Below are 563,935 nucleotides of genomic sequence, written 5' to 3'. Positions count from 1 at the left end.
GGGCCTGAGCAAGGCTTCTGGGGAACCCAGAAGAGAAAAGGGAGAGAAATGTGGGTTTGTTGGAAGCTCAGTGTCTGCACTGAAGGGCTGGTGAAGCATCGTGATTTCAGGATCCACCACAACCACATGACCTTGGGTTAAATCATTTGCTTCTCTCCACTCCCCTTTCCCTGAAGATGGGGAAAACAGGGCTCTGGGGGCTCTTTGAGATCCATGATGGAAACCACAGCGATACTAATTTTGGTTATTCAGAGGAAGATGTAGAGAAGAGGAGCCACAGACCTGAGAGAGATGGCAAAATGTGTGCACCGTTCCGTGTCCTATAGCAGAAGGATATTTGTAGTATAAGGCAATGACAGAAATGGCTTTTAAGACAATATGGCCCTTTCTGCAAACTTACCGTGCATTTTACTCTCACTTTTATGTGTCAGTTTTATTCCTAATGACCTCTGATATGGCAGGCGGGCCTTCATTTTCTCCTTTTCATGCTGGGCTGTACACTTCTTGAGGCTTGGGTTTTGGGTTTGTTTTTTTTTCTTTCCGTGTTCCTCTGTTATAATGTCATGCTGAGCTGCTAAACCCAGCTGCAGTTTTGACAGATGATGTACTAGTTCCCTCTGCTTTGGATTTGACATTTTCATGAGCGCTAAACACACACGCTTACAAATTTTAAAAGGAAAAAGAACCCCCTACCACCACTCTCTCCTGTTTTTTCAGTTTGGCTTCATTTTGGAGTTGATGAAAGATGCCAGATTAATGGCCCTTGAAACTGAAACCCTCTGTTTAGCCGCTGAACAAGCGGGGCAAGGGAAGCCACTGTGCATGCTGCTCCTCTGCTGCTTCTGCAGCAAGCCTCACCCCAATGGCAGTGCCTGTCCCTGGCACCCTCACGCTGTGGCTTTCTGCCTCAGCTGCGGCAACGATGCCGCTTGGAAGGCGTCATCTGTGCCATTAGCCTCTCTCCTGTCACTCTGCGGCTCTGGATTTAACACACAAAGCTCTAAATATTTCGGGGCCGCGCTGCTAGACGCAGCAACTCCTTCCTTCTTTGCAGCCAAGGCAGTGTTGCGCAACCGGTTTGAGAGAGATGATCCTCTGCGGGATGGGAGGGAGGGTTAACCCCAGAAGGGAGCACGTACTTGAAACCCAGCCTCCTGGCAGAGAAAGGACAGGGAAAAAGGTGGGAAGAAATTTAAAACCATCAGCCCGTGCTGATATTCTGGGAGCTTTCATGCTGCAGCAGAAGAAGCAAAGGGGAATTTTTCCTTCCACATTGATAGAAGTGGGATCAGGCTTATTTATCTTTGATGAAATGCCATCTGCACGCATCCTTTTTTGTGCTGTGACTGATGTGATCCAGTATCCACAGTGGATCTTGGGCTAGGGAAGACATTGAGGCCTATCGACATTTCTGCCACCTGAAGAGCTGACTAATCTTGCATTGGGATATTACAAAATGGGGAGTACTCTGGCACGGCAGATCGTAGATACCCCGTTTCCATAGGGTAGCTCTGGATAACGCAGAGGGAGATGCCGTGGGTCAGTTATTGTACAGAAGAAAGGCAACCCTAATTCTGAGTCTGGTGGGGCTCACCTAACCTTGGAAAGCCAGCTGATGAAGATGATCTTTAAACTCCAGTCAAGCCAGAGAGGAGCTCCAGGCTGCTATTTCTTGTGTGAAAATGCCGTGAAGAGAAGGCAGCCAGGGTTTGCTGTGCCACCAACTGTTAAATCAAGGGCAGCTGAAGGAAGGAGGACCTCAACACATGTAAAGGAAATCCATCTGAGTCTGTACTCAGCACCCTCCCAATTTCTGTCTAATGAAGTGCTGATCCTGTTACTGGTGGAGCTGAAGCAGTGTGAGATTTAAGAGGTTGGGGTAGACAACCGTGAAGTTGCCCATGTGAAGGCTGCGTCAAATCCTCTGGTGAGCTGCACCCAGTTGCATGGTGTTGGGGCTGCAGGTGTCGTGGAGGAGGCAGCGTTTTTGTCCTCTGCTGGCATCTCACAGAGGTTTGGTCTTCAGAAACAGCAGGCACAGTGTGGAAGCTTTTATCTTCTTTTTTTAATTACAATCCAAACATCCAAACAGGTGAAAAAGAAATCTTTTTTGCTTTCAGGGAAAGTAAATGATTTCTTGCAACACCTTAATTTTACATGCTGGGGGAAGAGGATTTTCCTTGTTTTGGGCCCATTATCAACCCATCACAATTACACTTCATCAACTGTACTTTGTCTGAGTTTAGGCTGTGAGCTCCTTGGGCCAGGACTGCCTCTCGTACATAAACCCGGAGTGTAAATAAATGGAAAAATAAACAGCCTTGCAGAGAGAAGTGGTCACCAGTTTTGTGCTGGTGCTGCTTCGGGCATTTGTGGAATGGAAAAGGCTTTGCACTGTGGGTCAGCTCTCCACCAGCTGGCAGGCAGATGTTGACCTGCTTGCTGCCACCTCAAGGAAAAGGCAGGTGTGTCATTCACTCATAAATATTTTGCACTGAAAACTGGAAGTGCCATGTAAATCCTAAATGCCATTATTGGAGTTTTTTATTATTATAATAGAGCCGGAGGAGCAGCAGCAAGCGGGAGCAGCACACCCTGCCCACTCGCAGGCATTGTGGCATCTCATCGAGAAGATGGTTTTGCTATGCTGGCCACCCACTTTTGCTTGCCCGGGAAACACGGACCCATGGCATTGCAATGGGTGAGAAGGGGGAGGAGGGAGCCCAGGCATGAGAAAGGCAGGCACAGGCAATCAGGTAATAGTTCTCTTTACTAGTCACAGAAATTAATGCTGTCTGAGGCATAAAAGGGAAAAAAACCAGAGGATTTGATCTTGCTTGCAGCTTGTGCCTTGCCCCAAGCATGGCATTCACCTCCACCTCTTGGACCCTCAGCAGCTGGACATCACCTTGATGACCTTTCCCCACTTGGGCCCTGGGGCAGGAGCTGATGGTGCATTGTAGCACCGTGCTTGAACATCAGCCCTGGGGGAAACGATGGGCACGGAGCAGCGGGAGCAAAAGTCCTCAAATATGGCAAAGCTGGGCTGCTGCTGGAGACAGCAGTCCTGCCAGATTTGGTCCAGAAGAAGATGATGACACAAAAGGGGCAAATGTTTGCCGGCATCATGACCATGCTTTTCTCAGGGCCCTCTTCATCTCGATCCTGCATGCTCTGCTGAAAAGAGCTGGTGGTCGACTCTGACACACATCAACCCGCTCTGCGGGAGGAGCGCATCTTAATTAATTTCAGGGCTGAATGGACGGGCAAACTCCTTCGGCGGAGGAGCGCCCACCCTAACATCCCCTCTGAGATTTCCCAGTCAGCAGCTTGTGATGAAACTCTCCTTTTTATTTCAAATCCAGGGCAGACCGTGGCTGGGTGCCAGCAGGATAGGTGGCCGAGCAGGAGCCCATCCGGGTAGGAGGCAGTGGGCAGAGATGTGGCCATTCATTTCCCACCGAGGCGTCCTGCCAGTCGCACACAGCAACCCTTTGCATGGGGAAGTTATCAGGGAACAAACCCAGCTTGTCATCTGCACCCGTGGGACTGCTCCTCCGGGCACCCCCAGGCCCCAGCAGTGCAAGTGATGCCAGGGAGAGCATCAGAGGTATCGGCCCTGCATCAAGCAATGAGCAAAGAGCAAGGGTAGGTAACAGCTGCCCAGATGATGCCTCCTTTTTTTTATGGTGCTGGTGATCTAGGGGAAATACATTTGTTTGGGAGATTTGAACAGAAGTGGCAACAGATGCACTGTGTAATAAAAAAGCGAAAGCCACTATTATGCTTTCAGGAAGAGAACAGAGATGAGAAAAACTGCAGGCATCAGAGATAAACACACACAGAATTATGGAAAGGCAATATTTGATAGTTCACCAATCACGTTCTCATTTCCAAGGTATGTTACCCCTAGAGCTGAATTAAATATAGAATCTATTTATATATTTTTTAAAAAGCACAAAAAATAAAATGTTGGTTGCTGCCCCTCCATTAGGAGAGCTCTCCTATTTCTCTCACCTGCACCAATGCATGCCCCACTTTTAGGCAGCCTGGGTCAGTTCTTGTTCAGCACCACTGGGCAGCCCCTTCCCGATGGCTGGGCCCAGGGGGAAGTCACCTCGCCGCTTGCAGGGGCTATGCTGCATGCTCTGCAAGGGAAATTGGGCAGTGGTTTTTTTGGAGCCTCTCCATAAGGGCTGTGTTTTACCCTTCACACCTGAACATTTTCACTAGCACAACCCCAAATCTAGTGAAACTTATGCTACTTGATGGAGGGTGGGAAGAGGCAGTAGCTAAAGGGGAATGGGCAGTTATGGGAGCTTCTTATATCAGCTTCACCTCTAATGATTGTAACAGGGTGAAATCACGGTCCATCTAGACCGGTATCTTTTCTTCTACAGTTGCTATAGGTATATTTTCAGGGGAGAATAAAAACAGGCAAGCTGACAGACCAGTCCTAATCTCCTCGTCTTCACGTCCCCATGCCGTCGCTTGTTATCTCCTTCAGCAGTGGAGGTTATTCCCCCGTGCACGAGGCAGAGGTGCCAGGTCCATCAGCTACTGGCAAAGCTGGCGTTGATGTGCTAAGGCTGCTATGGATCGGATGGACCACGGGTCTCATTCTCCCCTGGCTATCAGTATCTATCTGGTGGCTCTTTTCTTACACCTCCATTGTGGGACCCTCTTGTTCTGCACTAATATCCCACCAAGTACAATAGGACCCGTGAATAGGCCTTTTAGGCACTGCATTAATACCACAAATAAAAAAAAGAATAACCATCCCTAAATGGAATAGCTCTTTCAAGGAGGTATTACCTTTAATCATTTTTAAATTTGTGTAAGGCAACTTGGAATTACCTACAAAGGACTCTCTATAAAGCCAGATTGTATTGATTTTAATATCTATGCTTTTAGCGCTCTCTTTCCTTATTTTTTTGTACTTAGATAGATTTTCCTTTAGAGGACTTTATTTTTTTCTTTCCAAGTGTCTGTGCTGGCTCAAAAGTGACTCAGTACTTGATCAATACCTCTGGTGGCTGTTGGTACAGCCACTGATGGGTAGCTGGCAGAGAATTATTCACATGAAAGCCTCTGAGAAAAATCAGTCAGGGGAAGGTTGGTTAGTTTGCTTGTTTTAAATCTTCATTGTTTTCAGAAACGGGGGGAAACCAGAGACAGACAGAAAACAGATTTTGGAGAATGCCAGAAGTATTTAAATACTTAGTAGAAAGAGGTGGGAGTTTATAGCAACAAAACACATTACCAGTTTAAATAAAAAAGCACATTTCCAACACCATTGCACTTTGCAATGGGTAAAAGCCTGCAAGGAGAAGGCCTTTCTGGTTCAGCTGAAGAGCGCATCTGTACTTTACTACAAAGGCTGTCCTGACCTCCAACTGTTTTCCTCTCTGGGGAATCCCAGAGTCTGGTGTGATTTCTCTGCCTAGTAACACCCAACAGATTTTTCTCCCTGCCTTCGCTCCATCCCCCTGTGAGCCTACACAAACATCTTCTTCCCAAAGATGTTAAAGGCGCAGAGCAAAGGTTTTGAAGTTTGCAGATGGGCACAGGGGGGTGTCCTGGTTTCAGCTGGGATAGAGTTAATTTTCTTCCTAGTAGCTGGCATAGTGCTGTGTTTTGGATTTAGGATGAGAATAATGTTGATAACACACCGATGGTTTAGTTGTTGCTAAGTCGTGCTTACACTAGTCAGGGACTTTTCAGCTTCCCATGCCCTGCCAGCGAGAAGCTGGGAGGGGGCACAGCCAGGACAGCTGACCCAAACTGGCCAAAGGGACATTCCATACCATGTGACGTCATGCTCAGCATATAAACTGGGGGGAGTTGGCTGGGGGGCGGTGACCGCTGCTCGGGAACTGGCTGGGCATTGGGCAGTGGGTGGTGAGCGATTGCATTGTGCATCACTTGTTTTGTATATTCTTTTATTATTATTTTCCCTTCCTTTTCTGTCCTATTAAACTGTCTTTATCTCAACGCACAAATTTTACTTTATTTTTTCCAATTCTCTCCTCCATCCCACTGTGGGGGGAGAGTGAGTGAAATGCTGTGTGGTGTTTAGCTGCCTGCCTGGTTAAATCACAACAGGGGACAAAAAAGTCAAAAATTCCTTAAAGGGTCAAATTTCTTGTAGCCTTTTACCTTGGTATGTGCTGCTGTCCTCCAGCACAAAGCCTCAGCTTGGAGTGAGCAGGAGGACCCTCCCTGCCTTTCCCCTCTTCTCCTTGGGGAATGAAGTTTATTCCTGATGCTTGCAGGGTGTTAAATCCTGCTAGAAACATCTTCTGATGCCAAGTGATGCAGGGAGTGGTCCCACTGCCTACGATGGGGACCAGTCCCATGGGACCCTGAAAAAAAGCTGCTTTCCACCTGGGACTGAACCAGGTCACACCACGCTGCAGACCCTTCAGTGCTCTGCTCGAGGCATGCTCCACTGTCAAAATCCTCCCCAGGGACTTTCCACTCCAGCAGAGCATCCTGACCTTGCAGCACTGAAGGTACTTGAGAAAAGACCCACATCACTTCTGCGTCTGGTTTTGTGGCAGTTAAAGGGAGGAGCAGCAGCTCCTTAGCAGCTGGCAGACATCTCTGCTTGGGAAACCCAGCCCCTACAGGCAATGCTTTCTCCATGAGTCTCGCTTTCCTCCCCTCTTGCTCCAGCCCTGTGCGATGGATGCTGTGCTACACACTGCATGTGCCATCCGTCTTTCCAACCATGTACTATCAAGTCTTGCAGGAAGGGGCAGATTAACAAATTAGTCTGGAAGCAGTTTGTTCATTAAAGGGAAACTGTTTTGGTGGGATAACAGCAACCTGTGTCCTTCACCGGTCTCTGAGCACTTACAGGTGATGTTTGCACTCAGGCAAAAAAGTGTGGGGCCAAACTTTAGGGAGCCCCTCGTTAAAGCATTTGCAGCACATCACTGCATCGGCCTGTGAAAACGCGACTGTCACCCCAAGGCTAAACCCAGCGCTGAGAAACCTGACAGCCTAGGTGAAACCAGCCACAAGTGACTTCTCCCATCCTCCTTGGGAGGGAAGATAAATGTCATAAGTCATCAGCCGTCATGGCTTATACAAGGCACATTTTTCTCTCCCCAGTGCTGAGCTGAAACCACTCTGGATGGAGGGAGGGTGAAGGGAAAGCATGGGGAGGGTGAGGGGCAAAGGGGAGCCATGAATCCTGCTAAACCTCTCATGTCCCTTGGGTGGGTCTGTCAGCACCGATAGAAAAATGCGTGTGTAAAACTGGGGGAAACAAGGCATGCAACCACCCAAGCACTAAGGTGGCAGCCAAAGCAGATAGATAGATGGGTGTCTGGATGAGTAGGCATCTGTGCAATGCCGAATCCTGTGGAGATTGAGCATAAACTCTCAGCACCCACCGTCTTTACTGAACAAACACTCTTTCAGCAAGCCACTGCTGAATGCAAGCGGCAGTGGACTGCAGGGATTGGGAGCAGCTAGAGGGGCTGAAAGCCCTCCATCCCTTCCCAGGAGCTGCCTGCTCACTTTTGGCATGGGTATCTGAGCTGAGCAAGCCCATCCTCCTCAAGTCCCCTTCCTTGGCTGAAGTTGCACCTTAACTGCCCATCGGGTGGGCACCCATCCTCCTACCACCCATCAGCCCCAGCCTCCAGCTCCTTCTGTGCAGCCCAAAGGCCATGGACCATGTTCTCCTCCAAGTTTTGTAGCTCCACGCATGGGAATGAGCTCAGGGTAAATGTTTTCAGTGGTCAAAGGCCCATTTTCTTCCCTTTTGCTGTCTTCAAGAAACTCATGTGTCCCAGCAAAGCCTCCTTATTCTGGGCATGGAGGCGCCAGCTCTGCTTTCTACAAAGCAAAAGTCATTCCAGCAGCTCGTGAGCAAGGTGGCCGTAAGGAAGCAGTGGACTGGGAAGGGTTAGAGTAAGGGGAGGAGATATGCCATGAAGCTCACCTTCCAGGTAGTTTAAGCTTAATGGTAAATAACAATTCCTGTAAAACCAGTTAATTTCCCATCGCTGCATTTCACACTGCAAAGGCCAAGAAAATACTTTCAGTGCAGCGGGCAGTGCTGGGCTGCATAGGTGGGCAGGAGCAGGCAGGATGGGGATATTCATTCCAAGAGGCAGGTGCGTTTTCTGTGAGCCAAATTCTGATTTGAGTGATTCCCCCCCGCCCCAAGTTTGGATGGGGGATGAAATTATGGGTCTCCTCTTTCCTGAAACCCTGGTCGCTACTGCTCCATCTCATTCGTCAGGGCTAGAGGAGGCGATTCTCATCGTCAGCCCATGGCAGGCGCTTTCCTCGAGGATACCTGGAGCCAAATACAACTCCTGTGTATTTAACAGGCTGTAGTGGAGCCTTACCCATGATCTTGTCCAGTCTCCCCTGGAGTCCACGCAACCTCTCGGCATCCGTGGCATCCCGTAGGAAGTGGTCTCATGCTCCAATACCCTCCGTTGCGTGAAGAATCACTTATCCTTTTCCGACAGCATCCCCAAGCCATGGGCTCTGCCAAAACATCTCCAGCCTGGTTGAGGACCACTGTGGTATTTCTAGTCTCAATTCACCCCAGGGAGAAAAGGGCAAATCTTGCTGAATCCAGGATGACTTTGGGTCATGCAGATAAAATTCTGCCGCCAAACTTTGCTGGGTGATGAGTAGAGCCCGGCAAATAACTCCATGCAAATAACTTGCTAAGTGAATCGAGCTTCTCTTGCCTCTCGCAAACCACCCATGAACACGCTGCGACCCATGATGTCCTCAGGTAAACCAGTTATTGGAAATCATTCACCACTTCAAAATTTGTTCTTGGGCTTATGGCGTTCAATAAGCCAGCTGCGCAGATTGGCAGCGCCTGCTCACATAAATCACGAGGCATTTTCTTCCCGTTCCTAAACATGCCAGAAGTCAGTGGGGTGGGATGTGTCCTGGAGAGAGATGGTGGACACACAGGATTACCAGATTTTGGAGTATTTCAAACCTATTTGCCTCCCCGACCAATTAAGCCTTGTGTAACACATCACTCCAAGGGAAAATGGACCCTGGCAGAGAACATAGTTCAGATTTAATCTTGCTGTATTGAGTTCACACATAAATAATTACCTGTGAACTTGCTGCTTCGATCTGCCCCACTGACGAGCCTCTGACGAGGCCTGGGAAATTCTCCTTAGTTAGATGTTTTGCATAAGATGAGCCAGAGGAGAGGTGCCAAGGAGAGGAATGATTTTTTAATGTGAACATGCCAGGCAGCATTTGCAACATTTGCCCAGAGGATATTCATTCCTGGTATCACTATTTTCATGGTGGCTCTTTGCAATGATTAATTTAAAGTGCCAGCATCAGGAATCATGGGAACATATGAGAAACCCCGTTTTTCTTTTAAAATAGAAGTAAGTTTCCTTCCCAACGTTACAGAAGAAACTTAGAAAAAGGTCATCCTTAAAGACATGTAAAACACCCCTCCGCTTCTTGTCTAATCTCATACTTTTTCATTCCGTTTCTTAATTTGGAGAAGAAACCCTCTCGTTTGGAGTGCACCATATGGTTGCAGATCACCAAAATGGAAAAGCCAATATTATCCAATCTTTTGCGGCAGATGCTCCAATTTCCCAGGGTGCTCAACAGCAGACATGCCAGCCACCACCTTACCTACATCTTTCAGGAGCTTTCATGACAAAGTTGGGCTTGTGGTTCCCAAAGCAGTAAGCGAGGTGTGCGGACTGGGGATAATGTCTCCATCCATCACTTCCCAGTGTATAAAGTGAATCTTCCCCCTTCTCGGTCACCGCTCTGTCCCTGTGCAAGGACAATTGCTGTCAGCCCTTGCCTGGGGTGCCTTGTCTGTGCATTATTTGCCTGCCTTGATGACACAGTCTACTCCCTGAGGCCATCTGACAATGTCACCTCGTAGAGACCTTCACCATGGCCATGAGCTTGTCTTTTCTTACACTTCCTAGCTTTTGGCCTCTTTACATTTCCTGTGTAGCGCTGAGAAATGCGTGGCCTTTGGTTGGGTATATGGAGGAGGTAATCTCCATGTCCCTCTGTGCTCCATCTCCACCTCAGAGGATGGGACCTCTTGACTAAGGGTCTTTATTTTTTTTGTTTGCTTTCCCCAATCATACATTTTGAAGCAACATCTTATTGCTTGACAAGGCCAGGAAAAGCCTTTCCGCAAATGTGCAGTGTGCTTCCCTGCAGCTGTACTTCGGACATGGTGGCAGATGACCTCAGTGCTTCCCTCCCCTCCCCATACATGTGCATCCCCGTCCCCATCCCAGGTAGCCCTGTGGGCATCGCTCATTTCACTGCTTCCTAACAGCATGTGCTGTGTCTGCCTGGGCTCCCAGGGCTACTGCTGCTCTCAATCAGGCAGAAGAAAGCTGAGCTTCCTTTGAACCAACCCTGGACATGGACTAATGCGGGGGTAAAGGTGCTCAGGCACTTGAGCAGCTGGGGTTTGATACAACAGGTCAAGTGTGCTGTGGCACAGAGCATCTAGCTGGATGCAGAGCTGCTGCTTTGCCTAACGCGCCAGGTGACCTTCATGCCAGGTCTTCCCCACTCAAGCATCTTCCCATGGAGGCAGTGGACCAGACCTCCGGGTGACGGACGGGCAGCAGGATGTGCACCCACCACATTTCACTTTGTCCACCCACTTGGGGTGAGGGATCTCACCCATCAGCTGGAGCTGGGATTTCTGAAGCATTTCTGCAACGTCCTTAACCCCAAACCCATCTGCTTTTGCGGATGTTGCACACACGTGCACTCTGCTTCATCCCCAGTGACCCTTCCCTGCCTCGACAGGTCAGCGAACAAGTCACCTCTTCACGTCCCCTCACCTATCCCAAGACTCATCACCCATCTTCTGGTTTTGTGGCACACTTACCTTTATTATAACCTGTGTGTGTCTCCCCTCTCTTCCCATCCCCTTGTGTTAGGCACCCTGGGGTGAATCCCATCCCTTATGGCAACCCCTTTGCCTTTAGCAAGCAGAGGGCTCTCAGTTATTTACCAGGGAAAGGATAAGCTACGGCGTTTATATAAAACATATTAATAATTTCACCCTTTCCCTCCACATTTACCAAATTGATTTTTGAACTGCTAGCAGTCATATTGCAATAAATATAGTTGAAATCCATTGCACGTAATGGTTTATAAATTGTGAGTCATAATTCAGTGGGAGCCTTGGGTTTGGTTTGCTGGCTTCTGTTGGTGCGTGCGTGCGCACGCCTGTGTTTTCCTTTCTCCAGCCCTTAAGCCTGCACTACTCTCCAGTGGAGTAATAAATTGGGAATAATAGAAGCTCTGCTAACTAAATTTCACTTGTCGTTTGGAAGATTTCATGCTGTGCATTAAGTTTTTGCAAATAGCGCAAGGTAAAAAATAAAATAGCTGGCCCCTCCTCAGCTCTCCGGTCTGTGTTATCAGCATGTCCGGATGGGAGGAGAGCTCCTGTTTCCCACTCGCAGCAGCGGCATCGGTTTATCCCCACCATGAAAACGGCCCCTCATGCCTCCGGGTAGTGTCGGTGCTATGGGATGATGTAAGCTGCAGCTATTTTGTGATGGGGTTCTCTTGCTGGGGAGCCACCAGTCCCCCTGCCAAGGTGGAGATGGAGAGGGGGGGATTAGCAGGGGACCGAGTGCTGCCCCAGGATGCTGTAGCAGCGGCATTAGGTTATATATTCTGTTCACAGCATGGTTTGGAGTCCTTCCGCCAAACCACGTTCGATTGTTGCCCAAGCCGACTGTTTTCAGTACATCCTTGGATCTGCGTGGGGCATCAAGAGCAGGAAGGTCCCTGGAGCAGAGGAGATCCAGGCGGGACTACCTTTGCCCTGGCTAATCCCCCAAAAGTTTGGCCCCAGCAAAGAGATGCTTGGGAAGAAGGAGCATCCAACAGTGGGGCAATGCCCCCCACCTGGGGACGGTGCTGGCTGCTGCCTCCACCAAAATCACCTTTGCACAACCACACACAAGACACCGTCCCTGCAGCCACCATCCCCAAAAGCACGGTGGCAAAGGCACCGGGCAGGGGAAGCAGGAAGGTATTGCACAGGCGATGAGATCCCCCCAGGGTGTGGGGACTGAGCTGGAGGTCAGTGCAGCAGCCAGGCAGGAAAATCCATATCTGCTGCAGATTTATTATCTGTCGGGTGAAATGTAGCACAGATATTTTCAAAATGTTGGGCCATTAAGCTCTCCAAATGGGCCGGCTCACCTGCTATTTTAACAACACATTGTGACACCATCTTATTTTATAAGTATCCTCCTGGACTTGCTAACTCTAAGCTGTTGCATCCCATTTTGAGGGAGGTAAATGCCATCGAGATGATTGCTCTGGTTGCACTGAAACTGTTTAATGAGTTTTTATGGGGCACAGGAAATTTAAGCGCCAGTCCAGGGTTTTGGAGAGGGAAAAAATGGATTGGTTAGGAATGGCAGTATTTACATTCCTTTTCATTTTCCTCCTCTTTTCTCTGCGTGACCGTGTGTTTATTGTGGGCGCACAAGAGCTCACGGACTTTGTCTGGGTCCCAGTGTTGAAGAGGATGGGAATATTTAAAGCACCATCCTGGCAACATGAAGTGTCTGCAATAGCAGCACATCCCTGGGTGCAGACCCATTTTTTGGCCCAAAAAACCCTTCTCCTGAAAAAATAGTCGTCCCCCCCCCGGGTGCTGCTGGTGGCCAGTGCGCGCCCTTGGGCGAGAACTCGGGGAGAGGCAGCGCCAAGAGAAACGGGGGTGAGGTCATGGAAAAGGGAAAACAAACTATGTCTCGCGTCTGGGAATCAGCTGCCAGCACGGAAGAAGGGCGGAAAAAGGGGCTTTGCGGCTTCCCAGCCCTTTGCTGGTGGCGGAGGGCTCGAGGCAGCTGCACGGGTGGAGAGGGGGTGGGATGCTCAGCTCTGTGGTCTGAGTCTTTTTGCCCAAATGAGTTTATTTTGGAAAAAAAAAAAAAATAAAATCTTTGGAGAAAAACACTCTGGGTTTGCTCATCTTGTAATGAGATGCCAGGAAGCTGGCAAGTTTGGGGGATGCTTGCAGCACCGCTGCTCCGTCACGCCAAGTGGCGCACTTGTTGACAGGGGACCGACACAGCAAGCTGCCACTCGGTGTGGGACCGTGGCCCTCTTGCCAAGCCCTGCTCTTCATGCACAAAGCAAGCCTGAGGGCTGTGAGCAGGGCCTTGGCTGTTCTATGTCCTTGATGCACGCACCATGCACCCCCCTGCTAAGGCAGGGCTGTCAGGGTGGGGTCCTCGGCGCCCACTTTCCAGCACCAGCCCATCACCCCTTCCCTGGAGCACAGCTTTCCAGCAGGAGCCGAGCACTGGCACCCGCGGTCAGAGGAGCAAGCCAAGTAGAAGCATGACACATCCCAGAAAAACAACAAAGAAATGACTGCAAGGAGCCGGATTTGGAGGCGAGGAATGACAGCGTTTAACCCTTGGCGGGACTTGCTGCTCTCAGAGATGGTGCACGGGATGGACTGGCTGCAGGTAGGCAGGCAAATTTGGGGAAAAGAGCCCGGTGCCCAAGAGAGGCACTGGCAACTCTCCATCCCTGCCTTTCTGTTGCCTGGCTTACAGCTCGAGGAGCACCCATGCACCTCCTCTGCCTGCTGAGGCTGCCGAGGCAAGCACGCTGGCCAAGCGGGCAGGCAGCGAGCTCAAGGCGGGGGCTTTGGCAGAGCCGAGCACCAGCCCTGGAGCGTATCGGAGCCCAAACACGCCGATTGTCTCCCAGTGCCATCTGCCCTCCCGCTGACCCAGCCAGCCCGCCGAGCCATGCTGTGCCGGGCAGCTGCAGGAGGCAAGAGTCATCCAGGAGAGCGGGAGCTATAGGGTTACTTCCACGAGGCTGAGAAATCAGCAAGGTGGTAATTTGGGCTTGCTTAACAAAAATTGGACACAGGTTCCTCTCCTGAGGTGCATTAGGGATAACCACATCCACCCGCAGAGGTTTTAGCCACACCAGGGCTGTAATCCTGTCACCTGTGCCCTAGCCCTGCTATCGGCTTTAAAGTGGGCTTGTAGATACTGCTGTTAGTTCTAGGATCTGGTGGATAGGAGGTGTCAGACCTGGGTGCTTGGGGGCCCTGGAGCTCCTGGGGCAAGCTGTGTTGCCTGGGAACTGTGGGATGTGCAGGTAGGAGATATGGCAGCTATAGCATGGCCATGAGGGTTGAATGCCTGTTGTAGAGGGGTTTGGTTGGTTGTTTTACAGATAGCTCTTAATAATCATTTGCTGAGGACTGTACTCTGCTACCAATGCTGCTACTAGCAGAGCTGTCTGAGCACCTTCTGCTTTTCACCTTTAGGAATGAAAAAGGAAACCTTGGTCCCAGTTCCTGGCAGATCATTCTTTGAACTGCCTGTGCTCTGCCTTGCTCCCTTTTTTCTTTTAATGTTACAATCACAGCAAAGCTTTGCTTGGAAAAACTGAAAAAGTATCCAAGAAGAACACACGCAACTGCTCAGGAGAGATAATCAGTTGTTAAAACATGCCTGCTGCTCTAATTAGAAAGGAAATTAAATTGGGTTTAAAGTGGAATTAACTGAAGGCTCCCTTATCCTGTCCATCTATTGTGCTCTCTCAGCCCTTCTGGATAAATGTGATGGAAAGAGGGGAAAAAAAAAAAAGCTGATTGTCCCTGAAGCCCCCATCCCCTGGAGATCCCTCCAGAGCCTGGACCTAGCAATGCCAGAGAGAGACCACCAGTCCCTTCTGCTCAGCCAAAATATACCTTCAGCTTCAGTATCATGGCTTGTATGGGTTCATGCAGAGCTCGTGTTTCATGGCTGTCTCGCACTAATTTTTGGCATCCAGGGAATAGGCAGAAGTAGATTGCCTGTGTCTAATAGGTGGTTTAAGCTGTTAGAAATGATTTTCTGTTTATTAAATCTTAGTCGGTACCATAGATACCTTCCACTTCTTTGGGTGAAGGGTTAAAAGCCTGTGTCATTGATGCTAATAGAATGGCAATAATGCTAATAGACTTCGCCTCTCCTTCAAAAGGAGAAGCACTCTGGCTCTTAAATCTGTCCCCTCAGGAGGAAAGTGTGCAAATAGGTAGACTGTGTTATGTGGTCAACAGGCTTTTGTTGTCTGCTTTGTGATCCTTCCCCTCTTGACAACAGGGTGATCCATCCTTTGGTCTTCTCTGGAAAGGTCCTCTCCCTCTACACATTTGTCACTGCTCTCTGCTGTTTGGGGAATGACTCTGGGTTTCCTTGGCTGAGGATTTCCAGGATGCTAACAGCTCTTAAAAGTGGGTGGAATTAAAGACTGGCAATGATAAAAAGAAATTGTAAGGTATTGACATGACCCTAGTAGCATCTGTAAGGACACTTCTTGCAGCGCCTCATCACCCTGCCTGACACCTTTTACAGTAAAACACTTTCTCTCTGCTTTCACTTGAAATGTGGCTTTGTAGATTTGGAGGAGGAAAAACAAGATGTTAGCACCGTGTCAGCAGTTTGCCTGCAAAAGCAGAAAAGAAGGCTCTAAAATTGGCTTGGGGTGGTGATGGAGACCTCCAGGACTAGGACCAGTGAGGTTCTCCAGCAGCATGCTGTTTTGCAGGTATCAGTGGGAGAAGCCCATTGATCAAAAGATGAAGAAAAACCTGGCCCGTGGGAAGACTTTGTCAACGCGAATGTCACGCTGAAGTTTGAACCGCAAGTCCCAGCAGGGAAGGCCTTATCTGAATACCAGCTTGCATAGCAGTAGCTGTGCCAGTTTTTCTTCCTGTTGGCTGATTTGGATGTATTTATTGGCCGAAGTCAATGTTTGGAGATATTTGCCAATTTCGATGTTTCTAGGCGAGATCCTATGCAGCCACATCACACCATGCAGCCTTCACCATTACCTCTGAGCCTGAATGCCAAGGGCAGGACCCTTCCAGCCAGACTTCCCAAAGAGCTCAGACCCTGGTTAAGCACTAGAGAGATGCTTCACCAGAGGGGTACGTGCATCTTAAAAATTTGGCTGCTCCTCCTCTCCCCATCATCCTCCCAAAATCTCCTTTCTTTGCATTTAATACCTGTACAACTCCAGGAGTTAGCAAGGTACGAACAGTCCTGCTAGGGCTGGCAAGAGGTCCACACATGAAGCCATCAAGGTTGGAGCAAGACAGTGTTATGGGGCACTGCACCCTGAGGCAGTGAGTTCCAGCAGTAAATCATCACCCCCTCCCCGCTCAAAAAAAGGCATCTTTTCCCTTTTAAATTTAAATCAAGCTCCCACCCCCACATGTTCTCATGCTGTGAGAAAGGGGAAATACCTTCCCGAGACTATTAGTTATGTCTGTGCTCTATTACGGACCTCTTATTCAGCTGCTTCCTGAAACTGCCAGTCCCTGACCCATCAATCTCTCCTTGTCTCTGCTAGTTTCTGTTACTTGTCTCATAGTCTCTTGTGTTTCTGCTATGTCTTTTCTTGGATTAAAAATGCAGCCGTACATTATGCATCCTCTGAGGAGTTAAGGGAATCTGATGAGTGGGCTCTTTGGAAATGCAAATGCTCAGGACTGAGGAGCTGCTGTACGCTCAAGTTCATCTTGATGCACTGCTAGACACGTACAAGAGTATTTTGAAATGACACATCCACACATATTAGAGATCCTCAGCTGGGCCATGCACAAAGGAAGGAAGCCACTTCTGGCTTTTCCCTTGGATTAAATTCCTATAGATCCCAGCCTTCTGCCTGACTGTCATGGCTCGCTCTAAGGAGACCCTTGCTGATAAACAAGCAAATTGCTGATGGCTGAAAAATGTGCACTCTGCGTCCTCTGTAATTTGTACTGCCACACAACTGTTTGTGGAAGTGAAATGCAATCGATGGATCAGACCAGAAGGCTCCAATTTAATCTCTGCAAACACTGAAGAGTCAAGATTTCTCTTGTTCTCTCTTTTTTTTTTTTTTCAGTGCCACCAGAGTGCCATCCCATCACACTCAGACAAAATGTTCAGGTAATTTCATACCTTTGCACTTTTTGTTTCCTTTCTTTAGATGACAGTCCCTCCTTGTCCAGAGGGTCAGCAGATGTACCATCTAAATCTAACTGAAATCCTGTTCTCCTGGTTGAGGGATTGGCAAAAATGACCAAGTGGCATTTATCTGTCATCTAATCCACCTGGCTGTCCTGGGCACTTTTGCTGAGAGGAGCATCTTTCTGATGGTTTCTATCTCTTCTTCCACTCATGACTGCATTGTGACACTGCTCTCCTTGATTCAAGACCCAGCTTGTCCCTGTTGTACTTGGTTGCCTGGTTACGGGATGGATTGGGACCATGATCTTTGCTCTGAAGGGTTTCTGAAGGCATCTACTTTGGCTCAAGCCTGAGACATGGCACAGCCCTTTGAGCCAGCGTTATGTGTCCCAAGGAAACCTCTTTCACCAGTAGGCTTGTCTGCCCCCTCCAACCTGTAGAGCTGCAGAAAAGTCTACCACACAGCAGCTGTGAGATGGCTGATCTGCATAACTTTGTGTTTTACTTATTTCTGCGTGTTTTAATCTGTTGCAATCAGCTAGCAAACCTTGTTTTCTTTATGACCATTTGTAGTGCTGATTGTTTGCCATATATCTTTGGGCCAGAGAGAGTGACAGTCTGGAAGCCAGCTGGTACCTGAAGGTTATCAGAGCACTGGACTGATGCACAGATTATTTTATGATGACTTTTGATTCAGAGCCATGAAAAGGTGAAGGTTTGATCTTTACCAGCCTGGAGTATCACTCCCCTAAAAACCAAAACCCAAGAAACGCCCCCCCCCCCCCCCCCCCCCCCGAAAAAAAAAAAACCCAACCAACTAAGCCTCTACTCATTGAATCAAATGTTTGGCTCCTTCAGGTCCAGTGTACACTGAAAAACTAGTGAATAACTGTTCAATATGAGTTGAGGAGACTTCATGCTTGATGGTGGTCCACAGGAAATGCAGATTTTGGGGTTGCTCCATGAGGCTGTCAGCTGCAGAAGGAGGAAGGCATCACTGCTAACTCCTGCTTAAGTTACCTGACTGTTGCCAGTTCAGAAAAGACTTGAAGGCCAAGGAGTGCAAGAACTTGCTTTCAAAATTTGGGAAGCAAAAAAAAAAAGAGTTGAAGGCTGCTTTGCAAATCTGTTCTGTACTACTTGCAGAGTAGGAGTGGATGAATATGTTAAAAGAGCAAATTTGTCTCTGGGAGGTAGAGCAGGTCCTCAGTGGAACTTGCAAAGTTGCCCATCTGCAGGAATTGGGGTGGCCCGATTAGTGGAGAAGTCTGGGTGGTATGGGCATTGTCTGAGAGCATTTGGAGGTGGTGATACAGACACCAGCCTTGCTCTGCATGCTCTCCTGGTCCTGTTTTTTCCAGGATGCACACAGTCTGATTCTCTCTTGCTAACTGCATGGCTGACACCAGTCAGGGTCTCCCAGTGAACTCTGTTATAGACCTTCCCAGGAGGCCTGACATGTAAGAGACAGGAGCATCAGCCACCTGGGCTCCTCAGAGCTTAAAAATAATCAGCTATATCTAATATAAACTCAAAAATCTGTATCACCTGAGCACTGCTACTGCTGCTCTAGCCGTGTCAGGAGATGTGGGCAGGCAGGGGCAAAAAAACCCTGACTCCATCAGGACCCAGCAGATACACATCCATGTCTTTCCACCCATGAGTTTGTCTTTCACCATGTCCCTATTCTTGGGCTGCAAGGCAGGAGAAGTCCCTGAGGCATAACTCTGATGCAGAAGGGAGGCTGGGGAGGGCCAGCAGCTTTTGGGTATCCCCATCACCCTTGGGATGCACCCATCTCCCAGGTGTGGCTATGGGGTGGGGGAACCTGCCCCCCTTCCCCCATACCTCCCAGATATTTGGGGTGTCTGCTTGGGAGCTGGGGCTGCTCAGGTTTCCTGCTGTGCAAGACATTGCACAGAGTCAGCCTGGGATCGCAGGTGCTGCTGGGTTAGAAAGAAATAATAATTCATGTCTCTGTTCCTGGGTCACACTTGAAATTAATGAATGGCTTTGAAAAAAATGGGCAAGTTTCCTTTTATTAATATAGTTTGGACTCTTTCTTTGCCCGCAGGTGTCCAGGCACAATTAGGTCATGCTTTCAAGCTCTCTTGCAACCTAGAAAATGTAAGATTTTCTTTTGTAATGAGAACCGAGGTGCTCTGCTAATCACACGACTCCTGAAGCAGGGTCTTTGGGTGGGTGGGGAGAAGCAAATGTAGTAAGCAGCCTGTGATAAAATAATGATCTGATGTGACTGGCATGTGTAGATTTCCTTCAGTAAGAGACATAAAAGCCCATGTCAGGATTCACAGGGCTGTAATGAAGTCATTGCAAAGCATTCATTGCCTGGTGGCTTCCTAAGTCTAGCTCTTAATGGGTCTTAATGGGCCAAAAAATGGGAGGCTGTAAGGGCGAGCCTGAAGCGAAGCCCTGATTGCGAGGCAGCGTGGTCTAAGTGTTTCAGCATCTGACCAAGCACCAAGCTTTTTGTTACAAATGGATGAGAGGAGCAAGAGGAGTGGTGTTTCTCTGAGACTGCATTGAAGACGAGTATTTGGCAGGTACCTTGTCAGGAAGGATTACTTTGTGGGCAGAGATGCCGGAGGAGAGGAATATTAAGGAGAGTCTGAAGATTTTTCTTTTGTGGGGGACTTTGAGGGATGCATGCATGCAGCTGTAAAAAGGAAAAGCCCCCCTAAAAGCTGCTGTGGCTTGAGCATCTCTCTTGCAGAGCACAGCCTTCTTGGCAGGGGTCCCTTCCTGCAGCCCACTGGGCACCACAAGCCACCGTTCCCTCTCCAGCATCACCCATCTCACCTTTTTCCTGCATTTAAGATGTTAAAATAGTAGTTTGGGGGGGGATTTGGATGCTAGGCTGACTCCCCATCCTGTTCCACCCATGGTGATAGACACTGGTCCAGGCACCCCAAGGCTGCGTGCACGGATGGTGATGACCTCAAAAGAAGAGGCGGGGGGGGGAAGAAACCACATGCACAGGAGGGGAAAATAATCAAGCCGAGGGGAAAATAATCAAGCCAAGGGGAAGGAAAAAAACAACTTGTCCTCTTATAACATAAAAGCCCTCCTCCCCTCAAAAGAAATAAAAGCCAGAGTGAAATGAAGGTAAATGCCAGAGGTTTAAGTACCACGCTGCCGAGTGTGTTTTAAAGGTTACCTTTCAGGGGGTTGAAGAGAGAGAGAGCGCGACAGAAAGGGAAGGAGTTGGAGCACTTCCCATTGCGAGGACCACTCCAGCTCTTAATGGATTTTTATATCCCTGTCTGCTTTTCGTGACATTATTAAAATTGTTTATTTTTAATTTTTTTCCCTTTCTTCATCTGGGGGTAGGGGTCAGGGGGCAGGAGGAAAACTCTGTTGCCATGGCAATATCCAGATACACGGTGTACATCTGCATTGCTGATTTGGAGCAAAAAATCAAGTTTTGGGGTAGTTTTTAAAGAGGAGAGAAAGAAGCCGTGTCTAGGAGCGTGTCACTCATGCACATGCCAGGACAGAAGTCACAGGGTTTAATTACAGGTGTGGGAAGGTGACATTTCCAGTGCTTACCTGACCAGGATAAAGAAATGAGGAGCCTGAAGCAAGGTAAACACCTGTGTATAATGTGAATGCTGTACGGCAGACCCCCCTTGCTTTACATCTAGCAAATATCGCCCCATTTGCTATTCAAAAAGTATGCCAAAATTTATCTCTGGCTTAGGGTATATGCGTTTACCTTTGGTAGGTTGTGTATGTGCCTGGTAGACCTGTGAGATGTGGGTAGATAGCTTCTAAAAGCAGGGATAAAATTGCTCTTGGATGGCAAGTAACCTCTTTCTGCACCCCGGAGAGCTCCCCATCATCTGCTCCTGTGCAAAGTCAGCCTGCTGGGTAAAACCTGGGTACCACGGGTGGCCTCAGCACCTGACAGCCCAGGGTACCAAAGCAAGAGGGGCTGATGACACAGGACCCGCCAACACACTCACTGGTCCATTTGCAGTCTGCAGAGGGATTCTTGGCATACCCCCTACCCTTTGCCTTCCCAGCTGGATGGGTGGCAGGAGGGCAACCGAAATACCTTGGCAGACAGTTTTGCAGCGGGAGAGCATCCCAGTGCCTCCCCAGGACAGCCGAGGATGCTCTCTACCTGCTGGGCAGGGCTTGGCGTGTTTTTGCCTCCAGAAGGAAGGAGGTCTGGGGAGCAGCATGGCTAGGTGACAGTTGCCAGCCCCCCCAGCACGGCTCTGAGCTGTCACGCAAGCTGCTGTAAAATGGTACAGCCCTACCTTCAGCCCTTGCTCTCCTTGGGAGGGTGATTTCAAAGATAGCAACAGAGAAAGCAAAGGTCTGCCCTCTCTGAGGGAGGGAAGAAGCCTTCCTCCCACCCCACATCCAGACAGGTGGGAAAAAGGCATATGCCGAAGGTGTCTGCTATACTTTTGAATCCTGCTTTCTCTTTCCAGTTCCCCAGCCTTTTGATTGGGTTTGCTCTCTTTAATTTTGTTTTCCTGTCAGAAGGCAAATCCAAGCTCTGCACCCAGTGATGTTCAGACTCCATCTCGGCCAAATGAGCTCAAAATTACTCAGAATGAGCTGCCTGACCCAAAAGCCCTATTTTCCCTGCCCACCCAGCCGTCAGGGAGAATCCTATTTCAACACAGCTCCTGAGTCTGGCTTTGTTATCTGCCTGGGTAAGCTGTTTGCTTCTTATATCTTAAATGCCTCATCCTCATGACACGCTGGCAAAAAAAAAAAGCGTGTGTTAGGTTTCTGCATGGGATAAACTAGTCATGCTGGGGCTAAACTTGGATGGGAACCAGTATTTCTGCTGGTCACCTCTCTTTTTCCCCTGTGCAACTGAGAGATGTCCAGGGCTGCTTGCTGGGAGCAGGGTAGCATCACCTGGTGCTTAAAACACCAGTCTATGGCAGGGCTCGCTGAGTGCACATTCTGTTTCCTACAGTGCTTGGTGGGCATGCGATCCTGGGGTGTTCAGCCTGCAGCACCCTTCTTTTCCCAGGGATGGAAAAGGATCTCAGGGTGCTCAGCCTGCTCTGACTCTTGGGCAAGGGAGATGCCTCCTCTCTGCTGCAAATATCCTCTGCTCACAGAACAAAAGCACAGATCGGAGGTGAGAGGCGATGTAGAGACTGGGATGCATCGGTGCTGGGTTGCTTTGGCATGGTTTGGGCATGACCTGATAGCGCCCATCAGGCCTCAGGCCCCCCCAGCAGGATGAAGGGGTGCAAACCCCCCCAGAAGGGCTCAGGAGGTGGCACAAAGGGAAGAGTCCCCAGCATGACTGCAATCTCCACCTCCGCAGGGCCCCAGCTCCCCCACTGGGTGCCTTGACCGGGCTCTTGCTGGGTGTCAGATGGCCTCACAGAAACAAATTATCGCCTTGGCTGGGGAGGTTGATGTGATTTCATTTACTGGTGCTTTTACCAGCCGCGCTTGTGCCCAGCAGGACCCAGGCAGCACAGCTGTGCCGGTGCCGGGTGAGGCGAGCAGAGATGATAGAGGGTCCCCCCGGTGCCGAGCTCAATTTTAGCCACTCTCACAAGTCCTGCAGAGAGGGATTTTCTGTAATCGCACGCGCAGCTGGAGGGAGAGAAGGAAATCCTGTGGCACAGGCTGCCCTCACGGGGTGGCCAGGCAGAGCAGGGTCCCCTCCCATGGGAGATGGGGACTTCAGGAGCCCCCTCCCACATGGCCACCAGCCTTGCCTCCATGGGACAGGCTTCGGCAGTGATCCCAGCTCCTGGCGGGGAACGAGAAACAGTGAGAGGGATGGTGGATGCTACCTCTGCTTCACCTGCAGCCCGCTCTGTGGATGCATCAGTGGGCTGCAACCATACCCCCACCACGTGCTGGGGTAGGGACACAGAGGGACACCCCCTGCACCCAGAGCTCTGTTCTGTGGGCAGCACAGCAGACCCCAGCTTTATGTCACCGAGTCCCCTTTTGCAGGACCTGCCATTCTACCACCACGCCAAGCCGCCTGGACACGTCGCCAGACACTGTTGCTCCAGCAGATGGGTGGGAAAAGACTTAACTTGTTAAAACTTTTCAGCTTCATATCTGAAATCTGTGTTTTGTTGGCAAACAGGTAGTACATCTAATAAAATGAACTTAATCTTTACTCCAAAGCTGTATATTTTTATTTTTTTTTTTTTTTTTAGCTCCAGGGGCTCTGGTAACTGCTGCTTTGCTCTTATTTCACCAGAACACCCACAATAAAAATACAGTGGAAATTCTTGCAGAAAAGGAATTGTCAAGACAAGCAGTTATCAGAAATACTTGAGGCTGAGGGGCAACACAGAAGTCACACAGCAACCAGACAGTGCAACCCCACCAGCTCTTCCTGCATCTAGCCAGGCACACCGGGAAGAGCTCTGCAGGGATGAGCCTTCACCAGGGACGGGCTGAGGCCGGATCCTGGTGCTGTGCCAGCCGCAGCTCTCGCTGCAAGGCAGGACCGGAAAAGTATTAGCCCTTTTTTTTTGCAAGAGCAGGGTTTAGCATCTGCTCTTAAGGAGAGCAGCAGCACCTACTTCTGCAGTGCTTGGGCTTGTTTATGGCATGGTGGCAAAGGAAAAAGGATGGGCTAAAGAAAAGACCTGTGCTATCAGAAAGAGGGGGGGGGGAACAAAAAACAAACAAAACCCAAAACCAGTCAGGCTCAGCCCCTCCTGAGACTATGCGGTGCGTGCCAGTGTATATATTTACGTTTTGGTTAGCTTTCCTTGCCTCCCAGCAACCCCAGAGTGGTACCCCAGAGACCCAGGCCAGTGCTGCAGGAACATGCAGGCATACCCGATGCCCACAGTGATTGCTTAATGTGGACAGCACTCGATTAGGACTTGTGTCTGTTGCTTTGGTTGATAATGCCGCTACAATGACTGGGGGGGGAGCATGAAAGCAAGGGAGAGATGGAGGTTTAATTGGATAATTCTCACTGAAGCATCTCCTGGTTAACCAGCCGGAACCCACCTGCATCTTTACATTATTTTGCATGTTAACAAGGTCTGCGTCCTGTGAAGCGGCTGGTGGGGTATGAGGGGTTATTAAACCTGGCAGCGCCACTTCCATTTATCCTCCAGGGTAACTAAAGGACGTAACTGGATGTCAGTGCTCCTCCCCAGAAGTCCTTAGGGAGCCAGGTGCCTGGTGGGGCGGCTGGGCTCTTCCTTAGGATGCTCACATACAGAGTTGGAGCAAAATGTCACTGTTTAGGAGCTTGGGCAGCTTTAGTGTCATTGTGAGCAGACATTATCCAGCAGAGAGAGAAATGATGAGGCTTTAACACAGAAAATCCATCAGGGTGAACAAACAGGAGTCCTGGCTTTATTTTGCCTTTTCCCCTGCATTCAACCAAAGAGTAATAGCATGAAGCAGGGTAGTGGGAGCAGAATCATAGAATCATTTAGGTTGGAAAGGACCTTTAAGATCATCGAGTCCAACCATTAACCTAACACTGCCAAGTCCACCACTAAGCCATGTCCCTAAGCGCCTCATCTACACATCTTTTAAATACCTCCAGGGATGGGGACTCAAACACTTCCCTGGGCAGCCTGTTCCAATGCTTGACAACCCTTTTGGTGAAGAAATTTTTCCTCATGTCCAATCTAAACCTCCCCTGGAGCAACTTGAGGCCATTTCCTCTTGTCCTATCGCTTGTTACTTGGGAGAAGAGACCGACACCCACCTTGCTACAGCCTCCTTTCAGGTAGTTGTAGAGAGCGATGAGGTCTCCCCTCAGCCTCCTTTTCTCCAGGCTAAACAACCCCAGTTCCCTCAGCCGCTCCTTATAAGACTTGTTCTCCAGACCCCTCACCAGCTTCATTGCCCTTCTCTGGACACGCTCCAGCACCTCAATGTCTTTCTTGTAGTGAGGAATGGAGCAACCAGGACAACTGAAAATGTCTGGACTTGTTTATTTTGCTCTCCCTAATTATCCAAAACAACCTGAATGGATGGATTTCTCTCTTCCAATGCCGGGCTGGGCACAGACATTAAGCCAAGTGGGAAAGACCTGCAAGAGATGGTCACGGACAAATGCTTAAAAATATAAATATATCACTGGAAATTTCTGGAGCTCTTCCCATCCCAGACAACCTGACCTTCAATTTGTTGAACTTCATCCCACGATTTTAATGGTTGTCAGTGCAAATGCAAGCTGGTTGTTCCTGGAAACACTGAGCTGTCCCCCAAGCCTTGAAAGAAATTCATGTTGCCCTTCTCTCCCCCAGGAGGTTTCGTTCCAAGCGCTTTATTTATCTCAGAAGCATCACACTGTTCTTCAGGAGGATGCCCTCTGCTCCGACCCTCAGAAAACAAGTCCAGAAAGATGTCACTTGGTGGGGAAGCAAGGCATAAATGTTTTTGTCTAAAAAGCTGCAGGATCAGGCTGGGGAAACAAACACCAGGAAGGTCTCAAGTTATCACCTTGTCAGCATCGGTAATAGTCCTAGCAAAGAGTGGAGAGCCAGGGAGAAAGCTGCCATAGGACCCACTCCTGCTGTAGGACCCCCCCCCCCCGTCTGGATATTTTTCACATTGGCTTCTAGAAGGGAAAAAATTTGAATAAGCAGCTGATAATCCCAAATTCTCAAAATTGCTGTTGGTAATAAATTAGCAGCAGCAAGTGGAGGCAGATGACTCAAACTGACTCATAACGAGTCACAGGGAGCATCCTTCTCCCAGAGCGTGGTCACAGCTTGTCTTGACGCAGCCCTCGACAGGTGACTTTAACCAGAGGGAACCTTTCTGAATGCCATGAAACGCCATCAGGTTTGCCCACATCGGCACCGAGTCCTGCTCCAAAAGAGTGCTTTTCTGGTAATTAAAATTAATGGGCTCTTACAGCTTGGCTCCATCCAGGTTTTCCCAGGTAAGAGATGCCACGGGAGGATCGGTCACTGCACAAGCCGCTCCCTGAGCTGCACGGCTCAGACCGAGAAGGGACATTTAAAATCTCCGAGGTCCACAATCCAGACATAACTTTTAGTCAGGGAGCACAGCTGGTAGTAGGCATTAGAGACTCCTCACCAACACCCATCTGCTCCAGGAACACAGACTCCATTCAAAACCAGGCACCTCCAGCCCTGTTACTCACAGAAAGAGATGTCAGGCTCTGGCAACCTCCAAAGCCTTGTACTCCAGGACTTTGGATTTAGGCCAGTGTAAGCATGGTGTTAATTTAGTGTCAGCAGGAAAGGCTCCAGTCCCTCAAGCCCATTCCTGGTAACCTCACACTGCCCTGGTTTTGGGGTGGAGAGGGAGGTCTCTATGCTGACCAGCAAGGCACGGCACCATCCTTAGTGACTCACCCAAAAGACCACTGTTGGCAATAGTCGACATTGAGGACGTGCCTGCAGGTGTGGGCAGTGGGCACCTCCACGCCATTGGGAAGCCACAGCTTCGGTCAGCTGCTACGGTCTTTTTCCAGATATTGTGACGGTCTCCTTTGCTGCCCAGTAGATTTTTACCCACCCTCTTGGCAAAGACAGCAGGAGGCTTTGTGCCAGCTGCCCCTTCTCCTGAGTGGCTCTTGTTTTCATCTGACGAGCCCAAAATCAAGCAGCCACCATCCTCCTACACTTCTCCCCTTTACCCAACATGGGACTGGGGTTGCAAACGGAGACCTCAAGCACCATTTCAGCACGTGTGGATGACAACAATGAGAACAGCTTTTACAGGGAACTGCTTTTTCCCTTGACTTCACTACCACTTACTTGATCATGTAGGATGTAACACAGAGCGCACTGGATTGAGCTGCAAGACTCTTGCTCGCTTGCCTCCATGGCAGTGGAAAACTGCACTGCATTTCCAACCCACCAGCAGAGACCGGGAGCACTCAGCACCTCCAGAGCCACCAAAGACCCATCACAGAGTATCATCCCCAAGAGCTGGATGGCTTCTGCCAGCTGGAAGACCAAGAGATGCAATTCAAGGCTTGTCACAAATAGAAATGCACCGGGATGTATGGCCGGAGACCCCGGCCCCCCCACCCCATGCCCTTCCCGGATCCGGCCCGTCTGGCAGATACCCCCTGCAGCACCCCTGGTGCCGATGCCGTTGGCAGGTATATTGCAGGAGGAAACTGGGCTTTGCCTTGGAGAGCACCAGGTGTCATTCAGCAAAGGATGTTCCCAGTGCTGGGCAGTGACACACATTGTTAGCAAGGCCAGGCTGAATCAAGGAAAACAAGTGAGATGACACTCAGCGATCAGTAATTCCTCCCCCTCACTCATAACTCTGTCAGCCCTTTCAGCTGGATTGTCAAAATACGTTTGTCACAGAACAATTCCTGCTCTCTTTTTTTTTTTATTATTATTTTTTCCCCTTTTTCAGACTCTGGCTGAACTCATCTGTTTGGAACAAAACCCAATATTCATTTCCTCTCTGGGCAGTTGATTTTATTATTGGCTCACCTGCTCCCACGGTCGAAAAGCTATAAGACTAGCTGGGTCTTAAAAATTAAATTCTGTTGAGTTTTGGGTGGTGTTTTTTTTTTTTTCCCCCCAGCCTCACGTATTCCATGACTGCAGGTTACTGGCAGGGATTTGAATATGTACTTGGCAAAGGCACTTTCTGTCTGGGATGGGGATGAGCAAAACAGGAAGCTTGTTTCTCTCTAAATCAGCATCTCCAAAGGCTCAGACTATTCCAGAGCAGGACAGACCTTGCTTGTGCCTTGCACATCTTTTGCTGGGGGTGAAGTGGGGCTGTGGGCAGTCACTAGATCTTCCACCAGGCAGATGAGCCTAAAAGGGGAAAATCTGGGTTACTTTGGGGTTTTTTCTGGGGGGGGGAAGCTTGGCAGCTGGGAGCCCTGCCAGGCTAGGATGGACTTTAATGGCCTCAAGTTGCGCCAGGGGAGGTTTAGATTGGATGTAAGGAAAAATTTCTTTCCTGAAAGAGTGGTTAAACATTGGAACAGGCTGCCCAGGGAAGTGGTTGAGTCCCCATCCCTGGAGGTATTTAAAAGACGAGTAGATGAGGCACTTAGGGACATGGTTTAGTGGGTGGTGGTGTTGGGTCGACGGTTGGACTCGATGATCTTAGAGGTCTTTTCCAACCTCAATGATTCTATGATTCTATGATTCTATGACTTGGGATGTTGCTTGGTCTTGGGATCCTTCCCAGGCTCCCCAATTCCTGCCATGGCAGGATGAATTTTGCTGCTTCAGGGACTGCGTTCAGGAGGTCAGGCTCAGTTCTGCATTGCACTGCCAGCTTTGCTTATTTTAGTTACTGATCTTTTCTGCTGGTCTTGTAGAAGAAAGATCTTGGGACAGGAGGGAGGGACCCATGTGCCCCATTGCATCGCTAAGAGCGGCTCTCCCAGAGCCAGACCCAAAATGCTCCAAGGGCTGCTTGGAGAGCTGTGTTAAGGGCTTAGAAACTCCCGATTAGCCACCGCTGGATTAAACTCCTCACCTTTCTGTGACTAGGTGATGTTATCTTCATTCTGCAGCCAGAGGAGCGAGGCCCAAGGGTAGGAACAAAACCCTAATCTCTGTTGACACCAGCTATCACCTCCCCAGCAATAGTCTCTGCCTCACTTGTTCACGCATGTGTTTTCCATGCCTGTCTTTTCCGTGGGAATCCTGGCTGAGACATTTGCTCCCTCAGAGTTCCCTGCAAATGCTAAATGAGGTGCTGAAGCCAAAAGCTGACCTCATCGTTTCTCAGCAGGAAATAAGTTTGCCAACAACTGGTATTTTCACTGACCTCGTATCGTGAAAGATCTGCGTCCATCTTACCTGGAAATCCCAGCCATGAGACAACATTGGTAGTATGAGCCAGCGTTTTTACTGGAAGGAATATTTTTAGCCTGGCAAGGCATTGCGCTGGGAAGCTTATACCTTCAGGCAGTAATACCTTGGTCCATCAGAGCAAGCACACGGGCTCTCCAGCTGCAGCACCCAGAGGAGCAGCTCGGCCAGCCGGGGGCTGCACCGGCACCATCCCTGTGCATCCCCATCACCGCAGATGGATCCAGACCTGCCCGCCTGCCAGCGTGGGTCAAGGCCGGACATGTGTTAGAACATGAAAAGCAATCGCAGCTGAAAATGAGAGGATGGGGAAGTGCGAAGAAAACCTCGCGGGTGTCAGACGAGCCCCCTCCAGCCTGCCCTGAGAGGTCTCCCCATCAGATAACGCCTGGGGAGGGGGTTACTCCAGCATGCACCCTTGCATTACTGCTCTGCCCCAGGAAATTGGTGCCAAAGTTTGGTGGCCTGGGGAAGGTCGATGCTGCTGCGGTGCATGGCATCGTGCTGAGGCACTGTTTCCCTGAGCTGCCAGGTGCTCACCCATGGAAATGCATAAATCCACGGGGCAAAAAGGGCCATGCACCCGCACTCCCTCCAGGCTGGAATTTCCCCTGTGATCCTCCTGATAAGCCAGGCACATGAGGATGGGGAGCAATATGAGCTGTCATCTGCTGTCATCTGTCAATCTGCAGATTGACTCAAGAGAGGGAAGGAGCCGGCAGACACTACATGTCCTATGCGCCAGGCTGCCCACACAGTTTTTCTCCCTCCCAGTTACCAGCTGCAATAAAGGAGCGGGCAGGACCAGCTTCGTTAGTGGGACTGGGACTGGGATGGTCTGGGCTGAGTTTCCAGCCTCCGTGCAGGCTGTGCTTCTGTGCCTGCACCATGCAGGACCTTGCAACGCAGATGGAGCGGTCAGGGGGAACCACGCCGTGAGCCTGTGAGCCCGGAGCTGGCTCCCAAATGGCTGGCTTGAAACCCAGAAGAGGAGGATAAATCCCACTGGAGTGTGTGCAACAGCTGGATTTTGGAATAAGGGGGACTGTAGGAGGGCCAAGGGGGATGCAGAGCAGGCTGGCTGGCTGGGGAAGCCTCTCTGCCTGCATCTCTGACCCATCCCATCATCCTGCCCCGCATCCACACCATCAGATAATACCAAACAGTTGCTGCCTTCAAGCTAGTCTTCCCCTAGCAAGCCCCCTTGCACTGTTCCCCTGCTAAATAAAGATCTCCAACCCCCCCAATATTGGCATGCCATTTTCCCAGGCAGTCCCAGTCTCTGACCCGCCCTGCTGAGACTTTGCCCATTCTGTTGCAGCGTCTGACAGCAGCAGGCAGGAGGGGGACGCGGAGATGGGGTTGTGGGTGAAGCCAGGGACTCAGAGTGCAACCAAGTAGGTGATTATTTTATTCTTTTGGGGGAACGAGGAAGCAATTTCCATGTGGCACTCCCTGGGTATACCTGGAGGGTGCAGCTGATGAATAGGACTGTTTTACTTGCCGCAGGCTGAGCCACGCAAAGCTCAAGAGAGTTTTTTTCCTGAGCTGCTCCATTAATACAAACAGACATCAATGCTAGCTGCTGACACCAGGGTTAATTAAATCCATCTCTCCATCAATTCTTATTCAACTATTATCGATGGTCATTAGATCAGCGACAAAGTGACAAGCAAACAGTAATAGACTCATCTTAACCCTTGCAGTGCTGGAGAAGGGTAAGCAGACTAGGTGAGTGGGGAGGTGGCTTCTCTGGTGCTCTGGTGCTCTGCTCAAACTCTACTTGCCCTTAGAGCATCCCACCTGTGTTTGAATTAGTCCTCTTGGTAGGGCAGGTCACCAGCCCTACTCCCTCAAGGAGCAGAGTCTGTGCCTGTGTCCCTCTCTGTCCCTTTCCAACAGCTTCATGGCCCGAGGTCCCCACAGGAGCTGCGCTGTTCCTCAGGGATGCTGGGGACAGCGGATACAGTCCATGGCACAGTGACATGTCGGCTGAAAGCAGAAAGGTCCCGCTGCTGCGTCCTTCTCACCATGACATAGAGATGGCAGGATGCTCTGGGGCAGCTGTGCCTTAGTGTTGGTCCATGGGGACAAAAAATCACTCTCGTCACAAGGTAGCCCCAAACTGCACGGCAGAGTCATGGGGGTGATACCATCCTCAGAGGAGAGACCCACAGAGGTGCTGTGCACACCTAAGCAACTAAACAAACCATGGGAAAACTAGTTACTGGAATAACTCCATCTGTGAAAGGACTAACAAGAATAAGGGAAATGTGTGCTTTCAGCTCCTAGAGTCCTTGCTACTTGCAGTAAGGCAGAGCTGATTTCCCCCTCCATGCCCGTGTCCTGAAGGCCCTTCCAGTGCCACTCACACTTTTAGAGTCAGGCTTGCGGGGGAAAGCTGCTGCTGCTGCTCTCCTCCCTCTCCCCCTTCTGATTAACAGCTTAAATGAGAACTGAAGGCTGCCCAAGGGCTGCAATACATTTTCACGCTTCTGCCGCCACAGCCAACAAGCCAACGTCCAGCCCTCTTCAAGGTCACTCACAATCTTCAAGTGACTTTCCAGCTTGCTTGGGAAGTGATGCTTGTGTCCTGTGGTTTTAACTCACGGAGCAAAGAGATGGGGTCTCACTGGGAGTGCTGCGGCTGGCTCTTGGTGGTGGCTCACATGGGACACACGATGATGGGTTATGAAATGCCTGCAATAAAATGAATATGTAATTCTGTGCATACATGCAGGTAAAAAGCCCACATGTATTTACCCTGATTTTTGCCTCATAGGTGGTCACAGGTGAAAACCTGTGCCAACATTGCCCTGGGTGGTCCATGCAGGTCTTTCCAAACACCTGGGGTAGTCCTTGGAGGTCTTACATGCAGGTTAGGTAGCCCCTTGTTAGGAAGGGTGGGAAGGACTGCTTGAGGTGACAAGGCAAAGCCACCGCTGTTTCATGACCCCAGTATTTGGGGTTGCATTGATGAGTGTGCTGTAGCCCAGAGCTCTCCAGCTTTATGCTTTCTACATTAGCAAAGTTACAAAGTGCCACCAAACACCCATCTCCAGACTGGTAGGACAGAGCTTTAGGTGCTTGTTGGCTTGCAGTGGAAGCTTGCTATGACTTCGTGACCCAGCATGGTGCAGGTACACAATTAAAAAAATACATTTATTACCACTTTTCTCCATCTTACAATCTTTCTTGTTCTTGTCTTGCTGGAGTCGGGCTGGCTGTGGTGGTAGGGCACAGCCAGGCAGGGGAACGGGGCACGACTTTCTGGAGACGCTGCTTGAACACCCTCCTTCCAGCCTCTACCCAGAAGGTTTCAACATGAAGACAAGATTTCTGAGTGCTGGTACAAGGATCTTGTGATGGCCCATCTGCTCTGCCATGGAAAGTGTTTCTTCTTGCAGGATTGCCTGGAGTTTTTGTTTCTGGAAATAGTTAATAGTTACAGAGCTGGTTCATCGCTTGTCGGTACACGCTGCTCATCGCTTCAGTGTTTTTGCGGGGTTCAGAGATCTCAGCGTGCACTGCAAATAGCTTTCTTTGTGTAGCTCTTTACATCGGCTTTTAACACCTGCAGAAGCTGCAACATGCTTGAGAGACAGTGAGGAAATGCTTTACAAGTTGGTAAAACCCTTCATTGCTAGAGTCACAAATGGGCATGCACGAAGCGAATGGGCAGGAAAAAAAAAGAGCCAGGATGTTGCAAGGCATACGTGTGGCAGACCTCTGTCACAAAACACAGCCCTGCTGCTAGAGAAGGACCTTCTGGGTGCTGAGGAAAGACCCTGCCCTTGCTCAGCGTTGACCTTTTGCAGGGTCCGTGCATGGATGGCCCCTCACCACCTTCTCGTGATGGTGAGAATGGCAGAGCAGCAATGGCAGGTAGTGTCTGCCTGTGATGGACTAATCCTGGTCTCCTACCCATCGCCCCAGTCCTTTCTTTGGAAAAGGGTGACCTCGATCCAGGCGGGGAATGGGGCACCGGTGAATGGAGAAGCAGAGGCATAGCTTTTCCATGGTCATCTCTCCAACTTGGATAGGTAACTCTCTGATATTCCCCCTGTGCACATACCCAAGGCAGTATTTTATCCTTGCTCTTCCTCAGTGAAGGGATGCAGGATGGGCATGTTAGGAAATGTCCTTTGTTCCTGAGCTGTGGGAAACAGCACAGAGGGGGAAAGTTGCTTTGGGCTTAAGTGGCTCACATTGGGCTAAGGGCAGAGCTGCGAGGGAGAGCAATTGCCCTCCTAACCGCAGCCCTCTCCAGCTCCCTTGATCCAGCAAAGTGCCCGCGCCCGGCAGGGACCCCCGGCTTTGCTGGAGGGTGGCGAGACTGAGCCCGAACGCAGCATCAGGAAATATAAGAGGTGGCTCCGTGGGGGGGGGCGAGGAGGGGGCAGAAGCACCACATATGGTGGTCTGGACGCCTGGCTGGCGAGCAAAGCCTGAGAGCAGCCCTGCTCCGGGTAGGGAGAGCGACTCGGCTCAGCAGTTTAAACCTCACATGCATCCCTCGCTTCTCAAAAAGGAAAATAATTGCCATATTCATTTGTGAAGGGAAATAATTACTTCATTCATGACATGAAGTCAATTTTTGTCCTGAACCGGCAGGAGCCCTGTACTGACAGAGGGAATTTCAGAGAGAGCAAAAACAAGCCTGGCATTTGTATGCCGCAATTAAAGGCGAGAAGGAGCCAGCGGTGGGGTTTTTTTTTTTTCCCCTCTCCTTCTGTTTTTTTGCACATCAAATCAGATAACACATAAAATGTTCTGGCTTCTTCGTCTCAGGCTGGGGGGAGAGGAAAGGTCTCCCTTAACTTCATTAGCCGTGCTGAAATGTTGCGGTTCGAAAGATAACTGCAGGAAGAGAGCGCTTTCCCCCCCCATTTGCCACGGCAGCTGGGCGAGGGCTGATGGGCAGATTGAAGGAGCCTGTCAGTCGTTTAGCGGGACGCAGCGGTGCAGGCAGGCACTTAACACAGGTTAAACAATTTATGGGAATTAAAAAGGAAAAGAATAAAAAAAAAAGGCTAGAAGGCCTTTCTGCCTGTGCCAGCGATGGGGTCAAATTTGAAATCTATTCCTTGAAAAGATCAAAGGCCCAGGCTGGGATTTCTGGGCGAGCAGCACAAATTGCTAATGGACCTGGGCTTGCATGCTGCTGCATGCAGGCATGCTTGCTCAGCTGCCAGTGTGGGCAGCAGCAGCGGGCTTTCCTCCACGGGCTTCAAATGGAGGTGAAGTGTTCCCGTTGCAGCCAGGGAGAGTGCAAGCCCATGCACCCCGCTGTGTGCCTTGCTGCCCCGAGCTGGGGTCCCTCAGGGAGCTGGGGCCAGGGTGCCTCTCTGCCATGGGACCCAGTGCCCAGCACATGCCTGGGAGCGTGGCCGCTGCGTGAAAAATGGGGCTCCTGGGAGCCCCAGGACAGGGGGAAAGGGCAGCCAGTATCCTGCAATGGGGGCACGGAGGCTCTTGTGGATAAATTATTAGCCAGAGTCTTTGGTACGGCTCCTCTGCTGTGGGGCAGCTCTGGCTAAGTGCCGAGCTCATCACTGCAAAGAGGCTTCCCATGCTTGGTGTGGCTTGCCCACCACATGCCTCCGGCTCCCCTCCCCAGCTCACCTGCTCCCGGAGGGTAGCTGGGGGCATGGCTGGCTCACCCAGAGCAGAGGGGAGGGTGATATCTGCACGGGCTAATTGATACTAAATTATGTGGGAAAGAGGAAACTGAAGGCGGGCAGTTCTGTAAACATATCTATTTTTCACAATCCGCACACCATGATTGAAGCTGGTGTCAAGGGTGATATATGATAGAAAATTGATGAAACATTGATGTCAGGGGATGAATATTTCAGGAGGAGCTGTATACATTGTACAGTGCTTTTCTTAAATCTTTAACCAGTGTTGGATAACCTTGAGAGGGGTGTTTATAAGTTTATTCTGTGGCAAAGGGAGCAGTGAGCCCGAGGGGATTTGGGGTGTGCTGCCCCAGGGAGGAGGGTGATACCCCGGTGCAAGGCTCAGCATGTCCCATTGCACGGGGCAGTCTGGCTAAGCCGGCACCGCAGGGAAAATCATTGAGGCTAACACATGCCAAAACTTTTCGGGCCCCAAAAGCAAGCATGGGATGTAAAGGTCAGCCCCGGCTCTGTCTTCCTTCCTGCAGCCTTTGGAGCATCCCAGCCCCGTGGGTCCCCCATGCACTGTCTATAGCTGCTTCCCAGCAGCTTGAGCTGATCCCGGCTTTGACGTGCTCAGGCACGGCACGCTCAGACCAATGGAAAACAAGTTGGCAAGCTGCTTTCTCCTCCAGGTTGACTTTTAAGCATCAGCACCCAGCTTCAGCAGGGAGGTTGTCCCCATTCGAAGGAGAGGGAGAGTAACTGGGGGCTTGGGGTCCAGCTGGGGACAGCAAGCCCAAGCCTTGAGCAATAACAACACACGGGAAGCTCAGAGCAACTCGCAGCCTGGTGAGTGGAAAAGTCCTGCTGGCTCATAGCTATTTTGAGGTAAGGCTTTAATTGAGGACCAGAGGGAAAACAATAAAGCCATCCCCGAAATAGAAGCTGTCAAAATGTCGTTGCTAGGAGTGAAGCTGAACCCGGTTCTTTTTTTTTTTTTTTTTTCTCCCCTGTTGCAGAGCCCGTCGGCTTCAAAGCAACTGCGAGGGGGCCCAAGTTTGAGGTTTTTCTTTGCTCCCACCACAACCAAACTTTCCAATCTCCCCTGTGCCCTGAGCAGGGGCCGGGGAGGTGGCGGCAGCCAGGCACACGTTTAGGAGTAATGCTTTTCGGTGACATTTAGAAGACGCCTTGGGGGCCCTTTGCATTTGCTGCTCTGAAGATTTGCTTGTTTATTTTGGAAATTAGCAGTGTTCAAACTTTATTAATAAAACCTCTAAGAAAAAGGTTTTTTTTCACATGGAGGGAGCATTGGACGGGGGGGTCAGTGGGGTTTTGTTTCCAGGATGGGGAGAGAGAGGAAAGATTTGCAAGCAGGAGGGTTTTTTTACGGAGCAGTTTTGATGTTTCATGTACAAAACCAGTGTTACTGTAACACTTGGGCGTGCGTTTCTGGGAGCAGGATCTCCTGCCACATGAACCCTGCAGCTCCTGCTTGGTGCTGGTACCTGGGTAAGGGTCATCATCCCAACAGGACCGGCTTCTCCCCAGCAGCCCCAAATGGAAGCAGAGCCAGATGATTTACACTTCTCCCACCCACCCTGGCTCTCTGTAAACAACATTCACCTGAAGAAAACAGGATGAGCACAGGGAGGGGGAAAAAAAGGAGGAAAAATCCTGCTGTTCTCCCCAGAGGCTCGCACCATCCCATCCCCAGCTGGGCACGTGTGGTGGCCTTTGAGGGCTGTCGGTGCCACCTGGCAGGGAGCCCCTCCTGCATGGTCCTTTCAGGTCATGCCAATGCCATGATTTCTGAGGCCCCATCAGGAAGAGTATTTTCCTGCCACCGATATTATCTCATAGCACTTTCCACCTTTTTTTCCCCCATGCAGAAAGCTGCAAATCAAGACCCTGAGGCATCCACGTAGCACCAGGAAGACTCTTGTATATCTTTTTTAAAGATAAATTTTTTGTTTTGCAGTGTTCAAACACCATCTGCTGTTTTGTATGGTGGCACTTTCACAGGAGGGGTCATTTTTAAGTGTGAATTGTTCCTTAAAGTACATATTGACAGTACCGGAGGCTGAAATGGCTAGAAAAACCCTACAGCAAGCACAGAAAGTACCACAACCCTGGTCTGTAATGGCCATCCCATCACGCGGGGGGCTTTGCTTCTTACCTTCCCACCTGGAAAGAGCATCTTCCACCCTCAGTCTCCTGCAAACCCAGGGACAGCTAGCAGCCAAGGTCCTGGTCCTGAAATACAGGTTGGAAAAAAGAATCCCCAATCGCTTGGCTGAATCAAGGCTAGCATCACCCCACCGAAGCCACTTGGGCTTATAATAATAAACTGGTAATGCTGCCTGCAACGTTTGACATGGAGGAGCATGGTTATCAGGAACGACAAGGCATTGTTTCAGAGGGATGCACTTGGCCAAAACCAGGGTAATGGTAAAAGCCCCCCAATTAATCCCCTGGGCACTCGGTCTCCAGTTCAAGATGAGCAAAGCAACAGCAAATACCTGGTGAAGAAAGTTAGTCCCTGATCTGTAGCGCTTAAACAAATATGATTAAAATAATTGCTGCAGCTGGGTGGCTGCTCTCCCATTTCTTGTTACGGAGTGTCACTGGGATGTAATGACTGCAGCAGCGCGGCCCCATGCTATTTCAACATTAATTTGGTATCTCATTTCCAGCTATCACCTTATTTATTTTAGAAGCTTTAATTTATGTTGGGCCAGGTATGCCAACTGTCCCAATTACGTGAAGGTTGGGGAGTGGCTCCTGCACACTGTGCATGAGTCAGAGCCGGGTGCTGCAACAGCCTCTTCCCTAGGATCTCCTCCTGCCACACTGGGATGATGCCACAGGAGCTCCTGCTGTGGTCCAAGCTCAGGCACGCTCCATAGACCAAGCATCTCCAGCCAAGCACAGAGAAGCAAATGATGTTTTTTTCATGTGTGGTTTTTATTTTTCCTCCCCCTTTTCTATTTTCTTTTTTTTGCTGTTCTAGTGTCTTGCTGGCAACAACAGACGTTATATTTTGACGAGTTAATAAACATCTCCCCCGGGAGTGAAGGAGCTCCAGCATGCTCTGCTTCACCATGTTTTATGTCTGACTAACACAGTTTGCAGAGCAAGAGGTGTTTTTCTAATCTGAGAACTCGGTGGCTCACCTTCAGACTTTTCCCCAAAGCTGCTTCACTTCCCCGCATCTCGGAGGGCTGTTATCTCTTGGGGTCTAACCCATCGCTGCAACCTCCCCCAGCCCTTTCTGCTGCCCCCCACCCACTCCCAACCCCAGATCATCTCTTGGATCTCATGTTATTGAGCTGTTTATCAGCCTCAGATATTAAGGTACGGCTGTACATCTCACCCTGTGGCATCTCTAGGACATGTACGCTCCCAGGGCACAGGGCTTCTGCGCTGACAGGAATCCCCTCGCTGCTGGGGGGGTCGCTGATGAACACCAGGAACAGCTGCAATGAGCTGCTGGCGGATGCCAGGTCTCTGCATCAGGGATGCACCTTGTCTTGCTCCTTCCAAGCACCTCCATCTATTGCTCCTGTAATACTAAGTGCCACAACCTGTGGTTTTCATCAGCCTTTCAGACCAAAAACCAAGAATTCTTCCTAATTTTGAGACCAGCAGGTGAGGAAGCCCTTGGAAACCTGAAGAGCAGGGACAGATGGACACGGCTCCAAAACCTGCTGCTTCTGGGATGCCCCTCACGGCCGTATCAACCCAGAGGTGGCTGCTGCCTTCGTGCCTTTTGGCAAGAAGAAATGAGACCTTGGACATGGTGCAAGGCAGGCCCAGGAAGACGGCGCATGGTCCGGGGAGCCAAATTGCCAGTTCAGACTTGTAGAACATTATTGCTTGTGAATTATGGATAGTTATTGCACCTCCTGGACGATAAATTATTGAGCTGACATGCTGGATTGAGAGCGAGGAGCTGGTGCTGTGTTTACGGCAGGCGGATCTGGCACATGGTGTCTTTGCGGGGACGGAGGGATGTTTTTCTCCCTTTCCTTCTGAGCAAGACCACCTCCGCCTGAAGCCAGGAGACAGCAGGGCTCTGCCCACCATAACTCAGCCACAGGCGAAAATCCCTGGCAAGGGATCCCGGAGGAGTTTGCGGGGATTCCCCCCAATCCCAGAGGTTTTTCTGCTTGCACTCTTGTTGGGTTTGCACTCTTGCTGGGGTTTGGGAATGGATAACACTAGTCTGCAAAAGGAAATGAGATGGGTTCCTTAAAAAACAGGTATAGGGATGCTCACCTAAAGCAGGAGGAAGGGCAGTGTGCTGGCCCCTGGCTGCAAACAGCAGCCTCTTCCACCTCCATAGCATCAGACATTGCCTTTGCCTGCAGAAGAGGGAAAACTCTGCTTAGTCTGTTCAGTATACAGTCAGCTGCATAATATTTGTGTTGGAGATGGAAGATAAAGCAAGCTAACCAATTCTGTAAATGTGAGACTGCCTTTCAAACACCACAGCGTACATAGGCGCAGGAAACCCTATGGCCAATATCTTAGCAAGAAGGATTTAATGGGGACCATGGCCATGCTTCGTCAGCCCAGGCACTCATCTTTCTTACACGAAGGGTAAAGACTCTTCCCGGGGAGCTGTGTGATTAGCTCCAGTGCTCGGCTTGAGCACAGCCTAGTACCGAAGTTTGCAGTGGCTCTGGCTAGCCAGCTCACCCCCCACCTCCTGCCCTGTGTCTGCAGAGCAGTCTGCCCAGCAGCTTGGTGGGGATGGGGATTTGGCACCTCACTGAGGTGGTCATTAATCACCCCCAGCATTTACTCTGGAGAAGGGGCAGGCAGCAGGAGGAGCCCCCCCGTGGTTTCTGAGCCTGGCTCAGTTCAGCTGTGAAGCAGAGCTGTGGGTTGGTCCCAAGACGGGACAGAGAGACACTTGTTTCTCTGCTGCTTTGCTCTCGGGGGCTGTTTGTGCCATCCCAATGCAGCTTTGCAACGCTCAGGGTCCAGTGCCACCCTGCACTGGGACATGGACATAAACCCTGGTGTCCCCCCACCCCCCCTCTCTGCCTATCCTGTAGCATCACCCTGGGCACTTCTGAGGTCCCATAACCTCACCCTTGCCCTCAAGAGGATTTGTGGAATGGTTTATTTAGGTGATGAGACACTATCTATTTATCTCCCAGGCTGTGCTGATCTAGCATCCCTAGCAGGGGATGGCAGGTCTGCCGAGCCCCTTGTCCGACGAATGCTCCCGGCAGCCCTGGGCTTCGGGACTCCCTGAGGTGGCTACTCCATCATGTTTAACAGACCTTGACAGACCTGTGTGCCCCTTGAGTTTGCCTAAATGCTTTCTGGGGCCCATTTAGGCTGTAGGTCTCCATAGCATCCTGTGGCAATGAGTTCCATGATTTAATCATAGGTGGTGTGGAAAAAGCACTGTCTTTTGTTTGTCCTTAAATCTGCTGCCTGATAACTCAATTTGGACACTCCTAGTTCCTCTGTTGGAAGAAATGGGGAATTATCACTGCCTCTGCACCTGCTCCGCAGCACTGGTGCTTTTATACTGGCCCGCTGCGGCTTTTCTTTTGCCTCTCCCTCATTCATACCTCCTGGCAATTTCCCACTCCCCTGCCAGCCCGGCCTGGCATTGTGTGGAGGATGGAGCCAGAAAGGTCTCTGCTTTGCTTCATGGCTGTGTTGATCTCCACTTCTCTCCCACTCTCTTCTTTTATAGGTGTGGGAGAGATGCTCGAGAGACACTGCTGACTCTGGTCCAGATGCCGACAGGCTCCCTCTGGAGCAAACCGTGGTCTTGATGAAAATTCCCAAAGCATCTTCTGGTGTTTTTGTGTGCTCGCTCCTGCCCGTTGGGTCCATGTGTGCACATGTGGACCTTTCCCCAGCCACCCAGCCCAGCCCCTCACAAGGGGAAGGGTTCATAACATGGATTATGGTCACCTTGGGAATTACTTATCTCCTAACCAGGCTTTCCTGGCCCCAGCGGAGTGGCTTCCACCGCCACAGCCCTGTGGGACAGAGATGCCATGAAGCATCACCCAGGGTGGTGAAGAGAGGTGGCACGAGCATTCGAGGGGCGGACGGGGAGAGGAGGGGTGTTTGTGTCGGCCTCTCCCCCCGCCTAGCGGGATTTCCATCGCATCTCAAGCTGAAGCTGAGGAGGCTCTGGAGTCGGTAGAAAGTGAAGCGCTTTCCCTAATCGAATCACACGCCAGTGTCACTTGTAAAGCTCTGCAAAGCAGAAAGGACTTGGGAGCCACTGAACCACAAACATCTCCTCCCTCCCCAGCGCCTCCGCGGAGATCCTGCCTCTCTTCTTCATCTCTCGCCCATGAACATGATTTGGGAGGGAGCCAGGGCAGGGGCTCAGAGATCCCACCTTGTGCCCCGTGTCTGGTGCAGGGATATCACACCAGGTATCCCATGGGCTCAAGGATTTTGGGAGATGTATATGGTGCTTCATAGTCTTGGTCTTGATCTTGGGGATGTTCTTCCCTCTCTGGTCATCCCCCTGACAGGGATGTCTCCTGCCAAGCAGGCACTGGGCATACATCATGTCTTGCTAGTCCAGTGGGTCTTCTCCATCCTCAGCTTCCGTGAAGATGCTACATCTTCTCCTGTGCCTTGCTCAGCTCCTTCACGAGCTCCTGCCAGCCCAAGCATGAGATGTGCAGTGTACAGCCACCCTGTTTGGAGGTGAGGGGCAGGACAGTCCCTTGCCTTTACCTCCCTGGCACAAGCTGAAAGGGGACCGCAGGACACCTTTCCCAGCATGGGGTGGGGGAGCCCACGGAGCGGGGAAGGAAGGGTTGGTGCTGGGTATTTCACCCTCAGAGAGCACGGGAGTTGCTGACGCAGGTGGACATTTCTGAGAAAGCCCTTCATTCGGGTTTTGATGGTGCATCAAGCACCGAGTACATTGCTGCCTCCGAGCATCCCCATGGAGCTGTGCACAGAGCAAAATTAACAGGGAGGCTGGCTAACATCGAACCGAGAGGACAGGCTGGTTCCGTCCAGGTGCCCACCAGCAACAACCTACCCAGGAAAATACACTGGTCCGTCTGTTTTGCAGGAAAACCTGCCCTCTCCTCCTCCAGCCCTTTTTCTGCCCTAGTTCTCCCCGCATTACGGGGAGAAGCAAATTCCCCATCCTTTACAGGCAGCGGCTGGGACTTCTCCGCAGCAGTAAACAGCGTCCTTGCAGCAAGTCCGTCAGCAGCAATTTCCGCAGCCTCCTTCAGTGCACCCAAAGCATGCAGGCAAGGAAATTGTCAGTAGCAGGGAAAGAAAAAAACCAAACCACTGCTAAACTCAGTGTTTACTTCGTGCTGGGGCTCTCTTGGTAACAACAAGCTCCCTAGAAAAATCCCCTCTTTAAAAAAAGCAGGGGGATTTCAGCCCGGCTGGATTCCCAGAGGAGGGAAGCGGCTATTTGCGGAGCAAGAGGAGATGTGGCAGGGGCCGGCCGAGCCTCCTGCGGCAGTGGGACCAACAAATTTCAGTGGCGGCTGCTTTCCCTGAGCTGGAAACGAGCAATTTTCTGTGTTTGGCCCCTGTTGCTGTGGGTGGGCTGGCGGGGAGTGGATGCCAGGGCATCCGAGCTTCAGCATCCCAGGGAAAGCAAAACTCTGTACAGCAGCGGCTGTTCCTTGCCTGGGAAGCCCTTCCCGGCATCTCGACCCCACGTTATCTGTAGCTTTGCCGTGTATCCCCTCTTCTTCCCCTGTGTGCATGTCTTCAGATGCTCTCTTCTTACTAATGCCTAATTAGGTTGGAAGGACTGTTTGGCCCGATAGCATAGTTATGGATAATGCTATGCAAATTGTCTTGAAGACCTACGAGCCCCCAGATAGATAAGCACCTCCGGCTACCCCTGCGCTTAGCTGCCTGCAGCCCTTCCAGCCAACCATGGCTGCAAATAGCATGTGGGGGCTTTAAAGAAAATGCTCTTTATAAAAAAAAATAAATCATCCTTTCCCCCCCAACAGAAAATTCTTTATACCATAAAGATGTCTTGACATCTCAGTGCAGTCTTATCCCAGACAGCTGAGATGTTTAGTGAGGAGCATGGTCACTGTCTGAAAGAAAAAGGTACTTTTAGAGGACATTTCAGCCCACCGAAGGTCCACTCTGCCTCTAAAGTTTGGGTGGGAAAAGATACCCACCCCTCCCGTGACAGTGCGATCACAGCTGAAGGACACCGTGACCTCGAAGTCTGAACAAGCGAGTCTTTGTCTCACCTCCTGATTATGCTTTGGGAGTTTCCTCTGTTTATTATTCATCTGGTTGCGATCTTCTTTAACGCTTTAATGCACCCCCCTCCCAGCTATGCTAGAGACCCAAATGCCCGACCCGAGACATGAACCAGAGAGGTTGGAAGGTCCCTGCTCAGATGCCGTGTGCATCACCGGTGGGGTATGGACTGCTGGTCCTCCTGCATCCCTGAGCGGGAGCAGTCCCTCCCTGTGCCCAGTGCAGAATGCCAAAAATCAGGTGTCCCCTCTGATGCTGTCCCCTCTCCTCAGCCATACCCAAACCAGGCGGTGCAGACCCTTGCCCACGTGCCATCTGCTTCCCCTCGGCTTCATCCGGCACCATCACCCGCCATCCCTCCGGGGCTGTCGACAAGGGCCGGACCCTGCCAGTCCTGCTGTGGCTGGGCAGCTGAGTCCTGTGCAACTCATCGCACCTCCTGATCGGCTGCTGGGAGCAGTCCCACTGCGCTGGAGATTGACCTGTGCACACCAGGCCATTAGAGGAAACGAGGGGTAATATGTAAACACCTGGGAGGAAAAACAACCCTTTGCCTTAATGATAGTTTGTCATGTCATATTTTTCTAAAATTGCGAAATAGTGGTAGGCTAACCATTAATTTGCATTGCTTTAATTCATATTTTGAATACCAGACAATGACTTAAGCGCCACCTGATTTAACCCACACGTTCTCACTCATTTCTACAAAAAAATCCGTACAAAAGGTGCACTCTGCTTCCAAAAGCAGGCGTTTTGAATGCCCACCGGCTCCTCCACTCATTAATACCAACACCTGTACTGGTACCAAGCCATTCTTCAGAGCCCCTCGAAGTGCTTTACACACATGCCCAAGTGTTATCGGTGTTATTTAATAAAAGAATAAACACCCGCCCAGGCACAGAGCCCTCTCTTGCATGAATGGTCACCGAGCTCCGGTGCCAGTGCCCGGGCTTTGGGGCTGCACGTGGGGCCAGAGCCAGGCGCCGGTGTGCCCTTGCGTTACGATGTCACGAACTGCACATGAGCCCAACATGTGGCCTGATCCGGCTGGAAAATAGCCTTTTTTGCTGGTTTATTTTCCCAGAGCTCTCACCCCCAGCCCCTCTCCAATGCCAGCACCGCCGGGGCTGCATTAGGTGCATCCTTCCTCCTCTCTGCCCAGCCAGGCTCTTCTTTTACGGCTTCACCCTGTTGACTGCAACTGGAAATAAGATTTTTTTTTTTTGCTCTTAAGCCTTTTCCGGCATGTCCCACTGCTCTGTAAATACAGGCTGAAGTGCAGCCGAGTGTGGGATGCTGGAGGTAGCACTCAAGGCAGCTGTGTTGCCGGCGATGCGCAGGTGGCCCAAGCAGTGCAGCACAAGTACCCCCTGTTTTGGCGTCTGGCTGGGGTACCTGCGGGACTGGCCGAGGGGCAGCCAGCCTGGGAGGCGAGGGTGCTCTGCAAAGGTGGGAGAAGGCAACTGGGCAGCAAGGAGAGCTCATGACAGCTCTGAAAGGTTTCCAAAGGTGGATTTCAATTTTGCCCAAAAGGCCCGTCCCAAGCGCAAAGGCCACCCCTGGCGCTCCTGCGTCCCCAGGCAGAACCCCATGGTCTGCATGCAACACCCCGCATCAACAGCAGAAGCCATCCCCCAGCTTCTTCATCCCATCCAGGTTTGCCCTGCCCCTCTGAAAGCGACAACTGAGCTTGGGCCAAGGAGCAAACCCATGGCTGGAGCAGCACGCTGGGCCTGGAGAGAGCCAGTGCCAAACCCACAGCCCCGGTTCCACCGGGCTGGCAGTGAGGCACAGGCTGTAATTACTGCCTGCCTGCCAGGGTTCCTTCGCCCCCACTGCCCTACCCCGGAGGAACTGAGCAGCTGCCAGCAATTAAAAGTAGTTAGCAGTTCCCATGCTATTTTAACCATTTATAGGCAGCAATGGCAGCCCCTCCTTCCCTGGTGGAAGAGAGTGGTTCTTGCTGTTACCCAGCACTTTGCAGCCCTCCTTGCGTGGATGCTGCTGCGTAAGAAGCAGCGCTGCTCTATCGTAATGCAACTTTGCCGAACTTGGGGTTGCCTCCTCTCCTGGGCACCGCTGAGCCCTTTTGCCCCCTCCAGTGAGCGAGGAGGCAGGCTGGGGTTTAAATGCAGCCTAAGGAGAGACTTACGTGGAAAACTGCAGCCCCACTGCTCAAAGCTTGCAAACCTGTAAGTTTGCTTTAAATTCTTTGAAAGAAGGGAGGTGTACAGGTATTGAGGAGTAGTTGCAGGATTGTGTGTGTGTGTCTGGGTTTTCTATGCTCCTGTGGGTACATTTTGCAGCCTGCGTTTCAATTCCGGTTCTTGGGCGGGATGTAATAGTCCATTATGTGATCCTATTGCACTCACATCGTTAGCAGCAAAAAGACACGTTGCTTCACGCGTTAAAGTATTTTTGCCGGCGTGCTTCTCCCCGAGGCAAGCCTCCTCGGCGGGCACAGCGGGGCACGCCACGCCGGGGGCCGAGAGGATGGGCACGCCGGCTCCCGGGGGCCGATGCCCCGCTGGGGCGCGGGGAGGGGGGCCGGGGGGGGAGACCCGGCGCCGAGCGCGTTGCGGGGCTCCCCCTTGTGCCCACACGCCCCCACTGCAGAGCAGGCTCCGCCGGTTGGTATTTAATGCGGTTTTTCCATCCCTGCCTCGCAGCCCCTCTCCTGGCTTGGCTTTGTACCCCCTCCCCGGCTGCACGGGGTGGTGGGCAGGAGGTGGTGATGGTGATGATGGGGGGGGGCTGAGGCCGGGAGCAGCTCATCGCAGTCGCGGGGCGGTGCCGCCCCCGCTCCGCCCCGCTGGGCTGCGCCCCGCTCCGCCCCGCTCGGCGCCGGGCAGCCCGGCAGTGTGGCGAGGCGGGCGGGCAGGCAGCGCCGCTCCGCTCCCGGCCCCGCCGCCATGCCGCCGCCCGGCCCCCGCCGCCCCGCCGCTCTCCTCATCCTCCTCCTCCTCTTGCTGCTGCTCCGCCGGGCGCTGGCCGCCGCAGGTAAGGGGGCGCCGGGCAGGGGGGCAGAAGTTTTTTGGGGCGAGGGGGGGCGGGGGGCAGCATCCCCGGCTGCCTCCCCCCCAAAAAAAAGTTCACTGCGGCTTACCCCCTTTTTTTAGGGGCGGCTCGAGGGGGTTTCCAATCTTGGGGCATTTATTTCCTTTTTTTTTTCTTTAATATAAAGGTTGAGGAGTGCGCAGGGGAGCGCAGGTTTGGGGGGGGGGAGCTGAGCCACCCTCGGGGCCGGGGGATGCTCCGGGGGATGCTCCGGGGGATGCGGGCGGGCAGCGCCGCTCCCCGCCCGCCCTGCTGTACCGCTGCCGCCTGCTTATTTTTTTTATGATTTTTTTTTTAATTAGGAAAAGCAAAACAAACCCAGCCCTGTTTGTAGTGTCACCGGCTGTGATTCCCCAGCGGGTTAAATAAGTAATTATTCAGCCTGGATATTTTTTTAATCTGCAATTTTATAAACTGAGCTATTGATGGCTGGGCAGCTAAGTGGTGTTTTCCTATAGCTCTTCAAAGTTTCCTGTGCGCAGCCCAATCTTGTGATTGAGATGCACTTAAATCCAGCCCTTCCGTTGGTAATCCCTGCCACAGACAATAAACAGAGGCGCGTCTCTCTTGCTGCCCTCTCTCGTTAGGACTCCTGTGATCAAATTCAGCCTTTCCGCTATATTCCCCCTCCCCGCCAACTCATGAACATCCTCTGCATCTCAGGACTTTGTCCTTTGTCATCCTCCGGTGGTGGCAAAGCAAAGGTGCCAGTGTTTATCCTCCAGGTATAAAAAGATGTCCTCGAGTGTAGAGCTCAGAAGTGGAGCCCTATAAAGTTCCATGGCTTTTAGAGGTTGGAAGAGACCTTGCCCGTAACCGTTGGGGCTTCAGTGGCAGGCAAGGTCGTCATCCCTGTGGGAACTCGGGAGGAGAGCCCATCGCTTGCTTCCCGCAGCTTCTGGCAAGGGTTTGAGGACATGTCGCGAAGCTGCACGCAGCACAGATCGGTCTTGTTAGTAGTTAAAAGCGTCTCCTGACAAGCTGATTTTCTAGGAAAATGAACCAAACCTTCTTTTCTGAAGCGTAATTAAGGTGACGAGGAATTTTGGGGAGGGAGTTTAATTAGATTAATATTTTTTTTCTGCCTCTGCCACACAAAGATCTAGTGTCTTTCAGCAAATGGAAAACAGAAATGGCACTATTGACTTATTCAGTGGCCTGGACGTTGCTGCAGCAGCATCCTCCAGCCAGAAGAAACTCTCCCTTTGCTGGAAAGGGAGAGCTTTGAGAGCTGGCAACCGGTGTCCTCCTTGTCTGGGAGCAGCACGGTGTGTGCTGGAGGGTCCCGTGCTGTGGGAGTGAGCAGCGAGGGGCCCGGAGGCTTGGCGTGGCGTGGGATGCTGTGGATGGCAGGGGGTTGGGAAGGCTGGATTAGCCAGGCTGCTGTGGGTCAGGGTTTAGCTGTGGCCAAGCAGCCTGGAGCTGCTGCGGGGGGCATGTCGGCTGGGTTGGTGGTGCAGGACTCCCGTGCCTGGCTCTGTCCTGTGCGGTGCTCTTTATTTTTGCATGCACCAAGTTCATGCAGGGGTTGAAATTAAACTGGGCAGGAGAGAGGGAATGAAGAATAAAAAACAAGTTGAACCTGACCAAGCTGGATCAGTTTGAGTCTGGGGAGTTTTCTAAAGGCACACTGTTAAACTGGCATATTTAAACGTGTATAAAGTTTTTAGCTGTAGAGCTATAATTAGTGTTTCTCCAGGAGTGTTGTGTAGAGATTGCATTTGATGATGAAGAGGAGGGAGCTGAGATGGGTGCTTAGCCCTGGTGATAATCCGCTCCCTTCCCCATCTTTGCCTGGTTTTAAAGAGGGAGGGAGAGACATCACCCAGAAAATAATTTTCTCTTTTAATAACAGAGAACGTACATATTGTTTGTGTTGGGTTTTGCAGCTGGGGGGCGGGGGGGAGAAGTGTTGTTTTGGATTGGGGTTTGAAACCCAGAAGCAGTTGGCCCACTCATCCCCAGGACTGCTGCTGTGCTCTCCTCTGCTGCTGGGGGAACCTGCGTGCCCTCCTCCTGGTCCTGGGGCTCTGCCTGCTGGGCTGCTCGCCATGCTTCGTTCTGCTTGTGTGTGCTACTCTCAATAGGAAAACAACTTGGTGCGAGGATTTTGAGCTTGTTTGAGGGCCTTTCCCCGCGAGGCCGGCTGCACACAGGTTGCAGAAGGGCTGCTGAAATCCAGAGGGTGATGCTGGAGGGGGGCTTAGCTGACAAGGATTTTTGCAGACAGTGTGATGCTGCCATCCTGGTGAAGGACTGGCCTTCCATCCCTCTGCTGTACCACCATCAGGAAAACACCTGGGGAGGAAGGGGGATATCAGCACTGCTGTCCCCCACCAGCGTGGGTCGTGGGCTCCTGCGCATTGGTGGCAGGAGGCTGCCTGCCTGCTGCTGTCATCGCGAGCAGATGGCCGGGGGGAGCGATGCTCCAAGACCTGTTGCTCATCGGCCAAGCCTGCCCTTGTAGAAGGTGGAGCCTTGCTCGCTTGAGGACAGCAGTGTGTGGAAGGATCTGCTCTGTTTTTTTGTCTCCTTCTCCTTTAGCTTCTTGGTTATGGAGCCCTCTCTCTTAGAAGCAGGTGCTCTCTGTGCTTGATATTGGCAGAATGAAATAATGAAACAACAAAAAAAAGGAGAGAAATGGAAAAATACTACTTTAAAGAAGGCAGAATCTCTTGGAAGTGGTAGTTGGGGGGTAGGGGAGAAATCCAGATTGCATTTTCTCTGTTTAGGAATCAAAAGTGCACCACTGCTGACCCAGTAAGCAGCTTGGAGAGTCCAGCTGTGTCCTTCATCTCCTCTCCTGTGTGAGGTCCCATGGGTCCTCTTGGTGCTGTGCACGCTGGCTCCCTTGCCATCCCTGTTCTTGCCATACAGGAATAAAAAAAAAAAAAATCTGTATTTTGGGTCAGTTAAGCAGGCCAAGATGATGCAAAGAACTTGGTTTTGCTTCCATTTCTAGCAGCAGCAGCGCTTTCAAGTCCTCAGCCCTGTGGCTTTCTCCCTCCCAGCGTGCTTGAGGCTGGTGGGATCAGCCTGCCAGCCCTGTAGGTTATCGGGAGAGTCTGTGAGCTGGGCTTTGCTTGGCAAAAGCCAGGCTCGCAGGCCGGTGCCAGGGAGGCGGCAGGAAGCACTGGGCTGCAGGGTGAGGACGGAAGGGGCTGTATGGAGTCTGTGAGGAGTTCATTACAGCAGATGTTGGTGCCATAAAGCCACAGGTTCCTGCTGTTTCCTATTCACTTATATCCTCCCGGCTTTAGCGATGCTAATGCGAGTGAAAACATTTGCCAGAGAGAGGCGGGGGGGGCATAAATCACCAGCCCATTCTCTCTGCCCCCTCCTGCCATCCCACCCGTGTGTCTCGCCTTGGGAAGCGAGGAGATTAATATGGGTGCAAGGGATGCCTGAGCCGCTCGCTGGCTGCCATTGGCCCCACCGTGGCATTTTAAGGCCCACTGCCTCTGATTTTGGTTTTCCTTAATACGCAAAGCTGTAATTTGCTGTAATCAGTTGTATTGTGCAAGCCACCCCTGCTCCTGAGTCAGAGCGTGGTGGCACCAAGCTGACACAGCCCTGGCCCTTTGGATGCTGGGGGTAGGGGTGGTCTGTGTCTGATGGCATGAAGACTCATTCCTCCTGCTGTTCATCCTGGGGTAAAGGGAGCTTGGGTGATCCTTCCCTGGCTCTACCAGAGGTCAGGACCTAAAGGAAATGTGTGAGATGCTTTCCCCACCAAACCAGAGCCTTCATGGTGCCCCAGGAGTGGTGAACTAGTAGCTTTTGAGTGATGTGGCTTCTCACATCAGGCCAGGGCACTGGAAAAAATCCTGTATGACCTGCAGTGGGGTTGCACTAGGGCTGAGAAATGCAGAGCTTTTACTTGGGAGAGGCAGAAAGCCCCATAAAGCTGCTCTGATGTCTGGTTTCACACCTGCCCTCCAAGGGACCTCTTGGTGGGAGCCTGGAGGCCCCTAGCTGAATGCAGCACCTTCCCTAACACTCCCTAAATCCTCTGTCTCGCTGTCCCCGCAGCCCTGCAGGCTTGGCTGACGCTTGAATATTTACTGTCGAGGCAGTTTTGAAGTGTGGGGTTCCTTTTAGCTTCACGCTGGGGTCCGAGCACAGAGGGTGATGTTATTCTTGAGGGTCCTAGCTGGGTTTTGGTTTAAATCGGTTTTGGTCCTGTTGGGGAACAAAGTGCTAAAAGCAGGGGCTGTGTGCATGGGGGAGGCTGGGGAACCAGAAGGCAAGCAAAGCATCCCGGCTGCGCGGAGTATTATTTTTGAAGCCTCCTGGTTTTTCGGAGGCCTGACTCACGGTGCAGGAATGCGCTGGGCTGGCAGCCCCGGACCTGCTCCTTGGTGGAGGGGAAGAGCTGCCGTCTCCTCCTCCCGAGCCCGTTCCCCATCCCCTCTCTTCCCAAACCACCGGGCTGGGCTGGTAGCAGCCACATGTTTGCTGAGCTTAGATTTTTAGGGGATTTTTTTTTTCCTTTCCCTTTGCTATTTGCTTTTTCATGTAGGGGCTGCTTTTTTGATGGGTCTAGGGCAGCTCGGCGGGTCGTAGCAAGGCACCTCTGGGTTGTGCCGGCTGGTTGGAGGCGAGGGAAAGGCAGAGTGAGCCCCGAGATCAAACGCGAGCCAGGCTGGTAAAGGCTGGGCAAAGCCACACTCGAAAACGAGTAAAGGGAAGGGAAGCAGGAATTATTTAGCACAGGGCTTGCTCCAGCGTGTCCTACACGCTGCCTTTAATCTCCTGCGAGTCCCTCCCCGCTGCAGCCTGGAATGGCCCCGTTCGGGTCTCCTCTGCTCCCTGCTGCCTTTGGTGGCTTCTCCCAGACTTGCTGACTCAACTCAACTTTTTTGGGGGGCTGTTCCCTGTTGCAGTGACCTCCCCTGGATCCACACAAGTGTGTTATATCTGGGTTAAGTTTGTAGTGAAATGCCCAGGGTGGCGGGTCCTGGTCTTCATCCCCAAACTGGGAGTCCAGGCACTGCTACCCGGTATAACTTGGGGGGTGTTGAAGCTGCAAGCCTTAACCCAGACTCTTGGTGATTGGGAGTGTACCTTGGGGTAAATCTGGTAAAGGGACCATGATGGCAAGTTTGGCTCCCTGTGTTTCTCAGTGTTGGGCTTCGTGGAGAAATTCAGGTGGGGAAGGGGAAAAAAGCAAGCAAGGAAAGCAAGCCATGTGCCACCACGATGCTCAGCAGCAAGCAGGGTGTCTTACAGCTCAAGAGGAAGAAAGTGGTTTTGTCTTTGGTGTGGACTCTGCCTCCATCTTTCCTCAGCCTGCAGGCCTGGGCTCTGCTGGGTCTCTTGCCTGCCTGCCTGGAGCATCCATGGAGGCCACTGTGTCTTCCTGCTCCTGCCTCAGCCCCTCTCCAGAGGGTATTGATGGACAAGCACTCACTTGTTTAGGTGCTGGGAAATATCCCCTTTCCAGCTAATACCTTGCTGACCTTGCTCTTTGCTGTGAGGAGGAGGAATTACCAGGTCCCAAGCCCTGGGGGTGGCTGTGGAGCCACCTGGGGTGTGTGCATGGGGATGGCAGGCTGTGGGGCAGGTGTGGCAGTGGCACAGGAGTCCCAAAACTGGGCTGTGACCATGAGACAAGGTTTCCTCCTGGAGCTGGATTTGTGCAGGCAAAATATTTATCAGGAGGTGCATCCCGTTGCCGGCCACGCAGGCCTCGGTCTGGGTGGATGGGGCTGGCATAATCCCTCAGGATCTGAAAAACAAATGTTTTGAGCCAGTTTTTTCCCCTTTAAGTTTAAAGGCAGTGATTTTACTTTATTTTTACCCCGGGAGATGGAGGATGCAATCTGAGACTTATTAAAGAGTAATATACCTGGTTATACAGGGAGCAAACTGAGAAGAGCTCTAGCCTCAAACTCTGAAGCTTTTCTCTGCTTGCATTTGGGGTCGGGGCTGTCCCTTCCCCTGGAGGAGTGAGTCCCTTCAGGTAGGGAAGAAGACCTATATAGATTTGCAGAGCATCTTTGGGGGTCTCCTTCTCCACCTCCATCCTTTTGCCCCACAAGTGTGATCAGCAGCAGTCCATAATACATGTATATACACACGTATAGCACAGCTGCCCTTGCTTCTCTCCCCTATTTATTCCCGTAAGAGCTAGGAGGGGTAAAAGGGCTTGTTTGCACCACGAGCAATCCCTTCCCTGCCCGAATACCTGGGGCTGCGAGCATGGGCTGTCCTTCTAATCGGTACAAAACCCTCATCGAGCCAGACACAAAAGTCAGATCCCAGCGCATCTCATGCTTCCAGGGGGTCCCGCTGGTGTGGTTTCCATAAAGGTCCCATGAGTAACCTTTGCTGCCGCCTGGCTCCCTGCCTTCCTGCGCCAAGTGCGAAAGCTGAGGGATTGTTTCCCTTTGAAAGAGCGTGGAAAATCTCATTTTGAGATGTTTAATGCGTATTAGATCCATCTGCCTTTTGAGCAGAGGCCACCTCAGGAGGAGAGGCAAGGACCTCTGAGTGCAGATGCCTGGCGCCCAGGCGGGCTTTGGGGCTCTGCGGGAGTGATGCTATGGGCAGCATCCTCGACCAGAGGATCCGTGCTGGTGGATAGCATGGGATGCTAGAAAGAGGAGGGGGCAGGAAAAATAAACACAAAACTTCCATAGAGATGGAGAAATGCTCTTGGTATTGATGTCACTGCATGCAGGTGCAGGATTGTTTTGGATGCTTTGGCTTGCCCTAGGGATGGATTCAGCACACCTTGATATATTGAACCAAATGGCACTCAGGCACAGGTAAAATGTGCACAAGAGGGTTTGAGCGCAGGATGGTGCGTGGGGAACACTCCTGTAAGGCATGATGATGCCTCTCCCCACCGGGCTTCCCTCCCTGTTGAAGTTGCATGGAGATGGATGTGGTGGCTGTTGAACCATACAAGCCTATCAAGGGGGAGGCTCGCACCAGGCAGGGAGGTGAGACAGCGGCTGAGATGACAGCAAGCTTTTCTCTACCCTGACTTTGTCCTGCCATTGCTTTGTGAGTCTTCCCTTTTGCGGAGCAACTCTCCTCCCTGGGAGCTGCCACCAGCCTGGAAATTGTCCCCAATTGCCCCCTTCTTGCCACGTTCCTTCCTTGGTTGGCAGCATTTAAATGCCTCTACATGTCCTCCTCCACGACTTAAACAAGGGGCAGTATGGGCTGTCCACCTCTGGGTGGGCTCCTTGGTGTACCTGCATCTCCTGGGGCGGTGGCAGGCTGGAGGGACAAGATGTAAAACAAACCCAGGCTTCCTGGCTGGGTGGCTCGCGGAGGTGGGAGGCTATTAAAAGTGTTGCGTTGCATTGTATAGCGTGGGAGTTTTCCTTAGGCAGGAGGTTAGAGAGCCCAGAAACTCCTCGGGACAGATTTAAATGGGAGAAGGGACACACCTGGGATGCAGTGTTGCTGTCTCCTCCTGTCTGAGGTTGCTGTCAGCGGGTGTCCTTAATGCTTTCTAGGCTGTGAGGTTTTTCTGTGGACTCACGTGATGTGCTGGGAAGTTGTAGTTCTTCCTTCAGATGATGGTGACCGCTAGTTGGAGGCCCGAGAGCAATCGGGATGGAGGAGCAGGGCTTCAGAAGGTTTTGTGGAGGTGGATGAATGGAGCTTCCTTCCACTGGTGTGATCAGCTCTGCCTCTCTGCCATCTTGAGTGGGTCTCGTCCCCCCCTTGCATGCTCTGGAGGCTGATCTCTGCATGCCTGTTATCCCCCATGGAGACCTCACCATCCTATGCCGTCACCCGGCTGCGTTATTGGCTCTGTCTGTTTGGGTTGGCTTGAAGAACAGAAGGAGGGTGTTTTCCAGCAGCCAGAAAGTGGTTGCTATTTAAAACAACCAAAAAAAATGCAGTCTGCTGCTTTCTTTTCATCCATGTAGCCAAAAGGAGCCAAGCAAGCATCCCCACCCTCACCTGGAGGGGCATCTCTGAAGGCTTTGCAGGGCCTGCAAGTGAAGCTAGTAATTAGTGCTGGTCATGAGGGTGGATCTTGCAATGTGGCCATGCTGTCTGCTGTGGTCTGGCCTGGGGCCATCGCCTCATTTCAGATGGCCGCTACTGAGGTGTGGGATCCCAGCAGCTTCCATCCACCCCTGTTTATCCCAAACAGGCTGGGGATGCTGCTCGGGGTGTGGGTACCCTCGCCTCCCTGCCTGGCACGGCTGTTTTTACAGTTGCTGGATGGTGCTATGGTGTTCCTGCACTGGAATATTATTTTGAAGGTTTTTCTTTCCCCCTAGACAGATATGGTGTACATAGAGGTGCTTAAAATGAAAGCAGGGTTCCCAAGTCCAATTATACAGCAATTAAAAGTAATCAGTGGTCTAGGTTGCTGCATCGGAGACTAGGCTCATTGAAGGGTTTTCTCCTTCAGCCTACCTTGGAGAAGCTTAAACGTCCTGTCCCTTCTGCTTTCTGGGACCTGACTGGAGGACATCTTCCTAGAACGGGTCAAGTAGTGCTGAAAAACTGCATTAGCCTGGAAGTAAGCTGTTCCCCATGCTCAGGAGCTCCCTGTCGGGGCTGTGGCATCCCTACATGGCTCTGTAGTGTCTCCTCTGAGTTGCACCAGTCTATCCGCTTTGGGGACAAGCGCTTGGTGACACGGTGTCACTGCTGGATGCATGCCTGGCTCTGTCGGCATCGGTGGGGCCACAGGCTAATGCTTTGGGCTTGGAAGGAAGAAGAGGTGGCAGTTCGGGCTCCCCTGCCATCTCCACCCATGCATTTCCACCTGGGTCTGCGGTTCCTCTCGTCCTTCCCTGGTCTTTAGGAGGAAATGCCTGACTTGGTTATGGAAGTACGTTTTCCTGGAGGACATGTGATGCCTACTGCGTGTCATTTTGGCTGCTTTTCTGCAGTCAGAGCCCTGCAAACGCCTCCTTCCGTGCTCCGGCATCGGCACTAAAGTGATTTGTTTCAGGAGAGGGGATTTGGCTGCAGAGGGCCGTGCAGCATGGAGCTGCTCGGGTGACCGGGGTCCAGAGTGTGATGAAGCCAGGGTGCGGGCTGCCAAGGGCTATAAAACTTTTATTTTCTCCCCCTTTGCAGTCCCTCTTTTTTTCATGTATGTCTATGCTAAATGAATTGCTACTGGTGAATGACTAGTCTGTGCTTGGGTGAAGCACGAGAGGCTGGGAGGTGTGGCTGTGGAGGCTTTGCACGTTAAAATCCCGTGGTGCCATAGCCCAGGGATCCCAGCTTTGCATTGAAGGAGTTGCAGCCACGCGGTTAATCCCTGTCCTGGGTCGTGGCTACTTCGGCTACCCTGTTTTTTTATATATATGTGTGTGTATATTAAAAAAAATAAGGTATCAAGGCACATATTTCAGACTCTAAAATTTATACACCAAGATAAAAATGTTGGCTCTGCCCAAAGCTGGAAAAGCGAGATCCAAAAGCTGGAAAGAGGGTTGGGTTTTGTTTGGGCTGAACAGTGACTAACAAGAGTTGAGTTTTTAAAACAAATGCTTGGGATAAACTGGTTATGCAAACCGGGGCAAATTGGGCAGGTTCCTTTGTAGTTTGCAACAAAACCCCCGGGAGTCTGGGGCATGTTGGGGCTGGTCCTGCTGGGGATGGAAAAACCCACGCGCCAGCTTTGCAAACGGGGTCCCGGCCGATCAGGAAGGATCCTGGGGGATAAGTGGTAGGGAAAGCCACAGGTTACTGCGGGGCCTCATCTGTCCAGCTAAAACCTTGAGTAATGCTGATTCTAAAAACACGCTGGGTCAAAAATAGGTGATTTTTTTTAAAGTGAGGTTTTATAATACCTCCTAAGAGGAATTCACACTGACCTTGGCTCCAATAAATTGTCAGGCTTGCTGGTCCTGTGCTGCCGAAAATACGTAAATTTGGAGGATCTTTAGGTTTTTTGCTGTGACATTCATTGGCGATGGCCGGGAGGATGGTGTGGGGTACGCAGGCGCGCCAGCAATGCTCGGTATGCTTTGCAAAGGCAGTTGGGCTCGCAGACCGCAAGGCTTCTGGTTTCTATCACAGCCTGTGCTGTTTTGGCCAGGGGCATCCATCCATCCATCCATCTCGCAGCCCTCCCAGGCTCCGCAAGGCTCCTCTCGAGTGCGGTGCTTTAATAAGGACACTAGAAAAAAGTGGGTACGAGGGCCACTGTAAATTTTTAACTTCATCCCGTTACGTGGGCTGGGGGAAGGCGATGCCTTGCTTGTTGGTAAGGCAAAGTAATGCTCCGTAAAAATCCCTCTCACCGTTTCCTGCTGGATCGGTCCTCTGGACTGAACAAAAACCGGCTTAGGCTGCTGTCATCTCTTTGCGGGGAAAAGCCCAGCTGCTGGATCAAGCAGAAAATTAGATGAAAACTGCCTAACAGGAAAAGAAAGATGATTTTTGCACATGGGAAGGGGAAAAAGAGGAGGCGAAGTTGCTGCTTAACCCCATCAGTGGCCTGTGCCTGCCCTTCGAGCATCCTCCAACCACCAGCACCCCACAGTACCTTGGCATCGCTGTACCTGTTTGCTGTCCCCACATCCTAAGGGCTTGCTGCTGTTTCTGTCTTCTGCTAGTGGAGAGGGATGAGGTTGGAGGCTTGAGCAGGGCAGCTTTTCGGTGGTCCCCGGCTGGCTGGGAAAGGCAAAGCTCTGCTTGCAGAGCGGGTTTTTGTGCACATGCTTGCTGCCTCCCCTTTTCTGTCTCCATATCCCAATGACATACTGGCTCTGTTTTCATTAGTATTTATGGACTGGCTATAAGGGGACGCAGCAGATCCAGCCGGGCTGTTAATGACCCCTGCATGAAACAGCAAAGCCCACTTAGCGGTCTCGGCCGAGGGGTTTTACTGCAGCCTCTCCCGGTCTGCCTGTGCTGATCTCCTTCCCCTAGAGAGTGACGTGGAGGGCTGCTGGCACGTCGATTTCTTGCTTAAAGAGAAAAGGGCTTGGATTTGTGTGCCTATGGGAGGCGGAGGAAGGAGAGTGTGTGCGAGTCTATGGAAAGTGTAGGGGGGAGAATGCAAACCATATGTTTCTGCGAGGGTCAAGTTGCAGAGCTAAAACCAGCGGGGAAGCAAAAGAAGCTGGAGTCCCGCAGTTTGGATGTGCTTTGCGTCCTGGTAGGTGTGGGGGGTATCCAGTGTGGCCTACCGAAGGATGATTTTAAAAAATAAACCCACCCTAAAAGATGATTTGGGTCCCTGCCTGGCACTCTGTGGTGTCACTGCTGTCCCGTGTATTTAGGGCTGGGGTCCAGGACTGTTTCTAAGGCCTTGGGGCTCCTATAAATAAATGGCAGGGATGCTGGGAAGAAGCTTCTCTGGGTTGCCCTGAGTTCATGGCGTTCGCAAGTTTGATAGGAAGTCAAGGGAAGAAACTTCTTGCAGGGAAGGGGGTGCCTGCAGCTCACTGGAAAAGCAAGGCTGATGTTGTGCCGTCCACCAAGACTGTCCTTGCGTTCTCCTTCCAGCTACAGAGAGGAGAGTCAGATGAAAAGATCCATTTTCCCTTCTCGGAGTGGAAAAAGTTATGTGCAGGCAGCCTGGAGAGTTGTGTAGACTTCAGACCTAAGCAATGTAAGCTGGATTGAAGTGCTTTTAAAAAGAAATCTGAAAATAGGGGGAGCGGTGAGGTCCCACAGCAAACTTTTTTAGCTGGGAGACATCTTTTGTTTCGAAAACTAAAGGCATGGAGACAATATCTGGTTCCCCGACTGGCTCTACGGAGCTGTTTGCAACCTGTCAGCTTAGTAACCATCTGCTCACAGCCCGCAGGGACCGTGCTATATATGGGACGCAGGAGGAGAGAGGCGTTGCTGTGCCCTCCCAGGAGGCTCCAGCCCCTCCGCAGAAGGGACTGTGGGACACAACATCTCCTTGGCCCACACACCAAGAGGAGCTCCTGTGCCTAAGACACTAAAAAATCCCAATGGATTTATCTTTTGGCTGTCTGGCTTATTTGGCGTTTTTTGTCTGTTTGGGGGAGATTTTTTTTTAGCTTGGTTTCCTAAAAAAATGGGATTTTTTTTTTTGCAGTCATGCTGTTTGTGTGTCTGCAGCTCTCCCCTCCTTTGATTCGGAAGTAGACATCTTGCAATTAAGCACCTGCCTAATTAGGAAATTAGCAATAAAGTTTTTATCTAGGCGAGCTGGTCGGCCAGCGAGAGGGATCTATTAATATCCCACTAAAAAAAACCCCAGCATAACATTTGCCACCCACTATTGGGGAACACAAATGCCACGTGGGTGTGAGTATTTTGAACAGCAGATCTATAGGAAAGCAGGTTTTGTTCTGCCGCTTATGGGAGTGCATAGTTTGAGCTGAGATGGGGTACCTCAAAATACATGAAGGACTGAGAAAAATGTTGGAAAAACTTCAGGCAAGGTGAGAGAAGTGCTGAAGGATGCCTTCAGGTCATGGCAAAAGACACTTGTTGGCTGATGACCTTTAATTGTTGCAGAAGGAAATGGTCCTTCACTAATGATGGCTGAGTGGCTGAAGAGGAAGCAGGAGGAGAGCATCCTACACCTGGGTCAGCCGGGGAGGGAAGGGCTTCCTTGTAGCCTACACACGCTTTGGAAAGAGGCTCTGCGGTGAGATTGCTAGGTGTGTTGGATGTGGTAGAGTTTCTCGGGGCTTGCTCTGTCAGCATGTGTAAAGAAAAAAAAAAAGTTAAAACGGCATTTATGTAAACTGCAGGGTCTAAAGGCTGGAGGAGTTTGGATTATCGCAGACCTTTGGGTCAAGGGTATTCTGCAGCTTTGGCTTTTCACATTTTTGGGTAGCAGCTCTCTGAAAATAGAGCATCAAGGGAAAAGATGGGGGAAAAGAGCATTTTCCTGTTGGCATGGTACCAGCTGCTTCTGCAGGTCCTGAGGGTCTCCGCGGGGTTTGATCTGGTTGGCATTTGTCCCTAGATAAGTGCCGTAATAAACCTGGCCCTTGCTTCACTGGCAGGGTGGCCTCCTGGCTCGTCCCAACCGAGCTGCCCAGGAGATGCTTTAAGCCAAGAGGCACTGGGTCTGGGGAAGGGCTGCTCCGGGGTCGGGTCGCTTGGGTGGTGAAATGAGTCCTTGTCCTATTGCAGAGTTCCCTGGGTTTAAAACCATGTTACTTGCAGAGATGGTCTCTTAATGCAGTGCAGAAGGCAGCTTGAGAAACCATGAAGAGGTTCTCAAGAAGGTGGTGGAAATGAGAAACTGGAATTAGGAAAGCAAAAGTGTGTTTTCTTCCAGGACCAGGATATTTATTCCGGGTAAAACGCAGATGCAGAGAGATAACATCCCTTTTAATTTAAAAAAAAAAAAAAACAACAAACCAAAACAACTTTCTTTTGAAGCTGCTGAGAATGGCTGCCCCTTGTGATGTTTCATAGCTGAGATCATTTCTGGCTGAGTTAATCCACTCTGGAGGCTTTAGTCTCAATCTGTCTGTATGTGTGAGCTCAGAATCTGAATTTTTACAGGGAGGGGGGAAAAAACCTCAATAATTCTGGACAAAAAAAAGTAAAATAAAGCTATGAAGAAGCATCAGTGAAGAGAAGACTTTCAGGTTTTTGGGTGAATCGTGATCTGGAGCTACTCTGCTGTAACTGAAACTTTGCATGTACAGAGAAGTGAAACAAGAAATGCAGAGCATTTGCTAAAAGAACATTAGCAAAAACTGGGAGGAATTACTCTTCTTTTCAGAAAGAGGTATTAGCCATTATTTCTAGAGTAATTAAATTTCATGAGTGCTTATTTAGAATGAAATTTAGTCTGTATTTAGTCTGTATTACAGACTTTTGGAGAAGATATTAATTCCAAGGCAAGCAGGCTGCCTCTGCAAGCAACTGAGACTCAGAGCAGGGCTTTAATTTCAGTGGTGTATCACTGTAATAGTATTGTTTATAAGCTTCTGTTGCCACATGAAAGCAATGTTGCATTATCCTGGTTGGTCCTAAAAGCAGCGAACCAGCCAGAAGAAGCCTGATTACAGAGCAGCAGCTCTTTCTTCCCATCACTACAAAAGAATAGACAATAGAAACCGGGATCCAGTTTTAGCTCCAGTAATGCAATGCCCTCCTTCTGGTGGTCATGTCACATGCTGCCTGAGTAATTCCCATCCTTGTTCTGCCTGGAAAACTGGCCTCTGAGGGAGGGAGTGATGGATTGGGCTGGGTGATGCCGGGATCTGGCGCCCTGCTGCGGGTGCAGGCTGGTGGAGATGGTGCTGTGGGTAGACCTCGGCCAAGGCACGGAGCTGCAGATTTGGGGAAGGTGGTGGCCCTCAACGTTTGTGGGGATGGCGGTGCTGTAGAGTTGGTGAGTTGTTGGTTGGGAGGTTGTCACCCCTAGAAATGGGGAGCAGTTTGGCTGGAGCCTGGGGTTTGCTTGGAAGACTGAGCCTGAGGCATTGGAAGAGGAGCTTGCAAAAGCAGCTCTCTGGTCACCTGGTCACCGCTTGCTCGTGCCATAAGCTTGTCATCCATGCACAGGGGGTACTAAGGCATGGCAAATGTTGATTTTCATTCTTTTCCTTCAAGAAGAATGACTCGACCTGTGGGTAGCTGCAGGACATGGGGAGGCAGCTGGGAGCTGCACAGCCTCCCTTCTGGATGTGGTTCCTGCTAGTCAGGTTACCATATAGCTGCATCATGTGCTGCTTCTCGCCTTTCTAAGGTGATTTGGAAATAGGACAGGGTTTTGTTTCCAGCTTGTTTTGTGTCCCTTGGCTTCCTCAGCTTGGGGTGATCCTCATAGGATTTAACAGGTGAATAGAGAGCAGGGGATTGCTAAGGAGAAGGTGGACCCCTCCAAGGTTGTGCTGCAAACTCCATCATTGCACAAGGCGCGGAGAAAACTCCAGTGGAGTTATTTCTTAAAATCAGCTACAAATCACAGCCAGCTTGCTTTGAGATGGGAAATCCAGCTCTTTGGGATGGGAAAACAGTGCAGAGAAACCTGCAGCAGAAACCTCACAGCTCTTTGTGCCTGGGACAAAGAGTTGGTTTGGAGTTACACGGAAGAAAAGGAGCGGGGTTGGGGGGGAAGGTGTTGTAAGATGGGTTTTGGGACCTGAACATAGCAGGGGGAGGCAAATGGGGCCGTAATGAGCAAATACATTGTTGGGGATGATTGCTTGCCTGAGGGGAGCAATCTTTCACCAGCCTGATAGTGGTATGGATGCTGATTTTTCCCACTTCTCTGCAGCTTTAAACACGCAGAAGACAAACTTTCTCTGGATGTCTTGGTGGCAGGAGATGAGTGCTCAGCATCAGCGTCTTCCTCCTTATCCCTTGGGAGTGTGTGTCGGGTGTTAGCAATGCTGCCAGTTCCACAGATGAGCCCCAGACCTGCTGCCACCCTCTTCTTTACCCCCCCAGCCTTTGGCCTCTGTGGTTTTTTAACCTTATTTTCCCCCTGCTCATTCGGTTTGCAGTTAGGAATACCTTTTATGCGCTGAAGACTTATGGTTCAGCCTGGATGTTATCAGTGTGGTGTCTGATAAGTTTTCTGCCTCGAAGCCCCAGGGAAGCGCCTGTTCGGGGTCGCTGCAATAGATTTTCCTCCTCTTTCCCAGCTGCCTAAGAATAGTGTGATTTTTACTTACTCCTTAACTGAACGGAATTACTTTCATCACTGGAAAGAAAAATGCATGTCCTAGCCAGCGTTGTCCATAAAGGCTTGTGATGCCTCTCCGTGCTTTCATAAATTCATAAATGGGTGGCGGGACGTGCTGTTAGGAAGGAATAAATCTCTGATTATTCAGATGAGCTTGGACCGTATGAAGAAGGTGGCAGGGGAAGGATGAAGGGTTTGTCTCAGAGGGCTGTGGAGCTGGTGGCCTGATCTTGGGTGTGGAGATGATTGAGGGGGGTGGTGGTGGAGAGGCATGATGGTCTTATGTGGATGGTGTAAAGGGAGAGCAGTGGAGGCACCAGGACATTGGATTTTGCAAAAGGAGAGATGCTGAAGCATCCCTTGAACAGGCTTGTGATGGGGTTTGGCACTGACCATCCTCTGACAGCCGTAAGAGAAGTGCAATGCCCAGAAGAGAAGGGTTTTTCCCCAAGCTGGCATCTTGCTGCTCCCCTTCCTACCCTGCTCCTGGGTCTTGCTGGCAGGATCCAGCTGCAGTGCTGGGATTGAGGAGAGCCTCCCCAGGACCCGCTGCATGTGGGGTGTGGGTCAATGATAAGTGAATGTCTCAACCACTCATTGGGATGTGCCTGGGTGGCTGGAGGGATTTGTGGTTTAAAATGGTGTCACAGTGGGCATTTGGGGCAGCTTTGCCTGGGCAAAGTGAGGATGTGGCACTTCTGGAGCAACCCCTGCCCAAAACCATGGCACTCAAGAGCTAACACATACATGGTAGGTCATTATGCCACCCTCCTGCCCCTACAGGGAGGGTGATACACGGGTTCCCCTTGCAGTTTGGTAGGCAGGAGGAGGTCCCGCATGGTGTTGGATGCTGAGCATCTATGGAAGCAGCCTTGTGTGCATTAAAGAGCCTGTAACTCCCCTTTCAAGCTGTAATAGCCAGAGCTGAGAGAGTCAATCCATATCTATTTAAAGCACTTCAATAAATAAAGATACTAAATAAAATCACAGCAGCCCTGCTCTCTCTCCCTGCTTCTAGGAATTTCTCTTTCCCCCATGTCTGGATGAATCTTAAAGCAAAGGTGAGGAAAGGATGGGGACTATCAGGAGTTTCTTAGTTTGGGTGAACGACCTACACCCCGCAACAGCAGTCTGGAGCCTGATGCCAACTTGTGCCTCTAGCAAGCAGCAGCCCTGTCTCATGGGCATCTGCAGGGTGACAGCAGTGAGTGGGCCAGGATGCGCCAAGCTCCTTTCATCACCCCAAACAATGACAGTGGAGGGGCGGACACATTTTCTTATGGACATTTTATTAAAGGCAGTTTCCCTGCCTTCCCCAGCACAGCGGAGAAGCTCCGATGGTGTGTGCACTTGCTTTTTTTCTGTGGCAGGGAGGTGACGAGTGGGAAGCTGTCTTTGCAAGCCCTCTGTAATGCTAATGGGAGCTGCAGGTTTGCACTCCTCTGAGTTGTTTGTTGGTTTTTTTTTTTTCCCCCCCCTTCCCAAAGACTAACCAGGGAACACTTGTTGAAGGATAAAATTAAAAAGCCTGTGGTGGTTTATTTTGAGGACAGTGTGTTTGCTTTCACATCATGCTGGAGGGAATTGCTCTGCTACTGTCAGCAAATAAATAAAGAGGAGCTTTGTTTTAAATTAGACTTTCTTCTGGTAGCTAATTAGGCGAGCTGATACCTGCAGTTGCATTACCTAGGCACCAACTGTACCGTGCATATTTGAGGCATATGGCTGGTGTCGGCAGCTTCTAAACTTCATTAGATCCTTATTATTTTTTTAAATATCCCTTTAATTGGATGCAAATTCCTTGGGGCTCTGATGGCATCAACAGAGCCCTTCTTGGGTGGATGCCCATGAAACCCCTGGCAGGGATGAAGCCGAGGGTTGCTGACACCAGCCGCGACTCAGCTGTCCATGGCAGCTATGTACCTATGTCACCACGTGGCGAGCACAAATTCACTGTGGGTGCTGGTGTGATGCTTTCCAGCCACTGAGGGGAAAGGTCTGGGTTCCTAATTGTGAAAATAACCACTTGAAGCTCTTTTTGGGTGTTAGAGCATCCAGCCCTTGTACCGGGAGGGAGCTGAGGGAGGGCTGGGCTGGAGCCACGGCTCCTGTCCTGCCTGGCAGCAGACGGGAAGAAAGCCAGCAGCTTGGCTTTCGTCTCCTTGCCTTCCCCCCTTCCCCTCACCCCCCCGCTGTTACTAGGCTGCTTGAAGTTCCTGTCGGTCCTGTTGGTAATGGAGATCAGCCCCCAGGCAGCTCTAGCGTCAGTGTCTGAGCAGAGCCCATTGCCCTCCTTACCTGGGAGGAAGGCTCTGGGGGGCCAGTCCTCTCCCTCACACCCTAAAGGCTGCTCCTGTCTCAGAGGGCCCACAAGTCGAGCCCTGAAGGTCTTGGACTTTTTTGGGGATGGCTCACAGACCTCACCCTGCATCTTTATGGGTGTCCTTTATGGGTTGGAGGGGAGGGAGAGCTGCCTGCAAGCCAGGGTGGGGAAATGTGGCTCTCCCAGGCTGTCGCCTCATGTCCCACAGGCCCATGCCCTGGGCTTTTCCCGGCGGGATCAGCCTGGCCCTGGCTCCTCGCTCGGCTTTTTTTGGAGTCAGCCTACCCAGGACTTGACTTTATGGGGAAATTAAGCAGAGCAATTATCCCTGGGATAATTACACAGCCCTTGTGCAAGGCAGTGGGTGCTTCCGACCCCTCTGGCCGCCCCAGGAGCGAGTGCTGGCGGCTCAGCTGGAAACGTGGCTCCATGCAAGCAGACCAAGCCGTGGTCACCTACCCGGGTGGGGTCCCTGCCTCCCTCCCCTTCCCTGCTTCTACTCATTGTGTGCAGGGGGCATGGCGAGGGGGGTTTCTTCCTTCTTCCCCCCCCTCCTCCTGGAGCTGTTGCAGGGGCTGCCCCCATCCCACATTCCTCTTCGGGAGGAGATAAGGATCCTGTCTGGCGCCGGGTTTCAAATGTGCTCCCTGATTATCAGCAGGCGCCGGGGCAGAGCCCCAGGCATCAGATAAAGAGGGAAGGGGAGCGGAGGAGAGGGGGCTGCTGTCAGCCCTGCCCCGCTGCTCCCTCCACTCCGTACCCTGCAGCCCCTCCGACCTTGCTTAACACCACCACTGTGCATAGGAAACTGCTTGAAAGAAGGGGGGTTTATTCTCTTTCTTTTCTTTTTGCGTGCTTCTGTGGCCTTGTGGCTGCTAGAGAGGAGTTGCAGACAGGGCTTGTGTGGGGATGGAGAGGGGTAAGGGGTGAAGATGGCCTGAGCTCGGCAGCTTGGTTCATTGCTTCCCATCTTTGCTCACCATCAAATTGCCTCCCAGCACAGCACTTTGCCTCCTGTCCGCGGCTGCGTGAGGTTTCAGCACGAGGGTGCCACCACCAAGAACGCAGTGGTGCTCTTCTACCCTGGAAGGGGGGATGTGCATGTCCAACATCATGTGCAATGGTGCAGCAAGCACTGTGTTGCATGGGACATTGCCATGTTGCATGCTTCCCCTACCAGATGTTGCATTGCATGTCTGGCATTGCACGCCCCCCGCCAGCCCCTTGTGTTGCATGTCTTGACCTTGCATGTCCCCCACCAACTCCTTAAGCTGGGCTTGGCCAAGGTGCCCTCTGAGTTTTTATCAGTTGGGTGAGCCCACAACCGGACAAAAGCTCTTATCATGCTTGCGTCCCGGTTGTGGCATCTCCGTATGCAATTAAACCCCATGTGTCTCCTCTCTGCCAAGGAATCTGAAGGCAAAGGAAGAGGCTTATCATCCTGCTGGTGGCTGGAATGCTCTTGCAGCCCAAAGGCATTTCTCTGCCTCGCTAATGCTGAGATCTGGGGAAAAAAAAAAACCAGGGAGTTTTGCCCTCTCTTTTCACTATTAAGCTTATAAATAACAGTGCAGCATCCCAGGGAGGGGTGGTGGGTTGTTTTTTTTTTTTTTTTTTCTTTAACTGTTTTTCTTCCTCCAAGTGCAACTCTAGGCTGATATCCCAGGAATGTGATCTCTCACGCTGGTAAAGCCCAGCTTCTGGCCTCCGTTCTCCTCCTTCCTTCCCAGGCGTTAAAGAGCCAGGCCTTGGAGATGAACTGGTGGGATCTCTCATCCACTGGGATGCTCCACAACATATGGGGCCTCTGGTTTCCGGTGTGATCTCTCTGAAGCTTCCTGCATTAATATTTGATGCTCTTCCTTGGGGTGAACATTAAAAAGAAATGACTGCCACCACCACCAAAAAAAAAAGGTGCTTTTTGTTTTTAGTGGGGAGAGAGAAAGAAGGAGGGGGGGAAAGCTGAAATGCAATCGTTTTTTATGGCTTACTGGAACAGCTTGGATGTGGGTTGGACGGCAGTGGGTCAGGAGCAGAAGGAGCAGATAGCCCCATGATCATCTGCCTACTTGCATCTTTCCCTTTCAGGTCGTAAATATAAAACCACTACTTGAAAAACAAAAAGCTCATTAAGCTGTCAGCGAGCTCCCTCTTGGAAGGTCGTAAATGTGTCTCTTAGCAGTGGCTTTCATTCCTGTCTCTGCTGGGGCGTAGGCACTGGGTCCTCCATGGGGGTGGAGCGTGGTCACTGCCCATAGGGGCACCAGGAGCTGGTGGGGGAATCCTGACCCCACTAACGAGGGGAGTAACATCCCACCACCACAAATTTGAGTCTCCCCATCCATTCTTGACCTGTGCCTTGGTCTTCCACATGGACCTTGGGGTATCACCTCTAGGTATGATGGTGCTCCAATGGTGCTGAAGTCAAGCATAAGCTCTGCACAGGCTCTGTCTGCTGGTGTGTTGGTGGAGGATCAGGATCATCTCTATCAGCCAGGACCTGCGGAGCGCTGGCTTCTCTTATAAAGCCAATGGTAGGGTGATAAAAATATTAAATTTGAAATTAGATTAACTCTTCTGATAATGGTGAGCTAGGGTCTTGGAAGTAGGGTGAAGGGGAGAGGACGATGGAGCATTGCAGCCAAGTGCTGTCCGCGCGCGGTTGGGTTTATGGTCGTGTTGGCAATGATGAGCAGTGGCCCTTGTTGACTGTCCTGTGGTGGGGGCAGGTGCCGCAGGCAAGGGTACAGACTCCTGCCTCTGCACCACCTCATTGATTTTATTGCAAACAGCTTGGCTCAGCTCCTTGCAACTTGCTGAGGTGGGTGTTAGAGATGATTCAAATAAACAGCCCAGCAAACAGCAGAGAGGAGGAGGAGGAGGTGGTGGTGAAGAGCGTCCTGTTGCCTTCTCCTGGGAGATGGTCTACAAAGGAGCAGCTAGGAGGGTTGGTTGGTCTTGTGGCTGGTGGTTGACGTAAACACAGGTTGTCTTGGGATGCCTGTTGTTCTGGTGGGGGTTTTCCACTGTGTCTGGCTGCATTACAACTGGACAAAACAACCTTGGAGATCCTTCCCGGGCCCTGGTGAAGAGGTTGGATGTGGGGATGGAGAGGGAGGAGATCTGAAGCAGGCACTATTGTGACCCATGGGTATGAGGCAGTCACCAGTGGGTACAGAAGCAATCCATCCTGGTGTGGAAAGGATATCAATATTTTATGGCCTATTTTTCTTCCAGAGAGATATTTTCCATACTGAGAATAAGGACATGCATCCCTGTGATCTGTTTGTCATTTAGGGCCCCGATATTTTTCTCTTGGTTACACCAACCGATGAAAATGCAACCGCTCTCACATCAACATCTAATTAGCAGCAGCTAAAAAAAGTGCCTGAAACAGGAGGAGAAAGAAAAGGGCGAGAAATTAGAGATGCAAAAGACCTGTTAGATCATCTAGCCCTTCCTTCGGGATTGTTTCGGAGGTGTTTTGTCCAGTCTTGCTCAAAAGTCTCCAGGGCCATTACCACTTCCCTCAGAGGGCATTTCATTGTGTATTGAGAGAAACCTTTATAAATGTAAAAGCTTTATACAATTGAGGTAAAAGAAACAGATTGAGTCATTGTATTGTTCTTTGTAATCAGCTTTGCTTTTCATTAATTTCCTCCCCAAAGCCTTATTTAGTCTGGGAATTTTAAAGAAAAAGCAGGGAAAAGGCACGTGCGAGGGATGGTGGGAACAGGCTGCCTGGCTCCCATGGGTTCCTGTGCATCACCCTCCTTGCCCTGATGGCCTGGATGTGTTCAGGCATCTTCAGGAGCCGCTCTGCCTGCTCCATGGGCCAAATCTAGCTGCGGTGTTGCACGCCGGGGACTGGTTCAGTGCTCTCACTGCCTCTTGCAATGATGTCCAACTCATCTGGGCAGCTGCTTGCTGCTATAGCCTTTTAATTTAGCTATTTTTAAAGGTTACCAGTAACAGCACAAAAAAAAGGCTACAGGCGGGCATCAGCTGGTGCAAAGATGACTGAAAATCAAGGAACAAAATAGGACCGGGCTTTTGCAGCACCCTTGCTGCTGCAGTGGCTCAGGCTGCCTGGTGCTTGGGTTTTGGGAGTTGTGCCCTTTGCTGCAGGGTGTGCAGCGACGTGGGGTTGGGCACGCAGCATCCTATGTCTCTGTCCCTCAGACATCGGATGCTTTTTGCTAGTGGCGTGTTCTGGGTGAGGCTTCTTTAACTAGGTCTCTATATCCTCCCATGACACAGTGTTTTTGCTTTTTTAACCTTGTCAGCCTGCTGGATAATTTTTTTCCTTTCAAGTGCCTTGGTTCTTTCCCTTCCCAAACCACTGTCCTTCCTCCTCCGATATTTTTTTTTTCTTTCCTCCCCCTGTTTTTCTCTCTGACATCCCCATCCTCATCCCTAATGTCTCCCTTTCACTCCCCAAGTCCCCTGCATCTTGTCTTGACTCTCCAAGGGGAGATGCTCCAAATTCAGGCAGGCTACCAGCATGAGTGCAAAACACCGCCAAAAAAAGTCCATATCCTTCCCGCTCTTGTGGGATGCCTAAGCCACGAGCACTATCGCCGTCCATCCTCACTGGACCTGCATGCCGTTGCCCACGTGTACATTATGAGAAATGAGCAACGGGTGCCAGATGCCGCACAGCCGGCTGCCGCTTCCTGGCCAGCATGGTCCAACACTGCACTGACTGGCTTTAATTCTCCCTGCCGGAAAATGTGAGGTGCTAATCCTGGGCTCTACCAGAGCAAGTGGAAAGTACGTCTCTGCCTGCGTAGGAAATGCAGAGACGATGTTTTGGGGGGAACTGGGATTTGCTTTGGTTTTATCTGGTGAGCTGGGGGGATCCCATCCTGTGCAAGGAGTGGCTGGTTTGCTCTGAGGAGCCAAGTGAAGCTGGTTCGCCACAAGTTTAGTGCTTTGCCCCATGCCCCGACGCAGCTGGTATAACAGCGAAGGAGGCAGCGGAGTTGCTCTGTGCGTTTGAGTGTGGTTGTTGCATTTGCCGGCTGTAAATGCAGCTGGGGGTGCACAGAGATCACAAAGTGGCTCCTGCTGTAATCCAGACCAGTCCTGAGCATGACTGCTCTTTCATTGCAACTCCCCACTGCTATCTAATAGCTCTGTGGGGTTGCTTGCATCCCTGTGCCCCCCTCTTTTCTCATCCCTGGAGCACCCTGTCTACTGTGGGCGGATGGAGAGGGAAGATGTGGGATGGCAGCTTGGGCTGGCGGCCATGGGGGAATTCCCCCGTGCGGAGGGCCTCGGCTGCGAGCCTGCTGAGCTGGCTTTCCTCCCGTGCAGCCAGGCTGGAGCTGGCCCAAGCATCAGGCCCTGCAACCTCCTCAGGCTTTCCAGGTCTGTGCATGGGGTGGTGTGCTGGGTGGCTCTTTCTTCAGGGCTTTTGGAGGAGTAAGAGCAAGAGATGAGAAACAGAAAGAAAAAAATACCTCCAGCCCCTGCATCTGCTGACAGGACCTCCTCTCTCCTGCGGAGGAGGATGTGGGGCATGTCTTGGGGCTGGGAAGGTGTGCCGTGGTGCCAGCCGACCAGCCTGCCTCCATCCTGGAATGCTCAAAGCCCTGTACCAGGGTGTCTTGCAAAGCTCAGGCATCCTTTAATGCTCAGAGCCCTGCTCAGGGGTGTCCTGCGATGCTCAGAGCTCTGCACTGGGGCATCCTGCAGTGCTCAGAGTGTCCTGCAATGCTCAAAGTCCTGCACTGGGATGTCCTGCTCAGTGGTGACATGCCCCTGGGGCTTTCCTCCCTCTGGCAGAGGGGCTGCTCATGCATGCCGTTGCAATGGGCTGAGATGCCCATGCATTGCTGGGCACCCATGTGGGAATAGCACAAGGGTTTACCCATTTCACCCAGCACAGAGAGGGACAGGAAGCTCAGGAATTTCATCGCTCAGCAAATTAGATGAGCTGAGTGATGGGCACAGCTTTCCCTAAGGAGTGCCCTTTTGGAGCAGGGGGACGGGGTTTTGGGTACCCTTGCTGATTTGGAACCGCAGGAGCAGGTACCCGGAGCTGTGCCGGGGGCTTGGCTTGCAGGATGGCCGGGGCCAGATGTTTCCCAGATGTTACTCACTTCCTGTCTGGCTCCTCCGCATTTAGCTTTTTATGTACTTGTTTGTTTTGGACTACAAACAAATAAAAAGGGTTTTTATGACCCTTTTCCCATGGGGCTGTGAGTTCAGGATATAATCTGAAGTCTATTCACTATTGTCTCGATCCCTCTCCCTGCCCTCGATGTCGTCCCTGGGCACGCACAAAGTCACACGCTGCTTTTGTTAAAGTGTTTTTTTTCCCACATGATGTCTTTTCTCAGTGGGCCACCAGGCATTTTTCCTTATGACCTCCTCCAGCGCTCAGGGGAGTGGTGAGAATATCCCTGGCCAGTTTGGGATGGAGGCAGGAGGAGGAAACACCGTGTTTCTCGGTCCTGACCTGCTCCTTGCCGTGGGCTGTACTCTTAGGAGGGTCCTCCTATACATCTGAGGATGGGAAACTCATTGCACTGGTGGGATCCAGCATACTGATGGATTGCTCTTGTGCCAGCACTTTGCCTTGCTGAGGATGTGTAGAGAGGGATGAGGGGGATGCGGAGAGAGCGAAATAGCCATGTAGACCACTTTTAAAAGAAGAAAGATTAAAACACTTGGATTAAAGGTGTTTGTACTTGATCAGGTGAATGCAGGGGTTAAAAAAGAAAAAAAAAACAAAAAGGGATCAGGAATTGTATTATATAAGGGAATGCTGTTGGCTTAGGGGTAAGGAGGAGGAAAAAAACTTATCTAAAAGTATTGTATGTTCTGGCATGTCAGGAAGTCCCAGCAATCGCCGTAACCAAGAGTTGTTACAAATGCAGCCATGGAGTTTTCCTCTCCTGGAAAGGACCCGGAGCAGAACCAGTCCTGCTGCTCAGTGGGCTTGTTCAGCGGATGCTCCCCTGCCCGTCCCCCTGGGTCTCGGAGCATCCACTGTAATACCCGCTGGGCTCAAACACGTGGGGAAACAAAATGAAGCTGGCAGCGTCCCTTTAAAATGTGTGTTTTCGGCTCTTTCTGGTTTCCTCTCACTTCATTTATTTTTTTTTTTTTCTGCCCATTGGGGTTAAGGCCCCTCTTCCTCTTTTCTTTCTCCTTCTCTCTTAATTGCCTGTTAAATAATTTAAACATTTAGAACTAAAGGGCTTCAATTATCCATTAATTTACATTAGTAATTTATATATCAGGCTGAGTGGACACACTGTTAGTGTAATGGGTCCCCGCTGATGGGCAGAAGCCATGCTGCAGTGCATTTTCCTGGAAGCACAGCCGTTTCTTTACACCTCCCAGCCTTTATTTCAAGCTCACGGGAGCTCGCTCGCTGCCTGCGTGCATGTGGGGCCAGGCTGCTGCGGAGCCCAGCACGCTCCTGCACGCTTGCAGGTGGCACATGCAACCCCGTCTCCTTGGGAGAGGGTTGCTTGGGTTTTGATGCAGCTTTTTTTTTCTTTTTAAATTTTTTTCTTTTTATTTCTGCCCCCCCCCCGAGTTTAAACTGTGCTTGCAAGAGCCTGGCACTGCCCGGTGCAATTCCTGCACTATATGGAGCACACCTAAATATCTGCCTCTGACCTCGGCTGCAAGCAGCACTGTCCTTAGCAGGTTCTAGCTTATACTTAGCACTAGATTTGAGACTAAACTCCGGCTTTAAATTCAACCAGAAGGGCTGTATCCCTGCGTGAGTCTGCATTTTATGGTTGCTGCTTACTGGTACTGAGGCATCCTGGTCAGGGGCTGTAGGCACCAAGTGGCTGAACTGGAGGAGCTCGGTGTGTTTCCAGGAAAACTCGTCTATCTAGGAGTGGGGAGAGACCTGTGAGCTGGAGGATCCTTAACCCTGTCTGCCGCCTCCTTGGCAAGCGTGGGCATTGCAAGCCCCAGCTTAAGCCTCGCCTATAGATGAGCCGCTTGGCCGGGGTTGAACACATCGCATGGTGGTGGGCACATCCCTTAGTGAGGACAGGGTTAATTTGGGAGGCACAGCACAGGGCGGTGGGGGCTTTCTGAGGCTAAGCCCCTTGGCTGCAGGCTAAAGCCAGCCGTGGGTGCCGCGGGGATGCCGGGAAGCAGATCCAGGCTGGTGGGTGGCTGGCGCTTAGCCTTAAAGGCTGGTGTCCCCTGGGCGGTGACGGCTGGCTCTTCCCTCCTGTCGCCCTGCCCCAGGACAGGGACAGGGCAATACCTATCTTCTGCATTCAGAAATACCATTCTGGGGGGGATTTGGGGGTTTTTGGGTGCTTATATGCAGTTGGTTTGAACCCAACCCGATCACCACCAGTCCTGGGTTCGCTGGCAGCTGCAGTGGCTGACTCACGGTGCCGTAGCATTGCTGGCAGCTTGCAGGCAGCTAGTCCAGCCAGGGCAGGGGCAGCCAGGCATCATCAGGATCCGTCCCTGCTGCAGCACAGGCAGCAGCTAGACTTCCTGCTCTGGGGCAGGAGGGAGGCCATTTACTGATTGGGCTCCAGGGAAGAGCAAATTGGAGCCAAGCTCCATCACTGTGGCACGCTGGGGATGCGGAAGCGTGCCCCGCATCGGGGGGAGGCTGGCCCATGGCCCTGGGTGCGGGGCTGTGCACCAGCCCTGCCTGCCCTCCTGGAGTAGAGGTCACTTAATAACTCTGATTACCCAAAGCATGGCTGTATTTAAAGCAATTAGCACAAATCACTTATGGAAATGCAGCCACTGGGGGCCTGAGAGGAGAAGAGGACGAGGCTGGGGGGCATGGTGCTTTTTTCCTCCTTTTTCCGTGTGCCATGCGCTTGATGCTCAGTATGCATGATCCTTTGCCCTGCTCCCTTGAGACCTTTCTGGATCACCTTTGGTCCCTCTCTCTTGCTGCACATCCCTTGGAGATGCCTCTGAGCCCTGCAAGAGCCGTTTCACTGCTAGCCCGGCTAAGGCTATGCCTTGAGTGTCCTGCATCCATCCTAGCTATGCTCCAGTTTTGAGGTTGGAGATGCTCAGCACGTTTGTCACTGTAAAGTCTCTGGATTCAGCATCCCAAACTTTATTTAGTTTGGTAGTGTTGTGCCTTGCTAGCAAGCATCCTAATTTTTTAGGGCAATTTTTATCAATACTTTGGTGTCCTGTAGCACCAAGCGAGAAGGGAGGGAGGGGAAGGCGTGAGAGGGAGCGTGAGTTGCGTGTCGGTGTATACTACATGTAGGTCCATACAGGTCACAGCATCAGTGGGGATGCTGCCATGTGGGGTGCCACCCATGTGGGGTGACATGGACCCCCAAAGCCGGGGCATTTCTGGCCCTGGCACCTCCGGCGTCAAGCGGTACCCACGCTGAAAAGGGGAGGTTGCTCGTGGGGAGGCTGCCCCACCTGGGAGTCGGGGTTTGGTCCGTGGGGCAGAGCAGGAGCGTGCATGCTGGAGGACAAAGGGAGGAAAGAGAAACTCAGCACTGCGGGAACACAGGCTGTGTCCAGAGAAGAAAAGGTGGAAATTCCCAGTGGTGAGAAAGGAAGAAACCGGCTGTGGTGGTTCGGGGTCCCATGGTATTTAAATGCCAGGGAGCGCGGGAGGGGAGGAGGGTGCCAAACAACGTTAGGAAGCTCCTGAAAGCTTCCCACCTTGCCATCGATGGGAAAGGGAGCGGGAGGGAAAAGGCTTTGTTTTTTGTAGGGGTTTCCTTCTGCTGAAGCATGGGGTGTTTCTACCGCCCCCCCCCACCCCACCCCGGTGTGGGTGGGGAGGCAGCGATGCCAGGCAAAGGCAGGTACCGAAAATAGTCACCCACCAGAAAACCCCCCAAACCCTCTGCTTTAATCAAAACTCAGTTTTTTGCTCTCTGTAAAAGCAGGTGCGAAGTGCTAGGAGCCCAGCTGGCTTCGGGGTTTAGAGGGGAAGGAATAAAACTAATCAAGGTAATTGCTAAAATCCTTTTGCAATTGGCTGAAGACCTCTCTCTGTGCTGCGATGGGAAAGCCAAGCTCTAGTCTCGGGTACCTGCTCTTGGCTGCAGGGATTAAAGTGTAACGGAGGCAAGGGGATGGGGAAGCCTTGTCCTCTAAGCTAGTCTCGCTGATTGTTTGGTTTTTTTATTCTTTAATAGGGATATTGTTGAAAGAGGGGGGAGAGAAAAGTCTTAATATATTTGATAATTCAACATCGGAAGGGATTATTTCTTTTTTTTTTTCCTTAAATCTTTTTCTATCCCTGTTCTCTCCCTCCCCCTTTTTTTTCCTTCTGTTTGTCCCTTACTATCACAGTAAAATGAGAAGGGAAGAAAAGGGCAGAGAAAGGACGATGAAAAGCAAAATATTTCCAGCCTCCGTTTGTGATGGTGGTTTGTTTTTTTTCTCCGATCGTAGCAACAAATCTGAAAGATTAAGGGCAACTTTAAAGACTGTTTAATAAAGGGGCCTTAATCAGCTGCTCTTGTGATGTTCCTCCCCCAGTTGAATTAATTTGGGGCATCGAATGGACCTTTTCTTTTGTTGTGTTTTTTATGATTAAAAAATAATGCAATGATTAAAATAATTTAAAAACAGTGCAGCGTTACACCGAGCACCTTCCTCTATTGAATTTGAACGGCCTGCAGGGTGGGAGATAACCCGTGGCGGTGGGAGCCCTGGCACGGGGAATGGGTGCTGCAGGTACCGGGGAGCGGGTGGTGCTCCCAGCCCATGCCTGCCGCTGAGCGAGCTGCGGGAGAAGAGTGGGAAAAGCGTCGGGGGGGAAAGTAGGGCAGCGTCTGGCGAGGGGCCTGCGGAGAGGCTGGCTGGAGGCGGCGGGGAGCATCCTTCCAGCCTGCTTTGGCTTCCCAGGGCTTGCGCGAGCTGCTAGGGAGGAGAGAGTGGGTGAGAAAAAGACAAAAACGATGAGGGCAGGGGGGGGAAAGCTTTCTCCTTTTGCACTGCTTTTCCCTTCTTTCCAACCAGCTGTCTTAAACTTTTTGCTTTACCTTGTTGGACTCATGCCATCCCTCGCTTCCCCACATCAGCTTCATTGGGGTGGGACGTGCATAGCCTTCCTTCCCTGGATTTTGGGAAAATCCAGAACCATCAAACCTTGTGAGCCACTTCTAGAGGGCATGACCAGCTTGTGCCCCCTCAATGTCTGGCATCTGGATGCTCAGAGGGCGAAACCTGCTCCCCTCTGGCTCACGGCCCCCGTGTGATGTGCGTATCCAGGGAGGGATGCTTGGAGCTGGGATGCCTGGTGGGCAGCAGGGCATCCTCCTCTTGCTGAGGAGCACCAGGCGGTTCACAGTCCCACTTGCTGCTGGTTTAAAGTTGCTTTTCGTGCCCGAAGCCGAGGCGGTCGCCTCCAGATTTGCACGTTGAGGGAAAAAAAAAACCCACCATTGCAAAACAGCCGCCTGGAAATTGTACTCTCAAGGGGAATGCTGGGGAATTTACATTTTTAAATATGTATGTAATTTGGGCGAAGGGGAAATCGCTTTCTGTCTGCGAAACCAGCAACTTTCTTTCTCACGGAGTTAGCATTTTAAAACTGCATTGCTCATTTGAACAGGAGACCCTTTTTTTTTTCCAGGGAGAGATTGCATCTTGCACTTGATTTACTGCAGTTTGAATGATAATTAATAATTCCTTGGACTTTCTAGCGTTAGCCGGGGCAACAAGTCCCAGTTTGTTCCCTGTTTTCTTTTCCCTTCTCTCTTTTCTTGTTGAAATTATTATTCTTTTCACAACAGAAACACAGTACACGCCGTACATGTGAATAAACAGCATATTACCGCATTATCCGCTGCTGGCTTTTTTCTTTTATGAGCCAAAGCAAATAAATAAAAGTTCATATAATTATTATATCCATTAAAAATAACGCTGTAGCTCAGTAAACAGAACAAACTATACAAGAGTACCGCGACAATGGAATTAAAATAGCACAAAGAAAAGTGTCCATGCCCATAACAAGAACCAGTGCTAGATGAAATTTGGAGATAGTTTTCAAACATAACCGCTTCCCTGAAGGAAATGTGTAAAATAGCACAAAAGAAGCAAGCACAATAGAGTGTAACGGGGATTTGCTACATAATTCCTCCTTTTTTCTTTCCTTTTTTTTTTTAATTCATTCTCCTTTCCGTGGGTATTTACGGGGATTCGTGAGGCTCACAGCTCCGCTTTGTTAAAACCAGAAATAAGGAACAATTTACTCCAATCTGCCTGTGCTGTGTTATAAATCCATATAATGAAAAATGAAGAGGTTCGTACCATAAGGGATCTCAGCTGTTTACACTTCTCAGGAGGCTTCGCCTTCGATTATCATAATCATAAAGATAAACAAAAGAGTAGTGGCTCCATAAATACTCCGGCGTAATGCATAATCAACAAGATAAATCTCTCTCCTCTGAACTCCCAGCAAGGGAAGTTGCTGGCAGAGCCTGGGTGTTTCTCCTCCGGGGATGGCGGTGATCAGGATTTGGGTCAGACCCTTATAGCCACCGTGGCTTGTGGTGATGCAGGGATGCTCTGGCAGGACGCCCTGTGCGAGGGCACCCTGCTTTTAGTTTTCCTCTCAGGTTGCTTGCAAAAGCCTGATCTGGGGATTTAGTTAAAGAGATGATTTTTTTTTTTTTTTGGTCAGGTGAAGTGGTTTTTGATTGATAAGGCCGTTGCATGCAAAAATACCCTTGGTGCTGCCCAGCTCTTTCTTCCCACCCTTTTCTCAGCACAGACTTTGCTTTCTGTTTTTTTTTTCCCCCTTCCCATCCAGTCCCGGTTTAATAAAGGTGCTCAGCGAGGGAGGCCGGCTATAGGCTTTTCATTTGGCTGGGAGAGGAATCTGCTTATTTTTTTCCAAGGGTGTAATTAGGGCTGGCTGGGCGCACCCCCTCATTACCTGCGCTGGGGAGGAATGCTCTCTAATTATAACATTTGCCTGCCGCCAGGCTGGGGATCTGCTAACCTGTTTGGGATGCCACTGTGAAATGCTGTCCTAGTGTCTGTCTGTCCCTGGTGTCCCCTGTCCTGGGCTGGGTGGGCTCCAGGAGGAGCTGGAGGTGATGGGATGGAGGGATGGGGCTCGCTCGTGGCTGGATTTACCCCGGGGGATGATGCCAAGTTTGGCAGGAAGGGATGCAAAGGGACCGTAAAACTCCTGGGAAAGGGCAATCAATGGAGGAAAATGAGCTGGTTTGTCAGGCAGAGATGCTTTGGGAAAAACGTTAAGTGGTTCTTTCCAAATGTAGTTATTAATAAAAGATTGGTGACAATAGAGAGGCTCTATTGTGTTGCATAGAGGGAGACAAGGGGGTTTGCAGCGTGTCAGTCTGTCCGTGCTGCCCCTGAGTCCTCTGCTCCATATGGGGGGGGAGGGGGTCCCCAAACTCAGCCCATACAACCAGGCTTGCAGGTGCTTTCCGGGCTGGTGGGAGCGGGAGGGGTGGGCTCCGCTTTTTGGGGGGGTGGAGAGGAAAACCCTATAAATGCACAACCCCAAGGTAGAGCAACACCTTCTGCAGACCCCAGCACACCACTGGTGGCGAGGGTTGAACACGGCAACATGTTGAGTGCTGTGTTTTTGTGGTCCTGCCTTTGCTGAGTTACCATTGCGTGTGCTTGGGGGAGGTGTCAGATGCCACAGAGATGGGCACCCCATGAGCACATCAATGGCTGGATATTCCCTGTGGCTTTTTGACCTCAAAACCCAGCCTTGCTCCAGGCTGGAGATGAGGTGCTGGGTACTGGTGTTTCTCCTTTCCCCGCCTCCCCCAGCTATCCCATGCTCAGTTTTTGGCCTCCTGAGGCTGGCTCTGTGGGCAGCTCAGGTCCATCTCATCCTGTCCTCTTGGTCCTCCCACAGAGAGAGATGTTAACGAGCGCTGTGCTGAGTTAATGAGGCTGGGGGGTTACATCAGCAAGCTGCAAGCAAGGACTCGGAGGTGATGGCAGCCCTCGGGACGGCAGTGCTGAGGGCCCGTTACATCCCCTGCATCTCATTTTCATCAGCGCTTCACAGCTCGCGTCTCAGCCCACTTTAAACAAATCAGAGGGTTTTGAAGGCACAAAATTTTGCAGGCTCTGTGCAAGGAGGCAGCAGGGACAGAGCTGGGGAGGAAGCTTCACTCAGTGCAAGTGGCTTCAAATCTTCCAAACCCATCCTCAGCGACACCCTTTGTTTTGGGGCATCAGATGCATCCCTGGAGAAGGGGTTTTGGGCCATGGCTTTGCACGGCACTGCTCTGCCTCATGGAGACTTTGCCTTTGAAGCTGCTATGATCTGCGGGCACCTCCTTGGTGATGGGGCTTCGTGTTGGGAGACCACACCGGTGTGCGAGAGGCTGAATTTGTGCAATGCGGAGCAGAGCAAAGAGGAGAAGGGGATGCTTGGGGAAGAGAGGATGATGCTTTGGGGAAAGAGGATTGTCAGGGTGCTTTTAGGAGGAAAAGCTTAGCTATGTTTTACTGCTGGACCCAAAATTATCCCAGGAGGGCAGTCTGCAATGGGAAGCTCTTGGGAACTGGGCAGCCCCAGACCGGTGATGCTGGCTCCCTCTGAGTTCCGGGATGGACTGAAATGTGGTGGGATGAGGACTGCATCCCATGTGATGACCCTCTCTTGGGTGGGGATGCCTCCGCATCCCTCTAGGGCTTGCAGCGGAGATGTCCTCGGTTTGGTGGGCATCCTGGCATGGGAGTGAGCCATGCCATGGTTCTGGCACCACAATTTGCTGGAGCTTAAATGGCAACAATTCCTAAATGAGTCTGTTCATACGTTTCCCCTGGAAACAATAGGAGGGGACTTGGGGTGGGGGGAGAGCCCCGCTCCAGCCTTTAAGACACCTCCTCGGGCCATGGCCAGAGCATCCCTGCCAGCTCAGCCTCTGGAGCTGGGGGGCGGGTTGGGAAGGCAGGCGGCTCTCCTCCTCCAGTGCTGGAGATAAGCTGTCATATTTTTTTTCATTTCTACAGGAGGATTTCTACCCACCCGGCAGGCGGGAATGGGTAGAAATGGGTTTAACTGTTGCCTCTCAGGCCTTCACATGAAATAGCGCTCGCCCTGAGACAGACATGAATGGGGGGAGATGGAGGCAGAAGGGGTTAAGCGCCCACCGCCACTGAGATTTGGTGGAGAAGCCCAGGCATCCCAGCTTCGATGCCACTAATGTTCCTGTAATCTTGCAAATATTTGGAGGGATAACAATTGCAGGAGAGAGGATTTTAACGCTTTCCTGTGGAGGTTTGTTCTGCCATTGCTGTGAGGGGAATTGCTTTCTGGACTCGTCATCCCTTGTGCCATGTGTTTTGGGTGATGGAGGGGGGGTTAATGCTTGACCCTGGCTCAGGTGCTGCTCCCGGTGCAGGCTGGTGGTGTTGGTTGGTTGGGGTCATCGATCTTCAACCGAATTGCAAATGCTAGCTGCAAACATCTGCAAGTCACCCCCCAGGGAACAGATGCTGCAGATAATCCAGCTCAACCCCATCAGATTAAAATGTGCGATGAGGGACGGGGGAGAGGAGGCTGGAGAGGAAAGAAGTCGTCGGTACCTATTCCCCTCCTCCCTTTTCCGTCTCACTGCTCCTTCCATGCTCATCCTTGGGGCTTCAGGGTTTGGTCCCGCAGGTGGAGCCCAGAGCTGCCTGCTCCTTGCCTCTCTTCCCCAAATACAGATACAGTACTGAAGTCAGTGCTCCAGCCTGGCCTGTAGCACGTCTTGCCGCAGCACCTGACCGCGTGCCCCGAATAGTGGAAGACTGTGGGATGCTGACAGCCTGGGACTTCCAAAAAAAACCCCAAAAGGGAGCTGAGAAGCAGGCACCCACCTCCAGTGGGAAGGAGGGAAGCTGGCAGATGGGAACCCCCTGTAGATGTCTGCCAGGGAGATGATTACAGTCACTCTCAAATATTTATTAGTTTGTCGCTGCTGGGAGTTTTATTGCTTGTCTGATTGCAGTACTGGAAATCCCAGCTGTGCAGGGCTCCTTCTCTGGCTTATCATGCAAAAGTGTTGCTCTTGCACATGCTGCTCCTGCAGTCAATGGGCCAAATTGTCACCTCAGGTGGGATCAGAGCAGTGTTGGGCAAAGCAGAAGTGGCCTCCGTGCACGTGGGGATTAAACCATCCTTTCCCAAGGGTGATGCTTATGGCCAGCTCCTTGCAAGCACCCATGTGAACCCTCCTGCTGACAAGGTCTTCACTGGTACTAAAACCGTCTAAATGTCCCAGTGCATACCCCCAACCTGAGGTTGGCTGTCCAGCCTGGAGAAGCCAGAGACCTGCTTCTTGCAACATTTCTTATATATTATATATATAATGCAGCCATAATATAATAATAATAGTATTATGCAAGACCATTGCAGGGGAAGGTTGTCCTAGCAGAGGATACCCTCTCCTGCCTTTATGGGGCCATTTATCAATGTCCTTATTACACTGGAGCGGACCAAAACCTTTCCCCAACCTCTCCATCCTCTGCTCTTTTAATCTTGGCACCGACAGCACCTTGTCCTTGCTGTGCTGGAGCTATTTGCCCCCCTGTCCTATGGGGGAAGGACAGCATGGAGGTGATGGTGCTGCACCACCGAGAAGGTGCTTTTCTTTTTTGTATTTTGCAGTTGCTGCTGGATAATCAGGGCAGCCAGGAGCAGCACTCGTTCATCCTCATGGCATGAGTGGGTGTGCTTTCCCCCCCACTGACTGTACATGGATTTTTTGGGGGGCCCCCCATGAGCCTTAGCAGAGCGAGAGGTTTCCCATGCGGCGGGTGGCCGGGCATCAGGAGGGGGGATGAAAGGCCGGGTTGATAGCTTATGATAAATGTGCCCAGCATGGTTCTCCTCCCTTTTCTCATCCAAAGTCCCCGTTGTTCCTCTGCCTTAATTCTTCCCCAGTGCATTTAAATACCAGCGGCTGTATTGTGCTGGAGCCAAATGCCCTGCCCAGCTGCAAATGCTTTTCTTCGGCTGTGTGGGGCTGGTTTCTGGATGGAGAAATCAACCTCCCCCTTGCTTTGCTCCTGTCCATGAGCAGGCAGGAGCCTGGGGGAACCGTGGGGTTGGGGCTCTACGGCTCCTAGCTTTAAAAGTTCGGGTTTTGGGGGTTCAAACCTTAAACTGAGCAGGTTTTTATTGCCACCGAAAGCAGATTCTGGATCTGGCCGAGGCTGGGGAGATCATCCTGTTCCACCACCCTCATCCCCAAACTCACTGTGCCCCCTTGGAGAAGAAACCTGAAGCGTTGAGCTTGAGACCCCCAGCACAGATTTGGGCAGACCCTCTCTAGGGGCAGAGGGCTGGATGGGACCCATCAATGGGGGGGTCAGCGGGTTTTCAGTACTGCTGGTAGAGTTTCAGCCCTGAACCCTGTGCTGGGGTACTGAGATGGCTCCCACTGCAGCCCAGAGCATCACCCATCCCACTGCAGATGATCATGGGCGAGTCACAAATCTGCAACTTTCATCCCCATCGGGCCATGACTTGTCCCCTCCTCGCTCCCAGTCCCTCTCGGATGACCTAAAGTCTCGTTTAGCATCACCAAAGTGGTGGTGGGGTGGGAGAAAACGTCTTTGGTGTTGGCTGCCAGAGGGGGACCTCTCCTTGTCCACAGTTTTGGATCAGGGGACGTGTGCACTTCGGGGTGTCACCTTGCCAAGAGGCAAGCTCCAAAGAGGAAGGTCCTTCCGAAAATCACCTTCTTTGGGGATGTCAGGTCCTCCCGGGTCACCCTTACAGTGCCGGGCGGGCTGCAGGACTCCTTGCCTGCATCCTGGGGTGTTACACCTGGCGTGGGGAGAAAACAAAAAAAACAGGAAGAAAGAAAAGAAAAAAAAAAGCTGAAGAAAAACTTAATGGGGAGCTTCATACCCGCGTTACAGGCAGGGATAATATATCTTGGAGTAGTTATTGTCTCTGCCACTGCCCTCTGCGGTACCTGGGAGACACTGGCACTGGCCTGGGGCAGGGCTGGCAGTGGAGGGGGGCTCCACTCTGCCAAGAGACTAATGGGCTTCGAGTGTTTACATTCCTTATAGCAAACCTGCCTTCTAAACCAGCCTGCTCTTAGAGCTGTAAAACAAAGCCCGGGAGCCATCCTTGCCCTGGGATGGGTGGCGAGTGAGCCCCCTGGGCATCGTGCCAGCGGTTTTTGGAGGATGCTCGGCAACTCACGCGCTACCTGCGCCCTTTCCTGGCTGCCGAGCTCAGGTCCCACTCTGCAGGCTGCACGCTGCAGGGATGCGGAGAGCGTCATTTCAGAGAGGTTTTTACATGAGCCTGTGAGTGAAGTTTTGTTGGCTGTCTCCGTTGCCAGTTGGATTATCTCCTGCCAGGCCCCTTTGCCAGGGAATTTAGGTTTGTGGCATCGAAGCAGTTTAAATTAAAAAAAAAAAACAACCACCACCCACCCCCAACAAAACAACAACTCAGTGGATGCAAAATTGAATAGTAAGTTAGAAAAGAAAAAAAGCTATATTTGCTGCTCTGATACAGGTAAGAGGCTGCTCAGCAGGAGAGGGGAGCAGGACCAGTGGCCTGATGCAGGCACAGGGAGAAGTGTGGGACAGTTGACGGTGGGGGGCTTGCACCTCCTCACGCCCCTGTCCCCCTGCCTGCGGCGGGGCGCTGGGAAAATTACAGGTCTGCAAATGAGATGGGGGAGGAAGTGGCCAGCGGTGGAGAGGTGGGGAAGAGCCAGCCAGAGAGAGAGAAATTAGCCCGGAGTTTAATTCATTGTTTCCAAAAGAGCAGTTAATGGATTATGACAAATGTCCTACCGCTCTCCCTTAGTGCTGTGTTAAATGGAAATGGAAAGTCAATTTTTGTAAATGGATTTTAAACGACTGACCTCGTGTATTTTTTTTTCCCTCACTGATTTTTGCTCAGGAGGCAGCTTGGTCATCTTGTTTTCTTGACGCATCTGATTATTTTTTTCTTCTTCTTCTCCTTACATCTCAGGATTCTCTGATCCTCTCTGTGCAGCGCTGCTCCTTGCCAAGGGTGATGAAGGGAGTGGGCTTCTTTCTTCCTTGCTAGCTCCGGAGATGTTATCACGGGGCTGGGGATATTTACTGTTTTCCTGCAGTGCCTGGAGTTGAGAATCACAGCTCTCGCTGGAGGAAGAGAGGAGGAGGAGGAAAAGCTCATAACTCTTTTAGGTGTAAAAAAAAAAAAAACAAAGCCTCGTGGTGTGACCTGACTCCTAGCGAGCTGCCCAGAAACAACAGGTTAAGCAGTAGCACCCCAGTGCGTGTATGTATTTTATCAGTCCTGCAATATTTGGGTTTGATCATTATGGGCAAAATGGTTGGAAACAGGTTTCCTGTGTTGGATGCTGCATATGCTCCTCGGTGTCAGTCACAGCATGTTCTCAAGACGGTGCTGGGCATGAGCCACCATGAGGCTACTGCTACTCATGGGTCTCAGGGGTTATGTCCCTGGGTGAGCCCTAAGGTGCTTACCCCTTTTCAAGACTTTTCTTGGCCTGGCCTGACCAGATGTGACCTCTTCTCCTGGTTATTTTTGCAATGAACTTGGTTTTGAGAGCAAACAAGCAGGAAGATGGAGATCACCAGGGCACTGACCCCCTCTGGTTTCTGGAGCGGGATAGTGTGAATTGTGATTGCATTTTTGGGTGATGTTCTCTGGAGGTGGCTGGGCTGGAAGCGATCGCTCACCTGCAGTGGGCAGATGGCTGGTCCCTGTGGGCTGTGCTGGCAGGGGCTGCTGGTGCCCCCCCCCCAGCCCTTGCTGAGATCTGAGCGCCGGTGGGGGGTGGGATCCCAAACACGGCTCCAGCAAAGAGCAGAATGTGTGTGATTTGTGCCGTGGTCATGGTCAGCGTTCCCAGCACAAGCCCTGCCGGTGTTTTGCTCAGAGCACGCTCACGCATTCCTCAGGGCTGTCAGAAGGGAAGCTTGGGAGGGGGACACACCAGCCCCTCTGCTTTCACACTCATGCAGGGAGCCCTGCAGAAAGAGGTGGTGTGGAGGTGAATGCCAGGGGGGAGGTAGGGTGGCATCCCATCTCATCCCATCCCCATCTGCATGCCTCAGTCCCCAATGTCAGAGGCATTTCTGCAAGTGTCTGCTTCTCCAGAGCCTCTCTGTGTCCCCGTCACCATCCCGGGACTTGGGTTTGTTTTTCTTTTTTTCCTGGTGGTCTCTTCTAGCGAGATCACCCAGGCTTTGGTGTCGGCCAGGACTCGGAGTATGGATGGGAGGGCTGGTACCCAGGTGAAAGCAGCCTGGGTGGGATGCGCCCCGCAGCAGCAGCTCTCTAGCTAGCAGAGATTTGCTTTTCTTTTTTTTGGGAGCCTCCAGCCCTCTTTTGCTTTTTTGAGCATCCTTAGCAGGGGCTGCTGGTGATGTCACCATGTGTTGGGCAGTCCTGGAAAGGAAAGGGAGGGATTAAGCGGTGTAGGCAGGAGTTGTGTCCCCGCTGGCACGGGACTAACGGCACCTCCCGACCCTCTTGCTCCCCTGGCAGGGCTGGAGTACAGTGATGTGCTGCCCGACTCCTTCCCCTCGGCCCCGGCGGAGACCCTCCCTCACTTTCTGCTGGAGCCGCAGGACGCCTACATCGTGAAGAACAAGCCTGTGGAGCTCGTCTGCCGCGCCAACCCTGCCACCCAGATCTACTTCAAGTGCAACGGGGAGTGGGTCAACCAGAACGACCACGTCACCAAGGAGAGCCTGGACGAGGTCACTGGTGAGCGAACTCACCCTGGCATCCCCCTGCCTGCCCTTCCCCTCTCTTCTTTCCAGGTGCTTCTGCCCTTTTCTCTTGCACAGCCGCGCTGGAGATGATTCTCCTCCAGGTAGACCAATGGGTCTCTTTGTTTCATTTTTATCATTCCCAGGTGACTGCAATTTCATGAGGTCACTTTTGTATGTTTCCCACCTCCTTGGTCCATGCACAGCTTCTCTCTCTTTCTGTATCATCGGTGAATTTTAGTAGAGGACCTGTCCCCTTCCAGACCATTGATGAAGGCATGATGATGGTATTGGTCACCACATCCCACAGAAGCTTGGGGAAGTGAGCCTGCATGCTTGCATGCTTACCCTTTTGCAGGATTTGGGGTTGTTAAATGGGATTTGAAAGGCAGCACATTTAAAACTGATTAAAAAAAAGAAACGCCTTCCTACAAAACGCCTAATCAACACATAGGAGTCATTGCCATGAGGGGTGGCAAAGGCCAGCAGCTTACCCAGGTTTGCAAAGGGATTAGATATTTAATGGGTAATGAGAACATTTGCAGGTAGGATTTGAAATGCCTTTTAATGGCAGATGAGCTCTCCCCTGCCTCAGAGGACAAGTCAGCCTCTGGCTGCCTGAAATGGGGGGCACAAAGGTGGTTTAGGCGTCTTAGGGGGTGTCTTATTCCCTGGGACTGGGCTCTGCAGAGCTGCTTGCCCTGTGCTTTGAAACGTCCTGGCATGAGAACAAGGTGTGGGGGTTTGATATATCATGTAATCAAGTAGATTTGCTAAAATGAGGATGCTTTAGCTCAGCTCCCATCTTTTCTGCACCAATTTTGGTACTCGTGGCCTGATCAGGAGGGGAGGCAAATGATCATGTTTCTTATGTAAGATCTGTTCTCTGCAAATCCCTGAGCCTGCGGCATCCCTATTTTTTTCCCCAGCCTTGTCCTTCCCCAGCATCTCCTCAGCATCATCCAGTGCTAGCCGTAAGCCCGTCCTTGCTTGGGTGCATCTCTGAACCTGTTCTGCAAAGAGGAGATCATTTCTTTTCCCTGTGGCTTTTTGAGCCTTTCCTCCTAAAGCTGCTTCATCTGTTCCTGGGGTGTTTTTCTTCCAGACGATCTCTTTGTGAAGGATGGTCAAAAATGCACGGGAAGGCTGTCCCCTTGCTTCTCTGGAGGCTGTCGGGAGCACTGGCAACGCCGTTTCTCTTTTTCAGGGTGCATCTCCACCTCCCAGCTCTTGCGGAGGCCAGATTTGAAACCCTCACCGCTCTAGGGCTAAGTCAGGGCTGATTAGTGACCGAGCAGCCTTCATCGAGGGGTTATTAATTTATTTATAACATGTGGCTGTGCTGGGTCAAGCCAAAGGTTCGTGCGCCCCACGTGCGGCAGTGGTGGGTACATAGAGGAAGAGCATTGAACCGGGACAAGGATGGAGTGATGGACCCCGCTCTGTTACCCTCCCAGCTTCCTGCAGTCTGTGATTAGGGACTCCCTGGTCCAGCGGCGATATCTTAGCAGTGTGGTCCAGCCCCGCATGGATTCTTCCCCTGTTAATGTGTCTAAATGCTGTTAGGACTTATTTCTCCTCCGGGTTGCCCCAGCATCCTGTAGCAGGGAGTTTCATGGCTTAGCGATGTGCAGCGTGGAAAAAGCACTATATTTCTGGCCGCACTGCTTGATCCACCTCCTGGGTGAATACCCCTTACCAAATAACCTGCCTTATGCAACTCTTGAGCAAAACAGGCTGGAGAAAACATAGCAGAAAGGGAGCAGAAAGGCTGTGCAGCAGGAGCTTACCCTGTTTTAGGGGGTACTCATCCCGTAGGGGGGACTCATTTGCTTTGGGCCAGCATCTCCCTCTCAGATCCCAGTCTGCAGATGCAGAACATGTACCAGCAATTTGGGGAAGAAACAGTGCACGCCTTCTTCACGCAGGCTTCAAGGATGCTCTTGCTGCTATCAGTGAACAAACCGATAATACCTTCGGTACGGAGGTGATACCGTGCATGTAAAACTCTGCCGGTGTGGGCATATCTGCCCAGCAGCTACCCTGAGAAAGGGAGCTGGAACCAAAGTGGTTTGCTGTGCTAAAAAGTCTGCATTTGCAGCGCCTGCTGTTCGTAGGGAAAGCTACTGCAAAGGACACAGGGGAGAGCTGGCCACGAAGCGATGGGTTAACACAGTTAGGTGTTTGTGGCTTTTTAAGTATCCTTAAGCTTGGGAGAATAGACCTTTAAAAAAGAAAAAGCAACTTTTAAGATGACGTGTCTTGAATGAGCTGGGCTCGGTAATGCTCTGACTGCGTCTGATCCGAAACATTTCATGCGGAAGAAAGCAAAAATAGGCCAAGTCAGAGAGGATAATTCAGCTAGACGAAAGGGGACGGTCGGTAAGAGCAGCTGTGTTTGGATGCCGGTAAGCCATTTAAGTAGTCACTCCTGTGAGCTGTAAGCTCAGCCTACAATTTTGGGTAGGCTTTGCTTTCAGGGGTTACAGAGATAGCAGGGCATTTGCAGGATGCTCCCCACCTTTCCAGGGCTGCTCAACCCACCCCACCAGGGCTTTCCAGAGAGACGAGATGGTTTTGAGTCATCTCAGTCCTGGGTCCTTCTGAGAGCCCTGATTTTTCCAAAAGTGCTTGGCCCAAATGCCTTTTCTTTTTTGTTTTTTTTCCCCCTTAATAGTGGCAAAATAAATTGTATTTCCTTGGTGCGCGTTTGTCAGCTATTCCACAGGAAGGTGGCAGAGAGACAGTAATTGCTCCTCGCAGCACTGGGAGCGAGCTAACAAAATTACAGCTGGGGAGTACGTGGCTCTCTATTGCCATGAACTTGAGGCCTTTTTATAAATAGAAGCTGCAAAAAAAGGGCAGGTATTGCTGAAAATAAGGAAAAGTAAGCCCCGAGTCCCTTCCGCCCTTGGCGATGGGAACGCCGTGTGGGGTTGATGCTTCAGGCGAGCCGAAGCAGCTTTCCAGCCACTCTTCCCCAAGCCTGTAGCGCTGCATGGGGTTGTTGTGGCCGAAGTGCAGGACCCGGCACTTGGCCTTGTTGAACCTCATACAGTTGGCCTCGGCCCATCGATCCAGCCTGTCCAGGTCCCTCTGCAGAGCCTGCCTACCCTCGAGCAGATCAACACTCCCGCCCAACTTGGTGTCATCTGCAAACTTACTGAGGGTGCACTCAATCCCCTCATCCAGATCATTGATAAAGATATTAAACAGAACTGGCCCCAATACTGAGCCCTGGGGAACACCACTTGTGACCGGCCACCAACTGGATTTCACTCCATTCACCACAACTCTTTGGGCCCGGCCATTCAGCCAGTCTTTCACCCAGCGAAGATTTCCTTAAGATCTTTTATTTGTCTTGTTATATTTGTATTTAAACGGCAGCTGACAGAGATGGTTTCTCCCCACAGCAAAGCCTTCGAGGCATCCTTCAAACCTGGCGGGTGGGAAGGGGTCTGGGCAGGGGGGCAGGGATGGGGACATCGGTGCTGGGGGAGAGGGCTGGCGGAGGAGAGTGATGCCTCTTGAAATGGTCAAGAGGTCCTGGTCCTGCCTAGCTGGACAGGGGAAAAATGAAAAAGACTCCTCCACATGAGCCATTGCCCTGGCTTCGGCTTCAAGTCACCCTCCGGAGGCAACAGTCTGTGATTTGCAGAGGTGCCAAACCTGGATGCCTCTGACATGCCTCCAACCCACTGCCTCTGCCCTCGAGCTTTGTGCATCCAGCAGCCCTCCTCCTGGGTGCTGCCTTAGTTTCCCTCCTCCTGGGTGCTACTGCCAAGCTGAATGCTGTCCCTCTGTCCCCTTCCAGGGATGCTGGTGCGGGAGGTGCAGATCGAGGTCTCCCGGCAGCAGGTGGAAGAGCTCTTCGGCTTAGAAGATTACTGGTGCCAGTGCGTGGCCTGGAGCTCCGCAGGCACCACGAAGAGCCGCAGGGCATATGTCCGCATAGCATGTAAGTGCCCGGTACATGTAGTGCTTGCTCAGGCACGACCACTCCGGCAGTGCTCCCTGTCCCTCTGCAAGAGCTGTGTTCACCTGCTTGCACTGCCTTGGTTCTTGTTTTGTTTAAATGAATGCTTCTCCCACTTTCTTTTCCACTTTGAGGGCCCTAAAAGGTTTCCAGAGGGTACAATCCACCGATTTAGAAATCGTTTGCAAAGCCTGAGGTGTGACCCTGGGTCCCAGGCTAAAAAAGCAGTGTTGTCAAGCCAGGTGTGTGCTGCTTCTGGCAGCAACACCAGCTGAAATAGCGGCCAGGCTGTTCATTCACGGCTTCCCACGACCCCCGAGACACGGTGGGTGCAGCTGAGTGGGGTTGGCTGTGTCTAAAAGTTGGCTTCCTGTTGAAAGCAGTGCTTTTTGATCAGTTGGAGGTGACCCATCCTTGCTGGATGGCCCTGGTCTTAGCTCCCCATCCCAGCTCTGGCTTTGCATCTGAGCAGGCGTTGTCCCGACCTGCCTGGGCGAGAGGCCGTGGCACTAGCTGGGTTAATACCGCATTGCCCATCAGTGTGCTCAGCTCTTCCTGGTGCTTCATTATCGTTAATAACCCAATGGTTAGCACCTTGCATGCTTTGCCTGAATCAGCGACTCCGTGTCCCTGGAGTCCCTGCTGTCATATGTCACTTCTCTAAGCTGCTGTTTGTGGGTGTCAGCCTGATTAAGGGCGAGTTAATCAGGCTGTTACCTGGCTGAATTTGCTCTTTTAGCAAATGAGATGGCAAAGCTATAGGAGAACAACCAGGCTTCCCTAGTCGTAAACAGATTTTGCTATTAGAGGGCTAATAATCCAGCATGTTATCCAAAACGCAGGGGGCTGGTGAATCAGCTATGCTGCTGAAGGATTTCATCTGAATGGGGAAAATGTTATGAGGCACAGGGCTGGCTGCTGAGGGAGCCCTTTTGTCCGGCCCCAGCCAGGGTTTGGTGTTTCTTGGAGCCGAGCAGATGGGATGAACCGAGGGTTCACTGCCCTGCACAAGCGGGAGCCGCAGCTGTAGAGGGCTGGGTGCTGTAGCAGAGGATTGCAGCACCACCTAGTGATGCTTCTGCTCCTTTGAAGGCTCTGGAGCGGGACCCTGCCGTGTCCCCCACATCTCTGGGGGCTGTGCTGGGCTTCTCCCTTCTCACCCTTCCCCAAAGCACTGGCCAGCCCCTTGGTGAGTGAGTCTGGCTTTTCAGCAGCAGCCGTTCCCCATTTCGGCACTGGAGTGCAATGTCTGGGTTTCCAGCGAGTCTGGGGATGTGGCTCAGCCAGGACCAACTGGGGCAGAGCTGAGCAACAACCCCCTGTAGCCCTGAAATTTGGGCATTCACTTTGGCGCCAATGTGGGAGCCAAGCTGTTCTGCAAATCTTGTTTTTTCCCCCTTCAATAGAGAAGGGTCCTGGTGTAGAGAGCCCAGAAGGGGAAAGAAACGGTGGTTAAGCTGAGGTTTAGCCCCAAAAGTAAAAGACAGGAGGGGGTATAAGCTTGCAAGTGCATGAAGGAGGAAAGGCATTGTCCTCGAGCACCACGTGCTGTCCCAAATCCATCCTGGAAAGATGCTTCTTTGCCTCCTTTCTCCCAGGACATGTTTTGTTCCAGCTGTGTTACACCAGAGTGATATCCCTATTCGTGGGCTCCTGGTGATGAGGCGATGCTCTCTCCCCCCCAGGGTTTTGTGGGTTGCCCTGTTTCCTCAGCAGGCTGGTAACCCCTGGGTTTTCCTTCCCCTGCCCCAGACCTGCGGAAGAACTTCGACCAGGAGCCACTGGGCAAGGAGGTCCCGCTGGAGCATGAGGTCCTGCTGCAGTGCCGTCCACCCGAGGGGGTGCCGCAGGCAGAGGTGAGCAGCTTGGCAGCGCAAGGAAATGCCCGGTGGCGTGTCCCCTTCCAGCAGTCTGCAGCCACGGCCGGGGAGAGACAGGGCACGTCCTTGCAGATGGCTTGCGGCTGCGATGGATGGCCTCACACCGAGACCGTCAGCTTTCATTATTCAGCAGAATTGTTTATTTTGGGCAGTGGATCTTTATTCTGACATCTAATAACACATGTAACCTCAGCACCTGCTCAACCCACCTCTCCCATGCTTCCTGATGTGCCGTTAACCCGTTAGAGGGAAGATCTAACAAGGAAGCACCCAATGACTTGTCTGAAGGGGAGCAGTCACAAGCAAGAGCCAAGGGCTGGGAAAGTCAATCCAGATGATTGATGCATTTCCCTAGCACAGTAGTGGTGCTTTCTCTGCCCACAGCTTCATCAGCCCCCAGGAGCTGAGCGTTGGTGGCAGCCACAGTGCCCCATCCTTGGCCAAAACAACAGTAACGTGCCCCGGTCAGGCCTGGTTTGGCCCAGCTTTTAAGGAGAAATCAATACAGTCAGAGGCAAGGTTGGCCAGCCAATGGTTGTGGTGCTGAGGACATCGGTGATCTCGGTGATGAAGATGGGAAGAGTTTCGGGGCAGGTCATAGGCTGGTCGGGGGGGGGTTGCTCTCCATCAGGGCTGGTGAATTCAGGCCCTCTTACCTGACGTTTGTCCTTGCTCGTGCCTGCACCCATGCTCGGTGCCAGTATCAATTCATGCCCTTCCCAAACAGCCTAGTTAAGCAGTTGAGTCCTGGCTTAGTTTTGGGGCCCTTGGAGACCCTCGTGGTGGGGAGCACATGGGATGGGCATTTCCACCAAAACCCATGACGTGCTTTTCCTGGGTGAGTGTTCAGTTCTTGTTCAGCTTAATCACCGTCCTTACTCATCCCTTCCTTTGCATTGCCAGGTGGAGTGGCTGAGGAATGAGGATGTCATCGATCCCACCCAGGACACTAACTTCCTGATCACCATTGATCACAACCTCATCATCAAGCAGGCCCGGCTCTTGGACACCGCTAATTACACCTGCATGGCCAAGAACATTGTGGCCAAGCGCCGGAGCACCACAGCCGCCGTCATCGTCTATGGTACTAGCCCTTACTCTTGGGGAGGGGGCCTTTGCTGCTGGCCACGTCTCCAAGCCAAGCGGAAATACGAGCACTTTCTGGGAGTGGTAGGAGTGAACCCCACCAGGGCATTGCATTAAATTAGGTGTAATACCCAATGTCTGCAAAACAGGAACCTCTACTGGCTTGCACAGGCTATTAGGAGAGGTTATTAGGTGTAGGTATTTGCAAGCCTTCTCGGCTGGGTACAAAGGTGGGTGAAGGTTGAACCCAGCCAGATTGCTTTGACTCTCAAAGCAGCTGAAAAGCTGCATTTGGCTGAACTTTGCTATGAAACCAAAGATCTGCTGAGGCCAGATGCAAAAATATTTGCAAAGTGGAAAAAGAACCAAAGCAGGCTTGAGCATCTTGTGCATGGGGTGTGCAACGCGAGAATGAGTCTCGTGATTTGCTTTTCATGAGGGTGAGCTGTTCCAGGGTGTCACAGAAGATGTAAGGACAGAGGACCTGGTGAACCATAGGCTTAGCTCCAGTCCCTGCTGAAATGGGCTCCGTTGACATGTTAACACTGTCCGTCTCCTCTTGCAGTGAACGGTGGCTGGTCCACCTGGTCTGAGTGGTCTCCTTGCAACAACCGCTGTGGCCGGGGCTGGCAGAAGCGCACCCGGACGTGCACCAACCCTGCGCCGCTGAATGGCGGCTCCTTCTGCGATGGGCAGCCTTTCCAGAAGATCACCTGCACCACCCTCTGTCCAGGTAAGGCAGGTTCAGAAACCTTGTCCACACTGCCTGTCTCCCAGGTTGCATGGTCCAACTGTGCTCCTGGTGCTCCCCAAGGAGACAGGGGCTCAGGAGACCAGTCTGAAGCATCTTTCAGTCTGCCAAGACCTGAAAGAGCTGAAGATGTCTGCAGAGAAACAACTTAGCCTCCCCAGATAGCATCAGGGCTGGGTTTGCTGGGATAACACACCCAAAGGTCTCTGGAAGCCCTGAGATGGGCATGGGCACCTTTCTGCTGCCAGAGACATCCTGGCACTGGGGAACGAGCCCCAGTGCTGTGCCAAGGGGTGTACCGACGTGCCTGTGTTTGGTGGCCCACAGTGGATGGCGCATGGACAGAGTGGAGCAAGTGGTCAGCGTGCAGCACTGAATGCACCCACTGGCGCAGCCGCGAGTGCGCCGCCCCAGCCCCCCGCAATGGTGGCAAGGACTGCAGTGGCGTGCTGCTCGACTCCAAAAACTGCACCGACGGGCTCTGCCTGCAGAGTGAGTATGCGGGCAGGCGGGCAGGGACCGGTGCCATAGACGATGCTGAGTGTGGTGGTCCAGCGCTTGGCCACGCTGTTGTTGGCCGTGCTTCCAAGTTGACAGGGCAGACAGCAGCGCCACTGGCACCTGATTTTTAAATTGTGTCTTTAACAAGGTTTTTTTAACCAGACTCACCCTTTCCAAAGCTAGTTCTCACCCGGTGGAAGGAAAGGTTTGGGGGATTTTTGGTGGGATCTAAATGTCCCACCAAGCCTTCTGAAACGGCACTAGGTTTGGGGTCCCTGCTGAAGTAAGGCTGGTTGTGGTTAGTGGGGGCAAGCCAGGGGGCTTCTCAGCCCCACCATGAAAACACCTGACCTGGGGTCATTGCTCAGTAGGAGCCCTGGAGCTACCAGCAGCTATTAAAAAAACCAATAATAATAATAATAATGGTGCTGCTACACTGTAAGTGGGCACACTGAAGGCTGAGCAGCCGATGCTGCCACCTGCTGCTGTGTGACACCACTGTCCCTTTTAATGCTGCCATGGCCAGAAATGCCCAAAGACCTGTTAGCTGGGGGTGGGCTGCCGGGGATGCACACCCCAGGGTGTCCTGGTTTTGGCTGGGATAGAGTTCATTTTCTTCCTAGCAGCTGGTACAGTGCTGTGTTTTGGATTTAGTATGAGAATAATGTTGATAACACACTGACGTTTTAGTTGCTGCTAAGTGGTGCTTACACTAGTTGGGGACTTTTCAGCTTCCCATGCTCTACTGACTGAGAAGGCTGCAGGTGCACAAGAATCTGGGAGGGGGCACAGCCAGGACAGCTGACCCAAACTGGCCAAAGGGACATTCCATACCATGTGATGTCATGCTCAGTACATAAACTGGGGGAAAGCTGGCCGGGGGGGCCGCTGCTCGGGGACTGGCTGGGCATCGGTCAGCGGGTGGTGAGCAATTGCATTGTGCATCACTTGCTTTGTAAATTCTTTTATCATCGTCATTATTATTATTATTATTATTATTATTATTATTATTTTCCCTTCCTTTTCTGTCCTATTAAACGTCTTTATCTCAACCACGAATCTTACTTCCCCTCCCCCAATTCTCTCCCCCATCCCACTGTAGGGGGGGGAAGTGAGTGAACTGCTGTGTGGTTTTTAGCTGCCTGCCGGGTTAAACCATGACACAGGGTCTGGCCGGGCATGGGGATGTCCTTGTCACTGCACTTCTGCCCAACTTTCTGCATGCCCCGGGAAACGATGCTACTCTCCCATCCCACACACACTGCAGCTCTTTGTGCCCCCCGGGCTGCCTTGCCCCATACCCTGCCTTTTGTTTCATCTCATTCCTGTCTCACCATCGCCACCTTCACCTTTTGTTTTCTAACTTTGTTTTTCCTAACAGATAAAAGAGTTCTAAGCGAACCCAAAAGCCACCGTAAGTGCTCATTTCATGGCCATTTTGTTTCTTTGCGAGGCATTGCTTTCGTTTTGTTCTGTTGCATCCATGGTAGGGCTTCTTGGCAGCTGGGGAAGGACAGGGTGGGAAGAGGGAGCAACTAAAGCCCACCCCAAAACCCCTGTGTACATTAAATCACGTGCTCTGCTTGAAGGTATAAATACAACCTGCTTTTGCACCCCTGCTCCTGTCCCCCTTATGCTGCCTGCAGTTCTTGGGTGCACGAATGATGCAGCCGGTGTCATGCCACCAAAGCTACTCCAGGCATCGTCACCCCCGCCACAAGGACTCCCTTCCTTGAGTTGGGGGTTCCGGGGCGCATCAGGGTTCCTGTTTCTGGCATCCAGAGGGACGAGATGACACCTCCCAGAAGTGGCATAGTCCTAGTATGGTTGAGATCACCGGGCTTCGGACAGGGCTTCACTCAAGCATGAAACCATAGAAACCAAGAGGTGTGAGCAAGCATGGAGGGAGGAAGGAGAGAAGGATGGGCTGAGCGTGCTCAGCTCCTGCTGCTGGAGGCTTTACCATGCTCTGCCTTCCCTCATCATCCATCTCCTTTCTGGCCAAATATATCCAAGCTATACCAGGCACTTAAAGATCGAGAGCCTTGTGGCAGGGGAAGGGAAGATGGGGAAGCTGAGGGGTGTCTATATAGATACAGTGACGCTCGATCTTTCCAGATGGATGCATAGCTCAGGTACATATATATGAGATGCATGGATAGGCGTTACATTTACTCCTCAGGGGTGTCTTTGTTAGGATGTGAGGGTTGATAGCTTCATGAATCTGAGCTATATAAACCTAACGTTTCTGGGATTCTAGGTGCTCAGGTAAAGTTTGCACGAGCCATGGCAAAGTGCCCTCCAAAGGTTTGAGGGGTTCGCCCCCATCTCATTCTCTGGTATCACTCTGACTTCTGGACTGCTCTTAGAAAACACCCTCCGTCCTCCTGCCACAGCCTTTCCAGCAGGCCCAGTACACATCTTCCCCTTTGTGCCTATGTCCCGAGTCAATGGTGGGATTGGGGAGCACCGGTGGGTCTTGATGTGCACTTCTGGTGCTCCTTTTTTCACCTCCATTTCTTTAATCCCTCCCAGTGCTGGAGGCCACAGGTGATGTGGCCCTGTACGCCGGGCTGGTGGTGGCCATTTTTGTCTTCATCGTGATCCTCATGGCTGTGGGGGTGGTGGTATACCGGAGGAGATGCCGGGATTTCGACACGGACATCACAGACTCATCAGCCGCTCTGACCGGAGGCTTCCACCCCGTCAACTTCAAGACCTCCCGGCACGGTAAGAGCTATAGCCCATGCAGGTCCTGCTCACTGGCTCAAGCCCAGGCAGAGAGTCTGGCTGCAAATCACAGAAACAAGTAGGGGGTGAGTCCCTGATGAACCCCCAGCCCCAATTTTCTAGGGGAATATGCTGATTTTTGAAGGCTGAGGGCTCCATGGAGGTGGTCAGGTGTTGATGGTGGGAGTCAGGGCAAAGCATCTGCAAAGCAGATGCGGTGGGAGTTTACCGTAGGACGCTGCTCTTCGCTTAGTCATGATGCTGAGCAGTTCCTTTGCAAGTGCCTGGTGGAAGGCAGATGGATGTAGCCCAGCACTGTACCTGTTGTACCTCCTGTGCACTCTCCATCCCTTGCTGGGCGAGGAGGGTTTTTCACAGGCATCTCTTCCAGTCAAGCAGTGCTTTTACGTCCCCTTGTTTCCACTGCTGTCTTCATGCGATCCGTGTTTCCTCCTCCCGCAGACAACCCTCAGCTGCTGCACCCCTCGATGCAGCCGGACCTGACGGCCAGTGCAGGGGTGTACCGTGGCCCCATGTACGCCCTGCAGGACTCCTCCGACAAGATCCCCATGACTAACTCCCCCTTGCTCGACCCCCTCCCCAACCTCAAGATCAAGGTGTACAACTCCTCCACCACCTCCTCCTCACCGGGGCTCCACGACGGGACGGACCTGCTCGGGGGGGTCCCCGCCACTGGCACCTACCCGGGGGACACCACCAGGGACGGCCACTTTGCGAACATGCGGAGCAAAGCCCTGGGCTCCCAGCATCTCCTCAGCTTGCCCCGGGAGCATGGCAACAGCGCCAGTGGCACGTTTGGCTACCTGGGGGGAAGGCTCACCATCCCGGGCACCGGTAAGCCCCGGACTGGGGACCAGGGTGCGATTGGCTGCTGAATGATCAAGGATCATTCTCTTGTCCCAGCAGACTTGCCTGCCACGAGCAGCCGTTTGCTATCCCAAAGCTGGCTCAGGGGAGAAAGGCAGCAAGCCATTCCCAAGCCAGGCTTCTCAGGCTGGAGGTCACAGCCTCCTAGGACTTTCCTGGCCCACCCTGCCATCGATCCAGGGCCAGTGCCTTGCAAAAAGATCCAACCTGTGGTTTTGCTTCCTAATGCAGTTGCCTGGCTTCTCCCTGCAAGCGGTGCAGCGGAGGAACATCGGGAGATGTTTCTCCTGGGGTGCTCCAAGCTGCCCTAGCTCACTGCTGTCCTTCTGCTCGCCGGCCAGGGTGGAGGGCTGGTTTCTCCTTGGTCATTTCTCCCTTGTTTCGTGACTAACGCCTGTGTGTGCTGTGCTAGGGGTGAGCCTGCTGGTGCCCCATGGGGCCATCCCCCAGGGGAAGTTCTACGAGATGTACCTGGTCCTCAACAAGGCAGAGAGTGCCCTGTAAGTCACACCGCGCCGCCCACGCTTCTGCTCTTTGTTGGCCGCCGTGAGGCTTTCTTTCCAACCAGTGTCCCCTCTCCCCTTCCCAGCCTGCCCTCCGAAGGCACGCAGACAGTGCTGAGCCCGGTGGTGACCTGCGGACCCACCGGCTTGCTCCTGTGCCGCCCTGTCGTCCTGACCATTCCCCACTGTGCTGATGTTGGCTCCTCGGATTGGATTTACCAGCTGAAAACACAGTCCCACCAGGGAAACTGGGAGGTAAGGTGGGAACCCAGCCCCTGCAGCCAGTGAAGACCATGAGCGTTGTGGGACATAGTCCCCTACCAAATCGCCCCCGGACGACAGGCCGACCCCCAGCCTTGATTTCCCATCTCTCCCTGTAGGAAGTTGTGACCCTGGATGAGGAGACCCTCAACACACCCTGCTACTGCCAGCTGGAGGCCAAGTCCTGCCATGTTTTGCTAGACCGGCTCGGCACCTACGTCTTTGTGGGAGAGTCCTACTCCAGGTCAGCGATCAAGAGGCTCCAGCTGGCAATCTTTGCCCCCACCGTTTGCACCTCCCTGGAGTACAGCCTCAAGGTCTACTGCTTGGAGGACACGCCAGATGCTCTGAAGGTAACATTGCCTTGCGATGCCAGCGTGGGGCTGCCCCTACTTCCCAAAGCTGTTTGCACTGGTGGCGAGATGCTGCTGGGTCCCTCTCAGGATGGCCTGGCCCCAGGGAGCAGACAGCCTGATGCAACTGCCTGCAAAGTGACCACAGTAAAATAATAAGCGTGTTTACTGCTTTCCCCGTCCTTCCTCACCTTCTCTGAAGGAAACAATGAGGGTGTTGCTTAGCTTGTACTCTGGGCCCCCTTTCTGCAGACATTACAAAAGAGGTTTTGCTGCTGACAGGTGGGTTTTCTCTCTCTTACGCAGAAAACACTTGCTGCTGTGATTTGCCTCGGTTTTCTATAGATCCTGTTATTCCTGCATGGAAACGCGTCTCTCCCTTCCTTGGGAGTGTTTATGGCATTGATAGTATCGAGTGCAGCATGAGGAGCTCAAGTTTTGATGCTTTGGCTGCCTGGACCACCGGTGCAGTGGCTATAATTCCCTGTGACTTGTCCTGTGGCGTCAGGATTGCTGTAGTGCCTCTAGGTGGAGATGTAGGCAGCGCTCTGGCTCCTGGATTGCATTTTTCTCCTAAGAGCTGCTAGTGTAATAGTGGGATGGTGTTAAAAACAGATAGGATGGCACTCTTGAAGAGAGTGCCTGACCTTTGTGTTGGACCTTTGCATTGTCTGAGGAGTACAGAGGCATGTACAGATGCTCACATGTTATAAAATTCAATTTGTAGGTGGGGCTGGTGTGTGAGATGAGTTGGCAAGTTCTTGGAGAGCAGCTGTCGGGGTGGCAAAGGCTGCTCTCCTGGGGAGGACTCCCCACGGGCTTGTTGCTGCTGCCAGCTCCTCTTGGCAGGAACATGCCTGGCTTTGGGTATGGAGAGGGGAGAGGAGCAACCCCTGCTCGTCTCTTGGGTCTCACGCTGCCTGTCCTGCTGCCTGCAGGAGGTGCTGGAGCTGGAGCGGACGCTGGGCGGGTACCTTCTGGAGGAGCCCAAGCCCCTGCCCTTCAAGGACAGCTACCACAACCTGCGTCTCTCCATCCACGACATCCCCCACGCGCTGTGGAGGAGCAAGCTGCTGGCCAAGTACCAGGTGAGGGGCCAAGGCAGGGGCAGCCAGGGTCCCAGACTGGGGACACCATCTTCAGCCAGGCACCACGGGGTTGAGTGTCCTCGTCTTGTCTTGTCTCTAGAGTTGTCGCCCAAAGGGATGGAGGAGGAAGGGGGACCGGTTTTCATGTGGTCTTTCCTGGTGGGATGCTCTCTGTGGGGTCCCTCTGTCCCATCTCATCCTCATGGGGTGGCCAGAGGAGGTGGGATCTCCCAGGGGAGCTGCTAGAGACTTCGCTAAGCCTGTGCTTTGGTGGTCCACAGGAAATCCCCTTCTATCACATCTGGAGCGGCAGCCAGCGAGCCCTGCACTGCACCTTCACGCTGGAGAGGTACAGCCAAGCCTCCACCGAGCTCACCTGCAAGATCTGCGTCCGGCAGGTGGAAGGGGAAGGGCAGATCTTCCAGCTCCACATCACACTGGGAGAGGTGAGCAGTGAGGAGGTGGGGGGACAGCAAGGGGACATGCTCAGGAGCCGCTCCGTGCTGCAACATCTCGCCCCATCCTTCCCCTTGCAGCACACCAGCTCCTTTGACACCCTCCGCTCCCACCACAGCGGTGCCACCACCACCACCACCCAGCTGGGACCCTACGCCTTCAAAATCCCCCTTTCCATCCGGCAGAAGATCTGCAACAGCCTAGATGCCCCCAACTCCAGGGGAAATGACTGGAGACTTCTCGCCCAGAAGCTTTCCATGGACCGGTGGGTCTCCCTATGCTTTGCTTTCCCCTCCTGTGCCCTGGGCAAGGGGCCTTTGCTCCTCTCCCTCCCTGCTGCAGTGCATCCAGCTAGGTTATGTCCAGCTATATAGGTACATCCATAAATAAGGATATAGCTACACATAGTTATACCCATCTATATTGATGCATCCATCTGTGCCACGGTCCTGGGTCTCTTGTCACTTTGAACTGGCCCTTACTTATCTGGGTCTGTGCTTGGGCTGTTCCTGTCTGGGTTCACCTCCAAGGACTGAAGGAGGGGAGGGTAATTTCAGCAAAACAAAGCTTGCATTGCTTTTGTGTGAATGCCTGTATCAAAAATTGAAGACGGTGTCTCAAGGGCTTTGGCATTTGCATTGTGACATTTCTCTCAGGGTTCACATTGCAAACAGGTTTGCTGCTCCGGTATCTTCCGTCCCTCCATCCCCAAAGGGCACCATGCCAACCTGGACCTCCTCTCTGCTTCTCCTTTGCAGGTATCTGAACTACTTTGCCACCAAAGCCAGCCCCACCGGGGTGCTCCTGGACTTATGGGAAGCCGAGCACCAAGATGACGGCGATCTCAACACCCTGGCCAGTGCCTTAGAAGAGATGGGCAAGAGCGAGATGCTGGTGGTCATGGCCACGGAGGGGGATTGCTGATGATGCTCCCTGTGGCTGGCGGGCCGGGAGGACGAAACGGAGGGCAACAGGGGGGACCCTTCCCTGACGGCGGGGGGAGGCACATCCATCTCCGGGCAGCGGCTGAGCAAGGAAGGGCTGAGGCTGTCGCTTCTCCCTCCCTCTCCGCATCACTGTCTGCCTTAGAGACCCATCCTCAGCGTCGACAAGCAACTCAAGTGTTACGCAGCATTCCTCTTCCTCCTCCTCCTCCCGGCCGTCCCTGGGTGGCGCTCGTGGCATGGGGAGGAATTAGGGCTTCTTGAGTCGGGATGGGGGCTTTCCTTCTCCTTCTTCGTTTGGGTTCCCCTCCTCCTCCTTTAATAGCATTTCTGCGTTGAAGAGACAAGTACAATCTAGGCAAAAGGCTTACTTCTGTCAAAAGCTTCAGACAGCTTAATAAGGCAAATAAGAAAGAAAAAAGGAAAAAAAAAGTTTCTTAGGAAACGCAAATAATTTATTATCCAGATCTTTGGATGAGTCCTTTTTAAAAAAAAAAAAAAGAAAAAAAAGACAGATTTATAAATCTTTTTGTGTGTGTGAGAGCAAGAGCGTTGCTGTGGTCGGGGTGGCAGAGAGACAGATGTCAATGAACACACTTTTGTAGGGAAAAGCGTGTGATCCAAGTTGAGCAAAACGTGTTTACATGTCCTGGGACCCCCAGGGAGTCCGTAGGGTGAAGTGCCTCTACGCCCCTCTGGTTCAGGGCCAGCTGAGACCCTCCCCAAGATTTTTTCCTTGCAAACTCCCCTTTCCCCGGCAGCAGTGCCCGGCAGAGCGAGGGGTCCCCCTCCACCTGCAAGGAGGGATGAGGGATGCTGCCCTATGTTTAGGGTTCGGGGGGGAGTATGTCCAGATATGGGTATTTTTAATGAATTCTTCCCTGGCATCATTTGGGGGAGCTTTTTAGGATGACTACGCCTTCATTTACATAACTTCAGTACAAACCAAAGAATTCAGTCCTGGGGTCAGAGGGAGGTGATGAGCAGCTTGGGGAGGGGTCCAGGGAGAGCAGAGGGCTGGCGGGCCAAGATGCGGCCCCTTGCAAACGGCGTCGGTCTCAGGTCCGTGCGCTCGCACCCAGTTTTTGATGCAGTATTTCAGCAGGGATCCAGGGAGGGAGACCTCAGTTTGTCGAAGTTGCAAGCCAGGCTGAGCATTTTCACGCGAGGGGGTTTCCATCCTCTCATTGCAGCTCCTTTTTTGACCTGTAATAGAGTTTTTATAATGATGGAGAAGTTGTGGGATGAACGGAAAGTCATCAAGGAGTAGGCAGGAACGAGGTTCCTCACAAAGATAATGGTGTCTCAATGAAGGGTAAAAATTTAGATTGCCTGCAGATAGAAATAGTTACTCAGCAAGTGCTATATCTTAGAAATTTGTCTGTTTTTTAAAAAAAAAAAGGAAGGGGATGGTAGGCTCAGGATTAAACTAGATCACATGGCAAGACTGTGGATTCTCCATCAGTGAAAGTATTAAGAGCAGAGTCGAGAGCAGGTCCTGCTTCGGGCTGCGATGCATGGTGTCCTGCTGGCTGCAAAGCCCTGGACCAGTGTCTTGGGGTGCCTGCAGCATCCTGCAGTATCCTGCAGCATGCTGGGGACCAGAGCAAACTCGGGGAGCCCTGCCGTGAGCAAGAGCATCGCCTTCACAGGACGGCTCAGGGGGAGTTTTCAGTATTGCTTGGACTCGGGTTTGATTCCTCTTGGCAGTTCCTGAAGCAGTGATTGAACGCATAGAGCCGCTCACTCCCTATTGTCTTTCGGGGGTTTCTGGGGTTCATTTCTTGCTGGGTTTTCAAGGCTGTGGGAGAAAGGGGCCTTTTTTTGTTTGTGTTGGGTGTGAAGACTTCTGCTGGGTGAACTCCTGTGTCGGGTAGGAAGGGTTTTATCTGTCCTTTAGGTTGCATTTGAGCATCCGATTTCTGAGACCCCATCTCTGAGCTGAGGGGGAATAAGCAAATTTGGAAAGAAGTGAAGAATTGGTGGATCAAACTGGCTGCTGGCATTTTATAGGGCTCCTTTCTCAGTGCTGCAGTGCTCTCTGTGAGATGAGATGCTCTTCTTTCGGGTCGTGTCTGAATCTCTCTCGCTGTCATTCTCGCTGTGTCTGGCTCACGGATCACTTTGCGCTGGTGTGCGCGCCTGTCCGTCCATCCGTCCGTCCCGCCCACGGGCACCTCTGCCTCCATCCCCATCTGTTTGTCTTCCCCTTCCTTTCGGCGGGCAGCGGCCACCTGGATTTGCCAACGTGCATGTTTGGGGGGGTTCTCCCCATTTTTCAGACCAGGGAACCTGCATCAAGAGCGGGGTGGGGAGGAGGCAGGGTTTGCCCCCCACCCCAGTCCTCTGAGCACCTGAGCCCATCTCCCATGGGTGCCAGCTCCTGGGAGCCCAACGTGCCTCCCTCCGTGACTGGGGGTTTCTCCAGCCGGGCATTTCGGCAAAGGCAAACCCACAGTCCGTGTCATGCTGGCAGTGTCCGTCTCTTGCTCCGCAATCTGTTTCCATATTTATACGTCCAGGGGATGGGCCTGGTGGCATCCTCTAAAACTGCATCTGTTTATTCTGTAAACTGAAGAACTGTAAATAAAGTTTAGCATTCCTATTGTAACAAATTAATTTTTATGCAATAAATTATATTTCCTAGTCTAATAAAAAAAAAAAAGAAACAATCTGCTCACTCCTCTCATGTTTATCACTCACCAGTTCCTGCTGGGTTTAGCATCTGCAGGGATTCAGGTCCAGCTCAAGCAGCGGCAGCAGCAGGGCATCCCCGTCAGCATCCCTCCGACCTGTTTTTGGGTCGGATGCTGCAGGAATGCCAGCGCCAGCAGCGGGAGGATGTTGCTGTCAGAGTCCCTAATGGAGGTAAGCTGCAAAGATTGATTTATGGTTTGTTTTGGACTCATGTGGATGATTACAGTGCAGGAGAGGAGCGCTACAACTGTGGCTCTGTGGGCTAAGCCACCGTCTAAAGCAGTTCATTTCCTTCCCCGAGGGATATCTGCCAGCCCTGCAGAAAGCAATGCCTCTTCCAGCAAGGACCAGGACATGGGTGCCTAATCTGGGGGCGGGAATGGAGCACAGAGCTGCAAACCGCGACTCGGGCATCCCTGTTCTCCAACCCCTGCCTTGCTTCCCTGCCTCCTCACCTTGCCCCATCCCTCACTTTGGGACCACCTCCGCCACGCTGCTCCCCTGCTTCGGTCCCATCGCTCTGGCTCTGCCAGAGCAAGCAAAGCCAGAAGGGTTTGCAGGGCAAGGTGAGGGTCCCACTGCCCCTGCCCACCCTGCCTGGGCCACTCACCTCGCCCAGCTCATGGGGACAAGGTGCGACCAGGAGATGGCAATGTTGTCCCTGCTCTGGGCAGGCGTGAGGATTCTGTGACCAGTGAAAGAAATGGGGAAAAAATTGCTGCCCTGTCACTGCAGCAATTATAACATAGCCATGCAAAGATGCAAAACCCTCCCAGCTGGACTTTCCAGCTCTAAGTACGATGCCGAGGCACATACCTTCTCAGAAGTTATAACCTTTTATTCTCTTTGCATATTAACTCCTTTAACCTCAGTCTCCCAAGTTGTTTTCACTGGGCACCTTTAGCACTAACCTGTCTTTCCAAGGGTCCAAATCTGTGGATAGCTTTGACCAACTGGTGGCTGATTTCATCTGATGTTCTCCTTTTGAAATACTCAGCTCGCTCATTCCCCTTAAAATTAAGCTGGCCCAAATCTTCTCTGTAGTTGATATATTGAATTCAGTCCCCATGACAGGTTCAAAAGTGACTGCCGTGCCATCGCTAAGCATTGCCAGAGTTATTCTGCCGGAGAGAGGACACCCGGAAGCACCGGAGCAGCCCACGTCAGGGTCTCTGACTTTTCTATTGCGTGTTTAGGAAATGTCTTTTGGGCCAGTCCTGCTGGATTTTACAATTCACTTACTGTGAGCAGCTCCGTACAGCAACAAGCTGTACCGAGGGGTGGGGGGAGCTGCTCTGTAAGTCTCAGTTAACAAATTTCAATCTCTTAACCATTACTTACACGCTCTTTGCTCCGTTACGCCTCCAGCACGGTGAGAGCAAGCAGTGCAATGGGATGCCCGGTATTCCTTTGGGATAACCATGAAACCCTCTCTGCTCCAGCACAGCTCGCCTTGCTTTCAAACTAGTGTTGGCCCTCTATGTGGGGTTGGGATAGAGGGGAAGCAGCCCGAATCCCGCTTTGAGCATAGACGTGTCCCTAAAATCTGCCCTGAGCTCATGTGGGGGTCTGCATTGTGTAGAGTCTCTTGAGTGTGGGTAATACTGACTCGAGGGGCTGTCACGGCTTTGGTTAAGCGTGGACTGGCTTTGTTTCCCCTGCTCAGCTGTCATGGTCCCTTGTGCTGATGTGATCTGAGGCTTTTCTCCAGCAGTGGGTTTTTTGACATGATAGGCGGCAGCAGGTCAGAAATGTCAGGCGAATCCCTCTGAGCTGATGCCCCAGCCTGGCATGTCAATGCGGATGAAAATCCCAAGGAGAAACCTCCAGAGAGAAACCCGTGTGCTCCTCTAAAGCCTTTCCATTTCAGCACGTCGCCGGTGGCTTGGTCGCATGCTTCTGCTTGTTGCTCACGAAAGAGGAAAAAAAATAGAGCGTGCATGTGTCTTGGGCTATTTTGACATCTGGGTGGCTAAGGCCATCTGCTCTGCTCTCCTTGAAGGCTCAGAGAGGCTGAAGATGTGTGGTGGCTGGCCCTGGCTCCCAGGCAGTAGCCAGCTGTGTGTGCACTGGTGCTGCTGGGAGATGAGCTCTCTGGGTCCGCCTGCATTTGTCCCACCGGCAGTTGTACATGGAAAAAAATCCAGACTAGACCATCACGGGTACTTCTGCAGAAAATTGAGACTATTTTGCTTTGATGAGGAAAGGCTGGATACACGTGCAATGGAGGAAAAAGCAAGGAAGTGATTCAGGTTGGTTATAATTATCTTAGCTATTGGAGATGGGTAAGGCTAAAGGCAAAGAGCTGGCAACAGGAAACATAAGATGTGAAACTCCACTGATTGCCAACACAGGTGCAAACAAATTGGCAAAGCATGTCTGATTGTGGCGGGGTTACAGAAAAGCTGGGGCCCCACCAGTTTATCATTTTCCCATGTGGCCACCCATGTGCCAAGGAGCCAAACCCATCTTTGGGGAAGGAAAAAGGGAAAGAAGAGTCGGGGAGAGGGAGAAGGCTAATGATGTTTACCTTCATAGTCCCATGGTGCCCTCAAGGTGAGTGTTAAAAGTATAGTTTGGAGGAAATTGAGAACTTTACAGTGAAATTCATCCTAATGGGGCATTGCAGGAAGCGAAGCGAGCAAAGGAGCTTGTGTCCCAGGTCCAGTAAGGGGTCCCTCATCCTCCAGAAGATGCTCCCCATTCCCAGCCCTCACATCCTCAGTAGTGGACGATGCACTCACGCTTTGATGACTTCCACTAAAAACCAAGCCTGGGGGAAAGCTTTTGTTATGCCCACGCCATAAGCCAGGCCGTGAATAACACTGATTTTAAGAGAGTGCTTCTGATTTAAAACCGTGGGGTGCCCAGTGCTGCTTGCGGTGCTTCTGCAAGAGGTCAGCTGGAGGCGGATGGAGTAAATAATTAAGAAGGAAAAGGGGGGAAAGGGGAAAAAAAGGAGGGTGTGCGGAGAAAAAAGGGGGAAAAAGAGGGGAGGAGGGAGGATTTGTTGGAGGCCGCGGGAGCGGGGGCCAGGGAAGCTGTGCCTGGGTGCCGCCGGGCTGCACCGCCCCGCGCAGCACCGCCCGCGGGGCCGGGCCGGGGCGGGGCTGGGGCGGGGCCGGGGCCGGGCCGGGGCCACCCCCGCCGGGGCGGGGCAGGGCGGAGCGGAGCGGCGCGGAGCGGCGGGGAAGGAGCCGGCGGGGCCGTGCGGCGGCCCAGTAAGTGCTGCGGCGGGGGGGCGCGGGCGGGAGGGCTGGAGGGAGGGATGCCTGGAGGATGCGGCGCTTCCCCCTCCTGAAATCGAACGCTTTTTGCAAAATCCCTGATTTCCGGCATTTCCCTCTCCCCCTGCACTTGGCTCGGCCCTTCCCCCGGCGCCACTGGGCGAGAGTTTACAAGCCGCTTTGCAAAGGCTGACGGTGCTGTAGTCGTTTACGAGTCGGTTTGCAAAGCCCAGTATTGCCGCGTTAGTTTACACTCGCTTCGCAAAGCCTGCTGGTGTTGCGTTCGTTTACAAGTCATTGCCCAAAACCCGATGATGTTATGCTGGTTTATGAGTCATTTTTGCAAAGACTTCATGATATATTAATTTACAAGCCGGTCTGCAGAGCCTGGTGGTGTTGCATTAGTTTACAAGTCATTTTAGAAAGCCTGCTGGTGTTATACTAGTTTACAGGTCGCTCTGCAAAGCCTGATGGCGTTGTTAGTTTACGAGCTGTTAATTTTTTTTTGGAGCCTCCTTCGTGCTGAGGTTTCCTGCTTTTGCGAGGCCAAGGGGACGGGTTAATTATTAATTATGGACGGAGACATGGGTGCTGCCATCCATGCATGCCCATCCCCGCTGTGTCTCGGTCCCCTCTCCCACGCTTTTCAGGGAGCCAGCCATCCCCGTGCCAAGCCGGTTCAGCTCACTCATCTGGCGTTTGCTGTGTGATCACAGGCCAAAGGAGGAGGGAGCCGCACACAGCGGCTTGCGAGCAACAGTTTGCACCCCTCACGTGATAATATCTTTTTTTGGTGGTTGTTTTTTGTAGCGTGCCAGCGCCATGCACCCAGCAGCCGGTATCTTTCCCCCGGACGAGGAGCCCCTGATCGAGGAGCCCTTGGTGAACAGATACAGCCGGCAAAAGCCAAGCGACCGCTTACACGGGGCCTACATTATTTTTTTCCTCCTGGGCATCGGGTCCCTGCTGCCCTGGAATTTTTTCATCACGGCAAAGCACTACTGGATGTACAAGCTGCAAAACTGCTCAGATCAGGCAGGCCCGGCAGGACAGGCAGCGTCTGATCTGCGGGTGAGTGTGCCGCTTTCAAGGCAGAAAAAAAAGCTGCTTTCCTTCCTTACTTGCTCTTTTTCTGCTCCACTTCCCCAGAAGGTGAATGAACGTCCTCTGGAGTTTTGCCTGCTGCAAACTTGGGGTAGGCGTTTATTTGGGGAGCACAAATAGTAGCAAGAAAGATGCTTAAAACTAAAAGGCGTAGCGCTTTGTGGTCTGTCTTTTACCTGTATTTGAAGTGCTAACGTTTAAGGTGCGTTTAAAAAAATTGGCTTAACCTGCCCCATAAGCAAGGCTGCCTTTCATAGGACAGTTTCTATGGTACAAGGTAAAAATCTGTTTGTGGTTTTTTTTGTACTTCATGCTTGGTGAGCCCCCAAGCCCCGCAGGGCTCTGTGCTTTTCCAGCAGGACTCAGCTGCAACTTCCTGCAGGCTGGGAGATAAATTGCCCTGAACTTCTGCTTCCATGGCAGGGCATCAAACATGTTTTAGGCATTTTCTCCCTTGCGCTGGCTGGTGCAGCATGTAATTTGGAGGTAGCAGCACGGCTTTGCAGGAGCACCAGCCCTGGAGCGCATGGCTTGTGATAGTCTTGAGCCCCCCAGATGCTTTACTGCTTTTCCTTCAAGATCTGGCAGGTGTGACCAGAGTATCTCCTTGCAGCGATAAACATCTGGCTTTTGGCATATGGGACGAGGAGCTTGTCATGGGGCGATTAATGAGCCAGCCTTGGGGTGGCAGGCTTGATGGCCTCTCTTTTTCTCCCCAAAAAAGCCACCTTCTCTTGCTCCTCCTGCCACAGCAAGATTATTACCCTGTGCCCCCCTGACAAAGCAATGCCATTTCTTTGTGGCTGGAAAAAGTGTTGGTGTGATGAGGCTGTATCCTGTCCTCCTCCCGTTGCCAAGCCTGTTCAAGTGGTTTGGGCACATTTTATTTTTATATAAACACAGAGCCAGGTGTGACGCCCCTGTTTTCTCTATGATTTCTCACACCAGTATGGCATCCACGGCTGTTTTAATCTTCATAGTTGTTAAGCTGGCTGCGTTTTTGATGGGGAGGAAGCAGAGTGTCACCGACGGTGCTTGTACCAGGATGCTGAAGTACCGGTGTGCTGGTGTAAATCGAGATAGTGGGTGGATTAAACTGATGGAGACCAACCCCCGTGGTGCCCAAAGACCACAAATAGGCTGCCCGTGTGCTAGCAAGGTGCTCAGAGATGGGGCGAAGGGTGCTCCACCACCATGTGGCACGATGTCCTCCCACATCCCCTGCATCCCACCCACTCCTCATTGCTTCTACGTCACGCTTATCCAAGGCAATTCTTGAAAAGCTGTTTTCAGGTAGAGTAAGTATCACTAGGTGTATTCTTCCTAAAAACTCTTGCATGTCTGTATTCCTGGTTGGATCACCCATTACTTCGTTGAAAAGGTGTTTTTCCTCTTTCTCTATGGCTGTGGCACAATGCTTTTTATTTCATCTGGTGAAAAGCAACCTGGCTTTTCCGTGGCTGCCGAGTCTGATCAAAAATAAACCAGTTGGCCCCATTTCTGCCCTGGGATGGCAAGCCACAGTGCTGTGGCAGGAGGGCTTACCTGCAGACAGAGCTCGACTGCGGAAAGATGCACCTGCAACCGGCAGCCTACTCTTGGCTCCAGCCTGCTCACTGCTGCTAATTTCATGCCCTGTGCTCCAGGTAATGCTCTGGTGCCTTCAGCCGCCACTGTGGGCCTGGATTGCTTTTCCAGCCCAGCAGGAGCCCAGCTGCCGAGTCTGGACTGGAGCAGAATAAAAACTCCGTTGCAACAGCATCTCGGCAACTCCAGGCAGTGCCGGCTGACACCAGTGACTAATTTGCCACCGTGACGCTTTGTTCTTGTTTGGGGTTTTTTTAAGGTACCGAGTGTGTGCTGTACATTATGGCAGCGTGTTTGAAGATGCTGTAGTTAATACAGGGTCAAACACCTCCATTACGCACCTCGGCTCCATGGCTGAGGGATGACACCTTCCCCCACCAGAGGCAGAGGTGGGAGGAAGGTGTCGGGTTTGCTTTGTGGATTATTATTACTATTGTTTATTATTAGCCAGGAAAGGGGTGGCAGTCTTTCAGTGCCTGCGTTTCTCCTCTAAAACCATGTCGGTGATGGGGAGCTCAGCCCTTGCGAGCAAGGGATGCCTGGAGGAGATGAGCCGGCCTGTCAGGGAGGGCTCAGCAGAAAGGGAGAAGAACTAGATATATGTTGCACAGCCAAAAATTTGCTGCAAAAACATGTCTGTGATGGGTGGGAATACCCATGCAGGGAGAAGAGTTACCATCTGAGCTGGATTAACACCTAACAAGCAGGAGCAAAGAGGTGAGATGAGTATGGAACCTGATATTTTTCCCTTGATCTGGGCATGGATTAAATTTGCTACTCGCCATTCTGCTGCTGCATTAAAAATGTGACATGAGGGCTTTCTTTTTTCACAGAAACAACAGCAGTTGAAACCCTTCTACTTGGCTTTTCTTTTCCAGCAGGGTTTGGCCATGGGTAAGGCAGGGTAAAATTTCCCAGTGCAGTGCAGGCTGCTCAGTTTCTTAAATACTTTCCCCAATTCTCTTCCCATCGCTGGTGTGAGCACGTTTGTTGGGAACAAGTGAATGTTTCCCTGGGGTGCTTGTAACGCAGCATCTCTGCTGAATTGCTGCAAGTGTGGATACACTTCTGCTTGGTGGAAAGCATTACAAAGTCTTTTTTCCCCCCCAAAAGAAAAAGGAAATTAACTTGGAAGTATATTAAATATCCCTGGGTTGGTTTGGGGGTTTGTTTTAAGTAGGTTGATAAATAAGTCTTAGTTTTAGCAGCCAACTTTGCATTTTGCTTTGTCTTTTCTCCTATAATTCATCATATGGCTGTAGAGCTTTGAGCCTCCTGCTTCGCCAAGCTGATGCTAAGTGCAGGCATTTATGTCTCCATCTATATGGACCCTCTAGGAGCGATTGTTAGATTTCCCATCGCTTATAGTAAAGCTCCTGATAAGAATAAATGAACATGCTTGTAAACTGATTAAAAGACTACGATGCAAAGCTGCAAAAAAACCCTGTAACGTGCAGAGAAAATGTGCCAAGTGCCTTCTCGTGCTCGGACGCGACGTGGCCCCGTCTCTGTAGCTAGGTAACTGCAGAAAATGAAAGCCCATCACGATGGGGGTTGATATGTAGGTCATCCTCTTTGCAAGCATCGTCCTACCTGCTGGCTGAGATTCCCGGAGAAAAAACAGGGGATTAAGCACCTCGAGGGGAGGAGATGGAGCAGACACGCTTTAACAGCATAATACATAAAATGGATTGAAAATGTAAGTGTTTGGCTGCAATCTTGGCAGAGAAATCTCTCTCACTCTGCTGTGGTTATTGCTTTCTGCGTGCCCAGCCTGACCTCTGTGTGAGGCGGGCTGCTGAATATTGACTGATGCTGCAGCCGACTTGCTCAGATGATATATGAGTCCCCAGAGTAAATGTGTGTTGAGTCTCAATATAGTTTCTCAATGAGTTTTGTGCGTGCAGAGAGGGAGGCCGGAAGGGAGAATAATGTCCGTGTCCTCACCCGTGCTGCTTTTGCTCGAGCACATTCTCAGGCGTGGTGTCGCAGTCACTCCGTGTGGAGAGGGATGCACAGGTTGGGCTTTTGAGCAGTTAGCTAATAATACTAATGCTTTGGTGTCCCAGTTTATAAAAAACAGCCCTCACAGAGCTCAAGTAGGGTAAAATGTTCAGGGGGTTTCTCCAGGTCACCGGAGCCAGTCGGAGAAATTCAGACCTCCTTATTTTGGTTGCTGCCCTGCGGGGCCAGTGCAGCAGTAAGGCAGGTATTTCCTTCACCGTTTTTGCTTCTGAATTTGTTATGTCCCTAATTTTCTGAAATATCCCAGGGCTGTTGCAGGGTGAGACAGCCCCGGGGCGGTTTCCGTCACCCGTTCCTTTTGCCTGTCATCCTGAGCAGCTTTGCAACATGTGCTACAATGCAAGGAGGTGGACACCTACATCATAACTCCCCATGTGTGCTGTATCGTGCCATATTTAGGACCTGAAATTCATATGTTGTTCCCCCCCTACCTTTTTTTCTTGGTTTTTTTTTTCCTGGCAGGACTTTTTTGAGAGTTACATTTCCATCGCTTCGACTGTGCCCTCGTTGCTGTGCCTGATTGGAAACTTCTTGCTCGTCAATAAGTAAGCGCTGCTCTGTTCCCAGGTCCATTAGCCATGGCTCTCCCCACCTTTGCCTGCATCGCTCCTGCCTTTCTCCAGCTTCAGCCATGGCTCCCAGCTCAGCCTGAAACACCCAGTGGGGAAAAGCTTTAAAAGGGGGAGATAAAGTACTGGAAAGCTGTGCTGTCCTCTGGCTCCCGCGAGCAGGGTGAAGCACCCTGCTCCCCACCGGCAGCACCCATGCCTGGAGTTGGCTTGAGTTGTGCCGCTGTAAATAAATTCCTGGTAAATTCCTTGGTTAATTGCTTGGGAAGGAAAGTCTGTGTATGCAGGCATGTGGTCTTCCCTTCTAAAAATGCCATCGTTGTCACCGGGGGAGCCGATGACAAGATGCAGGCTCGTCCAGGCAGGAGTAATGCCTTGCTCTAGTCCTACCAGCCATTGAACTGGGTTAAGAAAAGGACCATCCGTGCCTTGCTGCAAGCTTGACTTAAATCTAAAATAGCTGCCTCCCCTCATTTGTACCGTTCCTTATCCCAGATCAAACTCCTGCACATTTTCGGGTGAAGAAGAATGTGTTTGTGTGCTTAATCTCTAGATCCCAGCTGCCGGTCTGGCTCCCCGCCTCTCTCCCTCACCCCTCTGTCCTGTCCCCAGGCCAGCCCATCCAGTCTCCCAGCTGGGTAATAAGCAACCGCCACGCTCAAACAACTAATTATCTTGTAGCGACGCGCCTGGGGTTGCTTTCACCCGGCCTGCCGTGTTTCCCAGGCAGGCTTTATCGCTGCTGCTGTACATTGCTCCAGTGATGGGGATAGCTCCTGATTTCTGGGAGAAATGGGTATTTACAGCTCGGTTGGGTTATAGACTTAGTCCTACTGATGGCAAAAGTGGAAATCACAGCGTTAACATCTAACAGCTTCTGAGAAAAATCATTACTTTTTATTCCTCATCTCCCCCCACCTTTCTTTATTTTCTTTGATCCTTCTCGCAGCAGAGGAATTGGTGTCCTCTGCATCACGCCTTCACGTTATAGTTTTAAACGCAGGAGTCTCTCCTTCCCCTTGTCCCCAGGGTGCCCGCCAGCATCCGGATCTTGTCCTCCCTCTTCATCATGCTGGCCGTCTTCCTGGTGATCACGGTGCTGGTGAAGGTCGACACCTCTGCCTGGACCACCCCCTTCTTTGCCCTCACCATCGGCTGCATGGTCATTGTCAGCAGCGCCTCGACCGTCTTCACCAGCAGCATCTTCGGTCTGAGCAGCAACTTCCCCATGAAGAACTTGCAGGCGCTGATCTCGGGTTGGTGTCCTCCAGCCACGCCGTCCCGGTGGGATCATGCTCTTGGGTTTTCTGTGGTTGGGTGGTTGGTTCTCTTTCCCTCCTGCATCTGGCGTTTCATCACATGGGGTTTATTTTAGAAACTTAACTTTGCCTTAAAGATAAAGGGAAGTTGCTGAAGGAGAAACATGCTCGGTCACATGAGCCGGTGCTTTCATTTCTGTAAATACCCATAAATCAAAGTGCTGAGGGCTCAGCAGAGATGAGGAGAGCGGTGGTCCTGCACTGTCCCTGCCCAGGGGGCAAACACCCTGCAGAGCAGCTCCAGCCAGTGCGATGGCTTGACCTCATTATTTGTTCTGTGCCGGGAGAAGGGGGGAAGGGATGCATCCCTCAGCTCCTGGTTGCAGCTGGAGGAGTCTTCAACTTTGCATTGTCTCCTCCTTTCTGTTCAGCATTTCCATGCATTTCCATGAGTGATGAGGGGCACGTTGGGAGCCGTGAGTGATGAGCTCCCTGGAGGTTTGATAACGTTATAAATGTGCTGTGGAACGGCTGACAAACCAAGAGGGGAAGGGGAAAAAATCAAGACAGAGAAATTTTTCCTGGGGCCGAGACAGGAGTGTTTTAATGAGTTTAGCCCAGTGGGGGAAATCACTGCATCCCCGAGACGGCATACCTGTTGCTGGTGGCTTGAATTCCTGTCTGGCAGAGTGCAGAAGAGCGGCAGTTATATGTGGGCCAGTGGAAAGCCAGGTTTAGGCTTTGGGCAGGGTTTGGACCTTCTCTGCAGGACTCAGCACATGCAAGCCCAGTGGATCGGTCCCATCCTGACCCTTGTGCAGTGCTGCAGCTATGTTGGAATGGATACAGGATGGGACCTGGGCTGTGATGCAGCTCCACAAATAACTGTGTTGCAGCGAGGCGTAGAAATGGAGATGAGGTGGTGTGTGCAGCTGCACCCTGAGCTGGGTTTGGGGACTAGTGTGTGGGGCAGAGGGGTGAGCTGCTTCCCCTGGGGGGTTTGTGCACACCAGGAGGTGTTAATAAGGGGATGCTGCTGTTTTTGGGTCCCCCCTCTGCATCAAAGTCCTCCTTGCTGGAGGTGCTGTGGGTTGCTCTCTGCCACCTTGATGTCCCTCACCTGTGCCCTGGGTGCTGAGCTCCAGCTCTCTGGTCCACTATGCAGGTCAGGCCATGGGTGGCACGATCAGTGCCATCGCCTCCGTGATAGACCTGGCGGCAGCAGCTGACGTTACGGACAGTGCCCTGGCCTACTTCCTCACCGCTGACATCTTCATCATCATCTGCATCATGGTGTACCTCCTCCTACCCAGGCTGGAGTACTCCAGGTGTGTGCACCAGCCTGCCATGGGCATCCCACAAGCATGGGTTGGGAGGGTTTGCTACTGTTGATGCCGAGTGGGCTTGCTGGGGCGACCCATGAGATGCTTGCTGTGACAGTCCCTGCCCAGTCACGCCCCGGCATCCCACCCCACATGCTCCAGCTCTGGTGCTGTGCCACCGCTGGCCACACTTCCCCATTTGACCGAAACCCCAGACCGAAACTGGGCGCCCGCCCCAGCACATGCTGAGTTTCTGGCAAGCCTCCCCAGGGGGAGAGGGGTGCTGACACAGGGGCTTCCCAAATGCGTGAAGTCATCAGAGAGCCATAATCTGGAAGCAGCCAGCCAGGTGGGTCCCCGTAGGGCGTCAGTATCTGCAATGTCATGCACTGATGTGCATGACCCATTGGTCTTGTTGGTGCTTGCAACCCCCAAAACCACCTGGCCCCCCAAATGCCTGCATGGAGTAGGTCCCCCCTGTGAACCACCAAGGGTGTAAAGGGATCCCCACGGTGGGGAAGAGGGGGTGGTGGGTCCCTGAGGGTCACCTTTCCATACGAGGCGGGAGCTGGAGGTGCAATGGGGTCGCTGCAACCACCTTCCCTGGGTCCAGCAGGCATCCCTGCGTCGCCAACTTCTCTCCTGCTCTCTCTCCAAATCTCAGTTTGGGTTCCCCCCAACACACTTGGCTAACAATCTCCCTCCTTCTCTTTTTCCAGGCATTACATGAGCAGCCAGAAGGAGAGCCCACCTCTGTCCGCCGTGCCACCCAACAGCTCCGCAGAGGACGAGGCAGAGCCAGGAGGCACCACAAATACCTCCTTCCTCACAAAAAGTACTGGCATTCCCCCGCTCCGCCCCATCCTGCAGAAGACTGCCCTCCTCGGCTTCTGCCTCTTCTATGTCTTCTTCATCTCCATCATCATCTTCCCTTCTCTCTCTTCCAACATCGAGTCAGTCAGCAAGTCCTCAGGAAGCCTGTGGAGCACCAAGTACTTTGCGCCACTCACCAGTTTCCTCCTGTACAACTTCGCTGACTGGTGTGGGAGGCAGATCACTGCCTGGATCCAGGCACCCGGCCCCAAGAGCAAGCTGCTGCCCGCCCTCATCCTCCTCAGGACCATCTTCCTCCCTCTCTTCATCCTCAGCAACTACCAACCTCGGGCTCACATCTGGATGGTGGTCTTCAACCAAGATGTCTACCCGGTGGTCTTCACGGCACTGCTGGGGCTGAGCAACGGCTACCTGGGGACACTGGTCATCATCTACGGCCCCAAGATCGTGCCAAAAGAGCTGGCTGAGGCAGCGGGGGTGGTGATGACATTCTACCTCATGCTGGGGCTGGCTGTGGGGTCTGCCTGCTCTGTTCTCATTGTCCACCTTGTGTAGAGGAGTAGCTGGGGGGGGATGCCCTCGGTTTGCGGTGCTGCTGTCAGGTATTTAGGCTTTTTTCCCCAAAAAGCCAGGCACGCCGCAGTTTTGGGGCAGGCTGCCTGTCTTGGGGGGGGGGGTTACATCCAGGGGGAAAGTCCTCCTTCTGGGAAGGGGCATCCCCTGTGCTTGGGAGGTCCCGTCAGACCTTTGTCACTCCCCAGCTCAACCGGAGCAAGCAGACCAAAAAACCCTTGTCCTCCCCAGGGAGCTCAGGGAAGCACCAGGGGCACAGGGAAACCTGTCCCTCACCTCAGTGCCGGTGGGCAAGGGTGGCTTGCTGGTGCCATCACGCTGTTTTTAAACTGAAACCGGGGCTTTTGACAGCACCTTGGGTTTGGCTGCCTCTTTGTTACGAGTTTAGCCCTGCAGTGTTCCGGTCCCCTTCATCAAGCTGTGATGATGGTGTTGAGCTAAAGGGAGTCTGAGCCCTGGAGCAGCTTTCAGCAAGCTTTGGGAGTGGATAGCAGCTGTGCCAGGGAGCAGGGCACCGTTTCGGGGGGATTTCATACATTTGTCCCATGAAAAAACATATATAAGGGAAACCTCTCCACTTGGACTTCTGCTTGCTTTAATTTTTCCAGATAAGATTGAATTGAGGGACCACTGAGCCCCCAGCACGGTGCTGCTAGTGCTGGGGCTGTATGTTGTGGCCAACCTGAGACCATTTCTCTTGCTGTGACGGTTGTGGACTTTAACTTACCTGTCTGCAGCTGAACCCCAAGGAAAACGAAATGCTAAGTGAGGAAGCGAAATGCTAAGGGAAGTGATCGTGCCCCTGTACTCGGCACTGGTGAGGCCGCACCTCAAATACTGTGTTCAGTTTTGGGCCCCTCACTACAAGAAGGACGTCGAGGTGCTGGAGCGTGTCCAGAGAAGGGCAACGAGGCTGGTGAGGGGTCTGGAGAACAAGTCTTATGAGGAGCGGCTGAGGGAACTGGGACTGTTCAGCCTGGAGAAAAGGAGGCTGAGGGGAGACCTCATCGCTCTCTGCAACTACCTGAAAGGAGGTTGTAGCGAGGTGGGTGTCGGTCTCTTCTCCCAAGTAACAAGCGATAGGACGAGGGGAAATGGCCTCAAGTTGCGCCAGGGGAGGTTTAGATTGGACGTGAGGAAAAATTTCTTTCCTGAAAGAGTGGTTAAACATTGGAACAGGCTGCCCAGGGAAGTGGTTGAGTCACCATCCCTGGAGGTATTTAGAAGACGTGTAGATGAGGCGCTTAGGGATGTGGTTTAGTGGGCATGGTGGTGTTGGGTTGACGGTTGGACTCGATGATCTTAGAGGTCTTTTCCAACCTTAATGATTCTATGATTCTGTGGTCCTAACCTAAGGTTTTTAAGGTGCCTTTAGTCTGCATTAAGAAAGATCTATAAAAGCCAGGGAGAGGTATTAGAGAGGCTCTGATGTGATGTTCACAGCAGAAAGCTGATTAATTTAGGTAGACAGGTGGCATATGGTCTCCAGATGCTTTCAGAGGGGTGAGCTACTGTGATACCCAAAAAGATGGCCCACCCAAAGGGGACCGGCGTTTAAAGTCACTTAAACTTCCATATGCAAATGCAGCCTGGACTAAATAAAATTATTGTATTTATTTACTCAAATTGCATGGATTTATGGTCTAGGAGAGGTGAACTGGTAAGCAAGGATGTAATGGCATTACAGCTGATGCCTCAGGGATGCTGTCGATGGAAAATACTTCCTTTAAGACTGGGCCATTAGTGGATGCTCTCTCAGCATCTCCTCTTGACCGAGTAGTGGAGAAGCTGCTGGTCTGGGTTGCCAGGCCGTCTCCTTGCTGTGCTGGATGTGGTGGTTAGCAAGAGGGAGGATGCGGGGCTGGTGCCTTTCCACCCACGGCCGCCCTGGCTTTGCTGGGAGAACAGCAGGATTGACAGCAGTTATTGCCATGAGGTGAAATGTAGGCTTGGTGGGTGTTGTTTTTTTATATAAATCCTTTCCAGTGTTTAGTTTGGGCTTGTTGGCAATACACACACAGTTTTGCTTTACAGCTGATTTTTATTTAAACATAAAATCCAGACATGAGTGGAAAATTTACAGGGCGTGCGGTACCAAGGAGCACCTTTACGGCACCTGACTTTGCACGTGCGGGCTCTTAATCCTGTCGCTTTGGTAAGTTTGCAGCCCTTCAACCCCTGACGCTTTGGCCAGCGTTGACCCGGGTGAAGGTCCACCTCAGCTTGAAGGGCAGCCCAAGGGCTGAGGGTGGCGATGCTGGCCAGCCAGCTGTGTGCTGCTCACGAGGGTAAACGCTCCCATTGCCTCCAAGTTGCTTGGGGTAATGTGGTAGCTGGTCATGGCTGAAAAGCCTAAGCCAACCTCATTTTGGCAACTGAAACGTCCCTTTGTGGCCTTCAGTGCTTCCCACTTGAGAGCCTGCTGCGTGGTCTGCTCTCCTCAACTCACACATTTTGCCCTGGTCCCAGGTATAATGAGATTCTACTCATTTGCTGACTGCTTTGCACCTCTGCTGATCCTCATGTTACAGATCAAATACCTCTTGAGACAGAACTTAATTATCCGATACTGTTGCTAATAAAGTTAATACTTGATACTGTGCAACTGCTGGTGTCTGAAGTGATTTCTCTTGGAGATGCACCGATGCATGCACTTTTAGTTTGCATTTTTCCTTCTGGTCATCCTTCTCTCCCATTTTAGATTGTAAACTTGGAGAAATCACTGACAAGGGCCGGGTGAAGGAGCCGCGAGAGAATTGCTTTGAGAGCCCGGTTATTCTAATTTAATATCTCCAAATGACCTGCAGGTAGGTATGGAGAGTGTATTTATTGCATCTGCAGGGAAAGCAGGCAAAAAGGGAATTTATCCTTTGTCTTTGATGGTAGTCAGCTAAGGAAAGTTACGAGAAATGAGGGGAAAAATCAATACAGGTTCAAATTGGGCAAGAATGAGGTTTGAGTATAAAGCAGGGACTGCTGGTGAGAGCGCCACGGTACGGGGATGGATGCTGACGGGCAGCCTGAGCATGAGCGTGTGGGTCATCCCCCTGCAAAAGGGGATGGGTAATTTATAGGGTGTTGTGTATAACGGCAGGGAAGTAATTACTGCCATATACTGCCTGGGCAAAGTCGCATCTGATGCTCTGCGTAGGCCCTAATGAAGAGCTCAAGCTAAGAAAATGCAGAATGATGAGGGAAACGGTGGTTGCAAGGCAAAATGAAGGATGCTGTTTCTGCCACGTGGAGCCGTTTTTCAGACATGTTAGTGGACATGCAACCATGGTTTATTTCTTGATGGTTTTAAATAATGTATCTTTGATAAGGAATGCAGCCATTGATCCCAGTTTCCAGTTCAGGAATGACACATGCTCCCTGCCCTACACCAGCATCAAGGTGGGACAGCCAGCAGAAATGCTGCAGGGGTCAAAACCTACTTCATGGTATTTAGCCAGGAGATAACACTTCTAGGTCTCAAAGAGCTTCACAAGAGGGAGTTGCTCCCCAGGTCGTTGTTTGGACCTGTGACAGCTGAGGTTCAGAGGAAGATCTTGGGTATGGGCAGGGCTGGGAGCTGAGCTGGGTCCATGGGTCTTCCTCACCTGTCCAAAATGGCATTGCCGGGTTTGTATCTCTAATTAACACCGTCCCCTCAGCTGCCCAAGAGAGACTAGCAGGGTTGTAGATGTTTTCACCATCTTTCAGCTGAGGGAAGCGGGTTGTGAGCTGGCCAGTGGGGGAAGGACCATGCGCTCTCTGCAGGGCTTGGCCTCCTCTCACTGGTGGGCATAAAATGAGTGATGCAGGCGCTTGCAAAATTCATGAGGGTGGGCCCACGAAGTGAAACTAAATCAAAGATGTGCACAAATCCCTGCTCGGTGCTGAGTGGCAAAGCACTCGGGGCCAGCATCGCTGGCAAAGCAGCCAGGAAGATGGAAAGCCCCTGTGCTCCCCCAGCTCTGCGGAGGGCTGGCAGCCTGGCGTGGTCGGGTTGCTGTGCCTGCCCCACGCTTGGCTTCTCCAATGGCCTTTGGTGTTAAATCCAACTGGCCAAGGGCAGATGAAAGATGTGAACTGGCAAAGCAACACCAGCAAGATGGGAGGGCATGGGGAGCAGGAGGGGGTTGGATAAAAGGGCAGAAAGCGGAGGAGACGCATCTGTTGCAGTTTCTGCTCAAAGGAGAGTTAACTGAGCCTATGCCCAACCTTCTTTTGTCCTCTCTTTCAGCTTAGTGGTGCCAACTACTCCTCCCTGGTTCAGAGCTGGAGCCTTTAAGTGTAGCTATGGGGGGTTTTAAAGCAAACAAATGTACTGTAGGAGGAGGGGAGGGGAGGGAAAGGGAAAGGGAAGGAAACGAAATGAAACGAAACGAAATGAAATGAAAGTTTTGTTATGGAGTGATTCTCATCTCCCACAGTCAGAAGTGACTGTCCCTCTTTCTCTCTGATCTCCAAAGCTTCCTCTAGCCTGTCCCCACTTGGTGGAGTGCCCCATAGGGTAGAAATGCTGCCACCTCTCCATCTGTGATACCAGCCTTTGGGTTACAGAGGCTTTGGTGCAGCACTATTACCCTTTGGGAGGTGGAAACATCTTTGAAACAACCTTGCTATCCTTCAGCATCACCTTGGTGGTGACCAAAGAGAAGCTCTGCTGCCCCTCGGCTGCTCCATTGTACGTGTTTTGGGGTAGGACTCATCCTTTCAGTGTTTCGCTGGGATGCACTGTGGGTCAAAAGCCTACACAGCTGAAGTGGAATTGCCTTTGGTGGCTCAGCTGTGGGAGCAGGGGTGCAAGGGTGGTGGTACACGATACCCAGCAGGGCGTCTGCCCAGCAGCACAGAGCATCCCTGCGTGTCTGCATCCGTGCCTGTCTCCGGCATCCTGACAAAGCTCCTAATGAGCCCTGGCAGTCCCCATGGCCAGCCAGGGGCCAGTGTGCATGACCTCGCTCTTAATTACTGCCCTGTGGCAGCTTCATTTGTATGGGCAGCAGGGTCTCCAGGCAGCGCCCTGTTCTGTGTGGCCCCATGCGCTCGGGCAGCGTGCAGAGAACCGTCACCCCACCACGGATGGGGTGATGCTCTCTGACCCCTGCCCCTCCAAAATGCTGCCACCTCACCCTCTGCAGCCACAGAGAAGACCCATGTATCAAGGTATTTCAGCTCTTGGCCCTTTTTCCCCTTCGCCCATGCTTGCACATGTGGGGGTGAAGCTTGCCAACCTCCATAGCTTTGCGGTGTGCCTCCGGCAAGCATCGTCCTGAAAAGGGGCATGCGAGCCAAGGGCTCGAAACGCCGGCAGTTGTCTTCTTCAGCAGGGGCTCAGGGAGGGCTGCGGTCCCCAGCAGATGAGCCGAGCTGATCCTGCCCCTCCGCAGGCGCCCCAGAGAAAAAAAACTCGGCTTTGAAACCTCGCCAGCCAGCTGCAGGCTTGCGCGGCTGCTGTTCTGCTTTTACATGTTTTATGGAGTAATTTGTACTATATTTACACGACGGTGATAAACAGTTTTTAAAATGGAAGCGAAGAAAACACTGTTGAATGGATTGTTACAAAAAAGCCCTGTTTGCCATTCCATCAGGGGGAAAAAAAGGGATAAAAATCACGATCCTAGGGACACGCTGTTCGTCAGATCTGGGTATTTTTTCCCTTGATTTGTGTGCTTAATGTGAGGAGAAGTCGCAGATGCATGCTGAATTCTGCAGGGAACATATGCATGCATTTAAATCATTTACAGCATTTACTGGTGCAATTGTAAAGCACATTATTTTTCTGCATTTGTAATTAGGGTCTAAACAGATGGCGAAGGACTGTAGCTTCTGATTAGACAGGCTTGTGCTCTGTTGGACGGCACTGTGAGAACAAACTGAGCTGAGAAAGTTTTCCTCCTAATTTATCACGCCATGGCGGGGGGGGTAGAGTATCTGGGGCTGAGCACGAACTCCAGCGTGCCCGTAGCAGGCTGGGCAAAGCTGAGCAAGCTGGTGGGTCTGCTCCCCCTGCCATCCCCACTTGCTGATGGATGGGGTGCACACAGACACCCCCTCCAGCTCAGCTTCGATTCTAGATTTTGTAACCCTGCCTTGCTCTGTGCTGCACAGCTTCGGGTACCCAACAGCACAGGATGGAGCGTCTGCTTTGACAAATGCTTTTAATATGAAGCAGAAGGCTTGGGTTTGAGAAGGGGCTTTAAAGCAGGAGCAAGCTCCAGGCTTGTGGCTGCATACAAGGAGTGAGCGCACATGCCTGGCGTTAGCTCTGCTCTTCGGCGTCACTTTTTCTCTGCCACACTGGCAAGCTCTCAGCTTGGTGAGGTGGGTAGAGCTCTCCTGCACCTCTACTGGGGGCAACCTTGGGAGCTTCAACAGCAATGTGTGATTGGCCTATTGGATCTTCATCTTGAAGACCTGACTTCCATTTCAAACGCATCACCTCAGAGATCTGCTTAGCCTCATTTTTGACCTTAAACAGCAGCAACAGCTCTTCACAGCCAAAGTGCAAGTACCTCCACACCAAGCCTGTGTTCCCTTGCATGCACTGTCACTCCAGCTGGTCAGGAGTCGCCCCTCACTGTCCTGTAGTCACATAGAAGAGAATTTATTAGGTGTTATTTGTACTTCTTCCTACAGTTTCTTATTTTCCTGGCTTACCTCCTTAAATTACCAGCGTGTGAACCCAGCCAAAATGGATTAAATGAGAGGCAACTGGAAGAGCAGAGCAACACAGAAGAGGAGCACGACGTCGGCCTGAGCAGCTCAGGTAGACCCATGGGGCTGGAAGTTGGGTTGCTGGGCGAGCAGCATAGATGTCCTCCAGGTTTCTCCCGAGGCAACTGTGTGACCAAATTTACTTTGTATTTCCTTTGCTCCTTCCCTCCCAGCTGTGCAAATGGTGATCATCTTCCACTGTGTTTTTGTCCTGCTGCTCCCATGGGTTACCATCAAGGTTACAGACAGGGGTGGCCAAGAGGGAGGTCATCTTCTGCCTGGCACAGTGCTCTGGGTAGTCCCTGACCCCAAAAAGTCGACAACCTGCACACGCAGCTCAGAGACCACTCTGCAGGGAAGGTGACACAGCAAAGGTGGCATGCGACAGGAGGGCACGTCCAGCCCGGCCTGGGCAGGGGAGATCCAGAGAGCTGTCGTGCGGATGCTGTGCCTGTAGATGGCACCTTTTACTCTGCTGAGGAGGAAAGAAAAACTGAGGGAAAAAACGTGGCTGGTAAGGTAGGGTTCAAAGCTAAGAGAAAGATGCTTTTGGTGCATGGCATGAAGTGACTCAGGGTAGTCATCCCCCGGGCAGTAAAGGACCCGGCTCCCAAAGCTGCCCCCCTCTCACTGTAACTGCTCTTGCTCAAGATTGCCTGTCGCAATCATCACCAAATGGTCGCTACTTTGTGAATTTACTAACATTCCCCATCAGTAGGAAATTACACCGAGGGCTGTTTCAAAAGCCAGTGAAAAGCACCTCCAGCTGCTTGGAGAGTTGGTATGAAGGGGTTTTTTACCCTCATTAACCCCTCCTGGATATAAGAAGCCCAGCCGGGGGCCACTGGGCACTCTTAGCATCCTTAGCAGGGGACATGTCCCACCCACTTCCGACTTGGGCTACAAAGGAAGACGATGCGTTTTGCAAATGGGCTGCTTTGGGGTCTGCAAAGGGCAGAACTTCAGGGCTTCAGCCAGGTCTGTTTGGGGTGGTACCGCAAGGCTTTTTGGAGCTCACACATTGATCCTTCTGGCTGCATGTTATCACCGTGCTGCAGCTCTGGCCATCTAGTCCCCATTTCCCTGGCCCAGCTACCCAGTCCAAGGGTAGCTTAGCTGGACCCACCCGTAAACACGAGCTGGCACATCCCCATCGAAGGGTGCCACATGAACTGGGCATGTGCTACAAATGTGTGCCCAGCTCCTGTCCTTCCCACCATCTTTAAACACGTTTGCTTTACCCTCCATATGGACTATCACCTTATAAAGACACAACTTGAAATGCAGTACTTCTGTATTTCTAAAGGAAATAAGAAACCAGCTGTTCTTTCAGTGCTTTTCTTCTATGGAGGGAGAAAAAGCGAGCAATCCCTTAACTTTGCTCAGATTCCTCTCCAGCCTCCTTCAGTCATAAATTCCTAAACAAACAGTGTGATCCTAATATTGGCCTTAAAATTCTGTGTGAAATGGAGCTGGAAATTAATTTCACACTGGAAAAAATGGCTCACTGTCGGCTGCAGCACAGGTGGTCGAAAAGAAAACCCCACGACCGCTGTACAAATTAATTCTGCAACTCGGGTGAGAGGGTAGCACGGCGGGGGTAGCTGCCTCCCTTGTGCTGCCGTCCCGACCCACACTGTGATGTGGAGTGCTGGAAAGCCATGGGCGATGGAAGGTATCACCATCCCTGAGGGGCTTGTGGTCTGGGGGGGCAAAATCACCATGTCCCCCAAGAAGTGAAAGCAAGGGGCATGGGCTGCTTCTTCCTGAGCAAAAGCCCTCCTGCACTTTTGCACAGGTTTTGTTTACTGAAAAAGGATGGTAGTTTGGGGAAGCACAGCAAGGGATGCTTGTGGGAGACTCCTGAGGAAAAGGAAGCGTGAAGAAATGACTGCTGGTACAATATTGCACGTGCTGGTTGTCAGGCAGCTGATGTCCGTGCAGACCCTGGGGTCCATGGCAGTATGCGGTCCGTGGCAAGCAGACATAATTCAGTACCTTAGTTGGGCAGGATTTTGCACGTGCCTGCAATTTACCTGCTTTCCATGTGATATTTCATCTATTTAAAGATTTAGAGACGGACAGCGATCCCACCTCTTGCAGCAGAAGGGCCAGGGAAGGTAGAGAGAGGAGTGATACACCGTGGGGATAGCTGGATGGAGAAATGTTCTGTAGTTAGGTAGAAAATGAGAGGGGGAGAAGCCTTGCAGTACAATTTCAAGGTTGAGCGAGTGGTGCCAGGAGGCTGCGAAGGCTCTGCCTAGCCGCTCCGCTTTTGCAGGCAGGGCGGAGAGGGGAGGTCATGGGATCTGGCTCCAGAAAAATAAGGTTTCCTAGTAATGAGCCCGTGGAGAAAGGCTGGGATAGCAGGGAGGTTATCCTAGCCCTCCTGCTAACCACCGTGCTCCCTGCCTTGTAGGGTAGGCACTAATTGTGATGGCCTCCGATCCAAATGGCAAGCGGGAGCATCCCTGTGCTCGCAATGCATCACTTCATTTTAGTCCCTTTTTTTCCCAGCTATGAGCTTGTTAAATGGCAATTGCAACAGCGCATCCCCCACGGGCTGCGTCTCAGATCAACGTTGCTTCTTTCAAACAGGAGCTTGGGAACATCAACTCAGTAAGTTGGTTTGAGGTCCAGCCTGTACACAGCTATTGCTGTTGCTGTCTGATTTAAACCAAGTTTGACAGGGAGATACAGCTCACAAGATACTGAATTCCTGAGGGTTTTGTGAACCTAGGCAGTGAAATCCCAGTAGTCCTCCCCCCCGATGGGAAAGGCTGCAGCCTGAGCTCCTCTGGGAATTGGACCAGGAGTCTAAGCTGGACCCAAGGGCCAGGAGGAACTCAGCTTTGTTAGAGCTGACTTATGTAAAACAGGTGACATGTCTTGAAACTGGTCAGGATGTGAGCTGAAAGCCAGCCGCCCAGCTTGCACACTGAAAGCCACAGTGTGAAGCCAAGGCATAGGAACCGGGCAATGATGAAGCAGAGGAGAGGTGTGCTTCTATTTCAATAGAAACACTGACCTGAATTTATCATGAGAATCATTAAGTGAGACATCACTTGTGCAAAGTCAGAGCGGCTGCAGACAACAAGCGGGCCTGAAATGTGTCTTCAAGTCACTTAACATATGGTTGTGCTTTGGTTCCTCCCCCTTTTCTGTTGTTTCTTCCCCTGATTTTATGGATGCAGCTGGGATCGGCACGGCGCAGGTATCCTGGCTGTGTACACGCTGCCTTGTGCCGATGAAGAGGACGAGGGAGGGGTGAAGAGACCAGCTCAGCTCAGCAGGATGCTCAGAGCCCCGCACTGGTAACGCCTGCACCCTTTGCACTCCTTGTGACCTGCAACTGTAGGACAAACTCAGGTACCGAGGGCAAATCCTTAGCAAGCCCAGTACAATCCAGGTGTGATGGGAGGAAATTATTTGCCAGCATCTTCATTAACTGCAAGCAGCTCATCGCACTCAGCTGTTTGTCAGGGACTTTCGTTTTTAACCCCAAAGCAGCTGCAGGTGTGCCAGGGCTGGCTCTGGTGTGCAATATCAGGCTCAGCCCCCTCCTGCAGCTTAACTAGTTTTGGGGGAGGCCCCTGCCCAGCATGGAGGGGGGGCTCCATCACCCTGGGGGGCTCTCTGCAGCTGCTGCAGAGCCCCCCTCCCCAGGGTCGAGGTGAGGGCACCAGGAGCAGACCTCTGCCCAATTCAAATCAATCAGCCCAGGAGCTGTGGTAATGGCATAATTAGCAGAAGCTGCTCAAGAGAGGCAAGGGCCTAATTATCCCCTCCTGCTCCTGCAGAGGCACTTGCCCACTGCTGTTCCAGGAGGAGGGATGCAAAGGTGAGTGGATGGGAAGGCTCCTGACATTGCCAAGCAGGGCTCCAGGAGGGGCTTTAGCAGCACATGCTGCACTTGTTTAGTGTTTTAATTAAAGCTGCTCGGCATGGGCTCTGGTGGGAAGGCAAAGCTCCTCCAAGCTGCAAGTGGCTGGAGGCTCGTGTACGTGTGCGTGCAGTAGGGCAGGACCCAAAGCCCTGGCCCTTCTGGGGTTGGGGGACACAGAGTGCTGCTGGGGGCTGCGTCACCCCCTTGGTGTGGGGACTGGTGTCGTTGCATGCTGCTTTCTATGGCTTTATCACTTCTAAGAGTGCAAGAAATGGGGTGAAGTGGTGGGATTTGGCTGCCTTCCCTAAAGCTGCTTGTAGGGAGGGCTTAGACTGGAGGCAGGGGTTTGCCCTGCGATGTCCTGCTGGGTTTAGGAAAGCCAGGAGGGCTGGGAGGACCTGGGGTCAGAGGGGACTGGTGGCAAGAGCGTGAAGGGTTAGGTGGAAACGTGCAGCGGTGGTGTGGCAAAAATAACACCGTGTCTGTAGAAACCGAGGCTCCGAGTGCCCGAGGGAGAGGAGCTCGGGAGGAATAACTGCTGTGTACCTCTCTTGGCATGCCTGCGAGCGCAGTGCTGAGGCCAGTGTGCTGCCTGTATCGCTTTCCCACTCATGTATGATTTACGTGCTCCCTGGGCCTGCCAGCTGCTCTGGCACAAAGGTCAGAAAAATAATAATAATGGAAAAAAAAAAAAATTAAAACTAAAGAGGCTGAGTTAAACTTCATGTGGCCGGTGCCTGAGTCGGGCTGAAGTTGTATTTGAAGAGGCAACCACTGTCTCGGGGGTGAGCCCGGGATTTGGGGGAGCCGGTTGCCGCACCAGGAGTCCCCGGGGAGGGGGAAGCTCGGCGGAGCCGGCGCTGAAATACCCGTTACCTGGGCAAGGGGCGCTGCGCTGCCCGCGTCAGTCGCCGCTCGGGCTCCTTCCCCACCCCTCCTTCTTCTTCCTCCTCCTCCTCCTCCTCCTCCCGCGGCGGCTCACTCGGCTGGCAGGGCGGCGGGGGCTGGCAGCTGCGGGGGGGGCATGGGGGGTCGCCGCTGACACCGGGACCGGCCGCCACAGGTAATGCCTCGCGAGTTTTTTTTCATTCCGCGTTTAATTGGGGGGCGGGGGGGTGTGCGCGGAAGATGCGCGGGCGCGGAGCCGCCGGCATCCCCGCCCCGGGGGCGGCTTTGCGCGCCGTCCTCCTTCCCAAACCTCGCTTATCTGCTTCCACCGAGGGGACAGCTTGTTTGGGGTGAGCACGGCCATCTTTTTTTTTTTTTTTTTTTTTGGGGGGGGGGGGGGCTGTCGTTCAGCGCGGTGGTTTCAATGGCAGGAGAAGGGGAGCCCAACCTTTCTCCCTTTTAGCAAGAAATAATGTGTGTTGGTGTCTGCTGTCCTGCCCCTGAAACAGAAAGCACCATCCCCCCCCGCACCCCCAAAACCATCCTCGGTTATAATTTTGAGTTTGGCTTGGAAGGAGGAGGCGGTGAGAAGCTGCAAAGTTTCGCGGGCAATCCAGGGCTGAACTTCTTCAAAGGCGTGCGGGGATGCCGCGCTGCAGCCCGCGTGTGGAGGAGCTGTGCGGCTCTGACCCTAGCCCAGGGGGACGGAACTGCGATGAAAGAGGGGTTTTTTAATCCCTTCAAAAACATATTAAATGGAAAAACAGCTTTGCAAAATGACAAACTCGCCCCGAATGGTTTCTTTTTATTTCTTGAGAAAACACTTTATTTGAGATTTTTTTTCCCCACTTCTTTGCTTGCTCCTCTTTTCCTTAATCTCTGACAAAACCTGCAATCCTCTTTTATTGAAAAAATATTTTCCTGACCACCTCAAGTACCGACCCCCGCACACATTCAACTTGGCGTTGGCCAGACATCTTTAGCTTTGAACTGCCTGGAGTTACCGCCAGAGCCTTTATTTAAAGAAAATGCTCAAACTTCAAGAGTCTGGTCCCTATTAAAACTGGCCAGCTAAATTACATTACCCTTCCTTTTAACTCGCAGAGTTTGGGGTTCGTTAGGGGTGTTTTGGCTGTAAGCTTTTTGTGGCAGGGATAGCTTTTCCCCTGGTGCTGTTCTTCGGTTTGATGTACATGGCACCAGCCCCTTTGTTCTGATCCATGACTTTTGGATGCTACATGAAGGTAAAGAATAGCCCGTGCCCTCTTGCAATTAGAAATACAGGTGTGGGGCTTCATTACTGGCATTTAATTGGGAAAATACAAAAATCTGGGGTGTTGGTAGTAAAGACCTGTCAGGGTGGGTGGGAGAAACTAATAAGGCTGTTGATAGAAAAGGCAACAGTTCTTTTTTTTTTTTTTTTTTTTAAAAAAAAGAAAAAGAAGGAAAAGCAGAGCTGGGGTAGCTTATTTGGCCAAATTAAAGGATGCGGAGGATGGGGTGATGTGCTGCCTATGCGCAGGTGAATAGCGGAACTGGCTGGGGCAGGGGTGCAGCCTGGGACTCTCCCACAGGTACCCTGTGTGGGGAGGGCAAATCCAAAACCAGTACCATGCCAGCACTCTCTTGCCAACCACTATGGTTTCCCCAAGCTGCCTCTCCTCTCTTATCCACCTGTGTTTTCTGGGGGGTGTGATGCTGGAATGGGAAGTTGCCTCTGCTACTGCATGATTTTTTTTTTTTTTTGCTGTTGTTTGGGCTTTTTTTTTCCCTGTGCTGGGGGAAAAGCCCTGTCTGGTGGCAGATCCCCTGGGCACAACAGGTGTTGAGGGGGTCAGGAGGGCTGGCAGAGCTGCCGCTTCCCGGTGCCCACTGTGGCTAGGCTGCATGCAACAAGCCCAGCTCCTTCCTGGCATCTTCTCGGTGCAGCCTGGGACACCTTGTCTGTGTGGCCTCAGCGTGCGATAGCGCTATGAGATAGAGCTGGTGCATGAATTTTTTTAATTTTTTTGTGGGATAAGGTTATCTCCATGGGAAACTCGCATTTGTCAAAATCCAGGTGGGTGTTTTGAGGGAGGGAGTTTTACCATTGTCTCTCCTTCTCCCCTGTCCTGGGGAAGGAGGAGAGGAAATCCCTTTGCAATTCCATTTTCCTTCTCCACCTGCCTCCCTCCCTCCCCAGCACAAAGCTCTCTTGTTTCAGATGGCAAACTGTAGGTTTTGTAGCACCAAGTCAAGATCATGTCGTGAAAACACAATGTTTTGTTTTAAGACCAAGTTGTAAAACACTCCTTTTATGGGAAACTGTAAAAATTGATGTTCTCCTGGTTTTTTTTATTCTTTTTCTTTTTTTTTTGTGATACGTGGGAGAAACAGTGTTTGCAAGAGGTGGGAGCTGCGCAGCTTGGCTGTTTGCTGTAGCTGGGCCTGGGAAGGGTACCCAGCCCATGTACAAAGAGGCTGTGTGTCCCTCCCAGGGGCATCACCTGAATATAGCAGGGAGGTAGCACCAGAAGTGTTTTCTGTATTCTGCAGAATAACTGCTGCAATAATCTCCAGAATAATGTCCATGGTATGGTAGCTTCTCTGCTGACCTGATGGAGGTATGCAAAGAAAAAGGGCACTGCAATCCTCTTCGGAGCACACCCCAGGAGCGGCTGGGGTGGTGAGGACATCTTAAAAAGGGTTTAATTTATGAAGTTTCTTAGATGTTCTGTGCAGATGGTCTTGAGCACAAATTATTTATAAATTTAAGAGGCCTTAGGATATGGGGTTGGCTTGATGAGGGGCTGGCCTGTGGCCTCTTGTAAGAGTGTAAAATGTCCCAGCTGCTTGCAGTTGGGCTATTGCAGCCCAGCTAATTTAGCTGGAGGTTTGCTGTGTGAGCATAAATAGTTCAAAGTGCATCCCAAAACTTCTGCATTTTTTCCCACTGCAGTGTCCTGCTTCCTCCAATAAGACTTTTAATAATGTTACAGGAGGATGAGTGTTAGTTTGGGGCTTTTAATGGCCCAAGACCTACAAACATGAAAATTCATGCCTTCGTGCTTGCGTTGCTATCGGACCCTATTTCAGCGTGCAGGTTCTACAGCTGAAATGGGGAATCCCAGTGGTTAAGACTCGCCCAAATCTTGCAGATGTCCTGGATCTTGCCTGTGATTCGGTAATGACCGGGACACTAGAGCAGGGGCTGGAACAGAACTTATGCACGGGCTGTGCCATGCAGCGTGCCGAGCTCGGAGCTTCGGTCAATGTGGGCAGGAAACCTTTGGTCATGGTGGCTTTCAGTCCATGAAGATGTTAGCACATGGCTCTGGTGGGTGCTTGCTGACTATGGTGTGCTCCACAAATGATCAGAGGGGCCATCCTGGGCACACATTGTCTCTTTTTCTGCTAGACAGCTTCGCAGAAGTATCTGTTTGAACCCATGCCCCGGGGCCAAGGACCTTGCTGGATGTGTCTTGTAATGGAAACTCTGATCTGGCCGTGGGAGGGCTGTAATGTCCCCTCCCCAGCCTCTGCCAGAGCCAATGTTGCAGTGAGGCTTTTTTCCATCCTTAGCCTGAATTGCTTTGCCCTGATCTGTGCATTTGATGTAACAGTTGCTCTCCAGCAGAGAAAGAGACCCTGCTTGGAGTATGCTGGGGAGAAAGTCAGTGGGGGCAAAATCCTGATGGAAATAGGGGGATATGCTGGTGCCTGGGCTGCTGTAGCTTTGAAAAGGGCATGCAGGAGAGGGACTGGACAGCTGAGAGGGTCCTCAGCCATGGCTGGGGTCCTAGGAGGGCTTGCATGAACAAGCCTGTCACCAGTGATGAACTACTGTCATTAATCCAAATAACTTCATCTCTGCTGAATGCCATTGTCTTTCAGTTTGACCCCCTGCTCTCGGGGGCTGCTGTTTGGGATTGAGGGAGGGGAGGTGGTGTCGGTCCTCCTAAGTAGCCCCATCTTCCTTTCCCTGTGCTGTCTCTACCACTTTGGTTTTTTTGTTACTCCTCCTAAAACTTCAGCTAGTGAGTGATTAGCCACAGCGTGCCCACGGTGTTACTCCATCAGGCAAAGCCTCACTTTTATTAGCTTGAACAGCCAGTGGGCCTCGAAAAGGTCTGTTGCAGCAAAGTGCTTCTCGCTGAAAGTTAAGTGAGCTTTGTGTGGAAGCAGCAAGGACACTTCTCTCTTGATTTGGATGAGGCAAGAAATGGCCTAAGAGCTTTTGCAGCTCAGGTTGCTCAGTGTGAGGGTGTGTTTTTTGGTTTGGTTTGGGTTTTTTTTTCCTTCTCTGAAGCACCCCTATTTCTCTCTCTTTTTGAGATCTACCTTTCCAGCCTGCAGTTTGAGTTACCAGAGGACTGAACAAATAGCCTTGTTGCTTCTTTTTAGTGATGCAAACATCCAGCCTAGAGCTTAGGAGTAGCTGGAGGTAGGGAGATGGGGTGAGGTCCTGGGTGCGCACATACTCGGGGTCCTGTGCTGATGGGAGCTTGAAGTGGTGTCTGCTGCGATGAGTGTTTGCCAAGGAAGATGAAGTGAAATAACTGACCCATCTTCTTTGGCAGGGCTTTGAAATGTAGTTTGGCTGCTGATTGCCAAAAGCTTCTGGTCCTGTGGCTGATGGCTTGCTCTTGAAGTTGCTGTTGAATTTCATATTGCATTGCTAACACTGTTACAGGTGTGTTGGAGTGAAGCTTATAGCTTGCTTCTGTCCTGCTGCTGCAAAAAGGCGATGCTCACATTCAAAGCTGCACCTGAGTGTGGCAAGGAGGGAGGTGCTGTTCTGGTCCTTCCCTGTCGCTGCAAACACATAGCCCTGCCAAGCCCCGGGCTTTGCTCCTGTGCTGCAAGGGCCAGCCTGAGCCAGAGGGCTTGAGCAATAGTCATCTAACGTGTGTCTACTACGTATGCCTATTATTCTGTAAACGGAGTGGGCAATATTTAGATGAACACTTTTTTTATTTCTTTAATTCCACTTCACAAATGTCCTCTCTTCTCTTTTTCTTTAAAAACCCAAACCAAACAGAAGTTGTGTGCTTGCATCTGAAGCAGTGCAGGCAGGAGTGCCCTAGGATATGTGAGCATGGGCTGCGTGGCAGCATTACAAACTCGCTCAAAAATGTTGTGTCAGAGCCAGAGGATGTTGGACACTTCTCCTGCATCGTTTTGATAGCGGTGCTTGGAAGTCCAGCCAGGCTGCTGCCCAGCCCCAGTCAGCAGGCAAGCCTTCCTTCTTTCAGGCAGGGCGCAAGAAGAAAGCATCTGGCCTCCCATTCACCAGCAGGCTTTGGGTCAGGCCTTCAGCATTTTTACATTTGTCACTTTGTCCATTGCTGTATGTTTTTTAAGAGTCTGGAGAGAGGTTCCCGTCTTGTGAGACCAGACTGTGCATGCTGCTTCACTGAGTTCAGTTTTCTACCTCTTCCTAAAGCAATAATTCCCACCCTTCTTCCCCCTCCTCCTTCCCCCCCCTTCTTTTTTTCTTTAAGCTAAGCTCTGTTGCCGTTGGCTGCTTTTCCACCTTTTCATCCCACCTTAGCATCACCTGCTCTGCAGCCCTGCTGCTCCTTTGCTGCCTTGCCTCCGTGTGCTGCACTCTGTGTTGGTGCAGCCCAGGAACCAGGCGAGCCAGGAGCCTGTTGGCTTGCTCTCCATATCCCATCCCAGTCTGGCTCCTAGTTTAGGAGCTGCCATTTCAGCTTAAGTGAGGTTTTGTGATGGAAAATGGTTGCTAGTCACCATAGGCATCGTAGCAACCAATGCTGGAGGCTCAGTAGAGCCAGTGCTGCCCCACTAAAAAAAAAAAAAAAATAAAATCAGGCATCTCCTCTTCCGACTACCCAAGAAAGATACTGCCTTTGCCGTGGAAGGATGGGTGGCCATGCCTGCTGCAGCAGGGAATGAGGGTCCCCTTTCCCAGAGCCCCCAGGGTGTTATTTTAATATTGCATGAATGAAGAGGTGAATTGGATGCTTGTACTTGTAGCACTAAATGACTTTCCTTGGGGATACCGTAGCTGGGGTGTGCTGCAGCGGAGGGTTTGCATGTTGCTAATGCAGAGCTGGGCAGTTATTGGCAGTTATCTTACGGCAGTTGCAATGACTCAGAAAATCAATTTCACTTCCAACCTAGACAAAGTTTTCCTGCATGGACTGAGAAGCTCAAACACAGCATTTTCTTCTGGTCTTGGGCTGTTGGTTAAACAATATGTTAGTGTTGTCTTGGAGCTAAAGCTTGTTTCCTGCGGTAAAGAAAACCTCTTGCAGCCCCAAACAAAATGTTTCTACTCCTGTCCTTGTTTTGAAATGGGAGTAAACTGCTGGAAATGTGGGAGACTTCGTTGTTACTGGTTGTTAGTAAGTAATGGCTCTAGCTTTTTCCCTGCTAGAAGAAAGGTTTAAATACCACTAATTGGTGCTAGCTGGGATGCACAGAGCAGCTCGGACTCGCTGTCGGCTTTGTGGGCATCTCCTGGGCTAGGTGGGGAGAAAACACCTGTGTCTGCAACCTCAGCTTTGCTTTTGGGGTGAAGGAAGGGGAGGGAGCGTCTTTCACGCTCTTTTTCCTGCAAGCACCATCTCAGGGCTTGGGTGGGTTGTGGCAGCTGCTGGCAGCCGTGCCCCCTTGCTCCCTGTTCTGTGTGCATCCATCATCCCCCACCCTGCCACATGCATACAAATATGCCGGCCTGTATTTATTTAACAAGGAATTTTTTTCCTTCACTGCAGGGAATAGAAGAAAAAAAGGGCAAATTTTTTCACTGGGAACAAATCTCATTTTCAAGAGTCCTGACAAAATGAGCCATAAAATTACAATATTTCAAAGTGCTTCGTAATTCTAGCGCAGACGGCTCTTCATCATGGAATCTGAAAGCTCAGAAAATATAAAACTCATTAGATTAAAATAAACCACCTACCGCGTGGAAGAAAAGCTTATTTATCAATATCAATTTACTTCTGATTACCCTGTTCTGCAATTTGTTATTTTTAGGAATTATGATTTGTATATAGCTCATGCCAATATGGGGGGGGGAAATAAAATTAACTTTTACTCTTTTCCTTTTGAATCCTACTTATTGTAAAGACCTGGCCAAAAAGGAATAAGAAGAAAAGGTGAATTTCTAGCAGTGCTTCCATTTGAGGAGCAGAGGGATGGAAAAGCTGGGAAAGTGGGAGCTGCTGTGCCTCTGCAATGGGCTGTATTCTGGCATGAGGGTTGGTGCCAGGCAATGTGCTTTGCTGAAGAGGATTGCGGGGGTGGTTTCTCCAAGGCATGTTTGGTGGTGGCCCTCGTTGAAGTATCTCCTGGCTGTTCTTCCAAGGTGGCCAACATGATGGAGGAAGCTGGAGAGAGTGGGCATGGATGGCGTGCCAGGGGGAGAGGGGTCTTCCAGCGGCTGCCTGGATGCCACAGGCATGGTGGTATCCTGGGAGCATCTCAGGGACTTCCACTCTGCCTACAAAGGAGCAAATGCTGCAGGTGGGCAGCGCTGGCTGCTGGGATCCCCTCCCTGGAGGACATAATTTGTGCTGCGTTGTCAGAGGAGGGGCTTTTTGGGAAGGCGCGTACAGTTTCCTTGCATGGAAACCATTTGGGACATGCTTTGATTTACACTTTCATTTCTTCTTTATGCTCCTGGAACAGCGCAGAGCAAACAGAGAGGCTGACACTATAAATTTTGAGGTGCAACTGTTGCGGTGCCATTTGGGGAAGGGAAGACCAGGTGGGGGGGAGAGGGGCCAGGGGTTCAGGGGGTGATTAAAGATGCCAGCAGCAGCTCAAACGTAAGCATCTCTGCCAGCAAGGCACAGCCGCCGCAGAAGCCGCTGCTCTGATGGAGGCAATTAAGTGTGTTTTGTGTGCATGCGAGCCGTTCTCGTATGCAAGCACCCCAACAGTGCATTTAAAAATAACCAATACAGGTGCACAGCCTGGAAGCTGATGCTTAAGCACCCTGAGAACAATATATGGCCTGGGCTTGAGAAGCAGGAGCATCTCTACTCCAGTGTTTCACAGAGGTGAGATGCTAGAAGGCTCTTGGAGCCTCATTGCCAACTTCTCTCAGATTAATGTGTGCCGAGGACTGGAGCATGCGCCGGCCGGGCTCCATCTGCGTAGCCAAGCAGGTGGCATCTTTGCCACATTTAGGGATGCAGTGATGCTGTTTAAGCAGCAAAAAAGCCACTTCCCGGGCTTGGGAAGGAGGCATTTGGGGCAAGTAGGCTGAAAAACCTCTGCTTGACCTGAGCTGGTTCCTAAACTTTCAAGCCCCGGACTTCTTTGCAGAGCAGTGTTTCAGCGGTAGAGGCTCCTCTGGTTCCCATCCATCACCATTTAATGTGGTTCTGTCTGCTGCTTCCTGTGCCTTGGGGAGCAGTTGCCAGCGGACTGGGAAGTCTCTGGTTTAACATTAGTGCTTTTGCAGCCAGGAGACAACAGTTAAGTTCCCAGAGATGACTTGCCCAGAGACGTTATTATGCTGGAAACTGCACCGAATGCTTCCTACAAAGAGCCTCTTTCAGGGAGAAGGTGCGCTTTAATATGTTCTTAGTCACAATTTTTCAGTTGTCCCCGAAGACTTCTCAGTCCCATTCCTAAATTTGCAATATTTGAGTGAACCATCTCGGAGAACCAGTGAAGAGCTGCAATATTAATGAAGACAGACAAAATCAAAATGACATTTCAGGCAATTACTTACATAATGAAGTGACTGACTTGGAATATACAATATTTAGATTTATCATGACGCTCGAAAGGGGATGCTGTCAATTGCCTTTTTTTTTCTACATCACGTAAATTGTTTTTCCACTGCCCTGTTGCTTTTTAAACATGGTCTGTGAAGCTGGAAAATAATGTTTCCGCTCACTTGGGCTGATAGTGGTGCTGTTTTAGAAGAAAGTTAGTGTTTTCCTCAATGCTATTTTGGCACAGCAGAAGGCGGAAAAAGAGCTCGGGGTTGTGCTGCCTTGCTTGTGTCCATCACATCCTTTCTGGCGGCAGCACAATGAGCTTTGGCTCTGCACCCTGGGCTTGATGCTGGCCAGGTGGATGTGGGGGCCTGAAACAGCAGCATTGTTTATGTCCAAGATTTTCTCCTCCCTGAAACCTATTAAAGAAGGGGGAAAATGGAGAAGTTTGGGGTTTTTCTTTGTTAGAAGGGTCTATTCTGCTTTTGTTGGCCAAATCTAAAGATTTAAAGGGCCTGATAGGATGCCTGGCTCCTGGGGAAGAGTTAATTTTTGTTTAGAAACTGGGTTTTTGGATGCTCTGCTGGCACTGAACACTCAGAAGTCAGAAACTCGTTGGGGGGTGGAGGATTGAACTCTCCTGTCCTGACCATGTATCACAGACCTGTGGCAAGCTTCCCAGGGAGATCGGCACGATATACCTAAAAGTTAAGCAGTGCTGATCCCAAATGTCTTCTCAGGCTTGTGCTGAGTTTCCTAAAGATGCACAAAAAAGACCACAGCACTGTTTTTCTTGCCTAGGCACAGACCTCTTCCTCCTAGAGACTCTCTCGTGGCAAAATAGAGGAAGAAATTAGAGTTTAGGGCCCTTTCTACAGTGACAGAGTTGTTATGAACTGTCTTCTCTGACGCATCCACCAGTAAAAATAAAAAATGTGTAGCTATTGCTTTGAAGCTCCTTTAGGAGCATCTGCAGAGATGGAGCTGGGGTGCGGGCTCCCTCTCAGAGGTAAGGACCACCCTGTGGGGTGCCCGTGCATCTCTTAGGGTGGCGATAGGGTGCTGACCCCTCCACCCCTAGCTGGGCTTACGGATGCAGTCTGTGCCCATTACAGTGCTGTGCTTTTGGGTAACTCTGCACTTTGTTGTTCCGTTTGGAGTGTATAGAGCAGGGTGCTGTAAAGGGAAGGCTGAGCTGCTGCTTTTGGGGTATACCGAGTGCGATGGTGGGTGAGGTGGTACACTGGGTTTATGAATAAGCTGTCTGTTTGGCTGCTCCCCAAGTGGGAATCACGCATATCACTGCAGTTTATTCAGATCTGGTTTAATAATCAGTTCTCCAAGTGCTGCGATGCTGGGTGGACCAAAACTTTGTGTGTATACAACCAGTTGCAAGCGTAACAAGTCCCTGCTTAGGCTGGTAAATGGAAGATGTGATTTATTACTCATTTCAGCCCTCATGGCTCAGGTCAACGCTTGATCTCAAGTGTGAGCTGCTTATGGATTTAACCACGGGTTCATCTCTGTGTTTGCTGCCCAAAATGTTGACTGTCACGTATGGTCTCTGCCTTTCATGTCCCTGGGTCTGCTGCTGCGTGGATGTGCTGAGCTGGTAGGAAAATGTTCCCCCAGCCCACACCTTTCACAGCACCTGCAGAAATATGGAAAGCTTCGGAGACAGGTCACTGAGATGTCCTGTCTGCTTTGGAGTGGGGGATCTTTGGCTCTGTGTGAGCTGCCCCGGGGTTTCTGTTGTGCCTGTATGCTGTGTGTAACATACATGATTTATACTTGCCTCCAGGGTGGAATGTTTTAAAATATCACATGTATGAATTTCCTTGCAAAGCGGGACTTTGCCAAAGTTTTGTGGGGTTAGTTTGGAAAGAGCTTTGTATTTAATGGTCTGAAAACCGTGGGAGGATGTGGCTGTGCTAAGCAGCTCCTTGGCACTGTTTTATTCTGCTGCCTCGTCATGAGGAGTCATGCGCTGTATCGAATGCGAAGCCGGAGAAATTTGAGAGGCAGAGTGGGATGCGGGCATGTTTGCAAACCTGTTTGCTCCCAGTGCTCTTGCGGTGCCTGTTCTGCAGCCTGCTGGGTGGTTGGAGAGGTTTGAGGGGCTCTGTTTTGTCCTCTGAAATCCAGGTGCCTCTTCAGTGATTCTGGGTCAAGCTTCCCACACAGCTCTACTGAAACATCTTAAATCCCAGTGCTGATTGCTCGCTGCTGCGTGGCTCCCAGGTTGCAGCGGCTCTTCTTTACCCTCAACATCCCGCTCGGTGCTCGAACAGCTTGTCTCAGTTGGGGCTGCTTCTGCTCCAGTCCTGACTGCAGAGGTCACCGTGGCTTATCCCCTCGCATGAGATGAGCAAATATGCTTTGGAAAGTGGAAAATAAAAAATGTATCACCTATGCCAGGTTAATTCTGGTTTTGATTTGGCACTCATCAAGAGGATGGTTGGGGCTGCATGAACCGAGAAAGTAGTGGTGGCAGCACTCTTGGGTGAAGTGCCCTGTATAAAAGCCAAGCATTAACAAAATGTTGAGTGTCATCGGGGCACTAATGTGGAAGCTGGGACAGGGCTGCATCCACAAGCCTGCTTTGGGGGGAGACAAGGTAATATCCATAAAGTGCTGGTCTTGATGCTGCCTTTCTTCTTTGACAGGAACCATGAAGCATCACACTGCTGCTGGCAACTTTCTGCTTCCCCTCTTGCTCCTGGAGCTGTTCTCTCCAGGTAAGTTGTCTGTCTGTCAGTCCACTGCTGTGCTTTTCTCTGCCCCACCCCTCTCCCTGCTTGGGTCTCATGTTTCCGAGGTACAAGGGTAATATTTGCTGCCGTTTGTGGTCTCCTGGTGAGTATCTAAAGGCAGAGAAGCATTGCTGTGGTGATGGGGAGATGTGGATGGTATGGGCAAACAGACCGCCCATCTCCATCACATGTGGTCCTGGGGACCTGCACACTCTGCTCCTGTGCAGCTGCTTTTCCTGCAGCCAGTAAAAGGGCACATGTGGCATCAGATGGCCCTTCCTGGGAGTGACTGGAAAGAGGTGAGGAGGAGGAGGCAGCACTGGTGAACCCAACGGTAGTAGATGCTCCTGGTGTATCTCAGCGGGAAGACCTTGGCAACTTCCAGATGTGCGTTCATGAAGTCAAAGCTGGTGGTGGACATTGTGATAGACATGGCGTTAGGTCGTTTTAGGTAAATAAAACGTAAAGGAAATTAGAGGGAGCAGACACAAGGCAAGGATGCAAACCAGAAGCTTTTTTTAGCTGTTCAACAGCAGAGGTATTACTGGCAGGGCTCTTCCTGTACTTTCAGCAGCAAAGTTATTACCTGAACTGTGCTTAATATATGCTGTGTGGGAAATAACTCATCTCTGAGCTGCAAAACCTCTTTTCTAACTGCAGCTGGAGGGAAGGGCAGGGCTTTGGGCAGGCAGAGCCCCCGTGGCCAGCTTTCCTCCCACCGTCGGGCTCTGCCCCACGAGCATGATGTTCTTAGTCTTCCCTGGCACGTGGGCTTCTGGTGGGGAGATGTGGGGTCCAGCCTGACTGGTAAATGGCAGCTTGTGGGACAACTGCCTTCTGGTGCAGCAAATGTGCCTCTTGGGTCAGGCTTTGGCGTATTCCGGGATGCATAAGTACTGTAAACATACAGCAAAGCCCTGTGAAAACGGGGATTGTTGCATGAATGGGCTAAAGCCCCCAGGTGCTGAGGCCGGGGGGTGTGTGTCAGTGTGGCGCTTGCTGATAAACAATAGTGAGCGTGTGTCTATTTGATAGCACTGTGCCCTTTGGAATAAAGGCTTTTTTTTTTTCCACCTTTCCCCCCCTACTAAAGCCTCAAGATAGCTTGCCTAGATTGGCAGCCTGATTAAGCAGTCAGTGGACATTAGCTGTGACTGACAAGCTCAGTCAATCTCCCTCTGGTGTTGTATTGGATCAAGTATAGCCTCACCAGTTAACTGCTCTGTCACTCCTCTGGAAGGGGAAAAAAATAAGTAAAAAAGACAACTCGGCGAGTCTTTTGCCCCAGTCTGAGCCTCCTAAAACTTGTCCCCTGGAGAGATCACTCGCCACAAGTGGTTCAGTACATCCCACTGGAGGTGGGATGGTGGGTTTTTCTTGCCTGGCTGGGGGATTTGCTCCTTCATCCCTCCCTGTGCGGTCGGTTGCAGCACCCATAGCTAGTGTGTTTGCATGGCCCTGCTCCGGGTGCCTGGCTGGACACAGCAGATAGGCAATAGCAAGCTGCAAAGCCTTGGAGAGGCAGCGCAGGGAAATGGGGATTTGGAGGCTTGCAGATCAGCAGTGTGTCAGCCCCTGTCTCCTAAACCTGGCCCTGCCCAGGGCTTGGTTGTCATCTCCCCAAGGAGTGTCTGCCCTCAATAAGCAAGCTCTGGCACAATGCTTGTGCCTGGGATCGGGAGGAGAAGTGCGCAGATGCCCTGCCTGGGGACTGCAGGTGATGGAGCTCCTGTCCCGGAAGACTTGCAAAGCTGCTGGTGAAGCAATTTGGTAGGGTAAATGCAGAAGTGCAGCACGAGTGGGCTCGGTGTGTTTGGAAGAGGATGGTTTAGCTCTGGCATGGCAGTGGAGTCTGCCCACTCCTACCCAGCTACTGCTGCAGTCACCAGAGGTGGGCAGAGACCTTCATCATCTCCAGGTTAGGAGGGACCGAGGCATGCTACCTAGAAGAATGGCTCCATGATTACCATGCTCTTGCATCAGCAGTGGCCAAGGACATCACACTTTCCCAAAGGCATCGCTGTGAACCACCCATCATCTGCGGCTTCATCTAATGGATCATCAGCTGGATTTTTCCTTCTGCAAGACTGCTGCTATCACCCAGCTATACCCTAGGATATACCATCACTGTGTCCCTCAACATGGTTCTTGCCTGTGGTTCCCCAGGGCAAAGAAGCAGCAGGTTTTACAGGAATAACGTGGAGCAGGTGTGGAAGACACGCAGGGAAGGAAATCTCCCAGCACATCAAAACAACATTGATTGTGATCCCTTGGAGCCTGTTGGTAGCACCTGAAGGAGGAATAAAGGGTTACTACAAGCATGTGGTGGAAGTGATGGTTTTCTGTCATGCACCTTGCTGAGAACCACAGGCAAGAGCCGTGTTGAGGGACACAGTGATGGTATATCCTAGGGTATAGCTGGGTGATAGCAGCAGTCTTGCAGAAGGAAAAATCCAGCTGATGATCCATTAGATGAAGCCGCAGATGATGGGTGGTTCACAGCGATGCCTTTGGGAAAGTGTGAACTCGCTTTCAGGGTATGTGGTGTATGGCTGTGATTCCCAAATTAATTTCTGTGAAAGGGCTGGCATGCCCAAAGCCAACAAAACATTGGCAGTCCTGGATTAAATGTGAAAGGAAAACTTCTGGCCATCCTAGACTAGGTGGCCGGACATATGCGTGGGAGACTTGTGCCTAGCCAGTCTATGAAACACCTTTTGACAGCACCCAGGTTATGAGGGTAAGAGCTTATGGCCACATCTGAGAGGGGGAGAAGGTTCCTGAAGGTGCCCCAAGGATGCAATGCTCTGGGCTGTGGGGGAGCAGGAAATAGCTGTGGTTGGGACATGAGTGTTGAGGCTGGCCTGGGGGACAGGGCTGATGGGGCTGTGGCTTCAGCCACAGCATCCTGTTTTTATTTTTTGGGGGATGGTTTCCATTTGTCATAGCATGAATCTTTTGACCTACATTTTTGTATCATTCAGATGCTTTCTCTCCATCTCCTCCCATCACGCGCTGCCCTTCTGAACACTGGCAGTCTGGCAGCATGGTGACAGCCTTGCTCTTTATCCTGGGATTTGCAGCCCAAAGCAGAGTCCTGCCTCCCCACCCTCCTTCAGCTTTCCCCAGCTCTCAGGTGCTAGTCACCCTCCTCTCTTAACGCATAGATCCGGTGCCCTCGCAGACTGGTGGTTTGAATGCCTCCCAGCACCTGACGCAGCTGGATTTGGAAGATGCAACTTATTTTTAGTATGCTGGTGATATTAAGGAATATTTTTTTGAAATAGAGGGGTTTGCAGAAGCGACTCTCCTGTGGGAAGGGCTACTTGGTGTGTTTTAGCCTCATCTGCCCCCTTCAAAGCCTGCTGGCCCTGGCACAGCAGCCAGCTACAAGTGTGCTTCGAAGCCTCTGGAGATGCCATTAGCTCTAAATAACCCATTTTGTCGGGGTCCTTCTCATTTTCTTTCCAGGTACTTGACTCCAGAGGCTGAGATTTAAATGTGCCTTTGCAAGAGCGCTGCCTCTAGTGCTTTCCCACTTCTCGAGGTGTTTAACAAACCTGGTGCCTTGGGAAAGATGACAGTGCTGAAAATCCCTGTCTTGTTACAGAGGGAGCCTCGGAGGAGCCCAGGCTGCTCCCCCCATCCTGTGCCATGGGTGCTCCCCCCCTCACCCCAAGTGAGTTTCCTGTGTGTGCTAAGCAGGCTTGTTCATGAGCACAGCTGGGACCTGCACCCAAAAGGTCTCAGGAACATCTCCCTCCGTCGGGAGCTTGGGCAGGCGAAAAGGATGCTGAAACGTGGTCTGGTTCTTCCTTCTTAAGGTGGGATGCTGAAGCACAGGGCATGAGGGTGGTGGCAAAGTGTAGCATGGTCAGGAGGGAAACCTGGACACCTGATCTCATCTGGGGTTTGCTATGCCTTTGCCTGAAGCAATGTCTTTGCTGTTGCAGCACGGCTGGGGTAACGATGGAGGTGATGCTCTGTAATGGCTGTGTTGAAAGGAGCCTGGCTGGATTTGTATCTAGCGTGGTGGGGGTTTGCAAGGGGATGTCACACTGCCGCTTTGCTGGCAATTCTTTATACTTGCACAAAACCCAAAACTTGGGTTTTGGCTCAGCTCAAACCAAAGGCAGTTAGGAGGGGTCATAGCGGGGAGGTGATGCCCCACCGTTTCCAGTGAGTCTCCTTGCCAGGGGCTGTGCTTGGGACCCTGGTCCTGCCTCTTCCCCTTCCCAGGACTCCCCATCAATGGGCGTGAACTATTTTGGCCAGACCAGTTCAAACCTCTGCTTCTCCATGCGCAGCCCTGTTTTTGATGCCTGGCAGCTGAACTGTGTTTTTTAAAGCCTGCAGGCTTGGCCGGCTCCAGCTGCGTGTCGAGGAAAACCCATCCCTCAGACGCAGCCCGGTCAACACCAAACCTTCTTGGAAAATCGTGTTTCTCTCCCGGCACCTCTTTTCCTGCGTTCCTTGAATGGTAAATCTTTCCTGGTTGACTTTTCCCCTGGTTCAGGCTGCGGTCGTTGTTCTCCTACGTGCTCTGCACTTGACTCTGTCACCTAATGAGGCTGCGGCACGGGGTGCTGCAGTCTGGGGGCAGGCTTGCAAGCTTCCAGCTCCATAAAAAGGGAGTAGAAAGAAGTGAGCCTGGTTATTAAACATGAAAGGAGGCAATTAGAGGGAAAGGCGATCAGGTGATGGGAGAGGGGAGGTGCACCAGGTTTTGCTGGGATGGCTGACAAGGCAAAAGGCTCTCAACCGTGGGAGCAAAGTGAAGGTATTAATCATGTGCTAAAACAATAATTGATGTTCCTGGTCCCCGAGCTGTTGGCTTCCCCCTCTGCCTCCACCCTGCAAAAGAAAATACTAAAAAAAAAAAAAAAAAAAAAAAAAAAAAAAAGGCCAGCGGAGGGAAGCAGCTCCCCAGCCAGCTTCTATGGGGGACTGCGTGATGCTTTCTGTCCTCCTATTAGCCCTCATCTCAGGGGTACCCCTCTCCATCACGATGCCAAGCAGCAAGCGTGCATCTCTCTGTGCCCTGAGCTTCTCCTAGCTGTGCTGGCCCACGCATGACATGCCAGGGAAATAATACCTTGCTTTTGTCCTCTTCCCAGGTCGGGGCAATCGGCTGCCGTACTTCATAAACTACTTCTTTGACACCTACCTGCTGATCAACGAGGATACTCCTGTGGGTAAGTGGGGTGTGCCTGTGGGCAGGAGGTCCACTGCTGCCGACCCCCTGATGGAAAAGGGTTAAAGAAATGCTTTTCTTTTGATTGACAGATGTAGCTTATTTTTCTTTCTTTATTTAGCTAGGGATCGGTTTTTAGTAAATGCAGAAATCGACCCGGTCATTCTCGGCCTCTTTCCAGGCTCTCAGTCCATTAAACTTGTGCTCTTCAATCAGGCTTGTGACTGGCTTTTAATGCGGGAGGAATCGTATTGGGAGTGGAGGGTGGCTGGGATGGAGGCTATGGAGGCCCCTTCCCACATCTACTGTCATCTTCAACCATGCAACCCAAGCATCAGCCTCCTTAAAAAAGTGCTCTTGCCACACCTAAGTCATCACTAGAGCTGTCAAGGGTTGGAGGACTCTGGAGAGGTCTCCTCTAGTGACTGCTCAGCTCGACCAGGGCTTCCAGCTGAGGCTTCTGTCTCTTCTTGAGGGTCCCCTTGGTTGCATCTTTTGCAGCCCACAGTGTCTTGCTTGTGGGGTTTGAGGTGATGTCTGGACAAGGAGGCAGGATGTTGAGGTCTTGGAGGCAAGTTTTGGATAGACAATGTGGAAGCTCCTGGGTGGTAGCTGAGCTCTGCGCAGAGATGCCTTCTCAGGAGAAGGCTTGCTGGAGCCATAGCCATCTGCCTGGAGAGTTTTGTCTTGCAGTGATGCTCAGGTTTATTTGCAATGGGAAATGATACTGAAAACTGCTGCTTGGGTGCCTTTACTCACAGCACCACAGAAGGCAAGGTGTGAACGATGTAAAGGAAGGAAGGACCTGACTTCATCGTAACTTTTTTCCCCCGATGACTTGCGTTCATGTCATTTCTCATGGCCTCCTCCAGCAAGCCCACCCCTTACAGATCATTTCACACCTGGTTGCTTTGCTTTGCTGTCTGTATGCTCCCTGCTCCTCGATTGCCAGTGTCCCTGCAAACGCACTTAGTGCTGAAAGTGCCCCAGACAAGTCCCAGGGAAGGAAGCAGCTGTGCGAGAGCAGGAGTGAGAGCTGGTTGGGAACAGCTTAATGGGAACGCTTCCTCACCGAGTACATGGTTCTTGAAGTACTTGAGGTTGAAATACCTTATGGGAATTGGACTGAACTTCTATTTTGGCAGAAAATGGGGGAAGATTTCTGACAGTCTGCTTTTCAGTGAGATATTGTGTGAGTAAAATTGTGCTTGGAATTCCTTTTGGGGGTTGAATTTTTTTTTTTTTAAACTTTGTATTACACTGTATAGAAATGAAATTCACTCTTAAGAATATTGACACCCTGGGATTTTGTTTCCAGATGCACCAGAGGGAAATGTCAGCCTTGAACATGTTGACAAACAGTATTTCTATGTTTTCTGCTGTTGGTAGATGTTTTTGGAGTTAGGCTTATTAACTTTAAAAAAACAAGACATCATCTGGAAACAGCTTTCTTATATCCCAACTGGGGTGTAAGTAGTAGAACTGTATGTGGTGCCTCTTACCTAGAAAAAATGCGGCTCCTTTTTTTTGGGGTCTGTTAGAAGCGCCCATCACCATGGCATTGAGTGAATGCCCCCCTGCAGCCCCCTCCTCCCCTCCCAACGGTATCCCCGGGCGCCGCCTTACCTAGCCCCAAAGTGAGCAGTCCCTGCTTGCTGCCTGCCATGCTGAAAGGTATCTTAAGCAACAATTAAGAGATCATTCCCCCTCTAATCACTTACAAGAGTAAATTAGTCTTGTCAGGAGCTATTAAGACAGAGAGCTCGGAAATCATTAGGCGAGATTGGGCCAAGGGAGCTGCTGGTGCTGCTGCTGGTCCAGGCTGATTAATTTCTCCCAAAACATCATCAATGTCCATCTGTTTCATTTAGGTCCGGGGAGAGCAATTTTCAGGTGGACTGACCCTCTAGTCAGTTATTTCACCCAGAAGTAATGGAACACATACGTGGAGGGGGAGCATGGGGAAAAGGAGACATGAGCTTGAGGAAGGCGAAAGCAATTGAAGGGGCTGGGGAAGAAATTTGCAGAAGGAGGGAGATGCCTGGAGAGGAGGAGGAGGAGGGATAATGACTGGTTGGACACCGGGAGAGCCCATGTCAGCTGCCAGTACCTGGATCGTGGTGTGTTTTACTCCGAAAGCAGAAGTACTGGCTGGTTAACAGCCCTTAGAAGAAGAATTTGCAGAAGTGGGACCGTCCGTCTTTATTGTGCTGATCACTGCCTTAAGCAAAGTCATTCCAAGGGCCATTTTGTTTAATCCCAAACCTTTTAGAGGACTGTGGGTAAGGGACAGTGGTGTGGATATTGATGCTGGGTGAGTTGCTGGTGGTCTCTGGCATGGTGTGATGCTCACCGGCATGCCGGGGAGGTGGTGTTGCTGCAGGTGGGGGTACATGTACCCCTGGATCTGTCAGCAAGTGGGGATGGGCAGGCAGTGCTCTTGGTTGAGGTCCCCCCTGCTGCAAAAGGAATGTTGTCTTAGCATAATGTAATGACTGGAGTCTAATTGCCCAGCAAATGGATTTGCTGTGTGCAGGACAGGAATGGGAAAATGAAGATGATCCATCATGTCGGGTCTGTAACTAGCCTTATAACCACCTAGCTTGGATTCACCCGAGTTTCTCTGAAAGCTTTCATGCCTCAACGCCTTGTAAAATGCATGACAAAAGAGGCCATTCAGACGAGTGCAATTCCACTTTCCCTTCATCCTAGTGATAATATTTTAGCATCACTGGAATAATGTTGCCTTAAAAGAGTGGGAAACGCTTTAATTGTTGCACCCAAGCTGATAACACACACTTGGCTTTGCTCTTGGGCCATGCTGTGTCAGGGGCATGGTCACCCATATGGGCTGGGGACAACATGTCCCTCCTCCCCATCAGAGCTCGGTCCTGCATGCCCTGCTCAAAACTGGGAGAGGGTACTGAATTCGGAGGACTGATCTCCTCTGTAAAGCCTGCTGAGGTTGGGTGGTGCATGACAGAGGGGGAAACCCGCCAGGATTTAGTTGTAAGGCTTGACCACCCCCTGGGTAATGTGAGCGTGAGAAGATGCTGGTGAAGGCTGCAGAGCTGGGAAAGGTGCCCGGGATGGCTGGCAGGTGGGGAGGCCGGTCTCCCCTGGGGCTTCTGCCAAGGCTGCCTGCTATTTGATTCCCTTAGTTTTTTCTGGGCAGGAGAGTGTGCAGCTGAGGCTTTTGGCTCTCCGTGCTGCCAGGATGCTCTCTTGTGAGCATTACCAGGATGCCTCCAGCGCCTGGTGGGATGCTCAGCCCTGGGTCCCCCAAAGTTGGCTGCCTCAGCATCTCTTCCAACTTGTTAACCTGTGACAGCATGGGGCTAAGGAGAAGCTCTAACTCAGCAAGTCTGATGGTCAGGGCTGCTAGCGAGTGACAGCCCTGAGCGGTGCTGGCTCAGCACTCGGAGCCTGGCTGGGTGCAGGGTTTTTTGGCAAAGGCCTTGTGTGCTCCCTGACCCAGCTGCTCGGTGCCACCATGATGTGGAGGGATGGGTGGCTGGGGGTTGCTGAGTGCAGCACCTGCGAGGAGGCAGGGACATGCACATGAAAGGAGGCAGAGGGGGGCTTGAAAGCATGCGTGCGTGTGCAAGGTATGGGGCTGTGCTTTGTGCTCAAAGCCCCCTTGTTCCTTCCCTTCAGCTGTATGCTTCTCCCAGGAGGCACGGGCTGTGCTCTCCATCCCCTGGGTTCACTGTGCTCAGAAAGCAAGACAAATGATTGATGGGGAATTTTATGTGCTTCTGCCCCCCTTTGCTATGTGCAACTTTTGCTGAGCTGGTAAACGTACCATAAATAGCTCGTGTTTTGGGAACAGGGTGGGTATGCCTTTGTGAGCTCACAAAAAACCCTGCTGTTTGGGGACTTGCAGATGGTGACTTCCAAAAGCTGTTGCAGGAATTTCGGTTAAATACAGTAGAAGAGAGGGTGATTGCTGGAGACAACCAAATCTCTTGGTGGCATTGACAGAGTCACGAATTCTGCTGGGAAGCACGCATGTGGAAGCAGTCTTTCTCAGGCATCTGGCTGTCTGTTGGCTGTGCCATTGGATGTTTGAGGATCCCAGTCTGGCTCATGGCACTGAATAGGAGGGCTTTGTTGCCTGACATTTATAATGGTGTGGTTTGACTTTCTGCAGTGGGGAACTCTGATTATGCTTTCCCAGGGCAAGCTGGAGCCCTTCCAGGATGGGCTATGTTGAGCAGACCACCTCCTCTGCTCGCAGGAGAAGGCACGAGGAATTTGAGAGGAAAGCTGATTTCCTCCCCCCCCCACCCCGGGGAAACCCACACCAACTAAGAGACTCTGAAACATATGGATGTTTCCCCACCAAGTTCTGAGGGGCAGAGCTGAACCTTGCTCTTTGTGACACCTCCTTCACCAAGATGGGCCATAGTGGACATTTCCTATGGAGTTGGGGCTCTTACTGTGCACCCCAAGTTGTTGCAGCCTGAGAGGGGCCAGGGATAGTGGAGCACTGCTGCAGTGTAGGTGTACTTTGTTGGCTGGTGGTGATTAAAGTAATTAGGTTGATGTGTGTGATCTCTTGCCTTTCAGGGCCTCCTGGGATGGAGAGTTATTTCATACGAGGACTGGAAGAGGAACTTGATATTTAGCAGGCAGTTGCAGGGTGCTCGCTGGTAACTCTGCATGTGGATCGGAGGCAGCATGTCCCTCTGATATTTGTGGATGGCTTGACTTGGTTCTCCATCCTAGGCAAGGACCAGGCCAGAGGGCTTTTCTTCTCCAGGCAGGGAAGACTGCCATCCTCCCTGCACTGTATCTGTAGTTTCCAAGGCAATCATCTCTCCTGCCACAGCCTTTCACTGCAGTGCTCTGGTCCTGGGCAGCCAGATGCTTTGGCATGCGGGTGAGGTTCCCAGGGGTGCGGGGCCATTCAAGTTGCTGCTGAAGATATGGTTATCTGCGTGTGACTGAGCATGGGCTGTCTGGGCTAAACCCTGCCTGCTTGTTTGATCCCACAGCTGTAGACATCTGCGGTGGCTGGGCTCCTCTGTGATGGCACTTGCCTAATGCATCACTGGAAGGAAAAAAAAGTGCTGGCTCTCCTCTGTGTACTTCTGGACTGATTAAATTGTTTCAGAGCCATCTGGGCCAGATACCCATGCATGAGGCCTGTGGGCCATCTGTTGGTGACAGCTTTGGAGGGGGGACTGTGGGTGTCTGAGCACGGGACCCTTTTCCCTTTGGTGTCTCCTCCATGCCCCCTCCTCACTTGCAGGGGCATGCAGCTACTGCTGGAGTTGGGGGGCTGCCCTAGTATATCTGCTGTTGTGTCCCCCTTGCTCAAAATCAAATACTAAAGCTAAAAAGAGAAAATTAATTTAATCTCTGTGCACCACCGGGTTAAAAGTCACGGTGGCAAGACCAGAAAGCATTGTGGGCATACTGTTAATGAGGTGCTAATTGGGTACTAAGGAGGTGTGACTCAGAAGAGCACAGAGGATGGCTCTAAAGTTTGGGGTTAACTCCTTGAAAGGAGCAAGGCAGCACAGGGTGCATTGGGAGCCCTGAGCAGTGCAAGAGCCATTGTGAATGATGCAAGGTAGGCTGGCTTCTAGCAAAACTTGGCAAGTTGGAAGATGCTTTCGGAAAATGTGGTGGCACTGGTGGTAGAGTGGATGGAGAGCTTGGGAGAGGCTGCTTGTTTGTAAGAAATATGTGTTAAAGCAGCCGCTGCGAGCTCTTCACGCCGGTGCTGCCGCGCACTTCCTTCCTGTGACTGCATACTTGGCTGAATTTGTGGGGAAGGGCCTCTGTGCCTGTGTTTGGTCTAATTAAAGATACCACCTGCCTTTCCTTTAGAGGTGTTCCATCCAAGACTGTTGTGCAGTGGTTAAGCCTCTGTCCAGCTTCACCTGCTCCAGCCATGCATTTACTGCCCTCCCTGCAGCCAGGGCTGTGCCTAGCTGTTAGTGTTAGTGTAACCTGCCGAGTTAGTGGGAAAACTATCCCTGTATTTGTGTGTGTGTTAGCTTGCTGAAACAGCTCCAAAAATGCTCCAAAGAAAAGCTAATAACCTTTCAGGAAGGCAAGGTGGAAATGTGCAAGTGGGAGGAAGGTTAAGAGTGCAACAGCCACAGGACCTTTCCCCACGCCAGTTACACCAACACTACATGTTTGGGGTACAGCTAGCATATATTTGTTCAAGGATTTTTCTTTTCTTCTAGTCTGTAAAGCTAGTTTTCAGCTAGACCAGTGTTTAGGCCTAGCTGATGGTAGAGCTGCAAGATCAGGCGGACATATAAGTCATAGGAGTCAAGATGGTGCAGGAGGGCAGGGGCAGGCTACCCCTTTGCCGTGGTGTTGCCTCAGATCAGCTTCAACTGATGGTGAAACTACGCTGCCTATGCTGCTGTATGTAAATAATCCCCGGCTGGGGGGGCAAATGCATAGCAAAACAAGTGGGCCGGTGCATGATGGAAGTTGGTCTGTGGGTGGTTACGGAGTTTGGGGACCACATAGGAAGTGTGCCAGCCACCCTACTGTGTTATCACTGATGTGGGGGCAAGGGTTTCATACCGGTAAAAACCCAGTAAACCTTTTTTGTTGGTTATCTGGCGGGCAAAAGGTGAGTTGGCAAGCATAGGTAGACCCTAGTCTCTTTGGTTTGCTGCTGGATGGATGTTCTTAGCCATAGACCACAGGCGAGGACACCAGCAGGGGTTAAATCTGGGCTGGGGTCCAGCCTGGGATGTTTTCTGTAGGCTTTCCAGATAGCGCTGCTCTGAGCTGGTCCCCCTGAGGTGGGGGGGGAGGAAAGGACGAGAGGGGAACAACTCATCTTCCCAGGGCCAAAAGTAGTTTGCCTTGGGAAGGGTAGGGTAGGGTCTGGGGAAACATTGCTTTTAAAACCATTCTCTCAACTGGACTGAATTTGGTGCCATCAGCGATCAGCAAAAAGGCTGTGCGTCCCTGGCAGGCATGCGAAGCCCAGATATTTCAAATGGCCTTTGCTCCGAGCGGCTTTGGGGTTTGGGGCTGGTGTTACAGCAGGTACATGCAGCCTGTTTTCCGTATGAAGGCTGGAACCGGCATGCCCCTTTGGGCTGACAGTGCGAGCATATACGTGTCCATCACCCCAGCAGTGTGTGTGTGTGTGCAACTAGCAGAACTGATGTGGCCTTTTATGAAGGATAATTCCAGAGGAGCATGCTAGTCTCTGACTGTGAGAGAGATTGAGATGTTTTTTGAATAGGAAATCTGCGTTGCGAGCTTCATTATGGGCATCTCTGAGAGCGGGTGTGAATGTTCTCCTTTAGAAAGGGAGGCTGTAGGAACATCACCTTCATCTTCAGTATTAATTGAAAGCAATATTATCATCCGATGGCTATTTACTGTTTAAAACTGCATTTGCAGGCTGCTTGAATGTTCTGCAAAGGACCAGCCTTGTTTCTAAATGTGGTAACGACCCTCATGAACAACAATATTTGAGGAGTATTTTAAGAAGGGGATTTCAGTTCTTGTAGCGTGAGCCCTTCTGTCGTTTGTCATTAGAAGGCCCATTGATGAAATTACTCGTTGAGCTGTAGAAAGTACAGCATTGTTATGAAAACTTAAGGCTTAGAAAATTAGTTATTTCCAACATCAGGAAACTTAAGGGGAAAAAAGCTCCCTCCCCCTGCCAAAACCCTTAACCCTGCATCATTAAATTAATCACTTCATCAATCACTTAAATTTTCATATCTGCTTTGCTGATAGGCAATAACATTAATGCTTACGTTTAAGAAGGGAAAGAGAGAGAGAAGGAAGAAAGTATATTTGCAATATGGAATAATTAACGTGTCAGGGTAACCTTGCTTTTGGTAACTGCCTCATCAAACCACTTGAAGGTTTGATCATGCCACCTTTCATATTCAAGTGTGAGAGCCCTTGCACGCGGGCTAAGCCCTTTCAAAAGAAATGGAGAAAGATGTGTGTTTGTGGTAATGAGGTCTGGGGTGATTTTTATGTCTGAGTGACTTTAGTAGCATTAATTATCTGTACAGTGCTGTCTGTAAGAGCTTCATTTGTGGGCTGGCTTCTCGCTGGGTATTGGGCTGTGCTCAAGAGTGCTTGGAGGCATTAGCATGGGTGACAAACCTGATATAGAGCAGGGACAACAATGTGAGTCAAGCTTGGTAAAGCAAAAAACACAGGGCAGGGGGAAAAGTATATATGCACGTATATGTGTATATATTCAAATTAGGAGACTATATATATATCTCTGTGGAGAGGTATTAATAGTCTAAGCTACTGTATTACGGGCCAGGAGTATTTCCCTGTACTGTAGGGAAATACTTGCATGTGCATACACTGCTAACTTTATTTTTGGTGGGGAAGATGAGCTGTGTTTTCACTTTGAGTCTATCAATGGGACCTCTTAGAAAAAAGCTATGGTTGCAAACAGTGATAAACATGCTTGTGCATTTTGCCAGATCAGGAACTTTATATATTTGGGTTGTATGAGCTTAAAAAAGAAGAAAAAAAAAAAAAAAGTACATCCCATTACCCCCTACTTCGATGTTAGCACACAGCATTTTCATCTGAGATCTCTGCAATCTGGATCTGCTCCACCACTCTCTGGCTAATTTTCTTGACTGAGGAGCAAAGCAAGAACACGCGAGAGGAGGCAGGGCGATTCCCTTGCATTACACAACGCTCAGGCGAAGTTCGTGCCACGCTGGAGGAAAGCGATGGAGCATTACATGTTACGCTCTTGCATCTCGGCATGCTTTGCCATCCAGCCTGGGGCTGTGGTGAAGTGGCAGGTGCGTCGAGTGAAGGGTGCTGGGAATAGATGGTTCTGAGTTGGGCTGGCATCCAGCCGCTTGCACGGTTCGAAGTTTATCAATGAAATGCTGCAGAGGCACGCATCCAGCTCTGAAGGCAGCCGGGTGAGGTGGGGAACAGCTCGAGGCGCTTTCCTGTGCTGTTGCAAAAGGTATCCCACGACAGCCTCAAGGACTCTTTTTACACAATTTTCAGGCTTCTAGTCTTGTGAAAAATTAACCCTTTAATTAAACTTTCTATAATTTGTCACCATGGAAGTATTACTTTGTCTTTAAAAAAAATGAAAAATTCAAGCTATTCCCTCCCCACACCAGTTTGCGGTTGTTGCTTCCCGGTCTTCCGTTTTGTAAAAGAAATCATAAAAACCAAAAAGGTAAAAAAGGTCTCTTCACCTGCCTCAAAATCATCTGAGCAATTACAACATGAAAATTTACTTAGCTAGTCCTCATTACGGAAAACCACCATGTTCCTGTATGAAAATAAGCAGGTAGAAGAGAACCCTTCTGGAAGCATATATATGTGCCATGGTGCTGAGATTGTGGAATAAAATTCCGACTGTTGGGAAGTGTCTAGGCAGAAAACTGCCGTTATCCTCGTGAGCATCCCCTGTTTGGGGCTGGGGTGTTGGTAGGCATTGCACTGCTCTGGCTGGGCTGATTGCGTGGGTAGCAGGGTTGCCTCGTGGGAAGTTTGTTTTATCACGGTTTCTGCAATTTTGGGGACCACAGGACACGCAGGGTGGTCACCTTGATGTTGTCATACGAATCCATCCCCTCCCTATCTCCTGGCTTTTAAACCGATTTATCGCCGGCGTGTGCTAATGTGCATTTCTGCCTTTGAATGGCTTAATGTGCTTGATTGACAGGGGGAGTTAATAAATTGGTTCCTCCTGTCAAACTGCTCCCATACGTTGATGGCTTTTGAATTAACTGTAACCACTCGGGGTGGGGGAAAAAGCTGGAGACAGCATTGTTGGACAACTCAATGAAAACATCTGTTCAATTTGCAGCGGTGGTCAGAAGAGGGAATAAGCTCTGTGCGCTCCCTCTCTTAAAGATTTATTAATATTGCTCTTTACGCGAGGGGGAAAGATTTCAAACACTTGACATTTAATGGTTAGTAACTCAATTTTATTCCATTCATCTGCATGGGTTTGTCAAGTGCCTGCTCTGTTGAGGCTCCAGTATTGTATCGTGTAGGCTGTCTTTCTGCGTGTGCGCAATTAGGAAGGTGATTCGGTACCTGAATATGGAGGAACCTCTTTCTTTTTGCTTTCTAATGATTATTAGGTTTGAGGTGAGAGATTATATTATGGAACGTTATACCCTTTCACAAACAGTGATGGGGCTTCATTTCTTAGTCCACTGTTTGGTTTCAAGCAGTTAACTTGAACATAGGAGGGGAAAAATACTTTAAAATGTATAAAGTCCAAGGGAGACTAATAATTCAGGGTGTGGGGAGAATTGAGGAGCATTCTCACAAGCAGAGATTACTGGTTGTTACTAATGATTTTGGGAAGTAGAGGGGAAGAAATAGATATGGCAGAAGACTATAAAATAAGTAACGGTACTGTGGAAAACCTTGACTCTTGAAATGCACCTTTTCCCATATAACAGCCACATCAAATTAAACACATCCTACCGGATAAAACAATATTTCTGTACAAAAGAGTGCTGATGTAAAACTTGGTGCAGTGGGGAGGGTAAGACAGGTAAGTGAAAGGGACCACGTAGAAAGCACCATCCTTCCACCATCACCGAAGCAGCTTTCCTAGCAGCATAAAAGAAAGGGTGAAAAAAAATCTCCCTGACTTCTGCAGGTTGTTCTTTGTCTTCAAAAAATTGTTGCAGTCCCAGGGACGCTGTCTGAAGTCCCATCAGGTATGGAGCTGGGAGTGACAGGTTGCAGAAAGCACATCAGCCAGAAGCCATTACCCGCGTACTTCGGTGGGGTTGGGGAAATAGTCATAAATTAAGGCTAGGTACTGGAGAAGGCAAGGGGGGGGGGGGGAAAACCCAACTCCCAAGCTGGTATCATCATGCTGCAACAGGATGCTCTCACAGAAACCATAAAAATTGGCAGGATCCTCCAAGTTTATGCAACCCTGACAACAAGGGACAGAGGAGGGTGAGCCCCTCAGGCGCTGGGACGCGTCGCAGCCATTTTCTGGCAGATGGCAGGTAGAAAAAGTGTCTTCTGGGAGACGGGGGGAGGCTGTTGCCTCCCTGGATTTTAAACCAGGAGCTTGGTTGTGGAGGTGTATTTTTTTTTTTTCTTTTCCTTTACACGCTGCTTGTTTCACACCTTGAGGAGGAAGAGACAACATATTCTAGTCCTGTTGCAGAGCAAGCTTGCAAGGTGCAGAGGGGAAGTGTTTTAAATACAATTTGCTGATTTGTATTTTTTGTTGTTGGAAAAATCCAGTTTCTTTCAATTTCACTCAAAAACACGCCATCGGCTTGGGGAGTTGTTGGACTGAGCGAGTCATTAGCTGGCTGTGTGATTTCATGCCTCTATTTCCAGTCTTGCCCTTTGCTTTATTGTAGCCCTTGGTGCAGCATCTCTGGTTTTCAGGAACACCCCCCCTGTGCATTGTTTTGGGAACCTGCTGGGTGGGGGGAAGCAGGCTCTGTCTCCTGCCTTGCTTCTGCTGTTTCTCACCCCCACCCTGTAGTGGGAGGAAGGGAAATACCCCAGCCCATGGCACAAAGCACAGGGCCTCATACATTAGGCAGTGGAAAAGGAAACCCTGCAAGGGGCTTGTATGGGATACGTGTAGCAGAGTCTTAAATGCAATTAATATAGCTTGAGAATAATTTCCTGCTTTTGGGACAGCCCTTGACTGTTTTTTTAACCTTATCCTTTATGGCTAAATCTAAAATATTGGCTTCTTATCCAAGACTGAAAAAGCGTGGTGGTAGCACATGTGTGTGGTGCTAAATATTACAGAAACCTCATCTATCTTGCCAGGCTGCTGAGATGGAGAGGTGTACGGGAGCTGTACATTTTGCAGGCTACATCGAGGTGGGGAAGGCTGACTTGGCCTGCAGTATAAATAGCAATTAGTGTCTGGATGTTCTTGCTGGACTTTCTCCATAAAATGGTACAACTGTCCCTGGGCTTGAGGAGAACTGGGGTGTTTTGCATGAGAAGACGTTTCCTTACACATCATGTCGACCCCCTCTCTTGGACTTTGCAGCCTTCAGGCAGTACCAGGGCAGTGCTTGGGTTGACGTGGCCAGAGAGGTCTTCGGTAATTCTTTGCAAGTCTTGTCTGTGGGCAAAACCCCTCTGCAGCAGCTTTGTCCTCCTACCTTGCCAGCTTACCAATTGAATGTCCAGTGTGCAATGAGAGACTGAAGGCTGCCGTTCAGTCCGGAGCATAAATCACTGCCTCTCTGTTGTCCTCACCGATTTCGGACCCATGACTCTGTCCTAGGATGACCAGGAGAGGGGTTTTTTTCTCCAAAAAATTTCTTCTCTTCCAGTGCCTCTTCCATAAAGGCCAGAATTTGATAGTTGTGGCTTTGCGCTCAGCAGCGAGTGCCCAGCTTTTCTGGCCTTGGCTTCCTAAACAGCAGCAGCAGTCGGGGGGAAAAAAGGCTCAGGGTCCATTTGCTGTTCACAAAGAGCTCGTTAGTTCATATCAAAAACCAGAAGTGCTGTGCTTGGTGGGCATCCTGCTCTAAAATCAACTGGAATCTGTTGGAGATGCTACTTTCCAGTGTTCCCACCCCACCCACCCCCCTAAATATAAGCATGCCCCAGGCACTAGCGATACTGCAGATGGTTTGGTTCTGGTTTGCCAGGTTCTGCATCCTTCGTGCTGTGCCATGGTGTCATCCAGGTGGGCGGAAGGACAATTTGGGGTCCTGAGCTGCTTAGGCAGTCACCCATTTCCCTGGGACGTTGGTCCCTTGCCAGCGTGAAGGAATACCCTCCCCCCAAAAAAAAAACCTTTGCTAGCACAGATCTGCATGCAGCCTCTTTTGAGCAATTAGCAACACGAATATTTGGCTGTGCTGGCTGGAGGGTGCCAGTAGGATTGTATGGGGTGGTGGCAAGGGGGTTGGCTGGACGAGCTGCTTCACCACTTATGGTCTCATCCCTGTTATCTGTTAAACCCACTGCGTTGTAAAAGTGGAAGTGGCCCCAGGTGGTTGGATAATGGCATCTTTAATTGTGCTCTGAATGAGATTAACTTCTTATCTGACAGTTTGACATCTTTATTATTATTAATGTGTGAATAACACAGTGTGGGGTTTTTTTATACATAACTTTGGTAGCAAATGTTTTCCTTTTGTTTAGCAGTGTCTGTTACTTTGCTGGTTGGCCACCTTCAGGTTCCCAGACTCCAAGGGCAGGGATCCCTGAGGTCAAGGGATGCTGCTCCTATTTCTTTCCTTTTTAAATGATAATTGCTATTGCATTGCAGCTATTCTCATTTATTTAGTATTTTGAACTGTGAGTAGAGGTGGTGGCAAGTAAGTCCTCCGGTGAGTCTGGAGTTACTCAGGCCATTGGGGAAGGTGATGGGATGGGACATGGCAGGCTAGGGACTGTCTCTCCCAAAGGCCAGTCAGGAGGCACGATAACCATGGGCAGGGAGGGATGGCTGGCACTGACCAGAGAGAGAGATTATTATGGCCCTAAAAATTGGGTATAGGTTTGCACCGTTTACCATTGCCTGGCCAAAAGGGAGAAAATTATTCAAAAAGCTGTTGCCCTACAGTGGAAAAAATGCTGGCCATGGGAAACAGCTGCTGCCGGGGAGGGGGCTTGGGTTGCTGCCAAGGATGGGCACAGGCGCCAGTGGGGCTGTGGGTGCTCTGGCAGGGGCTGGGGCGTCTCTCCAAGCGGCGGGGAAGGGAGCTGCGGAGGGTTGGAGGCAGCTGCAATCTGTCGACTCCACGAATAGTAGTTTCTGTGATGTAACTTGCTATTAAACGGGATAACAAGGTCAATAATGCCTTTGCCTGGGAGAGCTTCAGCCAACACTTCTATCAAAACCAATATTAATTTTCACTAATTAGGAGCTGCAGCTAATGAATGTCACAGCTAATTTACCTCATCCATAACGAGGGAGAGGAGGGGGTCAGGCGCCCGGGATCAGAGCCTGCAAATCTGCCTCCTCTCTGCTCTCCCTTTCTTTCTTGGCTGAGCACGTCTTTGTCACCTGGGTGGCTTGCCGTCTGCGGGGACGTGGGTGTGTGTGGTTCCCCCTCTGTCTTCCTCGGGGGGGGGGGGGAAGATGCTTTGGGGAGGCAGGGAAGGAGCTGTATGGGGACGTGCACTGTGCAGCAGGTGCTGTCTGGTCCAACCTAAAAGGAATGAGGAGGCGAGTGACTGATCAGGTGAGGCAGAGAGGACTCGGCACCATGGCATCGCCCAGCTGGCAGCACTGGGCAGAGCAGGCTGATGCTAAGGGGGAGGTGGGCAGGCGATCCGCTGGCTGCTTGGGAGAGTGCGAGAGGGGTTCTGGAGCTCAGCTCAAAGCAGTGAGGGTGAAAAAAGAGCTTGGAAGGATTTGCAAGGGAAATTTTGGGAAAGAAAAGGATGACTGTTGTCCTGAAGGGGAAGTTGTAGCAAAGCCTGTTTGCTCTTGAAACTCTTAAATTAATTTCAAAAGCCTTTACTGTACATTTCATCCCTGTTCTTTTCCATACCTTTTATCCAAATGACTGCTGTATGTCAGGGCACACAAGCCACCTGGAAAGCACCCTGAGCACAAAGTGATGAAGCAGTTTGTCTGTCACCGTTCGTACAGTCTTCTGACTCTCTAAAGCGAGTCTCTTTCTTTGATACAGTATTGCTGCGGGTCTTTGATTTTGTGACAAGCTGGACAAGCGTTCCAAAGGACAGGCATGTTTGCGGGCACTGAATTTTTTTACCAGGTAGCTTGTGTGCCATGCAGGTTGGCTTCCAGCAAAGGTTGCAGGCAGGAGTATTCCAGGGACGTTACCAACAGTACTACTAGAAAGCGAATTTCTGATTTGGAGTTATCCCTGTTTGTACTGTAAACTTGATCTGACGGCTCAGGCAAAGGAAGAAAGGGTACACTGTCCACTGTATCCTTCTAAAATGGCTCAGGTTTTATAGTCTGTGCCTTCTAAACAAGCTGGAGACAATTATCCACAGAGATTATTGTTTTAAGTAAGAATACACTAGAGAAATTTGTGGTTTGCTCTCAGACAGTTCATTGTTAGGGATGGCCAAAATTGGCTGAATAAATGATTCATTGGTTTTATTCACATTGCCCTGACTATAAACCTTGGGACCCTCCCTCGCCTGAATTGGTCCGTTCTGCCGGCAAAGGGATGAGCAATACACGCACCATCAGCCCATCCTGATGCATGCTTGAAGGAGGACAGAAGAGCTCTTGCCTTGTCCGAGGCAGCTTTCCTAACAGACATCCTCCTGTTTGGGGTTTCTGAGGCCTTGAGAAAAGGGTTTGGCTTTTAGGCATGCCCTGAGAAACTCACAGAGGAAAGTTATGTGCCTGTCTTGGAAACCATCTCACTGAGAACATCTTTTTGGAGCATCCCGTGAGGTTCAGGTGGGGAGCTACTTGGGGTCCTGGCTCTCATTTGTATGCATGGTGGGCTTTGCCTCTGGCAGCCCACCAAGCTGTTTCTGCTGCCAGTCCGTATCCAACTCCACAGCTAATCCTGGCTTGGGCCGGTTTGTTTGATTAGTTCGAGCTGTTGGGCTGTGAAATTGCCACCCAGTCCGTGGTAGCTCCCAGTAGGTGTTTTGCCTCGACCTGCTCTAAGGCTCGCTGCACCTGCAAATGGCTGGGCTTCTTGACCTGTTCCTCACCAGCTCCTCCTGTGTCTGTCATGAGACTTGGTGGAGAGAGGAGTGTAGCAGCAGAAAGGCTGTGAATGGATTTCATATCCGTGTCCTCAACATGCTTAGAAATAATAGGGTCAGTGCTCCCCTGTTTGTCCCAAATGCTTTGGTTTCCAACAGGGACAAGGGCAACTTGTGGGTAAGCAAGTCCCAAACACCTTTATAACTTAAACACAAACTGTAAGCCCTTAGGCTTTCCCATGGCCTTCTTTACCTTCTTCACGAAGACTTCATTCAACACCACAGTCGAATGCCCGTGTTCAAAACAAGGTAAAAAGGAGGAAGAATAAGAAACTGAGAGAGCAGGAGGTAGTCCATTCCTCAGTGGTGCAGTTCTGGTGATGGGGCCTGAGCTTTATGGCCAGCTACTCATACAAAATCAGTCGGCAAATAGGTCCTCTATGTGCTTTTACGGCCTTTGATAGATATGTGCAACCAACGCAGAGGCACATGCAGTCCAGTATTTTCTTTGGCCAGAGCAAATCCAGTGGTTGGTCGGATCCAAGCTATGCTTGGGAAGTTGGCAACACAAACTTTCGAAGGGCAGAGAAAACTTCCCATTAGCATTTTCTTAGCTAAATTTGCTGACCTGCAGGTCAGCTCTAATCTGAGGAGCAGTAGTTAGTAACACATTCCTCTGCTGCGTCAACCCCACGGCTTTTTTTCCTCTCCTTGAAACCTCCCACCATCACCAGCCCAGTCATCTGGTAGCAACAGTGACAAAACAGGGTGTACTGTAGATAACGAACGTGGGTAGCTGCTCCAGTGACTGACCCTGCTTTGAGCAAACAGGCAGTGCTCGCTAGTATGTTGCCAGCATCAGAGGAATGTCTGGGAAATCTTTAGGGGGAAATCCCATCGTAGAGAGACTATGCAGTGTGACTGCGCTGTCTTTGGATGACAAATATGTGGGGTTTTGTTAATGTGCTGAATGAAGTTGTATTTTCAAGGTTTACCCCGATTTCTACGGCACCTGTTGGCTGTTGGAGTTGCAGTACTAGTCAGGCTACAAAAATAATAGCGTGGTGCTGACAGTGAAATATAAACAAACAGCAGCACCCATGAACTCCTTGATGGTATTTGTGCATAGGAAGGTGTAGCCTCATGCATCAAATGTCTTGTGGCAATGGATTCCTGATCCTTGAAAAGGAAGGGTTGGAGGGAGTGGATAATTGTTTGCAAACCTCTCAGCTGAACACGAGCAGGTGAGACTTGATGTGCTGGGTCAGGTGGTAGATTCTGTGTTTCTGTGTATATATGTTTACCCAATCCATGGAGGATGTGGAGTTAGGGATGGGGGCGCTCTCAAACCAGGGTGTGCTCTTGCTCCTCCGTGGGAGGCTGCAGCCGAGGCTCTGCTGGTGAAACATGCCTTCCCACCGAGCAGATGGGATCTGTGGCAGTGCTTGGGCAGCCCAAGGCTGAGCACGCTTGCTGGTGGCTATCCCCCTCCCATGCTCTCCTGCGTGCCCTTTGTTGGGGGCCAAGGTGGCTGAGAAAGTTGCTTTGCACTTACTGCCCAGGAAAAGCGACCTTCAGGCAGAGTAGTTATTGGGCAAAAGGCTTCCCCGACCGTGACAGATTTGACTATAAATCTCCAGTATTAATGCCCAGGTTCCCAAGGTCTGTCATCCTGCATGCCGGCGAGGCATGTGAGTTGCTCAAAAACAACGTACCAACTCATCAGTCATTTTGGAGGCATGTCAGAAAGCTGTTTCTGCAAGCAGGGAGGTTGAAGGAAGCCTGTGAAGCATGCTTGTGTGGGGGTACATGGGAGAACATCCTCAGCTGGGAGCATGCACAGGCACCCCACAGAGGTCCTGAGCCCTATAACTGCCCAGGGTGGGGGGTTTCATCCACCACACTGTCCTCTACTCTTTTCAGTACTTTGTCTCTCTGTTATACCCCAAATTGCCCTGCACCCTTCGGGAGCAGGCTGCAGGTACTGCTTGAAGCCGTGCATTTTCCTTCAGCATGCAGCTGTGCACACCCAAACCAGGCTTGCCTTTGCAAGGGTCACTGCCGGTTCAATGCCATGTTAGCAGCAAATAATGCCAGCATCCAGCCAGCTGCCACCTGCTGCAGAAGGACAACTCTGTTGCAAGTGGTGATGATACTGTGTTTGGGTTTTTTTGTGGCTGTCTTCAGGAATAATTCTGAAAGAGGAAAAGAGTGTCTTTTTTAAAATTATTTTTTCTTACGGAAAGAGTCAGACTGGTTTTAAAATAGACTCAGCATGAGTATCTCTTATTGGTACAGGTATTAAGTTAGTTATGAATTTCTTGCACTTTGGGTCCTAGGAAAATCCTTCCCTTATTCCTTTCTCATTCACTCTTGGTTAATAAGGCTTATTAGCACTCTTTAATAACGACAGATATAATCTCAGCCCAAATTTGAGGAAATTTTGGGAGCTACGTAGGCCAGGGTGCTCTCTGCATCCTGCCAAGGACAAGGGCTAGAATAAAGGACAACCAAAAGAGAAGAAGAACGGCTGTCCTTTAATGGGAAGGAGGATAAGAGGTGCATTTCTTGCTGTTGGCAGGAAAATGCTCACTGCCCATAAAGAAGCACTGTATGTGAGTGCTTGTGGCATGGTTGGGTTGGTGGAGTGAGTATGTTTTGGGTTTTTCTTTGAGATTTTTAGCTGTGTCTCATGCTATGGAGATTGCCAGCAGCTGCCAGCTACCGGGGTAATGTCCATGGGGCTGCAGGATTGCTCATCCTTTCAGGTCTGATGCACTAAGACTCGCATCCCCATGAGGCCTTCTGTAGAGCCAAGGGGCCAAATGGCTGGCCATGGACTCACAGTCTGCAAATCATAGTTTCAAGTGGAGAGACTAGGGTGGATTTCCTTTGTCCAAGAAATGGTTAAATAGCATAGGAAAGGTTCAGCTCTGGCAAATGGGTTTTCCCAGTTAAAACCCTTAGCGCTGAGCTGCCCTGTCCATGCTTCCATTGTACCCTGGGGAGAAAGGCACACATTGTTTAGATCCTGCTCTTCCTCACGGGAATGTTGCTCTGAGCAGGTATCGCTTCCAGACCAGGTCCTCGGCCCCTCTGGCACGTGTTTGCAGCGCAGTGTTATTCAGCGCAGCACTGTGCAAAGCCCTTCAAGAGAAGGGCTGAATTTGCCTGCAGGAGCTGGTGGCATAAGCATGGATCGCCGAGAGGGCGCTTGAGAAGCACAGGGAGGTTTCTGAGATGCTGTGAAGGGGCTGGTTTTGCATGCAGTTAGAGGCTGGTGCTGCCAAAGGGGCTGGAAAAACACTCAATGTACGTGACGCAGCTGTCGGGGCAGAGGTGGCTGGGACTTGTCTCTGATGTGTACAAGTAGCTGTTGGCAAGTAGATGCTGAATTCAGTGGTCAATACCCATTTCTTCCTCAATCAGGGCTTCAGGGGAAAAAGAAGCTTTGAAAGTCTTTAAGCAATTGAAAGAAAAAGCCTAAAACTGTGACTTATTGGATCACTTTTCTCTTCATAGATTTCCACTTTTAGAACAGTCTGTGAAACCTCAGTGATTGCTTTCTTTTTGCCTTCAAACAACCCGGCAGCTGGGATTTAGCATGGAGTTTTCAGTTTGGATTTTAAAATTTTATTTGTTTTTACGTATGACTAAGGGAGTTTTTTTTGAGCACTGGCTGGTTTGGACACCAGGTGAGGGGTGCATAGACTCAGCCCCCGCCTTGCAGCTCTGACCCAGCTTGCAGAAAGAGCTGCAGGCAGCCAGGCTGTCACAGGTCACCTTGGCATGGGGAATGTCCCAGGCTGATGTGTGCCTTAGGTTGGGGGTTCTGCTGGGGTGACCGATGTGGTGACTTGGGTGGAGCTCTTGTGAAGCCTTCTGTTGAACATGGCAGCGCAGTGGGGTAAAGGACCAGGAATGCAAGGTCTTCCACTTGGTATCTCTTAAAATTGGGTCATCTGGCTGGTCTTCTGCCTGTCCCTAAAGTGAATGTAACACTATAGAGAAATGGCAGCTTGTAAAAGTAAGCGGTGGATGAAAACTGAGTAATCCCTGCTGACATCCCCGGGACAGGGTCCTGCCTGCTACTGTTCACCTGCCTCATCCCACGTAGCTTTAGGTCTGCAACATGAGGGTTTTGCAAGCATCGCCGGTTCCCTGTGCAACGTTTGCTTCCCTATCTTCTTAACATGGTGACAAAGATCACAAAAAACCTATTTGACTTCTCCTAAACATAAAAATTGTCTTGATCTTAAACAGTAAAGACTTACCTGGGGTGTTGAGTGCCCCTCACCCTCTGCCAAAATGCAGCAATCTCTGGAGCAAAGCTTGGTGGCAGCAAGGGAGACAACTGCCTTGGAGCAACATGGTGTAGAAGACTAAAACTGTTCTTGTAGGAGGATTTGTGATTTTGGACATGTCACATGTACTGTTTAAGCTACAATTTGTGGTACATAGGCAAGGAGGAGTCTGGGCTTGTTGCATGCCCCAGGGACTACATCAGTCTTGGAAATAGCCCTTCACTACTCTTTCTCACCCCATTTTTCTCTTGCTGCTGTGATGAAATTCTTGCAGCAAGCGTTCCCTTGCTGTTTTGAGTTTTGAGACAGAATGCACCTGGACAGATAGGATCCTGAATAAAGAGCCCCGTGGATGCTTGCAAGGTGTTGTGGAAACTACTGAGAGATGTTTTCACTGGTGTTTTGCATGAAGTCAATTAATACTGGTATTCAACTCTGTTTTTGTTCTCTTTGTGACAACTTCTGTGCAAGTTGTTTTGTATTTTTAAGGAAATTCAGGCAGGCTGAATGCTCTGCGTTTGTGTGAGGATATGTTTTTGTGCAGGTGCTTCCACAGACCCTTGGAAAGCTCTTTCTGGAGGTACATTGCATTCCATCAAGATGCAAAGGCGTTCCCACCTGACCACTTAGAGCAACAGTTGTAGGAGCATTTAGCAAGAAATCTTTTGTCTGAAATATGTTTTTAATAAACTATTCACTGAATATATTCAAACAACAAATAAATTCCTGCAAATCCAAGTCTATTTGCAGACAACTCACAAATGAGAGAGGCTAAATTAATTGAACGCTTTAGTCACTAGGGATAATGGTCCAGCTGTAACAGAGATCTCCAGATGTTTGTCTACAGAAGAGTATGCTTTCATAGGAAAAGAAAAACACTCGTGGGTATATTAACTCAGAAACAAGTTTACAGCTGTGTGCTTGTGCGCTCTGCCTTGCACTCCCACCAGCGACTGCGGAGCTCTGTTCCAAGGTTTCCTCTTGCAATAAACAGCCTCTTTATTTCTCTCTCATTGTCCTCCTGGCCACATTTAGACATCTGTGACGTGCAAAGTGAGGTAATTGTCCTGTGAAAGCCTCCCAGGCTTCAACAAATATCACCCTCACTGTGCTCCGGGGTGTACCACGTGTTGCAAGTACAGCTGGACTGCTGCTTCTTCCAGTTTAGGCTGTTGCGGCTTGACTTTTCCCTTTTATTTGGGTGGGTTTGCTGCACAGGACTATAGGTTGGGAGAACAAGATGCTGTGTGTTATGTTATGGCTGCTAGGAGCTTGCAGGGATGAGTGGAAGAGTTTTGGTGGTTGGAAAGGGGGGACGCTCTTGATTTAATTTCATCTATAGACTTGAGCTCTGCCCAACTTCTACCGAAGGAGTTTGGCTTTATCAGTGCTTTAGAGTCATCAGTCCAGTGCGCTCCATCCATTTCCCTCGGTCTTATTTTGTTTCTGTTGTTAAACAGCCCAAGCTGGTTTTGAAGCCCTGTAGCCAAAGTGCCCCATTACTCACAGGCAAGAGGACAATAGAACATGGGGCCGCTCTTAAATGTCTCTCCACGTTGGTGTCATTAATAACCGTAATGCTGGCATCACTTGCTCCTAAATAGCCTCATTTATCAACAAGCAATTTACTGCAGCGCTGTGGCGGGGACGCAGATAAGCTTGTGCCTCAGATACCCAGGCACCACCTGCCAAGTCTCTCCCTACCTTCTCTTTGGCATTTGAGAGGGGGGGAGGCATGGTAGGAAATGCTCCATCCAAGATGTGGCAGTCGTTGCCAGCCCCAAGGAGTTGGGTTGCGCTCAGAGGAAGGCGGCTTCAAGGCCAGGACTGGTGGACAAAGGGGTTGATGAGTTGCACGCGTTATATTTCCCCAGGCTGTCACCTTTGTGGAGAGTCTTTCAAGTGTCTGGTTGTTTCTCTTGGTTCTCTTAAGGGTTTCTTCTGCTTTTCAGGGGGTGAGAAGAGCAGGAAATGTAACCTTTCCAAAACTGGCCACGTTGGGCTTCAAATTTCTGGCCCATTTCTGTGAGTCTTGCTTTTACTGCAGCTGTATCTTGGAGATCAAGAGGTGCTAACTCAACTCCAGATAGATAAATCAAGAAGGGGTTTCACTGCATCTTCATTATAACCAGGCAGAATCCATCACCCAGCACATGTTTTGAAACCTCAGAGAGTTACTGTGACAGTCCAAGGCCAATTTGCTTATGGATCTGAAGTCTGCAGACAAAAATCTGACTGCTGGCTTTGGCCAGTCAGTGGGACTTTGACACACAAACCAAAGCACGCTTGTGCTGGAGCAAAACCTCCTGCAATATTTGGGCTGAGGATGGCTATGTTTATTTGTTCCCCTGAACCATTCAGAGAGCGGAGCAGCTGGGCCATAGGCAAGCTGTAGCACTAAAGGTTTTGCATTCCCTGTGAGACTGAGAGCCTCGGGGATGTTTCATCTTTTGTAAGGCGCAGATGAGATTTCAAACAAGACGTGAATGAATCCCGCTCGAACTTCACTTACGCAAGTCAAATTTGCTGACGGGTTTTTTTTCTTTTCCCCATTCATATTGATCAGCTCCTCAGCTTGACAGGGTTGCTGGCGGAGGAAGCGGGCTCTCAGGCAGCACTATTTCAGAGGTGGCATTTTACACTCTGGCTCATCCCTATTACTGGAGCACAGCTGGCGTCATACAGATGCGCCATTGATGGAGCAGTTCACTGATGTTCGCATGACTTCTCCGTTAGCATTGCTGGCATCATTGCCTTACTGTCCTGGGGGTGTCTTGCAGTCCTGCTCAATGGACCTGGTCCATAGGCATTGCAATCTGACGAGCTTTATCTCTGACCTCATATTAATTGCAGAACAGCTTCTCTTTTCTACTTAACACAAAGCTATGTTACCTTGTCTGGGTAAGATGCAAACTACCGTGTGTGTCATCTTACTCATAAATCATTTATTTACACCAAGTAGCAAAGTACTTCATTAACTAGACTTCTGGGGTCCTGCTTTTCTTCTGTTTGCCCTGGTGTATTTCTAGAAAGCTTGGTATGGCCAAAGAGAAACAATGAACTCGAGGATGCTGGGTGAGCTGCATCTTCCAGTCTCCTCTGAACCTCCTGCTTTCTGCACTGAGTGGGAGATTGCAGAGGGCATGTACCCCTCTTTTTCCAAGTTGAGGTGACTCCCATCTGAACGATCTCAGTGGAGCTTCTGTTAGCTCATTGCATCCACTAAGTAAAAGTAATCCCTGGAGCTAGGATTTGGTTTCAGTCCTCACTACTGTCCCAGCCAGCAGAGCTGGTTGATGCTCTCTGGACATACAGTAACTCTTAGTCTTCCACCTGCTCTGGACCTCCCTTTCTGGGAGGCACGGCAACATCTTGTATGCCTTGGTGGCGTGTTTTCGCTCGATTATCCCCTAGGCAAGCTTTGTCTAATCTTTCCTAGTGAGAGTGTGTGGCTTGCTTCAGCTGGTTACCCAGTCTTTACGCTCAATGGAAAGATGCCTCTGAAAATATGGGTGCTCAGCATCCCTGCTGCTACTTGGTTTTAGCTGGCAAGACACCTCTCAGTAGTCAAAAAGGGTGGCTGCAACAGGTCACCTACTGAAATGGTTTCTTCTGACCTGTGAAGCTCTTTGCATGGTGTCTTGGTTTCTCTGGCAGGATCAGGAGTCTCGTTATCTCTGTTCTTGCCAGCTGGCAGTCAAAATACAAGCTTGCCTGGCTCTGTTTAGAAAATTAGTCCTCTGCCCTTCTGCTCCCCAAATGGGACTGACCCCAGCACTATGGTGCTGCTGATTTAGTCTCTGTGCTTGTTTGTACAACTTGTTTGGTCAGTTGGCATAGTTTCTACGAATCATTCTTGTTTCTGGAAGCACAGTGACCCTAACATCAGTCACTACAGAAAGCCCCCAGCCACATGGTTCTGACCTCAAGATCCACGTTAATTTAGAGTTCACCCCAAGGAACAGCTTGGAATGATTGCTTTAAAGGAGTTTTCCCAAAACCCTATCTTTGCACGTAGTCAGTAAAACTCCTGGGAGGAAGTCTCCTCGCTATGTCCATGAGGACCCTTAGCTGTCCCAAGAGAGGTGGGATGCCCTGCTCCCTGCTTGTGCTGATTGGCTAGTTCATGTTGATGGGATGGCGGGCGACCACGACTTTTAAAGAAAAAGGGTTGCAACCCTAAGGATGGACACTCAGCTTTCCTTAGTTCAGCTATTATTTTCATGAAACTTGTAGGAATGCTGTGGTTTTTGTGGTGCAAATCCTTCTCCCGTGTTGGGCTGTAACTTGCCAGGGAGGCTCCTGAGTTGTTGGGGAGAATGATGGTCGTGGTCATTGCTGGGAGTGCCTGCCGTTAAAGTACTCGTGCAGCCTCTGGTGGGTGGGTCGGTGAATTCACTGGGTGTCCCACCTACACGCGTGTCCATTTTTCAAGGTGTGGTCTTCTAAAAGCTGGCCATCAAGGTAAGTGTTGGTACCTCAAAAAGTTGCCTTCAAAAGTGGCATTTGGGGAGGGGGTTAAATATCTCATCAGTGACCAGGTGTCCCGAGTCCTCTGGTGGTCTCCACCTCCATCTTGGAGCTTGCACAGGCACTGGGGGGAAACCACAGTGAGGATGAAGGTCTCACCATCACTGATCTTGTTTTTCTGCCTGTTACGGAGCCGTGATATTCACGCAGAGGAGAACTGGGTGGCGTTTCCCTCCCTGCTGGTACTGTGACAGTTTCCTTTGCCCTATGAGTGTTTAGTTAAAAAACAAACTCTTTTCTTTTTGGAGGGAGATAGGAAGGTCGGGAGAAGGCAGGAAGGAACAAAGGAAATATTGCTTATTCTTTCTGGGCTGTTTCTTATTTCAAAAATTAATTAGAAAAGGATATTCTATGGATTTAGGGTTTAAACTTTGTGTCAGAAATGTTAATCAAGACTGTATTAGCTAGATTTTCCTTGAGGAGTGAGTGGGGGGGGTTTACAAAGTGTTCAGGGTGTTTCAGAGACAGGCACGAGGCAGCGTGGAGCAGTACTCCTGGACATATTTGGCAGCACGGCCATGCAGAGGGAATGGGTTTGCCTTCACAGGTGGGGAGCACCCTCTTCCCAACTCCCCAGAGCTGCTAAAATTGGAGTTTGGATCTCATGTAGTCAGTGCTTCTGGGGCTATTCCAGGATTGTTTTTGTAGCATCTTTTCCAGGCCGGTTTTAAAAGCCCCCAGGCGACGTTGGGGCTTTCTGCCATTATTTAACACCTCAGTAGATTTCACTGCTGGGAAGTTTCTGCTAACCCCAGATTTATGTTTTCCTTTGCTTTTTCAGTTCATCCTGCCTCCTCCCACCCGCCATATGCGTGTCTCGTGAGTAGTTGTTAGTCTCATGAGGGCAGCTCCAAGGAGCAAGGCTGCATCTAATACTTAGAGTTTTTCAAGAATCCCCTTCCCCAGCCTCCTAGGCTAAGCTGTGTTGAATGACGAAGGTCTCTGTCTGATTTCCAACTGGCAGTGCTTGGAGATTAAAGCAATATTCCTGCAATGTTGGAATTGGAAATGTTCTTGCCTGCTTTGTATCATCTTGTCTATGCTCCTGAGAATTGCCCTGGTCTTCAGGAAACCTCAGGCTTTGTAAGGCGCTACACCGAGTGCTTTCCTGGGCTGACAGGACAACTTGTGCATTCCTGTCTTCAATTTACAGCTCTGCTGTAAAATACCAAGTTAATCTCGTGTGATTTCCCCCTTTATAACTCCCCAATGCTCAGTGCTTATGCTTCCCTTGGTGTTTATCCCCATCCCCCTTGTATTTATTCTGTAAGTTTACCAAGCGCAGACTTCCTGCTCTGGAAAGTCTAAATACTTTAATTTCACAATTCCCCGCTGCTCCTCTTGTTCTCTGACCCTTCTGAGGCAAAAGTGTGAGTGAACCACCAGTTGATTTTCTTTAAAATTAGTTTAAAACTAAGTGCCTTGAATGGTTGACTCACCTGCAGATCTCATCCTTGTGATGGGGCTGCTCTTCTCACTTGTGCTCTGCCTGGGAATAGGATCACATCCCAGCTGGAACCGGCTCCTCTCCTTCCCCCTCCTGTTGTGGGGATGAAGAGGGAAGGATAGATATCAATAAAAGTGAATGAGAATTTTTGACAGAGCAGCTTCTGTGAGGGAACTTTTTTTTTATGGTGCAAACAATGGATGGAGAAGAATTTGCATAAAACTCATTAGAAAAAAGTACAAGTTTCATAAATCTTGTGATAAATTAATGTGATATCATTCCGAACATGATGTATTAATTTTAGGATGAAATGAATGGGTCTGTGATCATTGTTGGTAATTATGAGGCTCCCAGGCAGTTTGGAGAGGAAATTATTTTTAAGAGGGTTTTTTAAGTGCGGGAACCCTTTTCACACCGGGAATATCTTAACAAACCGAGACTCCTTCTTTTACAAGTAGTTTTTTTTCTTATTTTACTCTCCTGGGGGTGTGTGGTTTGGGGGTTTTTTTTTGATGCAATTGTATTTACTTCCCTCTTTCATGCTGATACAGCCTATTCCTTCCCAAACAAAAGGAAACAAAAGTCCTTTCAGTTTTTGCAAACTTACCCGTGTTCTCCCTTATCCCAGGGACGGGCTGTGGGTTTTGTAGTGAACCGGAGGGCAGGAATTGCTGGATCCCTGCCTAAGCAGGCAGGGAGAAAGGAGAGGCAGGCACCTCCTGTGCCCGCTGCTGTATTTGCAGGGGTTTGCCCAGGGATGAGCATTTTTTTTAATCCCTTTTTTCCAGGCAGATCTGGAGATGCCACAGTGATGCTAAGGCATAGTGGTGATTTCGGCAGCAATATGCCAGCCTGGTTGGAGAGTTTTTGTTAATAAACCGCTGTCTCCAAGCCAAGGAGGTGCCAGTGAGTGAGCAAAGGCTGTGACCCCCATCCACTGCAAAGACACAACACCAGCATGAAGACATATGTTTTAAAGTGGTTTCGGAGAGCTTGCTTGATATGTGCGTTGCTGTAAGACCTGTTTGAAGGTTGATGGAGGGAAATTGCTCTGTCTTAACCGTGTTGATATAGGTGTTGACTTTAATTGGAAGGATGCCACTTCTCTGCCCGTGTGCATGCCAGCAGCCCAGTGACTGCGTGCACAGCCTCAGGTATTCCGTTTACTTTAATGATAATGTCAAGAAAGTTCAATATACCATTGTTTTTTGTATTTTTTCCCCCCTCTTATTTCTCTTGTAAAGTTAACTGAAGTGCTCGGAAAATAGCAAAGTAAACCCAAAAAGCCCTCTGTTATGGCTGTTCTTGGTGTGAACTCTTGGCTCTTCTTTACCCACTGCTGCGCTCTTCCTTTTAAATAGCTTTAAACATCCTTTTAAATGTCTCTACAAGAGCTGGGGGGAACGAAGGCAGGCAATGCCTCTTTCTGAGGTTTACTGCCAGCTGTCAGGTCTGCTTATGGATTCCGTCTCGACACTGACTCCCCACTTAAAATAACTAAATGCAGCAGAGAAATTACAGGCTCTGTCTCCTGCTCTGGCTTTGAGCATCTGAGGAACTAGGAAAAACTCTCTGCTGTGCCTTTCACCTTCCCAGCTTGATAAACTCCCTCAGAAATGGTTTTGACTGCACAGATTAGTTTTCCCTCTTCTCTGTCACCTCTGTGTTTGGCTCCTTTCTTTCCCATACGTGATGGGTGATGGCAGTAGCGCACCTGGTTCCTGGACCAGCTTGTCCTGGGCTTTTTCCCCCATAATTGACGAAGACCTCTTGTTTTTCTGATGGCAGAAACTGCTCTTTTCTCCTTTATTTATTATGAGGCCCTTTTTAAAAGGTGCTGGTGTCTCCCTGTCCTTTTTCACTCGCTCTGCAGCACAGCAGTTGGAACAGAGGCAGCCTTGTTGGTCAGGTAAGCTGATGCTTCTCAGCACCTGGAAAGAGAAGTGTGTAACGTTGAGCTCCGCTTGAATTGTAGGATCGGAAACTTTCTTTGCTGAGTTGTTCTGGAAAGTTTTCGCTCAAGTGGTTGAGCCCCTTTCTGAGAAGGGAGGCCAGAGAGTATCTGTTGAGTTTGTGTTTATGAAATGAGCTGGTAGCCACCTGCTTTGGGAGAAAGGCTTGGGGACGGATGAGTGGTTGCCCTTGTACCTGTGGTGTTGCTTTTAAGTATCCCTGAGCATACCTGAATTATGTTGGCCAGGGGGTAATCTCAGGGAGCTTGCATGGCATGAGTTTTGCTAACAATGTTCACCCAAGGCGTGCTCCAGCTGCAAGGAGCAAGGTTTTCCCTGCAGTAGCAGTCTAGAGCATGTGGTGGTTAGGCTCTGGGAGCCCACGTCTTCTGTGTAATCTATGGCCATCCGTGGCATGGACAGGGAAACTGCTCCAGGAGGCTGGGACCAACTGGGAGGAAGGCAGGAATGAAGATGGAGAGACCCGGGTGCCCGCAAGAGATTTCCTGAGCCCGAGTGTGCTTTGGTTGCTCTCTTAGCCTCCCGCACCATGCCCACGCTCACATCCCCCCCCTTTGCATCAGGTGGGGTCTCCTGTGCACGCTCTGTCCCCAGCTTGGGGCTCATCTTCTCTGGGAAAGCAATGAAGCCTCATCCCAAACATGGGAGCAGCTCTCACTTGCTGTAGCCTCCTGCTTGAAACTAGATTTTACTTTATTTTCCTTGCTAGGGAGTCACTGTCCTTTCTCTCCCTCACATTGCTCAGAGGTGGCATATTGTAGGATTGCTCAGCAGCACAGAAATATTGGCATTTCATCTTTTCTTTTAAAAAATCTCTGGGAAAACATCATGGAAGGGCTTTTTTTCTTCGTTTGTTTTTTTTTCTGAAAGGTGAAAGAGAAAATGAATTACAGGCAAAGAAAAGGGAGCAGGTGAAAAATGATAAGAACAGGGTTTGAATTTCAAGATCAGATCCATCAAATCCTGACACCAAGTGCATCAGAGGCCAGCCTGCTGTGATGAACTGGGCTAATTGGAGATGCCTGTGCTGGGGCGACTGGGGCAGGAAGGGCAGGGCTGCTGGCTAGCAGCTAACATCAGCAGTGATTGTGGGAGAAGTGAACGGGACATGATTGTCCCATCTCCCTTCCAAGGAAGGAAGGAGGGGGAGGCAAGGAAATCTGGTGGCAGCTACTTCGGAGCAAAAGCGTGGCGGTGGCCTTCATGTAAGGGGACTCCTTGCTGCAGGCTGTGGATGCTAAATTGATTTTTATGTAAATACATTTGTGCTGGTTTGAGAAGTTGAATAGCAACTGAAGGCTTTCTGTGCCAGCTAGTGACCTTGGTCGAGCACCATAGGCACTGCTCTTGGCATAAGGGCTGTCTCCCTGCTGCTTCCCTCCCCCTGTGGCACTGGCAGGCTCTGGACCGCTCTTGGTAGCGGTGGCAGAAGATGAGGAGCCAAGAGGCTGCATGGTGACTGTGCCCACAGATACGATCCAAAGCTCGGGAGGGGTGAGAAACAACGAGCCAAGGAGAAACAGGCACTGGCTTTTAAAAGCAGGGATTAAAATGCTTTTAATATTAATGTGTAGCTGATGCCTAAAGTCTTGAGCCCAAACGCCAGCACAGTCCATGGAGAGATTACTGTTTAACTCCACTTGGGTATGGATCAGACCTTTTACGAGAGCATCTTATTAAGCAACTAATTAGAAACCTGCCCCTTCTGTTGAATCCCAGTACCCTCCATCCCACCCCACCCCATTCCTGTGCAGACTGTGTCAGCATCTTGTTCTGGCAGCTTCTTCATCCTCTGACTCTTTCCCTGGCCTTGGGGCTCAGCGCTTCCAAAACCTTCCAGGAGCTCTAGGATCTTCCCGGAGAGTTTGCTTTTTCTCCTTTCTCATCTGCCTCTTGAAAGCAAAACCAATTGAGAGGAATTGGAAGGGCACAGCCCCTTTGCCTACTTTCCTCCTTGGCAAAATGGAATGGCGAGAAAAATACACAGGTTTACCGCTGCAAGCAAGGTGCTGAGACAGGAGTTCCTGTAAAGGGGGGGAAAAGTACACCCCATAAAGCAGCCAAACCTAAAAAGTTTAATAAAATCCTAGCAGGAACAAAACAAGAAGCAACAACAACAAAAAAAAGCTCCCGAGGTCAGTCAAAGTTCAAGACTTGGAGAAAGAAGAAAATCTGTGTATGTGTGAGAAAGAGGGAGAAATAGCCGTGATTGAGAGAAAGGACGCAAAAGGAGACAAGATAAATTGTGATTATCTGGTGGAATCAAGACACTTAACTGCCCCGTCTGATTCCTGAGGGGAAACAAATGGAACCTATAACTTTGCACTGTAGAAGGATAATTTGTCCCTGTTTCCTCAGCCCTCGCCAGAGCCAGGTCGACACTTGGGCAGCTCAAACAGCATCCTCAGCATGGCCCAGGGAGAGCTGGGTCATGTTATTTTTCTCTGCAAGTGCCCTGAGAGGGGTTTCTGACAGATGTGGAGCTCCGTGGGCTCTGCATGCCTTGTCCAAGCGGGACCCTCTGCTTTTTGATGATTTCCTAGTGATACAGACACCCTTATGTGAAGGTGCTAGTGCTGCTTTTGCAATCCTTTGGCAATTCCCATGTTGCTTCCATGAAAGAGAGCATGGAGTCCAGCTGTGGAGCTGAGTATTGCTGGGTTGGGTGTTTGCCTTGGTCTGGCTTCACCTATGGGTGGGACAACAGTACCTTCCCTGTGATCACCCTGGAAAATGGGATTTCTTGTGGCCTGTTGAATGGTGACTGTGACCCAGATGCTCCAGCTGTGTGTGTTTGCCTTGTGCTGTCCAGCTAGTCTGCTCCTCCTCCCTTGGTGCAGTAAATTGAGAGGGCAAAAAAGATATGGGAGGAAAAGTAGGATTAAATAAATTGGTGCTAAAGGAATTGGTGGAAGGTAGCTCACAGAAACTTTTGTTGTGGTGGTGAAAGTGGTGAAGGAGCCGAGCATGCTCCGCTGCGATCCTCTCTCGCTGCATCCTGCACGCCTGGTTTACACCACGCACCTAAACTTAGCATTCTCCCTGGGTAAAGCTTGCAAAAATCAGAGTAACAAATGACAAAGCGATTGTGAAGTCTCATTTCTTATTTCAGGGAGCTGTTTCTCATTATCTTCTATTTAGTTTGTTATTTTGATCTGTATTTTATGCAATTTTTTTTCTATAATGAATTGGGAGGTGCTCCTAAGTTAGGATGGTGATTACTGGCTGATGGGACAGGTAAGAGAATGGGTAAAATAGCTCTTAATTTTTGGTGCCTCACTTGTGAGGGTTTGTTTAAAATGGTATTTTCCTGTGATACAGGAAAACAACATGCAGCTTACACTTTAATGTTTTGAGCTGCCCTATTTATGTCCTAATGAAGTTTCTTGTTTCTAACAAATAAAAAGAAAGAAAAGTTGAGGAGGGTATAGGTGCTGCATGTTCCCTTTTCCTCTTTTTACCCACTAAATCTGTCCTTGATTTTGATACGCCTGGACCAGAGAGCAGTCAAGCCCAGCATACTGTTTCACAGGCATCTAACTTTGCACGTCTGCAGACTGGCAGGAGCGAGAAATGCAGGTGTGATGATGCACTCTGCCCAGAAATGCCTTGCCTTGTTCTCCAGGTTATCCTGAATTTAGGAACTAAATTCCCTGACACTGGGAGGTAGCTGTAACACAAAGAGACAGAGAAGAGTTAAATGTTTGTTTGCTGGCTGATTTCTTTTTTTTTTTGTGCAAGTGGGTTTGCAGCACACAAACCATGAATGCAACTATGATTAGAACAGGGTGGGACATGGTTTTCCTATTCAGCAGGATTTTTAAGATTGTTTCCCTTCCACTGAGGGAATGCAACCAAGACTTTTTAGAGTTTGAAGTATTTGCAGTTCCCCAGGGAATTGCAGATACCCTGTTGATCTAGGGCTTTTGAATGAGATGTAAACAGCGAAAGTCTGTTTCTCCCATTAAATTTGGCAGAATAGAGAGGTATGAGCCTGGATTTATCTTGGCCTAGTTACTGGCTTTCACTGCCATGGGGACGGTCACAGTCTTGCTTGTTTCCTGGGGCAAAGAAACCTTTGCTAAGGATGGCTTCAGATGTCCTCCAAAATAAAACCAAGCTAGTAGCTTGTTTCATATCAAGGCTCCGAGGTTTGAGAAAGTGTAGGGTCACTTTGTATCTCCACTGTTGGCTTCACTGAAGAGACAGGAACATTGCAGATCAACTGGCTGATCACAGTGGTTTGGATAAGGACTCTTGTTTTCAGGTCTTTGTCCAAAATGTCTTTGATTGTGACCCGTCACTTGCTTGCACCTGTGTTGGTGGAAGGAATTTTTTTTCCCCAGTGGTTAATTGTAGTTGCTGTTTTTAAAACAACTGATATTCTTTCTTCTAACAGAAATTCATCTAGGTTTGGGCACTGAGTCTTGCTGTTCTTTCTTGCTCTGGAATAGTCATCTTAAGTCTTACATTTTGTCGTCTTCATGGATGTGCTTGAGATCCTGAGTCATCTCGCTGCTCTTTGTCATAAATGAAGCAGTTTGAGCTTTTAAAACCTTTGTTAAGTGTAAAGTATTTTTGCTAGCTCTTGAATGTTTATGGCATCCTCTTGCATCCAGTCCCGAAGACGGTGCAGCCAGCCAAGCAGTTTGCAGAATTGCACTCTTGGTAGAACCGGCTATATACCCCTAAAGTCACTCCTCCAAGAGCCCAGACTGCACCTGGCTCTACCAGCCAGGGCATGGAAAGAGCTCCTTGCATGCTTGGACCCCCAGCCCTTCCAGACTGGCTGGTTTTGGGATGCCCTCCTCTGCGGCTGTGGTCCACCAGCCTTTTTCGAGGGTGTTTGGAGCGGGGTCATGAAAACCGATTTTTTACCAAACAAGCCCCAATTACCAAGCGCTTCACCTGGCTGCTTGGTCCTCCCTGTTATTTCCCTTGCTGTCACCCGAGTTTGTACCGAGAGCAATTTTACGTTATGCTAGGATGTCCTCCTGACCACGGTCGGTGGCCTTGGGACCTGCCAGACAGCTGGGTCCTCACTCAAGCGTGCTTCGTCGATGTTGTACAGCACTAAATTTTTAATCAGAAAGTCACGCAGTGCTAAATCAAATGCCTTACAAAAGTCTATTATTTCTTCACAGTTACCTTTATCTGCCAAAATTGTAATCTCATCAAAGAATAAAATCAGGTTTGTTTGACAAGGCCTATTTTCCATAAAATCATGTTGACTGTCATTAATTATGTTCCTATCGTTTAATTCTTTATTAATGGAATCTCATATCAGCTTTTTTCGTTATTTCCGCCATGATTGATGGTCAGGCCGATCGGTCGGTAATTGCCTATGTCGCTCTGCTTGCCAAGCTGTGCTGCCATATTTGCCCTCCGGTCTGCCAGAGCTTCCTTCCTCTTCCCAGATGGATGAAATTTTGGCATCTGTTCTCCTTGGTCAGATGATTTGGGGTCGTAGGGTGCTCTCGTACTGCCAAAGACAGCTCACGCAGAGGTTGTCCACCCCCCCCATCCTTGGGGCCAGGTGGCCAAGGGGATCTCCTGTCCTTATCTCCACCTACCAGCTTTTTTCCTCCTATTTTCTCCCCTGTCCTGCTGAGGGAGGGGACTGAGAGCAGCTGGGTGGGTGACAGGCAGCCAGCCATGGTCAACCCACCACACCAGACTTTGAACGTGCTCAGAGGTTTCGTGGAGAGGCCCAAAATGATCCAAGGAGGTTCTTACGGGGCTGAAATGAGGCTCCAAGGGTGGTGACCATCCCTTGCTTTCAGCGCAGTAGAAGTCGTCCTGCTCTGGGAGTAGCGTGGAGATCACAAACAGGACACACGGCTCCCACGCAGCAACTTCAGAGGGTCTGGGTTGCCTCTTGGGTGCAGTCAGGAAGAGTCATTTGCAACTGCATGCCCGTGAGGGATGGTTGAGCAAGGCCTGTGTTGGCTGGGATATTCAAGATGCTGCAGAATATGGTTTCAAACATGATTTGGTAGAAGATAGTGATGGATTTGTCCCAGCATCTCTCATGCTCTCTGGATGTGTTGGTTCCACCTATGTCAGAGACCAGCACTTGCTGCAGCTGCGGTGTTTTAAAACAAACCCCAGGTCTGTGTCTGGCTCCAGGCCCTGTAGGCCTCACATCCGTGCTTTTGGCCTTGGGATGTTTGCTTTTAACCTGGAAATGTTGTATCTGCTGGTGGTGCCCCTTGGCGGGGGAGAGCGTGATGGAGGCTGGTAGGTGCTTACCCAGAAGAGTCATGGGTTCCTCCACTGTCTCTAGTGCCTGAGATGGCCATGCTTCTGCTGAGCTAATGTGACTCTTCTGATAAGGGCGAGGGAGGAGAGGAGCTGTGGTACAATTTATGTGTGTTAGAGAGAACAGTGGGACCATGCACAGCTTGACTCCCCTTGCTCTGCTGTATAAATGTCTGAGGCATTGTAGCACCATGGGAAAATAGTTTGGGGATGACTTAAGGGAGGAAGGCAGAAGACCTAAGTATTTTCAGGATTTCTTCCCTTCTGTCCTGTTTTGCTCATGATTTCTTTTCTCTCCGTCTCTTCCAGGTTCCTCAGTGACTCAGCTGCTGGCCCGGGACCTAGACAACGACCCGCTGGTCTTCGGAGTGGTTGGGGAGGAGGCCAGCCGGTTCTTCGCAGTGGAGAGTGTGACCGGTGTTGTCTGGCTCAGGCAGCCCTTGGACAGAGAGGTGATGCTGCTTTCTGCTGAGAGCATCCTCTGCTGAGGGGAGGGGGAAAAAAGTCTCCGCTGGGATAAATGGTGGCCTCTCCAGCTTTTGTGGCAGCTGAGATGCAGCCTGGGTGTTGCTCCCCCACGGAGTCAGGAATCTAGGCGTCTGATGTGTCCCCATTGGGCTCTGTCCCTAGCCACCCTGTCACTGTGGGGACAGAGGTAGTAAGCAGGGTGCTTTGGTTTGGTCTGGCTTGTTGGTTTTCCTGGATCCCAGAATAAAATCTGTGAGTTCAAAAGTAAAGAAAATAATAAATGGAGATGATCTACCAAAGAGCAGGATGCTCATACATTCAGGGAAATTTATAGGCTCCTTCTTTAAATCTACATTCCAATTAAATCCTTTACTATTTAAAACAATGTGTGAAGAGATGTGAGGTATCCCTGCTTATTCAATCTCATCATGACTTTTCATCATCTTGTGGATTCAGGCTGCTGGATGCTAGATTTGGCAAGATTCTTGCCTCGAAGCTGTTTCATGCCACTATTTTCAATGGTAGTTTTGGTGTGCAAAGACAGGGTATCCCATCCAGGTGTGTGTTTTACAACTGCCCTGGCCTTTGCCGCGTTTCTGGAGCGAGGAGGAAGGGATAGCACAGGTACTTGGACAGGAGCTTGGTAAGACTGGGAAAATACTATACAATTTGGGCAACATGCTTAATTTCCCTGTGCTCCTGTGCTTAGCACTTCTTTTGCCAGCGGCAGCGTTGTGAAGATAAAACCCATTAACACACCTCAGGCGCTGGCAGTCCCGGTCAGAGCCAGCCAGATGTGGGGATGTGAAGGAGCAGAGCAGTGGATGCTGCTCAGGCTGGGTGAAGGCAAACCCAATTTCACAGTGTTAAGAGCGAGGCTCTGGAAAAATGAAGCATTTTTCTTCACCCCTCTCCCCTCCGCCTCCCTGTGCCAACAGCTGCTGGCATGAGTCATAAATCTTCTCTTATTCAAATGCCTACCGCTTCCCAATACTTATGATAACATCCTTAAGCCAAGGAGGGTGATCAATAGATGTAGGTGGCTTTTGGTGGAGGGTGGGAAGCGAAGGAGTTGAGCAGAGCTTGCATGCGTGGCCAGGCTGAACCAGGAGAGGAGCCTGCACCCATCAGCTGATCCCAGGGGCTCAAAGTCAGCGATACATGGAAGAGGGTGAAGACAGACACGTGCATAGCTTGGTATGGATAAGGGAAAGGTGTAAATGACAATGTATGGTGGAGGAAGCAGGATGGCGTGAGAGGGAAGGGATGGAGGTGGACAGCACACTGGGAGCAGAGAACGCTGGCCTGGATGCATGCAATCAAGAAGTTAGGGGAGAGAAAGCCATACAAGAAAAGTGGTGGGGAAAGAAAAGCAAGAGATCAATTCTTGTATAATGGAGGAGAAAGAGAGAGACTTGAAAAGGGAGAGGGAGTCATAGTAAGGTAAACGATGCAGGAAAAGGGAAAACAGAGAAAAGGAGGAAGGAGTGAATGTATAGAGGCAAAACAATTTTTAAAAGATTTTTTTCACTCCCACAAAGATTAGAAGGAAAACAGTTTTTTAAAAAAAAAAAGACAAACCCCAAGTCTAAAAATAAGTATGTGCTAAAATGAAGGGTGGAGACAGAAATTAGCATATGGCAGCTCTCTTTGATTATTTTATCAAGTTTTTAAAATTAAATGCTCAACAGGTTGTTTCTTCTCTCCTGTTTCTCCTTTCTTCCCTACTGCTTTGTCCCTCGCGGTGGCACTGATGGGTAGGGGGGAAACGGGGGGGGTGAGAAAGATGCTGGCACAGCAGGGTGGGATGTCACAGGAGCAGAGGCTCTCCTCTCCATTTGTATTTCAGCTCTTTGTTCTGCCTGCAAGCATTGCCCCGAGGCAGGAGCTAGGAAAGGCTTTCTCAGGTTTAATTCCTCAGCTGTTTGGATGGGGGATCTGGGGGAGGACAGAAATGGGGGCAGGAGGGGACATGCTATGGTAAGCTGTTCCCCAAACCCTTCTCCAAGATGAACCTGCTACCCTGGTGCAAGCAGACTCCTGGTCTGGGCACCAGTGGCTGCTGCCTGTCCCTGAGCTGATCTTATTAGGAATAAATCAACCAAATCTGCAGCACAGAGAACCATTTCAAGCTTGCTTTCCAGCCTTTCCTGCACGATGCTGTCACTGTGCTCAAGCAGCTCATGCAGGGCAGGGGCACTGGGGGTGGGAAGGGATGCTGGAGGAGGAAGGGATTGCTGGGACTGGGGGAACCAAAACACCTGATGGTGCCCAGGTACCAGACAGGTGTGGTGGTCCAAGTCCTGCTGTCTATCCCTGCCTGATTCCTTGGTAAAACATGAGCGAAACAATTGCCAGTGGAAAAGAAAGGTCAGGAAGAGAAGGTCTGCCTCCACTAGCAATATCCCCCTGCCCTGACGCCAAAATAATTCCCTCTTCCCCACTTGTCCCTCACCCCAGCACCAGTGACTTTAATATATTGCCATTTAAGACCAAGCTGTTAATTTTGTTAAAGCAATAAGGGGCAGAGAGGACTGCACAGGCATTTTTTTTGAATGGGTGTATGGGATTTCAGCCAGTTCTTACTACAGACCCTGGGCTTTATCCCAGTGTTCCCAGCTATGTGATATCCCAAGAACTGCTGCATGGCAGGTAAGTTGGGAAAGCAGCAGCAAGATTTAGATGTCCTCAGTGAGACTGTGTTGTATTGTCATCTCAAACAAAAGCTAATTACACAGCTCCTTCTTTGGACTTTCTTCTCTTTTCGCATCGTCCCTGTATCTTGCAGTCGGAGATGGTGCCAGGTCACAGTACACCGTGGGTGGAAAACTGCTTTTCTCTGCCTGGACTGGGCGGGCATGCAAAGAAAGCTGGGGCTTGCTGGCACGCCACAGAAGGTTAAACAGTGGGCTCCTCTCATCTACTTTAGCCTAGTTGTCTGTTTAAAGTGCTCGGCTGCTAGTCGGGAAGTCGGTTCCTTAGTCCCCACATCCTCCTGACCCAGGGCAGAGTGGCTCTCCGTGCCTGTGAAATACACTGGAGCCCTGCTGGCAGTAATATTTCTCAGCTTTTTATACTCAACATAGGTAATTGCGCTCAAGCACCCCTTCTCTTCTTGAAGGTCCTGAAAGCATTTTGCATGTAATAATATTGGCTAAAAGTCCCAAGCCTGCCATCTGCAGATAAACACTACAGTATCTTTAATTATATGTTTTTCTTCTCCTTCCCTTTCAGACTAAGTCAGAATTCACGGTTGAATTTTCTGTCAGTGACAGCCAAGGGGTAAGTGTGACTTCTCATTTCATGGTCTGTGGCACGGGAGGAGGGGAGCAGGGAGGATGAGCTGAGTTGCCAGGGGACCTTCTGTATCGTACCAGGGGGAGTCTGGGGAGCGGGACCACCCCTGGCCATCACTTGCCAAAAGCCCAAGTTAGAAAAAGCAGCCACAAGCTTGCTTTAGGTTTTAAATCCATGCATAAGGCTGACACCCACTCCCTGTCGTTATCCTTGTGGCCGTAGGTGATCAAAGGGACGGTCAACATCCAAGTCGGAGACGTGAATGACAACGCCCCACGGTTCCACAACCAGCCCTACAGCGTTCGCATCCCAGAGGTAGGGATTGCCACAGCCTCTCTACGCAGCCTGGCTTCTGGCTCTTCCCTCGGTGCCCGTGCTTGCTGCCTGGTTGCTGCTGCAGAGCTGGCTGCCTGAGGGCCACCAAAGTACGGGACTGTCCTCCTGCCCTGGACCCTCACTGCGGCTGGGGGGAGGATTAAACCTGTGGAAGTTATTGTTGCCTGAAAATGGGCAGAAGCAAAGTGATGGCATTTTGGGTGTTGGGGGAACGCAGGTGGAAGAGGAGGTTTGGAGCTCAGAGCCTTTGCAGCCTTGGTGATGTCTTTCCCATGACAAATGTAAAGTTTGAAAACAGCTGTAAATGGGAATCTGTTTCTTTTTCTCTTCCTTTGAGCCGGGGGGATGTGCAGCTCTTGTCACAGAGGTGACCTGGGGCAGGACTAAATATTTCTCCAAACACCTGATTTCTGGCAGAGTCCTACCCGAAGGCTTCTGCCCTTGCTAGTGATTTCCTTTAACACCTCCTTGGCAGAACTTGTCCCATGATGTCCTAGGAATAAAGTAGGGAGGAAGCGACCACAAAAGATCATCTGGCCCAAGCTCCTGCTAAAGCAGAGAGAATTTTCATGTTAGATCAGGTTGCTAAGGGCTTTATCCAGCCAAGTGTTGAATATCTCCAAGGACAGACTTTCCACAACCTTCTGCTGCGCTCTCTCTGTGCTGGCCGTTGCAAAAGAGGTGACACCTAGTCATACCATCAGGGAGAGCTTCTGCACCTAGACCTCAGCTTGGCAGAAATACGCCAAGAACTTACAGATCTGATGTGAATTTAGACTTTAAAGATGTGGAGTGAAAGGTGGTTTCTGGTGCTAGGAGGACAAGGTCAGGTGGTTATATTTGAAATAGGGGATTAGCAGGGCATTTCACATCCTCCAGTGGAGGAAACCTCTCCCTCTTGCACCATGGTGCCAGGGCAGAGCCCATTTTTCCCAGAGCATGCCTTGGGGTGTGGATGAGGTCAAGTGTGCATCTGTGTGTGAAATCAAGCAGTCTTCGGTAATTGAGAGCTGCAAACGATTGTGTTACAATGGTTTATTTAATATGCTGACTGCTGACGCCCTGCCATGCTGGGCTGTGATCTTTCCCTGTCCCTCTGCTGCGAGGATGAGGTTTCTTCATTAGGTTGCTTGTGATGTATGAGCCGGGAGTTTTAGTCTCGTTTTGCGCCAAGTCATCTGAAACCTCCCTTTGAGAATGACACTGGGTCAGAGTCATTTCTTCTCCTCTTTAAAGCACAAACAGTGCAGAAATGACTTGGCAAAAGCTGCACGTGCAGCTCCTCGCTCTCGCCTTTCTGCTCGGGCCTCTGGAAGCTGATGGGCGGCCGTCTTGCCTTGCTACCGCTCCTCCTGGTGATGCTGTCTGTAGAGGTCTGCAAAGCAAAAGGAATGTCAGTAGGACTGAAGGAGAATAGTCTCCTCTCCCCTGCCCTCAGATTTATCTCTGGTTTTGCTATTTACAGCACCTGGTCCAGAGGACTCCCTTCTCCATGTGAAGAGAAGGAAAGTGGATTTCTGTGTCTCCCCTGGGAACTGGTGCTGCATTAAGCCCTGATGTTTATATACCTGGAGCAGCTGTGCCATATCTCCTCTTGCTTGTCGCTTCTGCTCTAAGAGCCGATATTGCAAATCTTAAGCCTTCCAGATTTCCGATCTTAACCTGTGTCAAGCCTGGGGAGGGGAGGGCAAAGGTCCAGTGTTGGTTTGGAAAATTAAGGCTGGCTGAGGAAAGGGAACTGTGGGCAGGTGATCTGGACAAAAACTAAATAAAAGAAGAGGCTGAACCCCAGAGCCTCCCTCTCGCATGTCATGCTGCTTTGCACATGAGCTGGGGTTTTGCTGGGAGGGATTTCCAGGACCGTCTGATTGTTTGGGGTATAGCAAGCATGATGCTTCCCCCAGTGCACCTGCTCTGCCACTTGGCCTGCATAGCTGTGCTTTTCTGGAGGGTGATCTAATCTAATTGTAAGGCATCATGTGCCAGTTTCTAGTTTCTATCCATGATCTTTAACCAAGGGCATTGATCAGAGGTAATGAGCCACAAACTCGTTGCTTAGCCAGCATCCTGGAGGCACTTCTGTTCTTCTGCCGGGGAGATAGCGTTTCCTTGTCAGGCACTGTGAAAGCAAGGGATGGAGTCCTACCACCTAAGGAGGACGCTCCAAGGACTATGGTCCATGGAAGATGTGAGCAGTGAATTTACTCTGTGTGTGCTGGCACAGCTCTCGAGGAAGAGATGCCCTCTTGCTTTGAGAGCTTTGCTGGGCCATGGGTTGTCCCTGTTGCTTGTCCACAAGTACTTGAAGCTGGAGGTGATGTGGCATGGAGATGTGCCTTCAGAAGCTGAGGCCCCCCCAGAGCCAGGGGACACCTTGAATGCAGCTGAGGCTGGGGAGCCAGTCATGGTAGGGGATGACAGCATCCCCAGGTCACCCCCATGCTCCAGACAGCTCAGGCCAGGGTGAACAGTGAGGGCATGGGTAGCAAATTCTGTCTCAAAGACCACCCAGCCCAAGCTGAAGGGCCTATAGCTAATGAATAAACAGGGGCTGGAGCCTGGGGATGGAGAAGAGGCTAGCAGAAGTGCTAGTGCGGCTTTGCATAGGCTGGCTCTGTGCAGAATTGGCAGCTAATGAGGGTTTTTCTCTTTTTAATTTTGAGATAAATGGGTGTATCGATTTGCAGTTGTCCTAGCTAATGGAGCAGCAACAGAAAGGCTATTTAAACCTCACTGCTATTGTGCGGCACTAGGAAAGTCAAAAGAAGAGTGTGCATAAATAAATGGAACATGAAGTAAACTGACCTTTAAAAACAATACTGCCTCTAAATACCCATCCCGGTGTTTTATGCAGTCCGCTTGATTCGAGAATGGGAATTTATTTGGGCATGGGCTGCGGACTGTGATTCCTCTCTAGCATGGGGAGGGGGGGAGAGGATGCCCAGTTTAATTGTGAGCTCCTTCATATCACAGCAGCTCCAAATACCCAGACCAGGGATCGCTCGTGTCAGGCTGATACCACTGGTACTCTGCGCTCGTCATGTCTTAATCGCATCCCCGGCACCTGCCTGGAATAGCTGAGCAAGGGCCCGTCTGTCGGGAGAGGGACGTTTCTCCAGCGTAATCGTCCATCCCGTCTGGGCAAGGGCGCCCCGTGATTTGCTTGTCAAAAGGCAACGAGGCGGTGCAGACGCTTTCAAGTCTGTAAAGAAAAGGGGAATCCTGCTAGAATTGGCAACTTAATTCACCAAGCTGGCCTCGACAGAGCTCATTAAGTTCTTGTGTATTCATTTCAGGCTAATGGCTGTCATGCTGACTGCTGTTTGATTTGCTATAATAGACTTTTATGGCTTTCCAGTTTGCTAGGACGTGTGTGCCTGTGTCTGTGCCCTGTGGTGCTGCTGTAGTACATTAGTTAGCTGCTCATGTGCTTGCTACTCGACCTTCAGGGTTTGTTCTCCTCTTGGATGCATCCCTTGCACTTCACCTCTTGCACACACTCTTTTATCCTCACCCAGCCCCAGGGTACTGTGTTTCTGGGAGTCTCAGGGTTTGGCTTTTAAATCGGGAAAGGTATGTTGCTGAGCCCGTGGCAGGCTGTTGTGGTGACGCCTCGGTTTCTGACAAGCCCGATCTGCTTTATCTAATCTATTTTTCCATTTGACTGGATCTGTAGGAAACTCAGTTTTGTTGGATTGTCACGGTTCAGCGGGTTTACATGAAGCAAGCAAGTGAAGTGGAGCCAAGCCCCCACGTTGGTTTTGTGGTACCTGGTGTGGTGTTGGGATCAGGGTGGGCTGTTCCCATAGGTGCCTACTAGGCTTTCCTGTCCCAGCTTCCAAGCATGAGACCTTCTGGGGCATGCAGCCCTCCATTTGCCTTTGAAATGAACATTCTTTAAGCTTGTGCTTAAAAGGCATGGGTCTGCAAACCTCTCTTCTGCATCTGCTACTTCCAGGTGCTACACTGGCTACAGGACCACATCTTGGGTCCTGCAGAGGTTCCTCAAACATTGAGGCTGTTGTGTGGTGTGGTAAGCAAGTCTAGTACCTTCTCGTGAAGAGCTGTTTTCCCCCATAACCTTCCAGCATCCTGAGCCTGCTGATCAAGTTCAAACCGTCCATGGCTTCTCTTGGCCCTGGAGCATCATCAGTCTTCACGTGTTGGCAGAAAGGTCACTTAATTGTTGGTTTCTTTGCTGAACGTTCCCTCAGGAGGATTCCAGTGGGGTTTTCTTCTTCAGTATTCTCCCCACCTCACTCCTCCTGTTACAGTTAACAAACTGAGTGATTTATAAAGTAGTATGTATTATTGGGTTACATCTTCCAGTAAAAAGCTGTCCTCAGCCAGGCTCTGTGTCAGAGACTGCCGTTTAACACCCCAGCCATTCATGAGATGACAGTTGCACCACAAAAAAGTATCTGTAACTTGACAGGAGATATTAATTATAACGGGGCTCTGTTTTCAAAAGGCACCCACTGCATCTATAACCACAGCCATCCGTGTTGGGAATGTCCTCGTCTTGTCTTGAGTTCAGGCAAGTGCCAGTAAGAGGCAGGGCTGTGGGAAAGGAGTTTAAAAATAGAAAAGAAAGTTTCTGGGCAGCACACAGCATTGGCTAGGCAACTACAGTCCAGCTTGCAGGTGTTGCATCTCCTGAACTCAGCCCTGATTTACCAATTTCTTTTAATCGGGAGGCAGGCAGGCACTTCCCATCAACAGCAGTCCCTTCTGCTTGGGGAGTAGCCTTTGGGATTGAGCCTTCACAAGCTGCTGGTCACTGTTTCCATCCTTAATATGGTGGTGTAGTTGAAACAGTAGCTTTTATGATTTTTTATTTTTAATTGTGCAGAAAGGTGTTTGGCGGGGAGGGGGAGAGAAAGAGGGCGGACCGTCGCTGCCCCGTCCCATTACACAGCCTGGAACCAGACCATGCTAGATGGTGAGCAGGGGCAGAGAGGATCAGAGAAAGCCCCAAAAGCCCTAGCTGTAATTAAAATTATTATTTTGCTTTAATGGTAATAATGTCAGTAATTACATCAGTTTCCCTGCCATCCTGCCCGGGAGTCTTCAGGGGCTCATATAATTCTATTGCGATGGCTCTGAGGCCTGATGCCGCGCATACGAAGCAGCCGCAATGAGCGTGAGCTCCCACTTCAGCCCCATTAGCCATTCCCTTGCACACTCCCAGACACCTTTTGGGTTTGTTTGGTGTCCCCCCCCCTCCTTTAAATAAAGAGCCTTTAAATTGAAGGAGATGTTAACAGAACTGATAAGAAAGATGTTCCTGCCACATTGCAAAATGGCCTATAATCATTGCTGGCTGCTTTCCTTCCTCATTTCTTTCTTTTCTTGTTTTTTTTTTCCCTTTCTACCCACTCACTGTTTTCCTTCTCTCCCTGCCCTTATGCTTCTGTGTGGATTTTAGAACTGCACAAATAATTTACGATGAATAACTTATCCACCAAATCTGGCCTTCCTCTCCTTCCACCACCTTTGCACACACAAAATTTGCAAGCATATCAAACTCCTCTGCAGCACTTCGTATGCAATTTTATTTATTTATTTATTTATTTATGGTGTGGGGGTTTTTTGTTTTAAAAAACTTCCTAGAGAGGTGACCAAAAAATAGTGAATTATTCAAGCTGTGTTCATTAAACACTGTTGGCCGGAAGCAAGTAGGTTCTCTTTCCTGGGTAGGCAGGCATCTCCGCTTCCCCTCCGCCCTGGCATCCCACTGGCATGGCCAGTGCTGGGGACTGAGGGACCAGTGCCTGTTGGAGAAGTGGGAGGTGAGGCTTCCAGTGGTGCTCACCGCAGCAAGAAGGTCTCTGTTGCACAGGTATGTGGTGATAATCTGCAGCAGGTGAAACATTTACCAAACTGCCTGAGCATCCTCATTTTTAATTGTGTTTATTGTTGCTGGGTTTCAAAGCCAGCCTCTCTCAGGTATAGCCTCAGCCTATACCTGAGGGTATAGTTGGCTGACAAAATAACAGGTTAGATCTTCATACCGTCTCTCTGGCTTCACAGAACTGGTTACCACGTGTTTGTTTTGATGTTTCTCCTTTCCAGATATATATATTTTAAAATTTTTGAGCAACCTTTAATTACTTTCCAACTCTGTCCAGCAAACTCATGGAAGCAGAGACACATTGTGAGGGGTGTGCCTTCCCTTCAACAGTCTTAAGTGCAGATGTACTGTCCATCTATTAAAAAGCCATCTCTTAGCTGGATGAGATAATCCCTTTGAGAGGGTTTCATCTGCTCTGTAATCACTAGGTAGAATATAATATGCCTCAAAGAAATCATGCCTTCTCCCCTCCTCTCTCAACCCCAGCCTGCGTGATCCGCCAGGATGGGGCTATTTCTATATTGCTTGGGAAGATTGAATGTTAAAACGTATCTTTACATGGATAAAATTGCCAAGTCAAGATTTTGCCAGCAGTGCCGTGGGACACCCTTTTTCATCAGTAATCAAGAGGCTATGTGAGTGACCATCTCCTGGCTTGCACTGGTGTGGAAGAGCAGAAAAGAAGGGGAGCTGAGAAAGTCGCAAGCAGGGATAGGGACTGAGGGATGTGAATAATGCACAAGTCATCAGGCTGAGCTTAGTCTTATGGGTGGTATGCCATGTGTGTTGGCACGCTGGGTATGTTTAGCTCTCAGGCGAGTTTGTAAATATTCATAAAGATCCCCGCTTTCCACTTGCAAGCAAAACATAAATGGGCTGTTTAAGTGCCGGGAAGTTCAGGCACTGTCTTGGGCATTCGTTCTGGCTTTCAGATGCTGGCGGTTCCTTCGGGCAAGAGCTTGGAAACACACCAGGCGGCAGCTGCCATCTTTTCCCTGCTCTTTTCTGCCAGCACCAAAGAAAGGCGCTTAGAAACGGGCTGCAGTGCATTGAGTAAAACAGCATTTGGGCTACAGGCTTTGCACAGCCGACATCGGAGATGTCCGTGGGATTTATGTAGAAACTTTTTTCTTTTCAAGGGGTGAGGTGCTTATTAAAGAGTCATGCCGCATCTGTATGATAAGACATGGAGGATTTGAGTGGCGTGGCTTAGGTACAGGGGGCTGCACGGTGCTGGGAGGCTCGTGGAGGTCTCTCCTTTCCTTGCTCAGGGAAAGCCATTGTGTGATGAAGCAGGTGCTCAGACCTGGAAGCAACCTTCCCTCTGAAGGTCATCTGTGTGCAAGTTTTTGTCATTATTGCTGGTGCGTATACTGTGACGCCAGATGGAGAACGTCAAAGGGTCTTGAGTGATGTCCTGATGTCCTAGGGAGAAAGAAAGTCTCCGCCTCTGGCAGTCATGTCACTTGTCTGGCTTCACTGGTGAATTGGAGACCCTAGTCCTTTAAAACACATGCCCGAGGAGTGAAATAAGAGATGCAACAGAAACTACTGGGGCGGAAAACTCCAAATGGCGTGGAAGTAATGTGTAAAGTGTCCTGGAGATAACAGTCATTTCCATCGGGCAAAACTTGGGCTCTTTCTGGAAGGATACTGCAGCAAGGAGGGGGGGCAGCCTGAAAATTAGAAATAGTCGTGCTGTTCTGACCAGCGTAATGCTGGAGTAGGTGAAAGGGACGAGGGAAAGCAGAAAGGGGAGAAAACAGCAGATTTAGAGCTGAAAGGAAAGCTAGTGTGAGGCAGCAAGCAATTCAGTGCCTCCGTGGAGGAACTCTTGTGCTGGGAAAATAAGACTCCCGGAGCCAAAGAAATAATCTTGGGGCAGAGGAAGAGAAAGTATACAGAAGCATTCTGCAAGCAAGGAGCACCCAGACAAAGAGGAGAGAGATAACTTAGACACATCAGTAATCATTCCTCTTGGAAGAAATGGGGATAAGGAAAAAGATCCTCGCTCACTGAGCTCCTGAGCAGCCCCAGGACACAGGCATGCTCTCGGGTGCTCTGTAGGAGTTTCTTCATGTGGGTACTGAGACCCGATACGTGCCCGTCCCTTGCTGATTTTCAAAGCTCTGAGTTTATTCTGGGTGTCCATCCCAGACCCATCCCCAAGGTCAGGACGACGTCTGAGCTCAGGATGGCCGACACCAAGTGATGATGGCTCCTCAGGATCCCCTCGGCCCCACTGGCAGCAAGTGATCAGGTTGCTCAGACCGGGCACCCTTCCTCCGGAGCAGAGGTGGTGGCTTGTGGTCCTACAGCATCTCTTGCTGCAGGAACAATTTAGGTTTGGGCTGAAAGGCTGCTCTTTTCCAGGGGACTGGAAGCACCCGTGCGGGGTGTTCGAGCCCAGCCCTTTCAGTATAATTACACTTACACATCTGGGCAGCAGATGGCTTCAAGGTCTCTTCCTTGTCCCTGTCAGGAGGAAGGGCTCTCTGCTGCCAGAAACAGGCAGAGGAGCAAGGAGCTAATGAATGTGACCTGCTAGCAATTAGTTTTCTTTTATCTTTCTTTCCTCTGGTTATGATATTCGCCCAGAAGCCTGGGACGTAACTTCTTATCGCGTGCCAGCCAACAAAAGCTGCATCCCCTCCCTTTGCGTCCCTGTTTTGTTTACCTCCCTCTCTGTACATCATCTTTTAAGTGGGCAGCGGGAGCGTGCCTGGCCGTAGAAATGTTTATTAACACTTTCAGGCTGCGAAGGCAGCGTGGGGGTAGCAACTGCAAGACAGCAAAAAAGCCTTCATTAAAAGTGATTCCACTGTAAGTGAACTCTTTTTACCCACATAATCATGCAGTTTGTTCTTTCGGGCTCCTTTTTCAATTGTGCCGCCTAAATTAAGGCATGATTAAGGCCATACAGAAATGCACCATGCCAGGGGATGGTGCCCCAGCCACTGCCATTTTAGGGTATGGGCTCTTTTCCACCTGAAATAATTGAGCTCAGCAGCAGACCTGTGAGGTGGGCACATGTTAGCATCCTTGCTCAGTGCAGCTAGGGAAGGTGAAGCTAGACCTGGCAGAATAGTCTTGCCAAAGCATTGAAAAATTTATTGAAAAATGCCGGTTTTAATTAAGATGGAAATATTTAGGAAAAATGTTGCCATTTTGACAGCAAAACTAGGCAGAAATAGCATTGCAAAAGAACAATAAAAATCACTCTTGCAATAGATTCATTCCAATTTCTTTTTCAGAATTGCATTTTGTGTTTTATTAGTTTGTAATGTGTCAGTGACAGTCACGTATAATAAGCTTTCTCCTGCTGGTCATACTTTGTGAAAAAATAATACACTAAATCAGTCTTTCTATTTTTTAAATATTTATGTGTGAACTGAACTGTTTGTATCGCTTTCAAACTATTTTCATTACAAATGGGAGAAATTTGATCTAGGAAGAAGTTTCAATCAGTATTAGGCAGCCATTGCTTAATTTTGACCATTAATTGCTGTTGAAACTTAAAATGTGGTTGATTTATTTTGCTAATGTGAACAATGAAGAGAGCAGGAAAACTGAATATAGGGTTCAAAGCAATTTTGTCTCAAGAAAAAAAAAAGAAAGTTTTTAACTTGCAGCATTTGTTTTACAAGAGATTTGAAAAGCACTTTTTTTTTTCTCTAAATGAGGATGAAAACCAAATCCAGGTGGACGTGGGTTCAGACAGCTCGTGTTGTGCGGGAAGGCTTGGCTCGGGGGCAGCGTGATGCTGAACTGCTGATCATCTATGGAGATCATCTCCACTGCTGCAATATTATCATCAGTCCTGCTCCCTTCTGAGCAGCAGAACTGAGCAAATGTGCAGTAAATGAGATTTCTGAATACATTATTTTTGCGGGTTTCTTGCCTCCCCGCCACCCCTTTCCTGACTCCTGCTGCGTTTCTGCCGCTCTGCCTTGCTCTCCAAATGTCAGGCTCTGCTCTTTTTCAGCATGAGCAGCTTGCAAGGCAGTTTTGTGCACACACATGCTTGCACGTGCATGCAAAGGGTCTCGATAAATAGTTGTGCAAGCCAGCTCCGTGTCCTAATGCAGTACATCTCCAAACAATTAAGTAAAATGTGAAGAGGTGCATGGGTGAAAGGAGAGAGCTGGTGGTTGTCGCCCTGTGTGGGACAGTATTTGCTTGTCCCTCTCTTTCCAGGGTCTGAGCTTATTCAACATGGTCTAGGGGCGTCTCGCTGGGGTGCAAGCATGGTGTATTCGGCCACAACCCACCCATCTCCTCCGAGCTCAGGCGATGGTTATATTGATAGCCTCCCTGTTTTTCAAACCTGCCTTGGTTTTCATCACGTTGATATGTCACTTCCAGCTAGGCTTGGCCCGCAATTGTAAATCAAACTTGAAAAGGTAATGGGAAGGAGGGAAGGGAGAAGAGGAGATATTAATTAAGTTGGCCACCTCCTGCCAAGCCTGCGTGTGATGAGTCTCAGTTGCTCATATGTGTTTGAAGGTACCTCCTGCTTAGATGACCTGGAGTCTGGCTGTTTGTGCCAGGGTGGCCACCAGCACTACCTTCCTGCTGGTATTTAAGGAGGAAAAAAAGGAGTTTGTAATCCATAGGCTGGTATGCTCATCTGAGGTGTGGGGGTTTTTTAGCACTTCTCAGTTCATTACCAAGAGTGGAAGAGGTAAATATCTTCCGTTAATTAGTAAAACTTTATTTAGAGCTAAGTCAAGAGCACAGCCCTCTGAGCTTTGGAGAAAGGGGGACCTACCTCTGCTTCGTACCATAACCAGACCTTGATGAGCAACCTGAATGGGGAACGATTTCTGCTGCGCATGTGATTTGGAAGATCCTGAACCTACATGGGTCAGGAAACTAACTGAGCCAGCACTTGGAAAATCACTCCGTTAAACATGCTGGAAACACACAGCCAGATGTGCGTGTACAGATTTCTCAGCCTCCCATGAGCAAATGCTGCCCTCTCTGAGATGCGCTGCCTGTGCCTTGCCTTTAAGGTGGGCTCAGAGGGTTAAAGCATAAAGCTGTTCTGCTGCAGTGGTTAGCTGATGGCCTGTGAAGCATGGCAGGGGTTTTCAGCTGGTTGGTGAAATAGCAGGACAGGTGGATATTTTGTTTTCCTATATATAACTTATGCGTTTACGGAAGGAAATTTTGCAAAGAGGCTGTTTCTTCTGGTACGAGCCCCCGAGGACCACGGCACTGCAGTTCACCCCAGTCCTTGCAGTCAGCAGGGAAATGGGTGTTGGGGCTAAAGTCCAGGTGTCATGCAGGTGGGGTTGCCTCTGCCCTGTGGGGCATAGCTCCGCTCCAGCACTGCCTCTGAGCACATCTACCTTGCATGCCAACTCCTGCTCAGGTCTGAGGGCTGCATGAGCTTCAGGGGGCAGGCTGGGAGAAAGCTGGAAGCCTGGATCCTCTAACATGGATGGGCCAGCCTGGATCCCACCAGATATCACAGGGGGCCTTCTCTGCAAGGCTTCCCCTTGATGACCTCATTTCTGAGGGCCTTTAACACAAGACCTACCCCTTTCTGCAGGGCAAATGGTACTTTTTCAGCAAGTCTGCATCTCCTAAGGCAGGTCCTGCTTGACTAACTTGATCTCCTTCTATGACCAGGTGACCCACCTAGTGGATGAGGGAAAGGCTGTGGATGTTGTCTACCTAGACTTTAGTAAAGCCTTTGACACTGTTTCCCACAGCATTCTCATGGAGAAACTGGCTGCTCATGGCTTGGACGGGCATGCTCTTCACTAGGTGAAAAAACTGGCTGGATGGCTGGGCCCAAAGAGTTGTGGTGAATGGAGTTAAATCCAGTTGGTGGCCGGTCACAAGTGGTGTTCCCCAGGGCTCAGTATTGGGGCCAGTTCTGTTTAATATCTTTATCAATGATCTGGACGAGGGGATCAAGTGCACCTTCAGTAAGTTTGCAGACAACACCAAGTTGGGCGGGAGCGTTGATCTGCTCGAGGGTAGGCAGGCTCTGCAGAGGGACCTGGACAGGCTGGATCGATGGGCCGAGGCCAACTGTATGAGATTCAACAAGGCCAAGTGCCGGGTCCTGCACTTTGGCCACAACAACCCCATGCAGCGCTACAGGCTTGGGGAAGAGTGGCTAGAAATCTGTCCAGTGGAAAAGGACCTGGGGATGTTGGTCGACAGCCGGCTGAACATGAGCCGGCAGTGTGCCCAGGCAGCCAAGAAGGCCAATGGCATCCTGGCCTGTTTCAGAAATAGTGTGGCCAGCAGGAGTAGGGAAGTGATCGTCCCCCTGTACTCAGCACTGGTGAGGCTGCACCTCGAATACTGTGTTCAGTTTTGGGCCCCTCACTACAAGGACATTGAGGTGCTGGAGCATGTCCGGAGAAGGGCAACGAGGCTGGTGAGGGGTCTGGAGAACAAGTCTTATGAGGAGCGGCTGAGGGAACTGGCGTTGTTTAGCCTGCAGAAAAGGAGGCTGAGGGGAGACCTCATCGCTCTCTGCAACTACCTGGAAGGAGGTTGTAGCGAGATGGGTGTTGGTCTCTTCTCCCAAGTAACTAGCGATAGGACGAGAGGAAATGGCCTCAAGTTGCGGCAGGGGAGGTTTAGATTGGATGTGAGGAAAAATTTCTTTCCTGAAAGAGTGGTTAAACGTTGGAACAGGCTGCCCAGGGAAGTGGTTGAGTCACGCATCCCTGGAGGTATTTAAAAGACGTGTAGATGTGGTGCTTAGGCACATGGTTTAGTGGTGGACTTGGCAGTGCTAGGTTAATGGTTGGACTTGATGATCTTTTTCTTTAGGTCTTTTCCAACCTAAATGATTCTATGATTCTATGATCCAGAGTATGTACTTCACCATCAGTCCCTCATCATTATCTTAACTGGTGTCTTGCTGTGTGCTCGTGTGTTGTCTTTGATCTGCTCAGAAGATGTCAGGAGGAGGTTAGCTCTTCTCTGGAAGATGGCAGACTTGTTTTTCACTAAGTTGTATGAAGCAGTGAATCCTTCACTGCGTTATTTTCTTATTGCAAGCACCTCTGAAAAGAAGAGCATAAGTGGCCACGTTGTGCTGACCTGTCTGTGGGGTGTATTGGGGGTGCTTGGTGGCCCAAGCAGCAGTGATGGTGTTTTCTGCTTGCACCTAATGTGCATTTCCGAGGAGCCTGATCTCTGTGCGTCTGGTGTTTTGGGCTTGGGAGCTCAAGAGGCAAGCAGAGGCTGGAAGAAGAGCAAGAAGGAGCCTAATCCCTGGCAGGAGGGTGCCTGGCAAGGAAAGGAGAAGGCAGCCTAGAGGGAGACCTTCAGGAAAGCTGGGCAGCAGGGATGGGAGAGCCAAGCCTCATGCCGGCTGCAAGTCGCATCCCTTCTGCACGTTTGTGCTTGAGGCTGGGCTGCGGCAGGCATGCTTTTTTTTTGGGCAAGGTTTGGTTAAAAAGCCTCATTGGAGCGTTATGGAATTGGAATGTGAAGGGTAATTGAGCTGAAAGCCATTCTCTTCCCACAGCCTGCGCTGCAGGACCCGCTGAAGCGCCCTCAAATGCCAGCCTGGGAATCCTGCTGGAAGAGAGGGAGGTGGGGGAGCACCCCCTCAGCTGGGTCCCCTCAGCCGCCCTCCTGTGCTTGGTGCTTGTGGGTTGGGGGTAGGAGATGGTCCCTATAGTGGTGATGTGGAGGAGAAGCTGGACTAGTGACAGATGAACGTTTTGTGTGAAACAGGCATGGAAAGGTAAGTAGGTTCCTGAGCCGCAATCTCCATTCTTGCAGGCATCAGTCCGCTCTCCGAATGAGTCTCTGCAGCTCGGATGGCATCTCCCTGCGTCCATCTGTGGTCGCGTCCTCCCACCGCACCCCCTCCCCGTGCAGGACCTCAGAGCGGAGCCCCACCAGCAGCCCCGTGCCCCCTCCCCATGACCCCCGTTGTGCAAATGCCACCCATGCGTGAAGAAAGGCTCCAGAGCATTTGCTGGCATGGCCAAACGGGTGGTATTTTTTAATAATTGGAAGGACTAGATTAATTAAAAAAAAAAAAAGGAATGTGGCTAGTTGGGGTGAATGTAATTATTAAACACAAACCGCAAGATGTTAGTCACCGCTCCAGTCCCCTGCCTCTATAATGGAGGGAGCGCATGGAAGGAGATGGGGGCTTGGAGAGCTGCTGATGAGACCTCAAGGAGGGGATTAGCAGAAGACCCCTCTGTTTGGGACCTCTAGCACAGCGACAGCGTGAAGTGCGTGGCCCAATTGTGTACCTTGTCGTGCATTATTGATTGCTGAACAGGCGCAGTTAAGTGCCTCTCATTAATATTTGTTTTGGTCTTTTCCCTAAATTCCGATGAGGGGAGGAGATGCTTCTTATCTCTCTCCTGCAGGTTTTCTTTCTAGAGGATTCCTCTGGCTGGTGACAAACCTGAGCTTTGTAGCCACTCGTCCTGCTTTCGGGAGGAGGGATGTGTTAATAACTGACACAAAATCTTGGGAACTCTGCAGAAAGAAAGCGAGGAACGAAAATTAACACAAAATTAAAAGGTAAAAATGCTGTACGATGCAAGCAGAGATGAAATATGGATTTCCAGGCTTGGCTGGGTTTGTAAATCTCTTAGAAGGGACTCTTTGGGCCCATAGGTCATGCTGGCTAAACTTTTAAATGTATGAGCAAGGATGAATAGTGTGAGCTGTGGAGCAAGTAGCCAGGAATTGCTTCTCAGTCAGTGCTTTTGTAGCTGGTTTTGAGGTTTCAAATTAAGAGCAGAGGCTGTGGCCAGTGGATGTATTGTCTGTATCTTCTGGGCTGTTGTGGTAACATTGGTACTTCAGCTTCTCCATCACTTAGATGGCCTTCTCTTCATTTCCATTCATCTCACTGTTCTCCTGGAGATGAGGCTTGGCTTGTGCATTCTTATGACTGTTGGCCATTTCCCACTTACTGTTTTGGACAAGAGCCTGCATCTCAGCATCGCGCTGTGGTGCTGCCACTCTGGCATCATGCCCATTTGCATCAGATGTTTTTGAGGCAGTCTGTCATGGCCACACATGTTGAGAAGCTGCCTGCAAAGGTTTCTCACCTCAGCTGCTCAGTTTGCCTCCCTGACCAACAACCTTCTTGCAGAGCAAGGCATGGAGGTGGTTGTCCTAGCTGCTGTGTCATATGCCATTTGATGTCCTAGGTCTGGAGTTGGTCCTTATTTCTCTCTTCTATCCCTGATCCTGGTGTGTGGTGGATGACTCTTCTCTTTGCTTTCTGTACCCCTCCTCCCAGGTGGTGGGGGACTCTAGATGGCCACGCAGGTCTGAACTGTTGGGTTATGGCCAGTCTCTGTCATCAACTAAGTCACAAAAGGGGTTTCTGAAACTTGACTGTAGCTTAAATAGGGCAAAGCACTATTTCTTTGTCTTGTATAATAATGCCTCGTTTGTTAGGCTTGACTTAACCGCAACTGGTCCACCCAAAGCTATTGAAATGATTTTAAGCATCCATTTCTATCTATTCAGGTTGTGCTCCCAGGCACTTAGATGCAGGTCCTGAAATGAAAGATTTCTGGTGTGCCCAAAAGCGGTGGAGAGAGCTATTTTAATGTGGTTGCTTCTCTGGCTTTTCAATGGAGAGTTGGGTTCAGGTCTGCTATGAAGTGATATTAGAGTCCATGGAGCATGAGAAACTGCATTTGTTTGTGGGTTACAAATGAAGACCTGTCAAAAACCTTTTTAAGCAGTGACAGAAGTTTTCTTTTTCATGATACATTTAACTTAAAGGCTTTGCCTCCCAAGGAGGCTTGGCTGTTTGCTCTCTCCCTTTACGAGTTTGGAAAAATGTGGTTGGCAAAAGTTGCTCTTCTCGTTTTCCTCTGTCTTCCCATCCATTTGGTGGGGTGTTTGGATCCTCTGGGGGTGCTCTTGCTTCTGGAAAACAGTGTGGCCAGGAATGAAGGGGGTGACAAGCACTGGTAGAGAGGGGGAATGGTACATGGACCCCTCCTTGTGCTTGAAGCAAGTGCTTTACCAGCTTCTTGTGGGAAAAGGGTGCAGGTTATTTCCATCGATTTGATGTCAAGAGATGATGTTTTTCAAAGGGTAAATGTGTTTATAGGATTTCTGTCCTTTTGTTGTAAGAAGTAGGATGTTGTTCCTAGACACAGGAGTTTGCTAGAAGAGTGTCACATCAGTTCTTCATCAATGTGTTTCATGTTGCAGCCCCATTCCTAGGTGTGCTATGCAGATGGCATGTGAAACATGGTATTGCTCATTCCCATCCACTGCGACTGAACCTTTGATTCAGTGCAAGCTCTGGTCAGGCATTGGGAAGCTGCTTTCAGGCACCATGCACCGACTTGTGTGCTCCTGGACACATCTGTGCCTTCCTTTTGAGCGGCTGAAGCATCTGCCTGGCTGTGGGTTTAGAAATAGGATATGACTGGACACATACAGAATAAAAAGGGGTTGTCAGAGTTGATGGGACCGGGTTTTGCCCCCTAAGTCTCAGCTCAAGAGTTCTCTTAAAGCATTTGCGGGGAAGGTAAGAAATTGTCACAACCAGCTTTTTCATACAAGCTCAGGAATGTGAAGGCTCCCCTCTCCACCTGCAGATTAAATATCATGGGAGGATAGGGGATGCCAGGATGTGGGCTGGTGGGTTTCAGCCTCAATGCAGAGAGGTCTCCTCTAGTTTAGGTCCTTCTGCACCATGGCTGTGGGGAGGATTCACACCTTTATCTTCCTCCTGTTTACAGCACTCTTTCGTTACCACACCTGGGGAAAACCAGTGTAGTTTGTAGCCTTCCTGGCCTTCCTTAGGCCAATTGGTTGTAGTGATGTCCTACAAATAATGAGCAGAGATGCTTTACGGAAGATGATGTTCATCTCCAGCTGTTCAGCTACCCAGAAAAGTTCCTCCCCTTGAAGAGGGGACAAACTAATAGCATTACTCTGTGCTCCAGCTGAGCGGGTCTCATTGCTAATTAGCAAGGGATCTTTGTTAGGAGAGGTTTCTTGCCACGAACCACCAGCCCTTTGTGGGACATGTTGCTGTGCCATGGGATACTGTCGCTTCTTGGGTCCCAGGTGGGGTCATGGCTTTGGTGGGGCTGGCAGGTGTCAGAAACTCAGAGACCCAACAGATTGTGCCAGCAGGCACCCTGGCAGCGGGCGAAGAGGAGGAAGAAAATAGGAGAGGAAGGAGAGGAGCTGCATGGCATTCATTGAAAAAATCTGCCTGCAAGTACCAAAGGCCCTCACTTGCAGGGAAGGAGAAGCGTGCTTTTGAGTGTTTGGGGGGTTTTAGTAATCCAGTGGGAGTCCTTGGAGGGGAAATGGTAGTGATGACACACAGTGGTGGCCTGCAGCTCCCAGAAAGTCTGAGAGAAGGAGGCTTTAATTAACAAACTTGTTCTTTTGTGGGTGTTGCACGTCTTTAGTTCATTGCAGATCCAGCTGTTTCTGCATTTATTTGCATTATATAATTGCTAAGTGAGAGAGGGGTCAGTACCAGGGGAACTGGATCCTGCCCAGCTGTCCTGGGAAGAGAGCGGTCCCTGGGAGAGAAGTCTCCAGCTTCTCCTGGTCTGTGTAGGGCAACGGGCTGGTGTTAGGCGAAACGATAGCCACAGGTTACTATCCACTGGCAACATGCTCTGTGGCCATATATTTCACCACCTGCATAAGGTCTGTCACAACTGAGCACCAAGATTTAAAATAACCCAGATAAAATAACAGAACAGAAGACGCCAGTTCCCTCCAAACCCTTGGGACAGACCCACAGTCCTGCAGAAAAGTGACTGCAGCCAGATAAGATAGAATCAAACCGGATGAAATAGCAGCAATTTGCATCCCCTTAGCACATCTGACACTCAAAGTTAAATGGATCCTGCTTTAAAATGAACTTAAACCCGAGCTGGCAGAAAAAGCTCAGCCAGCTATGTGTCAGCCCCCTTCCTTCACAGTCGCTGTGTGCAAATCTCTGGGAAGACCACAGGGCTGCTGCCCAGGGCACTTAGGATGACTTGGAGAGCAGGTGGTAGTCCTGCGTTTCCTTTTGTGTGCTCCAGGATGAACCAGAGTCTCTCCTAAGGAAGCTGCACCACTGTAAAACAAGAGTATTTGTGTTCCTGCAGCTCCTTCTTAAAGAAAGGATTGGACAGAACGATTGATAGCTATTCTGGGTTTGCCTGCCTCAGTTTCCTTAGACATCTTCTTTCTTCCCCTCCTTTTTTGCCTTGTGCAAGAGGTGGGCATCCCTTGGCTGTGGAGTTGCTACCTGCTGCCCACCATCCATGTGAAATCAGAGCGGAGGGGGTGAGGCACATTCAGCCTTGGCTGGGGTGCCCGAGGCAGCATTTCTACTTGTCTCCAGCTCATGGAGGTGGAGGAAAGATGGCAAGATATATTTTTCCCTGGGCAGTGGACAGGTAGGACTGACTCCCCGCTTTCCATCCTCCAGTGGCTGTGAGTACAGCTGCTCATGGCCAACACCGCGGAACTGCCCCTGCTTGAAAAACTGCCCCTTTCCCTTTTTTTTCCAAGTCCCTTTGCTACTGATTTCTGAATTACTAGCAGAAGAGACCTTGCTTCCTTCCAGCCTGGCATACTCCTGCCTTGTGTCTCTTCTCATCCTGGGCACTTGTGCTCCCACCAGGTGCTCAGGCTGCTTGAGACTGTCTGTCTTTGGGGTGCTGGGGTCCACAGGCATGTCTGATTGCTCCAGAGCCTGTTCCTTGTAGGTCTTATCACGTTCCCTGCCATAATGGTGAATGGAGGACCCCAAACATTTCCCTCCCCCCTCCCCCCCCCCTTGCCTTTTTCCAGCAGGGATTTCTCTCACAAATCTTGCTTGTTTCAGGCCGTATATCTTGGGTTGGCATGCTGAAAGTGCTTTCATTTAACAGATCTTTTATCAGGGTCGATTTTCTATTGCTTTTTCCCTTTGGGTGTGCTTGGGGGAATTTATTCTTTTTAACAGGTTTATTCCAGTGTCAGGTACTGGTTTTAAAAGGCTGGGGGGCCCTTTGATTTGATGCCTGGAAAATGTATGCGGTTTCTGGTCCCCTCCCGGGACTGGGGTGGGTGGATGGATGGATGGGGTGGATGGATGGAAAAGAGGAGAAAACTGCAACCTCTCCTGCCCGTCTGTCAACAGCTTTCTCATCCTGTGTGTGTTTCACACTCACTTTTCTTCCACTGTCGCCACCGGCTGAGTCCTGCCAGTCGTCCTACAGGAACCGTAGTGCAGATAAGGTGCCAGACGTCTCCTTGTATATTTTAAGTGGGGCATCTCTAAATCTTGCAGGTAACCTGTACCGGTGTGGTTAGCTGTTCGCATGTCTGCTGGCTGCTCTTACTATTTCTGGGGGAGCTGTACTGGTGAAGACACTGATTTCTCTCACAGAAAATGTATAAGCTGAATAAAGTCCCTGTATGAGGACTAGGGGAATGGGGACACGGAGACGGGATTTTTTTTTTCCCCAGTACTATTTTGCCTTTATTTCTCCATTATGTTCATCAAGCCTCGAGTTTCTCATAAACGGAACTAGAAGCAGGGTTTTGGTTTGGTGATTTGGTTAAATTGCTAGGAGGGATTAAATTGAGAAATACCCCCATACATCTCCCTTGCAGCTGAGGGCAAATTTAACCACTGATTCCAGAGCTTCTGAAAATGGCTTTGTCTGAAAATGAATTTTGGCCTCTCAAAGTTCAAACATTTATCCTGAGCCAGAAATATACACAGATTTGCTTTCTAATTTAATAAAGTCATCCAAATAATATGATTTCTCTCATAACCATCGTTTATGTTTCACAGTGAAATGATAATGAGAAAGTCATTAGAAGTAATAAACAAAACAAAACCCACACAGCAAATCCTTCACTGAGCCTGACTGATGGGAAGAAGAGGAGCATTTGAGTCTTAGGCCACATAATGTTTGCCGGGTGCAGCTGTTTTGAAGTAGATGTGTTCTTGAAACATTATTTTGCTTGTTGCATTTTAATGGGATTTTGCTGCTGGAGCAGGTGGGCACCAACAGTGCACGGGAGCAGGTCTGCAGTTGGGTTAAACACTGCACCAGTGCCAAGTTGACATTTCTTCTTTCACCTTTTGGGGGTTGGCTACAACTAATGACTAACAGGCATCGTTCATTCCCCCAAATCCTCCTCCTTATCATGACTTTGACAAGGTGCTTTTGTTTCAATTTCCTGGTTAAGACTTGAACCAAGCGTACGCTGAATGTGTAGAGAACAAGGACTACATCAAGGTATCAAAAGTCTTCTCTCTTCTTTTTATTTGTAACTGTATATGCGCTTTGGGCTGCAACCTGAATATTTGTTGCTGGGTTATCCTCATCAAGGTGAATTTTCCTTTGACTTCAGTGTTTTGCTTCAGTGGGCGTGCTTAGCTTTAATAGCTCTTTACCATTAATAGCATTTACTGTTGCTGTACCTCCCTTCTATTATCATTTTGCTACCTGACTGTGGCACTTAGGGACATGGTTTCATAGAATCATAGAATCATTGAGGTTGGAAAAGACCTCTAAGATCATCGAGTCCAACCGTTGACCCAACACCACCACCCACTAAACCATGTCCCTAAGCGCCTCATCTACTCATCTTTTAAATACCTCCAGGGATGGTGACTCAACCACTTCCCTGGGCAGCCTGTTCCAACGTTTAACCACTCTTTCAGGAAAGAAATTTTTCCTCACATCCAATCTAAACCTCCCCTGGCGCAACTTGAGGCCATTTCCTCTCGTCCTATCGCTTGTTACTTGGGAGAAGAGACCGACCCCCACCTCGCTACAACCTCCTTTCAGGTAGTTGCAGAGAGCGATGAGGTCTCCCCTCAGCCTCCTTTTCTGCAGGCTAAACAACGCCAGTTCCCTCAGCCGCTCCTCATAAGACTTGTTCTCCAGACCCCTCACCAGCCTCGTTGCCCTTCTCTGGACATGCTCCAGCACCTCGACGTCCTTCTTGGAGTGAGGGGCCCAAAACTGAACACAGTATTTGAGGTGCGGCCTCACCAGTGCCGAGTACAGGGGCACAATCACTTCCCTACTCCTGCTGGCCACACTATTTCTGATACAGGCCACCACTTCATGGTGGACTTGGCAGTGTTAGGTTTATGGTTGGACTCAATGATCTTAAAGGTCTTTTCCAACCTAAAAGATTCTATGATTCGATGACTTTACATGGCTCTCCCTGTTGTGAAGTTGTTCCAGCTGGGACAGTGTGAGACAGCTGGTCCATATCGCCTTCATTTTTGGGTGCTGGGAGAACAAAGCAGGGGTGGCCAGAGAGATGGCGTGCTGTTGTTGGGGGTCTGCTCCTGCTGTCTGTGCTGGGGCTGTGCTGGGGGCTGATGCCACGCCGGGCAGTGAAGTCCTGCCTCCGGCACAGCGTTTCCAGAACAGATGTCACTGCAGTTATTTGGCTGATGCTGTTATGCCGTTCCAGCTCTGGCATTAGTTCTTTTTGGCCCAAAATAGCCCACATCTGTTGCTGCTGAGCATTCATTCACTGCCTCTCATCCAGGCTTTGGGAGAGGGATAGGATCTTGGGAACAGCTGATATCTGGTGGTTTGTTGGGACTGTCGGGCTTCCTTGCAGGTGTCCTTCATTGGTTTTTTGATTCGAGGACACCTTTTGCTGATTTTTGTGCTTTCAAAATCACAGTGAAGGAACATGGACCCCCCAACATAAGCCTATTTTCTTTGTTCTCTTAATTATAATTTTAAATACAACAGTGTGAGCTGCTCTTCTATGCAGAGTCAGGTCTGCAAACTGGACATGCTGAGGGCACAGGTAGATTCTACAAAGGGGTGCTTTCTCCAACCATGGCCACTGCACCAATTCTTTCTATTTAGCTCCTGTGCTTAGGAGAGCACGATGTCTGCTCATGGCCGGAGGATGCAGAGTACCACAGGCTGTGAAGGTCTGCGTAGGTATGAAATGACACCTCCTTTAAGGCTTGTTTTTCCTGCTCCCACATGAACTTTCCTTATTTTTAGTGCCAGTTTCTGTTTTGTTTTAGTCTGCTGACCCTCCCCAGACACGGGGTAGTTCCTATGTGTGCACAAAGGTTAAATTCCCTGCCTTTTGTGAAACTCAAAAATGGAAAGGGTTGAGTAGCCCTTTTCTTCTTTGTTCTGTTTTTTTTGGGGGTCATGTTACTTTTTGCTGTGAAGAACAGTCATTTATCTAGAAAGTCTGCAGGGAAGGGATGCTGGAAACAGGGAAGGGATGCTGGAAACAGCAAGGTTTAGCAGTGCAAAAGGTTCAGCTAGGACAACATAGGGTGCCAGGAGAGGAGATGGAGGAGTTTTCTTCTGTGGTCCCCCTTTCTCGGCTCCCGCTGTCCTCTGTCACTCATCCCTGGGCTTCACCATCCTCCTAGCTCCCAGATGAGCTCTAAGGGCTGTTTGTGGCACTGGTGGTGCTGAGCCAGGTGTGCCAGAGCTCCTCCAAGCCAGAGGCTGCACGTGTGGCTCCCGATCTACTCCTATCCAAGAAGGTTCATAAGTCCTTAGTTTTCAACCCTTCTTCCCTGGCCTGAGCTAAGTGCTAAGAACTCCTCCAATTGAAGAAGGAAAAAAAAAAAGGCAGTTCATTTTTTTTGTTCCTTCTGTATACATTTAACAGAAAATAAATAGTAATAGAAGAAACTCTGCTGGAAGAAGATTTCAGAGCACATGTCTTGTGCATTGCTCTTTTCCTTCTGTATAGCTCCTGTCCAGGCCGATGAACCAAATGGTGCAAAACCAGAGATACAAGAGCTCTTTTTACCATCCTTTGAAAAAGAAATAATACATCCAAGCTGTCCCTGGACAAACTCTTGCCTGTTGACATTTCAAAAATTACTTTTTTAGGGTCTTCCTCACTCCCTTCTTTCTTGCACTTTGATCTCCCTCCTCTCCCCTCCTAAAAGAAAATCTTATTTATGTTTTCACCTTTGAAATTTAAAAAAAAAAACAAAAAACAAAAAACAAAACCAGATGTGCATGCACTGACTGAACCTGCATGGTGGTCAGAGAGGAGATTAGCTGTTCTGACTTTTACTCATATTTCCTACTCAGATATGTTGCGAGCAATTGGCTGTGAGATTCTCAGGCAAAACCAGCTGAGTAGAGGGAAGGTCCCCTGAGAAAACGAGGCTCCTGGGTCTCCTGGCTGCTTTCATCTGGGGGGTCTTTTGTATTTTGAGCATACTTAGCACTGTCGAACATGAGTTTCCCCCAAGCCACCGAGAGCAGCTTCCAGCCTGTGTTTTCAGCAGCCTGCTTTCGGCAGAGAGCTGCTGGGTGTGTGAAACTTGTGCTCGATGAAAAGCTGAAATGCCCAGAGGCACACTTGTTAAAAATTAGCTCCCTTTGTCTTCGGAGGGCAGATCTTTGGCTGGAGTTGCATGAATTTGTGTTTTTCAAGAGACTGATCTTAAGGATGCTTTTGGAGGTGTACACTTGCTGTATCGGGGAAAAGCAGGGTGAGATTGTTGTCCTGTGTTGTCATCTTAGCTGCTAGGATGCTCGGCTGTCCCTGGACAAAAGGATGGCTCGTGTGGGTAACGGGCTCTGCTGGGGCTGAAAACAGAAGTAATCGGAGTGCTGGAGGAGATCCTAGTGGCTTCCCATGGCTTTACGGGAGGAGATGTAAAACAGATATACTCATTTTCTGGGGATGTCGAAGGTTCTGTAGGATGTAGCTTGCATGTGGCTACAGCGTAGAGGAGTTAAGCAAAGCATGGAAATTGCTACTTAAAAGATGCTGATGGAACATGACTGTCTTTTATAGGAAATAAGGGGAATTGACAAGTCTGATTTGTTAATGACTGCAGGGATGCTTGGGGTACGCTGGCAAAAACAAAAGAAGGATTGTTCTGCTGCCTCTTTTTGATGCATTTCTGATAGAAATGCCACTGCACAGGCCAAAATGCAAGAGCCTCGTTTACCTAAAATCCCTGTGGGGATGTTACCTGGCACCATCCACTGCTGGAGCGGGGTGCATCCCAGAAAGACAAGAGCTCCCTTTTGCAGCGGGGTCTCGAGCCTTTGCTGGAAAGGTGCGGGAAGGCGGGGGGTGATGAGGCAGCTGTGTTTCACCACCTGGCTTCGCAGCACCTCACAGAGATGTGGCAGCATCCCCAGGCTAAACACACGCCCTCAGAAAGGGCCCGGCATCCCTCCAAAGGCAATTCTCATTCAGCAGACGGTCATTTGGAAATAGTCAGTCATCAGGTACTTATGGATCTTTCAAGCCCCTTTCTCTCCCTAATAATCCCACCTCTTGGGAGGTATTGATTCTCTGCTGTTGGCTGCCTCTTGGTATTCCGCAGTCCATTTTTGTCTGTGTAAATCACTGTGCTGTCATTTTCACGCGGCAATTACCTACTCTTGATTTCTTTCATCCTGAGTCCTTTGCCAGAGATCTAAACTCTGTATTGACAAACCACCCTGGAAGAAAGAGAGAGGGGTCAGAGTTTGGGAAGAAGTTTTACACAACAAAAACTTTGGGGAGAGTTTCCCCTGGGGTGTGCGATCATCTCAGGGTCGGTGTCTCAAAGCCCTTCAATCTGTTGGGGTTTTTTTACCACTGGAAAGTGCTCATCCAATGCAAGAGGGATGCTGTGGCTCCCCAGCCTGCAAATGTGACTTTATGCCTTGCTTCTTGCTCGTGCTGAAAACATAGGAAATTCTTTGCCTTGCTGCTGTGCAAAGGATCAGCCTGGAGAGCTGAGGGCAGCCTGGAGAGTTGGGGTCAGCCCTTTCCCAAGTCATCCTCAATCCTCTGCTGGGGAATAAGCACCCATCTGCATGAGCTGTGGCCTGCCATAAAGAGGTACCAGACCAAGTTAGACCAAGCACAGGTGTCCAAGCAAGCTGTGCTTTGGGTAGACAAAAGCCCAAGGTGCACTGTAATGCAGACCAAAATCAGTAGCTGTGTCTACCCGAGGGCTTTGGGCAAAAGTTGCCCACGCTGTTGCTCCAAAGAGCTTGGGTCTACGCATGGTTGCAGCAGGGCTGCAGCATGGTGCTAATGAAGAAAGCAAGGCAGAAAGCTTAGGAGATGTCTCTTCTCAAAAGAAGCAGTTAGGATCAGATGAGTTTTAGATGGCTTTCTTGCTGTCTCTTGTGCTATTAAGTTGGTGTCTCATGGGCAAGGAGGTTACCCTGGCTTGCCACCTGAGATGGTGACTTGGCTTTGGGCAACCTGAGAGATCCTGCAAGCACCTGGGTGAGATGCTGCCAGCAGCTGCGTGTGGAGATGGAGTTTATCAAGCATCGGAGGTGGCGGACCATGGCTTTGCAGGGTGTGCTGGTGAGCAGGACAGGGTTGCGCACCAGAGACTGGGCACTCATGGACCAGCACATCACAGGCAAAAAGGACAGGCACCTTCCAATCTTCATGATCTGTTTATGTTTCCAGTCTGAATTACAAGGAAAAGGGCTGAAAATGCCTTTAAAAATGAAAACGGAGCAAACGCCTGCTAACACATGTTTCGGGGGCCTTTTGTACCACAGCAGGTTTTCCTAAAGACATGGGCACAGTTGTAGACACAAAAACAACCCAAGCCAAATATGGACCAGGAAAGGTTCAGCCTCAGGCCCTCAAGCAGGAATTTCATGGTCTTGGGTACTTTTGATGGTGATGAAGGTGTCAGAGCAGCAGTTGTGAGCTTCCCCTTGCTTTCTGGGAGGTGGTCCTTTGATTCAGGGTTATGGTTCAGCTGTCTGGGGAGGGGGCAGATTTGGGAATTAGTTTTAGTCCCTAGTGATTTTTTTTTTTTCTTTCCAGATGGATGAAAGTTGAAGGAAACGGTGATTTACAGCAGTGGGGTTTCCTTCAGCCCTGTCTGCTGCAGCACAGGCGCTGCAGCCCCCCAGAAGTGGCAGGTGCTGTACTTAACCTGGCACAAAGTCGCACCTCCAAACTTGAAGGCATTTTGTTATTAAAATGGCACGCCTGGCCGGTGAGGGCTCTCACTTGAACAGAATCCCCATCCTAGCAGAGAATAAATTAAAAAGCCAACTGGCCGCGGCTGCCTGAGGAGCGCCGGGACCAGAGATAGGGCCAGAAGTCAGATAACAAAGTGTCCAAAATTGCGGCACCTGGTGCAAGGCGTGAAATTAAAACCTTTTCTGCCTCCTCCTGCATGCTGTAACAAAACAGCTCCTGCCACAGTCTGCCGGCACCGGGAGTGAAGAGGAGAATAATTAAATACATGGAGATTTTTGCGTCTGAGAGAAGGTCTTCCGAGGGAAAGGATGATGCTTCTCTGCCATGGACCTTGGTGCTTTGGTCCTGCGGCCGGGGTAAAGCTGGGAGGGTCTGTGGGCTGCCCTGCTAAGCTGCCTTTCGACTGCCTCTGCTACCTGGAGGTGGGAGGAATCTGCCTTTTGTTCTGTTGTTGTTGCCTTTTCCTCTGAGTTTGCTCCCTTCACCTTCCCTTTTGGGCTTGGCAGCAGCCCTGGGATGTGCCAGTGTCGTATCGGCTGTTCTCTCCCCAGATCTCACAGGCTTTCCAGATCTCAGGAAGGACGTTACTCTGGAGTTACTACCCAGGAGTGATGAAGAGGGCAGCACTTTTTAATCAAAGTTACGTTAGGTGAAGCTTATATTATTCACTCTGCTTTATTGCAGCTATTTTTACACAGGGGTTAGAAGTTAATACTACCCAGCGAGCCTGGTTTTGCTGAATTCTGGCAAGCACTGAAATCCATCAGCACATCCAGACAGAGTAGTAAAGAGCCCAAGCGAAAAATAAACTCACTAGCTGAACTGAAAAAGCAGTCAAGAAAACAAACCTTTTAAAAAAACCAGACCCTTGATAATAGAGGATCTGGTCTGGAGGGGCGAAAACCAGCCAGGACCTTCAGCTGTAATCAGCAGAAGGGCGAGCTTTTGCAATCAGCGCAGAAAGGGGAGCGGGAGCTGTAGCAGGAGGGCTTGGGGGGGGCGCGGTGCTGCAGGGGTGGTTTTTCCCTGCCCTGGCAAATGAGCCTGGTCCTCTTCCGCAGCCCCGGTCGATGTGATGAGACTTAGTCTGATTCTACCGGAGGGGCATCAGCACTCGGGAAATGGCTGTTGGCTGCAGCCAGTGCCTCAAAGTGAACAGTTTCAGCAAATAAGGCTTTGCACGGTTGTGTGTACTTTTGGTTTGCTTTTTGGTTTTTTTTCCCCCAGGTAATGCCAAAGGTTTAAGCTGTGCTAATTCCTTGGACCTGGCAAGGATGCTGGTAGAGCTGGGATCAACTCTGCTGGTTGAAAAAAGATGTCATGAACTGAGAGAGGGAAGGAGGGAGTTGTCCTGTGTTTCTAGAAAAGGGCCAAAATGCAGCTTTTTTCTTTCTCTTTTCTGTTTTCTCTCTCATTCTCCTTTTCCATCTTTTCCCTGTTCTTTAACATAGAGATCCCTTGCCGGAACATGCTTTCCATGCCGGTGCTTTCTAGGCCCTTTACTGGTGTATTATCCCCACAGGAGGTGCTATGGCAAGGCTGTAGGACCCAATTGTCTCGGTTCTTGTGACATCCCCATGCTCAGGGGTGTTCAGAGATTGGGGCCCCTTTAAAAAAAAAAAACAACAACCCAATCCTGAGTGCTTTTAAATAAAACACCAGGTATTTTTAAAAACTACTTGACACAATTGGTGTCACTGATTGATTGCTTTGACCCCTGTTTCAGTGTGACTTCACGGTATGCTCGGTTGGTTCTTTGGGCTGTATTGCAAAGGCTGGTTCCTTTGGCAATGCTATTAGAAATTAAAGAAAAAAGAAAAGTAGTTTTAAACCAAAACTTTTGTAAGAAGTGAAGTCTCCTGCTTCCACTCTCAGAACCAGTTACAGGTTGGGAAGGTTAATCTGATTTCTTGCATGGAGAGTGCTACGAGTGAGGAGCAGGCAGAGGGGGAAGCAAGCCTGAGGCAATGGTACATCAGCAGATAGCACCCCACTGACAGCAGTGGGGAGCGCACAGTGCCCTGCCCGAATGTGCCCACTGTGTTGGGGGCAGTGGCATGGCTGGAGGAAATGGCTTGCAAAGCAGAGCAGCTCTGCCCTGGCGTCAGCTGGGAGGAGGCAGGTAGGAGAGCTGGTTACTGACCACGTCAGTGGCTTTGCAAGTGCTTACGGAGGCTTTCTGCCAGATGGGGGGAAGTTTGAAAGCCAAACGATGCCAAATGCAGCCCAGGACTGCAGAGGGCAGGACCGCTGGAGCTGAAGGAGGTTGCAAGGGAGATGGAAGGCTTTAGCAGAGGGCTCTCAAGGCTAGATGCAAGGCCAGTGCTGTTCCCCTAGACTGTTAGTGTAGGAGCCTTCAAGGGTACCCTCTGGAGCTCTGACTAAAAAGCACTGGCAATTTAGGATGACGTTTAATGTAGCATTACTGGGCCACAGTATTATAGTTGCTTGCTTGTATTAAAGTTTATCCACAAAGCTTTTCTGCAGGCAGAGAGTCACTGACAAAGGTTTGAACCCTGGTTAGTGCAAAGTGTGCGATGAGCAGGGGTGAGGGGAGGAAGCAGGTCTAGGAGTGCATAAGAAGCATCCCTTTGGACAGTCCTGGGCCAGCGGTCCTTCCGGAGAGAAGGGAAAAAGGAGGGGAGCCTCACACAGCGACTGCCTTGTGCTCCTATGAAGAGTAACTTGCAAGGGATAGCGAGCTTGTGGCCACATGGCTCAGCCCTTCCTCTGCCCCAGGTAGATCTACTCAGCAGGGTCTTTTATGGAAGAGATGTATGCTTGTATCTCAGGCCGAGTGCTCTGGGTGGGACTTCATGCCTCCAGCTTCAGTCTGGAAATGAATAGTATGAAAGAAAAATTGGTGTTTTGGCTTACCCCACCACTTGTCCCTGGCATTAGGGACAAGTGTGCTCACTCTTCCACATGGCAGTGGGGGCAGATTGCCATGTCCTGACATGCAAAGTACAGGTAGTGGCCAGGGAGAGGCTGGGAGGGAAGTATCTGGATGATCTCTGAAAACCTGTGCAGGAGCCTCAGCTCTTCCTGGTGTTTCTGGATGTTTTGCATTACTGTTGGGGATGAGAATTTAAGGAACAAGAGAGAAAAGGAAAAAGATCTTATTTTTAATGTGAGGATGCATCTAAGCCATGTACAACATGATTGCTTTTGTGGGTTCACTTGATAAGCTGAGGTTTTGAAAACTGTCATTAGAAATAGGGTGTTTGTGGTGTGACTTAACCGATGAGGCGACCAGCCCTGACCATGTCCTGTGCCGATGTTCCTGCCGTACCCTCTGCCCCTCACTCTGCATCCGCTGCCTCATTGCAGCCTCAGGCTTTGCCAAGGCTTAAAAGATCTCCCCACCTCCTGGTCGGGTTGTTCCTTGGGGATTTAGAGGCAAAAAAAGCTGATTTCATTGCTTCAGTAGTCTGAAGCTTCAGTAGCACAAAGCTGTTCATCGCACCAGGAGCAGGTATTTAAAGCCATGGTGTGCTCTTCCTCCCGGGTATCAACTTGGCACTGCTGCCTGCTCACTTTGGGGCCACCTCTTAAAAAGCAGCTCCTCAGCCTTTGTTTAGAATCGGGAGAGCAGGTGCCAGAGTGTGAATCAGTGTGCTGTGCTTCAGTGGCAGCGTTTGTAATGTCTCAGCCTTGTAAACAAGGGGTGGTAATGTTATTCCCGAAGTACATCTGATGCAGGGATTGTTTAGCTTATCCCCATCCTCAGAGTACATGAGCAGAGGTATGATGAGCTGGGTCTGTGCTGGCTGATGGCATTCCCAGTGTAACAGCATCGTGCTGAGAGGGGGTACCCTGCCCTTCTCCCCTGGGCACTGCTTTTTGCCAGGTTTGCCAACCTGAAGGTCTTCAAGGTCATGCCTGGAGGTTGAGGTTGACTGGTGCCTATGCTGATGTGCCTTATTCAGAGTTTCAAGTTGGCTGAAGGAGGCCTTGGGCGCGGCCGGGTGCAGAGCACGCTTCTTAGCTTTGGGACTTTTTGCCTTTGCTTTCCTGAGGCTTGCCTAGGGTGAAGTGGGTGGAGAGAGAAACTTAGGTGGGCTTAGAAACTCGAGCTTACCTAAGACTGACAGACATCGGCAATAAGCTTCTGGTGGTGATGTCAAGGAGGTGGGTGAAGGTGAGAAACAACGAAAGAAACATGGGGAAACCCTGATTTATTTGTAATTGTTGTGAGTTTTATTTAAGTTTATAACCTATAAGCCAGTGATGCTAAAGAAACAAAGTTGGGCAAATAATTTTCTCAGCTGTGAATGAGGGCAAAGCTGAGGGGAGAGGAGAACTGAAGTGACCCATGTGAAGAGAATAGACTTAACCCCATTCCTCAGGCAAGATTCGGGGGGATTAAGCTGGATTTGTGCCTGCTTCCCACCGCGCACAGATGCTGCCCTGAGCTGAAGGGCTTTGGCCTAGCATGAATGAAGGGAATTCCAAAACATTGCTCCTTTAATTCACCCAGATGTGCCAGTCAATGCAGCCGGTGAGCTGAGTCCTCTGGGAAAATCCTTTTCATTAGGAATCCTGCTAGATGGGGAAACAGCGCGACATGAACACAATCATCCCAGCTGATGCACAGAGATCCCAGCCTGGATTAAAGAAAAGCAAAGCCGAAACAAAACAACCCAGAAGTTGAATGATACAAAGACCTTTCTTGCTGCAAATGAGCCCTCTATATTTTAATCACAGCTTGGAGTGCACGTTGCTGACCAGGAGAGGAGAAGAAATGCACCAGTGACGTGGCTACGCAGCTGCATCCAATGGTTTGCATCCCTTCCCCTTGCTCTGGGAGCTGGGCTGTGTCACTCTGTGTAGAGCAGCGCCTAACACGGGATGCTCCTGTAGCAGAGTTTTGCCTCTGCAAGGAAATTAGCTGGACAACTGTGAACCAAGAAGACAGTACCTTGGAAAAATCACTTTTCAAAGCTGCCTTTTCCCCACCGCCTGCACAGAAACCCTCCGCCTCACTGAGGGCAGCTCTGGGAGCAGATCTGTCCATCCTTTCCTCAGGGTAGGATCTAAAACTTTTAATCTGATGCCAAAAAATGGCAGCCTCAGTAAAGTTACTAGGTGTGTGATGCTTTATAACTTGCCCCACCTGTAGCCAGAGGCAAGGATTACTTGCCTCTCTCTGTCCTCAAGAGGCTGATGACTTTATTGGCCCTTTTCGTGCTAATATTGCCTTTCCACTTCACAAATAACTGCTTTGTTGGGTCTGCATGGTTAGCATAGTCTCAGTAAATTCAGAGCATTAGTCCTCAGTCCGTGTTTGGCTTTGAAGGATGCTCTTTTATTGTTCCAGAGCTGAACATCAGTGTCTGGTCCGACACAAGGTGGTGCTTCCCTTTACAAAACTTGCTGTGTTCCCACTTGCCCCTTTTCCTCTCCTTTCGAGGCAGGTTGACTCCTGATGCTCCATGCTCAAGCATCTTATTTTAGGACCAGGAGTTTATTCACCATGTACCTTGGAGCTCTTGCACAATTTTTCATGCCAGCGCTGCTGGCTGAGGTCTTTGCCTCTGATCTTCCCAGGTGGGAAAAACCTTACCGTCATAAGAAGGTGTGAAAAAACCAACTGTGCTGTGCGGAGTAAGATGAGCATCTTCTGCTTATAGCAGAGGGCAGGCTCTGTCCTCAGGGTGCCTCATGCTCAGTGCAGGCAGGTGGCCTCGGGCCTAACAGTGAGACAAAACTGCTCTGCGCATGGGTGCAGCGTGTAGCACTAAGCAGGGAGTTTTCAGGTCAAAGCAGGTAAAGCTGGGGTGTTGTGTGTTGACAAACCCATCTTTCATAGCATGCATGCTAGCAGAGATGAGTTTGGAGCATGTGGCACATACGCCATTCCTTATGCCGTGGCACTGGGATGCTGTGTGAACTGGGAGACTCGATGCTTTTCCTCCTGTTTCTTCCTCCTGTGGGTAGCTGGATTTCCTGTCTTTATTATATGTTTTAATTAGCTTGGTCTAGCTCCTTTGCTGGGTTTTCCTGCTCTAGCGGTTCAAGGGCAAGTCAGTAAGTCTTATGTATTGTATTTTAAAAAAATATTCCCTGCATGTTCCTTTGTCCCAGGTTTGTAACTGCTCTTTCTGCCTGTGAGCACTGCAGAGGTTGTGGGAGACAGCAAATTGGGGTGCTAGCTGCCGTGGGAGAGTGGTATCCACATTGCTGGAGTCCCTCCAGGGGAACCATGTCACGACATGGCTCGACAGAAATACTTTGTGCTGGAGTTTGCTGTTTTAGCACGAGCGTTTCAGCAAGAGCAAAGCCCGATGAGGAGACCTGAGCTGAACTGTTATCGATCCTTCCTCTGGTAATAAAGCCATGTGTGGGAAGACAGGGAAATGTTTGGGTTTTTTTTTTTTAATCAGCACGGGTGTATGGATTTTGCTTTCGCTCATGTTGAGAGCAATACCTGCTCACAGGCTGGTGCAGAGGCTCTCCCAAGAGTTTCTTTTTGATGGGTCTTTGGGACCTACAAATCCCAGACTTCAGAGAGAGATTCCCCCCCCCCCCCCCCCCTACTTTTCTGAGGACAAATTACTTGCTCCACCTGTGGTCAGAAGCAAGCCACTCTGTGCTATGAAAGGTGCTTTTAGCTTTTCTACCAGAACAGGGGATAAACAAGCAGTAAAATAAATAAATGAGGTGGTAAAGCGGACAGGTTTCTATCTGTCTGGCTAAAATGATAGTGTGAGAGATGGGGGAGGGAAAGGTGATCTTTACAGAAATACACGTGCTAGGTCAGAGGGTCTTTTGAAGACTCAAGATGGTGGTTGAGAGCGCGTGGGATAGGAGAGGAGATAGCGAGAAGTCCTGGCAATGAGCTGATGTGAAAGCAAGTCCCCGTTTCTCCTTGGCCAGCTGGGCTGGCCACTGGGTCCTCCTTCAAGGGGGCTCAGGATGGCTCGAGAGCCAGGGAGGAACAGATGCTGGGCTGGCATGGAGAGGAACGTGTGAATAGATAAGCATCCACAGATTGCATGTATATATTTGCAGTATGCTGTATAAATGAATGCAATACCTAATGATTCGTGGCTATTATTTGAAGGGCCCCACTGTTACAGATTTATTTGTCATTTCTTGTAATAACACCGATGATAATGAATTCATTTGTATTAATGCGGGTGTCGTGGACTTCCATTGATATTCCGCATTAATTAATGTACCATTAAAAGAAAGTGTCACCCAATTAATATCAAGTAGAAGCAATACTGCCAGTGTCCTGTCATTAGGGTTTCATTTGTAATGCATTGTATTAACACTCTGCCTTAATGGAAGTCATTTGCAATCCGGAGCGTCACCCGATGGGCTGCCATGGGGGTGCCAGTTTGCACCCCTTGCGGCAAGGGTTACCCAGACGAATCGATGGGGACAGGCTGCCATTAAGAGTAACCCTTGCTGCTGACTGAGCTTGGGCACGGCAGCCTGCACCTTGCCCCATCCTCCCCGGCTCTGGCACAGATGGCTGCCGGAGGTCGGTGTGCTGCTCCCAGACATCCTTCCTTCCCAGCTTAAAGGCTGGTACATTAACGTAACCCACCTTCTCCCTGGGGTTAGAAAGTAAAAGTTAGCGGCGACTGCAAACAAAATGGGATATAAAAAATATAGGATCTGCCCAGTTCATGGTATCACCCCCGAGCAGTAATCAGAAAAGGGATTTCTTCTCTCACCCCATAATGTATGTTGGCTGCTAGCAGTAAATCACACTGGTGATTTGATTTTGCTACTGAGTTTTAATATTGAGAGGAGGGACAGTGGAAGATCGCACCAGCTGCTGCAGGTCAGAGCTGCCTTTGCTTCCCTGGACAAAAGCTGCCTCTGCCAGTGCTGAGAGCAGAGGCAGGAGTGAAGACCTTGATCGTGGCCACTGTCTCCGGCAAGATTACAGCTGAAGGGGTGCCGGGCCATCTGCGGAACATGCCCTTACAAAGGGGGACATTGCTCCGAATGCCCTCTTCCAGCAGGAAAATCACACCAGCACGCCATCAAAGCCAGGAGCTCTCTGACTGACAGGTTTTCACATTCTTGGCGTTTGCCTCTGACTTTCAAACGTCTCGTTAGACCATCTTGGGTTCCCATCTGCCATCTCCGAAATTGGGACTGACATAATAACAGCCCAGGAGGGCAGCATGGGCTGCCTCCCAGCCCTTGCTCCAGCCCTGCCCAGCTCCTCAAAGGCTGGAGATGGATAATGGACAGAAATGGGAGAGAAACATGGCTTCTCCAACAGGATCCAGCTGCAGGTGCTGAGTTAGTGAGGTTGTGGTTGCTTTACCACCCTTTTCTTCTGTCCCTTCGCAGGGCAGTGGGAAACAGTCTGTTTTACAAGGTGATCCCCCTTCCTAGGAGAGCTGTATTTTTTGGTTCAGATATAGGATTCTGCATTTACACATTAAAAAAATGGGTATTAGTTCAAACCAGTCACCAGCAATCTGCTCGATGTCGATGGTCTGTGCCCTTTGTTGTTTACCTATCTCTTAACCTCTGTTTCCATTCTTCCAGATGATTAGTAAAAATGTCAAATAACGGGCAAAGACCTGCAGGTTCCCAGCAGGAAACCATTAAAAACACACTTGCCTGATAATATTGCTCATTTACAATTGTATTTTGAGGGCTATGTGCTAGCTGACTGTGTGGATTTTGAATTATTCTATGTGTTAATCAGTCTCACAGAGGACCAAGTCATATGGCTTAGAGAAGATGATCTATGTGACTTTGACTCTGTCTCCCTTTTCGACCAAGATTGTTGTCTGGTAGAAAGATGAGAGAGAGAATAGATCAGGATCTATTGTCTGTCAGTCTTGTGGGAGGTGTTAATGCTGCTACTTTCCTTTAATTCCCTATTAGCCAAGAGCTATGCTGAGGGTTTCATTATTTCACCTGGAGCTGATGTAGCTGAGAGGTCTGAAGTCACTCCCATTGAAGAAATCCTGACAGCATGTTGGTTGCTCTGCCAGGTCTGCTGCTGCTCCTCGGTGTTTGCAGGGCTGCTGGCAATAATCAGGAATGGTCCAGCAAGTGCCTTGGCCATCACCTTTAGTGCTCATTGGCAGGAGTTATCAGACCTGCTGACTGAGATGCGTCTCGCTGGAGGAGACTGAAAACATAAAGGTAGACTGCTTTGTCCCTGCCAGAGCTCTCCTCACCTCTTTTCCGAAGATGGAATGATCAGCCCCACCCAGGTTTTTCTAATCTCTCAGACTGTGCTTCTGTGCTCGTGACTTTATGGTCCTGTAGCTGTATGTTCGTAGCAGTCCATCTTGATGGCTTTTTGGTTGCTGGAAAGGTTCCCGGAAAGGTTCCCCTGCACAGAGTATGTAAGCCCGCTGGCATTAGCTTTGCTCCTCTTCATTACTTCTCGTGGAGCTGTGAGAAGCCTCTCATGGTCTCCTGAGATCTGGGGCAGCAAACACAAACCCAGGGCGCAGTGCAATAGCTCAAGTTACCTCAAAATAGGGGCTGTCGAGGGAAATGAGCTTTGACAGACAAAGCTGGCTGTCTGCTTAAATAACCAGTAACAGCGTGGGCAGGATGGCTTCTTGAAAGCTGGTGTGGAATTTGCTTTCTTCTCTTTTCTCTCTCTTTCCTGGTGCTTCACCCACCTGGCTGCTTTCTGTCTGTTGTTGGCATGCATGGCGGGTGGTTGTGCAGGGCAGAGCTGGCTGGGATTGTGGAGGGACCGAGCACCAAGATGAAGGCAAGGCCGTGGTGCGGCCCCTGTGCAAGCCCAAGCCTTGCACTTGCTGTGGTCAAGGGCAGGCAGCTCCTTTTGCCCCTGAAGTGCAAATTAAAGCTCTGTCATATGGTGCTTTTCCTGTCCTCACTTTCTCTTTCGAATATAACTCCATTCTGGATGAGTGCTTGAGCCACGTGGCCACTGTCGCTTCCTAGAGCGGAGAGCAGGGGGGTGACAGGTCCCGCTTATCGTATCACTGCCTGGAAAGGACAGTGGCCAGACCCACTTGGGAAGTTATAAGTAAGAGGAGAAATGTTGTGGGTTTCTTTATTTTCTTATTAGCGTTTCCTTCCTCTCCCATCTGCCCTCTCCTTCCTGTCCTGGGCTTGCCCCTCAAGACCTGCACTGCAGAAGTGACGGGTGCCATGAGGAGAGGTGGCAGAGCCACTGTATACCCAGCTTTCGGGGATGCCATGCCATAAATCAGCCATCCAAGCCCTGTGCTGGCAAGGGCAGAGTTATCTTCAGTGGGAAACGGGGCAGCTCTGGGCTGGAAAAAGTGAGCAGCTTTATCCTGCAGGATACCAGAGCATCCTCCCCTGTTTGTGGCTGCTTGCCCTCTGCCGGCTGAGAGCTGTTGTCCCGCCAGTGTGGCAAATTCCCCCATGGGCTTGCTGGTTGCGATGTCCCTTTCTTCAGCGCCGTGCGTTGTCTGCCATGAGTAAGTGCTCTCAGCTCCGAGTGCAGTTATCCAGCCACTAATTCAGTCTCCAGCTCCTATAATGCATCTATTCCAGCTGTGTTTATGGCATTTTCAAAAGCCCCTCAATTGAATTATAGCTCTGCGGTGGCCATTTGCCAGTGTCACCTGATAATGAGGGAGGTCACTTAATAGAGATAGCAACAAGAGATACATATTAACGAGAGCTGATTGAAAGGTGGGGTGAATTTCAACTAAAAAAGTAAAAAAAAAAAAAAAAGGAAATTATCAGGTTTTAAAATCAAACTTTGAAATTGGAAATTGCTTGGCTCGGACTAGCAGTAATGCAATTAATAAATGTAATTAAAAGTGTAATAAAGAATACAGGAATTGGAAGTCTGTGCACATCCATGCGAGCATTTAGAGCTGGCACATGAGTAAGGGACCCAGTCTGGCAGTCGGGCCACTTCCGAGATGGAGCCTGGAGAGGGAAACCAAAACCTGGGGCTGTTTTTTCCTCTTGGCACAGTTTGGAAGAGGGACTGGCACTCATTCCAGCTCTGCCTTTGCAGCTTTCTCCTGCAGCACTGCATATGAGACCTGGACAGGAATAGGTGACTTAAATCTGTCCCGGGCAGCCCAGGGATGAGAGTGCCAGGATTTCAGCTGTAGCAGAAAAGCACTTTGATTCAGTGTCAGGTGTGTTACACAGCACCTCTGAGATGTCTTGCCCTGGGCAAGAGGCATCGAACCCTCCTTCCTGCCCTGCGATGAGATGGGATAGGCGAGAGCGCCTTTGACTTGAGCAGAGGGATGTCTGAGCCGGCTTTTAGCAGAGTGCAAAGCTTCTTTCATCTGCCCTGCTGTGTGGTGGCAAGAGGCAGGGAGAGGGAAAAGAGCCACCAGAACAGCAGCAGGGAATTATTTAAGAGTAATAGATTGACCTGAGATATAACAGGAGCACGAAGCAGTGAAGCATCTCCTGATGGGAGCGGTCAGCTCCTGCCTTGATGCAGGGGGCAGCGCAGGGGAAAAAAAAGGAGGACCTGAAATAGGACTGGCGAGACGGTTTCGATGCTGATGTGAAGATCACAGCGCGGGCAGCTTGGTTTGCTGCCTGCTGCTCCAGCCCTCGTGCCCGTCGCTGTATGCCCCCTAGTCCGTTTGCGTCACCTCCTCTCATCCCATCGACCTTCAGACAGCTGTTCGGCCAGATTGCCTGCCGTTTTTTCACTTTATTTGCATTGGTACAACATGTGCGCATCCGCATCCTAATCATTTCTACCAGCTTCTTGTGGGGCGCTGCTAGGTGACTTTGCCCTGGGAGGTCAGATGGAGGTCCTCTATGTGGCCAGCCGCTGGAGATGGGGAGTGGGCTTGGAGGGACCATCCCCAAATAAACCTGGGCTCCTCTCAGGCATTGCCCCGGTCCTGGAAATCCTTCCTCTGGGATTTGTGTCCAGTCCTTGTTGGCTGCAGGAAAAGGATGGAGCCCATTGCTGTCGGTATAGTGGGGTGAGCTGCTGGGTTAGAGAACAACTTTTAGGCTCATCCTAGAAAAAGGGTTGTGGTGCATGCACAAAATGGATGTAAGCCTGCAAAACTGCAGCTGGGGCAATGGACCTGTTTCTCTCTCTCTCAAAGCCTGCTGCTTGTTTAATTAAAGAATTGATTGAGTGCTTGCATGCAAGAGAAAGGGAGAGAGAGGAGAAGGTCCTTTCAGGATCTCAGAGAGCTCCTGACACCCTATGTTTCTAGTGCCCAACCGAAGCTTGTAACAGCCTGTCTGTAGGTTGGAAAGGTGGATGCATTTAAGGGAAGAGAGTATCTGAGAAACTAACTCCCAGATTTCCTCTGCTTCATCTCCCACCTTTACTTCTATCTGACTCTGACCCTGCTGTAAAAAAGTCAGCTCCACATATTCCCTCTCTCAGCCCTTTGCTTGCAGGGTGCCCAGTGCCAGGCCAGTTGGACGAGACTGATGGATCGAGGCATGTTTGAGGTGTTGGTAGCCCGTGGCCTATGAAATGGTTTTGCTATGGTGGAAAGCTCTTGAAGGCACCGTGCAAATCTGTTCCGTTAGCAGGGTGAGCGGCTCTCTGACGGCCGGAGGGTTTTATATGCTCTTGGAGCAGGCGCCGCGGGCCTGGTGAAATGGCACGGATGCTGGCTTGTCTGCAAAAAGCCTGTTCTTTTTAGCCCCACGTGAAAAAAGAGTTTGTTCGTGTAGCTTTACATATGCCTTAAAAATTGTCCCCCCTAAAGTTTTTCCTTGATTTGGGAGTTTCTTTTCCTCGGGAGCTCCTCACCCAGGCCATCTTCAGTCCTTGTGCTGGCTTGGTCCTACCACTGCTTTGCTCCCCGGTGCTTCTCCGGTGCCAGCCCTCACCCCAGCAGAGCTGGCTCTGCAGCCCTCAGGGAACATTTGGTGGCACACAAGAGGAGATTGTGCTCTGACATTTTTAGGGAGTCCTGCCCAACACCCCTCGAGTTTGGGCATGCAATCTGCCCTGTAGGGCACATCGCACCTCCGGAGGCTGCATCTCCTCTGAGTCATAATCCACTTTGTATTGCTGTGTTGCGTCAGAGCAGCATCCATCAGAAATTTTATTACTAATGCATTTTATACCAGGATTCATAATAAGATATTAAAGACTATAGGTGTGGCCAGAGAGCGAGGTGTAAATATTTTAAAAAGGCCCTTTTCTGATAACCTTTTCTTAAGCGTTAGCTGCACTTTTGCGGAGAATATTGTATAAGGCTTTGGTGTCCCAGCTGTCTATGTGCCAGGGTTAACACGGGACACGTCTGTGTCTGGTCACTCGTGCTGGAGTGTTGCACAGGAGGTGACAGCCTAGACCAGGGGAGGTGTTTGCTGTGGTGGGCCATGCTTGGTACGTACCCATGAGAGCTTTTGGATGGAAACAAAACTTCTTTCTGGTCACTCAAACATGCATATTGTCTTGTACTGCTGTGTTGGTGTAAGAGAGGCAAGGTCTTGGTCTTTCCTTTGCCACCTCCTCATGCAGCAACCTCCTTTCATGTTTGGACAGGGATTTTAGGGTTGTTCATTCCTTATTTTAATCCAAGTCTATCCTTGCTATTGGTGATACGCTTGAAATGGAGTAGTCTCCTGTTGTACCTTGCTGCACTTGGTTTGGTCTTCCTGGTGCTTTGGGTAGCCATGTGTAACACATGCTGTTACCGTTCAGTATTTCTTTCCAGCAAACAGGATCCCAGAGCTTCTTCCTATAAGATTTTTACAATGGTTTGAACCTTTCATATTCATTTATTGCAAAATAAGGGAGGCACAAATGGCCTCGGTACCTTGCACGCCAGCATCCCCAGCCCATGCAGCTCAGCGGTATTGCATCTGGCTCACCGGAGCACTTTAACTCCTGGAGTTGCTCAGGGGGGACCTGGGTGCTGGAGCTGCTCCTGCCGAGCTGTCAGATGAAGGATGGGGTGCTGGAGACAGGTCGGGAGTGGGTCCCGCTCCCATTTGCCCTCCTCCTCCTCCGTGGGAGGTATCTGTCTGCATGTTTATTTTTATCTTACATCTGCTGGCATCATAACAAAGATTTAATGATATGACATCTTTTTGTCACCAGTTCTTTTTTCTGTGGTGACTTAAGCTTCATTACTGGCTGCTGGAGAGAGTGGAAAGCTTTAAAAATGAAAAAATTTGGCAACTCGTGTAGAAAACTAACCTATTTGCCACAATTACCTGTAGGCTGTTGTCTGTTTGCATTTCTTTTTTTCTGGACAGAAAAGATAGAATTTGCTATTTTTGCCTGTCAGTGAACTAAGCATAACCACAGTTAATCTTTGCTAAGGAAGAACAGCCACGAGGGACAAGCAGAAGAGTCCTATAAATGGGCCAAATGCTGAAAATGCAGAGACACCATCTGTCTTGAGCTGACCTGGTGCAGGGCTTACCAGTCGCATCTCCCTGGGATGTGCTCTCTGCCTGTTATTTACCATCAAACGCAAAACCAAGCCGGTGCTGTTTATATAGATGTTTTGCTCCATTGTTTAGATGATGGGACGCATCTTTTGAGAAATAAAGACATCAGCCTCCCGCTGAGGAATATCTTGAGCCTGTTTGACCCAAAAACGGCAAGAGGATTTTAAAGACATACTTCTTATGCTTTTTAAGGCAGATGGTCTGAAATTCCTCTGAGTCCTGACTATGTCCTGCCTGGGCATGAACATTGAAAATGAGACCTCTTTTTCCTGGAGGACTGTTGATATGGAATGTTTGCATCCCACAGCTGGTTTTGGCTTGCCAGAGGCTTTGGGCTTTTTTTGCTTGAATTTGAGCCTCGGGGAAAAAAAAGATGCATTTCCCAGAGCACTTCTTATAGGTCTGCATCCTTTGACCTGTGTGCTGTCAGGAATAAGGGCATATTTTGTATATTCTTTTATCGTTGTTGTTGTTGTTGTTGTTATTATTATTATTTCCCTTCCTTTTCTATCCTATTAAACTGTCTTTATGTCAACCCACAAATGCTACTTTTTTTTTTTTTTCCTGATTCTCTCTCCCCATCCCACAGGCAGGGGGAGAGTGAGCGAACGGCTGTGTGGTGTTTAGCTGCCTGCCGGGTTAAACCACAACAATTTGGTAGTGAAATTTTCCCACTGACCTGTGCACTTTGGGCAGTATCAGAGATTTCCCCCTCTGTGACCATGCTGTTCAGCTTCAAGCTCCTGTAATGCTGCTCCTATTGCCTGGGAGCCCTTCTGCTCCCCTCCTAAATTCACACGTGCCGTGCTTTGCTTGTGCACCCACCCTCGTGCTTGCAGGTGCCCACTGCCCCCTGCTGAAGTCCTCCCCTGGGGTCCCTCCCAGCCCCTCGGATGCTTTGGTGTAGATGCCTGTGACTGTTTCCCAGGGCCAGCCAGGTCTTTGTACAAAGCGTATAGCCGGCTTGTATGGCTTTTGCTATCCTGGCCAATGAAGGGACCTGGTCAGCAAAGCTGTAAAATAAGGATAAAAATATGGTAATCACCAAGTCAGAGCTCAGGCGGTGTCTGCAGGGACTGGAGCTGACAGCACCGAAGCTGGTGACCTCCGTGTCCCTCCAGGCAGCTTCTCTTTTGGAAGGACGAGGAGATGAACTCTCTTCAAAGCCTGCTTTTGGGCTATTGTATGAAATACAATGCCGGGGAAATCAAGCTCTCCTCTTTCATAGCCTGCTGCAGCCCCATAATCACGGGTGACCAGAGCAGATTTGCATGTTAAAAGGAGTGGCTAGGGGCACTTAAAAAGAAGAGGAAACATATTCATCAAGTCCAGCTTTATCCTTATGAATATTATTATTCCTGGGGACCATATACCCCAGACCTCATCAGTGCAACCCCGCATCTACTCTTTTGCTGCCTCTCCCCTCCTCCCCCTATTAATGGTTAATTTGTAATGCTCTTCATCCTGACATTGATACCCCAGGTGGCTCTGGGGGAGGAATTTGAGAAGGCAGTCGTTGGAGCATGTGGACCGCAGCGGTCAAAGCAGTGCCCTGGCAGCAGCGAGGGGGAGGGCTGCGGGATGCTCTGGGGCTGCTCGGAGCTGATGATGGCTTGGGGAAGGCAGGTAACCTAAAGAAGGATGGGGAGATGCCCTAGTCCTGTCTGAGAAGGTGTCTTGGAAGTGCTCGGAAAGCAAACACCCACCACAGCCCCCCATGAAGGGCTTCTCCACCCCAACACGCCTCCTGAGCTGACCGAGTTCATTCCTGAGCTCTCCGAATGCACAAGCCAGGATTAACGTGCTGTGTGCATGGCACAAAGTCAAGCACTTACATGGCAGCAGGGCAGATCTGGGTTAAGCATGCCAGAAAATGAGCAGTTGTAAGGCAAATGGGCTGGGGAGGTTGTGGTGTCTCCATCACTGGAAGGCTTTAAGGATAGGAATGATTTAGGTGTAGCATGGGGACAGGTTTCTCTTTTGAGGTCCCTTCTAGCTATATCTTTTATGCTTTTACGATTGCTGATCACAAAAAAACTTGAAGGTGCTTTAAAAAATAATCCTCAGGCCATGCCCTGTGAGGCTTTCTTTATCAGCTTGATTTGGGGGGGGGGGGAAGAAAGCAGATGAAAGCTAGGTGGGAACTGCAACCTCTCACATCTCTGCAGAAGTGACACTGAAGTAAGGAAGCTGGCGTTTTGCTTGAGCCCAAGGCCAGCTTAGATGTCAGAGTGTCCCTGCGATGCTGTGTGGCTGGATGCAAGGGCAGGGAGGCATGAGGGACATGTGTGGATGAGGGTGCGAGAGCATGAGTTGCGGGATGTGCCCTGGGTTCCCCACTCTGCCTGACCAAGCTCGCGGCAAATCCTGCCACCTGCCTTGGAGGCAAGTTTCTGCTCGCCTGAGCCTTGCCGGGGGCAATTCAGATGCTTTGGTTCTTTTCTGGTGCCATCACCCAGTATTAAACCAGTTAAATCAGATCTCCAAGCGTGGAGCCCTGGTTTCTTATGCTTTCTAGCGGAGGTGGCGGCCTGGGACAGCCTTGCTGAAGCCCTGCCATGGTTTGCTGCAAGCTTTGTGGTTCCCAAAAAACCTGAAAATGGCTCAGTTGGTTGCTCAGCTTTGGCCAAAGATTTGCAGGAGGAGCTCCACTTGGAATCAGTGCCCCATCCTCTAAGCTCTGCATCTCCTCAAGTCTTCTTTCCACCTTCTCAGTACTTCATGATACTTCTCTATGAGCTGAGCATGAATAACAACGTGAATTAAGTTAACAATAAAAAGCAGAGGCTTGGGAAGAGGTTTGCAGAAATAATCTGTATTATCCCAACTGGCCCTAACCAGCCGCTGCCATGTCTCGCTTCTGATATTTGTTGTCTGGCTTTCAAGTTTTAGCTCTTCGTCAACCCTTAATGTGGCTGTGAACGTGTTACAAACATATATACTTGCCCAAGCGGTCATGATCTGTGTGTACCTGCAGCCTGGGTCCCCAGCAAAGCCTTTTTGCTTGCAGTCTGTGCTTCTGCCTTTAGAGAGACAAGAATATGCATTTAAGATTTGCATAGGAACATGCAGCTGTTCCACCAAAAATGGATAATTGTTCTCCCTGCTGTGAAGTTAAACAATAAGAAGTGCCAAACTGCATTTGCCATTGCTGATTTTGTGCACTCAGCTGCGTATTTTATGCATGTAGATTAATTCCAGATTTATGGCGATTTAACTGTTAATGCCTGCGTTAATCGGGCCAGGTTCTAGTTGCTGTGGAAACTATAACTTTGAATTTTACGTAAAGTTCTGTGTTGCATTTAATGACTTTTTTTTTTTTTTTTTGAGGCTCTCATATTTAATGCCTTAAGGTGAAAACAGAGAGGAAATCAGCATTGAAAATAAAAGTGCCTTTGGGCAGAAAACAAGTTTCAGCAGAGAGAGTAATTTTTCTGGAAAGTTGTGATGTCTGGGAAATAAGGGTTTGTGATAGAGTGCTATCTTGACCGCAGCTGTATAACTATTATTATAAGTGTGTAACAACTATTATAGCTGCTGCAATACTGTAATAAAGAAAACAGCTGTATAACTTATAAATGTCCTGAAAATATAGGACTGAAGTTCTTGGGTCTCTAGATATTCCTTTTGGTGGGCAAAGGAAATTGCTGATGTGTATTTGATGGGAAAATAGGCTGGTGCACAATTTTACCGATATATTATTTTTTTTTTTATTTCCAGAATACACCAGTGGGCACTCCCATTTTCATAGTGAATGCCACGGATCCGGACCAGGGGGCAGGAGGCAGCGTGCTTTACTCCTTCCAGCCTCCTTCCAATTTCTTTGCCATTGACAGTGGCCGTGGCATCGTGTCAGTGATACGGGAGCTCGACTATGAAGTGACTCAGGCATACCAGCTCCAGGTCAACGCCACGGTGAGACTTATCCTGGCTGCTACAGGGGAGGAAGTGTTTTCTGGAGGGAATGCAATGGGGAAGGAGCTGCTGTTTACTTATTTTATTGCACCACACTGACACCTTCTCAGGCACATCCAGCATTTTCCACTTAGAAAGGTATTATAGCAATGCGGTGCCTGGGTAGTTTCAAATTGCTGCTGTCAGCTTGTGGAGCACAGCTGCACATCTCCAACAGCATCATACGTGTGTCAGGGGCTTCTGCATAAAGGTGAGTAGATCCCTTGGTGAAGAAAGCCAGTACAGGACATACAGACCATTAAATCTTCTGGTCTCATTCCTTGTGCATCATGGATTATAACAGATGGATTCACCTGTATTAAACCCACTGAGTCTCACTCAGCAAAAGCTGAGTTCAGACATCAAGAGTTACAATTTTGGTGGATAGAGGAAGAGAAACCAAGATCCTAATTACAGTTGATGCCACCGTATGAGGAGGGGACCCCTGGGAGAGGTACATCCAGGTGGCCACCATGGCAAATTCATGCCCCACCTGAATGGGAAACTTCTTTCCTTGTGTCATATCTAGCGAGAGCTTGGTAGGGAGCCTGTGAATGAGGAGCCCCATGCAAGCAGGCACTCTGGGTGATGGTTCCTTTCCTATCTCAGATGCAACAGAGGAAGGTGAGATTCAGCCCTACAATACATGTGACCAACTCTGCATTCAGGAGAGGGGGGGGAAACCCTTCCCGACCCCTCCAGGCAGCTGGCTAGAGCTCTTGAAGCATGTGATTTAATCAAGATCATTGTCTTGATGCAGAACCACAAATGTCACGAGGATGTGGAGGGCTGTGCAGGGCTGCTTTGCTCTTCATGACCACGGAGACTGGGCATTTGCAGACTGCAGGGCCACAGGCAAACAGCTCAACCTTTCAGCCTAATCTCTGCGTATTCAAGGCTGTGGAATTTTCCTCGGGAGCTTATTTTTTCTGAAGTATGCCTCATTTTATTTTAAATATTTCAGTGATAAGAGGCCTTGCCCATTGTTTGTTTCCTTATCGGTCTCTGTTGCCAACATGCTTCACCAGGACATGCTGCTGAACTATCTAGTGGGTTACAAAACATGGGACCAAACACAAGCTCTGATGGAAACATGCCTTTCTTTCCCATGTCTGATTCTGGTTTCTTCAAGGACACAAGGATGCCATCTTGGTCCATCCAGCTCCATCTAGCCCCATATCCCCAGTGCAATTACCAGCAAAGATAAAATGGGGGCATATCTGGTACTTGCTACCTAACACGCTCCTGGCTTCTAGTGATTTTCAGCTCAGGGAGTTCAAAGGCTTAACTATTAAGCCTCTAACAAGGCTTGATTGCAGCTGTGGGAATATCTCCTCATCTCGGTCTCAGGGTGCTGGTAATTTCTAGCAGAAATGCAATGAGAAACACCAGAGCAAAGCTCAGCCCGGGAAGGAGGATGAGAGTTGTACCAGCATAGCAGGAACTGGAAGAGCAAATGCAGTTTCTTGCCTGCCTGATGAAAAATTTGCATTGTCTGGAGTGGGAACTGGGGTGATGGTGAATTCAGGGTAGCCACAAGGGCTGCAGAACAGCTGTGGAGCTTTGGTTCAAGGCAGGATCCGTTTCATCCCAGGGATGTAGGCAGCAAGGGCAGAAAGAGACTGGAAAGGGCAGCATGAGAGGCAGTAGGTGAGGAAACTTGAAATGTGCTTGCTTTTTCAGTGCTATCTGTAATACTTCAACCAAAATTTAAGAGATGAAGGGGAGGGAAAAAAAAACATTATCTGAAGAAACGAAAGACTTCAATCTGATAACGCTAACAGTAGAGCGCGAGTCAGAAATAAGCATCCATCCAGGCCATAAATGCTGAGGCCTGCAGGTTAAGAGGATAATGTACAAGCTGCGTTGTTGAATACAGTTTAAATTAACATTAATCTTCTGGCAATCAGTCCTTGCTGCTGTTCACAGCCATTTTGCAGAAGTGTGCGGTAACCTCTAATGGTTGCCTTTCACCACAGTGCTTGATTAGGGGGTAAGGAGAGATTTATATCCTTCCCTTTGTGTGTTATCTCTTTGCTCCTGCCCTTCTAGCAAAGGGCTATGGGCATTGGGGTCACTTTTGAGCACCCACGGGACGAGGCTCCGGCAAGAGAACCGGTGGCAGCAGGGCACTGCCAGGACAAGCTGGTGGCAGCCTGTACTGCTGTTGCATTGGCTGCTGGAGAATAGTCTTGCTCTGGGAAAGTGCTTGCGGCTCTGTCCTGATGGGTTGTGATGGGGTGTAAGGGAGATGATGCTCCTGCTCGGAGCATTGAAGTGTTCAAGGGCTACCACTGCTCATCCTAAGATCGCTGCATGCTTGTTGTGACCTGCTTTGCAGAGCAGGGAGGATGGCTCCCCACCTCCCGGCAGCTGTGGAAGCAGCTTGGCTTGCCTAGAAAGGCAGCTCCTGGTTACCCTGATCCTGCCAGACCCTGTGCAAAGCGGGAGGGGAGAGATTTGCAGTTTATCGGAGCCAAAACCATTAGCCCAGTAGAAAGGAGGTTGCTATTGTGAGGATGTATCCTGCAGTTCAGGTTTCCACCCTGCCTTCTGTGTGAGAGCTGAGGCATCCTACGAAACCAGGAGCAGTACTTGGTGTATGTACCCTCTGCCAAAGCTCAACAGAAAAGAATAAAGCTCCAACTGCAACGCAGCCCGCAGGATAATGAAGAACAGTGGAAAGGCAAGGGAGCTGGTGGGCTTTGTCATGTTCCAGCTGACAGAGCCCAAGCTGTGCGGAGGCATCGGCGCTGGGGGGTATGAGATGCTCTGCTGTGATGTGCGGGTATGAAAGTCTGCTGGCAACCACACCTGGGTCTCACGGTGCAGAGGTGCCCTAGGCTGTATCTGCATTAGGAGGGAATTTATATTTTGAAGTATACGCTGAAGAGCATTGCTTCTTTTCCACCCAAAATGTGATGAAAACTAAACTGGTGCTTGCTTTATTTTAAAGGGCTAATGCTGGAATGAAATGCGTATTGTATTTCAGCTTAGAGGGAGGTACAGTGGACAATAATTCTAGCAGGTAGCTTGAAAAAGACATGATTACCTGGCCTATTCAGAAATTTTGACCCAACTACAACTGCAAGAAACTTAATACTGTTGAATAATTCTATTTTTCTGATAGAAATCCTTTCTCTCTCCCCCAACCCCCATTTTTTCAAGGACCAAGATAAAAACAAGCCACTGTCCACTCTGGCCAACCTGGCGATCACCATCACAGACGTGCAGGACATGGACCCCATCTTCATCAACCTGCCCTACAGCACGAACATCTATGAGAATTCACCTCCGGTAAGGGCTGCTGCTTCATGCCGATGTGCATGACTGCAGTGTTGCGCCGGGGGCTGAGGGAGGATGGAGCAGGGTATGAGACAGAAAGCACAAGGTATGCTAAAAGAGCTGGAGGAAAACCTCCTCTCTGCAGAGGTATTTGTCCTTCCGTCCTTCCTTCCACCACAGGTTTGCATTGCTCTGCCCTGACATTTGCAGCTTGGGTGCAAAGACGAGCCCTGTTTCCATGCTGAAGTGCAAATGCAGGTCTGAGGCAGGGGAGATAAATCATGGGATTCAAATGGCATCCAAAGAGAGGCAAACCTTTTTCTTTCTGGAACAACATGTTTCAAGCCAGCTCCAAAACGTTTTGCCCTTTTTAAAAAAAGGGAGCCTAAGCAGGAGGTTTAGGAAGCCTGAAACCCAAATAAAATCTTTTCCTAAACAATTTTTCTTAAATTTTAAAAAGTTTTTCTGTTGTTCTTAGCACACAGTCATCCTATTTCCTCCCCACAGCGTATATGCATGCCATTTCTAATAGAAAAGTTAAAGAAAAATGTAAATGTTCCTGAAATGAGGCAGTTTTGAAAATGCCAGAATCATCAGCCATTTCAGCACTTTGAGCATTTTCCCCCAGGTTTTGCCAAATTGATCCAATCATTTTAGTTCTTCTGAAACTCAGTTTGTCAGCAAACTCGCTCTTTGTGGAAAACGTCTCCTGGTCTCTAAATCCAGCAGGGCTTTTTTTCCCCCGCAGCAGACGGCAGGGAGTGTGGCGGGCAGCTTCAGCTTTGGGAGCTGTTAGCTCTGCTCCCAGTAAGGGTGCCCAGGACCTTCAGCCCAAGCACTAGCCCTACTCAGCAGCATCCACCTTCCCAAGGCATCCCATAGCTTTGTCTGTAAGGCAAATGGTTTTGTATATGGATGGAAAAACCTTCCATCCTAAAATCATGTCGTGGTAGGTATCCATACTACATGTGCATCCCATAACATCTCTGGTGCACTGGATCCAAAACGCCTGATGGCTCAATTCATGCAGTGGTAGGGTGAACTCCAGCTCGTTTCAGTATATGCCTTTTTTATTCGCTTTGGAGCAAACTGCTGGCTCTGATGGCACGGAGAGTGCTGGTTCAATAGGGCTGAGTCCTACTGTCACAAATCCCGCGGTCAGACAGCACATTACCTGTCTGCCAGCTCGAAGATGGCCAAAAAATGGCTTCATGCGTTACTTTCATGAAGTGAAAGTTTCAATGAGTTTCAGTGTTGTTAAGGACTGCTTCTGTGCTGGGCAGTATGAGCTGCAGGGAAAAAAACCGCTACTTAGATCAGCCTTAGCTGGGGGGGGAAAAAGCCTTAGATGAAATTAGAGAAATGGAAATCCCATGAGTATCAAAAATTATAGACTGGCGGAATTATAGACCTTCATGGAGTGACCTGGTGTCTAGGAAAGGGGATCTCTCTCAAATTAATGATAGATATTAAGGCTGGAGCTCAACGACCTCTTTGTGTTGATACGCCAATCACAATTATTCCCAGAATGTGCACTGTTTGCAGTAGGCAAAGCAGCAAATAATCGCTGTGTAACCTGAAATAGGAAATGAGTGAAGGAGGAGTGCTCACCAAACTCTTAGCAGTTTTCTGACGGGTTTAGAGATTTTAATTTCTCTTGGCCCCATGTAACATGTCCAAAGGCATTGAGATATCCAAAATGGATAGGTGCCACCAGAGACATGGTGAAGAAGACGACTGCTGAACGTGGACAGTACTTTGAGTGGTATTGCTCTCTGGTTTGGACCCAAAGTCCCATCCTTCACGGAAGAAATCTCCACTGCTGAAACAAGAATGTGGTTTGCTATGGCAAGCCAGGGGTTTAACATGTACATTTTCATCTCTTTATGGGAAGTCTTCTCATCCGCTCTGCCCTACCACCCCAGGGAGCCAGTCACAGTGCGGAGTGGAAACTGTCACCCTGCAGAATGGCTTGGTTACCAAAAGAATAACAGCAAATTTGGGTAAGGAGTCTGGGTTTGGCCAACTTCTGTCCAAAAACAGGCTTCCAGGTCAAGCCAACAGGCTGCAGTGCATTTGTGGGTGACATTTGCCCTGCCGTTGGGCTCAGCAGGTCAAAAAGTGCTCGAGATGTCTCATCCCAGCCCCAAATCTACAGAGCGGAGACTTGCTGCTTCTCCACATGCCCGCTCTCCGTCTCTCTTGCCTCTCTTTTTATCTGTGGAGCACAGCATGTCTGTGTTCCTCTATCAATGTATCAGGCGAGAATACCTCATCTAAAGTGTATACATTACCTAATAAAATCCTTCTTATTCGGGATTATTGCATCAAATTTTAATTTCCTCACTCGAGTAACAGCATGTCAGCCAGCCCGTCAGTGAAGAGCCGATAGAAGGTGAAAAGAGTGGATAAACTGCAGCAAATTACTGCAAACAGATCTCTATCAGCCCTTTGACTGGAATTGACTGGAATTAAGAAGTGAGAAATAGGATTTTTTTTGCCGTGGCAGCTTTCTGAAGCGCTCCCCCCTCCTCCTCCTGCTGCAATGCTGGGCTGCTCTTGCCTTTCAAGTCCCTAATCCTGTAAGAGAAGAAGAAGAAGAAGAAAAAGGGGTGGAGGGGCACGAGAAGGAAGAGAAGTGCCGTTGTAGCTCTTATTTTTCTCAGGCCAGGATCTGGTAGCATAATTTAGAAGCATTTTGAGCATGTGCTTATTTGGACACTGAGAAGAAAGAAATTTCTTATCAGGCAAAGGGAGAGGACTCAGCGGGGAGAGACTTTGCTGTCCCTGGAGGTGTTGTATCTTCTTTCTTGATGCTGTTTATCATCCCAGCGTGCCTCAGACGTCCCTCCCAGGGTACCCAAGTGCGCCAAAGCTGCCTGCAGCTGTGGCAAGGCTTGGCGATGTTGTGTTTTTCATCCTCAGAGTCTTTGGGTGTCCGCCCTCACAGTATCCGACTGGATAGCATCATTGATGTTCTCCAGACAAGTTAATAGGGGCTGGAGGAGAGGGGCCATTTCGCCTTGCAGAGATGCTGTTGGTCTGATGAGCCCCTGCTTTTGGACCTCAGCTGGTGCATGGTCCAGGCAGCATCGCAGCTTCACTTTGGGGGTTAAAGAGGAGGAATCCACTCGCTAAGAGACAAGCTGGGGCCTATGAAAGTGTGCTTTATCCCGCAGGGAGCCACGCAAAGGCAAGAGGGGGGACAAACCCCACTGGTGTTTGGTCCTAAGACCAGCAGTTTTATTCCCTTGCAATAGCATGGTACAGATACGTGTCAAATATCGTTAAAAGAGTTTTAATTCTTCAGCACCATTCCCCTCCTCTTCAAAAACTCCTTGTGTTAAAGAAATAATGTAGAATCAGTGCTATTTTTGCCCCAGAGTCTCAATAGCTCCGAGCTAATTCTTTCTTACAATATTTCCAGCCCATCAGTGTGAACACTTTATTAAAAGCTCAGGGTTTTATTAAAAAAGGATTGATTTACCCCTGCCCCTCTTCAAAAAACCCTCAGATTTTGTTTGGATAATGTGCCATTCTTTATTTTCTTTGCCTTTTTTTTAAGCATAGGCTTTTCCAGATTATTACTTTTCTAAACCTTCTTCCTCCTTCCCTAGAGGGAGAGAGTTATTCTGTTCTGGTGCTTCAGTCTATACCCACCACCCGCAGCCTTTCCTTGCAGCCACCGTTGTCTGTGGTAGGCAGGCTAGTTGTTACTTGCTTTAAGAAATGTCAAGAACGTTTGGGAGTTTCCAAGAGCTGCAGGTTCACACCACAAACATGTGGGGTGAGCATTGGGCAGAGCTGTTGGCACTGGAAGTCAGCTTGGGGTTTCCATGAGTAAGTGGAAGTCTTGCCAGATGTGTTTGGCTGGAGATGGTGGTGGGAGGGTGCCCTCCAATTTAGGGGTGCAGCTGGCTGCCTATGGGAGCCAGAGCACAGCATCTCCTGCCCTTGCTGTGCCAAGACCTAGATAGCAAAAAGTATCTAGAAGGTCTGGTGGGATTTTGGAAGACAAATTAGAAATCGTTGAGATGTGGTTGGTGAGAAGTCAATCTTTGCCATTGTGGGATGGCCGTGATCAACAGTTTGGTTTGGTTTTGGGTGTTTTCCCATTCCTAGTCTCTCCTCTCTGGTTAGTTAACTCTGCTGGTATGGTGAGCAAGACACTTCATGATCATCAGAGATATTAAGAGGCGACTATAGCCTGTGTGTAGCATCATGTTTTGCATCACATCGACTCCCCATCTCACTCAGACACGTGCTGAATGAGAATACTCCTTCCTGTTGACCATGCTGAGCAATCATGCTCCGAGACTGTCTTCATCAGTTTTTACCACTCACTACAAAAGCAATAATTGCCACCAGCTACATGGATAACTGTTATGCCTGTCCTGTGGCACTTGTTCAGCCTCTTCCCCAGAAGCATCAAGATGCTAAATACTGTGTGGATGCTTGGGAAGGGATCATCCATTCCTGGGAGCTGGGATCTGCCAGTCTTGTGGATATTGGAAGCCTCTTGCAAAGGAGCTGACAGGAAGGTTGGAAATCAGGAGGGATGAGAAGGGGTGGCCAGGTCCCTGTCTCTGTCGTGGTTCCAGGAGATGGTGTCCAGGAACGGTAGGGAGCTCAGCCCTGCTCCAGCATGTGTTTCTCCGTCACTGGTGAAGTGAAAGGGTCTTGTGGAGAAGGAGGAGACACACAGGGCTGCAAGAAGAACTGTGGGAGACCCAGTCTCAGAAAACAGAAGCGTGAAAGCCATCATCATGGGCTTGCCAAGGACCAGGTGAACGCTAGCATGCTCTCTGGTAGCCCTCATTCTTGGGATCGGATGTCTGGATAACTTCTTTCCTATGGACATCCCTATGGCACACGCTGCTGAGATATCCAAACAAGATTCTCCCCGCTCCCCTCCCAAACTTTCCTGACTGCAACATCTGAGCTCATCCTTTTATCTCTCCCAACAGCCTTTCCCCTTGGCTCCTACGGGAGGGACCTTTCCCGCAGATAAAGCGGCCCCAGCATCAGCAGGCCAATTGCTATTCTTTGGCCATCGCGGGAGCCCTGCCTTCTCCCGCAGCTGCCTTCCCTTTGAAATGTGACACACGGCAGGCAACACTTATCATTCTGCGCCTCTCCTTTGCTTTTTGACATGCGATGAGCGAGCTGTCAGATGGACCAAGTGCCTTCATCCACTGCCCTTGCCACGGAGGAGCTCCTGCTTTGCCGGGGAGCAGAGGGGGGCTCGTGCTTGCCCCATTGGGATGGCAGATTAAAGCCGAGTAGTCTGGGGAGAGCATGCTGGATTGTATGCCTCTCCTTTTTTTCTCTGCCTTGCTCTCCTTTCTATGTCCCTTGTTCTGCTTTCCCACCTGCTCCTTTCCCACTTTTCTTGTGCTTTTTAGCTATCCTTGCTCCTTTGGAAAGGACAGTTATTGTCGGTGATTTAGAGGCTCTCTGGCGGCTGCTGAGCCTCACCAGCCGAGTGCTGCTCAAAGGCCAGTGACCTGGGATTTATGGCTAATGTTCTCAGTTAATAATGTGAATTTACTTAAGGAGTCTATTGAAATGCCCTCAGAGATCAGGGAAGGGGCAGTCTGTCTGGCCCCTGGAGCTGCCTTTACGGCTGGCAGCGGCAAAGCATCTCCATTGAGCCCACAGGGGCATGACTCTGAAAGCCGTGGAAGACAGCAAGTCCCCGCTTTCCACCAGTGATGTTGGCCTTCAACTGATGGATTGCAGGACAAACGCAACACTGCCGTCCCACTATGCTCCCTCATTAGATATGCAAACGCCTCTGTTGACATTTCCTTTGAGGGCAAAAAAAAAAAAAATTAGAATTGCTCCTTTTCCCACTGTTAATAAACCAATGAAAACAAGAACAGCTGAGTTGTAAATTTTTTCACACTACATTAATTATGTGCGTGTGTGTGTTTGTATTCATATGGGCTCACTGCAGTGCGGCAGGGGAAGTACAGCTTATGGAGTTGACATAAGCGCATGATGTTTTTATTTAAAGAACTAAACAAGAATTTTGGGTCACTTCTATGTTCTTCATTGGTTTTGGGGGACTCTTGGCCTCTTGGACCTTTCTGCTGAAACAGGTCTGTCCTGCAGGATGGAGGATGAGGTGGGTGAGCTGGCAGTTGCAGAAGCTCCTGCCTGTGGGCAATACCCTGTTCTCAGCATCTGTCCAACCCTCCTCCTCCTTTAAAGGTTTCAATTAAAATTTCTGCAGCTCACTTAGTTATGCAGCTGGATGCTGATGGCCAGCACAAGCATCCCTCGTCGCCTGGGGTGCCTTGTTTGAAGAATGCAGGGGGAGAAGACGACCAGTTGAAACTAGGAAGCCAGTGGGAGATAAAACTGGTGTAGTGACCAGTGCTGAAGGTCATGGTGGGAGGGAATTGTCGCCTTTGGTTCTCGAGGGACTGCAGAGTGAAAATCTCTGTGGCAGAGGAGCATATGCTTTTGCCTGTCAGCCAGAGCCTGTGCAGCGGTGATGCTGTGAGGAGACATGTCCTGTCTTTGCCAGTGCTGCACCTTCAGTTCCTCCTTCCTTTTCTTCCTCGAGCACTGATAGCTGTGCTTACCACACTGACCTTGCTTCAAATCCTCCTCTTCTGGGCAGGGGACGAGCAGCATGCGGAATGAGTCTGGTGGTGCTCTCTCCAGTCCCTATGGACACTTGCCCTGGTACAAACCTACTGCATGGTCAGGCTCAGCGGTTCAGCTAGAGGACATGCTGATCCTGCCCTCAGTGTCACCAGCTACATCCTGTGGTGGGTTAGCAGATTTTTGCAGCTTGCACAAGAGTTATGAGTGGGGAGCCCAAACTGCCCTGAGAAGCGAGGTTGGGACTTTTCCATGACTTGTCTTGTCCTTGGACAGGTATTCCTAAGCATGTGGCCCATGGTAAGAGGTGCAATGCCTTGGCAGGGCGCCCCAGGAGCCCCAGCAGCGCTTGGCCAGGGTGGCTGTAATGCGTGTCTCCTCTCCCTCCCCAGGGTACCACCGTGCGGATGATAACGGCGGTCGACCAGGACAAGGGCCGTCCCCGGGGCATCGGCTACACCATTGTCTCGGGTAAGTCATCAGGGGATGTGGTGGGGAGCCCAGCGGGGCTGGAGGAGCTAGCCCTGCAATAAGTCTTTGTACATCCTGTGACTGGGAAATCATATTTGACTAAGTTTCTCCTCGACCGTACTGCTTGCTTTTTTGATTTGTCATTGCTAATTACCGTAGCTTACTGCTACAACTGAAAGCTTTTACTCCTCTGAAAAGCTTGCTTTGCCTTCGGTGCTATCAGAGCATGTCGTTTGCGGCATCTCCCTTTCCTTGAGCAGTGGACATTATTTCTAACAAATTTGACAATATCTCATAGCGAAACATTTCAGTCCTAATGACGAGCCACAAACAGCTCCGCTTCACACAGTGCCATGGAGGAGACCTGCAAAGAGCCAGGCGTAAAACTCTTGTTGGCAATGGGGTGGCTGTTGTTTAGGGAGTGGGACTGTTTATGGCTGAACGCCTCCTGGTGGTTTCCGCGGTGTTTCCCAAAAGCCTCCGAGCTGAGGGCTGGCCTCCCAAAGCATTGCCAGAGCTTTGCAAGCTGGGAGGCAGGGAGCTGGACCCGCAAGGATGCAGGATTAGAGAATGAAGCTTAATTAAAGCAGTGGAGACTTTCTGCCTTCTGACAGGCACGTGGATTAATCCTGCCTTCCCGGACTGGCTCTGAAGCCCGAGGAACCCTCCCTAGCATGTGTGGGTAGCTTGCTGAAACTGCTATCACTGGGCAATGCTTGGCTCCTTTGGGACCGTAGCTTGGGGACCTGCCTTTGGGGGAAGGTCTACCAGGTTGGTTTGACCGGCTGTGAGAAAAAAAGACTCTTTCAAGTTACAAGAGAATTAACTTTCTAAGAAAGGTCTGTCTGAGGTGTCTGGTACTGAACCCGACTCTCCTTGCTATTGGTTTTGGGGAGACCCTTCTTGCAGCCCCACAAGCCCAAATCTTTTTTGTCAACTTCTGATGGCAAAAGAGCCAGGGGCAGGGCAGTCCGGGCAGGCATTTCCAGATAAAACACAGCTGAATTTTGGAAAGGCCAATTTTTGGGGCTGGACCCATCTCATTTAAGTTGCCTTGAGGTCAGCGAGCCTCTACCATATCCAAGGCAGACTTTGATGCTCGCTGGGCTGCACTCAGATGCTGCTTTGGTGGGGCTGTGCCTCAGGGACAGACAGACTACTCGGGTTAACCCAGGAGCGAGGGACCAGCTTGGTGGGTCTGGGTTGTAACCCTATTTCTGGCATTGCTTTTCGGGGGGATCTTCACAGCAAGAAATGGCAGCAGTGCCTCCTCTCCCCGCTGTGTCACATGCTTTGGGTGCTGGCTGGCAGCTCCTTTGAGCTACACGTGCAGAAATAATTTCCCAGTTTCTCTTCCTTAAAGGCTAGACATTTCAAGCACTCTTTTAATCAACCTCTAGGGTCAAGGTGATTTCACCCTGACTTTCAAGTCCACTGTTCCTGACTGCAAGTGTCTAGGTCAGCCTGCCTTTGAAGATGCAAGGATTATTTATTCCTCTAATTCCCTCTGCAATTTATTCTAATGTTCCTCTGGCATGAATTAAATGAGAGATTCCCCCTGATTGCATGTATCAACTGGCCAAAGTGCAGCAGGGACTTTCTTTCGGCTGATACGGGCCCTTTTTCACTGGAGACTGGACTGAAACCTCAAACTAATTTTGCAACCGCCTCTGAACTACCATGAGGATGGTAAAAGCCTTCAGCTTACAGAATCCTCATCCAGCTCAAAGCCTGAAGATGCTCAGCAGCTGGGAAATAACCCTTGTCCTGTTTGTACACCCTCCTTCAAGCATCTGCTGATGGCCATGGACCATTTTTCTGACCCAGTATGCTGTAGGTATCTAATTTTCCCTTGTCAGCACTAATGCAATACAAAGAGCTCTGGGTTTCTAAGAGCCTTTATTTGATGGCTCAAACCTACAGACAAGCATGCAACCTATAGAGGGTTAATTTGCTAAATACACCTATCCGCTCATGGTCGCGTCAGGCTTTCTGCTCATCGGACAGTCACAGCTGCTGTACCGAATCAAGGAAACAAAATCTCGGACCCTGGATTTTTACCTGGAGTGTTCGTGCATGCTCTTATTTTCATGTCTATCTATGGTTTTCCTGTGAAATAGCCACAACGTCCCTTTGCGAGTGTCCCCTGCTCAGTGCCAGGGTAGCCATCAGCCTGGCCGTTACGGCCGGGCGGAGGGATGGTGGAAGGGAGCCAGGCATGCTCTGGGAGCCTGGTGGCAGCGGGATGCAGAGTGACAGGCAGGCAGATCAGTGCAAACATCCTCGCATCTGCTTGCATATGCCAAGAGCTTAATCCCTGCCCCTGGTCCTGCCTGGTGGGGGGCAGCTCTCATATCGGAGAATCAGGCAGAACACATCAAAGAGTGATTAAACTGCTTTGCTTTTTGGTTTTTTTTCCCAAACATGAGAATTGCAGAGTGGTTTTATAACTGGCCAGGAGTCCTTCTCTTGTTGGCACCAGCGTCTTGCAGAGCGGTGGTGCTGGGAAGGATCAGGCCATGGACGGACCAAGGGACAACTGCAGACACCCGCTGTCGCCTCCTGCCTCCTCCCCATTCTCACCCTGCCTTCAGGTGAAGGCAGAGGTTTCCAAAATCCCTGAAGCCAAGCTTCAGGACATTCTGCTTCCACCTTGAATTGAGTTTGTTGACAGCTCCATTCAGCTGCCGGATTGCAGCCAAGGTGCGTGGCTGAGGGCAAATTTTAAAGAAAACATGGTCGTGGGGCAAAGAGGTTTTTTTCTGAAGTCAGTAGGAGTGTGAGTGCCTCCCCCACTCTGCTCAAGGCATTCTCTTATACTTTCCATGATTTTCTTCTTGCTTTTGAAAGAAGATGTTACCTTCTGATGTCTGAGAGTCTGGACATGGGAACCAGCTGCTAGCGCGCCTCCAAAATCCTGCTCACCCAAGGCAAGAGATTTTTTTTGGCAGGCAGGTAAAGCCTAATTAACTTGTCATTATCCTCAATCATGATGGTAAAGGTCAGCGAGCATATTTTGTGCCTGAGCTGATAAATTTTTATGGCAATTTTTAAAAAAACGGCCTAACATATGGGAATGGGGAAGCAAATTAAATTAGAAACCAACCGTAAGCAAAAGTGAAAATGGTCGGTGGAGGTAGTAATTATACCTGGCTCTTCAGCTCACTTGCACGAGGGGAGGTGGCGATGATGCTGTTCCCATTTCACAGCAGGGATGGGTGATGCCTCTCCCCAGCTCTCCCAGGCTTTCGGGCATAGGGCTTGCATGTAGCTGTTCTGATTTTACCAGCTGGGGTTGAATATACAGCAGAGAGAAAGCTCAAAAGCAACCTAGCTGTTTATCATTTCTTTGGTATTAATATCTAAAGCACTGGTATGATTTGGAGGTGGGGTATAAAAATTAATTTGGAATTGCCAGTGTCCTATTCAGCTCCAGCCCTCGGGTAGCTGTGCCTCGGGATATACTGCAGCAGCTCTTATTTATACGGCTATCTCCAGCACAAGGTCCTCCCATTACAGGAAAACAATAAAACTAAAAGATTAACCATAACCACATAAAATAAGACTTAAGATCTAACTTTATGCCACCAGCTTACAAAGCTGTTTAAGCCTGAAATGACGGAGGAGTGCTGATCTAGCTGTGTCACGGCTTTGGCTAGTTGTCCTGTCGGGGCAGATGAGTCTGCCTCCTGCCTGCCTGCACTGGGAATCATTTCCATATCTTATAGGGAAAAGCCATTCAGTTGTTGCTCCCCCTTCCTTCCAATCTGAGTATTTTAACCCTATGAAAACATGCACTTTTTTGCCCCACGCTTTGCAAGGAGTGGGGTCACCGCTGTGCAAAAGGCCATTTGAAAAAGAAATCCAAATTGAGACCTCACAATTCAAGCCCCTCATGCTGACAGGCTGGTCGGTGCCGGGGCTCCCGTTGCTCTGATGCGTGTTTCTGCTCCTTTTCCCAGGCAAAAAGGAGGGCGCAGGCAGCCCGTGGCCGGTGCCCTGCAAAAGCCCTCCCTCCCCGGTTCTCTGGCTGCTTTGACAGGTTGGAGATGTTCAGCCGCTGAGGTCAGGGCTCTGTTTGAAGGACAGATAATTAATCCAGCAAAGTAATCCACGCTCCTTTTTGGCAGATTTATGGAGATAGCCTCTGTACCGGGGACTCTGCCTCATCATCTTTCATTTCCCAGGCAAAGCAAGTGACTTGTTGTATAACACAACCTGTTCTAGATAAGGCTTTTCATTTAAGGGAACTCTCTGGTCTAACAGAGATTGATTTTCCTGGTGGAAATCGGAGGGCCTCGGCGCTCTCAGCAGGATCAGGCCTGCAGACGGCAGTGTGTTTTCATGTTTGCTGCTGCTGCACATTGCCTGGGGCGTGGGGAATCCTTTGGCTCTTTAAGAGAAGGATTTTTATCGTGAATTAAATGGCAATTTAATTAATAGACAGGAGGGGACTTTGGCCCACGAGCTCTTGTTAGGAAAACGTATTGTATGACCGCTGTCTCGTGCTTTGCTTGCTAGTGGTAAACTTTGGGTTTCATTTATTTCCAGGACAGTCAGGAGACTTCATGTCTCCTGGCATGAAGATGTGAAGGTGACCTGTGCTGCTTGGGCAGGCATCGAAGGGTTAAACCCAGGGAAAGGGTCCCAGGGCTCTGCAAGATGCCTGAACCTCAGTCTCTGCCTGCCTGACACATTTCAGTTGTGGTGATGGATAGGCAATGGGAGATTGCACAAGGGCAATCCATACGTCCTTCCCACAGCTTGGAAAGTCCTGCAGGAGAGAGGGGAGGGAGCACGGGGCTTTCAGTCGGTGAGCTGGTCTTTAGGGCTCTTCACAAACCCTTAGGACTTTTTTTTTTCCCCCAAAGTTGATTGTTTTAGGAGACTGATGCAGTTTCTGGCAAAGCGCTCTCTTCCTAAAGCTAGTGCATCCCAAGGGAAGCATGAATTAAAAATCATTATTTGCACAATGTAATAGAAGTGTGAGTTACAAAAGCAAGAGGGAAGCATGTCTGAAAAGAATTGTTCTCCATCTTTCTTCTGGTTTTCCTGCTAAGGAATAAAATATTTTTTATATATATATGTAAAAATCAGTGCAGTAGCTCTCAGAACATGTTTCACATGGTCTTAACAGATCTGGAGTCCCCCACTGTCTTCCTTTTGAAAGTGCAGCACGAACCCTTGAGGTAAGGTTAAGTGGCCAAAGAGGTCTCCCAGCCCTCAGCTGCTGACACCTCCCTTCATATTTTGACCTGACTTAATAAAGAAGGCAGGGCAAAGCAAACCACTTCCCTGAGTCCCTTAAACTGGACATCAGGGAGGATCCTTGGAAATGGGACCTGCTAATTTTAATATTCCCATTGCCAGTTGGCCTACATCGCGACAACTTTTTCCCACATTCGTATCGCTCTGTGAACTACCGGGGTGTTAAAGTCCTCATAAATTACACCTGCTGGGAGGGCCTTCCAGTGTGATTTAAAGGCAGTAATCATAGCAGAACATTTCTGTAGGAGGACACGCTGATGGGTGGAAAAGTGCCTCACGCCGAGTTATTCATCAAAGGCTGTTTTTCCACCGTGCCAATGCAAGGGGATGAAACAGCACAAAGAAGAGATGGTGGCTGCAGCCACAGCCACAGCCCCTCTTTTCTTTGCTCGGTTGCTCCCTGTCTTCCTCCTCACTACTAATGATGCTTCCTTGTCACGTTGGCTCCCTGGCAATCCAGAAACCACTGGAAAGAGATACGGTTGGGATAATGGTTTGCATGGCAGGTGGTCCCCCAGCAAATGGCCTTTGGTAATTAAAACTATACATTCCCATTTATGTGTGAATATGAAACAAAAGCATATTTTTTGTTTAATTTCTGGGACTTCCTATTTAACTTCTTGGGATTTAATGTGTATTCAAGATGTTGGCAACCACTGGAGAAGGATGAACCTGCGCTGTCTCTGTTCATGTTAGGGCTAGAGAAAACAACCGGTTCTGAGATGGTATTTAATGGAAGATTTTCTGAAAGGTATTGAGCCTGGAGATTTGGGGTTTATGTTAAAAGCTGATTCAGACTTGTTACCAGGCATATTACAGTATACTCCTTTCATGTTCTCCTGATGAGTCAGCCTACTGCTGGGGGAGAGGCAGGAGAGGTGATTTGTGGGTCTCTCAATCCAGCCCAGGCACAGTAGCCATTAAGAAAGTGCCAATTTTATGTGTATGCATCCTTCAGCTGCGGGGTGAGTGTGTTCTGCAACTGCTGCTCTGAGGTGGCGGTGCCTGGCAGCCCAGACCAGCCTATTCTCTCTGGGAATGCACACTGCCTTCTGCGTCCTGTTTATTAGGACAAAATCCTCTGCGAACGCCGGTGGAGGGTTAAAGCGTTGCGTTTACAGAAATGAGTGAAATAAACATTTATGGTAGTTTTCCCTGTGTTGCTCTGCTGTCTTGACTCGTGATTCAGCTGTTGGCTGCTCTCCCATAGCAGGTTTTAGTGTTAGATTCATGGAAAGAGGAAAGGCTGGGAGGAAAAAAACCAAGCCAGGCAGTGCTGGTGATTTGCCTTCCCTTTGAGCCACCGAGAACATTTTAGATGATGTGGGGGAATGGTGGTTGTGGTCCAAGACTCAGCACCCTTTCTTGTGATGAATTATACTCAGAGCAGGAACCTTTAAACTCTGCAGGCTCTGTTCTCCTCTCTGGTACCTGGCCACAGCTTCTGGGGACTTCAGGAGGGGGATTGCACCTCGGGTGATAAATGTCTCCTTTTATTTTCTCGTACTGTACGTTCAGTTCTAAAAAAAGGAACCGTGCGAGCATTTAATCCAAGCTTCTTTTGTGGCTCTGCAAGAGCAGAAATTCTGCCGGTTGTGCTAGAACGGGCAATTAAATCTTTTGGGGAAGATACTAAAAATGCCTGTTTGCAGAGCAGGCATGTGCGGAGGAGTGCCGGCACGCAGCTTTGGGCTTGAATTAGTTGTCCCAGAGAGAGCTGCATCCTCTGGGAAGAAGAATAAACCAAAGTCCAGAGCAGGAGGAACAGGCACCGTTTTCTAGAGCAGCATGTGACAGCATCTTGATTTCACGCAGAGTGAAGAAATAAAGCTCCGGTCATAATAACCCTGTTTCCTTTGGAAATAACTTGTTCCCTTTGAATTCAAGTGTGGGGTGAGGTATCTGCCCTGGCATGCTTCCCTGCATATCACACGGGGGCAAAAACTCAAGGTGAAGAGCAGCGAGGTGGTCACAGCAGCTGATGGACTATTTATACGATGATAACTGTGTCTGTTGCTGACTCTATGAACCACATCCAACAGCATCTATTTCGGTGCTGAGGAGCCCTGACGGAGCACATTTTGATTAATAAATTATCCAGCGCAAGGTGTGTGATGGGTTCCCCTTTCACATCTCATGAAAGTCATCCGCTCCAAGTTCAGTGGCTCAGCAAGTCCAGGGCCTTTTGAGGATGTGGCTCCCCGATACAAATGGCCCTTCATGTAGTGGGGGGGTGGGAAAATTTGCCTGCGCGGGGGAATTGCCTTCCCCTGGTTGACAGGTAGCTCTTCACTAGAGCTGGGCAATAGCTGTATCTCTCTCTCCTACAGGTTTGAATGATGCTCAAAGGCCAAAGGGGTAGGGAGGAAGGAGGAGACATCAATGTCTTTTTTTTTTCTTTTCCCCCCCCCCCCCTGTGTTTGAGCCAGTATTTTTAATGGCCTTTTTAAACTGTGAGAGCGGTGGCTGAGGGCAATTAAACATTATGGCCCTCATCTATAAAACCCCTCGTTATAGCAGTGTTTCTCCAAAACAATGCCTATGCCACCATCCATTCCTCAATGAGCCTGGAAAAACACTCCGAATGGGCTACTACGATCCATCCCGTTGCTCCCAGCCCGGCACCACGTTGGTCCCTGCTTTCCTGGTCCCCTGCCCGGACACGGTGGATGTAGGAGCTGCTGCTGTCCCTGTACCCACACACGGATGGAGGGATGGGAAAGTTTTCCTTCTCCTTTTACCCTTGTCATAACCAGAAGCTGGGCTTGTACGTCCTGAGCAAGCCTGTTCTCTGCCAGGTGAGAGCAATGAGTCTGCCAGAAATGCATTCATATTGCTGTCCCAAAGTTCTTTATTTTTTTTTTATTCTGTTCTCACCTTTCCTCTATCTTTTTGAGTATTTATAAACTTTATCTGGTCTGCTTTTCTTCTCTCTGTGCTCCCTTTTGCTGTCCAGCCTTTCCCTTTCTGCCATGTCTCTGATTCATACTCTGGGTCTCTCTCCTGGTCTCCTTTGTCCAGCTTTGCAGGTTTGCAGCGGTAGCAGAGAGGTAGAAGTGGAGCCTGCCTTCCCACGGAGTGTCCCTCTCCGGGGGGTGCTACCTCCTAGGCAGCCTCACATTTATTTTCTGCACCAGGCCCTACCCTGCTTTTCTTAAAGCCGTGCTTGCTTTCCCAGCACTTGAAAGCAGAGCAACTCCGTTACTGATGAAAGACCTGTTTATTCCTTAGCTTTGCCTACTCCATGCAATGGAGCTGGATTCTCTGGTTCTCTGTGAATGTGCCGCATCCTAGTCTGGATGGGGAAGGAAGTGGAAGATATGTAAGCCCTTGTTTAGCAGAAACTGGAGCATGGTCTTGGGTTCCTTTCTCAAACCAGGGGCATGGAAATTAAGTCCTTGGTCTCCGTCTAGAAATGCTTTGGAGGTTCGGACCAGACCTCAGGCTAGGCAGTAGATGGCTCAAGCAAGGACATGTCTAGCAGCTGGTAACTCCTGAGCCAAGTGAGTGATCATTTCATTGACTGCCTGGTGCGGAGCAGAAGGTTGTGTGTGCCATGGCATGAGTGCTGCTCGTGGGAGAGCATGCGAGTGGAACACGGAGGAGGGGGGGCAGTGGGAGCGGCTTTCTGAAGGTCACTTTGCTTCCATGTCAAATGCAGCCACAGTAGTTCCTGTCTGTGTCATTGAAACAGTTTGCAGAGTGCAAACTTGGAGATGGAAAGGTTTGTGCCATTCCATGTCCTTGAAGAAACAGGATTATCCGGGGATCTCGACTGGGTTTGAAATCCCTGGAAAGATTCTCCATCCCCTCTGTGTTCTCCATCTCATGTCTGTGCATTGAAGTATTGCTTCAAAACCAGCAATGAGCAAACTGTGGTTTGCTCCGTTGGCGTGCCCGGCAGGCAGCGCTGGTCACTGGCCACACAAGCCATCGGCCAGAGCATTGGGGCAGCATGATGAGGCGCTGGCTCAGCTCATGGTGTCCACCTGGCTCTGAGGCCACCATGGGCACAGACCCCTGCGACCAGCATGGCTGGGAGCAGGACGGAGCAAGTGCTGGGAGGGCGGTGGAGCAGACAAACCAGTTGAAAGCCATCAGCCGGTGTGGATGTCTGCACCGTCAGCTGCGGACTAAGCTGCGCCTAACCCAGGCTCGGCTTTTTCCTGGGTCAGGAAGCTGATGGAGAGATAACGGGAAAGAACCAGGCAGGGAGGACAAATTATATGGAGGTGGGGAGGGAAAGGCAAAATTGCCTATTTTTCCCCAACCTTTTTTTTTTTTCCCTTGCTCTGAGGAAAGTGAAGACATGTGAAGATGATTAGAGAGATTTTTGCAAAGAAAGCGTCTCGGGGGAATGTGCTTTGTTCGGCAGTGTGAGTACTTCAGCGGGGATCACTGGTCAGAGGAATAATGAAGTGGTGGCTGGAGAGGCATTGTAGAGGAAATTATGAAAGGCCTCTGAGGGATGAGTTTGGAGACACCTCTTTCTCTTCTGAGGCTAATTTGCAAAGCCGGCAATTCTCTGCTAGTTGAAAGGCACCCCGGAGGGCATCAGATGCATATCTGCCATCTGAGTGATGTTGAGGAGGCTGAGCTAGAGCGAAGCCTCTGATGTGCAGCCTGGGAGGGTATTTGGGTCCCTAATTTATTTGTCCATCCTTTAAAAAATGGTCAAATATGAAACACATAACCATTTTTAGGACATGGCGCTCAATGCTGTGTTTAGTCCTTTGTGTCAAATTCCTGCCCTAGTGACCTATTTCCACTAAAATCCACTGGTCTCCGTGTTTACAGATGCCTGTTAGCAGAACAGTATTTTGTGATTAAAAAGGTATTTTATTACGCTTTATATTAGGGGGAGTGTACCAAGATCGCCCTGATGCATAAACTTTACCATGGCAACATGGCATTCTGGAGCATTTAAATGCCTTGCAGCACAATTCAATATATCTATCTCGTGGAGTGTCCTTCAAACCTATCAGAAGTCTCCTAAAGAGTCGGCCATAAATTACAGAGCAAAGGTGGGAAGTCAAGATGAAAATAGTCCAAGAGAGGAGACTAGAGATCTTCACGTACAGCAGCAAAAGGTTAGATTTAAAAAAAAAAGCAAGGCTGCCGCTAATATTTTAAGTAGCCATGCATCAGTTCATTAATCTGGCTAGCAGTCAATGGGCCATTTCGGATGGAGAGAAGAGAGGACCAAGGACAGAAATGGGAGGCATTCGCTGCAAGAGGAAGATATAAAGGCTTGGTAATGGGGGAGAAAGGTGTTACGGCACTTAGGGCTCTGGGAGAGAGAGGAGATGCTGGCAGCCAGCGGCTCGTGAAGGCCAGGGTGGCTCCTGGAGCTGGGAGGGAGGGGAGAGCTGGACCTGGAGGCTTTGGCCATCCCACAAAAGGTGCAGCCATGGTTAAACAGGGGATCGGAAGGGAGTGAGGTGGATGCTGGGTGATGGGAAACAACCTTCTGCGGCAGCAGATCTGTCTTGCAGCTCCATTCCAGGGAAATGATGAATGTTGTGTGCGTTTCTTTCATGCTGAGATATATTGAAGTGTCAGGGTTTTTTTTTTGTTTTTGACCGGGATATAACATACCTGCAGGGGTTTCTTGCTCCCATTTGCGGCTAGATCAGGGGTTTCTGCATACTGTAAGACGATGAGGAGAGTGGTGCGGGTGGCCATATGCCTGTGTGTAACCTCCTTGGTCATCAGTAATTCAGCAGCCTCCTCTGGTATTGTGTCGGGCCAGCATCAGGTATCCCAGGCTTCACATATGAACTGCTTTCTTTTGTCTGGCTGACAGAGAGCACCTGGGACTGTCGCAAGGGTAATCCCAGTGCAAGACATTTGTCTTTTTAGCATCTGCTGGCTGTGAGACTCAAGTGTTTTCTTAATCCTCTCTGGATGTCTAATTCCAGAGGAGGAGTCAAGCTGAGGATAGGATGCTCAGTGGAGGCAGCACAGCCCTCCATGGTACCCTGTCTGGTTGCTTGCAGGTAAGGACCGGCACAGAGGCCAAATTTGGCTCAAGTAGAGGAAAACCAGGCAGCTGCATGGGGTCAACACATCTGGCAAGAGCATAAAAGCAGGGCAAGTGCCTATAGTACTTATCCTAATACTGTCCCTGGCACCAGATATGTCCAGCTAAGAAAATTCTTGAGCTGCATGTGGCTTCTCTGTTATTTGATAGATTTTTTTTCTTTCATTAACCTCCCCAGTCTCTCCTTGAATACGTGCGGACTTTTATCATCCTCAGCATTCTCTGGCAAGAGACCCCACAGTTAAACTACCGCTTGCTACGTGAAGAATTACTTGTGAGCTTGATTCATCTGCACCTTCCTCTGATTAACCTGGACTGATGTCCCTTAACTCTTGTATTTTAAGAAAGAGGCCATGCCCACCCCAGGAACATGGTGGCCTGCGAATGCAGGCAGTTATTCAGAGGGGAGCACCTGGATTCGGCCCTAGTTTCAGCATATTTTAACCAAAACCCTTTGAAATTCTTCAGCTGCCTGCAGCATTCACAACTTTATTGGCTGTTGGAAGGAAAGCACCATTTTGAGCCCTGAGCTGGGGCAGGTGAGAGAAGGAGAGGACCTTTACAGCCATTAAATTTTAAAGCATATTGAGATAATGTGCGGGGTTCGCAGAGCCCACTGCAGCCTGTGCCCAGCTTGGAGCTCCTGGCCTGGCAGCGGGTGTGCTCTATAAAACCTCTCTTCCAAGCACCAGGGTCCGGTCATGCATGAAGACTGGCAGGGAAAGAGGCTCATGTCATCCTGCTTCCCTCTCTGCATTACCCCCCGTGCCATTTGGCATTGGCTGTACCAGCTGCTTGTGCTCACACTGCCTGTTATTTTTCTCAGGTAACACCAACAGCATCTTTGCGCTAGACTACATCAGTGGAGCCTTAACCCTGAATGGGCCACTGGACCGGGAAAACCCCTTCTATAGCGCTGGATTCATCCTCACGGTGAAGGTGAGAGCTCCTCCATCTGGGATACACATCAATAGAGCAGGATGGGGAGGGCACCCTACTTCGGGACAACTCCTTCGAGGTGGAGGCACAAACCAGGGACATGTTGCTCCTGTGGGCATCCAGAGCCATGCTGTGCTGTTCCCCGGCCAAGCCAAGCGAGGTGTTTAACACAGTCCCCTTGTATGGTGGCTCAAAACGTGGTTGCCTCTATATGGATGTTTAAGGTCATTTTTGGTGCCCTCCAACTAGATCTCCCCGTGGTTGTATCTGCTGGCAGCATGCACATGCCCTGGGATAGCAGATAGCACAAGCCACCTATATTCAGCCACCTGAATTGTGCCCACTTATGCCTATTTCCCACCTTTCCCCTCCAAAACCCCAGAAAAACAGGAACATTTTATTATGTCAGCAGGCAGTGGTATAACAGGGTATCGTCTGCATTTGCTCAGCGCAGACAGGCATGGGGAGGGAATGATGCTGAAAGTTGCCTTGTCAAGAAAAGGCACTGGAGCGTGGTCTGCCAGCCCCACCAGCCCCACCTGAGAGTGGCTCCCCGGCTCCACTTGCAGCCCAGTAATTAAAATCAATACCAAGCTGGGCAGCTGGTTGGAAACACATTTAGAAGTATAGATTCTGCTGGGCCGGGGTAGGGAAAAATCAGCATTGTAGGAAGGGTCATTGATTGGGAGGGCAGCAGCCAGCACATCACCTTCTTGTTTTGGCAAGTGCAATGCTTTGTCAGGGGAGCAAAAGTACAAGAAATTACCCCTCTTGGTCCCAGGCACAGGTCGTACTGTGGGGCTTTATGTATGGGGAAGAGATCCGCATCCATCCCTGGTATCTCTTGTTTTGGGCTTTTATAGTTTAAATTCAGTAGAAATTGAGAGAGGGAGGATTGTCTGGTTTTAATAGGGACAAAAATATCTGTTTAATCTTGGAAAGGTTTGTGAACCTGAAAACTTGCCCGTTTTCCTGCCTGCATGATAATGCAGTTCCAACTATATTCTGTTGATCCAATAGGTTTTTATTTCCTCTCCCCACAAACTTTGCATCCTCCTGCAAATGCCAACTCTCTGCGTCCCGCATCCCCGGGACCCAAAATGTTCACTGCTGCTCTCGTCCTGGAGCACACAGTGAAAATACAGCTGGATTGCTCCTTGTTCGGATCAGCCTGTTCTGCTGTTGTGTGCAGAAGCAGTGAATGGCAATGAGTCGTGTGGGTTGCGTTAGCGTTGCTTTTCTGTGCCCACAGCAAAGCAAGATTATCCAGAGGACAAGAGGAGGGACTCTGCTTGAAAAGGCTGTTTCACAAGTCTTGCTTCTCTGGCAATAAAATCTACACTCCTTCCTTTTGGGAAAGCAAAATTAAAGTCCTTCTTGAGACAGAGGTGTGATATGGAGTCATGACTCAGCTCTGTATTTAGACACATGTTGCCAAACCTATTTTAAGGTCTAAATCTTGTTTTTCTCTGTTGCCTTAGTTTTCTGTCCCTTTAGTAGTACTATGGTGGTTAGCTCTCTGCTCCTGGTCCCACCTCAGGAGACGACAGAGGAGAAAATAGGAATGCTCTTTGCTCTATCATGGCTTCCCTTGTTTTGAGGACTGTCCCTCACATCTCAGAAGGCAATTTTTTGGTTTAAATGCTTTTGGTGGGGAAATCGCCTACTTATCCACCAGTGTGACTCCGAGTCCTGGTAACACGTTGCATGATAGGGGCAAGTGAGAACTTGGCCGCAGCCAGCCCAAAGGAAATGCTAAACCCCTGGGAAGGTTTGCAAGAGTGCTGTGTGTCTGAAGCATGGGTGATGGAAGAGCTAGGTCAACATCTGTGCGTGTTAATGGGTCAGTGGTGGAAAGGTGCTCAAGGTTAAGGGGCAATGGCAGAACCAAATGAGCATCCTCCCTTGGCAAGGTGGAGGAAACAAAAGCTGCAAGAGTCTCTAAACATGGCATGCACGCTTTCTTTTACATTTATTCTTTGAAAAATAAAGGCTGCCCTGTTGTTTTCTCTCCTTGCAGGGGACAGAGCTGAATGATGACCGCACACCCTCCAACGCCACTGTCACCACCACCTTCAACATCCTAGTCATTGACATCAATGACAATGCACCTGAGTTCAACAGTTCAGAGTACAGCGTGGCCATCCCAGAGCTGGCCCAGGTGGGCTTTGCCCTTCCCCTCTTCATCCAAGTGCAGGACAAAGATGAGGTGAGGTATCCCCTGCTGCAGGTGCTTCTGTCTATCCTTTGTAGGGTAGCACTGGTATGGTTTTGTGGGGTGCAAGGAAGGATAAGTCACCGATTAATCTGTGATGAGGTGCATGGTTATGTCCTGGTAGCCATTTTTTCAGGTCTTACTTCTGTCCTCGCTTCACTTTCTTGGTCCCCCGAGTGTAGCCACCCTCCCCAGAGAGCAGGCACGGCATGTGCTTTAGTGCAGTGAGGATTGCATAGCCACTGAGAGCCAGAAAATAGGATTGTGTGGGATGCTGATTCTTGCTCGCTTCCGAGGGCTCTTGTCGGGCAGTCCTTTGCCGGTCTGTTTTAGAAAGGGAGGAGGTTTTCTGTAAGGCTCCCAGGGGACCTGTCAGGTAGGGGAAAGCAAGCTGTGTACTGCTGCTGTCATGGGAGGAGGTAAGAGATACCCGCTAGCGTGGGGCTGGAGGAAGTGTGGAGGGACTGGGATACCCGCTCATCACTGCAAAAGAGCCGGTAGCATTGGAGGCTTGTTCCTCCCTCATGTTAATGGAGCTCCTATTTATTACATGCCAGTCCATGCCACGTAGGGATTGCAGCATGTTTTCCAGCCCTGGGCTTGCAGCCTTCAATTACTCTGATTATTTGACTTGTGCAGTTCATGTCTGGCTGCTTCTGTGTGCCGGTACCCTCCAACCCCACCACGCTGCTTGGTGTCTGCTTCAAACAAGTGCTGACACCTCATGGCGAACTTTCCAAAATCCCTCAGAAAGGCTCTGGCTGCTGAAGCTACAGGCTCCTGCCACCCCTATTCCTCTTCAGGCCAAACGAGAGACGAGGGGAGAGGGTTTGTCAAAATAAATGGCATCGTCAGGATGTTTTCCTGATGCTTCAGGTAAATGATATGATGGCACCGAGGAATACGAAACAGAAGATCTCCCCCCACCCCCTGAAATCCCAGTGGGTCGATTAAAATATGCATCTTCTAAGATGCCTTCGCTGGCTGAAATGATGGATTTGCTTTTCCCCAGCCCTGGGTGGAGTTCACTGAGTCTCATAAAGCCACCCAGAAATCCCATTTTTTTCATGTGAAGTGATTATGACACAGAACTAATAATCTACTTGTGACATGGTGTCACCATCCGAGAGTTATGAGTTCAGCCTGAAGAGGTGCAGATGAGCTATTAAGCAGATAAAGAGACTGTTTTTTCTTGAAAATGTCAATTGCTAATAAAGAAGATATGGATATGACAGATGCTTAGGATAGTTTCTGAATGGAGCTGCTGTCATGCTTTCTGAGAGATGTCAGCAGATCCATTCTTGAAGGGCATTGTAACACTTCTGTTTGTGCCAGAAGGATGAGGGATCTGTCATCATTTCTGGTTAAAAGCTCATTTTACTGGAGTGACTCCCATTCAAGAATTCACTTTTCAGCCTTGCTAATTTTAAAATGGGAGAATAAAAAATAGCCTTGCCTTCCTGATCGCGCCAGCAAAAAATAGACTCATTCTTTTAGTGTATTTCTTTAACTTCCTGAGATTTCCCCAAAAGAATTGGCTGAGATTTTTAAAACTGCTGAGAGAGGACCTCTTGTGCTAAGGGAGTCTGAAGGAGTTTTACTGTACGCGTCTTTGGAGACCGTCATATTAGCATGGATTGTTTTGACCGTAGCATTATTTTCACTGATAAGAAGCACAGGAGAGCTGATGTCTTAGAATATCTGGAGGGAGGAAAGTTATAAGCAATTGGGGTTTTTTTTCTGCATTATCCTGCAGTGGATCTTTCTTATTTCCCCTCGTGGATGCTTGCAACTGGATTAACCATCAAGGTAGCACTTTGAGGGGAAAAAATGGGGAAAGGATACCCAGGTCGTGAAAAAAATATATATGAGATAGAAGTGGGACTGCATCTGCAGCCAGGCTAGTTCCAGCACTGCTTCCTGAGCAGTGTATTTATAGAAGTCCCAAGACCCCCAAACTTTCAGTAAAAAACTTACAGAAAGGGAAGATAGTTGCCTGACAGTGATATTTTGGATGCTCAAGTACCTCATGAGAGTTGCGAGGCTTTTACAAACCATCTGGATTTGAGGTAGCCGAGATGGCGCCAGGCTCTCTTGGCAGCCTGTGGGTGCAGGAGTGGAGGGATGGGACGGCGAGGACTGAGGTCTTCAGGCAGGGATGTGACTGAGGACGTGGCTGACAGAAGCTATTTCACCAGCACGGCCTTCATGCTGGAGATGACACGATTCATTTGTGTAAGGGGCAAAGGAAAACAGGAAGAGAATTATACATGTCTCCAGGGAGAGCAGCTAAACAAATAAATGAGAGCAGATGGATAGAGACACATGAAATCAAAGCTAGAGTCTTCGGGAAGATCGTTTTGCTCGAGTTTTGCCTCCTGCCTCCCAACCTATGTTGTTAAGTCCTGGGAGAGCCCCTTGGCAGGTTGGTTTCTTTCCTGAGCCAAGCCATCCAGCCTTGTTCTGGCACCTCCAGCAAATTTTGATGCTGTTCCTTCAGCCCTCGCACTTGTTGAGGTCCTACTTGGATGGCGGAGCCCATGCCTGAACCTTGCCCCACACAGGGGTCCCGTGAGGTTGGGTGGCTTTCAGGAACCTGCCTGCCATCACACCCCAGTTGTGTCTTTGTAGAGCTGGGGAAAGGGGTGTCGCGTGGGTCTGGCCCTTAAAACACACTGCGTGGGCTGCTGGGGCCGTTAAACAAGAAGGTGTTTTGTAACCAAGCCCACACGGCCTTTTTAAATAGCGGGGGTTTGGTCTTTCTTTCTTCTGGTGTGTTTTGCACAAACTTAAATGATTGCTTTTTGAAGGAGTTAGATTAAACGATTCAGCAAAGCACTTAAAAATGTATTTACAGTGCACACAAGACCGTGCTTGAAAGCATGCACTTGATTTTACCTCTGTGTTTAAGTGCCTTTCTGGAGTTAGGCTGGCATTAATGTCTCAGAGCAGGTACCTAAGTGGGGTGCCTCCAAGGAGAAATCCGTTCCTCTGAGTCTGTCCCTTGCAAACTCCTAGCTGCCGTCCTTCAAACGTGGTCATGGTCTTGCTCCAAGAGGATCTGGCTGGGGGCGCGAGGTAGGACGGGGAGCATCTCAAGGGGATGCACCCGGGTTGAGCTGAGATGACCCCGGATGTGGATTCGGGGTGCAGCCAAGAGGTGTTCAACTATGTGTGCTGGTTTTTCTTTTTGCATTCTCTACAGCTTATCGAAAACACTTGAACACAGGAGAAATCGGTACATAGGGTTTGCACAGGGTTTTGGACCCAGCCTTCTATGAACCAAGAAAAAGGCATTAACCTCTGTGCAGCTGAGTTTCTCTCTCTGCCACATAGCAAACCACTTGAATAACTTTCCAAAGCCGTCTGAGAGCTGTTTATGAAAATCTGTGAAAGTTTCCCAGTATTTAGACTGAGCCTATACTCAACTAGACACTGCAGAAGACCGGTATGTATATACACTCCCAGGCTGGGGTTGGATTCTCCTCTCATTCACATTGCGATAGATCAGCAGGGACGAATAAATCCTGTGTATGAGATGGAAGATTAAAGCCTTGAATTATCCACTTTTGCAGCAAGGTTTGTTTCCAGGTTGAGAGCAAGAGCCCCGAGCTGTGGAATAAGTTTGCATTAATTCGGAGGGCTTGTTAGCTCAGGCTCATCTGCTCCAAGGCTGGCTGAGGTGGGGGACATGGATATCCTTTCTGGATATGCTGGTATTTTACAGCCTGGTGGCTTGATGCAGTATTTTAGGGAGAAGGCAAGGGTTTGGCCATGCAGAAAAGGAGCAGGGCATCCTTCAGGGCATCCCCTGTTTGAGCTTCCTATTGCCACAAGATCCACAGAGGTATATTAAGAGAAACGGCAGTGTACTTTCCCAGGGCACGCCAGAGAAACCAGCTCTTGTGCTGTGGCTTTCACTCGATTTTCCTTGACACGGTTGACTGAAGAGGAAGAAAAGGGCAGAGGCTGTATAAAGCATGAGTATGATGGTCTGACATTTTAAAATAATTTTGAAGCAATTTTCAAAAATAAGCATATTGAGGGAGATAAATGGAGAATTTAAAAAAAGAAAATCCAGGCCATAGGAATACACAGTATTTGTTGCATAAAGCTACATCAGAGACTTGCATAGGGATATCGTATGTGCCCGTGTGTGTGCAGGTGCAATATATGAATCACCCGCAGCATATATATGCATATGACAGACACACACACTATAAATATGATCTACACGGCAAGGAATTGTAAAGGGGAATTGACGGCGCTCGAGTATTCTCTCCCAAAAGTGCCAGCTGCCAGTCGGGCTGAATTAGATTTCACAGGGGTTTTTGCAATACATGGAATTCACCAGCAAATTACCCTTAAAGAGGGAAAATCAATCATTTGGAGCAGAGATAAGCTGAAGGCGAGGCAGCCTCAGATTGATCCCGTCTGTGCAGGCGTGTGTGGAATTCAGCAGATAACCTGGGGAGAGCAGGGAAGAAGAAAGCTCCTCTGGGAGTGGAGGAGCGGGCAAGGACTGCCACTTAGGACGGACAGAAAGACAGGAGAAAAGGGCTGCCAGCATGGGGAGGAGGATCGGAAAGGCTGGGGAACATTTTGCTCCAGGCATCCTGCATCACCTGCGACCCCAGTGAGGTCCTTAGGGATGCAGGGGACAAGCGCCCATGCCCAGTGAGCCCTCAAGTGTGTCATTGATGCTGTTGTGCTTGGGTGCTGGGTGAGCAATGGGTGCTGGGAGCAAGCAATGGGTGCTGGGAGCCTGAGCTGGCTGACTGGGCAGTGGGAGAGAGGCAGGCAACTCCGGAGGGGCTATTCAGAGCACTCAAGTTAAATGCCTTGAAGTGGGTGGAGACAATAACCCTCTTTATGCCTTGTGTTTTCAAAGGAAGGATTAAGCATTATTTGTCCCTGACTAGCTAGAACCAGGCATAAGGTATCCAAGCCGTACAAAGAGGCACTAATTGCTTTTTAAAAAAAAACACAACTCTTTCTTTTTCCCTTCCTCCTCCACCACTCCTGAACTCTGAGCACTTTACTTTCTTTGCAAACTTGCCAGAATGAGGGATATTAAACACTCTTTGGCTTTTTGTAGGTAATAGCCCGTGCCTAGAAAGTGGCTGGGAGGAAAGCTGGAGTTAACGCTGGATTTTGTGGTCCAGAAAGGCAGCGCTCTCCATTTTGGAAAAGCAAGCTGCAGCTGAGCTAGGGTAGAGAAAATCAAAGGGAGCCCTGTACCGAGTCAGCATGAAGAGAAGAAAACTGATGATCCCAGGCTGCTTTTCACAAATCTAGCTTACTTTGTGCTGAAAATGACTGCAGGCCACCGACCTACCTAGGCACCTCAGTGATTTCAGAGAGTGATATGTTTGAGGAAGGGTTGTTTGCTTGTCTAGGGTTTTGGGTTGTTTTTTTTTTTTACTTTGAGTTTTTTGTGTAGCCATTGGTAAGTGATGCTAAATACTTGCTTTGACTGGTGGAAGGTTAAATAATTTCTGAAGCACTTCCATGTGCACTCCCATGAGGAAGGGGCTGGGTGGGAGCAGGAGTGATGGATGAAGCCAGTGGGCGATGTTGGGTGAAAAAGCAGGGATAAAGCTTATGATCCATTCTCAGTCAAAGCTGGAACAGCTGATGTGGCTGCTCCTGACCTCCTGATGTGAGAAGGGGTTCCCTGATTCATGGTGAACCGTGTCTTGCAGGTTGGGAGAGCAGACTTTTGGCCACGATTCATAGCAGGTGCTTAAGGAGATCCCACATGGTGCCTGGGACCTCTGGAGGGACACACCTCCCAGTATCTCACAGCATCATGCCTGAGCTTTTGCCCTTGCCTGCCGGTCTGTGCTGTGCTAGCTGTGCCCAGGGATGGTCTCCCCTCTGCTCCAGCCCCCTTAAATATTAAGATGGGGATTACGCACGTGGGGCTGGAAAACTGGTCCATCACAAATTGGTCAAATATGAAGCATTTGGGGTAGATCAGTCAGCGATTGTTTTTTTAGAAGTCAGGTATCGGCATGAGGTTGATGCTGGCGTTGTGGCAGCAGGGACACTCCGAGGAATACACACGCGAAAAACAAAGTAATAATTATGCCCAACTGAAGCTACAATTGTCTTTTAGCTGAATTGACATGACATTTCCATCGGTTGCGGCGCTGGCTACGGCTGGGAGGAAGTTTGATTGCCGGGAAGGAGGCAGCAGGCAGCAGCCTCAAGCCATGGCGAGTGTTGGCCCCGTGTGCTGGCACAGGATGAGGCGAGCTGGGAAACATGCGGCTGTGTCTCGGCTTTGTGCAATAACGAACTTCCTTCCGAAGCCTGTTTCTTTATGGCTCAATTTGTTTTGGATGGAGGGTGCGTGCAGACGGGTTTATTATTGTAGGGTTGCTAAACTTTGGCAGGCTGCTCCTTAATTTATGCCTCTAAAGGAAGGCAAAGGAGCCAATTTGTTTTCAGTGATGGGAAAAGCCTCGAGCAATACAGGAGCTGGTGGGTAAGGGGTTGGAGGGGGGAAATGAGCAGGTAAAGCAGGTTGTGCACCGATAGCACACCTGTGCATCCTGTGCTCATCCTCAGCACCACAAAGAGATGGTGCTCGGCCGTGAGCCCACCGCTGCACACCAGGACCTTTGCAAGCCTGGGGAGACAGCACTTGTTTTTCTTCTTCATGAACATGTTTCAGTTCCGTTGTTTGCTCTGGGTGGCAGGAGCAGGTAGGAAAGGGTGAGGAAAATGTAAGCAGCTCCCCGTGGCTTCCTCCGGAGCAGGGGGTACTAGCCGTGAGCCAGGCTGAGCCAGCCCCTTCTGCTGGGCAGCTGATAACAATTTGAATATTCAGATTTGCTTTCAGCCATCCGCAGGGGGCTCACAGGCTCTGGGAACTAGGAGCAAGGAAAGCAGCATGGGGGCAGAAACAAAAAAATAAATAGCTGAATAAATATATAAACGGCAACTTGCAGCAGCCCTCCCAAGAGGCAGAAGTATTCCCCTTCTCCAGACCTCACATGGGGAGACTGAGGCACTCGAGGGGCTGCTAATTAGGGATGGTGGGTATCTGGAGGCTGATCTCCTTCCCCAGCTGGAGGGGAATTAATCCACCTGGCTCTCTTCCCACAAATACTTGGGTTTCTTTTGATGTTTCAACTTTTCTCTCATGCCTCCAACAAACTCACTCCTTTCTGGCTTCCAAGAAAACCCCTTGCATCTTGTCACCACGAAAGGTGCTTTTGTGTACTGCGGGGAGGGCACTGGACCCCAGGAGAGACACCAAGGGCTCAGCAGCAGAGCTGGGCAGAAATTCCTCAATGAAGTGTCTTTTTGTCACTGATGGAAAACAGTCATTTGTTATAAATTGGCATCTTAAGGATAGGGTACAAAATAACGGCTTGGGGAGTCACGCTTCCTCCTGCTGTTCTCCGTATCCTCTGCTCCCTCCCTCCCAGGCTGTGTACCAGTGTCGGGGAGCATCCCTCACTTGTGCTGGCATTGGCACATCCTAGTTTGCCAGCAAAACAGCTTTTGGAAGGAGCTAAGTCTGCCCTGAGACGGGTCCCTTTTGTTCCCTATGTCCATCATCCACCAGCTGAGCATTGCTGAGCTCCTGGGGCAGTGGCTGCCCTTGGGGCTTGCTTGTGTGGCTCCATGGGTGCCCTCGGGGCTTGCTCCTGCCGTGTGGCTCCACCGGAGATGCTCAGTTTGGCCCCCGCTCCACCGGTGCGGGGTGCAGGGAGGAGGAGGGCAAGCAGGGATTCACTCGTGTCGCCAGCTCTCGGCAGTCACGCTTAGCCAGCTTTTGCTATTAGTGCCCCTTCGTGCATTTAATTGGTCCCTTTTTCTGATAGGAGGGAGGTCATTCGGGGAAAATTGGAAATTCAGCTCTGGCAGCTTCTGAACTTGCTTTTCATGTGCTCTCCTGGGCCGTGCTTTGGGAAGGGGTGCTGTGCCTGGAGTGAGGGTCCTGAAATGCTGCTGTCGGTGTGTCAGTGGTCCTGCTGCTTTGCTGGCCAGGTCTTGGGAGAGGAGGAGTTTTCCAGTTCCCATTTTGAGCTGTCTTACTGGAAAGAGCCCTCTGCTTGGAAGAGGCACCTGTGCTGTGCCCCCCAGCACGAGGTGATGAAATGCTGGTGTGTGATACCCTGTGTGGTGTGTGGATCTTGAAACAGTAAAAGGGATTTTCCCTCTAGGCGTGTGCTGTGCAGGTTTATCCCAGGGATGCATTTGTTTCATGTGCACATAGATTTTTTTTTATAAAATTGGTGCACATGAAAAGAAGTTTTATAGAAATCATATGCATTGTACACCCAGTACATGTAATAAAACACAACAAAGAGTGCTTAAAGTCGGTGCTGAACTGTATGACTCAGTTAACCAAACACAAGCAGAGAAATGCTCCCCTGCATCTCTGGTAATTGCATGGTATCCGGTTTTTTACATGTCCGAAGGTGAAGGGCTGCACCCAAGCTGCTGGTGCTGGCAGGTTTGCACCCGATGCACAGGCTTTGCAGTCGGATCAGTGCTTTTGTGCTGCGCTCGCCCCCAGGCTGGCCCCGGGTGCCCACAGCCTTACCCAGTGGCTGTGCCGCTCCTTTGCCACTGTCAACCTTCCTCTCTCCCTTCCCAGGGACCTAACAGCGTTTTCGAGGTTTACCTGGTGGGCAACAACTCCAACCACTTCATCATCTCGCCGACCTCCATCCAGGGGAAGGCGGACATCCGCGTCCGCGTGGCAGTGCCGCTGGACTTTGAGACCATTCCTCGCTACGAATTTTCGGTAGAGCTGCACCCCTGTGCTCTGTGGGACATCCATATTTTTAAGAGTGACCATTAACCAGGCTTCTCTCTTCCTCTTTCTAATCCACACTATGAAACTCCAGAGCATTACAAAATGGCCAAAAAATGGAAATAATAATAAAGAAGGAGGTGGGGAAGAGATTTACTCTGTGCCTTCTCTCTCTTTCCAACATCCAAAGGCTCAGCTGCAACAGCTTAAGCAGAGCATGTTCCCCCTTGCTATGTCACAGGGCCACAAAAGCTTTATAGAGCATAAAACTTTGTTTTAAGTGCACCTATCAGGCACCAAAGCTCTCCTCAGCCTCCTGGTCCAGCCTTGTCCAGCTGTCTGCCTGAGCTGTAAATTCGCAAGGAAGGCAAAGCAGGCTTATACCATGCCAGTGGTGTTAGTCCTGGCAGAGGTACTTTCATACCACTGGTGGAGAAAGATGAGCAAAAGCCTTCCTACCCTTGCCCCAGGCTGTGGTGGGGTGGCAGGTCCTGGTTTCCCAGTTTGCCAGATGGAGGCTGGGGCTGTTCGGGGCAGGTGGCACAGGGTGTTTGGCTCACCTAAGGGCTGAGGTCACCCAGAGCTGAGCAGCTCCTTGGGGAGAGAGAAGGGGCTCTTTTCTATTTTTTGAGCATCCATGCTTTGGTGGTTAGCACTGAGCTGGCTCATCTGGTGAGGGAGCTCAGGAAAGCGTTGTTTTCTCCATTAAAGAAGAATAGATAACTCTCCCGAGCTTCGCAAACAGTATCTCCAACCCTCCCCTTCGCTTTCCATCTCTGCCCAGCTCTTCGCAAACGAGAGCGTCCCGGACCACGTCGGCTTTGCGCGTGTGAAGATTAACCTCATCAATGAGAACGACAACCGCCCTGTTTTCAGCAAGGCCCTGTACAACGTCAGCCTCTTCGAGAACACCACGGTGGGCACCACCGTCCTCCAGGTCCACGTGAGTAGGAGCATCCTGCCTCTCTTTGCCATGTCCTTGGCACGTGTGGCTCCGCAGTGCCTGTCACCAAGGGATGGGCTGGGGAACCTGGTAATGGAGCAGTGAGAGATGCTGGTGGTGGGGTATAGCCCTTCCATGGGCTTTTGGAGCAGATGCCTTGACCTTTCCTCGTCTCTGGGAGACGTGTGTGGTTCCCACCACACCGGGAACTCGAGGAAAGTCCTGCACTGTCTGTCTCATCTGCCAACAGTGGCTTCTCCTGCAGATACTGATCCCGGTGGTCATGGTCTTGCCACTCCCTCCTCCTCCTGCATGAGATCCACCGAGTATTTCAGTTGTGTACATGGCTTGTGTCCCATCATGTATTCACTGCCTCTCTCTTACCTTAATTCTTATGGGAAAAGATGCTTTGGTACCTACTGAACTTGGTCGCTTCATCAGTGAGAGCAAACACCTGACATTTATCTTTTAGTGTAGGTTTTCTCACTGCCCTGTTTGGAAGCATCATCTTCCTCAACCAAATTGAGGTCAGTTGAGCCAATTAAAGTGTGAAGGATGGAAAAAGAGGGGAATGACTGCATTTAGCAGAGCTTGGTATTAAATGGCTGGCAGCAGAACGGTGGTGCAGCAGACAGAGGTGGTGACAATAGTGGGGCATTTCCGTAGGGCTCGTCCCTCCTGCATGGGTTGATGGAAGCACCCAAAATCCTCAGCAAGAAGATACATTTCCTGGGGCGCGAGGGCAATGTCAGTCGATATCAGTGCCAGTGTGAGGCACAGCAAGAACCAGAACAAAACCCTGCGCTGAAAAATGATCAAAGTAGGAAGCAAAGCTCCGCTGGGATGGGAAATATCAAAGGAGGGAGCATCAAAACCACTGCTAGGCTTTGGGTGCATTACTACTGCTATTGTTAGTTGTAGATGAATTTGCTGCCCTTCCAGCCCCGCCTTGCCCCTGCTCTCCCAGGACACAGCCCCTGGTCACCCACCCGCGCAGGAGTGCCGATCCGGAGAATAAAAGCCCTGACAAAAGGGTTGGGTGTATGCGCCTGTGCATAAGTGTGTTTACTCTACAAACAGATGGTGTGAAACTGTATAGAGCCCCTGAGCTGTTCCCATCTGACAGTTATTAATATTTCAAGCAGATGTTTAACTAGTCAGACCGTCAGACACTAAACAATGAGATTGTTACTGCGTATCCTCTTTCCCCAACTTCCAGCTATGCCAGCATTTCGGAGCGAACACAAAATGCCAGGAGTTGAATCTTCTATGATAAATCAGAATGGATGCAATTAGCGCTGAAATCCAGATTGCCCTCCCAGCTGATCCCAAACTTTTAACAACGCTCATAAAGTACCAGCTCCTCCTGCTGCTGCCACTCGCCTTCGAGATGCAGCCCTCTGCTTGCTTCCACGGCACTGCCTGCCTGTGCCGTGCCTCTCCAACTGTCCCACATGCCGCAGACAAAAAGTCTGCTTTCCTTGCTAATAAATTTCTCCTTTTCTTTTTTCCTTCTTCTCCGCTTGTCTGGGAGCTCTTTATGGGTATTCACCCACAGGGGTTAGGGATGGGTTTTTGAAGAAAGCCTGGCCAGCCACATGGAGTGCCCACTTCTTTGGTGGCCACTGAATGACGTCCTCATGAATGGGGACTTTTGTTGGCTCCCCCCTTGCTCAATGCTGCAAAATGCCCCTTTGTGCAAATAAGCGCAGGTTTTGTGCCATGCATTTGGAGGGGCGATGGGTTTCCAGAGTGCTAAGGACAAATCAGGAGGTTTATGAGATCAGGAGGAACAGGGGAGCGCGTGGGCCGGGCAAGAGGTCGCCAAAGGATGGCAGGAGGCTTCCCACCAGCCGTTGTCAGAGATGGCCAAGCACAGCTGGCAGGACAGAGCAGCGCCTGCAGCTCCTTCCCAGCAGGGAGGCGAGTAGCTAAAACCACGGGGGGCCGAGGCAATGGGAGATCGCTCATCTTCTGCCCAGCCCGACATCCTGGGGAAGGAGGAGAAGTTAGTCCTAGCAGCCCAGAAGACCCTGGGCTGGTTGCCCATCTTCTAGCAAGCACCTTCCCCCTAGTCCCCCTTGGCTGTGTGTGGTCAGGTGGGTGTAGGCGAGGGGAAGGGGTTTCCTTTGTGACCTCGGAAGAGCAGTGAGCCTGCCCTGCCGAGCAAGCACGCTCCTCACTGCCACCCTTTCCCCACTGCCCTCTGCTTGGCCAGCTGAAAATGGAAAGGAAAAAAAAAGAGCAAGCAGACTTCATTTGTGGTGACAAATGGCCATTCGTCTCTGCAGCATTTCAGCTCCTAATGTCAGTGACAGCAGAGAAACATTGCCTGTTACACGTATAAATCAACTGTAAAACAACCCAAAGTGCAAGCAGCCAGCAGGCACCCCGAGCTGCTGCCTGCTTTCTGCTCTCTGCCTCTTTCACTTTGCCCAGAGATGCGTGGGCTCAGATATGCGCCCCTATGGCTTCCTGGGCAAATCACGGTTACTTCCCTGGCGCGGCACAGCCTTGTCCGCCCTCTAAGATTTTGTTTGTCTGCTCTTTGTTCTCTATTTCACATTCCCTCCGTCTCCCTGTCTGTCCATTCATCCATCTATCCGTCTGTTTAATTCTGTCCGTGAAATGCATTTATCATATAGATTCAGGTAGTCATTTGCTTGTATGAGAACATCTGGAGAGTCCAGGCTTCACGGGAACAGCTCCTGCCATGTGCAGGGAGCCTGCAATACACCCAAAGGCAGTCTTCTCTCCTGCCTCCGTGCTCTTTACCTGTGTGATAAGCCCCTTAGGCCAGAGATTGCTTCTGGGTCTGCTTTTGCAGAGACCAGCGTGAAGGGGTCCTTACTCCAGTCAAAGCTTCCAGGTTGCCCTGTAACATAAATCATTGCAGTTTGGAGTTACACATGCGTTGCAACCCAATGGCTGAGCAGAGGGGAGAGCAGGCTGTCCAGGGCTCTGCAGTTGTTAGTAGCCTCTCCCAATGCAAACTTCTCTTTTCCCCTGCCCCAGGCCCTTCTGTGCAGGGGAAAGCCAGGCTGGAGAGGCTCCGAGGTCCCGCACAGTGGCACGCTCTGTCTGCAAGGCGGGGGTGAAGCGGGGTGGTGCAGGCAGAGGACTGGCTGACCAGAGCTCAGCCTGAATATATGGGCAAGTTCTGCCCCAGCTACCAACAGATATTATTCTTTTTTCTGAAACAACTGGCTATGAAGCCTTTTAATAACATAACAGAAAAGGTCAGAGAAAGAATTTCACACTTCTTGAGCAAGCAGGCAGCCAGTATAACTTCATGCCTTCCAGGAACGAGAGGCACCAAGAATATACACTGCACCCTAAATTAACTAGGACTCTGACACCCCCAGCCAAGTGCTGCCTGGGCAGCTGGTGGCTTTCGATGGGTGCTGGCTTTCCTAATAGCAGGGAGCAGGCTGGAAGGCTGTGCCCTGGAGAGGCGCGGTGAGCAAGGGTACTGGCTCCAGCACGGGGCAGAGGGCTCAGGGCTGTGTGCAGTAGGAAGCCCTGAGGAAGGACAGTGCTAGGGTGGATGAATGGCCATTCTTCTGCCGTAGCCATGATCAGTGCCTGTGATGGGATTAGCAAACATCTTCCAAAGCAAGTCCCAACAACTGGTTTTCTCCTGGGGTAAGAGGAGCAGGAGAGAGGAGGGTATCTCCAGCCCTGTCTCTCCCAGATGAGAAGCCCAGTAGCTGGAGAAGAGGATGAGCTGTTAGACTAGAGACGTGTCTGCAGATCTTAGACCAGATGGAGGATAAATCCATTGCAGAAAGGGACAAATCAATAGGCAGACGAAGGAGGGACAGATAAAAGGGCATGGTCTGACATCCACGCCACTATCTAAGAGTATCAGTACAAGTCTTGCAGGAAGCGAGGTCTGGCGCGAATGGTGACGTTCCCAGAGGAAATCCCCTCTGCAGGAAGAAGAGCAATTTCGTGGAAGCGGGCAGTGAGGTGGGGACACCCAGAAGGAATGCCCTCTGCTTTGGGACAAAGCGCTGGGCAGGGGATGATCTGCTAGGGAGGAGCTGGTGGGGCCAGTCCCTCTGCCTAGTCCTGTTTGAGTCCAGAGGCAGCAGAAGCCCTCAGGTACATGCCCCTATGCTGCTGCTACTCTCCATCCTGCTCCAAGCTGCCTCATTGCTGGCAGCAGGGAGTAGTACTGCCGCTTTGCAAGCCCTTATGGAGCACGTCAGCTGAGATGGGAGTGGAAAGAAAAGTCTCAGCATCCCATGCCCGGTGGCTGCGAAGAGGACTGATGCTGGCCAGGCATCAGACCTAGCTGCTCAGGTCTCTGCTCCTTCCTTTCACAGGCGTGCAGGGTTTGAAAGTGGTCCCCTGGGCTCACATCCCATTAGCTGTGGTGGGGCTGGAAATACCCCGTGAGGTCCCTTCTGTGAGTTGGGGAGGGAGAGAGGCATTGGCACGAGATGGAGCTTTCAGCTGGGAAACTTTTTTGGGTGGAAGAAGCTATGAAAACATGGCCTTGCTTCTGGGGTCACCAAGACCCAGCCCAGCTTCCAGCGAGCTCCCCCCAAGAGGGAGAGGAGCAGGGGGGTTCAGCCCAGCATCCCCTCCTGTCCTTTTGGTGATGCGCTGGGGCTCTGGCACCAGCCGTGTCCCTCACGTGCGGTGGAGGATGCCTGGCTGGGAAGAGCAGGGAACGTGTGAGCCTGTGTTCGCGCCTGTCGCACTAAGACTGTGGCATGCCCAGCTTCTGCCACCTTGCAAGGCTACAGCATCCGAGTGCCGTGATGGGTGGAGCAGAGAGCACAGTGCCCCTCCAAAGCTGCCTTCAGACACTGCTGCTTTGACAGCAGCTGCCATGGGCTGAGGTTAGCGCGGTGCCGGCTTCCCAAAAGCCAGGGACCTGCACGGTGGCGTAGGTACGTGCCTCGCTCTCCATTGCTGATGTATTTGCTAGACCTGGAGGAATGGGGAAGGGGGCTAAGTTGACCCAGCAGGAGGTAACAATTAAGGGGCGGGAGGTCTCCTTAAGCTCCTCATATCTTACAAATCTGCACAGCAAAGTCCTCCTGAAAAGTTCCGATAACAAAATCATTAAAGCCCAAACAAACCAAGAGTAACTTTGTGTTAACAAAACAATGCATTTTATTTGCCTTGAAGGGTGTGGAGAAAAATGGTTCTCCAGGGAAGTGTGGAAAGTAATCCTAGCTCCATGATCCCTCCTCTCTGCTTTATTTGCCCCGGTCTGGCTTAGCTGCGCAGGCTGGGATCGGTTGCTGCAGGGTCCGTCAGCCAGCTGGCGAGCAGGAGCAAGCTGGGGAGGCTGCTGTGTGGCTCCCTCACAGCCCACACTCCCTGGCAAATGGCTGGGATGAAAAGGGGGAGATGTGGAGGGGTTTCCAGGGAGTGCATTACCCAGCTGTCCACTGTCAACCCCCACACAAGCATCTCCCAGCAGAGGCATTAACCCCTGCAGTTCCTGATGCTCTCCTGCTGGCTCTTCTTTACTCAGACTGGGTCAGATGAGTCAGCTGCCCATTCAGGCACCTCTCTCAGACCAGCCACCCTTTAAAAATAACATCAATGCCTCCCTGGGATTTGTGATTTGTCCCAAATCCTTGCTGAGTTAGTGACTGCCTTCTCCCTGGGATCCTACCCTCCCACATCCTTGTGAGGTTATGTTCTTTGCCTTGCTTTGATGTCCCTCTTGCCCAGAAATACCTCTGGTCTGGCATGGCGCTGGGTTGCTCCCCATGACAGCCACCCTCAAGAGAAGTCAGAAGGGGATGCTGAGACTTTTCAGAGCTTTGAAATGTTGCCCACACACACGACATTTTCGGGCAAGCCTGCTGGTATGCTTTCCAGAGTTATCTTTTGCAGACCCTCAGGAATAGTCTGAGCATCTCCAGCAGTCTGCAGACCTCAGACTATAAACTACAGTGCCCAATTCAACCATCAGGCATCGATTTCAGCGTGGGAATGATTTTCTGTAGCTTGTGGTATGCAGCAAGGCGGGTACAATAAGCACCGTTTTCCCTTGGGGCTTGATAATCTGAATCTGTAAGACAGTCTTGTGCTTTAAAAAAGCCGCTTTCCCTTTTTTTTCTCTGAGTTTCAGATTATAATTTTCAGATTATTTTACAGAGGGGGGAAAGAGAAGTTTCCTCTGTCTTTTCTGCAAATGCATTAGCCTATATATTCTTTTATATATACGTGTGTCTGTGTATATGTATTTATTATTTTATATATAGATATATTCTGGTTCACATTCCTGAATAGTCCCTTTCTGCTACCCTCCATGGATTGTCCCCTCCCTGGTCATTGTCCCCGACACATCCATTCACCTGGATTCTCGTCTTCCCCCTTTCTGCCACTGCACTTCCTCGGGAGAAGCCTTGTTAGTAAGAGCCTAATGAAGTAAATGTGCTAATTAACCTTCTATTACTCTCCTCATTAAGGCAACCTTTAATTTGGTCGGCAAAGTTTCTCTCCTTTACCACCCAGCTGTCAGTTTTCTTCTGCTTCTTCGATCTCTCTTTGGCCTCACATCGGGGATGGGAAAATCGATCCCAGCCTGATTTTCTTTCCCCTTCTTTCCAGCCAGCTGTAAACGCCAGTCAACAAGAAAGTAATAATGTAGTTTTCCCACCCTGGGAAGGAGAGTTGCAGATATCAATAAGCACCTATTTAAAATGCAAATCGCTTTCTCAATCAGCCTTCAGTCTGCCGCTGGTGTGAGTTTGGCAGGGGCACAGGGATGCTGTGGGCTCCCGCATCCTAGCCCAGAGCTTTGCAGCAGTCCTAGGGCGGCTTTGGGGTACCCAGGTGGGTTGCACCCCTCTGGGTTTGTCCAACTCCAAGTGCACATGGCCGATCTGGGTGGGATGCAGCTTTGCTTGCAAACCTGGGGGGTTTCCTCCCGTTGCCTGTGCAGCCTTCAGGTCTCACCCCACCCTGCATTCCTCCATTCCTTTGGCCAAGGGCACCCGCTGTCTCCTGATGTCTGCGTAGCTGCCGCTGTCTTTTGTTTCTTGATGATCTCCAAAGCTTTTCTTTTTCCTTCTTTTTCTTGGAGGAAAAAGTGAACACAGGGGGCAGAAACAGTCCAAGATAAAAGGCAGTAGTTGTAGAGACTGAGCAGAGGAGCTGGCTGTAGCTTTGAGCTGCTGGTGGGTGAGGTGCTGCGCCAAGGGCTGTGTTTCTCTCTCACGTGCTGATGGTGACTGTGTGGACCAGCCTTGAGGGAACGCCTACATCACTCCTGATTTTGGGAAGATTGCATGGAGTAAGGAACATGGCCAGTCAGAGCAGGGAGTGAGGTGGGGAAATACCTTGCAAATCAATGGATGGATGAAGAGACTTCCAGGGATGAGCATACTTTCAGCTTCTGCGGGGAATCAGGTGGGAGATAAACCATCCCCTGCCTCATCTGTGGCACCTGAGATTGCCACACCTCAACATTAGGAACAGAGAGTGGTGCACCCCATCATCTCACAGGGCATCAGTGGTCAGTAGGACAGCATTCCCCCACGCTGTGATGGGGATAGCACAGGACTTCTCAAGCTTTTCCAGTTGACTGACCCTCTAAATTTTGGTCAGGGGTTGAAGGTCCCTGTGCAGCCTGCTTGTTTGTGTCCTGCTCTGCAGGGAGTCCCTACTGCACATGTGTTAGGAGTAGCTTGTACCTCCTCTGCCTTCCTGCATGGGTTTGGGGAGCACAGGATGGTCTGGGGAGCACACTGGGAGAGGAGTACTCCCAGGTCAGCCTCCATGCTTTCTTTCCTCTTGAAGTGAATGGAAAATGTATCTGAAAGCCCTTGCTGGATAGGGTGAACACCAGGGAGGTGGTAATGGCAGACTGCCAGCTAAACATCCAGGGAGAGCTGGGTGTTGCAGAGGATGGGCTCAGGAGGAGGAGTCCCAGTTGCAGGCTGGAGGGAGGTAGGATGTGGACCCACTTTGGGGCAGCAGTAACAGGGTATGCATCCTCACTGGGAAGGCTTTGGCCTGGGCGTGGCAATAAAGGCATTTTACTAGGTCCGGGTGAGAGCCAGGGCAAGGCTCGCCCTTGGAAGGGAGGTTGCAGAGGGAGGGCTGATTTCTGATATCCTCCAAGCCTGGACTTTGTCCCTCCTTCCAGCCCTTCTCCCCTCCCCTGGCCCACATGGCTCACCCTCCCTGTTAGCATCTTAATTGATCTTGTTGTTCTCAATCCCCCTGAGTGCTCCGACTCCAGCTGTGCTTAAAAAGAACAAAATCTCTTCCAATTTCCCCACCGCTTAAAAGAAAATTGAATTCTTTATCTGCAAGAGGAGAGGAAAACTGCAAATACATGAAACAGTAAAGAGTTAAATAAAGCAGACGAATCCAAATTGCCTGGAAAGTTAAACATGAATGGCTTCTCTTCTTCCTGCGTGCTTTTTGGTTTTTTTAAAAAATATAAATGTGCTTGCACTCCTTGTTTCTGTTAAATATTCTTATCAATCCAGCTCTGTAAATAAAGGGAAGGGGAGGAGGGAGTTACCAGGTAGCAATGTGATTGACGGATCTGAAGTCCTCGTCTTTCTGTCAGGGCCCAGTGCTCTTTGGCTGTGTTTATCTCTTTAATTTAAATATCAATCTGTAAGACCAAAATGGGGTGGAATAGGAATCATGACAGCCCGAGCACTGAGGAGAGAGACACTTATTGCAGCTTTTGCAGCCACTCCCTGTCCTGATGCAGCTGTCAGGATAAATGCACAGCTAAAGCGCAGAGGTGGGAAAAACAAAACAAAACTACAGCCCCTCCCCCCCAAAAAAAAGCCAGTCCAGCCCATGAGATGGGAAAGAAAAACATGGAGCAAATACAGACCTGCTCCTGTCCAAATTGCATCCTGCAAAGCACAAGCCGGGCAGCAGGATTCCCCCCACCCTTCCCAGTGTTCCCAGTAGGAGACGGGGTTGGGTGATTTTCCCTTGCTGCTGGCTTTGGCTGGTGATTTGGGACGTGGCTGGGACATGATGGGAGAATTTTTCCCAAGGTGATGCTTGCTGGTGTGCGAACACCCCAGCTTCACACGTCCTTCTCAGCAGTCCCTTTAGGGCAATTGCCATCTTCACCTCACTACGTCCTCTCCCAGACTCAGCACCTCTGAGCAAGGGCAATTCCATCGTGCTTTCCCACCCACAAAGCTCCAGCAAAGCCACTGCTCCTGGGATTTTAATGTTTTCCAAGCTGGCTTCCCCCATGCCCCTAGCACCCATGTGTCTCCCAAAGCAGCTGGAGCTCTGTTTCCTCAAGCAAAGAGCTCCCATGCAAATCAGCACCCAGTGGGTGCTGTTAGCTGAAGCGATGCTGCGAGAGGCAATGTCGCCCTGTGGACAGATGACCTTGTGCAGCTCATCATGCTGCTGACGAGTTGCTGTTGGGGTGTTAACGGGAGGCTAATTTACCTAAACTGGGCATCTGGGAGCCGTGAGATGTATAAATCAATCTCCTGAGATCCATCACACCATCCAGAGGCCACTTCTGCCTCAGGCCATAGGGTCTGCTTGATCTTCCAGTGGCTGGCTGCTGTGTCCTGTAACCAAACCTCTTTTGGCACCTCCAGTCACAGGAATAAAGCTAAGGCTCTCCATCCCCTAAAACACCCTTGAGAAGCAGCTGCTTGCTGTCTGACTGAGACTTGGGTGTAGTTTCCAGCTCCTGGGGAGTGAGGATGTTGTCTTCCTAGAGCTCAGCCCATGGCTTCTGGACCACGGTTTTCCTTGGGTTGAACAAGGAGCATCCCCATTGTTCTCTCTGGGAATGCCTCTGCCTGGCAGGGATGTGTTTTGGGCTACCCCTTGCTGACAAACTAAAAAGCCTGCTCTCCGGCTGGGTTTACTTCACACTTGGAGCAACCACGCGCTGCATCCAGTTTCAGGGTGAATTATCTTCATTCCTGCTAGACAAAGGTTGGGCCTTGCCGTTCCCTTTCTCCAGGCTGGGATTCAATATGTTCGTGTCCATCTCCAGGCAAGGACCTGTTCGGCTCTTCTCTCCTCCTTTGCTTTTGTCCCCCCTCTCCCTGCTGTGCCCTAGATGATGCTCCTCATCACCTGGATGAAATGGAGTTGCAGATGGTGGGAGGCGTGACTGGCTTCCAGGAGCTCTTGCAAATACTTCAGAGATCATTGGGGATTTATATTTCCTCCACCGGACTTTGACCTTAATTTCTTCCATTTTGCTGGGCTGTAAAATTCATTAGAGACCCAACAGCAAAGTGATTGAGATGTCAAGCCAGGCAATTGTGTGGTTATTTAATCTATCAGATGTGCCGCTTGCCATTTAGGTGGACAACAGGAGAATATGAAATCAATACGCTACATTAGTGGAGTACTTGCAACCAGCTCCAACGCGGAGCTCCAGTAAAACCCACCGAGGCGGGCGTCTAAATGGTCTTGGTGTCACCTTGCATGATGCAAACCTGCGCTCAAGACGCCTGCTTCTCTCGCTCAAGGGCTGCCGTCTGTTGGCTCGCGTTTTAAACCCTGGTCTCCAGCCATTGCAACAGCCCAGCTACAGTAAATTACTCCCCGCTAAATCTAGGCTGCCCAGGCAAGTGTTAACCTCGCTCGCAAGGAGCTGATGTTGCAGGGTCCGCTGTTATAAAACACAATCAAGGAGGCTGTTGTTTTCCCCGGCAGCTGGCAGAAGAGGTGGGGAAAAGCTCTGCAATTCCCAGGGGGGTTGATTGGCTATTTTTTCACCCCCAGCCAGGTTCAGCGCAGCCCTCTGGGGTCATTAGCAGTGACTGAGCTCCCAGCTCGGTGCGTGGTCTGGAGCTGCTGGGGAAGGCGGCGGTGGCAATACCCCGGCATCGCCCTGGTTCCCCGCTCCTGCCTCCTTCCTTCCCGGCTAATCACGCCGCTGGGCTCCAGCGCAGCGATGCCAGATGACTCTGCTCGCACTTGATTGCTGCCTCCCACCAGGCAGCCGCTCTTTAAAGGCCTGGGAAAGAGCGCAGTCAGGGCAGGCGGTGCCAGTGAAAGAGCTGTTTTCTGTCTGGGAAGGGTGTAATGACTTTAAGTAGGTTTTCCGTTGGTTTTCTTGATCCAGTTTTGCAGCCCGGCGATTGCTTCTCATGGAAGCTCTTGGCCCTTCACACTTCTCTCCCCCAAATCACAAATCAAATCCCAACCTGGGTGGATACCAGAGGTTAGCTGTTATTCCCCTGGGGCCTGAAGATTGCAATAGGTTGTATTTAAGAAGGAATGCTTGCTGTTTAACACATACAGGTTTAGGTGGCTTAGAAAATCAGTATGATGATGGGGCATGGCTCCCCACCCTGGGTTGCTTGTACTGCGGTCTGAGCAGCCTGTGGCTGCCCAGTCTGCCCCAAGGAGAGACCGTCTTTGCCTCATTTTCCTAGAAAACCGGAAAAAAGTAGGAAGCAGATGAGAATCCTCCTTCCATTTGCTTTCTCCCGTGGCCCAAGCCCCAGGCATCTCACTGGCATGGTGGTGCCTTGGTGTCCCCGCTGCCCACCCGGCAGGGCCAGGGGAGCAGGCAGGCAGGCAGCAGCGGGACGAGACTTACGCCCGGTCACTCCGGTACCCTGACAGCTTTTTGACGTTTGGTAATTGCTGTCCTGCTATGACTCTCTTAAGCAGAGAGCTTCTGGCCAGAGCAATTTGCTCCCCATCAATGTTTATTTCCTGGTTTCTGCATGTGAGGTAGGGGAGGGAAAACAAAGAGGGTGAACTAGAACAAACTGAGCTGGGACCTGCTCTGGCAGCCCTGTGCGTATGGAAAGGTGGGAAGGATTTGGTTCCCTTGGTGCCGGTGGAGCCATCTTCAGGCAGGCAGGACATGGCAGCCCGTCTCATCCAGCCAGCAATGAGTTGTCCTTCCAACATGCTTTGTTCACCCCTGTAACCAACCTCCAGCTGTTCATCCCTGCCTGACAGGTTTGGGGGGAGGACTGCCATCCCAGGGACTCCACAGGGGATCCGTGCTGCCCCAAAAGGCTCTTCTTGGCTTTCTAAGCTCTTCCCCACTCCTCCTGTTGTGCTCCCTGAAGCTGCTGTGAGTAGAGTTAATCTCAGGCAGTTTAAGGAGTCATTGAGTGGGGCTTGGCGGATGATGAATGTTGAAACCATTACTGGTGAAGCTCCGTGGAGCTGTTTAAAACTGAATTCTCCCATGTAAATTTCTGCTTCATCAATCCTGATGACATGTCAAACATTGCTGCTGTTTCCTGAACAAATTGGACAACATGCCCTTTCCTGCAGATTTGCCCACAAGAGCAGAACCGCTCGCCGGCTCCTCGCTTTTGTCTCCAGCTCTGCTGGCCCACAAGCCGGTGGGAAAGGATGGACGTGACAGCCCTTGGTGGAGCAAAAGGGAGACATCCAAAATATTTGTGCTTGGGGGACGGAGATGAATGGAGGGCTGGGCTGTGGGTATTTGTGCACACCTGTGATTCACATGCTGGGTGCCCATGCCGTGCTGCAGCTCAGTAAATTAATCCTTTGGGTTATCCAGGCTTCCTCTTCTTGCCGCTCTCCTGGAGTTTAGCTGTGCAAACGTGGGGTTTGTTAGAAACAGTCTGCGCCAGTGACAGCTCATAAAAGTACAGATGTGGACCCGTGTTTTCATCCTGCCCTTTTGCAGGCTCCAGTGGGCAAATCCCGCTTTAATATTCTGGGCAGGAGAGGAGCAGCCATAAAAGCCATTTGATTGCTTCTCCAGGTGGAACCCCAGGAAACTTCCAGCCAGATGCCTTTCCTCCCCCGGCTGTGGGGATGGATGCGTGCGTACTGGGGGGGACCAGTCAGTGAGGGGGGCCAGCCGCGGGAAAACAGCTGGTACCCAGGGATTGCAAAAGGCCCTGCAAAGCCATCAGCTCGGTGGAATTTGGGGTATTCTGCACGCAGGTTGCGTTTGCTCCATGGGAGCCTTTGGGATCGCTTTGCAAAGGGGGTGCGTGTCGCCTCCCCAAGGGGTTCGAGCATCTGAGCATCTTTTTTACCCTTAGAGAGAAAACATTTGATAACGCAGAAACGAGCGTAGATCCAAAATTAAATATGCTGAGCGTGCATGGTTTTGCTTTTTGCATATTCCCTGTCACGCTCAAGTAACCTGCACCATTACCCTGCATTATGTCCATGACATTCAGTTGCCAGGAAAGCCATCAAGCAAGCATCACCTTCCACCTCCCCTGGTGTAAATCAGGGTAATTAATTAGCCTGGCTGGTGAGGTGGTGTATGGGGCAGAGTTAGGCTGCCCGGCCTCCTGGCTCCTCGTGAGCGGATCACTTTGCCTTGCTGGCAGTTTTGGCTGGCCCGGCATCACTGCAACTTGGGGTCCAGCCCACCCGCCTGGCTCAGCTCCTCAGGGCTCCACCGCTTCCCATGCTGAGCGGCTCTGTGCTAACCTTCTTTCAACCTTCCTCCTTCCCTATATTTTTTTCCCCCAGCAGAAGAAAATTACACTTTCCCAGTGTTGTCTGTCACCGCAATGAGCACTTACAAGTGCAATTGTATGGGGCCAAATGAAGGGAATTAGTTTTGCCCGTGCTTTGTGGCACTGTCAGGCCCCCTGTAAATCATTATCTCATCACCAGCTGATCCAGGTGCATGGAAAATGCCTTTCTGGGCTCTGCTCTTGCACCAGCCACTTAGGGATTAATGGGACCTAGGGGTTCACAGAGGTTGTGGGCACAGAAGTAACGTCTGGGAAAAATTCTGGCTGGGAGGTCAAGGGCCGGCTCGTACCAGGTGATACTGAGGATGCTCAAAGCGCTCAAGGATTTTGGGGGGAGAGGACCCAGAGCCCGTGTTGGCCAGCCCCGGCCGTGTGTTGGGGGTTTGCCACCGTGATACGCAGCCACCTGGGCTAGTGGCAGGTGTTAGGATGGGGGACTAATACCATTATTAATTTGCTGAGGGAAGCTGGGGTGGGCAGATTAACCCCCCTACTCCCCAGGTGTTTCCATTCGGAAAAGCAGCCAGACTCTGGCTGGGATGGGGCGTCTTCATGTCCTCCCTGGTGTCCTCTAAGGAGCAAGATGCACCCAGAGGGGACTTGACCCTCCAGGAGCAGGTGCCTCTCGCTCAACGGGCATCTCTCCGGGAAGATTTTGGCAGGTTTGTTCCGTTTTGATGAATGCAATTGCAATGCACACGAAAAGTAAATCTCATCTTAGCAGTGGAGAGGAAAATGGGGGAAATCAGTAGGTCTGAAAGGTTGGCTCCACCAGCACACCCTTCAGCTGGCGTAAAGCAGCAGGAATTTACCACCCGAGCTGGGGAAGCATTCGGGGGGGGGAAAAATGAATTAATTCAGGCTAGTTTTCGTGCCTTTGCCCCTCTGCTACCCCATGGAGTGGCAGGTAAGCAGTGCAGGGGGGTAAAGCTGTTTGATGTGCTCAAACTCCTACTCTGCTGTCAAGGGTAATCAAGGCCATGAATAAATCAGGAAGGTTTCAGGAATGGTTTCAGCAGTGTTCCATGCCAGTCCTAAAATACAGCCTTTTGCTGGTATCTGGACATAAAATGTGTCTTTGACCCTGCTTTTTCACAGACCTGTTGATGTCTAAGTAATCCAGACAGGACTCAATTTAGAAAATATACTGGGGGAGAAAAAGGATATTTTGGGGCTTGTATTCCACTTTCCTCACCTAAAAATAAAATTTTCTGCTCCTTTTTCCTGCCACTGCTCATGCATGTTTTATATATTCATTAGAGAAAAGACTTTAAAACGTACATAAATCTTGCCTTGTTCATCCAGAGCTGACACACTGTTTCACGCACCTTCCCCAGAAAGTTCTGGTTGCTTAGCCGTGACCAGCCTGCTCCAGCTTCAGCAGCTGGCAGCGGTGTATGTGCATCCAGTCCTGCCGCCGACAGCGGCTTGGCTGAGAGCCAGCACTGGACACCCGTGCCGCAACATCCCGAGAGGCATTGGTCCATCGGTGGGGTTGCAGCAGGTTGCACCCCCAGAAGAGCTGTCCAGTGGGACCTGCTTGTGGAAAGCAAGGTCCAAATCCCTTTCCTTGCTTTTCCTGGTCTGTATTTTAGCCTGGGGGGCAGTTTTGAAGTGGGATAGGTTTTTATTTCTCTCCCCATAGCCCCAGGCATGCTGCCAGCCCTGAATGTGCAGGGAACAGTAAGAGCTGTGGATGCGGGGTCCCAGCTCTTTGGCTTCACAGGGCCAGGACGGGTGGCCCGCAAGAATTGTCCATGGAGACCTTTATTTCACATATGCTTCCCAGATTAGCTGAGTATGTCAGGGAAAGTAAGTAGGCATAAAATTTCCCACTGCCAAATTTCCCACAGGTTTTGGGAGTGATGCTGAGAGATGTTGATGGAGGGCTGTTATCTAGAGTAGGCTGCAAGTCAGGGATGCGCTGAATAACCCAGGCGAGCACAGACAGCCCCAGCCCCACGTCTCTCAGGTGATAAATGGCAGCACACAAGGTCTGCGCTGGTGCTAGCCTGCTGGCACCTGAGTAGAAGGAGGTAAAGAGGATGTAATGGATTCACTAGTGTGTGTAATGCAACGTTCCCATAAACACCTTCATTTATTAATTAACTTTTATTTTTTCAGGCAACTGACAATGATGTGGGCACATACGGGAAAGTCAGTTATTTTTTCAGCGATGACCCTGACCGGTAAGTGTGACTGAACCACCGGCACGACTTTGATTCTTCAAAATCCTCTTCTAACCTCACTAAGAAGTCACGTGGCAATTAAGGGCATTTGTTATGTCCTACCCACGAGATACCCTATGAAAACCCCACTATGCTGTCTCCCGAAGGGGTGACTTAACTTCAGCACATGCCTGATGCTCAGCATGTTTAATTGCTTTGCTAAATCAGGACCTACAGGCACCAGCATTGCTTGGGACCGATAAATGCATTTGCCAGTGAGTTGTTGGCCCTGGAGCATCGCGTGTGACCCACTCTTGGTGGGCGGTTGGGGGAGGCATGTGGGCTGCCCAGCAGAAGGGATCTGGGGGCCTCTGAGCCCACTTTCTCTGCCTGTAGAGCAGCACTGAGGGTTTCTACCCCACCACCTGCACCAAGCTCTTGAAGATGCTCTGGGACCTAATATCCCTCAGAAGAAAGCCATGAACTTCACCCACCACAGTGCTAGCTGTCAGGCTGCTGCCACCCCATCTCTGCATCTCCAGCGTGTGGTCACTGGGGCTTTCCCCCTCCTCTCCTGTCCCCTCAGTTTCTCGCTGGACAAGGACACGGGCGTAATCCTCCTGACGGCTCGGCTGGACTTTGAGACCACGCAGCGCTACACCCTGACCGTCATCGCCCGGGATGGCGGCGGGGAGGAGACAACGGGGCGCATCCGGATCAATGTCCTCGACGTCAATGACAACGTCCCCACCTTCCAGAAGGAGGCATACCTGGGGGCCCTGCGGGAGAACGAGCCCTCCGTCACCCAGGTGGTCCGGCTCCGGGTGAGGGACCAGAGCAGCTCCTCCACTCGGGATGCGCGCTGGGGAGACAGGAGCGGGTTAGGTCCCTGTCCACCCCTGCTGCCATCCCTCCTGCATCCTTCCTGAAAAATCTTTTGTGCTTCACTGCAAACTGCAACTGGGTGTGGTGCTGCAGTCATGGGCTGCCTCCCTCCTCCTCCTCTCCCATAAGTCCCATGCCTATACGGCATACCCAGGACCTGGGGCTTCTCCCAGGGCACAGGCGCTGCCTCTGTATCACCTTGCTCTGCTCAATAAAGGCAGCAGACACCAAGGGGAAGGTGCTCTGTTTGTTGTTGATGGAGCTGTAAGCCTCTGCTGTGGAGGGAAGGCAGGTAGGGAGGACTGTTTGCTCCTTCAGCACAAGAATAAACTTTGCTGTGATGCAAGAGCACAACTTTTCCTCCGTTGGGCCAGGCTGGGTGAGTGCCACAGGGAGGCAGAGAGGGGGATCCATCAAGTCCTTTCTGGGAGGCAGGGTGGGAGGAGAGGCTGGTTTACAAACCCCCTCAGTGCCCCCAATGAGTGCATCTTCCTCCATCGCTTTTCCACTCTCCTTGGGCACAGCCTGCACCTCCCATCCCCTCGGCTCTCTCCCGTTGCACGTCACCAGCACAGCTCCTGTGTTCATTTATTGCCTCTACTCATGCCCTAGGCATCTGATGAGGACTCCCCTCCAAACAACCAGATCACATACAGCATCGTGCAAGCATCTGCCTTCCGCGACTACTTTGACATTGCGGTGTCAGAAGGGTACGGAGGTAAGCGCTGGTCCCGGGACCGCAGTGCCCTTGACGAGCAGCAGCATGGCCCTGACAAGCAGCAGCAGCTCAGGCTGCGCTCACAGGCTTGCAAGCAGTCATGTCAGCAAACTTTAAGAAGCTGCACCAGCAGCTCCTCTGCTTGTCCTGACCTTGCCTGCAACATGGTCCTTTGCAGCAGGGCTTGAGCTGAGCCACTGCAGAGCCATGTTTCCATGGGTGTACAGCTCCTCACTTCGAGTTATGCCAGTGCAAGGAGCTCAGTAATGCCCAGTGCTCGTGTTTTCGGGGCATTTCCACCTCAAGCAGGCACTGTTGGCCCTGGGGAGGCGGTGTGGATGGGCCACCCCCCGATCCTGCCCACCATCCTGCTCGGTGCATGAATGCCCCCCTGACCACCCCACTTTGCATCCTTTCAGTGATCAGCGTGAACCACCCCCTCGACTACGAGCAGGTGGCCAACGGGGTTATTTACCTGACTGTGATGGCCAAGGATGCTGGCAACCTGCCGCTCAACAGCACTGTCCCCGTCACCATTGAGGTGTTTGTAAGTACAGCACCTGACGATCCTGTCGTGGTTTCCCTGCAATTGCTCCATAGCAGTGCCATTAATCCATCGATAACCCAGCAAAACTATCCTACCCTGTGGATGTGTACATGTGGATTGCAATTACATATGTCTCATATGTATATATGTGTCATATATGTCTCAGGTACATATGTGTCATACATATTGGTTAAAGAAAGGCTGTCCCTGGCATTTGGTAAGGTCTGAGTGACAGAGGGTGAGTGAGAGTGTCTCTGAGGGGGCATCACCACAGACGAGTGCAGATGGGCTGTCCTGAAACCCATGCACCCCCTGCCTCTCCTTGGCTGTGCACGATGCACAGAGAAGCCGCTGGAAGCAATGTGGTAGGAGCCCCAGCTAATGACGGGGCGAGGAGCAGAGCTGGGCACAGGGTGGAGATCTACCCTCTGCCCTTGCTTCTGACTGGGGAGGTTCACTGAGCCCTTCTCTCAGCTCGCAGGGAACTCCTGGCTGGGATGCTCTCCATGCCGGTAGTCAGAGGCGCTCACTGCAGCTCGGATGCAGAGGAGAGAGCTTTGGCTGTGCGTTAGCACTTGTAGTGTCAGAAATTATCAGTCCCTGAATCAATCACAGGCAGTTGCTTGTTTATCTCCCCAGTGCCGGCTGCCCCAGCTGGGCCGCGGGCTTTGCTGTGCATCTCATGCCCGCATAGGTGCAAACCCCCTCGAGGAGGGGTTGCTGCTGGGAGAGGCAAAGCATTGCAGTGTTCCTCGGGAAGATTAGATCGAATTGTCACTTTGAGGCACTTTGTGTTTCGAGGACATCTGGAGGGAGGTATCAGTGATGGAGACAGTTTGCTTGATAACCTGTCAGTCTCGCGGTGATGGGATCTAAGCCAGGCTGGCAGCAGCGTCAGTCTGGGAAGGTGAAGAAGATGAAGTCCACGGTGCCATAGGATGTGAATGAAGTCCCATAAGCATGCCTCTCCTCCAGCTCCCTCACCATGCTTGGGAGAGAGGGAATAAGGCAGTGCCAGGGGGGCTAGTGGTTAAATACATCCTTCCCATGCTGTGCTTTAGACAGCATAAACACCTCTTTCTAAAAACCACACTTCAGTGGGCCGTCTCCTCCTGGTTGAGTCTGTACACTGGTGGGGTTTAAGTAGCTGTCACTTTTTCCACTCTCAACCAAAGGGATTTTCTCTCAACTGGAAAAAGAAAAAAAAAACCAAACCAGAAAATAGGAAGAAAATGAGGAAGCATTTCACAACGGCACTTGAGGAACAAGAGCTGTGAAAAGGCAGAAGGAGAGCGAGTGTGGAGGGAGGTAATTTTTTTTCATCCTTTGGTTGTTGGTTTTTAATAAAGAAGTCAAACTCGCCTTGTAGATTTCCCATTAGGGGACAATACGCTTTTGTAGAGGGAGCCGCTGAATCAGAACTAATAGCGCGCGCCACGCCAGGATCCGGGGAAATATCACTGCTAATAAGTTTCTGCCTCGCTCCCTGCCGCTGACGCCCTGATCGGGGCGATGAGCCAGCAACTGATAGCGTGCGTATGTCTGGAGGAAAGGGGGTTGTGTGCTTAGCGTGAGTGTCTGCAGTTATCAGCATCCCTGAAGATGATATGATGGCTGTCCGAGGCTGAGGGTCGGGGAAGCTGGTTTTGTGTGAGTCAGTGAGGTGAGATCATGAGCGAGGTGGTTTAGCTGGATGCCCTCTCCCGTGGAATCAGAGGAAGCATGCCGGGTCCTGTCTGGCATTGCTGCGGTGCTGCAGGAGGCATGCGGGAAGGTTTGCAGCGGAGAGCTTTGGAGTTCACGTTGCTGAAGTGGGAAATGTCCTTCCCAAGTATAAAAGCCATGCACCGTGCTGCAGGTAGGTGCATGCCAGCTCCGGCCAGATGGAGAACCAGCCAGGAGCGAGCCCCTGCCTCCCCGGGAGCCGGCTTGCTGGGCCGTGGCAGTGCTGAGCACGGCTCGATGAACTCAGGACCACTAACGAAACAGTGCGGCGTCTGCTCTGGCTTGCGTCCACCCAGCCTGGACCACAGCACAGCTCACCCGGGTCCGGCTGCAGGTAGCACGTGGATGCGTGTTCAGTCTCTCCCTTTCCTTTGCCTTTAACCTGCCTGGACCTCCTGCACTTGCCCTGGGGCGATGACCCTGACCCAGCTCTGCGAGGAGGAGGAGGGACATGCGGAGGGCACCCCAGGCAGCAGGCAATTTCCTCATTACCCTCGGAGGAGATGCGGTGAAAGCTGAGTGATGCAAAGGCTGATTAAAGACCACCTGCTTCCTGCAACGAGACCAGAGGATGGCAATTTAATTGCAGTACAATGGGCATCATTGGCACGTGAAATTGCCTCAAATATCAAGTTCGGTGGCAGCAGGAGCAGCTGAGCCTGCAGGTCCATCAGCGTCCTCGAGGTAGAAAATGTCTCCAGAGCAGCCCGAGGGAAATGGCAAAGTCCATAACAGTGTTTTAATGTCCTGGCAGCTCCATCCTTCCCTTCGTAGGCGGTTGGGTTTGGTTCATTTAAGGCAGATTCTTAACATTGTTTAAACAGCATTTAAAGCCCTCCTAGGGGAGCTTTAAACTGGTCCAAAATCTGTTTTGAGGGATGTTTTGAGCAATTGCTCCTGCCTGGTTTCACCAGGCCGGCCGTAGTCGCTGGCAGAGACAGGCTTGGAGGGAGCGCACTGGCGTGCAAACCAGCTTCCCCCCTGAAAATGCTGTAGCTGCTCTCTCTGCAAACACCCACAGCATTCCTCCATTTAAACAAAGGCAGCCAAAGTTCAGCAGCTCCCCTGGCCAGCCTGGTCTGCATGGTGGCCTCATGGACAGGGTGAGCCGGAGCACTAAGCCACTCACGTGCCACTCTGAGAGGGAAGAGCGGGTCTGTGCATGATGCTACTGTGCTTCATGCGGTGTCTGAGTCTTCCCAGGGCTTGCAGTGGAGGCAGGAGCAGCTCAGAGGATGCTTGACTGCAAACAGCAGTGGTTCCTCAGGCCTGTTGCATATTGCCCAGGATGCTGGATAATGAGATAGTCAGTATTGTCCCCACTGTATGGCTCAGCAAAGTCACTGACAATCGGCTTACCTTAACCTCAGCTGCCTCCACAGTGAAACCGTGTGCTCAGACCTCTGGTGCCTTATCCCTAAGGCCATCTTCCCCACACTGATGTCTTGAGCTGGTCACATCTTGAGATGCAGTTGGCCAGGAGCATCCCCGTACCAGACTTCTGCAGCTACTTGACCATCTTGCCTTTTTCCCAATCAGCCTCTCGACCTTCTCTTTGCTTCAGGATGAAAATGACAACCCCCCCACATTCAGCAAGCCCTCCTATGTCATAACCGTCATGGAGGACATCATGGCAGGTACGGAGCACGGCCCTGCTCTTTCTCCAGGCTAGCACTAGCAGAAGGGTCCTGGGGGTCTTACAGCCAGAACAGGGTGGGTGATGGCTTTTTGGGGAGGCAAAAGCCAGAGACCTGGCAAAGTTTCATAGCCGTGGGGTCTGGGGTTTTGGCCCCAGTGTGCATGCAGGCGAGGGGACCCCTTGGCCAGGTGACCTGCAGGAGTGGTCTGGGGGGACGGGGCAGCTGGGGAGAGCCACTCAGGCTGCAAATGCCCATCTCAGCCCTCATTTCTGCCTCCCCCAAGGAGCCACGGTGCTGTTTCTCAATGCCACGGACATGGACCGGTCCAGGGAGTATGGGCAGGAGTCAATCATCTACTCCCTAGAGGGCTCCTCACATTTTCGGATCAACGCCCGCTCAGGTGAGCCTCTGGCTGTGCTCTCCCTCTTTTTCTTTCAGTTCCCTCTGCTGAATTCCCCCCTGTTTCTTCCCCATCATTTTTCTTCTTTCACCCTCTCTCCTTCCCTCCTCTCCCCCGAGCAGCCTGCTTAGGAGAAACACAGTTTAAGGGATTCACCAGATTTCAGCCACCAGCACTTGCTCAGTCACCGTGAGAGCTTTGGCAGGAGCATTGGTGGAAGCTCAGCTCCTGGTGGGAGTGACACCGAGAAAAGGCTTTGGCTGCAAGGGCTTACGTTAGCTAAGGAGCTGCTGCCCACCTTCCCTTGCTGGCATCGGTTTCGGTTCATTCTGGGCAGGAACAAGCTGGAGGGATCGCAGGCAATTGTTAAACGGGCTCCCGTGGGAAGACACAGCACGAAGTTTGCAGGAGCTTGCTGAAAAGCTGACCCTTCCAAGGTCCACCTACTTGAACCTGAATCAGAAGAAGGGGCCCATTTGTGAAGGATCCTCTCTCTGGTTTTGAGTGTCCCATTTTTTCACCGGTGCCCCTAATCACCATACAACATCTCTAATCTCTCTCATCTCCTGTGGCTGCAGGAGAAATCACGACGACATCTTTGCTGGACCGGGAGGCCAAATCTGAATACATCCTCATTGTCCGGGCAGTGGATGGAGGCGTGGGCCACCACCAGAAGACAGGCATTGCTATGGTGAGTGTGTGAAGAGTGATTCCCACCTCCTCGAGCCACCGGTGCCTGCCTGGGGCTGGCGTCAGAGAGGGCTGCCCAGGCACCGATGCTTCAGTTCCCCATGCTAGCAGTGTTTAATTTTAGCTGTGTGAATGGGTAAAGAGCACACTGTGATGTCTGCCCTCTGGGCTGCCCCCACCACTGCTCACAGCCCTTGCAGACTGTCCAGACTGTGTAGACCTTGAAGTCGGGCTCCCTTTCCTGGCAAGCCATTCACTCAGGAGCCACTTGACCTTCCAGCGCTTTGCGTGTCCAGCTCTCCATGCGAAGGCAGTAACGGGTACCTATTCCACCCACAGCATGGCTCCCTTTATTCACGCCTCTTGAGAAAATGCTTAGTTGGAGAGCCTGCAGGCACGCTTAGTTGCTCCTGATGACTACTATTCATACTGCCTGGATCAAGGGTTTCCAACCGGTTTGTGATGCCTGGGCTCCTCAGAAGGTTCTGGTGGAGGTGCAGGCCGTTGTACTGCAGACTGAAGCCTTCTACTTTGCCTTGCCCTTCACAGACCTCAGGGAGACCTGTTGTTTGCAAAGGGTTTGTAGAAGTCTTTGCAAATACCAGGAGGTGAAAAGCCAAGGATCCATCTCTCACTGCTCATGGCACCATGTTGGTTTGAACATTTCATACCTTTTCGGTGTTCTTGCTCCTGGGATGCTTGGTTGGATTGCAGGCAAGATGCCCCACACATCAGAGGGCGATGCATAGAAATATTGTGGTTGTGCTGAAGAGATCCCTAAAGTAATTGTTACTACTGCTGAGGACCATCAGGAGGTGTATGATCCAGGTAGCAGCCTAGAAGCTCCCTATGGGGCCTCCCAGAGGCACATGATGGCCTTGGCCAATGGCATGGCCTGTCAGATGCTGGGTTCCCCTTTGGGGCTCCAGATGAGATTATGTTCTCCTGTTGACTTTACTGAAGGGCAAAACAAGGTTTTTGCAACACAGATTGCAATTAGGAAAAAAAAAAAATGCATCATGGTTCCTAAAATGTTAAAGAATATTAAGACTCGGTGAGAAGTGGGTGGCTGATTAAGTTTGTCTACTGTCATTAGCAAGGATACACACCCAGGACTCAAAGCTGTTCCCTATAATCATTTTTGATCTGGGAATAAGGGTCCATTCAGGGGCTTTGCAAGGTCCCTGGGTGATGGACAAGCGCCTGGGGTGCTTGGAGTAGAGGTGGGTCACCAACCTCCCCAGGGACCACCGCTGGTGCCTTGGCTTGTGCCCTGGGCACATCCCCGGAGACTGTGGTATCCAGATTCGCCTCTTCTACCACGGGGTGGCACCAGCAGCTCAGCCTGGTGCATCAGCAGGACCCGATTACTTGGGAGCATGGAAGACCCCAGGAGAAGCTCTGCGAGACACCCTGCTTGGGGGTGGCAGGCACCTCCTGCCCCTCTGCCCACCTTTCCCTTGAACTGCAGCTCTTCCCTCAGGCACCTTTATAGACTCACAGGCTGGATTGAAACGGGTGATCTGGGGAGGTGAGAGACTCACAGACAACAGGATGCATCCCACAGGCTCGCTACTGTCACTTAGATGCCATTTCTCATGCTGAAAATGAAGATAGGTAGCACCTCAGGGCACCATCCTCTCCCGTGCTCTCGTCTTTGCACCTCCCACCCCCTGTTACCGTACCCTCTCCTGATTTCTCATTTATTCCTTTTTTTTTTTTCTTTTTACCAGTCACTCAGTTTTTTCCTTCCTTTCCTGCCATGTTCGCACTGCATCCTCTCCCTCACCACCGTGACCGATTTGCATCCCCCCCCAGTGAAGTAGCTACTTGAAAACACACCTCGTGCCCCTGTGGTTGTTTTAACTGCAAGGTAATAAGTACGTGTGAGCCAAACCAAGATCAGATATGCCAAGGAGCCTTGGCTGTGAAGATGCAGGAGGTTCTTCTTCTGTAGGCTTTCCCTCCGGAGGGTGAACGTGCGTTGGGTACCTGGTGCTGCTGTACATCCAGGGGGACACGCCGTGCTGCCCCAGGAGCCAATACCACCTGATGCAGCGTTGCTTGCTTGCTCTCTTGCAGGTGAACATCACACTGCTGGACATCAATGACAACTATCCCACGTGGAAGGATGAGCCATACTTCATCAATCTGGTGGAGATGACCCCCCCCAACTCAGATGTCACCACGGTACGTGCGAAGGAAGGCAGCTGTTGTGCTAAAAGCCTTTTCCTTTCACCTGGCGAGGTTGTCACCTGCTTGGCTGGAGCAGGGTGTCACCTCCGAACGGGTGTCACCTCCTACCCGGTGTCACCTCCAGTCGAGCACCATCTTGCAGAAGTCCATTTAAAAGGTTACTCCTGAGCCTCCTCGCTGCTGCCCATCCCGTGTGTTTCTCTTATCTGCTGGGATATTTTTTTTTTCTCCCCAAATTGTGTGGGTTTTGGCCAAATTCTCCTTTTCTTAGCCTCATCTGCAACCTCCTTCAAGGACCTCTCTGAAAGACATTGATTTACAGCCTTTCAAGTCCCTCTGGTGAAATAAAAGAGAAGGAGAGAGGGAGGCTTATACTCCATCACGCTGGGAGAAAAATGACAGGCACAAAACGGAAAATAAATGAGGGAAAAGCAAAGAGAATCCACAAAATCACATAAGGGGGAAGGCTACAAAAGAAAAGGAGTTGGGGGGGGGAAGAAAGGTCTGTCAGCGCAGCCCCAGCCAGAGCACGGCGGTTTTCTCTCTTCCGTGCGGCACCAGCCCCGCTGCTCAGCACCTGCTTGAAGTTGTCTTGCCTTTGACATCCCAATTAGTTGCTGGGAAAATAATTATTTTGTCACTGATACAATGTAAATTCAGCTGCGGGACAAGCAGCAGGGGCCGGGGAAGTTACGAGCGTAATGAAGTTGGGTTTTTTTTTAATGTAAATGTCCCCTGTAATTAAAAATGTCACAGGGAGAACAATAAAGCACAAAATGTCTGGCATAGAAGAGAACCCACCAGTGAATTATTTCCAGCATTTCCGATGTGACAGCACAAGTTCCTCAGCGCGCCTCTTTGTCCCATTTATTTTATTTTTCTGAAGGGCGCTTGTTCTAGCTGGTTTTATTTAAAAAGAGAAAAGCCCATTTGACTGCTGCATGCTCATGTCTCTCTTGCCATGCCATTACCTCCTGGGCTTGCAGGCCAATATCGGTGAGATTTAACACCACAGTAGAGGTCTCGAGGGTACAAAATCCCTGCAAGTATCATGGAAATATACAGCTGTATGGAGGAAGGAGAACTTGCTGCTGCTGGTACGGGAAAGCCTGTCATGGGAGCTCAGTCTCATTATCAGACACTGGTGAATCTACAGGGGGACACACCATGGGAGTTAATTCCCGTTGCTCTGCTTTAATTTTTGCTGTTTCTCCATGGCAGGTGGTGGCCATCGACCCAGACCTGGGGGAGAACGGCACAGTGGTGTACAGCATCCGACCCCCCAACAAGTTCTACAGCCTCAACAGCACCACGGGCAAGATCCGCACCACTGGCGTCCTGCTGGACCGGGAGAACCCCAACGCCCAGGAGGCCCAGCTCATGCGGAGGATCGTGGTGTCGGTCACCGACTGTAAGCACCGCTTCGGTCCCACTCCTCTTTGCCACGGTGGTTTGTCTTGCTCCGCTGTAGCTAGAAATCACTGGGGCTCAGGTTGTGTGTGCGTTGCCCTCCTCTCCTTCTGCTTTCCCTCCCTGATGGTTTTCGTATGTTGAGCTGAACTTTTTCGGCCTGATTTTTCCTTTATGATGAAGTTTCTTTTTTTTTTCCTGTTTTAAGCATAAGTTCCAAAGATGTTTTTGAGGTTAAAAAAATGAGAGGAGGTTAAAACCTGCTGCTAAAACAAACCAGAAGCCCTCAGAACGCAAGCACCGTGGTTTCTGCAGCAGCCCTGACAATGAGCCTGGGAGGCAGAAACTCCCCCTCGTTGCAGAAGACACCATTCTTTGCATTTTGCAGTTAAAAAACAAACCGAAAGGCGCCTGGTGTGTGAAATGTCTGTTTTGCAGGAGACCCACGCTTGGGCTGCATGTAGGAGGCAGGGGCTGTAGCACAAAGAAGTGAATGTTTAGTGCAGGCAGGGAGATGAGGGCAGTGCCGAGTGCTCATAGCGTGCTGCTGAGAAGATGCAGTATGTCAAGGCACACCGGGCAACCTGTTTCTGGGCTGCTCTGCAAGGTCTGCTGGGTGGGTCGGGGTTTCTCTGCAGAGCTGAGCCTGCATGGCTTGCAGGACTGGTGAGATACCACACACGGAGGCTGGCTCCATCAGGAAAGTCAGTTGAGCAGGTGGGGGGAAAAGAGCTGATCAATGAAATGTCTTTTTCTCTGGAAATAGTATGTTAGGGAAACTTTTTTAGAAAAAAAAATAGAGAGAGAGGGAGATGAAGATAATTTTCCATTATCCAGCTGGTTTCCAAGAGCCAGCAGGCACATATAACCTTAACTCTGCCTCTCTATTTTTGCATCACCTCTGCACCATGCTAAGGCCATTGTCCCATCCAGCCTGCCAGAAGGATAGATTGGTGTTGCTATTGTTTTTCTAGCTGCAGGCATGGGTAGCTGTCGGTCTGTCCTGCATACCTCCTGTCAGGAAGAGATTTCCCCTGCCAGTGGACTATGCCATTAGTCCAATGGGCTGCAGCACAAGCAGTAACACAGACAGGTTAAGACCTCGATGGGGCAGCCCCATCCTGCATGACTCTCTGCATAGGGAGTGAAGACTTCTTTTGGGGGAAAGGGTTGGAAATGGCTGGAGGCATTAACCTTGAAACCCCGTTCCTGGCCTCCGCAGGTGGGAGGCCACCCCTGCGAGCTACCAGCAGTGCCACAGTTTTCGTCAACCTGCTGGACCTGAACGACAACGACCCCACTTTCCAAAACCTGCCCTTCACTGCCGAAATCGCCGAGGGCCTTCCTGCGGGCTCCTCCGTCTTCCAGGTGAGCGTGCCCCATTGCTGCTGTGCCCTGCTCTGGGAGCTGCTGCTGCTGCTGTCACTGCCATCACTTCTGCAAAGCAGGCTAGCAGTACATCCTCTCCATCCCCTTCATCCTCTAGCAATGCAACTTGGGGGGATGCAGAAGGGGTTATGGCATTCCACCCCATGTGCTCGCTCCCAGCAGGGGGGATGCCTCGAGGCCCCTTTGTTTCAACCCAGCATCCCTGGGGGCAAAGAAATGCTCAGGGTTTATGTACTATGATTTTCATCAGTCAGGAGACAATAAGGCTCCCCCATGCTCACCCCTTCCCTCCACTCTCCCTGCCAGGTAGTGGCCATCGACCTGGACGAGGGTCCGAATGGGCAGGTGACATACCGCATGCAGGTGGGGATGCCCCGCATGGATTTCCTCATCAACAGCACCAGCGGGCTCGTCACCTCCACTGCCGTGCTGGACAGGGAGAGGATCACCGAGTACTACCTGCGGGTGGTGGCCAGCGATGCCGGCGTGCCCTCCAAGAGCTCCACCAGCACCCTGACTGTCAAAGGTGGGTGCACCAAGACCCCTCCAAGCCCTGCCCAGCTGCAGAGCCCCCTCCGCTCCCAAAAAGATGGGTGACAAGGACACCTCACTGGAGGAGATGTGGTTTATATAGGAGAACACCGAGGAGTCAGATGGATATATGATCTAACCCATTATGTCTGTTCTTGCTTCTGTCTATGACAGCACATAGGGAGGGCAGCCCATCGTGCTGCTGTCCCCGCAGGCTTTGCGTCTTGCCTGGTGTGGTGTCAGCATAGTGCAGAGATGAGGAAAATATGGTGTTTCTGGCAGGGCCCCCAAATTCTGTATCATTTTTCCTCCATTCCCCCATCACCAGTGTTTCTTTTTCTTTTGGCCTGCCTTTTGCTTCAGCATGTGATTCGCATCAGCTGCGTGTCTGGACAGCCCACGTGATCCCAGTTTCAGAGCTGGACCCTTATTATGTGGCCTGTCTTTAATTTAATGCATTTCTATTTACTGGCTTCACACGAGCCTAGTGCTGAGGATAAGCATCATCTGGAAATACACTGTCCCTGGATTCTCCTCAGGCCTGGGTTTGGAAAAAGAAGTTTCTGGTCCTGTAACTCCAGAGCCCTCTGCCATACAGCAGGAAATACTGAGCTTACATTTAAGCCCCAGATTTTCCTCTGAATGGGGAAGGAAATGAGCTTGGTGCAAACAGTAACTTTAATCACAGTTATGTAAGGTTTCTTTAGACGTGAGGGGGGAGATCTGTATGTATCAGAGACAACCAAATACAGCCTGCAGCAATGGGGATCAGTCCCTACAGCTGGTTTGCAGGCACCCCCACCACACAAATGGCAGGGAGCAGCAGGCAGAACATTCCCTGGGATGCTCAGAGCAGCAGGCAGGTGGTTTTGGGAGCCCAGCAGACGTCAGCCTGGCATCTGCAGGACAGGCAGCCCTGGCAGAGCACTCAGCTCTGTTCCCCCTTTTAGTTCTGGACGTGAACGACGAGAGCCCCACCTTCTTCCCAGCTGTCTACAACGTGTCGCTGCCCGAAAACGTGGCCCGGGATTTCAAAGTGGTCCGGCTTAACTGCACGGATGCTGACATTGGACTGAACGCTGAGCTCAGCTACTTCATCACAGGTATGAACCCCTTGCAAAATGCTGCAAAGGGGAGCTTTGGTTGTGGAAAGGAGCAGGCTGCCCCAGATCATGGCCAGGGTGTTCTGCACATCAGCGCTGCCGCTTCCAGCCCCTCCAAACCTTGTGCAGCATCGCCCTCTGCCGAACAGCCCCACTTGGCTACCTGCCTTGCTGACCGCTCTGCTGCTATTCCTTGTCATGCTCGGGGCGAACCCTTGCCCCCGAGCATCCCCTGCCTTCTCGCACCACCAGGATGCAGCCAGGAAAAGCATGAGGATGGGCTTAACACCGCTGGGGCAGCATTTGTGTAACATGCATTTAGGGCTGGAAGCCTCTCTGGAGTTGTAGGACATCTTGTAGCCCTGCATGCAGGTGGTTTTGGGTGCGCAGGGAGCAGGCGGGCAGCGATGCCGCCTGGGCAGTGCCTGGCTCGCACCGCAGCTGCAGCACCTGCAGCAGGAGGCCGGGGAACCCCCTGGCCGCGCTTTGACTTGCAAACTGCACATGCAGCATTTAGCCCTCAGGAAGAGGGCAAAAATAGAAGTGTCACCAGAGAGTAATTTTTCTCACAATAGCAGCCTCACGTTTCATCTCATGGCCCCACCGGCCTCCCCCGCAAGAGAAAAGGTGTGTGTTGTCCCACAGGTACCGCAGGCCACATGCAAAGTTACCCCAGTTTGCTTCCGAATCATTCAGGAAATGATCTGACTCTTATATGATTCAGCTTTTCCTACAACCATCGCTCCTTTCCTGCGCTCTGAGGCAGGCACGGCATTTGGTGTGGCAGAGAGAAGGCGCTCTGCCCACTTTTGCTGCAGAGCAGCTTTGCCTAGGACAAGATACAAGCTCATCCTACAAAGCTTGTCTTGCTCACAAGCGTGTAAAATGCAGCCCTTCAGGAGGGCAGGCTGAACACTTGGCATTTCCACACTTGGGCTGACCCCGTGCCCAGGCTGCAACATCCCCTGCAGCGTGGGCTCTGCTCCCTGCATCCAGACAATGGGTAACCTGCTCCTTGTCCTTTGCTGCAGGTGGGAACCAGGATGGCAAATTCAGCGTCGGCTTCAGGGATGGGGTGGTCAGGACAGTTGTGAGTCTGGACAGGGAGACCGTGGCATCGTACATACTGATCCTGGAGGCCATCGGTAAGGATATCCCACTGTTCCTGTGGGACCACTGCCACGCAGCCACACGGGGTGGCTGTGCACGTGCTGAGCTGCCTTGGAAGCATGGCAGAGAGACAGCAACCGTTGAGGCACTCTGTAAACTGGAGCCTGTGTTTGGTGTTAGCATTTCACAGCCCACGTGCATTAATATGTCCCAGTTCCACCATGACTTTTGCAGACAGTAAACTCACCCCTCGGGCTCGTCCAGCCCTGGAGGTTTCCCTTTCCCCCAAAGAAGGCAAGACCCCTATTCCCGAGAGGCTTCGTGCTGCCTGGGACAGACCTCCACCCAGAAATGCCAGTGCCACAGCATCGTTCCCCTAATACCATGCCAGCTCAGTGGCTGCCCATTAATCCAGAGCCACCTGGCACGGGCAGAGGGCCTGCGTGCCAAACACATCTTGGCCATCACCCCCAGAGCTTTATAATGATGTGCCTGTTTACAGAAGACTTGGTCGTCCCTTTTGAAAGGAGAAATAAGTGTCCTGGTCAGAAATCTCGGGGGCACGGCATTGCAGGTGCCATAGGGTCTGCAGTGGGGATGCTGCACAGGCTGGGCACGCAGAACCGGATCCCAAGTGGTAAAGGGTCCGTTCTGCCCCTTGGATGGGTATCAGACTGCCTGTGTTTTCCCAGTCACCAGATCCCACGGGCTCCACCTGGGTGGGTTTAGGGCTCACTTGTATCAGGCATGTTGGAAAAACCAAACTCACTCTATGCTCCCCATTGCCTCATCCTTTGTGGCAAAAGCAAGAGCCACACTGCCATGTCCTTATCTACTGAACATCAACTGGTCCTGGTGCTCTTTGGCTGTGAGCTGAGCTGGGTCTACAGAAAACTCATCAGGGCTTTTGCTTTTCCTCAGGGCCAGCTGCAGCCAACCGTACCCACACCGCCTCCCTGCAACAGCCGAGGTGCAGACTGGCTCCAGAGGTGCTGCTGTGCAGACCCCTGCCCATCTTCATCCCTCAAATCCCTGACCTCCAGCAGTCCCTTCCAGCACACATCACCCTCTTAGTCTATGGAGTTGCAAACCCTCTTTAATGACCAGTGGCGTTTCCAGCCTCGCTGGGCAGTGGCTCCATGGCAGAGCTCAGGGGCAGTTTGGCTTTTCCTTTCTCCTTCAGGATAGGCAGAAAAAAACCCCTATGGTTCAGTGTGGGATTTGGAAGCTGCAGAAAAGACAGATGATTTTAGTTTAGAAATTTTGATGCTGTTATTTTCAGCAGCCGAGGGCTGAGCAGCACCTATGCAAGGAGGAGATGGAGGTGACTGAACCTCCCCTCGCCTTTCTCTCCTGTACAGACAACGGCCCCACCGGGAACCGGCGCACCGGGACTGCCACCGTGTACGTGACCGTTCTGGACGTCAATGACAACCGACCCATCTTCCTTCAGAGCAGCTACGAAGTCAGCGTCCCCGAGGACATCCCGGCAGCCAGCAGCATAGTGCAGGCACGTGGCTGTCTCCCACCAGGGCCCCTGGGTGGGTGAAGGGGGTCCCCTGCTCTCTGAGCCCTGGCACTGCAGCTGTGAGCTGCTGGAAGCCCAGGGAGGACATTTTCTCTCCCCATCGGTGGTCTATTCCTCCAGGCCAGGGCAAGATGTGTTCTTGCTTGTACGCTCCCCTGCTCCTTTGCTAACACAGGCTGTGAGCACCAGGGAGAAGACAGCAAAGCGCAAGGGAAAATGAGAAATTCACCCCATTTCTGCAGGGGGTAAGAGGAGCAAACCCAAGCCCTGTGTTGGCGAGGCCCCTTTGCCTGGCTGCGTCCCCACTTTCTCCCTCCTCCCAGTAGAGACGGGACCAAGAGCAGAGATCTCAAGGGGGAGGGAGAAGACTACATGCAAAGAGATGCTTTGAGAGGGGGGAAAACAGAGGGAGAAAAGCATTTGGACTTTGCTTTCATTTTTGTTCCTCTTTGAGGGAGCAGTGGGCAGAGCTGAATGGCTCAGTGAGTGCTGAATGAATGCGGGCATTCACTTGGCCTCCGAGGGCTTCCAGCATCCCTTCAAACCCAGGGCTCTTCTGGAGCAGGCACCAAAGGCTCTTTGCAGAGGGCCCTGGGAAGGCTCCTCCTGCCTTGGATACCTCTCCCAGCACAGGGAAAGGGGCAGCTTTGTCCCTGGCTCTCGCGGGCAGGGTGAGTCACCGGGAGAGAAGAAAGAAGCCTTTTGCCTCTTGCAACAAAGGTTTGCTGGGAGTCGTGCTTGGGGTGGCTGGTCCCCAAGCGCGAGCCCTGCGGCTCCTCCTCACCTGTTGTGCCATGGCACGGTGTACGTGGTGCCCGTAGCACCGCACCTGTCTCTGGGGTCAGGAATCTGCCTGTAATCCCTGCACCCGGGGTGGAGGTGTGCAGGGGAGCTGTGCAGGTGGAGAGGAGCTCTGCCGAGGGACTCCCAAAACTGAGCCGTTTTTGCAAACTGAAAGACTGTGAATGGAGGAAACCCGAGCCTGACATCAAAGTCCCTTTTCTTAGAGCACGCTTCCCGAAAGAGGGGGATGCTCTTGGCAGTCTGTGGCAAAGAAGAGGCGTTATCGGGGGGGGGGAAGTTTATTTTCCACAGAACAAAATCAGAGGGAACTGGAAATGGGCAATCACCTGGGTTTAGTTTAATTTACACCTTTAAAAGTGAACCATGTGTACTGAATGTCTCCTCCTCCAAATACATCCCCACATCCCTATGGCAACAAGAGAGTTTTCGAAGGTTTCCCCATCCACTTCTTGCAGACGCTGCCCTCATTAGCCCCCATCCAACCCTCTGCGTCCTTCGCTCCAGCCCTGATCAGCACATTGACCTGGCTTTAAAGAGCCAGGGGCTCAGAGCTGTTTTGCTGCTCATTTTAACCCAGCTTATTTAGGACATTTAGAGCCATGCAAGCAGCTAAATGGCTACGGGTCTGAAAGCCAGGCAGCCCAGGGCAGGAGGAGAGCGGGAATGTCCCAGGCAGACCAGAGAGGTCCTGATGCAGAGCTGCACCCCATGAGGGTCAGAAACCATGTGAAACCTAGAGAGATGGGGTTCGGTGCTCGCCGCAGGACCTTTCCGGGCACAGAGACTTCACCCAAAGGGGTGAACTTGATGGCTGAATGTAGTGTGAGCTGCAGACCTGGAAGAATTAAACCACTTTTTCTTTTTCCTACTGATTTCTTTAAGCACTTCAGATTACCTGCTGGCTGTTGTACCCTTTCCCAGCAGAAACAAGCGGCTCAGCCTTGCGTGGTGGCTTTCCAAGCTGGCAGCACCTGCGAGCCTCAAAAGGCCTCTTTAATGCATTTATAGGGATGTTTACCTGCTCCTGCTGCTCGTTTATTGAAGCAGGTTTCCAGCAGACAGCTGTAGCATGCATCCTTCCAAGCATCAACCACAGCAACCCACAGCTCCTTGCATGGGGAGGGGTGGGACAGGGACCGAGCAGCACGCGGGGGGCATGAGCCTTCCTCCACCTGCTCAGGAGCACATCTTGGGAGGCAATCTCAGCTGAGGGTTGCTTTTTGAGGAGCACATTTGCCCCGGGATGCCTCTCTTCAAGGCAATATTTGTTAGGCTGCCAGGTAGCTCTGCTCTCGCCAGGCTGTTTGTTCAGGTGCCTCGCAATTTGCACAGTGTTTTCCAAAAGAAATTAAGCAGCAATATTTTTTTGGACTGCCCAGTGATAGCTGCATGTGGGTGTAGTTCGGATGCCTCCACCTTTCCTGCCAGGAAACAGTAACCTGGAAAGCACTCAGGAACTTGAAATAGCAAAATCTCCTGTCACCTTGCAGAGCCACTGCCTGGAAATGAGCTGCTTAAAGGGGCTCTGCTGGGATGCCCAGGATACCAGGGGCTGCTTGAGGAGGGAACTGAGCCTGAACCAAAAGCTTGGGAAAGAGTAGCGGTGGGGGGTGAGTTAGTTCCCGCAGAGCAGGATCACATTTTGGTGGACTCCATGACGTCCCAGTCCTGGCTGGCGGGGGAGCTCCTGGGGCAGGTGAGCTGGCTCTGGCACATTGGCCGACTCCTCCTGAAGGTGTTGATGGAGCATCGCAGGGAGCCCAGCCGCTTCCAAAGCCTCAGCTGGGGCTCACTGGCATCCACTGGGTGATGGGGCATGCACTCGCAGGGCCTGGAGCGGGACTGGTCCAGCGCTGCTGGCTTGCAGAGGGTGACAAAGATGAGGAAGGTTGCCAGGAGGAGGAAGATGCAGACGAGCGCAATGATGACAGGCAGCAGGTCTGCCTTCTCAGGGGATGAGGTAATGGGTGGGACCAGCTTAGTGGTTGAAACCAGAAGCCCAAGGAGAGATGGGGTGGGAGAGGTCCGGTTGCCAGCGTCCTCCCTGCTCATCTTTCCTGCAGTGCACAAGATGACACAGAGAAGCAATACAGGTAATGACCACCTAGAAGCTGGACAGACAGCCACCCTCTGTCCAACCTGATGGACTTTTGGCTTGCTTTGATGTCCAAGGTCCTCCTGGTCATGTTTTCTGTGACACAGGGTGACAGGAGTCTGTCTGCTTTGCCAGCAGGCAAAGCACAGAGGTAGGATTTATATCTGCAAAGTACTGCCCTGAACTGAAGTGCAAAACCATCTGGCAAAGAAATCTAGCACAGGTAGTACCACATACACGCAGTACCACGGCCCCAGTGATGACACCTGTAAGGAGCACACACACACGTTGCATGAAGCTTTTCTGGGAGTGATATATAACCGTACACTAGAGAAGGTCCAAAATCCTCCCCCCAAGCTGCTGGGGTTGGTTCTCCTCTATTCCCCAGAAATGTGGTTTCACTGAATTGACTATCATTTGGGGTTTTTTGATTATTTCCTCTCCCACAAAGAAAATGGATAATTGGTTGAACCTCCACCCAGATAACTCCCCGTCGAGCTGCAGTATTGCACTAGCATTGCTTTTTTTTTTGCAAGGGCAAAGTCTAACGCCTTCACCCTGCTTGTGCTGAAAATCCACTTGGGTTAGGCGTTTTTCTGACCTGGTTTCAGGTTCAGACATGTCACAGGTTTCTCAGCCAGATCTGCAAACAGTGATGCAAACCAGCTTCCCAAAGCCTCATCAGTAAGAGCTCTTACCAAACACCTGATGGCAACTGTCCTCTCCTTTCCCCACTGGGTCAGATCCCCCCCAACTTGCATCCCCAGAGCAGTTTGCACCCTTCGTTTTGCTCCCGTGCACCCTCCTGCACTTGTTCCCAGCCCTGGACGGGCAGTGCCTGAGGCCAGCAGCTCCCCAGCTCAGAGAAGAGGGCTGAGGAAATACTGCTGTGCCAACCCTCTGCAACGCGACAGCTTGGCTTGGCCCTTGGTGCTCTAGCCTGTATGCTGGAGGTAAAGCTTCATTACACTGACTTTTCTACAGAGATGTGGGAGTTAGAAGAGTGATGGAGAGCTGTTAGACTGGTCCATGGCTGGGCAATCTTCTGACAACTACAGATTTGGATTGAGCCAACTTAAAATTAAGAGCTTAAGGGGGAAAAGGCAGGGCTGCAGGGGCTGCCAGGGTCTCTGGGTCTGCTCTTGCAGCCACCATCCCAAAGCCACACAGGTTTGTGTAGGCAGCAGCCAGACATTCACTGGTAAAACATTCAAAAAAAGGGAGAGATGACATCAGCGATATGTCTTTAATCACTAATCAGAAACTATGAGATGCCCCGGCAGAGACGAGCCCAGTGGAAAGTGAGATGCAGCGTCAGAAGAGACAAGCATCGCTCACCGTCCAAATTACATGGGAGGAAACAACCTTAAGCAAACACTGTTAAGAGCTGCAAGGCCGAGCACTCGGAGGTTAAGGAGTCCTTGAACTCGGATTGTCTGTGCCCCAGCCGTACCCTCTGTGTGTGGGTGTATGCGTACGTAGATGAGCTCCCAGCTCTGGTTTGCCAGGACCCTGCCTGGTCCTGGAGGGGACAGATAGCTCCTGCAGGATCCATGCTCCTCTTCTTGCAGGCAATGAGCTGAGATACGGAGGGAATAAGGTCAGAGGTTTCCACTAGAGTTGGGTGCCAGGTTTGAGGCACTTGGGAGATGTGATTTATTTCTGGAATAGTTTGCATCGCCTGGGCTTAGGCATTCAAAGTTGTGATGCTGGTGACCTCAGGGCAAGGACTGTACCAGCCTGGTCAGAGCTCAGAGGCTCTGGGGAGACTTGGCCGCTTCCATGGTCCAGAGCCAGGTCTGCACTCAGAAAATGGGAAATGCAAAAATAAATGGATCGACATGAGAAAACCTTAACTTGGGTGAATCCCCATGCGTATTGCAAGCAGGCTCAGGGCCAGGGCTCTCATCCCCTGCTCCAAAGTGATGTTTTCACCTCTCTTTACCCCAAAAGCCTTTCTTTATCGTGCAGCCTCTCCTTGCCTGGCTCAGCCCCTTCCCCTGCAGCTCTGGGTGCAGAGCAGCCCCTGGCAGCCGCAGCCATCCCAAGGACCCCCCCTGCTCTGTAGGCAGGCTGCTCCTGTGTACTGCCCAGGGCCGGGGCATGAAAACCAGCAGGAAGGGCTGCTGCTTACCACACACACCAAAGGCAGCCTGAATCAAGGTTACCACGGCTGCCTTAATTCTGGCATTTACTAACCGCACGTGGTTTGGCTTGATGACCTTGTATTGTTCAATAAGAGCGAGCTGGGAGGCATGGGTAATTTCTTGTTTTTTGCTCTGTTGGTGGTGGCTGTAGGGTTTTTTCTTTTAGAGCCAGCTGACTGTGTCCCCTAGAAACCTGTCAGGAGGGATCACACTGATGTTTTCCCAGGCCTTTCCAGCCATGCTCTCTTCTCCTCTTGCTTCCCATCCGTCCTCTCCTCAGGCACAGCTTGGCCGGCAGAGCTGCGGATTCAAGGAAGGTCCGGGCTGCTCCTCACCTGATCTCTAAGTCCTTCCAGAAACAGAGCCACTAAAAATCTGGGAAATCTTTGCAGAGTAGACATGAGCGGTGACTTTTCTGGGGGGCCAATAAGCTTTCAATATATCAACATGGACAAAGGAGATTTCCCCCTCACCTCCTGCCTGAGACAGAGCTACAGCCATTTCAACAGAATTTCAGCAAAAAGCAACCAAAATTGGGGTCTTATCAGCAGAAAGGTCACGGCGTGGTAAGAGCAGCACTCCCTGTTGCCCTGGCCACGGCATGCATGGGGACAAGGGCTTCCCTCCCGCGGGGTGGGAGCTCACTACCTTTCCTGAAGCATGGCAATGGACCAGTTTGTACCCACTGGCCAAGCTGCTGCCCGCATCCCTGTTAGTAGCATCAGCCCTTCCCAGCATTGCTGTCCCACCACGCCACGCGTTGTGCAGTCCAGCTGGGTTAATAACAGGCTTGCCCAGCCTGGCAAACCCCCACAGAAGGGTCATCCCTGGCCAATCACCTCTAACATGAGACATCTCCACGAGTGCTCAGGACCCAGCACTGGGCACAAGGCAGCCGAGGATCAGAGGGAGAGAAGAGAAATTGCAAAAAGCAAAATGCTCTTGAGGAAGGTGGAAAGGAAGAAGAAATTATTCTTGTGCATGAGCAGAAGAGAGCGTTATTCTGCCCAGCACCGGGCGCTGCCTGCCCAGCCTGCCACAGCTGGTTAGTTTGGCAGGAGTTTTTCCATATGCTCTCGCTCCCTTTTCTCAAACTCCTGCAAAGAAAAGGCTGTTTTCAGGCACTTCTGTGCCTGTAATAGAGCTCAGATGAAAAGCAGCTCTCTTTCCCCTCCCTGTCTTGCTTAGCGACGCTTTCCTGGAGCTCCCCAGCTTTTCCCAATGCACTCTTTCCACTCGCTTGCGGGAGGAGGTAATGCTGGAGGGTACCAAACACCAAGCTTAGCAAACCTAAATAGTCAAGTACCGAAAGCAACGGCACGCTGTACCCCATCACCCTTGCTCTTAAGCAGCAGCGCTGCATCCACAGGACTTTCCCCCTCTTCCATCACCGGGACAGACAAAGCAATGTGACGGGGAAGGGAGGAGGGATGCCTGACTTCAAACCCACCCCAAACTTTGCATCTCCCCTCCCCAGCCCATTTGCAGCCCTTTCCCCAGGCGGCTGCAGGGCCGAGGCCAGCAGCTCTGCAGCCGGGGATGGTGGCACATCCCTGGCCTGCCTCACTCGCCCCTCATGGTTAGCCTGAGTGGCCAGCGGTGGGTTTGCCGTGGGGTTTGGGCTCCCTACCTCTCACCAGCCAGCCGAGCTCCGGCTTTGCCTCCCACACGCCTGCCTTGCCGCCTCTCCCACTGTGCTCTGTGCCGGCTGCCAGCCCCCTCCTCCCTTTTGGAGAGTAGGGGAGGGTGGGAGAGAGATGGCAGATGGGCTGAGGACAGCCAGAGCACGCAAAGCCAAGCGGGCCCCCCGATCCCCCACCCAGGCTTTGCCAGCACGACGGTGCCCCGGGGCTGTGCCCCACTGAAGCGAGGGGTCAAGGCCCCCAGGACGTGTTTCCCCGGGGTTTGCCCCTGCGGGAAGGCTGAATGGTACGGTCGTGGGCTGAGCCCCCCGTGCCGGGGAGGGGGCGGCGGGCTGCCCTCCGCGTGCCTGCTCCCCCTTTTCCCAGCAACTCTGCGCCAAGCCGCCTGCTTTTCTCCATCCTTTTATTCCCCTGCCTTCCTCCTCCTTTTCTGACCGCTTTCCAGTAGCTGGGGGTGTTTGAAAGGTAGCCTGCAAAAGGCTGGCTCTGCCTGCAGCCCGCTCTCTAGCAGGGAGATAAAGCAGGCTGGAGGCATCAGCGCTCGGCTGCAGAAAGTGCTTTGCACCTGCAGCAGAAAGACCTTTTCTCCCACCAGTTGCACTCAAGTTAAATTGTTTTCCCAATTTGGGACAGTCTAAGTACCACATCCCCTCCGGGACCTCAGTGGGTCGAACCAGCAGCAGCCGAGCTTTTTCCCAGCAGCAGGCCGTGCCACGGCAGCGGCAGGAGCATGCATTGGTTTAATGCAAACTACTTTTTTTTTTAATAAAAATGAAATACCCGGGCTGACCTATTTCACCTGGTTTATGTGCTGGAGCTGCCTGCAGCAAATGCTTGGGTGAGCTGGGAAAAGGGTGGTTAAGGAGGTGTTTGCAGGGTGTGGTTTGCTGCTCCCATCCAATGCTCATCATGTTGAAAACCTTCCCGTTTGTTCACCTTGAAATGCATTTTCCTGGGCACAGCAGGGCAGGGAATGGCACTAAAAGCTGCAAAGATTTGTCTCCCAATCCTTTAGGCTTCCCTTCCACCACTGCCGCCCCAGCACGGTGTTTTGGCTCACAGGATAGCTTTTCCCAGGAGGGAGCCAGTTCGTGCAGCAGGCTGGTCTCGCCGTGGCAAGGCAGCTGGTCTGCCTGAGCATCGCTCACCTGCTGGGTCCATCCATCACATGGGAGAGGAGACAGCCCAGCTCCTGCCCAGAAATGGCCTCAGGGAGCACCGAGGGTGGAAGAGCTGGGGTGGGAGGCAGAGCTCTCCGCTGTGAAAGGAAGGTGCTGGGTCCATGGTGAAATATGGAGCAAGGCACAGGGTTGTGTCCAGCCATAAGCAAGACGTGAGCCAGTCTGGGACAGAGAAAAACAGCATGCATGGCACACAGGTGGGAAATCCAGATAGTTTGCAATCACAGGGTCAGCGTTTTCAAAGATTTTGGCTGACATTGGCTGATGGTGGAAGGGAACAAGAGCAGTTCAAGGCATCTCAAAAATGCATTTTGGAAGAGCATCTCTGATTCCTGCACGTGTTGTGTGGTGCTGTGGGTGAAAGCCAGCCCAAGTCTTTAAAGCTGAGCCCCTGTAAATGACCTCACTGTTCCCGCTGCATGTGCGTCCTTTGCAGCAACCCCTCCTCTTTTCAGTGCAAGTCTGGGCGCAAACCCCTATCTGCCTGGGAAAGGAAACCCCTGGGTAATATTTGTAGGCAGAAGGTGTGGCAGAAGATGCCTTGCCAGAGGAGCAGCTGGAGAATAAAGGCTAAGGCATCCCCCGCGTCCTTGCCCCGGTGATTCGCAAGCGGCCACCGCTGCAGTCGTGGTTTGGATGCTTTGTGGGAAGCAGTTTCCACGGAGAGGAGATGCAGTGGCTCAATGCCAGCTGGAGAGGAAGCCCAGGGCCTGCTGTCCCTCGCCAGGTCCCACTTCCCAGCTGCTGGGGCCAGCAGGCTGCTGGCTGGGGTTTGCGGGGAAAGCACTGCAGTGTTGTTCAGCAACACCAGAGGGGACCCGTGTCTTGGGTTTCCTGGGGCAGATGGCCTCTTCGGTATGTGCACGGACCGTGCAGTGCATCACAGCTGAGGGGTGCTCCCACTCACTGCTCAGGGTCTTGCGAGGGCTCAGACCAGTGCCCAGACCACCAGCATGCACTAGGCTGGTTGCATTCATGTTTCCTTCAGTATTTTTTGCATATGCTGCTTCTTGGGTGACTTTGCAATAGCTTGCAGTGAGAGGGTAAATGCAAGCAGCTCTCAGAGCCAACAGACCCAGGTGGGTACTTGTGTGCTGGCCGAGAGGTGGGCCATTCCTTTAACACAGCGCGTGATACACCCTGATGCCATGGGCTGGGTGCCCACCAGGCGTGGGAGCAGCTGTCCCTGCCCGGCCCGGGCCAGCTCTGTGGGCAGGGAGGCTCCGTCCCTGGCGGCATCTCCACCAGTGCAAGCATTGGAGTGCAGGGCAGGACCGATGGAGGCACCTCCACCAGCGCACTGACCTGCAGATTTCATGGCATGGTCCTCAGGCTCCGCTCCCACCCCAAGCCCATCCAACAGCTAACCTGGCAGCCAAGGGCTCTTGAGCCCACTATCCCTTCTGTCCAGTGAGAAGGGGAGGGTAACTTATTTTGCTTTGCAGTTGGTAAGCTCCCTGGCTTAGGTAGTGGAGCAGGATGTCCAGCCTCGGGCAGGGTGGGAGGACTTCTTGTCGTCTGGAAATCTCTGCTCTTCACCTTCACTGCTTTTCTTTTCTCGTGAAGGTGAAAGCCACAGATGCGGATGAAGGCATTAACGGGAGAGTGTGGTACAGGATCGTCAAGGGTAAGTCCAGGTGCCCCTTCGTGCAGCAGTGTGTTTGCACCAGGCTCTGGCCAGCTGCATGCACAGCCTCATTGCGTTCTCCATCTTTTTGCACTTTGCATCCCACAGAAACATTTCCCCCACCCCTGAGCAAGCCTTCAGCATTAGGGTTAATTGCCAGGGGATGATTTGTCATTGATGGACACCTAGATGCCATAGCTCCTGGCTTGACCAGGGCCAAACCCTGCTGAGCTGAGCCTGATGTAGCTGAAGGTGATGGGGGCTTGGGTTTTGCTCGATAATCTGCCTCCAAGGCAGCCCCCTGGGGAGGGCTCAGTGTGTCGCCAGGACTGATGTAGTGGCGGTGGGCAGCATCCATCTCGCTTTTCCCCCGCACCAGGAAACGAGCACAACAACTTCCGCATCAATCCCAGCACCGGGCTGGTGATGCGAGGCGTGCGGCACCTGGACAGGGAGCAAAACTCCTCTCACGTCCTAGAGGTGGAGGCCTACAACACAGAGCAGGGACCTATGAGGAGCTCCGTGCGGGTAAGGACCTCACGGCTGCCAAGGGGCGGGCAGCAGGACTGGGCAGCAGAGGAGTTCATGCAAAATATTCAGGATGCTTCATCAGAGGGCAATCATTTCCAGCCCTTGCAGGCATGCAGGAAGTTTGAAAGATCTGGCATGGAAATGCTGATGGAAAGTCTCCAGGGGCTGCCTGTGGGTGGAGAAGAGCTCTTGGGGGGTTTTTTGTTGTTTTTTTCATTTTTTCTGTGACATTTCAGTGCGATGAGGCTGCTAAGTGGTACGGCAGTCGCTGTCAGAGGGAGTCCTGCTCGCCCGGCGAGATGCAGCTCTGCTGCCAGGAGGAAGAGCTGAGCCTCAGCCTGTTGGAAACCATGTCTCCTGGCCAGGCATTTATTTAAATAAGCCAGGACCTAGTGGCAATAATCTTTAGCAGTGATACACCAGCTTCCCACAGTTCCCACAAACCCAACCCTCTGGTTCCATCTATTTTTAGACCCGCTGAGTTCATGGTGGGCTCTGGCCGAGCACGACGTGCCACAGCACCAGCAGCAAGCAGAAAACCAGAGGGAGAAAGGATGTTCCCTGGAGAAAGGGGAGAAAATGTAGCTCAACCCACTGAACTTTGAGCAAAATTTCCCATCGAGTCATCAGTGTTTCTACATTGCAGGGTCTCTAACAGCAAGGTTTCCAGCAGGGGATCCCAAAGCACGGAGGAATTAATATACAGACTGTACCTCCCTCTGGCCAGGGAAGGACTGAGTCACTCCAACCACAGGGCTTGTTTAAATCTATGATGTTAAACTGTGCGTGTTCATTCTCCATCACGTGGTATTTGTAGTAGAGATAACATTTCTCCTGTGCAGCAGATGAGTGCTGTGAAGGATATATTTCCCCTCGCAAGTGTAAGCAGCTGGCGAGGCTTCATAAGCCTGCCCGGCTCACTCATGGTCTCTCTGGGGGCTTTCACAGGTGATCATCTACGTGGAAGACGTCAACGACGAGGTGCCGGTGTTCACCCAGCGGCAGTACAACCGCCTGGGGCTGCGGGAGACGGCAGGGATAGGAACTTCGGTGGCGGTGGTCCGGGCCACCGATCGAGACACAGGTAGGAAGCTGGGGGTCAGCTTACAGAAACACCCAGTTAGGAGGGAAAGCGGTGAAATCAGCCATTGCACGGATCCTGGCTTGGCTGGGCTGAAATCCCCATGGGCTCTGCTCCATGGTCGGGATTGGCATCGGTGGTACCTGCCTCTTTTGGATGCTTAGTCCAACTGGCACCGTGGTTCCTGCTCCTGCCCCAGGGAACGGTGGTCTGGTGAACTACAAAATTCTGTCGGGCGCCGAAGGCAAGTTTGAGATCGATGAGAGCACGGGCCTTATCACGACGATCGAGTACCTGGACTACGAGACCAAAACCAGCTACCTGATGAATGTCTCTGCCACGGACCAAGCGCCCCCCAACAACCAGGGCTTCTGCAGCGTGTACGTCAGCCTGCTGAATGAGCTGGACGAGGCTGTGCAGTTCTCCAACAGCAGCTACGAGGCTGTGATAGTGGAGAACATCCCCCTGGGCTCCGAGGTACTCCAGGTCCAGGCCCGCTCCATCGACAACCTCAACCAGATCACCTACAAGTTCGACCCCAACACCAACGCCCAGGCGCTCTCCCTCTTCAAAATCAACGGGATCACTGTAAGTAGCCACAGCATGGTCTCTCCTGGCTTGGTTGTCCACTGTGGACTTTGGTGTTGGTGGCTGACATAGCTGTTCATCCTTGGCAGGGTGTGATCACAGTCAAAGGCCAGGTGGATCGAGAGAAGGGCGATTTCTACACCTTGACGGTGGTGGCCGATGATGGAGGACCAAAGATTGACTCTACAGTGGTGAGTATCTTCTACCCACTTCCCCACCATCCTTTGCACAGGCAGAGCTGACCTCAGGTCACCTCCCTCTTCCACTGGCATGGGACAGCATGTGCTAGTTGTCCTCGCTGCTCTGGCCGCCAGGGTCTGGAAACCCTGATTTGGGGGAAACCCAGCATTTGCATAAGCACAATGACTGGTTCTTTTTAGCTTCTGCATGTCATAGGGTGGGATTTCTCAGAACAACAAAAAAAAAAACCACCCCAAACTGTAGAGTTTGCAGGTCACTTACCAAGCTAAAACAGTTTTGAGGGAGGTAAATTTGGGGGCCTTGAAATATTTCACGGTGGTTTATGTTTGACAGGGTTATATTTGGCAGTTTCAAAGGCAGCCAAGCAGGGGGGTGATTTGCATTTCTCTGCTGGGGCAGGAGACTCTGGTTGCAGGGCAAGCCTGGTCCCCATGCCTCAGGCAGGGGCAGCTCGGCTGGCGCTACCCAAACTGTGCTGGTTTGGGCCAGCTGGAGGAGTGGGGGCCTCAAGGGGGGTTTGAAACCAGAGGCTGGCCCGCAGCAATGGGCAGTGCTCTGCGTTTCAAGCGCTCTCGTGCCTTGGTGCATCTGTTGCCTCTAGAAAGGATGCTGGATGACAAAGGCAGTGATGCTGCAAGCGCTGCCCATCCCCACCCATGAGTGCCAGCGGCTGTGCTCTCCACACACTGCCGTGCTCTTGTCTGAGCCTCTCCAGGGTGAGGGGCAAATCCACCAAGCTTATCTAGAAAAAAACAGGGGATGCACCAACAGGGGAGCTTCCAAATCACCACAGGGGGGTACCTGCGGCCCCCAACACTGCCATGGTGGGATGCGGAGTCAGCCCACTGCCCCTCACATGTGCCCGCACCTCCCCATCCCCCACTAACTCTTGGGTTTTTGTTTTCTCTGTTTTCCCCTCTGCTCTCCTCCAACAGAAGGTAAGCATGTTCATCATGCTGGCATCACCTTGGGGGCCAGGATCCATCCCGAACTCTGCATCGAGCTGCGGGGAGGGACCGGTGCGGAAGTCTCCAGCCCTGTCCCACCAGCACCAGCCTCTGTGACACCCCTCAGAACGTGGTGCCAGCCAGCAGAAATCCCAGCGCCCTGATCTGGCACTTGGGACAGCAGCTGCCGGATCCATCGCAGTGGCTGAATGGGCTCTCCCCACTCTTGGCTCTCTGTTTTTAATTCAATGGCAACAATAACCGAATCACCCCGAGGCACACAACTCCCTCCCTGGCTTCCTCCAGGATGTTGTCGCATTCAGCCTGGCCACACCTGGGGGCTTGGGGCACCCATAAATAGAGCCCCGGGAACAGAAAGGCTCTTCCTCTCTCATTTCTGTGTAGCGTTGCAGCTCTTTGATTACAAACGTGATGAGAGCATTTCCTCTGGCTAATTGTGGCCGAGGTAGCCCAGTCCCTGGTCACCTCCATGCTGCGGCAGGGTGCCCCTCCAAGCATCTCCTGCCCGGTCTCCCACTCACCCATGTGCCTTTTCCCAGGAGGGAGCTCAGGTCTTTTATATGCCCAGTTTGCCCTGTTTTGGTTAAATACAGACAGCTCCGACTTCTTTGTGTCCGGTTAGCTTTAAAGCAAACCCTGCCCAACCTCCGGCGCTGTGAGCATGGATGAAATCGCTGCCTGTGAAAAGCTTAGCAGGAAAGGGTCACCCTGCAGCAGCGTGAGTTGCTCCATGCCCAGCTATTTGGAGAATAAGAGAATGGAGGACGGTCCATAGAAAAATCCACCAACTGAGAGCTTCAGCACCCTTGCACTCTTTCTCCAGCCTCTAAGCATCCCTCCTCCTCCTCTGCAGACGGGGATGTAGCTTCGGCTACTGGGCTCAAATAACTGCACCTGTTCCCACGTGGGACGGACAACACTCACGCTGTTGGCACCTCAGGGGGTTGCAGCAGGTCAAGAGTTTGCTGGAGTGTCAGTGTCACTGTTGATAACAGGCAGGAAGGGGGCAGGTTCCTACCCACGCCCTGCCTGAGCCCCATGCCGTGCCCACAGGTGACCATCACGGTCCTGGACGAGAACGACAACAGCCCCCAGTTTGACATCACCTCCGACTCCTCCGTGAGCGTGGCGGAGGACAGTGCGGTCGGCAAGCAGGTGGCCGTGGTCCTGGCCCGTGACCCGGATGCAGGCAGCAACGGGCAGGTAGGGAGGCTGGCGCAGCAGGTTTGGGGCTGCCCATAAGGCTGTGGTAGTGTTTGTGGTAGACACTGAGGCAGAAATTCCTCCACCGGTGTCTTCCCAACCCCTTGCCCTCATCTGCATCCCTGCGAGAGCAAACTCTGGTCATTGATGCCAACAGTTTTGGGAGTGTTTCTGCAGTGGGTACCGGCACTTCCTGGTTGAGGTGTGCCTGCAGGAGAGGAAAAGCATCATTCTTGGGCTGTCTGGGGCAAAGAGCTCTGCGGGACATGTGTCAAAAGGAGCTCGGCAATCTAAAAGCCAGCTGCGGCCTCTCCCACCACGGGGAGCTGCAGCGAAGCCCTTGGCAGGCTGAGCAGGAAGCTCTCTGACATTTGTTATTTTCTTTACCACGCAGACAGGCATTAAGGAGGTCCCGTTACCCTTAATACCAAAAATTGCTAGCATCATAGGAGGGCTGTGGATGAGAACGGGGTTGGCCCATGGGTGTTTGTTTTGGGGTGGCTGCAATAAGCCGGCACAACCATGGACCCCAGCACATTGGACCTTTTAAAATGCTCAGAGACTTCCCGAGGTGATGCTGGGTTTACTATTGTAGGGTCGCCTTTCTCTCCTTTCTCCTCACAGCATCACATTGCCTGCCCTGTTTTTCTTTCCTGGTGATGTTTCCAGGTGACTTTCTCACTGATATCGGGGAACATTGGCCGGGCTTTCGAGATCCGTACCACCAACAACACCTATGGCGAGGTGTTTGTGGCACAGCTGCTGGACCGGGAGCTGCTGGATCACTACACCTTACGGGTAAGCACCAAACCACCCCGCTTACCTCCTTGGGCTTCTTCTGGTTTGAGCATCGAGGCTGTTTTCTTGGGGCTGTGAGCTTAAAAATAGTATTTTTTGAAAAATCCATCCCCCAACCACAGATCCAAGCCTCGGACGGCGGTGTGCCCCCCCGGAGGAAGGAGCACACTCTGCGAGTGAACATCCTCGATGTCAATGACAACCCCCCCATCATCGACAGCCCCTTCGGCTACAACGTGAGCGTGAGCGAGGTGAGCACCCAGCCCTGCTCCTCTCCTTTCATCCTCCCAAGGTGAGGTTTGACCACAAGGCAGGTGGGGACAATGGAGTTGTCCCCACCTGCCTTGTGGTCAGTCCTCACCTTGGATGATTTAAGGGTTGCTGGCCCCTTGCAAACCTCCCCTTGGGTGATTTAAGGGTTGCTGGCCCCTTGCAAGCCCTCACCTGTGATGGCCTCCTAGTTTGGGGCTAGGAGAGAGTTCTGCAGGCAACTTAAGCCCATGAGGCTGCAGGGACCAGCAGGAAGGAGAAGTGGCTACACACCCATGGAAATGCCACCAAAGTGACACAAGAGGCGGCGCGGTGCAGAATAGGAATTGCTTTCAGGAAGCAGCTCAGCAAGAGCTAGATAATTAAGCAATAAAACACAATCAGGCGTGAGAAAAGCCAACTTATTTCCTGACAGTTTAATTCCTGGACCGGGGGGTTCTCAATTTGATGATAAAAAATGAAATATGAGTAATAGCCAGTGACACTTAGCTGTGAGGAAGTGCTGCTCATGATTAACAGCTTCGCATTAAAGTTATTGCCCTGTTAGGATTTTCTTATCTATTTAATACATGTTCAGAGCTGGTTGAAGAACAGAATTTCTGTTTTGATTTTCCCCGTAATGGGACTATCCAAAAATAATTAGCCGAGCTCTGAGTCCATTACACAGCCTTCACCTTTGCACACCCACTGGTTTTTACACTCTTTCAGGCTGTGCCAGCCTAGAAAGAGCCTAATGTGCAGCTTTCTGTGGCAGGGAATCAAACTGGTTCATTACAACAAATGCATAAGGAAAAAGTGCAATTTCGGCGTGCAGTGGCAGCTGGCTTTGGCAACTTAACAGCAAATGTCGCCTGTTAGTTTTATTCCATTTCTTTTTAAAAACTAATGTAGGAAACACATTTAATTTCAGAGTTTCAAACCAAAAAAGATCGGAGCACTCAAGCAAAGGACAGAGCCTTGCATTGCTAAGCCTGTGGCTGATTCTCAGCTGAGCTATGAGTGGCAGGATGAGTAGCCTTGGTTTATTTTTTGCACGAAAATGCATCTATTAATAAAACATTGTTTGCAATAAGTGCTGCAAAAACGGCATCCAGGAGCTGGTGAAGGAAAGCAGCTTCCTGCTTGGTTGCTGGGTGTTGGGGCAGCGAGTTTGGAGCTTCAAGCACCGAAATGCCTGGAAAAACCTCACTTTACATTAGAATTATATTTTTAATCTTATTAATTATGTATTTTATGTGCTATGAGGTGCATGTGATTTATGTCGTGTACCTGTGCTGCTCACGCCCCTGTCTCACCCTGCAGAATGTTGGCGGTGGCACGGCAGTGGCCCAAGTACGCGCCACCGACCGGGATGTCGGCCTCAACAGCGTCCTGTCCTACTACATCACCCACGGGAACGAGGACCTGACCTTCCGCATGGACCGCATCACTGGCGAGATCGCCACCCGGCCCTCCCCACCGGACCGCGAGCGGCAGAGCTTCTATAGCCTGGTGGTCACCGTCGAGGACGAGGGCAACCCCTCCTTGTCGGTGAGCCACCAAAATGTGCTTTTCGGGGGGGAGGATGGAGCTGGGCAGCACTGCGGGAGCGAGCTTAGCATTGAGGTGTCAAGCATGGCAGGGGCGAACAGGCACAGGGCATGATGTTTCGGTGACCAAGCCATTTGGGTTATGACTCAGGGTCCAAATCTGCTGAGTACAGGTTTGATTCAGAGCCTCCTTCGGCACCTGGTCCTGCAGGACCCTCTCTTGCAGTCGTTCGGGGAGCTGCCATCTCCCATCTGTAAATGCCAAAAATATCAAGACCATCCCAATGGGCAAGCATGCTGGTGGGTGCAGGAGTTGTCCTGCCCGCCGGCTCCTCACGCTCTGAGTCTGAAAGGTCTTGGGATGTTGCTCTCACTCACCTCAGGGCAGGAGGTGGCTGGAGCAGCCGCTGAACCACGGTTCAGCTCACCATGGACCAATGCGTGTCTGATCTGATGCTTGCAAATGAGATGAGCTCCAGTAATTAACACTACAGCCGTTGCGGTCCCCGCCGTGTGAGATTTGGGCAGCTCTTTAGTCACATTGCTGCCGTCCAGAGTGCCATGCATTTGGGGGCTGATACGAGACCCCGTCCATCATCCTTTGGTCTGGGAAGACGGCCGCTTTGCTTTTTAGCTACCAGTGTGCAGGAGTGCCCAGCAGGGTACCTGCATTTGCTGCAGCCTGACTTCTCTCCCTTGCATCTTCCCCACTCCATGAATAGCAAGTTCCAGTATTTGTGCCTTTAAGGAGGACTCTGGTGTGGAAGAGTCAAAAAAGGAAATAACATTTGGGGCATTTTCCAGCCCTGAGTCCCTCCTAACCCCACCGCTCTGTGGGGAGGTGTGCAAGTGCCTGCGTGCACAAAGCAAGCGTAAATTGTGAGGTGGGGAGGCATGACACCCTGCACGACACCCTGCCATCCTTCCTCTCCCCCACCTCTACCTGCTATCTCTCAACATCTCTCTGATCTGCCGGCACAGCTCTCACTGCAAAGCCCTGCTCTACATTTTGAGGAAACAGGTTGCAACCAGCAGTGCAAACTGTGGCTTGCAACTCTCGCTTCAGGCTTTGCACTCTCAACTCCTCCCTCCCGGGTAGTTCACACGCCTGCTTGTACATCACCATCTTTTTCTTAAGCCAGGCTGCCACTGTGGCCTAAATCTAGGCAAGTCTCTTCCTCCAAAATGAGAGAAGGCAGCTTCGTGTAACTGCAGCACCCGATGCCGCCAGCTCCTCCTGGATGGGTTGCCATCACCCTGGCACCCTGGGAGCATCTCTGATGCTGCCGTGGTGAGGAATTCTGTGCACTGGGCTGGCAAATCCCATTGCCATGGCAATGCCCTCTTCCCTTCCCGGTACCGGAGAAGACAACTGACACAGCTTATCACTTCACGCTGCCAAAGCGGTGTCCCAGCAACCTTGCTTGTCCTCAGGGTTTCTGCCGCGTGGCCACCACGTCACTGGTGCAAGTTATGCCAGCAACAACAATCAAAATGCCGCCATGCTGAAGCAAAACAAAGCATCCAGTGACCCGATTCCTGAGCGGAGAGAAGAGTTTCAGCCCTTTTTGGAGCTTGAGGACGCTTAGGTCTTGTGAAAGGCTGTCCCACATGTCTCTCAGTGACTGCTGGCCTCGTGCCTGGGTGATGAAACGATGTCTGTCGGGAGTTTGTCACCCACCAGAAACTTTAATTTCACAAGTAAGTCTAGGCTGATGCAATGATGCACAAAAAGGGATTGTTGTTTGTAATTTGTATGTCCCTCAATGTGCTTCAAGATTTGGCCTTCTGAGTATGGGAGAGGCAGAGGAGGCAGAGCTGGGAGAGGACTTGGAAGTCCCGTGGTGATCTGTGGTACCTAGGACAGCAAGGGTGCATGGAAGACTGGCCATCCTCTTGGGAGCTGGAAATGCAGGGGCAAAAGGGTAAAATGGTGATGATAAAAGGAAAGCATTTACCCAAAAAAGCATTGCAGGAAAGAAAAGCTTCACAAGCTGGTGAGCTGCAACTGCAAAGTCTTGGTGTCCTTGCATGGGAATTGCAGGAGTGACCCGGGCTGTGTCCGACCCTGGTGCAAGCCTGCAGCTGCACCTCCCCTAGGGCTGGCCTTGCTCCAGAGTCTTTGGGATGCTTCCTGCAGCAGAAGGAAGGATGTCTGCCCAAGAGAACTGCGGCACCCACATGCACTGGAGCAAGGCTCCTCCTGGCACCCACAGACCTGGGCACCGGCGGCTGCAGCAAGGCAGGGCGGATCGGCAAAGCCGCTCCTCACCGTCCAGATGCCTATCTCGCAGCCGCCCCCAGCCAGGGCTGCTTCAGCCTCTGCAGTTTCTGTTCCCCTCCGCCTGCTCTGAAACAAGAGTTCAGGTGAAGCGCTGCGGCTCCTCGCTCTCCCATCAGCGAAGCCCCGAGTGCTGATGCAGCGGAAAACAGCCAGCAGCAGGGCGCCAGCTCAATGTGCGTTCCCAAACCAGGCGCTTGCAAGAGCTGGTGGGACCCGGCAAGGTCCGTGAGGGCATGAGCATCTCGCTGGGTCACCTTCACCATAAGCATCCTGCCCAAAGGTGCAGTGCCTTGCCATCTTCTCCACCAGTGGTGGGGGCCAAGGTGGGGTGCCAGCACCCAGCATGCCAGGGCTCCTGCTCCAGCATGTGTGGAAGGCTGGGTAGCCATCACCTCGTTCCCCTAAAAGTCTTTAGTTTTTCCTTCTGGCGAGCTTTCCAGGTGGGAAACGGTCCCTGATGCCACGCAGTGCGCCGATGTACCACACCAGTGCCTCTGGCAGAGGATGTGGCTGCTCAGCTCACCTCTGCCTGCCCACCGCACATGCCTGCGGCACAGGGCATCCCAAAAAATGGGATTCCTGCAGCACAGAGAGAAACCTGTTTCCAACAAAGCTTTATTCTGTCATCAAACAGTGCATTCGTTAGCAAACAGAGAGGCTCGGAGAGGGTTTCAAAGCGGTTAGGACCGCTGGCAGGCAAATCCCCCACGTGCTTTTCCAGCTGCAGCTGCTGGGACGGGGAGAGGGAAGTGCCAGAGGCATTGGGCAAGCTTCCCCAGCAAAGCCGGGAAAGGGGCTGAGCTGTGGGTGGCAATAAAGCAGGAGTCCCGTGCTCAGGAAGTTACATACATGGTGGGGGCGTTGGTGCTGGCTTCTCCTTTATCCCTCTGCCTGTGGCTGGACCATCTTGAAGTTGCTCTTGCTGAAGCCAGCGCCGGATTAATCAAATCCTGCAGCGGGCCAGGGTGTCCCCGGCCCGTTGCAGAGGCAAACGCTGTTTCCTCCAGCCACGTAGTGTGAAAATTCAGCGTGCTGCCGGGGATGCTCTGCCCGGGCACGCTGCCTGGTGCGGCTATTGCTCAGGTCTGACGCTGTTTTGGTATGACTAATGTTTATGTTTGTCTAGTGGCAATTTTTCCCCACTTTACAACAAAAACAGAAGCAAGAGAAAGAAATCAAACACACCCTTCAAGTAACAGTGTCTACCGCAAGGTTTTATCTCCTCACCAGGGGCTGAGTCACGCTGGAGCCAGACCCATGGCTTCTTTTGGATAAGTGATGCCGGGGTGCTGCATTCAGACGGAGGATGCTGTGAGGCCACCCGCATCCCCCAGGGCATCGCAGGGTCCTCTGGCATGGCTGAAGGCAGTGGCCCTGGGGACGGCTGCTCTGGCCGTGCTGGCCCCAGGAGGATGGGGGGAAGCCAGCCGGAGCATTTCCCACCGCCCGCTGCGTGTTCCCGTGCCTCCACCTCTCCGGGGGGGCTCTTGGCCACGTCACAGGAACATCTTCCAACACCCTCCAGATGAACTTCCTAATTTACAGGCATTTAAAAAAAAAACCAAAACAAACAAAACCCATAAACATCCTTTTTTTCTTTTAATCAGCACTGATAATGAAACAAACAGAAAGATAAATTCCCCTGATCCCAAGCCAAGGATAAAATTGCAGCAGAAATAAGACTCCTCCCAACACGTGTCCAGCTGAAAACGCAGCAGCCTCGCAAGTCCGTGGCTATCTCAAAAGGCTGGTGGGGAAGGAGGGCTCCGTCAGTGGCAGGGAGCCTCTCCCTTTCCTGTTTTGCAAAGAAAAAGGTAGTACAAGGTTGGCCGGTGACCCTGTTTTGTCTCATGGTGGATAAAGTACTTTACCATCCGTTCCCGGAGAGGATGTTCAGTCAAAGATGCAGAAACAGGTTGATGTTGCAGAGCTTAAACCCCTGGCAATAAGTTAAATCCTCAGGGAGGTTTGCAGGTGCAGGTTGTCCTTCCTTCCCCGCATCCCCAATTTTCAGCTAGTCCGTAAAACGTGAGCAGTACACAGCCTTGCTCTTCTCCATAGAAATAGGTAGTTAAAAACTGAAATCTGGGCAAGAGAGGTTCACTTCCAACCCCAGGGCAGAGCCAGAACAGGAGATGAGGGCAGGTCTCCTGCACTCAGCTTCATTTTTTAAGGCTTTGCTGCCCATGGCCATGCTGTCCTCCCAGGGGGTCTCGGCTGGGCGAGCATGGTGCGATGGCTGCCTGGCCTCTCCCAGATGCAGCTGGAGGATGTGGTTTCCTCCGGGGTCTTTAGGCTTTCAAGGAATTTGGTGAGTCAGGAACAGGATCTGGAAAAGGGCAGACCAGGGGTATTAGTCTGGCTTGTAGCTGCGGGGACATGCTTTGGGAAGCAGCCAAACTCTTCTTTCATTGACTGCACTGGAAGGAGAAGCCTTGGGTCCTTCCCATCTTCAAAGCCCTGGGACTTGATATCCCACATAATGCAAAGTTTGCAGACGATATTTAAACCCCCCTTTCCCATTCACCCTCCTGGCTGCCTCTTTCCTTCCCATCCCTCCCGCAGCGGTCCCCATGGGGGCTCGGCATCGCCAGTCACTCACCCAGTGTTGGGAAGAAGCAGTCCCCAGGGCCGGGGGGGGACAGGGGGGTGCCAGGCTCGGAGAGCAGGTGCCGGCCAGACTCAGAGGGCTGCCGGCTGGCCATGTAGGAGAGCTGGGGTCGGGGCCACGGCTCTGTGCTTGCCGAGGGGACCGCCTCAAAGACAGGGTTTTCGATGCCCTGGGTGCTGCTGCGGGAGAGGAGAGGGTGTGAGGGGTGAGGATTTGCATTTTTATTTCAGGAGCCTTTTTTATCCCCGGGGTTTTGGCTGAGCGCTGGGAACAACCAAGCAGGGCAGGGAGCAGGTTCAGGCGGTGTCACCTCAGCTGAGAGCAAGTGGGGAGCCTGGCACGGGGGGGAAAGTTTAGCCAAAAGGCATGATGGTTTCGAGCTCTCCTGGGGTGGAGGGAGAGCGTGCCTTTGGCACAGGCAAAAAGAAAGGAGGCACTTCCCACTCGGAGGGAGGGAAGAAAAACAGTGGCTGCCCGGAAAGGGGCAGGACATCACAGGTGGGTGCTACCAGCATCCCCCTTGCTCTGCCCAGCGAGGATACACTCTGGCTTCAAGGGGAGGGGAAGAGAGGACAAGACCCTTGCAGGGTCCAGGATGCAGGCAGAGGGGGTGTAAGGAGGTCAGGGGAGCTGGAAGCACATGGGTTTCCTCACCTCTCCATTCTGACGAGCTCATGGGCACCTGCCAAAGACAAAATGGTTGGTGTGCGCGCTGGCAGCATGATGCCCAGCATCAAACCCCGACCCACTGCCAGCGCTGTTTTCCTCCTCTTCCTCTGCATTCCTCCCTCCCTTTCTCCCTTCTTCAGCATCAGCCTCTTCTTTGCTCCCAAACCTCCCTTTCCGCAACCCCGCCGCCTGCAACCTCCTGCCTTGTTTACTCCCCAGCCCGGCCTCCTCCCACATTGAAACCCCAGGCTCCGAAGAAGGGGGAAGGAGGCACTTCTGCCGGCACGGGGCAAGGCGAGGCACAGCTGCAGTGCCTGGGCTGCAGCCTGGCCCTGCTCGTGCCCGGATGCGCCCACCACTTGCCCGGGACGCCTTCCCGGGGCTGTGCAAAACGCCACCCCAGAATTTGGCTGCCTCTGCATTTGTCTGGGCAGCACCCTGTTATTTATTTCCTCATCCCCTTTGCCATAGTCGCAGCAGATCCCACAGCCCATGCTACTCAGGTGTGCTGGATGGCTGCATGGCGAGGATCTCCAGCCAAGACAGACGAGTTTTGGCCCAGATCATGCCAATGGAAAGCACCTGGTGGAAATAACCTGTAGCTAAGCCGATCCGGCTTATTTTCTCTTCCAATGCCAGTAACAACCTGTGCTTCTCTGGAGGCACCCCAGAAGCAAGTCCCCCTGGGTTTTGCCTTCCTTCTTGGGTCAAATAGCATCCAGGTGATGCTTTGCAGCACAGGGGGGGGAGCTGCACCCCAGCCATGGCAAAATGGGTGCATGAAGGCACATGGCCAGTCTTTTTGGCCGCAAACGGATGTCAAAAGCGCAGTTCCCGTTCTCGTGGCTGGCATCGTGCCCACTGCTGCTGCAAAAACCACTTCTCCAAAGGGTTTGCTCAGAGCCGCACAGCCACCCACCGAGCTCGGTGAGAGAAACCGCAGGGCCCCTGGCTTGCCCAAGGCCTGATGAAATGGCTCTGCCAGTTAAGGTGGTGCCCCTTTCTGCTTAATTACTGAAATCACTAGGAGCCGAGCAGCCGGCTGCACCTTGGCACTGCCTGGTTTTCTAGGGCTGGGGCAGTGGGGAGAGAGGTGGCTTGCTGCAGTCCTATTGCCATAGAAATGTAAGGGGTCTTTTTAAAGACGGGGGGAGCAAAAGCACAAATAATGCTTTTTCAATCACTCAGGAGGCAAAGGTGCTATTCTGGCTGTGCGGTGGAGGCAGGGATGAGTAAATGAGCTGGCTCTCGCAGTGGATGGGGAGGAAAGCGCTCAGCAGCAAGGGGGCCTGGCAGCATCTTTGCCATCTCCGTGTCCCCAGCACGCTCCCAGGGTGTCTTGCAGGCATCGCAGGTCCCTCTCCTACCTCACACTCCTCACCGCAGCCTGCAGGCACACGCGGCCCTTCCCAGGACCGCTTTGCAGGAGGCACCTGGCAGGGACCTGTCTTTGGGCCACCTTACACGGTGCCCATAGGACTCAGGGCAGCCAAACCCACTGACCCCAGCGGGACACGTTCCATCCCATAAAGGCCATGCCAACGCAGCCCGGGATATGAGATGGGTGTTCCCGCCGGCAGCTGGCGAGGGGAGGGTACGTACGTCTGCTGCTGACAGCTTGTCTCTGCTTGTAAATCAGGAGCAAGATGAGGGGCAGGCAGAGGATGCCCACAGTGCAGGCACCCGTTGCCAGTGCAGCAGCCGTGATATCTGCAACAGAAGAGGGCAGAGCTGGAGCAGGTAGCGGGGAGGGTTCACCTTGCATTTCCTTGGTTTCCTGAAGCCGTACCAGAAGCACAGGGCAACACTGGCATTGCCCCACGCCTGACTCAATGCGGCTCCCGCACACACAGGTGGTCCTCTCCTAACGGGATTCATGCTGGGATGCATTGCCCATTGCAGAGATAAGCTCTGAGGCATTGGTTTAGGACCTTGACCAAAGGAGGTCAATTTGCTGGAGGACACCTCAAGGTCTTTCTTTGGTCTTCTAGATATGAGGAGAGAAGCCCTGATAAAGCCCTCTGAAGTCAGCAGAAAGGCTCCCCAGAAATGCTGGCAGCCTGCGGGCATGTCTGTGGCCATCAAGGTCCATGTGGGACGGCTTGTGGCAGGGTCAAGGGCTGCCTAAATCAAGGGCAGGTTCAGCTCAAGCCCTCCTCTCCAGTGCATCCGTCTGGGGAAGCAGCCTCTTGCTTCAGCGTGTGTGGGGTTTTTTTGGGTGGGCGTCCCCTTTTCTTTTTTGCCTGGCAGGACAGGCTGTCCCAGCATGTGGGACTGAGGGTTTGAGACAGAAAGCACTACTCGTGGGGAGGGTGGTGCATTTTCCCATGGCTGGGCTGGCCCCAGCCGTGCTGCAAACCAATTCTAGCAGTATTTGCCTGTTTAGCAGCCAGCAAAGGGGGGTAGACAGAGCAACCCACAGAGAAACCACCTGCATAGCGAAGTGTGGGCACCTCCAGCGTCTAGACACAGCGCCAGAGGAGCCTCATGTTGTCTGAGCGCTCAAGCAAGATTTGGGTTTCCCCTGCTAGAGCATCTCTGCTCAGGGCAAGGTGGCATGGGCTCGGGATGGCAGCAGGGTGTTGCAAAGAGCTTCCTGCAACTCTTTGCCTTTCTGTCTGTTCCCATCTGCTAGTGGCAGTGGCCGCTAAATCCCCAATCATGTTTTGGGGGGGGGGGCTCAGGTGCTTTATAACCACAGGGTGAATGATCTCCATGGGCTTCAAGACAGTCATGTCCAGGCAATGTGGAAACATGGGCCAAAGGAGGCTCTCCTCAGCCTGAGGACATGCCTGTCAGATGCACCCCGTGGGGACAGCCTCGGAAATCACCCGCCCAAACCCTGACTGTGAAGTTGCATCTGGACATCCATGTGTTTATAGCAAGCGGCCATCCCTAGGGAAATACACAGGCCAGGATGATGAGCAGTGCATTGGCGAGAGGGGCGTTTTCCCTTTACCTTTGCTCGTGGCAGTGTGAAACGTGCAGTTTTGAAGCCCTCTGCCTGCGGAGGAGAAAAGAAAAACATATTAGATCTCACAGGATTCATTCAGGTACCACAGAGCTCCCACACCTGCTAGCTGCGCTTGTCTTTGCTCACCGGTACTGAGAAAATCAGCCCAGAGCATCCCAAAAGCAAGAGTTTAATCCCAGGAAGCTTACACTGAGATTCCTGCCATGACACCCTTTTACCCTCGTGGCAGCAGGGCCCATCCCTGGCCATGCAGCCTCTTTTTTTGGTCTAAAAGTATCCTAACACTGCAAATCAAGGGCAGGAGATGGCCTCCCCTCCCGCTTGTGCCTCCTTGGGCAGCTCTCCCTGCTGGGCCGCTGCCCCAAGGTTATCTACAGCCCCTGCATCCTGAGCATTGCCTGCAGCCCTCACTTGGGCTTCGACCGCCAGCCAGCTCCTTTTATGTTGAGGTTTGTTTTCCTCTCTTCCAGAAAGAGGTTGAAGAAGATCAGTGAAACTATGTAGCATGGATTTTATTCCATTCCAGCCTCTTGATTTTTTTTTTTTTTAATGTTCCAATGCTCTCTGGCCCCAATTCAAACCTTCAACATCTGCTGTTCTTTGACTCTTGCAAACATGGCTCGGGCTTTCAGCATCAGCACACGCTGCCTCCCCAGCCCTGATGCTGCACCCCGGCATCCCCCACCAGCCCTTATCTGCCACCTTGCCCTGACACACTGCAGCATGGATGCAGGACTGGCAGGGGCTCCCCTTGCCCCCCCTCACCTTGCTGGATCTGCAGCTCCACGAAGCCATGAGCGAACCGCAGGGTGTGGGGCCTGCCGTGCTCCCACCTGACCTCCCTGGCGTAGCAGCAGTAATGCCCACTGTCCTGCAGCGTCAGGTTCATCACCACAATGTGAAAGGCACCATGGTGGTCGGGGACAAGCTCCACCCCGTGATGGCTGGCTTGGCCCCCGAGGGGGGATTTTTGGGTGCTGTTGCCCAGCGGCTCGTGGTGCCTGCCCAGGTCGTGGTGCAGCTCCTTCTCGGTGATGTTGCGGATGTGCTTCTTCTCGGAGCAGCTCTGGTCACCATTGCTGCTGAAGTACCAGGTTTTGTAGAGGAGGTCGTGGCGGTCAGCAAGGGGACCGCTGATCCGGCAGGTTAGGGTGACATTCTGGCCCTCGGGGCAGACGCAGAGCGAGTACGGGGTGGTGATCAGGAAAGCTGCCAGCCCTCCTGCGGGGGAGAAGGAACAGCGGCTGAGTTAGACCCTACAGCCCTCGGTTTACCCTGAGTTCATAGCAAAAGGGGATCCCTGCCCAAACAAGCACTGCAAACCCCACCACCGATGTTGGCAGAGGGGCAGCTAGGGGCTGCAGAGAGCAATCAGAAAGCATGAACACTAGCCTGCAGGCAGAGGGAAAAAAGCCTTCACCATGTCCTTATGGCAAGAAAAACTGACGAGCTCCCCATATCCCAAGAGAAAGGAGATGGGAAGCACAGCCTGAGCACTTCGCTTGTTCTGTAGCAACATCCCAGGAGGGCCGGGAGCACAACTTCACCCTAGAAATAATCCCTGGAGGAGAGGCATGCTTTAAATATAGCTGAGCATCAGCTTATAATAGCAGCAGGGAGGCAGAAGTTTGCCCAGGGCTGGCAGAGCAGGGCGGTGTGGGGCAGGGAGGTGGGGGTCTGCCCCAGATGCCTGCTTACGGGACACCAGACCTCAGCAAAGCGGGGCAGCAGGGTATGGCTTGCAAATGAGGAAATACAAGTGCTGCTGAGCCGGCTGCAAATAAAAAGGAGAAAAAAATAAAAATAAAATAGCTAGGAGGAGCCTGTGCCCCCTGAGATCCGGCAGGGAGTGGGTCCCACCCTGCTTGTTTTTCAGCCCCTGGGGAGGAGAAGGGGGAACTGGCCAACGCCAACTGCGAGGATCTGCTTGAAAATGAGAACAATTTTCAGAAAGAAATCCCTGACTGCTGCCGGCTGCAAAACACATAGTGGGAGGCCTGGCAGAGGCACAGGAGCATGTCGGGAGGGACAGAGGGAAGCAGAGGAGCATACCGCAGAGTTACTGGTCCCGTCCCAGCATGCCAGTGGAGGGTACCGGTGGGTAAGGGGAGCTGTACATGAGGGGAGAGAAAAGAGCAAATATGGGGGAGTCTTTGGTGCTCTGGACCCAGCACCGCTTTGTGTTTGCAGAAGTGCAAATGTCACCTTCGAAAGCTAAAGAAAAAGCAGATTCTGGGTTCATTTTCCTTAAATTATTGAGAAAAGGAGGTTCCTGGGGCTGGTTTGCAACAGAGAAGATGATATGAAGACAAGATGTTCTTTTATTTTGGTAACATCCTGTTATGCGATTAGCTCCGCCACTGTTTCGCTTTGAGGTTTTTCACTTGCTATACAGAGCGGGCGTCAATCACAGGCAGGGTGTGCTGCGCCTGCCCGCAAGCCATCCAGCCAGGCAAGAGGCTCCCCATTGCCGGGCTGCCCGGAGAGCATCCTCCTCCGTGCAGGGTCACCACCGTCACCACCCCGACACGGGGCTCCGCTTGAGAGAGCGAAAGCGAAAACGTCCCCCATGCCTTCCACCCCTCATGGTTATTTATGGCTTTTAGGATAATGGTGATCTCTAAGCCCCCTAAGAACAGCCATGAAACCCCCGAGTCCCAGCAGCCTGCCTGAGGGTGCTTTGCAGGGAGAGGGGGGTTTGGGGAGGGGATCTGCCCCATTGGACCCCTCTGATCTGCAACACGTGGTGCCGAGGAGTCCCTCAGAGCCGGGAATGGCGTGACCTTTGCCGAACCACTCCGGTTAATCACTCTGGTTTCCTGCAGGCACCTCAGCCTGCTCCCCATGGTGTGTGCAGCAGCACATCCCTGGGGCCACTCTGGGGTGGAGGTTTGTGTGGTCTGAGCTCAACACTGCCCCATTTCTGCTTGTTTTCAAGCCCCGGCTGCTCCCCGTCCTCAGATGCTGCTGGGGCCGGGATGCATAGCCAGGCTGGCTGGGTTTTGACACGCAGTGGAGCGGGTGCCCCCACCTCCTTGCCAGCACTCCGAGCACAAAAGGCACCTCAGATGTGTTTATCGATACCTGCTGCAACGGGAAGTGCCCCATTCACATCAGGGGTCCCCCGGGAGCCAGGGGAAGGGAAGCCAGGGCTCTATTGGAGGAAGCCACACTTCCAACACCTTGCAAAAGTATCTGCAGGAGTCTTTGTTTTCCACACACCCCCTCAAATAAAACGGGGCTGTCCCGCTCATCCACACACAGTTTGCAAAGCCATGCCTTACTAAACCATCCAGCCTCCACCCCCAGGGCTTGATGGGAACCGTCTGTGTGGAAAGTCAACACAGCCCACGCTTTCAGCAGCAGCGCCCAGCCGTGGGGAGGGGCAGAGGTTACCACGTGTGCGAAGCTTTCGGCATTACCAACTTCCCTTCTTTCTCCCGAGCAGGGGAAGGCTTCCAAAAGCCAGCGAGCAGAGGAGAAAACAGCTGGGGAGGAGAGCTGGCGAGGCACAGCGTGCCCCGTGGCAGTGCCAGGGAGGTTGTTGTTCCCTCCCCAAGACGTAACGAGGCTTTAAAGCCGTGCTAGATGCCAGATGGTGCCCGGAGGAAACAACTTCTGTTGGTGTCTTTACACTAAAGCTCATGGATCTTAATCTTTCCTGGGTGCTGTGGGCTTCTTCCATGCCCAGACCCCAGGTTTGGCTCCATCCCATCCCGCTCGGACCATTTCCTTTGAAGTCAGTGCTGCTGGCAAATGCCAAAATAAAGCCAGATGCCCAACTCCGCGCAGCTCCAGCCAAGAGAGCCGGGGGAGCACTGGACCTGTTGAGGTCCAAGATGAGAGCTGTCGTCTTCTCACCATCTGGTAAAGACCAAGGAGGCCTCAAGCGGGTGCCAAAAGTGCCCCTCTTCCTCTTTGGCACCTCAGTAGCTTTGGCGGTGTGGCACAGAGCCCATTGCAGCACTGGTGCATCCCCGGTGCCAGCACCGCTGCCTAGCTTGAAACCTGGGAGCTCTTCTTTCAGAGAAAACAAAATGTGAAAAAGAAAAGTGCTAAAGCTGAGGAGCCTGTGCTGCTTTGCCAACAAACGGCTTAAATAAAACAGGATTTCATGTAAAATTCTGGGTCTGTGAGCAAAAGCCTCTCCTGGTTGCTTCTCCTAACTTTGGTCCCCCACTATGGCAAGCAGGTGTTTGATTTACACTCCTGTGACTTACAGAAGTGATTTCCACATCATGTCACCTCTTTCCACTCCAGGGGAAATCTGGGTGGGAGGGCTGCAGCCTTTGGACGGGCTCACCTGCCGCAGAGGAGGGGCTGCTGGAGAGAGAGTGGCTGCTCAGTGCTGGAACCAGGAACCGAGCTTTAATTCCTCTTCTGGGAGCTTTTGTAACAGCCTCACATGAAAGTGCTGCAAGCCCCCATCGTTACTGCGCTGTCATTATGCTTCAGAGTTATCAGCCAGGTGAGATGTGCAGGGGCATCCATACCTCAGCACAAGTATTTACAGCAGGAAAGAAAAAGGAAAGAAAAAACTTACTGAAGATGCCAGACGCCCATGTTAACGGCCCTCATCTCCAGCACCCCAAGGAGCCAAATGGCTTTTCAGCGGTGGGGCCGCTTCCTGGGTACCCATCATCCAGGCTGTGGGGAGCGCAGCCTGGAGCTGCTGCACCCGCCGGAGCGTCCTGCCTTGCTCCTCTTCCAGCCTGGCCCTGGCTCGGGGACACAGTCACAATGCCAGGCTTGCGCTTGGGATGCAATTTTGGAAAGCCCAGCTCAGCTGCCATCCCTTGGGTGGAGAGGAGCTGCTTCCCCATCCACCTAGCTGCCAGCGTCCCCAAACCACGTAGGAGCCAGATGTCTCCAAGGGCGCTACTTCGCCATCAAGCCTGGCTAAAATTAGCCGGGGGTTCAGAAAGTTTTGGCAGGCACACAGTTGCATGAAGCTCAGTTCTTCTGGCACCAGGCTTTTGCTGAACATTGGTGTCCAAGCTTGTTGCATTGCAAGGCCTGATGTTCAGTCCCAGCACCCCAGACGCGTAAATGAAATAATCTAAAGCCCCATGGAGATGTTGGGAATCGCTCCCTGATGTCGAGAGGCTCGGATGAGAAGCAAAGCACACTTCAATCTGCACCACCCTTGCTGTCCCAGAGAAGAGAGGAGAAAGGACCCCCTGCCCCATTGCAGGGGGGCATCATTGCTTCCTTGGGGATGTGCAGGCAGAAATCCTGGAGGTGGTCACTTTGCCATCCCGGGACCGAGGGAGAAGCCAAGCCCATTAGGATGCTCGTCCTCTGCCTGCGCAGGGCAGGGAGGAACCACGGTCCTTCCCAGCTTCATTTTCTGACTCTTCGTCCACAGACGAACTGTGGCTTTATTTGCCACTGCCCGGCCCCAGAGCCCTGGTATGGAAACACTGCCTGCCAGGGCTGGTGCAGAGTCAGGCATAAAGCAGCCCCCCCCTCCCAGAGCATCCCCCCGCCGCACTGGCGAGCAGCCAGCGAGCTTCCAGCGCTGGGAAGCGCTCACTCAGGGGAAGGGAAACTTGTTGGCCACACACGGCAGTCCTGGCCCGGCTGGCTGCCCACCCGGAGAAGCTGCCCGGCATGTCCCAGCAATTACGGCGGAGCGGAGCATCCTTAGAGAGGGCATCCTGGCCCTGCTCGCACAAACCGCCTCTCTCTGCTCCCCCAGGGCTGATGAAAGGCTCCTTTCACCACTGCATGGCCAGGGACCTCTGCAGTGCCAGGTCAAAGTGCCATGCAGGAATGGGGCAGCTTTTCCAGCTCGGGATCCCTGTCGGGGGGCTGGTAGGTATAGGGGGTGCTGCTTTCCTTCCATGCACATTAGATCAAAGCGAAGGAGGAAGGAGGAAAAGCCAATCCCAGAGTTTTAAAACAGCAACTCCCCTGTGGCCTCTTTCCCCCGACGCAACCAGCATTGCATGAAATGCTGGCTTGATCCCCCCACACCCCGAAATCACAGGGTGAGAAAGTAAATAACCCCCCAGATGCCCCAAATTGCTCATGCCAAGGCACAGCCCCGGCTGGGCAAACGCCGTGCCCCAGCGAGGAGAGTTTCTCTGTGCGGGGAAGAGAGGAAAGCAAGCTGGAGCTTACCGTGGGAAGCAAGCAGGCAGAGCGCGGCCAGCAGCAGTCCAGGCCGGGGGGACATCGCCTCCATCGTGGCTGGGGCGGCCGGGGGGAGCTCGCCTCTCCGGAGCCGCCCGCACGCTCTGAGCAGCCCTGCAGCGGCAGCCAGACTTGCACACACAGGAAATTTCATTGAGATACTGCACGCAGCAATGGAGAGAACTGCGAGCACCCCCAGGAGGTGAGATGCGGCAGGGAGCTGCGGGCAGCCAGGGGGAACGGCAGCACCCCTATGGGGCACCCCATGGATGGGTGACACTTCAGTCTCCACTCATTTGGGCAGCAGCGGGTGCATCTACTGTTCTTTTCCCCTACAGCATCGCAGGGAGTAGCTTAGAGCAAGCTGGTCCCCCTGTGTGCGTTTTCGGGGTGCACAGGCGGTAGCTGAGGAGGATGCTCACTGTGCTGGGGTCGCTGTGGGTGTTCAGCCACAAGGGGCTAGGTGCTGGTCCCCATCCCTTCCCTGGTGGGAACTGATCCCCTGGATCCAATCTCCGGCTTGCTTGATTAAAGTGCACTTTGCTTGTAATTATTGTTTTTCCCGTGTTTGTGAGGATTAAGCGGGCAGAAACCCTCCTGGGATGAACAGGAGGCAGGTACAAGGAAGGGTAACTCAAAGTGGTGCCAGCTCAGGGAAGGGAATGGAGCTTTCCCCAATAAAAAGGGAGCAAAGCATCCCTCTTCTGCAGCCTGTTTGCACGGGGGGGGCCTTACTCTGCCCTCAAATAGCAAAGCAGCACCAAGGGCCGACTCACGTAACTCCTCCTGGAGCTTCGAATTCAAAGGGCACTGACGAAACCCCCGGCCACCTCATTTCAAACAGTGCAGGCAGGCGCCTGTTCCCTGGAAAGTGGAGCCTGGAGACACGTGGGGGCTTGCAGACCACAGGAAACTTTCCTGCTAACCTGCTCTGAATATGGAGCATGCAGTGAAATAGAAAAGTAGCTAATTACCATGCAGCTTTGCGGTTTTTACAGCAAACACGTCTGTGATGCATCAAAAATGTAACCCTTGTCTGGCAGGAAGATTTGTCACTGGGGTAAGGTGTAGGCACAAAGTCCAGAGACTCCAAGAAAATGGTGTATCCGTCCTGAGACCCCATCTCTGAGCTGAGCCCTTAGGCAGAGTGGCACATTCTTGTCGCCTCCCTGTCCCAGGTGTGCCCCCATGGTGACACAACCAGAAGACACCCTTCAGTAAGGACATCCAAGTGCCTGTGCAGGGTCAGATACAGCTGGAAGAGTCAGGACAGCCTGAGCCTGACCGGCAGTGAAATTGAGGTTAGCAGGTAGACGATGGGACCTGAGGAAGGAGAGACTGGGTATCTGAGATGCTCATTTTTGTTCTCCTGAGCCATGACAGCATCATCTCCGGGTACTTTCCATCCTACCACGTTGCCACCCTCAGTAGTAACAACCAAGGTGTCCCCAATGTCAAGGTGAGGACACACACAGGCCTCCTCCAAAGGCAGCAAGGCATGATGGTGTTCAACCTCTGACTTTACCTCTGCCATGGTCTGCTCCCCGGTGTTACCAGCAATGGTAAGAACCAGGTGAAAAGGATAGGGATCCCACAGAGACATGCTTTGCTTGGGAACAAGAGTGTGATTTAATCTCTGTACGTTTATCTCTGTACCCAACCGTTACCTGGAGATGCGTCTGCAGCCACGGCTCATTTCATTTCGAGCCCTGCATCCCGTTTGTGTCTCTTGGCAGGGTTGAGCCCATGTTGGTCATTGACCTTGAAAGGTCCAGCCTTCCCCAGCCAGCTCCAGGGGTTGCGGAGCCAATCCCTCGACAGTGCTTAACACGATGTCCCCATGTCCCGCAGGCCACCACCATGGTGTATGTCACCGTCCTGGATGAGAATGACAACGCTCCCACTTTCCAGCAGCAGCTGTACGAGGTGACCCTCGACGAAGGTCCCGCCACACTCAACGCCACCCTCGTCACCGTGCAGGCTCTGGACCTGGACGAGGGACCCAACGGCACGGTTGTGTACGCCATCACTGAAGGCAACATCTTGGGTACCTTCCACATCGACAGCGCCATGGTCAGTAAGGATGCCGGCCCCATCCCAGCTGTGCCCCCATCCCGCTCCCCTCACTCCTGGCCACTCTCCCCTCACCTTGCAGGGACAGATCCGCACAGTGAAGGAGCTGGACTACGAGATCAGCCATGGGCGCTACACCTTGATCATCACCGCCACCGACCAGTGCCCCATCATCTCACGCCGGCTGACATCAACCTCCACGGTAGGGAGCTGCCAGCAAGGTTGCGACACCATGGCCTCTTTGGGGTTGAGGAGTTCCCCCTTGTGTGAGCAGTTTCACATCTCCTTCCCAGTGGTCACCAGTCGCTTTTCCCAACTGCAGCCAGTTTGCCCAGTTGCTGCCACCCTGCTCCCTCATGGGCGTTGCAAAACAGAGACATGGGCAAGGGGTGCTCATGGGTTAATTAGCCCAATTATTTGGTCCTGCAAAGACGCAAACAGAAGAAATTCCCTAAATTGCTTTTAAGTTGCATTATATTGTCTTTAGAGGTCCCCTTGGTTCTTCTTGCCTGAAGGGACAGTAGATAGTAAAGCATTGCTGGAGCATTAATTTCTGCTTTATCTTTTTCTTCTCAGATTATTTATCTGCTTTTTAAATTCCTTTTGCATTCCTTGTATGGAGGTTATTTAAAGCCTCTAGTCATTTTTGTCGCTTCTCTCTACAGCTCTTCCATTTCTCCTGGACCGCGGTGACCTCAACTTAGTGCACTGCTCAAAGTGTGGGGAGGGCAGACTAGCAGCTCCAAAGCAAATGTTTTGCAGGAATTAAATACACTGATTATTTTCGTGACCGAAACCAAAATTTGTCGGGTTGTACGGCAGACGTCCATGCGCAGAATGATTTTAGGGTCTGCAAGTGGAAGGGGTCAGTTAGATCTTCTGCCTTGGCTCCCTATCGTGGACCATTTTGCCTCACCTAGATATCGAGCCAAGCATTTTCTAGTCCCCTAAAAGGAGATAGATTTTTATGTGTGAAGGAAAAAAGAGAAACTGAAGGGGAGACACCAGCGTGGGAGATTTCCATGGATAAAATCTGTCCCTACGAGTCTCACAGCACTGTGCTCTGTGCTGGGGCAGATGGGAAGCCTTCAGATGTGTGCTTCTAATACTGCTGGAGGTGCCTTCCTGGCCCAGGAAAACTGTAGCGGAAACCTTGAGACCATGGATTTAACTGCGGGCAGGGAAGGCAGCAGCTGCCGGCGTTTGCAGGCAAAGGCAGAGCTTTCCCTGCTCTTGGCCCAAACTTGGAAATCCCTCAGCAGCAAGTATCGAAGCTAGAAGGGATAGGAAACACCCTCCCTTCACGGCCCAGGGAGCTTGTGCCAGCACCGTACAAAAACACAGCTTTTAGGAGGAGGTTTAGTGATTATTTAAGATTCCCCAAGTGATGGGAAATCCATCACCCTGATAAGGCATGCCAGTGTTTGTTTTCTCCACTGCTAGGAAACGGAGCAGAGACTCAGATATACTCTTCTGTAAAGATTAGATTTAGCCTGTAACAAATGCTCATCTGATGGATTTTAATATCCTTTAATCCAGGAGGTTGGAAAGCTCCTCATTTTCAGTATCTTTCTTGTAACCACCTGTACCACCAAAGCTTAACCTCTTATTAGCCACTGGAGACTCTCCTCCTCCAGCAGGGCTTCTCCTCTGTGCAAGTTCCCCAAAGCCTCACAAGGGGATAACCCTCTTTTCAATATAGTATAGAGCTATATAAATGTCTTCTATGTAGTGTGACTCAGTTAAAAAGCAAGACTCGAGTTCATTGGATCCCCAGCTTCACCAGCAGCCCCGTAGTCTACTCTGTCCTAAAACTGTTGATGCTTTCCCCTTTTGAGATCTGTAGGATTGTTTTCTAGCCAGCTAAGTGTGTCATAGGAAGGGATGTTAAGAGGGGAAACATGCCAGCAGCGTTGGTGGTGTTGGAATAAGGATGCAAGCTGCAAATTTTTTTAAAGTTTACTCAGCATTAGGAATGAAGCCCTTGGTGAGCAAGTGTGCAGCTGGCTGCAGAGATCAGGCCTCTCCGAACTCATGGGATGGTCAAATCCATGTCTGTGGTTTTTGTCTATCCAGCTTGGGTTTCAGGATGTGAATGTGGAGAACATTTGGCTTTTGCATTGACTTCTCCATCATGGTGCATGGCCCGGAGGTTGAAAAGGGCCCCACCTGTGTGTGGCTGGAGTTTCACAGTGTCACTGTAGGATGGGCATGATCAGGAATAACTGAGTTTGAGTCTCTGAACTGTGAGCTGGATGTTTGGTGAACCCAGAAAAGCCAGAAATATAAGAGGTATTTTGTGATGTCACCCGTCCATGGCTTCCCATGCCCATGGCCAACAGGCTGGTCTCCCCTTTGATCCCTCTCCTCTCACTGCCATCCACCCTCTTGCCCTGACCGCAGGTGCTGGTGAACCTCAACGACATCAACGACAACCGTCCCACCTTCCCTCGGCACTACGAGGGTCCCTTTGACGTCACGGAAGGGCAGCCCGGCCCGCGCATCTGGACATTCCTGGCCCATGACGATGACTCAGGACCCAGCGGGCAAGTGGAGTACAGCATCATCGCCGGGGACCCCCTTGGTGAGCAGGGATGTGGGGGCATCACCTCTCCTTCTGGCTGCCCCATGGAGGAACCCAGCTTGCAGGAGCTGGTGCGGGAACGTGGGCGGAAGCATTTCAGAAAAGCCATCCTCCCAGCGGGCGCTTCTGCGAATTCAGCCTTTCGACACCAGGAAATCCTGTTTTGAGCAACAGGAAACTTAACCTGTTCATGGCCGGCTGAGGGGGTGGCCAGGGCTTGTGCAAGGGAGGGGGGAAATCTGCTAAACAATCAAGGCAAAAAAATAAAAAAGGCAAAGAAACAGACTGCAGAAAGAGAAATGGACAGCTGCAAGCACACAGCCCTGTCCCCTCACCCCCATGGGGTTTGCAGGGTGTTTGGGGACCAGGTTGCTCTGCACCCCATGGTGAAGCTGTAGCTCTAGCCCCACCAGCACCCCGGAGCAGGTGGCAGAGGAGCTACAGGCATCCCCAGCCATGGGGACGTATGGCTGTCCCTCTCTGAACGGGTGGTGACTTTAGCCCAGGGTATCTGGAAGGCAGAGCCCAGTTCCGTCTCCAAGCTGACCCCGCTGCAAAGCATTTCCAGAACAACCAGGATGCAGCTCCTTGGCTCGGGGAGGGCTGTGCCATGTAGCCCACCCTGCTCTGGCCATCATGGGGCACAGGCAGGTGCTTGGAGGGCTGATGGCACCTTCAGAAAGGCCCAACGAAGGAGTATGAGCACCTCTTATTTGGCCATGCAACCCACGTTCCCTGCTCCTGCTGGTACCTGGGGGTGGATCGGTCCCTGGGATAAACCCCAGCTGCCCCCAGTCCTCCCATGTCTGCAATAATGGGGCACTGGTGCTGTTGTCTCCAAGCCCACTGTGGTGCCTGTCCCCCGGCTCTGAAACAAGCCGTCCCCTTTGGGAGCCAGGCCGTTCACAGCAGCACGGCACAAGCCAGGGCCCCGCTGTCTCTGGCAGGGGAGTTTGTGATCTCCCCAGTGGAAGGGGAGCTTCGGGTGCGGAAGGATGCTGAGCTGGACCGCGAGAACATCCCCTTCTACAACCTCACCATCGCCGCCCAGGACCGGGGGGTGCCCCCCCTCAGCTCCACAGTGAGTCCCTCAGGGCGGCATGGGGGCTGCGGGGTGCTGTCCCCCATCCCCAGCTCCTTCCTCGGGGTCTCCTCTGCCTTCGCTTTTCTGCCCTCCTCCTCCTTCCCCTTGTTCCTGGGGTTTTCCTCCCCCAGACCATAGTGGGCTGAGTGGGGAAGCCCACCTCTTGCCTGGGGTACAAAAAAAGAATGGGAGGGATGGAAATAGGTGCCATGTGCCCGCACCGCTTCTCTCCCCGGCAGATGCTGGTGAGCATCCGTGTGCTGGACATCAACGACAATGACCCCGTGCTCCTCAACCTCCCGATGAACCTCACCCTCAGCGAGAACGCTCCCGTCTCCAGCTTCGTCACCCGCGTCCTTGCCCAGGATGTGGACAAGGGGCCGAACGCCCTCCTGACCTTCGACATAACGTCAGGCAACACGGAGAATGCCTTCTACATCAACAGCACTGTATGGCCCCGGCGATTGCAGCCGCCCCACACCGGGGGGTGGGATCTGGGACACGGAGGGTGGGCACCCCTGGCCCCGGAGCCCTGCCTTCCCTCACCCTGCCCTGGCAGATGCCCCGGGGGAAGCATGTCTCACATCCCTTGTACCTATTTTCTCCCTTTTTTCTCGGTAGAGCGGCATCGTCTATGTAAACCGCCCGCTGGACAGGGAGCGGGTGGCGGAGTACAGGCTGACCATCACGGTGAAGGACAACCCCGAGAACATACGCAATGCCAGGCGGGTAATTACAGACACTGCTGAGGCCTCCAGTGGCACAGATGGCAGGGCGGGTGGGAGAAGGGGCTCCTGCCATGGCCAAAAACAGGCGGTGCATTTACGCACAGCATTTCCAATAGCAACCTCATCCCCCAAGAGCATCTGGGGGTCACAAGAAGGGGGCTGCAAGCCCCTCCCCATCAGATAACAGGACCAGTAGAATTGAAGGCAAGTCCAACATCTCATGTTGACTCCATGCAACAGCAGTAGATGTCGCAGAAGGTGGGACAAAGTTGGGCTGGAGAGCTGGACGACACAGGAGCATCCTTTGGCCCTGCCAGGATGTCCCACGCACCACCCTTTGGGGTGCAGGCTGGGAAGGGATGCCCAGCCCTGGGGTGATGGTCCCTGCAGACCCCCCAGGGTGGTCCAGGGAACACAGCATCATGGTTGCACAGGGATCCAGCTTTGACCAGCACCAAGCTGGAGGTGAGAGAGGCGGGAGGTGAGGTCGAGGAAAGGACGTTGCGGTCATCGCCCTCTTGTCCCCGTTTTCCTTTAGGATTTTGACCTGCTGGTCATTTCCATAGCGGATGAGAATGACAACCGCCCCCTCTTCACCCAGAGCTCCTACCAAGCCGAGGTGATGGAGAACTCACCCCCAGGTAGGTCTCTCTTCACTCCCTTAGGTGGCTCCTGGAGACTCCCTTTGGGGGCCGGGTGAGGGGAGGTGTCTCCTGGCTGTCGTGGAGGAGACACAACGCTGAGCAGGGAAGGGCTGCAGGTCAGTGGGATGGGGATGCTGAGTATGAAGGGCTCCTGCCAACCGCCCAGGGAGGTAAGCCTTGAGGAGACCGTGGCTTTGGTCCATGCTGCCGGTGGAAACCCTTCCTGGCACAGGTCAGGCACAACCCTGTGAGAAATTGGCCCTGTTTGGGAATTGCTCAGCTGCAGACAGCAAGATGTGCCCGTGGTCTGAGCCAAGCCCTGGGGGCAGCCCTTACCTCAAGGACGCCAACCTGCCTGACATCCCTGCAGGGGACAGGGTGCCATCTCTCCATCACCAACACCTGGAGCCGCCTTGCTCCGGGGGTTAGAAATAAAAAGAGTCCAGCCTGTCCAGGTAGACATTTCCCAGCCAAAGGGCTAGAAATATTCTTTTTTTTTGTTGCCTTCCTGCCATTTAAATTGCTCCTGCTCCAAGACCTCAGGTACCTCCCTGTTCTGCCATCAAGGGACATCCCAGGTGAAGGGTTTGGGTGCCTCCAGATGATGCCCTCAGCGGCAGGGTGCTGGTGCCACCCATCTGACGGATGTGTCTGTCTGTTTGTTTTTAGCCGGATGTCCCGCTGCCTCGCCTGGGCCTCGCGAGTTGGTTTGCAAGGCTGCAGCAGCCACCCCCCCGCTGCTTCGTGCCCTGCGAGGCCCCGCTCTGTCACCTCCTCCATCCATTGCCATCTCTCATGCATCACTGGGGCGGGGGGGGGGGGTGGGCTCCACAGGGGGCTGCCACCCTCCCTAACTCTTGCCATCCCATCCAGGGGCTCTGGTCACAGTGCTCAATGGACCCATCCTAGCTCTGGACAGTGACCAGGGCAGCAATGCCATGGTGACCTACCAGCTCCTGGAGGCATCCCTTGACTTCTTTGTTATCGACAACAGGACAGGTGGGGTGGCTCGACAGGTCCCCCTCCCCAGCCTGAGGCCACCAGGCAGCCATGGGGCCTGTCACCGGGCTTTTCCCCTCCTCCAGGTGTCGTTTCAGTGAAGCGCGGTGACGTGATAGACCGAGAAGCTTTGCCAGACCCTTGCCTGGAGTTCACACTGGTGGCTTGTGACGTAGGGGGGCTGAACAGCACGGCCAGCCTGGCAGTGACCATCCTGGATGACAATGACAACCGCCCTGTCTTCCAGCCAGCGTCTGTCACGGCATGGCTGCAGGAAAACAGCCCCCCAGGTCAGGAGAGGGCTGGGACTGGATGTGAGGGTGGGCAATGGGGAGACCTGGGTGTCCCCCTGGGACTGTGAAGATCCAGATCCCAGTGTCAGGGCTGGCCAGGATGAGGTTGAAGGGAAAATTTGGGAATTGGGGCTGCCCACATTGCTTGACAGTATTTGCCTTGGGACTGGGGGCTTGTTGCTGCCCTCACTTGAGAGGGCCCTGTCCCCCCTTTCCAGGCTTCTCCGTCCTCCGGGTGATGGCCACGGATGCCGACAGTGGCCTCAACCAGCAGCTGGATTACCGGATCGAGGGCGGCGGCCAGGACAGGTTCCTGATTGACGCCGCCACGGGGGTGATCCGTGTGGCCAACATCAGCATTGACCGGGAGGAGCGGGATGCCTACCGGCTGACGGTGGTGGCCGTGGACCAGGGCACGCCGGCGCTCTCGGGCACCGCCACCATCAGCCTCTTCATCGACGACGTCAATGACTGCCGGCCTGAGTTCATCAACCCCATCCAGACAGTCAGTGTCCTCGAGTCAGCCGCCCCCGGCACCGTGGTGGCTGAGGTGACCGCCATTGACCGGGACCTCCACCCTCGCCTGGAGTACTACCTGCTGGAGATTGTGGCCCGTGACGACACGGATGCGCTGGTGCCCAACCAGCAAGGAGCATTCATGGTGGATTTTAGGACAGGTAGGAGAGCAGGAAGGGTGGCGCGGGCGGCGCGGACCCCTCTCCTCACTTCTGCTTCCTCTTCTCTGCCTGGAGGTAGGTGTCTGAGGCATGGGGAGATGATGCTCCCCTCCTGTCTCCCCAGTATCCTCCTCTGGCTGCCCCATCTCACCCTGTCCTGTCCTCTCTTCCCCATCCAACTGACTTAACTAACCCTTTTCTTTCCTTTCCTGCTCTCTGCCTGCCAGGTTTGTCTCTGTGTCTGTGTTCATTTCTCTCTCTGCGCCATCCGTCGCCTCCCTCCATCTCACCCATCACCATTGCAGACAGCCCCGCTGCGGGCCGGGGGCTGCTCAGCCTTGGCAGACCAGACGCAGGCACCCTCAATGGGGGGAGTAGGGGGGCAACTCTGGGGTAAGTGGTGGGCAGCGGGCTCTACCCTCAGGGAAGGAGGGCCAGGAGCTCCCCACGTCTGTTTTGGAAGCACAGAGCTGATCCAGGAAAGAAAAGCACCCTTGTTGGAAAGGATACGGGACAAGACTCTTAAAGACACCCAGATGCTGAGCTAAGGTGGATGGGGTCATGCAGAAGAGCAGCAGCAGTTGCTCCCAAACCCCTCTCGTCCGCACAACCCAAACCCTTACCCTGGCTGAGGCAGCGTAAGACCCAGTTAGCTGGGCAGAGCAGAGCAGGCAGGAAGGCAGGAGATGGAGAGCAGAGGGAGAGAAGTTGTCTTCTCCCATAGCTATCGAGTGTTTTCCCTGTTTAGCCTTTGGGGAGAGGCAGAGAGCAAGTGCAGTAGAGGGTGCAGCAGTCGGCTGGTGCAGACCGGTCTGCTGAGGGTCCTCAGTGTGGGGGTGCAGGCACAGCCTGTGACCCCCATCTTTTTGGGGTTCCCAGGAGCTGTGAAGATCAAAACCCCCCTCAACCGGGAACTGGTGGCCACCTACGAGGTCACCATCTCCGTCCATGACAATGCCAGTGAAGTCATCGACCGTTCGGTCAGCGTGCCCAATGGTAAGCGTGGGCTCCTGCCAGGCAGCGCGGGGCTGGGGCTGGTGGCTACAAGGGGCTAGCACAGCCTTTCCCAGGCACCAGCACAGCTTCTGGGTAGCCAGCAGCTCTCCCACCTCCATCTCCATCCTGACCAGCAACATTTCCAGTGGGAGCAGTCCTCGTCCAACTCCCAGCAGGTTCAGGTTCTCCTCTGAGCCCTCCTTTAGCGAGTGGCCTGGACGTCCCAGGGCTGCACTGGGGATGGAGAGGACCATGTGCCTATAACCATACCATGGGAGACACCTGTTTCTTCATTAGCATCCCCATGACGTCTTGCCGCCCTGCTCCTGGTAAATCCAGGCCCGTGTGTGAGAAGGCACACACAGATCAGGAGTAGGTCTGAAGTAGGTGAGACTGTCCTACAGCCAGCTCAGGGCATAGCGGCTTTGCTGAATATTGCCATTTTTCTTAATGAACCAGCTCCATTTAGTTGGCTTTCCTGGAGTTTCATGCTTGTATCTTTACAAGCCTCCTTTCTCCCATCCTTCCTTCCCTTCTCTTTCTCACTTCTCCTCTTCCTCTTATCTTCCCCTGTGGTCTCCATCATGGCCACAGCCAAGCTGACAGTCAATATCTTGGATGTCAATGACAACACGCCCCGCTTCCGCCCCTTTGGGGTCACCTATTTCACCGAAAGGATCCTGGAGGGAGCCACGCAGGGCACCACACTCATCTCCATCTCAGCGGTGGACCCGGACAAAGGTGCCAATGGGCAGATCACCTACGAGCTGCTGAATCTCTCCCCGGAAGGCTACGCCTGCCTCGAAGACCAGTCGGCAGGTCAGTGGCCTGGGGAGGTGGGAGTCTGGGGCAGGTCGGTGGCCTGCGGCAGGTTTCTCATTTCAGGGTCTGCCATCCTCTAGGGAAGGTCGTGGCCAACAGGACAGTGGACTATGAGGAGGTGCAGTGGTTGAACTTTACCGTCCGAGCTTCCGACAACGGCTCTCCCCGCAGATCCGCTGAGATCCCTGTGTACCTCCAGATAGTGGACATCAATGACAACAATCCCATTTTCAGCCAACCATCCTACCAGGTGAGCTGGGCTCCCCCATCCAAGTCCATGTGGGGCTGGGCAGTGCCTGCCTGGAAAGGACGGGCACAGAGCTGGGGGTTCTCTGGGACACCTTCTCTTCCCTCTGTCTGTGCTTGAGCTGTCTGAAGAAGATGGTCAACCCACCAATGTACTCTGTGTGAACATCTTGTTCTGGGTCCTGCTGTGTCCATCCCTGGATACCACCCTGCACCCTTGGTTACTGCCCACTAAAACAGCAAGTGATGCAGCAACCAGTCCTGCCTGCTCCCTTTGCTTGCAGAAAGCTGTCTTTGAGGACGTGCCATTGGGTACGGTCATCCTGAGGGTCAAGGCCACGGATGCAGATTCTGGGCATTTTGCTCTCATCCAGTACAGCCTGGGGGATGGAGAGGGCAAGTTTGGGATAAATCCCAACACGGTAAGGAGCCAACCAAGGCCAGAACAGAGGGAGAAGGGAGGGGAGGCTGAGATGGTCCCACCTTGTGCCCTTGCTCCCGCACCTCACCTTCTGCCCCTTCTTGAGTACCAGCTCTGCCAGACGAGATCCACCTGAAGGTCTCTGTGTGCTGCAGGGTGACATCTACATCCTGTCAGCCCTGGACCGGGAGAAGAAGGATCACTACACCCTGACAGCCGTGGCCCGGGATAACCCTGGGGACGTCTCCAGTAACCGTCGGGAGAACTCCGTGCAGGTAGGGCTCTCCTCCTCCCACCACCCGTCATGTGGTGGTCACCAGCAAGAAGGTGTTAAACCTCAGGCTTTCCTCCCCAGCAGGCTTGCTGGTGGCTCTGGGGAGGAATTAAGCAGAAGGAAGAGCAGATGACCCCAGGGGCTGTGGGGTAGATGGTGCAGGGGACTTTGTGCCGCAGGAACGGCACGTCGGCAGGAGGGAATGGAGCAGAAGGGGCAGGGGAGGGTGATGCTATTGTCTGCAATTGCTCCAGCATGAATGGGTGCCCCGGCCACGGTGGCCCCCATTGTTGGAAGCAGGAATTCAGCTAGCAGAGCTAAACGAATAGCAGGAAGGGCACCGCGCTCCTGCAGCAGAGCCACGGGTCACAGCAGGGGTATGGCCCCCAGGGGCTGCCTGGCTGTCTCCAGCCTCACGTCACCCAGCCGGCTGTGCTTTGTCAAAGGTGCTGATCACAGTCCTGGACATCAACGACTTCAGGCCCCAGTTCAGCAAGAGCCAGTTCAGCACCAGTGTCTATGAGAACGAGCCAGCAGGGACATCGGTGATCACCATGACTGCCACCGACCTGGACGAAGGGGATAATGGCGTGATGACCTACAGCATCGAGGGCCCTGGAGCAGGTAGGTGCTCTCAGTGGGAGGCTCCTCCCCAGGGAGGAGGGTTATGATGAGGAGCAATTGGAGGAGACACAGGGGTCAAACCTACATCCCATGTCCTGCAGCTGGTTTGGAGTGAAGTTGTGCACGCACTCCCAGGAGCAATACCGAAAGCATGGAGCTTTCGGTATTGCTCCACAGTTCCCAGTTCCTCGTGGTGTGGCATGTTACAGCTTTGCCTGCCTTCGTCCTGCAGCTCAGCCTTGGCTTATCCTCTTGTCTGCCCCAGCAGGACTTTCTATGTACACAAGTGTGTCTTGGAGCAAACTCACTGCACGCTTTAGAGGAAAGCTAAGAAGGGCTAGGAGGTTGTAGGTAGATAGTGATAGTGCCTGAAATCCAGTATATCTCTGCACACCAAGGAGTGATGGGAACCAGGCAAAAGCCAGCATAAATGTAGAGGGGAATGGCAGAACGTTCATTTTCCTGAGACCCATGGGCTCCTCTGACCACTGCCCTGTCCCAGCCTGGACAGGAGTGAAACACAGACCGGAGTGGCCTGGGAGCAGGGCCCTTGGCACTGCCCAGTAGCAGGGATGCGGCAGTGGGCAGGGATGCTCTGAAAACCCTGAGACCATCCACACCCCTGGCCTCAGGCAGCCAGCTCTGCTCCATCACCCCTTGACAGGGATTTCCCACCAGTGAGGGGTGTGCTTCAGCTGGTATACTGGTTTCTAATCATAATTTATCTGGTGCGAAGTGTCCTGAGCCAGAGATGTGTTTTTTCTGCACCCAGAGGCTTTCAAGATCAATAAAAACTCTGGGCTCATCATGTCCCGGCGGCGCTTGCAGTCCTACGAGAGGTTCAACCTGACCGTAGTGGCCACAGACAAGGGGCATCCCCCTCTCTGGGGGACCACCATGCTCCACATCGAGGTCATCGACATCAATGACAACCGCCCCGTCTTCGTCCGCCCACCCAACGGCACCATCCTGCACATCAAGGAGGTAAATCCCTTGAGAGGGAGCGGGGCTCACGGCATGCCGAGACCGTGCCCAGGAGCACTCGTGCCTACCGGTGGCAAAATCCAGTCTCCATCTCCACCCAGGATGGAACATGACCTTGATTTAACACGTGGCAAGAAGGTTTGGGTCATGGGGCTGGATGGTCAATACAGCCCTTCTTCATATGTGGGAGCAGGGATGCTGAGGCAGCTTTGGGGAACAGAAACCTCAGCAGCATGCAAAATAAGGAAACAGCCAGTTGCTGTGTGGCAAGCCTGTTTATAAACAAGGGCTGAAATGCTGACATTTAAGATATTTCTCCTTTCTGGGAAGCCGGGCTTGGCTCAGCCAGTCCCTGGCGCATGCATGGAGCAGCCACCCTGCTGAAGGGAATCATGACTCCACATTGCCAGCCCCCAGTTGGGTTTTGGGCAGCGGGAACCTGCTGACCCCAATACAAGGGGGTTTGGAGCAGCAGAGGGAGCAGGCAGTTTGCGTGCAATGCCAGGGCTGAGGGGCTGCACGTGTGCAAGCAGGAGATCCCCCTGCGGTCCAACGTCTACGAGGTCTACGCCAAGGACAAAGACGAGGGCCTCAACGGAGCGGTGCTCTACAACCTGCTGAAAACCGGGGCGGGGAACAAAGACTGGGAGTACTTCACCATCGACTCAGTCAGCGGGCTGATCCAGACGGCCATGCGGCTGGACCGGGAGAAGCAGGCGGTGTACAACGTGAGCCAGGCAGCAGCGCACCCGCGAGGTGGCTGGGATGGTCCTCGAGGCTGCGGGCCTGATGCGGGGCTGGTGGGATGCAAGTGATGTGGTGGGGATGGGTCAGCTGCCACAGTCATGAAGATGTCACACCTTAGCAGGAACTGGGTGGCTATCAAGTACCATCGGGGAGTTGCATCCTGGTGGGCCAGCTCCCAATTCCCTGTTAAATCCCCCAAAAATCCTCCACCACCCAGCTGTCCTCTCTGTCCTTGCCTCAGCAATGTCTCCTGGCCCACGTGGCTTTGCCCAGGATGGCCCTTTTGCCTCTCTCCCCAGCTGATCATCGTGGCCTGCGACCAGGGCCAGCCAGCCTACGAGACCATGCAGCCCCTTCAGGTTGCGCTCGATGACATCGATGACAATGAGCCCGTCTTCCTCAGGCCACCCGTAAGGCGCCAGGTGGAGGGGATGGCACACAGGGGATGCAGGGATGGGGATGCTGGCGAGCACATGCGATGGAGCATGCACTGCTGGGCATCACCATGGTGGGGAGCATGATGGGATTTGTCTGCTTTTATTTAAAGCCACCTCAGTGCTCATAACCCTCCCTTCTCCTGGGGTCTCTGGCAGAGGGACAGTCCCCAATACCAGGCACTTTCCATCCCTGAGCACTCACAGCCAGGCACTGTGGTGGGGAACGTCACTGGGGCAGTGGACGCGGATGAGGGCTCCAATGCCATCGTCTACTACTTCATAGCAGGTAGGTGCCAAGCAAGGAGGGGGTGGGCAGCTCTGCATCCCCCTGCACCCCCCTCGCCAAGGGTTTCCTTCACTCCCATCATCTCCTCGCTGCCTTTCTGCCCTGGTCAACGGGCAAGGTGGCATTTCAGAAATGCTGAGCCTGAAGGGGACTAACTGGGGACCCCTTTCCGCACCCAGCTGGGAACCAGGAGAGCAACTTCCAGCTGAGCCCAGAGGGGAAGCTGCAGGTCTTGCAAGACCTGGACCGGGAGAAGGAGCCGTACTACTCTATCATCGTCAAAGCATCCAGCCAGAGGAACTGGTCCCCTCCCCAGGGCCAGCAGGCAGGCAGAGCCCAGCCCTGGGACCTCAGTGAGGACCTGACCCTTCAGGAGGTGCGGATCTTCCTGGATGACATCAATGACCAGTCCCCCCAGTTCACCAAGTCGGAGTACACAGCGGGTAAGGGGTGCCGGGATCTGGGGGCGCACCAGGAGCCAGAGATGCTCCGGGGAAAATCCAGCCGGATGAAGGGGCAGTGAGAGCCAGCCTGGCCCCAGGTCCCTGTCCCATCTATCTCTCAAAGGGGTTGCCACCGACGCCAAGGTGGGATCGGAGCTGATCAGAGTGGTCGCAGTGGACACCGATGTGGGCAATAACAGCCTGGTCTTGTACAACATCTTGGGCATCCGCTACATCAAGCAGCACTCCAACGACTCTGAGGAGGTGGCCAACATCTTCAGCATTGGTGCGTACCCTGCATGCTGCAGGCCAAAGACGTCCCCATGGCCAAAGACGTCCCCATGGCCAGGGTCACTAATCCTGGGCTTGTGACGGTCCTTCCCCCAGGAACCCTTGATGGGATCCTGCGAACCTTTGACCTCTTCACGGCCTACAACCCCGGCTACTTCGTGGTGGACATCATGGCCTCTGACCTGGTAGGCCACAACGACACGGCCATTGTGGGGATTTACATCCTGCGGGATGACCAGCGGGTCAAAATCATCATCAATGAGATCCCTGACAAAGTCAGGCAGTTTGAGGAGGAGTTCATCAGCCTGCTTTCCAACATCACAGGCGCCATCGTCAATACGGATGATGTGCAGGTAACCATCCACCTTTGAGATTGCTTCAAGGGGTAGGTAACCTTCCACATGCTGCTTGGGAGGTCTCCTTTGAGGGTTCCCTGTCTGTATAAACCATAGACACCCCTGAGCTCTGAAGGTGACGGATACACCCCAGGCTGGGATGTATTGAAGGGGTCCAGACCAAGCCCATGCCAGGCTTGAGGGTCTCTTGCCATGTGAGCACACCCTGGGACATGCCCGGGAGATGTCCTGGGAGGATACCTCTCCCGCACTGCAGACCTTGCTGTCTTTCCCCAGTTCCATGTTGACAAGAAAGGTCGGGTGAACTTCGCACAGACAGAGCTTCTGATCCACGTGGTGAACAGGGAGACCAACCGCATCCTGGACGTGGAACGGTACGTCACCTGGCCCATCACCCAGCCCATCACCTGGCCTGCTGGGTCCTCAGGGACCCTCATTAATGTCAAGATGCCCAAGCAACCCTTCTCTTCCCAGGGTGATTCAGATGATAGATGAGAACAAGGAGCAGCTGAGGAACCTCTTCAGGAACTACAATGTGCTGGATGTGCAGCCCGCCATCACCACCCGGGCCCCGGATGACCTCTCGGCTCTGCAGGTAACCACCCAGTTGGGGCTGGAGATGGCTGCTGCTCGCAGGTGGGACGATGTCCCTTCCCATCCTCCATGGCCATCCATGGCCTGGAGAGATGTTTCACCCAAATAATTTCGGGTGGGTGCCCACCACTGGGTGCTGGCTCTGTGCCAGAGGTTGCCACTACCCCTCTGTCTCTGCTAGATGGCAATCATCGTGCTGGCTGTCCTGCTCTTCCTGGCTGCCATGCTCTTCATCCTCATGAACTGGTACTACAGGACAGTGTGAGTAACGCCCAGGCTCTGTCCCACTGGCCACAATCTCCCCACGGGCCAGGGGGACCCATGTGACTGCTCCTGACCCTGGCAGTGCCAGCAAGCAAAGGAGGGCATCAGCTTCCCAACACCTTCTGCAGCAGAGCTCAGCCTGGGTTCAGAAATTGCCCCTCTTCCCCCCAAATATAATGGTTTTAATACTGATAGTGCCTCTCCCTGCCAAGCTTGCTGTCCCAGGGCTGTTTGCAGGGCTATTGCAAATCTGTGTCCTCCTCTCCTTTCGAGCATCTTCTTTATTTTCTTCCCTGATTTGCTGTATTTCTTTCACAGGCACAAAAGGAAATTGAAAGCCATAGTGGCTGGCTCCACCGGTGAGCAGCGTTTGGGGTTTTCCAGCTGCATGAGACAGCAGGGTGCATGAAGAGCATGGAGGGGGTACACAGGGAGACGTGGGGGATGTCAGCAGGGTATAAATCAGAAGCGCTCCTGCTCAGCGAGGTGCGATGGTGGGAGGCTTTTCTCAGCATCCAGGCTCTGCCAGTGCCTTTTTGGTTGCCGAGTTTCCCTCCCCGATAAAGGAATGCCACCCCGTGGTTTGCTGCTCAGCCCACCAACGTGCCGCCCTGTAACCCCTGCCCCTGCCTTTTGCAGGGAATAGAGGCTTCATGGACATCATGGACATGCCAAACACCAACAAGTACTCCTTTGACGGGTGCGTTCTCCCTTTCCTTCCTCTCCATGGTTTGCCACCTTGCAGGATCGCAGGCTGCTCCCGAGAGAGGGGCGCCTGCGTTTTGCAGCCAGGGATGCGCGGGAGGTGGAGACGTGATGCCTCTCTGCTGTGTGGAGGGATGCCGCCAGGCATGCCATGTGGGGCATGACTCTGGCCCTGGGATGCGTGCTTGCCTTGAGAGCTTTCAAAGCCAAAAGACTTTGTGCCTTCTCCTGTGACTCCGCCTCTGCCAATACTGGCCAGGCTTGGGGTAAGCAGAGATGATGGGTGGGTGTCAACACACATCTGGATCCAGAGCAGCCAAATTCATGCCTGCACAGGGCAGGAGGAGGCAGCACAACCTCAGCATCTGGACTCTGGATGGGGCTACAGATGATGCTGCTCTTTGCTTGCACTGAGGGCTGCTCCTTTCCCCTGGTCAGGGCCAACCCGGTGTGGCTGGACCCCTTCTGCAGGAACATGGAGCTGGCGGCACAGGCGGAGCACGAGGACGACCTGCCAGAGAACCTAAGTGAGATCACCGACCTCTGGAACAGCCCTGCCCGCACCCACGTGAGACACGGCCCCTGCCAGGACACCTCCTCCCCGTGCCCAATGCCCACACTGCCTCCTCAGCCACTCTCTCCTCCTGCAGGGGACCTTCGGGAGAGAGCCCTCCGCAGCCAAGCCCGAGGATGACCGCTACCTGCGGGCAGCCATCCAGGAGTACGACAACATTGCCAAGCTGGGGCAGATCATGCGGGAGGGACCCATCAAGGTGAGTGATGAGTTCAGGCATCGTCCACCAAGGGGTCTTCTACCGCTACGGCTTCCAGGTTCACGGCTGCAGCACCGGAGGGTGATGTTGCTCAAAAAAATGCTGGGATGAGGCCAGCCTCCCTCCGACCAAACCATCTCCCTTGGATAACCTGTTGTCTCTCCCCCTCCGCTCAGGGCTCTCTCTTGAAGGTGGTCCTGGATGATTACATGCGCTTGAAAAAACTCTTTGCCCAGCGGATGGTGCATAAGGCCACCGCCAGTCAGGGGGACCGCTCCTCGGTCTCGGAGGTAGACGGGGTGTGCATGGGCATGGGGAGATGCTTGCCGTGCCCTCTGGGATGCAGTGTGTCTTCCCAGCCCTGCAGGCTGCGGTCACTCCCCACGGCCGTGGTCCCTGTCACCCAGTGTTCCCCCCATCTCTGCTTGGCCAAAATGAGCCAGACGCTGGTTTTCCACTGAGGCTGCCAGTTCCCCACAGTGCCCCAGCTCTCGTGACCCCCTGTGTTTCCTCTGAGCATCAGCAGCACCCTCTCCCTCAGTCTCTCCCACCCTGGGGGAGGAACCCCCTCTTTGCGGAGTGGGCTCTGTCCATCACCTCCCTGTCTCTCTGCCGAGGCTGGCCAAGAAGCTGCAGGTCCCTGCACACACATGGGCACATCTTCCCTCCCCTCTGCTCCTCTGAGCTTATCAACCTAGCAGGTTTTTGGGGCAAAAAGGCTGGGACAGAGGGTTTTGGTGCAGGAGGGCTGGTGGGGGGAGAAGCAGCTCCTCCCACAGCCTTCCCCCTCTTCATGGGGGGCAAAACATGGAGCAAACAAAGTGGAGGAGAGCAGTGGGACAGGAGACACCTTTCAGCCCTTCTGCCCCCCATCCGTCCTTGCCCTCATTGCCCTCCAACCCATCCAGCCTTCCCTTGACTCCTTTCCTTGTCTGCCTCCTGCACCACCAACCTCATACAAGCCCAAATGCCAACCCAGGTCCAAACCTCAGCCGCTGCAGGGGCTGCTGTGGGACACACCACCCAGCCAGCAGCCGGCGCCTGAGCTGGGGCACCCACCCAATGAGCGAGAGATCCAGCTGGAGATCATCATCGTGCTGGTGATCCTCATTGCCATGCTCTGAGGTTGCTTCAGAAGTGGAGGGTCCCATCCCTCCTGCTGGGCTCCAGCATTGCAGGAGGTTCAGAGGCGGGGAAGCCAGGATCTGTTCTGGCTGCGGTGGTGATTCCCCCGCTCCGTGGACCTTTTGCAGCTGATCCAGAAGGAGATGGAGGAGGAGGAGGAGGAGCGCGGCCCCGGCCAGGGCAGCCTCCGCTTCCGACACAAGCAGCCAGTGGAGCTGAAAGGTCCCGACGGCATTCACATGGTGCACGGCAGCACGGGCACGCTGCTCGCCTCCGACCTCAACAGCCTGCCCGAGGATGACCAGAAGGTGCTGGGTCGCTCGCTGGAGACTCTGACCGCTGACTGCGGGGGCTACAGTGACCACAACGCCCGCACCGAGTCGGCCAAGTCCACCCCCCTGCACAAGATGCGGGAGGTGATCATGGAGAGCCCGCTGGAGATCACCGAGTTATGACGAGAGGTGGCGGTGGTACTCCTCTAGGCAAGCCGGGGCCAGCAGGAACGAAGCATGGACAAGGGGGGCCATGGCGGGGGCTGGGAGCACCCCGAGACCAGCGCTTGGCCCCCCCTTCCCCTGCAGAAGGAGTCCAGGCCAACCGGTGCGGTTCGCTCTGGCAGCCTTGGAGAGCTTGGCCCCAGGAAAGGGCTCTCAGGACCGGTTTGCTTTTACTCGCCTGTCATTTATCCATGAAAGCATTAAATTTTTTTTATTTTTCTTATTAAAAAAAGAGGGGTTTTTTTTAAAAAAACAAAAAAGAAAAGCTAAACGAATCAAATGAGTCCAGGCTGGACAGGGGTGAAGGTGCAGTGAAGGTGCGGACGATGTGCCACCGCAGCATCCCCGGCGCAGGCTGGGGCCAAGCAGCCGTCACACCTCGACCGCGGGTACGGGGAGGGCCGGGGCAGTGCGGGGAGAGGCCGAGCCCATTTGGCATTAACGTCACCTTTCTGGCAAGGAAAGACCAAAAAACAAAAACATTTCTCCATTTTGCTGGCTTTACCAAAACATGTTGCGACCTCGAAAAAGAGAGAGACTGACAATAACTGGGGCTTCTGGATGTGGAGTGCTCGTGCGTGTCTTTTATGCCCTTTTCTTTCCCCTTCTCTCTTGCTTTCAGGTTTGTTCGTTCGGGGGTTTGTTTCCAATCGTAACCTTGTGGAGAGTTTCGGGCATGGTCTGTTACGGGACTCAGAAATACACTGTCTATGGCTTTGGGTAACCTGTCTGTTGTCCTTCTTCCCCAGCCGTGCCGCGCCGCGCCAGATTCATCATACCCAAATCACCTTTTGAAAAGAAAACCCCCTTTTACCCTTAATTCACCCCTCCATCCATCAACTTCATGAGACGCCACCCTGGGTGTTGCTGCACCCTGGATTTGGGAGGAAGCATTAAACCTTCCCTAAGTTTTCCCCCCCTTGCCACGCCGCCAGCCCCCCGGCACCCCAGGACAAGGAGGAGGGAGACAACCAGCCAGGCTCATGGGAAGAGTTTATTTGCAGTGAGATGCTCCTGTGCACACTCAGAACTGGGCGCCACGGGCATTCCCCCTCCCGTGGCGGAGAGGGATGAGCCAGCGCCCCACTGTCCCTCGCCACCGCGGCTGGGTTGGCACAGGACCCCCCCCAGCAGGGTTGTGTGCCTGAAAGGAAATCTTTGCCCCCAAACTCACTCATTTTTTGTTCAGGGGATACTTAAAATATATATATCTATCTCCAGCAATCAGCTGGACACAAAATTAGTGTACTGCAAATGTCATGCAAAGCCGGGCATTGCAAGTAAATTTAATCCACTTTGTTTCTTTAACTGGTGACCAGGGGGAAAAAAAAAATAAAAAGCCACCCCAATTTGAAGAGGGACCAGCAAAGTGCTGGGCTTGCCAAAAGCCAACAAGACCTGCAGTGCGAGGCTGCCAGCGGCCGGGACCAGGGGGCCGGCATTTGGGCAGCAGAAACCGTCCCAGCCCATGGGAATGGATCCACGTTGCAGGATCTGGGCTTTACAACTGGTTCAGGGTGGGATGGGCATGGGGATGGGGATGGGGAGGGGGATAGGGGTGAGAATGGGAATGGGGATGTGGGTGGGGATGGGGATATGGGTGGGGATGGGGATATGGGTGACGATGGGGATGGAGATTTTGCAGTTGCCCTGAGAGACGTCAAGGCTGAAATCCCCAGTCCTGAAAATACTGTCCCTTAACCTGATTTGGAAATCCAAGCCCCAGGGGTGGAAAAGGAAGCAGCAGAGGTGGCTGGGACGCCCCACAGCCCCTGCTGGGGTGGTGAAGCCGGTGGGCTCCTGCCGTTGCCGTCCGTGGGTGCAGGTGCGTCCCAAGGGAGGGGGTCCCGGGATCCTGAACCAAAACGGCGGGGCAAGCCCGGCCAGCTGGGGAGGTGGCTCCTAGTTCCATAGGTGACGCCGGCAGTGCTCAACGGCCTGTGGGAGAGACAGAGAGGGGTGGCAGGGATCCCCAGCACCCTGCCGACCCAGCGGAGGGGACGTGGCCGACACTTACATGGCACTCGACAGCCGTGGCCATGTTCTTGCACCAGTAGTGCGGTCCCCAGGCGCAGGGGTCCGAGCCCAGGAGATCCTCCTCGGATGAATCGCAGGCTCTTATTTTCTGCATTGCAAAGGAAAAAGGTGGGAGGGGGGAGAAAAAAACCCACGAGCACCCTTTGACCCCACTGCCCCTCTGCCAGCCCCCCCCAGGCTTGGCCAAAAGATGCCCATGTCAGTCCAGGCTGCCCCAGGGAGCGGGTGCAGCACCCATGGCACAGGGACACTTACGGTGCAGACGAAGGTGGGATCCATCATCTGCACGAGGAGCCGCACGGCCGCCGGCTCGTACTGCACCACGAGTGCCTCACACTGGGAAGGAGAGAGGGGGTGAGCCCGGCACAGGGGGGTCGGAGAGGTTCCTGCCAGGCTGGGCGCTCCCCCCCTGGTTCACCTTGTCGGTGAGCGGCGTAGGCAGCAGCTCGCAGCCCTTCTCCAGCACATCGCCCAGCTCTGCCAGCGTCTCGTTCTTCAGCAGCTCGTTATCAAAGTAGGTGATGACAATCTGGCAGACGTTGCAGAAGGCACCTGTGCCCACCACCAGCTGCTCCAGCACAGCAGCCCCTGCAGGATGGGGGGGGGGGGGGGGGGGGAGGGGTTAGCGCCCCCCATCACCTCACTCCCTGGCAACCTGATGTCTGGATGCCACCCGGGTACCCCCAGCTCACCTCGGTGGGTGTCCCCGCTCCGGGGGCAGCAGTGCAGCATGGTGCAGACAGCTGCTGGGTCAGTGGCCTCCAGCAACATGATGACCACGGCTTTGCCGTAGGAGTCAACGAAGTCCTTGCACTGCCCGATGACGCCATGGGGCAGCATGTAGCACACCTTCTCAATGTCGTTCACCAGTTGCTCCTGCCGGGAGAAGGCAGGTGGAGGGAGACGCCCCTCTCCTTGCTGTCCCCTTGCCCCCTCTCTCAGCGCCCCCATCCCCAGACCATAGCAGTGGGGCTCACCTCCGTCACGTTGTTCTCCAGGAGGCTCTCGGCCGCCTTCACAGCGAACTGGCACATCTCGCACAGCGGCGTGGTCCCCTCCCCATCCTGCCAGGACAAGGTGGTGGGACGTGTGCCGAGCCCCCCCAGAGCCACCCCCATGCCGCCCAGCCATCAACACCCACGAAAGACATTCCCCACCTTGGAAAAATGGAGATGCTTGAGGGGAAAAAAAGCAAAATACGGCTCCCCCTTCCCACCATTTGGATTTTAAGGAGCGCGGCGGGGTGGGGGGTCCCCACTTACCCCCAGCATGCTCAGGACCTGCGTCACCTTCTCTGTGAGCAGCGTGTGGAGGGGCAGTGCAGAGGCAGAGGAGCAGAGTCCCACCTGGCCACACAGCTCCATCGGGTGCTGGGGAGAGAGACGTCCTGAATCAGGTGGGCATCAGCCCCCGGGAGGGTGAGCCTGCACCCCTCCCTTCCCCATGGAGGGCGATTTCAGCCCCTTGGGGCATGGGTCTTGCTTACCTCAGCCTGCTGCCAGTGGAGGGACCGGAAAATGGCAAGAAAAAAATATAAATAAAAAAGAATTACAACAGTTACAAGCCAGAGAGAGGGGAAAAAATATTTAAAAGTTTATAGGAATATAAAGCAGCAGGATTAATTAAAAAAACGAGAGCAGGGCCCCACTTCTGCCAACAAGATCCCCTTGTCTGTGCCGCTTGGCCACCCTGCTGGTGCCCACCGGCCCCAGGCAGCCCCGGGGAGCTGCTCACCCGCTTACCAAGTGCTGGAGCAGCTGTGCGGCCATGTCCACGTACTCAGCCAGGTAGCGCTTGCACTGTGCAGGGAGACACATCGTCAGCGCCTGAGGGGGGACACCCCACCACCCTGCCTGCACCCCCCAGCCTCCCGGGCAGCTGCAAAAGATGCTCCCATGCCACGGTAACATTGGGGAGGAGGGGGGAGCCCAGCAGGATGCCAGCACCCTTACCCGCTGTGCCAAGTCGGGTGCCAGGCCATCGCATGCCCGCTCGGCGTGGGCCACCAGCACCTGGGCGAAGGTGGCATCGGTCCCCACCTCCAGCTGCACGGCCGCCACCAGCTGCAGGCAGGCGCCGCACACCTCTTCCATCTCCTGCGGGACAACATGGGCAGGGACACATCGGTACCCCCCCCCCCCCAAATAAAACTGAGCCCCCCCACGCATGGATTTGCAGAGCTGGGATTTAAATGCTGGTCATAATCCAGGGCAGCTTTTTGGCTGGCATCTCTCTGGTCCCCCCCTGGATCCTGCAATATCCCAGCCCCAAATTGGTGACACGCCTAATTTCATCCGTGCAATATTTTTTAATTTTCTTTTTTAATTATTGTTAAATAGGTGATGCTTAGGTGATTCTTGCCCTTGAGCAGCATCAATGGCATTCACGCCTGTGCCATGGTACCTGGGCCTCGCTGTGAGGCAGGTCCTGGGGATGAAGCAGGAGGGGCACGTTGGTGATGAAGGGGGCGACCAGGTCAGCGAAGTCCTGAGCAGGGCCCACGGGGGCCGGTGGCGGCTCCTGGAACTTCAGGGCCCCGGTGGGGCTCTCTTGGGGCTGGCACAGCTTGATGGTCCCACACACCACCTTCGGATCCGCCTGGAGGAGTAGAGGGGTGGGGGCTTGGGGCTGCGTCTGCCCCATCGCCCTGCTCTCCCCCCATCCCTGGGTCATTTCCATCCCCATCTCCATCTCGCAAAGGTTTTGTCCCAGGCTCCAAGAGCCTCCCTTGCCCTGCGAGCCCCCAAGACATCCCAAACCATGGAGAAACACAAACCCAAGGGGGTCCCCCTGCCAGTTACCAGCACTTGCTTGCCCAGCTGGACGAGGATGAGGATGCCGGTGTCCACCATCCTCTTGCACTTGACGGACCAGTCCTGGAAGGGCAGGTACTGGCATTTCTTATCCAAGAAATGCCGCAGCTTTTCCTAGGTGACAAGGAGAGAGCTCAGGGCTGGGCTGGCCCTGTGGTGTTGGGGGGGGGCACGCCAGCCCCGCATCCCCCCCCGGCCATGACCCACCTCAGTGCGGTTGTCCTGCAGGATCTTACCCACCACGGAGACCGCCACCTGGCACAGGTGACATGGGATCCCCTTCTGCTGAGAGAGGGGACATGTTGGGATGCTGCCATGGCACCTGGACCCCCCGCTTGCTCCCCCAAATCCCACCCCTCCACCACAAAAACACCCCACCAAGGGGCACTTGGGAATATCCTGGGGTACCCACTCATTTTTGCCACTCACCCTGCAGACTCCCCATCCTACGTGAGTCCCCCCCGCAGTTAGGCAGCCTTGCTGGCTGACATGTTGCTGCTTGAGAGCATCAGCGGATGCTCCTCTGGGTGCCCAGCTTCAGGGTGGCCAGGCTGGGATTCTCCCTCCAGCCCCACATTTTCGGGCAGTATGGGTGCATCCCTCCATCACCCCACATCCCCCCGCTCCCAGTGCAGTTACCCCCAGGGCCTGGTCCCAGACGGTGATCCGGCAGAGCTCCAGTGCCCCGCATTTGGCCGCCGTCGCCACGTCGCGGCACCAGTCCTCTGGCCGCTCGCCACACTCGTGGAGGGGGCTGGCCACGGCTGCAGGGTGGGGAGAGGAGACCATCAGCCCCCAGGGCACCCCGAGACCAACTCCTGCACCACACCAACCCAGCACCCACCAGCACCCCGACTCCAACCCTGCCCCGTGAGCCGAGGGCAATGCTCTTCACCCTCTTGCCATGATTCACCCTCAGCTTTTGCAATGGTGGTGGGGTCGTTGGGTTTTAGAAATGATTTTTTTGAGCCCAGCCACTGCATGCTGCCAGCTTTTCCAATGGGATGTCGCAGCAGCTTTGGGCCAGCGTCAAAAGCAAAGCAAATTTGGGGAATCATCCTCAGCCTCACAGCACCCTTCGACATGCTGGGGAGGCAGCTGCTCATAAAAACAGCAATAAATCTTGTAGAATGAGCAAACTGGGGTTGCCAGGGCTCAGTCCCGTGCAGCAGCTGGTTAGCCACACCGCGGCTCCCGGCAATGATTGAGCAACCCCAGTTTTGGGTGGGTTTTTTTTCATTTCTTCCTAACGACAGCATTTTCTCCTGGCTGCAATTCCCCGGCGTGGCAGCAGCGGCATCGCCTGCCCCGGCCACACAGGGAAGCACAGTGGCATGGCGCAACGCCGACAGTTTAATTGCCACCTTGGTGTGCCAGGATTAATTTGCGATGGGGCAAGTGTTTATTCTCACCGGGGGCTGCACCCACCCAGGATGCGGCTGGGGAGGTGGCGAGGAGCCAGCACAACCCAAGCCCTTCACTGCCCTGCTTTGGTCAGGAGCTGCTCCAGGAAGTCGGGGAGCACATGGGGAGAGCAGCACATGGATAGATGGATGGCCAGACCCTGCTGCATACCCTCTTGCAGTTGGCGTTTCTAAGCAAAGCACACACCCCCCAGAGCATTCACAGCCAGCTTTTACCACCCGGCTCTGGCCCTATGGTTTTGCACAGCAGGAGTAAAGCCAAAGGCACAAACTGCTCCTTCCACCCACCCTGCCCTTATCAGGTTTCTCCCCAAAAGCTGCTTTTCCTGCATGCCAGATTCTGCCAACGCCTTCAGCTCATCCACAGGACGTGTTGGAGCAGCAGCTTGAGATGTCCAGGGCCATCCCAGCAAGTCACCGGGAGTGGAGGCTGCAGGGAGAGGGCTCCCAAGCCCCCCACCAGCCCCGCCTGCTCCCAAAAGCGCTGGTGCAGCTCAGTGGGTGCCGGGTGGCATTTCAGCCTCGATTACCCCATCGGGCTGACGGCAGCACCGGGGCAGGAGCAAGCCCCGGGGCAGGGCGAGTCCCCCCCAGTTTCCCATGCACGGCTGCCCACACACCTCTCCAGCAGCAGGATGCCGCGGTCGCCACATCAGCTGAGAGATATATACTTTTTTTTTTTTTTTAACCCTGGCACTAGCATCAGGGCGAACAGGAATGGCAAGTCAGCAGATGAGTTCAGGGGCAGCACCAAAAAAAGAGGAGAGGGGAGGCAACAACCCACAGCTTGTTTCTGAGCTGGTCCTGCCTGACCCACAGACACGAGCATCTCTTGCAGCCCCATGCTGGAGACCGGACCAGCTGCCTAAGGATGCTGCCGGCAACGGCACAGGGGGAATTTCACTGGTCTAAAGGAAACCCATGGTTTGGACCTGCACCTTTCTGGCTTATAGTGGCTCTCAGCTCAGCGCTTACTCCTTGCTCTGCTCAAGCTGAAACTTGGGCAACAAGTGCTGGGCCAGAAAAATAATTAACAACAATAATAACACCCATCTGCTGAGAGCAGAGGGAGCTTCCCTGGGTGGAAAGCATCACCACGGGGCAAGCAACCAGAGCAGCTGGTGCCCCGTGAGCTCTCCTCCACATTTCAAAGCCGTGCTGGAGCTGCCTTGTGCTGACAGGCACCCAAGCAGCAGGACGTGGGACGATGCCATTTTCAGCAAAGCCCCGGCATGGAGCTGGGGGCGAGGCAGGGATGCTCCCGCAGTGCCCCCAGGCCAGCCGGTGCTGCCCCATCCCCAGCTGCCAGGCCCCTGGGGTGGGGTGGGTTTTGCCTGGGGGGATCCAGCACCGAGCTCCAGATCCAGCAGGGCTGTGCCAGCATTACGTGGAGCCCTGGAGCGTGCCGGCTGAGCCGGCCAAGCCTGGCAAGCAGGTTGTGACGTAAACCCTGGGGGTGGCGGCGTAGGCCCCGGTGCCCCAGTTCCCGGCTGGGCGCACGCCCCTGTCACAGCAAAAATCGTAAATACACTCTTCCCCAGCATCAAAATCCATCTCCAAGGCTTGCAGTGGCCCACGGTCCCACAGCCCTACCAGCCGCACTGTGCCATGCAGACAAGCTGCCACTGCAAGAGCCGCCATCGGCTTCCAGGGCAGGCGTCGCCCAAAGGACGGACGTGCTGAGCGCGGGTGAACTTTCCTGCTCTGCCTGTTCCTGGCTGGAGCACCTCGGCATGTCCCCCCCCATCAGGCCACACGTGTGCAGTCACGATGACTCCACCACAAAGCCGGTGCCTGGGCAGGTCATGTCAGAGGAGCCCGATGGGCCGAGCCTGGGGTAATTAGGGTGCAAAAGGGGTTCTTCCCTCTAAAAGGGTTTTTTTTTTTTGCCTACAACAGCAGGGATCCGTAGTTTCCCCAGGGAAATTTCCCCTGGAATAAGCGATTTCCCCTCAAGCAAGGACCAGGGGTCGGAAACAGGCTCTTCCCAACTTGTTTCCTGGGGATGGGCAGGGGAGGAGCCAGGTATCACTTTCTCACTCTTATCTGGGGGGGGGATACCTAGGGGACAGCAGCATAAGCTCATCCACAGGTAGGATTTGCTCACAGATACCCAAAGCCCTGGTGATGAGAGGTCTCCAAAGGTGCTCAGGGCTGCAGCACTGCACCCCATCACCCTACCCAGAGCTCCGCAAGCCACGGGGGAAGATGTTTCCTGCCTCCTGCACCACCTACGAGGCCCGTAAGGAAAGGGGCAGCATCGGGCAGCACCATGGCCACTCTGTCGTGCAAGGACAACAAAGCGGTTTCCCCTGAACGGAACATACGCAGCTGGGTCCCAATGCCAAGGGCAGCAGACAAAGCAGCCCTCTACCCCATCACTGCTGATGCCCCATCGACTGGCCTCCCTCCTTCCATACCCCAGCAAAACACCAGCTCCATCCGAATCCCTGCTGTCCGGAGAAGGGAGGGAGCAAACCGCTTTTTGCCCCAAGATCATCTTTAAGAGCAGAAGTTGCAACACTCACTTCCAGGTGGGGAAGAGGTAAAGCCGCCGGTGGTGCTGCCTGCCCCAGCTCTCCTCTGGAGGGACGAGGAAGCACACTATGGAGCTTAAACACTATAGCTGGGAATAGTTTTGGGGTTCAGAGGGGTTTTCTGGGCTCTCCTCGAGTCCTACCCCCAGGCCTGGCCTTACCTTGGTAGGAGCCCAGGCACACAGAAAGGATCAGCACCCAGCCACTCCATTTGCTCTCCATGCCGTTCCTAAGATAGTCCTCAGTGGCTGGTTCCTCTCCTGTGCTGCTCCCAGACTGAGGAATCTTGGATGGGTTGGGAGAAGTAGCGAGAACCCACACCTACGCAGGGCAATTACCACACCCCTCTCCTTACACCTTGATTATAGAATCACCAGCCTGCAAGTGGAGGGAGGGACCAGAGCCAGGCAGGTATTCCCGGGAAGTCAAAACCAGCCCAGAACCTGCTGCTCAATGCTAACCTCACCACTCCTGGCTGCAAAGGGTGGGCACAGCAGGGCAAAAACTGTCCTAGTGCCATGTGATATAGCAATTTTCTGTGCTCTTCACTGAATAGAGCATCATCCCTTACAAAAAGAGTCAGCAGTGCAGATATCAAAGACCAGTAAATTTAGAACAAGTGAATTAATGGTGTATTTAGAGGCAGCCAAGTAGTTTGCTTAAAACATTTTTAAAAAATAATTATTTTATTCAAAATAAAGCGAGGAATGAAGTCAAAAGGAAAGCCACATTAAATGCAAGTCAGCACTGAAGCCTGATACCAAGCAGCTTCAGCAAGAACTCCCTCCAGCCTGCGCAAGGCAGAGAAATTGCAACACAGGGCTGTTGCCTCACATCAGGCATTGCTTTCATCCAGGGAAGAGAACGGCGGTGGCAATCCCTGGCAAGCCTCTTTAACCTACAACTGCGCTCAGTATAACAAAGGCTTGATGGGACACGCATGTTGCAAGGCGATAGCAACTCAACGGGAACCTGAATCCTGCCATTCAGCCCCAGATTCCCAGTGACATCTTGGGACGTGCCTTCTCCTGGCTCTGCAGCAAAGGGGAAGCTAACAAGATCCTTCAGCAACTAGCACACAACAAGGAAATAAAACACACAAACTTACCGGTTTATAGAAGTTTTTATTGTTCATTAAGGAAGCTTTTGTGCAAAAATCAAGACAATGTTCTTTAGAAAGCAACTGCACATGTCCTCCCAGCATAACTCAAGCGGGTCAGGTGCCACGGTCCACAGGAAGGGAGAAAACTAAAGAGACTCCCAGCACTAGCACAGGATTTCCCCCAGTTCACTCTGCCCAACAGGTCGCTAGCATGAATCCTTTACTACTAAAAACCCAAGAAAATTAAAACCTTGCCAACCTGCAAGAGCAAGTGTCAATCCATCCCTACCTCCCCCCAAAAAAAATTCACGTTAAGAGAACGCCATCCAGTTTAAAAGATCAAATACCATACTACACGCCGTGGTGTAACACAAGCCGTACCTCCAGGGCAGCGATGCTGAAGAGAGCCCATTTCCTATCTGGCGTATCTACCCCAACTGCGATACACCACTGGAACCACTGCACAAGCCTGCCAAGTCAGAAAGCTGCAGGTATTTTCCATCTTTAGGGAAAATTATTTTTCTTTTTTTTTTTAAAAGCCATGAGTGCTTCAGTGTTCTGTACAAATGCAAACAGGAAAGACAAACTGGTATTGCTATCCGTCAACACCGCCTAGATATTTAGTATGTACACGTAGTAACAAAAAAGCTGCAGTCAAGTGGTTTTCCATTAAACTGCATGAAAATTACTTTGCTTGCTGCTAAAGCACTGTTACTGGAGCTCCCGCCTCACCCAAGACACCACAGGAACAGTAGCAGTTGCCGGCACCTTTCTGAACAGGACTGGAATTTTCAAAGCTCCACCTCTGCCCAGCTCCTCTTTCCCAAAGGTCTCCTCAGAGCTACTCTGCTGCCTCTATTTTGGGGGTTAACTTGATCAGAACTACGCACTAAATGCTGGTAGGGGATGCAAGGTCCGTCTCAAACAACACAAGCATAATTCTCATTCTCGAGGCCCCTACACCTCAAGGGCCTGACTTGTTTCCAGGGTAGCAGCCTGCCTTGAAAGGCTTTTGTTCAGAAGTTCAGGCCATTTCAGTGGGATGCTGCAGAGGCGTGAAAGGCAGGTTGTCAGGTATGCCAGCAGAGCTGCCAAATACCTGCTACAGTGCTCTTACCATCTGCCATCTCCGCTTGCTACTCAGATGCATTTCCCAACAGAAATGGGAACTCTGGAAAAAATTTATACTGCAAACTACTCAGAAGGATGAGTGTCAGTGAGAACAGGTGGCAGCAACGGAAACTGCCCACAAGCCTCATAACGTCTCTGAAGTTTTAGATGACTGAAATATGCTACGAGAGAAAAACAGATCAAGGAACAAACTGGCAGTTTACAATAAAAACCATTTTCCCATGCGTTCTGCCCTCTATGCTGAACTCACTTTGACATATGCACAGCCTGCTGACTTTTTCCCCCTCCATCTTCTACCAACCCAGCTCGCTCCACCTACTTGGCACCCGGCTGGCTACATGTAGGAAGCTGCAAGACTAAGCAGAATTGAGCAACTAGGATAAGAAAAAAGGGAGCCATTCCTTAAGTACGTCAGCATGCTTCAAAAGACTGAAATCCCTCTGTACAGGGCTTGACAGTAGAACACCCATGCTTAGACCGAGTAATCCAAGGAAATAAAAGGGACATGATCAAAGGCTGAGGGAAGGTTTCCTTAGCTATGATAACACCAGGAGCCGTAAGTGTGGTCACTCAAATGCAAAAGCGTGGTCACTCAAATGCAAATGCATCTTTTTAGGTACCAGTTACTTTGAAAGTTAGCTGGGCACACAAAGTCCCCCTCCTTTGCATCTGTAGAGCTTTGAAAATTCCAGCCGAAGGGATTCCCAGATTCAACATTATCCCTTAGAGTTCTCCTGCGGTTACACAGAAAATTAATATTCCAGCCAGATGTTAAAAATGCAAAGCGTGTAACCTTCCCAATGCTGACTACAGAAAGACATTTGAAAGTTTAGTTGCTATCTTGTTCTTTTTTTAAATCAAAAGATAATAGTCTTGTCTCATTTCACCTTCTCTGTCATTCTTCCCAGCACCTAAAAAAACACTTCAGCCTACCAATTAAAAATCTACAACACACTGACTATTTTTAGGAGCATAATGAGTTGAACTGTACAATCAGAAATATCTTTGTTAAGTCAACAATGAAGATCTGATCCTTCAACAGCAGCGCTGCTACAGAAGAGTTACAATAAAGGAACCAGAAGGTCAAATTGTTAATGAGGCAGAGAGGAGGGACATTTGAGATACAGCTCTCCGCCAACCTTGGCCCACATTTTTAAGAGCCATGGCAAACTTTCAGAACTGGAAATTCTTCTTCTAGTTCCACACATGACGTTTGCAGTGATCAACAGCCTAAAGGGAAAGAAACAGTGTACGTTAGTGAAAAAAAACTTGCTTGCAAAAAAGTGTGCATCTACACATACAATTCAACACCTTATTATGAGCCAAGATCTTGGGAGCAACTCTGTTTTTATTAAAGTAAGTGATTCCAGAGAGGATACAATAAATAACAACCTCGTCCCCACCCAGAAGCTTCGGGAAAGAATGCTGATGACCCTTAGCCACTAAGGCCTGGCAAAGAAAGCATCAGCCCACAGCAATACTGGAAGCCAATTTTTAGAGCCTGATGAGAGGTCATGACATGGTCTGTTGGCTGTGCGAACACAGACTAAATATAAAGCTCACACTGTACCTTACTATAGATTCTGAAATGCTAGCAGATGGGTAGGGGATAGGAATGAAAGGGAAAGGAAACAGTCTGCTTTAAGAAAGCTAAGGGCTATGGAAGACCTTCTAATTAAACTCAACCACAACTAGCCAGTACCCTTTTGCTTCCTGAAACTGGAATTCATCCACCTGAAAGTGTGGTATAGAAGCCAGAAAAGTAGTTTATAAGGAGCTATCAAAGACCAATAGGAAACTTGATGCAGAATCCTGCTTTACGTACATTGCACTGAGCAGCAGTCTCCATGTTCTTACACCAGTAACCTGGACCCCAGACACAAGCATCATCCCCCATGAGAGGCCGTTTAGCTGATCCACAGACTCCAAGTTTCTGTGAAAAGAACAGCAGCAGAGTCAGCATCTTTCTATATGCACCAAGAGATCTCAACTCCAGCCTTACGTCTGAGCTTCCACCTGACCGAGTGGGGAAGCAACACTGAGGTAGCTTCAGGAGCTCCCACAGTACCATGGCTCAACTGACAATTGCAGTCACACTTGCAGCGGAACGAGTAGACATGAAGCAGTAATCTGACACGAGGAAGAATTAAGTTACCGCAACTGATTCTTCATATTAAGTTTCAAGAAACAGAGCTTCTAGAAAGGGACCTTTCTCAAGAAATGTCATTTAACTTCCTCTCATCACATTCAGGGCACACTACACCTTGCTACTGAACCTCAACAGTGGATAACCACTGGCAGCTCTTTTCTTCTATCCTTCCTTGCACAAGGCTAGCAGCCAGACAGCTGTCCATTCAGTAAGCCCAAGGCCTTGCAAAACCGCATTTGCTCCAAGCATTCAGTATGCTGATTTTTATTCCAGCAGAGTTTCTTCATGCCAGGCACTGAAAGGCGTACAGAAGAGTAGGCAGGACTGTATCAGAGCCCATACTCAATAGAGCTAAACGCAATACTCACAGTACAAACAAAAGTGGGATCCATCACCTCTGCCAAGAGTTGCACAACCACGGGTTCATACTGTTCCACAAACTGAACACACTGTAACAAAACACAGGTTGAGAGATTGTCCTGTTAAAGCCTTAGAAAGAAGATACAGTCTTCAGCAGGCAGGCCTGTACACTACTCCAAACACCCCAATAATACACTCCAAACTGATAAACCAGAGGCTTGAGCTCTGCAGATCAAAAAGGACTCAGCATCGCACTAATCACACAACTAGATCATTTTTTGTTAGCTCATTATCTGCCTGCAGCTCTCTGCAGACAGGTTATGATGAGAAAGGGGTAAAAAGGAAAAGAACCAAGCAGGACAGGCTTTGATTTGCAAAGCTTAGTCTCTAATTGTGGAGATCACTGCTGTCTCAAAGGAAAGCACACTGAACAAGCTAGAGGCAAACATCCTGAACAGGATGGCAGCAATGACTCTTAAGCACTTTTAGCCCACGTAGTTACTATTCACTTCAGACCAGGCAGCAGCACAAACGCTTCTCATCAATAACAGTCAGCCCTCTAGTGGACAGACCATCTCCAAAGCACAGAAAGATGTTGGTGTTCTCAGCAGAGACTAACGGCACCAATTAATAAGTGAACCACAGCTATTCAACAGCCTCAGAGCAGTTAGCAGGAATAGCTGTTTCATAGCTGCTTTAAGCCTGTATACTGCGTGCCTAGTTAAATGTAAAAGCAGTTGCGACTTGCTGACACTCAGCAGCCACCTAATAAGATTTCCAGGTAAGTCTTGATAGCAGTGGCCTAACAGGTGTTGCTTTTTGCTGTCTCACTGGAATTATGCCAGCCTACTTCTAATTACTTTATTAATCCCCTGAACAGGGTCAGTGTTGAGGAAAAAAACCTTCAGCTGTTCCCACCCACTGTTCTCTGAGGATTTCCAGGCAAACCTTTACTGACTGCAAATTAGTACAACAATCCAGCCAGTCAATTCAGGCCCTTAAAAGCCTCCATCTATTCAAAGGACTGCCAACCCCCAAGGATGGGAAGTGCAACAACCTAATCCCTCTGCACCCCAAACTCCTTCCAGCCTCTAGCAGAGGGAGAGAGCCCTGCAACTCTGACCTGCATTACACTGATTACTTTTACAAAAACCACCATGAGAACCTGCTCACTAGTTTTTCCAAATACTGTGCAAGATGTTTCATCCTTCTGTTCACCTCTATCTGCCTTGTTCTGACTGGAAGGCAGGCTGCCACACAGCAAGGCCTGTGTGGTCATTTGACTGCCTCAGATCAAGCCTGCTCCCTCTTTTTTGCTCTACTGCACATGAGAAGCTGCTATGCTTTGGTGCTAACTAGTGAAGGGAAAAACGTAAGAAGGATCAGGTTGCTGAACACAAGCCAGTCCCCAGCTGCACCTGTGGACAGTTTGTCTCCAGCCAGAGACCAAGGCAGTCAGCCAAACACAGAGACCTCTATTATGAGTACCTGGACATTTATAGCACAAGCAGAGACACTTGAGAGACGGACCTGAAATTAGCATGTAGACAGAATATCAGGTGAAAACACTCGGAAAATGAGGTGAGCCTAATTGTCATTGTAGGACCTATGTAAACCCAACAAATCAACAAGGACAGTTCCCAACCATCAACAAGACCAATGCTTTTTAGCCTGCCTCCTACAAAAGCGCTTTACCTGATCACTGACAGACTCTGGCAGGAAGTGACAGACTTTTTCCAGTAAAGCTTCAATTTCAGCTGTCGTGGCATTCTTCTCTAGTTCTTTGTCTGCATAAGCTACCACCATCTTGCAGATATCACAGAAGCCACCTGCAGGTTTCACTAAAACTAGAAGGGGAAAAAAAAAACAACCAAAAAAAACCAAAAACCAAAACACATCAGTGCTTAGGTAGTTCCCCCAAATAGAAGAAAGGAGGCAGCATCAGCAAAGTACTAAAGCATGTGTCCTCAAGAGAGAGATAATCATAGGTGAACTAGCTCATTTTGCAACACCACCAACTTCTCATTACCAACCTGGCTGCTGTGGAGGCTTGTTGGCTGCACAGCATTTCAGCATAACACACACAGCTTCAGGATTCGTTGCCTCCAAGAGCATGTCAATCAAAGCCTGGCCATAGACATCTATGAAGTCCTTACACTGGTCTTTGACACTTGCTGGGAACAGGTAGCATATCACCTCCATTTCACGTACAATCTCCTCCTGAAGCACAATGAAGGATGCGTGGCAAATGAGGAACAGAAATCTGACTCAATTCATAAGTACATGTTTTCTTATTCCATCCTACCCAGGATAGAAATCTCATGAAAACAGGCAATAAAATTAACTTTTCTTCCCCCTCCAATACAGCCCCATTTTAACCAAAGCCTAGGAAGAGGTACCATTTCCACCACTTACACACCTCTGTCTTGTTGCTCTCCAAGAGGCCAGTCACTTCTTTCACCATGGTCTCACATACTTCACACAAGGAAAAAGTTTTCTCTTGAACTGAGGCTTTCTGAGTACACAGAAGAAACATACAAAACAATAAGTCAGCACTTAACAGCATTTGACAGGGACAATTTGTAAAAGATCGGTCTAACAGTATTCACATTCAGGTGCAGCACACTAATTCATTTACCTAGCTGGCCAGTTTGAGTTGAATTCAAAAGGTCACGCAGAACCCAAAACCAACCTCAAAGGTCTCGGTAAAAAGCCTTTCTGAATAATTAGTCATACAAAATGACTGTTCAAGACTACAGTCCCCAGGTTGTATAAGGAGGGGAGCTGAATTTAGTAGACACAGAGAAATAAGCAGCCCCACAGTGACTGGAGTCAAGGGAAATAGGAAGTGTTTTTTTAAAATACATTAATTGAGGACAAAATTTACTAGAATTGAGAGCACCCTCCTGTTTGCAAAAGAAACCTAGAAATTGAGGGACTTGAAGGACATTGTTTGGAGCCTGTTAATCAGAAGTTAACTGTCCTCAAAAGATACTTTCCTTTCCAAAAAACCCTCAGCCCATGTCTCACCCAAAGGCCATGGGAAGCTAAAGGTGCTTCTCCAAACTTGGAGCTTCAGCATTCTGACTCTGATCACTCATCTCCACATGCAGAGTGCTGTCCTATTTTTAAAAGGGATCAAAGCATAACTCCAAATGTAGAGCAAAACTCAAATTCAGCAATTTGCCCTCTTAACATCTGAGGCGTCATTTAGAATGGCTGCTATACTCTACTGCTGGAACAAGAGTTCCCATTTCAATTCTGAAGTATTACCTTATAGCTTCAGTTTAGCGTAGGCTCTGCTATTTTAACAGATCAGTCAGTTCTCCTACTTCACAGATGAGCATCAGAAACAAGAGGAGGCCAGGAATTTATATGCAGGAAGACTTGGATTATTCTATGCATAAAAGCTCATATTTTTCTGTTTCACCCAGTTCATTACACTAAAGCAAGAAGGAAGGCAAAGCTGTCGAGTACAAAAGGTCCATCTTACCTCCACAGTTTCCATTTTCACTTCATGAACCACCTGAGCTGGCACCAGAGTCTGAAGGGGAACAGATTTCATGGAAGGACAGAACCCAACCATGGCACAAATGTCCTTTGGTTGCTGGAAAGAGACGTATAAGCAATTTTTAAAAGTCTAGGAGACTCTGCCCTTTCTATGGAGCCTGTGAGCAGGCACAGAGAACAAAGTTTTAAAAGGCTCCAACACAACTAGAAGTTTCATGACTACTTCTACTTCAAGTATTGCCAAAGCATTTGATATGGTTATAGGCAGGACAACTACCAGATGAAATTTAGCAGTTCCTTTAAAAGAGGAAGAGGTTAGACCACATCCATTAAAAAACCCACTTTACCATGAGCTAGTACACTATGCAAGCCCTTCAAAGGAGTTGACTTAAGAGCACCAACACCAAAACAGGCCACCAGCATCACATTAGACCTGCATCTGCAAAGCTGCTCCCCTGAAAGCTGTAAGTAATCACAGAAGAGGCTAATTATCCTGACTTCCAAGTTCACCCAAAAGCTGAAAGAAATGCCTAGAAGAAAGGACTCCTTTTCTCATCCACAAACTACCTTTTTTAAAGCATCCAGTAACATCCCATTTTGCAAACAGAAACAGATTCCCGCATTACTGAACACAGCCTATAAGAAACAAAAGTTAACCATGTTAAAACCTAAGCCTAACCCTTTTTACACGTATCTGCAGTGACTGTATTTCAAGTGTTCTTTTTACAGTAAGAGGAAAAACAGCAAACGGAAACAAAGCCTTTAAAAAGGCTTTCCAAGTCTTTCTCAAAGGTTTTAGAAACATACATTACTAAATGCAAAAATAAATGCCAGACATGAGGCAAACTGCTCTAAGGAGGTCACGCAAAGTGAGAAAGGCTATACAGAGTAATACACAAAACTTGAATTTTCCCACCCAAAGTTGACTTAAGCTAAAAAAAGTTACCTTTGGTCCTAGAAGATCATACCCCACCCTGTCACCAGGACATCAAGCAGAGGCTTATGCAACAGTTAATACATCATGCCAAAACCTCATGCACAGGCAAAAGCAGTATCTCAAAGATACAGCGCTGCTTCAGACTACTCCAGGCAGTACCTTTAAGTCAAGCCCTTTGGTTCACGCATTGTAAGAAGCATTTCCAGATATTAATGTTACAGCAACACCCACATACACACAACATGTTCTCTCACAGAGAGATGACAGACACAAGGTCTCCCAGGACTGGTTAAATTAAAAGCCCAAATAGCTCTAGGAAGCAGGAGCCTAAAGGCCTCCCACATCTTCTTTTCAATTCATATACTCCAAACATCTATACCATTGTCCTAGATTTAAAGGTTAACCAAGAAAACACCTGGGGACAGCTTCACTCAAGCCCTTTTGAGCCCAGACTTTAAACCAGAAGCTGACAGGAGCCACCGGCATGCTTTTTCCACATCTATCCTTCTTGTACAAAAGTGAGCATGTTTTCTGCTCTACTGGCCAAGCATAATCAAAGCATAATCCTGGCCTGTATCAGAAATAGTGTGGCCAGCAGGAGTAGGGAAGTGATCGTGCCCCTGTACTTGGCACTGGTGAGGCCGCACCTCGAATACTGTGTTCAGTTTTGGGCCCCTCACTACAAGAAGGACGTTGAGGTGCTGGAGCGTGTCCAGAGAAGGGCAACAAGGCTGGTGAGGGGTCTGGAGAACAAGTCTTATGAGGAGTGGCTGAGGGAACTGGGACTGTTTAGCCTGGAGAAAAGGAGGCTGAGGGGAGACCTCATCGCTCTCTACAACTACCTGAAAGGAGGTTGTAGCAAGGTGGGTGTTGGTCTTTTCTCCGAAGTAAGAAGTGATAGGACGAGAGGAAATGGCCTCAAGTTGCGGCAGGGGAGGTTTAGATTGGATGTAAGGAAAAATTTCTTTACTGAAAGAGTGGTGAAACATTGGAACAGGCTGCCCAGGGAAGTGGTGGAGTCCCCATCCCTGGAGGTATTTAAAAGACGTGTAGATGAGGCGCTTAGGGACATGGTTTAGTGGGCATGGTGGTGTTGGGTTGACGGTTGGACTCGATCTTAGAGGTCTTTTCCAACCTCAATGATTCTAAGCTGAAATCTTAGTAGCACAAACTGGTATCTGGAGCTGGAAGTAGGACTGATCCACTAGAGGAAGTCTATAGTCTTTCTCTGTTTTAATCACATAAATATCCCTTGTATCTGTCAACACTGAGTACAATCACACCATGTACACATCTAATAGAGCAAGAAGTGAACTACAAGCCCTTTAAGAGCAAAAAGTGAACTACAAGCAGGCTATCACCACAGGCAAGTTGCTCACCTACCTGATCCTTCTGTTGACAGGGGAGATTGGAGACAGAGGAAGAAAGGAGAAATTAAAGATAACAGTTAAGAGAAAAAAAAAAATGTCAAGCACTTGGAACTGCATATACTCTTTCCATGAAGATGATGGAATACGACATGGTCCCCACCCCAAAGATCCTTAGCATTGCTACAGCAACTCACATTTAATTGCACAATGCTAACCAACATTATTCATTTGAAGTTATTAAAGTATCCTGGGCAAGACTACCTCCAAAGAGACTGAACAACACTCAGCCGGATGCAAGGTGTAGTCATATTCCAATTTCAGGTATTAACACCACACTGCATCGCAATGCTTAAAATGAGAAACGAACTGTCCTTGGAACAAAGATTTGCTTCCCCACCAAACGCTTAAGCAGTACGAGCTTCTAAGTAGCCTTTAGCAACTGGAAACAAAAAAGGCTACTGTGTTGCCAATTCAGGTTCAAGTCAGCCACATACTCTACTCAAATTCACCTACAATTTGTTATGTTACTTGTGGCATCTAGGTATTGCATTCTCTAAGGAAAGGCTTACCCATTTTTTTTTAAGAGGCTTTGAGATGTCTGGATAAAGAGGTGCTATGGAGGCGGTCAGAGGTAAAATATATTGTATGTTGCTGCAGAAGACCAGAGCTGCTGCAGTACCACTCACTTTCCATGGCTCCTATCAAGAGCCCAGAGAGCAGGAGTCTTGAGATAGCAATGCCAGAAGAAGGACATTTAGTCTTGCTTCAAATAGACACATTATCTCTAACACTTGAACCAATTTTGCAATACTGTGACAAAGACCAACTCTAATATGCTTAACAGTATTTGGTGGGGAGGGGGGAAGCGGTGTTAAGAACAGGACTGAGATAAAAGAGTATGAAGGAACCTATGTAATGCATCTTCTGTGTTTCAAAGGATTAGAGTGCCCTTTGCACCACTGAAGTGGTTGTGAAAGAAAAGGAAAGTGCTAGAGAAAGCATTCTGAGACTGAAGTTACTATCCAATTAAATGCCAAGTTCAAAGCATTAACACCAAGACTTACAGAGCAAGGGCTCTCCCCAGACTTTTACTGAAGTAAGTGTTTCCTGTTTCCAAATAAGTTAGCTGCACAAAGCAGAAAAATGAACTGAGAGCAAATATTATATTCTACTGATCTTACCATGTGCATCATCATTTGGATAGCCAAGTCAGAATATTCAGAGATATAGTTCTTGCACTGCAGGAAGTGGGAAAAGAAGGTCTTGTAAATATCAAACCATTTAAGCTGTAGAGTTAATCTAGAATTTTCTAATACATCTCAAGGTATTAATTTACCTGCTCTACTTAATAACCATTCTGTTGTCTTTCAGAGCTTGTCCCAAATATAAGACAGCATTTCAGGTTACACAATCATTCACGCATAGCTGCTTATCTGACAAGTCCTTTTCTCTCCCTCTCAGGGCAAAAGCACTCCCCCTCAATGATATGAACACATTAACCTGCCAGATCATTTTTATGAAAAAGGCCTTTAAGGGCTAGCAGCAATCTTGAGTCTTTTTCCTCCTCCCCAGTCCCATACACACCACCCCACCCAACTTTCTTGACCAGAAAGTTTATGATTTCAGTGTTGTTATTGTTATACTGTGTAACATATCCTACGCATGACACACTCTCCTTTGTTTTATTAACTAGAGATTACATTGAGAGCATTAAGGCACTGAACAAACTATTATGTTTGCATACAGGAACAGATTTTTAAACAAAAAAAGATAGCTTACCATATCAGATATTTCAGGTCCCAAACGGTCACACTCCGCCTTGGCATGAGCAACCAAAGACTTTACAAAAGATGAGTTTGTCCTCACAGCTTCCTGAACATCAGTAACCAGGTGAATGCAATCTTGGCATACATCCCCACTTCCCTGGACAAAGAGTGAAAGGAAACTTAAATTGACATATCTTCACATAACACGTTTTAGAAGCTTCAGTTACTGTCAAGTTTTAAAAGCTATTTTGAACTATACACAAACCTTAATAAATACTCTATAGAATACTTAAAAGCCTGAGCTAATACAAATAGACAAGCTACTGCTGGTATGCGCACGAGCCACTAGATGGAGATTAGGTACCTACTTGGCTCTGAAACCCGAGATAACTGTTAAGATACCCAATCTTCAAAAATGTCTTGGTTCTGTTACAGACCACAGTGGGAAGGTTTCTAAATCCGGCATAGATCTTACCTGCTCCACCCACAGCTGCTTGTTCTCTACCCACTCCACTGTTTAACTCCCATATCTAGGCTTGCTATCAAGACTCAGCCTCTACTCACAAGTTTATTGTCTCATCTACTCCCCTTTGTCAACTATTTGTTCTTTTCTGATCCAGTCTGTCACCTCTGGATTCAGAGACGACTGCTTCCCCTGAAGGGCACAGCTAGCAGATCACTCCATGTGAGAGAATTCTTCTTCCTTTGAACGCTGGTGCCAAACTTGCTCTCAAAAGAAATTGTTTCCAGTAAGACCTGCTTGACTACTACAGTCCTGGATGGGAACAGCCCAGCACAAGACTTGTCTTCATAGACTGTGGTTGTTAATCCAAGATTATACATATGGTCCACAGGGGCTGCAGCTATCATCTTACTTAGCTTTAAACCCACAGGTTAAGGAAAAAGGTAGCTGTCCGTATGCAGCAGCACAAAATTTAGTAGGAGAGAGTCACCCAGGTGAAGCACATCAGCTTAATCTGTGCCCAGTACAACAATCCCTTACCAAGATTCATCAGGAAGTTCTTACACAAAGGAGCGCTGAAGCTCTGGAGCAAAAAACATGCACTTCTCCTGCACACTGGAATAGCACTGCATCCTTACCTTAGACTTCTGCTTGGGTTTGTCCTGAGGGTAAAGGAGAAGAGGCACGTTAGCCATGAATGGGGATGCCAGTTCAGAGAAATCCAGCTCTGGTATCTTATTGGACTGGAGTTGTTTCTGAAGTTTCATTGCTGCAAGGTGCTTCTGAAGGGACTGGCACAGTGAGAGGGCACTACATACAACTTCAGGTTTATCCTAGGGGAGATAAGATACCTACATAAAGCTCTAGACTGATGGCATTTTTACATCAAGTTCAGATTAGAGAATCATTCAGCTGAAACATTATAGGAAGGGAAAATGTTTCACAGCAAGGAAGCAGTCTTCAAATTTACACCGTTAATTGCAATGTCAGTGATCCATACAGGATTGAAGGATCATATGCACAATCTTATGTAGGAGAGAAATTCAAACATCAACAGGAGCACGACTTTTAATTCCAACAGTTGCAAGTTGTTATCTACTCACTAGCTCTTCTTTGATCATATCCATGATAACTGGTAGGTAGGAATCCACAATTTCTTTGCACTCAGAGACCAGGCCTTGGTCAGGAAGAAACTCGCATGTCTTTTCCAAGTAAGAGCGGATCTCATCCTATAAAAGATGAGGTGGGCTATAGACTATCAAAATATAAATATTTCTATATCTATCTCAAATGCTCTTTCCATTCCCAAAATGCACAACACAAAGCCTAAAAAGCACCCCTTGGACTCAGGTAGGTCCAGGCAGTTGACAAACAAAACCAGAATAAGGTTTTACACTACAGGTCTATTTTCCCAAGTCCTGGACCTTCGATGAGACCCTGCCAAAATGAAAACATGAAATACTGCTTGCAAGGCCTGCACAACACAGTCTTGCAGCATAGAACATTTACATTTAAGAAGAGGAAGTGAAACTATGGACTAGCGGGAGCAGTGATTTGTTTATACGAAGTACACCCAGGTTCACAAAAGAAAAAGGGAAGAAGTGCCCACAACCAAAATAAAGTCCACTTGGTGTAATCATCCACTTCTAGAGACTGCAGTATCCCACCTTTTAAGATCAATGGCCCACTGGCACAAGAACAATTTTATTAAGCATCTACAGTCAATCAGGGATGTGTTAGAGCATGAGAGGCTCTAGAATTGGCTAACCTCTAAACCAGAAGAGGCTGTTTAAAAGCCTTTTCCCCATGTACTCTGGCCCCTTTCAACATCTGCTGCTTAGGTTGGGAAAACATCATGCAGACTACTCTTCTACCCCCTCACCTTGCGATCTTGTTAAAACAATGAAATCAAATAGTGCCTTGGGGCAAGGAGAAGGGGAGCTCTGCTTACCTCAGTGCCATTATCCTTCAAAACCTTGCCAGCCACTGTCACAAGTTCCTTACACAAGTCACAAGGGATACTGTTCTGCAGAGAGAAGCAGAGTTACTTTGAGACAGAATTAAGTACCTGTAAATGCAGCATGCGACTAACAATGCAAAGAACAAGCATCACATTTGGAATTGAAGTTAAAGAATAAATACTGGCTGAAGCTGGGTGGGAAGAGGCGTTTTTAAATAAAGAGTGAGGCTATTCCAAGCATGTCCAGCTCCAGTTTCTCCAGTAAATCAAAATGGTATGAAGAAGCAGGCATGCTACCACTTGCTCATTTCACCTAGCCCCACCTCCCTTGAAGCATAAAGTATATTGCCCTGAGAAGCCTTCTCCTGAACCTCTCTTACCTTACTCTTCAAAGAGTTCACGCTTACTAGAAACCTAAGAACTCTTCAGGCAGCTTCACTCATTTTAGTTGTGCTTTGCTATTCTGACATTCCGCCCTTCCCCTACTTTTCCACAAACTGAAACATATCTCAGCACAGATATAGCCAAGGTGGACTGAATGCATCTGTAAGTAAAATGCCTTTTTCCCCTAGAAAATTGTGAAACAATACCACAAACTACAGCTACATCTAGTAAAGCAGCAGTCACATTTAGTACAAATGCAACCTGAAAAGCCACACTAACTGTAACATTTGTACCATTATTTACTGTCATGGCTTTCATAATTTAGCATATGCTGCATCTTTTGTGGAACATTAACTTACAAGAAAGACCTAAAAAAGCTGTATGCTTCTTTTGTAATAAGCCTATCAGTTTGGCATTGCTCAAATTAAGAATAAGAAAAGGATCTAAGAATTAGGAGTTAGTTTAATAAAGAGGAACGAGTCTGAAATCCACTAGTTCCATTCCACACATTGCTCAGTGATTGTGCAACAGGTCACAGGAGAAGTCAGCAGACAAGTTGTGCAAGGCAGAGAAGTAGAAAGCAACCTTTATCTAGCACCCAAATTAAGGCACAGTAACCAAGGCATAGTCAGATGTAGCACTTAACTCCGATCAGAGACTTGAAAAGTCTTCATCAGCATATGGAAACCAGCTACCTCAACTACAGGTGGGAGGAAGTCTCAGTAGTTGATACTTACTACAGTAGGCTTGTTCCAGACATTCTGCTGGCAGTGTTTCACCGCTCCGCACTGCGATGCTGTCCGAACACTCTGACACCATACCTCCGGACCCTGCACGCAGTCCTTCTGCCACGTAACAGGGCTTGCCACAGCTGCCAAAAAAAAGAATTGTTCTTTCATAGTTGCACACTTGAATGATTTCCACTCCAGAGCAAGCAGGTTAATGCTGTACGGTGTAACCACAACCTCTCCAGTACACCACTTAGGTTTACTAACATTTTTAAGCACATTTCAATCCATCAATTTCTGACCTGAAACACAAGAATGAGTCCCAAATACAGATTACACAGCCAAAGAACTCAGAAAAACCGTAACAGCTGAGCTTTTCTACTGAAGTGCCTGAGTCTCAGCACCTCAGCAGTCCATTCCCCCATCATCCACCTTTTGTAAAAAAAAAAAAATAAAAAAAGTTAAAGAACAAAAAACCAAACCCCCACTTTGCTTAGCACACAAGAACTACCAGATGACTTGAAACAAAAAACCTGCTCATTGCAGAAAACTACGCTTCAGACAGCTAATTCCCAAAGCTACAACCCCCCTGTTCTCCTGTCCTACTGTCCTTGCAGTCACTTCAACTCTGAACCAGCAGTCACACCTAGCTTGTAATTGCTGTCTGCATTCCTTCTCCCAGGTGAACCATCCTTTTCTCATACAGCAACTGAGAGAACTAGGAAACTAATTGGATTAGAAGCCACAACAACGCACACATTACACGGAGGACTTAAAAGCCAGGTGCGGACCAAAACACTGATCATAAACAGAAAGTTTCAAGAAAGTCAAAGCAAAAGAGGGACAGAAAACAATGTGACACATGTTCTATCATATAGTTCTCAAACCCATTAAATATATTTAGACTTTCTTTCCTCTTGGTCAGGTTCTTCAAGCGTGCACAGAAAAATTTGTGGGGGTGGAAAAAAAAAGTACAAGTCCTTGTCTGGACATTACCTCCCACCCCACGTGGAATTGCTTTGCAACCTATAAAGTTTTGAAGTAAAATACAGAATACCATTTCTGGACAGTCTTTCTAAAGAAATGTAGGAGATCTGCACTATTAGTAAGTAATAGGACAAATTAATCAACTGCACCTTTTAGCTGACTTTCCAAGTTGTTTGGGTTTTTTTTATTGTGCTGTCTGGACTGGACACCCAACTTCTCCCAGTTTTCTAAAACCATCCTATCTATTGCTAGGCTCAGTTTCTTCAGCAGTCAGTCTCCTACATTGCACTAACCTATGAAGAAACAACTCCTAAAATCCTACAGCAGACAGGCTCCAAGGAAATTTGTCATGGTCTAAGCTTACAAGGCACTGCTGTCAAAGTTTTAGGAAAAAAAAAATGTCCATTCAAACCTATTAGCAGTATAGGTGTTGTTTAGGAGCCATTATCTTCACATCAATGCTGTTTACACATTACAAAACACTGTAAAATTACATTGTCAACCAAGAAGCAGGAATTAAGCTGTTTGATTCCTACGAAGCTTCTAGTAAGCATCTATGACAGATGCACAGTCTCTTTTCCATTTTTCACATCTCGGTTCTAAGCAATTAGAGGATCAACTTAATGGCTGAATTACCAGTGCATGTACTAGGTACATAGGCACTACACATCAAACAGAACCAGATAAACACTGCTTTATAGGTGGCATTCTGCAGCCTTCTCAGCTGTTGATTTATAAAGCCTGTTTACACTGGATTTCACAGAGCAATGACCCATTTATTTTCTGAAAAATGAGCTTTGCATACTTAATCTTCTACAAAAGAGCATGAAGTTTGCCACACTCTCTCCCAGCAAAAAGCCTAGATTGCATATAATTCGTTGGTAAGACAGCACACTAGGATTGCTTATAAGACCATAGGAATTACACTTCAAACCTTCTAATAATATATGGTTAGCAAAATATTTACAGATGGCCTCTTCTAAATTACAGCATTATTGATCTGGAAGCACTAGGAATAGTTAAGTTTCAAAGTCAGACTTGGCCAGCCAAATAGCTGTCAGCTCTGGCAGGATGAGAATAACCAAGTATACACTTGGTTGAAGGAAAGAGTTATTCTTCCCTTTCAGATATTGGTATTGAACAATGGTAGGAAGGCTCTGCAAGGCAGAGTCAAAGTCTGGCTAAAGTCAAGCAAGACCTTGACTTTAAACAGTGGAATTAAGGGATTCCAACTATTTACAAGTATAGCTTTAGTTCTGTAAATCAAAAGAAGATTACTCCCCCTCCCGTTTGCAACATACTATAAAACTACAAAACTAAACTATAAAAATAACAAGTTATTCCAAGCAGTTTCTCAAACTCTTGATCTAAGAAGCCGTTTAAAACCCGAACTGAGGAATTCATGCCATAACTTGCACTGTTTTGATCTAGCTCTTAATGAACCTTCAGTTTTTGTTTGGCTTTCTTACTTTAAGATCCTGTCACTGTATGACTTTTCAGATCCATACCCAGTTTTGGCACAACGTCTAACAGCTAGTCTTGTTCCTTCTTCCTCGTAGCCTCTGACCTGGTCATTATAAGTGCAAGACAAAAGAAATACTATGCTTCAGATTTATGCTTACTTATCAGCTTTTTTGGCTGTATGTCTTTAGCAAATTCCCTGCTGCACGGCTTCTGTATCACACAGATGCTCGCACAGAGTCAGTCACTAATGCTCTGACCTGCCAGAACACAGCAAGGTATCGGCAGGGCAGCAGGGTTTTGTCAGGTTACAACACTGAGGCAGAAGAAAACCGAAGAGCAAGGCAGTAGTCTGAGACCTTTTGAAGTGAGCAGAGTGCAGGCTGCAGTTAATTCTGTTCAAAAGGGGAAAAAAAAAAAGTCTTAAAATTAGATTGATTTTTGACAGTACCTTAACTACTTGATGCCTCTGATTGCGCTGCTTCCCTGCATCACATGTCTCACCAGTTTGGAAGGAGAAAAGAGTAATTTCTCAAAAGAGGTGTACACAGCCGTATTTTGTTCAGATTCTGCTCAAAGCACTGCCACTGGGCACACAGACACTTCGGATTTGAGAATAAGGACATTAATGTTATCTGCAATCCTCTACTGGAGACCAAAGCCACAAAATCTCAGAAGAGCTTCAGACCAGCAGGGACAATGAAGAATGAGAAGCATCAAACTGTTCATAAGCCAGTGAACACTGAAAACTAGTTTTAGAATGCAAGTAAGCACCCCAAACGCCTTCCCACTGGTATTATTTGAAGTCCTCGCTCCTGCACAACATCAGAGCAAGATGAAATGCCATGTACCTTCATAATTTTTCCATCAAAAAAGCCATTAGATTCAGGAAACCTGATCAGCTATGCCATGAGGATGAACACTTACCTACAGAAAACAGAAAATGGAGGAACAGCAGCATCCTGTCAGTTACGAAGGACACTGGGGAAGTTCTTTCCTTCTGAGAAGACAACTCTACATTTGATGCTTTCAGTACAGATCTTTCTGGTCAAACAGTCACTAGGCAAATTTGTTTGTTAGGGCCACACATTGCTGGGCACATTTTAGAAAGCAATTACAGAACAAAGACAACATGCACTAAGCATGGTTTCTTTTCTTCCATCTTCCACAGTGACTTTAAATATAGTTAAGCTTGTATTAGTTTATTCTGTATTGTGTTGAAATATTTTTATTACATAACTCAATGTCTAATATGAAAGGATGCACCTTCATTGCAACAGTATCCACCCTCCCTTTCTGAATGTCCTAGGAAAAACAGAAACAAAACTAAACTAAAAAACTCTGCATTAATTCACATCTTGCAGATTCAGAAAATAGCCTGAAATCCTTTACTGTTCCCACTACTTTTTCCCTTTAGCTTGTTCTCCTATTTAATTACGAAACAGCATTTTCCTCATATATTAACTTACGTTACAACAAAAGCAAATATGCCAGTGAAGTGTGTTAAGACCTTGTGCTGTTTCACCACAGAATGAACAGTTCTCAGTCTTAACAGTTATCTTGCCTGTTCCCTCAGAATAGCCTCTGCTGCAAGAAGAGTGACACCTTAATGTGGTATTTCACATCCCCAGCAGCAGCAAGCTGTGAGAAAGAGAAAACAAAGCACTGCCAGTTACCTCACACAACTCTTAATGCTCGCTGGATAAACCCAATGGGATTACCTTCTTAGTTATCTCTGGCATGCCTTTATTTTATATATTATTCTTTATCTAAGGTCATCCATTTTTAAATAGATTTCTCCTTTCTCTGTAGGTTAGCTCTCAACAGTCACGTGTCGCGCTCATCCAAACCTCCCCCCTTTCCCCAAAGCTCTTGCAAGCCACTATTTTTAGAGCACCAAACAAGTTTATCTGTGAAGGCCAGGGTGTTTCTTTACTCGTCCTCTTCACCGGCTCCTCTCTTGAACTGCTTCAGAGATGTGGTTTCTTCAATTTTAGAACAAATGGTCTTTGCTCCACCAAGCTTTTCCTAAATTAAGCAGTGAAAGAAAATGGAGGAGGAAGGAGAAGGGGGGTAGGAACGCAATCCATGTATAAAGGGTACATCTTTCAGATGTGAAAGACTTCAGCTTTTGGGCTTCTAGCCAAGCTGACAGCCCACAAGCACCCTAGGATGCCTGCATACACTTGCAGCTTCTCGAAACAAAAAACAAACAAAAAAAAAGAGATTCATACCCACTCTGACCTCTCCGATGCTCGTGTCTGACAGACAAGAGAAGCCATCTCCCAGAACAAGCGTTGCCTCAGAAACACAGCCTGAAGCCCAACAATGTAATCAAAATACTCCACAAGTTGAAGGGTAACAGCAGAAAAGGAAGGAGAAACCTTTTCTTCAAGGCCCAGGTCAGCAACCTAACACTGCCAGAACACCAGTAACACAGTCCTGACAAGTGACAGCTACTGCATATCGCACGGGGCCCTGCCAAGGAATTCACACAAAATCCAGTTCAAGGGCTGCGAAGACAAAGGGAAACCTGCAACTTGCTCCCACAGTGGTACTATCCTACTTACTTCAATGACTGTGCATTACTCCCAGGTACTTCTTCAAAGCAGCAAGTGCCAACTACAATCTCCTTCCTTGACACTAGGCATCTGGAATGGAAACGCTAACATACATTCAGAAGTTAGTGAAATAGAGGTGACAGCCCTCTCAGACAATTACCACCTTTTCTACTTGGAAAGCTTACAGAGCCACGCATGTGAAAGCATAGTTCAGTTCTTCATTCCTCTTCAGGAAACAGGAATCTAGGAGAAAGTTTATAATGGCTGGATTACCATTCTGCAAGGACAGCTACTGGAAAATTGTCAGGTAATTACCCTTCCTGAGAATAACCTTCCCTTCCCTCAAGCATTTGTTATTCTTCTTCTAGGGAGAGCCAGCCTGAATTTCTTCCCGAGATTCTCAGAAAAACATCCTAAGCAATCCCCTCCAAAGCTGTACTGAATCTACTACTGAGACTTTTGTGATCGTGCTTAAAAGTTAACACCTTATATAAGCTTCTATGAAGAGGGATTCTATATGGGCCAGACCAGATTCCCTAAAGAGCCAGAGAATAAACTAGAAAACTATTATGCAGAACACACAGAAATTCAGCTTGAAGACTCAAGCCTCCTCCAAACCAAACTGCCAGGAAAACCTCAGTGTGAGCAGCATTTTTACACACAAATTAACCTACAGTTGGCAAGAAAACGAAAGAGCTGAGCTGCTGTTCACTTTAATGGGTTGAAGTCAAATGTGGAAGATAACTTGAGGTGCTGTCAGCTCTTATGCTTTTACGACAGTCTAATTTGTTCCGAGTATATTAACATATTCATCTGGAAGGATGCTCTTTCCCAGGCTGTCCCACTTGGCAATGTTAAAAAAAAGACTATTCATTATCTCCCAGAAATGTCCATAGACCAAGTGAATGCATCAGACTGCCATTCTGTGCTCAGTTACTGACTTTTCCCCATTTCTTTAGGGAACTGCAAAAGCAAAGTGTGTTTAAGTTAAAGAAGTCAAGAGGGATCAACTTCTCTTCAACAAATCTTACAAAGTGTCAACAAGTCAAGGAGTGACCTCAACCTGAACTTATCTGAAGGGCTCAGTACTCCACAGCCTCTCTGGTCAGTTAGTGAGTTTAAGTAAAATTTCAAAAGTTGTAACCGCATCACTTGCTAGTAACTCATGCCAAAGGCCTACTACGCCTTTGGATTACTGAGGCAGTAAACTGACCACAATATTTGAGTGATTACAGGCAATTTGCAGAAAAAACACATGAAATCTGACTAGCTGTTATGGGCATTCCAGATGTCAGTTAAAAATCAGACTCTTCCTGTCCTGTATCTACTGATCAAATATCAAGCCTGAAACATTTGTAACTAGTGCAATTCACAAGAAATGAGTTCTGAATTATTGCCATGATTGGGCTTTTCCTCACAGTGGGGAGCACATTCCCATTCTGGTACGCTACCTCTGCTGTAAAACACTATTCTTACCACAGATGCTCCCTTGCTTCCCTCACCAGAAGACAAGCATGGTAAGAGAAGCAGTTTGTGTACATACAAGCAATCACAACGTTAAAGATAGCAGAGAATAGGATGAGCTGAGACAGTAAAATCAGCTCTACTGTCCCAGTAAGTTGTCCCAATTGCTATAAAGGTTGAAAGAGAACTATAATTTCCACATTGACCAGAGGTTGCTACTAGGTTGCCAAACAAGCCCCGACTTCTGCCTAAGATTTTTCTGTGACAGAATCTTGGAGAGATATTTGGATGTTCAAGGGCATCTGGCAGTCATCAGGAGTAAGCAGTCCCATACTGTACGTTAAGATATTCCCAAGAAGTTATGAGAAACATTTTTCCCTGCAGCAGATCCCTGTAGAAATAGAATCATAGAATCATTGAGGTTGGAAAAGACCTCTAAGATCATCGAGTCCAACCGTCAAATATGCCTAAATGTTTTGAACATACTTCTTGTCCACCTCCATTCCTTCTGTTTTTGTTTTGGGTTGGGTTTGGGTTTTTTGGGGGGTGGGGTGGGGGGCAGATTTCATGCAAGCTTCTGCAGAAATTCTGTATTGAACATCCTCCCTTCACCAGACAAATATATTCACACCACAAGGAATGGAAAAGTCTGCTAGTTATGCAGAGAGGCATGTCTATAAGAGAAGACAAAATGCCTGGCCACAGGTTACACTACAGCCCCAACAAAGCACAAGTGAAGTCCAGAGGCATCTAAAAATTTCAGAAAACAGAAGGGCAGTTCAAGACACTGCCATGAAGAAAGAGAAGGAAAGTCTCAGGGGCGATGCTCTTTTTCACACTGCTGCTGGAGAAGTGCTTTAATGCAGAATGAATACTAGACATGGAAGACAACTCAACAGGAAGCTCCCTTAGGGAAAGGGAAGACATCAGACTCCTGCAGCTGAGCAAAGAAAGTATGCCAGAGGGATGAAAAAGGGAGATTTTAAAGAGCAGCTTTAGGGAGGACAGCAGTTAGCAATAGGAGAGCCTGGAAAAGGCAAACTGTGGTGCACAAGGTAAAAGAATAACCTCCTCAACAGTACAGTGATGAAGCAGTTGATAGCAGGGAAGAAGAAAGTGTTAACCCCTAAGCTGTGCATACTAATAGCTTGCATCCCAATATGAACACTGTCAAGGGATTTTAAACTGTTATGTCTGGAAAAAACAAGCCTTGAAATCTCACTGCAAGATTCATTTACTCAGCATTTCAAAGAAAATCTCTCTATATGCAGACTTTCACAGAAGTAGAGGACAAAGTTTAAAAACTAGTCAGGGTAAACAGTGTAAACATGATACTCCTCACTCCAAGAGGAAGAAAAATACTGATATCTGAAATTAAACATTGCTGCGTGACCAAATACACAGACAAGCATTGCCTCAAAATATACGCACACACTTCAAAGACCACAGAAGTACCCCTTTTAACTTGCAATAGGAACTCTGATATCTTAATAGCAGCAAATTAATTGCATACAAAAGCTGCTACATAAAGAAAAAGAAATTAAACAGAAAATGGACTGCGAGTAAATCCTTAAAGAAAAAACAAACACAAACCCTTTTTTTGTCATGTAGTTCTAAGGCGTTGCCCCAAACCTGCTTTGAAGAATCAGATCCAGGTGAGACACTGAAACAAAAACCCACTGGCAGCCAGCAGTAACTGGTCCTGCTTCCCCACAGATACAAAGTAAAAATCTTCCTGCACGTTATACCATAAAACCCTCCCTGCAACAGCACAGTCCAACCTCCCGGGGAGTCCCAACTGGCATCACCATCACCTGATGGAGACACATTCAGTTTTGCTGACAAGCTCCCACTCTCTTGTTCCACTCTCTACATCATCTCAGTTTTCAGAGATTCCCAGAACTGCTTCTTTATGGTATGCTGAATAGCACAGAGATTGTTAAAAGACCACATAAGACTTCAGAAGCTCTGCAGACGTGATCATGCATTTCACCGAGCACAACCATGACCAGGCAGAACAGCTTGCGCAGCTCCTCCAGACACAACCAAGAACTCTTTCTATTTATACCTCTTCCGCAAACAAGGAGGAGACTGTGCAGGTTTACAGAAGCCACATGACTGGTGTGCTATACTGCTTCATTATACGACAGTCATGAGGTGCCTCATACCCACAGCGCTCCCTGTTACTCCTCTAAGAAAACAGGGATATATTTTTTAGAAATAAGACACCTTCCACTGTTTGCTTAATTTAATCTACAGTAGCGGGCTGCATCAGCCTAGCTTTTTTGTTAGAAACCACATTCCCAACTAGAGCAAGCCTGCAAACTACAGAGCATAGTCCAAGTTCAATTATCTGCTTTTTCTGCACCCTCCAGAAAATTCAAGTCAGACTAATTCAGCCTTCAATTTTTCTGTCCCCAGATGTTCTGACCAGTGTTTGCTAGAGGAATTATACATCAGTTGGAAATCTTGGAAGGTGTCCTGGTTTTGGCAGGGATAGAGTTAATTTCCTTTCTAGTAGTTGGTACAGTGTTTTGGTTTCTGTCCGAAACCAGGACAGAAGGAGGGAAGATTAAGGCTACTATTTTAGGGGGGGTGAAATAATCACATCCTCAAACTTTTTACTTTCCACTCCCAGCTTAACTTTTATTTTACCAAGAGGGGAAAAAAAAAAAATTCAGCTCAAGAGAAACTGACTTCATTTTAACTGCGCACCCAGCCTTCCTCCTTTCCTGGTCTCAAAGACAAGCAATAATCAAAGTGCGTATCAGCAGTCTGGAGATCCTGAGTCCTGTACACCCTGCTTGAATTCCTTCATGTCTCCCTTAAAGGGAAGATGCACAGAAGCACTGTAAGTAGGTCAACCAAAAACCCTCATGGCCTACCAGCCATGCTGTAAGCCAGCCAAGTAACACCATTAGGATACACCAAGGGTGGCTAGATTTTGATACAGCTAATTAGTTAGCTTAGTAGATGAAAACAGTGTTTCAGGTTGTCACAGCAAAATCTTCAGAAAAATCTGCACGATAGTATCATAGGTGAGTCAATTAGTATTCATAACAGAACCCTGGTGAAAAAAGACAGGTGTTTATTTTTGCTAAAACAGTGACTTCCTAAAGAAAAACAGGCCTAACAAGTTGTCTGCTATGCTCAGTTGCATACGCATGCCTTTAACAGGTAGACCAAGCTAACTCTCATTGCTGAACTGGTTTCTCATTACAATTTCCCTAAATGCACTAATGGGAAACCTGGTGGATAGTTCAAGGCAAATCCTTTTCACTTTTAAAGCACAAGAAACTACAGTGATTTTAGTGATTCGGAAACAGTCCCAATAGAAATGATGATTGATGGCAGTTAATTCAGTGAAGAGCAGACACAAAAGTCGTATTATTAAAGCAGATAAATATGCAGAGTGAAAGCTGACATTTGCTTTCTTGTTTCCAGACTGAAAAGTCTGAAATTCTCCATTAAATTGTCCACATATCAGTATATTAAAACTCCACTTAAGTACAATCATACAAGATCTCAGAGGAAAAATTTACTGTAGTCTGCCAGTTGGTTATTTCTATGGCTTTTAAACAGCTAGTCAAGCTTTTTTTTTTAGTTGACTTGTGAAATGTTGCAGGTTAAACTCATAAGCAAGTAAGCTCTAGGTTTAGAATTGTCTTATTTAAAGGAAAATTTTCCAAAAAATCACGTGTAACCTTCAATTTTGGGGTTTCTAGCCATTCCATACCACAACCTGAAGGTGTATTACCGCTCCAGTCAGTCTATGAATCATTTCTGTACCTCTGTCTAGCTTCTGCGAAGTACAAAATACAAGCATTGCCTTTTCTAACCTCTAGTCCTAACGCTAAAGGCAGAATATCAGTTATTCCCACCACCACCACTTTTACCTCAGCAACAGGTAACAAGGCAGCAAGCAGCAACATTAGTGGAATTTTCCATGTGGAGCAGGAGACCCTAATGAAATGAGGCTGCTAAAAGCATGCAACAGAAAAGGCTACCTCTTGCCATCTGAAAGAGGATTAACACCCATCTATCCCTGAAGTGCCAAAGATAAACAGAGCTGCTGGCAGAAAAACAGTTTCTACCAATTGCTCTTATTTGGCTCTAGGAGCTGATAAGAGTTGCCCAATTAGTGTCAGATACGGATACAAACTGACCCGATGCTACCACAGTGCCATCAGGAAGTTATTTCCCTACCAGCAGTGGGAAAGGCTGGTTTCTCACAGGGACTTTCCCCTTCTCCTTGCGAATAGATCGCCATTCTTGGGTGACTGGCCCCCACCCCAAATATAGCTTTTCCACCACAGCCACCCCGAAGGCGTCCTTGAAATCCCCGCTCGCTCCCGCCCCAGTCCCTGCTCCCCCGGCGGTACTAGCAGGACCGTTAGGCCCCACACCGGGCTGCGCCACCGCCAGGGCGGCGGGGCCCCGGCAGGACGCTCCCCCTGCCCGCCACCCTCCCTGATCGCTGCCTCCTCTCCCTGAGCTTTCGGCAGCCGGGCCCGGCAGCTCCTGCTGGGAGAAGAGACAAGAAACAGCTTTAGGCCCGGCCTCCCTCCCCCCCCCCCCGCCGCCTCAGCCCGCTCCCGCCCGGGCAGGCCCTCGGTGGTGAGGGAACGCCGCCCCCAGCCCGCCGGGGCTAAGCGTGAAGGGGAAGGGGAGCAGTAGGTGGAAGCCAGGCCGTCGGGGCCGCTTACCGGCCGCCAGGAGCCCGAGGAGGCAGAAGAACGGCCGGGCCATCGTCCCTGCGCCCGTCTGCAATGCGGTGCCACCGCCCCCCCCCACCCCTATATAAAGTCTGCGCCGGGCGCCACCGCGCATGCTCGCCCACCGCACCGCCCCCCCCGCCCTGCTGCTGTGCATGCGCGGGGGGGGGGGGGGGGGGAGGTGAGGAGCGCGAGGAGCTCGGCCCCCTCCCCCGCCCCCCCCCGCGCATGCTCCGGCCGCCGCCGCCGCGTCTCTTTAGACGGGCTCGAAATGGCGGCAGGCGTGCGTACAGCCCGGGCCGTGGTTCCACGGGCTCCTGTGGGTAGGGGGTGTGCCCCCTCGCCGCTTGAAACGGCCCTGCCTGGCCGGAGGAAAGGCCCCCCCCCCCCCCCAGGCCGCAAAAGGCGGTTTGCGTAGCGCCGGCCCGGGGCCCTCCACAGGCGGTGCCCCCGAGGCCGTGGGAGCACCACAGGCAGAAGGGCCCCCATAGGGCCCCCCAGACTCGCTTTCGGGTGGTGGCGTGTCATCGAGGTGAACACCAGCAAGCAGGAGATGTGCCACGGCAGAGCTTTCCGCTCACAGGCTTCCCATCTTGTTGCCTGGGGTTAGGACGTGGGGGCATGTTTGTTTTTCCTTGCTCTGCCTTGCAGACTGCTGCTGCCTGTTGTCACTAGGCAGCTAGGTAGCTGCGTGGTCCAAAGGAGCAGTAATTAAAAGTACAATTACGAAAGATAGCCTGAATTGACTTGATATCTCCCAGCTTCTTACTCCTGCCATATCCTTTGCACTGATGCAGCCAACTGGAATGACAAACTAACCCAGAAAAAAATGCAACGTTTTCATACTGGATTAACAAACCAAACCAGCTCAGCTGAGGGCCAGAGCTGGTCCCTCGCAGGCAGAAGCCAGGCTCACCAGGACTGCACAGAGCTGCTAGACCAGCTCCCTTCTTTTAAACGCACGCTCAGGGCTTTCTGTTGCTGGAGGAAGGGTCCTGATAAGCTAGGTGCTTCTCAGCATGATGAGCTTCGCTTGGATATCCCCTGCAGCCTCACCGTAATTCAGAAAGACTCATCACTTCGCACCTGAAGTGCTCATGATCTGTGAGGCTTATCCTGCCCAGTTTGTGAGGATCTTGAAGGTATTGCTCTTCATCTAAGGGCATGCACAGTATTACCGTGTTGGGTCCCTACCTACATGTTCATTTCTCAAGGAAAAGACTTGCTGATAACATTTAAGGTTTACTTGCAGTTCAAATGTTAGGAGGAAGCGGATCTGTTGTGTTTCACTTTGCCAATCTATACCAAACAGGGTAATGCACATTTCTTATGAAGATCTTTTTAAAATTAAAAACCAAGCTAAGCAGCCACTGTGGGAGGCTTGTTATCGCACTCTTCTTTGCAAGACACAGCAGGAGAGCTCAGTGCTTACACAGGGCCTTTGCTCTCTGCCAGTCAGCAGAGCTTCATTCGGAGCCTGCCGAGCCTCTGCTATCCCCCCCATCAGAAGCCTTGGCTCTCAGGTAATTCCCAAACTGGAGCCAGACCCACCCAGACTGAATCAACCAGGCAGAAAGCCACCCCCAACAGCAATTTTGGCCAGACTGAACAAGCAACCTTTACTCTAGTGCTAAAGCCACCTTGCCTAGGCAGGGCTCAGCGTTCCTCTCTTATCTCAGGAGTGCACACAAAGTGTTGACGAGGCACCTTGACTATCTAACCAGCAGTCAGCTACTAGCTTAGGAACACAAAAAAAACCCAGCTTTGTGAAGAATATTTAAAAGGGGGGTTAAATAAGACTGTCTGGAACAGGAGAGCTATTTCAGCAGGCAGGGTGTTTTTCTTCTGGGAACTGAAGGACAGGGGTAAGGAAGGACTAGCATCAAGCTAGCAGGTGCCACCCCCAATCTGTTCTCATTTTGGGCACCAAGACCACCTGTGCTAGCCCAGGTTTCCCTGGAGCTTTGCCAATTTCAGTTGATTTGGGGACTTCTTTTCTTTCTCTCTCTCAGGTACAGAGCATATAATATCTGGCCAGCAGCTTCCTGACAAATTGTCACCATGACATAGCTTTCCTGGTTTAGCAATACTGCCTGCTAGTTAACAAATGCCTGCTCACTTAAAAATGGGATTAAAACAAATAAAATGGCATCAAGAGTTCAAGCACTGGCTGGCTGCCATGAACAACGGGACTGTTTGCAAGAGTGGGAAACCCCAAAGGGTATCTCAGCCTGTTGAGACCAGGTCCAGCTCACAGACATGAGGTCCAGCTGCATGAAGAGCAATCTTGCACTGAGGGTGTGAACTGCAGCAGTCTGCCATCTGCCTACCACCTTCTGCTTTTGCTGAGCTTCTGCTCAGATTTGGGTTTTTTCCTGAAGATAAACCTCACAGATAAGGTGTCAGATGAGGCTTCTCAGGAAGGACCGTGGCTTGTCTGTAGTCACATACAGCTGAGTCACTTTGCTGTGGCTGGGAGAGAAGGGGGTCTTCCTGGCCTAAACTTGAATTTTAGCCCCATTTTCTGGGAGGCGCATGCTCTGCATAGAGAAAGTTGGGTAGGAAGATCCTGTCCTCCCTCAGGCTGGAAAGATGCAGCCAAGCAAGGGACTCTCCTGCAGCAAAACACATGACTCACTTTCCAGGGGCTGGCGTCCAGGAACGCCACCTCCCCTACCAACCAGTTGGACCGGGCTGGCACCAGAGCCCAGCTGGCTCCAGAAAGCCTGATGCTCAGTTTTGTCATGCCTACGGCACATAAATTCCTTCCACCATTGCCTCGCCCTCCTCGAGCCCAGTTCTCCACTTTGCATAAGCAGTGCAATAAGCAGAGCAAGTGAGGCATCTCTGGCAATCTCAGGAGGCCAGCCAGAGGCCCCTGCAGGCTCTGGTTTTGCAGCCTACTGCAGCCAGCTCTGCGGGAGAAGTGCTCTCATTGAAAAAAAAAAAATTAAATAAATGGAGGCATTTTCTGCAGCAGCCTGGCTTTTGGACCATTTTGCATTTCCACTCAGACTGCAGCAAGCCATTGGAGAGGAAGCAAAGCCAGCCACAAATTGCAGCCTGGCAGCCTCAGGAAGAACCTTGGACACGTTTGAAGTTTGTTCCAGCCCAAGCACGAGCAGCATCCCCATGACTCACAAATGGTTTGGCTTGCAGGTCCCAGCTAGAGACAGACTCCCCACCACACGCCCCCCTTCCTCACCACTAACAGGCTGCAGAGAAATAGCTCCCACTCTGATGTATTTCTCAAAGCAGGAGGTATCAGAGCATTTTCCAAATGGGAAGGCAATGCTGCAGGGACTGCATCCAAGGGCAAAGCTGCAGCTCGACAACACCGGGAGGGGACAGGGCAGGTGGGACAGCAGGGTGTCCCCTCCCTCCTGGTACTGGTGCTTATCCGCCCCCGTGCTGGGCTGCTCCAGCTCCCTAACACAGCTAAAGCCCCCTGACCTGCAGAAGCAGATGGTTCTTTACTGGATTATTGGCCTGAATCAGCCCAGGGTGCAGAGAGCACCGCGCGATGAGCCAGCTGGGCCATGGGAGCGAGACAGCAGCGACCCTACACTTCTCCAGCCTCTCAGTCCCTCGCATCAGCACAAACACCCACACTCTCTGCCCAGCCCTGCAACTGATATGGCTTTAGGAGTGATCCATTCCTCTCCCCAGGCAGTTTTTTGCCTGGATCCAGTTTGCTGTCTGAACACTTGTGGCAGCATGGGGTGAAAGCCGTTGAGGACCACCCCCTTTTGGCAGCTGCACTGCAGCAGAGCTCTCAATTAACACTGGCATGATCGCGGGCCACAGTCCTTCCCACGTTCAGCTCAGCCACAACTTAATTATCAAAAGGGGTCACATCAAGTGCACTGTATTTTCCAAGCAAAGCATAACATAAAGCCTCCAATCATTGCAGCTAATTCTCATTTCAGTATTTCCTTTGTCAGCTGTCACAAGTTTTACATTTTAGTTACAAGCTGCATTTTGTTTCAAGGTTTCTTCAGCATTTTAGATACTACTTACTGGGATTAGACCCCTGTTCTGAGGCTGGCCATATCCCAGGGCAACTGTTGCTTCAAACAAAGTAGATCAACACAAAGAGAGTCAGCAGCCATAAATGCTTTGCCCTCATGAACCAGGATTTCTGACCAGTGCAGAGTCACCAGAAAAGCAGATGATTCCTCCTAAATACAGGGGAATCAACAGTGCAGCATCATCTCGTAAAGCCCATGTTTTAAGGGATATGCAGAAAGATGCAAAATCCCATTCCTGCTCTCATTGTGTCATCTTAGACAATGGCTTAGACAGGTGTACTCTTTGCTGGGTAAAAAAACCTGGCTGAACAGTCGGGCCCAGAGAGTTGTGGTGAATGGAGTTCAATCCAGTTGGCGGCCGGTCACGAGCGGTGTTCCCCAGGGCTCAGTTTTGGGGCCGGTCTTGTTCAAGATCTTTATCGATGATCTGGATGAGGGGATCAAGTGCACCCTCAGTAAGTTTGCAGACAACACCAAGTTGGGCGGGAGTGTTGATCTGCTCGAGGGTAGGAAGGCTCTGCAGAGGGACCTGGACAGGCTGGATCGATGGGCCGAGGCCAATTGTATGAGGTTCAACAAGGCCAAGTGCCAGGTCCTGCACTTCATCCACAACAACCCTATGCAGCGCTACAGGCTTGGGGAAGAGTGGCTGGAAAGCTGCCTGTTGGAAAAGGACCTGGGGGTGTTGGTCGACAGCCGGCTGAACATGAGCCGGCAGTGTGCCCAGGCGGCCAAGAAGGCCAATGGCATCCTGGCCTGTATCAGAAATAGTGTGGCCAGCAGGAGTAGGGAAGTGATCGTGCCCCTGTACTCGGCACTGGTGAGGCCGCACCTCAAATACTGTGTTCAGTTTTGGGCCCCTCACTACAAGAAGGACGTCGAGGTGCTGGAGCGTGTCCAGAGAAGGGCAACGAGGCTGGTGAAGGGTCTGGAGAACAAGTCTTATGAGGAGCGGCTGAGGGAACTGGGCTTGTTTAGCCTGGAGAAAAGGAGGCTGAGGGGAGACCTCATCGCTCTCTGCAACTACCTGAAAGGAGGTTGTAGCGAGGTGGGTGTTGGTCTCTTCTCCCAAGTAACTAGTGATAGGACAAGGGGAAATGGCCTCGAGTTGCGGCAGGGGAGGTTTAGATTGGATGTGAGGAAAAATTTCTTTCCTGAAAGAGTGGTGAAACATTGGAAGAGGCTGCCCAGGGAAGTGGTTGAGTCCCCATCCCTGGAGGTATTTAAAAGACGAGTAGATGAGGCACTTAGGGACATGGTTTAGTGGGCATGGTGGTGTTGGGTCGATGGTTGGACTCGATGATCTTAGAGGTCTTTTCCAACCTCAATGATTCTATGATTCTATGATCTTTTTGGGGTTGTAAGCAGTAAGAAAGCAGTCAGACAAACCTCTGCAACAACCTTTGAAGGAGAGACAGCTTTTTCATAAAAGGACAGGAGAATTAAGTCATATGTTTTTCTGTAAATCCTACTTCCTCCAAAAAAAACCCATTAGAAACATACGTCTAGGTTACCCAGAAAGAAAATAAAGGAAAATTAATAATGGAGTTAAAAATTTTATCAGAAATCACAAGAAAATAAAGTCTGATGAAGCAAAAGAGGAGGAGGATTTTAGGACACATTTGGTTCCCACATGCTACAACAGAGAAAAAGCTCCCCAGCATCCCCCAGGAAGCGCTACCCCTTTTCTTCTCTAGCTTGTCTATAAAGATTCAAAGCAGATGACTTGGGCTGCTTGCTGGGAGCTATGATCCTCTCCAATAAGAGGAGCAGGCTTGATGCTTTTTAGGGTTTCTGCAGTAAAAGATAGGAATGAACAGAAGAGTGCCCTTACCTATTCCTGCCCATCAGTGCTCTCCCTCCCTGTCACATTGTGCTGTTGCACTGAAGCTCAGCACCGTTTTCTAGAGCAGCCACGTCTTTGCAGGCTCATCTATCCCACAGAAGAGCCACTTTCCAGAAGATGCTTTTAATATATCACCTCTATCAAAAAAACAAAAGAAAAACCACAATCTTTTAAAAGCCATCCAGCCCATTTCTAAGAGCTGGCCCTTCTCACAAACAATGGCATTGCAGAAATAAGCAAGTTTTTAGTTTGGGTCTTCAAAGCCTGGGGGCGGGAAATCACCACACCCAGCCTTGGCTGACACCCCCCTGCGCGTACCCTGGCAAGCTGCTGGGGGCATCTGTGGGGTGGTGTTGGGTCACGCGACTGAAGACCACCGGTCTGTCAGCTTCCCGAAGGAGGCACTCACAGGGAGTTTTGCACGCACCCCAGAGAATGCGCTGCCAAGCAGGGCGTGCATTTTCCAAAGCAAACATCAAACAGCACAGCGAGGCCTTGCCATTAACTTGGATGGGGATAGTGAGTGCACGGGTGGGGACCCCATATGTGTAGGGTCTCTCTTTCACTATAACTTTTGACGTGGAGTTGAGAATATCTTCCCTTCACAGAGCCCTTGGGCAGAGCAAGTGTTACCACCGCATGGCTCTGTGCTCAGGTAACAAAACTGAGCATTGCTCAGGTGTCACAGAGCAAAGTCTGATATTCCTCTTTTCCGTGCATTCACTCCAAGGTAAAAGGCAATCTGTTCCCCATCCTTATCTTCCACCTCCTCCTCCTTTACCTGTCCATTGCCTTTGGGCTCATCTCAGCTCTCAACTCAGGACCGGCAGCTCCAAATGCTACTGCCTTGCTTTTAGCACTGCCAACCAGAAATAGGCAAAACTTGCCTGCCAAAATCAAAAAGCTTTTAGAAAATATGGGGCTGAGTTCTTTTATTTGCTTTCTGCTTTGCAGGTTTTCAAGGATTATGCTCAGAAGCTCTAAGGGCTTTTTCAGCAGTGGAGACTATTTCAATCCAGCCCTTTCACAGTAGATGGAAAATCTGCTTTGACTCGGTTCAGCTCACACGGAAGCGATTAGATAATCACGGGACTCCGGGAGCCATGGCTTTAAGAAAAAGCACAAAGTATGATAGGCTTTGCAGAAAAAACAAGAGTTGGCAGGGGAAAAAAGCTACAAAGGCTCCTGTAAGTAACCAGCCTGAGAAGACACCTGTTCCCCAGACTTGCTTCATACAATTTCCTCCACTGTTGAAATACTTGCTTTCTCTTCCTTCATTATCCAAAGTGAAAGGGAAGGCACTGAAGGGAACATATTATTTGGGGAAGAAGGTACAAAACAGAAGAGTTTGGACTGGAAGTAGAAGCCCAAGTAAGCTGTCCTCAAAAAATTTGGATGAGTAAATAGGGTGTTAGCTGGCGTGTAGGGAAAGTAGTGGGAATAGATCGGGGAGATCATATAGTCCAAGATCTTAATAAGCAGCCCCAGAAATCAGGCAGGGATCACTGCTTGCCTGCTCACCAGTCACTATGCTGTTGCAAAATCTGCAATCCCTTTTCTAGGTCACAAACTCAGGAGGCATCAGGCAGCACCTCTTCACATGTGATCTCGCCTCAGCTGTGCACTCATGGTCAAGGACATTTAAGCCAGGCAGTGGATTTCAATGAAGTTTGCAACAGCAGCTAACGGCTGGCCAAAACTGGCACGAGTTTGGATTAATCAAAGTCACAAGGACACAGTGGGGGAAGTGGTGAGTCCAGCTACTGTGGCTTCCACCGCAAGGCCTTTCATCATTTTACAGTCATCAGTGGCACACAACCCACACCCGGAGTCGTGGGCATCTGAATAGTTGCCCTCTGCCCTCTTGTACAAAAGGCTAAAAATACAGTCAGACTCAATCTCCCTCTTCCATTGTTCCAGCTAAGTCTGGGATTTAAATGGTTGGGAGTAAGTTGCCCACTGCAGTGTTCATCCCTTGCTTGCTCCAAGCCTGACAGATCCCATGTCAAACTTCCTAAGCCTCTTTTGCTGTTTCTTCACCTTCCAGGTTTCATAGAGCAAAAACATGTCTCACACCAGGGAAAAAAGCCAGCTGGATTGCAGCACAAGTAGGGCAGACAGCTACAATTCTACACTTTTGAATTTCACAGGAGAATTCAGCAGCACCTTTCCCCGCTAGCAACCTCCCCTTCTGTGTCCTTCCCACCATTCACCCAACAGCAGCTGGGGAAACATTTGAGCATCTCCTCAAAACAGCAAACACAGGGCAATAGAGTTGTTTTATGTATTCCACAGGCAGTGCTGTGACTAATGAAGTATTGCCAGCCTGCAGCCTGGTTTTCCATGGCAATCACAGTTTCCAAGATTATCACCTAATGTATGTCTTTGAGACTTGCTCTTCACCTTTTCCCAGAAATGAACTGGCTCAATAAAGGCTTATTTTAACCCTCAATTTGTAAATCACAGACCTGAGAAAAGTCAGCACCACATACCCACGCAAGCTCAGCTACAGCCAAGAAATAGCTAGATCAAAACTCACCATTCTGCTGAGCTTTGTTTGCCATGGTGAACATCAGAGAAGAAACAAAACCCCTCTTATCCTTCCCCAGGGAAGGGCAGAGAGGCATAGGAGTTAGCTCTCAACTCTGGGCACTGTGATCCAGCCAGCTGCAGAACAAAAGCATGGCTGAGCCCATAGAAAAGAGAAAAATGCAAGAAACAGCTCTGTAAAGAGCAGCAAATGTCACTCCTGGCTTAACACACGGGGTCAAATCCACTGCTTGTGGAAAGACAGAGAGAGAAACTGACCCAGGACATTTCAGGAGCCTGACACTAACCCAATGGAAAAAAAGTGTCTCCCTGTTTCCAGTTCCCTTCATTAGGCTGCGCTGCAGCTGCCCTTTAAAACTTACCCAACAGCTGCTTCCCCTCAGGTTGTAATTTTTTTGTTCAGCTGCAGCTGATTTCTCTCTGTGCTCCTTTAGTTGGACAAGGTACAGAGCCATGTTCTGTCCTTGCTAACAGATCTGCAAATGAGAGTTAATTAACCCTGAGAGATTTGGAAACTGTTTTTCCATAAAAATGAGGATTATCGGGTTTGAGCTGCTCCTATTTCACAGGGAAGCTTAGAAAGCAAACAGGTTTTGCTCTTATTTGGATTTTCTGATGCTGCCTGGGGCAATCAGAAGATATGTGGAATTTATAGCGATTTCTAGCAAAAGTGTCTGGGTTTCCCCATAATCTTTTCCTAGCTTGCTCTGAACAGCTGGTCCGGTGACAGCCTCCCTACCAGCAGGTCAAATTGTTCTCTTGCTGCACTCAAAGACCATCATGTAGTGGTGGTTCTTCCTACAGGTGTCCACACAAAGCAAGTGATCTCTAAGGTGGACCTGGTCCTTCTCTCTCTCTGAGACCTATGGGGTTTTGTCGTGGTTTAATCTCAGTCGGCAACTGAGCACCACGCAGCCGCTCGCTCACTCCCCCCCGGTGGGATGGGGGAGAGAATCAGAAGGGTAAAAGTGAGAAAAACTCGTGGGTTGAGATAAAGACAGTTTAATAGGTAAAGCAAAAGCCATGCATGCAAGCAAAGCAAAACAAGGAATTCATTCACTACTTCCCATCGGCAGGCAGGTGTTCAGCCATCCCCAGGAAAGCAGGGCTCCATCACGCGTAACGGTTACCTGGGAAGACAAACACCATCACTCCAAACGTTCCCCCCCCCCCCCTTCCTCCTTCTTCCCCCAGCTTTTTATACTGAGCATGATGTCACATGGTATGGAATATCCCTTTGGCCAGTTTGGGTCAGCTGTCCTGGCTGTGCCCCCTCCCAGCTTCTTGTGCACCTCCAGCCTTCTCAGTTGGTAGAGCATGGGAAGCTGAAAAGTCCTTGGCTAGTGTAAGCATTACCTAGCAACAACTAAAACATCGGTGTGTTATCAACATTGTTCTCACCCTAAATCCAAAACACAGCACTGTACCAGCTACTAGGAAGGAAATTAACTCTATCCCTGCCGAAACCAGGACAGTTTTACACCAGGAGGGTCCTGCCCTGTGTCACACACCATCTCTCGTTCCACAACACACCCTTCAAAAGAGGCCCACCACGCCCAGAGCTGCCAAGGTAGAGAAGCATGTCTCATCCTTTCAGGCTGCCAGGATGCAGCAGTGCCATTTCCTGGAGGTGGATCTTCCAGAGGTCCAGCTACAGGGCTTGGCTGACCCTATGGACATCCCAGTGAAGTCCCCTGGCTTCTGGACAGATACTGGTTCTCTGTTCTTTATCTGCTCTGGTGCTTTTGTTTCACCTTCTTGGTTGGAAAGGCCCTTCCCCGTTGTGAGCAAGACTTCAAAGGTCCTAGTACCCTTATTGTATGTTAAGTAGCAAAGATTTGGTTATGACCAAGCCAGACAAATTTTCCAGGCAGAGATGTTATCTTCCTTTTGTAAGCAGACCAACAAGGCTACAGCATGACTACTAGGGGATTGTCAGACGCCACCGCCTGCCCTTCTGCAAACAGTGGCTGAGCTCCTGGAAGGATTAAAACATCCCCCCCAAAAAAATTGGCAGTCAAGCAAACTAGTAGCAGTAACGCGCAAGAGCAAGCTCTGATCCTTCAGCTGGTGGCTGGGGAGTCTCAAACCTGAAAGGTGTTTCAGAATAGGATGAATGTTTGTCTGTCCGGACAGGGCTAAATCATGTTTCTGTGGGTCCACAGTGATGTTCAGAGTGAAAGCATATGCCTGAACTGATGCTGGAAGGGGCTGCCCTGCTGTCTCTTGCACCCTGGCCATGTGCTCCTGACACTTCCTTGTCTAGGGACAGACTGACCCTGAGTAGATCTGATCAGCTCCTGATCCAACTAGAAACTCACCCTGCAAAGGAAAAGCAATAAAAGATAAGTTTTCAGGCTCACGTTGCTGCAAGTGACACAAAGGAAGGGAGAGGGAACACGTGCCAGGGAGAGAAAGAGAGCACAAGACAGTCTCTTTTCTTCCCTGCCTTAGGTGGATTTAAGCACATCATGAAACTGCAGGGCGACAGAAAAGATGAGATACAAATAACACATTAGGGTAAGGAAATAAGCTGCATCAATAAACCTCATTGAGGAGAGCATTCATCTTGAGGACCCTCTTCCAGCCTAAGGTTTCTTAAAGGTTTCATCAACATTTGGGAAGATTTTGATAAAACCACACCGTCTCACAAACGTCTTGACACCAAGGGTTTGGCTAAGATATTAATAAGTCACTGTGGCCAGAATTTATTTTCATACTCTTAAGGCCATCTCATGATGTTCTTGGTGAGGAGCAGAAGAGGACACCCTGCAGCAGAGAGCATCCCTGGCACACACTTTGGTGTGTGCCTGTGCCCCCGTATTACACCACCAATGGGAGTTTTAAGAGGAGTTAGCAGCTAACCCGCCACATAGCAAAGCTAAATCTTCTAGTTTTATAGCACAGGCTTCAGAGAAGCACAGAGAAAGCTTGGTGCAACCTTGCAAATCCCGTTGCAAACACCTGCTCTGCTGTGGAAACTTCCCGAGCAAAACCCAGCGGGCAACACAGCTGAATAGCTCAGCACATACTGGGTGCTGAGCACCCAAACACCTGAGTCACCCCTGGAATTTTCTCAGTGCTGAGTACTTCTCAGTAAGAGGTGGTTCTCACTTCCTTCTTTTGGAGGGGAGAAAATGTGACAAGTAATGGTTTTGCAAACATTTCCTCTCCCGCTAAGGCTCAGAGTGGGTAACTGGTGCCGTTTAGCACAATCAGCTCCTTTTCTCAGGGGGTTTCTCTTCATACGCAGGCTGGTCAGAAAGAAAAGCCCGCTGTCAGTCTGGGTCAGTCTCCCAGCCATGAATGTCAGGCAAAAGGAGCTTTATTTGGTTGATCCTAAATAGAGTTCCCTACCTTGAATGGCGTGTTGGGAGAGTGGGGTGCTCAGATGGGGAGTGTTCCATGTTTGTAGAGAGCAGGGAGACCCAGATTTTACCCAGCTGAGGATGCTGCTGACCTTACTAAGATGCTGACAGGTGCCTGATGGCGTTTTTTTTCACCGCAGTGCAGCTCCAAAGCCAATGGCACTGGTACAAACACACTTGCAGTCTGCATGTGATCCCCCCTCTCTTCTCACTCACCTTTTTTCTCTGCTTCTAACTCAAAAAGCCAAAGCAGAAAGCACAAGGCTTCCTGCTCACCTGGGAGAGCAGCAGACTGGCCTTGCTGGCTGTCCCCTGTATGGGGACATGAGAGGCATTTTCTACTGGTGTCACTATTTTAAGGTTTGCCAGCCTCTCTTCTCGCCAGACGTCCCCCTGGCTCGGCTGCTCTTATCATGTCAAAGTGAATCTTTGCGTTGCAGGTTTGGAAAGTGTTTGCGATGATTAAAAATAAACTAACTTCTTTATTTCGCCCTCAGCAGTTTTAGAGAAGCAGAATTGAAAAAGGAACGGAAAACACAGAGCAGGGTTGTTTGAAGATCTTGCATATGTTGCATGTGGGGGCTGCAGGAGGCAGTGAGGGAAGGATGTGCGGAGGTCAGTCAAAAGAACGTCGGCTGTGACCACTGAGTTTCCCACCAAGCTCCCACCCTAATTATGTCTGCTTGTTTTAAGCATACCTGCTGGTGGGGGAGGGGGGGAAGATCAACTGAAAATCTCTTCAGGGAGCTCAAGTGATGGGATTTGCTGGGGCTGCACGAACCAGTTTGCCTACAGCGGACAGCTAGGAAAGCAAACACGAGAAAGCAGCCGTTGCCACAGATACTGGATAGAAACTGGCCAAGTATCAGTTCACTGTGGACAGCAGCGACTCCTTCCTCAGGTCATTTGCTGAACAGGGGATGGCCTGAACAGCCGCCCATGGGAAAGCACCGTTGTGCTGGATGGCGAGCACGGTGCTGCTGTTTCCCTTGTGGAGACCTTGGCCTGCCGCCCCTGCAGCAAATAATTCATTTCTTTAATGGACCCAGGCCCAGATGTTGTTAGTGAGTCAGGCTTAGTCTCCAGCAAACACTCCTGGTTTATGGATCGCCCTTTCCGTGCTGTTTGCTTAGATCACCCTTTCCATGGCCGTCGTCTCCCCCAGCCCCTGGGTCCTGCCAACAGGGTTGCTGTTTGAGCTTGCTGCCCTCTTCTATTCATGGGCAATTTGCTTTTTCTTCTTCAATGGAAATGCAGGCAGCACCTTGCCCTTGAAAGCTGACGTACCAGGGCTGTACATCCTGGCATCGGGTCCATCCCTCTGGTCTGAAACACCCCCCTGGGGGGGCTCTGCCAGCAAGGAGAGGCATTAAAATTGAGAGAGGCTTTTGGTGGCAGCAGAGATGCCAAGAGAGGAACGGGCACTGCGGGGAGGAGGCAAGGGTTGGGCATTGAGTGGGCAGAAGCCGGAGGCTTTTTGCTTCATCCAAAAAACAGAGGGGGAAGGAGGAACTGAAAAAGCAGATGTGGGCTCTGGCCACGCTGATGCTCCAGCTTGCAGGACCAGGAAGCGCGGCCTCTCTGCACACGGCGGCAGCCGGGATGTGCTGCCGGGGGGCCTCGGCTCCCTGGGAGAGGAACCCCCCAAACCAAAGCCGGCGCTGAGGCAACACCCGCTCCCAGTGAGGGCTGCGGCTGAGAGACTGGGCACCAGTTTGCAAATTAATAGGGTCCGGCGTGCCGCCGCCAGGTGGCGCCAGGAGCCCGCCGTGGGCAGCGGGCAGCGGGCAGAGAGCAGCGGGCAGAGAGCAGAGGGCAGAGAGCAGTGGGCAGCGGGCAGTGGGCAGAGAGCAGCGGGCAGCGGGCAGAGAGCAGCGGGCAGAGAGCAGCGGGCAGAGAGCAGTGGGCAGCGGGCAGTGGGCAGAGAGCAGCGGGCAGCGGGCAGAGAGCAGCGGGCAGAGAGCAGCGGGCAGAGAGCAGAGGGCAGAGGGCAGCGGGCAGAGAGCAGTGGGCAGCGGGCAGTGGGCAGAGAGCAGCGGGCAGCGGGCAGAGAGCAGCGGGCAGAGAGCAGAGGGCAGAGGGCAGCGGGCAGAGAGCAGCGGGCAGAGAGCAGTGGGCAGCGGGCAGTGGGCAGAGAGCAGCGGGCAGAGAGCAGCGGGCAGCGGTTAACGGCATCCCGGTTATCTGACAGATACTGTTAAAGCACTGAGTTACAAAGTCTGGCTTTTTTATAGTCTTTGGTATGGGACCTATCAGCAGCAGAGAGGGTGAAACACCCCGTTTATACTTACATGAGGAGAGGTTTCCCGAGAGGTGGGTTTGTGTTTAATTATTGAAAGATCATTTAAAAAAGAGCTGGAAAAGTTTCAACTAATAGTTCTGCATTCTGGTAAGCAGGCTAGCCTTGGCAGAGAGGATGAAAACACCCTTGCGAAGTTTATGAGGAAAGGTGACCCAAGAGGAAAAGTTCAAGGGCAGGTGGATCAGTGATTGAAAATGGCATCCAGCCCTTGGAAGAAAACTAGGATCTTCACTTTGATGCCTTCCTCATATCAGCCCACAGCCAGTGAGTCATTAGAGCTGTCGTTAAAGCATCTGAGAGTGCTTTTCTTGAGAAGGTCAGGTATAGGTTATGGGTAGGCACGGTGCACTCAGCAGGAAAACTGGGCTCTTCTTCAGCTCGAGTGGGGCATTGCCTGCTTTTCCCTCGGGGCACAGGTAGCCTTAGTGCTCTGGGATGGCTGTGCTTGCACCCACACACACTGCTCCCAGCTCCAGGGGTGATACACCTGCACCCTGACACTGAGACAAACCACCTCCTTCTTCAGAGGCAGATCTTGTCTGGCCAGTTTGGGCTCTGTGCTAGGACCTGTGCTGCATGTTTTAGTTCAGTGTGAGTGTTCGTGTGGCTTTAGGTTCCCCACCACTTTCACTAGAAGAACTGCAGGGCTAGAGGAGGCAGAGATCTTCTTCTGACATGGGTCCTGGTTCCCTAGGCCAGCTCATGCAGCCATAGGAGGTCCTCAGCCCAGCCCCATCCAGGAGCAGGTCCCAGCTGTCCCCGGGGGGGAAATCCTGCCATTTGCAGGACTGTGCAGTCCTGTCCCTTGAAACCACTGCACCCAAGTCCCTTTGGCCACTGGAGAATGATGTTTCCCAGGCTGTGTTTGCAGAAGGTCCTCATGCAAAAGGAAATTGGGGTGTTTGCGACTCTCATTTTGCAGCTGGCAGGTCATCACACTGCCATGCGCCATCATCTCTCCGAGGAACATGCCGAAAAGCAGCTCACCATGGCACAGGCACCTGGCCACGAAAAGCAGAAGGAAGGCTTCCAACAGGTTTCCAACTTTCTGGGGAGCGAGAAACAAATCCAAAACGAGTTGCTGCAGATTCAGCCTTGAAACGAAGCCAGGGCACCTTCTCCGTCTCATAACCTCGGACAACAGGCGTCCCTCCACTTTCTCTCATTTCTGAGCCACATCATGACCTCCTGGGAAATAAAATCCTGAAGTGCCTCCAGGGGAAGCAGCAAAGCGGAGGAGAACTGGGTTTCCCTTGCACCGCAGCTTCCAGACCATTTCCAGGTGCCCCGTCACCATGCCCTGCTGCCAGATGCCACCAGATGGCGCTTGAAGAGACGTGGGTACAGAATTTGGCAACACTTAATCCACAGGCAAATTTCTAGGCAGACACTGCCCCGGCTCTAACAGAGCAAAGGCCAGTGAAGGCTTTTTTAAATCAGAGTCCAACCTGGTCACCACTACGTCATCAGCTTGGACCAAGGGCAGAAAATGAGCATCAGATGCCTTTATTTCCGGAAAACCCAGAGCATCCTCGTTGCTATAGCGACACGTCCCCCTTGCCTTGCTCCTGATGTCATTCTGGGGACTGCTCCCCTGCATCTTCCCGCACAGCAGGCGTGTGTGTGCATGCGCGTGTGCAACACAGGGAGCAAGGAGAACAGTCTCTGTTATCCCTGGGGGAAGAGGAGTGGGTGATGAAGGGAATGTGATCCCACAGCTAGTGAAGGGCAGAGGAAACACAAAACTCTGCCTGTCCCATCACCTCTCTTGGCAATTTGCAGAGAGGAGAAGGAACTTTGTTCCTCCCTGTGCCAGCTTTACTTATTGATGAAGTGGAAAGGTGATCTCCACCTAGAGAGATCCCTGCCTGAGCTTGCAGAGCAGGCAGGGAGCACACCCTGGGGCTCGGACGGGTGCGCTTCAGCCCAGGCTGCACCCCACGCTGCAGCTGTGTGGAGAAGGGTCCCTCCTCTGCTCCTGCCACCCCCCCAGGACAACCGCAAAAGCATCCTACAAAGGCAGTGACACCCTGCTAGCGTGGGTGTCCCACTCCACACTGGCCTCTCTCTGCCCTCATCTCAAAGTTATTTACATATTAGGGATGTATTTGCATCAAGATCTCCTCTGCCCATAAAAATCCGAGGCAGAATTCCCTGTTTCAATTGAAATAACAAGGAAGGAACTTAAAAATGTTTCGAAACCCCACAAAACTCCTGTGGTGTGCAGCCAGCCAGACTTATCCGCTCTTTTTGATGTGATTAACCTGACAGCCTACACAGGCCTGATCCTGCAAGCCCTGGTTTTGCCTCATTTAGGCAGAGTTTGCGAGACGCTGCCCTTCGCCCCGGCTCCATCGGCAATACTGCAGGAGCCAAAGCCGCGGCAGGGGTGTACCGGAGTTACCGTGCCTGTCTGCAGCCAGATCACAGAGTTACCGGCTGTGGGATGCCCGCTAAAACCAGAAAAAGCGGAAGGATGTATGTATGGATGGAGTCTATACCATAAACATCACACCCAGGCTTTCCTGCGCTGATGTTTGTATATGAACTGTGCCACTGGCCTCACGTGCCTCCAAGCAACGCCAGGCAGGTCCGCAACACCCCTGTGTTAATGTATGTCTTTATATATATATGAGTAACACACATATAGATTTGCACACACCCACTGTTGCTGCAAGCACGGTGCTGGCACTCCGCATGTAAACCCGAACACATTACCTTCGCGAATAGGAAGCCACTAACGAGCTATGCAGGTCATCGCACATGAATGCCAAGAAAACCTGCATTTTTTACCTATGTCACATGTGTAGCAGAAAAACTATGCCAGGAATGCAAAAGAGGGCTGAAACTTTTTATGGGGACTATTTTTTCAGATCTCTCCCTGCCTGCAAAGCCAGATGTCTTTCAGCTCCTCAGCGTCTAGCATTACAGAGCTCCGAGTGAGCTGTATGAATTTCTGCACATAAGCCAGAATAGCCATTTCTACACGATTTAATGCTCCAGACCCTAATCCTGCCCTGTGGGCACAGCAACAGCCGGTGTCCCCCAAAGCTCCTGGTCCGCACCCAATAAGATGCTCTGACTCCCTGCCCTCCTGGGACACACAGGCACGTGCTCACTGGCACGGCACGCCGTGGTGTATGGCCATCGCATGGGGCAAACCAACCACAGCTCCTGTATGGGGAGAAAACGGAGTTTGGTACTTTGGGGAGAAAGGTGCTGACCCTGGAGCCAGTTTTGGCCGGGGGTAAGGAGAAGGAGCCTTCCCACGCCTGCAAGGTGGTCACAGAGAAGATGGAGCCATGTTCCTCAGGTGGTGGGAGGGTGAGAGCTGGGACAGGAGACGTTCGGAGCAGATATAAGGAGAAATGTTTTCCTCACGAGAACAGGCTGCCTGGAGAGGTTGTGCTGGCTCCATCCTTGGAGGTTTGCAGGATAAAGCCTTGACCACCCTGGTGTGACCCCACTTTGGGCAGGAGGCTGGACAGGAGCCTGCAGCCCAAATCGCCCCACGGTGCCCGGGAGGGGACTCGCCTTGGCCCTGGTGGGGCACTTTCCCGGGGTGTCTGTGCGCTCCCAGCCCCCCATTCCCCCCCCCCAGCGCCCAGGCGGCCCCTTCCAGCCCGGGGCCATCCCAGGGCTGGGGCCGGCGACTCCCGGATTCCAGCCCCGGCGTGTCGGGGAGGCGGCGGGCCGGCAGCGGGCAGGCAGCGGGGAGGCTGGCCCGGGGACCCTGCCCGGCTCCGCCCCGGGACCCGCGTCCAGGCGCCGGGACCGCTCCCCCCGCCGCCGCCCCGGGAGGGAGGAAGGAAGGAAGGAAGGAAGGAGGGAGGGAAGAGGGGAGGGAGGGAAGGAGGGAGGGAGGATGACAGCGCCGTGAAGAAAAGCAGGGGACCCGCTGCCCTCCCTCTTCCCGCACGGCAGGACCAGGCGAGCTCGCCCCGCGGAGCGGCCGCCGCCGGGTAGGTGCAGCGGAGGCCGGGACCGATGGGGCTGGAGCCGGAGCGCAACCGGGGGCCGGGACCGGAGCGCAACCGGGGGCCAGGAGCGATGGGCAGCGGGAGCCCCGGGAGCGGAGTCCCCGGGAGCGGGAGCCTGGGGCCGCCCCGGGGCGAAGGGGAGGATGGCGGCGGGGATCGGGCGTTTCTCTCCCGGCGCGGAGGGGACTTGCGGGAAGTTGGGCGTGCGGGGAGGGGCCACCGCCCCGACCCCCCCTCCCGGGGCAGCGGGAGCGGAGCCGGGCCCGGGGCGGCGGGGCGCGGGGAGGCCGGGGGCTCCGCGGCCGCATCCCCCCGCGGGGGCGGCCCCGGGTTCCGCCGGCTCCTTTGTGCTCCCTCCGGCCTCGGCCGCTCCTTTGTCTCCGTGCGGGGCCCCCCGCCGCCCGCTCCCGCAGTGGGGCAGCGCCGGCGATGCCTCCCCGCCGGCGGGACAGCCGGATCCCAGCGCCCTGCCCTGGGAGGGAAACTCCTCTCGGCACACTACCGCCCGAGCAGCTCGCTCCGTTGCTTTCTTTCGGGGAAAAAAATAATAAATTAAATAAGGGCGAGCTCTCCAGCTGCGACGCTGAGCTTCCGTCCGAAGCGAAGCGCGTCTGGGTCGAGAAAAGGAGACTTTCTCACAACCATCCTGGAGTTGCATCATCCAGCCTGTCAGCCCCTACCAGGGAGCACTGGAAAGTTGTCCTCACCCTTTCCCCTCCTGCCCCGGGGCCTCTGGGGCACCCTGGCCCTCAGCCGGCTCCCGGCCACCAGGAGCCAGCAGCTTTTCTGCCGTAGCTGGGGCATCGGCACCGTAACAGCCCCAGGCACCCAGACGGGACCTGGCTGGCATGGGATTACTTTGGAGGGGAAAGGGTGGCCTGGGCAGAGTCCCTGCTCAGCACCTGAGAGGACTTTGGCAGCCGCTCCCAGCCACGTTTGGGGGAGCTGCCCGCACCCCGCCACCTTTGCACCACAGGACCCGAGCCTGGCTTCGGTCCCCAAGAGTCTCCTTTTCCATGGTCAATGATTTACGACACCATGCCAGGACAGGGTTTTAACTCTGTGATTTTCCCACATCTACCGAGTTGCTTCAGTGTAGGACTCGTTTTCACACCCCTGGTCTCCCTGTGCTGCCAGGACCTGGGCACGGTCTGCATTTTCCCAAGGGCAGCAGGGATTCACTATTCCCCTGGTGAACATGTCTTGCCACCAGTCCCTCCCGGAGGTCCCCAGAGGGCTACAGACGCCTGCCTCGGGGTGAAAGGGGAGCGGAGTGGGGCACAGAGCAAGTGGTGTCCCTGGTTTTTGGGGTGGGTTTGGCAGAGGAGTTTCCAGGCTAGCGTGGAGTGGTAGGGAGAAGGAACACGGGGCGGTGGGAGGGACCGTGGGCTCTGTGCCCCAGAGAAAGGGCTTATTGAAGCAGGGATGGGCATTTGCGGTTCCCAGCACGGCCGGGGGGTGATGGCACATACAGCGGCCAGCATTGTGCCGCTGGCGCTGAGCAAACGGAGCCAGGCGGTCCTCTCGCCTGTCTTGGTGGTCTGCTTTCCAGACCCCCTTGCTGGCCGGCAGGTTGGCGTGTTTGGTCGTTCACCTTTGCTGCAGGTAGTGCTGCAAAACCCGCCCCACCAGCACCCGTGGTTTCCAGCAAGTTGGTTTCAAGGTTATAGGCTTGTTAGCCAGCTCAGCTGGTCCCCGCTGGCTCCTGGTCCAGATCAAACCAGGGCAACGCAGCCTGGCGCTCCTGCAGATGTGCAATTTTACCCCCGTGCCCAGTCTCTGAAAGTCCCATCGCATTCACCGGGCGCTCCGGCAGCAGCAGCAGCTCTCCTCTCTCCTGGGTCAGGAGAAAACACCTCTCTCTGGACACCACCAAAGGTGAGGGAGAGCAAAGACTGGTCTGTCCTGGCCACCAAGCCTGGGCTGGTCCTGTCACCAGCATTACTGTGCCCAACACCAGCCTCTAAATCCCTTCTGGGCAGTGCTTTTTGGGACACGAGGAGCAAGGACAGCTCATCTGGGTCATCCCAGAGCTCAGTGTGCCTCCTCAGGGGGATAATAAATAGTGGACAGAAGACAACCTCGTGCCCATGGAGTTTGAGAGCACGTGCAATGAAAACCAAGTCATTTAAGCAGTGCTTGTATGTACCAACGCCCACTGCTGCTGCTCCTGAGCATAAGCTCCCATCTCTACCCTCACCTGCATGCTTCAGCTCCCAGGGGTGGCGTTGGCCTGGGTGCCCAGTTAAGAGGGCAGCAGAGGACCAAGCTAAGGCGGGTTGAAGGACTGAGGGGTAGAGCCGGGAAGGGAATGAGGGGAGGAGAAACAAGCTTGGCTCTCGCCTTAACTTGAGGGATCAAACACATGCCCCCCCCCAACCATGTCCTCGGGGGGGTTGCGCGAGCCGGGGGGGTGGAGCAGCGCCTCTGCTCTTCCCATCCCCCCCGGGGAACACAGCCCCTGCTCATGCTGGGGTTTCTCTGTGCTGCGGCGCGACGGGCTGGGGCTGCCGCAGGCACCAGCACCCTGTCCCTGCCGGAGCCAGAAGGACTTTGCATTCCCAACTTTCTCCTCCAATGGGCAGTTTCCGGGCTTCAATTTGACGAGGCTTGGGGCTATTCTAGGCAACTTTATAAACATCGTAGGAGATGACTTCCCCCCCCCCCCCCCTTTTTTTAGCTTGAATACACATGGTTTTAAGCAAAAAATACCTGCCCGGGCAGCCTCTTTAGCTGCACCGGGGGGCAAACCGAAGCAGTGCTGCGCTTGTGCCATGCCTTGGACAGGAGCCAGGGGCAGGATCAAAATTGCTGGGAGATGAAAGCAAAGAGGGAAGTGCCGGTGGCGCATTTCCCAAGGCCAGCCTCGGGAGGAAGTCGGGAGCGGAAATAGTTGATAGAGTAAATACAGAGGGAGCTCAGGGTGGTTGGTTTTTTTTTCCCCAGGTTGCAGACAAAGAGCAGCAGGGAGAGCAGATAAGCCTGTGCACCTTATCTCTTTGTTGTTCCACCTCTGTGTTTTGCTGGCTCACAATGCCCCTGTTAATCTGATGAAGCGAAGCATGGCAGAGGGAATTACTCCGGGGGCAGTGATCTCAGCCGCAGGTCCCCACAGGCTCCTTCTCCCAGGAGCCCGGCAGGGATGCACAGGGGCAGACGGGGGGGCTGGATGGACAGAGGGATCTTGGGCAGGGAGGGAGCTTGCAAGTAGGTGCTTTGCCGCCGTTCCTTGTCTGGGAGCTCAGTTGTTGCCTGTTGAGTCACCAGAGGAAAATGTGACTTCATCCAGTCGCACCTCCAGCTGGCTTCCCCCGCCAGCCCGCAGGCATCTTTCCTTTCCTGGATCCCACCCGGTAGGTGTTTGGGGCAGCCGGAGGAGGGGGATAAGAGCCCCAAGTCTTCGTAAAAGACACTCCCTTTCCCAGCTCCCTCCCTGGGGAGGCCAAAAACCCCCACTCCTCTCTCCTGGGGCAGGCGAAACGCCCTGCAGAAGGGTGCTGAGGGCATCCCTTCCCTCCTCCCTCTCGCCGCAGGGCCTCAGAGTCCTTGTCCTGGGGCTATGCTACTCTTCTCACCCTGCCTGCAGCACCCGTGGGAGCATCCATCCCACCAGGGAGCACTGCAGCAGACTTGAATAATTTGGCACCTCCAAGTCCTTCCCTCTGTCCTTCCTTCTTGCTGTGGCAGGGTTAAGTTAACTTGCTAGTAGTGGCAGATATCCACACGAGCAGCTTTGCATGGGAACAAAACCCCCACCACCACTCAAAAGAAAAAGCCCCTTTGCTTGCTTTGACTCAGCTGGGAAATCCACAAAGCCTTTTATCATCTCGACAGTGGGAATTGTAGCCGTCCCTGCTGAAATGAAAAGCATTTCCAGTCTGAGGGATGGGAAAAGGCAGGGAGCAGCTCCGGGGGAGTTCCCATGAGCTGCGTGTGCCGCTTTCTGGGGCGTCTCAGTGTAGTGCTCATGGAAATTATTCCACCTTGCTTTGAGATGTGCAGAGTAAGAAGAGAGTGTTGGCCAGCTGCTGCCTGCCACCACTGGAGATGATGTCTGTTTGTCCATCTGCTCACACTGGTGGGCGCGCATCCCCTGGGAGTGGGCGCTGGTGGTAGCAGCATCCCGTTACCTCTCCTCGCAGCAGTGGGGAGCCGTCCCTGCGCCCTCCTGCACCTCCCAGCCCAGCGGAGCCCCGGCAGGCAGCTGGAGGGGAGCACGCGGGGCGCACAGAGCCCCTCTGTTCCTGCTCACAAAGGGACGCTTGTGGCTTGCTCGCTGCCCCGGCCGGGCTGCGCCTCATGGGCCCCAGCGAGGAAGAGCATTAGGATGCCGAGCAGCCTCACTGGGTCACCCCGTGTGTCCCCCAGTCCCAAGGCTCAGCCCTGCAAGGGCCCCCGCGCCTGTCACCACCACCCTGCGGGTCCCAGGCAAGACGTTTGCAGCTGGCTGTTTATTTAACAAATTATGTCTGCCCTGGGCCTGTGAATCAGGGTTTTTGCCAGTGCTGCTGGAAATGGCTCTCTGTGTCATCCCTGTGAATAATTCCTGGTCTGTGCATCGTTTGTGGTCTGGGGACATTAGAGGGGGAAAACCCTGGGCTGGCTTTGCCCAGGGATTTTGTCTGAGCAAGCAGTTGCATGCCATCCCCCCCGTGTGCGTGCTCTGGGGCAGCGAGGGGACGGTCCCCTGCACCAGGGAGGTGAGGGCAGGGATGCAGACCACTGCCGCCGCTCCCCAGGATGCCGCAAACCCAAAAGTCCTTTGCAGTGGCAAAGCCGGTGCCTCTGCCGGGTGCTGAGAGACGCGGCTGCACGCCGAGGGCTTTGTATGTTTTATTTATTCTCTTGGTTGCTCAAATACTCCGACAAGTCCCGTCATCGCAGGGGCACCGAGCAGGACCTGGGGCAGGGGGGACTCGGGTGGCGAAAGGCACCTATCCCAGCTGCCAGCCTGTCCCCGAGGAGCGGCGTGCTGACAAACTAAACTAACAGGACTGTTAAATACATACACATACGTGTGTGGGGGGATGTCGGTGCCGTTCGCCGCAGGGGGAAGGGGGGAGCCAAGGGGGCTCGGGAGCTGCCAGGTCTCTGTGGGGTCCCTGCATCCTACCGAAGCACCGGTTTCCTAGGTGCATGTGTGGGGGCGGTGTCTCCTTTTTAGCAGCTTTTGCTGGGAAGGAGACGGCGCAAAGCCAAGCCCTTGGAGCTGAGTGGTTTGCTCAAGCCGGGAAAATCCTGGTCCTCCCGCAGAGAGGGCTAGGGACTGGGCAGGCTGCGATGCTGCCCTGGCCACGGGGCACGTCCCTCTCCTCCTGCCTGCACTTCTGAGGCTGTCCCCCTTCCCAGCAGGAGGGGCATACAGTGAGCAACACCAAAAAATGCACATTTTGGCCACGGACGGCGTTGAGGAGGTTTGGGCGTGATGCAATGCCTGGCAGGGCTTCCCCGCTCCACACCCTGCCGAGGACTGTGGGTACCGCAGCTTGGCCAGGGCATCTCCCCTCTGGCAAACCCTGGGGGCCCCCCAAAGGACGGGGCTGTGCTGGGACCCCTTCACCCCTGAAAGAAGGGGTGGGACGGGTTGCTGGGGTCACGCTGGCAGGAGCCAAACCAAATCTAAACAGACTTTCCCTGAGTCACCGGAAGTCTGGCCAAGAAAGCAGGATGAGCAAACAGCATCACCCACATGGCCGGCCAGACGCCAGGCGTGCGAACCAGCGGCCAGGTAGCAGGTGCCAGCAAGCCCTACGTGTGTAAATTTGCTGGGGACCTGCCTCGGGGTCTCAAATGGCGGCTTTGGCCCCCAAAATCTCCACTATGTCCCACTTGGGACATCGGTTTGGTACAACTCAGAGCAGCTCCCACCATCACCCCGATTTCGTCAGCGCTGGGAGGAGGAGCAAGGGCTGCTGGGGGGGCGGTGGTCTTTTCTGCTTGGGGGGATGCTGAGTCTCCCGGTGGGTTTTGCATCCCGCACCGAGCGGCTGCACCATCATTTGTTTTTTTTTTCTTTTCGGAAAAAGCCTCCAAGAGCATTTTACTGCTCAAGAGGGACTGGCAGCAGCAGCAGTGTTTTCCGGGCTGCTGTCACTCCTGGAAACCCTCTGAGTTTCATTTTCATGTCTGAGCAGCCACCGCTGCCGTGCTGTTGGAAGGCGGAAGCCGTGCAGCCCCACACCGGGGCCCTACGGCAGAGCCTGCAACCCTCCCCAAAAGTAGCTCTTTCCAGAGGCTGAGTGCCACAATGCCCTGTGGACTGGGATGAGGAGCTGCTCTTGCAACCAGGGGGATCTTTGCTGCCATCAGCAGGTTTTTGGCCGGCAGGGAGCAGGCAGCTGTTGGGGCAGCAGGGATTGGGTTTCAGGGCTGGCAGGGGTGGCCAGCAGAGGCATGGGAAGGGGTTCTGTCGGGCAGATGTATTTCAGGAAGGAGGGGGAGCGGCCAATGGGGTCTTCGGGCAGCTGCTCCTCGCAGGCGGGATGGGAGCTCTAGAGAGGAGCCCCCCCTTTTTTACTGCTCTTGTCAAGACCTTGTTGGTTGTCCCTCGTGGGAAGGGTCAGCCTCTGACCCCTGCCTGCTCCACCCTGCCTGCAGAGAGTTACCACTGCGCTGACCCTCCTTCTCCCCGCAGGCAGGGCCGCCCCAGGCAGGGCCCGTGGGGCAGAGGATGCCAGGCGGCTAGCCCAGGACAGCTCCCCAGCGGGCAGGAGGGACTTGTGTGTCCCCCCCATGGAGATCCGACGTGCTTTGCCTCAGGATTTCTGGGAGCTGCTGCACTGCCTGAAGATGAGAAGCAAGTATGCCGTCCTGCTGGTCTTTGTTGTCGGCCTCGTCATCATCGAGAAGGAGAACAACTTCATCTCCAGGTAGGAAGCGGGTACCTAAGCCACCCCATGCTTTTAACCCTTTCTCTCCCCCACATCCCAAGCTCCTCTGCAGCAGGAGCCCCCCAAAACACCCTACTGGGACGCAGGGGTGGTCCTGCTCCCCTCCAGGCTGGGCTGGGTCTCCCCACAGGGTGTCGGACAAGCTGAAGCAGTCCCCACAGGCGCTGGCGGAGGCCAACGGCACGGAGGCCAGCCCAGCACTGGCCGAGAATGGCTCGCTGGCCTCGCTGCGAGAGCTGGACGCTGCCTTCTCCCAGCTGAGGTCCCACCTGCGCAACGTCACCCTGCAGCTGGCGGGTGATGGCGACCCTGGGCCACGGCGGCATGTCCTGCTGATGGCCACCACCCGCACCGGCTCCTCCTTCGTGGGGGAGTTCTTCAACCAGCAAGGCAGCATCTTCTACCTCTTCGAGCCCCTCTGGCACATCGAGAGGATGGTGACCTTCGAGCCGGGGGGAGCCAACGCGGTGGGCTCGGCCCTGGTCTATCGGGACGTCCTCAAGCAGCTCCTCCTCTGTGACCTCTACATCTTGGAGAGCTTCATCTCGCCGGCACCTGAGGGCCACCTGACGCCCTTCATGTTTCGGCGAGGCTCGAGCCGCTCACTCTGCGAGGAGCCCGTCTGCACGCCCAGCACCAAGAAGGTCTTCGAGAAGTACCACTGCAAGAACCGCCGCTGCGGCCCCCTCAACATCACCCTGGCCACTGAGGCATGCCGGCGCAAGCAGCATGTGGCCCTGAAGACGGTGCGCATCCGGCAGCTGGAGTTCCTGCAGCCGCTGGTGGAGGACCCCCGGCTGGATGTGCGCATCATCCAGCTGGTGCGGGACCCCCGGGCTGTCCTGGCCTCCCGCATGGTGGCCTTCTCCGGCAAGTACGAGACCTGGAAGAAGTGGGCGTCTGAAGGGGAGGCTCCCCTCCACGAGGAGGAGGTGCAGCGGCTGCGGGGGAACTGCGAGAGCATCCGTCTGTCGGCCGAGCTGGGGCTGCGGCGACCGGGGTGGCTGCGGGGTCGCTACATGCTGGTACGCTACGAGGATGTGGCTCGGGCGCCCTTGCAGAAGGCAGAGGAGATGTACCGCTTTGCCGGGCTCCCCCTCACCCCCCAGGTGGAGGAGTGGATTGGCAAAAACACACAGGCGCCCCGTGACAGTAGTGGCGTCTATTCCACCCGCAAAAACTCCTCTGAGCAGTTCGAGAAGTGGAGGTTCAGCATCCCCTTCAAGCTGGCACAGGTGGTGCAGGACGCCTGCGCCCCAGCCATGCGCCTCTTCGGCTACAAGCTGGCTGGCAGCCCTGCCGCACTGGCTAACCGCTCCTTCAGCCTGCTGGAGGAGGCACAGCCCTCCTGGGTCACGTAACGGCGGGAGGCAAGGCGGCGGGGGTGAACGAGGGGCTGCGGCCGCGCTCCCAGCCGGCCCGGAGGAGACCTGGGGGTCCCCGCTCCCGGAGATGCTCCTTGCTGCTGCCGGGTGGAAAGCGGCAGCCCCGGGAACCAGAGCATCCCAGCAGAGCCGACCTCGGGGTCCTGGAGAGCCTGAATTACACAATTTCTTCGGGAATGGGGAAATCGCAAGGGTGAGGGGTGGCGGGGAGTTCGGTGCTGGGGCCACCTCCCCATCTCGGGGGCTGCACTGAGGAAGAGGATGGTGAGCGGAGGGTGATGGGGCCAAGCACCTCCGCATTGTCCCTGCAGCTAGGACAAGGCAAGGACGAGACACACACACACACACACACCCCGCAGTGCCAGCAAGGACCTGGACCCCAGAGGCCTTACTGGTTTAGTGCCTTCATACACCAGCATGGACTGGGAACTGCCCTAGAGGCATGCCGGGGCAGGAGTTGCCCATGGAGCGCCGGCCGGGCACTCAGGCTGCAATGAAATGAGGTGTCTTTGTGGTTTGGTGCTCTTCAAAGTTGGTTTGGGGGGTTTGGGGTTTGTTTTTTCCCTTTTTTTTCTTTTTCTCTGTGTGTTTACATACCAGGGTCACCAGGCGAATTTATTTATTTATTATGTGGAAAAGAGGGGGAGGCAGTTAAGGAGCTAAGCCCAAAAATCAGAGCAACACAATGTACCACAAAGAAACAGAGAGACAGCCAGAGCTGAGGCAGCAGAGGTCAGATTTCGGCTGGAGACCGCCACGTGCCCCTTGGAGAGCCCCTGGGGACCAACGGGCTACAACCCCCCTTGACCCCCATTGGAGCGCGGCCGGTGCTGGGGCTGCACTCGCCTCGCGTGAGTGTGACTGCAAACCTCGGCGCCTGCTGCAAGACGGTCAGGCTTATTTAATTAAAAACAAAAATACAACGGCTCAGAGTCCAAAGCATCTCCTGTCTCCTTGGTATTCGTGTGTGTGTCCTGCCAGGGGGAGCCCCAGAAATATTTGCTGGCAGGTGACCGATACCTGGGGTTTGGTAGAGGCACGGGGAGTTTTGGGGTGTTTGCCACGTGCAGATGTTCACCCAGCAATGTGCTGAGCTGTCCCCTCCAATTCACATTTAATGAATTAAAATGCCTATTTTTAGCCTGCTTTGCAGCACATCCCTTCACTCCCCATGTATTTTGGGTTATGGCGGCCACCCGAGGGAGAAGCCAGGCATTTCGGTGGAGGGTAGCAGTTGTCTCCGCCGAAGACTTGCTGGGGAGCTGGGGGAGCCGCAAGGGGTCCCCGCTGCCCCCCAGGCGCGGCCAGCAGCCCCACGTCGCCTCTCCCCAGCCGGAGCTGTTGGCTGAAAGCAAAAGTAAATAAGTAAAATCAGGCGGCGGCGGCGGCTGGCCGCAGCTGGGCTGCGTTTCTGCCGGCGGAGGGCAGCCGGGAGGAACGCACCAGGGCTCCGGTGACGAGCCGCGGCTGGGGCGAGCTCACAAAAGCCGCGTTTTTGACCCAAGAGGGAGAACAGAGGCGGCATTGAGGAGCGCGGGGCCGGCTGGCGGGGAGCAGCCACGCCGGAGCCCCGGGCGCCCGCCTGCCCGCCCGTGCCGGCTGGGGAGGTTTTCCGAGCGCGGCTGCCTCTTGCCGGGGAGCATCTGGCCTCGAGGTGCGGAGCCAGGGTGCTCGACGCCGGCTGGCTGGGGAGTGGGTGCAAAAGTGGGTTTTTCTTTGCATTGAGCGGCGTGGGCGATACCCTCATCGCATGCAGGCGACGGAGAGCTGTCAACCCCCTCCTCGTCTCGCACGCAGCTCCCGGCATCGCAAGCAGCCCGGGGTTTGCCGAGTGAATCAGGTTTTGTTTGGAGGCTTCCTGCCGGGAAAGCGGCGGGGTCGCCGAGGTCGGCTGGATACCCCACAGCTGCGCACTGGGAAAAGCCCGCGGAGCTCGGCCAGCAGGAGGGGGAACACGGCTGGTCCCAGGGCAACGGTTACAGGCAAACGCCTCTCCTGTGCTTCTGCAGAAGCGCCCATTAGGTTGGCTTTTGCAAAGCAAATAAAGTTTAAATTAATTGTTGCTTTGCAGAACGGCACGAGGGGTAAATAGCTGCTCAGCTGCCAGAGCCGGGAAGGGGACGTCAGAGGGGTGCCCAGCACCGTGCACGGAGGAGCCTCGGAGCTTGGGCAAAGCAAGGTCTAGGGGGGAAGGACAGACAAATAAAGGGAAATGCAAAGCAAGCGGCGAGGGAAGGGGGAACTGTGCTGAGCTGAGGCCAGAGGGGACAGTGACAACCGCCCATTCTCACCTGCACTGCCTGCACGGCCTCAGCCCCGGCTGGCTCCAGCCTGTCATTTCTAGCTAAGCAAGAGCATTTCTTCCTGGACGTCCTCCAGCTTCCCATCAAAAATGTCAAAGGACAGAAAGAAAACGTGCCCCCGACCCATGCAGATTTCTGCAAGGGCTAATTGCTCCCATTAAACTCGCATAGCCATGACTCCCACGCAGTGCCAGATGCATTGGGAAGCCACGAGGAACATGCAGCTCCTTTCGAGACCAAAGCAGCTGAATTCTCTCTCTGCCGACTGGGGGGAGGTTTGTCCCCCCCCAGGAGAGGCACCTCCTGCTCGCCCTGCCCTGGCTGCTGCCAGGCCTTGCTCCGGTCCTTTCCTTATAGGAGGAAAGGCATGGATTTGGGAGAAAAAGGATGCATTAGGAAAGCCACAGCATGAGGCAATGCCTTAGAGCAAGGAAGTACCTGTGTTCAGACAGGCCACGCAGGAAGCCCGTGGCAGGGGCCACAACAGATGCAGCTTCACCCTTCCTCCATCCACACCAATGCCAAAAAAACCATCCTCTTTTCAAGGGATTCAGGCTTTCAGAAATAAAACAGCTCCTGAAAGGATCACGCTTGCCTTAAAACAAGCAAACAAATAAAAGAACATCCCTCCCCCCCCCACAACTCCCACCCCTTGTTTCCCCAACCCAAAGCTGCTCCCATCCCTTCTATAACCTGCCCTGTGCAGGTCAGTGCCTGCAGCTGTGCTGCCTCCAGGATCACTCGCTCAGCCTGCCGCAGCTGTAATTTGGGGGAAATTCAGGCGCATTGTGGAGATGCTTATTGTCACCAGAGAGACATTTTCTGTAAGTAACCCAGAGCAATGAGGGGACACGTGTCCCGTGGGACAGGGCCACCAGCCGAAGCCTGCTTCTCCTTGGGTTTATTGCAGGTGACATGAGATGATGTAACACCACTGAGAGCTTTAATAAATTATGTATGCACTGTTCCCCTCTAAATGGGATCTCTCAGATTAATACTTTCCTCCACTGGTCTAATCCAAACTTGACTTTGGACGGCAGGTACACCCTGCTGTTTCTCTGCCTCCCTCTCGGAGACACTCGAGGCTTGCTGGGGCCATGCTGGCGTGGCTGGGCTTGCCATGGAGGGGCAATTCTTGCTTGAGTCAGAAGATGCCGGTGCCCACCAAGTAAGCGAACGGTCGAGGCAGGCAGGTCTCTGAGCTGCCACCTTAGACACTGTGCTGTTTAATGCATGGCCGAGGTGGCGAACTGCTACCAGCAGCTGGCACAGAGGATGTCTGCCAGCCCATGAAGCCAAGCCGCCAGGCTGGCCCACAGAAATGCATAAAAAGGCCTTTTTCCAGCTTGGCATGAGGTTTGTCCCAAACCTCAGAAGTCGTGGCTGCTCCGCCAGCTGCCCTGACCCCCCATCCCCTTCTCCTCGCTTGCTCTAGCTCCATTTAATGGGATCGGACGAGCTAATCCCCCGTGTCCCCTCGCAGCGCTATCAGATGGGATTTCTGCACCGGGGCTGGAGGGAAACCCATCGCCCAAGCAATCGCGTGCCCTTACCCAGCCCTGCTGGCTTCTGCTGGAGGCTGGATTCGCTCTTGCCCTTCGCTCCATTGCGGGGCTCGGTGCGGTTCCCGCAGGGAGCTAGTGCATGGCTACAGCTCCATCACTCGAACCCCAGGTCAGCAGGGGGACCCACGGGCCAGCGAGGGACCGGGGGCTGCAGCACACATGGACATTTCAGCATTAAATGACAGCCTTGTTTTCTGTTGTGTTTTTTTAAGAGATTGCATGCCTGACCAGACCGCATTTCTTGGTCTGCATCCCATATTTATCCTGTAATTACACCTTCGGACAAAGGCTGCCTGTCTGTGAGACTGATTTTTTTAAGGACACAGTTTTATTATACGCTATGCTTTCACTGTAATGAAATCTTGGGGGGGACACACAAAACTCCCCACAATTTGGGGGTGAAAGCCGTTCTTTCTCGAAACCTGCCCCAAGAGCAAAGGAGCTTGCCCAAGCCCTCTCCCTTCCTTTTCTTGAGGAAAACCCAACCGCTGACATCCTTTCTGCTTCTCTACCACCCCAGGAGGATTAATGCCACAGAACCCTTCTCCGTGTTGTCCTGTAAGAGAAAGGTGCCACCTCACCACCGAGCCCCAGGCTCCTCTGCCACAGGAGCAGAGCCTTGCCAAAGAGGTCTTTGCAATCCTTATAACCAGCTGGCTAAGCTGGATAAAGCTGATTAAGCTCCTTGTTGCCCCTGCCTGGATCACAGCACAAGAAGGGATGAATTCCCGCAAAATGGCATTTCCATAAAATTCCTAATGGCCGCCATGCGCTTGGTTCTGGAGGGGTAGGGATTTGCAGCACGTGAAAACCAAAGGCAGTTGCTGGAGGTGTCTGAGCAGGGGTTTCCTCCAAGGGGAAGGAGAGCCCTGGCTTTGCCCACGCTCACCCCATGCTGGGGGCTGCCACGAGCCTGGCTGTGCTTCAGTTCCCTGAAACGCCTGCACTGGGGTGAGCCTGGAGCTCGAGAGCCCTAACTTGTAGGTGCCTGACGATAGGCGAGATGAACGCCGCCGCCGGAGCATGCTGAGCCTGGCAAACTCATCCTGCATGTGGCAGCAGGTTAAGTAGGAAGCGAGATTTTCACCATGCCCTGCTGCGTTGTGCAGGGGAAGAGGAGGTGGGGCGCTTCAAACCCAGGAACAAGGAGAATAGTCTTGTGGCAGGGCCCCAAGACAGAGCGGACCCGCGCTACCAGCTCCCCGTGGCTCTTCTTTCGGATACAAAGATCAGCTGAATCACAGAGACCATTGCGTTTCATCTTGGGGGTTTTCCTGAACCCCTTTTTCGGGTGGGATCTGTGACCAGTTTATGGGCTGGCATGTACACAGGCACTGCCTATAAATACACGTGACTGGCTGGTCCAGCCTGACAAAAATAAGGTGACTTTGGTGCTGTGGTTTATGGGAAGTGGCCAGAAGCTGGTCTTCTCAAGCTGATGTCACTGAAAAACTGGAAATGAAAAATGAGGTTTGTTGGGGAGAGAATAAATAAAACAGGTCCTTGTTGATTTTTGCTAAAAGTAACTTTTATTTAGAAGGTATAAAATACCTACTGTTGATGTTTAAAAGCTGCCAAGAACTGGTCTGAATTCTTTTTTCCAGGCAATTCTTTGCCCTGGACTGACCCGATTCCACCTCGGCTGCGGCAGAGATTCCCGAGGCGCACGGGGGTGACCAGATCACCTGGGCAAAACGGGGAGCCCCAGGGCAGGTGCCAAGGATGGGTGACATGGTTTGTCTAGCAGAGAGCAATCCCTCACCTCCAGAAGACACAAAAATAAATACCCTTTCCCTGAAGCACAGCCTCGAGCCACACAGCTGGAGGGCTGCAGCGATGCTGCTGCCACTGGGGCCGTCACAGGACAATGTGCAGGCAGTCTGCGGGCAGAGGGAATGTGGTGCATGAGGCTGCTGATACAGAAGAGGATGAGCATGCTTGTCCTCGGGTTTTGCAGAGATAGCTGCTAGCAGACGCACAGTCACAGTCTCCTTGGGAGCGATTACTCCACAGTGGGTTTGGTGACATTTATTGTTAAGTCCTGAATCATCTGTTTATTTTCGGTGTTTGAGAGGGACGTTTTTCCCTCCTGCACTGAGGCCAGGAAGAGCTGCAGCTGGGAGAGGTCTCCTTTAGCTTTACGGCACAGACATTGTCAGCAGGGGGACGAACAGGACCCTTCCAGCTGCCCAGACTTGGCCGTGAGGGATGGGGGCCTTCAGGCTGTCCCGAGAGGGAAAGCAACACTCTGGAGGAGGCCGAAGGGAGGGATGTTAACGCTCTTCCAGCCTGTCGAGGGCTACTGCAAAGTTAAAGAGGATAACCTGCCCTGACGCTCACGGTGGGCAGGACAAGGAGGCACAGGCTTACGCGGGGTTCAGGCAAGCGCAGAGCAGGGTCACTTGTGGCATCCTAAGGTCTTCCCACGCAGCACTGCCGTACCCATCCTTTGATTTATCATACTGAGAGGCATGTCTATTAGCTCTGGCTGATGTTGCATTAAACCTGATGAGGGGAGGATGCAGAGACAGGTATATACCCACGTTGCCTGCGTGGCGTCTCAGAGCTGCAGAGGTGGGACAGAGCCCCTTCCCTATGCCTTTTCCTTCCCACTAGCCCTCTGGCATCCCGCAGGGAGCATACGGTCCGCAGGACAGGTGTGATGAAAAGGCCAGGGGGCCTGGAGGAAGCCAGGACAGGCCGATCGCTGCCCCCAGCCTCCCCACATGCCTCTGTTGCACAGATCACCAGCAGAAGACAAAACCCTCTCTGAAGCTGACCAGCTCTTACTGCAGCCGTCTGTTTGCAGCCAGCCAGAGAAATATAATCTAAACAACATATTTGCCAGTGCTGAGTGCGCACCTGCACGCAGAAGGCTCCCTCTGACCACAGTTTTGAGCATTCGGAGTTTCTTCCTGTTTGCCTGGAGTTGGATGTGAGGTTTTCACAAAGGCTTTTTCTACCTCCCCTGTTTGCTTTGGGCACTGTTTTTGCCACTGACCTTATCTTACTTGTTGGTGCATCTCCAACTCACTGGCCCAGAAGCTTTTTATCCCTTTTTTGAAAGGTGGCCCTGATCTTCTAGTGTATAACTGGATTTCACCTGATGATAGCCCTCATTGTCCGGTGTCGTGGTTTAACTTCAGTCGGCAACTAAGCACCACGCAGCCGCTCGCTCACTCCCCCCCACCTGGTGGGATGGGGGAGAGAATTGGAAGAGCACAAGTTAGAAAAACTCGTGGGTTGAGATAAAAACAGTTTAATAATTGAAATAAAATGATAATAATAATAATATGATAATAATAATAATAATACACAAAGCAAGTGATGCACAGTACAATTGCTCACCACCCGCCGACCGATGCCCAGCCAGTCCCCGAGCAGCGGCCCCCCCGGCCAGCTTTCCCCAGTTTATGTACTGAGCATGACGTCACATGGTATGGAATGTCCCTTTGGCCAGTTTGGCTGTGCCCCCTCCCAGCTTCTTGTGCACCTTCAGCCTTCTCAGTCGGTAGAACATGGGAAGCTGAAAAGTCCTTGGCTAGTGTAAGCATTACCTAGCAACAACTAAAACATCGGTGCGTTATCAACTTTGTTCTCATCCTAAATCCAAAACACTGTACCAGCTACTAGAAAAGAAATTAACTCTATCCCTGCCGAAACCAGGACATCCGGGAACAATGCTGTGGAGGGCTGTCCTTGCCAGTGACTTTGTCTTGATTTGAAGGCAAGTAGAGGACAGCCAAACCTACCGCTGGCAATGCCTGGGAAGGCTTTGCCTTTGTCTTGGAGGCAGGATGGAGGCATTTGCCTTGTGAGCAGCAGAGTTAGGGCAGGAACAAGATCTTTTTCTTTGCGGCAGGTCTGGTGCAAATATACCTGAAGGGGGAAAACATCATGCGATAGGGGAAAATAGGAGAGTACTCTTGAAGTAATTGATTTTTTCCAGCAGTGAGTATGTGCAGTAAAATATATGCAAATGCCTGGCATGAAAAGCCGAAAACTGCCTCTGTAAAAGCTAGAGCTGGGCACAAAGGTGCAGAGGAAGGGGGAGAGGGCAGTAGCACATGGGAAGTGGCTTCCCCATCTTCTAGGACTGGGCCTTTGATCCAGCTTTGCTCCAGCAGCATGAAACGCCAGGGGAGTTATGCAGGTAAGGCCAACCCTGCCAGGAAGGGGATGGGATCACACATACCGGGTGCAAAGCAAGCCTGTCCATGTAATTTGAGGGAAGAGCTTAAATCAGGATTTGATTGCTGAGTTCATCCTTTTAGGAATGGGAGACAGGTTTGTTTTTTTCCAATTTTTGCATTGAATTATCCTTTCCCAAAGCCAGCCATCGCCGGGCTATTCCAGCAGCCTCCTCACAGATCAGTGCCCATGTAGATACCAAGAGAGAGGACAGGGAGCAGACCTGGAGTGCTACTACTCTGGGGATACTTCCCAGCCTCTGGACATTCGTAGCTCCCGTATTTTCTGGCCAGAACGGGTGCCTCTGTGTTTAGCAGCTCTGAAGGATTTGTCTTCCCCAGATTAATCAAAATTATTTTTCCCCCATTGAAGGTTTTAGCATCCTCCAGCCGAGTCCTGCTTAGCAAAAAGCACAAACCTGCCCCTGGCTTATTTCAGCTGAGGCCATGGGCTTTTCTACCAAGGACCTTCCTCTGCTGCCAGCTTTATTGTTGGCCGTTCCATCCCTCCTCTCTCAGCTCTCTTCCAGGCTGAAGAGTCTCCTTGTGTAGAGCAGAAACACCCCCAATGCTTTCGACCCCTCTGTCACCCTTCTTCCCCACTCCCCGTGCCCTTCCTGCGACAGAGGGGAGGGTGTCCGGCATCGCATGCTGGACTTGGACACCCGCGTCCCATGTCCCCACGGCTGAGCTGGCTGCACCCTCTGGTGGCAACCCTGAGTCCAGGCCCTGCTTTTCCTGGAAAAAATACGTTAATTCCTTCATCTGTCTCCCACCCACAAGGTTGGGGGGAGTTTTGCTAGGGACCCTGCTGGGAAGGGGCTTCAGCACCAGCCAGCGTTCACCAAAGGAGGAATGAGGAGCAGAGGTAGCGTTCAAACCAGCATGGGAAGGGGAGCGCGGGGCAGCTCTGCCAGCTCACAACACCACAGTGTGAACAGCAGCTATATTTATCCACATGGCCGGCAGCTATATTTATCTGGAATGCCACAGGAGTCTAAAGTCTTCGGGGTAATTTCCGTGCTGCGGAAGAACACAATCTGGATGTCCTTTTTACTGTAAACCTTCTTCTCTGCTCTCTGCTCCCCTTCTCCAGGGGCCTTCGCCACCTTCTCAGCCCTTCCCTGCTCCTTGTACACTCCACTATCTCCACCATGGTGATGCTGGGCTCATCTTCCCTCTGTCCCTCTCGTACAGCCCTCTCTGGGCTCCTTTTCCCGCTGCCACTCAGAGCAGGTTATGTCTTCATTTCTCTCTCCAAGGGAGCTGTTTTTCTTGGTGAAGGGAGTGGGCCATCCTCTGGCTGCGTTATTCACCCAGCCTGCAGTCTCGGCCAGTTTGTGGGTTTCCCAACGAGCCCCTCCAAGCTACAGCCGCTGAGGGCTGCAAAACATGAACTCCCCCAGCAAGGGCAGCAGCAGGGCACCCCTCTGCTGCCAGCCCCCAGCTGCCCCCCAAAAGGGGGCATTGAACCAACATGCATTTAACCAACATTCGTAGCTGACAAAGGACAAGCCAAGGTGGACAGACAAAGCCCGATGTTCGTGAACTTTCCAAAACAAAACAAAATGAAACGGTCTCCTTTTTTGTTTTTTTTAAAGATGAGCTCATGAATTTTTGATGTTGGGGTTTGGCAGGGCTAACCGCACACCCTCAGCATTAGCAGAGCCTCTTGTCTCGCACAGCATCCTTACCCGCTGCCAGGCCGCAGCTGCCAAACCCTAGCCTGCAGGCTCAGCCGGGTCTCTGGGTGTTTGCCCATCAACCTTGACACACAAACCTTGGTTTGTAAGATCCTTAAGATCCCTTCTCATGTGGACGATGTATGTGGGGGGACGTAAGGAAGCTGAAAGGGGAAATATTCTGTACTTGGGACTCTGGTGCTCACCTGGGCAGACACGGCACCCTGCTAGGAAGCACTGCCCTGCTGCCCTCCGGGCCTGGGAGGGCCAAGGTCTGCAGGCTGGGCTCAGACCTTGAGAAATCCAGCTCCTCCCTGGAGCTTTACGGCTGCAACAGCTTACCAGCCGGCAAAAGCGACTCCACCCGCCGCGGGGAGAGGCGGAGAGCGAGCAGAAGGCGGGTGCGCAGACAGTAACGCAACCGCTGCCGTAGTGGGGAGGCCGCGCCCCTGCATCGGGCCAGCCCCCTGCTCTCGGCTCCCCGCCTGGGCTGGACCCGGCTCGGCCCGCCCTCCCGGGCGCAGCGCTGAGTCAGGGGGCGGGCGGGGTAGCGCCGCACGATGGGATCCCGCGTGTCCGTGGACGACTCCGTGCGGGTGGTGGTGGTCGGGGGCGGCTTTGGAGGTACGGCGGCCGCCAGCCTGCTGAAGTCCCGGGCCATCCCCTTCGTGCTGGTGGAGGCGAGAGACGCTTTCCATCACAACGTCGCTGCCCTCCGCGCCGCCGTGGAAAGCGGTAAGAGCTCAACTGATTTCCACGGCCTTCCCCCTGCGTGGGTCTCGGCGCGTCAGCTCTCTTACCCCCACCAGTGACCGCAGCAGCTCGGAGGTACTCGGGGAGTAACAAGGAACAGGGTACTGAAAGTGCCTCCTCTGCCCCAGTGATGGTGAAACACTTGATGTTTTCTGTCTGGAAAACAAATACTTGGCTCTGGGAGAACTCACAGACCATCTGTGTTAGGCTAATTGCATGTCCGCTGGGAAAACTGAGCAAAAACTACTCGGATGGTCCTTTTTTTTTATTTCAAGAATTTAGAAGGTGACTAAGCTAAAACCAGCAGGAGCTGGAAGGGGTGATTGAATGTCTTTCTGTATCTGGCACTTGAAATGTTGAGCTGCTCAGCAGTGGGGCCCTGGATGATAAAATTCTGTTGGTGAGCGGCTCAGGCTTGTCTGGGATCTCACTTGGGAGACTGGGCTAACCCCATTACTCCAGTCACTGGGGATTTAGGGGGAAAATCTCATGTTCAACACTGGGAACACGCATCAAAAGGATATCAAAAACTTGGTTTGAGAAGCAGATAACATGACAAAAAGCCTCTGACATCCTGCCTGAAATGCCCTGGACTGCAGTGGAGCACTTACTGGCAAACCAGTACGTGAGATTCTGTATGGGGAGCAGAGACAAAGCAATCTAGCCAAGCGTGTCACCTGGCCTCTGAGGAGCTGATCTTGTCACCAAATCTGAGGCAAATGTCCTGAAGCCCGTTGCTGGGCAGAGATAACGCACAGCAGAGGCCCAGCCTGTGGTCCCAGCTGCATGAAATGCTTTTGTCTGAGCAAGGATGGCATGAGGGGACAAGGGAAGAGGGGTTTGTTAGCCTCCACAGAGGGAGATTCGTTCCCTGTTGTCTTCTCTTACCACAGGATTTGCCAAGAAGACTTTCATCTCCTACTCTGTCACCTTTGGGGACAGCTTCCGACAAGGCAAGGTTGTTGGCATAGACCCTGGGAGGCAACAAGTCTTGCTCAGTGATGGTGAGGTGGGTGATGCAAGAACTTGCAATGAGTAACTTGGCTGCCTTAGGGGATCACCTGCTAATGCGGAGGGTCAGCCTTCAGCAGGGTGTGTTGTGAATCTCTCCTCCTTAGGGTTTTTCTTCAGCTATGTCATGGCTGAGAGAACGCAGTACTCCAAATCTAGGCTATGTTGGCTTTGACTGGTGATGTCTGGTTGGAGAAGTGACTTGGAATTTAGGTTTCAGACTGCTGTCCGTGCTTGGAGTCCTCTGGGGGGGGGAAGAGTGAGATGAGCAGGACCACAGGGCACCTACAGAAAATGTGCCGTCTGAGCAGGAAGAGGAGTGTAACTCTCATCTGCCAGAGGAGGGTGTGTGTGTGTGGCGACAGAATCATGCTCTGGGAAAAACAAGCTGGACCTTTGCCCTCAAGTTGAACGAGACCTGGAAATGCTGTTCAGTTGTGGCAAACACCCCCATATCTCCTACAGTGCAGATCAGCTGAGCACATGAACCCTGACCTATCCAATACCCCCGGGCTCAGAGTTCACACACACAACAGGGTTCCTGTTCTGATGTAACCCTCAGCTTGGCTGAAATGCCTGACCCCAAACAAGCCACAACCCAAGCTCTCTGGGAAGTCACTGATTGCTTTCCTCTAGGTTTCTGCCACCTGTGGGCAGATATACAAATGCTCATGCTTAATACTGGCCCTGTAATGCTAGGAGGTAGAGAGGAATGAAACCAATGACCTATTTCTACGGAGGGCTGCCCCAGAGAGAAGCAGGCCCCCAGCCATCTCTGAAACCAAGAGGCAATGTGGGGAAATACTGTAGCATTTAATCATCCTGAAGAGCTTGGCAACAGAGACCATCTTTCCCTGCACGCGCTGAATGGCACCATCCCTTCTAGCCAAGCTAAGTGGCCTAGACCTGTGTTGGAATGTGGGTGTGCAGTAAATACCGCACCCCATCTAGTGCTCAGATGAGCTTTTATTCTTAAGAGATGGATTTAGAGCTCAACAATTAACCCTGGAGCTCAGATCCTTATCTAACTGCAGGAAGAAACAAGGGCAGCAGCTCTGATAACTCTTTTCAGCCAGAGCATCTCATCTCTGTTCAGAAGAGGGTGAAGGAGAGAAGTTTAGTCTCTGGAACCAGCTGTGAACTGGTAACTTCAGCGTCTGGCATAAATATCAGGTTATTTCCTGCAAACTTATGGTAATTTCTTCAAAGCTCTCAGCTCACCTGAAGAATGGTGCTTCTCTCAAACCCTGAGGAAGCCAGTTACTTGGTGTCACCTGGACCAGGTCCCTTCCTAAAGTCACTTTCTGACAGTGGCAAGTACTTTCCTAGTGTGATGGTTTTGGCTGGGATAGAGTTAATTTTCTTCATGGTAGCTAGCATGGGGCTATGTTTTGGATTTGTGCTGAAAACTGTTGATAATACAGGGATGTTTTCATTATTGCTGAGCAGAGTCAAGGCCTTTTCTGCTTCTCACCCCACCCCACCAGCGTGTAGGCTGGGGGTGCACAAGAAGTTGGGAGGGGACACAGCCAGGACAGCTGACCCCAACTGACCAAAGGGATATGCCATACCATATGACGTCATGCTCAGCATATAAAGCTGGAGGAAGAAGAGGGAAGGGGGGGACATTCGGCGTGATGGCGTTTGTCTTCCCAAGTAACCGTTACGCGTGATGGAGCCCTGCTTTCCTGGAGATGGCTGAACACCTGCCTGCCGATGGGAAGGAGTGAATGAATTCCTTCTTTTGCTTTGCTTGTGTGTGCGGCTTTTGCTTTGCCTGTTAAACTGTCTTTATCTTAACCCACGAGTTTTCTCACTTTTACTCTTCTGATACTCTCCCCCATCCCGCTGAGGGTAGAGTGAGTGAGCAGCTGTGTGGTGCTTAGTTGCCAGCTGTGGTTACACCACACCTAGTTATCAGCAAGGGCTGGAGGAGAGGGAATGAGTGAATAGTACCTAGGAGGCAACAACTGTGTTCTAGGCTCTGTTTTTAAGAGGTCTAACATCCTATTCCACCTTCTGCCCTCCCAGGAGCTTCACTATTCCCATCTCATTCTTGCAACAGGCAGTGATGGGCCATTCCCTGGGAAGTTCAACAAAGTCATTGACATGCAAAGTGCCATCCAGACCTATGAAGACATGGTTAAAGAGGTGAGGAATCAACTTACTTCCTAGGAAGTAAGTTGCCTGCCTTTGTTCAGCTTCCCTGTCCCAGACACCACTATGGGTATCTGGAGCTATCTGTGTCTAAGAACAAGAGACCAGATCCAGGACAAGGAGCACCTGCTAGCTTGTCTAGCTTTCTGCGTGCCCCAGGGGAAGATCAGCTGTCCGCACAGGGGAAAATCTGAAATGCTCAACAGCGTTACAGCATACACAGGAAGAGTGCATGGGGTTCTCGTTTTTTGTTTCCTCTTAATGAACTAGGTGGTTTATTGCTGTTGGGCCAGTGCTGTATCTCAAAAAGGTCTGTTCACAGAGTGGCTGAAGGTATCTGACTTCCGGCACTTAACAGTTCTCTTCTAACATGAGTTTCCTCTTTACTTCAAGATTGAGAAATCTGAGCGCATCCTGGTAGTGGGAGGTGGTGCTGCTGGAGTCGAGATGGCTGCAGAGATCAAAACAGAGTACCCAGCCAAAGAGGTAGTAGCATATTAGTTACAATTAACTTCATCCTTGTTTCTGAGACTGTTCTTCTGTGATGGTCCTGTTGGAGGTATCTGAGATCACTGCAAATCAGGAGTTTCCATGCAATGGCAGCCTTTGCCCCTACTGCCTCCTCTTCTGAGAGCACCCTATAGCCTGTCACAAACAATTATTGGCGCTAGATGACTTTCACTGGCTCACTCTCCTTGGGCATTAAGCAGGGTGGAAGGAAGCTAGCTATAGCTGCTCCCACCTGGCATGCAGCGAGTCCTGTCCCATTCCTGTGTCCCCCTGTTTGCTGTTTTGTCCCCAACAGGTCACCCTCATTCACTCAAAAATTGCACTAGCTGATGCGGAGCTGCTAGATAGCGTCCGTCAGGAGGTGAAAGAGATTCTCCTCAGAAAAGGAGTGCGCCTCTTACTAAGTACGTATTTAACAACGCCTCTGAAGATCTAGACTCTGGAGCTCTATAAGCTGCTCTTCATTTAGCCAAAGCATCTCCTTCTGACGTCCTCTTTCTGACTTTTTTGACTAAGCATAGCTCCCTTGAATTCCTGTTTCTCTAGATACATCTGGGCTAGCTGGAAACAGCAGCCTAGTAAAGGTTTGTGACCCAGGGCTCTCTGTTGCAACAGGTGAAAGGGTCAGCAATGTGGAAAAACTCATGCCAAACCAGTTCCAGAAGGACATGGTAGTAAGGACAGAAAAGGGCACCGAGGTGGTTGCTGACATGGTGGTCCTGTGCACAGGGATAAAGATTAACTCTTCAGCATACGCTGCTGCATTCGGTAAGTGAAAAAAACACTGGGTGGGGAGAAGCAACACAGTTCTTCAATGTCTTATACTGGAGTACTGTGAGGTTAGGAATCAACCTTATACAACCTGCAGTGGTTATTCCATGATACAGCAAATGCTCTAACACCACATTAAATACTTAACTGTGAAATGTGACCTTCGGAAACTTACAGACCATAGATCAAGTGGCCAACAGTCTTCTCCAGCTCCTTCTGCTAATACCTCCAAGGTACACCTCAGTGTCCTAGTTCAGTATGAGGCAGATGACACCTAGAAGTTGATGGTAACTCCTGCTGTCAAGGCCAGGATTTCATCCTAGATATAAGCTTGCTGAGTTTTGAGCAAAAACAGGCTCAGCACATTCAGCATTCTTGCCGAACTATCAGTCACGGGGCGTTCAGCCGATTAGTTATTTGGTGATACATCTTCAGTCTGAGTCCTCTTACAGCCCAATTTTAGTTATGGCACTACAACTATGGAGCAGTATGACCATTATACAGTCTTTGTCAGGCTGTGTACGCTAGCTCTTAATGTTTCTTGATGTTTCTACTGAAATATCAAAGGATGATTCATTACATGAGACTGCAACTACAGCAAGGCAAAAAGCATCTCTTCCCTGACATGTAGAAAAGAGGGTGAAAACCCAACTCCTCACTTTGTGTCAATGACATGTTTGATAACATCATCAGCATTTTGGGGTCTCAGGCCACAACAAGCAACACAAAGCTCCTTCTGAAAACTTACTGTTTGGCAAAACAGGGGACAAAATGGCAAGTAACAGTGCTTTGAAAGTTAACAAGCACCTCCAGCTGGAAGGCTATGAGAACATCTATGCCATTGGGGACTGTGCAGATCTGAAAGAACCGAAGATGGCCTACCATGCTGGGCTCCATGCCAACATCGTGGTGACAAATATCATCAACAGCCTGACACATAAGCCTCTTAAAACCTACAAACCAGGTAAGGTAATCTTGCACCTGGCCTTAGCTGTTGGGCTGCTTTTCTGCAGGGAACAGCTGTTTAACACATACACATCAGAACTTGCATGGGACACTGATTAGAGGTGAAGGAACTCACAATTGGGGTTGACTATATAAACTTCTAGCTCAGGCTTCATCTTAGTTTTTGCCAAAGACACTGTAGACATTAATTACCTGTGTCAGTCTATGGATGCAACATGTCCTTTCTTCACTAATGTCTTCCTGATAAATCTACCGGTGAGTGTCTGCTATTCATCAAACTTGTTTCCTTTTCTTTAAATTGCTTACTGTCCAATTGAATCCTAGGAACAAGGAGATGACTTGACTTTCTCCTCCTTTCTCCCCTTACACTATACAACAAACACAAACTGAACAATCTAGTCTCAAAAATCTAGCTAGGTGATGGGTCTCATTAATAAGCAACTGATGTAAATACTTACCATAACTATGTTGAAAGCTGTTCCACATGGATGGAGGATATCTGGACAGCAATTTGGTTTTTAAAGGTTGCCCTGTCTATGTACATTTCTTTCTACTTAAATTTTGTTGTCTACCTCTTGGACTCCCTCTTGGGAGCAGAGAATCATTCTACACCATGCATACAGACAGCCCAATCCTTCAGCAATCCCATTACTGAAAGAGGTAGAGCAGATGGTAGCAAGGAGAGAGTTGTGAGTAGTTCTCCTTGGGCCCGCTTCTTTCCTTGTCATGCAGCACATGGGTCCTGTGCTTAGCAGTATGTGTGGGTATGGGGCGGGGGGGAGGGAGGGCTTGGAGGAAGTGCAACACCTACATGGAGTAGGGTTTGATACTTAGCTTTGAAACTGCTTAACTTAAACCTCTACATCTTCTTTCCAGGGTCACTAACATTCCTGCTTTCAATGGGCAGGAATGATGGCGTAGGCCAGGTGAACGGTTACTATGTGGGACATCTCTTGGTGACCATTGCTAAAAGCCAGGACCTGTTTGTCTCCAAGAGCTGGAAGATGATGGGACAGACAATGCCCTCTTAAGAGGGGATCAGTAACAAACCAGCAAGGAATACAGCAACTGGAAGAAGGTGAGGGCGCACTTTTATTGCTTGGACAGACTGATACTGTCTCCTGCAGCACCTCCTAAAGCCACATGTCAGCGTGCTGCATTAAAGGGGTGCGCTGCCTTGCTGTAAAGGGGAAGGAGGCACTTTCCAAATGAAGTGCACAGGAGTTCTCATGATAAAAACCAAGGAAGGAATGTTTCTTTTTCTTTCCTGTTGAGACAGCTCTGAGCAAGAAACTCGGTTTACCTTGATTCGTAACAATAAACACTGTGGTTTTCAAAATCTCTGTGGTTTGTTTGTTATGTAGGTTTTCCCTGGCTTTCTCTACTCTTGCTCTTCTAAAAAGTACCTGCCTCTTACAGATTGGGAATCTGCTCTGCAGCATGCAGAAAGAACGGCTTGCAGCGCTGCCTGGGGAAAGCCTGCCTAAAGCCTTGAAGAGGCTATGGTAATCCTGGAACTGAACAGAATATAATGCAGCTTTGTGTCAACATCTCCACAACAGCTTTAGTTATGTCACTTATAGCACTAATACTTCAGCCAGAAGAGCTGGTTAGTTGTGTGCTAAGTGTGATACAGCAAGCACTTAATTACAGATGCTGCTGCTTTTTTTCTTTTTTTTTTTCTTTTTAAGGTGAGAAATTCCCAGAGCAAAAGTAGGGTTTATAACAATAACCACACTTGACACATCTTTTTCTTTTTTTCTTATAAAACAAACAAAATCACCATGAAATATTCTCATTAATTACAGAGATTATTATGAGTTAAAAGCAAAACAGAAGCTCCTCATGCATCACTTCTAAAATCCTTTTCCCCCTCTCTGTGGGCTGGAGGCAGAAGTTTACCGTCTACCCTCAAGGGAGGGGAAAAGGGAGCAGAACATTTTTAAGAGCTTTCTTTAAAGTGTGTGTGTGTATGTGTGTGTGTGTGAGAAAAATTCATCACTACAAATCTAAAATGAGGTTACTCTTTAAAAACTTCTAAACTAAAGTAACAAGGGACACTAAACAAACTCCTGAAAAGAGATGGTAACTCAATTGCTTAAGGTGATATAAATGGCTAGAGGATGCTGATAGCATGAAGAAATCGGACTAAACCCCTCTCATCTCTAGTCACAGCTCTTCATCAAGTCACAACACATCACACTACTACCACTCCCCCTCCTCATCACATTGAAAAAATAAAACCCACCTCTAATGCTTTTAATGCTACTCAAGTTTGTTGAAAAATAAAGTTTCATTTGGCTGCTGTTGCTACTTAGTGTCTAGCTTGGCCATTTCTTGCACATAGATGCCAATGCTTTCACTGTCGAAGAGCAGAAAGTAAATGTTCTTCAAGGAGGAAGAGCTGGTGCCGTCAAAATGGGTGGAAATAGCTCTTAGAGTCACCTGGGCTGCCGTCTGTTTTGGGAAGCAGTTTCTATGTGGTAGGGGAAGAAAACAAAATAAGTGAGTGTCAGCTATCTGTGCAGCTATTATGTACACGTGATGCTGAAAGGAACAAGCCACAGCTGTACCAAATACAGGCTGCTGTTAAGATAGTGCCAGTTGCAGTTTTGCAATGTGTAAATCCCAGAAGCAAACCCCAAGGTTTTGATAGCAATATTCATCTGCTGCTGTATTAGTTTCCTTGCTGGCATAGTTACTGTTTTCATTTGCTTCTACTTTTTATAACCACACAAAGTTTTTTAACACTCTCCCTTAGAATTAGACTTTTCCATGCCATGCTGGGCAGGCTAAAAAGTTGAAGGGATGATTATTTTTTTAGTTGAAAACTGAAAAAAAGAAACTAAAAAAAACCAACAAAAAACCATCAACTACTTAGCTGACTTCCTCACTCTGTCATTAAAAATACTTTGCTTGAGACTTCAGTGAAAATAATTGAAATTATTTATTTGAAATCACCTAACCCCAAGCCAAATTAAGGCCAAGGCGCATTCATTTTGATGTAATTTTGATAGTAATTTTCATTATGATAGTAATTTTGATAGTTTTGATAGTAATATTCTCTAACCTAAAATCTGAAAAGCTAAAAGCTACCAGTCTTTACAGTAAGTGGACTTTTCAACTGTGTTGACATCTCTTGGGGCACCTGGCCCACATCCTTGAGATTCAAGCTTCTTGGCAGCAGCATTTTTTCCATCTTAATCATTCTCATACACCTTTTTCAAGTCACAAAGCCATTCAGCTGTAACACAGTTCCTTCGCCCTCATCTCTGTGCTACAAGGGAACTGGCTGAGAGCACATTGCAAAGAGCACAGGTACTATGAAGGTCAGGTGCTTTGCATCTCTGTTTATATAAAAATATGACTGCTATAATACTGGACAAAATTTCAAGAACTGTTCTACAGTTTGACCTTGATGCCTATCTAATGAAATACTCTGCCTTGCAGCATGCTCATGCTTAGGAAGTTCTCCACATTGTTCTACTTGTCTAACACTAAACAGATTCCTTGTCCTAGAAAGCATCCCTTCCTGAAGCGATACATGTGTGTCTCTGCCACTGACATCTGGAGGGAAGGACACTCTCCTGCATTCCCTGCTGGAGTTTCTCCACTGCCTGACAATGCTTGTAATAGTTCTGCTGATTTTGCACAACAGTGAAGAGTGTCGATGCAGTGCTTGCTACATGAGCACGTAGGAAGCCACATACCTTGGAGAGTTTGGATGAGACTTTACTGGGACATACCGAATTGTTTGAAGGTGAGTTAAGACCGAGCTGAGATTTCAGACGGGTCTTTGGGCATAACTCTGCTGGCTGCTCTTGAGTTTAATGCCTCCTATTTAGATTCTACTGCACGATAATGCTCCAGAGGAAGTTAGATCCATGCCAAAAAAAATTGACCAGCACAACCTAGCCCACGTCCTTCCTCTGAAACAGGATTACATATAACTTTTCTGCTTCTGAAAAAAGTTTGTCTAACCTATACTTAAAGATCTCCAGTGATTGGGCTACATCAGAATACACAGATAAGCAATCCCAGTGCCTAACAATACTTACACTTGAAAAAATATTTCTTTTAATAGCATCCAGAGCTGCCTTTGCAGTGTTTTTTTCTTTTTCCCCCTCTCTGATAGCACTGTGATGTGCATTTTTTTTCCCTTTCTAAGTTTAGTACTACTCACTTCTTACTCAATTTCATGTTAGTGATTTCAGACTACTTATCATATTTATATTAAAAACCATCCAAAAAAGAGCTTGGAAACTAGTCATCAACAACTGCTGTATCCATATTCACCTAACCCAAATGATTACTAGCAAACACATTTTCCTACTTTTAGTCCCTGGACAGCATCTGCAGCAACCCAGCTAATATGCCTTTCTGGCAGCAAGCTATTGATAAGGACTTTTTGAAAATGGTTTTCAGTTAATATATATCTGCTTCACAGCACAAGTAATTTCATCTAAACTGCATTTCTCTACTTTTTAATGTCAAAATCATAGAGGTGAAAAGCCCTGGCACAATTGAGATATCCCACCTATTGCTACATTATATGTTACTGTAAACAGTCCCTAAGATGGGACAGAGGAAAGATGAAAATTCACAGAACTGATACAGCATAATTCCTGATCTACCCAACAAAACCAGCATTTCTTGTGCAGACATGTAGGTGGAATAAAATGACAGCAAAACCATTAAGTCTTATTTGAAAAACTCTGCCTTTTTTCAGACAACTTTGAGGTCCTTTGATAAATAAAGTGTAAACCAGCAGCACCTGGTAAGACTTACTCTATTTTCTGTTAGCAGGAGTAATTTTAAGAGCAACAGAGAGTGAAATGGAACTAAGCAGCAGAAGGATCTGCACTAAGACTAATGTTCCAAGACTGGATTATTGTTAGATAACGCTCATAGGAGACATGAGAGTCTATAGAGACTATTTCTATCGGCATTAAATGCTACAGTTCATTTTTGAAAGCTGAACTTTATTATTAAAGAGTGGTAAAACAATTTATCACATTTTGCTTTGACTGAACACTATAAACAAAAAGATCTGTGTATAAAGGAAGAAAAATCATTAAAAATTGCACTGCCCCTCTATTTATTCTTTTGTCCTGATCCATAAAAATCTTATTTTGTCTTGAAAAGTGTCTGCGTAAAAATGGCATTTTCACCTCCTGTGTATTCAGTGATGTGTGGTGATTTTACTGATCAAAACGCAGTTTTACTTTCATTTTATTCACTACCGGGCCAACACAACTGGACTGTACTATGTACTCTACTCTTTGGGCATTACTAACAAAATCAGTAGTTACATTTCAAATTAAACATAAGTGTGCGAACTCCAACACGAAAGAACAACTTCTGCAGTTAGCAGGGCTTGTGTAAGGTTTCTCGTGATCAGACCAAGCAAGATTAACGAACTGTTGGTTTGAAAAAAAAAAAAAGAAAAAAAAAGAAAAAGGTTAATACTTTGGATTTCTTAGTCAAGCACATTTTATTTGCTAGTTATTGAGAAAGAAATGTGTAGTTTCACAGTTGATGTCATAGTTCCCTTTTTAAAGCAGAACTACATTTGAGAAACATTGATTTTCTTTTGAAAGAAAACATTTTGCGTCACTAGTCTGTTTAATACCTATTCTCAGGATGACTTAAGTGAACACCCTACATTTACCTAGCTCAGGTTGCATCACTGTTATTTGCCTTCAGTATTATGCTGGTATAATCTTACTAGTACAAATGTAGTTTTAATAAGATTCACCACAGCAAAATGAAGGGACATAAAAACTGAGGTGGTGCAGGCCGATAGTAGGAGAATGAAAATTACTGCCTAGCAATAGAAAACACAGCAAGTCCATTCAGCTCTCCTGTGGGTTAGCTAATTTCTCTGTATAAAGGCTTTCTGGTCGTTCCATGCAAACACTGCACTTCAAGCTCCTTTCATCTGGAGAAGCACGGTGTCAGATGGCACCTGCCACAGCTGTCTCTGGAGGCAGGGTCAGCCCCTTTTGTGCCACAAACCAGAGGATACCTCTCTATCACAGCAGCAGCTCTCTGACAGCTAATTACACCATTGCTACCCGATACAGAATCCTCCTATGCAGAAAGAGTCATACCTGCCACTGGGAAACGGGGGGAAAGCCACGGACTTCAACTTCTTGTCTTCTGCAGCTGTTAAGCAGTTCTTTACAGTCTCTTCAAGCTGCTCTTCACACTTGTCTGAGCCCCACTGTGGGATGTGACAGTGGATGACAAACTTTGCTGCTAGGCCGCTAGACTGAGTAAGTGCAGCTAACACAAACGAAAATATAACATTTAGTTTTGAATAGAAACCACCCTGCAATGACCTCTCAATCCAATGTACTTTCTTAATTACATTACCTCTTCAAAGAAATACATTAGGGATTAAAATATGCTACAATGGCTCACTTGCAATCATAATCTGACTGTCTCGTCACTACTTTTGCGATCAATTATTATTTCTTTGGAGACCAAAGAACTCGGGGCTCAGTTGGTCAACACATAGTTATTCAATAGTATTTTTTAGCTTTCTCATTCAGCATGGCCCCTCAATTTGTTTTATGCAAAGTATCAAAACCCTGCACTGAACACAGTATCATTAATCACCCAATAGACATTTCTGCAGTGCTGTCACAGCCTTATCTGAATGCCTTACACAAATATCCTGCATCATCATTACAGCTCCAGAGTGTTAGGGAGTAATATTTAGACCCACTTCACAGCTGGGTTATTTCAGACAACGACATGAATATCAAAGATGTTTGTTGAAAGTCTCCACCAGTTGTGTCCAATTAGGAATCTCAGATTAATTTTTCAGAAAGCATAATATTTCTCCAGGACCTGCAGAGTCCACAGCATGGCATCAGTTTGCTTTTGTTGCAGTTGTGACCATTAGCACTTCTGAAAATCTGGGTCTCGGGAATCTCAGGTTAAACACCCTGAAATTAGCTGTGCAATTAATGCCCAAGGATGAAAAACTTGGATTTATTCACTTGTCCACCATCACAGAGGAATTCTGTCTAATGCTTCACTGTGCCACTTAAATTTCAACCAGAAGATAAATGTCAAGCCTTTAACCATAGGGAGCAAATTGACTGAAAACAACACAGGTATCCTGTGAGCAGCACTTGAATTCAAGCCCATTAGGCTTGTGTTTGCAGTAGACCTCCAGTGATTAACAACCATTTATTACCCCTTGCCTCAAAACCAGTAGAAGGGGCTATTTCAAACATAACAACACAACACAATGCTTAAGAGCGTACATTTTCCTATCTATTAAATTAAGATTATCTTCTTTCCTGGGACTGGCTTAACTGCATAAAAGGAGTCTATTTTCTAGTTAGGTAGTGATGTTGACAGAGAAAAGTAGTTTACTTTGATGTTATGGTATATATTTTTGATTCAATGCAAAAGTGAAGCAAAGTATCTCATACAAAATTTTCCCTGTCATTTGAGGTTATAAAACTAGGCTATTCATTTAGGAAATTTTAAAAACTAGACTACTTAAAGCATTTAGATTCTTGGGTATTGAGATACTAAGCCAAATAAGGCACTGGAAGATATATTTTAACTTCTCTCCATCTGCCCTCCAGCCACCTTCAATCCCTATGAATTGGTTTAATTTGTTGACGAAGGAAGACATAATCTCAAACCCCAAACTATTCACTGCTACAGATGTGTTAAACATTTGAAGGGAGCTCTTCTGTAATCTGTATTTCTATAATGTAGCTGTAGTACCTGGGAGAAGAGCAGCAATTGCTCTTCCAAAAAGCATGTCAGTTCTAAAGATCGTATCGCATCTTTATTTGTGTTCAAAGTAAGGTAATTGTTTGGATTGTACTGTTCATCAAATATGCATAAAGCAGGATAATTTATAAACTATCACTGTTCTTATACCTCTTATGTTAGACTGAGAGCTGTTTCTGATCCTCACTAAGGAATGCGTTACAAAAATAGGACAGAAAAGATGGCACAAAGGTGACAGCACAAGTTTTCCTTAATTTTTGAGCTCTCACAGACAGAAATTGCCTAAGGTATATTAATCAGCCTGCTGTAACTTAATGGTGGCACCTAGAAGCTCAAACGCTGGATGCGCACAGCACACAGGTATCCTATTCTTCCTCCTTTTTTTTTTCCCCTAAGTAGGCTGTCTGTATCAGCAACAGCTTCGAACAAGAAACAGAAACATCTACATCACATAAGCAAAGGCACATATATAATCAAGAACAGATCAAAATGTCCAGAGAAAAGAACATATGGAATGAGCTCCAAAAGAGTGTAGAGATACTACACTCCAAAAGAGTATAGTATCCTTTTTACCTTCAGCAACTTCCAAAGGTCCTTGAGATTTGCGAAGCTCTTTCACTGTTTCTAAAAACTCTTTCCCTCCAGCCTTTTCCAATGCCTTGCCTGCAAGGACACAGAGCAAAAGGCCTTGGCTTCAAAGTATCAGCATAGGAAAAAAACTCTACGTTATTTAAAAGAAGAATATTGTACACATATTATCCTGTTTCCCTCTATCAGCAGCAGCTGAACTTTATGTTTACCACTCGATCTAGCCACAGATAAAGTTTACTTTTTATTGGTTTTGAAAATCCCTGCATGTTAGTACTGGAAATTACTTTAGTATAATTACCTGTAACAATGCTATCTTACTCTGTCTTATGGCTAAAATAGTGAAGAGTGGGATTTTCAGGACTCAGATTTTCAGCCTCCAAAATTAACTCAACATACAAAACCTACTACTTTCTGAAATAAACACAGCTAATCCAAAAGCCTGCTACTGGATTCTGTGTCTCTCTATGCAACCTACTGCATATCTCTTTTTTACCTCCCTCTTGCTTCAATTTCTGTATTTGTACACCAGCAGTAATAATATTTCCTTATTTCACATGAGCAGTATAAGGCTTTGTACATGAGTATTTCTAAAGTATGTAAAATCCTACAATGAAAAGCGTAATTAGAAGAGTTATTAATATATAATTTTCTTCACAGAATTTTCAGAGGCAAATGTAAAAATAATCCAATAAAGACCGCAATAATGTTTATTTACACCTTTGCTGCTCATGTGCTTCAACAAATTATCTGTGTTTTGATTGTCATAAGCCATCATTTAAAAAAAGATAAATTAGTGATTAGCCTGTTATACCTAGGCAAATCCAGCCTGATTTTCAGAAGTGTTTTAAGTGATATTTTATGGCCTGGGGAAGATTCAGATGAAACAGGACGGGATCTCAGCAGGCAGCTAGTAGACCAGCTACTGTTCCAACTCTAGATCTGTTTTTAGTGCGTGTAGCAGAGCCTCACCTATTTCCTCCTTGAGGTCTATTTCAGCAGTTGTAGGGTGAACAATGCCTTCTACCTTCATGGAGCCAATATGGCTGATGTCACTCTGTGTCAGAGAAAGCTGTAAAATAATAATAAGAGAGTAGAAAAAAAAAATAGTAATCTGAATCATTTTCATACCAAAAAACAAAAAATGAAAGTAGGCTGGATTCAGTCTTTCAGAGATCAGTAGTTTTACTGTGTTCAATATGTGTGATTCTGATTTTTAGCCTTTAATTAATTAGTACACCACTCAGATTGTTTTGTGATAAGCCTACAGCTTGGGAGCTTGCTCCAGAAGAAGTTACTGCTAGAAAATTCATGTTCTAGCATCACACTTTGAAGAGAAAAGGCTGACTTTGGAAATGCTTTTGTTTAAAGAGAAAAATACTAAAATGAAACAGCTTTTCTCCTGTAGAAAACACTTGCCCCCAGTAAACTACTGTAGGGACTGAGAAGAAGGGCTGACACTATCCTGATCTATAAAGGCTTCACCACCCAAGTAATTAATTTCCCTTTGACTTCCTGGCATAAATAAAATAAGGAATGCTTTACCCACCCACACATCTGGATACAGGAACTGACCAAAACTTGATGTCTTAAGGTGCTCAAAAAAGGCTGCTCCCCAGATTTCACAGCCTCATCACTTTGAGCAACAACAGAGGACAGTATACCATCAGTACAGGGGGCTTACGGAAGCAGTTTCAGGAAGAACACTTCTTCCAGATGACCTTACTATTGGAAATAATAATAATAATAATAATAATAATAATAATAATAATAATAATAATAATATAGTGACTATATCTCCATAGTTAAATCTGTAAAAAACCCTCCAGTTTCATTCAGAGGGTCCAAAAATTAAGGAAGGCAAAATCTTTCCGTCTTGGTGAGTACAGGGGGGGAAAAAAAAAAAGGGACAGACAGTTGGCTGGACACCAAGGACGTGGGTATTTTGGTGGGACAGTTTTGTAATTCTGGCCAGGCAAGGTGTCACAGTCTGTGCTGAGATGGAGAAGTAGGCATGCCCTGCAGCTCTGGTGAGCTCCTCAATTTGAACAGTGAGAGAGTGGCGCCCCACAGCCCACTTTCAGATGGAGCATCCAGGCTTCTGGCACAAACCAACATGTGGAAGCTCTGGGCAATCCTAGGACCTGGCCCAGAAATACTCTTTTATAAATAGTAAATAGCCTAGAAGGTTAAACCTGGTTTGGCAGTATACCAGGCACAACGCATCCAAGTCCAAACAGAACAAAACTCTAAAACAGCTTAGGCCAAGAAATTAATCAGTATGGCTCTCTATAGAGAAGAGAGGCTGACCAGCATTATTGTTGGAAATCTTTTATCTGCAGACGTATTTTTTGAGACCCTTTACCAGGCCCATGACTTGAGTGAGTTTTGGCCTTCAATTTGGGACCACTAAGGAAGAACGTAGAGAAGATTTTGTACTGGTGTTAGATCAAAAGCATCCTCCCGTTTATGCTAGGCTCCACTGCTGTGATCCCAATCTGTTATAGCTTTGTATTACCTTTTGTCCTGGCACAAGGCTCTTGGAGGACAAGATAGTGAAACCATCCCCAGGTCCATCTTCAGATGTTGAATTTGAAGCTCCTTCTTTTTCATTGTCCTTTTGTTTGTTCTATTTGGGAGGAGAAAAAAGCAAGAACTCTCAAAGGAAAAAAAAAAATCAACATTTACCATTATTCAGTAATGGATAGATTTAATCAGTTACTACAAATCTCATCTTCTCAGATCAATAAATATATTACTCATAGCCTTTTAATCCCCAAAGATTATGTAACAACAGCGGTCTTCACTGTTTATATAATGCTAAAACATCAGTGGTTCATCTGAGGCATTACATACGTTCGTAGTCACATTAAGAATTGGGGCACCCACATCCATCTGTAGTTTTACTAACAATTAAGGTTGTATTTATCGGTGGGCATGTGCTAGTTTATTTTTGCTGCTAACAGAGTAGAGCTCATACTAAATCAAACTTAGTAACTTAGTAACCCAGTCAAATGCTCCAATCTGAAGGAAAAAACAACTTTATGATCTGAAAAAAAATCGTAAGTCTCAGCTAATAAATCATAAATCTGAATCCATATTGACAGGAGCGAGCCATCACACCTCCATACAAGCAGTCAGAAAGACAAAATGAAATAACTAATAGCTGAAGTTTGAATGCAAAATCCCCTTTGTGGGACACACTCCTTCATGCAGCTTAGCTCCAGGAGCAGCAAACCTGTTCCTACCAGGGCTGCAGGAGCATTTCCTCACATCTCTCAATATTTGCTTTAAGGTATGTCAAGAACCTAACTCTTCCTAACAAGTCTCAAACTCTGCATGTGCACAATTGAAAGTAAGGTAGCTGAGATCAATACACAGAGGCATCCTATTAAGCATCCCATTAAGCAACACTGTTTTCTTTTTAAAAGAAAATTTTTCTGCATATTCTCAGCTATGGAAATGTATTAAAGCTTAGAGGCTTCAAGAGAGATGTGCTTAACACAAGTTTAAAAAGCTTAGGCCAGAGCTTAATATTGTTTACTCCTACCCAATCAAAAATTTAGCAGTGTTTTAAGATGCATGCTCTGGAATGACAAACCAAGAGCACTGATCTGGGTTACTGCTTTACCAAATTAAACCATTTTGGATGGTGACAGTGGATGGGCAACCGTAAGGGAAGGTGCAGTGGTCAAGTTCCGGTTCCTTTATTCTTCTTGCAACTCTTTTAAAAACCATTAACAACAGCACACCTAAGAACACATGAAACAAAGAGCTTGTCAAAATGACATTTATGTACCATGTCAGGACAAGTTCTCTGGACAGTGAAAAATCTTCAACAGCAATTCGGCAACTGTACAAGGCTGAAGGTGTGACATCTCTCAAGTAGAAAATGTTTTAAAATACAGCTTCCTTTATTTTAAAAGATAGAGTTCACTGCCGCACAGTTAGTGTGGAGATGAAGAGATTCTACACAGTTATCAAGAAAGTATTGCAAAGGGTGACATGGAAATCTGAAAAGTTTCCCTCAAAGCTTTAAAGGTTTTTGTTATGAAAATTCATTACAAAATACTGTGTTTGCCTTTATTTCTAAAGTTAGAGAAAAAAAAATCCTGGTGTGTCTATTATCAACTCCTACCTCCCATTTCCAGTTGTTACAAACAAACAATGCAGAAGCGCTAATTTATTCCTCCTAATAATCTTAGTTGGGTTTGATCCATCCCCTCTCCCACACCTCTGGAATCCTGCGTCTGCCTCATGCTTACCTTTTTGGGTGTCCGGGCCTTGGTAGACTTTGCCTTCTTCCCACTCTTTTTGTTCACCATGGATTTCCTTCCCTTCTTCTCAGGAGTAGGTGAAAGGATGGTCTCAGATTTGCCTTTGGCACCCCGTTTCTTGGCTAGAAGTTCTGGCTGAATTCTGGGCAGGACACCTCCACTTGCAATAGTCACACCTTTTAGCAACTGCAAGGAGAAGCAGTGTAAAGGAGCACATTACAGATTCTCTTAGTCTGCACTCAAGCTATTTTTGCTGACTACATTACACATATGCAAGTAGAGTCCACACTTCCCAAAGCATTGCACCTCGTCCCTTTATCATGAAAAAAAAACCCCAAACAAAAACTATGAGGGAGAAAATCCACAATAACAAGAAACCTGGCAGGTCACAGCAAGGTCAGCCAACACATCCTGGAGAACTCCATTACTGTACAGGTCAGCCAATCTTCTCTCTTCCAGTGCTGGTCTTTCTGCATACCTGTCCTTGGTGACTCACAAGCAATGAGTGAGGGTAAGAGAAGATGGTAAGTGCCTGCAGGCTACTTACAAAAATGATTGCACCACAGCCCTGCTCAAAGAAGGACTGGTTGTAGATCCCTTTGGCAGGGAAACAGATTCAGTGAAAGCAAGCGTGAGCCCCAAGAACCTGCTTTGCAGAGGCGAACAATAGGAATGGGCTGTGATATTAGGTGGAGGACAAAATCTGGCTAATTCCTAACGGACAACAGTAGATCTAGTCCCCAGTTCACAGGCCAGTGACCAGCGCCACAGAGCAGGGAATTTCTCTGCATGCTTTTCCCTCTCCTGGCCTCTGTTTTGACTTTTTTTCCCCCTTGACTGGAAACAAAGCCAGATGACTTCATGGGCACCACATTTTCATTATTTAAAGCAGTCAAATTAAGTGCAGGAATCTTTCAAAGTGTGAATGATATCATCCATCTTCACGTGGGGCCAACCAAGAAAAGATCCTCTGATGCTGACTGAACCTTTCCAGCACCACTGAATGCTACAATTCGCAGCCCATGCCATGATCTCTCTTCTCACTCAACAAGTTTTGCAGAAGTGATCCCAGAAGTGATCCTCAGAGTCAGAGCACCGCAAACCACAGTCTGGGTACTAATGGGACCTGGGCAGACAGAGGGCGAGGCAGTCCTGGAGGCAGCAATAGCAGAGAGTGAGCCAGATCCTTACCCAAGATGGGCCTCACAAACAGTATAATAGAAAACACACATTTCTACAGCTTTTGGGAAAAGGTCTTCCATATGGCACATTTTCTTTAAATATTGGATGTCCCTGAGGAAAAAATTAAGCATCAGGTTTACCCACTTCAAGAGGACTCACAGGCTACAAAAGAAGCAAAATTTATATCCAGAGGATTTAAGATGGGATATCTCAGAACCTTCTTTTTTGTTTGCTTTTATTCAAGTGGGCACAATCTTGTCGTCTTCTGCTCTAATAATTGTGTTCTCATTCATGTGTTAGACTAAACTGTTTCTAACCTTCCATGGTAGCAGCTTCATTCATGCCACAGCATGTAACACTCGCACTGAAATGTAAATGGGTACCTGATTCAGTTCCTCATCATTTGCAACTGCCAGAAGGATGTGTCTGGGGGCAATTCTTCCTTTCTTGTTGTCTCGTGCTGCATTTCCCGCTAATTCTAGAATTTCAGCTGTAAACACATTGAGATAAAAATGAGTAACAAAAATGCAACTTATGTACACCCTATATACACATTTTACATTCCTTCTTAATATCCATTTACCTTTTCGTGGGTGTTTCTCAATTTAAATGGTCTTTGCTACAGAAAGACAGAAACCAAACCACACTCAATGTATTTGTAAATTTACGTAAAATAATTTGTCCTTCCTAATTCCCTAAAGGACAGCTAGCAGAAAATATGCTAAGCTTGGTTCACATAACTTCTTTTACAAGTCCCAAGTCAGAATTCTCTTTCAAAAAAACAAGAAACACCCTATAAAAATGTACATCAGCAGTCCAAAATTTAGCAGTAAGCCTGTAACAATAAAACAGTAAAGCATGCAATGAAACCCCAAACCTAATACAGACAGTTCTGACAAAACAGCAAGGATTCTCAGGACCAGGTAAGACAAAGACTGAGGTGCATTTAAAGAAATACTTTGAAAGCCAACAAACTAGCCAGGCAATGCTGCAATTCTGCATTAAAGGGCATTGAAAATCTGTGAGAAGGTTCATTTCAGAACAAGATGTGAAAGGTTTGACTTTAGAGGCAAGCAGAAACAACATAAGAGCTTCAATGCATGAACTATTGGTAGAAAGTTCCTTCTACGTCTCCGGGAACAGGAGGTCACTTCAAAGTAGTTTCTCTAAATTTGCAATAACATTTATACTGTGACTGAGGTCACTGAGCTTTTTCTAATTATTATAGAGGAAACAGAGACACGTCTTTCTGAGTTTATTTAAACTGTAGCAGTCAGTATAACTCATTAACTTACACAGTTTGGCCCCTACTCAGGAGTTATTTCTCATGTAAGAACTCTACTGAAACACTGAGAAGGAAGGAGAAGGGAATGTTTTGCTCAAATAATCATAAAAATCATAATCACGCCTTGTTTCATTTAAAAAGTATCCACTGTCCCTGCCTTCTGGTTTTTGTTTTTGTATTTACATCTGTCACTAACAGGGGTAAGAAAGTTACAGCCCATCAGTGTCCTATTAATGATATCTGACTCCTTTTTATCAACTAAATAAAGAACTGTAACTTATAAAAAGAAAAACTTTCATGAAAAATCTAGCAGAAATCTACATAATGCTCTCTGGCTAAAATCCAAAGGATTTCAACAAGAGGTTTAGCTCGCAGTTCATGGGAAAAATACAAGCTTTCAATTTGACTTAGTGAGAATAACAAAAGTGCATACTTGTCATCCAGTTTTCACTACTATGCAGCATACATACTTAACTGAATGTTGGAGATGTAAAAGCCATTGTTTAGAATTACGTGCATATTCGCAGTGAATTGTCTAAGAAATAGTGTCTTTTGAAAATTTTCACAATTATTCATGCAAAACTTTCAAGAAACATTATCAAAGTTGCAAAGACAAGCACTTAAATTTTAGGAAATATTAGAACCACGGTTGCGATAACTAGGCCACTGCCATGAGGAAAACGCAGAGTGCAATCGGATGATCAGAAATAGTATCACACCACAAATACACACTAGGCCTACATTAAAAGTTACGGCAGCAACCTCGGCTCTGGCATTTCCTAACTTTGGAGTGTTTGACTTGGACTTTAAAGAAGAATCCTGCATAATCCACCTACATTCACCCCTATGGGGGATGCAAAGCTAGAAGTTTCAGACCCAACTCTCAGACCTCTGCCAGTGGAGCTAACGCAGCAGCAGACAGCAGGAACAGATTGCCATCCATTGTGCAGACCAGCATAAAGCAAGAAGAGAGACTCAGACTTCTCCAGTGGGTTTTGCAAGATTGGTGCTGATAGCAGAGGAAGATTGCATCAGGAAAAAAAAAAAAGCAACACATACTTACCTGTGTGGTAACTGAAGTTCTTTCAGATGTGCCAACAACAGGCACATCCTGCTACCTGTGTGCTCACCCCACTCCCCCAGGTTCTGGGTCCTTTGGCCAGCAGCATCCTGATGGTGCACTCAAATGTCCTCTGCCTAATGTTAAGAGCAAAAAACGCAGAACACTCAAATGCCAGCCCTCTACCACAGAACACCGGGAAGAAGGGAATCCAAGGCAGAGAAGATGTATGGCAGACTGTGGAATATGCGTATAACTTATCAAAGGATGCCAATTATTTGCATTGGTAAATAATTGCCTTACCTCCTTCTAACGATTGGCTATATGCATATTTTTCTAATGTTGGAGGCAAGGACTCAGTCTTAAGAATATAAAATGGCACTTGCAAAAATGCAACATCAAATCTGGAGGCTTCAGTTATCACAACCCCTGCTGATAAGAACAGATCCCTAAAGAAACTGCTTTATATTTCAAGCAGAAATGTCTTGACAGCTGAGGTTACCTAAACTCTAAGGAGACTAGTCTGAGAATATAGCTCCTATAAAGAAGTCCTGTACTATAACAAGCTCTCTTGAAATCAGGCATCTTGATATTCTCAGACATAAGTTGGTTTTACTTTACGTCCTCTCAGCAGCAGACATTAAGAATTAAAGTGAAATCTGAAATAATCTTGCTTCCCTCAAGATTCAACATCCACACAAGATGCCTCCATGCTGGAAGCATAACTTCAAATTCAGACCTCTTCAGTGCAGATGGCTAAAAGCTCATTTATGCACTCCACAGTTCACCTTAGCCTCAGATAGACATTGAACATATGTCAACAGAGTAATGCTCAGATCTGTCCACTGACTCTACACAACACTCAGTCTTATTAATAGAGCCTTTTCTCCTGCTTGATAAGCACTCGGGACCAGGGAAGAACATAATTGTCTTCCAACCGACACAAGTGGCAGCCAAGCTATGACCTGAATGGGATTACATCTTCTCATCCTGTGACATACAGGAAAAAGAGGTTTCTTTAGCTGATGGATCAACAGATTTGGAGTATCTGGGAACTAAAAGCATCATAGCCAGGCCAAAGCTATTTGTTCAGCTGAGCTCAGCCTGCTTTTGTGAAGTGCTCAGCTGGACTGATAAGAAAGATATATGAGAACTACTGACAGCAGAATCAGAAAGATTTTAGACAGGTTATCTTGTTTTCCACTTCCCCTTTAGGATAAGTTTTGACAGTTGCTATTACACTACCATGTACAAATCTACCCAATAATACCTTTGCTCTGAAAAGACGTATCAGATGATGGAGTCCTTGGTCCTCCATTTGCAAGCGGAAAAGTATCTGCTCAATTTGTCTCTTGACGGCAGATGAGTGAAACAGACAGAGGAGTATGCCAGCTGATGTCCTTTGAAGGAGGAGGCATTTGCTGGTGTTGTGTTCTGCCCTAATTTAGAGAAGATGGCTTTCCATTGACATCTTCTGTGAGTTCCTCTGACCAGCACACCAGTCACATGTCTTCTGCTTCCTAAGCAAGAGGCATCTGTATTCCTTGCCTACATTTTGGGAAGGTGCATTATGGGACACATGCAGTTGATGTTTGATTTAGATGATGATGACTGTAGTCAGCCCCATGCACACTCAGAGCATAGTCTGGCATGCGTCTGTTGCAAAGTCCATAAATCCAATGGGACCGAGGCCAATTTTTCGTGGAGTTTTAACTCTGAAGCCAGTGGAGCCCAACACTGTTCCAGTAAACACAACCTTCTGGATAGGAATTAAGCTGCAGTTTTGCAATATGATTTTCAAGCCTAAGATATAAAACAGCATAGAGAGATTATAAAAAAAAGCCTTAGAACACTGATGAGATCTTCTTCACATTAGCTAATCAGTCAAGGTAAAAGTACCTCTTCTTGGGATACACTGCGGTGATTGCTGGCATTTTAACAATGGGGTTGATAAGGCAAAGTGCAGATTTGGCGTTGATAATGGCTGTGGGGTGCAGCCACAATCAATCTTGCATACACAGAGCAAAAATGGGGATCTAGTAGCTCACGACACAGAACACATACCAAAGCCAAAAGGCAGTCTGAACCACATGGCAACTGTGAGTAATGATGCTCAAGATGTATATGCACCATCCGGATGATGCTAGTCAAGAGGCTCAGTGCTTCAGGGCAACACAAACATAGGCCATCAACAGACCACGTGCATGGCTGATCGCTCACAGGAGAATCACTGCTCCATGCAAGGCCCTGGATGAATGCAATCAGACAGCTCTGGTCCTGTTTGACTCTTCCAGCCTCATCCACCTTGCCCCTATCCCAGCCATGACTTGCTTTCTCAGCTCCATAGCCCATTCTCCTTTCCTTGGCAACCCACATCTGAGACTTCTATCTCAGTTGCCTTTCCTGGACCATTTCCATTTCTCCCGTCTACTCTTCTCAGTTGTAATAATACTCAGGCTCAAACTTCCTTTCTAGGTTCTTCATTATCAGCACCCCCTCCATCCAATCCTTGGCCTGTGCCCTATTTTTCCAACTTACTCTCCAGCTTCCTGGAAGGATTTTTGGATGCCCCTTGCCATTTATTTGCCCACTGGTCATCAGTTTAGCTCTCCCCACTAGCCAGATCCATCCCCGGCTCTTTCTCTAACATCAATATACTTCTCCCATAACCATCATCTCCCCAAAATGTTATGATCTGTTCCCAGTCTCCTTCTCTGACCAATGTGGAACCTGTTCCCAGTCTCCCAGTCTGCTTATCCAGTTAATTCCAGCCTGCCCTTCCCACCTCACGGACAGTAAGTAGGATTAGCCTCTCCTTCAACTTCTTTTCATGTACTCCCTGCCTTCAGTCCCAGACCTCTTGCCACTCACTTCTGTGTGGCTTTTGCCTTCACATCAGAGAGCTTCCTCCCCTGTGCTGCCCGGTACCACTGAGACCAGAGAAAGCCCACTCCCTGCTCTCAGTGCTGTGACCAGGAGCAGCCGGGGACAGCAGTGAGAGGGAAAGTCCTTCTGAGCACCTGTAGCCACGGGCTGAAGCATTCTCAGCCACTGCGTGGAGTGGCCCATACACAGTCCTGTCACACGTTGGAGCTGAGAGGTTGAGGCATGCTCCATCACTCTGGGGGGATGATGCATAAACAGTCTGGGCAGCACTGGGAGCTGAGAGAGGCTGGAGCATGCTCAGTGAGGACTAAGTCTTTGAAGATTTTAGCTGTTAAAATCAAAGTCTCTGCTGAGCATGAGCAACCTGTGATTTTTCAAAGTTACAGCTTGGCCAAATAAAGCAGATTTCTCTGAGATGGCAGTGACTACCCTTTCCCTTTTGTAAAGCATCAAGTCTCTGCTCAAACACAGAGAAGCACCCAGGAGTTTAGAGAAGTTCTGGTGAATGTTTTAACATAACAAAAACCCATGGTTCAACCTGCTTCTGTGAAACAGTTAAAGAACCAGACTCCCTTACTCCCACCCTCCCAGATTTAGAACTTGAAGCAGTTCCCCTGTACGAAGGCTTTCAGCCTGAGTAGCCACCATTTCATAGTTGCAAGTCCATGACAGAAAACTGGAATTTGTAACAGGAAGTATCAGGCAATGTTAAATGTTACCAGCTTGATACATAATACCCTCTTTGACGACAGCCTTGGAAAACCACATTTTGTTTCTAAAGGCTTCCCAAAACCAAAGACTATATTCACACATACATATTAGGAATAACTAGATCAGCAGGGTTAGATGTTGCAACACTGTTTTTTAATTGAACTAGCCACCTTTGTAATCTTTTCAAACAAAACTCTGGATAGAGCACAGAAACTTTGGTTTGGAAATACTGCTACCCACAAGCAATAGGTGTTTGCTCAGAAACACTACTCCATTCTATTACAACAGATACAGAGTTGGGGCGAGAGGGGGTTCTCCCTCTGCTGAGCCAAGCAGCTTAAAATAACATTCCCTTACAATTTACGTGGGCCCCTAGCCTACACATGTAGCAATTTTCTTGCCTGGTTGACTACACATTCTTTTTTTCTAAAACTAAGCGTAGGCCCACACATAATCTGCCCTTTCCATATTAATGATTTAAATTAAACTGCACTTACTAGCCAGAAGCAGAGCCAAGCTATACACTGTTCTAGTTCACATAATAGGTAAACAGTGCTGCGCTGTATGTTATATAAAGATGACCACAACTTGGTCTGCACTACCAAAGTGCTGCATATACCAGATGTGCTGCTGACAATTTATTACTACACCTTGTAATAATTGCCACAGCTCAGAACAAGCATCTCCAAATGCTTACCCTAGAAACTCCTTTGAATGCTATGGATCCCTGTGGAGTGGGAAAAGAAAAAAAGTATTCCTCCCCAGACTGAAGGTCAGCAGAATCATTATGCAGCACATTATTCAGTTATAAAAGTTAGTGCAATTTCCAAAACCCATGTAATATGGTTTTCATCTTGCAATACCCAGACATCCAGAAGTCTGCAGATGACTTCTAAGCGATTCACAATCAATGATAAAGCAAACACACCTTGCTATAGAGAAATTCATATTTATGACATTCCTGAAGAGGCCTGAACCTCCAACTAGAAAACATACAGAGGCCTACCAACAAAAACAAGGTTGAAAATCACTGTGGTAGAGCTATGAATCCTCCATCTCCACCTTTCTCCCTAACTCCCTGCAGCCTCTGAAGCATCCCTGATGAGTAGCACTCCATGTTGCAAACAACTAAAACAAGCTCTGCAAGTTGCAGACTTCCCTGGTACAGCACAACTGCACCAGCTCCACTGAGAGAGAGATTTCTGCAGTTACAAGATTTCATTTTTAATGTATGAATTTGGATTGTGCAAATATGAGTATATGTATGTTCTTAATGAAGTGAAAGATCGTCTCTAAAATCACTTAGAGAACTGATCTTTCTCTATGATGAAATGATCTTAATACAAACATGTTTGTTCTCACACAGTAAAAAAATAAAATAAAAATCAAATGAGCAGAAGAAATGATCACCATCTTGGATTTTGATTCTGCTTTTCAGTGGTGTTTTGCTTTATTTTAAAACCAGCTCCTTTTCTGGACTTCTCTCTTGAAGGAACTGGGGGTGAACATAAATGCAAGCTTAAACATTTTGTTTACATTTCTTCCACATAAGCAATACTTTTTCACTCCAACTCCAGAATTAGCCTCAGAAAAAAAAAGAAAAAAAAAAAATTGATTCTCATCCTGCAACTAATCAGCACAAATGTGGAAGTTTCTGTAACACGCTATTAGGCATCATCAGAAATTTAACTTATTAATAGTGAAATTATCACTATTTCAGATTTTCTCTACACCTTTGAAAGGAAACAGTGCTTTTATTGTCTGGTAGTGAGAACAGGCTTTCATGTGTAAAAACGACAGCAATGTTTGCATAAAGACTGACATGCTGTTACATGGACAACCAGGCTCCATGCAAGCTTGTTCCATGCCACTCTGGCAATAAACTATGCTCCTGAAACACAACCCACTCAATTAATTCCATCCAGGCTTGTGACTCCTCACAGATTCTCTAATGCACCTCAGTCTTGATCTGTAACACCTAAGTAACCTGAACCAGAATCCTCTCTCCACTGGGCGTTGTAACAATTTGCTAAAGTGCTATTTTCCATAATTAAATAAGAAACCGAGCAGATATGATAGTAGGACAGTCTGAAATATTGCAATACATCACAGTATATTGCAGTATATTGTATCACCATGTGACACCTGCCCCTTCCTCTGAGGTCAGTTTCAGAAAGGAAGGGAAAAGAAAACTCAGGGTATGTGGGAAGATTTAAACCCTGACACAGTTTCTTTATACACTTAGGCAAGCCAAAAGGATTTTTAAAATACAAATGAACAACCTCCGTATTTCATAACACTTTGACACTGATCTGCAAGGAGAAATGCAGCCAGCGAAACAGAGTTTGTTCACTTAAAAAGCACAACAGATGTACAAGGTGGGTTTGCTTTTTTTCCTCCTGTTATTCACATCCAGGTGTATCAAAAGCCTAATTCATATCAGTTTTCTCTTGGACAGAAACTACCTAGATGCAACTCCTGACTCTGCAAAGCAATAAAAAATAATCCTTCCACCTAGTGACCAAGCATGGTGCCTCTAAAGGAGAAAATTTCCATGCACAGCCTCTTCAAAAAGCAAATTAATCTCCTTAGCATTTTAAGCAAATTTCAACAAATGCTGCACTTGCAGAGCCTGACTTTCAGAAGTGCTGAACACATTTGTATCCCATCCCATGGATACCCCTGGCTTCCGTGTGTTATCAGCACTTCCAGGATCAGGTTCTTGGTTTACCTGCTAGGTACTCTATGACGGCTGCCATGTAAACTGGTGCTCCAACACCTATCCGGTACTTGTATGTTCCTTTCTTTAAGTAGCGCATCATCCTCCCCACAGGGAAAATAACGCCCGCCCTGCTTGAGCGTGAGAGTTTGGACATTTTCTTCTTCCCACTTCGGCCCGACATCTTGCAGCTTTGTGCTTTTCAATTTGCTGGTGATTCTTAGGCCTTTGCTCCAATCCAAAGCTGCAAGAGAAAAGAAACGGGATTGGTGTTCAGCATGTGAGAAACATCTTTATAAATTATCTTGTTCTTCCAGAAGAAAAAATCCAAACCCATTCTCAATACCTGTTAAAGCTGAGGCATTATTCATTAAAAGTTGAATAACTGGAACATTTGCTATAGCTTTTCTTTTGACTACTGCACTGTCAGTGTAGCAATATCACAGAAAAAGTGGTTTGGAGAATATAAAAAGAAAAAAATCAAATGTACATTAAATGAATCTTTAAAAAACAAAAACAAAAACAAATCACACCAAGGCAGACATCTGCAGCATGGAAGATTTCCATGCTGATTGTTAAGTTTAGCAAGTTATAAACAGCTGAGAAGAACTGGCATAATGGACAGCATTAAACAAGCTGAAAAGCAGATACTAGTGCCACCTGTAAGTAGAGGAAGTCGTACTGCTCACACAGAAGATAAAACCTACCTACAAACACACTGCTGCTTCACAGGTCTTTTATATGGGGAATTTCAATGCATGGCTGAAGAGAAGAAGCAGGCAAGCAGCTATTCTTCAAGCACCTCCCCTCACGCTGCTCTGGCCTCAGGAACTGAGCCCCAGGGGCCAGCTCACAGGCTTCACCGCTTTCATAATTTTCCCTGGATCACCTTCACAGCAGCTCCTGGGAGCCCCAGAAGCCTTCCTCCACAGAGCTAAGGGGAGATCTTTAATCTCTCATCTTAAAAGGACTGGCTACCAGGTTTTTCTGTCCATCAAGCTCCCTGAAGATGTGGTTTTTCCCTGCATTAATAGCCAACCTAGTCTATACATAGGAGCAAAGAAAACAAATCTCATTTTCTCCTTGTTTTCCTAGCAACAATGAGATTGCAGGTAAATGGACGACAAACCCTGGAGTCAGCCACTCCAAAGTGTGCATGCGGTCATAGTTACACCCCTAGTTCTCACTCGCAGTCATATAATGGGGAAGTTTTAACTCTGTGTCCAAAAATTGTTTTTAACTCCATTTTGACAGCTGCCCTGGGAGTGTCCTAATTATGATCCTGGTTACAACACAATAGATCAAGATTCACTCCTCTGAAATAAACCTGCCACAGATGGTATTTCTGTCAATGAAGGCAAAGCTACTTAATTCCCAGTATTCATTCACCTCAATGAAACAAGGAAACAGAAGGAGGGAGATAATTTGAAAAATGTTACCATTACTTTAGGTGATACTGTTAAATCTTATCATAATCTGCATTTTAAATAGCCTTCAAAAAAAAAAGAAAAAGTCGTTGACACCACTGCAAGCCCCTGGGAACAATCAACGTTCATCCGAGGAGGGCACAGAAATCTGTGTTTCGTTCTTATCCTGCTTATTACAAATCAAGTCCATATACAAAGAGGGTCACCTGTCCCATACAAAGCCCGACATTCACAGAAACCAGCTTATCCATAACAGCCAAATTCAAGGGTGGGTTTCTACGATAACCTAACTTGAACACAGTTTCATTATGATAGCAAGGAAATAAAATCACCACAGGGTCTGCAGGGATCTATAAAACCCTGGCGTGTCCTTGTTACCAGCCAGATAATTTTTTCTTTCTGCATGCAATATATTATGTGGGTACAATAACAAAAGTTGGGAAAGATTAAACTAGTAAACCTATCAGACATGGACACCTCAAATTGATGCTGCTCATTATCCCACTCAGAGTTCCCTGAGAACTGCCAGCCTGGAATCACGAGTGGTGGTAAAAGAGCTCATTAACTGCCACTTGCAAGTGCGCATTAAAGGCAATGGCCACTTCAAACAGATACAAGTGGAAAAAATTCCCGAGCAATCCATTAACTGCATTGATGCAGGAGTAAACAGTTGTGTAGGACACGGAACAATTGCTAGGAAGCAGCTCTGCTGATTAGGACCAGCAGGTTACAGTGGGGGGAAAAAGAGCTGTTGTGAAAAGGCAAACCTTGCACTAAGGTGTATAAGCAAGAGGACAGCCAGCGCTGAGCTGAGGAGCTATGTCCAACCGCAGATACCGCGCTTCAGGCATGTGGAGCAACAAGAATCCAGAGGAGGGTGATAAGAACAATCAGACGTCTGACACAAACTAAAAGGGAAGGCAAAAAGAAGCCAGGAGACATGATAATGGTCTTTAGAGACATAAAAGGCTGCTTCAAAGGTGGAGGGAGTAAGTGTTCCCTATAAAAGTGACAGGAGAAGAGCAGGACTCTTACAAAAGCTGGGTAGCAGGGAGGAGAGCGGAGCACTGGACTCAGTCAGACGGGGAGGTGGCAGAATCTTCCTGCCAGGGCAACTTCAAAACAGCTAGAGAATATATGTCAGAAATGGCACAGGTAGCGTTGGATCTGCCTTGGGACAGGAGGCTGGATGAGGTGATCTCTCAGGGTCCCTTCCTCCAGCCCTCTTGCTCAATGAAATTTGCAATTTGTGAGAAACCCTTTATAAACTTTCAATTTCATATTATGCTACCGATTAACCTTTATAAATTGTCCTTTTCAGTTCGTGATAACTGACATTCAAATTAATGAATAAATGTAGGCTGGGAATTAGGTTTCTAGCCATCAGAGGAGCGAAATTCTGGAACAGCCTTCTCTTATAAGTAATATGAGCAACAATAACTCATTTTAAGGTGGAACTTAATAAATGTATGCACTAGGCTACGATTTAACTCCTGCAATACCAGCAGGACAGTTTCATCAACTGAGGGTTCAGTCCTGCACTAAAATCCCTACAGAGAGCCATGCTGAAAGAGTACACCACAAACAACCATGTATCAAAATCATATTAAGCTAACCTCTCATATATTTGCTCCTGTAGTACCAAATCCCAACTGCATGTAAATCAATGAAAAAAAAGCAAACGTCATGAGGTTGCATTCACAGAAAATACCGTGGTTGAACTTGATCTCTGTGATGGAAAATCAAAACATATTTGTATAACTAAGCACACCGCTCTGGGGCATGCTGTTGCATTATATAAATTTCTGTTTAATTAATCACTTCTGGCTCATTCTTCTGTTGCCTCATTGAACTTTCCACCTCTTCTCTACCCCTTTATTCTTCCCTTCTCTCTCACAGCAAGTCTCAGCCATTTTTTCCCCTGCTGCCAAGGCAACCTTTGGAATCCCAAAACATTTTTCCAAATACACCGCAGGTAACAGATCAGGTATGTTTGCGGAATTTTGTGAAAGCCTAAATACAAAAGAGGTTTCAAAACTCTGCTAACACCGTGGCTCGCTCTCTCTTCTTTGCAACTTACATGGACCAGGTTATACTGGGGAGTGACATATACAACAGCATGTCTTTGTCTTGTCTTGTCTCCTATGGGAGGCGATTTTTGGTAGGAAAAGCAAGCTGTGGCATAGTCACATCTACTAGAAGACAATTCCTGTGGACCTGGACAAAGAAATGTGGTATGCTGGGGTTGCCAACTATCTACGCTAGGCACCTTGGAGGGTGGACGCTAAGGGAATGGTTCACAGGCTCAGGTGACCGTCAGTCCTTGGGATCTCGAAGCTCTCTTGCACAGAAGAGCTACGCCTGGTCTGCAGCGAGGCCCCAGGGGTTCATGCCCTGCTGGTTCATTCCTCCCACAGGCAGGGGTTGGAGGATGCACATCAGCTCAGCCCTGACACTGTTACGTGATGCACTCTCCTGAACTGCTCCAAAGCTGCAAACAGAAGAGCTACAAGTTGAGCGCTGCTGTCCTAATTGTTCTCTTCAGATGACACAGCTAAGCGTCAAGGGCTTAGCAGTTGAAAAGCACTTGAGTCTACCCACATTAGTTCCCTCACTGCCAGCTGATTCATTGTCTCTACGTTTGCCCTTATAAACTACAGTCTCCATTAAAAAATACAGCCATGCCATTTATGTGAAGTCCATCCTCACTGAGTCAGAAGAACTGCATCTATATCTGGCTACCATGACATCATGAGGCTTGGGCAATTTAAAGCAATTAATGTTTCCAATCCCTTAATTGGTCACGGCACACTCCTACTCTGCCATGACTCCAACATCCCTGTGTTGCTATGGGGGATTTAATAGCTAGCAGATCTCCCAGAGCTCTCTACAATATGATGAAAATAGGGTAGACTTTTGCAAGCTTGGTCTTCCTCTGTGAATTAAATCTTCTTCAGAGCCCAAAACAACCAGCAGCACTTTCCTTCTGCCAGCTGGAAAAAGAGCTCTACCTCCTCGCTTCTCTCAAGTGGGTCTGCTGGCCACTTGGAGGATCCCTCCACCACAGACGCTACCACCCCATTTTCTTCCACCATGGTTATCAGCAGAGAGTGATGACTGCTCCACAAGGACACTGGAACAAGAGACCGCCCTGGGACATTCCTCTCACCATTGCGCAATTTGCATCCCACACCACATCCTGACAGATCAAGGATTACCAAAGCAACCTTAAAACCACTTTCCAGTCCTTCCTACATGGACGCTCAGAACAACAAAATCTCATAATCATCTTTAGGTGCTAAGGACACGTATCATTTTTAGAAAGTAAGAATAACCTGCAGACACAGAAACAGATTGCGACTTCCAAGTGAGCCTGAACTTGAAAAGCTGGCCAGCAAGCAATTTCAGAGATTAACATGTCAAGATCTGGCAAGAAAGCATGGATGCACATCAGAAAGTTCAGTGCAGTACAAAATGCCTAAGATACATCAAATCTAAATTTTTCTCTAAGAAAAAACACTGAAAACAGTAAAAGAAAAGAAAATAAAAGAAAGCTTAGTTTGCACAACATAGCACCAAAACTGTTGTAACACTGGTGGAGAAGTGGAACTGGCTGTTCCCCTTCACATCCCAGATCATACACAAGACAGAAGCAAGCTAATAGCTACACCAAATATGAAATGCATGCTAGCAACTAGTTATCACTAAATACTTGAGCAATGATTAGGTAAATTCCCAGTCAGATTAAAACAGCTGGCATTGCAGCTTATCCTTCTGGACTTTACAGGTGGCTACAACATCATCTGGCAGACTAAAATTTAGCACAGTGTGCCAAGTGCCCTCCCTCAGACAACTAGATGTTCAGAAGCAGACATTACACTGGGAGCTTCACCAGAAGCTCACACAGGCTAAAACGCTCAGGCACAGCTGGATGCTGACCTCGGTGGCCTGGCCACTAACGCCCAAGTCTTTGCAAGGCCTTGTACCGGAACCATTTCTACCGATTTTATTCACCAATGATGCCTCAGACACCATTTCCAGATGGTTCACGTGTGCTTGGCATCTAAGAGTCCTGACTTCCAAATATTGAGAAAACTTGAAGTCAGCAGGCAAAGACTGCAGTCAAGGACTTGCAGGACTATCAACACACCTGCACTTTCCTCATCTCCAGCTTAAGATCTATTTGAAAGTTAGGAGTTGACAAGCAATCCAAAGACATTATATCTAGGGGTCAACTTAGACTGTGCACTCGTATACAAACACCACTTTGTGAAAATAACTCAGAAGACCTAAAGCAGAAGCTTGTTACTGAATAAATCGGTAAGGCACAACCAATGCACAAACATAGCGCTATTCAGTGGGCAAGTGGTATGTCTCCTGGACTCGGCCTACTCCAAACCGATAGACACAGTGTGTTCCTACTGAAAGCAGCTTCACGAGTACACTGAAGCCAGAAAAACCCAGGGGTCCTTGCAGACGCAGCTTCCCCTCACAAACTGCAGAGGCTGACCCCCGTGGCACAGCACGGCTCGCAGGCTGAGAGGATGGGCCTCGCTATTGACTCAGACTGAGTCTTCTTTTGACCTTGCTGAGAGCTGCCGAGCTCGCGGGAGCCAACCCGGTCACCACCAGGCCCCCGGAGCCACCTCAGGGCCAGGCAGCCCGACCCCGGCCGCTCAGCGTTGCCCGCTGAGGAGCGCGGCCGTTGGCAGCCCCGCCCCGCGCACACCTCGCGCACGCCACGCCGTTGCCTGGACACATCCGCCCCGCCCACTCCCCTCAGAGCAGCGGCGCGCGCGCCCATTGGCCGCCCGCAGCGCCGGGAGCGCAGCCCGAGATCGGCGGGCACCGCCCCGCCCCGCCCCGCCCGCTGATTGGCCAGCGCGCCGACCCCACCGGCGCGCGGGGCGGCCGCAGCGGAGCCCGGGCTCAGAGGGAGCGCGCTGATTGGCCGGAAGCCGGTGAGCGACGGGAAAGGGGCTGGGAGTGTGCGGCGGCGCCGCGTGCGCGCTCTGTTGCCGGCCGCGCAGGCGCCCTGAGGCGCGGCGGAGGGGGGAGTGGCCGTTGGCTTTCCCGCGCAAACGCTCCCCCCCGCCCTCCCCTCAGCGGGCTCGCTCCGCCGTCACGGAGGCTTCGCTCGCTGTCAGTGAGAGGCGGCGGCCGCCGCCAAGCACGTCCCCGGAACGGGAAGTGCTGCGGCTTCGCCTGGCTGCGGGGTGAAGGGGGAGGGAGGCAGCAAGCGAGCCGCAGGCGCGCGGGGCCCGCGCGCAGCCCCCAGGGAGGCCTCGCGCCCTCCCCCCCCTCCCCCCGGAGCCGGCCCCGCGCGCGCCGCCGCCTCGCGCCCCAACCGTCGCCCGCGGCGGTTCCTCCCCACAGCCGCACTCCCCCCTCCCCCCCACGCCCCCTTCCCCTCACGGCGGCCGGCCGCTGCCCCCGCCCCGGCCATGGCCGGTCCTTCCCGGGCGGCAGCGGAGAAAGGCAGCAGCGGCGGGAGGAGGAGGTGGGTCGGGCGGCCGGGAGCGGGGAGAGGGAAGGAGAGGAGCGGGCCTCGCCGCGGCCCCGGAGCCCCCGCGCCGCCGCTCCCCTCACCTGCCGGCGCCCGCCGCCGCCTCCTTCTTCTCTTCCCTTCCTCTTTTTTCTTTTTCTCCCCCTCTTTTTCTCCTCTCCTTGCCCCCTCTCCTCCCCCCCTTCCCTTTTTGGCTCCCCCACCCCCCGCCCGCACCCTTGCTCCGCCTCAGCCGCCGGCTCTCTTCCCGTATTGTATGTTTCGATGGCGATGGCGGCGGCTCCTCTTGAGGGGGGTGGAAGGGGTTTCCTCCCGCTCCGCATACCGCCTCTAGGAGGAGTCACTGCAGCCTGGGCCTGCAACAACCCCCCTATCGCTGCCGCCCTCCCAGACATCGCGCCGCTCCTCCTTGCCCGGGCCCCAGGGCTGCTGCTGCCGCCTTCCCACAAGCACCCCCTCCCCGCCTCTTCCATCACTCCCCCCCTACGCACGCTCAGGAGAGAAAGGGCTCCCCTGACCCCAGTCCCCACGAGCTGCTGGGCTTGCATTAGTCGGGAGCATAAAGGAAGAAAGCCCGGCTTCCCATCCTTTCCCTGGTCACAGGATGAAGGAGTTTGGAGCCGTAGAGGTTTCAAGGCAGTCCCAGCTTGGGCTAATGCTCGAGGATAGGTTTTGAGGTGTCCTCCGCCCACCCTGCCCGGTTTTTGTTAGGAAGGGAGCCGCCCATCCCTATATCCGTTAGGCAAGGTGACCTGCGCGTCTTGGTATGGTGCATCTAATCCAAATGTTCCAGCATCCCCAAACTGGCTTAAAACGGCTGTAACAAAGAGTACTGGCACCTCTTTGTGTCTTGTTGCGTTGGAGCATTTAAGGCGTTCACAAGCTTTTCAACTCGGCCACGAGGGCTGCAAACTTAACTTGCTTTCTAAATGAAAGCTGAGTGTTTTCTTTCCCCCACAGTTGCACGGATTCAAGAGCTTGAGCTCTAAAATATGCAATAAGTGATTGTATTACGAGTCTCACAGTATGTCTGTTGGCAGCGCCAAATACGTGATCGCAGACTGTTGCAAACAGAATAGTGCAGGGCTACACCTCTTGAACTGATTTCAGGGATATTTTTACATGAGATTGGGTATATATCACTATTCCTGTACAAACATCTTGCATCGTTGCGCTGATTTCACTTGAAAGGTATTTGGGGGCTATTGTAATGCTCTAGGAGATACAGTATTAACCCAGACCACTCCAGCTTGCGTGCAACGTTACTTTGGGAGGGTGGCTGGGAACAACAGAACAGAGTGATAAAGAGGCATCCATGCTTTCAGCTTTCCCTTTGTCGCTGTAAAAAAATCAGAAAGATTCACTGGCTTCCCAGAGTTTGTTTTTATGTCTGTATAGAATTGCATTTGGTAGGGAAAAAAAGCAATAAAGTATTCCTTCAGGTTATATTAATTGTGGACCACACCATCTCCCGAAGAAAGAGAGCATGAGTTGAGAATGTAGGGTTTTCTCTCTGTGACCCTGGGTAGAGCATTTCATTAAGCTGTATTTTGACTGTCAGTAAAACGGGAATAAAGATAACTTTCCTCTTTTTAAGCAAGTCATTCAATGAGTAACAGATCTAACACATTTCTGTGGAATAATGCTTTGAAGTCTATTCTCTTCCCCACTTCTTTTTGAAAACAAGGTCAAAATGCTTTGAAAGCATAGGAGAAAAACTCACGTGTATGAGTTGGAATTATTTTACATATAAGGGGAAGTCTTACTTGGATCTTCCCTGTTGAGACTTTGAACTTAGCAAAGGAAAAGTTATCTGTAGAATTGTAAGTGTCTTGAACCATATTGGGAGGGTAGGAGGAATACAAAGCTTTTCAAGTACTAAGCATAAAAATGAAAGACAATTTAAAACCTATGTGAAAAAGGAGGAACAGCATTTACATTTTTCTATTTCAAGATACAAATAATTGCATCCACTAATCCCAGCAATCATGCTTGTGGTACATAGCTTTGTAATTAAAAATAATTTGAGATGAGACAAAATAAGCATCACAAATTTTTGAAAATATTCCCAGTTTGTTACAGATTAACATCAAATAGTTGCTGTGTGATAACAACACAAACGTGTAGGAGGTCTTTAAAGAAAATAAAATTATGTTTTCTGTGTGAGACAAACTTTCAACATTAGCACAACTCATTCTGTTTACAAAAACATTTTTCTGTTTATAAACAACATTCTCCTTACATTCAGGCATATTTTCAGCTTTAATTTTCTATTTTTCACATCCACCGTGTAGGTGTGTGCCATTCAGCTGGATCAGACAAAATAAACTGATGTAAGGGTGGGGCTCCTCTTCACATTTGCCTTTCATAGTATAATGTGGTCATCAAATGTCACAGTCTTAGAACAGGCTTACTACATTCAGTGAGTCTGGGGCTGCGGCCTCCTAATACAGCTTTTGTGTTCCCTGAAATAAGAATGTAATTCCCTCAATTTCATCTTTATCACCCACACCAGCTTGCTACCAGTTTTCACATCATCAGTAAGAACAGTACATCCCAGGAGTAGTCACGTTCCTGAGCAAGCCACTGTGCTACTGGCAGTAGAGCAGGTATGAGAGAGGGGATCTCCTATTTTGCAGGTGGTTTCTACTATTGCTTACATTATTTCTGTGGGGATTGCAGTCTGGGAAGAGTTTCTGTGTTTGGGGAAGCAGCACCAGCATAGAGAAAAGCTGGACGTTTGGCTGCCCTTGCAATGGCTAAGGAATCGCCGTCGACTCACAAACCGTAACATGGCCTCCCCGCAGCAGGAGACTGAAAGAAGCAGGAGTGCTGGAGAAGCGTGAGAGAGGAGGAGGTCGAAGACCTTCATAGTCTACCACTGTTTTTAGGTTTGGGGGGTTTTTTGAGTCAGTCATAGATGTCTGAATTTTAATACCAATTTTCCTGCCGTTGTGGTTTTTAATTGTCCCACTATGAAGTAAATTTCACTTCTGTATCTCTTTCTCTGGTGGATACAGCTTATCCTTAACCTAAATGTTAACAGCATTATGTTTTGCGTTGCTTCAAGTGTTTCTGGAAGATTCCAAGTTGCTTTGTGACACAAGAATAAACAATTTTTGAGTAGAACAGATCAGAGCAAGGCAGCATGTGAACAGAGAGTTACCACACGTGAATTGTTCTGCAGTAGCTGCACTTTTGGAACTGCCTGCTTTTTTAGAGCAACTAAGATACAAGGGGTTTTCTCTCCAGCTCTGAGTTCAGTGTTGAACACTAAGGCTGCAATGGAAAAGTGATAAGCAGTAGGTCACCTAAACCACGTGGTGAGAAATTGGCAGAGTGGATATCTTCACAAATTCTGTAATGCAGAAGGTGACTGAAACGCCAAGATTTTTGGTCACAATAGCTGTATGTTCTGGCCATTTAGATCTAGTTGTTCAGGGAATAATTGTTACTAACTAGCATTCTTCAAGACAAAAATTTGCAATGCTGGATTAAGAGTGAGCTTTCCCCAGTCAGCAGGAGTGGAGTCTGCCCTCACTAGGTTGTGCAAAGACCATCTGCCAGTTGACTTCTGAGTGCAAATACAATCTGTTACTTTGTCAAAATAAACAACATATCTATTGACAGAGCATTTGCAGACTGCTGACTGCCTAACTCTCCAGCTATTGGAAAACCAGCCTGTTTATGGCACTCTCACTTTTGGACAGAAGCTGTTACATCTCAAACATTGTAATAAGTATTTCATAGCTTCAGAATCAAGAGATGTGGCTTTAGTCTTGCTTAGGCTGGCAGGCATCCAGGGTCATCCTGGCAGTACAGTAATGTCAAGTACTCTGAAAGCTCTATCTTATGGGTGTATATAATCCAGGAATTTTATCAAATCAGTGTAAGCGTTATCATGTCATTAGGAAAACCTAATACGATCAAAGTTGATGTGTGTATATATTATGGCAGTAGATAACAGATGTAATAACTGAGTTCTGCAAATAATCTGTATTTCTGTAATGACTTTTTTCCCCCCCTCTTTGAGCCATTTTTTAACCCCTCCTCCACCTTCCATACTGCTTATGGACTTATTATGCTAGTAGATTGTGTACGGTGAGCTTTTCTTCTTAAAGAAACCAGAAAAGCTAAATCCTGACTTTTTGGAGAACTCTCTTATAGTAGTATTTTTTAAATTAGATCATCCCATGTACTTCAGAATTAAATGTTTTTGTGTGTGTCAGATTCTGACATGATGTTTAAGGTAGACTGATGGTTAGGATGTCTTCAAAAGTCACAGGTTAGCTAATGCATAAGCAAGAATGAGATACTGTGTTCAGTTTTGGGCCCCTCACTACAAGAAGGATGTCAAGGTGCTGGAGCATGTCCGGAGAAGGGCAACGAGGCTGGTGAGGGGTCTGGAGAACAAGTCCTGTGAGGAGCGGCTGAGGGAACTGGGGTTGTTTAGCCTGGAGAAAAGGAGGCTGAGGGGAGACCTCATCGCTCTCTACACCTACCTGAAAGGAGGTTGTAGCAAGGTGGGTGTCGGTCTCTTCTCCCAAGTAACTAGCGATAGGACGAGAGGAAATGGCCTCAAGTTGCACCAGGGGAGGTTTAGATTGGATGTGAGGAAAAATTTCTTTCCTGAAAGAGTGGTTAAACATTGGAACAGGCTGCCCAGGGAAGTGGTTGAGTCACCATCCCTGGAGGTATTTAAAAGACAGTGTAGATGAGGCGCTTAGGGACATGGTTTAGTGGGCATGGTGGTGTTGGTTTGACGGTTGGACTCGATGATCTTAAAGGTCTCTTCCAACCCTAATGATTCTATGATTCAAGAAGGAGAGAGGTCTTTCCTGCCCAAACACCAACTGATTCTAAAAGTTAAATGCTGCTTATTAGCTTAAAAAAAAAAAAAAAATTGAGAGTGTTTTCATCCTTGTTATTTAAAGGGAGTGTTTTAATCCTTGTTACTTATCCTTAAACGCATCAATGCAGACTGGGGAGATCATTGTCTTGACTCAATTATTTCTTAGTCATTTAAGTAAAAAGACTAATTTAATACAAATATTTGAATAGTCATGGTTATTCACAATAATCATGATTTTTTTTTTTTGTCTAATGGAGATTTATGAATATATCTTTCAGAATTACGGAAAAAAGAATAAGGGAACAAAAACCAGAAAATAAGATTGTGTTCAGTTGAGGAAAACTCTAGGATTCCTCTCCACAGCTCAGAAACCATAGCCAGAAATGAGTAAGGTATAGGGAAAATTGTTGTGGTGATCACACATATAGAATGGCTTCTCTGAAGAATTAAACAGGTTAGGACTTCTAGCTAAGAAAACTGAGGGGCGATACGAGAAAGGACATAGCTGATTCTTTTGGTCAGTTGCCCTATGCCTCCAAAGGAATGCAATTTTGATATTAACTGGTAAAAAAAACCCCCTATTTCAGCCTGTGAGTTTAAGGAAAACTGGATGGATAAAGTGATAAATTTGTGAGTGATGCATTTGGCCACAGATTAATATGATAACCAAGCACTGCCAATCTAGGAGGCAGAAAAGCCTCCATCTCTGTAACACATATGAATTTCCTGAAGCAAACTATTTGCAACAAAATGTTTGCGCTTTCACTATGGCACAGGTTTTTAGTGCAGAAAGTGACACATCCCAGCAGGTGTCTGGGGACTTCTGATGCAATTATGTTTTAGTTTTGGCATTTGTAGAACTACATTTCTTTCTTGGAGGAGCAAAGATGTAGCACTGTGTCATTGCACCATTTGATCATCAAGTCACTCATCTGCACATCACTCCAGATCCGTACTGCAGGATACTTTCTTAGCAAACTGGCATCTCACGTATAAAACTAGACCATATTTCCCACTTCCCACAATTTTGCAAAGGGTTTTTTTGTAGTTATGTCTGATCAGTTTTTCCTGTGCTAGTAAAGATGTTTGTCCCTTTGCAGTTACGCTCTTCGGTATAGTTTGCAGCTGTGATACACATTTCCTTTCTCCTCTGGTGACATTTACAAGCACGTTGTCATCCTGGATGGAACTGTTAAGTTCCAAGGTCTTTTCAGAGAAACTTCACAGGACAGGACAGCACTGCTTGTTTGTCTGCTTTCATAATTGTTCCTCAGTTTGATTTAAAACAGTCAATTTCAATCATAAGAATAACTGACTATTTTTCCCTGCTAACTACAGAGCCCGGGGGGGGGGGGGGAATCTCAAACTGTGACCTATAAAAAACATGAAGATGCATTGAAACAAGCCTATCTTGGGGTCTCATGTCTGTCTGAGGCAGTATGCAGCAAACCTCCAAAACATTTATTTATTGCACAAGTGCAAAATTTTACTGCTCTCCCAAGGTATAACGATATACATCCAGGAGCCGTCATTTTTATAAAGCAAAAGTGACCTTAAAGCCTTAAGAAATTATAGAAATCATATGTTTCAAACACATTCTCCTTTCCAAGTTGGACCATCCAAACACCTTCATTTTTCTATATAACTTAATGCATCCGTCACTGTTAAAACATCCAGATCCTTGAGGATTTTGCCTCGTGATCCAAGGCTCATTATTTCTCTACCCAGAGGAAGTCAGGAGCAAGGCACTTACTTTTGCTGTCTGGCAACTCAAGAGCTAAAGGTTTTTCAGCAAATCACTTCCATTTCAAGGAATGGCCACTGTGTCAGTGCATACGTTCCCTTTGGGCTAACACAGAAATAAACCCAGGTGCACAGGAGAGGAGGAGTAAACAGCAGTCTCTAAGCAGAGCGGGGAGGGAGAGATGGATGTTCCTGTTTCTCCCCCTTGGCTGCAAAAGGAGCCAAGGGAAACCTGCTCCGATGTAGATGTCTAATTTTCAGATATCTAAAGTTAGATGAGAGGAATATATCACTGTGGGGTATAGTGCAATCATCGTAATAGCTGTCATGGCCTTCAAAGCCAAAGGCACCTTCCCCCTTATTACCATGCCTTGCCAAAACCAAGTCAACAGGACGGATCCTGCTGTCCCCAGACCATTTGCTGAAGGCTCAGTCATCTGATTTGGGTTTCCCCCCCCCCCCCACATTAGCAGGGATTCTTAGAAACTGAGCAAACATTTCACTTTAGATAAGGTCCCTTAGCAAATAGCTGCTGACTCTTGGATTTTGAGATAGATGTACGCCTTGTTATTGATTCTCTCAAAATTGAGAAAAGTAAGACAATACACAAAGCTGATAATCGCAATCATTTCAGCATGGGCATAACTAGAGAGTCAGTCTCTACTTTCCTCTGGTCTTGGCTCTGTCCCCTCTGTTTGCGCTCGCTCTCTCAGTTCCACAGTTCACGTAGCTTTGTGTTTTATGGTTGATTAATTGCATGTCTTAAGAAAGAGCTCCAATATGGCTATTCATGCAGTGGGAGGGTTCAGGCTATCTTTCTCCTATGCAGATTCCCCGGTGTCCAGCAATATAGCTCAGCTGAGGTCGCTGCCTTTGCCTTAGCACAGGCACTAAGTAGGACTCTGTCCTCTATCTAGCCGTCTATTTTCATAGAGCTGGTGATAACAGTATTTTTGAGACTTCTGTCCCTCTGCCAAATCGGTTGAAATTCGCCACCTAGTTCCACAGTTACTCGGGCTGACTGGCAAACAGCAGATGGCGTGATGTCCTTAGGATATCAACCTAAAAACCATCCCGCAATGGAAAGACGACATGTAAGTGAATGTATGGTTTATTACTTGCATTAACTGTCATTTACAGAAGACAGAAACTATGCGTAAGTAAACAGGTATTTTTATAAAAGGGAGAAGAAAGTATGTACATCATATGTTACAAATGCAAATTGTACTGGAATACGTATGGCACGCAAATTAAAATAGAAACCTCACTAAAACATTGACACAAAGGAGTAAAACTTCAACACAAGGCACAGGGAATTAATCAGACTCCTCTTAGTAAACGATGGGATGACACTTTAAATATGGTGTCACGTTTACCATTGCAACAACCATCCAGCCCAAGACATTTTTCATTACCTCCTGCCTGGTTTTTCAGCCCTCCTTTGGCTTTCCAGAAGTCCGTTCCCCAAACTAACTTCCTCCTGCAATCTCTCGTCGTCATTCTTATAATGATGTCATGAATAGGCTAAGGCGTTTAAAATAGCAATATACAGCTCTTGCATAGCACTTTTCATCATAATATAAAACAGCACCTCAGAATAAGAAAAGGACTATTTTCTTTATCTGATAAATGGATACTTGGTGATTAAATATATAAAATTGCCATCTTTTGCAAGAAGGTAGAAATGCTTTAAAGGCACTATGATTAAGCAGCAGCTTACTTTTACAAAACTGAACTTTATTTATTACCGAGCAGTGATTCAGCGAGTTCTTTAAGTGTACTCCTAGTTTCAAGGACAGGTGTGGTTCCACTGAAATCACTGGATCAGTTAATGGACAAAGGAAATCGGTAACTGAGGCACGGTTTTTGTTCTGACAGAAATTCATAAGCTGTTTTTAATTCATATGGATGGAAATCATTTAACTGAATCCCTTTCCTCATACATGTTAAGTGTTTAATCCTTTAGTGTCTTTTCAATTTTTATCACACTGAGAAAAGATTTGCTTAAAAACTTAACAGTGGAAAAAATATTTATAAAGAAAACCAAAATAATTAGAGTATTTCAATTCTGTTATGATCAGTAACTCCTTATGGCACAGCTATCTCTGCTTTGCTAAAATATTGCTAGGAATGGTCAACATGAAATTCAGAATTTCCAGGATTAAAAGACAAAACAAATCAATGTTCTCATATTGCCAAGGAAAAAGTGGAAAAGAAAAAGAAAATGCTCATTTTGGCTGAAGAAGCTCCTACTGAGATTGAAAAGATTGTGGGAAAGAACAGCCCTCTGTTCTCTTCATTCTAGCAATTATTTAGTGTGGAATTTTCTTGAAGGCCAAAAAATTCCAAGTAGCTAAACTACATCAAAAGGAGTTGAAATAATGCCTTAGAATCAGCACAATGACAGTAATAATTACTGGTAACACAAAAGTATATTACAGCACTTGCATTAATGAATGCCAAATAACATTGGATAGTTAAAACACAGGCTGAAAAGTTCAATATAAAAAAAATATGTAAAAAGTCTATTCAGATTTAAATGTCTCAACCAATCAGTGTTTATAAGAGATACGCAGAAACAATGCCCTGTCAAGATTTACTCATAACTCATCACTTTACTACAGGTATATTAAATATTGTACATTCTATGCCACCAAAGGAAAAAAAAAAAGTAAAATCTCTCTTGTAAAATTCAAGGAAACCAGATATGTAACAACAAATTGCTTCAGAAATCATTCTCCTGCAGGGATTAAGTCATTAACGTTTGACTAGTGTTGGCTGATGAGCAGATCTTTGACAGACAGCGTCCCAGTATCAAAGAATTTGGTGTCCAAATTGTACAAAGATGAGAAGCAGGGGCAGTACCAATGACGCAAGCATTCCAGGTGTGGGGAAAGTACATCAGGGAGGTGGTTTTCTGTTGCTGTGAGGACTCTGAACGCTAAGGGGGTATCTACTTGAGACCACACAGCTTTCTTGGTAGAGCTATTTCACCTGGATGAGGGCCACTCTCCCGCCCACCCCGCAAGCCAGGGCACCGAGAGCAATACCTCCACACGGCACGGCGTGGTGCAGACGTGCTCTAGAGCAGGTTGCAGGCTGTGGCCTGGCATGTCTGCGTTGGCACCGCATTCCAGATCAAAAGTGTACTTCTAAAGCAAATCTCTTGATGGTGCCCACACACTGTGCTTTGGCTCACAGCACAGAACAGTCTCTGTTCTCAAACTGGATTCCCGCTAGATGAAACCGAACCAGAAGGTGAGCTCCAGCAGCACGCCTCGTGTCCGAACCACTAATGGCAGTGGTTAGGGGTTCACTGACCACGAGGCCAGACTAGCGCAGTCAACAGTTAAACCTCCTGAAATAAGATAGTTCCTAGGCAGGACCTGTTTTGTTCTTCAGACCTACTCTTCTCGTACTGCACCGATTGGTAACAGGTACGGCCAGTAACTCAGGCACTGCGAGTTGTACTGCTGAAGAGCCCATGGCATCTGCAGGCTTTCCCCATAAATCAGAAGCTCCCCTCCCATTACTGTGCTCTTCAACATCTGGAGTCGATTTTGCATTTGCATTTTGCAAATTTGCAAAACTATGAGAATGTGGAGTCAGGCCATTCCACCCTGCATCAAAGGGATGCTCTCAGTCCTCCTTTTATTGGGGGGTGGGGCGGACACGGGACACACACAACATGACAACGACAATGCTCTGCCCCTATTTACCCTATCTTTAAATTTAAAATGGTGAGGGAAAAGAAGGAGTACTAGAGTAATCCCTTACGGTTAGAGAAGTGGAAAGAAGGATTGAGGGTAAGTGCGTGCTGCAGCTGAGAAGCAGCCTAGGTTAGGCCACTGGAGGCCTCTGCTGCGGTGCCTTGTTTGCTGCCTCTGCTCCACCTCCCTCCTTCACGCGCACTTGGGCACCTCTGCCTTTGGTGCAGTCGCAGACTGTTGGTCCACGTGCACTTCTGTGGCAGTGCCGGTGTAAGCTTTCCCTTTTGCTCTCTCACTTTAGGTGCTCTGTTGTTTTGAGGGATTGTTTTTCACGGTAGGTCAGTTCTCGGCAGGGTCATCCTGTGACCACGCAGATAGCTCTGTTGGCACAGCGAAGGGAGTGGTATGGAGAAGGTAATGAATGAATGGCTAGGGACCAGGCTCGGAGGAGGAGCCTGCTTACGGTGGCCTACAGGGTCTTGCTGCCAGATGTCTATTTCTCCTTTTCGTTGACCTAATACTGCTGCGGAAAAGGCGGTGGATTTTAAAGAGATAGCATGCTTGGTCTGTGGCGCTGCTGGTGGTGTGCAACATCAGGGTAAAAGCAAATCTTTGCAGGAGAGCAGAAGGGAAGATTTACTGAAGCAATATTTTGAAACATTACTGTGAGAAAACAATGGAATTATCACAAAATGGAATTTCACACTCCCAGCAAACCCCCACCAGAGACAATGGACTGACAAACGGCGTGCAATGGAAAGCAAGAAGACAAGTTCCACTCCACAAGTTTCACAACCGGTCCTCTCATACCTACCACTAATATGTCTGACCTACTAAACTCTGTGTGTGACAACAGTTCAACAAAGTCATGTTTTGCAGCAAAAAAACAAGTTTAGCAGGTTTTTCTTTAAAAAAATTCTGCAATATTCTGACTAATTCTGAGTCTGTTTAAAAAAAGAACAAATTTATTTAATAACTTCAACAAGCAAACAAAATCATAAGAAAGCTATAAAGCTAAACTGGTCTTGCTGCCTAGCATTTTAAACAGTAAAAGCTTTACAGTCAACTCCAAAAACTATCAACAAACACCTACAATCTTAATTCATGTTTTGCCATGATGTTTTCATCAGATCAAAATGTTTGACAAAGAAGGGGTACAAGAAGGGAGGAAGTATAGCAGGAAGGATAGATAATAGAAGTGAGTGGAAAAATGATCAAAATGCGACCAACAGGGATTTTCTGAAAATGCAGAAAAGAAAGTAGTCATTTTGTCTGGGACAAAGACATCTGGAAGCAACAGGGACAAAAACAGGGCAAGGGGAAAAAAAACCTAAACAAAAAAGTGTAAAAGAAGGGGAGACCCTCATCCAGCAAAGCGTTTGCACGTAGGCTCAGTGTGAAGCAAAGCCTAAAGACGAGCTCGAACTGAGTGCGTTGCTGGATTTAGAGGAGGGAAAACAATAGCAAGAGACAACACCACGTTGGCAGGTACCTACCAACAGCTTGCCGTTTTCAAGAAAACATTTCCTTCAATTGCTATTTCGGAGCTTTCTAGCTAAGCCTGAGGTTTCGGGCTGTAGAGTGCTGCTGAAGGGGACACAGCAACTCTTGCCAGACTAATTGCTTTACGACAGACCACCTAAGATCGGAGGAGACCATTTTCAATCAACTGGTCCCTAACATAGCCCTTTTGAACTTTGTAAATGTCAAGGAAGAGTTTTGGAGAGACCATTTTGTCTGGGAGAGGTCAGTGGTACCTGGTCCCTAGGCGTGGCCTGTGTGTGTATGTTTATCCCCACTAAAAACTGGTTTGCCTATGGGAAGCACCGTTTTACTACTGAACTTGGGGAGAAAAAACACGATAGGAATGTCCTTAGGACATTTTTGGGTGAGGAACTTTTACAAACTTATTCCAAAAGCCCATTAAAAATATACCTAAAAGAAAACACAAGAAAACAGAAGAGAGCAAACAAATTGCCCCCAGAAAATCATTAATAAAAAGCAAAGTAAAAGTAGCATTATCAAATTATATATATAATTGTTTTCATTAAAAAAGAAGAAAAAAAGTACACCTACCGCCTGCAGTTCTGGTCAGGTTCTCCCCTCCTCCCCCCACAAAAAAAAGTAAAAATAAAAAAGTACAAATAAAATAAATTAACCCTTTCATCAGCCTGGTTCCTAACTGAAACAGTTTCTTCCCCTGCTACTCTATTGACTGAATAAATCTGTTAGAAGTCTTAGGAAAAAACTGCAATTCTTCGGATAAAACTGAAAGTAGAACTTTTTTCCCTGCTCTTTGTAATCCTGGAATTATTCTAACAGTAGGCTTTCCCTGCACTGGTGAGAGGAGATGGGTGCCAGGTACAGGTCTCCTGATCAGAAGGTCGGGATTATTCCAGCTGAGTTGACAAAGGGTGTTTGAATGAAAGTTATTGCCTTTTTGGGACTTGCTCTGATTTAAAAGACATCACTTTGAACTTGAAATCAGCGCTTTCTCTCTGAACTGTAATGTGAATTGCTTATCATTTAGTTCTGCCTAATGATTTAGATAATATCAGTCATTAACTCTAATAATAATGGCTCTGAGTCACCAGAGTACTTAAATATGCAAATAGCATCATTTAGGCCAACGGGAATCACACGCTCAAAGTTAAATATGTGTTTTTAGTGCTTGGGCAAATGGGATTCCCAATATACTCGATGAAGTAGAAATGTTATAAATCACGTTCGTAAGATATGTACTTAATAATTAATTTTAGGTTTTTTAAGAAGTTGCAAGAACTGTGGCAGAAAGATGCTATAGAGTCCATGTGAACAGAATTTAACCTTCAGCAATGGGAACTGAGTAAGGGATGGCAGATTTGCACGGCAGCTGGTACGAAGCATCCAGAGTTGTATGTTCTGCCTTTCAGGCAGCTGGGCAACGTCCTCTGCACCCCTCAGCACTTTGCCAGATCTTTATTTCCCTTCAGTGAATGTATTAAAACATATAACAGTGGAATTTAACCCTCGCGATCCTTATTTTCCATCTGGAAGTATATCTGTTGAGAGGTACCCACAAAAAGGGCCTTAATGGGCCAGCAGAATAATATTTGTGGAGGGCTCCAGACAAAATGCATCCAGTGTGCGCGGTGGAGACCAAAGCAGAAGTACAGGAAGCAAGGAATTATTCAGTGAAACCAGATTTTTTCCACACCACATTTTCCTCCTCTGACAAGATATTTCATGCCTTCAAAATCCAGTATGGTTTTCCCTTTTCGGCAAAAAAAAGGTCATTTCTTTATAACTGAACAGGAGAAGAAAGTTTGTGATGAAAAGGTTAATGATGGAATCATCAACGATATAGGTGGAAGTTTGTCATCTGGTAACCAGAAACGGTAGCAAAAAGTTTTATCATGTCCTCTCTGAGCAGCACTCCAAACCGAACATGCGGGGTTTGATTGATTTTTCTAAGGATAATTGTTCAAGAAAGTTTCCTTTCTTGAGGATCCCCCACAGAAGGATGGATCAAGGATCCCCCCACAGAAATATTGTCTATGTCTTGCACCCATTTATACAGCAGCTGCTGGAAAATGAGCCTAGTTCTTCATCTGAAGAGTCTGACCACAATAATAGAATGAAGTGAAAATGACCCAAGAAAAAGAATATAAATGGTGTCATTTTCGAACCCTGCCGCTGGCCTCTGGGAGAAGACAGAAAGCAAAGCAGAAAGCGTTGGCAGGCCGAGCTCCCGCAGCCCCAGCAGGCAGCATCTGGGCACAGATTCCTGGCGTGCAGTTGAAGAACTCTTCCCAAGCTCCGGGGAGGGAACTTGCAAAACTTCTCCAGCAAATCTTCAGGAAGGTCCTTCTTCTCCTTTCATTCTGCTGTCATTTCCCAAGCTTCTCCACCCTCAGACTTGTCTCACTTTTTGGCTATCAGCCAAGGAGTTTGACCCTTGAAGTGGCAGACAAATGGTTTCACATGAAAACGGCCAGGCAGAATTAACAGTCATCAACAGTGACAGCAACCCAGTTACAGGTTTTAGTAGGGATGGACCCTGAAACTAAACTGTCAGATTCAGGGTGGTGCAAACCCAGCTTCTACCGTTTGGGTTTTTCTTGAAATGCAAGGCACTCACGTTTGGGAAGAGCAGCTAATCAGTGAAGTTTCACTGACTCGCAGCCTCTGGTTTATCCCCAGTGGCTGATGAGATCGTATCAATATGAGGGGCTGTAGGAACAGCAATCTGAATCCATCTACTGCAGTTTAAAAAAAACCAGGCTGCGGTCTGCAGCAACCACAGGGAACGTGTGTCACCATTTTCCTACCTCTATGACAGGTGAGTGGTTATCTGACATACACTTTTTCCCCAGTGCTAGATAAGCTGTCTTTCGTCTACTATACTTCAGTGCAACTGCTGCAAATAACCTCGGGTCCTTTCCCTCTCCCTGTGTGTGTGCCGCATGAGGCGCTGTGTTTTCTTGGTAGTCAGCTGCGCGAGACACTCGTGACTCAATGCCCAACAGAGGCAAAACTTGGAGAGGCACTGTGGGATTGCCAAAATACCCACACACGCTAGGCACCGTCTGTCAGCGTTTAGTGCCACAGGCTGAGCTCACAAGAGCATTTAGGTGTGCCACTCCTACTTAGGTGCCTGCTTCCTAGAGAAATCTGTGGGAATTAGCTACCTCAGTGCCCTTGAGAATCGGGTCTAAGAGCTTTCTTCACAGCTGAAGTCTATCAATCCCTTTTGCCAAGATGCAAAAGGAGCTGCTGGTTTGCAAGTGAAAGTAACAATTAAACAAATTTTCAAGTCAGTAGACTCTCCTCCAAAATATCATTCTCAGAAAGGTTTTTAAAGTGCTTTTTGCTGAATTACGTTCAGCGTTTTAAGGGTACACCAAAGGAAGCATTAAACAAGTCTCAGAAGGTCATGAATTCTGCCCACAAAAAGCACCTTTAGAGTCCAGCAGCTAATCTGAAGCCCAACCAATGCTATGAACAGAACGATCCGAGGTAACAGAAGAACAAGGTAGTAAGGGTGAGAGCATGTGTTGACACTCTGTGTGTGTGTCTGTGTTTTGCTGACAGAAAATAGCCAAGCCCTATGGAAGCTGCGGCACCAAAGTTTCTCGTGGTTTGCAGTGGTGTAAGTCAGGAGCATCTCCACTGATAACAGAAGAATTATGCTGAGGCAAAGCTGGAAGTAAAGAAAATCAAACCTCTTTTGCTCAGACTGTCCCTCCTCCCCTGCTTCTTTGCTGACATTAAGTCTGGTACTTTCAAGAGTTCTGGCAACTGCATTTCAAGGTCCCCTGTGCCTCAGGCAAAAGCTTTCTCTCTCACAAATAGAACAGTCGAAAACCAGCCCAGGAAATAAAACAGATAGAGTATCATCTCGAGACTCCTTTACCTTTCAGTAGCTGTGTCAAGACAAGGTAACAGATGTATGCTTTGTTTGCTTTTAGATCAGACAAACCCAAGCAAAGACAATCCCATGCAGCGCAATCACAAATAACAGTTACAAAACAAAAACACACTACAGACACCAAAGGGAACAGGAGGCATTGGCAGGTTCTTCTAGGGCTCTGTAAGCTTTTGAGGATTAAACATAGCCAGCCTTTTTAGAAAGGCCTGAAGCCTTCAAACTACCTACCTTGTGGGCCAAGTGCTACAAGACCAGAGTAGAAATTCACCGCTGCCGCTACTATAACCTTCCAAAACCAAGGCTGCCATCAGTATACCTGGTTGGGTCTTTAGTAACTGTTTTGTGTTTAACAGGTATGTAACTAAAACACCAGAGTTGTGTGGCATTCCTTTAAATAAGTGCTGTTCCAATTAGCTAAACTTCACAGCTGCAAAGCCTTATAACGGAGCTGGGTCTTATGTTAATGAGGTATATTACTGAGAAAACACAAGAATCCCTTGCTGCTCTGCAGTTCATTTTCTTTCTGTGCCATTTCAGCTCCAGTACCCCAAGCATCTCACGAAAACATCATACACGGAAAAGTTGCATCCAAAGGACAATGTTGGCATGAGAAGAAATGGTTGTAAGTATCATGAACTGGTTTAAGTTGAAAGTTGCAAGGAGTTTCCTAACTGCCAAAGCAATCTGAGTCGGGAACAGCCTGCGGGACAGGGCAGCAAGGGACACAGGGGGGTAGAAACCTCTCTGGTTTTTAGATGAAGTTCAATAAATTTCTGAAGGGGTGAGGTGCCCGATGGAGTGCAACAGTCAGGGGCTGGGCTTGGCTCCTTGGGCAGTCCCTGGCAGGCCTTTTCCTTTGCATACAACAGAAGCGCATCTCTTACGCTGGTGTTTTACTCTGAAGGCGCTAAAAGGCTGTATGGAATCGGTTGGAAAAAATAACTAATTAATAGTTTGTAAACAGATGAATAGTTGAGTACAGGGGTTGAATAGCTGAGTATAGGAGGTGGTTGGTGGTAACCACTTCAGCTGGCACAGGTGTAGCCAGGAGGAGCGGTTGTGAACACAGCCTGTGAGCCATATGAACAGCACTGCAGGAACTCTGGTGGTAAAAACTATACAGGGACGCGGTGGGAGAGGGTGTCCTTTTGTAGTGGCAGCATTATGCAAAGAGCAGGACTTCAGTGGACCAGTCTAATCAATGAATTACCGCTTGTGTTTCTCCATTGGGATCTTTAAATACTGATAGCTTCTCTCTATCCCCCTGAAACTTCTGGGTTGCAAACTTCTTTCCCCCTTACGTGAAGGACCAAGGAAAGTGGACATGTTTTAGGGAATAGATTTAGGCTTCCACTCCTTTGCTCATTTTCTAAGAAAAGTATATTGTGATGTTCACTTTAGTCTGATAGTATAATTTTTCTTGATGGGTATTTTAGACTTGAGACATTAACAAAGGTAGGTCAAGAAGGACAATTAAGATGTACATATGCAAATTATAATGACACGCTCTGCAAATTTGCACGTGACCTTTGGTTAACATTTAAAAAAGGCGTGTGGATTGATTTATCTAATAAACATCCATTATGATGTTATCAAGGTATTCTGCCACATGCTTAATTTTAAATGAGGCTTTAATTAAGCTACGTGCAGGCCTACAATTTAGAAGGATGTTAGAATTTCTTGCCGACCAGGGCTCGTTGTCATGAGGGTTATTCCAGCTCGTGGGAGGTGCTCTATTTTATTTTTAGTTATTATTATTTTTATTTATTATTATTTCCAGCTCATGGGAGGTGTTCTATTTTAGCCAGAGGCAAGAGACCAAGAGATTCTCTTTGTACATGCTAACTCCACAGCTCTTGGGGAAGGTGTTACCATTCCTGCACGGCCAAGGAGCGGCCGCTAGAGGAGCTGGCGGGGGGCTGCGCTTGGCTGTCTGAATCTGGTCATGAAACAGACCTGGTCTGATAATTATTAATCATGGACTCTCTACGTTCCCAGTGTACAGTAGCTACTGTGAGTTTTTCCAGCAATACCTTAATTTAGTCACCACAAAATTGTTAATATTTCACTTTAATAAAAAATACATGATGTTGTGAAATAGTCTTGAATTATTCCAGCTTGAAAAATGAAAATGACCTTTAAATCTATACAGGGCAGTTCCTTTGGGCACTTTTAATGCAATAATTTAGTAAGTTCCTATATTCATCATGTGTGCACAAATATCATGTAAATATTACAGCTGTACTCCATGACAAAAAAAGCGTAATGCAGACATAGAATTATACAGAGAACTGACAAATGGGGAAGAAGGGAGGTCTAGTATTTTCTGTACAAAAAATACGCAGCTTTTTCATAATTTGTAAAAATGCGTAACTGTCGGAATTTCAGAGAAGAACACTGTATAAAAATAAATATTCTATGTACAATAACACACACAGGCCAGTCCAGGGTTAGAATCATCACTGCAAAAGAAAACATAAACGGGTGTTAGTGACAATTCACTAACGATTGTTAGTGACAGCTCAGCAGGGGGGGAAGGACCACTTCACGGGATGGAAAGACAGTGGGACAGCATTAGGGAAGCTGGCTTGGGGGTCTCCAGGAAGAAAAGAAATGGTGCTGGGTCTCAGCAGAGATCCTTTTCACTTCCCTGGGCAGTGAGGATGGGCGGTTTGATCCGGGCTGACTCTCTACCTCCGCTTTCTTCCTATCACTGTGGCTTGAGTACTTGGCATTAATGCGCACAGCAGGTACTGAAGGTGGGCTAGACCCTGAGGAGTGGCAGACGGGTCTATGGGAACCTCAGAAGGGGACTCCTGAGGCAGCTGAACCACCAGAAACAAATTTCTGGTTTGGAGTGGAGGGGACAGGTACTTACACCCCCCTTTCAGTGCCAGCCCAGAATCGAGCTAACAGGCCTGTTCCCTTGGAGCGGGGTCTGCCCCAAGCCCTGAGCTGCAGCCCAGCTGCCAGGCCACCCCTCAGCAGGAGCACTGGGGGGTCTGGTGCTGAGAGCTCCGCGGGGGCGTGCAGAGGCACCGACCTGCAGCTCATTCACTCTGCTGAAAGCAAGCCGTGAACCTCTGCCCCGCTCCCACCAGCCTCCCGTGGCACCCGGGTTACCTGCGGTATGCCGGCTCCCAGCCTCGGGTGGTAGAGTCGACTATGTGGCAATCTAATTTTTGTGCAAGTATTGGACCACTTCAAGGCCAGGGAGCTCAAAGGCCACAAGTACAATTCTCTCCCTTTTAGCCTATAAAACTAAACAGCAATATACAAACAAGGGAGAGTTTTGCTTGCTGCTTTTCAGGGGTATGGTCCTGGAAATCCCATGCATGCCTCCACACCTCTTTTGCTCTTAGCCAGGCTCATTGAAAAACATCAGCAGGACCTGCAGGACTGCCAGCTCAGCACAGTCACAACACTTCCAGGATTATTTTACCTTATTCCAGCAGCCTTGAACTGGAAGGCCGTCTTCTCCCTGCAAAAAAGACGGATGAAATAGCAGTTTAGGACACAGAAAATAGTGCAGAGAACAAGGAAAGAAGGAGTGGGTCAACTATTACAGCTGCAACAAACAGTCTGAACCAGGGCTGGAGGAATAGTCTGAAAGATATTCCTCACCCCTTTGGAGTGACCCAGACTTCTGGCTGACATAACCAGTGTAGCTTGAAGCAAGGGCCGGGGCTGAAAAGGGGTGTTGCCTGCAGGCTACGCAAGGAACTTCTGTACACGAGGTCCATAGGCTCGTTCTCATTCCTTGCTGAGGAAGGTGTTTAGCCAGGCTTCCCTGAAGGAAGGAGGGAACACAGGAGGTCCCATTCAGCCAGAAAAATATCGCAGGAAGTTGGCAACGGAAAGCACGAGATGGCTGGTCTATGTCCTCGGTCTTGACTCCGTAATGCTGAGGTTCTAAGCAAACCCCAGAGGCAGCATTAACCTTGGGTCCTGAGGAGGGTCTGGAAAAAAACTCCGTTTCCTTTCTGCCCTGTTTGTTAAAGGCTTTGCTTTATCATGTGAGAGATTGCCCAGCTGTCCCCTCTTGCCTCTGAGAAGATCCTGCTCCAGGGAAATTAGGAAGGCAAGAAGCTGGGCAGACCCTGTGCTGGTTGAGGATGTCTCAGCTGACTCCCTGAGAGGGGGCTTTTGCCTCAATAAAGTCAGTGAGATTTCTGCGAAAATCCCCTGGCACTTCTGCAACCCTGAAGTCTTGGGTTACACATCCCAAGGTGGGCATGTGATTATTATTTTTTTTATTATTTTTTTAACGTTGAAGAAGGCTGATACTTTAAGGGCTGTGCTATTAAAAGACTGAGACTATATGGTTGGGAAATGCTTTTGTGAATTACTGCCATTAATTTCATCTCAGTGCAGCCCTACTTGATGTGAGAAAACAAGAAATTATGTCAATGATAAGGTGCTCTTGAGCAGGAGATAAAGTCACATGTAAGGAGCTACACCTCTGATGTGAGAAGTCAAATACTTCTGCTGCGTGTGCACGTCAGATTCATGGGCTATTGCTATTCCCCAGGAAAACTCAAGAGCAGGGAACAAAATTGTACAACGCACAATGCAGGCACGTCTTCATTCAAATGACTCGGTTCTCACTTCTTCAAGTACTGCGTGAGAAATCTGCAGTGCATATCATCCCATTTGAGAAGGGGGAAGGAAAAAAACAAACAGAAAAGCAAATGCACAGTAGTATATTGAGAAATAGACTACTTAAAGGAGATGCACTTTCAAGGGACTGATGAAGTCAACGTTGCCACAATGCTACAACCGTACTGCTTTCTGAATGCATTTTTTAGACTGGTCTCCTTGTGATATTTCCTCCCCCTCCCCCCCCCCCATGTGGAAATACTGAGTTACGGGTTAATTACTGGGTAAATTGTGGTGTTCCCATTGGTACATTGGTGGTGGTAGGAATGACTGGTGTAGTGCATTGCAGGAGGAGATGGGAAGTTAGGTGTATGAAGGAATGGGAGGCCAGGGAGTTATAGCTTAGGGATCAAAGGAAGACCAGGGTCACAAGGAAGTGTTTGTTGCAGGAAATGCGACATGCTTATTAGAACCAAGTATCTCCTTCCACATATCTCAGATTTGTAAAGCATTAGTTCACGGCCTCCATAAGTTACACACATGGATGTGTCAGCTGGATGCTAAGCTTTTAACCTAGTTGCATCAAAAAACATGCTTATTCACATTCCCAAGCTAGCTTGCATGCCAGAACACTACATATAAAAAAATAATGGCATCTGTATTTCACCAGATTTTCTGGCAAGTTTCCCTTAACAAAAATAGGTATGAAAAAAAGCATACGTTCTAATATGGCCATGCGGGGTGAATCATAACTGAGAGCAGAGACAAAATAAGAGAGGTAGTCTACCAGGGCACTGGGAGAATCCTTGCACCTGTGAAATCAGGTGCTTTATTCAGCCAAAACTTACTCCATAGAAACCTGGCTATTATCAGTGGGAGGTGAAACACACGGCTCAGTGTTTTTTCTCCTTTGTGGACTGTTCTGTGCAGGTATTACTTCACCTGTGGGACTGGCAGAAGAGTTTCTTTCTATTACCCAGAATTTAAGGAGCAGCAACCGAGACTTTACAAGTAGTCACTGTTACAGTCACTGCCCCAGCAACCGAGACTTTGCAAGTAGTCACCGTTACAGTCACTGCCCCAAAGAGACAATGGCAATGCAGAAAGGAGGGAATGCTGGATGGAAGACTAATGTCAGCTCTTCACAAAGGTCAAATAACAAAGGCTTTTAATGGCAATTTCAGGGCTGGTTTCCTCAGGAAACTAAGAAAACCTTCCAAACTAAATGTGGCTTTTTTCTTTGGGACACATTTTTCCAGCTAGTTGAACTAACTGATATCCCATCCCTTGCAAATGGCATCAAATATCTTTAAGTGAGCATAAAGCTTGGAATGACCATCCTCAAGCAAACCTAGTCATGCCAAACGGGGGCAGGAAGGGCAGGGGAGTACAAGTTTCAATGTATTGTGGAGTTGTTGAGACTGCTGTAGGGAGCAAAAACCTCACCTGAATGCTGCATCTCCAGAAAATCTCAGAGTAAATTAACAGATTGGTGATGTTTAATGGGATGCTTAGAAATCAGTTGAGGTTAAGTGTTCCTGAATTCCTTTGCCCTACAATAGTTGGGTTAGATGAGGCAATAAATACAATTATCACCCTTTAATACTTGAGCAGGATGGATATCGGGAAACAGGCAATTCAAAATTCAAGTTTCATGGATGCTATGAGTACCATTTTGACTTCTGGGGAGAGTCACAAATAGGAATTGTCTAGCAGGAATCAAGGGAGATAAGTGTCCGGTTAATATGTTTCACATGGGCTTCCTCACAGGATAACCATTTTTTTCAGTCATCTTAATGCATAGGGTGACTGAGGTAATACTGAGAGGCATTAGGCTGTGCTAGCCGCATACAAGCACTTAAAAATAGAGTTAACGAAGGACATGAGCGTTGCAGTTCCTTGCAGAAAGCCAAGCCAGTGCAGAGGCAGGTCTTCATACATTAGTCTACTGAAAGTTCTCAAAGCAAAGGCAAAGGAAGAACTGAAGCAGTTGTAAATAAATTCGCATTCCCGCTACATTTTTCCTCGTGCCACAAAGTAATGCTGACAGCAGCTGTGAATCATAGCATGAAGGCAAGGGCCTGTTTCTGACAACAGCAGTGTGAGGGAAGGTAGGATGGAGATAGGTAGGGGAGGAATTGCCAGGTGCTTCTAGGGCATGCAGCTATTCGGAGCTATCAGAAAATAACAACCAAGATACAAAAAGCAAACAAGCATGCAGGAAAGGGAAGGTACGCCATACCAATGGGCATGGGGCATCCAGGCCGTCCAGCCCAGGTAACCCCGGCTCACCCTTCTCGCCTTTAAAACCTCGGAGACCCTGTTTATGAAATCAACCACTATCGTTATTTCAGTTAATGCCAGTCACCTCCATGTCACGGGAGGAGAGGCTGAGACCCCACTGGGACTGTCGCAGGGCACTCTGCTGCATACCCAGAATACAGATGGCCCGTGTTTTCAGTTTTACTATTGTCTGCGTAATCAGTAGTAGCAGTTTCCTTTCTGTTTTTCCGCAATCTACAAGTCAGGAGATACTTCTCCGAGTTAAATCTGAGAGGATGGGAATGGCGTTTCCTCCATTTTGAAATCATCCATTCTTCCTACCCTCACTAGGAAACCCAACAGCTGAATTTCTAGATGCATGATCCACAAGCTCTCCTAGGATTTATGGCAGTGTTTGCTGCAGCACATGAGTTTAGATGAAAACATATACATATTGCTATATTTATTCATTTGTCTAGATTTCTAGACAGTATATTTTGACAGAAACATATCCTCTCCCATTTAAAATAACTGAGATTTGTTTTCCCTCTGGGTAGTGCAGCTGAAGTGCCCTGTGTCGCTCTCAGGTGATCACATCAGCTGGCCATTATTCCAAGGCAAGAAAAACAGCATTCAGGTTTTGCTGTTACATAGACACGACGACACTAAACATTTCCAGAGAAGAGCTGTAACTAGCAGCAAAGGAGACACAGGGCTCTGTCCGCAAAGGAAAAAGCCCTGGGCTCCCAGCACATGGGACGCCCCCATGTACCCCAAACATTTGTGAGCCCTGGAAGAGGAAGGAATATAAACGTGGTTACTCAACAGCCTGATTGCTCAAAGGATCAGTGGTTCCCCACTGAAGGGAGCAGCTTTGCCATAGACTGCAGCGGGAACCAGGCTGGGCCTTATCTGAGTGTTGTACTTTTGCAAGACCATTATTTAAGTTAGGATTTCCTTCCTTCTTCCCCATCAACAAATCTTAAAACAATACATTTGATGAAACAGAACATACCAACGGACAGGGTGCATCTAATCCAGGCGCTCCTTGGTCTCCCTTATCCCCTTTAGACCCTCTAGAGCCTTTCTTGCCCCTCTCCCCCTGTAAATAATAGTTTAGTCCAAGAAAAAAAGAATACACAAAAAAGCTTTAGGATCATCCATTTCAAACAAATGTCAGCGATAGTTTAAAAAAAGGATAAACATTTAGGAAACATTTTAAAAGAAGAGAAATCTCCCTTTGAGATGTTAAGTGAAAAACAATGTATGGAGCTATTAACCGTTACTTAGCTGCATAAACACATTGGCCATTGCTAAAATCCCACACTGATAGACTGTAAGGGCTCTGCATCAAAGGGTTTACAAGTGCCTCTGAACTTTATGGACAGGCCTACAGTCAGCCAGCAGAGCACTACTCCTTCTCCATCAGAACCATCATTAGAAGACTACTTCTCTGGGCTTCCTATTCATTCAGTGGTGGAGACAGAGGCACCTTCTGAGAACTGGCTGACCCTCGACTCACAGGATGGGAAAACACTCCTCTGGCCAGCAGCATGCCACCTCATCTCAAACTCCAGCTGGCTGGGAGGGTCCCTCCTCTGCCACAGGAGCTCCAGGGTAGCATCTAGATGCCTAGTGGCTCAGATGACAAGACCTGCAGCAGACCCCAAGAAGGCTCTCCTGCTGTAGTAGGAAGGCACTGTTGGCCCAGACTCCCTGTGTTGATGGTACTCTTCTTACTACTCTGAATTCTCATTCTTAAAAGAAATTCTCACGCATGGGAGTGTTTTTAGAAGCTTTCCCTTAAATTGTTTAATGAACAGTGTTTGCCACCAGGGGTTGCTAGATTTTCCTTAAAAGCTGGGGGTGTTTTTGTGTGGGGTGGTGGGTTTTTTTTGTTTTGGTTGGGTTTTTTTGTTTGTTTGTTTTTAAGATGTAAAATTATTTCCATATCCCAGAGCAGAAAAGCTTTAACTTGAACGAGTGTGCTTGCTTGCCTGAGTCTTACAGTGGTTTGTGCACTGGGGTGCGTCAACACTGCTAAATAGAAAAGAGCCAGAGAATGAAGGAAGTACTCAGCCCCAACAGTCTGCACAGCCTGGTTGTCCTTTGGGACGCTCTGAGTAGTACTCCCCCAGAAAAACCTGTTAGATAAGGGACTAGTCCTAAGCAGCACAGCCACAGGGCAGTGACTGGTCCCTGGCCCTCTTATTTAGCAGCACAGACATACCCCAGGAAGGTGCAATTCTGACGATGGTTTGGTATTACAATTTCTCCGCAGGCTCCAGGTTGAGTTAGACCAGAGACAGGGCAGGGGGGAAACAAATTAAAAAATCATAACCAAAGAGGAGGCTTGCTCTCTTGTGGAGGGGCAGCATGAAAAGCTGCCAGTGAAAGCCAGCCACAAAAGGGGCTGAGGGAACGCCCAGATGCCCTGTTGCCCTTCCTCATGAAGGGAGGATACATCCCACCCGTAGCAGGTCAGCCAAGGCAAGGTATAACTGGCAAATACCCACACTATATCTATACCAACTCTTTCTGTATAACAGAGGAAATTCTCAAAGCTGCTGAGCGTAAAACGGGGGAAAGGGCTGCGGCACAGGGAATTGAATTTAGGATCCTTATGGGGAGGGTTAAAGGAATTAAGGCATTAAATCAGAGAGCACAGGTTGCTGTTTCTTCTTTTAAAAAAAAAAAAATAAGTGTTAAACCCAAAGCTGGCAAGAGAAATGGATGGGAGAGGAGAGGCAATGAGGAGTAGTCACCCAGAACCAAGCACTGGAACACAGAGGATAATCCAGGAAAATGCGGCATGGGTTGTTCTGGAGGAAGGAGGAAGGAACCAGGAAGAAAGGCGGAAGAGGAGGAAGGGATAAAGGGGACAAAGGTGGACCTGTAGGAGCAAGGAAGATGCACAAACACACAAGAAAAAAAAACCACAGGCATTAAAGTAACAGTGAAGATACCAGCTTGGTAGCACAAATCCAGGGGGTTTACACTTTTTCAGCTGGGTTACTTGAAAGGCCATCTGTTCCCACTGCTACCTAGTGCCACGATACTGTCTCTGCCTGTCCCCAGGCGCAGCTATGCTGTACTCCCACGCTGAACAAAGGGCAGCAGGAGCGTTTCTGGGATTTAAAAAGCACTACTGCCTAAAGTAACAGAGAGGATTTTGGCAAACCATTTGGGAGCTTAACAAAGTGGATCCTCATTTTTAATGTACTCAACACTGAAAATCTTCATATTAAAGTGCCATGCATGCTGCTGCTGTCTGAAGGAAAGGGAGGCATTTCAAATGAACACATCTCCCACTTCCAAAGAGGCCAGTGTTGTATCCCAGCCCCCTGCAGAACAGGTCAGAAGTGGAGTGTTGCCTTCTCTTTGCTCTTTCACAGCTTTCTTCTTGTTCATTTTGAAGTCTCCTGGCTGAACTGCCATAGTTTTGCCAGCAGTTAACTTGGGAGAGACTGTCCCACACTTCCAAGGAGGTTCTGACACAGAAGTTGTGTGTCCCACCGTAGGGGAGACCTAGCACTCAGCTGGGGATATGGGGCTGCACAGCAAATCCTGGGGAACTGGCGCTGTGTCCAGTTCTGCTAAACGGTACTTGTAAGATGTCTATAATGACTTCAAAGGGATGGAGGCATTCAGACAAAACAGCTGTATAAAGGGGCCTCACCAAAACTGTGCTGTTTAACTCCTGTAAGTAGTAGTGACCTGTTCACAATTTTTGAAGGGCAAGAGTGAGGGGAAGCCTCAAAGACTAAGTGGGAAAAGTGGTATTTTCTAGGATCCCACCTGCAAAGATATTGCACTTGCCCATTTACAGTCTCAAGTTTCTCACACTTTTTCATTTCAAAATAGTGGCTGCAGTGAGGCAAAATGCATGCAATGCTTCAAGGGACCAGCAAAACTTCCCACTCATGCTTTCCAACTTGTCCTCTACAAGGAGGCGCAGTTTCTCCCAGTTTTCATTTGCTTTTGTGCGAGAGCTCAGGGAAATCCTATCAGCCTACCTACAGCCAGTGAGAGACCCTTCTTTTAGATAAAATACCCGGTTTACAAACCAACTGAAAAAGTCTAGGAATTCTGTTAAGGTTATTTTTTGTTTAGAAGCCACACAAACAAAACAAAACGCATCTTAACGAAGAGGAAGTTAAGAAGCAAAGCCAGAAATGCAATGATTAAAAAAGGGGAGAACTTTGGAGCTCCCATGAAACTTGGACCTTTCTCCCCTAGTTTAAGATGCCAGTTGGCTACTGCTTTCCAAAACTGCCCATTCTGTGCAGGGTAAGGTCAGAAATACATTGCAGATAAAGGACAGAGAACACTCACTATGTATAAAAAGCAAATTCATATAATGAAATCACTGCACAGGCACATGCACTGTAAAACTTTACATTTTCAGATAAACTTAGGTGATACCAGAGTCTTATGAAGAGAAGGTGTATGTGTGAGTACATGCATAAAGACATACACGTGTACTGTATTGAACTGCTTGACATTTATACAATTATAATCTTACAAAGACTCTAATCTAGAAGTCATTTATATTTCTAAATATAAATTATATTCAACTATAGCTCTCAACTGTTTATCAAAAAGATTCAGAGCCTTAACAGGCAAAGAAATTCGTTATGTTGTGGAAAATCTGATGAAAAAGCAAGGAGCTTCTCAACATGCACTTTTTAGTAATGTTTATCTCTTTATAACACAGGTGGTATGACAGAAAAGCAGCCATTCACGTTACTGGTTTTGACCCAACTCTTCACCATCACATCCATTCAGGACAATGCCTGAGGAGACTTCATGTCTGATTCTTTAAGATAGGTGAATTAAATTTATCTTTTCCAAATTTCCATGTTCCAAATTCTCTGGAGGATCGTTTGCTAGAGGGCAACCTTCTTTTTCATGCTCCAGGGGGAATTTAAAAGTAACATAACAACATTTTCTGGCTCCACCTCAGTTAATTCTCATGGGAATCCCTACACGCATCAGTAAATAGATAAGCAGGATTTCCTAAAGCATGCCACGTTGACCTAACTCTACTACACATGAAGTCCCATGCTTCAGTGAGAACAGAGCTATGACAACAATGAACACATTAGAAAATCCCTCCTATAGCTTTCAGATAGATGTACCACAATGTCCCAGCTGATTATACAAACTACAGGTATCACCTTCTAAAATACAAGTCTGTAAAATTACTTATATGAAGGTCTAGCAGACAGAATTACATGCTAGCTACTTGAGGTTGCTCAGGAGTTAACTGGTCTATCACTGTGTGAAGATGTTAGTAACTAAATACAAGAACTTTGCCTGGTGACTTACCCGGATTCCTTTGTCACCAGGTAGACCTTGTAAACCCTGAAATACATCAACACAAAAATAAATATTTTAAAATAAGTAGGCCCCATTGTATTCCCACTCAAAAAGGAGAATGTGTGCCCAAGAGTTTTGTTTTTTTCCATTTGTACCAATTACTCTATGGTTAAAAAACCCCAGAACTTTTCCAGCAGACAACCTCCTCTTCACTTCCATTAGACCATCCAGGCTGTAATACCACTACTACTCCTCTAAGGGTTCTTCAGATAAAAACCGAACTAGTTTAGAGAATGCAGTCCCTGAAAAAAGCAGCAAACTTCCTTTTTTGTGTTAAACAACGAAGCAGGTCCATGATTACATAAAACTAGAGTTCCAACACTGGCCCCATTTCACAAAAAGTAATCCCAAACAGTGGAAGTAACCTCACGGAAGGCAGCTTTTGTCACTGCAATGACAACAGGGCCTTCTCAGACAGGTGGAAGGCAGATACCCAAGCTAGGGAAAGGCAAATGGAGCGGATGCGCTCAAAAGCAGCGTTTTGGAACAAGATACATATCCTGGGAGTCCCACGCAGTTCCTTTTGGTAGTTTGAGGACCCAGGTGAATTAACAGTTTCCCTTCAGCTTCATCCACCTCATTCTGAATCATTGCTCTGAAGCTACTGAGCTCTTTCTGTTGCTCCCATATTGTACATAAGCTTGTAACTTTGCTTCTTTGACACCTAACCTAGCTGAAATTGCAAATGCTATATTACAGCAGCGTCTTAAGCTATCAACCACAGCAAGGAACCAGGCACTGTAGATAACAAATCCCTAGTACTCCCATACTTACAGGAAGTCCTGCTGGCCCCATTGGTCCTACAACTCCAGGATCTCCTTTACTGCCCTGAAATGGAGACGAAAGAGTAGAAATTGTTACATTCCTATTCAGTACAAATAGGCAGCACAGCAGCGGCTACGGCAGCACTATAGAAGAAAAGTAAAGGATGCGTTTCAAAGCACCTAAAAACCCCAAGGATGAGATACTGAAAAATCAAAGAGGCCCAGCTGAGGGTCTTATATGCACAAGGAGACAGCAGTTCCAGCTCTATAAAAACCTAAAGCTTCTCTATCCCAGGGAGCTGTGGTATCTTCAAAGAAGTTACAGAGCATTGGTCAGTTCTGAAGCAAACTCACCCTTTCTCCTTTTGGTCCTGCTGGTCCCGAAACCCCAATTGGTCCTGGAGTACCCTGTAGTTGTAGGAAGGAAAACACATCAGGATGTTTTTATTCTGGGGGCCTCATTAAAACCAGGAGACACTGCTGCTCCTTTGGAAAAAAAGCACAGCTGGGAAGGACAGTCTGGTGGTGGAAGGCATCTAGCACCACTACAGCTTTCAGTGTTGGTGGCGATGGATTTGAAGTAGTTGTTACAGGCAATTTGAAGAACATGGGAACTGCTACATTAGATCACACGAGCACCATTTTACAAAGCCTTATTTTTAATTTTGAAGCTATCTCTTGACAATTGTTGCAGCAGGCATTTCTACCAGTTCCAGGATTTTTTCTCTCTAGTTTGTATCAGACAAGGCTGAAAGCTGTAGCAGAATAAAGGCCATTTAGATATATGATAAGCAATTTTCTTTTTCTTTATTTCCTTATTTTCTTTTTTTCCCCCTGGAGTCAGTTGAGCAAAAAATGAAAGAGCTTTGTTACTTGGTGGCAGGCAGCCAGTCATGCAAGCTGAAAGACACATGCTGCAGAGATGAATGCAGATGCATATATACACAGATGCAAACTAAGAGGGGTATCATTCAGTCCCAGTCCCTCTGTTCCCTTTTTGCCATTTATGTCACTCCACCAGGCTCTCAATCATGCTAACAGGAAAACCCAGTCTTTTTGCTAACCCTTTGACACAGGGGCCATCTCCCAACTAGCATACCAAACCTACTTCCCAGTGTTGCCGAGACTTGCTTGGGCTTTGGGAAATCAACCCAGTCAAAGCTTATCTTTAATGTGGACAATACAGCAGTTCGGCAATAGTCCTTCTGGCTAAGAAAAAGCTTCAGGCACTTTCAACCCTGTATAGACTCCTTGAACTTGTTGTGGAGTATTCCCTGTTGGAGGGTCTCTTACGACTCTCCTAGACCACATTCCGCAGTCTAGATAAAGTATAGCCTTCAAATCCGTCGTGTGTAGTACACCCACCTACATAGTATAGATAGGCGTTTACCTTCCTAACCCTACATCACATACCTTTAGATTGGCAGGAACTTTGCTAACCATACAGGCATTGATCTACAATTCTTTCATGGAGCCTCGATAAAGGGATACTTTTGAGGCCCATTACCTGTTTTGTGGGAAGAACAAAGGAGGAGGTTTCTGGAACAGGGAAGTCTTTTTCTAACAGCCTTAGAAGAAGGGTCTTGCACTTTTTAATGTGAGCTTGCAATCCTTAGTCACTAAAGTAACCCCTCCGAGTTGAGTAGGATGACTCATACGGATCAGGAGAGCTTTTCAGGCAAGTTTAAGATCTGCAGAACGTAAGTGGAGAGGTAGTCCATGCAGCACACAACTTCAACGCTATGAAGGAAGTGAGGAAAATCAGACTTTCCTTAGATCCATGCACAGGAGTTCACATCATGGAAATCTTAATTGCCTGCACATATGCATCATTTTAAGATCATTTAGTGCCATGAAATACATTGAGATCACACCTGTACATTTATAAAATTAAATCTACAATTTCCCAAAACAAGTGAGTGTATAAGCTGCCATTCAGATTGTGTTCAGAAGTTGTACAGCAGCTGAATTATTTCCAGTTACACTGAGGAGAAATTGCTTTTCCTTTTTAAATAGCCAAATAGATTGTACATGGGTGATGCATGATTTCCCAAGAGAGATTAAAAATATTTGGCCCTTATTTAACAGCTGTTACCCAAGAATAGCAGAATCGTTTGCAGAACCAGGTTAGCATTACTTGTCTCATTCTGAATTTGACAGACTGAGAAGCTTAGGCACAAGGATTTTATTTCCTTCACATCTCACACTGAGTTAGCAACAAGAGGTGGGAATCTTGCATCTTCCTGCTCCACTATTAGATGTATATATTAGATATACACTCTCAGATGTATATATTAGACTGGAACAGACACCACTGCCCCCCACCCCCAGGTATCCGGGACAGAAGGAAAGCACATTTGGAGTTGCTGAAGTCACATGGCATTCTGCTGCTGAGAGGTGAAGGGCTAGTCCTGCTTGCAGGAGGTCTTTTAGATGCAACTTCTCCTCGTGGCGAGATGCTTACCAGGCTATGGAGAGATACCTGTAAGCATACCCGCAACCCATGGCAATGTAGCCTTAAGTGCTGTGTGTGAAAACAACGCACAAAGCTTTTCGCTCACAGGACAAAACACACTGGCATTATTATGCCTAAGACAAAACTGAAGAGCTACTGTTGTGAAAAGGCAGCAAGCAAGGCTACCATGGAGAACAACAGGATGGAGACCCCTCCCGATAAAGAGGACAGGAGAACAGAGCATCATAGAACCATGCAGAGGTTTCATTCATCTTGTTATTGAGACAAAGTGGAACAGATAGGCTGTGGTCCCAGGATCCAGTCAGACCCAAAGTATCAAAAAAGACAAGTATGTGACATCACTTCTCAGTCTAAGTTACCCCCCCCTCCCAAGCCTGCTTTGGAGAAAAGAAGGTTATTCCTGGTGTAAACAAGACTCTGGTGGAAGAGACGAGACAAATCACGATACTGGGGAGGAGGAATGTAGGGTAATGGAGAAATGGAACTCACCGGTGGTCCAGGCCTGCCGTCTAAACCTGAAGCACCCTGAACAGACGGGGGAGGGTTAACAAAAACAAGGCAAGAGGAGAGGGGAGGAGGGTGAGGGGGAAAGGAGAGGGGAGGGGAGAGGTGAGTGAAGCAGTGACTTGAGACAAACATATGCTTGCAATAAACAAAAATTAAGATCTCAAGGACAGGTGATGGTACTTACAAGCAAACCAACAAAAACATAGAAACACTGAATACATATAATGTTGACCTGCAACTTTCGGATCCCCTTAAGAATGCAAATTTCCCTCTCTTAGTGCCACTAAGAAAACCTCTGAGGAAGAAGCTGCTCTGTGACAGGTGATGAAAAGGACAATGTGACAGTGAAGTTGAAACCTGCATTGCCCTAGTGGCAGGCTGGGCAACACAGATGAGACACAAGGCTCAGGGGCTCAAAGGCCTGTGGTCACAGAGGCATTTGCAAGCAGTGCAGAGCCATCAGCAGTTCAAGTTCCTACCAAGAAACCCAGGTCCTGCAGGTGCACACTTAGTCAGCTGCAGGCTTGCTCTACTCTACATCTCTTGGCCAGAGGAAGAGGCGAGGAGCCAGTTGTTTGGAGGTTTATAAAACAGGTGGCTCATCTTCCTATGATCACCAGAGCAGACTTACACCAGATTGAGATTTAGTGGAACTTTTCTGTCTGCTTGGCTCTTGCCCTGAATTTCCTCATCCATAAGACCAAGCAGTGGTTCTGCCCAAGGCCCATCTAGCCCAGTGTCTTGTTTCTGACAGTGGCCAGGAGAGAAAGCTTAGGTAGACTATAAGAACCAAATACTGAGTTTTCCTCCACTTGAGTATGACAAATTCCTCAGCTTATTGGCCATACAGAGAAGCCCAAGGCTACTGCAGACAATCAGTGCTGAAATGTGCTGAAAATTCTGGCATGATGTCAAGCCCTAAGTCACACATGAAAAGGCAGCAGATACAGCTGTGGGATTTTACAGTCTGTCTTTGAAATATTTCAGTACCTGTTTGGCACTTATTAATACAACTGCATTTAGTTTGACAGGCTGAAAACACACTGGATCAGGCATGGAAAAGCTTATGAAGAGAGTTAGGTAGCTCTGAGGAGGAATACAAGGTCCACAATATCTCTCTGGTCTTATTAACAGCTCAGTAACTGTGCTTCCTAGTTGGCCAGCTGCTATTGTTGATCCAAACACAAAACATTTCTAAGAGGACACTTCTGAGCCAGTCTTCCCCCCCTCCACAGCTCAGGAAGAGTTATGCGAGAAGCCAAGGGACCCTGGTTTCTCATTGGGCTCACTGCTGTAGGAGAACCAGCTAGCACATTCCCTGCCACACTGATGAGCTTGTCAGGCTAATTGCTGGGGCATCTTCTGCTCAGACTGTCACAGGGACCTCCTTCCCCTGTCCTGATACCACACAGACTTGAGGGAATAACCACTTACACAGAAAGTTTCCATTTGCATTTCTCAGGGCAAAATGGGGACTGGGTTTTTACTTCTCGCTGCTTCACTGAGGCACAATCCTTTGCATTTGAGCCTTCCGAAAGCATCGCTTTCTCACCACTGGCTCTGCACGGAGCCACAGTGAATACACTCATGATGAGCTCACTTGAGCGCCTAGAGTTAGACGAGATGCATCAAGGCCCTGGAAGGTAACTGCTATATAGCACAACTAAAAGAGGAAAACATTTTACAGACAAAGACACACACATTTCAGCCAAAGTCAGGGACAAGGGATCTGGGTGATCGAACACAGGCTGACAAAGTCACACAGTACACAAGATGCGCTTTGCAGTGCTTGTTTCCAGGCAGTATGTTCAGCAAGCGCTTTCTATGAGGAGAGAACTTGGGGGCTGGCAGAGCAACTGGGTGGGACTCAGTTACCACTAATTCATTATCAGCTGTCAGCTGAGTCTCAGACAGTGGGTGAAGAGGCTTTTAACAGATATGACCTAAGAGCTTCACAAAGTCTTCAGGTTCTAAAGCTTCTAAAGCTCCAGTAGCTTTTTCATAATTCTGCCAAAATTCCTCCTTGCTAAGCTAAGCAGTGCACTAACAGTAGTCTAGTGTGACTGAGTTCACATACAGCAGGGAACATAGCAGGCTTCTACCTCATCAGGGAAGGCATTGATTCCATTGCAGAAGTGATAAGAAAGTATTGTCTAGTGAAGAAGCTGGATGCATTTAGAACCACCAAGCTTTTGTACTAAGCCTGGCCCAGGTGACAAACTGCTGGGAAGGTGTTTCCTTTTCCACATCCTTTTGACTTCTGTTTCTGGTTTTGCCCCATTGTCCTGAAGTGCAAAGAACTCACAGGAAAGCTACTGCTTGTTTTTCCCAATCCTGCCAGAAGCAGGAAGAATTAAAGTGATCACTGATCTATTTAACAGATCTAAAAGGTGAAGGTTCTGTACAGAAATTGAGGCTTTAAGTTTAAAAAGCAAAGGCACAGTTATTTATAGATCATCTCTTTCTTTGACTTTACGTATCAAATCCCTGCGTGCATCTCCTATTGAGGGATCTTTTTACAGCTGATATAAGTTTGGCTCATAAAGCGCTGCTTGCTTCCTGGATACTTACAGGTAATCCCAGTGGCCCTCTGTCTCCTTTTTCACCCTGGGCACCCTTCTCTCCTTTCATTCCATCAATCCCTGCTTCCCCCTAAAGGAAGGACGGAGCAGAAAATAAACCCACCGTAACACCACTTATATAACAAACATTCCTCCCTTCAGAGAGCGCCGAAGCAGCAGAGAGAATACAAGAGGCAGTGGAGCAATGCTTTAGCCTGATTCTCAGCCCAATCTGAAGAAAATCAGTATGGGTCAAATGACCTTTGTGTGAGCACCTGTTTTAAGTCAATGGCAGGTAAGAGGAGATTCAGGCCCAGTGGGTAAAGATGGTCAAAGGGGAACTGAGCTCACTTCTGTGTTGCTCTCCCTGCTATTGCAGGGAGTGTCAGTTAAATATAAGTAACCAGAAGTTATCTGACAGGATGGTTTAACATTTTAAGATGTGGATTCATTGGAAGTGAATGACAGGTGTCTATAAGCTTTGAAAAAAAGTCATACTGAAATATTTTTGGAAAGACTTTTGTAAATGCAAAGGCATCGATTTCAAAATTTGGGAAAAAGTGTCATCATTCCTTTTCCAATGGTATTTTTTAAATTCTGTATTATAAACTATAAAGCAGTATTAAACAAAATACTCCTTTTTCATAAATACAAAATGCAACCCAAAGCTTTTTTCCCACCACACCTGTTCATAAGGCATTTTAAAACACTACCTTGGTTGCATTTTGAAACAGAAGTGTCAGAAGAACCAAGTTTGCACAGAAACAGTAAGCCTGCTTGCCGTACTCTTCTACAATTCTAGGACAGCACATTGCTGGCTCACTCTACAGCATTCTAGTTTCCATACAGCCATGTGTCACTGCCCTACAACACTATTTGGCTCGAGCACATACCTGGAAGAGTTACTTACTTCTGACATGTCTGCAAAGGGTATAAAATGCTCAAGGCTCTTCCTCGCCACTACTGAAAGCCTCATTACAAAAAGACTTACTGCAAATTGCACAGATGGAACAAAAACTTCCACACTCAGGACATCTCAATGCACCTGCTAATTAAGCCTACATGGATCCTCTGTTCAAGAAGAAACTGGTGCAGTACTTCCGCTGTCTATAATGCGGTCTGTGCTGTGCGAGACTTTCACCTGCATTTGTCTGGCACATATTCCAAATACAACTGCACCTTATGGAAGTTTCCCAGACACTTGATAGCAGTGGCTAGTGAGTTAGAGACAAGCAAGACAGATAACTGTATCTGTAATCAACACCTGGAGAAAAGATGAATCAGGATAAATATACTATTCCCCTTTAACACCCAAATAGCACTGGTAACCAAATACTAAGCATAACCAGAAGAATTAAGACACTTTCCACATTTTCCAATCTTTGCGAAGAATGTCAGAGGAAAAACACAGCTCTCCTTGAACATTTCCACTCAGATATGTTTTCATCTAGGTACTGTTTTATGGCAGGCAAACCAATGGTGCAGGCTGAGCATAAACACATTTAGATGGAGATTAGAAAGCTTCTCATCACCAAGAACAGTGAAGTTCTTGAGTGGCTTTACAGCAGAATTTACAGGGTATAGAACCTGGCTAATTTTAAGCTAGAGCTCAGTCACTTAGGATTGTATGACAGGCTGTCCATCCCGCTGTACAGACCTTCACCCTGCAGACAAAGATTTCAACTACATTCTCATGGGAAGATTTCCAAGGGCCAGTGGCTTCCCACTTCTCTGGGTGAAAACTGGAGAAAATGACCAGTTTTCTGGGTCCTAAAATGAGAGCTGCTAATCCATTTCCTTCAAGAAAATATTCAGAAGTATTTGTCCTCTTACCAAGACAGTAAATAATGTTTGCAAGCTAGAAGGTTGTTCAGAAAAATTCTTGCACCTGGGACAGTCTAGTAGAATTTCAGGATGTAAAGTTTTGCAGCCTTACCTTCGGTCCTGGGAGGCCCTGAAGACCCTGTATTTGGGATGAGAGACAAAATATGAGTAACGTTTAAGGATGTGCTTTAAAATCCAGGTATCCCAGTTCAGAGTGCAGCATAGAGCTTTCGCTTTCTGACACACTGAGGGCACAAATACTTAGCCCAGAGGCCTCTTTATTCGTGTAAAGGGCACTTCATGTACTGTTCTCATCTGGTAATGAGGAGGCTCTCACCACGAACAACCTGGCAGTGGGCCAGGCTTGCTACTAAGACCATTTTTGCAGTTAATCCCTTTAATCCCATCCATCCCCTCTTGCTACCATCTTCCCTTTCATCTCAGACTAACATAACCTTCTCTCTTTACCTACCCAGCCCATCGTAGCTCTGACCTACCCTGGGGGATGGTTCTGGAATCATAGAATCATAGAATCATTAAGGTTGGAAAAGACCTCTAAGATCATCGAGTCCAACTGTCAACCCAACACCACCATGCCCACTAAACCATGTCCCTAAGCGCCTCATCTACACGTCTTTTAAATACTTTCAGGGATGGTGACTCAACCACTTCCCTGGGCAGCCTGTTCCAATGTTTAACCACTCTTTCAGGAAAGAAATTTTTCATGTCCAATCTAAACCTCCCCCTGGCGCAACTTGAGGCCATGGAAGTGATACTAAGCCTGTTCCTGTTTCAACGCTGCAGTGTTTCTGGCTGTTTTCTCCGCCCAGAATCCTCCCCAGCCATTTCCCATTCTATCTTCATTCCCAGTGCCTTGCTCCTCAGGTGAATCACTCAAAACTTACTGGAGGTCCTGGTGGGCCTTGGGGTCCAGGGGGGCCAGATATCTAGAAAGCAATGCAAGAGAAGTCACTGTCATCATCTGCTGCCCTCAGAGGTGAAGGGGAACTGCTCAGAGGGAAGGCAGGGCACAGGGTGCAGCTGAGCTCTGCTGGGCTTGGAAACCTGGACTTCCCCTAAGGACTGCATTAGGAAGTGGCAGCAATCCAGGACAGAGAGGCTGAGAAGCAGCAACAGGACTCTGGGGAGGGTTATGCAGCAATTGCAGAGATTTAGGAGGAAGGAGAGCAGTGATTTTTTTTTTCCAGAAAAAGGTCCACTCCCACTACTCTACCACTGTTCCTGCAAGGAGGCACAAGGTCAACAGCTAGCAGCTGTTTCAAAGATAGGAAAGAAGGTGGCTGGCTCAACACACGCAGAAAAGTGTACTGATAGCCTGTGGGACTCCTTGCTGCAGGGCGCTACAAAAGCGAGGAGTGAGCTTTGAGGGGAGGATAGACAAATTCATGGAGCCAAAATCTATTGCAAAATATGTATATGTAGATACACGCAGGTATTGTTCAGAAAATCCCTTTACCGCAAATGCTGAAGAAAATATTTGTTATGCTTTACACGATCTTCTATTCTTCCCTAGGTGTTCAATATTGATTGTTTGTCGTGAGCTAGATTGTTCTTGTGTAAAGCAAAAGCAGGGCATCAGGAGCTAGAGGTGGCTGGCAATTCAGTCCCACAAGATGAGGCTTGCTATCCTCAATGAAGGATGTGTGTCATAAGAGGGTGAGATGTGTTGGTTTTCATCAGCAGCACTGCTGCCAAATCATCCCTCCCCTACTGCTGAGATTGCAGAAGGAAAATGAGAAAGGTGACCTACCGATTCTCCCGGATTTCCTTTGTCTCCATGCTCCCCAGGCTCGCCCTTCTCTCCCTGCACACAACAACAGACCCTGTCACCACCAGCTGCGCTCTGGAGTCTCGCTCCTTCAGGAGCCATCTGTGAACGACCCGTATGTTGAGAAGCAGCTGTTCCCCAAAGGAGGAGTAGGAACATACCATGTATTTCACAAACAGCTCACCTGAGGCTCTCCTGCATCTCTGCTTCCAGAGGAGACACCCTACAAAGAGGGAGGCCTCCAGGAGTGGTATCTCATGGCTGTGCAAGGGGAGTGCCACAGGACTTTGCTTGCCTTTCCCCTAACAGTGGCCTGACACCTCTCTGCTGCACTACAGCCTCTAAGGGAGGGAGCACAGCAGGAGGGTTGGCAACAGTGCCATGCTGCCAGCAAACTAGGCGTCTCGGTTGACTTAGCTACGCAGGCCCTGCAGGCAGCTGCCAGAGCCAGAACCTCCAGATGGCAACAGGAGCAGATGCCCAACTGGCCCCGTGCCTGCTGCTGGAGACCTGACGGACATTTGGTGACACCCAAACACCTAACTCTAAGAGGTAGGGGTCTGAGGCTCCCGAGATACTCGGCGCTTTGGGGAAAGAACTCTTGTGTGTTGCTCTACGTTGTTTTCTCTTTGCCAAGCAGGAAAGAGCAGCCTGTCTTTTTCACTCTTACTGTCAGTCCTGGAAGTCCAATGGGACCCGGCAATCCTGATGGTCCTGGCATCCCTTGGTCACCTCGTTCACCTTTCTCTCCAGTGGGGCCATCAAGACCCTATGGATCAAGAAAGATTTGTGGATTTTTTGCAAGACTAATTCAGGCAGACATAAGAAACATCATTGCAAGAGCTAAGACTGGTTCTGGTCATCCCAAGAACACACTGGAAAACCCAGACAACCATCAGATGCCCAGGGAAATGCAGCCGTCATTGAAACTGGACATGCAAATGCCTGAACATCCTCCTGTCATTGTGGATGTGCCAGTCCCCAGAGCAGGGATGAGGGACTGCTTTCCTGCCTCCAAGTTCTGCTCACGGTTATGCAGTTTGCTGGAGTCCATGCTAGAAATCACTCCCCAACAGCTAGCTGTTGTGACAGCAAGAGTTTTATCCTAGTAATCTTGTAGAGAGGCAGAAGCTTGTTGCACAAAACCCTCTTGACTAGTGCTAGGGACACAGAAGTTGTGGCAGACTGAAGCTGGGAGACTGGGCACTCTGCCCCAGTTAGTGGCAGGGATGTAACGGGTACCTCAGCTGCCTTGCTCACAGTCAGGCCTGCTTGCTTACAGTGGCCTTTCAGTTTAAGCAATATGCCAGTTTAAGCAATATGGCAGGTAGCAAGCTGAGGAAGTGACACAGTGCCCAGACAGCAGGGCAGGCAGCTGGGGACAGCCACTCCAGCAAGATGGACAACACATCTGCCAGGGAGCCAAGACCTTGCTTCTGTATTGGTACACTTCATACAACAGCGATGAGGTGCCTCCAGCACCCACCTCTGAGGGCCTCCGAGATATCCAAGAAGTCCCAGGGCCTTGCCCCATAACCTGGATAGCCAGCAGTGCTCTGAGAGGCTTCAATTTACTCACTGGTGAGCCGGCTTGTCCTGGCTCTCCTTTATCGCCCTTTTCTCCTGTAACCCCGATATGGCCTGGCTCTCCCTTTATTCCAGGTGGTCCATCCTTTCCCGGCAGTCCATGAGGGCCAGGGGGGCCCATTTCTCCAGGCTTGCCGCGTGGTCCCTAAAAGAAATCCACACAACACAAAGTGAAACATTTACAGATAAGAGTAAGGTTACTCCTGCAGAGCAACTCCCTGGCCTGGAGTCACTGCTCATCCTCTCACTTACAGTAATGCCATTTGAGGAGCCATGGGCAGCACAAAGTAGATTTGCCATGCCATCCCAGCTGCTCCTTGTAAGTTAGAACTTTGATAAACCATTAATGCTCATTTTTGTGAAGCAAAATACTTTTTTCCCCTGTGGGAAAAGCAACTGTGCAATGTCAGTGACAGAGGTGGAACATACTAACTCCAGATAAGACCACTGAAGGAAAGAGCAATCCACAGAGGCACCGTGTCTTACCTTTTCTCCATCATGGCCTGGAGGACCTGGCAAGCCAATTTCACCCTGAAACACAAAATTGTTACGTTGGCAGTTTGAAAGCAGCTATTCTGACTCCTTCTGTGTGGCATTGTGATGATGAAGGGTAGGCATTACAGAAATAGTCTGCAGGGACTCTGGTAACTAGTAGTCACAGAAAAAAAAAACATGGAAACCCCTGTTGAAACAATACATTGTGTGACTGCCTAAGAATTTCACCAGCCTTGTTTATCCTGACTGACGGTCACGGCCCCAGTGCTATAACATAGTCCCCAACCAACACAATCACCACACAGAGATCAGTTCCCATAAGATGCTTCCTGAAGGGGAGGACAAGTAGAAAGGATCCTTCATTTTTCAGATAAGGCATTATCATTGTGGGAAAAGATTTTCAGGATATCGTGCATGAGGAGGAGTGGTAGAGGCCAGCAGGACAGTCTGATAGTGCTGGTAAGGGAGAATAGGAGCACTGGGGAGGGTTGTGGGGCGGAATTCAGCCTGGACCACTCCTGTGTTTCCCTTAGCTCTGCAAGTGCTGAGCTAAGCAAATACCTTCTGTCCTGGTGGCCCTGGAGGTCCAGCCACACCTGGAAGTCCTGGAGGTCCCTAGATAAAGAAAAAATCATTTTCAGATTATCAACAGGGCCTTTATTTTCATGTTTTGAAACCAAATAGCTCTTCCAAGTTTAAGGGGAAATCGCAGGGGAATTTTCCCAGGGACTCCTAAAACTGTATTTGCTTGGGAAGCTGAGCAATGGAGAGTCCTGAGAGCGCAGCACACCAGTCCAAAGTGAGTTGTAGATAGAATCTTAGAATCGTTTAAGTTGGAAAAGGCCTTTAAGATCATTGAGTCCAACCGTTAACCTAACACTGCCAAGTCCACCACTAAACCATGTCCCTAAGCACCTCATCTACATGTCTTTTAAATACCTCCAGGGATGGTGACTCAACCACCTCCCTGGGCAGCCTGTTCCAATGCTTGACAACCCTTTCGGTGAAGAAATTTTTCCTAATATCCAATCTAAACCTCCCCTGGCGCAACTTGAGGCCGTTTCCTCTCATCCTATTGCTAGTTAGTTGGGAGAAGAGACCGACACCCACCTCGCTACAACCTCCTTTCAGGTAGTTGTAGAGCACGATAAGGTCTCCCCTCAGCCTTTTTTTCTCCAGACTAAACAGTCCCAGTCCCTCAGCTGCTCCTCATAAGACTTGTGCTCTAGACCCTTCACCAGCTTCGTTGCCCTTCTTTGGACACACTCTAGCACCTCAATGTCTTTCTTGTAGTGAGGGGCCCTCACTATTTATAAAGAAAATGTATTTCTTTACATTTTCATGGAAGAAAATGAAAATGACCACAGCCATCTGCTCCTGAAACTGAGGTGAGCTTAATAAGGTTTTCCCTTCCTATCTACAAAAGTATATTTTTACAATAGACATCATAGGAAACACTGTACTACTTAGATCCCAAGCACAGCTTAAGCAGAGCTAAATGGCACTAGAATTTTGAGCAAATTTCCCGATCACTTTTGGCAGTTACCACTTTAAGGAGACGTAGGGAGCAGTTTGGCCTAGCGAGTGATGCTATGATGCTACCTACACCCATTTTGTGCTGCCCTGTCATACTGCATTTTAAAAATCCATCTTTTTTCCTAACCAGGTTTCTTGTCCTGAGAAGCAAAATACAGGGACACTTTTTCCCTTATTTTGGCTCAAAATAACCACTTTGCCTTTGTCTTCAAAGGGCTCATAGTCACTGCTGTTTTAAATGATTGGTTTTGTACAGGACTGTTATGTCAAGTTATACTTACCAGTGGTGAAAATATGTCCTCCCCTCCCATCACAGAAGTGTCCACCACAGACTGCCAGTATAAACTTTCTTGCAAGGCACCCAAGGCCTCCTTTTTCTCTGCTTTGGTCAGCCCCCCTTTGCTCTTCTCTGCCCCTTCTGAGCAGTCCCTGTTCTGAGCAGCATGTATTACCTCTTAAAGCAGAGAAATAAAGGGCCTGATTATAATTCAGGTGCCAAGATCAGAAGGCAAGATGAGCTCTTCCTTCAGCTGTCAACTGCCCCAACTTTAGCTCCCAGCAGCAAAGGGCAAATGTTTTAGCTGCACCTAAATAGTCGGGCTGTCTCCTTAGGATGAACATATGGCTACTTGCTTAAAACCACACAGCAAAGCTAGGAACTCACCATCAAGGCCAAAGTTCGTATTTCCTAGAAAAAAGTGAAAAAAAGTCAAAAAGGAAAACAGCCGTTTGAAAACTAAGCTTTTTTCTGGGGGTGGTTTGTTCTCCACTAATGTAACACTGGCCCAAATGAGCAAGGGGCCTACAAAATGAACAAAAGCAAAAAACCCAGCTCGGAGTCCCATGGAGCTGTTATTCTATGATTTCTCCTTTTTCCAAGTAGAACCCAGGCTAACCCAGAGCTGGGCACAGCTGCTCACTCACTGCACACCATCAGCGCACACTTCTGAGGAAGCTTTGCAGTCCTTTCATTCACTATCTACCCCAAGCCACGGCCCACTCTCGAGGGGATTCACATGACCTCTATGTCCACACCAGCATTAATATATCAACTAAACAAGGTGCACACATATTTACCAAAACACTATATGCAGTGAGCCGTGGGATGAAGTGGACTATGGAACAACCAAGTGCTTCCCTTCGCTGCTACTGCCGAGGAAGCAGATCTACATTGTTCCCGGCTTTCTGCATCCCCTGGGAAACAGTAAAGCACCTAGCAGTCACCTCATGGGACAGGAGGGCAGTTGCTCACCTGGAGAGCTTCACTGATGTTACCATCATAGTCCATCATTTCATCCTTCCCAGGCTCTCCTTTGGGGCCCTGCAAAATACCAGATCTTTAGCCAGGGCCTGAGGATTGCCCTTCTCATGAGGTACTCAGAGCTGAGTACTCAGTGGTTCACCCTGAAAAAGGGGTCCCAGAGGGGCCTGTTTCATGAGCCTCCAGTTTTTCACTTATTGAGCAAAGCTCTTGAAAACACATTTTATAAAGGAAACACTACCAAAGTGTAGCCAGACAAGCCCAGATCACCACGCCATGACCATCAAAGCTGGCAGGTCTGATAAGTGGTGAAGTTGAGGCCAGAATGCAGGAACTGGGTTGTTTGACTGATTGTCAGACTTGGGCATGCACCAAACACCCTCCTGCTGCCCTTTGCCAATATGCCAAGGGCCTGACTTCAGACTGGGGTGTCCAGACCCACCTCCTCCTACAATCGAGCCAAACATTCACTCTGAGGTGGCTCAGAAGACTTTTTTCCCCTAAGGTGGGGGTGTCTTCTGATGAGGGTATGGAGTGGAGGAATGGCCTGTCTCAAACTTAGCCATTGCCCAGCTATAAGCACTTTTAGTGATGGTGAAAACATCTGTCAAGAAAGCAGAGGCCCAATCTAGACTGTCAGTGTGGTCCCACTATCCTTAGACCCCTTTGAAGGGCCAAAACTTTTCAAGTGTTAGTGAAGGGACACCTACCCTTGGGCCCATGGGTCCCTGGTCTCCCGGTGAACCAGGTTCCCCCTGTAACAAGAAGAACATGCTGTTAGCAAAGTCTATCCCTTCACTTGCTTGAACTCCAGAAATTGTTGTTCTCTGCTAGTCCTCTGAAACAGTCTAGGACTAGACAGCTCAGTTTTAAAATGCTCCTTTTCAGGTAAGTTTTGTACATGTAGGAACAAGTTTGCAGCTATTGAACCTGGAGCTGGGTTGTGCAGAAGCACTCTGTACCTTTTCTCCCCGTGACCCTGCAGCACCAGGCCGGCCAACATCACCAGCTTCTCCCTGAGAGAAAGAGAAAGGGAAAGGGATGGGTTTGTATTGCATGGAGGGGGTGTGACTCCACTGCTGGCTTTGCATTTCCAGGAGGAAGAACTGCACCAGCCAAGTGCCCCTGCCATGCCCGCATCTCCTCAGGTAACCCAAATCTCCTGCTGTGACTTCACACAAGCTGCCCTTCTCTTCTACCCAGTGCAGAGGGAGTATTCAGCATGAAGAAAAGCACCCAGTTCAGACCCAAAGTAAGTGCAGAGGAGGGCTGTTCCAAGTACATATGAGACAGGACCTCAGATTTAAGTGTTCTTGGTGTCCTTCACCAAGGGGCAGGATTTTACTGCTGCTGCTCCTTGAGAAGGTAGAAGAGGAAGGGGAGAGGAGACTTGGAGGGCCTCCGTCCTGCCTCCCTGTGTCCACCCTGCCTCAGGTACCACAGGAACTAGAAGCTGTCATTGATTCTGAACGACTGGTTTCTCACAGAGCCTAGAGGGGAGTTATTTGAGCACAAGGAGGGTATTTTCCTCCCAGAAACAGTTTACAAATTCTCTCACCTTCAGCATTTAAAACAACAAAACTAAAACACCCTGCAGAACCCCATATCCCTTCAGCAGGTAATCAGAGGGCACAGATGAATGCAACCTTTGCCCCTTCCTACACACCTTGTGCTGGGCACAATCCCTCACACCACACAACTCACTGGAGGAAAAAATACTCACCTTTGGTCCAGGGGGCCCAGGCAGACCTGGAGGGCCAGGTTCTCCTTTACCTCCCTCCAGGGCATTCTCAGCGTTTCCTTTCTCTCCCTGTTTGCAAGGAAGAACAAGCCACGTGTCACAGTTCAGCCTCTCCATCTCTGTAATTTCATTTGCCAAACTGTTGGCTTAGAGAGACAGGGCCCAATACAAGGTCCATCAGCTGGCCTCCTGATAGCCCAGAAACATCACTGCTCCAGAGCCACCAGCTGCCCAGGAACCAGGCCAATATAGTTCTGCCTGGGGGCTCCACCTAGAGCCCTGCCAGCAGTCACAGCTATCATCATACCTTTGGCTGCAGTGCTGCTGCTCAGCCCTTATTCCCCAGGGCCATATAAAGCTGCCTGTGGACAGACCTCATCCCCCAGCCTCTAGTTGGAACACAACTGTTTTCTTCTACTGTTGAAATTGAGCTGATAAAACCACCTGACGATGCTTTTTTTTGGTATGTCTCCCTCTGGAGCTGTGGTCATCAGCCAGATAGTCAGCCTGCAGACCACATCCTTTGCCCAGAGCAGATACAAAGGCAGTAACAGGAAAGCTTTGTTTGCACCGAGTTGCCATTACACCCTCATCCTTTCCTGAGATGGCCACTGTCGTTCAGTGCACTGTTCCCTTCCCCAAAGGAAAAGCATCTTGTGAAAGACTGACTTGAAAGGTATGATTTCTATCCACATCTCAGAGCACAAGGAAAAAGCCACAGCTTCAGAGCTTAGCTTTAGCTGACATGCCTTTGGTCTCTCTGAGCACAAGGCTACTCTTCCAACCCAAAGCACAGCAGTGCAGCTCCCAAAAAGCCCATCTCCTCCTCACACGTGGATCTTAGAGCAGAAGGGAAGCTGAAATGCCATGTTACATCTGAGGTCATGCTTTTAAAGGGGGGCTACTGGAACACGATTCCCTCGTCACTTTCCCAGGACCACAGCCTCCCCCTCACTGCATGAAGGCACGCAATTCCTCACAAAAAGGCATCCTTTTTGTGACCCTGTCACATCCCTGCCTGGGGTTTCTTATGCAACATCCAGCTGAGCTCTGCAGAACGTGCTGCTGTATGCTGCGACAGTGACCTAAGCGCACAGCTGGCACAGGAGGGAGGAAGAAAAGGGGATGAGAGTGGCCCCCCCAAAAAAATCAGAGAAGATACAGACCTTCGTGCCAGGGAGTCCAGGAAGCCCAGGGTCACCAGCTCGTCCCTTCTCACCCTGTTGGTAAAACATACATGGTCGGACTGACTCTGCAGGCTCTCTGTCCTGGAGGATCAGCCAAAGGATGAGCTGCTCCTCATCAAACCCTCTTTCCCTTCCCCAAGGGATTTTATTTTAGGCACAGACAAGGCATCCTCCAGCAGTACCTGCCCAGGCCAGTGAATGTTTTCTCCTGTCCCTTTGACTATCTCTGCACATCATTACCATTTCTCTCCAAAGGAAGGTGAGTGGGAAAGGCATCCAGGAACCCCCTGTGCATCTTCCTCATCACTCTTGTCTGCTAAACCCTTTTCCCTGTCAGCCCTTAAGCACGAGCTCTCCCCATTCCACACATCCAGAGAAGTTGTTGCTGCCCAGGGCAAATTTTATTTGGAGTGCAGGACTTTCTCTGTGCCCTGATAGAGTTCATCTCTTTTCACAGAAATTGTCTACTGCTTGAGTCCATCCCGGTTTTCACACCTCCTCATTACACTGTGAATTACACTGCTTTGCTTTGGCAAAGATCTCACAACCAACACTCCCACACCTCTCCCAAGGGCCATTTCCTGTTCCCTAACTTCAAATCCCAGTCTCACCATGTTCTTAAAAAAAACCCCAACAGTGCAGTGCCTCAGTTAGTTAGCAGCCAAGCTCTGTGACATGCAGTGGTGGTGAAAAGCAGTGAAAACAGGAGTGGCAAAAATGGCAAAGACAGAAGAGGATGGTGTAAAACCCCTGATACAGTGCCTAGAGAGCAAGGCCTGCAGGCTGAGCTGCGGGAGGCACCATGGAGTATGGAGGATGCCAAAGGGCAGTGAGCAATGGAGGGTATCCAGCACCCAGCATTCACTTGGTGAAATGACTTTGCTTAGTTCACCATGACATCTGGGTCATCTTTTGAATATTGGGGCTCAATTAGTGGTCTGTATGTTGAAGTTAAGTTCTATCCAGCTGCTAAACCCATGGATTCTAGCCACAGTGTCCTGTTCAGGCGTTTGCATTTTGCCAGGACAGAGACTGATATCAGAGGTTTCTGTTACCATGAAGAGATGTTTCAAATGCATCATCAGAAAGAGGTGTGTTCTTACCTGCAGTCTTCGCACCTCACACCTTAACAACTTGTACAGATTACAAACAGCAATTCAAAACCTCTTTCCCCCAGGAGGTGCCTAGCTCTCTCCACAACAGCAGCCCACCAGATCAGCAAGGCTAGCAGAGTTCCTCTTAGTGCCACACCGTTGCCTGCAGAGGCTGGTGTCACACACCAGTCTTGTCAGAGCTCAAGGGCACACATCTGACATGCAGAGGGGACTTGCATCAGTGCTCCAGGAACAGACATGCACTAGTGGCTCCATGGAAAATAATTAACAAGCAGCAATCTTTTTTTTTTTTTTTAGGCAGTTCTAGAGTGCAGTGACCCCTTTCTCTAAGGTAATTTGGCCTCCAGCCACCTGTAAGGCCCCCAACCAGCTTTCCTCCCCTGCCACAGCATGCACATTGCTGCTGTAAATTAGTGCTTCTCTCCCTGGAAAGAAGGAAAACATTTGCAGGACTTCATGCCCAAAGAAAAGGTTTGGCCTTTGGGGTTTTTGTAAGAATATCATCTCTAATCCTGTCCCAGGCCTCTGTGAATCCCTGATTCTGCCTTGCTCAGCTTTGGTATCCTACTTTTCATTCAAGGACTAGTTTTCAGTACACATGCCCGTAAGGGCTACTGAAAACATCCTGTGCTGCCTGAAAGATGATGTAAAGAAGCAGATTTCTTGAGGAAGGAGGTCAGATTACTGAATCCCTGTTTAGGGTGTTATTTCTGGAGTCAAAAGATGCAGCACTGTCCTTAGTCGTTCCCAGGACAAGATGACATCCCAGGCATCTCATGCTGCCCTGCCTGCCACCGGCCCCCCACCTCCTGCAAGCAGGAACACGCAAACACACTTCACCAAGGGGGGCAAGAGCCAGAAAAGGACACATAGTTCCCCGCAAGCAAGACAATGCAATGCAAAGCAGGCTCCCGCCAGCTCCTGCTCGCAGGGAACACAGCACAGCACTGCCAGGACACCAAGCCCAAACACGCAGTGTCCTACCCGCTGCCCCCTCTTCCCTGGCAAACCTGGGGGGCCCATCCTCCCTGGGACTCCAGGATCTCCCTTCGTGGGGAAGAAAAGAGACAGAGAACGTGTCTGTTACATGGCTGTTGCATACTGTAACATAACCCAGCGAACCTCAAACAAGAGGAGCCAGCTGTTCAGAAACCAAGCTGGCTGCTTAGTGACGGAGAGCGATGGGGTATTTTTGTACCATGCCCACCACAGGAACTCAAACCAGGTCACGCTACACTGAGACAGGGGAGACTGTGCAGGGCAGTTCATATGGTGCATGACAGAACAACCCCCTGCAGTAACATGGGAAGACTTCTGGTGGACACAGAAGTACTGGGAGGCAGAACGGGAAAGGGAACAGGGAGAGGGAACATACTTGCTAATCAAAGTGTGCTGTGCATATTTTGTGGAGTAGGGAGAAAAGGAGGAAAGCAGTTGGAGATTATTCCCATCAACACAGACATGAGCAGGAGGCTGGGAATCTGTTTGCAGTATGGTCCCTCTCTCGCTTGGCATCACTGTATGCTACTACCATTTTGCTTACACTGGCAGGTGCCATTAGGGCCTCGATTTGGGCACTGGGAAGTACAGAGCCATTCCTCAGCTCCCTCGGCTGCTCTGGGAGGGGAAAAAAAATAAAATACACAAACAAACCAGAAGTGCAGGCTTAGAGCAAAGCCTTCTGAGAGTACCTTTTCTCCTGGAGTCCCAGGCTCGCCCTGGTGAGGAAGAGACAGGAAAATAAAGTGAAAAACCAGGAGAAGAGAGTACAAAACCTTCTACAGCTATCAGAGTGGAGGAAAGACCATTCATCTATGGAGGCCTTGGGCTTGTAAATAAGGGCATGAGGATCCTTTAAATGCATATTATTATTTGTTCCCAGAGCTTGTTTTAACCTCATTAGCTAGCTCCTAGGCTGCTGTAAGAAACCAGCAAGCCTCAGACAAGAGGCTTTTATGAAACTGAGGAACCACCTTGCAGTATTTCAGGAGAAGGTTTACCAGATACAAGAGAGCATAGTAAGACAAGACTCCTGCTGGCATTAAGGAATTTGCCTACTCCTAGCTCTGTGCGCACAGGAGCAGAGCAAGGCTGAAGTTGCAGCTGGGGTAGGGGGGGGAGGCTGTGTTGATACGGGATCAATGTGGCACCAAGGAGGAAAACCCTCCCCACCAGCCCTGGAGATAACTTCTTTATTTCTGTCTTTTTTTCCCCAGCAGCTGGAGGGAATCAGGACAACAGGTCATTGTCTCATTATGCATCTTGGATCCCCAGGGTAACTTCTAGCCCCCTAAATCTGCACCTGGCCCTTTGCTCTGTTGCCATCCCCACACTGCTATGGAGTATCACGAGTTCACCAACCTCTCTGCCCAGAGAGGTGCAGAGAAGCAGGGGTGCTGCTGGAGACGGGTCTAATATCTCTGCCAAAAGCAATAGCAGTTCTGATATTCCCCTTTAGTGGGAGCTGTCCGACCATTTTCCCGTGCCTCGTGCTCTCCTAACTCCAGCCCTTGCTCTTAAACGTGCCCTACTTAAGCCATTGCAGTGTAGTGAAAAACTGACCTTCATCCCTGCGGTGGCCATCCCAGGAGCGCCCTGGCAGAGAGAGGAAAGACAGGAACACCTTGTTTGAAATGAATCGGACACAAACTTTTAAAAACAAAACAGTATCAGCCAGGTGGAACTAAAAAGGCAAAATCCACATCTTTTCCTTTCCAAAACTCAGAAGTAATGCTGTAACACCACACAGCACGCATCCTCCTTCCCTGTGCAGGTCATTCACCTATGGCAGTGGCTCTGCTTTCCAGAAAGCTTCTCCAAAGGCACACATCATGAGCACAACCCAGTCAAGACAACCAGATTTACACACACACACACACACACCCCTACCCCGGTTTTAGTCCTGCAAGTGAATCAAAGGCCAACAAGCAGAACAGTGTCAAATACCTGAGGAATGCAAAGACAGACTGAGGACCAAACACCCAGGTCAGCGCTTGATCCCAGATACATCAGCTCAAGCACCCCGAGAAGGACCAGCTCGTACCCCAGAGCCTTGGTCTTGCTATTTCCCCTCATTCTGTTTTTATCACAGAAGACAAACCCTGCAGTAAAATGTTTTCAGGAGAGCTCTGAAGCCAGCAACCTTAGCGGGGGGGGGGAAGTCTTCCAAGCACTGCAATTCAGGAGTCATTCTGCAGCGCCGAGCAAGCCACCACCGTGAGACCACGGAGTCCAGCCTGCCCTGCAATCCTAGACAGGTGCTTCGAAACCCCAGGAGGCAGCTGCTCCCACAGACACAGTCACATTTCCCTCGACAACACTTATGCAAAAAGCAGGTCTTCCCTATCAACCCTTTGCTCTAAAATCTCTGTATGCCCTGTGTTAGTATTAGTTAGGTCCTGGTGAAAAGGTCCAGTTACAAAAGCAAGTATGAGGGATAACAAGGGTCTAAGGAGAGGGGAGGAGGTGAAGTAGTGTTAGAAGGTGGGAAATGAGAGGGCTTGGGATGTAGCACATGAGGCAGAGAGGAGGACTGGGAGCCAAGTTCAAATTGAAAAGAGCTTGGAAAAGTTCAAACAAGGAGGAGTGGGGAGCCAGAGAGCAGCAGGATCATACCTCTCAGCTTTCTGAAACAGAAATCAGGGACAAAGCTAAAAAACACAAGGACAGAAGATGGAGATCAGGGATTCTATGCAATAAAAGGGGAAAAAAGCATTCCAGATCGTCTCAGGGGTCAGTAGGTTTTAGTGAACACGAGCTAGAGTCATGAAAGGGATTACATGCAGCAAGTGGCTTGGGTTAGGCTTTCACCGTGCATTTGGGATGCCTGTTCCTCACTCTTTAGCCTTTAAATGGCAGTGAATGCAGATGATGTTATTTTCTAGTATTTATCCTAAAACTGCAATGCACACACATGCAGGCTTGCTCACACACTGACCCTGATTCATCACTGCATTAGTCCAGGTTCACACTTGCATAACCCTACTGATCGCAGGGGGCTAACACACATCGCTGAAGGTTGCAGCGGTCACTTGGGACCCCGAATTTACAAAACACCAATTCTCTAGAAACGTCAGCGATTGGCTGCTCTCACTAGCATAAAGCATTAAGATCCTGATGTTGCAAGACAGCATCAGACTGGGCATGCCATTTGCTTTGTAAAACACTTCTTCCCCCACCATCTCCTTCATAAATTAGGCCCTATATTTTGCAATTTAGAAGCAGAAAGAATTCAGCTGAGGATAGTCATTGACCAACAGACACACACACAAATCCAGGTGATGCTTGCGCATCAGGGGCAGTTGAGTGGTATGGGTGACATCAGGCAGACAAGCGTCACTCCACTGTTTACAAGGTACCTTAATGCCATGTCTTCCTGGCAGCCCTGGCATGCCTCTCTCCCCCTGGAAGCAAAGCAAGAAAGACAGAGAAAGAGAGCAAGAGACACGAGATGAGTCTTCCCAGGGCTCTGTGAGGAGTGCCCAGGGCACAGGAAGCCTCCTGGGTGAGATGGGGCATAACCCATTTTCCCCACCTGACTCTCACCAAGCTGATTGCCCTAGCCAGGGCCATTTCCCATCAGCAGTACCTCTCAAGCCTGTTGCATACAGCAAGACTGACTCTGCTGGAGTGCCACAGCAACAGTGCTGGGAACAAAGACAGTTTCTGTGTCCTGCTATTACATTGCCATGGTGTTCTGTAGGGTTTAGAGAGTCGTTCAGTCTGCAGTGACTATAGGATGAACAAACTTATCTGGAGAAATAGAGAATCCAAGGGTTGTCTTGTATTGTTAGCCTGAATTTTATCTGGTGGTAAATGGAAAATAAACCATCTTTAGACAGTCTGCTTACTGCTGTTACTTTGTTCTGGGTGTTTAGTCCTTGCTTGGAAGCAGGGATATATGTATATGCTATTTTTAAAAGCACTTTTTTTAATTGTGGCATCCCATGAACTATATTTTGTAAAATACTGTCTAACACCATAATATACATGACCTAGGCAGTGTGAGCACCTCCTACCCCATGCAGGATACTTAACTATGGTATTTTCAGCTGTAATAAAAATAAAACAATAATTATGAATGCTTTGTACTGGAGAAGTGGGGACCGCTCTCTGTCCCTCCTTCTCGTGGCCAGCAGGGCGAGGGAGGTGATTCTGCCCCTCTACTCTGCTCTGGTGAGACCCTACCTGCAGTACTGCGTCCAGCTCTGGAGCCCTCAGCATAAGAAAGACACGGACCTGTTGGAGCGGGTCCAGAAGAGGGCCACGAAAATGATCAGGGGGATGGAACACCTCTCCTATGAAGAAAGGCTGAGAGACTTGGGGTTGTTCAGCCTAGAGAAGAGAAGGCTTCGGGGAGACCTTCTTGCAGCCTATCAGTACTTAAAGGGGGCTTATAAAAAAGATGGGGGCAAACTTTTTAGCAGGCCCTGTTGCGACAGGGCAAGGGAGGATGGCTTTAAACTAAAGAGGGGTAGATTGAGACTAGATATAAGGAAGAAATTTTTTACGCTGAGGGTGGTGAAACGCTGGCACAGGTTGCCCAGAGAGGTGGTGGATGCCCCATCCCTGGAGACATTCAAGGTCAGGTTGGACAGGTCTCTGAGCAACCCGATCTAGTTGAGGATGCCCCTGCCCACAGCAGGGGGGTTGGACTAGCTGACCTTTAGAGGTCCCTTCCAACCCAAACTATTCTATGATTCTCAACTGCACTCCCAGTTTTGTTTTTTTTTCTTAAATGAGACCGAGCAGACAAGACCAATGCTGTCTGCTGGGAGACACCCACACTGCTCACAGAGTCTGCCCCCACAGAGCAGCTGTGCATGTGAAACTAATTCCCCATCCCAGACTTTCCTGGAAGAAACTGCCTGCCTGAAGAGCTGTTTAATTATTTAGCCCTGCAAAAGCAAAGCCACCTCAGTGAGAGGGAGCAAGGCAGCCCCTTACAGGGGGCAAGTTACAGAGCAATCACGCTACTCTGCGTTTTCTGATGATGGCCTCAGCTCGCTTGCACAGCCCCCACTGGCACGGCAGGATCACACAGGCACTAGAGCTAATTAGAGAGCAGGAGCAACAAACATGACACTGCACCATTAGACAGCAGAAAGAAACCCCAGAGCCAAAGCCAGAGAATAAGCAGGAAAACCAACTCTGCAGAACATCTTTATACCCTACATATTTGAAAGCCATTGTAATACAGTAAGTACCCACTGGGCTGATCCCTTTGTGATCCCCAGTGCCCTTTGGGCTGCACAGCGTGCCATAGCCAAGCAGCAGCAGCCCACCAAAACCAGTACTGGAATGGTGCAGCCAAGCCAGAAGCTGGGAAATATCACCAAAGGCAGATATGAAAGGCAAAACGCCCAGCACAGGTCCCCAGCAGGCTCCAGGAAGGCAGTCAGCCTCCCAGCTCTCCCAAGCATCACACTAATTCAGGAAATACCTTCATGCTCCCCAGTCTCTCTGGAAGAATTAGGCTATGCCTCTCCCCTCCAGCACAGAGGAGACCCTCATACTCTCTCCCCTTACACCTGGTGCAAGCAGCTTTATACCCATTCAGTGCCAATCATGACAGAGCATGTGCCATGCTGATCAGCTTGTTAGCAGTACTGGCTCCAGGCTGCCAATTAAAACAGAGACCCTTCCTTTTTTGCTCCTTGCTATGAAAAGCAGATTATGAGGAGGTTATTGAGCAAGACTGTGGGCAGTTTTCTTTATTGCTCTTTCCTCAGAGCATGAGAAAAAGCCTCATCCTAAAGACCTTTCAAAAAAAAGAAAGAAAACATCAGTAAAGCTGAATGTGATGGCTAGGCTGGGGAGCAGTGAGTCAAATGCTTATTCAAATGACCCAGGTGATCACACTTGCTGGTTGTCTAATAACCTTCACGGGACACAGATGTAGGCCTCAATATGATCAAAGTACAAATGATGGCCACAGAAGAAAATAGCTAAAAGAGAATTTACATTGTGCTGCATCTGTCACTGGGTGGGGAGAGGTTATTAAATGAACAAGGGGTCTGTGTGAAACCAGCAAGCCTCTTCAGGCCTGAAATGTTCCTCACCGCCAGCAAAAGCAGTGATATGCTATGCAAAATTGGTCACTACAGCTAAACTATGAATCACAGTGTTTGTCCTGGGCCCCTCAAAGCAAAGAGAAGGTAGCCCAGGTAATTGGATCCAAAGGTGGAAGCATCAAAAGCCTTCCAGAGTCCCAAATGACCCTCCTAGGTGGGAGGACGACAGAAAGAAGCAATTTCCAAAGACAAATGCATGTGCTGTGCGGATGTTCAGGACCTGCTACTGGGTGATGTCTGGCTGCTGATTTAAGGCTACCTCTGCACTTCCATTTCAATTCCTCTGAGCAAAGAAGAAAGGAAGTTGAGAGAAAAGTGATCCTGACAATAACAAATGAAAGTCTGTGTGTGAAAGAAGAGGCTGCTATGGGACTGGGGAGATGGCCCTTTGGAGCTGCAATTTAGTACCACAAAAAGCACAGCGGGTTTCATCTCCATTCTTTATGAAGTGGGATGAATAAGAGCCCAAATAGCTAGAGCATGTCTTCAGGGTCACCCTGAGTCATTGCTCTCCAACACAGAACAGAGGAGGCCTGTGGATGACCCTGAGACATCACTGGAAGACTTGGAGACTTCCCCTTTGCCAGAGCCCAAATCAAGGGCTGATCAGGCCTTGTACATGGGTGCAAGCAGAGCAGGTGTCTGCTAGCAGTGAAACGTGGGAGTATAAGCAGGGGTGGAACACAGCCTCCCCTTCCAGCCTTTTCTCCCACCCAGGCCACGCTCCAACTTCAGTCCTCCAGTTCAGCTTAATGGGAGAAAACCTGGCTGTTGAGACAGCAGTAAACTCCTAGCCCCCAAAACACATTCGTTCTGGGTGCAATTCTGCTTTCATTTACACGGGCACAAACCAGAAGCAATGCCTTTGTGCTTGATGGAATTACATTGATGTGAAAATGGACACGGCAGAACCTTTGGACTTTACATGCACTGCATTATTTCTGAGGAGGTATTGTTTTCTTGTAGGAGGACAATTGCTGCTGTTCTATTCAACTATTAACCCAGAGCCTGCATTCCCAAAGAACATTTCTTTAAACTTGATGTAACACATCCATGTTAAGTTCTAAAGGGGCCTTTTCTCCCTTCAAATAGTAATCCACCCAGATGGAAAAAATATAAAAAGTGTATATGCTGCATGATAAATGAGATGCATGCCACATACTAAATACTTGAAATGTATGTGTCACTGTTAATGCCTTTCAAAATATTACAGGACCAGTCTTTTCTCATGATGTTTAAGATGTATGGCATGACACAGTATGCTCTGACCGTCATGAACACTTGCCAATGTTGTAATGCACAGTCTACATTGAGTAATATACTTTAAATATATGGGTACAGTAAATTTCAAATAGATAACATCTGGGCATAGACCATATAAGCCTGTAAAAAGTGTCCAGAAACAGACAGAAAAGCCTGGTGCCAAACCTCAGCCTGTGTTGCAGAGTTTGAGTGGATTTGATGCGTCAGCTAACCAGATTTTATGAGGAAACCCCAACCCAGCCCATCAAATGGAGAGATGTAACAGATCTTTAGCAAGCTTCATAGTCAGAGAAATGCCTTTGGTAAGAATCGAATTCCACCAAATGGAATTGCTTTTATTGCCTGAGCTTGGAGTGTCTGTCTGTGGTTAATCAGAGCACAGATGTGTACTCCATTAAATACCCCACAGAGCTGCCTCTGACCCAACTTCCTTTTACAACCCATCAGCCCAAGGAGCAGTATCTCCCAGATGATCTACCATGGTAGAAAACTGTATTTCTCATGCCTACCTTTATGCCAGCGTCCCCTTTTTCACCCTGCCCAGCAAAGAACAGAGAGGGAGGAAACACAGAGAGGGACAGTGAACATGAAATCGAGCAAGCAGTACAATCGTAACAGCGAGGGCCAAAGAGAAAGTAGCCGAAGTAGGGAGTGTGCGATAAATGCAACCCCAGGCCTCCAGAGAGAACTGGCTCCTGATAATAACACGGTACCAACCTGAACTCTGGCTGCAGCCCGCCCACCCCTCCCTGGGAATGCAAGGCAGTTTATGTTGCTGGAGTGGATGCTGGAGGTCGCCCGTACTAATGCTTCCTACATGTTTTGGGTGTAGATAAACCATCAATCCATTTCATGGCCCGGAATACCCTCATTCTCCCATGCAAAAGCCTCTAAAGGCTAGGTCAGTTTTATTCTTTAACAGGGGCTTGTGCGGGGCTGCACCTGCCTCTGGTTCAGGACAGTAGGGAATTGCTCTGGCCAATAATTGCTCAGGCCCTTTACACAGGAGCAAGTCTTTCTGTTTACATGGCTCATACCACCCTCCAGAGAACTGCCTCCAGCCCCTGACCCTCTGTATTCCCTTAGCGCATCTCTAGGCTTGGGTGCCACTTATCTGCCCTTGGGAGATGGCCCCACTGACTCTGAGTTTAAGGGTTACCTTGGGGCCAGTAGCTCCAGGGAGGCCATGCGCACCAGGCACGCCTGACTCGCCCACCTCACCCTGAGGAAGAGAAGAAAGAAAACAGAGGAAGAAGCAAACACAGTGAGCAGCAAGAAAAGGAGCCTGTGGGATGCCTGAAAGGTCAGCAAAGATGTGAGAGGGATGTCCCGCACAGAGGTGCCCACCACACACAAACCTACCATCTGGGTCTCTCTGGGAGAGGAGCACCATTCTGCATGAAGAAAGATATTCAGGGTGCGAAACGTATGGATTGAAGGGAATGGTCCCACGATCCTATATCATATCAGAGCTAACACCTTTGCTCAACTCTTTGCCCTCTTTTCCCTTTCCCCTGACCCACTCACCAGGAGGATTTTCTCCCCTACTTTCATCCATTCCTTCCACCTTTCCCAGAGAAAGGTCACAACCTCAGGCTCATTCCTCTGAGATCAGTGCAGGCTCTTTGCTTGGTAAGTAAATTAGCCAGACAAGTTGTTTCATGTAAGAGGAGCTCATAGGAGAGGCCCTCGCTGCGAGGTCATTGCAGGGATCCCCTCACCGCTGCTGAGAGCCGCCTGCCCAGCGCTCACACAACAGGATGGGATCTTAATGGAAAAACCGACGGTTCACTGGAAGAAAAGGCAATAAATTGCGTCTGTCTGCAGGAGTGGGCTGTGGTCCACAGGGGCTATAATTTCCACTTCCTGACATAACAAAAACTTCTCAGTTTATACAGAACTAATTAAAAAGTTCTCAGGTCTTGCCATTTTGCTCGCAAAGCACCCATAAAGCAACATGGAGATAACACGGGACACAGGACTCCCACCTGCTGGGAACATTCGCCTTCCCCTTCTCCAGCTGACATCTCTTTAGCAGTATCTCTTCATTCCCTCTCCCCACCTTTGATCTTCCTTTGTGTCTTTTCCCTGTCTCTCTTTCTGTCTCTTCATTACACCCTCTGGGCTTCACAACCCTGCTGTTAATTAGCTGCTGCTGAAGACATTCGGGCATTGCCAGCTTCTGCCTTTTAACCTGGAGCAGGATCGACTCTTTCCTGCTTTATTCGAGAGAGCAATACATAGCTGTGGATTTGGCCCTTTCCAGCCTCCTGTTCAGGTCTGGATGCACAAGAGGTATATTTCAGCCTGGAAGTGGGTGTAGTGAGGCACACAGACAGGGAGACATCTGTACCATAGCTACTGGAGAGCTACATCTCTGGGTCCAACCTCTCCTTACATGGGTGACAGCAGGGGATCTGTGGGCCTGTCGCAGCCCCATGTGCAGCGGGAGCAGAGCTCAGCAGATGGCTCCAGAGAAGTCCAAAGATTTGCAGCCATGATTCCACAAGGCATCAGTACACCTTAATTCATTTAACAATATTGGAGCTCCCCTTCTTACCTTTCTGCCAGGGTATCCCTGAATCCCAGGGTCTCCCTGCAAAAAGCAAAAAGACAAAAGAAAGTGAGGCTTGGCCTGAGAAGGACAAATCCCTGCCCTTGTCCCTGGGGAGATGCTAGGATGCAAGGGCATTCCATGGGGAAAATTCACCTTTTGCTCAGTGACTTCACTGAGCCCCTGACCCTTCAGACCCGTGGGTCACTGCTACCTGCACTGGACTGAGCTCTAGCAGGAAAGGCGCCATTAAGCACTGGCAGCTGGATAACTCATGCCAGCTCTGCGGTTCCTATCTCCTCACCCTGGCTAAATATCTCAAATAAAAACAAAGGGGGGGTGGGGGGGGTTGCAGCTGAAAAACAACAACAACCACCCCCCCACTCGCATTTTGGCAAGTGAATAAATGGGAAACTGTGGTGGAGTTAACAATAGCATTGCAAAATCAGTTCCTGAAGCGCTGGTAAATGCTTTGATTGTTGAAGAAGCCAATAAAGCTGTGTGTGGCAAAGAATTTTGCAAGAGGGGCTGATGAGGCGTGCCTTTCTCAGTCAAGATGCAACTCAGACGTGTCGCCTGGACAAAACCCATGAGTCAGCACACAGGCTGGGCCCCAAAGGCAAAACTGAGCTGGGTCAGAAATCTTTTTCAGCTATTTGATGTAACCTCCTTTCCCCCTCCTCCACCCGTTAAAATGTACATGTCTCTCCTTGCCAGGAGTGTCCACCTCTCTGTTTATCACCTTGCTCCCTCTAAGTGAGGCCAGACATCTCACCTTTGGTCCAGGAGGCCCAGGTAAGCCCTGTAGATAAAATCAAAACAGATGCTGGAGTTGGCAAATGTAGACAAGATTACATGGACTACAGGGTGATGAGAGATGCTGACTGCTTTGGTCTGAAATGCCCCTTTACAAAGATGATTGACACTGGTAAGGTCAAACATCCCCAATCTATTCTTCATGTAGATGAATACTATCTTAACCCACACTCCCAAATAAATTCATGCCGATAGCACTCCATCCCCCCAGGCCTGGTCTCGCTGAATCTGAAGACCAAAAAGCTGCTTTGCCTTATGCATTGTGCTCCAGAATCTTTTCTGTTTCTCTGGCTTTGCTTGGGAAACTTGTTCCCAGCCCACTGTGCAGCTCTGAAGTAAATCAGGCATTTGCAGCTTCCTCTGACAAGCTAAATAGAGAGAATATATTAACAAACAAACCACTTGTGTCTTTAAATGAGAAATAACCAAACAATTTACCTGATACAAACCATGAAGTATACCGGGTATGCGTGTATGTAAATATCAATAAACAAAATATCCATACAGGAGCTGCCTTCCTGATGTGAGCAGATGGAAGGAGAAAACTACTCTAGATATGCTCTGATGCCTACACCCTTGCTGCTGCCTGCTTATAGCAATTCAAATGTTTAGCCATCACATCTTTGGCTCCTTAGAGCTCAAAGAGAGATGAGAATGCTTACAGGACACTCGACCCCTATATTGTGTGTGGAGAGGCGCTTTTGCCTCAGGGGACGAGACTTGCTTGTCCTGCTAGTAGGCCTTGAAAACTCTTGGAGATGGAAACTCCTTTCACACTGCAGTCGCTGCGGGGTCAGCGTGCCACGTTTCTCCCCGCAGCTCCCAGGAACAGAGCTGCTTTTTGGTACCCACCTTTCCGTCTCTGCCAGGCTTCCCAGGTTCTCCTGCTCTGCCCTGTTGCAAGAGAGAGGTACATTAGCAGGATTTTCTGCCCTGCCCCCTGCCATTTAGCAATGGTATTATTTTAAATGGTGCTCCTGTTTTCGCCCTCCTTAGCTGCTTGCTACCAGCCTGAGAACAGGACAGGAGCAGGACTTCAAAGGGGTCGCAGGGATTCTTATCAGTCAGGTTTCTGCTGTGAGCAGGATAATTACACCCTACGTGTTACTTCCTCCCTGTGACCGTCTGCAGAGGCTGAGGAGGAGGAAACAGGCCTGGTGTCACCCACTCACACGTGCGTGTCCAGATAGCAACAGTGCAGGGCACACACCTCTGCCTGCCTTCCCACTCCCCCTCCTTCCTGGGAACTTCTTCCTCCCCACACATCCATGTCCCCTGCAAATCTCCTGTCTGTGGCTATCTTGGCTTCAGAAGAGGCAACAAAGGCCAGAGGAAATTTTCTGTGCCCTAGGGAAAGAAGAAGCAGAAGGCTTTTTTGTAATTGGACTTACAGGCGGCCCAACTGGCCCAGGCTGTCCTGGGGTTCCTTCGGGTCCAGCTGGTCCAGTGGGCCCTGGCGGGCCAGGGGGCCCCGGGGGACCTTGGATTCCCGCTTGTCCTTGTTCACCCTGAGGTTCGTTAAAACAAGGGGTTATCAGCAGGCAGAGCAAACCCTTCATACCACCACCCCAAGGGCCCAAGGCAGGTCAGCCTGGCTGAAGCAGAAGAGGTAGAAGCAAGTCCCAGGTTAGTGCCAGGAGAGGTTTCCAAGAGCGAGCAAAGCCCCGCTGAGGCCAGGCTGCCTCGGCAGCAGGAGCCAGCACCCTACAGTTTGCAAAGATATTGGAGGCCACCTTGTCAGAGCTCTCTTTAGGAGGGACCTACAGATGACCGAGCAGTCCGAAGAGATCTTTTTCTTCATGAGTCAGTCAAGTACAATTTATATGTCAAGGCCCAACGTCTCTTGAGCTTCTCAGGAGGCTTTCCAAAGCACTTGACAGTCATATATGAAGCAAAGCCTCCCGTGACCACACTGGCACTTCCAGGCAGAGCCACAGTGTTTTACCTCAGCCTACTTTTTTCCCTGTGCTATATTTGTTGGACAACACTCCCTCTGTTTTGCCAAGGACCAAAAGTAGAAATGCCACAAACCCAAAAGAAAATAACACGATCATCATGGCATTTCTGGAGCCTGCCCAAAACAGGCCTATGTACGCCAGGCAGAGCCTGTTTTTGTAAGATTTAACAAGCTAGTGCGTGCAGAGCCACCTGCCATTTTAAGCTCTCTGAAACGAAGCTGTTTCAGCTGGTTCCTCCCCAAGCCCCTCAGTAGCCATTCGGCGGCTGTGGCTCATGCCTCAGCAATGTCATCTGGCCCAAAGGACCTAGACTTGGGACCAAGCGGCGCTGAGGAGACAGTGGGTTGGAAGCACCACGTTTGAATACCAGACTGCTGATCTATAATTGATGAATCCAGCAAACTCCTAAGGCGCTGTGGCACCCACACCAAGCTGCTTAGTCTCATGGGCTCCCCTCCCATTCCCCCTCCCTAGATAAAATATCATGACATCCTACTGCTAGCGACCCAATTTAAATTTGAAAAACTCTCCTTGGTGGATCCATGGGAAGCTAGAAATCAAACATGGTTGTTTCCTAATTATAAATCAATGGGTGTGCAGTTTAGTCTCAGCTGCATTTATCCTCTCTACAGCCTTATACACTGCTGCTGGGTAAAACTAAGTCTGCTCTCACGCACTTGTGTGTTCAGGAGAATGCATGAAAACTGTCCCCTGCATGTGTTCCTACCAAGTGTGCTGTTTATCCTGGCTGCCTTTAGTAAAACATGCAGATACAGGGATGTTTGCTTTATTTAGAATGATAAATTGAAGTAATAAGCTGCAAATTTCATCCCTTCTGCCATGAGCTCTATTTAAAAGAAAATTTCCAACATGTGGGCCAGGCTCATGGGAAGCTTGGTCATGTGTGGAGCAACATCCCTTCTCCTCAAGAGAGCCGCCGCTGAGCCGCCTGACCTGCAGCCCATGCTGGGAAGCCTGCTAGGCCAGGCAGGGAAGGTGCCCTCTCTTTTCCCCATATTGTAAGTGGATCCTGGCTCACCCTGTGGCCCATGCAATGGGACACAGGATCCTTCCTGAGCTTCCCTATCGTCCATACTCAGTGCTATTCAACAGTCCTGTAAATGGTCTCGTAGCTTTTAAATTTGGGAGGGAATGTGGATCCAACAAAGACAACAGGTTTGGAGGACACTGGACTATATTTCTAGATTTCCTCTTGCCCTGACCTCTCAGCCCAGCTTCAGAGACTTCCCTCCCATTGCATCTTACAGCACCCCCACTACAGGTGCACGAAAGGGTGCATGCATCTTACAGCACCCATGGTGGGGCACCATGGGAAGGCAAAGGGGGCTTTGCCTGTCTCCCTTTGGCTCTCCCTCCTCTATTCCCACTTCAGCTGCTCTCTGTCAGCCCAGTCCATGCTCCAGATTTAGGGCACTGGAAATGCAGCACAGTGCTGGGAACTGGTGCTGGCACCGTGGCAGGGGACGGGGAGGTGGGGAGAGCCGGAGCCCTGCCCCAGCACGGGGAATGGCTGGAAGGAGCTCACCCAAACTCCCATTCGCATCACCTTTGCTTCGCTGCGTCAGACAGAGCGTGCTTTGTGTAAGTGAGTGCCCATCCATACGGATCCCTAAACACACAAAATGTTGTTTATCACATCGTTATAGTCTTACTAACGCATTCAGCACAAAAAGACCCCCACAGGTCTAACTAGACTGTAAGTGGATACCGTAAGTTGGAGATCAGGTGTAATTTTCATCAGATGTCATTCTATATTTTTAGCTGTTGACTGGAGCTATTTTTCAGTTCTTTTAAACACCAGTTAGCCACTCTGATTGTGCCTCGGCAATGCAATGCTTGTTCAGCCTCCTAACACAGGTATCCACTCAGCTCATGTCTCTGCTAAGCCCAAGCCCTTGGGCAAAGCACTCTTGCTGACGTGCTCAGAGGCAGCAGCAGGATTTTCCTCTCTTAGGTGCTGGTGCTAATATTTATTTTGCAGCTCACATTTTTTCTTAGCATTCATATGTCGGGCTCCTGGAATTGCTTGGTGCTGGCAGATCTGTAGGAGTGGATTACACTTTGTTGCACTTAGGGAATGAATATGGCAACGGCAAAATGGATCACGGCAAAATTGTCCGGTGAAGTTAGCCTCTGGGGATAGAGGGAATTTGCAGCCCTGGCTGATGACAGGATGCAGGGCAGCAATTCAAGTTTCCCACTTCATCCTGGATACAAACTTCAGCTTTCAAAGCCTTTCCAAGAGGTCAGTCCTTGGCCTGGCTCTTCGGACTGTCGCTTTGAAGGGTAACCAGTGCAAGCCGTAGGGCTTTGTGTGGTGCAAATGCTGAATCAATAGAAACTGAATTGAGATCACGGGCTCAAGTGATAACGTCAGGATTTTGCCAGCACTGGGCAAGGACCAGGCACCTCATGGTAAAGGCCTGTATTGCACACTGCAGTTCCCTGCTAGCATCTGACTGTCTAGACAGGCAGCGGGGTGACAAAACCCAGCCACTTAATAGAGGGTGCCCAGCACACTTCAGCGGGGTAATTACAGTGGTTTGTCCACACAGGAAAGTTAATCCCAATTGACAGAATGAGGGAGCTTAAAGTGGGCTCATTAAAAGCCTCATGAACTCTGACTATGGACAACTCTTATTCACTATTCATATGTCCATAATTCATTTTATGAATTAATTCCCAAAATAAACTATACTAAACATGAATTATGGCCCTGGAAACCAAAATAAATGTGTTTACACAAAGATTTAATGCAATTTAATGAAACCATTATAAGACCTTATTTAAACACATTTTCCCAAGTGTCTAGCCCTTAGAAGAAGTGTTTGCCTATTCATTCATCTCAGTTAAATTTCACAAACATTAGCTGCATTTCAGCAAGAGGTTTCTAACCTCTTCTGGAGATTGAATATGCAGGAACTGACTCCTTAAGGTAGCAGACTGCTTGTCGACAGTCCCGAGAACAGTTTCATGGCCCATTTCTTTTAGTTTAAAAAACTGGCTTCACTGCATTTCTTTTTAGCCACATTATCACATCAAAGATTTCCTCCGCTTCAAAGAAAGTCCCTCAGCTCTGCGTGAACCTCTTGGAAACCTCTCTGTAGGGGAAGACAGGTAGCAAGCTGATTAATTGCAAGCGTCAAGGTAGGCTTAGAAACAGGCAATGAGGAGGAGAAGTCTACCTGGAAAGTGCGTCTCTTTATGACCGGAGGTGGAGCCAGCCGCACTGAATTGAGGAGAGGCAACAGCTGAAGAAGATCAAACCAGAAGGTCGCAGGGCAAAGGAGGCCGTTAGGGCACCGAGAGTCAGAGAGCAGCCAGGGGAGAGAACAGAGAAGAGGGGAACAGAGAGATTGCCGTGAAAATAAACCACCGCGTGAGAGCCGCGCACAGCATGGGTACCTGCCGGCAGACCTCTGAGCTCCTCTGTGCCATGCATTGCTCACAGGGGGACTTGCCGCGTGCCAGCCCTGGCAGGCGCAGGGTGACCACTCACCAACCCGACGCTCCCACTGCACAGAGCTTTTACTGCTTTCTCTGCTCGGAAATAAAACTTACCCAGGGGATTTTTGATTGCAAGATATCGCCCCACTGGCTCTGCCAAGCTCTCTGGTGACAGGACTGTTTCTTTTAATTTATCATCATCAGATTTGAGGTAACTATCAAAATGCGAATTTTCTCCAAGTTTTCCAAGTATGGTTTCCTATTTCCTTCCATCTTCCCTCAGAAGAAACACAGTGCATCTCCAGCCCTCACCCTTCCTCAGGGTGTGGAAGGGAGTGGAGAGATGCTAGCCGGGGCCAGCAGCAGGCATCACAGCCAGCAAACAGGTCCTGGTGTGGTTCATTTAGCTGAGCAGACACAGCCATCATGGCCAAGGGAGAAGACTAGACCTTGGTGCCTCTGAGCCTTGAGCAGGGTATTGCCTTGGGAGCCTGTGCTTTGCTTTTCCTTATTTAACAGTAACATCAGCCTCTGACTGCTTATAGCCAGGAATGCTGCCTTAGGGCACAAAGCTGACCCGGACGCACAGAAATCAAATGCACTAAAGCTCAGAAGCATTTGTTCATCCTTCTGCTGTATCCAGTTTCCACTTGCATGCATGCTGCTGTCAGCCTGGCACCCACCGTGCCGGCTGCAGGCCCAGGAATGCTCCTCTGACCTGATCCACTTTCCTGTTCCTATCAGCTTTCCATTGAAGCTGCTCTTGATTTACACAGGGAGAAGAGAAAGAGGCTTTCTGTGCTCAGGCACAAAAACGTGCCCCTGTGTGCAACAGTCCCCAGTGTGAGCTGTGCACTCAGATCTGAGAGGTGCGCCCATAGGTCTCCCACCACAGTAGCAGTACACATCCAAGCAGTGCACTTTAATCCCTTTAAACAGTGTTCTTCATGTTTGCAGTGAAAGCAAGGATCCAGTCCTGTTGCAAAGTGAAGTGGCAACCCAATATTGCAGCATCGCCGCCCTGTTATCAGGCAGTTGTGTTTGAATGCACTGATTCAGACAGCCACAAGCTATCGCAACCAAAAACAGTGCTGCTGGAAAATCAGCTAGGCTGATTTTATCTGAAGGAAATCCTTCTCTTTCTAAAAGACAGTGCAGGAGGCCCCATAGCTCAGAAGAGCATTTGGGACTGTGCTGATCTTCTCAAGGGGGATGTTGCTGTAAATTGCCACACCCCCATGCTAGGTGTGCCTAGCATGTCTGTATGAGTGATGCAGACCCAGCTGAGCTGGCTTTGCCTGGCTCCACAAGTGCTGAAGTGTATCTGAAATATTATGCAGCTTTACAGGGAAGCAGAGGGAGGATGCTGGAAAGGATAAGGAGGAAAATGGAGAGAAGCAGTCCTGAAAACAGAGGCGAGACAAGACCCAGCAATGGATTCAGGTGCAATGGGAGAGTTTAGAGAAGAAACCTGAAGCCTCTTCCACCCAGCTCCTGCCCTGCCCCTTCTGTGTCCCAATGGCAAGTTTTTTTCAGAAGGCAGCATGCAATATTGGATCCACATCCTTGTGCGTTTGCATCAGAACTGGGTCCCGTCAGACCATGACCCACAAACCTTTAATGTAAGGATCTGGTTAGAGCGCAGGGCTGCAAGGGTGGTACTTAGGTATTCCTAGGGGACAGTGAAGACACATAACACAAAGGTGGTCAGTTAGACACACGGCATTTCTGAGAGCAGACGGAGCACAGCTGGTCCCCCTCTTCCCTGAGCTGAGCGCTCTTCCCCAGGGTGGCACTCTGGAGCAGCTCAAACGGCCAGCTCACACTGAGTGGGTAGCCCATGCCTGGGCTTGTCCCTCACAGCACTGCAGGCCATGCAGACTTACACAGAAAAAAAATAGGAAACTACAACACAAGCCAAGGCATACATCCTAACCTTACATTTCCTTCCTAAGAAAACAAAGACGAAACAAAACTGAAACAACATCCCTGGATTTTCAGGATGCTGGTTTTAATTTCCTCACCCAGAATATCTGACAAAGGACCTTGTCAACCAGTAAAGCAAGAACAAATTGCAATTCAGTCAAATGTGTAGCATTTTTACAACAAGGCTCATCCTAATTTTCATTTTGGGAGGAAGAGAGAACTGCACCTCTGTTGGCTGATTTGTGCCTCTGGCTCCCTGAACTTGCAGCCTGTGACCAGACCCTTCAGGACAGCCCACCCTCGAGCTGATCTGAGGAGAGTCATCCTTCCCATGAGCATGTCTCTGCCTTGGAATGACTCACAGGCTTTTTAAAACGTTGAGCTTGCTGCCTCATGAGACCAGAAGTACCTCCATGAGAGCCAAGGAAACGTCACCAGGCTTTGCTGGGATGTGAGGCTTTGCACCAGCCCTTTCCCTGCTGTCACAGCCCTGCGGCAGGTCACCCTGGAGTGCCTACATCCCCAACCCACTAAACCAGCGTGCCTTTGCCCCCAGGTCTGAGCCCAGGCTACTCCCAGTGATGCACAATCTGCACCTCTGTTTCCCAGTGTTGCTGTGGGTCCTGCCACTGTTTTTCACCTTGAGCACTGAGGACAGTTGGAGCCAAGGGCTGTAACAGGAACCCAGGACACCACTGGGGTGAACATTGTTGTTAGCTTCTTTTTAACATAACAATCTAGTGAGCCGGCTTGCCTAAATAAACACAGCTGACCAGCTATTATTGTACCAGTACTGGCACATACCTACAGCCCCCTTCTCCCTCACTGCCAGCCGAGCTCTCTCCCCTGCCTCTGCCCCACAGAACATCCAGGGCCCTGCTCCCTCGGGGCCAGGGACCAGAGCCCAGCTAATTGTCCAGAGGCCCGTCAAAAATAAACAGAAAGCCCTTAAGCCTGTCTCCCTGTACACCCAGATTACAAATTCCAGCCATTTCATATGATGTCGTTCCAATGCATTTCCAGTGGATTTTCAGCACTCCGTTTGTTTTTAGAGCTGGTTAAATTTTACTGCTGTAATCCCCTCAAACCCCATGATGTACTCTCTCTTCTCTTGGCTGCAGTACATGCCAGCCAGGCCAGGATGAAGAGGCAAGTGGGGCAACATCCTGGCTTTCGTTAAACGGTTGCTGTTATCAACCCTCCCTCTCCGCCTCTTCTTTGAAGGCAGAAAGCCCACCAGGTTGGGGGACCGGCATGGGGACCAGCTCACCAGGGACCAGCCAGAGCACCATGGCCAGGGGTGGCCAGGGTTACTTTCGGGCAGGGAGCACAACCCTTCCCCTTGTCTCTATGCAGGGTTGAGACCAGCACAAGGGAGAAGAAAAAGGGAGGAATGATGATAGATACTCCCCGAGGTCTGCAAACCCCCCACTGCTCCTGGCCACGCAACCGCAGCGGAGGCTGTGGAAGCAGGATGGAGCTGGTGCAGCAGCATAAGGTGTGAGTGGGTGACCTCTACTCCTCTAGAAACCCCAGGTTTCATCGGGTTTTAGGGTGAGGACACGGACCTTCCTCGCTTCAGCCCAGAGCATGGGAGGGTCTCCAGGAAGCAGCAATGACAGCATTTAGCTGAGGGTCAGCCCCAGTGGGCAGGAACAGACCGGAGAACCAACATCCCTCCTGGAAAACCTTATCTGCTGCTTTTCTGCGAAATACATCAATCAGCCGAGCGCTGCCCTCAGGGCCCAGATGACACATCTTGTTAATGAAACGATCTATATTTCCAACAAAAAGCCATTCAAACGAAGGAGGATTAACATGCAGGAAGGCATAGACGATAATAACACTAATGACTTACCCTGTGTGGGTACTCTGCACACTGACCCTGAGAAAGAAGGGGATTAAAAGGAAAGAGTTTAAACCACAGAGAGGACCAAAATAAACACATGGGGTCAGATCCAGAAGGTGTAAAACATTGTGACTATATTGAATTCAGTGCAGCTATGCCAATTTGCACCCAACAAGCACCCTGCCTCCTGTCCCCCCTCCCCAGAGCCCTCTGTTCTTGCTGTATTTCTTAGCCACTCAAAGTCAGAAGGAGCAGCACCAAGCCCATCGAGTCCCTTCCCTGCTCACTTTTTACATTTAATTTTCAACACGTCTCCCATTAAAATTACCTTTTCTCCTTTTTGTCCTGAGGGTCCCTATAAAAGAAAAGTGATAAAAAAAGCCCTCAGTAAATGAAGGAGTTCAGTGCATGCAAGGGGAAAGGGATTAGGAGGAGGTGCGACTGCAAGAGATGGGATACTTACAGGTTGTCCCCTGGGACCTGCAGCACCCTTTAAAGAAACACATTGTCATGAATGCAAGATGGCTTCCCATTTACAGTGACAAGAAGACAAAAACTCTCAGCGTATGGAGTAGGTGGAAACTCAGCTTTTAAAAACAATTGTGGAGAAAAGTTCCCAAGAGAGATCTGGGTTCCCTTTGTTACTCTGGAGGAGTGAAAATGCACACATGTTCTGGCTGCACTGCGGGGGCAATTATTAAAAGAAGAAGGGAAAAATCATCAGGAAAACACACCCTTATTGTTCCCAGGACCTCAGTTGACAGCGTGTCTCCTCAGCCGACATACTGGGATCAAACCAGAAGCAGCCAGGGCTGAAGCCTGAGCTGCAACTGCCTGAGCTAGGGTTGCGCAACAGGGGGATGTCAGCTCACCCCTCCTCCGAGGAGCGGGGAAGGGGCATCTTCAACATGTGCTTGCCAGAGGGTTACACTGACACTCTGGCTCAAAAAACAGAATTAGCAGAAGAAAATGTTCAGCATTTCAGTGAGCAAAGGTGACTACAGAGCTGCTAGCTTGGCATATTCGTGTTTGGGGATTTCATCATCAGAGATGTCGAGAGGAACAAGACCACATTTGGGTTTCCATCAAGTGTGGCCTAAGTTTATCATTTTCAACCAAAAGTATTTTAGTACGATGCACATATGAAACAGAGCTTCAAGAGGGGAAAGAAAGATATTTAATACAAAAAATATGCTTTTTTTTGTTAGATAAGTTGAAAGCTGCCAGATGGGTTTTCAGAAAATTTTCCATCAACTTTTACTTCTGCAATGAGGCCAACCATGAAAAATGTCAGCTCCCAGAGTATATTTAAAGAACGTAATTGCTAACTGCAAGGAAAACATATCGCATGCATAACTAGAGAGCTGCTGTTGTGACATGATGAATCTGATAGCCATAATGTAAAAATTACAGATGTGCATCCCAGCACTGCTATTATGAAGTTACAGAACTAGGGACACAGCTAGTGCATCCTAAACTAGGATTGCCACCCTGCCTATGAGCTCGTTTCCAGCTGAGAGGCAATGTAATTTCAAACCAACCCGCCACCCGCAGACAAACATATAGTTTTTTTACCATCTCCCCCTTCTGTCCAGGATGACCCTGCAAAAGAAAGAGAACATGCCTCAGCTTAGGCCATTGCACTCTCTAGAAGATGATGGCTTAAGCCGCTTACCACTTGCCTCGGGAGGTACCTGCAGTCACTGTACTTTGTCAAGGGAGGTGCAATGCTGTGCATGTGGAGCTTCACTCACACATCTAACAGGACACCGCTCTCCACTACCCAAAATGCTGAGAACAAAGCTCTGGAGGATGAATACGGGGTGCAAAGGCTCTGCGGGGCATGGCCAGGACATGGTTAAGCCCCCCTCAGGCCGGCTGAGCAGCTACAGCTGAGTGCAGTGCACTGCACCTTGCTGGGGCTCACATGTGTGTCCTCAGAGCAGTATAAGAGAGATACTGCTGGCCTTGGCAGGCTGATGCTCCTCATGGCAAAAACACAGTCCTACTGTAGGCCATTAGGTGCCAGAGCTATGTGCTACCAGCTCCTTCTCCATTACAGCATGGCTAGAGGAAGTGTGGTGGGGAATTTGGCTATGGGGCTGCCTGGAGCTATGGGTTTCATGTCAGTTGGGTTCATAGGGAAGTAGCTATATTTGTGCCTAGCTCTCTGAAGGGTGGGAAGAACTTAGGTCTCACTCTCTCTGCTACAAACTTGATTATAAGGAGGCTCTAAAAACAGCATGGAGGTCTTTAGGGTCCTTTCCTCTTCTGCTGCAACTCTTTGCAGCACAGGAGCAAAGAGAAACAAGCTGCAGGGTCAACTTCAAATGAGGCTGTCAGCTGTCTAAGGCAGAGGGCTGGTGCCTAGAGGCCTGCTCTGTCTGTCTGATTAAGGGTGGGAGTGCCTGCTTTCCCTGCAGCAGCCAGGCTGTTGCACTTGCGAAGTGCTATTTTATAGATTTGCCTAGAAAGGAAGCGGCCACGCTCTGCCTTCCCTAATCTGACTCCTGCATCTCCCCCAAGACATTTGTGGTATCCTCCTGCCTGCCAACCTTCTAATTTTCTTTTAATCCATGCACGTGCATGACACTGCAAAATAATCCTCTTAAAAACATACTCTATAACAGGCAGGCCAGCAGAACAGTGGGACCTAGCAGGACGCAGGGCAGAAAGGCTTGAGAGAAGCTGTTTGCTTACCGGTTTGCCATCCAAGCCAATAGGGCCCTGAAATAAAAAAGGAGAAATGATGAGAAATGCTTTCACTGGGGTGTCTGTCCATCTGCCCCAGCAAGCACTATGTGTCGCAAGATTGCACAGGCCGGGGAAAGGATGCAGACGTGAGGTGACTCTCTCTGCCCTCCCACTGAGTCCGGGCAGGTCCCTGGCCCACTGGGTACCAGCCCAGCTTCCTGATTGCTTCTGCAGGGACCTGCTCACTGTCAGCCCATTTCAGCAGCAACACTGGACACAAGAAGGGAAGGGAAGGCAGGAGGGATTCATGGGCAATTCACAAAAAACCCTCAGCATTTCAAATTTTGCACTGTCTTGTAAACTAGTTGAAAATCAGCAGTTTTCTCGAGACTTTGATTTAAAAAGGCACCCACCTTTGGGGGAAGAGGAATTTTTGCAAATGATAAAATAATAAAAGTGTCCCAGGGAAGAGGTGACATACAGCTCGGCAGCATGCTGAAGGTACTATTTGATGAGAAACAGGCTCCGCAGAGCGCTGTCCCACCCGACACTTTCTCATGAGCTGGGCTGATTTGTTTTCTGTTCCTCCGAAAGCCAAAGACCTCAAAGGCCTGGAGAGATCTGCTTCTCCTCAGCCCAGGGCCAGCTCGCAGCCCCCCTTTTCGCAAAGGGCAGAGCCACGGAGCCCAGTCAGACAGCTCGGAGGCTGCCAATTCCTCCCGTTTTCCAGGCGTGAGAGTCTCCCCCGCAGACCTGCTCTGGCACATCGCGTGTCCTGGAGCAGCAGCTGAGCTGCCTGGCGGAAGCAGGGATGCGGGGGGGGGGAGGGTGTTTGTGTTTGCCTTAGGCTTCCTAGTCGTCCAGGATAAACGCATAAGAATAAATAGCAACTGTTTGAGTTCTCTAGCAGCCTCAATGCTTCAGAGAGTGTTGCCAGCAACTGTAGGACTGAAATGAAATTTGCTTTGTCCTCTTCTGGGCTTGTTTTCTGTTCCTTTGTCCATCTGTAACAGTGTTGGAGAAGAATCACCCCCTCGTGCTTTTTGTCCTTTCCCTTTGGCATGACCAGGGTGTTCAGCCTAGCATGGTCCCCCGCTGACCTGCATCACGCAGGGCCCTGTTTGGATCACAGGTGCTCACTGCTATTGCAGTATCACCTAAAGGCTCAATTAAGCTTGGAATTTCACCTACCTAGGGGTTATTTTCTTTGTTTGGGGGTATTTCTTAGGATGGTTTTCTTTTACTGAACAGATCTGGCTTCAGCTATGTTATTTTAACACTTGGGGTTTTTTAAATTAATTTCCTTTCAGAGTTGTGTGGTTTGTTTTTTTTCCCTAAGTATCATTTAAAAGAAAAAAAAAAGAGAGAAGAAAAACAAATGAAGAAAAAATTACTTTTTCCAGTGATACCAGATCAGGTCCTTGGTTTCAGACAGAAATGATGAGATACAGTGAGCACTAATGACATTTCCTAGTAATACTGCACACCCATACCTCATAAATTAGCAGTTACACTTACCGGGAATCCAGGAAAACCTCTTGTTCCAGGCTGTCCCTGGGAAGGATGAAACAGAGACAGCAGTTTAGAGGAACTGAAGTGTATTTTGACTGACCCTAAGTCCTCTCTACAGAGCCTTCCCTCCAGCCTCTGCCCATTTATCCTACGAGTCTCTGAAGAGTTACCCAAGACCCAGTTCCCCTCCAAGGAGAAAGCATCTTGGGAAGGAGAGGAAATCTCTCATCCCCACTCCAATTTGTACAGGGCCAAGAAAACCCTGGAGCAGGTCCAGTTTGGACTGCAAGCAGTTTCCTTGGAAGTTTCTACATTAATTAAATGGGTGTCCCTAGCCCATACACTAGGCTTTTGGAGTATATTCCAGAGGCTGAGCTCATTTTATGGCAATTCTTGCTGCCATAAACTGGAGGTGTTTAATGCAGGGTGCTGCTCTGTGCAAGACAAACCTTGCAGGTCACTGGTGTCTAAATAGAGCCATCCCTCTTCTCCTCCTCCCCTAATCTCATGTCCCAGTGCATTCATTTTCCCCACAAATAATTCTGGAGAAGAGATGATTTTTTTTTTTCTTTTCTGTTCTTTTCCTCTGAGAGCTAGGAGAAAACGGAGAGTTAGGTGGTGTGATGAGAGGAACATGAGCACCAAGTCCTTTCCCCCGCCTCTTTCTGGCTAGCCAGCATTGGCTACCAGTTTGGGATCAGGTACAGCAAACACTGGCTTGGGATGTGTTTGGCAGCTTCTTCATCACCCACTTAAAAACACTGAAAAAAAGAAATTGTCACAGCTGTTAATTTTTCATAGTTCTTCAGTTTCTGGGACCTGCAACATCCCAGGTCACAGTTACCCTAGATTTGTGGGTATCCAGAAAAGATACCACTTTACTTAAGGATTTTTTAATCTCAATTTCCCAAAAAATGTGTGAGGCAAGTCAGGAAGCAATATGGACCAGACTTCAGCAGATCTGGAAGCACACCCATGCAGATGAAAACAGCAGGATGAGGTAAATCCTGTACCATGCTCATCGAGTGACCGCTGCGGCATCTTGCCTTCCCTGAAAGCCGTGCTACGATGCCAAAAAGCCCAGGTTTCTCATGTATTCTCATGCTTTGTTTTGGGGAAGAAAACGTTTTCTTAGGCAATTTGAGATACCATGACCAGACTCTCTGAGTCCCACAAGGGTCTCCTAGGAAAGAGCTGGGTATAAACAAGGGTTCACTTCTGAAAAGAAATGCACGTGGGTGCATCTCTGCCTTAAGCAGAGCTATCCCATGTGGTGCCAAGGGAAGGGAAGGGGAGGGAGGGGACAGGCACACTGGGCTGCAAGGCTGAGGTTTGCCACAGTGCAGCAATGCTAATCCCTTGGGAGAGAACTCAGAGCCACATTGGCAGGGAAAATCTTCACCTTCAGGTTACATCTCCTCCAGAGTCCCTCTACCTGCAGAGAGACACATTGAAGATTTGGCCCTTCAGAAATGGGGCCAGATAACCTCTTCACAGAGTTTGAGGGACGCCCTTGCCACAAAATGCCTTGCGTTGTGCTGAACAGTTGTGTTTTTATACACAATGCTAGCAGGACCTAATCCCATTTGCACTTTTTTTTTTTAGTTCTGCAAAGTTGAACTTGGTCAGCTTTGCTTTGCAAGATACATATAAAACCACCTGGTCCTGTTGGCCAGTGACCAGGAGGGAAGATAGGCTATAAATTAAAGGGTCTGTCCACCGCTGGTTTCTGAAAAGGCAAGAATCAAGAAGAACCTAGCCACAATTCATTAATTTTGGTTCCCTGATGGACACCTCCCTGGACAAGAAGTGCTAAAAAAAGAATTAGGGAGAAAACCTGGAAATTGTGCAATTTGGCTTCCTCCGTAGACTACAGACTGCTGCCTCTTTCTCCTTGGAGGACAGCAGAGTGATTTGCATGGTATCAGGCCAAAAAACAGTTCAGCAGCGAGCAATTCCAAGAGGCTGTTTTTGTTGTGTGACTGTTTTTCCTTGTCTTCTTTTTAAAATGTTGATCGTATGAAGTATGTAATCCCAGGAGCTGCCAAATCATGAAGACCGTCTGTTTCTGCCACTATCGGTGCACTGTCCTTCTCTGGCCAGAAGTTAAGCAGCTCTGAGCTCTAGCGAAAACTTTAACCTCCGAACAAAAATCTGGAAGCTATTTGTCATCCCACATCTTTCCCAGTGGCCCCTTGGCCGGGGTTTCCGTGTTTGTCTTCAGTGTTCAGCCATCCTTTTGACCTATCACCAGCTCCCCGGGAAACTGGATCATCTTTACAGTAGGCTTTGGGGGTGGAAGTGTGAAGTTGTGCCAGTCCTGGCATCTCAGGGCTTTGACTGGCGTAGGCAAAAGTCCATTTTAAATATCATTTGCCATCTAAGTTTTCTGTTGCTTTGGAGATGCAACATGTTCTGCACTTTCCCGAACAGCAGCAAAGGCAATGAGGCAAAGCAGCAGTACCAAAGCAAACATTAAAAATTGTCCTGCAGACCAGGCATGTGTCCTTTCAGAAAACAGCGGTGCCTGTCTCTGTTTGCAGGACCTACAGTGATAGGGACTGACAGCTTTTCTCTCCAATTACTATAAACACACTATCCAGAAGGCTGAGAGCTACAGCTTGTGAGAAACAGCAAAAGCAATGGGGCATTTACCCTCCAAAATCCACTGCTTGTGGAGCAGGGTGGTCTTGCTCAGAGCTTGGCATTGAGAGACCTGCCAGCCCTTCCTCCTCACCTGGCCACATGGCCAGGGACCGTCTACTGGGTATAAAACACTTGGAGAGACCCATTTGTGTCCTGAGCTTCGGTTCTGTCGCTTCTCAAACTCCAGCGTGCCAGGCAGGTGGGCCTGGCAACCGGCAAAGCTGTTTCTTATTAGAAACACTTATCATGGGGCTTTTGGAAAGTTAATTGGAAAGCCAGATGTAGCCAAGTGTTCGCGCTGCCTAGGTCTCTCTCACTTGACCTCTGCTGTGAAACAAAAGTTGCCGGCGACCCGTCCTCTCTGCAAGTCAAGGACGGTGCTCTTCACAGGTTAATCAAAATCGGAAGTGCCCACTGAGAGAGAGAAGATTGAGTCTCCAGGTCTTTTTTCATGGAAATCTCCGGTGGAGGCTGTGCAGAGGTGGAGTGGGGAGGACTGGCTGCATCCGCACAAAAGCAGAGGCTTGATGGCTGAACCGCAGTACAAGAAACATTCAGCATTTAGGGCACGTAAATGCTCCAGTCCTTCATGTTGGTCTTTTTTTATGACTCTATCCTTGCAAAAAGCTTTGTCTGGCTGACTCGTTGCACCTTGCAGGGACACTTTTGCTGGAAGAGGGTGCAAAATCCTGCCTACACTTTCCTCGGCTCCCCAGCCAGCTAAGGGACTTTCCAGAGAGCGGTAACTGTGCTGTTGAAGAGTTTCCAAGATTTTGGGTACTTGACAAGGACCTCTGAACGACTTTGAACTACCCATCTTTGCAAGTTCCCCAGTCACCAGCTTAGCTCTGATCCTGCTCTTCTGCACAGTCAGGGGGTTTGTCCTCTGCTAATGAAACCAAAGGCTGAGATCAGCCAGGCAAAGGGTGTATTTTCTCCAAAAATGGTAGCAGCCCTGTTGCAAGAAGGAAATATGCTTCTTCCTTTTAAATACAGGAATATGGTTTCCTTGCAAGAGAAGGCTTCCTCATTTGTTATGGAGTATGAGCTGTAATTTCATTATATATAGTATATAATAGCAGTATAAAACCAAGCCTGGCTCAGCATGGGAACCACATTATACAGGGTTTTTGCTCTCTCCAGCTGATGCTGTGTCTTTCCACCCCTCTAAGTCTTTCCCTGTAACTTGCCCACATCCTGCATCGGTCAAAAATAGAGAGAGAAGCCACTTACGGGTGGACCGCGAGGCCCGATGATAGACATGCCCGCTTCTCCTGGAGCACCCTGCAGAGACACAAGGGAGAGGAAAAGGGGTAAGAAAAGGAGAGGAAAATACAAAGACAATTATATTCCCGTCAATACCGGGGTTAAATGAGGGTGCTCAAGGTGTGAGACCTTCAGGGCTTATGGGGCAGCTGCCGTTCTGGCCTCCCCTAGCTCTTGCCCCAGCACTTTGGGAGAAGAGATGTTGTTTGGAGCTAGTCAGACGTGCCAGAAAATGGAAGCTGCACAGCAAGGAAAACTATAAACACATAAAACACATTCTGGCAAAACAGAGGTTCTGCCCCATTACAAGTGTGAAAAATGGCCTGAAACCCTTGCTGTTTCCTTCCTGCGAGTCCAGGAGTACTGTGTCCTTGCACAAGAAAGAAAAGAAGGGATGTGCTGGGCTCCAGGGAAATGGGAGCTGCAGGCAGCTCACTGGCTGCCTCCAGAAATGCCTTGCTTGTGTGCTTCTCAAACTCAGTTGGGATGCGGATGAAAACAGCAAAGTCCTTGCTGGAAAAGAAAACAGCTGCCTCTCCAGCTCCTAGCCACCCACGACGTGCGATGGGCAGGACATGTCCCTGTCTTTGGAAAACATGGCATATTCCTGAGAGGCAGCTCCAGAAGTGCCCAGGGCTGGGGAGCCTTGGGATGGAGCATCCCATAAACCAAGCAGCCTGTGAGCAAGCAGAGCTCTCTGCAAAACAAAGCTGGGGCCTGCCAAGGACCTAGGACTCTCACGGAGGGCTTTGGGGAAGCATGGGCAATTAAGAGTGTTTTTTCCCTTGTTTGTTTGTATCTATCTGCTGTCCCTTCATGTTGAAAGCTTTGGCCAGAGAGAAATGCAGAGAAAAAGCAGGGTGGCTTCAGGCGGTGAAATCTTGGTCTGTTAGATAATGTTGGTTGGCTCCAATGAGCAAGCAGAAGTTTGAAAGCAAGGAAGGAGAACCTCTGTCTTACCTTGCCCTTCCTTGCTGTTTTTCTATCATCTCCTATGAATAGGAGCAAATGGGCCTGGTATGGCAGTGCCCTGCATGGATGATCCCCCTATCAGGTGAATATTAATTCCTTTCCTAGTTTTCTACACATTGTTATTCAGTTGTTCACACCCCTCAAACACCTCCATCCCGCTGTTCTTGTGGGTGGGAGGTGACTCACAGCTCTGGGGAAAATACACTAACGCTGAAGCGTCAAACACTTCAAAACATGGGGGCCAGCAGTAGGATGCTTTGCAAACCACCGCTTCTTTGGAGGGACAAAACACCAATTTGCTGCACGGCAAACAGTTTGGGAGATGGAGTCCCACAGACTTAAACCATACCATCAGTTTTCCTTAGGAGGAAGAGGTCCCACCATGTCAGAAATAGGAACGTGCCGTGCCAGTTTCTTCCTTGCTATGACTTGCACCGGGGATCAGGCTAACCTGGGAGGCAGAGGGGAGCTACAGGTTGATTAGGGCAAGTGGAGTTGCCAGTGGGGAAGAAACTCAATGGTTAAAACCCAGGAAGCCTTGAGGGGAGCCCTGTGTGTGCCCGCTGGCTCTTATGCTATTAGTGAATTGTCATAAACAAGAAACACAGCATCTTTGGAGGCTGAGTGGCCTGAAAGGAATTTGGGAGATAAACTCACACTGCCGGGGAAGGGAGAGGGCAGCCCGGGGGGGTGAAAGCCCAAAGCTGGCTGCAGTGGCCATGACTGTGACCAGGGAGCTTTGGCTGGCCCTAGAGGAGGACAGTTGGGGATGCTGTGGGCTGCAAGGAGCTGACTCACCTTCTCTCCGGGTTGCCCTTTTAGTCCCTGGGTCAATGGCACCCGTCGCAGCCACATGCAAGAGGGTGCAGGGGGGAGAGAGAGAGAGACACAAACACAGGCATCAGCGGCAAGCGCACGCTCCCCCGCCCCAAAACCCTGGCTATGGGGCTGGGATGAGCAGGGTGGCCTCAGCTCCTGCCCCAGCCCTCTTCCCCATCCTCACCCTGAGATGCCCGAGTGAAGAGCAGCTCCAAAATACAGCGCTCAGCCAGGCAGGGGATGCCCCCGCCTTGTTCAGGGCAGCGTTATTTGGAAAGGGCAGCTGCCGGTGGCAGGCAGGGGTACGAGTTAGCGAGCCCACGGTTAGCAAGCCCAGTCGGCGCACAAGGTGGCAGCAGGAGGCACCCAACCCGGGGCGGGGGGGGGGATGCTGAACCAGAGGCGGGGCTGAGCAATACGGCAGAGGGGATGGAAACACCCCGCCGGCATGTATACGGTTTACAGGGCTGGCCACCCTGCTGTGACCAGGAGATCCCCTCAGGTGTGGGGCTCAGGGAGGGTGGCTTTTCTCAGGCTGACACCCGCCAAGGGTCATCCTGAAAGCCCCCCCAAAATCTTGAGGCTTGGAAGAGGATGGGGAGGACAAGGCACATGCAAGAGGTTTCGACTTACCGGCCGCCCAGGGATCCCCATTGCACCTTTGTCTCCCTGGCAATTAAGGCAAAATCAGAGGCAATTGGAAACTGGCCAAAAGCAAGGTTATAAAATAGCACAAATGAGCTGTGCCACAGACACAGCTTCACACTGCGGTGCAAGTGTCCAGGGATTTTGAGAGGAAGAGAAGAAGTTAGAGAGAAAGGAAAGTGTGATTGCATGTGCCCGAACCTGTCTTTAAGAACATGCATAAGCCACCAGTTTGCTTGTGCATATGACAAACCAGCACATCTCACAACAGAAATGACATACGGCGATTTAGGCAGCAAAAGAAGGGCAAGAGTATTCAGCCTAACAAAGTATAATCCCAATTTCCAACACTTCATAAAATCCGGGTCCTGGGAACCGGCTTCCTGCAATAGCCAACTGTCACATTTTTCTCTTTCTCTACCAAAGTCATCTGGGTGTTAGCTATTTATTTATAGAGTTATCACTTTAAAACAGGATTCTCTTAGACTGGAAAATACGGTCCTGTCCAGAAGCAAGAGAAAAATGTGGGAAAACAAGCTGACACAGGAAAAAGCACGTCTGGAAGAAGACATATGAGCAGCTGTGTTCAGTGTCCTCTACCCCTTTGAGATACTTCCCAGTGCATTGTCAGGGTGTGAACGATCCTAACAGCGGTTTGGGGAACGACTTTGGGTCAGGCGACACTGAACAGAGCCTCATAAACACATGAACGCAAGACCAGTGGCAATTTTCTTCAACCACTTACCTACAAGGCAGTTTTGTGCCTCTTACAGTTAAATTTAACGATGCAATTTATAAAAAAAAAACCAAAACAAAAAACAAAAAAAACCACCAACCCCCTCTGCATTCCTGGTCACCAAAACTGAAGGCTGTGCAGATTTGGAAGATAGCAGCTGATTGCTGAAAGGATCTTGATGATTATGGCTTCAGCGGTCATGTAGCTTTTGCTCTATATTTTGCAAAAATGACATGATAATAATCTCTCTGTTCTGTTTCCAGCAATGTTTGGGGTTTCTGTATGTAAAACAGAGTGTCCCTGCCTGTGGCTGCCTGCGTCTGTAGACACAAACCTGGTTTTCTGGTTTCTGCAGCTGGAAACACCAGCCCCATCGGTGCCATCTCTTTGTGCCTTCCCCCATGTTCAGTCCCAACATGTGTGAATGTAGTCTGAAATCTCTGGAAGGGAAATGCACTTAACTCTCTTTGTTTTGCCGGGTGTACACAGAGGCTCCTTTGGCCATGCATCCCAAACTCGGACATTATTGCCTGGGATCAAACCGTTACCTGGTGAAAGTTTAGCCGCTTCCCTCTGCAGAGCTGGAGGTCCATTTGGTATTGGGGGCACTCCTTCCATGCAGATCATGTTTTGATAAATTGAAAAGCAATATATGCTTTGCAAATGGATGAAATGCTAAACAGCTGCTTGATTTTAAATTTTGTAGATGATATATTATGGGAAACTGCTTTCTTCTAGGGTTTTAGATGGGTTCTCAGTCTAATATTGCCTCAGTCTAATATACTAATATTTGCCTATCTCTGTGTGCCAGCAGTGAGCAAAACTCCCTGTGTCAGCATCTTGCCCTGGGATTACTTTGTGGCTGCTGGAGAACATAATGCTGAGTTTTCCTGTGCTTTTAGTCCCTTAAATGCTGCTTTCCTCCAGAGCTGAGCTCAGGCTGATCTCCCTCATGGTTTGAGGTAAAAGTTTATTTTATTTCTCCTGGCTCTGCTGTGGCTGGTGCCCGAGCAGGAAGAGCCCAAGGTCGGGGCTGAGCTGTGTCTGGTCTCCAGTGAGTACCTGGTGTCGGAGCGGTACATGACGGCACCGTGTCTGGTATGTGACTGCGCAGCGTTACAGCCCTCCAAGCAATAATAGCGAAGGGGGAGCTCCCGGTAGGACAGCAAATAAATGCCAGATGTTTATAAGGAAAGGTTGTCTGTGACAGGGAGCCAGGAAAGAGCACTCACGGGTGGATGACACCATGTAGGTTGGTTACAAAGTCATGCGAAGCTGTCCGCAGCTCCCACATCGGAGCTAGAGGAACATGAAAGGCAACAAGCAGCCTCTATCCTGAGCTGGGGGGAGAGCCAGCAGCACGGTTTGCATTTCGTTCATTAGGAAACTGCCTGTTATGGCTGTTGCAGTCTCCAGGTGAGCAGCAGCCCAGGGAGCAGGGAGCCATCGCCAGGAAAGCACGCAGCTGTAACCCCGAAACCTACGCTCCTTCCTCACTCATGACTATCCGTCTCAGATGCAGATACTGTTATTATAGACTTTTGCATTTGTCCCAGAGTGACTTAGGCCTTTTAAATCCTGCTGCAATTAGCAAGCCCCGTCAGCAAGAATACTGCGCGCTGCGCCTCTTCAACCTCAAGCTGATAAAGGCATCTTCAAAAGTAGCGTGTTTCCCACATGCAGGAGGGTCCATAGGGATTATGTTACCTTTACGTTTGGTCCTACAAAGCTCCTGTGGTCCCTACTCTGTTATGAGCCATGTCCTGTTTGCAATATGCTATTCTTCCACATCAGGTTTGCTATGCAAGATCACTACCTTCTCCCAACTTACAAACCCTGGAGGCCTACTGATGAAAGTACTGCCAGACAGAGAGCACGAGGGAATGAAAAAGAAAGAATGAAGTATTTACCTGGAGCCCTGGTCTTCCTGTAGGGCCCTGAAACAAAATACACAGAAAAGATTAAAGTTAGCTTCAAACTCTGAAGGGAGGGCTTGATAAAGAGACAAAATCACATGTGAGGGTTTAGGAAAGAGAATGGTTAAAAATCTCTCCACAGCTCCTTGACCATCAGCTCTGATTGCTTCAGTTTCCTAATCTCCTGTTTGTGAAGTTTTCTCTCCTTTCGGCATGGCTCTACCCACAGCTCTCCGCACAGGCTCTGAAGGTATCTGCAAGTCCATGGAGAACGACCTAATTACAGGGCTCTGACTTTCTTCCTTAGTTTCCATCTGCTAAATATTATTTTTTCATGTATGGAATTGCTGCTGTTGCCACAGAAATGTTGCATGTTCAGAAATGGGAAAGAAAACGTTCGTGAGAGGATCTTTTCCTTCGGATGTGGTCCAGACAGCAAAAGAGTCCGGGAACCTCAGGACTATTGCACGATTTCATCATTTCCTTCCTTCCTTTGCCCCTTTGAGTCCCAATCTCACCAAATTTCTTACATGACTGCGGGTTGCCCTTGCCTTCACCAAAGCCTCGATTGACTTCAAGAATAACGGTGGGAGCATCTGTTGGGCAAGAGGAGAGCATGAAGGCCCCTTTTGCTGCTGGGGTGTTGCTCATCCATTTCTCTGGCTTTTCTCCTGCTCGTCCTAGACTACAAGCAGGGTTCAGTGCGTTTGTAATGAGTATTTCTGCCCATCCCCACACTCAAGCCGACACCAGCACTGGGGGCTAAGTCCTGCCGCCTGGCATGTTGCATTTTGCAAGCTGGGAAACAAACCCGGGAGAGAGATGTGGGGTCGTCAGCACTTTGGGGTCGCTATCCAGAATGATGTGTATGACAACCAGCCAGTTAGGAGCCCAGGTCTGTTGCTCATAAACTTGAGTTTCTATGCAGTTTTAATCACGAGAAATGTGAGGGGGGAAAATATTTCCTATGGCAACAGGGAGGACTCTGACTCTTCAGCGGTGAACTTTTGCTCACAGTGACTGAGCCGGTCTTGCTCGCCAGCGGATCAGAAACCCCAGGGGTCCTGAATGAGACGAGGGTGCTGTTAGCCCAAGACAAATTCCACTTTGGCTAACGACACTTGGTCTGCCCGACTTCCTCTTGTTATTTCCATTGGCTGTAGCATTCCTCGCTGCCTGTCCTGAAAGTCTGTGTGTGGAGACAGGTTCAGGGGTCGCAATAAGCCAGGATACGGTAGCATATATTGTCAGCACTTCTCTGGTGGTCCCATCTGTTTCTGCCAGGCTTCAATCTTTCATTACAATATTAAGTTTCTAACCCTTATTGCAGCAGAGAAAGCCTGGAGTGTGCATCTTCCTCACCCTGCAAAGGTGCAGACTGCTCTCCGGGAGACGTCTGAGTTGACCTATTGATTTCTCTCTAATTTCTCACAGCAATAATAGAAATGCGAACACCACTACTAATTTTGTGCCCGCCCCATCCCTTTAGTGCCAACATATGCCTGCCCAGGGCGGAGTGGCAGGGACAGCCCTGGATGGACTCCACTTGCAGTGCCCTCCAGAGCAGTGCTTTCCTCCCGGTAACCCAAAGCTGACACCGAAATACATCCACTTCAGCAGCCAGTCCCGAAAGCCCCTGGGATAAGCTATCGCTGAAGGTTTGCGTGGATCAGGGCTTCCAGCTGTAAAATGCTTTCAGACCTTTTGGCCTGGAAGGTGCAACTTTTTGGAAGATTGTTGTCATTAAATTGGGCTGTGCTCGTATATCTGTGGGAGTTCAGTCTAGAGCATTTCGACTTGATGAAAGGGGAAAATAGGTTGTGCAGCAACTACTTCTCCTCAGAACGTCATCTGCAAACCGTTTAAGACATTTTTGCGCGAACAGACAAAAGATGACTACCGTATGTTTAACTTCTCATGTTCCTTCACAGAAACCCAGTATAGTTACTCTATTGTACATGAATACAAACCATTTCCTCTGGAAGGACCATGCTAGAGACAATATAGTGTTTCTTTATAATCCTGAGAGGTGTCGATACATGGCCTCATTCCTTGCATTGCTGCGTTTGGTTCACTGTGGGTCTCTTAATAGCTGTAAGAAAACTTCTGCAATAACCTAGCTATTTTCCTGAAGCCTAAATCGTCTGTGCTGAGGTTTTGCATTAGCTAACATTTGAAAAAGAAGCTGTCAACACAATTTTTCCTCTGAAATTGATAGTTGTGCAGCTATACTTGAAGGCCCAACAGTTCAGCAAGCCCGGGTAAGTAGCAGGGAACAAGTCCCTACAGCTCAGCTCCCGCCATGTGTTTGCGATCTATCTTTCCCTTTTCGCAAACACGTCTCGTTCAGCGTGTGGCATCCAATGCATGTGAAGCGCATACAGCCGATTCCCCCAGGGTATGTGGGGCCAACTGGTAACACACAGATATCTGCGCTGCTTGCGTTTGCCATGTCCCTGTCCCTGCGGTCCCTCTGTCTCACCCTCGGAAGCTGCGATGCAGCCGAGAGCAATCCCACCCCAATATGGGTTCTGGGCACCCCAAGTACTTGCTGTTTGAGAGATGACAGGGTGCCAGGACTGCAAAGGCGGCTACCGCACCAGACACTACAGACAGAAGACTTTGCTAGTTCATGCCCCGCAAACTCTGTGTCAACAGCTTCTAAAACCATAGAGGTTTGGTACTTACAGGTGGGCCTGAAAGAGAGAAGAAAAATAAAAAATAATTAATTTTTAATGCAATAAATCCAACAAGAAGGGCTAGATAAACGCATTGTACACATTACATCCTAATGCCACTCCCATTTGCTGATGCAATTCTACCACCTCCCTGCTAATTAGTTAAGGTATCCCCACAATTAGCAGCACTGCTTACAGTCACCACAAGTGTAGGGCAGCTTCAGAAAGCCCTGTGTTGGGAAGGCCATGTAAGTCAGGCTCTCAACACTGTTACACTCATTTTTGGTCCTTTGGCACACAGGGGTCCCCTCCCTGAGTCTGACACCGCTGAGCATGGGGGACTCATTAGTTATGTGACTCTCCCTCACATCCTGCCCACTCCTCGGGGTTGAGAAAGTTGAATGTGGGGAGGCAAGAGCACTTTTGCTGCTAAAATGCCTACACATTTGCCACCAGCATTGGTGATCTTGCAAACCCTCAAATCCTTTGGGTTTCTTTTATTTTGGAAAGCTTTTTGGAAGCTGCCGGTGTGCAGCACTGCATCTTCCTTGTACAAATCCGTTGTACAGTATATATTAGGGTTTAAACAGCACATTTCTTTCATCAGTTCCCAGAAAATTCCTCAAAATCCTGACAGATATTGTGTGTGTGTAAAGAAACCCCTGGACTCGCTATTTTGTGGTTTCCTCTCTGTGGGAGAAGCGAGACACACCGTACAACTGTCAGGGGTTTCTACATTTTCCATACTTTATAGACAAGCTGTTTTCTTTTTTTTTGTCTCTTTACATAAAGTGCCAAGAAGTAAGACTAAGCAGTATAACAGGTGAGCTGACAGATAACAGGCAGCAACCTCTTCTTTGCACGGGAGGCAGATGTCACAGTGAGCACCTGCAGAATACGTCGTCATCCTGAAAATGCCGCTGGCTGAAAGTCCATAAAAGAAACTGGAGACTTTGGATGAACAAACATTTTCCACCCTGGAAATCTCTCACTTAGCGTGACTCCTTCATACCGGGGACTATGGCAAATGGTTTGGCTATCAAGCTTTGGTGACCTAAAATTGCACTGTTAAATGCCACTCTTAGACTTTTGCTCAGCTTTCATCATGGTTGATCAAAAGGAGGTTATCTCTACAGGCTACCTTTTGGTTAAAATAAAAAAAATAATAAACTTTAGCACCTTCATGGTGACCGACAGTGCTAAGGTCAACATTCACAGCCAGAAGGCGCAACAACTCAAAACAACTCGACCCAAATTTAGGACAGGAGCTCAGGGGGGACCCAGATTTGGTTGGTCTGGCAACTGCCTGTCACTGTTGTTGGTGCTGAGGTTGCTATCCTACCTGGCATGCCAAGTCTAAACAACAAAAGGGTTTCTGATCAGAGAGTTCATTTTTGAGGGCAAGGTCAGACTCAAATCCAGGAATCCTAGTTTATGCCAGACTGAGAGGAAAAAAAAAAAAAGTTTTCTGAGTCTGGCGTGGATGAAAATAAAGTTCTGTGAGAGATCTGTTTTGGAGAGATTTTGTTTCAGAGTAAGCACCCTGTCACAAGGTCAATGCTTATAGCTTGCCAATACACGGACTTTATTTCCATTAGCAACACTACAGACCCTTAATAACCCGCCTACCCGTCTGCGTGGGTTTGGGGCACTCGTTGATTGCATGAACCAAACCATTTAGCTAACGTTGAAAGAAAAATTTAAAGGCAAGCAAACCCTGAGCCATCCCTGCCCTTCCAGACCAAACGCGACCAGACAGCAGCACAGCCTGTAATGGTATTGCAATACTGCTGAGAGAAAACATAAGCTTTTGTTTGCTCCAGAAGCTACATCCGCAGAGCAGAGTAAATCAGCGATGCCGGCAGCTCTGGGCCCATCAGGCCACGCACCCCACACAGATCAAAGGCAGGAGGCATATTGGAAGCCTATCTTTGTTATATGCCCTCTATAAAATTAATGGTTATGTGAAGGGGGTGCTGCACAGTCTTGTGTAAACACACATCAGTGAGCTGCGGGGACACAGCCTTGGCTGCAATAAGTCAATCGGTAGAGACCATCCAGGGACTGGGCTTCAAATGCTGGGACCATCCACGTGACCCAGGAGGAAGCAAAGCCCTTGGATATAGTAACTTCTGAAAGCAACATCGTCTTGCATAGGCTGGAGGAGGAGCAGGGAAGATGTCCCAAGGACAGTGGGGAGGGAGGAGGCACTGCTGGGTAAGCTGTTGCAAAGCACCGGGGATTTTACAAAGTGAAATAATGCTTCAGCAAAGTGGATTTGTCATGTTCTGTCACGGTGATTAATGAGAAGGCTGAGCAGAGCTTCTAAAGAGGCTCAGTCTTTAATATAACAAGAAGTAATTTAATGCACATTAGAGGAAAAAGCGGGCAAAGGAGGGAGGGGATCCTCACGCCTGCGCTCTCAACCACTCTAACCACTGGTGACCGAGCTGAGACAGCCTCTCCTGGGCAGCACCAGCCGTGCTGCGCGCAGTGCACCAGGCTTGCCCGTGGCTGGGGTCTGGCAGAGCTGCCCTGCCCTGGTCAGAGATGCTGGCAACCCTGCAAGCCAAGAGAGCAAGCCTACAAGTCGACCAGGCTGCACAGAACCCTTCATGAAAGCAACGTGAACTGCAACAGAGTCACCGCAACACCACTGCATGTTGTCCCCCATGCTTGCTGGCTGCTGCAGTCCCAGCCAGTTTGGGGCAGTTGTCTAGAAAGAGGCCTGATTGCCACCAGGTGGGCCAGGTCTCGATGGTGGTGAACTCCAAAGAGCTCCGGCCACAAATGCAAATCACACCTATGGGGGTTCCTCCTCTCCCATGTTTACAGCAGGTGAGACAGAGGCAGTGCTGCTTAGGAGATTAGCTAGATCCCCTTTCCATAAACAGCCAGCAGAGAAGGGACAACGAGTCAACAGAGCAGGGATCAAAGCTACCGTGAACATTTCCAAGCCCATTTCATAGCTAAGCCCAGCCAGCAGACAGACCCAGAGCTTCCAGATCACCAAATTCCTCAGCCTTGCGCAGAACAGCGAGCCCATATTTGTAATTAGCACCTCCAGATGCTGTGTGTTTTGAACGTGACCTTGCCAGGACCAGAGCAATGCTGGTGCTGGTGTACGGGCTGCAGCATGACCATCTGCCCACAACGGGCAGCTCAGGAAGCATCCCTCCGTGCCGGCGTCTTGCTGAAAGGCGCTGGAGGACTGTAAGCGACTGAGATCGCTGTTTATCCAGCTGCGGGGCTTGTTGAGCAGCAGGGGAGGAGGAGGGGACAGAGCAAACATGTCGGGAGTGGCCGAGTAGGAGGAAGCAGCGGCCTCCTGCAAAGAGGAGACCTCCAGAGCACCTTTGAAAATGAACATTGAGAAAACAAAGAATTCTTGTGGGGGTACCCAGGGTCCCTCCAAACATATGGCCTCTGGAAATTAGCACCATCTGCACTGTCCCTTCTCAGCTGCTATGGCTTTTATGCAGATAGAAACTTTCCTTAAAGAAGCTCTGCCTTTCCTGTAGCCCAAGTGAGCAAATGAGCAGCCATGGTCTGCAGACAGGATGAGTCCACCTTATTGCACATATAGAGGGGGCACACTTGTGAAGAACAGCAGGGCCATGCCACAGAGCCCTCTGCTCACTTGTCCTTCCCCATGGCCCGTTCAACCAGTGACTATCTAAAACAGAACTGCAATGACCCCTTTTCCCTCACCCACACAAAGAGAGAAAAAGCCACCCTCCACGCTGTAGCTTCTTCGGGCTCAGAAGAGGGGATGCTTAGCTTTGTAAGTGGGTCATATTTATGCTAATCTGGAAAGTCCCATGTCCCAGAATATCAGATCTTAAAAGCTGGACAGTATTAGAGTGGGTCAGTGTGGTGTGAGACCTTCTGCTGATGGCAGAGATATCCTCCACCTTTGGAGACAGCAATGCTCTCTGGACTGATAGGATCATTGAAACAATCCCATCCGTTTAAGGGCATTTCCTGACATCTGGAAAAGTGTCCGTTCTTAAAAGGCTCTCAAATGCTGTTGCTTAATTTTTTTTTCTCTAACTTCTTGGATTCAGGCAGTCCAGTGTCTGCAATGTGGGTGTCTTCCAGCCTGCTCCAAAAGCTCACATACGAGGGATTTGTTTTCTGCTCTATAGCATACACAAGATGAGGAGGACAGAGAGGGAACATAAAGACGTTATTGTTGCTTCCTTGGGTCATCCTCACTACACACTCCGGCAGAAGGGGAGATGTAAACATGTAATCCATCCCTGTGAGGAAATCCAGCCATTTCACAGACCCAGAAGGCAGCCTTAGCGAGTTAGAGAGATACAGTTACTTCCTGACATTCAGGACTATGTTAATTGATAACAAGATAGCTGTGGCCAGGCAATTAGTTATGAAATGCTGATTAAAATGTCAGCAGCCCAAGCACGACCTTACCCAGGGTGGCAGGGATCCCCTTGTTTGCAGCCCCACGGGCGTTCCGCACAGCATGACCCTGTTTCAGAGCAGGCAGACCCCAGTTGGGTGCATGGAGTCCAGATGGTGGGTTTGGCCTTTTTTAAAGACTGGCTGTGCTGCAGTTTTCACACAACAGATCCAGGGTACCCATAGTCTTTTAGAGACATCTTCCCTAGCTCCATCAGGGGACAAATAATACGAGGGGAGGTGGAGGGAGCATTAACTCAGAGAGCTGCAAATGAAAAGGCAAAAATGCCATGTGCCTTGCCATAATTCAATATTATTAGCTGTAGGGGAAACTAAAGACAACAGAAATCTTCAAAATAATAAGAAAAATTTTAAACAACAGCGATTACCCAAAGCACACCCTTCAGAAATTTTCCTTCAGGTATTGTCAGCAATAGCAGACAACCTGAGTGTATAACTCCCTCCAGAGAGCACGAGTCCTTTGCAAAGGCCAGGCCCCTCCGTCCCCAAAACATCCCCCTCTCAGCTACACCGTTGTAGAGTGGCAAGAGTTTCTTCAAAGGATTGCAGAAATGTTGGACAGCAAAAAGGCTATCAGGATTTCACTGCCAAAAAATGTGACCAATGCTAAGCTGAGGCACCAGGTTATGCCAGTCACTCAAGCTTGCCTCTGAAATCAAACCCATGACATCACCGAGACTCGGCAGTTAATATCAGCAGCTGTTAAGGATAAAAGTCACTGCTCAGGCACTCTGAGCATCCCAGCGCACCACCACTACCACCAGCCCCTGCCAAGGAGAAGACCTCAAGCACAGCACCAAGAGGAGAAGTCCATGGGAAGCCATGCCCAAAGCGAACAATGAGGTGGAGCCTCACAGAAAAATTAACACAATTAAGCAGCAGTCTCAAAAATAAAAGAGACGGTCTGATAGTGGAGCTAAGCCACAGGCTCTAACTGCATCTCCAAGCATCCGCTTGTTTCAGGAAACATCTATAAGGACAACAGGAGCCAGTTGACCTCCAGAGCCAGAAGAATCTGATGCGGAAAATCTGGGCTGTTGGCATAACCACAGCGAGCCCGTTAGGCAGATTAAAGTGCTCAAAGATGAGGGTTCAACAATAGACAAACAGAAATATTCTGACAAACATTTGGGAGAGCCCCTTGTGAAAACAAAGGGCAGGAAAGGGCCAAGAGCAGATGGCCCACACGGTGCTGGCTGCACCCGGGACAAACACAGCACCTCCAGCACTGCTTGGGGAGAGAAAGTGGGATGGCCAACACAGGGCAGAACAATGCTCATTTTGGGCAGGCATCCATGGGTCAGCAAACTCTTTCCAAGCAGCAAACAATCGTATTTGTCCCTGCCACGCTGAAGCACTTAGCACCACAGAAAGCAGAGAAAACAGGGCTGGGAAGGGCCCCCGGAGTCAGATGGCCCGGTGTGTTTTTACGCTTTGGATCTGAAAGCCCCCTCGGGGTTTTCCAGTAGCGGTGCAGACCCCTGGATGGTAAATTGAAACCGGATGGTGGCAGGCTCACTCCGCTCCACCACCTTCTGCCAAAGAGCCAGCATGCCCCCTGGCTCACACAAACCACCAGCCGAAAACCACTGCTCTTGACTATACCCTTTCTCTTCCCCTTCTGCCTCCCTTGAGCAAACCAAACAGAGATTAAAGGATTCCTGGGGAATGAGAGGGACACGAAATCGAGCAGGGAACATCTTCAAAGCAACCAAAGGAAAAAAAAAGTCTCTACCTAGCTCATTTGGGCAAATATTTCTCTAACCTGTTGCTGTCCTCCGGGATGGAGACACTGCATTCTTCCCTAGTGATCCGGTCCAGGCAATACCCATGCCCTGACTCATAAGGCCATATTTATTATCTTTCTTAGAGACTACCCAAAATTTCCAGACTTGTTGTTTAAGTCAATCAATGACCTCTGATGCACAGCAAACTCAAAGAACAGCTTTTTTTATTTCTCTCCTTTTTGCGGTTACCTTTTATGTGTTTGAAGTCTGCTGTCCTGTTCCCCACAGTCTTCTCTTGACTTTAGACTAAACAAAACCTAATTCTTCCAGTCTCTCCACAGAGGCTGCATTTTCTGGACCTCTGGTCATTCTCATTGCTCCCCCGCAGCGGCCCGTTTGTGTCTTGAAGTGTAGTTGTCAAATAGCAACCTGCTCTCCAGCTAGCTGCATGAATCAACAGCAGACAACTTGGTGAAGGCAGAAGACATGGTGTCTATTTACCTTATCCACAGGGTCTTAATCACAGAGGAAAACCGAGTTCCTCCCTGTCACCACCTCTGCCTTGCCCTTATCTTCTGAAATGTCACTTGTCCTCCATGAGCCCTCAAAGGCCAGAGATTTCTTGCAGCATTACTCTAAGAAGCTGGTGTCCTCGCTGTCTGGTGTGACCAGCTCTCATGCTCCAGTGAGGAAGAAGGTCTCCTTCTCACTCACAGTGAACTTCTTCAGCATTTTCCTCGTGTTTTTGATAATCTCACCTCACCCTAGGCTTTCAGATTTTCATCTTGCATACTCATTCATTTTAAATCCTTCCAGCTTTACTTTTCTTCTGTCTTGAATTTCAGCTCACTGAGTAGTTTATGATTTTCTTTAGTTGATCCCATCCTGTAACTCCTTTGCACTGGGACGGTTTCAGCTCATGCCTTTAACAGACTTTCCCTACCAGATTGCCGAGTCTCCTCAACTTCTTCCCCAGCTCTTGCTCTCCAGGGGCACTACCCCACTAACTCTCCAGCTCCTTCTGTGTTTTTGAAGTCCACCTCAAACACCTGGACATTTCCACAAGCACTTCACAACTCTTAGTCTGAAGACACACATGCCAATGCAATAAACTACCACTCCAATAAAAACCTACTCTTGGCAGAGTACGTGTTTGATAGTCTCTCTGCAGCTCCCACCCTACATTCTCTAACACATCCTACTCCATGCCAGGAATATGGAAGGTGGTGTCTGAAAGCTCTGGAGATCCAAACCGGTTTGAAAACTGCAGCTGATTATTCAGGAGAAGTCTGACATTCCTCCATCGAGGAGCTGACCGGTTCTTCAGCACTCAGTTAGGCCCTGCACATGTCCTATTCCTCAAGAGAGCTGCAGAATTAGGAAGGAACCACAGGGAAAAACTGGCCAAAGTAAATCATGGCTGGGTAAAGCAAAAACCAAAATCCACAGTACTTTTACTTCCTGCTGAAAATTACAACCTCTCTCATAATGTGTTTGTCTGGGAAAAGTAGAAAGTTGGGACTTACTATAGCTAATAATTATTTAAATAAATTCTCTGATCATGCACTTAAAATGCAAATGATACATTTTACTCACTTGTCAAATTGCATAGATTCATTTTCTTCCTATATCATTTTTGCACTTAGCTGCTGATGTTAATATCTAGTGCACTGTTACTTCCCCCTGCCCCATTTCTTGTTATTCTTCCCTCTTTTCCATCTGCTAACTCTTTTCTTCTTCCTTCCTCCTTCCAAAATACTTTGCAACTTTTATAACAGCGAATTCTGTCACCTACCCGGGGAGGAACAAGAGACCATTGTGTTCAATTTATCTTTTAATAGACTCCTTCCTCAAATACCTCACGGGCTGCCAGTACTGTCTTCCAGACCCTGTCTCACACCCTTTTGAGTTATGAAAATGTTTGGGAGGGTCTTTCCTTTAACCGAGACATTTTTCCACCCGAGATGATTGATAGCTCCCAGTTACCACTAATTACCCTATCAGCAGTTGGACATAAGCCTAGCCACAGCGCTCTTCCTCCAGAGGCCGGCAATGCATCCCTGTCACTCGTTAACCTCTTCTTCAAGGACGGAACAAACTGACTAATTAGAGACACCATAAATTCTTCCTTCAGGCTCTTTCCTGATGCACTGCCTTGTTTCCAAACAGAGCATGTAGAGGAGAGTGAGGCTGATGCTAGTCCTTTCAAAAGGAAAAATGTGATGGGGTTTCTGAGCCCAAGTAGGTTTGCTCAGCATGTTTTATTGCACAAGAAGAGGAGAGTACTCATTCATTCATCCAAACCTAGCTGATGCTTTCTTAGCATGTCTCAAACTCTGAGAGGTTTGCTTAGCTTGGCTACCCCCGTGCAGGACTCTGCCCAGTAGGAGCCAGGCTGGGGCAGCATGCACATATGGAGACAACCCGCATTGGCTAACAGGGATAAAAGGATTCATGGCTTTCCTTGCCTAGAATGAACTGAGCATGCAGATCCCTTCCCTGTCGCCTCTGGTGCCCAGACCAGATGCTCTGCACAGCACACACTATAGAGAGAGCCATCGGACTGGAAGGCAAAAAAATAACCCCAACCAACTGCTGCCTCCCTGTTGAGCATGGTCTGGAAAGCACCTGTATTCTCTCCTCTTCTCACTGTGGCAAATTTGACTCAATGAATAAGTTTACTAAACTCTGTCAGGACCTCCGTCTTGTTTGAGATGGAAAGATTTTTCTTATTTAGGCACACAGGTCATTATTTTTTAAGGTAGTGAGAGATCCCATGATAATCTCAAGAAGAAAAGAGAGCGCAATGAAGATGGAAAAGGGATATTTTCCCCTACCTCCGGAGCAGAGGAAAAATAACTTGGAGGAAAACAAACCAAGTTTAGAAAATAGTTACTCTGAAGCTCTTCCTCCCAGCCAAAAGGAAAGGCCTGACAAGGGGAAAAGGGCATTATATTTAGAGAGAAACTTCTCCAAAGTACATGGGGTAGGTGGCGAACATGCACTGCAGGGACGCACGCCTGGCAAAAAATTGTTGGGGCTGCTCAGTCACTGCTAAAGACCCCCAAGTCCTACCAAAACAGCAAGCCCTCACTGTTCTAGGAAAAAAAGAGCAAAGAAGAGGAATGACGGCTGAGGTCTGCAGCAGTTTGCTGCATGGGAAAGGCACATGGAAAAACCCATGTGGAGAAGGAGGCAATGGCTGAATGCATGCCAAACCACGCGGGGCTGGGAACAGTGCATGCCCTGCACCAGCCCTCAATCCAAGAGTCACAGGTTTGTAGCTTCCCTTCCTAAAGGAGCCGAGAGCCACTTCCCATCACTGTCCCAAGAAAGTCCAGGACCCCTGCCCATTAAGAGTCAGGTTAATGCAATAGCAGAGCATAGGGATCTATCCAGGATGGCTTTGAAATTCAGGGAGAGAAATATTCACAACCACACCCGATAACCCCCATCACCTCCTGTTTCCCCAGAAAAAAAAAAATTTGCTGTAAGCATACAGGTCATCCATAAGCAAGAGATCACCACACACATGAATTGGGGGTAAACTAAGAAACACGAGGCTACACCTTTCAAAAAACCACACTTCTTTCCCCCTCTCCTTTCCTTCAGTTTTTAAGCCCACGTTAAACCACATTGCACAGGGGATGCTAACAGCCTCACAATACCACAGCTTCTCCCCGGGTTTTGGACAGGTCGGGGCCGGGTACATCACTCCCTGGTGAGCAGAGGGCTGAGACGTGGCTCCCTTGCTGTGGTCAGGGCTGTACCACAGACCCACAAGCTCTGTGGGGTGCTTTTTGGGTTTCAATCCCTCTTTCATTTGTGTTGCACTTGTATATAGTCGGGTTTAAGGGAGAGTTAATCTGTAGGCAATGGCTGCTGTTTTGGAAGACATAACCACTCCCTCTTTGCTGCCAAAATCCCTCTAATAAGGAGCTAATATTTAAAAACTAAATAAAAAAGGAAAAAAAAAATCCCAGCCCATTGTGTGCTGCAGCTCCGTTAGGGACGAGGCCAACACACAACTCCCAGCAGCTGCCGTTGCCTCCAGCAATGTCTCCTCCCTCGGATGGCAGTGGCTGACAATAGAGGAGGAGGATAAGCAAAAATCAGCCACTGGGATCCAGCCACATCCACCCAGCACTACATCCTGGTACCAGGTTCGGCCTCAGGAAGACCCCTTCCCAAAGGCAAAGCACAGCCCATGGTCCCGCTGTCCTCTACCTGCTGCTGGTTGAGCTGCACGGCAAGGGGAGCCTGGTGTGGATGGGATCGCTGGGTGGTCCCCAGCATAGTGCACACGCTGCCCGGAGCAATACCAAATCATAATAAACAAGTCCCTCACACAAAGCTCTGTCAGTTCAGATTCCAGTTCAGCTGATATAATCTTCATCTTCTCTTTGAAAGAAAGGAAAAAAAAGAAAAGCAAAAAGAAAAAAACAGACATCCTAAGGGAGAGCAGTGAGGCAAGCAATGGATTGATACTGCCCATGTGTGTCTCAGCCCCCCCGGCGTGGGGAAAATGTGCTGTTAATCAGCCGCCCCCCTGGGGAATACACTGATTTAATTACCTCCTGCTCGCACAGTCCGGCTGCGATGCTGCTCGCCCAAGACATCGCATGAAGAAGAAACAGACACTGAGCCTCAGCAGCCAGGTTGGAACGGGATGGGCGAGCAGAGCAGGGATTGCCCTGGCCCTGGTTTGGAGAATTGGTCCGGGGAGGCTGTGCGAGCGGGCTGCCTCCCAAACCGTATGTGCAAGACGTAGATAGCATCAAAGGGCACATCACTGCCTCACCAGAGCCACAGGCACTGCAGAGGGGATGGATGCATTGAGGAGTCGCCTTTCCCCTATCTGAAACACAACCTTTGCAAAGACAAGCAAGACACAGCAAGACAATGGGCAACAAGGGTGTTTCCAGATAGGAAAGGGGAGAAATAGCCAGATGAAATGAAGGGGAGATGCCCAGTTAGCAGGCGTCATGCCATAGCCCCCTCCCCTCACCGGCTGCATGGCACAGACCCCACACGTGAGCATGTCTCTCCAACCCTCCAATTGTCATGCCACTGGCATTTTGCAACATTAATCTGGGATGCATTGGAGCGATGCTCCAATATTTTCCAGGGCTTATGTTTCACAACGCTTATGAATGTGAAAGAGGCAGTGCACAGAGGGGCAGAGACCTGGTCCAGCTCCTGGAAGGGGAGAGCTGCGTCAAGTGCATCCACCTTCAAAGCGACTCACTGGACAGTCACTTTGAAGCAGCTTCAACACAAGAGGTGGGTTTCTGCTCTCCCACTGGGGGGACAGCCAGGATGTTTAATAATTAATGGCTGTACGCTTGCCTGCAAAGGCTGGTGCGAAAAGCGTCGCTGTGTCTTTAACGGCTGCCAGCGATGGGAAACTCATTGGAGTGTGTGTTCGGAGGGGAAGAAGGTTAAGATGATTAACTGGTGCTAACAAGTTTAGGATGTGGAATAAGTATTTTCTTGGACGTCCATCAAAGAGAGGATTGAATGTTCCTGGCGGGGCGGGGGGGGGACGGGACGGGCGGTATGTGTTTAACAGATGAGGTTTCTGCCTCCCAAAGCCCGCCCAGCCCCACATGATGCAACCTCTCCCTTTAAAACGCTGCCTCTCCCTCTACCATCAGCCGTACCTGTGGCCCCAGCCTGGCACGGGGGGCTGAAAGGCGATCCTGGGGAAGGAAAGCCGGCCCTCTGCTCTTCCTGTTGATCTGCGCCCTGGGACACCCTTTGGGCACCAGCAGATCAGCCTGGCCCTTGGTCCCCACCAGCCCGGGCGAAGGCGTGGGCGGATGCCCGGAAGAGCCAAGAGGGAATCAGGTATCACCACACCGAAACCTGACGCTCCAGAGAGGAGGGCTCCTCCTGGGCCTCTGCAGCCCCGCTGCAAAACCCCACTCTCTGCCCCACCACAGGGACGCCAAACAGAGCCATCCCTGCCACTGGCCGGGCCAGCAGCCTGCTTTTTACCTCCCTGTTGCCCTCGAGCACACAGCGGCAGCTAACATTAGCACTGGAGCAAAGTCCCCTTGCAAACAGCTTTGGAGTGAGCCACTTGGCACCTGCAACATCTCCCTTGGCCTGTCCCGGGTATTTTCGGTGCTCTTCGCCGGCTGGCGGGCGCCCACGCTTTGCGCAAGGCGCTTGGATGCCGCCGGGCGCCGTGCCCCGCCGTCAAGCCTGGCGGCCGGTGCGACTCGCCCTCATTCCTCCGGCCGCCGCAAAGCTGCCAGGATGGGCAGCACACGCGAGACCCACGTCGCGGGGCCCGGACGTGCGTCAGCAGCTGACGCAAACCAGCCCGGCCATGTGCACACAGCCCAGGCCTGGGAAAAATCCTCCACCCCGGTAGCGCACTCACACTGAATCAAAGCCGTCGCCGTACAGTAGCAGCGCAATGTGCTCTTCGGGTTTCCCCAGCCAGCTGGGATGTTTTTGCCTTGCTTTGTCAAGGCGCTGATTTATGCCCATATGTACCATATACATTGTAAGCACAGGCACGCAATGGTGTAAACACTTCTACCAAACATCTGTACACAAACCCATCAAATATGCAGAAGCTCCCTGCTGCAGCCCTCAACATGCATCCCAGGCACCCCGTAGGCAACCTGTCAGGCCCTGGTCTGCATGCAGGGTGCCATTTGCCACTGGACCTGTTATTCGGGTGCGGCCTGGCAGGGATGGTAAAGGTCACAGTGGGACCATTACCTGATATAAATCAGCACAGCCACAATACTTTTCTCCTGCATCAATCTGTGCTCTGGGCTGGAGCCCGCCATGGTGCATATCTGCTCCTGTGCAGTGCTGTCCATCCATTCCTCCCTCTAAACTCTCTGTCTTTCCCACGCATTTAATCCTCAGCATCCTTCTCTGCACATGCTCTTGTCTGGGGAAGAGGTTAGTTTATCCCTGGTTTTGGATGAGGATGGCCGTACCGAACAGCCAAGGCTTATCCAGGGCTGGGATATAACATTTGGGATGTAATATACAAGCACCATTATTAATGCTTGTGCCACCAGGACTCATGCACACCTGGACACAAATGTTCACCTGTTTGCACCTTTGGGGAGAGCTCAGCCTCCAGAGAAAAAAACCCACAGCAATTCTGTGTGTTTGGGGAATTTCCTTCCATCTTTCAGTCAGTTTAAAATAAAAAAGCTTGAAATAAAAAGTTTAAAATAAGAAAGCACATAAAAGGACAAAGAGAGGAGCCCTGGGGCATCCAGGAGACAGGCCTGAACATGGCAAGCGGAAATGATACAAACAAGCAGAGGGGTGCAAATAAATAGGCCACCCTCTTGGAGAGCACTTGTGCCCATCATCGTGCCTCAGCACCTTCCCTTTTTAATGTATTGACTGTTTCTAACCATATTTTGGATAAAGAGGGAAAGGCAGTGGTTTTTGCCTTCCTAACTCTATCGGCATGGTAGCACCATAAGGATGTGCTAGCCCCTCCATCCATTTTGCAGCCCGGGCAGCACTCGCAGCTGTATTAATGATTTACATGATCCCTCCTAGTCTGCACTCTGGCAACAACAGCAGGTTCATTAAAATCAATTAAATACTTCTTAAGAAAGTCAGTTTAAATCCCAAATGCAGACTAAGCCGGATGAGTTGATGCTTAGAGGGATAAGGAGCATCCTTGCTCCCTCTTACCATCCCTCAGCCACGGATGTCGCAACCTCCAGGTGACAAAAGCCAAGGTGGGGGTGACTCCTCGAGCCGCTCTGGGCACTTGTGTAAGAGCACAGCTGCCTACGTGTTCGGAGAAAGAGAGTTAAGCGACCAAACAAACTGTTTGTTTGTTTTTTTCCTGAATTGCTCATCCCCATCTATTCATAACTGCTCACAGAATCCATGGAATTCATTGTGTGGTTTGCATCTTCAAAACAAATGAAACAACAGTATGTCTAAACCAAACAAACCCCAACCCAAAATACAGCCAGCAGGCCAGGGCGCATGAGCAACCTTCAAGGCTGAAGTGTGTGTACACTCTGGAGGGCCCAAAAAATGTGGATGGGGGAACATATTTAAATCTCAGGGAATAATAGAATTCCCAGGGAGATTTCTTATTAAGGGGGGGGGGGGAGGGGGAAGGAAAAGTATTTAAGCAATGATTATGCTGCAATTTTTCTTCCAGATGTGCCGTGCCGTGGGGATGCCGTGCCAGCAAATCGCATTTTCTGACACGGCAACGTGCTGCTCTGGCTGTGGTGGTGCCGGATGCCCATCCGCAGCAGCCCAGGCGCTGTTCCCTCTGGAGCTCGGCTCACCAGCCAGCCCGGCCGCGAGGGCTTTGCCAGTGCATTCAAGGGAAAAAGGCAATTCAGAAAGCTCAAACCTTTTGGCAAGGAATGGCTGCTTGAGACAAATGTCCTTTTCTCTGATTTTTTGGTTAGAGGTTGTCAAAAAGCTGCGTTTAGACACTTCTAAAGCAGAAAACACCTTTTGCATAGTCAGCATAGAAAACCATGCTGACTTATCATCCTGAAAAGGGGTCAAACACAAAACAGTAGCATTTCAACTAGTTCAATGCACCTCCTGACAGGCCATGGGGACGGGTGTTTCATTGCATACTCCCACCTCACGTTTCTCGTGGCTCTGAGCCAGGGCCACTGACATGGCTTGTGGCTGCCAGCATTTAAATAGCTGGGGTGACCTTTCCACACCCTCACCCCCCGCCAGGGATCCTAAACACCTTCTCCACCTCTTGGGGCTCAGCAGTGTGTTCAGGCTTTTAATTTCACAGGAGCCCTCAGATCTGTCCAAGCAGCCCCAGCAAGCTGAAAAAGGATCGCATTAAAAATGACAGCAAGAAAACATAAAAGCCATGAAAACAACCTGGCAAGAGGCGGAGCAGCCCGTCCAGGGTGTGGGGAGAGGGGAGCAGGCAGGACTCAGGCACTGACCCCCTTTTTGGCTCACCTCCCCAGAGGCATTTGGGGAGGAGATAAGAATCCCAAGGGAGAAACGGATGCATGCACTTGGATGCAATATCCTGCCCGGGTGCTGCGGGGCCAGGGCTCAGCCCGTGCTGCCCAGGGGTCTGCCCCTGGTGCAGCCATCCCCGCCACCCCCTCGTCCGCCAGCCCGGGTCCTGCCCTTCCCGATGTTTCCTCCCTCTGCCGGCTGCCTGCGGGGCCAGGCATGGGTCGGGACATGGGAAATCCTGCCGCGTCCCGCCAGCTGCTCCTGCCGGCTCTGGGTGACACATCCTGGGTGGGAGCCAAAGCCCCGCTGCAGCCCCACACCGTTTCTTGCTGGCCTCCTCCAGCAGCTGCCGCTGTGCCAAGGGGTCCAACCGGCACGGGAGGGGTGTACCCAAGGGGGCGAGCAGGATGCCTGGACCGAGTGTGCACACCATGTGGCCCACAGCCCCGGGGTACAACTGGGGCCACTGCTGCACCTTTGCTCTGGCAGGCCACCCTGCAAGAAGGGAAACAGCAGCAACATTTTTGAGTTGCGGCAGCTCCTGCTGGTGTTTCTGTAAGGTCAATCGGAGCTGAAGAGTGGCCAAATGGCATTCCCTGTGCCCCGGGCTGGGGCAGATAGGGGACGTGGGTGAGGTTTTGTATGAGAAGAAATGCCCCAGGAGACATTCCCTTGCAAAGCCTCAAAGACATTCCCAAGAGGACCCCAGTTCCTGGCCAATGCCAAAATCCTTGCAGCTGCCCCACACGAGCCTCCAAGCCCCTGTAACAGCAGAAGGCACACTGGTTTGTGGCAGGGTTGTGCAACCTCCCTCTGACCGCCAGTCCCAGTCCCCAGGAGCCCACGGGGCCAGAGCTGCGTCCTCCTGCAGCCCAGCTCCCTCCTCTGTCCCTGAGTGCTGCCACGGGGAGGGATGGAAAAGCTATTCGGCATCCCTCCGAGCCACTTCCCTGCTTGCATGGCTGACTGCCTCCAGCACTGCAGGCTCCCAACCTGCCCAAGGAGAAACCGGACCAAAACAAGCATTGCGGGGGCAGAGGGAAAGGAGCCAGCCTTTTTTCTTCTTTTTTTTTCGGGGATGTTGAAGACTGGAGCAGAGAGCCAGCAGAGTGAAAAACAGCCATGTGGGGACTGTGAAAATAGGAGCTGAAGAGAGGAAGATGGGAAAGGTCTAATAAAGAGAGTCACAGTATATAAAATACACAAGCGCCCACCTCCGCCAGGAAGGCTGTGGGAGTGGGTTTTGGTGGTAATCCCTGGCTGTTTGAGACTGTTCAGGCAGACAGGGTCTGGATCTGCAACTGGGTCTGGATTAGACAGGAAAGCCTAGGTTTTCACCCTGTCAACCTGAAACACAACGTTTTTCCCTCGCAGCATTTTGTTATTACGTGGCAGAAATCAAGGGAGGTCAGTTGGGCGTGAGAGGAACCTCCAGCCTTGGGTAGCTCTCCACCACATCCAGATCCCATATGGAAAAGAAACATTTCCCTCATCTAAGCAAAAGTCACGAGGGGAGGCTCGCTCCTAGAAATCAGACCCATGGTCCCACCAGCATCTGCTCAGCCCCAGAAAAACTCCCCAAATCTCATCGTAGCACGCAACGACCTCGGATCAAAACCTGTGCTGAGCTCCCTGTCCACACTTGGCCCTGGCATGGCACAGGGTCTGGGAGTGGTGAATAGCTGGGTACAGTCATTGCTGCCATTGAGGCTTCAGGGCCCTTTCCCAACCTGTAGGACATTGTCCCAGATCAGTCTGGCAGTGGGGACAGGAGGAATCACACAGGTTATCTATCAGACGAAGGGAACTGAGTCATTAATTACCCAGGAAGGTTGTGCTAACCTTGGGGGTTGTGTCCTCCCCACTGAGACACTGCTGGAGAAGGCCATTGCAACCTCTGAGCTCAAAAAACACAATGCCAAGGAGCAACATCTCGCTCACAGGTAGTCACACCCAGCCCCAGCCCAAGTGATCTGAAGTAGCAGCTTCCCAACCGAAGGAAACTTATATTTCCTTATCGTTTGCCATAAATACAGCTGCGCTGTTTTCCTGACCATGTCATTTCTACGGCCCTTATCACACGCGCTCAGATAGCCGCAGCACAGTCACACACTTCACAGTCTTCTTGCTCCCCTATTCCCAGCTTTTCCAAACCATTTACGTTCACAACCCTCTGCGTCCTGAAGCTCTTCTATGGCAATGGGTGACCCTGCCTGGGACCTCCACATCCGTACTGAACAGGTCAGCAAATGAACTTGTCTTCCTTTTCCCCTTCTTTGCCATGCAGGGACCTGGCTCACAGTTAGGGATGAACTCAAATGTCACTTCTGATAAACATTTATTTTTGGTGAGGAACATGATGTGTTTATAGGCGGTGGAGTGGGCCAGTGGAAAGCAATGGGCATGTGCCAAGTCTTGCAACATCTTGGTGCTTCTCAATACCTTGGTCTCCCGCAAGGGTCACATTGTCTGGTCCTTAGGGCATTTTAAACACAAGGGAAAAAATGCATTGGGGAAAAAGATTCCCAAGGTCTCGGCCTGGAAGAGAGACCATGTCGAAACAGCACGACAGTGCTTTCAGGTGGCCTGCATTGCATCAGCCTGGAGACCAAAGGGAAACACCCCAGAGCAAAGGGTCTGAGATGATACAATGGCTGGCTGAAGGTGCCTTCATTTCTGCACTGCCCAAAGCCAATCAAGAATTCACCTGCCACAACATCAGCTTCATTTCCCTCGACGGATTAGCTGGCAGGGTGGGGGAAATTTTTACAAATAGTTTCTGTGTCCGTAGGATATTTGATGAAGACAAGCAAGTTTGACAGGTAAAAAGGAAGCCTGCACCTTTATGAGACATTTATTATTATTGTTCTCCTGAATCAAAGCTGTCCTTCAGAAATACTATGAGCTTAACGGAATGAGCGGGCACCTAAGCATTATGAGAAATCCAGCACTGACAGCTGCCGTGGCTTCACAAGGGATGTGGGTATCTGTAACCAAGTATTATGAACTTGATGCTGAAATATTTGGGCGATTCATCTATCACACACATGGTGTAGGGGGTCACATTCAGATGGCCTCAAAAATCAGTGAATCCTTTTTTTCTCTGCTCTGCATTCAAGTTCTAAGTTTCCTTCTCCAAGCTGGCTCAAAAACACCAGGAGGATATTCATTCCTGTGGTTTTATGGCATTTATATGTCAAGTCTAGGCAGGAACTTGAAAATGGAGTAGTGCTATGATTTGTGTTCCCATTGAAGGGAAAAGGTTGAAATTTAAAAACAGTTGAACTCAGTTTTGATCTGATCATTGGAGAAGAGATACTTAGAAGACATTTTCTTTTAAATTTAAACCAAAATAGTTCCTGTTGTTTCTTTCTGGGACTTAAAAGAAAGTCTAACAGTCCTGATCTGGACTAGTCAAATCAGGCATTTTCCAATGTTATACAAGTCTGGATCCTGGATTTTAGTTCTTTTCCATCACAAACCTGTATAGCTTTACCTCTTGCTTTTACAAGCTGCTACCTTACAAATCCATTTTAGTCTGACAAGAAACTGTACCTCCTATGTCTGTACACAGGTCTAAATACACTGATTACAAGACAATGTTACCTACAGCAAAGACAGACCCCCTTCATCATGTCATCCACCACTATCCCACTGTTGGCCATACTTAAATACACTTTGATATGTGTATTACCAGACACTGTGAAAGACCTCACATTGGGCACCAAAGAGAACCAAGGGAGAAACCACAGAAAATGAAAATGCCGCTTTTAGATGCTCAGACACAACTTTCCCTGCCTCTTTCTTTTCAAGATGAGCTTCAGCTACTCAGTTTGGACATACACATCCAAACTCTCCCAAAACTTCATCGACTTTGGAAGTGAGTGGTAGCTGGCACTTCTCTATTTTTTCTACACAGTCAAATGCATCAAAAGACAATGAGGAAGGCTGCATGATTCATAGCAATGGAATGAAATGCCATTCACAAATGTTTTTTCCATAGCAATTTGTCACTTATTGTATTGAAACCACTTCAGAAGATGTGTCTCAAAGAGCCTTTTGATATTCGCATGATTAAAAACATAATGCAATTAAGCAATCCCATAATATTTCTGTATGTTATATGAGCGGGACCTTGAGTGACCACTTCATTCAGCCCCCTGATAAATGGCTGCTTCTAACAGAAGGCTGTTATTCTGCAAGATGCCTCAGATAGTTGTACAACACCAAGGAATTCAAATCTTCTCACCCCAGAGGCATTTTGGCTCACTAAAATTTAGCTGTCCAGCTTTGGTGTTGGGTTTAGCCTACGTGTCTCAAACCTTCTCAAATCAGCCAAGAAAGATGCACCTCCCAAGAGCCATTCTGCCCACTTCAAAATTGATGTCTAAAATTAATGGGAACATTTGCCCTCTAGATGTATCTTTCTCTCTTTACTGACTATCTAGATGTCTACCTGGATGTCTATCACTTTTCCTGTCGTCATATGCGGAATTTGTATTTACATATGTACCCAACTGGATGTGGGTACATATGTGTGTAACACACATCTCCATATTGATTTCCTATACCTCAAGTACACTGTTACGCAAGTATGCATAACTTTGCATTCATATACCACACGGCACTAAAAAAGCTTTCAACAAGATGTAGACGAAAAAGGCCCTTCCAAAGTGCTAGCTGTCCCAGATCCCTACCTGCCGGGCAGTTGCATCGCTGGTGTGTGTCTCGAACTTCTCGATGTCTCGGCAAGTGGAACTTTAATTTCTGTCAAGGGAGGAAAAAGAGCAAAAGGATTCATTAGTACTGTTGAAACCAAAGCCTCAAATTCTTGGAAAAGTGGGACTGGGGGATGCTGCCCAAGTAGAGATGGGAGAGAGAGCAGAAGAGTTTGGGAATGAAGAAAGGCATTAAAGTTCATAGTCTTTTAACTAGAAATGTGGGGTTTGATTGGAAGCAGGCTGAGGGAGTTTCGTAATGGCCTCCAAATGTGGTCCTCCTGACAGGCATTACAAAATCAAGAGCTAGCAGTGGCGAATAAAGAGGTGACTGTGTCCTCATGAGAAAGGCGTGTTTCTCAGAAGATCCACTCAGCAGATGAAAAATGGAGATCTGAAGCAGGTACTCTTCCCCCCTGCAGCAGACTCCTTATGCTCACGGAGACAGCTGGACAGACAGAAGGGTCCCACTGAAAAATTGCGGCTGAAAGGTGGCCTGAAAACAGCAACGGCATTTCCTGAAACCTTCAGAGGCTGTGAAGCTTAATTTTTCCCCAAGTACAGAACAAGACAAAACCTATCAAGAGCTTCCACAAGATGGAATCATGTCAAAATGTTCATTTCCAATGAGTTTGGATTTCTAATGGTGCCGGCATGTCAGTCTCCTGCTCTCTGGCCCCATCTGTGTATCTCTTAAAGGGGCGACAGAGTCCACCTGAGGCCACCACATCTTCCCTCACTGGAAGTGTCATTAAAATTGACCCATGTCCTCAGCAAAATGCACTTTAGGGACAGCATCCATGCCACACTTCATAGACTTTATTAAAATAACTGTGATTTAGTGAAGAAAATGCAAATCAATCCAAATAAGTTATTCATTAATGCCTGTGAACCGCACTTGGTTAATGATTTGAGATGACTTGAGAAGACTGAGCTGCCAGGATGCCTGTGCTGAGGAGTCACTCCCTCTTCCCTTCTAACCCTCAAGCCCAACTGTTCATCCCGGTTGCATCTTCTTATCGTCCGACCTACTTCGCAACCAGGGCCAACATTTCAAAAGAAATAGCATTATCTTGGGCTCAACAGAAGCCCATGCCCAGGATCATATAGAAATGACTTGGTTTTCACAAGTAAGTGAACACCTTCATGCAAGAAGGCATCAGTTTGGGGAAAATTTCTTTTAGAGAGGAAAAAAAAATAAAGCAACATATTTCTGCCTGGGATGAGGGAATGCAGAACTGGCTGGAACACTTCCATTTTTCACTTTGAAAGGACTGGCTTCCTTATTGCAAGACAAAATCAGTAAGGGTTGTTGTGACTGACTAGAAATTGAATATTTTCAGAGCTTTTTTTTTTTGCATGGTAGACTGAAATGTTGTGATAGTGAGTTGATTTGATATCAGAGCAAGGAGAGGGTTTCACGCAAGGAGAATTGCCAGTTCCCATACACCATTTTATCTGTGTTTACCTTCTCAGTTTAAAAGCACAGATATATGAATCTTTGCGTTTGGGCACGTTCCCATCTAGCTGCCACCCCCAGATGGCATGGCTCTGCTCCACAGCACTGCCTGGCTTCGAACACTTCGTGCTAATGGTCAAACATGGGCACAAATAGGACAGCGGAGCCTTTATTTGGATACTCGCACTGGTATGTAGACATACGCGTTCCCGTTTCCATCTACACATGTGCCAACCAAAATGTCTGAACACGAGACTGCCACATTTGGGTGGGGTTCCCATGTTTGGGAATTGGGCTTAGCACAGGGAAGGGGTGATAGTTCACACAGGCAGGAGCAGAAAGTGATTACCTAACCAGGGAGGGTCCGACACACTGTAGCGGGGCCCTTTATAAGACAGAAATCTGCAACGAAACATGCAACAGATCCCTGCCCCACCAAGTGCAGAGGCACCCCAGGGGCCAAGGGGGAATGTCCGGGGGGGAAGGCAGAGTTCAGGTTTGCTGCAAGAAGCCTTGACTGGGTTGCTCTGCTGGCGCGCAAGTTGAGGAGCAGCAAACTGGACTTAGCAGGGGAAGTGATGACCCAGCAGGACTTGAGTGCAACCGGGAGAGGAACAGGAGCGATAGCATTTCCCCATGACTTTATCTGCAGAGTCGGGGTAGTGGAAACACCTGGGACAACTGAAATAGCCTTTTCAAGGATGGGAGCCCCTCGGGAGGGAGGTGGGGGTGCTGCTGGGCAGGGCTGGGAGCACAGCCCTGAGCACCAGTACCATGCAGCCATCGGGCATTCACTAGCATTGGGCATTTTCCCCATCCCTGGCCATAGCGGTGCTTCCCTGGAGCCCAGGAGCTCTACACATCCCTGGGGAGTGCGAAGGGCAGTGGTGCCGTGGGATTGCTCCCCTTCAGTGGGAGGCAAAACCTGCCAGGAATTTAGGAGTGCCTGGAGTTCAGTTTCCTGCACAGTCTATTAAACAAACATTGACTGCAACAGAAAAAATCCTTGGCTTCTGGAGACCTCAGTTCAACTTTGGGTTGAGATGGCGAAACAAAATGAATTCCCAGCCTTTTCTGCTTCCCTCATTACCACTGTGCAAAATACCGCCTGGTCCAACAGAAGCCAGCTTTGCTCAGGAGAGCAAAAAGAAAGGGCTTTCCTCTAAAACTGGCCTTTCCAAGAGAAAACTTCCATTCCCAAGCAACAGAAAACCATTCCATTTTAGGGCAAGGTTGACTTCTGTAAGCAAAAATAAAAGAACGTGGTCTCTGGGAATCTAGTGTTTGCGATCTCCTTTCTGGGATCTGGGGTTTGCTTTTTCACGTGGGGGACACCTAGAGCATGAAACATCAGAGCAGCAGCTGGCTACCTCTTGCCCTGGCAGAAATGCTGAAAACACTTCTTACAGAGAGGATCAGCTTGTCAGCATAGCCTGCTTTCTCTTGCCTGTCATGTTTTCCAGTGACATAACGGCTGCACCTTCCCCCTACACCTATGAAAATGGCCGGAAAAGCCTTTGCCAGCACTGGGGTCACAGCTGACCGGCTCCCACGTGGAGAATGTGCACCTCTGTGTATTTAGGGAGCCATCACACATCGCTGAGTGCGGAGGAAAGGGGAAAACCCTGTCGGCAAGAGGGCAAGGGCAGGAGGGTCGGGCTGAAACACATGCTGGAAATGGGCAATAAAGTTAGCACAGGCTTTTCCCGTGGGTTTTGTTAACTCCCCACTAGCGTGACAGGACAGGGCTGGCTTGAGTGGACAGAGCAGTGAAAGCAAGACCTCTTCTGCCATTAAAGGACCATGGCTGTGGCCTCCTAAACCTTGCAAGTGCCTGTCTATTTTGGACAGGCGCTTGAGATTAGGTGAAGGAGAGGGCACTTCTTCAAAGGGGGCAGATTAATAGCTCTTTAGCAGACGTAGTTGTTTGCAGTCACCCGGGGAGGTGAAATCATTTCCCACCACTATCTCCAACAGCTAAAAGAAACATGTCTCAAATAGATAATCTATTACAACCATCAGGAGGATTTCAAGGGCTGGTGGTTTTGTTAACTCTCATTGTTTTATCTCTAATTTAGCTGTTTTTTCTTAAAGGCCCAGCTCCTGGAATCACAGGACCATGTGGCACAGAGCAAAAGCAAGCAGCGAGCCCTCCTAGATGGAGCAAAAAGCTTGGAAATAACACCATCTAGGTTCAAGGATTGCAGGTACCTGGAAGGAAACAGGACTTAGCTACCAGAGGAATTGGAAGAAAAAAATAGATCTCATGATTTTGGGGTGGAAAACACTAAACTAAAGATCAAGGCAGGGGATGCTTAAAGCAATCTTGCTGACCCTGGGAAGCAGAATTGAGCAGTGTGGTTCAAGACACTGAAGCAAAAGGAGGAAAAAAAAAAAGCTTTAAGCTGGGAGTGAAAGGGAGTTTTCAGGTGTCCCTCCTTTGCTCACATAAGTAAGGAGAGAGTTCCAGGGAAATAAGCCTATTGGGAAAGCAGTGAGGATCAATGCTCCCTCCCCATCCGTGGCACAGCCCCTGAATCCTTTTCAGCATCACCAAAGACACAACAAATACCTTCAACACAACTCCCTGAGAGGCTGAGCACACTCATCACGGTGCAAGGGGCAGCTGATCTTGCCCCAGGCTTTACAGGTTAACTGCTGTTGTGTTACACACACACACTCTTCTATCTCTACAAGCACACAAATTCTGTTTTTTTTTCCTAGCAGCAGCACTGAATTCATCTGCTCTCCACCCTGCCGAGCTTTTGGCAAGCAAAATAGTACCAAATGTTACCCAGCAAGGGAAAGGACCTTGTTTTCTTCTTTGGAAAGCTTTGCCATTCCTGGAAATGCCAGTAGTGAGTTTATTTGTGCTCTTCGTATTAATTTCTTATGCCCCATAAATGCAGAGGAATTCCTATGTGGAGCTAAAGTTCTCCCTGAACTACCTGCTTCTGGCCCATTCTGCACAGATGTTTTTGTGGGAAAACTTAGTCGATTCGTGTCTGGTAGAAAATTCCCCTCTCGTATTCGCTGACACCAGGCAGAAGTTCACACAGCAGCGAGTGAAGCAGCACTGGTTGGGTTGCTTCTGGGAATGCATCTGCTGCCCTCTCCTTGCTCATCCTGAACTGAGATGGAAACACTGCCACAGCCAGCCGCGGGTGTTCCAAAACTAGGCTCCAAGACCGGGAAAACATCTCCACCAGCTGGCTTAAAATTAACAGTTTAAACAAACCAACCCAGCTCCTCTCCCTGACAGTTTGCTTTATTTTTCCTTGTCCAGAAGAAGGGCACCTAACAGGACTTTGGCATTTTGCACTTTTCAGTGCAATTCATACGGTGTCCCCACGGCTGCTCGCAGACCCCTGGGGAGCTCAGGGGCACACCTGGGCACAAACGTGGCACAGTCTGGAGGGCACCACGCGCTCCAGCTTGGAGCACAGAGCAGTATGGGGACTTTGCTTCTTCACATCCCTCCAGCTGATCTTCACAACCACCAGAGCTAGAAATGTGCTCCTGTGCCCATGGCTCCCCTCACCTCCCACCTCCCTGCCTGGCTCAGACCAGCTCTTTCCAAAGCCGGGGTTTCTTTAAAGCTTTGCTGTTTTATTTTGTGATGGATAACACTGAGCTGGCAGCTGTGAAACCCATTAAGGTCAAAACACCAGGAAACTCTGCGAGGATGTGGCAGTGAGAGGCAGCAAGGATCTGAGCAGGGAAGAATGAATATCCCACTTTCACGTCCATCACGGCAAGCCCAGCCGCAGCTCCTCTCCCCCCAGTCCTGCTCGGCACTGTCTCTTGCTTTCCTCGTTTTTCTTCTCCCATTCTTTCCCTGCTCCCCTTTATCTTTCCTGTTTTTCTCCGTCCTTCTTGTTCCTCATCAGCCAGTCCAGGAGACCCATCCAACTTAGCCCCGCTTCAGACCTAATGAAAAGGAGGACCAGGGCGATTTGTTTTTCTTTCCTAAGCAAAAGCCCCATATGCCACCCCACCATCTGTCCGCCAGCAGACACCCACCCTGCACCTCAAGCTGCTTGGCCCATGCCAGTGCCTCTGGCTGAGGTGCGGAGGTCTGAAGTAGCTGTTTTAGGAGCTTAGCTGAAGTGGGCAGCAGAGTCAGGGAGGGTCTCTCCCCAGAGGGCCCAGCCCTCCTCCCCCCGTAGGCAGCAGACCTTCCCATGTGTAAAGGGACAGGAGACCTGGGCCAGGCATCCCTGCTCCTCCACAGGCTCCAGCACCTTTCTTCAAGCTATTTTTGAAGCTGTAGCCCAGCGGGGAGCTGGTAACCCCAGTGGTAGCTGGGAGCAAGTGCTGGCCCCTCAAGAAGTGGTTCCTGCCCCATGGCTGCTCCCCATACCGCCTGGGGGGGGGGGCTGGGGCCACCCCCAGGGGCTCAGGAGGGGCTGCTCAGAAAACAGGCGTGCTGCTGGGCACATGGGCATCATGAGAGCCCCATTTCCTTGCTAAGCCAGGCTATAAAAAGGCAGAAAGGTGCCGCAGCCAGCAGAGCCAGCAGAACACAGGGGGCCATCCGGCCCCGGGCACCGCTCCCAGGAGGCGTCCTGTGGCACGTCTCAAATCACTTGATAAACTGCGACTTCCCAGGAGACTTATGCCAGCAGCAACAAGGGGAACACTGCACGTTATCCCCTGCCCGGTGGCAGGTAAGGAGTCCCTGCGCAAGGGTGCAACCACTGGGCACGGGTCCAGCCACTTGCAACAATTCTGCCTCCCCAAAAAGCTTTTCTTTGTTGGGTATTGCCCCATGGACCCTGTCTCCCCCTTACTCCTCATCCAAAGAGGCCACTCAAAACCACATCCCCCAGCTCCTACGGTGTTTTCTAACTCAAGGTTCACAGCTTTTGGCTGCAAACCCCAGTCGATCCAGGGAGTGCTCCCACAAGACCCATAAACGGTAGCCAAGCCTGTCAGCTGTAGGTTTAAACTCCTCATGGCAGACCTTCACTGCTCCTAGAAAGCGTGGAGGGGTCCCCAGGTCTCCCCGGTTGCCAGGCAGCGCTGCCCCGAGGCAGGTCCCAATAGCCACCACCCTGATCATTCCATTCCTCGCCTCGTTTGGCAATAGCAGCACAGGAGATTTTTTTCAGACACAAACAGTTTTTGGGCTAGCCCTGGGGATCTCTGCAGCCCGTCTCACGCCAAGGCTGGAGTAAACAGAGAAAAGGAGAGGTGGGTGGAAACGGCCCCAGCCCTGAATCTTAGCCCTGAGCCTCCTCCAGAGCTGTGGGAACAGGTCAGTGTGGACCTGCCTGGAGAGTTCAGAGACGGGAGCCACCATCTGCTCCCTGACGCATGTCAAAACCGCTTCAAAGCCCCAACGACGCGAGGAATCCTGCAGGATACTCATCCTGTCCTGGGCAGAGGAGCCTGGGCAGCCCCCAGCAGCATCAGCACAGCAAAGTAAAAGGTGTCAGCAACAAAAATCTGCACTTTTGGGCCCTCTTTATTGACCTGCTGAAGCTCAGGCTTCTTCAGCAGCAGCTCTCCCCCATCCTCAGAGGAAGAGCCCGCTGGCTCCAGTGGAGTTTGGATGGGGCTCAAGCAGGCATAGCACAGCCATATGCTCTGCACTGATGCTCTGGCAGTACCAGAAACTACCCTGGCAGTGCCAGTGCGTCTCATTTTCCTGAGCCAGGAGCCGTGGAAGGGTTCAGGGCTGGCACAGCGGCAAAGCCAGCCTATCACGACATTGGTGTGTTTGCAGCTACCTCCTCCCATAGCCATGCCGGCTGTGGCATGCCTTGCCTGTCCCTCTCCCGGGGCTCAAACCTACACTGAATTCCCAGGTTTAACCTCTAGCTCTAACTCTTTTGGCAGGCAATGCCACCAGTCACCAAATAGAGAGGGCTGGCAGATCTTCCCTCCCTGCCAGGACCAAGGATGAGGTTTCCCCCTATGCAAAGTGCCGGGGCTCAGCCACAGCATGGGCTGGGGCAGAGGGAAGCAAACGCCAGGCAGGTTTGAGAGGTGGGAGGGACCTGAAGGCACGGGAAATTCAACCTAGCAGCATCACTTGTGCAGAAATACATTTTTAAGGGAGGAAAAAAAATGGATAATGCAACTATGCGAGCATGCACGTGGTTAAAATCTATAGTACTGCAAACTGCACATGCAAAATGAAAGGACACCGACCTCGTCAAGCAGTTGGTCAACTCTTCCCAAAATAGCTGTCTCCATTTGGTCTGCTGAGAGCCAGGCAGGGAGCTGTGTGGGTCTGTCTGCTTCCAAGTGGGACACCCGGGACTGCAGATCGGAGGTCCGAAAGTACAGCAGGAGGCTCAGCACCAGAGAAAGCAGGGAGACGCCGGGCAGCCCCGAGCCCAGCAGGAGAGGGAGACGGCAGCATCGCTCCCCGTCGCCGGTCCTGGGGGGAGCCACACACCCCCTGTCAAAAGCTGCTTCACCGACACCTTTCCAGCTCTTCTCCTCCAACATTCCCTCCCTGTCCTGAGAAACAATAAATAAATAAATAGAATAAATAAAGCCTCACTCCTACTCCAAGAAGCACAATCCAGAAGGCACAGAAAAAGAGCGTCCAAGGGGATCCCAGTGCCAGCAAATGACAAATAACAGCAATAATGACAGAAGTGGATGGGGGGGGGGGTGTCTTTAAAAAATAAAAACAAACCACACACACATAAAAGGGGTGCAGAAAAAAAGGATCCAACTGCAGCAAAGGGGGGGGGATGGAAAATCTGAAGAGGATTTTTTTTTCCCTCCTGTGTTTCAGTCTTTTGGTTCGCTGGTAGATTTTTGTTTCCTTCTAAGCTGCCAGTTTCAGTTCCTTCGCAGACTGGCCAGGAGCTCACACATGAAAGTCCCCATTAGAGAGAGGTAATTCTCAGCTGCTCCAGCGACGTTGTGCTCTGGCTGATCGTGGCTCCCCTGTAACATGACACACTCCCTCCGAACTACGGGGCTGGGATGAGCGAGCTGTGCGGCTTCCCAAAGTAACCTCCTCTGCTCGCCCTCTTTCTCCACCTCTCCCTTGCTGCATGATTTATTTATTTATGCAAAGCGCCGGGGTGGGATCGGGCAGTGGGACGCCCCTGTCCCGCTCGGTCCCCAAACCACCTCTCCGCCGCCAGCCCTTCCCTTTGAAGTGACTCTCGCCGAGGTTATTTATAGCGGCAGGAAAAAGATTGTAAAGCAGAGGCTGGGCTCACACCAGCCTACGTCTTTCTTTCCTCCCCGCAGCCAAAGGGCACTTTACCGGATGGTGCAAACGGGCTGTTGCGTCCCCCGTGCAGACCCCAGGGCAGCCCTGAGGCACCAGCGGTGAGGTATTTTGACCCCGATATTTTGAGGAGAGCAGCCAGGCAGGGTGAGAACCAGAGGGAAACGTCTGGCAACAAGAGCTGGCAGCTGAGGGCTCTGCAAAAAACAAGCAAAGGGCAGCAGGGAGCAACACCCCAGGCAGGCAAGCTGCAGTGCGAGGGGGGAACCTTTTGGGCTTGATTTGGGCGTACAACCTGCCGAGCCCGGGGGCCACCAAGGGCATTCAAAAGAGTTAATCTGCTGAGGTCTTCTAGTGAAGTAGAGCTTCCTGTCACCTCCTCCATGTCCTGCCGGGCACGAGGCGCCGGAGAGAAAACCCCCTTGCTGGGGAGCAGTCTCCCCAATACGTGCTGTAGGGCAGCTCCGAGCCACGCGTCTGGGAAACAAAGCCTCTTTCTGTTCTTCAGGAGCAAGGGAGGCCCACCTCTCCCAATTTTTCCGAGCATGACATACAATATTTTATCCTCCAGGGTGACATGCAGGCTCTGCTGAGCCCCTGCCTGTCCGTCTGTCTGTCCTTTGATCCCCTTCTTGAGCACATACAGCAGCGAAGCAGCACGGGGCCCGCTGTGGTGCAGTCATTAAAACCTGGGCAGCAAATTGGTCTCTTAAAATCTGGCTCCCTTGTGGCTCTTTCGCTGTCATTTACACGTTTTAAATGAAGATTTTGCGTGCAGTCTGTGCTGGAAATTGCTGGCAGAGAAAAGTCATATTCATCTCTCCCGGTCTCCGTTTCAGAGGGCTGGAAGAAATAGACCTTCTGGGAGCAGGTTAAAGTGAGCACGAGCTGTTTCTTCTCCACCAGAAAAACCCTTGGAGGGCCCGGTAGCACACAGCCCCGATTCTTTGAATGGCCTCATGCCTTTCACAGCCACTCGCTTCCTGAAACGGGGTTCTAGCGTCTGCAAGGCAGGAAATCCTTTCTTTATTTCTTTTAGCAGGTTTCTTGTCATCTCGCTGCTCAAATTTGCGTTGCTGCTCCGGCACGCATGGAAAACACCCCTCTGATGGCTGCAGCCTTTCAACAGTTTCTCATATGAGCGGGGCAGAGACATGTAACCCACAGAGCCGGCTCATGCAGGGTGTCTACTCATTTGGGAGGCACAGCCGCCCCAGTCTTCTACCCCCTGCTCGGTCTCTTCCCAGCTATGCCTGGGTTAGCAACCTATTTCTTTGCAAAGGGAAAAGGAGTCTTTGAGGCTGTGGCTCTGCCAGAGAGAAACCGTGGTCCATGGAGTTACCTAAGATGCCATCTGCCATCACAGCAAATAAGTGGACAGTGAGAAATGAAGGGGAGGTGCTTAGAGACTGATAATACAGTGTTTGGGAAGTGATCTACATGGGGAAATAATGGTTGGCAACTGGGATGCTGGGCATCCTAGAGAGCTCTGAAGTACACTACTTAAAGACTGGTGTTGAACTACTGATGGCTGCAGCTACCTGCCTGTGTTATACATAGCTTCACCGAAGGCGCTCTCACTCTCTCT

General features: G+C 50.0%; 15 protein-coding genes across 18 annotated transcripts; 9 read left to right on the top strand and 6 right to left on the bottom strand.

Annotated features, from left to right (window-relative positions):
• The first annotated feature begins 45,584 nt into the window (after positions 1-45,584).
• UNC5B (unc-5 netrin receptor B) lies at positions 45,585-102,406 on the top strand. The gene is made up of 17 exons (XM_076338027.1): positions 45,585-45,672; positions 84,097-84,318; positions 88,138-88,281; positions 90,052-90,155; positions 91,083-91,263; positions 91,831-91,998; positions 92,344-92,508; positions 93,899-93,931; positions 95,053-95,247; positions 95,710-96,102; positions 96,548-96,635; positions 96,725-96,893; positions 97,019-97,252; positions 98,191-98,340; positions 98,622-98,786; positions 98,877-99,061; positions 99,555-102,406. Exons 1-17 carry the CDS (start codon positions 45,585-45,587, stop codon positions 99,718-99,720), a joined length of 2,850 nt encoding a protein of 949 aa, XP_076194142.1. The 3' UTR covers positions 99,721-102,406.
• Positions 102,407-105,625: 3,219 nt separating this feature from the next.
• On the top strand, positions 105,626-115,892 carry SLC29A3 (solute carrier family 29 member 3). Its single transcript, XM_076338163.1, has 6 exons — positions 105,626-105,658; positions 106,475-106,735; positions 110,843-110,925; positions 111,979-112,205; positions 113,374-113,536; positions 114,250-115,892. The coding sequence occupies exons 2-6, from the start codon at positions 106,487-106,489 to the stop codon at positions 114,917-114,919; spliced, it is 1,392 nt and encodes a 463-aa protein (XP_076194278.1). The 5' UTR covers positions 105,626-105,658; positions 106,475-106,486; the 3' UTR covers positions 114,920-115,892.
• Positions 115,893-133,765: 17,873 nt separating this feature from the next.
• Positions 133,766-291,431, top strand: LOC143160299 (cadherin-23-like). The gene is made up of 27 exons (XM_076338026.1): positions 133,766-133,886; positions 137,761-137,832; positions 142,965-143,042; positions 177,487-177,629; positions 180,880-180,927; positions 181,165-181,257; positions 225,143-225,337; positions 228,545-228,673; positions 235,669-235,747; positions 247,885-247,997; positions 250,018-250,206; positions 258,833-258,982; positions 259,776-259,934; positions 275,495-275,559; positions 276,125-276,362; positions 277,036-277,141; positions 277,561-277,688; positions 280,978-281,050; positions 281,337-281,453; positions 282,032-282,144; positions 284,226-284,333; positions 285,561-285,750; positions 286,972-287,117; positions 287,445-287,664; positions 288,620-288,772; positions 289,804-289,917; positions 291,244-291,431. Exons 1-27 carry the CDS (start codon positions 133,766-133,768, stop codon positions 291,429-291,431), a joined length of 3,528 nt encoding a protein of 1,175 aa, XP_076194141.1.
• A 1,077-nt stretch (positions 291,432-292,508) lies between these two features.
• Positions 292,509-298,118, bottom strand: C5H10orf105 (chromosome 5 C10orf105 homolog). Its single transcript, XM_076338162.1, has 2 exons — positions 298,087-298,118; positions 292,509-294,271 (listed from the first exon to the last, which is right to left on the bottom strand). Exon 2 carries the CDS (start codon positions 294,264-294,266, stop codon positions 293,850-293,852), a length of 417 nt encoding a protein of 138 aa, XP_076194277.1. The 5' UTR covers positions 294,267-294,271; positions 298,087-298,118; the 3' UTR covers positions 292,509-293,849.
• A 2,005-nt stretch (positions 298,119-300,123) lies between these two features.
• On the top strand, positions 300,124-304,372 carry LOC143160298 (cadherin-23-like). The gene is made up of 7 exons (XM_076338024.1): positions 300,124-300,135; positions 300,847-300,907; positions 301,287-301,435; positions 302,387-302,522; positions 302,719-303,107; positions 303,197-303,298; positions 304,244-304,372. The coding sequence occupies exons 1-7, from the start codon at positions 300,124-300,126 to the stop codon at positions 304,370-304,372; spliced, it is 978 nt and encodes a 325-aa protein (XP_076194139.1).
• Positions 304,373-305,314: 942 nt separating this feature from the next.
• Positions 305,315-329,843, top strand: LOC143160297 (cadherin-23-like; the record flags this gene model as incomplete). Its single annotated transcript, XM_076338023.1, has 11 exons — positions 305,315-305,479; positions 306,149-306,277; positions 306,400-306,528; positions 307,850-308,077; positions 324,604-324,825; positions 324,908-325,027; positions 327,229-327,409; positions 328,357-328,490; positions 328,733-328,942; positions 329,115-329,222; positions 329,760-329,843. Coding segments are annotated over exons 1-11 (1,710 nt in total), but the record flags the coding sequence as incomplete, so codon positions are not given.
• On the bottom strand, positions 311,941-322,868 carry VSIR (V-set immunoregulatory receptor). 2 transcript variants are annotated; one of them, XM_076339416.1, is made up of 7 exons: positions 322,741-322,868; positions 317,380-317,835; positions 316,600-316,644; positions 315,243-315,350; positions 313,626-313,653; positions 312,963-313,150; positions 311,941-312,689 (listed from the first exon to the last, which is right to left on the bottom strand). In XM_076339416.1, the coding sequence occupies exons 1-7, from the start codon at positions 322,802-322,804 to the stop codon at positions 312,652-312,654; spliced, it is 927 nt and encodes a 308-aa protein (XP_076195531.1). In that variant the 5' UTR covers positions 322,805-322,868; the 3' UTR covers positions 311,941-312,651. The 2 variants fall into 2 exon arrangements, with proteins under 2 accessions (XP_076195531.1, XP_076195533.1); XM_076339418.1 differs by having other exon boundaries at positions 312,963-313,147.
• Positions 329,840-343,437, top strand: LOC143160977 (cadherin-23-like). The gene is made up of 22 exons (XM_076339419.1): positions 329,840-329,862; positions 332,714-332,830; positions 333,425-333,649; positions 333,733-333,902; positions 334,183-334,320; positions 334,475-334,594; positions 335,040-335,217; positions 335,990-336,201; positions 336,735-336,929; positions 337,248-337,358; positions 337,542-337,671; positions 337,851-338,114; positions 338,239-338,400; positions 338,502-338,758; positions 339,038-339,135; positions 339,236-339,356; positions 339,537-339,616; positions 339,938-339,978; positions 340,259-340,319; positions 340,763-340,892; positions 340,975-341,097; positions 342,351-343,437. The coding sequence occupies exons 1-22, from the start codon at positions 329,844-329,846 to the stop codon at positions 342,675-342,677; spliced, it is 3,279 nt and encodes a 1,092-aa protein (XP_076195534.1). The 5' UTR covers positions 329,840-329,843; the 3' UTR covers positions 342,678-343,437.
• Positions 329,991-332,017, top strand: LOC143160648 (cadherin-23-like). Its single transcript, XM_076338606.1, has 6 exons — positions 329,991-330,035; positions 330,535-330,568; positions 330,739-330,864; positions 330,951-331,154; positions 331,376-331,834; positions 331,959-332,017. The coding sequence occupies exons 1-6, from the start codon at positions 329,991-329,993 to the stop codon at positions 332,015-332,017; spliced, it is 927 nt and encodes a 308-aa protein (XP_076194721.1).
• A 258-nt stretch (positions 343,438-343,695) lies between the features above and the next one.
• LOC143160978 (prosaposin-like) lies at positions 343,696-351,806 on the bottom strand. The gene is made up of 15 exons (XM_076339420.1): positions 351,692-351,806; positions 348,209-348,333; positions 347,777-347,851; positions 347,558-347,683; positions 347,160-347,354; positions 346,709-346,852; positions 346,499-346,555; positions 346,243-346,251; positions 346,019-346,126; positions 345,734-345,820; positions 345,449-345,632; positions 345,175-345,344; positions 345,012-345,092; positions 344,737-344,844; positions 343,696-344,657 (listed from the first exon to the last, which is right to left on the bottom strand). The coding sequence occupies exons 1-15, from the start codon at positions 351,750-351,752 to the stop codon at positions 344,622-344,624; spliced, it is 1,566 nt and encodes a 521-aa protein (XP_076195535.1). The 5' UTR covers positions 351,753-351,806; the 3' UTR covers positions 343,696-344,621.
• Positions 351,807-352,634: 828 nt separating this feature from the next.
• Positions 352,635-378,641, bottom strand: LOC143160975 (prosaposin). 2 transcript variants are annotated; one of them, XM_076339414.1, is made up of 15 exons: positions 378,570-378,641; positions 367,400-367,533; positions 366,270-366,344; positions 365,422-365,547; positions 364,957-365,151; positions 363,869-364,012; positions 363,271-363,327; positions 360,350-360,418; positions 359,766-359,879; positions 358,692-358,787; positions 358,306-358,492; positions 357,968-358,119; positions 356,281-356,361; positions 355,589-355,696; positions 352,635-354,993 (listed from the first exon to the last, which is right to left on the bottom strand). In XM_076339414.1, exons 1-15 carry the CDS (start codon positions 378,610-378,612, stop codon positions 354,958-354,960), a joined length of 1,617 nt encoding a protein of 538 aa, XP_076195529.1. In that variant the 5' UTR covers positions 378,613-378,641; the 3' UTR covers positions 352,635-354,957. The 2 variants fall into 2 exon arrangements, with proteins under 2 accessions (XP_076195529.1, XP_076195530.1); XM_076339415.1 differs by lacking the exon at positions 360,350-360,418.
• A 17,952-nt stretch (positions 378,642-396,593) lies between these two features.
• CHST3 (carbohydrate sulfotransferase 3) lies at positions 396,594-406,134 on the top strand. 2 transcript variants are annotated; one of them, XM_076339412.1, is made up of 3 exons: positions 396,594-396,637; positions 403,290-403,524; positions 403,676-406,134. In XM_076339412.1, the coding sequence occupies exons 2-3, from the start codon at positions 403,388-403,390 to the stop codon at positions 404,904-404,906; spliced, it is 1,368 nt and encodes a 455-aa protein (XP_076195527.1). In that variant the 5' UTR covers positions 396,594-396,637; positions 403,290-403,387; the 3' UTR covers positions 404,907-406,134. The 2 variants fall into 2 exon arrangements, with proteins under 2 accessions (XP_076195527.1, XP_076195528.1); XM_076339413.1 differs by lacking the exon at positions 396,594-396,637 and adding an exon at positions 402,952-402,967.
• A 9,041-nt stretch (positions 406,135-415,175) lies between these two features.
• AIFM2 (AIF family member 2) lies at positions 415,176-422,177 on the top strand. Its single transcript, XM_076339411.1, has 8 exons — positions 415,176-415,405; positions 416,317-416,432; positions 418,466-418,585; positions 418,985-419,077; positions 419,397-419,505; positions 419,717-419,869; positions 420,636-420,836; positions 421,715-422,177. Exons 1-8 carry the CDS (start codon positions 415,231-415,233, stop codon positions 421,867-421,869), a joined length of 1,122 nt encoding a protein of 373 aa, XP_076195526.1. The 5' UTR covers positions 415,176-415,230; the 3' UTR covers positions 421,870-422,177.
• A 407-nt stretch (positions 422,178-422,584) lies between these two features.
• On the bottom strand, positions 422,585-450,377 carry MACROH2A2 (macroH2A.2 histone). Its single transcript, XM_076339408.1, has 9 exons — positions 450,327-450,377; positions 443,323-443,554; positions 435,033-435,139; positions 433,456-433,653; positions 431,709-431,819; positions 430,163-430,262; positions 429,176-429,265; positions 426,952-427,126; positions 422,585-423,314 (listed from the first exon to the last, which is right to left on the bottom strand). Exons 2-9 carry the CDS (start codon positions 443,492-443,494, stop codon positions 423,149-423,151), a joined length of 1,119 nt encoding a protein of 372 aa, XP_076195523.1. The 5' UTR covers positions 443,495-443,554; positions 450,327-450,377; the 3' UTR covers positions 422,585-423,148.
• A 13,909-nt stretch (positions 450,378-464,286) lies between these two features.
• On the bottom strand, positions 464,287-562,117 carry COL13A1 (collagen type XIII alpha 1 chain). Its single transcript, XM_076339410.1, has 46 exons — positions 561,806-562,117; positions 561,303-561,617; positions 553,664-553,733; positions 533,846-533,853; positions 531,152-531,178; positions 528,494-528,529; positions 527,840-527,866; positions 526,037-526,087; positions 522,164-522,199; positions 520,652-520,678; positions 519,527-519,553; positions 518,415-518,441; positions 518,280-518,306; positions 517,961-517,987; positions 513,915-513,980; positions 510,142-510,258; positions 509,603-509,644; positions 508,710-508,736; positions 507,941-507,976; positions 506,540-506,602; positions 505,890-505,916; positions 501,403-501,447; positions 499,607-499,639; positions 498,736-498,762; positions 498,029-498,091; positions 495,909-495,962; positions 494,725-494,811; positions 493,964-494,017; positions 493,712-493,756; positions 492,993-493,061; positions 492,405-492,428; positions 490,766-490,819; positions 490,196-490,240; positions 489,702-489,854; positions 488,793-488,891; positions 488,105-488,158; positions 487,239-487,280; positions 486,446-486,472; positions 484,520-484,600; positions 481,931-481,966; positions 479,320-479,373; positions 478,976-479,029; positions 478,151-478,186; positions 473,835-473,921; positions 469,401-469,439; positions 464,287-464,484 (listed from the first exon to the last, which is right to left on the bottom strand). The coding sequence occupies exons 2-46, from the start codon at positions 561,603-561,605 to the stop codon at positions 464,452-464,454; spliced, it is 2,466 nt and encodes an 821-aa protein (XP_076195525.1). The 5' UTR covers positions 561,606-561,617; positions 561,806-562,117; the 3' UTR covers positions 464,287-464,451.
• Positions 562,118-563,935: the final 1,818 nt, after the last annotated feature.

The sequence above is a fragment of the Aptenodytes patagonicus genome, chromosome 5 (genome assembly GCF_965638725.1).
Source record: "Aptenodytes patagonicus chromosome 5, bAptPat1.pri.cur, whole genome shotgun sequence".
Taxonomy (NCBI): Eukaryota; Metazoa; Chordata; class Aves; order Sphenisciformes; family Spheniscidae; genus Aptenodytes; species Aptenodytes patagonicus.
This window is presented reverse-complemented; position numbering and strand designations above follow the sequence as displayed.

Bases quoted from the DNA above. Each gene is read 5' to 3' on its own strand.
- MACROH2A2 (XM_076339408.1), bottom strand. From the start codon at position 443,494: ATGTCGGGCCGAAGTGGGAAGAAGAAAATGTCCAAACTCTCACGCTCA. The intron at 433,654-435,032 runs GTACCCATTTAC...TTCTCCTTGCAG, and splicing joins ATGATGAGGAACTGAATCAG to TTGCTAAAAGGTGTGACTAT. The intron at 431,820-433,455 runs GTAAGCATGAGG...CCTCCCAAATAG, and splicing joins AGGCCCGGACACCCAAAAAG to AACAAACAAAAGGACAATGA.
- LOC143160299 (XM_076338026.1), top strand. From the start codon at position 133,766: ATGGATGGCGTGCCAGGGGGAGAGGGGTCTTCCAGCGGCTGCCTGGAT. The intron at 258,983-259,775 runs GTAGAGCTGCAC...ATCTCTGCCCAG, and splicing joins TTCCTCGCTACGAATTTTCG to CTCTTCGCAAACGAGAGCGT. The intron at 288,773-289,803 runs GTATGAACCCCT...CCTTTGCTGCAG, and splicing joins GCTCAGCTACTTCATCACAG to GTGGGAACCAGGATGGCAAA.
- COL13A1 (XM_076339410.1), bottom strand. From the start codon at position 561,605: ATGTTGGAGGAGAAGAGCTGGAAAGGTGTCGGTGAAGCAGCTTTTGAC. The intron at 520,679-522,163 runs GTAAGTGTAACT...TTTTTATTTCAG, and splicing joins GAGGTTTTCCTGGATTCCCG to GGCCCTATTGGCTTGGATGG. The intron at 490,241-490,765 runs GTATTTGCTTAG...TTTGTGTTTCAG, and splicing joins CAGGGCCACCAGGACAGAAG to GGTGAAATTGGCTTGCCAGG.
- LOC143160298 (XM_076338024.1), top strand. The intron at 301,436-302,386 runs GTAAGGACCTCA...GGGCTTTCACAG, and splicing joins CTATGAGGAGCTCCGTGCGG to GTGATCATCTACGTGGAAGA. The intron at 302,523-302,718 runs GTAGGAAGCTGG...CTCCTGCCCCAG, and splicing joins GGCCACCGATCGAGACACAG to GGAACGGTGGTCTGGTGAAC.
- LOC143160978 (XM_076339420.1), bottom strand. From the start codon at position 351,752: ATGGAGAGCAAATGGAGTGGCTGGGTGCTGATCCTTTCTGTGTGCCTG. The intron at 345,821-346,018 runs GTAAGTGGGGAC...TTGTCCTGGCAG, and splicing joins AGGTCCTGAGCATGCTGGGG to GATGGGGAGGGGACCACGCC. The intron at 345,345-345,448 runs GTGAGCTGGGGG...CCCATCCTGCAG, and splicing joins GAGCGGGGACACCCACCGAG to GGGCTGCTGTGCTGGAGCAG.
- CHST3 (XM_076339412.1), top strand. From the start codon at position 403,388: ATGGAGATCCGACGTGCTTTGCCTCAGGATTTCTGGGAGCTGCTGCAC. The intron at 403,525-403,675 runs GTAGGAAGCGGG...GTCTCCCCACAG, and splicing joins GAGAACAACTTCATCTCCAG to GGTGTCGGACAAGCTGAAGC.
- VSIR (XM_076339416.1), bottom strand. From the start codon at position 322,804: ATGGAGGCGATGTCCCCCCGGCCTGGACTGCTGCTGGCCGCGCTCTGC. The intron at 313,654-315,242 runs GTACGTACCCTC...TGTCTTTGGCAG, and splicing joins ACAAGCTGTCAGCAGCAGAC to GTGCCCATGAGCTCGTCAGA. The intron at 313,151-313,625 runs GTGAGGAAACCC...CCTCTCCCGCAG, and splicing joins GAGCTCGTCAGAATGGAGAG to CAGCACCCAGGGCATCGAAA.
- AIFM2 (XM_076339411.1), top strand. From the start codon at position 415,231: ATGGGATCCCGCGTGTCCGTGGACGACTCCGTGCGGGTGGTGGTGGTC. The intron at 415,406-416,316 runs GTAAGAGCTCAA...CTCTTACCACAG, and splicing joins CCGCGCCGCCGTGGAAAGCG to GATTTGCCAAGAAGACTTTC. The intron at 419,506-419,716 runs GTACGTATTTAA...CTGTTGCAACAG, and splicing joins AGGAGTGCGCCTCTTACTAA to GTGAAAGGGTCAGCAATGTG.
- LOC143160975 (XM_076339414.1), bottom strand. From the start codon at position 378,612: ATGGCCCGGCCGTTCTTCTGCCTCCTCGGGCTCCTGGCGGCCG. The intron at 365,548-366,269 runs GTAAGCAGAGCT...CATCTTTTATAG, and splicing joins TGAAGGATAATGGCACTGAG to GATGAGATCCGCTCTTACTT. The intron at 358,120-358,305 runs GTTGGTAATGAG...TTCCCCTTCTAG, and splicing joins CAAGCCTCCACAGCAGCCAG to TTTTAGTGAAACCTGCAGGT.
- LOC143160648 (XM_076338606.1), top strand. From the start codon at position 329,991: ATGGGGATGCTGAGTATGAAGGGCTCCTGCCAACCGCCCAGGGAG. The intron at 330,036-330,534 runs GTAAGCCTTGAG...GTTTGTTTTTAG, and splicing joins CCTGCCAACCGCCCAGGGAG to CCGGATGTCCCGCTGCCTCG. The intron at 330,865-330,950 runs GTGGGGTGGCTC...CCCCTCCTCCAG, and splicing joins TGTTATCGACAACAGGACAG to GTGTCGTTTCAGTGAAGCGC.
- SLC29A3 (XM_076338163.1), top strand. From the start codon at position 106,487: ATGCACCCAGCAGCCGGTATCTTTCCCCCGGACGAGGAGCCCCTGATC. The intron at 112,206-113,373 runs GTTGGTGTCCTC...TCCACTATGCAG, and splicing joins CTTGCAGGCGCTGATCTCGG to GTCAGGCCATGGGTGGCACG. The intron at 113,537-114,249 runs GTGTGTGCACCA...CTCTTTTTCCAG, and splicing joins CCCAGGCTGGAGTACTCCAG to GCATTACATGAGCAGCCAGA.
- C5H10orf105 (XM_076338162.1), bottom strand. From the start codon at position 294,266: ATGAGCAGGGAGGACGCTGGCAACCGGACCTCTCCCACCCCATCTCTC.
- UNC5B (XM_076338027.1), top strand. From the start codon at position 45,585: ATGCCGCCGCCCGGCCCCCGCCGCCCCGCCGCTCTCCTCATCCTCCTC. The intron at 91,999-92,343 runs GTAAGGCAGGTT...GGTGGCCCACAG, and splicing joins CTGCACCACCCTCTGTCCAG to TGGATGGCGCATGGACAGAG. The intron at 96,636-96,724 runs GTAAGTCACACC...TCCCCTTCCCAG, and splicing joins AACAAGGCAGAGAGTGCCCT to CCTGCCCTCCGAAGGCACGC.
- LOC143160977 (XM_076339419.1), top strand. The intron at 339,617-339,937 runs GTGAGTAACGCC...TTTCTTTCACAG, and splicing joins AACTGGTACTACAGGACAGT to GCACAAAAGGAAATTGAAAG. The intron at 339,979-340,258 runs GTGAGCAGCGTT...TGCCTTTTGCAG, and splicing joins CATAGTGGCTGGCTCCACCG to GGAATAGAGGCTTCATGGAC.